The sequence below is a fragment of the Sciurus vulgaris genome (genome assembly GCF_902686455.1).
Source record: "Sciurus vulgaris genome assembly, chromosome: 5".
Classification (NCBI taxonomy): Eukaryota; Metazoa; Chordata; class Mammalia; order Rodentia; family Sciuridae; genus Sciurus; species Sciurus vulgaris.
The window spans coordinates 171444680-172007083 of NC_136465.1; the positions used below are offsets into that span (position 1 = coordinate 171444680).

General features: G+C 50.9%; 17 protein-coding genes, 1 long non-coding RNA gene and 1 pseudogene across 48 annotated transcripts in view; 7 read left to right on the forward strand and 12 right to left on the reverse strand.

The window, feature by feature from the left end:
* Window positions 1-2709: 2709 nt before the first annotated feature.
* On the forward strand, window positions 2710-15387 carry MAFF (MAF bZIP transcription factor F). Of its 3 annotated transcripts, XM_079140778.1 has the most exons (4): window positions 2710-2775; window positions 3024-3139; window positions 14174-14237; window positions 14641-15387. In XM_079140778.1, exons 3-4 carry the CDS (start codon window positions 14202-14204, stop codon window positions 15091-15093), a joined length of 489 nt encoding a protein of 162 aa, XP_078996904.1. In that variant the 5' UTR covers window positions 2710-2775; window positions 3024-3139; window positions 14174-14201; the 3' UTR covers window positions 15094-15387. The 3 variants fall into 3 exon arrangements, with proteins under 3 accessions (XP_078996904.1, XP_078996902.1, XP_078996903.1); XM_079140776.1 differs by lacking the exons at window positions 2710-2775; window positions 3024-3139 and adding an exon at window positions 5552-5837; XM_079140777.1 differs by lacking the exons at window positions 2710-2775; window positions 3024-3139 and adding an exon at window positions 6118-6604.
* A 2166-nt stretch (window positions 15388-17553) lies between these two features.
* On the reverse strand, window positions 17554-39358 carry TMEM184B (transmembrane protein 184B). Of its 2 annotated transcripts, XM_079140734.1 has the most exons (9): window positions 38317-39358; window positions 36784-36949; window positions 26857-26947; window positions 26375-26450; window positions 23641-23732; window positions 22746-22915; window positions 22127-22321; window positions 20654-20674; window positions 17554-19889 (listed from the first exon to the last, which is right to left on the reverse strand). In XM_079140734.1, exons 1-9 carry the CDS (start codon window positions 38764-38766, stop codon window positions 19648-19650), a joined length of 1503 nt encoding a protein of 500 aa, XP_078996860.1. In that variant the 5' UTR covers window positions 38767-39358; the 3' UTR covers window positions 17554-19647. The 2 variants fall into 2 exon arrangements, with proteins under 2 accessions (XP_078996860.1, XP_078996861.1); XM_079140735.1 differs by lacking the exon at window positions 20654-20674 and having other exon boundaries at window positions 38317-39353.
* A 34654-nt stretch (window positions 39359-74012) lies between these two features.
* On the reverse strand, window positions 74013-95465 carry LOC306661663 (casein kinase I). Of its 7 annotated transcripts, none has more exons than XM_079140746.1 (13): window positions 95203-95465; window positions 93180-93252; window positions 92062-92149; window positions 83092-83202; window positions 82865-83013; window positions 81209-81437; window positions 80457-80627; window positions 79797-79945; window positions 76755-76815; window positions 76003-76195; window positions 75779-75918; window positions 75035-75098; window positions 74013-74102 (listed from the first exon to the last, which is right to left on the reverse strand). In XM_079140746.1, the coding sequence occupies exons 3-12, from the start codon at window positions 92135-92137 to the stop codon at window positions 75082-75084; spliced, it is 1296 nt and encodes a 431-aa protein (XP_078996872.1). In that variant the 5' UTR covers window positions 92138-92149; window positions 93180-93252; window positions 95203-95465; the 3' UTR covers window positions 74013-74102; window positions 75035-75081. The 7 variants fall into 7 exon arrangements, 6 of the variants coding, with proteins under 6 accessions (XP_078996872.1, XP_078996871.1, XP_078996873.1 ...); XM_079140745.1 differs by having other exon boundaries at window positions 76755-76830; XM_079140747.1 differs by lacking the exon at window positions 76755-76815 and having other exon boundaries at window positions 95203-95464.
* Window positions 95466-128352: 32887 nt separating this feature from the next.
* On the reverse strand, window positions 128353-155426 carry KCNJ4 (potassium inwardly rectifying channel subfamily J member 4). 4 transcript variants are annotated; one of them, XM_079140740.1, is made up of 2 exons: window positions 155271-155426; window positions 128353-130456 (listed from the first exon to the last, which is right to left on the reverse strand). In XM_079140740.1, the coding sequence occupies exon 2, from the start codon at window positions 130415-130417 to the stop codon at window positions 129089-129091; it is 1329 nt and encodes a 442-aa protein (XP_078996866.1). In that variant the 5' UTR covers window positions 130418-130456; window positions 155271-155426; the 3' UTR covers window positions 128353-129088. The 4 variants fall into 4 exon arrangements, with proteins under 4 accessions (XP_078996866.1, XP_078996864.1, XP_078996865.1 ...); XM_079140738.1 differs by having other exon boundaries at window positions 154803-155426; XM_079140739.1 differs by lacking the exon at window positions 155271-155426 and adding an exon at window positions 149713-149997.
* Window positions 155427-160083: 4657 nt separating this feature from the next.
* Window positions 160084-172843, forward strand: KDELR3 (KDEL endoplasmic reticulum protein retention receptor 3). Its single transcript, XM_079140706.1, has 5 exons — window positions 160084-160386; window positions 164283-164383; window positions 167184-167342; window positions 168136-168388; window positions 169451-172843. The coding sequence occupies exons 1-5, from the start codon at window positions 160296-160298 to the stop codon at window positions 169489-169491; spliced, it is 645 nt and encodes a 214-aa protein (XP_078996832.1). The 5' UTR covers window positions 160084-160295; the 3' UTR covers window positions 169492-172843.
* Window positions 170916-189240, reverse strand: DDX17 (DEAD-box helicase 17). Of its 2 annotated transcripts, none has more exons than XM_079140704.1 (13): window positions 188849-189240; window positions 183659-183809; window positions 182891-182990; window positions 182181-182314; window positions 181842-181907; window positions 180622-180763; window positions 180208-180368; window positions 179946-180118; window positions 179327-179437; window positions 179044-179105; window positions 178221-178280; window positions 173986-174228; window positions 170916-173416 (listed from the first exon to the last, which is right to left on the reverse strand). In XM_079140704.1, the coding sequence occupies exons 1-13, from the start codon at window positions 188896-188898 to the stop codon at window positions 172911-172913; spliced, it is 1959 nt and encodes a 652-aa protein (XP_078996830.1). In that variant the 5' UTR covers window positions 188899-189240; the 3' UTR covers window positions 170916-172910. The 2 variants fall into 2 exon arrangements, with proteins under 2 accessions (XP_078996830.1, XP_078996831.1); XM_079140705.1 differs by having other exon boundaries at window positions 173992-174228; window positions 188849-189238.
* Window positions 184756-212938, forward strand: LOC306661646. 7 transcript variants are annotated; one of them, XR_013763924.1, is made up of 7 exons: window positions 184756-188590; window positions 196978-197113; window positions 198732-199115; window positions 199402-199476; window positions 207916-208024; window positions 208132-208312; window positions 208761-209271. It is a non-coding gene; the product is annotated as an uncharacterized lncRNA (long non-coding RNA). The 7 variants fall into 7 exon arrangements; XR_013763926.1 differs by lacking the exon at window positions 184756-188590 and adding an exon at window positions 212805-212938 and having other exon boundaries at window positions 191749-197113; window positions 208761-209128; XR_013763927.1 differs by lacking the exon at window positions 184756-188590 and adding an exon at window positions 212805-212915 and having other exon boundaries at window positions 191749-197113; window positions 208761-209136.
* A 586-nt stretch (window positions 212939-213524) lies between these two features.
* DMC1 (DNA meiotic recombinase 1) lies at window positions 213525-250885 on the reverse strand. 4 transcript variants are annotated; one of them, XM_079139222.1, is made up of 14 exons: window positions 250841-250885; window positions 248706-248792; window positions 247993-248037; window positions 246102-246248; window positions 244266-244348; window positions 238968-239020; window positions 237961-238002; window positions 236273-236345; window positions 231761-231852; window positions 230734-230807; window positions 230492-230606; window positions 230079-230139; window positions 219430-219546; window positions 213525-214419 (listed from the first exon to the last, which is right to left on the reverse strand). In XM_079139222.1, the coding sequence occupies exons 2-14, from the start codon at window positions 248754-248756 to the stop codon at window positions 214350-214352; spliced, it is 1023 nt and encodes a 340-aa protein (XP_078995348.1). In that variant the 5' UTR covers window positions 248757-248792; window positions 250841-250885; the 3' UTR covers window positions 213525-214349. The 4 variants fall into 4 exon arrangements, with proteins under 4 accessions (XP_078995348.1, XP_078995346.1, XP_078995347.1 ...); XM_079139220.1 differs by lacking the exon at window positions 250841-250885 and adding an exon at window positions 250182-250374; XM_079139221.1 differs by lacking the exon at window positions 250841-250885 and adding an exon at window positions 250244-250373.
* A 10702-nt stretch (window positions 250886-261587) lies between these two features.
* Window positions 261588-324880, reverse strand: FAM227A (family with sequence similarity 227 member A). Its single transcript, XM_079140780.1, has 18 exons — window positions 324512-324880; window positions 321363-321598; window positions 318562-318644; window positions 299791-299866; window positions 299049-299125; window positions 297008-297154; window positions 295133-295234; window positions 294541-294645; window positions 292778-292901; window positions 290802-290909; window positions 289215-289291; window positions 278827-278914; window positions 275225-275319; window positions 272081-272242; window positions 270601-270749; window positions 269443-269589; window positions 266282-266416; window positions 261588-262557 (listed from the first exon to the last, which is right to left on the reverse strand). Exons 2-18 carry the CDS (start codon window positions 321502-321504, stop codon window positions 262428-262430), a joined length of 1947 nt encoding a protein of 648 aa, XP_078996906.1. The 5' UTR covers window positions 321505-321598; window positions 324512-324880; the 3' UTR covers window positions 261588-262427.
* A 133-nt stretch (window positions 324881-325013) lies between these two features.
* Window positions 325014-335586, forward strand: CBY1 (chibby 1, beta catenin antagonist). Of its 2 annotated transcripts, XM_079140770.1 has the most exons (5): window positions 325014-325161; window positions 331051-331166; window positions 333776-333881; window positions 333966-334084; window positions 334903-335586. In XM_079140770.1, exons 1-5 carry the CDS (start codon window positions 325089-325091, stop codon window positions 334981-334983), a joined length of 495 nt encoding a protein of 164 aa, XP_078996896.1. In that variant the 5' UTR covers window positions 325014-325088; the 3' UTR covers window positions 334984-335586. The 2 variants fall into 2 exon arrangements, with proteins under 2 accessions (XP_078996896.1, XP_078996897.1); XM_079140771.1 differs by lacking the exon at window positions 331051-331166 and having other exon boundaries at window positions 325037-325161.
* A 4718-nt stretch (window positions 335587-340304) lies between these two features.
* Window positions 340305-342281, forward strand: TOMM22 (translocase of outer mitochondrial membrane 22). Its single transcript, XM_079140779.1, has 4 exons — window positions 340305-340462; window positions 340656-340774; window positions 341227-341344; window positions 341563-342281. Exons 1-4 carry the CDS (start codon window positions 340346-340348, stop codon window positions 341635-341637), a joined length of 429 nt encoding a protein of 142 aa, XP_078996905.1. The 5' UTR covers window positions 340305-340345; the 3' UTR covers window positions 341638-342281.
* A 1079-nt stretch (window positions 342282-343360) lies between these two features.
* On the reverse strand, window positions 343361-355221 carry JOSD1 (Josephin domain containing 1). Its single transcript, XM_079140765.1, has 4 exons — window positions 354241-355221; window positions 346409-346537; window positions 346055-346249; window positions 343361-345428 (listed from the first exon to the last, which is right to left on the reverse strand). The coding sequence occupies exons 1-4, from the start codon at window positions 354423-354425 to the stop codon at window positions 345329-345331; spliced, it is 609 nt and encodes a 202-aa protein (XP_078996891.1). The 5' UTR covers window positions 354426-355221; the 3' UTR covers window positions 343361-345328.
* Window positions 355222-360486: 5265 nt separating this feature from the next.
* Window positions 360487-383709, forward strand: GTPBP1 (GTP binding protein 1). Of its 4 annotated transcripts, none has more exons than XM_079140722.1 (13): window positions 360487-360717; window positions 363365-363476; window positions 369712-369892; window positions 370467-370815; window positions 374503-374626; window positions 375490-375604; window positions 377870-378014; window positions 378133-378315; window positions 379034-379169; window positions 379775-379953; window positions 381067-381267; window positions 382104-382151; window positions 382891-383709. In XM_079140722.1, the coding sequence occupies exons 1-13, from the start codon at window positions 360526-360528 to the stop codon at window positions 382903-382905; spliced, it is 1980 nt and encodes a 659-aa protein (XP_078996848.1). In that variant the 5' UTR covers window positions 360487-360525; the 3' UTR covers window positions 382906-383709. The 4 variants fall into 4 exon arrangements, 3 of the variants coding, with proteins under 3 accessions (XP_078996848.1, XP_078996847.1, XP_078996849.1); XR_013763931.1 differs by having other exon boundaries at window positions 360488-360717; window positions 382104-382519; window positions 382550-383709; XM_079140721.1 differs by having other exon boundaries at window positions 360488-360717; window positions 382104-383709.
* SUN2 (Sad1 and UNC84 domain containing 2) lies at window positions 364884-401883 on the reverse strand. 3 transcript variants are annotated; one of them, XM_079140726.1, is made up of 18 exons: window positions 401629-401883; window positions 398775-398933; window positions 397829-398016; window positions 397555-397692; window positions 396743-396838; window positions 396385-396478; window positions 395429-395499; window positions 393697-393824; window positions 391385-391639; window positions 390737-390814; window positions 390306-390349; window positions 389678-389843; window positions 389140-389361; window positions 388807-388891; window positions 388399-388514; window positions 388133-388300; window positions 387701-387793; window positions 385029-386333 (listed from the first exon to the last, which is right to left on the reverse strand). In XM_079140726.1, exons 2-18 carry the CDS (start codon window positions 398894-398896, stop codon window positions 386220-386222), a joined length of 2178 nt encoding a protein of 725 aa, XP_078996852.1. In that variant the 5' UTR covers window positions 398897-398933; window positions 401629-401883; the 3' UTR covers window positions 385029-386219. The 3 variants fall into 3 exon arrangements, with proteins under 3 accessions (XP_078996854.1, XP_078996852.1, XP_078996853.1); XM_079140727.1 differs by having other exon boundaries at window positions 401606-401878; XM_079140728.1 differs by lacking the exons at window positions 385029-386333; window positions 387701-387793; window positions 388133-388300 and adding an exon at window positions 364884-364958 and having other exon boundaries at window positions 401606-401738.
* Window positions 401884-423118: 21235 nt separating this feature from the next.
* DNAL4 (dynein axonemal light chain 4) lies at window positions 423119-433313 on the reverse strand. Its single transcript, XM_079140578.1, has 4 exons — window positions 433187-433313; window positions 426014-426209; window positions 424587-424670; window positions 423119-423412 (listed from the first exon to the last, which is right to left on the reverse strand). The coding sequence occupies exons 2-4, from the start codon at window positions 426080-426082 to the stop codon at window positions 423248-423250; spliced, it is 318 nt and encodes a 105-aa protein (XP_078996704.1). The 5' UTR covers window positions 426083-426209; window positions 433187-433313; the 3' UTR covers window positions 423119-423247.
* A 6209-nt stretch (window positions 433314-439522) lies between these two features.
* LOC306661138 (D-aminoacyl-tRNA deacylase 1-like) lies at window positions 439523-440459 on the reverse strand (annotated as a pseudogene). The gene is made up of 2 exons: window positions 440400-440459; window positions 439523-440289 (listed from the first exon to the last, which is right to left on the reverse strand). The product of its transcript is annotated as a D-aminoacyl-tRNA deacylase 1-like (transcript).
* A 7584-nt stretch (window positions 440460-448043) lies between these two features.
* Window positions 448044-469831, reverse strand: NPTXR (neuronal pentraxin receptor). The gene is made up of 5 exons (XM_079140737.1): window positions 468799-469831; window positions 456967-457192; window positions 454452-454699; window positions 452303-452482; window positions 448044-450728 (listed from the first exon to the last, which is right to left on the reverse strand). Exons 1-5 carry the CDS (start codon window positions 469387-469389, stop codon window positions 450504-450506), a joined length of 1470 nt encoding a protein of 489 aa, XP_078996863.1. The 5' UTR covers window positions 469390-469831; the 3' UTR covers window positions 448044-450503.
* A 14992-nt stretch (window positions 469832-484823) lies between these two features.
* On the reverse strand, window positions 484824-494973 carry CBX6 (chromobox 6). Of its 2 annotated transcripts, none has more exons than XM_079140752.1 (5): window positions 494789-494973; window positions 494581-494624; window positions 494375-494440; window positions 494170-494236; window positions 484824-490147 (listed from the first exon to the last, which is right to left on the reverse strand). In XM_079140752.1, exons 1-5 carry the CDS (start codon window positions 494855-494857, stop codon window positions 489206-489208), a joined length of 1188 nt encoding a protein of 395 aa, XP_078996878.1. In that variant the 5' UTR covers window positions 494858-494973; the 3' UTR covers window positions 484824-489205. The 2 variants fall into 2 exon arrangements, with proteins under 2 accessions (XP_078996878.1, XP_078996877.1); XM_079140751.1 differs by having other exon boundaries at window positions 484824-490201; window positions 494789-494971.
* A 55439-nt stretch (window positions 494974-550412) lies between these two features.
* The window catches only part of LOC306661139 (DNA dC->dU-editing enzyme APOBEC3-like), a gene marked incomplete at its 3' end in the record, with an annotated part of 13639 nt that continues 1647 nt past the window's right edge, over window positions 550413-562404 (forward strand). The window contains exons 1-5 of the mRNA XM_079139924.1: window positions 550413-550772; window positions 551883-552039; window positions 553029-553311; window positions 559133-559334; window positions 561882-562035. Of these exons, the coding sequence (XP_078996050.1) occupies window positions 550642-550772; window positions 551883-552039; window positions 553029-553311; window positions 559133-559334; window positions 561882-562035 (927 nt within the window). The 5' untranslated portion in view covers window positions 550413-550641. The remainder of the gene's footprint in view (window positions 550773-551882; window positions 552040-553028; window positions 553312-559132; window positions 559335-561881; window positions 562036-562404) is intronic.

A 562404-nucleotide genomic window follows, 5' to 3' on the forward strand; every position in this document is an offset into this window, starting at 1 on the left:
GTGAAGGCCCGAGGCAGACTCGGACCGCTGTCTCGCCGCCCTGGGATCCACGTCGCAGTGTGCGAGCACACGTGGGTTCTGAGTGTGGACTTGGGCCCCGCGCCAGGGGGACTCGGCAGGCACGCGCACACATTCTAAGCGCACAGCTCTGAAACGCTCCTGGTTCCGAGCATTTCCGATCCGGGACACACAACCTGTCCGCTGGGGCTGTCAGGGGGAAAAGGCTTTAAAGGGGACAAATGACGAGGAGAACAGGAGAAATGGGAAGGGAGGGGCTGGCAGAGTAGGGGCCCTGCCCCCGTCGAAAGGGAGACATTCGCCTGGCTCATTCAGCGCGTGGTGACAATCCTTCTAGTTGGTTATTGTCGTCCACCTCTTCCTGACCCTCACTGACAGATCAACTTCGTCCCAGGTGCGTGTGGGAAGAAACTAGGTATCCACAGGCCTCTGTGGCTTCCAGAGGTCCCTCTCCCGGCAAAGCCCCATGGCTTATCCCTGGCGGGGGCAGCAGCACACCCTGGCGGGCCCCTGAAGCTGAGCCACCGAGTTCAAGTCCTCCTCTGCAGGGACGCGCGTGGCTGGATATCAGCCGGTTTCCTCACCTCGCATGCATGGTCTCCGTTTCCTCGTCACAGCAGGGTGACAACGCATGGTCTCCGTTTCCTCATCACAGTAGGGCGACGATAACACCTACCTGCTCCAGCGTGGGGCGGAGGCAGGCAGGCGGGTGCACAGAGCAACACGTCTGGGGGCCCGGCACTGGTCCCAGGGCAGCTGCTGACCCGTGGATCTGCCCATCTCCTCAGTTCTGAGCTGGTGACCATTAGTGTGCCCCTGTCCCCTCATCCCTCACCAGGGAGGCTTCATGAGAAGGGAAGATTGAGACTTCTCCACACTGACACCTCACGTGTCAGACTTTTTGTTTTTTCCTGGTTTCTTGGCAGTGAGAAAAAACAGCGAGTAAAAAAATATAAACTACAAACAGGTCATAAGCACGGAGCACAGAGCCAGGCACAGAGGAAGTGCCTCATCAACATTGCGATCATTATTATTAGATTAATCATTATTAATTACCAGTAATAAGAAACTGCAGTGGGTGGAAGTGTCCTGAGCAGGGCTAGGTGCCCAGCAGTGCTGAAAGGGGCCCCTTGGCTCAGCTCCGGCGGAGGAACCCATGGAAATGTGGGACCCGGCCCCGGGTTGGACGTCTGCAGTATGAGGGGCCCAGGGAGCCTGAGGGGCCCCAGGACAGGAGCCCCTGGGGAGTCTGTCTCAGGGTACCAGAGAACATTCACAATGGGGAGAACACACCTATGTAATATACATCCCTCCCCCGACCCCAGTGCTGAGGCCCAAACCTAGGGCCTCGTGCGTGCCCGCCAACGGCATCCCAGCCCCCGACCGGCAAGATTAAAGCCAGCCCTGGCTCTCCTCCCAGGAGCCAACTTCTGGCTGCTTCCATCACGGGACATGCTGCAGAGGTGACCTTTGTCTGAAGCAATTCTAGCAGGGCTTCGGGTTATTTGGAAACCACTAATGGTTTTGCTTTCCCAGCCTGCAGATGGGGAAACTGAGGCCTGGAGAGAGGCATGCCTCCCCTCTCCCCATGGACTCAGCCAGGCGAGCAAATCTGGATTGCGAAGGCTGGGCCTGGGTCACTGAGTATCAGACAGGGGCCATGCCCTCCACTAAGGACCAGAGTCCTGCTGGGACTTGGCTGGGCACTATTTAGGTGGTTTGGAGCCCGCCCCCGGCCCTGGCCAGTAAACAGGGACCAGCAGGACCAGTTACACTTCTGTGGGGTCGGACAGGCAGAGGGCGGTTCTCCTCTAGAAACTGGCAACAAGCCCCTCCCTGTTGGTGGCAGGTGAGGTCTCTCTGTAAGTGAGGTCATCCCTTACTTGGTGCCACTAAAGTCACTCACCCCGGGAGAAGTAGGTCTCTCCAGAGGAGTGTCTCAGGGAACTCTAGAAACACTCTGTCGACCCCATATAATTGATCCTGTATCACACACCCAGCACCCGCTGCCAAAGGCTTTTAAGTGTGAACAAATTGCATTGTTTCAGAGCCGGAAGTAGGTGCTATTAGGAAGCCCAGGTTACAGAGGACAGGGAGGTCAGCTGGGGAGGGGCGGGTCCAGGTTGCACCCTTCCCACGAACTTGAGTCCCTGCTTACAGAAGTTTTTCATCATGATATCATTTCAGACTTAAAGAATAGAAAGTATAACAGAGCATTTCCTTTGTACTACCCCCTGGTGACTACAGCAGGCGGCTTGGCTGCAGCTCATTTCCCTGCCGCTCTGGCGGCTCAAGGATTAAGCCTGGTTGGTTCCTTCACTCTCCCTGGTTTGCTGATGACCACCTTCTGGCTGTGCCCTCGCTGGGCCTCTCCCTGTGTGGGCAGCTTGGGCATCTCTGTGTCCAGATCCGTCTTCTGATAAGGAGACCCGCCGATGGGTCGACCACCCTTTCGCTTCCTTAAGAGTCACATGCTGGGGGGGGGGGGACTTCAACAGATTTGGGGGGACACATTCCATCCAGACACTATCTCCATTTTTTTTTCTGAACCACTTCAAACGCAGACCTGAGGTCACTTTGCCCCTAAATAGTCCAGTGTGTCACTTCCTGAAATCAAGGACATTTTCCTACACTTACCATAACTTTTTTCTTATTTTTTTCTCCTACACTGTCACGGATCATCAAAGCAAGAACACTGACAGCCATATGGCGCCACTACCTAATCGACGAACCACAGACTCACTTGTCCCATTAAAGGTGAGAAAGAGAGATGAGTTTGGTACTGGGGATTGAACTCAGGTGCTCTGTCACTGAGATATATATATATTTATTTATATTTTTAGATGTTGATAGACCTTTGTTTTCTTCATTTATTTCTATGTGGTGCTGAGAATAGAACCCAGTGCTTCACACATGCTAGGCAAGTGCTCCACCACTGAGCCACAACCCCAGTCCCTCTAGCCCTTTTTAATTTTAATTTTCTTTTTTTTTTTTTTTTGAGACAGGGTCTCGTTAAATTGCTGAGTCTGGCCTTGAACTTGCCATTCTCCTGCTTCAGCCTCCTGAGTCACTGGGATTCCAGGCCTGTGCCACCATTTCTGGCTCTTTATTAACTTAACTGGTGATACTAACTTTAGTCTCTTAGTAAAGGTTTGGATCTGCCAAATTTCCCCAATGCAGAGTGATTATTTTCCATCCATAATTGATAATTGTCTTGTGGGGAAATATCTTGAAACTATGTAAATATCTTGCTTCTCATCAAATTTTCCTACGCACGATGACTCCCGAGGCAGTCCATCACTCCCACGGTAGTAATGGTCATTTTCCTGATGTCATGGTCCTGATGGTCATCCATCACACCTTCTGTTTGAGAAGGCCCCCTTCCCCTTGGTTTGTTTATGTATTTACATCCACATGGACTCACAGATTTTCATCTTATTCAATAGGTTATAAGTCATTATTACCACTACTTATTTCGATGCTGAAATGGTCCCAAATTTGGTCAGTAGGAAGGAACTTTTAAATACAACATGACATGGCATCTCCTGACCTTGACCAGAAAGGGAGCCACATCTGTGGGAAGAAGTCCCTGCATAATGAAGTCCTGATCCCTTGTTCCTCCAGGCCAAGGACAGGAGCACAGGCTCTGGGCTGCATGGTGTCCAGGAGTGCTCTACAGGTCTGCTGGATTCATTCATTAGTTGAGCACCTACTATGCACCACAAGTTCCACAAGTTCTTGAGGAGCTTGTGGAAAATGGGTGGCGGAGATGATAGACAAGTCACACATGTGTTGTTCCTAGAACTGAGGACTTTTGTGCCCAGAGAGGTGACCCCAATTGCTCTCTTAGCTGTGCAAGCAGAGGGCAGTGTGCAATTGGTTTGGGTGTTATTCTGAGCGCTAGAGAAAGCTGGCTCAACATCTGGTCGCTTGAGAATGAGTGGGTCAACTGCATTGAAAACCCCTGGGAGGTAAGGGATAGATGTCACAGTGCCAGGCAGACCAAGGATGGGAGGCAGGAAAGCCTAGCAAGGACCCTGAGAATCTAGTTACACTGCATCACGGGAAGGAGGCTTGCGGTCCTACACCCGGTGCAACAGAATAAGTAGTGCTGGGAACGAGCGTCACAGAGTGCTGGCTGCTGGAGGGACAGCATTTCAGGCAGTGAGAAGAGTCACAGCAAAGTAAAGGAGAATGCGCAGAAAGCCTTCTTCCATGCCTCCAAAACTTCCTCACCTGGGGTGTCCCAGCAGCGCCCACCACTCACGAGGTTGTGGCCCTCCTTGCCGGTTAGGGTGTACCTCCAAAACACCTGGACCAGGAGTCAGACCTGGATGCACATTTCAGTCCTTGTTCTTCCTGGCTGAGTGACTCTAGGCAGTCTCACTGGGTCGACCAAAGTGACCAAAGTCTCAGCCCCCACACATTATTCCTTCCGCATGCATTTAGTGTGGCCCTCCTGTCCCAGGCACTGCACATGCTATAATGACAAGATAGCCAAGGTCCTGCTTCCTAACGCTTCATTCTGGTTGGGGAAGACGGACAATAAAGAGTTAGCAAATGCATAGACTAATACCCTAGAGAGATATTAAGGTAACACAAGAATAAATTTCAGAGGTGAAGACTCCTTTAACCAAGGAGTCAGAGAAGGCTTCTCTAAAATGGTGACATCTGAGCTGACCCAAAGGAGGAAAAAAAAGCCAGGCAAGTGAACAGAAGAGGACACAGCACATGCAGAGAACTTGTGGCAGAAATGAGCTTGGTGCTTTGGGGGAACAGGCCATGTGGCAGACACAGTGGCAGAGGTGATGTCAAAGAGTTCCCTAGAGGCCAGATGGGTAGGGCTCTATAAACCTCCTGCCTTAGCCTCCCAAATAGCTGGGACTCTGGTGTCACTGGGTCCTGTAACTTTGACTAGTACATGAAAGCCTGTAGGGATTTTTAAAAGGGCTGGGGACATTGCTCAGTAGTACAGTGCTTGCTTCACATGCACAAGGTCCTGAGTTCCATCCCCAGAAGAAGGAAACTGGGGACAGGGCAATGGCCTGACATGGCTCTATGCAGGACTGTTGGGAGGTAGGGCTGGTCCAACGTAGGCTTTGGAGACAGAGGGTTGTGCCTGGGGGAAGTGAGAGGTAGGGCTGGCGACCAGGAGTTGAATTTTGGTCGTGTTGTGTTTGCAGTCCCATCCGACACCCACGTGCAAGGGTGGACCCGAATGGGCACTTGGCTTCGACTCCGAGAGGGTGTCTCTCTGGAAATACAAATCCGGGAGTCAGGCACCTTTGCAACCACCGTGCTGGATGATATCATCCAGGCAGAGGGTGTCGGTCGAAAGAAGAGGCCGGGACCGTTGACTGTCAAATGGAGCCAATGACACCTCCACCCACACGGCTCTCCCGAGGGGTCACGAGAACACATCCTTGGACCCTTGGAACCCAAGGACCCTGGCGGCACAGAGCCTGCGGCGGCCCCGGGGACGAGGCTGACGGGGCCGGCGGGGCGGGGCTCGGGCGCTCGGCCGCGGCGGCGGGGGCGGCTCGGCGCTGACGTCACCGCATGACTGGGTTTTTATGAATGAAAGGAATCCTGTGAGTGAGTAATTCCGGGAAGCTCGCTTTACAACTCCGCGCGGCCCCGGCCCCCTGCGCCGCTCGCTCCACAACAAAACTCCGCGCCGCGCTCCCTGGAGCCCGGCTCCGAGCGGCCCGCGCTTCTGGCCGGAGGGGAGACGGACCCGGCGCGGGCCGGGACAGCCGCCGGGACAGCGGCGAGACGCGCGCCTGCGGAGGGCGCCAGGCCTCGCGGGCCGAGAGGCGGTGAGAGACGCGGGTCGGGGACCCGGACGGGGCGGCGCGCAGGACCCTCGGGCGGCAGGGCTTCCGCGCCCCGGTGGTGCCTGGCGGGCGCCGAGGCCGCTCCGTCGGTGGCCCTGGGTATCCTTCGCCGGTCGGCGGGCGCGGGGCAAGGGGACCGGAGTCTGGGGACACCGAGACGCGGCCGGAGCCAGCTGGGCGGGGCGCGGTGGGGACGGGCCCCTTCCCCGGCGCCGAGGCGGCGGAGCGGGAGGAAGGGGCCGCGCAGGCGGGCGGCGGCGGCGGCGGCGGTGCGCACGTACGTGACTCGGGGAGAACAGCCCCTGGCCCGGTGCCCGCGGCGCTGCGTGCGCGGTTTGTTTACGTCCGAGGGCGGCGGGCGTGCGTGTGTTCCCTGGCCAGCGTCCTGGTATCCTGCCCGGCGGTGTGCGCGTGTGTGTGCGCGCGTGTGTGTGCGCGCGTGCGCTCCCTGGAGCCCGCTGCCAGCGGCGTGTGCCCTGGAGGGTGTGCCCCAGGGTGACCACCCGGGTGACCACCGGGGTGAACGCGGAGTGAGGTGTCCAGCAAAGGAGGCGGTCACAGGGTCTGGGAGTTCTCGCCGCGCCGTCCCCTTGCCACCAGCCAGGACTGCCCAGCCCCTGCCCTCCGCGGGGTTTCCCAGGGCCGCAGGCATGTGACTCCAGTGTTTGTCCCCCGCCCAGGCCCCGCGCCTGCAGCCACAGGGTGGGGCAGAGGTATCAAAAGCCCCACCCAGCTGAGCTGGGGGTGAGGTGAGAACGACCTTTATCTGGTTTCCTGGACCAGGCAAGAGAGTGGGTTGGAGCCCAGATTCCTGATTCCAGGTTTTCGGGTTCCCTGGGGAGGGCAGACCCTTGGGACTCGTTCACCTCTGGACTGACCATCCTCTCAGTCTCAGGAGAAACAGGAAGGGCCAGAAACCCCACGGGAAAGGTGGAGATATGGAAGGATACCAGGCTCCGCCCGGTGGCTACCCTGGCTCCCTGGGTTCTGGAGGCTGTACCTGCTGGGTCGTGGAGGATGGGGCGGAGCTGGTCCACCCTCCTGGTAGTTTCAGTTCACAGGTGGGACTAGTTAGACTGGGCCCTTGCATGAACTGCCAGACCCCAGAGGTTAAGTAAGGACCTGGGCCAGCTGGTAGACCTGGAGGGTCGTCCCTCACCGCCCCTGTGGGGTAGGTGTTCTTCCTGCACGAAGGGTTGGTGGGAGGGGTGGAGCCGATCTAGCCCCACCCACCTACCGTCCCTACAGAAAGCACCTGTTCAGTCTGGCAGCCTGCAGAATGTGGGGGCTGAGGCCCCCTTGGTCCTAAGTGCTTCCTGCCCTCCTCCCCGAGGGCTCGGGCATCACAGGAGGGCAGCTGAGTTTGCTGGGGTGAGGAACTAATGATCGAATTGAATCTTGGAGCCCTGGTGAGCTCTGCTTCCACAGCTGGGAACCCCCTACCCCCATCATGTCCCTACCTGAAGCAGGAACTAGGCAACTCGCTGGTGGCAGGATGGCAGGGGAACAGGGCGATCCCTGTTTCCACACACAGTCTATTTTCCCAGGCAACTGTAGGAGAGAGCAGAGCCAGGCCCCAGGCCCCCGGGGTGTCGGGAGCATGTGGGATTTGAGTAGGGACTTGCAGCCAGGAGTGCAGGAATCCGTCAGGCAGGAGCATCTTCAGGGCTCAGCAGGAAACATCCCCAGTGGGGCTTAGGGTCGGGTGAGGGAAGTGTCTGGTGTGCTCAGTCACAGACGGAAAGTTAGTATTGAAAGGTTCTTCCTCCCTCAAATCTCCCCTGGGGATCCACTAGGGCCCAGGACCCAGTGGGTCCCTCGCTGATGCTTTTAGTCCTGCATTGTCGCTGGGCCCTTGGGGAGATGGACAAACCAGATCCAGACACTGCCCCCAGGAGCTTACAGCCAAGCTCTGGAAACTGGAAGAAAGAGCCACAAACTATGCAAAGCCACAGTGGAGATGGGTGGTATGCGGGGACGTCACTCTGGTTTGAAAGTATCTGACAGTGCTCGGACTTAGCCAGGAAATCTGGGCAGGCTTCCCTGGGGAGGTGACTAGTGAGCAGAGCCTGGTGGAGTGGTGATTATGAAGCCCTTGAGGGCAGGGGCTGATTGCTTCAGAACAGAGCCCAGCACAGAGCCTGTCACACAGTAGGTGCTTCTTGGATGTTTACTGATTGGATAAATGAGCACAGAGTTCATGTCCTTGAAGGGTTCCATGACACATGGAGAAGAGGCCTGAGAACCCCAGGGAGGTAGGAAACCAGGGCATAGGCTGTGGAACTCTTAAAGCCAGCACATCCTTTAGAGTTCGAGTTACTTTGTTCCACACACACACAGTTCCTTTGTCTCTTCTGGGAGACAGTAGATTGTAGATTGGGGAGGTCTGCTGCTCGCTGGTTCCTTCCTCATTAGCGTGATCCTGGGAGAGTGGAGGAGACGGTTGAGGCCCAGGGACCCTCTGGCTGGAGGAGAGGCTGGCAGCGCAGCATTTTTAAACATGCCAGACACGTCAGGTTTGTAGTGTGGGGTCAGCAACCATCCCTCTGAGGTGAAGGTGGGCAAGACTCAAGGCCAGGGAGGGGGCGGCTATGGTTCTGGTCCAGCTGGAAGGGACCAGGCTGTGGCCAGGCTGTGCATGTGAAGCAGGGTGGCCAAGGCTGAGATGGCATTGTGTCTGGTGCCTCTGCCCGGGGCCACCTGCGCCGCCGATTCCGCTCCCCCGCCCCCCCGCGGGTGGTCTTAGAGATCCTTTCTGAGCCAGGATTTGGCACTCCAAACTCAGAGACGGTGGTTCTTGGTTCTTGCCAGAGGTACCCTAAGCTCAGGGAAATTAGTCATGTTGGGGACCTGAGGTCCAGAGCGATGGAGCCACACACCTGAAGCCACGCGGCCGCAGGGCGAGGGAGTGGGCTGCGGAGCTGGGGTCCTTTCCCAGGCCGCTCTTCCCGTCCTGTCTGCTCTTCCGCCTCCCTCCCTTCCAGCAGGGAGGAGGCTCCACCAGCCCTCGCTCACTGGCTGCCAAGAACCAGGAAAACACATTTTTTCCCTCTGTCCTCACAGAGCAAGCAAGAGAGGGGTCAGCAGCCAGGGAGGAGCCTGTGCCAGTGGGTGGGCCTGTCTATAGGGTGTCTCTGGAGTGGCCTGGGGGCCAGGCAGGGTGTGCAGGAGGGTTTGTGGCCACCGCCTGGGCAGCGGTCTACCCAAGAGACAGCTCATCGCCTGGACCTCCAAGGAGTGTTGGGAAGCTAAACCTGGAGGCCCGCTCTGCTGGCTTCTGGGGAAGAAGAGAAGCAGCTGGGAGAGGCAGGGTCCCAGGTTAGCCCGCCTGGTGGAGGTAGAGGACCCAGGTCTCTTGGCCTACGTCCTAGAAGGCCTGGCCACCCTGGAAGCTGAAAGCCCGAGGCCATCGGAAAGTTCCCAGTTCTTGTGACTTTGCCTGTGCAGGCTGCCCTAGCTGCTGAGCTCAGACATTCCTGGGCAAACGTGGGTGCCTTAGCGAACAACCAGGATGCGGTCGAGGGGCTGAGGCCAGGGAAGGAGGGATGGGATGGAGGGGAGGAGGGAGCAGCCGGCTCAGAGCCTTCTTGGGCCTAAGAGTCCTCAGACCCACAGCCAGCTTCGGAGGATCTGGGAGACAGGATGTGGCCCCCTCGGCCTTGGCCTACTCTGGAGGGCTGTGTTGGAAGGACTCTGAGGCTGTGTCCAAGCTCAGTGGAAAACAGCGGTGTTGAGAGTCAGGGACTGTGTCTCACCTCACCGAGGAAGTGCTGGGATTGGTCCAGGGTGTTGGTGCTAGGAGTGGAGAAGTGGGGGGTGATGTGGGATGAGCCAGCTGTGTGCACCCACTGATCTCGTCCAGGCTGCTTGTGTTTTATACATGGATACTGTTATGATCCTCCCCACTTTACAAATGAGGAGACCAGCTCCCAGAGAGGAAAATTGATCTGGGTGAGTGACCAGGCTATGCGACCCAGGTTCTGTACTAAGCACAGCACCCAGAACTCAGCACCCAGCACCCAACAGGCTCAGTTAACCTGCTCCAGGATGGGCTGTTCCTCTCCCACTGGGTCTCCATGTAGCCCAACATCATTCCACACTTCGGCTCCCCAGACAGTCGGTGAGGGCCTGGATACTTCAGTGCCACTTGACCAGCTTCCTCATAGCAGGCCTAACAAAATCTTGGCATTTCATGGCAGAGCAGGCCTTGGAGACGGTCAAGTCCACTTCCTCTGTGTAGGGGTAAACAGGCCGTAGGGAAAGGCCGCCTCACAGTGGCCTCCTCCATTGCCCTCTCTACGGTCTTCACAGAGTTGTCAGGAGGGCAGGGGATGCAGTGGTGTGAAGGGATGAGGATTCAGTCCTGGCTTTGGAATTCCTCTCTCTTTGCTTGGGAGGCAGCCACTCACCTGCTGTGTGACTTCAGGCAAATGATGCCCCTCTCTGGGTCTCTACCTCCCCTTGGGCAAAATAAGGAGGTGGAGCCAAATGACCTGTAAGTCTTTCCTGCAGTTCCCTGTGTGACCCTGGCCAGCGGGGAGGTGCTGAATCAGAGCCTGACCCCAGTGCTGGCTGTGGGCCTGAACCCTGCTGGGTAGCTCCTCCTGGACCTTCACAGTTACACACTTGCTTCTGCCCAAACCCCAGGAGGCAGGTATTGTTCTCTTCCTACAGATGGGAAAGTGAAGACCCAGAGAAGCTGAGCAGCTCGCCCAAGGTCACACAGCCTGGGGAACTCGGGATGGGATTGAAACTCAGGCTTGCCTCTGACTACACCCCTTTCTCTGTTTTCCTGGCCCTACTTGGGGCCCAGATGTACGTAGATGGGGTCCCGACTGCTCCCCTCCCGTTTTCCTGGCATCTGTAACTTCTCCATCCGTGGAACCTAGGAGGCAGTTGGAGAGGAAGAGCTGGAGACAGGGCCGGGAGGTTTCCTCTCCACTAGGCTGGGGCTGGGAACTCAGTTCGACACTGACCAGCTGTGCAACTGCATCAGAGACTGCCTATCCCCCTCTGCGCCTGCTCCTGCCCCGCGGGGCCCTGCGCTGGGTGGCCTTAGACCCTCAGGGCTGACTCAGCTCATCCGATGGAGAGACGACAGGAAACCCACCATTATGGAAACCCACCATTATGCCTCGGGGGCAACAGCTGCAGGGAGGAGGGTGTCTAATAAGGCCTGGGGCTCAGGAGGGCTTCCTGGAGGAGATGTCTGGGCCCAGGGCAGATGGATGAGCAGGAGTCTGATGGGAGAAGTGGGCAGTAGGGAACAGCAGAGTGTCACGAGGTAGGGGACAGCCCAGAGGAACAACGTGGGGGTGGGAGGAAGTGAAAGAAATTCCTCGTGGCTGGAATGCAGAACGGGCCCTGTGGTGGGAAATGGCCCGGGCTGGACGCAGGGTGCTGCGTGGGTGGGCCTGGACTGTGTCCCAGGATCAGAGGAACCTGAGTGGTGGCTTGTCAGACTCACCTGCTGGAAAGATCCTCCCTTGCTGTGGGGAGGGGGCGCTGAGGCCAGCGGGAAGCGTTCTAGGACTCCCGGGTATGCAGCAGGGGCAGGTGACCTTTCAAAGAGGCTGTGTGGCCAGTGGGACTGGTAAGCGGGCGAGTGAACATCCCCAGCTAGTGTGAAGCAGGGGGCAGGCACTTTCCATCGGATTTGTCCAGACAGGAGGGGTGGGCGGGGCCTGACCCCGGAGGGTTGGAGGGCCAGAGCCCAGGCCCAGCCTGTGTTTGGCAGTGAGGGCTGCAGCTCAGGGTCCACCCTACGAAGCAGGCCTTGCCTCTGTGCCCACCCAGGAAGTCCAGAGATGCCAGGGCCTTCTTAGTTGTGAGGAGAACTGAGGCTTTGAGGCCTGCAGGAAGGCACCAGTCCAGTAGGGGCTCCCCCGTCTGCCCAGGGACAAGCCCAGTCAGTGCCCAGCAGCCCCCAGGCAGTTGGGGAAGCTCTCCTGAAACAGGCCCCAGCTTCTCAGGACCCCCAGAAGCCTGGTGGCTCTCAAGACCCTTCCAGCCCCAGGGCCACAGTGGCCGCCTCTGCCAGAGGAGTCTCTTGAAAAGCCAACTTCCCTTTTCTGTCTACTCTTCCTTCCCTCTGAGCTGCCAGACCCCTGACTGCGTGGGCCTGCAGGCGCTGGGGGTTCCCAAAAAGCCCTGAACTGTCCCCACCTCGGCCTGAGTCACGCTGAGAATTCAGGGATAGCACCTGCGCATGCGCTCTGGCCAAGCACTCTTCTAAGCCCGGGGAGGCCGGGCACTCTGGGGGAGGCAGGCACTGGACTAATATGTAAAATGCCTGTGAGTAATAATCATAAATCAAAAGCGCTGTGAACACAAGCAGGGGAGGGAGAAGGGAGAGCGCGTGCGTGGGCGTCTGCCATGCTGGGGGCTCTGAGTTGGGTGAACGTGAGACCTGAAGAGACCTGAGGGTCTGCGCGAGCTTCATGGCTACCAGTGGATACTCCCACCAGGCAGAGGGGGCAGCAGGGCAAGGGCCCCGGAGGAGCGCAGTGTGCTAGAGGAACCACCAGGAAGTGGCCCAGCTGGTCAGAGGCAATTGTGCCGGGCACATCGGGCAGTACCTGTGGCCACTGTGATGACCTGGCTTTACTCCCAGTGAGGTGGGGGCCCTGGGAGGATCCTGAGAGTGGCATGAGGTGATCTGATTAACACCCAACTACGCTGTGTCACCAAGGGGAAAGCAAGCACAGAGAGGGTCACATACCTGCCAGAGTCCCATGGTAGTCCAGGGGACCCCTCCAAAAGGCCAGGTATGCCTGGTGCCAGGTCCATGCACTTTCCACTTCTCTGCAGTGTCCCCAGGAGACCCTGGACCTTGCCAGAATGTGTCAGAGGCTGGGCGGACCCATGCGGTCGGCCCCACAGACAGCTCAAGGATCCAAAGCCTGCCCGTCTGGGTCTTGCTGACGACAGTGCGTAGGATGCCATGCCTCAGATCACAGAACACCTTTTTTGTTCTTTGCTTCTCACCAACCTCCCCTCCCCAGGGGCATTGTCCCACCAGGACACTGAGGCTCACACTAACGCAGGGAAAAGATCATATCAGCAGGGGACAGAGAGGATCACTGCTTCAAAGGGCCACGGTCCCCTTTGGGAGATGGTCCCCTTCTCCAGCCAAGAGTGATGGCCACTGACTTCTCGAATGTCCCCTCCATGAGTGTTTTGGGTTTTGTACTAGGGCTATACTTTTTTAAATATTGAGACAGGGAGGGTCTCACTAAGTTGCTGAGGCTGGTCTTGAATTTGTGATCCTCCTGCTCACCTCCAGAGGAGGTCTCCTTGCTGGGATGACCAGCACACCTGGCCCTCCACGAGAGTGTTATTCACCTCCATTTCCCAAGGCCCAACCATGTGGCTGGCTAACAGTAGCCGCTTGACAGAGCTGTTAGAGGAACATTCTGGTCTGCAGGGAAGGTACAAGCCTCAGAGTCCCCCACCAGTCCAGGTTTGGCGTCCCCATCTGCCCAGGGATAAGCTGAGTGAATGCCCAGCAGCCCTCAGGCAGTTTGGAAAACTCTCCCAAAATACAGGCCTGGACAAGGGTGATCTGGGAAGGGGACTGGGACGTCATATCTTGCTGAGGTGCTGACTGTACTTTGGAGAGTTGCTGTAGACATGTTCTGTGCACGAGTTTCTTCGTTTTGGTTTATTGTATGGTCCTGGGGGTGGACTCCAGGCCTGGAGCATGCCAGAGAAGTGCTCCACCCCTAAGCTGCACCCAGCCCCAGGTTGCTGTGCACTGTTTCTCTGTAGGTTATGCTTCAATCAAAGTTTTTAAAAACAACAAATACACATGTGTTGGCCCCTCGTGGAAGGAGGGCCAGTGGGAGGTGCCTGTTTATTGAGTGCCTCCTGTATGTCAATGTCTGAGTTGGGCATACCAATGGAGTGGTAAGGCAGGCCACGGCTCTACCCTTATGGGCTCACATTTTGGTAGAAGAGGTGTGGGAGGGAGACAAGCCATAGACCCGGGTTGGAACCAAATAGAACTTCACAAGAGGTGATTGTTAGGAGGCTTGATAAATGGAGTTAATGATGTGGCAAAAGGCTGCGTTTTAGCCAGGATGGTCAGGGAAGAGCTCTCTGAGGAGATACCACTGGGCAAAGACCTAGATGATGTAGAGTCACTATGGGGAGGAAAAGGTAAAGCAATAAGTGCAAAGGCCCTGAAGCTAGAATGACCCATTTAAGAAGGCTGGAGCCTTGTGGTCACAGGAAGGTGCCAGTTCCACAGGACCGAGTTTGGGTTTTACTTTGTGTGTGAGGGAGGACCCAAAAGTGACTTTGCCCTCCTCTCCTAGGTCTGCGGCTCGGAGGGCACCTGCAGCCATGTCTGTGGATCCCTTATCCAGCAAAGCCCTGAAGGTGAGGAGTCTGCCCACACAGCGCCTCCGCGTCCTAACTTCCCCTCCCCTTCCCGGCCTCCCCGAGGGTGGGTTTATGGTAGCACTTCTGGTGGCACGGGGCAGGTCTCTTCCCACTCTGGGCCTGCTTCCCCGTTGAGAGGTGCTTTCCGGGCCGAGTCCGGCGCTTGGCGCTCGGTCAGTGCGGCCGAGCGCCGGGGTGGCCTCCTTTCGGTTCGATCCTGGTTTGGCCTGGTCTCCCCTTCCGGATTCCTGCTCCCCTTCAAGGGCCTGGATCAAGTCCAGCCACCGCCTCTGCGGCCAAGGCGGTGACGGAGGGGAGGGAAGGGGGAGGGGAGGCCCGTCCCCAGCACGGGTCGCGCCACGGGCCGGAGCGACTCGGGCCGCGGGTTCCCCTGCCGCAGGTCAAGCGCGAGCTGAGCGAGAACACGCCGCACCTGTCGGACGAGGCGCTGATGGGGCTGTCGGTGCGCGAGCTCAACCGGAACCTGCGCGGGCTCTCGGCCGAGGAGGTGACGCGGCTCAAGCAGCGGCGCCGCACGCTCAAGAACCGCGGCTACGCCGCCAGCTGCCGCGTGAAGCGCGTGTGCCAGAAGGAGGAGCTGCAGAAGCAGAAGTCGGAGCTGGAGCGCGAGGTGGACAAGCTGGCGCGCGAGAACGCCGCCATGCGCCTGGAGCTCGACGCGCTGCGCGGCAAGTGCGAGGCGCTGCAGGGCTTCGCGCGCTCGGTGGCCGCCGCCCGCGGGCCCGCCGCGCTCGTGGCGCCCGCCAGCGTCATCACCATTGTCAAGTCGGCGCCGGGCCCCGGCCCCGCCCCCGGCCCGGACCCCGCCCCCGGCCCGGCCGCCTGCTCCTAGTGCGCGCCCCGCCTCCCGCCACGCCCACCAAGCCACGCCCCTCCGACCAGCTCCTCTCCCAAAGTGCCTAGGCGCCGCTTCTGTCCCCAGGCCCTGTTTTTCTGCGGACACCAGTCCCTGTGGTGAACACACATTCCCTTCCCAGGCTCTGTCTTCCTCTTGCAGTTCCCCAAACTGGGACCTCCTGGCCCTGGCGAGGGACAACTTTGCTAGGTCGCGGGGGCGTCGGGGTCTGTGGTCTCCCTACTGAAGTTCGGCCTTTTCAGACTGCGGGGAGTGGGATATGGAGCCGGCTTGAATTGTGCCAGTGTCCAAGCCTGCTAGGATTCGGGACTAGGTATGGCCCTGTGAGTGACTCGCCAGGCTGTCCTGCTGGAAGGCTTCCCTGAAGAGACCTCTGCTTTGATTCCGGGGCGTGCCCGGCTTTGCAAGGCTAGGAGAGGCATTAGAAATGGCGAGGTGGAGCAACTGTTGAGTGGACAGGACATTGCCACAGCCACGTATCACTTAGTGGCTGAGCTGGAACCAAAAACTGGGACTTCTTATTGCTGCCCTAAGATTCCAGCTATGATTTTCAAGGGGACATTGAACAGGGACTGAAAAAGGTGACAAGAGGGCCTCCCTGGCCTGGCAAACAGTTCTCTGTGAGAGGGAGAGAGGAGGTGACAAGGTGGAAGAGAGGGAAGGAGCTGGCCTGATTCCACACGGGCTCCCCCTGCAGCCAGGGTGCCCTGGAGCTGGCTAGTCCAAGAGAAAGGGGACAAAGGAGGTGACCACTATGGCAGATAGGGAGACAAGGAGACAGATTCAGTCCCAAAGCCTGGAGTTGGGGTCCTTGGAAGGATGGACTCCTTCAACTTTTGTATCCTCTGTGGGGTGGGGGCTGGCTACTGCCCTTGTTTGCGGTCCTCCTGGAAAGCCGGCCCCCCAACACTGTATGCAGCCACCCCGCCCCACTTTTTATTTATTGCACGAATCTAAGTTATTCTCCCCAGCCAGAGCCCAGCTCTTGCTCCCTGGGAAGTGGCATGTGGCCCTGAGCTGGACTTTATATTTTATACCTGCAAATAAATCACATTTTATCTATATTTAGGGAAAGCCAGATGGCAATAACAAAAAAGTGTTTTTAAAAAATTGCCTGGCCCCCAGAACTTATTTATTTTCTGACTTACAGTGAGCATTATCTGCCTTCTGTATTTTGTAGACTTTCTGAATAAAGTCAATTCTTTTTCCACTGGGAAGTGTATATCCTGGGCTGCTGCGTGTGTGTTCTGAATAAGTGGCCGGAGATGGGGTGCTCAGGGCCCTTTCAGGGGCGGGAGGGTGATCTCCCAGCCATGAGCTCTTGTTCACAGACACTGGAGAAGGAGGGGGCAGGAACAGAGGAGAGCAGTGCCAAAAATGTGTACCTTCGACCTGGTTGCCTAGAGCCCAGGACCCTCCTTGGAGTAAATTCCTGGTTTCAGTTACCTTCCCAGAACTTTTGTACCAAGGTCTGATTTTCTTTGACCAAGTCAGAATTTCTTCCCCAGTTCTGGAAGGCACTGGGAGACAAGACGGGCGGTGGCTCCCTCCGTCGCAGCCTACAGGACTAATCTTACTCCTGGGTCTTAGGCCCATACCCAACCCAATCAGCCAGGGTGCCTAGGGCCCCCTGAGGAGGGGAGTGGACTGGTTGTAGGGTCAGGGGAGTCACTTTGACTCCCGTCCTGAGGGACTTTCCTAGGCTGAGTTTCCATCTGTAGAGTGAAGGTGTTACCGGGCGCAGGCACAAAGAGCCCGGGGCCTGGGAGGGGCAAGGCCAGCTGCAGGTGCTCAGGGCGCACGCGGGGCTGGATGAGGGCTGCAAGCTGCCGCCAGGGAGACAGCGGGGCTGGGAAAGGGCCAGCCACAGGGCTTAGCTGGGTCCGCAAGCTCTCGCGGCTCCTCGGGCTGGGGCTCTGCCAGGTCCTAGATGTGCTGAGCACTGGCAGCACTGGGAAGGGCCGGTGGCTGTTACCGGGAGGTTCCAGGCGGGCTGGGATTTCCCCCACCCACACGCTGCATTCCTGAGAGCTCCTGTCAGCTGGAGGCTGGGCCCCAGAAAGGAATGTTGCGTAGTGGAAGGTGCCCCTAGACAGGACCCCTGCCTCAGCCTGCTGGCCCCCAGGGTCCCAGGGTGGAGGCCACAGGGAGCTGGATGAAGTCCCTGCAGAGGGGCTGCCAGCGTACTGACAAAACAGGGACAGGCCTTACCCCCTGGCCCAGCCTCCATGGCACTGGGAGGCTGAGCTCCTTGTGACCAGCTGGCTGGGGAGGGGGAACACTTAGCCCAGAGGGGACCTGGATGCTGATTTTAGCCTCTGGCAATGTGACTCCCCTCCCATCACCTAGGCATCACTCAACAAGGACAAGGAGGACACCCCACCCACCCAGGAGGAGGGGCAGGAAGCAGGCGGGAACAGAAGCGGCAGGCAGGAGGGATTTCAATACAATCTATATTATCTCATATATATATTTCTTCCTCACTTTATTTGCTCACTTCTGTCACGCATTTAAAATGTCACAGAGACCAAAATAGAGCGGCTTTCAGTGGAGCTCACGGCAGTCATACGACGAGATACAAAACTAGGGACTCTGTCTTCTCATACATCATACAATTAATTTTCAAGTATTTTTATATACAAAGGGCTACTCTATCTGGAAAATAATAATAAAAAAAGACAAGGTATGTTATGCATCCTAGGAAGGGGAAGGGGATGCGGCAGCCGGGAACATGTTCCCGTTCCATGTCCCCAGGGACGCTAGTTCCCTGTCACTCGGCTCCCTCAGCTCTGTCCACCATGCTAGAGGGTAAGCGTGCCGAGCAGGAGAACCAAGTGGGCAGGGATCAGCCCACGCTTTGGCCTGGAAGGAGGGAAGCGTGTCCGGGAGGCAGACTCATGGAGGCAAACGCAGGAGGAGCCAGAGCCGCCCCTTGGATAGTCTGCACCTGCCAGCTGCCACCCACCCAGACAGGTGCCCAGGGCAGGCCTTTGCGCCAGTCGGGAGGAAGGAGGTCAGGAAGGTTGCTGGAACCAGCTGCCCTACCCAGACCCTCTCATTGATTCAGGGGCAGGAGCCTGTTCATTCCAGGAGTGACCAAAAGAGCTTCTGGCAAGTGCCACCTGACAGGGGGCTCTCCTCCCTCACTGGATCAAGGCTACGCTACTCCAGACCCAAGTATTACCTGGGTTTCACACACCAGGACACCCTGCGCACACAAACATGCCACGAGGCTCTTCCTAAGACTCACTGGCAAAAGCCCAGGCCGCCTGGGGACCCTGGCCTGGGGACACGGGTGTGGAGGGCAAAGACAGGAACTGGAGGTCCCTGGTCACTCCTAAGGCCTGTTCAAGGGCACTCGGCCCGGCACTGCAGATCCTGAGTGCCAGCAGCTTAGTAAGGAGTCCCCAGGGGGTGTCTGGGGCAGATGTGGGCTGAGGAGAGGGCTTTTGTATGTGACTAAGGCACAGAAGAGATGGGCTGGGGCCAGATGAGGCAAAACACCAGGCCCCGTGTGGACAGAGACCCTGGGGAGGAGTCCGGGACCACTCCTCCACCTCCTGGCTCCCCCCTACATGGCCATCCCTACTGTCCTCCCCCGAAGCTGGTCTGGAACGTGGAGACACAGACCCTTCTCCTGAACAGGAGGGAGAAGCCGCAGGGAGACGCAGCAAAGGTCCTGACTGCTCGCTCTGGGGAGGACTGGGCCCAGCTGTGGAGCAGCCAGGAAGCAGGGCTCCGCCCGCGGCTCCATCAAAAGCAGGACCAAGTGAGAGGGCAGGGCAGGCTGCTGGCTGTCCTCATCAGGCCAGGAGGAAGGGGCAGAAGGAGATGGGCAGAAGCAGGGACACACAGGGGCCCACAGGCAGGCCCCTGCTTCACCAGAAGGGCTCCAAGGCACCGGAGCACCCTTCCTAGAGGTACCCACGGCTCCTGGTGTCTGGCTCTGATCCTTGCAGCACGCCAGGCGGGCCTGGGACAGGAGCAGGGCCACAGAACATCCTCGTTCCCTCCTCCTGCCCAGGTTGAGGCAAATCTAGCATCAGACAAAGGTGAACACGAGGAAGCAGGCAGGGAAGAGCCGGGGAAGAGCTCTCCCCAGGCAGGGCCGAGCAGGCAGGCAGGCAGGGCCCGGCGTGTGCTGCTCTGGGCCACCACCTCGGCATGAGCGCCTCCTGCAGGAGGGGCCCAGGAGGCGCAGCCGCTGGTCCACACACAAGCACTTAGGCCTGGGCGCGGCTGGTCCCAGGTGCCCCCACCACAGGGCGGGCAGCAGGCGTATGGGAGCTCTCCCAGTGTCCTCTGCCCTGGCCCAGGCAGGGCAGGGTTAGCCACGTATAAATATTCCTGAAGGCTCATGGGAGAGCCTGAAATGTCCTCCAGACAGACGGCGTCTGGCTGTTTCTCTGAAAGCGATATGTGAGTGTTTCTGGTCCAATAAATAAAGGGCAACGCCAAAGCTGCGCGGCCTCCGGGCCCTGCAGTGAGGCCGAGGACTGCATGGCCCGCCCCTGGCCCAGGCGCCCACACCTAGAACTCGTCATCGGAGCTGAGCAGCAGAGTCTTCTCGTTGTCGCGGGCTCCACTGAGGCTGTGGGAGCGCGAGAGGCTGTGGGCACCACTGCGCCAGGCGGGCCCGGGCTCCAGGGTGGACTGCTGCGTGTACTGCTGGTAGGCGGGGGAGAAGTTGTGGATGGCGTCCTGCACGATGTCGTGCGGGTTCATGGTCTCCTTGAGGCTGCTGGAGATGCTCTTCATGGGGGCACAGCGGCCTGCGGGAGGCAGGAGGAAGGTGGCTCAGCCCTGCCCTTGCCCTGCAGCAGACCCCCGCTCTACGGCTGCCAGCAGTCCTTTCCTCCCGGGCAAAGAATGGGCCCGAGATGTGAGAAGGGGCAGGCGAGAAGCAGCTCCGCTGCCTGGCGAGCAGGAGCAGCAGCAGCCAGGGCATCGGGCAGCTGGCCACGTGCCAGAGGGAGAACAGACACACCACCGCCACCGGGGAAGCCAGGCGGGTGGGCAGGAGAGGACCCGACAGACTGGTGAGCTGCAGGCAGGAGCCAGGCCCACGTCCCACCCGGGGAGCGTTCCTCTGTGGGGAGGGGACCAGGCTGGCCCACTGGCTTCCCTTTTGAGAAGACATGCTTCTTCCTATCCCCTCTAATGATGAGTCCCCACAGGCCCAGAGAGGAGCAATGGCCCAGGCCACCATGCCAAGGTGTGAAGGACGAACCCAACTCAACCCAAATTCAGACCTGCATCTCTCCACCCTCCACATCTCCTGCCATGGAAATATCACTAAATGCCCTGCTGCCGCAGCAGTGGGCACCATGCCCCGAACCAAGCAGGGTGTATTCCAGAACAACAGGAGATGAGACAAACGCGGGAGGAGAGGCCTTGGCAGGCAGGTGTTCGGGCTCCCCCACCCAGGGCGCCTATGGGGAGGGGAGGGGACACAGAGGAGCCACAGAGAGGCATGCTGGTGACAGTGACCAGAACTGACGTGCAGGACAGACGTGCAGACAAGAGTGGGACCTACCGTAAGGGCCGTATGTTGGCACTGCCCACGGCCAAACCCGGGGCAAATGCAAGGCAAAGGGGCGGGGAGAGAAGCCGGAGGTAGAGAAGACAAGAGACAGCTGAGTGAACGACACGCCCAGCTAGGCCCTGGCCAACACCCCCACCCAGGCACCAGGCACCTCGGCTGTCCCGCTGTCCCCCGGGGCCTGAGGGGGACGTCTGCCTAGGGATAACTCTTCCCATGGTGCTCACACGCTCAGGGACACCCTGGCTGTGCTGTCCCTGTTCTACCTTCTCCCAGGCTGACCAGAGCCGCCCAAGAAGTGAGAAGTGTGTGACTTCACACACCCGAGGCTCTGGAGGACTGCACGGCAGAGCTGGCTTTTGCCCAGCCTAGGATGAGAGGGGCTGGGCACCTTGGTCAGAGGCTGGGCTGCGGGCCTGGACCAGAAGGTCGTGCTGGTCTGGCTGCTCGGCCAGTCAGGCTACTGCCTGCTGGGTGGGAGTGTCTGAGGGGTCGGTGCGGGAAGACGGCCAGGTTGGCAGCAGGGAACCTCTGCTGGCTCCCCCGTCAGCTCTGGGGACGGTCCCAGGCTCCAGGCCCAAGGATACCATCCCCATGGATACAGGCTCTGCCAGACACCGTCTGAGGGACATGGCCCTCAGTGCTGGGTGGCCGTTTGTAAGCTCCTTCCCATGGGGCCTGGAGGGAAATAGGTGGGAACCAGCTGACAAGCCTCAGCTGGCAGAAGGTCGACAGCGTGAGCAAAGAAGAGTGATCGAGGGCACAGCCAGCAGGTGTGCCTGCAGGACAAAACCCAGCAGCGGAGACTCGAGGCTCCTTCCGAGCAGGGCAGCAACAGGGGAGGGCCTGGGCCAAGGGGCTCTGGCTGTGGTCACCGTGACCTCCACACCACTCACACAGGCCTGCAGAAAGCGCAGAGGCCCGGGAGGCATGGGGAAGGGAGCTGGCAGCACGGCGCCCAGGCCGAGGTGCTGGGGGAGGCCCCCTCTCCCTGCCCTCCCGCCTCCCCCTGGTGGGTCAGCTCTGGCACTCCAGGCCTCCTCTTCCTCCTCCGGGAATAAGTCCCTGTCCTCCCAGCCCACTGTGTGTCCAGGCAGCAGCAGAGGCTCCGAGGGTGGGGCCGGGCAAGGGGTTACAGGGCTCCAGGCCTTCCCGGCACAGCCACGCAGGGCCACGCAGGCGCCGGGTGTGAAAGGAGCTGCCGAAGCCCTCGGCGCTGACTGCGCCTGCAGGTGACCTCGGCGTGACGTTCTGTCTTTAAAGGCATCTGAGAGAATGGAAGCGGAAGAGCAGAGGCAGGGCCTGGCTGCCCACTCATCCGTCTCCCCCCCCCCAACTCTCCACGCCATCCCTGTCTCCACACTGGGACCTGCTGCAAGGGACAGGCGGGCCGAGCACCAGGACCACATCAGCAGTGCTGGAGGGTGGCGGGGACTCTGGAACTCTGCTCCTCCCGCCAGGGCCTACCTTGCGCGTCCAGCCTCTTGTCGGCGTAGGCCTTGTAGGTGAAGGCATGCCGCAGTGCCAGGGCCGCGAAGAACATCTCCACGCAGATGATGAAGTCCTGGTAGCCGGCGGCCACGGTGCCCTCGCCCACTGACACGCGGGCCGAGTGGATCTTGGGGATGGCGCCACACTTCTCCAGGATGGCCAGCAGCATGCCTGGAGGGGAGGCGCTATCTGGCCCAGCGGAGACCCAGGCCCCTCCTCCATGCACCCCCCGGACACCCTTGAGCCCCACTGGGGTGGTAAGGATAGGGTTGGTGACACAAGACCAAGGCCTCCAGAAAGTCCACTCTCCCAGCTCCTTGCCAGGCACCTAAACTGGGACATGAATTAGGTGGGGTCCCCGGGGGGACCATCCATGAACTAGCTCTGCCGGAGCTTCCCCAAAAGCTCTGAAAAGCCCCTAAGGGCACAGGCCTTTGCCCTAGAAAGGGCCCCATGGGTTGAGGCCCCCTGAGCTCCAGGCTGGGACCACCTAGGACGCCCTGTGGCCTGAGCTCCACAGGCCTGGGACACAAAGCAGAGGGAGGGTGGAAAGGGGCTCAGGACGGGGGCCTCTTGAGGCTAGAAGGAGGCTGACCTTGCCAGAAGGAGAGAAAGATGACAGACTTGACCATGAAGAACTTGAGCACAGGGCTGTAGGGGCTGAGCAGCTCCCGGGTGGCGAAGTAGAAGAGGAAGAGGGCGTAGAGCGCCAGGCTGACGGAGATGTTGTAGATGATGGTCACGTAAAGGTAGCCACTGGTGACGCTGCAGAATGGACACGTTCCGGCTGGAACCAACCCTGCCCTGCCACACGTGCCCCCCAGACCCCCTCCTCAGTGCGGTGAGCTGCGGGAGGGAGGGGACAGCAGTCGAGGGCACACATCTAGTGTGGGGACAGGGCTGGCATCCACAGAGCCGGTCAGCCCGCCCTCTCTGCTATGCCCACACTGTCCCAGCTCTGGAGCCCACTGCTGATGGAGCGCACTGGCAGGAAAACCAGGGTCATGCTAGAGGCCACAGCCTGACAGTCGGACAACGGTGTTGAAGGGGCTGACCCGGAGCTTGCTGTGGGTCAAGGTACAGCCTCTCTGACCAGGTTTGCTCACCTGCCTGGGTGGGGCCATGGCATGGGTCACAGCAGTGTGTGGGAAGCACTGCCAAGCACAGGGCCAGGCTTGCGGCCACCTTCACTAACCCCAGGTGAAAGAGTGGACCACTCACACCTGGGGCTCGGGCTGGCCTCTCGGGTCCCTCCCTCACCCCCACCTGCAGAGTGCTCGCTGGCCGGGAGGCCGTGCAGCCTGCCTGGACACAACTGCAGCGGCAGGCTCAGTCCTGGGCCAGCGTCAGGCCAAGGGCAAGGGGGGGCCAGGTCTGGGCTCAGCAGCTGTGGGCACGAGCCTGCGAAACCCAGGAAGGGCAGAGCCACCTTGCTGGGACCAGGGTATCACACTCCACCCACACGCCCCAAGGGACGACACACTGCTTACTCAAAGTCCCCGTCCCGGTACTTGCCGAAGGCCTGGAGGATCACGGTGCTGACGGCCATCAGCGGCTTCACCACACAGAACTGCAGCGTGGCCTGTGGGGAGAGGAGCAGGTGGCGGAGGGTGAATGTGTGCAGACCCCTCCTCGGGCAGCCTGTGCTGAATGCTGGGGACAGAGGGGAAGGCCCCACACGGGTCCCCAAGGGGAATGCTATCTGCAGAGGCAGAATAAGCAAGAGACAACGACAACACACAGCTGTGAGATGGGTGCTGGGGAGGGCAGGCCAGGGGAGCCTCGAGGACAATGAGGAGCCATCAGGAAGGTGGCCAGAGACAACAGGGGTGGCAGAGTGGACAGGTGCAGAGAACCAGCCCTGGGAGAAACAGCAGGGGCAGCGGGCCGTGGGACCGGGCAGACGGGAGCTTAGGTGCTCGGGAACTGGCCGCAGGGGGCGCAGGCCGTTGGGGGCTCCCTCCAGTCTCTGTGTCCACCCCTGGCTGGTTTACGGTCCCACACACTGGGCCCCAGGCCAGGGTTTCCATGAAGCGGGGGCTGGAGCAGGGAGGAGACGAGGCACCCAGCCCTGCAAGCAGAGCCGAGCACGGGCCGGCTGGCTACTGGCTGCAGTGGCTCACAGTCACTTGACCGGAATGCTGCCTTCCTGGAAAAAGGGATGTGACCAGCCCCCACGATGCAGGGTCACTGCTGGGGGTGGGGGTCTTCCTGGAGGGGCACCCTCCAGGCCACTCAGAAACCTCTGGGAGCCCCCGAGAGCTTAGCAGTGCCCTCTGCTTCCACAACTCACACAGGCCACAGACCCAGGGAACCCACTGCACCCCAGAACCGTGAGAATTGCCACGCTCCTGAGCAAGTCGACCTGAGTCTCGGGCCCCTTGTGTGGGTGGCTGGAGCTCTGGTCAGCGAGGCTGAGCTAGGGAGGCTCCAAGGGGTGCAAGGAGACGGGCAGAAGGAGCAGCTGCAGAACCCGGCTCCTGGCCCCAGGGTCCATCAGGCCTGAGGGCCCGGGCGGCTCGCACTGGGGCTGCCAAATCAGAGCTGGCAGCAAACCCCACAGGACTCTTCTGGGCCTGAACCTGGTCCAGAGGAAGTGGGACCCACGCCCTCTGGGAAAGGGGAGACTGGTCCCCCCCAAACGCCCATAGGGAGTTGCTGGGTGGTGCTCCCCTGTGATGTGAGACCACCGCCCCAGTCACAGAAAGGAAGCCGAGGCACAGAGAAGCCAGCGTCAGCGGCAGCACTGGAAACTGAGCCAGCAGGCCCAGAGCACTGCCCAGCACACCTGGGTCAGGGCTGGTTCCCAGGCCAGGCTGGATGTTGGAGTCACCTGGAAGCTTGCATGCTGGCCAGGCCGGGCACACTGCACACCTGTCAGTCAGGCCAGTGGGGGTGGCTGGTCCGGGAACCTACTCTTAACAAGCACTGGAGAAGATTCAGACACTGGGCTCTGTCGCAGGGTGCCCGGGGCCCCTCGTGGCTCTGGGGCCAGACTGCGGGCACACTGGCCATGGGCAGGGACGAGAGGCTTCCCCGGTTCTTTCTCATCACTACCCCTCCCCACCACCGCCCGGATCAACAGCACAGCGTCCAAGCACGCAGGCTGGGGAATGACTTAAAATGCAGTGTGGACGACAGAACCTCCAACGGGGCTGAATCACAGCCGGGCCTGGAACCTGGGCACCCCAGCAGTCGAGAACAAGGGCTCGGAATGTCCCACCCGGGCCGGACAGCTCTGGCTCCTTCCCTGCACCCTTCCCTGCAGTCCTTGTGGTCAGAATCTGGGTTCAGAGACACGTTAGGGAAGGGAGATCTGGAAGCTGAGCTGCAGACCTGGCACGACAGGGTGGAAGCTTTGTGGAACGCCACGCTGGGAGCCCTGGACCCTGCACGGAAGCGTGCAGAAGCCCCAGCTCTTAGGCAGGCCCCAGCGACTCGGCTGTGGGTTTCATTTTCCCTGGGACTTCTGGGTGATGCTAGAGGGACAGGCAGAGGCCCTGTACAGACCAGGTCCAGGCCATGAAGACTCAGCCTCCCTGAATGAGCCAGCACTGTGTTAAGGCAAAATCCATTACCTCACCTGTTCGTTACCATCATCCCTGTAGATAAGTGTCATTATGTCTACCTTACAGAGGAGCAAACTAAAGCACAGAGAGGTTAAGTAAATTATCTGAGGTCACAGTCTGAGAAGCTGGAAGTCAAATTCCAATAGTTGGAGACCTAGGCCTAGCACGAAGGACACCACCCCATGCCTCCATTCAGGCTACTCTGGACCACAGGGAGGGTGTCAAGAAAACCAGAAGCCACTGGACTGCCACCTGGTAATTCAGAAGAGAGCAGAGAGACCACACAGGCCTGTCTGTCATGTGTCTTTAATGCCAGTATCCTCCTGAGCCGCCACAATGGATGAAGAGATTCACACTGAGATTCTCGAGCCTCACACACATCAAAACTTGGTCAAAATGAGCAAGAGCTTGAGACCACCTCCTCTTCTTATCCAAAGCTGTACCAGAAAACCCAGGACTCAGGTCACTGCCATCTGAACACAAGCTACTCACCCAGCACCTCCGGAACCGTTTAGGGCTAGAGCTGGACGCCTGGCAGGAATCTACAGGCAGGGCCCAGGGCCGCCTCCAGCAGGGGCCTCCCTCCAGAGCACAGGCCTGGCCTCTGGTGCCCGGCCTGCTCCTCCTGACCCAGGCGGCTGCTACACACACACACCTGTTTGCAGAACCGCAGGAATCCAATGGAGTAGGTCTTCCCCCAGAGGCAGCAGGTGCCGTACACACAGCTGGACCTGGAGAGAAGCGCAGAGGGCGGTGAGCGGGGGAGGCGCGGCTGGGAAGCCACTCTCCCCATCGGACAAGCTGGGGTGCAGAGCAGGGCAGCGTAAACCCTCAGGGAGGCACAGCCCAGCCTTGTGGGAGCCCAGTAGTGAGGGAAGAGGGCTGCCTGGGCCCTTGGCCGGCAAACCAACACAGAAAGCACGGGATTAAGACCACCAGAGAGAAGAGAGGAGCAGCGACAGGAAGAAGGGAGAGCGAGCCGTGAGACCTGCCCAGAGTCCCAACGAACAGGTGGCTCAGGAGTGCGGGAGAGGCACAGCAGACCAGGGGCGGGGCAGAGAGGTGTGTGCCCAGCCGACACCGGATGGCCCGAAGGAGGCCAGGCCGGGCACGGGGCTCCAGGGAGACCATACTCACTCGATGGGCTTGCCTCGGATCTCCGACATGATGGCGCTTTCTCCCCCGAGGTATTCGTAGCACAGGCTCAGGAAGTTATAGATGACCAAGGCTGTGGAAAGTGTCCAGAAAGCCACTCAGCCCAGCAGAATGGGCAAGCAGCTGGTGAAATTACACAGCAACAGAAAAGGAGGGCGCCAGGCCGCACCCGTCGCGTCCACTTGGGTGCAATCTGTCCCGGCGTTGAAGCAGCACCTACGCTGTGCCGATGCCCCAAAGGAAGGCACAGAAGCAAGAACCACACACCCAGGACGGCACAGGGAAGCAGAGGGCAGGGTGCCGGGCGGCAGGGCCGGCGTGTGCACGTCCTGGGGTGTGATGGTGCTGCTTGCTAGTTATCTCTGTTTTATTCACCTGTCTATTTGTGTATCACAATTTCACAACAAGACAATGATGCTGGGACACTCTCATCCAGAGGGAGGTAGGGCCTCCTTCCAGTCGGGCCTGCTGCACGCACAGCTCTGCAAACTGTAACCGCACAGGACAGCCGCGCTGGCCACGGTGCCAACCTGGGAAGCTCAGTCAGCTCCTTCTGAAGCAGGACACAGCGCAACATCACCAGAGACCCAAAATCTGCACGGGTGAGTGAGGGCACCGGAGAATTAGGTAAAGATGCGAGGCCGCAGATACAGTGATGGGCTGCCAGGGCTCCGTGGGGCAGCTGACCCGAGGCTGCGCCTGGCTGGCAGCTCACAGAGGTGGCTGCACCGAGGAAGGAGAGCGAGAAGAGCAGCAGGAGGGCCTGCAGAGACGGGACCACGGTGGCCAAGGGCTAGACCAAGGGGCAGGAGGACAAGGGCAGCTGGAGGGCTCCTTCCCCCACTGCAGCACAGTGCCCAAGGCACTGGTGCCGCCCAGCCTGGCACTTGAGGTCTTTCAGAGGCGAGGGGGTCCTGCCTGCCCCCACACTTCCCAGCAGCACTGAGTGCCACTCACCCAGAGCAGGTCCTCACCCCGCCACGCCTTTGTACTCTCGGCTCCCACTGCCTGGGGCTGCTTCTGCACCCCAGGACCCCAAGCCCAGCTCCGAAGTCTCTGAGGACCATCATGGAGGCTCACGCTCCCTCCACGCAAACAAATCATAGACACTTCCTAGAATTTCCTACGGTGGGCATGATTACCCACTGGCACAGGTCACTCCTAAGACCAGGAGCTGCTGACGCCATGAACAAATACTGCAGTTCTGCACGGGACACCACATCACTCAAAACGCTTTGCAGGCTGGGGTGCAGCCAAGCATGCGCCTAGCACGCTTGAGACCCTAGGTTGATCCCCAGCATGGAAAAAAAATGCTGTTTTCCTGAAATGATACAAGACTTAGCCACACCTAATCATGCTGTGACCCACTGATGGTGATGCAGAAAATAAATAAAATAAATAAATGCGGAAAATCTCAACAGTGAGAGAGAGAGAGAGAGAGAGAGAGAGAGAGGAAGTAAGTAGTTACTGCCCAGCCTCACAGGCCCATGACTCCAGAAAGGGAGCCTACCCTTGCTCAAGGCTTAGCACACACCAGGAATGAAGAAACACTCGAACACTTGCCCCTTGACTGAGGCAGGCGGAACACTGGCGATATGTTTTTAGGCAGAAGCCCTTCAGCAAGGTGGAAAGGAATATATTTGGGGCCCTTTATGCCATCCCAGTGGCTCTAATCTATCCAAGGCTCCAGACTCCAGGAAGCGCTCTGCATAAACACAGCCCATAGCACTTACTGTGACCACACACAGACCAAAGGGCCTGCAACACAGGTCTGCATGCGGTCAGCGGGGTGGGTCCCTCTGGGCCTGCGTTTCCTCATCCACTGTTAGGATAACGGTGCCTGCATCAACAGGTGCTGTGAGAATTGAAAGACTCCACACAGTGTGGCGGGTGGGCTGCCACGAACCAGACACCCCTTGGTGGGGTTGAGGACCCTAGGCCGTACGCCAGGACTAGAGGCAGTTCAGGATGTCTGGTGGAGACTCCAGATCACTCTTCTCTGACACGGACTTAGAGGGCAGGGGGAGAAGGGCAGGTAGCAAGTCAAATCTGTTGTCCCCCTGTTGATAACCTTTGTCCAGAATCACACAAAGCCATGGAACAGACATGTCCACTCTGAGGGGGGTCCAGCTACACGGCGACAGCTGGCGTTTTCCAAAGGCAGCCAAACCTCAAGATGCTGACACTCCTCCACGGAGAAGGGGGGTCTTGGTCCCACTCACCACATCTGGGTGGACCCAGGTGACCACAGTGGGAGTGGCATTACGTGACATGTGGTATGGAAGTTAGAAAAGGCCTCTTTCCTCGGGCTCTCCTTCGAGAAGCCTGGCCTTGGCCACCACCATGCTGTGATGAGTGCATCGGGCCCTCCAGAGCCCAGAGAGAGGCCCTCAGTGGCCGTCAGCACCCATCATAGGCAGATGGATGAGCCTGCCTCTGACTCAGCCCGAGCCTGAGTTCTGCTAAGGCCAGATGTCTCAGAGAGGGGACAAGCTAACCCCATTCAGCCCTGTCTAATCCCAGATCCAAAATGTCTGTGAACAAAAATAATGGCTGCTTTACACTAATGTTTTGGTAGTTTGAACAGTTTTACTGATTCAGCCATAGCAAGTGCAATACATATAAAACCACTCCTAACGCTCCCAGGACATGCCTCAGATCCAGCTGAGATGTCACCTCCTGGCCTGTCCCATGCTCATGCCACTGATCGCTGACCTGTCTGATCCTCCAGGATGAAGCAGGACAGTACAGGGAAAGACCCACAGACGCTGGGCCAGACTGCCTGGCTCAGGAGAACACTGCCACCAATGAGGGGCCATGTGGCCTCAGGTGAGTTTCTCCAGCATTCTGAGCCTCGGTCTTCTCGTGGCAGCTAGGAAACGGCTTCCTCAGGGTGTGAGGCAGGGCTCTGGGGTGGATCAGGTGACGCCTGGTGCTCTCCCAGGCTGTTGATCCCTTGCAGGTCGGAACTGAGTTCCAACCCCGAGTGGCCACCAGGGCACAGCTGCAGAGCACGTCCTCGGGCGGGCTGAGGGTCCCCAGCGTGGACCCTCAAGAAAAGCCACGGGGCCTGGGGTCATCTGGTCCCTCTCAGGCAAGGCCATCCCTGCAGTCTGCTCCCGAGAGGAGCTTATCACTGAGCTCAGGTCCCTTCCTGTGTCACAAGGTGCACAGCACCCTCCTAAGGCCAGGGTGGGGCCACCTGATGGTAGCCAGCTCTGCCCGCAGCTGGCGAGAACCACTGAATTTCACAAATCTCTCAGCTCAGGACTCTTGACCTTTCAATGGTGCTCCAGGGCCAGCCAGTCTGTGAAGCACCAATCTGCCGACAATTTCCTTTAAAGAATCATTAGTGACTCAATAACAGACTCACTGATTCTTGGAGAAAGGAGACACTACAGTTTTCTCAGCTATGATTCAACCAGCCCAAACCAAGGCCCACTGGCCATCTGGACAAATCCATCCCCTTCCGAGGAAATGAAGGAACTGCACAGAACACCATCCCCAACACTCCAGCAATGGTGCCTAAAATGGGACCCTCCACAAACACTCGAAAGACAGTGCAATGATGCAGCGGCCCTGGACACAGGAGAGAAGCTAAGACTCAACCAGGAGCCATGTGCTCAGGCAGCAGGCTTGTTGTCCAAACACCCTTCAGACCGTGGTTGCAGTTCTAGTCCCTGGAGAGGCTCCCGAGGTACAAAACGGCCCTGTGCCTCCTTAAATACTCGCCACAGCCCTGCACAGGCTCTGTGCAAGGCCCCGGAAACGTATCAGTGACAAGGGACACACAGTTCAGGCCTGTTTCTCTCTCCCTCTCTATTCTTTTCTGGGCCATCAGCTGCAACCTTCTGCTCCATTTAGACAGCAAATTCTAAGCCAGAGACAAACACACGCAGTCAGGAGACAAAGCCCAGGACAGAAACAAGGACTGGACTGCAGTCTTGAAGGCTGGAGAGAATATGTGGGGTCATTCTTTTCATGTAAGTGACAAGTACCTTGTCCCCAAGGTCAAACAAGCCTTATATGGGCCCAGGGCAGATCCCAGAAGGATTTAAGCTTAATGGGAAATATTTATTTATTTATCTATTTGCTTACTTACTTACTACTGGGGGTTGAATCCAGAGGTGCTTCACCAGACCTGCATCCCAGACCTTTTTCAGTTTTGATTTTGAGACAGGGGCCTCACTAAATGGCTGAGGCTGGCCTTGAACTTGTGACGCTCCTGGGATTACAAGGAGTGTGAGCCCCTGCGCCCAGTGGAAGAGAACATCTCTAACAGGCAGTCTCCAGGAAGCTGCACCCTCCCGCCGGCAGGAGCAGGAGTCAGGCAGGGGCCTCTCGCACACAGTGTAAGGGGGTCCCTTCCAACCAAGATCCAAGGCTTCCTGTCTTCACGGGCAACTTTTCAAGCCTGGTGTAGCCTGGGCAGGAAGTTGTAGTCCAAGAGAAAACCGTGCTCCCAGCTGGAGCAGCAGCTAACCAGCGACTGCAACAGGGCCTGAGAGAGAACTGCCACCAAGGACCCGCCAGGCTTTCCTGCAGCAGCTGCAGGCACATCGGTCCATGTGTTCAGTGAACACTCGTGGGCACCAACTGTGTGCCACCCACTGCGTGCAGGACCCCGATGGCCCAGCTGACCTCAAGGCCAAGCTGTCTGCTTCACAGACACACTGGTGATCTGGAAACCGTGGGGCCTTCCAGGTTCCAGATCTCAGCAGACAAGCCTGGAGGACTGCATCCTGACCAGGCGGACAGGAACCTCTGCCGGGAACACGGGGCTCTCAGACACTCCTGACCCACCCCTTCCAGTGGCAGGTGACAGGTACCGGGTGCCTCCCCACGGTGAGCAGGACACCTGCCCCATGCAAATGCCCAGACTCTGCGTTGCTCCAACAGCAGCACTGCCCTCCCCCGTGACCTCTGTCCTCTGCCAATCCCATCCCTGCTGCTCACTAACCCGAATGCAGTTCCTGATCTGTTCCACAGACACTTCTGAAAGCCTTCCCCTACCCAGATCCACTGCCTTCTCGTCCTCCTTGGCTGTACCCGGCAGAGCCTCGGCCAGCTGGAGCTACTACCAACCAGTATCCTGCTGGCAGCACACCCACCCTTGGCTCTTTTGGGGCCTGCGCCTGGGCCCCAGCTGTGTTCAGCCACTGCTCTCTCTACCTGGGAGATGGCTCACTCTGTGCCAGCTGCCAAGAAGCTCAGTTTGTCTAACCCTGAACAGGGTGAGCGAAGTGTCGTTCTCTACCTGTTCCTCTCACACCACAGGGTCTCTCTGCCTCCTGATCAAAGTGTGTCACGTGCCTGTACAAACACGACGGGATGAATCCTGACTGTGTATAATTATAAGGCACTAATAAGAAATTTTGAAAAGTAGTAAAAAATAAAATAAAACAAATCAAATCTCTTTCCCTACCAAGAGTTCCTACTTCTCTAGGGGAGAAGCCGGTCCCGTCCCTCCTTCACTGAGTCTGGCTCAGAGCAGCTCCCAGGATCCAGACGCCCTGGGCGGTTACTCCCAGGATCATCTTGGGCACGTCTGCTGCCCACTGAGGGCCTGTGTCCAGTGTGCTTAGTGGAATGACGGATGCACTCTGTTGGGTACCGGGAGGTGAGCATGAGCCCAAGTGCGACAAACACGGGGTGAAACCGTACGTGCCAAGAAACACTGGTGGCAAGCAGGCCGCAGAGGGCGACCACAGCAGGCGCATGTCCGCCTCAGCTCCCCTTAGGGGTTACTCCCCACCCAATCACAGTCCAAGAGCAAATGTGGGGGCTCCTGTCCTGCCTCTGTCACCCAGTGCCCCTAGCAGTGCTGCACGCAGGGCTGTGAGAAGTACGGCTCTCGCCGGACAGGGCCATAGAGCAAGCAGAGGACAAGCTACCTATGCTACCAACGCGGGGTCACAAACACCCCACACCTCCTCCCCAAAGCACCGCAGAAATGAGAACAAGGGGCGGGGTAGACCCTCAAGGAAGAAGACCGGCCACAGGGGCCATTGGTGATAGACATCAACAGAAGCTCTGGATGACATGTGGGTGTCACTGGCCTGGGAAGGGGAGGACGTGAGAGCAGCTTCGGGTTTGTGGAGAGGGGCACTGGAAACTGGCCCAGGTCCCCACAGAACTATCGGATGCTGCTTTCTAGAGGGACTGAGACAGAACTTGGCCCAGCTGAGGTCAGGTATGGGAGATGTGCAGAAGAGGACAACCGGGCCTGGACAAGAAGACTGAGGTGGCCCCAAAGGTCCTTCTCTGCACTCAGAACTCCGTCTGTCCTGTTTCCTTCCAAGCAGATGAGAGCAGTATTTTTCTGGGGAAACAGGCCCAGAATCAAAAAGCCTGAAGTGGTAACTGCCCCACTGCCACATAAAAATGGCACGTGGTCTGTCATCCCATCAGCAGTCCCAGCGATCAGATGATTCATCCTCAAATACAGAACAGCCAGGCCACAGACCTGAGGAGGGCTTCTAACGCAAAGGTCAAAGGCGAAAGTAGCCCGATGAAAGAGCTCAGGAGACAGGTGATGCAGGGAACAGCAGGAAACTGCAATGAACACCCCCAGAGACAGCAGAGGAATAATCCGTCTCATTCCAGGAATAAGGGGCTCTAAAAAAGAACAGGGAAGAAACCAGCATGGTGGCACACCTATAATCCCAGCAGCTCAGGAGGCTGAGGCAGGAGTATCCTGAGTTCATAGCCAGCCTCAGCAACATAGTAAGACCCTGTCTCTAAATAAAAAAAATTGCAAAATAAAAAGGGCTGGGATGTAGCTCAGTGGCAAAGTGCCCTTGGGTTCAATCCCCTATACCGAAAACAAAACAAAAACACCAGAAGCTAAAATACACTTCAAAATTCAAAGAGAGAATGATTTCCAAGATTTTTTTTTTCTTTTCCATACTGGAGATTGAACCCAGGGGCCTTCTACCACTCAGCTACACCCCCAGTACTTACTTACTTATTTATTTTTGAGACAGGGTCTCCCTAAATTGACAAGACTGGCCTTGAACTTGAGATCTTCCTGAGTGGCTGGGATCACAAGGAGTGTATCACCATGCCCAGCTCCAATTTTGCATTGTATTCCTTTCAAATGGAACACACAAAATAATATAATAAAGATACTTTCGGATTTCAAAAAAGGGAACTCCCAAGTGTCCTCTTCCTCCGGAAGCTTGTAGAAGATGCATTCAAACCAGAGAGCAAACCAAAAACGAGGGACAAATGCATGCAGGAAAGAGGTGACAGAGCACAGAAGCAAACAGATGTCCCAGAAAGAGGGGGAGTGACAGCCCCAGGGCAGTGCTAGAGGCGGCCCCAAAGGTCCAGAGCCACAGTTCACGTGCCTGACGACACACAAGGCAGGGCTGGTTTTAAAAAACCCGATGGAGGCACTTGGGAGTGAGTGAGTGGTAGACAGAGAACGCTCAGCAAACTAAGAAGCAGGACAAGCAGACCCAGAGCAAAACCAGAGTTACAAGGGAAAACCAAAAGGCTCTTGGGACACTGTGAGGCTCAGCTTTGGACAACTTCAGATGCAGAATAAGCAAATGCTGGATGCAGACTGAAAAATCCCACAGTCACTCTGCAAAGGTGAGGATGGGAAAGCAAATGTGCGGGGGCGGGGGTGCCTAAGGCAAGACTGCCACGGAGGAGGGACCACCACCGCGGAGGGGGGGGGGGGGGAGTTGGAAAATCCAGAAACAACAGCGCACTTTTGGGTCATCCTAGAACACAACAGTTGGAATGCTGTAAACCTGGATGTGAGGAGGAGATGAGGCAGTTCTGACTTTCAACCACACTCGTCTGACTTTAATGAAAATGGACTTTTAGCACGGTTTTAAGCAGCTGTTTTGTTCTGTGCCGGTCTGCAGAGGCTGGCTGGGGTAAGGGTTCTTTGGCCCGGGCCCCTCCTCAGGCAGGGGCACTGAGAAAAGGGGTAGAAGGGGAGCAAACGAGCAGCGGGGTGTGAGTTCTAAGGGGCAGCTACAGACAGAGGATGGGGTGGGCAGAGACCTGTGTGGCGTGCAGGAGGGACAGGTGAGGCCAGGCCAGGCTCTCCGCTCAGACACTAACTGGTGAACTCCAGGCAGCTGCCTGCTGGTGGTAAGCTCCCTGGGAGAGCCCAAGCTGGGACAATAGTGTTGCTAGGGAATGCTGCACGGGGCAGCGGGCTTCCCGGGCTTCCCGGGCTTCCCGGGCTGGGACGAGGTCAGGGCAGGCAGCAGGGTGGGGGGTGGGAGAGGCGGACAAAGAGGCTGCCCTAGTGGGGTGCCCACAGACCATCTGCCACCACCTCTGAGGCACAGAGCGAGGGCCGAGCAGAGGCTCTGCCTGTGCCCTGCCTTCTGCTAAACACCCGTCTCAGGGCCCAGCCCAGGAGGGGGCCTGCTCTAGTCGATGTGGCAGGAACAGTCTTTGCTTCTCAGGGAACCCGGTGGGTGGTACCCATGCGAATCTGGCACCCGAAGGGACAAGGACTCTCAGCCCTGCTCCAGTCCCGGAGGTTCCCCCCGGGGACTCCAGCAACATCAAGCGCTACAGCAGGAGCCCAGGTCCAGCTGAGGGTGGGCCCCACATGCCTTATCTCTCCTAGAAGCACAGGGCAGAAGCACTGAGCAGCAATGAGGCCCCGCCAGCTCATAAGGACCCTTCTTTGTTTAAACATCATGGGGTGGGCTGGGGGCGGCTCGTGTAGAGCACATGCTCAGCAGGTGTGAGGCCTTGGGTTCTATCCCAGAAGGGAGGGTGCAGTGTTAGGCAGCTCCACCTCCTGTGCCCTGTGAGTCCTGGGGACTCACAGGCTCCACGTGGACAGAGCAGGGGAGGCTCCAGTTGCTTGAGGCTGAGCATGCTGCACCCCAACAGTCACAGAGCCCAGGGTCACAGCAACCCTTCCAGGGCCAGCAAAGCAACTGCTGGGCACAGCTGAACCCACTGCCTGCACACACGGAAACCACCCTGGTTACTCACCCCAAGCCAGCAGGGCAAGCACGGGGCGGAGCCAGGAGCCACCTGCACAGCCCCAGGAGGGAAGGCAGCGGTGCCAGAGCAGGCATCCTGAACCCGGAGCCCTCTCTCCATCCCAGCTGGCCTACGCACAGCCACATCTGGGCACCACTGGACCGTGACCTGTCTCGGGGCCTCTGGTCTTGCCCTCCTCACCCAGTCTCCATGTGGAGACCATTCTACCCTGTGGTCTCCAGTGTGTCGTGTTTTTTAAACTTCTCTGCAGCCTGCAGGATCATGCCTGCCTGTCCCTCCCTCCCAGCACAACCCCTCTCCAGCCACTCACCTCTCTCTGGCCAAGATCAAGCCCCCAGATGCCCCCATGACTTCCTGGTCTGGTAGGACAACTCCCCTCTCCCAGTGATAGCAATCTGCGCGTCTCTGTTGTGACTATTTAGGGGCCAGGAGGGCGAGGACTGGCTTTTCCTCCTCACAGCCCAGAGCATGGGCCAAGGCTGAAGTCAAGGCAGGAGGTACAGAACCGAGGCCCAGGACAGGAGCACGCCAGAGCACCTCCAGGACAAAATCCTCCAAACTAAGGCACAGGAATGGAGGCCCGGCTGTGCCACCAAGGTGCCACAGGTCGCTGGGTTGACCCCTGCCCACTGTTCCTGGGGTTGCCTGAGGTTTCTATGCACAAATGGACCCCCCACGTGCTGCCCACCCCACCTGGAGACTGAGAAGCGAGACGCAGGCAAGGTCCCCTCTTCAGGCATCTGCCAAGGTTTTGGGAGCCCCACAGTGAAGTGTGTCCACGCACGTGCTGCCCTTTGCGTGCTGGCCATGGCGCCCCAAAGTGGGTAAGGAAGCAAGGGGTAGGTCAAGAGCAGCGCTCAGGAGGGCCAGTGCCCCAGCCTGCGTGGGGCCCTGGCGACCCTGCCCGCCCGTCCTCACCCTCGTAGCAGTCGCGGACGGTGCCAAAGTACACGTAGTACTGGTCGTTGGTGAAGAACAGGAGGCTGAGCCAGGAGTCGAGGGCGTAGATGGGGACGATGAAGAGGATGCGCACGATGTAGCGCTGCTCGTTGGGGCGGCTGTAGCAGCGCAGGTGCATGTAGATCTGCGGGCAGAAGCGCCAGGTCAGCCAAGATCCCACTGTCCCCACCTCACACCCCTGCCAACCCTCGTCCTCCTGTTCCTGACGGGGACAGGAACGAGTCTCCACTTCTGGCTCTGCCCTTCCTCCTTGCACGACCTGATGCAGGTCACCTACTCAGAGTCTCAGAGGCCTCTATAATATGGGTGACAAGACTTCCATCGTAAGAGTCACACCACAGGGGCTGCGTAAAGCTGGCAGGGCACGTGCAGAGGGGCTCACAGGCCACTCTTGCAGGTAGAGGGGACTGTGAGACTGCACTCAGGAACACGGCAGCATCAAGGACAAGGCCAGAATCCACACACTGCAAGCTCCCCAGGACACTGTGTCCCCTCCCCAGAGGCCAGCCTCTGGGGTCTCCCAGCAGCAACGCTGAGCCACAGGCTGGGGACACCCTGCCCCTTTCCTTAGCTGATGGTGGAGAGGGTGGGGCAGAGGCAGCCCCACCGCAGGGGACGTGCACTTCCTGGCTAAGTGGCCAGCACATGTCCACCATGCCCCATCCCCATCTGTTAAACTGAGGCACTCTGCCGGCCGGAAATTAGGAAATGACAACAGGGAAGGTAAAAGCTGCACACAGTGGCCGGGAATTGCTCCAGCCCAACCTGCAGTCCCACAGCCCAAGTGTCTTGTTCTGGCTATCAGGACATCACTCCTGGCCCAACTGAGGAGGAAAAGAAAAAAAAAGATTCCATCTGCTAAGCCACTTGCCTTGGATGCACAGGGTCTGAAAGGGACAGTTGGAGAAGGGCTCACAGGGGAGGTGAGCAGCCCCTCCTCATCCTCTCACTGGGCAGCTGGCAACCTTGTCCCCAGCCGCCCGGGCCCATCCAGCCCACTCTAGCCTCCTCTGGGGCCAAGGGCACAACAAACGGGAGACTTGACTTCCTTCCCTGCCCTACCACCAACTTGCACAGACCCAGCCAGCTCCCCGCCCCCCCAGCTCTCGGGCTCTCAAGCTTCTCTCTGTGAGGGGTCCCCGTGTCTGCAGACTCCCTGCAGCTTAGGCTGGACACCAGACCAGTTTCAGCCAGTGATAGGTGAGCAGAAGGGACAAGCATCATTTCCGTGTTGAGGGGGCGTATCCAGGTGCCTCCCACACTCCATTGCCCCCGGCAGTCAGAAGGAGGACGCCTTGAAGCAGCTGACACTGGAGCCCCAGAACCACACCTGAGCTGGGACATGAGCAGAAAACCATCTCAATCGGGCGAGGCCTGAGAATCCAGCGTTGCCAGGCTACTGCAGCCTAGCCTGGCCTGCCTAAGGCACATTCTGTTGAAACTAGAAACCTCTCAGGATCCCTCTTGAGGGCCCCCAGACAAGCTGGGTACCTGGTGGCAGGTGATGAGCAGGGCCGTCCACACGAAGAAGCCAGAGATGGCCTGAGCAGCGGTGGTCATCAGGAACACAGGTTGTTCCATGGCCGTGGGGCTGCCCTCAGGGGTCACGGAGACACTGGGTGAAGCTGCCGCAGTTGTAGGCGACACTGGACCTGGGGCCAGCGCAGCCCCCCTTACTGTCATGGTGCCCAGCAGCAGGAGGCTCTCTAGGGAAGCCCTTGGAGCGGGACAGCAGCCTAGAGAGAAGAAACCCTGGGTGAGTGGCAGCACCGGGAAGAACCTCCCTGCTCTGTATACCCGCCGACCCCAGCCAGGCCCCAGCTCTGCCCTGGCCCCACAGTCCAAGCCACAGATGGCAGTCACTGAGCCTTCTGAGACCCTAGCCAGACCAGGCCCTTCCTCTGCCAAAGCCCTCCACACTCCCAGCTGACGTGCTCTCATGAGTCGCGGGTCCACAAGGCCACCCCAAGGGCCTGCATACCTCTCTGATCTCCTCTCACCTCAACACCCAGCTCCAGCTCCACTGGTCTCTTGAACACGCCACCCCAGCTCCTGTCACAGGGCCTTTGCACAGCCCCTCTCTCTGCCCAGCCGTGTGGCTCCATCCACCTGCTCAAACATGATGGCCCTCCCCCAGCAGCATGCACGACCCCTCTGCTTTACTTTTTTCCAGGACACTCATGACATCTGACTCCGTCTCACCAACTATATTTAATCGTATTACCTATTAGCTGTCACCACCGCCCCAGATAGAACACAGGCTCACTGAGGGCCCGGGCTGTTCTATGGCGCTTGCAACAGGGGGTGAAATCTCACCATTGATCAGGTCACTCCTCACTCTTTCTTAGCCATTTCTCCCCCGTTCTCCTAATGGCCGACACCCAGTCCTCACCACAAGCTGTGCTGTTGTGGAAACGTAATGGCTTCTTCCAATTTCTGTACCTTTAAACTGCCTATTTTTCCAACGCTGGGGCTGGAACCCAGGGCCTCACTGCAGGCAAGTGCTCTGCCCCAGAGCACCCACCTCCAAACTGCGACCTTGTAAGTCCCCCTGCTCAAGGCTGGCCCGTGCTTCCCCCGCTGCGCGCCTCACCACTCTGCCACGTGTGGTTGTTCTCTGATCGACGAGGCAAGACCCACTGAACCCCCGGCACCAAATGCAGCACCCAGGCTACCTACGCTGCTGAATTTTACTATTTATTCACTCAGGTTCCAGGGATTGAACCCAGGAGTGTTCTACCACTGAGGCACATCCCCAGCCTTTTTTTTTGTATATTTTTAGTTGTCAATGGGCCTTTATTTTATTTATTTACTTATTTATATGAGGTGCTGAGAATCGAACCCAGGGCCTCACACATGCCGGGCAAGCGCTCTACCACTGAGCCACAACCCCACCCTCTCCAGCCCTTTTTATTTTTTATTTTGAGACAGGGTCTCACTAAGTTGCTGAGGTTGGCCTTGAACTCTCCATCCTCCTGCCTCAGCCTCCCAAGTCACTGGGATTATAGGTGTGCACCACCACATCCTGCTGTTGTTCACTTTTATTATCTACTGATTTCATTTCTTATTTCAAAAGGAATTTGAGATGCCTCACAGAGAAAGCAAAGAATAACAAAGTTATGGAGAGTGGCATCAGGAAAAATCCTGGATGGGAAAGGAAAGCTGAAGGTGTAGGACACAGGGAGGCTTCTCAGTGGAAGAAATGTCTTTCTAGAAAGGAAACAGGTCTCAGGCAGAGCTTCCAGTGGTGACTTTGGTGTCCCTGGTAATAAATAAACAATTTCACATTAAAAAGTACCCCAAAGCCAGGCCCAGCAGTTTGAGAGGCTAAGACTGGAAGACCGAAAGTTTGTGGCCAGCCTCAGCAACTTAGCAAGGCTGTGAGCAACTCAGTGAGACCCTGTCTCAGAATCAAAAATAAGGGCTGGAGCTGTGGCTCAGTGGTAGAGTGCTCGCCTGGCACGTGTGAGGCACTGGGTTCGATTCTCAGCACCACGTAAAGATTAATGAACAAAATGAAGGTTCAATAACTAAAATCTATATTAAAAATAAAAATTCAAAAGAAGGCTGGGGATGTGGCTCAGTGGTAAGCACCCCTGGGTTCCATTCCAGTACCAAAATGAAATAAAAAAGAGATCCAAGAGAGACCCCTTTCGCCCATGAGGACACCGTGAGAAGACTACTGCCCGTGAGCTAGATGTGGGCCTTCCCAAGGCCTCGATCCTGCCTTCCCAGACTCTACAACTGTGAGAAACAGGACAGCCTATGGCCTTTTGTAGTGCTGCCCCCTGTTGACAGGCTGATCAGTGCCAGCCAGCCAGCGACCAGGAAGCCTAACTCTGCCCAGACCATGAACTCGAGGACAGCTGACAGCTGAGGAAATCCAGGAACGCCGCAGAGTGGACGCTGTGGAAGAAGCGGGCTGGAGCTCGAATCCCTGCTCCACCACCTGCCCCGTGCAGGTCCACCGGGCCCCAGAGGATCTCTGCTGCCAGGCCCAGGGGTGGCCCAAACCCAAGCCTCGATCACCAACTTGACCTGAACCCCGAGTCAGCTCAGATGACATCCTCCCAGGGTCCCTTCCAAGTCCACAAGCTGATATCTGAACCAGAACGCAGTGACACAGGGGAGGCTACCCTGGCCTGAGCGGGCCAGCATAAGGCCTGACCCTGCGACCCAGAGGCTCCTGGCCTGCTGCTCACTCCCTTCCCGCCTGGGCCTGGCTTCCCTCCAGGCCGGCATCCTCTGTCTCCATAAGCCGCCAGCTCCTGCTCTAGGCGGCGCCCACACAGAACCCTCACATTCCTGTTTTCTTACATAGCAACGTCCCAACACACCGACCAAGAACTGATTAAAAACTCAAAACTGGAGAAGGTATCTATATTAAGGAACTCAAAAAGGGAGGTGTCTATATAAAGACTGGTGGCAAGTTCTTAAAAAAAAGACGGTGACAAATCTAATAATAGCTCTGTAAGCATGGCTGCAAAGTGGAACACCAGAGCCAGGAACGCTTCCTTAAAAGATCTGGGTTGTAAATCACCATCTTTGTCTACCATTGCAAATTAAATGAATAAACATGGGAAAGGGGAGGAGGGAAGCAAAGACACTCTGAACCCCTCACGTCTTCCCCGACGTCACCTCACGTGTCTTCTCCCGCACTCTGATTAAGTGGCACTATCTAGGTCTTGGAGATAAGGGAGGAGATGCAGAATTTAGCTCTGCAGTGCCCCAGAGTGGCACCAAGTGACCCAAGCGTTTTTATATTTCCCCCAAATACTTCATCCTGGCTCATAGACACAAGGCCCAGCGCCCGTGAATGGCCAGTGCTGGCACCTCTTCGAGACCAGGGTGGCCTTGCTCCCTGGACCCAGAGTAGCACACAGAGGCTGCCCAGTCTGCTCTGCACCAGGCCCTGCAGACTGCCCAGCATGTGCTGGTGGGACAGGGGTCCCACTGGGGCCCAACCCTTTCATACTGGGGACAGGAACCCCCGTGGTGAGGGGCTCTTGTCCCCGCATACCTAGCCCTAGGCCTTGGTGCCTGGTGCAGCAGGTCCCTTTTGCTCCCCTGGTGAAGGGGCTTCCATGGCTCCCCTTTCTCAGTGCAGTCATGGACCCCAAGATGGGGGGATGCATGGGATCTGGCAGGTTGCCTTTCTTCCTCCCCCCAAGTACTGGGAATTGAACCCAGGGGTACTCTACCATTGAGCCACATGCCCAACCCTTTTTAATTCTACTTTGAGACAGTTGCTGAGGCTGGTCTCAAACTTGTGATCCTCCTGCCTCGGCCTTCCAAGTGACTGGGAGTTGTTAGGATTATGGGCGTGAACCACTCATACCAAACCACTCCCATTATTTTCTTAAGTGATCACACCATAAACTTCTGCCTGGAAGGGAGAGGGGTGTGGGTGATACTGGACTCTGAGGGGTGATACTGGACTCATCTTAAGACCTCTGGACTCCTGCTGAGCACAGCACACCCAGCCTCAGCCTTGGGGCCTCACAGCTACTCTGCTGACATTAAAGGACAGGGGCAACCTGGAGACCTTACCCCATTGCACTGCTGAGAGATGAGAGCCCACTGGCTGACTTGGCCCAGGCTTCCAAGTGACAGGAACTTTGGGCTGGTTCTTAAAACAACATAGCCAAGCGCACTCTCTGAAGTCACTGGACAGAATTCCCACCAGACTTCGCCATCTGCGAATTTGCTCAAGTGACTTCTCTCAAAGTCTCAGTTTCCTCGTCTATAATATTCCAGGAAAACTAATGACCAGCAAGGGAAAGTCTCAGTTCACAGAGATCCTATTAATAAATGGAGACAGACCAACAGAATAAAACGTGACCATTCCGCAACTCCTGATACAAATGAGGCAGTTACGATGGTACAGCTAGAGGTTAGCCGTGTGTGGCGCACACACCTGTGATCCCAGTGGCTGGGGAGGCCGAGGCAAGAGGATGGCAAGTTCAAAGCCAGCCTCAGCAACTTAGTGAGGCACTGAACAACTTAGTGAGTCCCTGTTTCAAAATAAAATATAAAAAGGGCTGAGGATATGGCTCAGTGGTTAAGCACCCCAGGTTCAATTCCTGGTACAAAACAAACAAACAAACAAACAAACAAAAAAACTGGAGGTGAAGGACTGAGAGAAAACTTGGCAATGCCCAGGTCAAGCCCTGAGTGCCAGGCAAGATCAGCACCACTAAAATTTGGCAGCCCCACACCCTGGGCTCCCAGAGGGATACACTGTGATCTCAAAGCCCCACGCTAGGTGAGACTTTTGGCCAAGTGTGAGGTGGAACCTAACCAAGCCTCCAGAACGAACCACTAGTATCCAGGAAAGAGAAGACAGAGGAATAGCACCTCTGGCACCATGAGAAGCAATGACCATCCTGGACAGTGGGACAGTCCATGGGACAAGTGACCTGGGCTCTAAACAAATTAGTGGCTTAAAAACAAAGGGGGGCCAGGCATAGTTGGGTACCCCTGTAATCCCAGCAACTCGGGAGGCTGAGGCAGGAGGATCCTGAGTTCAAAGCCAGCCTCAGCAATTTAGTAAGGCTCTAAGCAACTCGGAGACCCTGTCTCTAAACAAAATACAAAAAAGGGCTGAAGATGTGGCTCAGTGGTTAAGAGCCCCTGGGTTCAATCCCTGGTACCAAAAAAAAAAAAAAAAAAAAAAAAAAGAGGTGGTTGAGGGGCCATTATAGGAGGTTAAAATGGGTAAGACATGAAGAGATACTTCACTAAAGAATACCACGGCAGGAAGCATCCAGCACAGCTGCCCGGGAAACAACTTGGCAATTTCTTATAGAACAAACACATACCCACTGTATAACCCCATCGCTACTCTCAGCTACTTCCCCTAGAAAAATGAAAACCGACGTCCACATGAAAACCTGCACTGCGATTCACAGTGGCTGCACCTGTAGCTGCTCAAACCTGGAAACAGCCCCATGACCGGCCTTCAACAGGTGAAGATGAGCAGACTCAGGCATCTCCATGGACCACAGAAACCTGCCTGGCAATAAAAGGCAAGGTGCTACTGATCCCACAGCACTCAGGACGGACTCGGGCCCAGCATTGATGAGGCAGATCTCAGACGGTCACATACCACAGGAAGAAACATGCTCAAGCGGGGCGAGGTGGCACACGCCCACAATCCCCACAACTCAGGAGCCAAGACCCTGTCTCAAACTAAAAAATAAAAAGGCTGGGGCTGCAGCTTGGTGGGACAGCACCCTGGTTCAATCCCCAGCACCTGACCCCCCAAAATCTCAAAATGATACAGCTACAAAGAAGGTGCACAGACCAGTGGCTGGCAGACATCAGTGGCAATGACAAGAGCTGTGTGGAGAGGTCCCCCCAGGAGGGAAATGGTTGCCTGCTGACAGTGGTGTGGTTGCACAAATCCGGAGGTGACAAAACCACACACGCGCACTCCCCGTGAAAGCATCGAGTGCTGAGGCCTGAGCCAGTTCCTAGAGCTGTTTTCACATCCACGTCCTGGCTTTGATGTCACCACAGCCAGAGAAAAGGCCAGCCACTGGAGGCATCTGGGAGAGGGCCCCGGGGCCCTTCATGCTCTGTATATAACTTCCTGAGAGGCCCAGTTATTTCAAAATAGAGAATTTTAAAGTTCTTTATCAGGCAGAGATGCACACTGACATATTTAAGGATAAAAGTAACCTGGCGTCTGGGATTTTCTTTTCTTTGAAGATCCGGTCTCACTGTGTTGTCCAGGTTGGCCTCCAACTCCCGGGCTCCTGATCCTCCTGACCTGGTCTCCGAGTGACTGGGACCACAGGTGTACACCACCTGGTCCAGCCCGGGGCTTCCTTTTGAAAGGGGGAGAGGGGAAGATGCCATGAGACTGCACCACGAGGCAGCTGCTGAGGCTCGGCCAGAGTCACTCCCACGACTGCTCTCCTTGTGTCTGAAATTTTCCATAATTAAACACTTCATACGGTGGAACTGCAGACTCTTTTACAAAAATCTGTACTGAGATGGGAAGCAACTGAGGAAATAGCTGTACCAGACATTTACTGGTCATCCTGTGGAAAAGCAATGGAAGAGCACTCGGAATCAACCACCTCAGCCAGCACGGTGGCCTGCACCTAGGACCCCAACGATTCGGAGGCCAAGGCAGGAAGAGCATAAATTCAAGGCCAGCCTCGACAACTCAGTGAGTCTGTCTCAACATTTTAGAAAAGGCAGGGGTGCTGGGGATGTAGCTCAGGGTTCCAAAGCGCCACGGCCAACATGAGGGACGGCTCAATGGAGGGCACTCCATCAGCACTGCCGAGGCCCTGGGCCAGCTCTCAGCGCACAAAGAACCAACAGCCAAAAAAGGAACATGACAAGATTACATTTTCCTTTTACAAAAAACTTTCACCACATTTGGCTGCTTTTTTCCATAATTGGCTGTCCGAGATATGCTTCTTAGTGCTGGTTTCAAAACATCTTTGAGCATATGTAAAACGTCCCCTCACGAGAAGGGCATGTTGTCACGATGGATGAGAAGAGGGCTGCTCTCTCAGACCCCGGCTAGAGTAGAGCACAGCATTCAGAAAAGGTATATGTGGGGGCTGGGGATTAGCTCAGTTGGGAGGGCGCTTGCCTCACAAGCACAAGGCCCTGGGTTCAATCCCCAGCACTGAAAAAAAAAAAAAAAAGGTATATTTGGAATGTTTCTACTGTTGTGGGGATTTTTTTTTTTTTTAATGACAATATGTCTGATGCTTATTTTTAAAAAAATGCAAAAACTCTCATGTTTAAACTAAAAAACTATGTACTGAAATTTATTAGTTTGTTAAAAACTTTTCTAAAGCATCTGAGTGCATTTTGGACTCTCATTAAGATCTTTAAAATAAATACCTTTTATTTCATTTACAAAAAAATCTGACAGGCAGCAGAGAAACGGAACCATACTAGCCACATTTCAAGGGACCCCTTGCGCACTCAGGGGATGGGATGTGAAAAGAGCGATCCGACTTGGAAACGGTCAGGGGAGCTGCCTCCACAAGCAGCTTGCATCCAGGGCCCATGCCTGCGCAGGGACCGCAGCCTTGAGGCTGAGAAGCAAAGGGAAGGCGGAGCCAGGCCCTCCGGCGCCGCCCCACACAGCCAGCACAGGAAGCCGGAGTGCGGTACCTTCCACTAGCTCAGTTATCACCTCTCCAGCTGTCTTCTGACTCCTACATGGAGCAGGTCCTGTCGGGCACAGGAGGCGACCCCGCACATTCCTCTACCCACACCGGTAACCGTCGCTTGTGGGGCGTGCTCTAAAAGCTTTCTTTTGCTGAATCTGTGACCCAAGAAAGTCTGCAGTGCGGTGCGGCAAGCACTGGCCAAAGGCTTCCCAACAGCTGCAGGTACCACTGCCCCTTTCAACCTCTCTGCCACTCTGTCCTGTTCTTCCCTGGGCACTGTCCCCATGTGCCGCCAGCTCCTCAGTCCGAGACCTCAGATCAAACAGATGCAAAGCCAAGCACAGGCCCAGCCCCCCTGGTGGCCACCTGCCCACTGCCCAAAGACTGGCCACACAGCCTGCACTTTGTCCCAGGTCCGGACTGAGGAGTGGCGCTGGAATCTCGACACCTGTCACCTGAGCTGGGGCTGGGAGGTGACTGGCGTCTGACTGCTCCTTGGGGAGAAGAGCACAGGTACGCACTGTCCCTGGCATGGCCTTTGAGCCCAATCCAAATGAGTTTAAGAACTCAGAATTTTCCAGACTTCAGAAAGAACTCGTGCTGTGTGCAGTGTACCATCCCCAGAGGGACGTGGGCAGCACCCAAACGCTGATGCATGCGGACGGCAGGGCTGCTTGCCCTCAGTGAGACTCTTGGAGACCACAGTCAGGCACGCGTCAGTTCAGGCCAGACGTTTGCCATGACGTTCTGGAGCAGCAGGACCTCCTCCAGGGTGGCTGAAGCATGCTTACTTTCAAACGTGACGGTGTCCCCCAGTCTAGACCTGAAATCCACTCAAAACACATCAGGAAGGCTGGGGCTGTGGCTCAGTGGTAGAGTGCTTGCCTAGCACAACAAAAATAAATAAATAAATAAAATAAAGGTATTGTATCCATCTTCAACTAAACAACACTTTTTTTTTTTTTTTTTTTTTTTTTTTTTAATACATCAGGAGCTGGCCAAGGGACATGGTCCTGGCTCCTCAGCAGGGAGTCCACAGCAATGGGTTCTCTTCCCAGCCTCCAGCCTCAGCACCAGCAGGCTGGGCCCTGAAAGCCCTTGCCGCTGTGCCCTTACCTGTCTGGTCCTTGCAGTCCCATGATCCATTCCCCGCAACTCATCCTCAACATTACGGCCTCCTGTGCTCACTCCAGGGTACTGAAGGGGGCGGCTGCCCTTGTTCCTCTGTCCTGCTGACCGAGCACAAGGCCAGGCATGTAGCAGGCATGTGGGAAAGAAGAGAATCATATAGCCACCGAGTGACCAAGCACCTGGCCTCGAGCCACCCCACACTCTGTGGGTTGTCACCAGAACACTCCCCACAGCTGACGGACCTGGGTGTTAGGCTGGGGAGGACAGAGGATGGAGGCTGAGTCACATCCACTATCTCCCAGCATAGAGGCCACACCAACAAGGGCAAAGGGTCCTGCAATGGACTTTCTGAGGACACAGTCCAACCCACCTGGGCGGACAGCGGGAAGGCAAGTCTGCCAAGATAGAGATGTTTCCACCAACCAGAATGCTCTACCAAAGTGTTGTTTGCTCCCCTCAGACACAGCCGGAAGCGAGGGACACTGCCCCAGGTACCCCGTCTTCTTCCTGACCAAGTCTTGGTATACCTGTCTGGGTCCTAGATGCAGCTGATCCCCAACGTGTTTGGCTGGACAGGGAACAGCGACATCTGCCTTTTGCAGTTCCTCCAACTCTGAAACTGTGACCTTCCTTCAGCACACAGCCCTGGGGACCAGAAAGCTCCCTGGTTCTCACTGGTTCTCTGTCCCCAACTGCCACCCGTCCATTGCCCATGATGTTTATGCAGTCCATGTTTTCCCTGGCCTGTTCTTTTCTTTTGTAGCCTTTACCATGGCTGAGATTGTATTTGGTCACTAACTCCTGTATTCCCAGAGAGGCAGGCTCCAAGAGGGCAGCAGGTGCCCTCCTTGGTCCCCACTGTGCCTCTGACCCAGAGACTGGCTAACGGTGGATGCTGAAAAGTATGTGCTGAATAGATGCTTTAGGGACAGGACTCAGCATGGACAAAGGCATGGAGACACTGTGTCCTCTGGATACGTGGGCAGGTGGGTGTGGACAGCACGGTCCTCTCACCTCAGGGCCGAGGTGCAGGGCACTCTCCAGCTCACAAAACCCTCTGGCAGCCAAGAGGCGTGCGTCTGATCCAGTCAGAGCACCTAGGCAGGGTCTCTGAAGAGCCTTGGGGAGCAGCAGGAGGCAAGGGCCCCACAGAGCCACCAACCCTCAAGGCCAGGGCTCTTCTCTGGTCCAAGATCCAGGCTCCAGGCCCTGGAGCTGCTGGGAATGAGGAACAGGGTGGGTGGGGCAAGCCCCGTTTAAGCTAGAGTGGTCAGTTTACCTATGTCCCCTCTACCTCTCACCAGACAGCCAGGAAAGACAAACCAGTCACCAGGACATGGGAGGACAGGGAAGCAGGAAGGGGAGGTGTTCTTGAGCAGGCGCAGGGGAGGCCTAATGAATCAGGCCACGTCCAGAAAACGAGCGCAAACCCCATGCCCCCAGAACAACCCCATCTGCATACTTCTCCAAGACAGATGGGTTCTGACTGATCCCTCTTCCAAAAACACTGTCCATTTCCAGACAAACCATGAAGTTACATGTAGCCACTAAATGTGGCCGCTGCCCTGGAATCCGAGCATTCCAGAGAGCACTTCACCGTCCGCCTGATTTTATTGAGTCACTTTAACTCCATGTTTGAAGGACCCCTTATTGTTGTCCACCCTCCCCAACTTTATTAAGCCCTCCATGGTGGGCTGAGGTGAATGCCCTAGCCCCTGGATGTGTGGGCAGGCAAGATCATGTCCCTGACATGGCCAAGGGACCTCTGCAGATGCGCTGAGTTGAGGTTCTGGAAATGGGCCACCCGGGGTCACCGGGGCCGAAACGTGCCTGTGAGGTCAGCGGGTGACAGGCTCTGCTGCTGCCTTAGAAGATGGAGGAGGGGACTCCGGAAGTAGAAAAGGCCAGGAAAGAGCTCCTCCCAGGGCCTCCAGAGGCGGCGGCCCGGGGACACCTCCACTTTAGCACAGTGAGACACTTTGGTCTTCTGACTCCAAAAATTGATAAGAAGTCTGTGCTCTGAGTCACCAAGAGTCTCACAATCTGTTGTGACAGCTGGAGCAATGAGCCCACATGGGAGGGAGGCAGTCTGCCCTGACCCCTGGTAATGATCCCTCACATGCCACCCACGCTGCCAGACCAATCCCAGATTTCCAAGGGCTGTGGGGCTGTGAGAGCCCTGGGTCCTGGAGCCAGACCACCGAGCCTGAACTCCCACCTCTGCCACTTAGTAGCAGGGTGGTACAGGCAAGTGTACCAGCGCTTTGCTCAGCATCCTCATCTGTGAAATGGGCACACAGCCACACCCACTGAGGGCAGCTGTGAGGACGCACACGTGGACAGGAAGCCCACGCCAGGGTCAGGCACATGTGATCCCTCCTGTAATCAGTGTCCTCACTCCCTGTCATTTATCCTCAGGTCAGGCTGGGAGCTATGTGCCCAACGGTCCCCGAGGTGCAGGCCAGTACTGCCTCTGGTGGTGTGCTCTACTTTTGTTGTGTTTTGTTTTGTTTTAGCTCTGGGGATCAAACCCAGGGCCTTGCGCATGCTAGGCAAGCACTGCACCACCGAGCGACATCCCCGCCGGTTTGCTCTTTTCAGACCTTCTAAGGTCAGATCTTCATTCACCGGTTTCAGATCCCACTGTGTCAGCACCCACCCAAGCGGCTGCCACCCACAGGCAGAGCTGAAAGGGCAGGTTCTCAGGAACGTCTCGGGAACGCTGCGCACTCTGGGTTGGATTTGTCCTCGCCTTTCTTCACGTGCCCCAAGGTGGATTCTGACGTTGGCACTGTTAACCGGAACTGACCCCACTGGTCCCACCTGGGCTGCCTGAAATGACAGCGAGCTCTCCTGCCTCCTGCCTCAGGGGCTGCGCTGTCAGCGGCTGGGCGGCTGCCTTTGGGGGAAGGCAGACCCACAGGGGCACAGGTCCACAGCCAGCCTGGTTCTTCTCCAGAGGGCTGAGAAGACGGAGAGGTCGGCGCTGGCCGCGTGGCCTGGTACACCAGGATCACACGCCCCGCCAGGCCAGGGGCCCACTCGCACTCCCACCGCCCCCCACCATACCAACCAGCCCAGGCGCTCCAGGCTGCACAGCCCTCCTCCTGGGGCCACAGGCCCCACGACTCTCAACCTGGAAGGAAAACTCATCCACTCCTGTTCCTGGCCCTTGAGAGAGGAGATGGAGGAACAACAAGGACCACAGAGACCCAGAAGCCTTCAGGAAGGACCGCTTGACTCAGCCTTGGAATTAACCTTCTAAACACACACTGGTCTAAGTTTTGATCACTCTAGTTTTCTCCCAAATTAGAACCAATGGACCAATGCGCGTGTGCACGCGCTGCTGAGGATCACACCAATGGTCGTGAGCATGCTAGGTGAGAGTGCTACCACAGAGCTACTTCCCCAATCCTTTTTGCTTTTTTCTTTTTTTTTCACAGTCCCGCAGTGCTGGGGATTCGAACCCTGGCCCTTGCCCATGCTAGGCAAGCACCCTACGCGATGGGCTATACGGTCAGCACCCCAATCCTTTTTGAATCTGAGACAGGATCTTGCTAAGTTATCCAGGTTGCCCTTGAACTTGCAGTCCTCTTGCCTTAGCCTCCCAAGCAGCTGGGATTACAGAAGTGTGCCACCACACCGAGCCAATGCTGCCTCGGAGCCCTCCACATGTGATCACCTGTCCAGCCAGCTAGAACCCCACCTGGCACTGAACAAACGAGTGCAGAGTCCTGGACCCCAACACCACTACTGCCATGGGCACAGGAGGTCTAAGCCAGGAACCCCACAGCTGCCCCTGAGACGTCCTCTGAGACCCTGCCAGCAGGAAGATCAGTTCCACCCCAAGGCACCTCAGGAGAGACCCCAACCTGAGCCTCATCATGCAAACAGGGATGAGTCAGGAGAGCCTGCGCCACCTGCCCACCCTGCACACGCAGCAGCCTCGCATGCGCATGTGTCACCAAGGGCAAGAGCAGGACGCTTCGCAGCAGAAGAGGCTGGAGAAGGATGCGTGAATGGTGACTTGTTCAAACACCAACACCTCTGCAGCAGGGAGCAAGCACAGAGAACGTCACGCACAACCTGGACCACCAGGCTGACTATCGGAGGCAGGAAGTAAGACGCCAGACACTAGAGTGCCTTCTTTGCTGCCCTCAGGGGGCTCAAAACCAGGCGAAGGTATGAGGAGCACCTGCTGAGGCGTCGGCAGCAGGGGAGGCACTAGGAGGCCTGGCGAGCCTGCGCACGCAGGGTGTAGTGCAGCCTCTCCAGGACAGTGGGTCACACGGTGCTTACACATCAGAGTCCACCGAGCTGCACGTCTAAGACGTGTGCCCTTCACTGTAATAAGCTAGACCTCATAAGAGGTTCAAAACACACACCTATGAGCACTTTCTATGTGTTAAATCCAAACGGGATAGGAGACAAAATTCTACCCTCTAAGAGCTAACTGTCTAGTGGGCAAGAGAACGCACTCGGACAACGCCACAGGTTGCGCATGGCCGGCGAGAGCGGTGATGAGTGCAGGTCGAGGCACAGCAGGACTCCATCTGGGGTTACGTGTAGGCACTCAGGAGGCAGCCAGACCCGTGCCCAAATCCGATGCTGATGCCTGACCCATGCGCAGGGTCTGCTCTACTTCCTGTCTGTGGAGGGAATCACAGGAGCCACAAGCCGCAAGCAAGAAGGGAGGCACAGAAGGAGCCAAGCTCGGGCTTGTCCTCAAGGCACAGCAGGGATTTAAAGTGACAAAGTCAGTTGAAGGCAGTGGGGGAGGTAACTCCCTCTCTGGGCTGAGGGTGGTATTTACCAAGGAACCCCCAAGCCCTGTCTTCCATCCCTTTTACGAGAACTTGGCGGGATTTAAAGGTCCTGAGAACTGAACCCAGGGCCTCTCACCTGGTAGGCAAGGCTACGCCGCTAGCCCTAGCTAAGAGGTTTTGATTAGATGGTGGTCAGGGACCTGAGCGAGGCTTCCTTGAGGAGATGGACAGTCTTGACATTCCTACAGTAGGCAAGAAGTGAGGTTACAGTTCGTATGTTTTTAAATTTATCGTAATTTCTGGGAAAGGTCACATATTCATGTTTTGACAATCAAAAGGAACACAACATGCCCAGTCCCTACTTCTCTGGAGGCTGAGGCAGGAGGATTGCTTGGGTTCAGGAGTTTGGAGCCAGCCAGGGAAACACAGTAAGACCCTGCTTTTTGTTGGGGAGGGAAACAGGGTCCACAGGTATCTAGACAACAACAGCCCAGCACCAGCTCGCCCTGGGCACCCAAATCCCCAGCTCCTCACCAGGCCTGGTGGCACGTGCCTGTAAACCCAGCAATCTGGGAGGCTGAGGCCAGCCTCAGCAACTTAGTGAGACCAAAATATAAGATAAAATTAAGTCAGGGGCAGTGGTGCATGCCTGTATGGATCACAAGTTCAAGGCCAGCCTCAACAACTTAGTGAGGCCCTAGGCAACATAGCAAGACCCTATCTCAAAACAAAAAGTTAAAAGGGCGGGGGATGTGGCTCAGGGGTAAGTGCCCCTGGGTTCAATTCCTGGTACCAGAAAAATAAAAAATTTAAAAAATTAAAAATTAAAGAAGGGTTGGAGATGTAGCTAATGGCATCCCTGGGCTCAATCCCCAGTCCTGCAAAACAAACAAGCAAACAAACACAGGCACCTTCTCACAGGCACCTGGAGATGCTCTGTACATACATAACCACTTTTACACAGAGTGTGGCTTTTGGACCTAGTGCCGGATGCCTGCTTCTCTCACCCAGCAATTCATCTTAGAGCTTGTTCTGTCCCAGTGTGTTGTATCCCCATTTTATTTTTTATGGCTGTGCAGTATTCTGTGATTTGAACAGGCCATAATTTATGGCTCCCTCTGAATGGACATACAAGTTGCATCCAATCATATGCTGTTCCAAACAAGGAATAGCAATGACTAACTTCGCAAATAAGTCATTCTGCACCTGTGTTAACACAGTGATAGTATAAATTCCTAGAATTTATACTATGCTGGGTGTTAAGAAATGTAATTTTGAAAAATATCACTAGAGAAACAGAATACACCTAAACTGTTCATTCAAAAAATGAATGTTGGGGTATAATACTGATCATGTGTAGCTTTAAGATATCCAAGGGAAGAAATGGCAGAGAAAAGCTTAGTGCCCAGCAGAGCTCTGGGTCAGGAGATGATGCTAGACCCAGATGAGCCCCAATTTGCTCAGTGTTCTGGTCCACAAAGTGGCTTTCCTAACTTTAAAAGGCTAGACCTGGGGCTAGGACATAGCTCAGTGGTACAGTGCTTGCCTCGTATGTGTGAGGCCTGCGTTCAATCTCCAGCACTGTCAAAAACAGGAGGAAATGAAAAAAAATAAAAGAGGTTAGACCCACTGGGCCCCTCAGTCCTTCCCAGCTCTGTCCTGGTCCCAGGGCTAGTACAAAGGTGGACAGAGACCGGGTCACCACACACTCAGCTGTAACTGGCCTCCTTGGGTGAAGGTGTCAGTGGACAGAGGAGGTGTGGGTAAGCCTGGCAGGGAGCAGTGGGGCAGAGCCCCAAAGCCCAAGGGCTGTGAGCTCCCAGGCTAGCGCAGCCCAGCAGGATACACCTCCTGCCACATCCCTGCAAAAGCTGCAGGCCCACCACAGCTAGAGGACAGCAAGCACTTTTTTTTTTTTTTTTTTTTTTTTTAACATATAAAAGAGCAGGATTTATTCAAGTGAGAAGAAAAACAACAAAGTCCCCACAGGCAAGAGGGGACCTAAGAGGGGTGCCCACACTCGCTAACTGGCTCTGTTCCTGGACCATCACAAACCTGCTACCTAACTCATGTGCCCAAGAGCCATCATCACCTAAGCACGGCTCAAGCGAGTGACCCATGGAGGAAACCTGAGTGCCTTCCCTGAGAATGAGGACGGCTGAGAACACGCAGCGGGCAGGACAGGGCTTCCTGCCACCTCCCCAGACGAGGCCCCGCCACTGAAGTGTGGATGCAAGGACAGGTCCTCGCCCGCCCGGGGCCGAGTGGAAGGCCCCGAGATAAAGAGCCCGCTGGCCCTGCCCTCCTGCCACCTCCTGAGCTGCTGGGAACTCCGGCTCATCAGATCACGCCAACTACACTCAGGCTGTGGCCACGGAGACTTAATAACCAGCACGCAGCACGTTGACCACCCTCCACAAAGTGAGCATCCACTGTTCTGGGAAATCCAGCCGTTCCCAAGTCCTACCTGTCTAACCCCCTGAGAAACTCATACAGACCCACAGCCTTCTCCTGGAGGTGAGGCCGGGACCCCAAGTGCCCCAGGAATGTTCCCTCAACCTCAGTTCAAGTCGCCTGTCTTTGGCCTGAGTGCTCCAGATGGTCCCACTACTGGGAAGCTCTCCCCAGCCCTCCAGCTGCCAACCTCCAAGGTCCCCAGCAACCCCAGCAGCTGCCCCTCAGCAACCTAGGCAGAGCAGCTTGCTGCCTCCTGGGGCCCCCAGTGTTTTGACCTGAATCCATAACATGTTTTACAGGTCTAGGCAGCAACCCAAGATGCTGGGTTTTCCAGTGTGCTGGATGCTCTCTGTGGGCAGGGTAGTGTTGGGGTGGCCACTCAGGGCAGGAAGAGACAGAAAATTGGGTGCTTCCATCCCGAAGATCTTAGGCAATTCACCCTCTAAGCACCAATCTCTCCATCTACAAAATAGCAACAATAATAATAGCTTGGCATGGTGGCACATGCCTGTAATCCCAGCAACTCAACTCTGGACACCGAGACAGGAGGATCATTAAGTTCAAAGCCAACCTCAGCAATTTAGCAAGGTCCTGAGCAACTAAGTAAGACCCTGTCTCCAAATAAAAACTAAAAAGGGTGGGGGATGTAGATCAGTGGTAAAACACCCCTGGGTTCAATCTACAGTACCAAAAAATAAAAATAATAATAATTCTTCCAAGGTTCCTGGCCATTGGGAAAATTAAATGAAAAGATACATATGAAATGTAATTTGCAAATCCCTATGCAAATTCCAGTGAGGACAAAATTAATATAATTAGTTGCTAATATTAATTAATATTAATATTAATATCCTCACGCACAGCATTTGCCAACACCTATCACCGTGCTTCGCAGCACCCAGCTTCACTGCCCATTCTAGATAAAACAGAAACCACGGGGGCAGGAGTCAGAAACCAGGAGGCTCTGCCAGCGGCTACAGCAGACCATGGGGTTAGTTATTTTCCTCTGGGAGCTTTTCTGTAAATGATGACCCAGCGGGCTTTGGGGAACAGCCCCGCCCCAAGAGTGGAGGTTCTCAGCCACTTGCCAACAGGACAAGGCCTCCCTCAGTGCAGGCTGTTCACAGGGGTTGGACAGGAGAAAAATAAAAGTACCATATGTCCCTCAGGGTGGGGAAGCTGTCTGATCTGAAAATCCCTTTCAGGGTGACAGATGCAGTAACATCTGGAGGTCTCATTCCACCTGCTTTGTGGGGAGAGTGCTGCAACCACCGTGGGACCAGCGTGCCCCCAGATCAGGGCCTTGCACCAGGAGGAGAGTCTTCAGAAGGATCCCCAAATAGATTCCAGGTTGGGAAAGAAGCAACGTGGGGGCTGGGGTGGCGGCTCAGTGGTGGAGCACGTGTCTGGCATGGTGAGGCCCTGCGTTCCACCCTCAACACCACATGAAATAAATAAATAAATGAAGGTACTGAGTCCATCTACCAAAAAAAATCTTTAAAAAAAGCAGCAACACACACATGTGCCCGTGCCCTGCTGTACACATGCCATCACCCTCTCCTTCCTTCTTCAGGCACATGACCTGTTTGCCCTCCAAGCCACACCCTTTCCTAGGGAACTCACCTAGTCTGTGGCACTGGGAGGGGGAGAGGCCTTGAGACGTCCCCATGTGGGGGTGAAGCTCAGAGAGGGCAAGTGACTGGATGGAGGTCACCGCCCCAGGCTGGTGCCCTGCCCACACTCCTGCCACGGTGTGATCCAGGGTAGAGACTGGGCCCTCATCTTTCCTGCCGAGCACCAAGGCTCTGCTTAGGATTTTTCTGATTTTTCTATCTGTGACTAACTTCAATTTCGTGGATAACTGTATTTGACCCAGTGTTAAGTGAACAATAAGATAAACTCAAGTTTATGACTCAAAAGAACATCCACCCAAACTTTAATAGCAATTATTTCTTGACTGTGAAATCAGGGTGATTTTTATTCTTTTCTATGTTCTGAGTTTGCCAGCGAGCACTGTGTCTTGTCTCTCAAAGGTCGTGACACTGACAGGGACACTGTAAACTTCTCACCAAGTCAACATTCACTTAGTTGTGTGTGACTTTTTAAAACACAGTAGAGCTGGAAGTGACGCAGGTTAGGCACAAAGGCTTTCTGGGTGGGATCTTCCCCTCTGGCTTCCTCCTGTAGAAGAAGGGAAGAAGGTGTCTGCCAGGCTTCCTGCATCTCCTCCCACAGGCGACTGCCCTTGGGAAACCCAAATCTGTTTAACGGGCGCCATGGGCTCCTGATGCTCCTCCTCAGTTCCAGTAAGCAATCCTGTCCGGATTGCCCTATTGTCATCGTGAGAAGATGATTCCAGTTTTATCCTGTGTGACAGTGCCATTAACCCATTCAACTATTCATTTGCTCAGTCAAAAACTATTTCAGAACCTACTCTATGCAAGACTTCACACCAGACCCTGAGCCACCGTTAACTGAAAACTGGAAAAGTGGCTCATCTGAAGCCACATGCCAGCGTTTAGGGTTGTTTTGTTGTTGTTGTTTTGTTTTTCTGTTTGTTTTTGGTACTGGGAATTGAACCCAGGGGTGCTTAACCATTGAGGCACATCCCCAGCCTTTTTTATTTTTTATTTTGAGACAGGTTCTCACTAAGTTACCCAGGCTGGTTGTGAACTCTCGATCCTCCTGCCTCAGCCTCCTGAGCCACTAGGATTAGAGGGGTGCACCACCACACCTGGTTCCCATGCCAGCTCTCTCTGCTGCACCCAGGACAGGGTTTCAGCCACATTAACACAGCAGCAGATGGGCGCACGGACAAATGAGCCCTGAATGTACAGCCTCGTTCTGGCTCTCAACTCCCTTTGCATCCTTCAGAAAAGCAGAGTTCCAGGAGGAGCACCTAATGTAGGCCGCAGCTTCCACTCCGCAATGTGGCGTGCACTGCATTGAAGCACCTGCTCGGCTCCCCTGCAGCAGAGGTGGAGGCGATGGGAGGGAATGAAGGGAAAATCCTGCACCGGGTGACTTCCGATTCTCTCCACAGCCCCCTCCTCCACTCTCCTTCCCTTTCTGGACTGAGTTGAAGATCGCACTCCATGAACATTTATCTGGAGCCCACAGGTGCTGAGTGCTAGGGCCACACAATTCTGTAGACACGAAATCAGATGTTTGCTTTGCACATGCTGCTCCTCTGCTTGGAACCCACCTCCTCTGCCTTTTCACATGGTGACAGCTTAACCTTCACCTCACCAGAAAGGTGTCTGCCCAGCAAAAATGACCTCACAGCACCCATGGCAATTTTAACATGTATGTGTTTGATGTCTGTCCCCCCAGCTGGACTCAGTCCCCAGAGCAGCTCCTCACATACAGGACCTCAATACCTCTTTCCTGAAGGAAGCAAAAGGCCTGTACATAACAGTGCAACCGAGTATGCACTGAGCAGGTACTACGAGCCAAGTGCCTGAGTTCCATGTAGACATTGGTCACAACAGCCCTGTGACAGCTGCACTATTAGTGCTCCCATTTTACAGATGAGGAAATTGCATCTTCCACCCGTCCCCCGCTTTTTAAAGACCCAGGAGTTGTAACCTGGTAAGTCATTTGACCAAGGTCCCAGGACTAATAAGAGCAAGGATCTGAACCATAACTGAATTCTCTCTTCAGGTCACCAGAACTGCTCCCTTCATTATCTCCCCTCTCCCTCCTGCTCCCATGCTCCCAGTGACCACTTCTGACCCCTTCTTGGATCCTCATCCTCCTACCCCAAGGCCCCCAGTCCCGAAGTCTACCCCAACTCCTGCCTCACACCCTACATCCCATCCGCTCCCGCCTGCCCAGCTGTGCTTCAGAGGACTCTGCAAAGACCCAGCTGCAGCACACCAACCCCATTGCTTTCAGCCCTGCAGGGAGGGATGGCATCTAATTCCTCACACCCTGGTGGGACGAGCATGTCACTGCGTCAAACACCAAGAGCCAAATCCCCAGGAAAGGGGACAGGCAACTCCCCAGTGAGCTCACGGATGACACCTGGCAGTTAAACCAGTGTCCCTGCTCCATTTCCCTTGCTCCCTTCTGCCTGACTGACATAGCTGACAGCTTGGATGATGAGCCAGTTCCCAAGGCATCCCTCTGTGGCAGATCTGTGGCATAAGAAGTCAGTGAGGACCCACGAGCCTTGGGGGAACCAGCAGAACTTTAGTCCTTTAAGTAAGACAGGCTCCAGCTCAGTGCAGCCCACTCCGTCAGCAGAAGAGGGCAGCCGTGATGGCTGCAGAGGTTCAGCCTGGGGCACACAGGCCTTCAGACAGACGCTGCTGAGGAAGACAGGGAAGGCAGCGGCGATCAAAAGGACACCAGGGACCAGGGGAAAGTGCACTGGAGAACAGCGGGTCTTCTTGGAGTTGTTTGTAGGAGTGATGGAGGACAATACGGGGTGATGATACTGTCGGGTAACACGAGGCTGGGCATGTCGCTTCCTTTTTGAAACCTTCAAGGCTCCCTGAGGACCGCATCAGGATCAGGTTCAAGTTCCTCAGCATAGGCTTCAGAGGTGTTCGCCACCAGGCCCTTCACAGCCACATCTGAGAGGAGAGGCATTTCAGGCCTCCACAGCTGCCCAAGGTCCCCCTCTTCCTTCCTCCATGGGTCCAGTGCCCCTCGTCCTCCAGGACAGAGAAGACTTCCCGCACATCCCAGGGCGGTGGAAGAGCTAGGCTCTGAAGTCAGACCAGCTCACCTTCCATGCACAGGGGCGGGCCCCTCTCACTGGGTGGCGGGGGGATGAAACACAGTGATTCAGGAAAGCACTTTGAACTGTGCCTGGCACACAGTAAGTGCTCAATAAACAAACTGTTGTTCCTATTGTCCTTTGGGCCCCTTTAGGGCCCTCTGTTTCCACCACAAGTAAAGCACTGTCTTACACATACTGGTTACATGCTGGGCTCCCTCAGCCAGCCACAGGTTTTTCTAGGGCACAATCCATGATTCTGGCCTTTCTTACCCGAGGTCCAGCACAGTGCAGGGCACACAGTAAGTAAGTGCTTGCTGCCCACGAGAGCCTCACCTGAAGGTCACCCCACACTGAGCTCCCTGGCCCAGCTGCCTCCCAGAACTCACACACCAAATCCCCAGCCTCATCCGCTGCTGCTACTCGGTTTCAAAACAAAGGGCTGAACCCTGCCTTGCGAGGCTGTTTCTACTCCAGGGAATGCATGGAGAGAAATGAGCACAGCAGGGACTAGAAATAGCACGAACCCCTCGCAGGGAGAGGGCTGGGCAGGCCAGCCAGCAGCCAGAAGCAAAAGCAAAACCTCAAAGAGAGAGAGTGGGAGAAAACCACCTCCAGGCAGGAGCCCAGGCCCAAGAACTCAGCCGACACAAGTGAACTAGGACAAGAGGGTCACTCATTCTGTCCTGTGCACAGCTCTTCCTCTTACCCAATGGGGGCACTCAGAAGGGGCTCCTTATAAACTCCATCACCACCATGGGAGCAACTTATAACACATCCAAAACCCCCAAGACTACAAAAAGCACCCCAAATTGCCTATGGATCTTGGGGAGAATTTACAGTACCTTCACCCACACTAGCCACTGGGACCTCTGGCCTGGATTGGGATCATTATTTCCATCTCTTTAGCAGGTTGGGAGCCCCCATAGGTTAGGCCCCAGGCCCCATTCATCTTCAGACCTCTGTCCCCTAGCACGATACCTGTCACACAGTAGATGCTCAATAAGCTAAAAGGCAACAAGATCTGGCAGCAAGGGAGGTACTGGCTCAAGGATGACTCCATTCAGGCATGACTGCATGATGGACAAGTGAGCCATGAATTTCCTCTGGGCCTCAGTTTTCCTCAACCATAAACAGGGATAACGACAGTTCTTTACTCACACAGCTGCTGTGAGAATTAACTATGAAAGTCTACATGGGAGCACAAAGGGGTACCAGATAGCTGTCCCTTTGTGCTACATTCCCCCTCCCCCAGCACTAAACCCACCTCTACACTCCTACTCCTTTGTTTTTCACATCACTGTGATTACCTGTTTCCAAATCTGATACCCTTAACCACCTGAAAACTCCTTTTTTTTTTTTTTTTTGCAGTGCTGGGGATTGAACCCAGGGCCTTATGCTTGCAAGGCAAGCACTCTACCAACTGAGCTATCTCCCCAGCCCTGAAAACTCCTTTTTTAAAAAATATTTTTTAGTTGTAGATGAACACAATACCTTTATTTTATTTATTTCTTTTTATGTGGTACTGAGAATTGAACCCAGTGCCACACTTGCTAGGCAAGCACTCTGGCACTGAGCCACAACCTCAGCCCCTGAAAATTCCTTGAACCCCAGGGCCTCATGAGTTGGTGTCCAAGTGGGCACAAAGGCCTGGTTCCTCGGGCTCTCCCACCCCACAGGCCCAACTTTAACACGCATAACACTCTCAAGAAGATACTCAGATGTGCAGAACACAAGGGTCCAACAAGCATGTTGACAAGGGACGTGGAAAGGGACGCTACAAGCATAACCTGTCAAGGAAGTCACACCTCTGAGACCTTCGCCTCCTCTGCAGGTGCAGGTGAGCTTGTTTGCCTGGCTGACTCTGCAGCACACCAGCCTCCAGGGCACAGATTGCGACTTCTTTCCTTACATAAAGCACCCAGCAGTCAAATAAATAATACATGGCTTTCACCTCACACACAGGTATCAGGCATGCAGACACCTGCTCTGCCCCAGAATGCCCTGGAAGGGAGGGAGGGAGGGGTGAAATGTCTGGCCTCATCAACCCCTCCCCAAGAAGACATGGACGGGGTATTTGTGCCCACTCCCCAGCCTCACTGCCTTGCCATGGCCGGGAGTCACCTGGCACTGATACAAGTAGATCCGAGCGAGGTGCCCAAGGGCGTGCCTAGGGAAGAAATGCACAACCCAGAGGATGACACCCATACCCAAACCAGCCTCCAGGGTCCCTGTGCGGGCAGACAGCCTCGGAGCTCCAGTTCCTCTCCAAATATGCCAACCAGAGTACGAGGCTTGAACACCCTCCCTTCCCGCAGCCCTGGAGGCCTCCCCGACCAAGTACCCTCCCAGGGTCACCGCCACCGCACAGGGCACGGATGCCTCCCCCACTCACTCAGCAGTGCCAGGCGCCAGCACACCCACCCGGGCGCGCACGATCCCACTTGCAAGGGGCCTGCACCCCCCGCCCCTCTCCGCCGGCCACCCCCACGGGCAGGTCCGATTACACTCCAGACGCGGCCCCCGCCACGTTGGCGTGGAGGGGGAGCGGGCACACCCACGGGCCGTCCGCGACCCACGGGCGGGGAGGGGGCGCAGAGCGGGACCGGCCGGCCGCGGACGCTCCCTCCCTCCCCGGCCGGGCCAGCGGCCTCCGTCCCCTCCTCTCCCGTCCCCTCCCCGGGACCGGAGGACGACGCGCCCGCGGGGCGCCCCCCGCACCGGCCTCTCCGGAACCCAGCAGCCCCCCGCCCCCGGGAGTCCGCGGCCGCCCCCTCCGGCGCGAGGCTGGCCGGGCGGGGTACCTCAGGAGCCCATGGCGGTGGCGTGTGCGGACGACGCGCGGCGGCCGGGCTCTGCGGACGGGGCGGGCGGGCAGCGCCGCAGCCCCGAGTGTCGGCCGCCGCCGGCGCGTCCCGAGCCCCGCGGAGTGCCGCCGCGGCGCGCCTGCGCACTGGGCGCGCGGCCGGGAGGGCGGGGCGGCGAGCGCGGCTGAGGTCACCCTCCCGGCCTTAAAGGGGCCGCACCGCGAAGTCCCGCGCGCCGCTCGCGCAGAGGGGCTGACCTGGTTCTGCTGCGGCTCTTGAACCCACACGCGTCCGCGCAACTCCACCCACCACGGCCCTGCCTGGGGCGCCAGGACAGAGTCACCGGCTAAAAACTCTGTCGCTGACTCTCGGTGGCTTTCTAGCGCCGCTTCACTTCTATTAACCCTAATTTCTTCCAATTGAGCGTGTTTTGAAGGTGAATCTAACTACAGTGGTTATTCGTTGCGTGAAAGATGCGTGTGGACGTGTACCGAGGCATGAACGTATACCGAGTGCTGGGTGCAGTTCCACGAAACGAATCGGCAGAGCACAGAAAGGATTTCTCTTCCCATTTTACTGAGCTGCGCTTCGTTCCTGCCCCTCCTCGCTCTAGGCAACCCAGCTAGCCACGCTGCAGGTATCATCATTCCAGCCGCCTGACCCGTTTCTGTTTGCTGGGTCCTCATCTTTACTCAGTAACGGAAAAGCATAAAATGCAATCAAGAAAAAAATAATTTTTTAAAAAAGGCCATCAAGTTCAATGTCGATGTGCTCAAGAGTCCCAAATTTATATTTCCAGCTCAGTCTCCCCCAACTACCTACTGACATCTCTTGCTTGGAGGTTCAAGGCCACTCCCCCCCCCACCCCCGCCCCCTCTACACACATGCAAATCTGCCCACTCTCTGCCTTCGCCATCACCCCCATCAGCTGTGGGCAACTCCATCCTACAGTCCCTGGGTCAGAACTCCTTTGGTTTGTGTGGGTACTGGTTTTTGAACCCAGAGGCCATCCAACACGGAGCCACACGCCAACACTTTTTATTTTGAGACAGTATCTGACTACATTGCCAAAGCTGAGTTCAAACTTTCAATCCTCCTGCCTCGGTCTCCTAAGTTATTGGGATTATGACATGTGCCACCATGCCCCAGCTGGAATCATACTTGTATTCCCTCTCCTGCCCCTATCCATGTAGGCAGGCAGGAAATTCTGTTGGTTTTATCTGCAAAATATAGGTAGGCCCTGACCTGCTTGGCCCACTCCCACCCCTGGTCTACCCAGGATTCTTGCAAGTTTCTCCTAACCCATATTCCTTCGTCCAGTCTTGCTCTGTCTGTCTCTGTCAATGTGGGAATCAGAGGAATTATTCTGAAACCCAAGACAATGGTAGAGCATTTTCCTAGCATGTGCAAGGCCCTGGGTTTAATCCACAGCACAGCAAAATAAATTATAAATAAATCCTAGGTCAAATATAGCATTTTCCTCAAAATCTTCCACTGGCTCCCCTTTTTGGGGGGCAGCGGGGAGAACTGCAGATTGAACCCAGGGCCTCACATATGCCAGGCAAATGCTCTACCCCTGAGCTACACCCACAGCCCTTTAATTTTTTATTTTGGGACAGGGTCTCACTCGAACTTGTGAACCTCCTGCCTCAGCCTCCTGAGTTGACTGGGATTACAGGTGTACATCAGCACAGCCAGCTCTCATTTCATTCTAAGTAAAAGCAGGGGCCCTTACAAGTCCCCACAAGGGCTAGATGGGCCATCCTCCCTGCCCCCATGCCTGACCTCCTCTCCTACTCCCTTGTCCTCCGCACCACCCCTTGCTCTTTCTGGAACTAGCTGAACTCATTTGGCTTCAAGTCCTCTGCACTGGCTGTTCCCTAACACTGTTCCCCAGATACCGAATGACCCCCTCACTCTCCAAGGGTTTGCTCGGTTGTCCCCCACCTTGGTAAAGTTGCAAACCCCTCACAGGCATCCCTGTACCCCTTTCACTGTGCTCTATTTTCCAGTAACATTTCATTTCTGTCACATTAGTCTGCCTTTTTTTCTCTCTGTCTCCTTCCAGGAGAATATGAATGCTAGGAAGACACAGCTTTTTCATCCTTTCCGTTTCCCTATGGAACCCCAGTCCTTTGCACAGCAGTTAATAGCAAGCACGAGTGCAGAATGTATTGGTAGCATGAACAAATATCCTATGGTTAGCAAAGTCCTTCTAGAAAAATTCCTTCCCAGCCCAGTTTTGAAGTCCCTCGGGGCTCAGGACCAGACTTATCAACTACATTGTAATCATTTGTTAATGACATCCCAGTTCTCCCTCCCTCCACAAGGACAAAGTCCTTGTCCCAACCATGGCCATATCTAGCATGGTTAGAATCCACACGCAATCTGACGTCCAGAGTCCTCTCCAGAGTCTTCAGGCCGAGGCACGCCCAGATTGCAGGGTCTCAGTCCCTGCTCCTCAAGGGCACTCACAGTCCCGATTTACAGAGCCCCAAGGCTGGTGGGGCAGAGCCAGGTGGTGGGTATTTTTAGGCATGGGTTTTCAGAAAGGGGTTCAAAGACAGAAAGTCACCTGTGCTGGTGACATGGCAGATCAGCAGGTGGTCCTGGGAACTTCCCTTGGTTGCTCCTTTTTGGAGATACAAGCCTCCTTCATCAGTTCTTTGCTCAGGATTTCCAAAATGAAGATGAACATTCGCCCCTGGCCTTCTGTGTAGAAGGGCCCCTCTGTCCCTCCTATTCAAGCTCAGAGCTCTCCCCTTATCTCTGTCCTGTCTCCTCTCCCGGCCCATGTGCGGTTTCGGCCACCGTATCTTCTGGACAATTATGACAGTTTCCCAGCCCACCGGACTCCTTCATCTCTGCCCACCAGCTGATGAAGAAAGAAAGCCTTCCCTCACCTCCAGCTCCACCCTCCCACCTGGGAAACAGCTGGATCCCTCTGAGGACCAATGCGACTTACCTTCTGGTTCTGCTCTTTTTTCTTTTCTTTTCTTTTCCTCTTTTTTTTTTTTTTTTTTTTTTTCCCCAGCGCTGGAGCTTGAACCCAGGGCCTCTCACATGCTAGGAAAACACTGAGCTACATCCCCAGTCCCTTTATTTTTTTATTTTTATTTATTTATTTATTTTTGCGGTGCTGGGGATTGAACCCAGGGCCTTGTGCTTTGCGAGTCAGGCACTCTACCAACTGAGCCATATCCCCAGCCCTCCCTTTTATTTTTATTATGAGACAATAAATTGCTGGGACTGACTTCAAACTTGGGATCCTCTTGCCTAGCCTCCTCGGTAGCTGGAATTACAGGTGTGTGCCACCACGCCCAACTCCCCATTCCGTTTAAATTGGTTTCTCCCTAACAAATAAATAAATAAATAAAAATAGACTGAAAATAACCTGAAAATCACTGAACAATGATGAAATAAATTGTGGTAGACCCATACATGGAATTTTATGTAGATATTAAAATAGTCTCTTTACACATACTTATGGGGGAAATGATTAGGAACAATATTAGGTAAAAAAAGGTAGTAAAACATTTGTATTATAGCTGGTCTGAACTCTATACAAAATGCCTAGAGGAAATATTGGAAGGAAAGCTAACAAATGGTGTATTAATGGGTCCCTTTTTTTTTTTTTTTTTTTTTTGTATCTGGGTTTGAACGCAGGGGCGCTTAACCACTGAGCTACATCCCAGCCCTATTTCTGTATTTATTTAGAGACAGGGTCTCTCTGAGTTGCTTAGGGCCTTGCTAAGTTGTGGAGGTTGGCCTTTGGACAGTCCACCTGCCTCAACCTCCCAAGCCTCTGGGATTACAGGTGTGCACTACCACACCTGGCTTCAAGGGATCCTCTTTAAGTCGCAGGGCTATGAACAACAATTACTTCCTTCTTATTTTGATTCTTTGTATTTTCCAAAATTTTTTGCAAAACCACGTCATATTTTAAAGCTAAGAAAAGTTCTTGAAAGAAATGACGTATCTACCATTCCTTGTTTTATTCTCACTACGTCATAATTCATCAGAATACATCTGCCGCCCCCAGATACACCGGGGTTGGGACTCTGCGGAGTAGGGACTCAGGTGGGATTTCTCTGTGTCCTCCCAAGGCTGGCTCCAGTAAATATGCACAGACAAAAAGCCTGCCCCTGGGCTGGGTGCCAGGTGTGGAAGGGGTATCTGGCCTGCCTTCCCGAAATTGCTGACTGGTGACGGTTCCACATGGGGGAGGCAGAAGGGAGGCCAAAGTCAAGCCATCAGCTTTCCTTCATTGCAAGTCCACACCTAGCCTCTGGTGGAGCATGGAGGGAAGCACAGAGGCCTCGGGAAGGCAGGTTCATGAGCGGCCCAGGGCCCAGAGCACTCCAGACTCATTTACCTGCAGCCTCAGTGTCTCCCACATGCCCCCCAGGATGCTGCAGGGGACCTGGCTGGGTGTTCCAGCCAGGAGGTGATGGGATAGCAAGAGCACAGGCCCTGCCATTTTCCTTCCCTGCGGCGTGACCTCAGTCGTGTGACTGCCTCTGAGTCTCGGCTTTCCCATCAATAAGTAAATGGATTATAAGAATGACTTACCTGGCAGGATTGTCCTGATAAATATCTATGAAAATATTGACTGACAATCATGCGGTTGTCTACACAGAAGCCTCAACCAACATCTGAATTAAACCTTTTCGGTTGCAATGGACTAAAATCAAAGTCAAGCTAGGTGAGGTGGTGCACGCCTATAATCCCAGCTACTCAGGAGGCTGAGGCAGGAAGATGACAAGTTGGAGGCTAGCCTCAGCAACTTGGTGAGATCCTGTCTCAAAATAAAAAATAAGAAGGGCTGGGGATGTAGCCTAGTGGTAAAGTGCCCTTGCGTTCAAACCCCAGTACTAATAAAATAAAATTCAAACTAAGTTAAAGGAAGAGAATTTTGGGGTTCACTTAATTAGGAAGTTTGAGGCAAGGAGAGCTAGATTGAAGTCTCACACAGGGTCTCTGGGATGCCATTTCCTTCCCCATTTTTTGCTCATGCTCCCTGCACCCCACCCCCTGTGTGTGTGTGTGTGTGTGTGTGTGTGTGTGTGTGTGTGTGTGTGTTTGGCTTCCTTACCAGTTGTCCTTTCACCTCAGTGGCAGAGAGAGTATCTTTCCCAAGAATTCTAAAGTTTGCCCCAGGATTGCCTCTGATCAGCCAGCCTGGGTCACCTTCCCATCCCTGAACCAGTCATTGTAGTGAGGAAGTGCAGAGCATCTATTGGTGGGGCCGAGACCACGGCCCCATCTTCGGATTCAGAGGGTGGAATCATCGGGTCTCAGGAGGCCGAGTCCCTGCAGGAAACTAACGCACCAGGACTGGAGGAGCTGAGAAGGGTGCTGGGGAGGGGAGCGTCAGATGCTCTTGTAGCTTAGGGAGCACAAGTGGCTTTCTCAGGAACAGCCACAAAGGAAGATGGGGGGCAGGGCTGAGGTGGGACCTCAGCCAAAGCAGAAATGGAGGGAACAAGGACAGAGCCATCAATATGGGGTGGCTCTTTGGAGGTCTACTGTAGTCTGTGCAGTGACCAAACCGCCGGGTTCAAATTCCAGACCCTCCCTCCCCACAGGCAGTGAGACCTTGGGCAAGTCTGCGAGCCTCACTAAGCCTCTGATTCCTCATCTGTAAGATGGAGCCGATACCAGAACTATCCTTTCAGGGCTGGTGTGGGGATTGGATTAAATGAAATACCACCGGGAAGCCTGGTAGCACGGGGCCTGGCGCGCTGCGAGCACTTCAGTACGCCTTTCTGGGCCGGGGTGTATCTCAGTGGTGGAGCGTTCCTGCACGCTCTAGGCGCTGGCTCAATCTCCACACTGCAAACAGCAAAACAAGTGTTGTTTGTGATGTCTACAGTAATAAGCAGAATAAGGAAGCGCTTCCGAAGTTCCTGTATATGAGTAAAAACATAAATAGGCTCCATGGACCAATTTTTTTTTTTGGGGGGGTGGGTACCAGGCTTGAACCCAGGGGTGCTTAACCACTGAGCCACATTCCCAGCCTTTTTTGTTTTTTTAGTTTGAGACAGGGTTTACTTAAGTTGCTTAGGGCCTCCCTAAGATTGCCGTGATTGGCTTTGAACTTGTGATCCTCCTGCCTCAGCCTCCCAAGCCTCTGGGATTACAGGCATGCACCACTACACTCAGCTCCACCAACCAGTTTTGAAGCAGAGCGACCCCAGACACCGCTCCAGTGATTCCGTTTCCATCAGCCCCTTTCTAGTCGAACACCAAGGGCCTGAGGCTGCAATGCCACCTGACACTCTTCCTCACTCTGACCTCCATCCCTTTCCTTTTCCTAAGTTCCTACCCCTCCTTCACGTCCCTGAAAAAGCTTCAGTTTTCCCAGGTATGTTGTTAAGAGGAAGAAAGAAAATCTCCCACACAGTAAGACACATTGACTGTCTCATCTATGCAAATATATGTATATCTATTTACATGTGGGTGTGTGGGTAAAGGGGTAGGGAATTTCTAGAAGTCCAGAGAGTCCTTTTTGTGTCTCCAAACCTGATGTACAGGGGCTGGCAGGAGTGTCTTCAGTATCTTCATCGCGACTGCGGTTGACTGAGTGCTTACCTGTGGAAGGCAAAGGACAAAGCCCTTTGTCAACTCAGCAAGCAACAGTGACTGCGGACTGCCACACAGCAGATGAGGAAACTGAGGCGTGGGAAGGCAGTGCTACTTGGCAATGCCACTGCAGCAGCCCGGCACAGAGCAGGCCCCCTGGATGTTTGTTAACTGAGTCAGGACCCACTCCCACCCGCTCTGGTGGGAATCAGCCAGCAAGAAGAAATGACTGCCACACAGCCCTTCCGGAGAGCAGTGATGTTCAGCAAGCAGAACTAGAACATTCCTGGGGGCACTACCTGGGGCATGGGAGTGAGTCAGAGATGTGGCCCGAGATGACGGACAGGTGGATGTGAGAAGATCCTGAGCAGAGACCCAGGAGGGAAGAAACCTCTCTCCGTCTCGCCGCACTCACCTGTACCTCCGAGGCCGGTGAGGTGGGTCCCCACTCAAACGTATTTTGCCAAAACAAACAGAAACGCTAACAAAGCAGGCCACAGAGGAGGGTTTACTGCCAGTGTCCTTGGAATCATTAGGAACAGGTTTCAGTTTCTTTACAAATTCCCAGCTGCTGCCAAGCATCTGGAACACTGTCATCAGTCCAGGGAGGTACCCTGCGGGTCAGGCACCTGGGACCGCAGTCTGGGTTTTCTCCAGGATTTAATGGGGGACAGAGAACCAGAGACCTGGGTGTCCCGTGTCTAGGGCTGCAGGGACATGTTAGGCCTCCTGCCTGCCCTGGGTAAACCTGGATGCGGTGCTTCAAAGGGAGGGTGGGGTACACCTTAATCACAGGTGCTTTGAAGGTGCTGGGATGAAAGCATTAGGAGGTATAATTACCTGAGAAAGTTCTCCAAAGGTCTAGGAGTTGCACGGCTGCTGTCTGCCAGGCGTCCACCATGGGGGGCTCCAGGGAGGCCTCCTTAAAGGGGCAGTGCTCTTCCCTGAGCCCCACGACTGAGCCTTCTGTTCTGCTCACCCCAGCAGCTGCCTGGGCACCTTCCCATCCCACCAGCTCCTCCCGCGTGGACAGCCCCACCTCAGGGAGGCTAAGTCCTGGCGGTGCAGCTTCCTGAATGTCAATAGATAACTAGACATGTTTGCATATGGGACGGGGACAGTTGAGAGGACAGAGGGGTGCTGTGGTGCCTCCATCTAGGGTGCCAGAGGGAGGAGAAGGAGAAGAGGCCGGCGCTTACTGTCCCCAGGGCTGTGTTCATCCTGCCCTAGACCCCTCCTCCTTCCCCAGCCCACCGGCAGGCAGGGAAAGGGGGTGTGAGTGAGAACCATTGATGTCCAAGGCCCGCAGCGTGAGGCTGGAGCTTGGGGTGTGTCCTCTCCTTGGAATGGCTGCGTGTGCTCCTGGGCCACCTGCGTTGTGGGCCCTGGGAAACAGGACACGGGGACACAGTACCCATGGCTTCAAGTAGTTCCATAGCTCTTTCCGAAATAGCGAGTGGATGGGAGGAGGGGTTGGGGGAAGGGAGGCTAAAGATATTGTAATGGAAAGCCTTCCCTCTTACCGCTGGGAGCGGTGGCCCATGACTTGGGACTGGAGGCTAAGGCAGCAAGATTGCAAGTTCAAGGCCAGCCTGGGCAACTTAGCAAGACCTTGTCTCAAAATAAAAATGAGAAAGGTCTGGGGATGTGGGTCAGTGGTAGAGCACTTGCCTAACAATCCCCAGACCCTGCTCCCCATGAGAAAAGCCGTCCCCAAAGTTCCCCCTTTGCTAGAGCTGCGCTGGAGTGACTGATCTACTACCCAGAGGCTCTGGGATGGAAAGGTCAAGGGCAGGAAAGGAAGAGGGGACGCCCCTGGCCAGTGATATGGGGAGGACAAGAGAAGCACAGGGAAGGGGCCCCCAGGCCTCTTGACCCTTATGACACCCTCCTAGCATCCACCCAGGAGAGCCTGGGCTCGGGCTTTCTTCCTGTCTCCCTTGAGTTCAGGCCTCCTTCTCTCCTGCTGTTCTGAATTTTGTCTGCACAAAACCTACAGAGAACACAGCAGTGGTCGGTGTGTGCGTGGTGGGTGCAGGGGTCCTGGGTAGAGAGGAGAACGCTGGGAAGAAGCAGGTTTGAAGTGTATAGTTACAGTTTTGCACACACTCACGAGCTACCTGTGCAGTGAAGGTCAAGAGCACGGGCAGTGGAGGTGAGTCTCTTCCACACCTCAGTGTCTCACCTATAAAATGGAGATCACACTGCACTCGCCTCCCTGGACTAGAGCAAAGCGTTGGACATGGTCTGGCCCAGACGAGCCCTCCCTGCCCTCAGCCCTGGGGCCATCTGTGATCTTATTAAGCCTGACAACTCTGGGAAGGACACACGATCAGCTCCAGTTTGCAGAAGAGGAAACTGAGACCCAGTGCCCAAGGTCCCGGAAGGGCTCCCCACCCCCACTGTGCCCAGCTCCACCTCAGCCTGGCACCTGGCCAACAGCCTGGCACTCACACAAGCCCAGTCAGTGAGTGTTTGTTGCATGAATGAAGATGAGTCACCAGGTGGCATGTTTGCTCTCTGGTCAGACCAAAATGTCCTGGTGATTGTTTGGCGTTAAGTAATAAACTCTGGGTGCAGCATGATGGTTGCTCCTCTGGTCTCAGCTTAATGTCACTTCCTTAATGTCAACTACCGCCCCCTCCCACATACGTGCTGAGGAAGCAAGAGAGGAAGGATAAACCGGAAACCAGTGAAAATGATGGGGAACGGGGATCCCCAGTGATGATTCTCTGATGATGTTTTTTGTATAGCGTGACTTTTGTATATGTAAACATCCCACGTCCAGAAGAATAAACCGAGTTGGGGTGAGTGCGTGGGAACGCATTAACTCCTTATTAAAACTGATGAAACAACCAGAGTATGTCGGGTTATTTTTGAGCACTGTACTCTGACAATACATCCAGGGTGAAATATATTTTTAAGGATCAAAAAATACTTTTTAATTCTTTACTCCATATTTTTGGCAGTAATCTTAAAATTGTTATTTTGAAATGTACATATACCATAGGATACAGCAAATAAGTAAACACATTTAGTGTTAATACAATTTTCACTGTTAAAGAAGTGAAAGATCAAGAGAAGAGATTAGCTCCTCAGATTTCTCCCTCAGGGCCAGGGTTGGTGACTTTCCACCGTGTGGACAGGCATCCAGCCCAGAAAGTTCCAAGGCAGGGAGTTGGAGCCGGGGCACTTTCTGCAGCATTCCCAGGGCCCCATTCAGCCAAGTGTGCTGAATGGAAAGCATTTCCTGGGTCAGCCAACTGACCACTGGCCTCCCATCTTCACCCAGCCCAGGCAGGTCTTCCTAACCACAGGGATTCTGGGGCCCACTGGCACTCCTTGGTTTTGGGTAACACCCCCTGATGGACCTGGTATCTGTGAACCTACCTTTGCCTCAACCTTGTACTTGGGGGAATGAGTTCTAGGCTCATGAGCCAGACTGAGGTCACCAGGTCTCCAAGTGCCAACACTGGAAGGAGTTTTGAACTATGCCCAAGGGGAGCCTCCCAGAGCCCTCCCCCAAGTGCCCAGGGCTGGCCTCTCAGCCAGATGTCTCTGCTATCTCTGGGCTCAAATAGTGGCTTTGGGGTTAATGAAAAGTAAACCGTGTTACTGGGCTTGGTGGCACACACCTGTAATCCCAGTGACTCAGGAGGCTGAGGCTGGAGGATCATGAGTTCAAAGCCAGCTTTGGCAAAAGCGAGGCGTTAAGCAACTCAGCGAGACCCTGTCTCTAAAAAAACACAAAACAGGGCTGGGGATGTGGTTCAGTGGTTGAGTGCCCTTGAGTTCAAATCCTGGTACCAAAAAACAAAATCCCAAAAAACAAAAAGCTGGGAATGCAGTTTTTTAGTACAGCACTGCTGGGCTCAATCCCCAGTACTGAAAAAAAAAAAAAAAAGTAAACTGTGTTGAATAAACAGTGTGTCGGGTAAACGCATTTTGATGGACATTCTTTTACATGTTGGTGAGACAAAGGCCTGCCAGGCCAAGGCTGCCCTTTAAGACTCAACTGAAGAACCTGCCCAGGCCCACCTGGGGCACCACCTGGACCCAACTCCGGGAACATCTCTCACAGAGCTCCAAGATCTCCGTTGGGACACCCACTGTGGGGCAGGTGACCCAGGTTCAAATCCTGCTCTCCTACCGGAGCTCTGACTCTGGGCAAGCCATGCTACCAGGGACTGCCTCTAGCTGGAAGGCAGGGCCAGAAAGAGGTCCCAGCTCACAGAACTCCTGTGGGGACAGCGATGTGGCAAGGAGTTCCAGATGGCTTCTCCCAGTGTGGCCCTGGGCCTCGGGCTTCAGGACATCAGTCTGGGGTGTCTCGGCCCCATCCAGCAATCAGATCAGAGGCTACTCTCACAGGCACAGGAAGTGACCACGGCCCCAGCCACCCCATCCCAGTGGTGAGGCCTTGTTCCCAGCCACACGCAGCAGTTCTCTCTAGTCCACTGGGGGAGACTCCAAGGGCAAAGATGGAGACCACAGGCTGCCTGCACCACTTTATCCTTGTCGACTTTATTACTTCAAATTAACAACCACGATAAAGCTCAAAAAAGTCCAATATTTACACAGGAAAAAAGTACAAAATTCCCCCCAAAGTTCTTCAGTATTTTTTTTTCAGTTTTTTAAATTACAAAGTAATAAAAAGCTTTGCTCTTTAATTAAAAAAAAAAAAAGGAAAAAGGGGAAACAGAGGTAAATAAATTAGGAAATACGCACAGGGAGAAAACAGACAAAAATAAAACCAAACAAAACGGGTGTCAACTGGGAAGGATGGACAAGTCCAACACTTAGCCCTGACCCAGGCTCCCCCTCAGAAAGGCAGGACCAAGGGGAGGGGGCCCGGGTGACTGTCAGGACCAGGCAGTAGTTGGTGACCCAGAGCCAGGTGCCCTCTGAGAGTAGTCTCCACAGTTTCTGCCAAGACCAGGCAGGAATGGAAGATGGGACCGCCACAGGCTGGCATCTGGGGACTGGTGGTGGCAAGGACCCTCTGTGCCCTGAGGGATGTGGAGGCCACTGCCCACCTGCCCATCCTTTCCACAGGGATGATAACAAACTCGGCCTGGCAGGAGCGGGGGGGCACCCGCTGTTCGGGACACAGGTCAAATATGTGCACACGCACACAAGGCAATCTTGGCCACCACCTCTCACTCAAGGCTTCACGAGAGGCAAAGAAGGGCTCAAATGCTCAGGGGGACACTGGAAAAGTCCAACACAGAAAGTCAGCCACCGTCATCTGAGAGAGGACAGGGGCTGTGCGCATCTCCGTGGCTCTGAGGTTCACGGAGCCTGGTGGGACCCGCCTTGGACTGGCCAGCCGCTCCTGCTGGGGCTCCTTGGGGCCCCTCCTGGCCAGGGGTCGGTGGTGGCAGGAACAGGTGGCTGAAGTGGGGGTCTTGGCATCTGGCTTGTGTGACCCGGTGTTGTTGGGGAGCATTTGGTAGCCTGAAGGTCGGGGACAGCGGGCAGTGCAAGGGGACACGAATCCTCAGTGCTAAGGGCATCCCATCTTTTTGCCGTTGGCAAAATAAATCAAAGAAACAAGATCCATCGTCGGTTTTGTGCTGGGTTTTTTTCTTTTAGTTCATTTGAGTGGTTTTTTTTTTCCATCTTTTTTTTTTTTTTTAAAGAAAATACAGTGAAGACACTAGGAGGGGAAGAAAACAGAGATCAGGACCAGCTGCCTCTGTCCAACCACCTGCTGGACCCCCCTGATCCCATCTTCTTGTCCCTGCGGCCACCCCTCTCAGGGGCCAGAGCTGGCTCAAGTCCAGCACACAGTAGGCATTCCATTTTCCCAGGAAGGGAGCAGGCTCCCTCCCTGTCCTAGACATACCTCCCTGGACCTGCCTGCCCTGCTGGGGACAGAAAGGCGCTCTGGCTGAGCTGGAGGTCTGAGGCAGGTGAGCCCCGTTGCACGCCCCAGCTCCATCCCAGGGCCAGTTTCTGCTCAGTGAGTCAAGCTTGGGTTCTTCCCTCGGCCTGCCAGGCTGAGTCCATGGTGGTAAACCACAGCATGCAGGTAAACTACGCACACTCCCCTGGGAGCTCGCCTCCAACCCCCGCCCCCGGCCTGCTGCCCAAGGCCAGGCCTAAATGGAGGGTCACCACCTGCACTTACTGCCAGGGCAGCAGCGGCAGTCCACCTTGGTGCACACCAGCCAGTGGCCTTGCCCTGGCTTGCAGCCAGCACAAGGATCTAAACGCAAGGCCTCTTCTAGTTCTTCACATGAACTGACCTGTTCACAGCCCAGAGGCTGAGGCAGGCCAAACCCTGGGGAGGCCAGAGTGTGGCTCATGGCCCTGTCTCTACTGGAACCAAGTTTCCAGAGTACATTAAGGAGAGGGGGACGGAGGACTGGTCTCTCTGCAGGAGTTAACCCACAAGGGGCCAGGAATGAGCCTGAAGCCCAGCTGTGAACTGGCAGGACTGGACATCTTGTGCTCCCTTGAGGACCCTTGTTCTGGGGACAGCAGGTGCTAGCAGCACATCCTCCATCCCTCTCCCACACCCAGGCTCCCACAGCGCCAGGGGCGCCTCCAGACCTGTCTGGCTGCGTCTCAGCTGGCGTCACTCACCTAGCAAACACTGGTCCAGTGATGGCTCTCCTCACTTCCCGAGGTGATCAAATGGCACGCTTGTCTTTGGGGGGAGCAGAGAGATGGGGATAAGTTTCAAGGCCAGGGCCTAAGCAGCTGGCAACTGCAATTTGGCAAGTCCTCCTGCTGTGTAGCTCAGCCCCACCCCCACTAAGGCGCCTGACTCAAGGGAAGGGGTGTGTGATCCCAGGGACCTTAGAGGTACCTGTTTGTAGACAGAGTTGCCCAGGGAAACAAAGTGACTGCTTCAGGCCATACCCAAGTCAGTGGGCCAAGGAGGGTCCACTCTCAGGGCAGGTCCACCAAGGCTTCCCCTCTGCAGGCAGGCTGAGGGCAGGGCTCCACCCACCCGATAGGCCCTGGTTCCTCCCTCCGACCTCTCCTAGTCCAAATGTGGCCTTTAAGTGAAGCCACCAGATAGAATCTCACCTATCCCTTTATCCCATTCTCTTGCCAGAGCTGGTGGGGACCATTGCAGGCTTCCTGATGGCAGGGGCTGTGACCATCTTGCCTATGAGCCCTGCTGCCCACCCAGGCTGGGCACCCAGCAGTGAGGGCCAGAGCCCAGCACTGGCACTTGCTGGGGCATGCTCGTTCTGAGCCCGTCTCTGACTTTGCTCAGTGAGGGGCTAACGAGACTCGGAGGATTAAAAGAGGCTAGTCCCAGGCCCAGGACAGGGGCTGACTTGCGCCGGGGCCTCTGGCTCTGCCGTGCCCACTCACCTGTGAGGCTGAAATCCGGGAGACCTCTTGCCGCCCCGTGAGGTCTGAGGACGAGACGTTGGCGGGCGCGCCCCTGTGCAGCCGCATGCTCACCTTCCTCTCCCGGTCCACCCGTGAGATCGCTCTGGGAGAAGTATTGCCTAGAGGATGAGGAGGGGCGCAGCCTCAGCGGGGCAGAGGCAGGACCCCTGCGCCCTCTGGTCCAGCCCAAGGCCCCTACTAACCAGCTTGCTGGATGCGGGAGGCTGGGGTAGAGGCCACAGGCTCGGCTGCACTGCGGAGCCGGCTGGCGGGGGCCCCTGTCGCTGGGCCGGGGGGCAGGGCCCGGGTGGTGGAGCCCCGCAGCTGCCCCATCCTCTCCTCGCGCTCGTGCTCTCTCCGCTCTCGGTCCACGTCCTCGGGGTTCCGGGCTGCACCCTGCAGGAGGGGAGACGGCCTGCTGGTCAGCCCCGAGACCAGGGTGCTTTGTGCCCCACCACCGTTGCAGGAAAGAGGGGAAGGGGGCCAGGGGGCATCTCACAGACCCTCTGGTCCAGCCTCTTCCCAGAGTGGGAATCCCTGACCTGAGAGGCGGGCAGTGACCCTGAGTGCAGAGAAGAAACTGCCGCTCGACACCCAGAGGAAGCACAGAGCGTCTGAGAAGCAGGGGGCTCAGGCTGAATTGGAGCTTGGGGAAGAGGCTGACACCCCCACAATGACCAAAGGCACCCCACAACATGTCAAGAGCCCGTGCCCACGATTTCCAAACCAAGCAGGGAAGGAGTTCAGAGGCCCATCAAGGGGAAAGGACAGGCCTGGAGTGACAAGGCCAGTTGAAGGCAGAGCCAGGACCTGATGCTACCTGCCTTGGGGTGGGAGCTCAGGAGGCCCAGCAGGCAAGCTGGAGAGCTCGCCCTCTAGCCACTGCTGCCCCTGCACAGAGGAAGTGAAAGGTCCAGAGAGCAAGTGGTACGGGAGCAGGTCCTGGCCATGTTACCTAGTCGGTCCTGGGGCCGTCCGCAGGGAAGGGCAGGGGGCTGGCGCGAAGGGGGCCGCATCTGTGGAGGAGAGAGCTGTGGGCTGAGTTGGGGACCTGCACGCGGGCCAGGGGAGTTAGCTAAGAAGGCCCTGTGCCCTGGGGGAGCGGCTGGGATCAGAATGATCCCTGAGCCCTAGCAAGAAGTCAAACTAGGCCAGGCGGCCTCACTGCTGGGCAGTGGTGCCACCAGCCTTATCCTTGTCTGGTCTTCTGACATGGGTGGGGCTGCACAGTTAAAACAGAGTTGGGGCCCTGCCACCTAGTCCTACTGTGTACCCCTAGAGGACTATTTAAGGCCTGACTCAGCAAAACACTCCTCACTCCTCCTACCCAGAAGCCCATCAGGCAGGCCTGGACCCACCAGGCTCCACCCACTCAGCCACAGGCTGGCACTTGGCAAGAACCACAGCCCAACCTGAGAAGGAAGAGCTGTGGCACCCACTTGAGCTCCTGTGGCAGCGATGGCCTCACTCCCTCGCTGGGGAACCAAGGCCCAGGAGCACAGCCCTGTGGCCAGCAGCTGAGTAGATGGCGGGGAGCGGCCTGTGGCGCCCCCTGGGCTCAAGCCACCAGCAGCCCACTTGCAGGCAGAATGACTGCCCCGGCTTCGGTCCAACCCAAGCAGCACCTCAAGAAATGCACACCAAGGAGCTTTTTTGGCCTTTATTTGCCCATAAGAAAATACAAATCATCAACATCAGAGCCACACGAGCATCCACTCCTGCTGCATGGACATCTGTCCTCGGTTGTGTGAAACTTCCTCGTGGTCGGTGGCTTGACCTGAGAACACAGTGCTGGTTGGCATCCCAGGTTTCAGGTATCCAAAAACTCCAATGCCTCATGCCCAAGCAGGGAGGCTACTCCAAGGTCAAGGTCAAGATCCTCGTGGGAGAGGCCACTGCCCATGGTGCCCAGCATGGAGTCCTGTCTGCTAGTACCGCTTCCTGCAGGGTGCGTGTTGGGGGGTCCTGGTCTTGGAGGAAAGGCTGTGGATGGTCCCCACTGCACAGTCTACAGATGCTCCTACCGGGGCTCAGGAGGTGGTTGAGCTAACGCCGTGGTGATTAGCAGACGTCGGTGATGGGTGAGGCTCAGTGCTCCCGCCCAGCTTCAGACTTCAGAACCTGACTCAAAGAAGACCCTAGGAATGGGGCCAGAGTGCCAGCAATTGGGAGGAGCGCCTGGCCGAGCTTGAGAAGACATCTTGTTGCTGGTCAGTCCCCCTAGGGACACTGTCAAGGAGCCGTCTAGAGCAGCGCTGTCCACAGAACTTTCCAGGATGACAGAGATGCTCCCATCTGCCTCGATGGCCACTAACCTGTGGCTCCCAAGAACTTGGAATGTGGCGAAGGTGACTGAGGAACTACATTTTCCATTTTGATTAACTTTAATTAAAGTCTCCACATAGCCAGTGGCTATTGAAGTGGACGTCACAGGTCTAAGAGAATGCAAAACCCTTTCTTGGAGCTGGGCTGAGCCAAAGAACCAAGCCTGTCATGGAACCAGATTCGGGGATGACTTCCTACAGGGCAAGAGCCTGGTGTCCGAGGCCCTGAAACACACTGCGGGAGGAAGAGCGGCCCGCTGCCCATGCCCTTGACCATCGCTCGGCTGGAAGGGTCCCACCACCCACAGCCCATCCCTGTCCCCACAGGAGGGCAACAGAGCCCTCTCCTCAAAGTCCCTGACCTGCAGGATCCCCACCCTCTGCCTGTTCTGTCTGGGACCCAAGACCGACGCACCGACTCACATCCACAGGACCAGCCTCAGTCCTTGGCATCTGGCGGAGCGCCAGGGAAACGCTAAGAAAGAAGCAAACCAGGACGAAGGCGGGAGGCATTTAATGAGTTAGGTTCAATACAGAGGCCACTGACCGGGCCTGTCCAGTGCCTCCCAGGCCCCTGGGCAGGGCTCCAGTTTTCTTCTGGCTCGTCCAGGCCTCAGGCAGCTGGTTCATTCCTGAGAATCCCACACAGGGCCTTTTCCACCACACTCTTTCCCTTGCAGGGCCACCTCAGGAACAGGCGTCACCCCCACCATCCCAAGGGACGTTTCCTCACGCCTGGCCCCATCAGGCTCAGGCACACTGATGATGTTAGAACTGGGGCCCTGGAGTCCAGACCACAGGCCAGTAGTTTTGAGAGGGTATCTCCTCCACCTCCTCCACCTCCTCCATAGGCCTAACTGGGGGGCCTTGGGTGCCCAGGGTCGCCGGGCACCTGGAAGGGACAGAGAGGGCAAGCTGAGATTCAGCCATGGTGCTTGCTAGCCAAGTGGCAAATCTTGGAAGGGCCAGACCTGGGAGGTCCTTACCAGTATGTGGATGGGTACGTGGGCCCGGCACAGGGCCAGGGGCGGGGGCAGGGTGCTGCAAGAGCGTCGCTGTCCTGGGGCTGAGCCTGGCTCTGGGAAGCCCCCTTTTCCAGAAGAGATGTGAAACAAGACACACGATTTCACGGACTCCGGAGCTCCAGGCACGGCTGGCGACCACTTCTCCCCACCCCACCCCCAGGACCCTTAAAAGAGGGAGACAGAACAACTGCCTAGCAAGACCCAGGGTCCCAAGACCAGGAAGAAAGAAGCCACTCTGAACAGGTCCAGGCTGGCCAGGGGGGCCTCGGTGAAGGCAGCCGCCCGGGACACACAGAACAAGAGAAGCAAGACGGAACAGGCAGCGAGAAGGGCTGCAGGAGGGCCCAGCAGCGCCATCCAGGCCCTGCCCCGGGCACCCAGGAGGGACTGGAGGCCGGACCAGGGCCTCCGGGGCCTGGAGGGAGGTGGCACCCTGACCGTGCCCTGCCCACTGTGGCAGCACATGCTGTCCACCTGGATGTGGCTGGAGAGGGGTGGCTCTGGGACCCCAGGGAGGTCACTTGTGGCATCCAGCTCATACCTCCCATTTGCAGGGAGTCCTGCCCCCCACCAGGTCACTCTGGCCTTATGAGTCAGGGCCTTCCCCGTCCAGTCCCCCAAGCCCGCCTTGGTCTCCAGGTGACTCACGAATTTGAGCATGTTCCAGTCGAAGACATAGTCATAGGAGAAGCCCTGCCGATGGAAGAGGTTGCGGAAGAGCTGGCGCAGGTAGGAGTAGTCGGGCTTGTCGTCAAACCGCAGGGAGCGGCAGAAGTTGAGGTATGTGGAGAACTCAGCTGGGGGGTCACCGGGAACAGAGGAGGCCACCGTGAGGCCCGAGCTCCCAGGAACCCCACAGCCTCCACTGCCCTCGCCACCCACTGTCCCTGTGGATGGTTTCAACCTAAGAGAAGCAGGCCTCCCTGTGCTGCTAATGCACAGGCCCCGGGAGCACAGCCTCCTTCCCCAGCCAGTCCACAGCTCTGCACCTGCTGACCCTGCATTCCAGGCTCACGGCAGCCGTGAGCTCAAAGGGCGTCCAAGGGCCGGTGATCTAAGCAACAGCAGGCAAACAGCCACTTCTTCCTCGAATGCCTCCGTGCCTTGGGGGCGAGGCACGAGTGGGTGGGGGACATCTAGCATGGGACACCTAGCGTGAGACACCCAGGCTGGGGGCTCCAGGCCTCCCACATGCAGTGCAGTGGCAGAGCCCACGGTTAGTTCCTTGGTGCCAAGGGCTGTGGCAGCCCGCCTGGCCGGAGCCTTGTCCACCTTAGGAGAAGCCCACCCTCCCCACCTGGCACTCACAGGGGTAGCCTTTACAGAGGACCTCGATGGGCGTCGACATCTTCTTCTCACTGATCCGCTCGTACTTCTGGCGCTTGGTGGCTGCTTTGAGACCCTGCCAGGGCAGGGAGCCCAAGTTGAAGTACATGAGCACGTAGCCCAGACTCTCCAGGTCATCGCGACGGCTTTGCTCTGCAGAGTCAGAGGCGAGTTGAGGGGCAGGTCCACCTGGGCCCCTGGCTCCTCTTTAGTCGTACTCTTTACCACGCCTGGCTCTCTGCCACCCTGCTACACTGTGTTCTGAGAGGGCCCACGGCAGCGCCTTCCCAGCCCAGTCTGGGCCCAGCTTTCCCAGCTCAGGGGTCATTTCATTCAACAACTATGAGTAGGCTCCGCCACCTCCACACCTGGCCCACCCCACAGAAAGGGCACAAGCTGTGGCATGCAATGACTGAGGTCAGATTGGGCCCTGGCACTCACTAGGCTCTGTGCCCTGGAGCAGCCCGTGTTGAACTTCTGACCTGAGCTTCCCAGAGGTACAAATGGGGAGCACCGACCTCCACTCAACGGGGTTGCCGTGAAGGCCAAGCAGGGCACAAGAGGGTGGCCGGCACACACGGTTCCTCTTATGGAGGGGAGATGTGAGTGCTGGATCCAGGCCCCAGGGCAGACAGGGGTGGGGACGCTCAGTGGGGCCTCCGACCACGGTGGGGGTGGGGAGCTGGCTGTGGCCAGCAGCCCGCAGGTGCACGTGCTCTGGGTGGGCCACTCACCAATGCCCAGGTGGGTGTTGATGGAGGCATAGCGGGCAGTGCCCGTCAGGTTCTTGTTTTCCCGGTAGGGGATGTGCTGGTGGGTGCGGGCATCCCGGTACTTCTTGGCCAGGCCAAAATCAATGATGTATACCAAGTTGCCTTTCTTCCCCAGGCCCATGAGGAAGTTGTCGGGCTTGACGTCCCGGTGGATGAAGTTCTTGGAGTGGATGTACTCGATGCGGCTGATCTGTGGGAGAGCATTCAGCAGGCGCTCAGCGGAGGGGCTGTGCACGCACCTTGGCCCAGGCCTAGGACAGTGAGGACGGCAAGTACACCCGGGTGCCTGCCCTGGCCGGGGGAAAAGTTCTGTCCTCGACTATGAAGGATGATTCAAGGTGCAGGCCAAGAAAGGCGGCCTGGAGAAAGCGGCCTTAGGATGAGTCCCGAAGGAGGCGCCGGCGAATGTGTGGAGACAGGGAAGGAGGCGAGGAGAGGACGGCGAGGCCCAGAAGGAAGGACAGTGGCCACTGCGGCAGGGAGCCAGGGGCAGGGGCAAGCCGCCTGGGGGAGGGGCAGCTGGGGCACCAAGGAGAGCCCAGAGATGGACACCCACATCACAAGTCCTCACTTGGCTTCCAAAGGACGCCAAAGCCCGTAGACACATCCAACTTCCCCAGTAAGTGGTGGTGTTTTTGTTTTGTTTTTGGCACTGGCAACATAACCCAGGGACCGTTTGCCACAGAGCCACATCCCTGGCTCCTTCTACGTTTTATTTTTAGACAAGTTCTCCCTAAGTTGCTTAAGGCCAGCATGAAACTTGCGCAAAGATCCATGCACAGGACAGGTCCTCTGGCAGGTGGTGCCAGCTCTGGGCCGCAGGCTTCAGCATGGCTGAGTACCTCCGGGAGCCTTTTTGAGTTGCACCCTGTGAGACTCTTGTGACCCTCCTCAGAGTGCACACAGCCTAAAACTGGAGTATGCTCACAACAAGACAGGATCTGCAGGGCCCACGCTAGGTTCAAAGCTCTTCTTTTTTTCCTTCCCAGTCCTGGGGACTGAACCTAGGCGTTTACGCATGCTAAAATGCACTCTGCCACTGACTTGCACCCCCAGGCCTTTTCTATTTTTTTGAGACAGGGTCTTGCTTGCTAAGTTACCCCACGTTGGTCTTGAACTTGCAATCCTCCTGCCTCTGCTTCCTGAGTAGCTGGAATCAAGCTACCTGTGCGTCACCATGGCTGGCTATGTATTTTATATTTTTAGAAGAGCTCTCCTCTGTGTATAAAGGGTCTTAGGGCCTAACACCTTCCCTGGCCTAGGCACTATGGGGCTCCCCACTTAACCCCAGCACCCCAGGGAGGGGGGGACTCATAGCAGGTGACTGAGGCCCAGAGGGGTTAGCAATTCACCTTTGGTTACCACATTGGGACAGGACACAGCTGGTGTGAGCACCACAGGCCAGAACCCCAGGCCCGCCCGGGGACCCCGATGTGGCAGCCTGGAGCCTGGAACTCTGCAGCCAGTAGTTAGGGTTCCTGACCCAGGACAGGTCTGTCCTATCCTGCCTCCTCCTCCAGTTTCCTCTGGAGGCAGGATGCAGGGCTAAGATCCATGGCCACTGGCAGGATGGGGAAGTGGACCAGCCACCCGGCCAGGGTGGGGAGCGGGACTCACCATCTGGTCGGCCAGGAGCAGCACCGTCTTGAGGCTGAACTTGCGGGAGCAGAAGTTGAAGAGGTCTTCAAGGCTGGGCCCCAGCAGTTCCATGACCATCACGTTGTAGTCGCCCTCCGCCCCACACCACTTGATGGACGGGATCCCCACTGGGCAGGGCGAGAGGCGCTCGTCAGGCGGGCCCGCCCCCCGTGCGCCAGCCCGACGCCCCGCAGCCGCGGCCTCACCTCCGCCCTGCATCATCTTGTAGAACTTGCTCTCGATGTGCAGCTGTGGGTGCTTCGTCTTCACACACTCCAGCTTGATGGCCACTTCTTCACCAGAGGCGATGTTGGCGCCTGTGGGGGGAGGGTCAAAGGCCCAGGGTCACTCCCGACACCCAGCAGGAGGCTGGGTGGCCAGGTGTGGGGCCAGCTGGACACCTGCCTCTAGGGACAGAGGTGGCAGGAGGCTTCCCAATGCCCTCGGCAGTTCAGAGACCGCAGGTCAGTGTTGCAAGAGGGCCTGACTGGGGGAGGGGCAGCATGAACGGTCCCCAGACCTCGGAAGGGGTGGGACTTAATCCTGGAAACAGGCCAGGCCAGTGGGGTGCGGCAGGCCGAGGGGTGTGTGGAGAGCAGGGATCAGGGACCAGAGGCCGTGGGATGGGTGCTGCGCCCTCTGTAACCACCTGAGTTGCAGAAGGATCAGGAAGGGATGAGCCTAGTAACCAGCACCCCTGCCTACACCAACGCTGCCATCCTCACAGGCGGCCCACGCATTCTGTCCCAGCACGTCCCCCTCTGCCACTGGATTCTCATTCCCACTGCAGAGAAGGCCGAGATCCACTCAAGGTACACAGATGGCAAGTGGGGACTCAGGAGCGAAACCCAAGTGGGCGCCATGGGTCATGTCTGCAATTCCTTGGGAGGCTGAGGCAGGAGGATCGCAAGTTCAAGGCAAGCCTGGGCTTAGCAGGCTCTTAGTTTAGCAAGAGTGTCTCAGTGAGATGCTGTCTCAAAATTAAAAATAAATAAATACATAAGGGCTGGGAGTGAGCTCAGTGGTACCAAGCCCTGGATTCAGTCCCCAGGATCACACCACACACACCAGAGTGAGGCCCCAGCTGCTGGCTTCTAAGTCTAGGTACAGGGTCCTGCCTGCAACCCACCCCAACCCCTGGGTTTTGCGGCAGACTTGAGGGGGTGCACACAGCCCAAGAAACACACAAGACCCACCTCTCGGTCTGGGCCCGCCCATAGCTCAAGAAGCCACTGGGAAGACCAGGTCCAAGAGTACCTTGCCTCAGTTTCTCCAGTTCAGGCAGGCCAGCAGGAGGTGGGGGCTAGCCTTGGGCAGCAGGTCTCCAGCTCCAGCACCAGGACGGAGTCACACGGCCACCCAAACAGAAGGCCAGGGCACACAGGCCAGAACATCCCGCAGGAAACACGGACTAGCTAAGGAACACCCAGCACACGGGCTGCACCAGCAGCAGCGGATGGAATCCCATGTGGAGCACGTTCATTAGGAAGGGGAAAAACACAACCATTCTGCACGCACCTAGGAAAGGTGAGCAGGCACCTCGACCAGCAGCCCCACTCCTGAGCACAGGCCTGGGGGATCCCAGGCGGAAAGGACAAAGATGTACACGGAACCAACAGCCCTGACGCCTGGCAGGAGCTGAGTCACTGACAGCAGTGTGGTCACACAAGGAATCCCAGAGGGCAGTGAAGAAAGATGGGTGACAGCTTCACCCAGCAACCGGGCCACAGGAGCCAAACTATGGAAATGACCCAGCTGCCCACCAGCGGATGAATGGAGACTGAGTGGTCCATATACATGGTGGAATATTACTCAGCCACAAAAAGGAACGGAGTACTGATAACCCATGCCTCAACACGTGTGAACCTTGAAAGAAAACATTCTGTCCAGCAAAAGAAGCCAGACACAAAAGAACAATGTGGTTCTTTATGTGCAATGTCCGATTCCATAGAGACAAAAAGCAGATTAGTGGATGCCAGGGTGGTGAGTGGCTACTTAACGGGCATGGGGATTTCTTCTGGGACATGTTTTGGGACTAGACAATGCTATAGTAAACCCCACCGTACTATACATGTATTTATTTGGTACTGGGGGCTGAACCAGGGTACTCTACCACTGAACCACATCCCCAGCCCTTTTTTGAGATAGGGTCTCATTAAGTTGCTGAAGCTGGCCTTGAACTTGCAATCCTCCTGCCTCGCCCTCTCAGGTGCTGGGATTATATGCATGAGCCATCATGCCTGGCTTGAACTGTACACTTTAAAATGCCTAATTTCATACTATGTGAATTCCACCTCAAATTTTTAAAAAGGGAGAGAAAGCAAGTAACAGATGAAAGTACAGTTGCATTTGTCTCCATTTCAAAGCACTACAAAGATGTAGTCTAAGGATGCAAACGTGATAAAACCCTCAATAAAAGGGAACAGTTTAAAGTGTCAGCTAGTTGTTATCTCTGTGAGGTTATCTCTGTGAGGGGAGGCTGGAGACAGGACAGGCAGGACTACTGTGGGGCCCTTTCAATGGGGCAGTTCCAGGGAAGGGTCCCATATAACCTTAGGTTTAGGCAAGGCTTTTAAAAAATCCCTCACTTAATATACAGAAGCCATTAAAAAGGGGGTGACGGGGATTTCTTCCCCTTCAGAAAGACCCCTTGCATGGTGAAAATACCAGACGTGGGGTGAGGCTTGCTGGCACAGCGCCCCGGGGCCAACGGAACCCATCAGAAACAAAGCAGGAAGAAAACGTACTCACAGTTCCTTCTGGCTTTTTTGGTACTGGGGACTGAACTCGGCACTTAACCACTGAGCCGCGTCCCTAGTCCCCCACAATTCTTACCACAGGTGAAAAGCTGACAGATAACAGTGCCTACAAATCAGTAGGAAAAAGAAGCAGGAAACAGGGCAAAGAATGTGAAGAGACGCTTCCCAGAGAAAGGCCATCACTAGGAAGGGCTTCCCCACAGGAGGGACTCAACCTCCCTGTGAGAAATGCAAATCCAAATAATCCCCAAGGCCATTTCTCAGCTCCAGTAAGGGCCCAGGACCCCTGGCGCTGGCCCGGCGCACGGTGATGCTGGCTCTCCCCAAGGGGCCGTGTGCACTGTCCACCAGCAGCTCCACTTCTGAGGCTTCAGCTGACACTCGGGCACCCCTGCACAGTGCAAGCCGAGGCCTGGACGAGGCAGCACAAGCTTGGAAATGACCCAAATGTCCATCACTGGGGCACTGGGGAAGGAAAGAATGGCCCATCCAGAGACCAGAACACAATGGGAGGAGAATGAGGAAGCTCTCTGTGCAGAAGTGGACCTTCTCCAAGGCAGGAAGTGAAGGGCGAAGTACTGAACAGCACTGTCCCCTCCTTCGGAAGTGGCCTGCCTTGGATGTATCCACATCCAGCTACACTGAAGAAACTTGACCCCTCCAGCCCAGGAGGGCCCACCCCACTGGATACTTTGTTAACTCGGTCCTCATGGAGATGTAACTCAGGCACCAGCAAGTCATTCACTTCAACAAGGAAGTGCAACATCACACAAGCAAGTTCAGAATGTTTCCATCACCCCCAAGACTCACACGCCCTTTAGAAGTCAGTACCACCCAGACCCCCCCAGACCTGGCCACCACTAAGCTACTTCCTGTTTCTATGGATTTGCCTGTTGTTCTGACATTTCACAGAAACAGAGGCGTAGAATATGTGATCCTTTGTGGCCTGCTTCTTTTTTTTAGGTAGCGGGGACTGAACTCAGGGGCACTTGACCACTGAGCCACATCCCCAGCCCTTTTTGTATTTTTTGGAGACAGGGTCTCACTGAGTTGTTCAGGGCCTGGCTAAGTCACAAGGCTGGCTGTGAACTCACCATCCTCCTGCTTCAGCCTCCCAAGACCTGTGACCTGCTTCTTTTATTTAACAATTTAGTTGCTTGGATGTTGGTTCTGTATATAAATTCTGATTTCTGAACTGCATAAAACAAGAAGAGGTGACTAAACCAACGAGCAACCGGAGAAAGCAAGTCGCAAACTGTAAAGTGCTTTTGACACGACATTCACCACTTGCAGATCCTTGGGTTTCAAGATACAGTGAAGACATGGCATGGGGGAAGCCAGGGCCCCTACATCTGCTGTTGGGTCCCTTCTCACTGGGGGCGCGAGAGGTGGAACACCGTAGGCTGGTGCGTGGTCACTCCAGTGCCAAGCCGCTGAACCCAGTCTCCATTCCCACCTCCTGATCAAGGACCCTGGGTGGGTCCCCTGCCTCTCTGTGCCCTGGTGCCTCATCTGCTAAGCTCCCTGGGCTGTTTCAAGACACAGAGAACTTAGTAGCGGCATGGCGCATGGAACCGTTCCACAAACGTGAGGGCACCAAGGAAGAGCTGGCCTGGGCCCGGGAGGTGGGCAGAAGGGGGCAGTCAGCCTGGGGAAGAAAGGAGCTCCTCCCGGGGGCAGCCACAGGGCTCCCGGCACAGCAGCAGGACTGAGCCAGGCACAGAAGTCACTGCACCAGCCAAGGCCGGCGGGGGCACACGGCCAACTCTGAGTGGTTTGGTACAGTGGGACCCCAGGCAGCTGAAGGGGACGGTGGGAGAGGTGGGCAGTGCCAGGATCGGGAGGTCTCAAGAGGCCGGCTGAGATCCTAGCCTTCAGCTGAGGGCTCCAGTCGGGTACAAGGTCTGCGGTCTCACCAGTACTGACGTCGGAGGCCATAGAAGCCCTTGCTGTGGGACCTCCTGTCGGGTTTTTTGGCAGCACCCCCGACAGCTACCCCAAGACAGATGCCAGCAGCCAGCACTCCCCCAAGCTATAGTGACTAACAGTGTCCCCCGACCCTGCCAAATGTTCCCTGGGAAGCCAACATCAGTCCCCATTAAGACTTACTGGTGTGCTAGAAAGGCCTGAGGGGACCCGAGGTGGTTAGGAGACCCAGGAGGTGGCCACTGCAGCTGTCCAGGCAGGAGCTGCTGGTGGTCTTGCCCAGCTGGGTGCAGATGTGGATGATGCCCAGGGAGGGCCTCAGGCACGGAGTGATGCGGTAGCTGTACGCAGGCAGGGAGGTGGCACACAGGCGGGGCACTTCACCCCCTTCAGCCCGACACCGTCCTGCCGGGACTATAGCTTACACCTCTATTTGACATAATGAAAAACCCACACTCCAGAGGTCGAATGACCATATGCCACACAACGTACTGGGGACAGGGACTCGAGCTGCTAGGCAAAGCTCCTGCCCCGAGTGCTGCCAGCCCCTTGGCCCGCGAACCTCATCGAGGCTGCCAGACGCCCTCCATTCCCACCGCCACTAAGCTGAGCTACGAGGGTAAGTACCCGGCCCAAGTGGGACAGAACCTGCTGGGGCAGAGCAGGACTTGAAATTGAAATAAAGCTCCCGAAGTTGTTGCTTTTCCCTCCATTCCACTCATCCAAATTGGAGACAGGTACTGAGCCCTGGGCTGGGGGGCCAGGCCTGCTCTGGAGCTCGGTGCACCTTCTGTGGGTGCAGTAAACAGGAACCGTGCGGGCTGAGGGGCCGAGGGCCCGAGGAGGCAGATGGCCTGCACAGCTTCCTGGCAGACTCTGTGTTGGGAGGTGAGTGGTCTAGGCATGTTGGAGAGGGGCCCAATGGAAAGGCCTGGAAGCCAGAAGAAATGGTTCCCTTCAAGCAGAGGGTGGACCATGAGTTAGAGAGAGCAGCCCTGTGGGTCCATCAGAAGGACTTGGGCCTGGCCAGCCTCACATGGGGTGCACTGCAGACAGCTTCAGGAACCCGTGCGTGCAGGGTGGGGCTGAAGCCCACTGCCCAGCAGCAGCAGCAGTAGCAACTTTCACACCCCTGGTACCCGAGGCCTGGAGTGTTCCCCATGCCAGCCACCCCAAAACTACCTGCGGAGCTGAGGACGGGAATGCATTTGTGTGTGTAGGGGGGTACTGGTGACTGAAACCAGGGGCACTCTACCACCGAGTGACATCTCTAGTCCTTTTTAAAAAATGTTTTTATTTTGAGACAGGGTCTTACTCGGTTGCCCAGTCTGGCTTCAAACCTGTGATCCTCCTTCCTCAGCCTCCCAGTCATCAAGACTACAGGTGTGTGGCGCCACACGAGGCTAGGGCAGGGTTTCTCAGCTGCCTAGAGACTCCCAGGATGCAGTCAGTGAGCAGGCCCGGGGTGAGGCAGCTCAGGCCCTTGTACAGCCACCAGAGCCCCGTAACAACGTGGCCCACTCTCCTGTCCGTCCCCTCAGTGACGTGGCACCAGGAGCCCTGAGGAGGAGCAGCGGGCCTCACAGCCGCACCCACCAAGAGCCTGCCAGCGTTTGATCCTGGAAAGCAGCTTGGAAGCCGCGTCCAGCCCCACCTGCAGAGGCCATCTGGAGTCAAGCCCTGGCCTGGGCACTGGTGAGGGGACTGTGGCCAGAGCTCTGAACAAAGGGAGCCAGCAAGGCCAGCCGGACGACCACAGTCCCTGCTGTCCCCAGGCCAGCAGGGCGCCGGCCTAGAATGGAGCTGATGGGAGGCGCATCAGGGCAGGGCCCCACACCCTCACACCCAGTGAAGACTGGACAGTGGCGCAGACAGGCTTCCTGCCTCCCCAGGCCCAACAGGACCAGATCCCTGGAGAGCAGCAACTCCCAATTCAGCCCGAGGGCAGGACCCAGCGGGAAAGCAGCAGCGCTGGGCTCAACACGAAGGTGCTTTATAGGCCAGAATCTCAAAACCCCAAAACTCCTCATGCTTCCACCTGAACCACGGAGAGGTTAGCGGGTGCAGTGGTGCATGCCGGCTGCCCCAGTGACTCTGGAGGCTGAAGCAGTAGGATTCCAAGCTAGAGGCAACTTAGCGAGACCTTGTCTCAAAATTCTAAAAAGGGGGAGGGATGTAGCTTGGTGGTGGAGCACCTCTGGGTCCACTGCCCAGTACTGCAAACAGAAAAAGGGAAGCGGAAACACTGGCGCCACTGTGGACTGTGTCCATATAAACACTTCCGAAAAAAGGAGAATCTAGGCTGGCAGGAGTCGCCCGTGCTCGAGAGCACAGCTGGTAAGGGAGATGCCAAGCATCCAACCAGCTCAAGGGCCTCCACGGCTGGCAGGACAGGAGCAAACCTGGACGTGGTTTGTACAATAAACAAGATGCCTATGAGAGAAACAGGAAAGCCTGCCCTCATGGAGACGCACTGCAGGGAGCAGGGACGTTGGCTTTTCTCAGTGATGTGGGGCTGCCCTCCCTTCCAGGGTCTTCCATTTCCCTTCTGCAGAAAGAGGGCCTGGAAGGGGTGCTGTCTAGGAGCCCTGCCTGTGGGTGCCAAGAGCTGACTCTGTGCGCCACCGTGCTGCCCGAGGCTCAGTGGTGAGCATGTTCCTCTCACCCAGGCCATTTTCCCCAACAGGCAGAGGTGGGGCCCTCCGCTGCACAGCCCAGAATCTACGCTCCGAGACAAGGCGTTTTGTTCCAGATCACACAGCAGAGGAGGAAGAAGGCCAGGGACCCGAACCTGGTCCAATCCCCAAATCCCGGCCTTTCCCCTCCTGCCCCAAGTGAGGCCCTGGCACACTCCAGCCCCGTTTCAGCACTTGCTCACCTGACTGTCACTGCACACCTCCTGGGGCAAGCCACAAGTGGGGCCCTGGGGAAGGACAGGAGACTCAGCCCCATGCCCGCCTCCCGGGAGGAGCTTAGAGAGGAAGCAACGCTTTTGTTTCATTTAATGAAGTTTTTGAGACGGGGTCTTGCTATGTTGCCCAGGAAGACCTTGAACTCCTAGGCTCAAGCGTGGCTCCTACCTTGGCCTTCCGAGCACTGGGACAATGCACCACCGCACCAGGTGGAGAAGACCCTTAAACCAGCTCCAACCATGCCCGCCCGCTCCCTCCCCAGCGTTGTGCGGCACGAGTTAATGGCACTCAGCAGCCACCGCATGAGGCCAGCGCTGCACAGTCTACGAACTGCCTTCCCATCAGCCGCTTCATCTGAACCTCATGACGGCACTTGGTCAGCTGGGCAGCACAACACATGGACCTCACAGATGGGGACACTGAGGTCTCAGGGTAGCCCCCCAAAGCGAGGCCTAGAACCCAGGCTGCCTGTCTTCTACGCTCCCTCAGGTGCAGTGTGGTGTAAAGGCCGCCTTCTCCAGTTTTCTGGAGCAACCGTGGCGGTCACCCTGACCGTGCTGTACCCCACCTTCATCAGCAGCATCTTGAGGTCTGCCGCGAGGGAGGTGGCTTTAGAATGGGCCTGCGGGCAAGTGCTCAGAATGCGTGCACCCTGCCCTGCACCTGGGAGCCTGAGCAGATGGACTCCCCTGTGGGGCAGGCATTGAGTGTTGGCGAAGAGAAACCCTCAGGGTCTGAGGTGGAGCACGTGGCACTGACAGGTTGGCATGCCCTGCCAGGACAGGACTGACTCACCTTCACTTCCCAAGCAAGGAAGCAGATGTGGCCTGTCCTGCTTACCAGGGCACAGGGACAGGACGGAGGACAAACCCCAGGGGAGCTCGCCAGCTTGCCCTACAACCTAAGTCAATCGCCAAGAGAACTACCCACTCCAGGCCAACACTGCAAAGGCGGAGTGCAACCATGACCCTCGGGCAGGCTGGGAAAGTGGCATTCAGTGGCACAGCATCACTTCTCCCAGGCCAGAGAGGGCTGAGATGTCAGTGATTTGTTCAAAATGACAGCATCGAACAAACTCAGATTTAACAGGAAGCACATCCGGAGGGAGAGCTCCCTGGAGGAGAAGACCCCCTCAAGTCATTCCAAAGCCTGTGTGGGCTGCATTCCAGGCCAGATCACAGGGACAGCCTTGCTGGGGGCCAGGTGGTAGCCAGGCCTTCTCTCTACCAGCATCCTTCTTCCAGGACAGAAGACATGGGATGACGACCCAGCCTGGGCTTTCCCACGCCCAGCTGGAGACCCAGGTCAGCTGCAGCTGGAAACTGGAGCTAAAAATATCCTCCTCTGCCCAGCTCAGCAAGTGGGAGCTCCGCCCTGCCAGACTGGGTGCCAGACCAAGCAAGGAGCCCCCGGCTACCCCAACTCCACCTGAGGCTTCTCCACCTGGAATGCCCCTGGAGGCAAGAGCAGCCATTGGAACCTCTGAAGCTCTGGCTCCAGATCCTGGAATCCCAGGATCATTTCTCCTTGTCACCCCCTGGCCCATCCCAGGGGCTCCAGCTGGGCCAGGCAGACTTACCCAGGTAGATGTCTCCGAAGGACCCACTCCCAATCTTCCGTCCCAGGCGGTATTTGTTCCCCACACGTAGCTCCATGATTCACTCTTGCTGCAGAGGGAAGCAGAGGTCAGAGCAGCGGGAGCAGGAAGGGGCCTCACCCCTCCCCAAAAAGGGCAGGCAGAGCCACAGGGACTGAAGGCCCATCACCCTCCCACTGTCCAGGAAGCAATTTGACCTCACTTTGCTTGAGGGCAGCCAGGTGTCAGGTAGCCCAGTGGCCACACCCACACACCTGGGCACAGCTGCAGCAGGTTCTGGACAAGGCACAAGAGGAAACAGCCCCCTTTAGGCCCCACCTCTGTCCCACCCCCAGACCTGGTCTTCCAAGCACTGCCTCTGCCCAGGTGTCAGGCCCGGCCAATTCGCGTGGGAGGGGGCCTCTCACTGGGGGAAGGAGGAGAGGGACCTGCCAACACTTCACCCTCCACTCGTGATGTGGAGCCTCACGGCCCTCTGCTGCATCTCTTTGGAAAGACGTCTGGGGCTGACTTTCTTCAAGACTAGGAGGGCCGGGCTCCTGCAATGCCCTTGTACGGCACCTGGGCAACCCAGGCAGGCTTAAATGGCGGTCCCTGTGGGGCTGGAGGCATCCTGACTCAGAAGCTCCCCTTCCTTCTGCTGTTCATCCTAGGCACCTCAAGCCTCGCACAATAGGATGTGGGCACCTGTGCTCCTGGCCAGCAAATGAGGAGACTCAAAAGGCCTCAGAGGCAGTTTTGGCTGCTGGGGGACCAGGGAACGGCAGACTGTGAAACAGAGAGGGAAGGTGTTCAAGAGACCTCAGTGTGGGGCTGTGGCTGTGGCTCAGTGGTAGAGCGCTTGCTTGGCAGGTGTGAGGCCTTGGGTTCAATCCTCAGCACTGCACATAAATAAATAAATAAAACGGAAGTTCATTGACAACTAAAAAGATATTAAAAAAAGAGAGAGAGAGAGAGAGAGAGAGAGACCTCAATGTGTTTACAAGAGGGCCAGTTCGAGTGAACAGAGAGGACTCCTTTTGCAGACAGAAACTCAGGCCTAGAGAGACCATGCCACGGCCCTCATGCCACCCAGCAGCAAGTCAGTGGCAGAGTCTCACCTAGGTTCTGACAGGGTCCTGCTGCCCCTCTTGGTCCCCCGCCCTCACATACAGGACTTCTTTCATGCCAGGGCTGGAAGGCAAAACAGGAAGACGGGAAAGCAGCTGTGCTGGCACACAGGGACTGGCCCTTCGCATGCCAAGGGCTGCCCCAGGAGCCAGGCACCCTGGGAAGGGAGCAGGGAGAGACTCGTTCCTCTGGTGGTCAGGCCCGACTTCCCGAACCGGGCAGAGCGAAGGAGTCAGAAGTTCTGCCCGGAGTAACATCCAGCCCAGGGTTAGGCTCCCAGGGAGAAGCCACAAGCCATCCATGGCCACAGGAAGCAGCCTCCACCCGTGCCAGCCGAGCTCAGGGCTCGCCATCAAGGGCCTCTGCCCACATGCCTGGCCTGGCCCAGCTGAGGCACCACGGCTGCCAGCAGGAAACCCACACGCTACACACCCCACATTCACACACTGTCCAGCTGCCTGAGTGTGTACCCGCCAAGGGAAGCAAGAGAGACACACGCAGTGAGTCCCACTGGGGGCCGGTGAGTACACACACAGCCCCCCCAGCCCATGCCCACCAACGCGAATCAGAGACCACACAAGGCAGCGGGAGAGCTGCAGGTTAGGAAAGGAACATAAATACACCCGCATCCTATATTACATAAATACCCACGCCGGGTTATATAAATACCCGTGCCCTCTGTCTGGGTGTCTTACATAAATATACCGCACAACCCCACGGCCCCTCTCGGCTCACCGGGCTGTCTGCAGAGAAGGGAACAGGGGTGCAAACCACCAGCCCTCCACGACCCCACCACAGCTCTGTCAGCCTCCCAGACAGCACGGTCTCCCCAGCCCTGGGGGCCCAGGGTCCAGGGCCCTAGGGAGAGCCTTCCCAAATCCCCCCAAAGGAGAGGGGAAAGGCTTCATCGGAGAACAGGGGAAGCTTTCCAGTTTTCTGGCTGCTTCTCCCGTGGGGGTGGGGTAGGGATGGGGGGAGAAAAACAAAGTATATAAAAAAAAAGGCGGACATGAAGAGTCTGGAGTTTCAGAGGGTTAGGAAATGAGACCTGCTACCAACCAGCAGGGCACATGGGCAGGTTTTTTACTTCCTGACCCCTCCTCCTTCCCTAGAGCCAGGACCCTTGTCACTGGACCATGAAGACACAAACGGAAGGGGTATCCAAGCCCCCAGACCAAAGAGACCCGAATACGGGCCATGTGCTGGAAGCATCTTGGGACGTTTCCCCTTGTCCCCAAATCCTTCTGCCTGAGAGGTTATGCCAACAAGAAAATATGTACGGAAACTAAGGGCAAAGTTGGGGAGGGGGCTCCCCGCACCCTGAGTCTGGGCATTAAGAGTTGGGAACCCTCTCTAAGGTTCGGGGCACCACCAGTCTGCTTCCACAGACCTGCAGACCAGCGGCTGCGCGGCCAGGAACGGGAGAATCGCGTCCGCGAGCACCCCGCTTCCTTTCTCCACAAAGGAAAACAAAGCCCACGGCCTGGCCGACCGCGCACCCCAGCACCTCAGAACCCCCAAACGTCCCCATCCCACATGCGGAGACAGCCTTGCTGACCCTGGTTCTGGGGCACCCGGGCCACGAGAGGAGGGGGTGCAGCTGAGGGTCCGGCGAAGCCGACAGAAGGCCGGGTTTGGCCGGGAAGCCCGAATCAACAGTATCGGGTGCCCCCAGCACCCCAGTCCCCTCCCTCGGCGTCCCCAATTCACTGCCCTGAGGCCGCCTCGGCCGGACGGGGCCTCGGAGGGCCCAGCCGGGGAGGCGAGGCGGGCGGGACGGAGGGGTCCTCCCCCCGCAAGCCTGCAAAATCACAGCCCCCTCCTCCGGTCCCCAGCCGCGCCTTTGTCCTCGCGGGCCGAGCGGGCGGCGCCCGGAGTGCCCCCCCAGCCCGCGCGAGCGCGCGCCTGCCGCCCTCCGCTCCTCCCGCTCCCGGCAAAAACAAAGAGGCGGACGAGCCCCGTTTCCCCCCGGGTTTGCGCCCCTCGGCGGGCCCGCGGACCCCCAATATTTACCCCGCCGGGAAGGCGCCGGTGCCCGGCCGCTGCTCGGGGGGCTGCCGCGGGCGGGGGCGGCCCGCCGGGGCGGATGCCGGAGGATTCGCGGGGCCGCCCGGCGCGCCAGCCTCTCCCGGCCCAGCCGCCGCCGCCGCGCCGCGCCGCGCCGCACTCCGCTCGGCTCGCTCGGCCCCGGCCGGCTCTGGCTCTGGGCTCTCGCCTCCGCCGCCGCCGCCTCCCGGCCGCCCGCCCCCGCCGCCGGCTCGCGCGCTCCCGACCGGCGCGCGCCCGTGGGCTCCCATTGAGCCCCGGGCCCGCCCGCTGATGTCATCCCCGGCCCGCCGCCGCCGCCCCGGAGGATTTAAAGGGCCCGCACCCTCCCAGACCCGGGGAGCTGGGGGCGGGGGCGGGGGCGGGGGCGGGCAGCCAGGGATCGCAGTGCCCCCGACCCCTGGGGAGCAGCGTGCGGGAACGCAGGCTCGCGCGCGGGGCACGGGGTGCGCACGCAGACACGCCACCCGAGGCAGCGCCCGGTCCAGGGGGAAGAGGTGGGCACACAAAAGCCCGGGTTTTCTACGTCCAAGTCCCCTCCGCCCCTGCCAGGGTCTCTCTTCGCTCCGAAGGCCGGTGGTTATGCCTGGCACTGCAAAGGGAGGTGTTAGGAAGTTGGGGTCCAGTCCACCTTTAGGCTGAGTGCTGTGGAGAACACAGGCCCGGCGGAGTGGTGAGGGGTGTTGACAAAGGGCCAGGGAGGTCGCCCTGCAGGGCTCAGTCACACCTTCCTCCCAGAGGAGAATCAAAGGCAAAGCCCCTTTCTCCTCTCCTGCGATCCTCCAGGCGGCTCAGTGAAGAGCGCGGAGCTGAATGAGAGCCCCACACACGCCGTGGGAGCAGCACTGGAGTCAGGGCACATCCAGTGGAGCCACCTCCCGGCCTGGGTTTCCCTAACTGAAGATGGGGAAGAAGACCCTGCCCTCCCCAGGTCACGGGAGAACTAATTAAGGCTTCCTACCGGCTTCCAGCTGATGACATGTTCTAGATCGGGTTATTAAAATGATGATATTTACATCCAAATTATGACACACCTACATTCTCACACACACAATTGTGGCTGTAGACACAAAATGCCTGAGCACACAGCAATCCAATCCCGGAAGACTCACTTCCATAATAACCGCATCTTCCCTCAAGCCTGAGGGACTTAGTCACACACTGTTCACTGATGGGAGTCCTACAGACCAGGTCCTTTTTCTGGTCAGAAGAGTTTGTGCCCAGAGAGGGCAAGGAGTTTGTCCAAGACCACACAGCACAGCAAATAGGCCATTCTCCTAATGTTGTCTGGGAAGCTGGGCCTCAGAGACCATTTTCAAGAACAGAAGAGAGGAGGAAGCTGATTCCAGGAGGTGATGCCTGTGGCAGTCAACTGGGGCCTACCCTCAGTGCCACCTTTGCTGGGGTAGGGGGTCACCAACCAGGTGGCAGGCTTGACTTGGCCTGATGGTTTCTTCTTGTTTTTATTTTGTTAATTGATTTCCAATTGGCAGATTTCATATTATAGATCCGTATTCCTGACTTGTCTTGAAGCCTTGGGAGATCTAGCACTCTGGGCACAAATTGTCACCTGGCCCTGGCCACATGCCACACTAGCTTGGGCATCAGCACAAGGGCCCCATTCCATATCCCCACATCAGTCCAGGCAGTGGGACCCTGGCACAATGGCACACCCTGTGTCCTCCCTCCTCACCACTGCAGGCCTCCACCCTGGGTCCTGCTTTCCAAACTCGGCCCCTCCTCATCTATAGCACCAACTAAGCACCGAGTGGCAACTTCATTTAATCCTCTCAAAGGACAATAGATTGAATTGGTTTTCTTTACATGTTTTACAGAAGGGAAACCTGAGGCTCTTTAGCACAGATCAACCTCTCTGGAGACTCAAACCTGGAACTCGCTAAACGCCTCTCCTCTCCTCTCCTCTCCCAGATTCCCTTCAGAGCGACTGACGTGCAGTCTGCAATGCACTCTTCCAGCTTTCCCTCCCCATCCCCGGGCTGTGGCCACGCCTCCCCCCACCCACCACTCCCTCCAGCCCCAAGGAAGATCCTGATCTATTCCCTGGGCCAATAGGTCTTAAGAGCCTCCAGTCCCCCAGGGGCTGTAAAGAGCCCAGGGCTCTGGGCCCTCCCGGTCTCTCTCCCAGGGTCCCCACCCACTCTCTCTTTTGGATGGAGGGACACTTTCCACACCCTGTGCGCAATAAAGCTGATTTTGGGTCCAAGTCCTCTTCCTTCCTCCTCCCCCGTAAGTCCAAGCTGTGAGTCCTTCCACGGAGCTTTGCAGCTAAGCTCTAAGGGGCAACAGACATGATGCAAAACAGCTAAGGAGAGGAGCTGTTCCAGAGCAAAAGTCTTACCTCATGCCAGCCGCCTTCCTCTCCAAGATCCCTTCTGGAACTGACTCCCAGCTTTAAAGCCCAAGGGTGTGGCCAGCTCAAGTTCCCAAGCCACCCTCCCACCACCCGGGGATGAACGGGTGAAGGTGGAGTCCCAACCTGCCAGGGGCCATGCTGGGTTTCCAGGGCTCTGCACTGAGCCAGGAGCAGCAGCCCTCCAGGCACCCTCCCTAGCTGATGTTTGCACCTGCTTCCTAATCTCAGACCCCTCAGGACCACGTGGCACTCCAGAGCACTGGGCGGGAGGTCTGGAGTTCTCGAGGACAGCCCATGCAGTCGCAATAGCAGCTGAAACCCAGGATGGGGAGAAAGATTTCAGGAGCTTGCAAAGCAATCTCTTACTGAATGTGAAGGGTGGTTCTCAACACGGCCCTCCAAAACTGGTCCTCAGCCCCTGACCTCAACTTCCAGAAGGCTCCGTGCTCCTGCTGCTGCCTCACTGAAGGAGCGGGGCAGGCTCCAGCCTAAGGGCTTAGCCCAGGCCATTCCCGAGAACCACACAGCTCCCCTCACACCTCCTGGGGGCCTGACTCCCCTAGTCACCTTCATGGGGAGGCCTGCTCTGGGCCCCGCCCGGCCTCTCCTGGTCTACTCCGCCATTTCCCTGGCGCGCATTACTATCTAGCATACTCTAGATGGTACTTTTTTTTTTTTTTTGTCTGCATCCCCCACTCAGAGAACTAAGTCGCATGAAGGCAGGGACTTGATGCTATTTTGGGCACCGCTGTGTCGCCAATATCTAGAATAGTGTCTGGCACCCAGGAGGCATTTAACAAACAATGAGCGAATGAATGGACTGTGAAGAGGCAGCCTTCCTCCCTCTAACCAAACCTGAAGAGCCATCCTCTGGCCCTGCCAGCCCGCTCAGAGACAGTCGCTGGCATTGACTCATGCAGTGCTGGCATCTGCCCTCGAGGGAGGCAGCGGCCTGCCAGTCCCTTCACCCAGGGGAGTGGAGGATGCAGTTCCAAGTCACTGACGCCCCCATCAGGCTCCTGCCTCTGAAACCCTCTAGGAGAGAGGTGGTCCTGGCCTCCAGTGCACCAGCGGCCGTAGCCCGCTGCGGCAAAAGGGCTCCTTCAGACGCTGCTGCTGCCACTCTTTAACCATGTGACGCTAGCTCTGAGCCTCGTTTGTAGAATTGGGATCATACAGATAATAATGCACAGAAGCCAGCCGTGAGTGGGCGGCAGCTGCGGAACTTTCGCAGGTCCCGGGAGCAGAGTCAAAAGTCCAGCCCACCCGCCGGGAACATGCAGGCTGCGTCCCCTCTTCCTGCAGGGGGGTTCGGTCAGAGGCCTGCAGACCTAGGTGGGCCAGGTCAACCACTTAGCCTTGTCCATCTTGGTCTTGGCTTCTGGGGGGGGGCCCTGCAGGGAGGTTCCCTGTGTCTTTGGCTTCTAGGGTCCTTCTCCCGTCTCTCCCAAGACCCCTGAGGATCAGCAGCCACATGGGCTCTAGGAGGCCCCCTGTCAGGCCTGCTGGCTGAAGATGCTGCCTTGGTACAATTATTCCTCGCCCAGTGAGACCTTGGCTCCCTGTGCCCAGACCTTCTAGGGGGGTCCACCCAGCTCGGAGTCTTTCCGGGGCAGGGCCCTCACAAGCCTCTCCTTCCAGAAGCTTCTCCTAGGTGACCTCACCACATGGCCATGCCTGGTCAGATCATCCTTTGGCAATGGTTCCTCCCTCCTCCTCCAGCTCCGGGGGGGGTGGGGTCACAAGAGGCCCAGGTTTGAGTCCCAGGCCCGTCATTGGATATTGGTGGGAGCTTGGGGAATTCACAGGCCTCTGTGAATTCCAGAGGAGGTGATCTCTAGAGGTCTTCAGAGTCCCCCTCTGTAGAGACTGGGCTGGATGGGGAACATCCCCTACACTCTGGCACCCAGGGCCCTGTGTTGGGAAAGACTCTGGGGTTACACAAATCTGGGCTCAGTGAGCAGTGTAGCCAGGCATGGTGGCTCACATGGTAACCCAGCAACTCCTTGGAAAGCTGAGGCAGGATTGCAAACTGAGAGCCAGCTGGGCCACTTAATGAGACTCCATCTCAAAGTTTAAAAAGGGGGCCGGGGTGTAGCTCCATGGTATAGTACCCCTGGGTTCAATCCCCAGTACAAAAAAAACCAAAAACTAAACTAAACCACCATGAGCCAGGCGGTCCGCTCTACCTCCCAGCTATTTCCTGAGCCCGGCTGCATCTCACCTGTCTGCCACCTGGTTCCTATGGCTACCTGGTGACCAGCGCAATTGTGTCCTTGGCTACTGAAATGACAGCCAGCTATGAAACCCACATTCTTTCCGGGGCCTGCTCTGGCCTGGCCTGGGCTCTCCTGCTGTTCCCTCGGCCTCCAATTATCTAAGCCCAGATCCTTGAAATGCTGCCTCCTGCTCAGGGCTCAGGTTACAGCTCGAAGTCCCCTCCTCCCAGAAGCCTCCTGGATCACATGCTCTGCCCCACTGCCCTCTGCGAGCGACGCCCGTCTCCTTCTCTTTCTGGTACTTCGCATGGACTGAAAACACTAACTTCTCCTTAACAGCCTTGAACTTCTGCTCCAACAGGGGGCAGCCCTCCCGTGGGTGCCCTGTAAACAGCTGTGCAGGGGGCCTGGCCTGGGAGGTCTGGGGCAGGAGGAGGGCCTGACACTTCCAGACTGTGAGGAAGAGCCTTCTCGGAGGGACAGCCCTGTCCTGTGGCTCTTCCCCTCCCTGTCCTCCCTCTCCTTTTTCCATTTGCCGTCTCCTTCAGGGAATCTGGTCACGTGACCCACAGGCACAGGGAGCACTCAACAAATCCCCCAGTGTCCCCAAAGGCCCCCTTGCCCTGCCCCGAGTGGCCCTGCCTGCTTCCTCCCTCCACCTAGCCATCACCTCCCTGCCCCTCTGGGCTCAGCTGACCCTCCCACTCAGCACAATGTTCCTTGGTGCCACTGCCAACTGTCTCCAGAACTTGCTCCTCGCACCCTCTGGGAAGCCGAGGATTCCCATTCTCAAGACACACAACCACTCATTAGCCGCACCACGGGACTCTGTGGAGAGCCGCCACTAATGATCCCGAGTCCCACACACAATCCTCCTGGGCCAGCAGAGTTGGTGCGACTCATCAGGTCCTCGCCACGTCACATGTATGTCCACAAACATTTCCTGATGCCACAGAGCCTGAGACGTCGGCCCCAGCCCCTCCTGGACACCCGCAACTACAGGGCTGGCCATGTGCAAGATCAAAGACTGACTGGGCACCAGAGAGACTGTGCCCTCTGCCCTCTGCCAGGGGCACCAGAGCTATTTTCTCTCCCTCCCTCCCTCTGTGGTGGTGCTGCGGATGGAACCCAGGGCCTCCTGCATGCCAGGCAAGTGTTCTACCACTGAACTAAACCCCCAGCCCTTGGGTCTCTCTCTCTCTGGCCTCCAACTCCTGGGCTCAAGTGATCCTCCTGCCTCAGCTTCCCTAGCCTGGGATTATGGGCTCACACCTCCGCACAGGCCTGCTTTCTCTGTGTGAAGAGCTACCAGTACCACTTTGAGGCAAGTCCCTGAATCCCAGCCCCACAAACATACTACCCCCCAGGCCCCTCTACGGACGTGACGGGAAAGAGGCGGGTCTTAAAGGTTGGCGGGATTCCGATGGGGGAGGAGGAACAGCCCAGCCCCAGCAAATGCTGGCTCCTGGGAACCTCAGCTCTTTGGGGGTGGGAGGGGCCCCCAGTGGGGAAACCGCCAAAGGGAACCCAGGACCCCCCTCCCTCTGGGGTGAGGAGTAAAGGGGAAGGAGGAGGAGGTGGGGTCTTGGTCCCAGGCGCTCCGCCTGGGCCCGGCCATGGACTCCACGCCATCCCTCAGGTTGGAGGTCACCCCACCTGCTTTACAGGTGGAAACCGGAGGCCCAGAGAGTTGAAGGAACCTGAGCTCAAGTTCACAGGGGCAGTGAAGACTATCGCTGGGGGGAATGGATCCCACTCTGCCTGCCTCCCCCTGCGAATGCCAACAGGGTCTGCCCATGACATCCGAGGACCCCACCAGGACTCCATTGCAGAGTTCTTTTGTCCTTCAAGACACCATGAGTCCATCTCCCACTCTGGAAGCATCCAGGGACTCTGGTGACCACTAAGGCAGCTGTCTTCAAAGTAGATGACTGCACCCCCGCAAGCTCACTAGGTGACGGTGGAACGCAGGAGGAAGCAAGCAGAATTAATATTCTTATTTAGTTTTTAATCTTAGTCTTTGTAATATTCTCTTGTGGGGGTACTGAGGATGGACCCCAGGGGTGCTCTATCACTGAGTTACATCCCCAGGCCTTTTTATTTTATTTTAGGTACCAGGGACGGAACTCAGGGGCACTCGACCACTGAGCCACATCCCCAGCCCTATTTTGTATTTTATTTAGACACAGGGTCTCACTGAGTTGCTCTGCGCCTCGTTTTTGCTGAGGCTGGCTTTGAACTCTTGATCCTCCTGCCTTGGCCCACCAAGTAGCTGGGATTATAGGCTGTGCCGCCACGCCCAGCTCTCAATATTCCATTTCGATGTACATTTATAATATACGTATTAACACAGCAGAATTTATATACTTGCGTTATAAACAAGTAAACTATTCACGCCTACAGTCCCAGCAACTGGGAGTCTGAGGCAGGAGAATCACAAGTTTGAAACCAGCATGGTCAATTTAGTAAGACCTGGTCTCCAAATGAAAAATCAAAAGGGCTGGGATGTAGTTCAGGGGCGGAGCATCCCTGGGTTCCATCCCTAGTACCAGAAAAAAAATTTTAAAAAAAGGCGCAGCATTGCTCGGAAGCCCAGGGACAGGGCTGGGGGATAAAGCGCTGGCAATCATCGGGCCTTCCACTCCTGACCAGATGGGGGTCGAGGTTGGAATGTTTCAGAAAGTGTCCCCCCAGGCCCAAGGCAGGGACTTGATGCTGAGTCCTGAGCTAACTATCTCTCCACTGACTAAAGTTGCGGCTACGCAGTGAGCCACACCAGTGTTCTGAGAATCCAAGGGCGACCACCCAGGCCTGCTTCAGAAAGCAGAGACGCCTGGGTGCCAGTCGCTAGGAGCCTGAGATCCCCACTGCTGTGTGGCGCGACAGGAGAGGCAGAAAGGCATGGCTGGGGTGGGAGCTGTGGACCCTCAGCAATGGGTCACCCTGCCACTCAGGCCCTCCCCTCCAGCTCAGCGCCCCCTCTCTCCCATTCAGTTGGAGCACGGGGGGGGGGGGGGGGGGGGGAGGTGGGGGGGGCACCATAGCAAGATCTAACTGGGAACCCAGAGCAGAGCCCCCAGGGCTGGGGTCTCGGGGCTCCAGGAAACATGGCCACAGGTACCACAGGCCCCCACCCAAGATGGCCAGGGAGTTAAGAAGGTGAGGGGGTCAGGAGCGCGGGGCCACGTGATCTCCCTCAAAGGCAGAAGGAGGCCTGGCTACCCGCTGGTGGACAGGCCTAGTAAATAGGTAGATGGGGCATTATTCCCATTTCACAGATGAGGAAATGGAGGCCCAGAGAACAGAGACTTCTGCTTTCTCTAAGCAAGCCTTAGCTGGTCCATGTGCAGCGATGACTCAGACTTGACCTCCCATCCCCATCCCCCACACTCCTGCACCTAGTCATCTGATATAGAGACCCTGGGGGAGTTAGGAACCCTGAGGTCCAAACTTACTCCATTACTGTTCCCCATGTGGAGCTTGAACAAATCATGTCTCCTGAGCCTCAGTCTCCTCATCTGTATAATGGTTTGATTAACCAAGCTCTACCTCCACCTCCACCCCCTACTTTTCTTCCCCAGAAACACATTCCAAGAGGCTGAACCCATCTGGGATGCTGGAGGTCACAGGCCCTGCCTCAGGATGCTGCCTGTGCTTGCCTCACACAGAGTGGACGTGGATGATTCCTGCTGGCTCTTGTCAACCTGCCCCAGGCCCAGACATCCTCGTTCTGGGCATTCCCCCTCTCTCCAGCTCTTCTCCTACTCTGGCCCTCAGCAGTTTTCAAATCCACAGACTAGTGGTCCCTTTTCCTGCATGAATTAGCTCATTTAATCCTCACACCACACACCACACAGGGAAGTGACTTTAGGTATCTATTTCCCAGAGACAGGTGGGGGAAGCTCCAGAGACAGCAAAGGGCTATCCTTAGATCCCCCTGTAGGAGGTGGAGCTCCCAGCCTGTCCCACCCAGAGCCTGGGCTCTTTCCATATCACCTCCTGTCTCCCCTCAGTTCCTTGCTCTAAGGGTTCCCAATGATACCCAGCCATGGCCAGTTCATCACATGGAAAATTATGCAGCCATTAAAAAGAATGCTTACATACTCAATGACTAAGAACACCATGAGAAAATGCTTAAGACAATGGTAAGAAAGGAAAAGCAAGACATAAAAACTGTAAAAATGGTATGGTTCAATTATAGTTAAATGATCATAAATAAAAATGACTAGAAGAAAACAGACCCAAATAAAGATGGTGGTGTTACCATGTGTCCTTTTTTTTTTTTTTTTTTTTTTTTTTTTTGGCAGTACTTGGAACCCAAGGGCTGATTCACTGAGCTACATCCCCCAACTCTTTATTATTATTATTATTATTATTAATTATTATTATTGAGACAGGGTCTCCCTGAGTTGCAGAGGCTGGCCTCTAACTTGCCTCAGCCTCCTGAGTAGCTGGGATTACAGGCCTGAGTCATCAAGCCTGGTTTTACTTGTCTTAATACCATAGAGGATTTCTTTCCTATTTTTCTCCATTTACCAAATAGTCAATCAGCTCATGCTTCTTTTACAACGAAGGAAAGATCATGTAAGAAAAAAAGTATAATAATAATACATTTGTGGCCAACTTGGTGGCGCAGGCCTGTAATCCCAGCAGCTCAGGAGGCGGAGGCAGGAGGATCATGAGTTCAAGGCCAGCCTCAGCAACTTAGCGAGACCCTAAGCAACTCAGTGAGATCCTATCTCAACATAAAATAGAAAAAAGGGCTGGAGATGTGGCTCAGTTAAGCGGCCTGGGTTCGATCCCTGGTGCAAAAAAAAAAAAAAAATCTGTGGTTGAAGTATTTGGAAACTTGCCGCTGCCCCTTCTACTTCCTTTCTCCTTAAATCCCTCCGAAGCCTGCGTTTTCGGGACAACGTAGCCACGACCAAGAGGCAACAAGCACCTCCAGAGACCCGCGCCCAGTTCCTTCTCCCTTTGACCTGCCTCCTCGACGAGGCTGCCCTCTGTGCCCAGAGCGACCGCGCACTGCGCCCGCCCAAGCCCTCCCGCAGTTCCGCCGGCGCTCACCTGGCCCTGGGAGGTCCGCCTGCGAGATGCGCACACCTGTCGCTCCAGGTGAGGAGTCGGCCAGCCGGGCGCGCGCCCGGAGCGGGTTGCCGGCCGGGGGCGGGGCCGCGACGTCAGCTCCCGGCCCCGCCCCGGCTCCGGCCCCGCCCCGGCTCCGCGCCCCGGGGCTTCGTGGTTCTCGTGCTTGCGGGGTGAGGTGCAGGCCGATTCAGTCGGCGCGCACGCCTCGTGTGGGTTGCGCCCCCGGCCATCTGCCGCGCCTGCCAAGGGGCCTCCAAGTGCGGCCCTGGGGCTGCGGGACCCAAGGAAGGAGCCGAGAAGCTGCTGCCCCCACGCACCGCCGCCCCCGGTCAGAGGGAACTCTGGTCCTGGACTCCAGGCGCACATCCCCCGGGGTGCCGAATGACCCCCGATGGAGAGAGCCCCCGAGTCCCGGTGTTTCCTTCTGTCCGTACCCGCCCCCCTCTGCTTCCCTGGACCCCACCTCTTGCCAAGGAAACCAGGGCTGGGTGAGGGGAGATGGGAGGTGGTGCCCCAGGTGGTTGGGTAAACTCTTGGGATCTGCCCCTGCGTGCAGGAGTCTGTATGCATCTTCTCTGTATTATCCGAGATTGTATTTGGCAAAATTCTTTGTTGGCGCTGCCAGCTTGTGGTAGTGGCAGGGGTCAAGGGCTTTGGAAAGGTGCCGACTACCCAAAAACTTTAAAAATGTGTTTGCCTTGGACCAGTGGCTCCATGTTTGGAAATCTGTCCTGAGGAAGGCGTCTAGAATATACACGTTCATTGTGGAGTTCATTATAAGGAAGAAAATGAGAGCCAGGTGTCAACAAAAGGGGACTGGTTAACAGCACCAACACCACGGAATCTTACACAAACATTGGGAGGGATGTTTACAAACAGTGTGTGATCACACAAGGAAGTATGTTAGAGTATTGAGAGAATAAAGGCAGGGTGAAAATATGCAGTGACAGCAGGATTACAGTTGAACTTCAAAACAAAATACTAATTTGTACATAGAGAAGAGCCTAGAAAGAAAATGTTCACTGTCACATTACTGGGTGGTGGCACTGTGAGGTTTGTTCTTTATCCTTTTGTTTTCACACATTTTTGCCATCCAAAGGACTTACTTCACTTTTATGAAATTCCTTTGTTTCTGAAGTTCCCATTAATTGAGCACCTACTATGATCTTGTAAGCCCCTATATAATCCTTGCGATAGCCCTGGGATAAGAATTACTGTATCCCTCATGTTACAAGTGAGGAAATGAAGTTCTGAGAGGTACATTACCAAGCTTACCTGAGTAGCAAGGGCCAGGCTGACCTTTCTGTGTTACCAGCGAGGAGCCGTCTTAAGCAGTCTCCTCATTAGCTGCTGAGCTACCAGGACCACCAGACTCAACCGTCTGACAGAAGCAGGAAGGGGGTATCACCCTTGGCAGTAACTTCAAGGGAAGGCAGTGCAAGAGGGCCTCCCGGGTGTGGGGGAAAGAGCCCCAGCATGCCCTCCCCTGGATGGGGAGCCCTCCTCCCACCCAGGATTCTTTGAATCTGCCGTAGCCCTGCCTGGAATCCCTCAGGGAGGACAGACTCCCAAGGAGGAGATGCTCCTTACGAGGTTGGCTACTTCAGCCTCTGCAGTTAATTTTATATCTTTATTATGTTTTTCTGATTATAAAAGTAATAGATATTTAATAGAAAACTAAAATATGCAGTAGAAAATAAAGGTCAACCCAGTGCCCGGTGTGGTGGCACGCACCTGTAATTGCAATGACATGCGAGGCTAAGGCAGGAGGATCACAAATTTGAGGTCAGGCTCCACCATTACTGAGACCCTGAGCAACTGAGTGAGACCCTGTCTCAAAATAAAAAATAAAAAGGGCTGGGGATGTGGCTCAGTGGCAAAACATCCCAAGTTCAATTCCCAGTACTCAAAATATTATAGAAAAATTTGAATATAAAACAGTTGAAGGGATCCTATAGCGACAGCACACAGGGCCTCTGCGTGACCGGCTCTCGCAAAGCCCTTCACAGGAAATGACCCGTTGACTCCTCTCAACTGCCCTTTGTGGGTGCCTTACATTACGATGGTTCCTTTCAACTGAGGGAACTGAGTCCCCTTTATGAGTCACTTGGGAATTCATGTCAGGAGATTCTGCAGGACAGAGAAACAAGAAAACAGTTCTGGTTTTGGTCACTATCCACGAGGCACTCGGATCCCCAAGAGAGCAGGTCAATGAAGTCTTCCCAGAGGAGGTGCCCTGCCAGGGGCTTCCAGGCGCTGCAGGGGTTTGCCTTCGGGAGTGAAGGCAGAGGAAGGGGCCCACCGCCGCAGAAGGCCTGAGGTGTGGTTTGGGCTGCGGCCCAGGACTCATTCCTTACCACAGACGACCTCGCACAAGTGCCCGCCCTCGGGCTGGAGGAGGAGGGAGAGGCCGGCCCACTGCATGCTTAGGTCATGCGAACGTGACTGCAGTGAACACTGCATGGCGTCTGCAGGTGAACGCTCCGTGGGCTGCGAGGGAGTCTTGGGGCGTCAGCAGAGCCTAGGAACTGAAGTGAAGAGGCCGGAAGCCAACGGCTCCCACCCCAGAAGGAGGAAGGTTCCCCATTCCTAGTCCTCAACACCAGCTCCAGGATTCTGACCAGAGGGATCCACCCCAGATACCCCAGCCATTGAGGTGGAAAGACCTCCAGCAAACCCTAATTCAAAGTACTTATCATAATGTATTTGATTCTATGTGCCTAGAATAACCCTGGAAAGTTCTAGAAGAAAGAAATTGGCAGGTCATGTTTTCTTTACAGAGTTTGCTGGGGATCAAACCCAGGGCCTCACATATGCTAGGCAAGTGCTCTACTACCAAGCCACATCCCCAGCCCACACTTTATTTAATATGTAAAGAACATCTAGAAAAAAAAAAAAAAAAAAAAAAAAAAAACCAACCATGGAATGTAAACATGACTAGGAATATGAAAAAGAATTTACAAGAAAGGAAATATTTTTTTAAATGCAGGTAAAGAAGGCAACCTTATTCGCCATAAGAAAAATACAAACTTAAACTACACTGAGATTCTACCCTTGCTTGCGGGTTTGGGAAAGACATAGAAAATTGGTCCCACTGATGGTGAGGCTCTAGGGAAGGAAACGGTCCCTCTACATCTGGGGAGTACCTTGCCACAAGCCGGAAGCTGGGAGCGCTGTGTCTATGGAAATGACATTGCACATTTCTTTTGTCCCAGGAATTCCAGGCTCAGGTGTGTTTTGACCAGCTAGGAGGGAGCGGCCTATGAAAGGGTTGGTCACGGCAGTGTGTGTGTGCACGTGTGTGTGCAGAGCATCAGTAGCGGATGATGAAATGGTCACAGAACATACAATCAATGGAATCTGACGAACCAAGCAAATGAATAAGCAGCTCTTTCTGTGCAGACAGAGGAAGCCCCCTAACACGACGTGTCCACTGGTGGAAAAGTCAGGGTGCAGAGGACAGGTCTGGTTTGTGGTTGTTCAATGCCATAGGCGGGAGAGAGGGCTCACCCCTGCCATTTCCATATGTTTTCTACGGCTATCTCTGGCTGGCAGTCCAAGAGGCTAGTGACGACGGGGTAGCTTCCTCCCAGAGAGAAGAGGGGTGGCTGAGAACAGGGAGGCACAAGGGAGACCTGTTTCTGTACCCTCTTTGATAATCTTTGAATTTTGATCAACATGAAATATCTTTCTATTCCAAAAATGTAAGTAAATGGCCGGGCGCAGTGGTCCATATAATCCCAGCAACTTGGGAGGCTGAGGCAGGAGGATTGAGAGTTCAAAGCCAGCCTCAGCAACCCAGTGAGGCTGTAAACAACTCAGAGAGATCCTGTCCCTAAATAAAATGTAAAAGAAGGGCTGGGATGTGGTTCAGTGGTTAAGCACCCCTGGATTTCATTCCTGGTACCAAAAAAAAAAGCAAAAAAGTAAATTAAAGGTTTCAGGGTCCATTTTACAGGGAGGAAAACCATGTAGACCAGCAATTTGCTGACTCCTCCCCCACCAGGCCCAGGATGGATGGGCAGGAGGGCAGGAAGGCAAGGGGAAGCCGGGAGGTCGGGAAACCTGCTCTGGTGGCCTCGTGGGGCTTTCTCCTAGGTTTCTGGCTTACTCTCCATAGCTGCCCCCCCTTTTTTCAGATGAAGAAACTGAGGGTCACAGTATGGCACCTGGGGTTCACAAGTCTGGGGCGCTTTGGGGGCCAGTGTGCGGTTGCCATGCATGGCGCCCCACCAGCACTGGCCCCCTACCATGTCACCCCGGCTGGCAGGCTGGCGTGACGAATTTCTCATTTAACTGGCGCCTCTCCCTTCAGTCTAAAGTTTCTGGTCATTTGACCAAAGCGGACCATTGTTTGCCTAAATTACATTTTATTGAAAGGGGAAAAATTTGGCTAAGCCGATTGAGAGAGTGGTCACAGGATGGGAGTGGCTTGGGGCTGGATTTACCAGAGCCAGAACTCAACTGGCCCATTCATCGGATTATTTAGGGAGTTTACTTTAAATTTAGCAGAACTTGGATTCCCTGGCTTTCTGAATAGGCCTGGATTTGGAAAGAAATGTAATTCAATTAACTGGTTCCTGGACGAAATGAACAGAATTATTTTTGATTGAATTATTTCTTTCACAACTTAATTTTTCTTTTCTCTCTGAAGCCTTTCTAGACCTTTCCAGGGACTTCTGGGGGAGGCAGGGACTCCCACCTCTTCCTTGGCTAATTATGAAGGCTGCTTCCTCCTCGGTCCTGGGCCATTTCCATGGGAACCCTTGCCCTGTCCCCACCTGGCTTCCTGGTTCATTCCAGGTAGCTGCCAGGACTGTTTCCCAGCTGCTTAGCTCTTTGGGGACAGGGTCCACTGTTGCCAGCACCTGGCAGAGACCTTGGCCTGGAGCAGGGGATCTGACCAGTTTGGGAGAATTTGACCCCAAGTTTCTGATTCCAGGGCCACAAGACCCTTCAGCTTGGCACTTCTTCCTCTTTACAGCTGAGTGACTCTTAGCTCAGAGAGGGGTAGGGCCTTGCCCAAGATCACACAGCCACTGGGTAGGGAACGTCAGGACTCCCAGCTCCTGGAGGGCAGGACTGAGCCCAGGGGGCGTCCAGGGTCCGGGAGAGATTGTAGGGGCTCCGTCCTGGGCTCTGAGCAGGGAGGCGTGAAGGTGGAGGATCTCGGCTCACAGGGTACAAGGCCGAGCTAAGATGGGTGGCAAGATTCCCCCGAGTCCTAGGAGGTGAGGAGGTGGCCGGCGGCAGTGGAGGACCTGCATGTGCCCCTATTCCAGCAGATCGCAGGGGAGGGGCCGGCCCTGGAGAGGTCACTGAGGGGGCAGCCAGCTCTGCCGGGAGGTTGGCAGGAAGGTCTCCCTCCGCCTGGAAGGGAAGACTGCCCCTGACTCAAGCTCAGGGCGCACTTCCTGTCCCTGGGAGGTGGGGACTGCAGCTTCCCCACCTGACCAGGGCCTAGAGCTCTGGTGTCAGAGTCAGCTTCTTGCTGGAGGTCAGGGGGTGGCAGGGCCTGGCTCGACTCCAGGGCAGGCAGGGGCAGTGGGAAGGGGCGGCTCTCAGGACAGACTTCTTCCTCTGCTGCTTCTCACCTAGAGGTGAAGGAAGAGATGGCTGGAGGTGAGGACCCACGAGCTGCGCTCACCACCCTGCCAGCCTCAGTTTTTCTGCCTCTAGAATGGGAATAAGAATCTGCCTTGAAGCCCACAGAGGCAAAACACACCGCCCAGTATACAGCAGGTGCTCAGTAGAGTGGGGTTCCTCTCCTCTCTCCCACCCTCGAGGAGGTGAGGGCCAGAGAGTTTGGAAAGGTCTTTTTGTCCAGTCTGTGCTGTGTCCAGACAGCAGGCCTATCCCTGGCCAGAGGTGCCCTCCAGAGAAGGAAATTCTTTGAACTTCTGGGAGCTGACGGGTTGGGATGGTGGTGGTGACCAAGCGCGCCCCGCCCGACATTCCGGCAGGCCGGGCAGGCTCAGCTGAGTGCTGAGGGTACCCCGGGCCCTGTCACCTGATGGTGCCCCACCTCAGGCATGGTCCTCGATGACTCCCTCTGCCCTGGCTGCGCTGTGACAGAGCACATCCCATAGGACTGGCTGCCCAGGAAGCCACCTTTCCTAGAAGGGTGTAAGCACAGCCCGAGGCAGGGGACACTCACCCGAGGTCACACAGCAAGTCTGGAGCAGGGCAGGAGCCCAGAGCTCCTGACGCCCCCGATTCTGGCTGATCCCCGGCTGGGCACTCACACCGGGAAGGGCCTGGAGATGGCCAAGACGTCACCTGAAGCCCTAAGAGGAGGGAGCACGTTTGACCTGCAAGGTGGGCGTGGCATCCCCAGAGGAAGGGAGGGCCCAGGCCAAGGGCTGGGGAGGGGCGAGGGCAGACGTCAGGGTCCAGGCTGTAGAGCGGGGCCTGCCAGAGGCGGGCATGGTGCACCCAGGTCAGGTCAGGATTTAGCTCAGGGTGGGGACCCCGCAATCCCCAAGGAGTGACAGGAGAGGTCACCAGGTCAGGTGCCTTGAACCCCAGACCAAAGCCCTGGGTAGAGCTGTGTGGATCATGGCGGCGTCCCAGAGGGTCTCTGCAGCAGGCAGGGCTGCGCGGGAGCTGGGCAGGGCAGGACTAAGACTCCCAGACTCCCTGGGTTACGGTGGCCCAGAGGTGCCACAAGCATTCAGGGTCTTGTCCAGTGTGGCTGTGTGGGCAGGTGGGTCTGAGGGGCTCGGGTGCTGGGGACAGGGCAGGAGGCCATGAGTGCTCCCTGCCTGTGGGCCTGCCAGCCCCTTTCTCATTCTGTGTCCCCGTTTCTTGTCCTTGTTTTGGGGGACACTCTCCCACCCCTCCACAACTTGGGGGAACCTTCTCCTGTTCTGTTTACACAATTTCTGCTCATTTCTTCTTCATTTAAAGCGATCGCTTTGCTCTTTTCGGTCATAGGGGACAGCAGGATGTATTCTGACCTGTCACACACGCGGGCCATGACTTCCCCTTCACGTGTGAACCAGGAAAGTGACGTCCAGATCATTCGGCCGTCTGGCCCACTCCCGCCCGATCCCTCCCCCCACGCCCCCCTTCCTCATCTTTTAAGTGAACATAATTCTTCAAGTTGTGGTCCTCAGATGCCACCGGAAGTCATTCTAACCATTTCTAAGGTGCGAACTTCACCTCCGTCCACCCCGGGAGCTCCCGTCACGCCCACTGACACTCTGCCCCGTCAACGCCACCTCCCCACCCGCAGCCCCCAGCACCACAGTCCCCTGTCCCTGTGAATCTGACCTCCCTGGCCTCTTGGGACCGGGACCACACTCGGACGGGCCGCGACTCCTCAGGAGCCCCGACCCCAGCCCAGAACCCAAACAGGGTGCGGCCTCCAGAGGGCCTCCCCCAGCCTCCTGCTTCCCCGCGAGGCCTGTCCTGCCGGAGGAGGATATTCTCTGAAGTCCCTGACGAGGGGCAGGAAGAATCTCTGGCTCTCCGGCTGGCGGCTGGCTCAAGCCAGAGCAGCCTCCAGAGGACAGCCCCAGGCCTTGGTCCACGCTCCACCAGCGACGGGCACAGTGGGGTTGGGATGCATGGCACCAGCCCTGGTCCTCCACACCCCCCAGGCCCTCAATGCTCATTTTAGTGCCCTGGTTGTCCCTGTGTCCTTCTGTCCTCCCAACCTGAGGGGCCCTGGAAGGCTGGCCTGGGAGGCCAGGCCCGGACCGTGTGGCCCCAGGTCCCAGAGACCAGAGGGTCTTCGAGCCTCTGGCCTCGTCTTACGGCAGGGAAGATACTCCCAGCCTGCCTGGGGGTCCTCCCGCCTGGCCACCCTAACTCCTTCCTGGGCGGGCTGCCTCTGCACCTCCTTACGCGTGCTAGGAGCGGGGGGCTGGGGAAGCTGAGGCATGTGGTCACCCTGGACATCTCCCTTGCCACCCTCCGGGCTCTGCAGCCACTTAGTAAGCAGCCCGTGGGGCCTTGCCCAAGAGACAAGCCAAGCCCAGGTCTGGATGCTCACCTCTTCCCACAGCCACGGGCCACCGTCATTTGTAAGTGGTACATGACAGGGCGACCTCTCGCCTTGTGGCTGGAGCACCCAGGGAGGTCCGTACTTCATTCAGGCCAGGGCTAGGGCAGAGCATCCCCTCTGCCCTGAGGCAGGAAGAGGGCAGTCCAGTGGTGTGGACAGGCCTGGGGCCCCTAAACCTGAGGCCCGGGGCCAGCTCCGTAGTGTCCTTGGTATGGGGCGTGGGCAAATCCCCCTCGCTGGTGGGATTCAGTTTGCCCATCTGCACATAGGGATTTCCATGGTCCCAGAGCCTGGCTTGGAGTCATGTGACCTCAGGGGACTCACCTCCCCCTCTGGCAACTTGTCTCCACTGGGTTTGAAAGGCTCCTGGGAGATCAAGGAGGATCACCGGGCACAAAATTAAAGCTCACTCGGGGATTGCCAGGATATAAACCCCTCTTACAGAAAGCCTAGTCCATTTGACAGATGAGGAAACCGAGGCTTCGGAGAGAAGCGACCTGCCTGGGATCCCAGCGCTAGGCAGTCCCCAGTCCTCAGCTCGCGCCCAGCCCAGCGCAGGCTGCGGCGATGGGGCGGCGCGCGCCTGCTGCCCCCGTGTGGCAGCATCGGGTACTGCAACCAGGCGCAGGGTTGTCGCTAGGTCCTCATACTCGCCCTCTTTACAGGCCACGTGGCCACTAATTTGGATGGTGTTTAAAGCATCCGTCCAGCCCCTGCCTGGAATTCCGGTGGGAACCGCCCCTCCCCGGGGCGGCTCCGGCGCCCGGAGCCCAGGGACCCGGCGGGAAGCGAAGCTGAGCGCCATGAGAGCGCCCGTCCTGATTCAGGGTCGTCCTCCGGTAGCGGGGAGGGAGGCAGCCTCCACTGAGCCGGGTCGGCCTGCGACACTCCTCACCTCCCTCTGCGGCAGAGAGGTGGCCTTGCCAGTGCTGGTGGTAGGATGCCTGGCTGGAGTGGGGACACCTGGTCTCTTGTACTTATTTCCATCTTTTATAGAAGTCCACTGATGATAGGAAGTTTCCTTGTAAAATAATAAAATGATTCTTTTCTTTTGGGGGAGTAGGGGGTGCTGGGGATTTAACCCAGGGGTACTCAATCCCTGGGCCACATCCCCAGTCCTTTTTATTTTTTGAGACAGTGTCTCCACTAAATTGCTTAGGTCCTCGCTAAGTGACTGAGGCTGGCCTCGAATTAGCAATACTCCTGCCTCAGCCTCCTAAATTGCTGGGGTCGCAGGTGTGTGCCACCACGCCTGATTTATTTTTATTTTTATTTTTTGCAGCACTTGGGATCAAACAGCAAGGACTGTACCTCTGGGCTACCTTCTCCAGTCCTTGAAATAAAATTGTTTAAGGTAAAAGCGAGTTGATTTCAAACCATTATGTAAAAATAGTTTAGAAGCACACAGGTGTGACCACCACCAACGTGAGGGTGGGTGAGGAGGCGGGAAGCTGGCGCAGGGCTCCCCCGCCCTTCACCTGCTTGGCAAGGGAGGTGGCCAGGACTCCAGGCACACCAATACGGCAGGCGTCTTCTGAGCCCACTAGGCTCTGGGGCCTCTGCCTGCTGTCCTTCCTCTTTGGTAGGGTGACAAGCTGCTGCCGCAGTCCAGGCAGTGTCCCTGCTGGCTGGACATGTGCCCATCCTGGATGACTAAAGGGAAGGAACTGAGCGAACCAGGTGCTAGGGCTGGGGCCTGGCTCCTCTAGCAACTTGGTGCGGGTTTGGAAGTGACCTTTGGAGACCCCATGGCGTCTCAGCCAGAGCCAGCCAGGGGTCAGCACCTCCCACCAGCACCTGCTGTGGAGCTGAGCCCTGTTCGGAGCTGAGTCAGCAGGGACCCCCCCATGGGGAGCTCCAAGCCCTGTGGGACTGGAAGGTCCCTGCAGGGCAGGGGCTACCAAGCCCAGGGGGCACCTCTGAGCTGGAGGGCTGTGGAAGCTCCCTGGGGACAGGCAGGAAGAGCGAGAGGTGTGGGTGCTCTCGAGGACAGATTTCTCCAGGCTGCGTGGTGGCCGGCCAAACCCCACTTAACAGACGAGATCATCAAGGTCCAGAGGAAGAGCAGAGCCAGGCCTCCGGGATCACCCAGCCATGAGTCTCGTGGAACTCAGGCAGCTCCACTCTAACCACCGGACCGCACCGCTGTCGCAAATGCATGGATCTCCTCCCAGTGAGCTCCCGAGGCAGGGCCGCAGCTTCCTGTGTACCTGGCATGACCCTGGCATTCAGCAGAGCCCACTGGATTTTGAGTGAGTGAACAAAGACATGCATGAGTGGCAGTTTCCATTTTGAGTGACCCTGAGGCTTCACCTCAGACTCTAAGATGCTGCAGAGTCAAAAGCTCAGAGGTGAATCGCAGGCAGTATGCAGAGCAGCTTCCAGAAGGGTACACGAGGAACTGGTACTGGTGGTTGCCCTGGGGATGGCGGTGGAGAAGCAGGGGAGACTTACTTTTCTGTTGGAATGTTTGTATTATGTCACAAGGTGCGCAGATCGGAATGTGTCATAATTATAAGGTGTTCCCATGTGCATACTCAATAAATGAATGCGGAAGTAAATAATCACCTGGGAAGCTCCCTCAACATGGCTGTGACTCCAAAGGATGGAAGCAGCAGGTCTGGGGGTGGCAGGGACCAGGATGAGCTCCCCAGGTGATTCTGTCACAGGTGGTCCTGGACCACACTTCAGCAACAAAATCACCAGCTGGGTCCTTCCCACAGGCCACTCCGTCAGGCTCATTTGCATTATTTTTGCATATATTTGCATGACTTCCCTAGTTCCAAATAAAGCCTGTGTTATCCCTTGTCCTCACTTCCGCTGGGTCCTGAGGAAGCCTGCCCCCTCCATATCTGGCTGGCCTGGACAAACCCCTCCTTTCCCACTTCCCAGCCCTAGCCAAACATGGTGTGCCTGCTGCTTTCTGCCAGCCCCTGGCCCACAGAGGAAGGTCTGTTCCAGTCCCTCACTCCAGCCCCCGCCCACTCCTCTGAATTCCCAGAACACTGTCCTTCTTTATGTCCTGAACATTCCCTGTGTACCACGAACCCCATAAGACCAGACCCCCAAAAGAAGCCCATCTTTCCATCTCACCTACGGCTTCCTAAAATGCCCATCTGGCATCTTCCCGCATCGCAGGTCAATGTTATTTGGGTTTTGTTTTGCTTTGTTTGCTTTAATTAGGTCTTTAAAAATCACCCAAGTCAGCTGGCATGGGTGCACAGGCCTATCAGCCCAGAGGCTCTGGAGGCTGAGGCGGTAGGAGGATCGCAAGTTTGAGGCCAGACCAGCCTGGACAACTTTCTCAAAAAAAAAAAAAAGGGGGGGGGGGGGGGGGGGCCGGTCATCTGGAAGTAGAGCACCCCAGGGTTCAATCCTCAATACTGAAAATGCACAAGTTTTAAAAATAAGTGACAATAAAACAAAATCCCTCGAGTCCCACATACTTAGGTAAAAACATTCCAACAATCCAGAAATATTTAAAAATGAGTCCCCTCTTTTCTGCCCCTCTCCCCCCATAGTGCTCCCAGGAAGAACCACTGTGGACAGTGGGGGTCTCCTCCCCACCTCTTTTGCTTTACATGCAGAAGTGATATCTGCAGCATACAGACGAAGCATTTTATGGCAAGATATATGTTCAAAATATAAACAATTTAAAGGAAAATGGTAGACTCCGTGCACTCACCACCCTAACGACTGCCCGCACCTCAAAACTCACCCCTGCCCCCCTCCTTCCTCCTATGATTTTCCTTACAGATTGGCCACGTGTGTATTTCTTTAAATAATAAGTTTGAAATGAGAATTGCTAAATTATCATGTGTGCAACATGTTCGACTGTATTAGGCAAGGCTAAACTATTTTCTGAGAAGATTGAACCAATTCACACTCCCACCCAGAGTGGGTGAGAGTCCCCACTGATCCATATCCTTGCCAAATCTGGAGCTGTTCAACTTCATAATGTCTGCCAAACCAGTGGGAGTAGCATTCCGAGTCACTGTGGCTCTCATTTGCATTTCCCTGATTACTAATGATATTGAGTATCTGTTTTGTTTATCTCTTTTATATCCTTAGTGATTCTTCCATCTCCTTGTTGTGTCAGTCACTGAAAGTGTGTGATACAGCCTCTAATTATGAGAATGGAATTGTTAATTTCTCCTTGTTTTGCTTTTTATATTTTAAGGTAATGTTATCAGGTATATAAGTGTTTAGAATTGCTATATCTTCCTGGAGTTCTGTAGTCTTTTTCTGTTCTAATAGTGCTTTTGCCTTGAAGCCTAGTTTGTCTGACATTAATATAATGACAAATCTCTCGATTTTGATCTTTCTCCAAAGAAGGACATTTTATTGCCTCCCCCTCTTCTTATCTGAGTCAATCACTTCCAAATTACCAGTCGGCCTTTGCAAGAGGTGACTCAGTTTCTTATTTTAATAATATTTTTATTATGGAAACTTTTAAACATATACAGAAGTACAGAATAATAGAAAATGAATCCTCAAGTCTCCATTGGCCATCTTAGACATGTACCAAGCCAACACCTTTATCCCCATTCTCCTCCTCCCACGTTAATTTGAAGCAAATATCATGTCATATAAATTAATCCCCAAATGTTTGAATATGCATCCTCTAAAAGAAAAACAGACAAAACTCTTTCTTGGGGGTGGCACACACATGTAACCCCAGTGCCTCAGGAGGCGGAGGCAGGAGGGTCACAAGTTTGAGGTCAGCCTCAGCAATTTAGCAAGACCCTGTCTCAAAATAAAAAATAAAAAAGGGCTGGGAATGTAGCTCTGTGTAGAGGTCTCTGGGTTCAATCCCTAGTACTGAAACAAAAATCTGTACTATTACCATTCTATAATTCCCTGATGTCATTCAATTTTGTCTTGTAGTTTGTTTTGTTTGAGACAGATGTGGATGAGGTGCATGGATTGCACCTGATCCATGTCTCTTAAATCTCCATGAATCTAGAGCTTTCTCTTCTGCCTCTTGTTTTCCTTCAACTTATTTGTTGAAGAAATCGAGTAATTTTGTCCATTATATAAAAGTATTTTTAATGAAATTATATACATAATGATCTTGAACAACATATATTGAACAAAGCAAGTGCTGGAGAGGTTGTGGAGAACAGGGAAGTCTCTGGCCCTGCAGATCCTCAGTCAGGGATCCGAAGAGACGTTCCCTTCCTGCAGTTCGGTACAGTGGTCTCCGCAGCAGCCAAGACGCAGAATCAGCCTGGGCGTTTACAGAGGGATGAGTGGACGAAGAAAGTAAGGTCTAGGGCTGGGGATATCGCTCAGTGGGTAGAGAGCTTGCCCCAGCACCACACACACACACACAGAAAATAAGGTCTAGCTATACCATGGAATATGATTCAGCCTTTAAAGAGAGAGACATGCTGTCATTTGTAACACCACACATGAACCTGGAGGACATTGTGTTAAGTGAAATAAGCCAGGTACAAAAGTCATGTGTTTGTGGAATCTGAAAATGTCCAACCCATGGAAGTACAGAATACAATGTTACCAAGGTGAGGGTTGAGGGGCAGGCAGGAGATGCTGGTCAAAGGATACAAAATTTCAGCTAGACAGGAGCAGCCAGTTCAGGACAATATATCGTCAGGGTATTTTTATTTTTATTTTTTGTACTGGGCACTGTACCACTGAGCTACATCCCCAGTACTTAAAAAAATTTTTTTTGAAACAGGATCTCACTAATTCACTTAGGGCTTCCTCACTAAGCTGCCCAAGCTGGCCTGGAACCTGCTATCCTCCTGCCTCAGCTTCCTGAGTTGCTGGTCTGGGCCACCGCAGCAACAATGTATTATATGCTTGACAACTGCCAAGAGAATAGATCTTAAGTGTTCTTACCACAAAAACATATGTGATATTAGGTACACATTAGTTCCTCTATGAATCATTCCATGAAGTTTACATATTTCAAAACAACCCATTGTCCACAATAAATATGTACCATTTTTGTATGTCCAACTTAAAAAATGTCTTTAAAATAACAATATAAAGGGCTGGGGTTGTGGCTCAGTGGTAGAGTGCTTGCCTAGCACATGTGAGGTACTCAGTTTGATCCTCAGCACCACATAAAAATAAATAAGTGAAATAAAGATATTGTGTCCATCTACAACTAAATAAATATATTTTTAAAATAATATAATTGGACACCTTCTCAGTACATACAAGTCAAATTTGGGGTTTTAGCAGGTGCACAGACCTGTACAGTTATTATTTTTAGCAATGTCTTAGTTCCACTACTTACCTACCATGATCATTGAACAAGATAACTCACTGGACAAATATTTAATGAGCACCTACTATGTGAAAGGTCACATGCACGATCCTAAGAAATATAGTTGTGACCAAGCCAGAAAGATTTCTGGAGTTTAAATCTCAGACTTTGGTGGTCTTTGGATTCCTTAAAGAAAGTTTCTGAACACGTGGGATGCAGGTCAAGGTGGGGTTAGGAACAGCACCTATTGTCTATTTAGTCCAGGGATGTTCTCTAAAAATATGTGCACCACAGAAATGATCCTCATATGTCATTTAAATCTTCTAGTAGGTACATAAAAGAGTAAAAACGGGTGGGACTGTAGCTCCGTGGCAGAGCCCTTGCCTAGCAAACGTTTGATCCCCAGCACTGCAAAGAAAAAAAAAAGTGAAATTAATTTTAATTATATACTTTCACTGTATCTGAAATATTGTCACTTAAACAATGTAACCAATAATTAAAGTTTATTAATAAGATATTTTGCATTCTTTTTTATCTGCCAATCCGGCGTACGGTTCCTCTCAATTAGTCCATCCGATTTCAAGGGCTCAGAATGGGCTGTGGGTTCCCCCACGGACAGCGCCGCGGGCGGGTCCGATCCCGGGGGCGGTGCCGAGTGGGGGGGACCCTGGGAACAGTAAGGGGTTGGATAATGTCAGCAAATGCCCTCTGTAAACTCGGGGCCCCCAAGGAAAATAGGGGACAAAGTCAGAGCCGGCGCATCGCCCCGCAGCTCCTTCCTCTGGGCCCCAGCAGCCTCCTCCGCTTGCTCCCGGCGTGGCCCTGGAAGTCCCTTTGCGTTCGGAGCCTCGCCTCCGCGCCTGTAAAATGGGCAGGAGGCTCCCCGCTGGGGAGCCGGGACAGCCGGCGTGCCCGCAGGAGCCCTCGCGGTGCTCGCCGCCCGGAGGCGGGAGGGAGGCCGGCGGGTCTCCAGGCGGAGAGAGGCCAGCAAGGCTCAAGCCCAAGAGCCCCGCAGGCCGGGGTCCGGGAGCCCGGGCTCGGTCCTCCTGCCTCCCGCAGCCGGCAGCCCCCAGGGCCTCCACGGGGCGGCGCTGTGGGACAGGGACCCCGGGGATCACATAGGGATGCAGGACCACAAGGCCGATGCAGGCCAGGGGAGAGTTCTTGGTAACCACTGTGGGTCTGGACGTCCCTGGGGAGGGGACGCTGAGGCTGAGGAGTGCACCCGCCACCTAAGCCAACCAACAGCTGCTGTGATGGAAGAACGCCCAGGCTACAGAGCCCTGCGCGAAGTCCTGGTTCTGTCCAGCTCAGGAACCTCAGGCCAGCCACTGAGCCTGGGCCTGGGTTTCCACCCGGGAAAGGAGACACCAGTGTCTCGGCGGACAGGAGCTGGCTCCCTGCTGCACAGGAGGCAGGAAAGGGCCTGTGCCAACATCTGGATTCCCTCCTCCCTCCCTCCTGGGTTCTCAGTGTCCCCTGCCTCTCCCAGCTCTGGACCAGGTTGCCAGGGCCTCAGCTAGGCCCATGGCTTCTCCATGCCCATTGCTCATGCTAGCCAATCAGAGGAGCTCATCTGCCTGGCCACAGTGGTGGCCACCTCCAGCCTGGGACACACAGCTGGGTCTGGGACTCTGACTGGACCCTGTGTGTGGGTTGGGGTCTCCCTGCTTGTATTGCTCTCTATCGCTGTGACAAGATACGCGGTAAAACCTACTGAGAGGCCGAAGGGTTTCAGAGATTTCAGTCCACAGTCATGGGCCCTGCTGCCCTGGGCCTGTGGGGCAGGACATCATGGCGGGCGATGCGTGCTGGAGGAAACTGCTTGCTTCGTGGCGGCAGGGAAGGAGTGGACAGGGAGGAGGACTGAGCCCTGATGTCTTCTCAAGGACGCATTCCAACGGCCTTCCACGGGGCCCCGCCTCCCAGTGGCACCACAGGTATGTGACCAAGCCTTAACACACGAGGCTTTGGGGACACTCCAGATCCAAGCTGTCAGGTGCCTGAGGCTGAGGCTGTGAGCCCAGAGCCTGTGGCGCCGGAGATGGTGCTGGGGCTCTGGTCTCACCTTCCAGCAGGAGGGGCTGACCTGCCGTGGGCCTGTGCCTGAGAGGGCGTGGAGGCAAGTCTGTCCCTCAGCGGACCCCCGGCTCCTGCCGCCCACCGCCAGTTCCTATTCTCCTGCTGCTGCCTTGCTAGACTGAGGACCCTCAGGTGCGTGTCCCTCTCAGCCCCTGGCTCTCCCAAGCTTGGGGACCAGTGGACAATTTGAACAGTACAATGGAGAATTCTGGGATCCTGATGCTGGGTCCACGTTAGTCCTGGACCCTGGAGCAGAAATGGTGTCCAGGAGAACTGAGACCCTCCACTGGTGTGGGAACTGAGCCGGGAGAAGCAGGCTGCCTTCGGTGTCCTGGAGAGGGGCCAGGGACCAGGAGAAAGGAGAGACCCGGACTCAGCCTGCAGAGCGGCGAGGCCAGGGGTCCACAGAGGGCAGGCGGGTCAGGGAGGGGTCCACGGAGAGTGGTGGAGGCCTGGCCCCCTGCCCTGGGCCTCTCCAGCAGGAGCAGGAGGCTAAAGTAGGCCTCAGGCAAGGGGAGCCACTTCCCTGCCAGACGGGAGTGACTGCCTCAGTCTTTTTTTTCAATCTGATCCCCTACCTACGCAGCGCAACGTGTGGGTTCTGACAGGGGGTGCAAGGTGGGATGCAGGCCGTCCTGTGGGAGAGGACAGAGCAGCGCCTGGAGCTAGAGGGCGGGGGCTGATGGGGCAGCTGCCTCCCTCCATCGTCACCACCTCCCTGGGAGGTGGATGCTGGGGCTTCCCCTGTCTGACGGAGCCACAGGTGAGGTCCAGAGAGGCTGCGATGCTTGTCCAATGTCACTCAGCAGTAAGCAGAGACAGGGCCAGGATTTAGCCGAGGTCTGGGCGAAGCCTGAGATCGCTCCTGGCCACAGCAGCGGTGACCTCAGCAAGCAGAAGGAACCACCGTTTTCTGTGCACCTCCTGGGTTCCAGGCCCTCTGTGCACATGTGCTGGGTGAGCCCTGAGCCCCACCCTGGCAAGAGGACATTGTCATCCTGGTCTCACAGCCAAGGCCGAGTCAGGTGCAGGATGTGCCAGCCTCAATGGGCACCCAAGTCCCTTCCCCTTCTGGGCCTCCGTCTCCCCATCTGTACTTGAGATGGGGTCAGGCCCGAGGGCCCATTCAGTTCTGAGGCTTTGTGACATGCCACCTGGAAGCTGGCTGAGAGCCGGGGTGGCCAGGACAATAGAGGGGCTTCCCGAGCCTGCCTTCCCCAGCAAGCCCCCTTTCCAGGACCCTAACTAAGGGAGACCACCTATGGCCAGGGGGAGAAGGATGCTCGTTTCCTGAGCCAAGGGGGAGATATGCAGCCAGGCCTGTGCAGGGGCTCTTTGCACACATCATTGTCCCTCTGGAAGAGGAGCAATTCCATTTTTATGATGGAAAGTGGAATGAAGTCCAGAGAGGGGAAGTGACTCGCCCCAGAGTTCTCAGAGAGGAAAGGGCAGCTGCCTGTTCTGCTGCCGCCTCCCTGTGAAGCTGAGCCCGTGCACTCGGTGGCCGAAGCCTGATTTCTCTTCACTGCCCCCCCAGCCTGGGTCCTTGGCTGCCAGCCGGTGGCAAGGCCACTGGGGCCCCTTCACTCACTCCTTCCCTGCAGAGCCTGGGCCATAAATAGCCTGTCCCCCTCACAGCGGGTTCTTCCTTGCTGCTCAATTGCCCATGGCCTCCCTCCTCTCACCTGTCACCGAGAGAATTGGAGCCACTGTCCCTTCCTCTTCCCTGTCATTAATCTGTCCTGTGCTTCCCCCATCCCCGGGACCCCTGTGGCAGCTTCCTGGGTCCTGCCTGTGTCTCCTGAGCCCAGAAGGCTGTTGCTCCCTTCCTGCCGTCTCCTCCAGCACTCTTCAGGGGTCCTGAGACCCAGAGGTTGGCAAAGGCGGCAGGATGGCTGGGCCCCCTCCAGGCTGCCACTCTGCCCGCCCCCCGGTCTGCAGCTCCCCACTCCAGCCCACTCGGCTGCCACATGCAGCTTCCCGAATGCCACCTCTATCACTCACTCACTCCTCCGCTCCTGGACCGCGGGGGCTCCCCACGGCCTGCAGGAAGAGGTCCTGATCTGCATCTGACATCCTGGCTGGCCCGGCCCAGCTCCCAGACTGCCTCCCCCACCCGGGCCATGCTCCCCGTCCCCAGCCTCCCTCCCCTATCAGCTGAAGTCTGCTGAGGCTTAGGGCTGAAGGGCCAGAGAGACACGCTGCATGACGTGGGGTAGAGGCCACAGGCCTCTGAGCCTCCTGGGCTGTAGGGTCGAGGTGAGGGCAGTCTCACTCCGTGTCAGAGGGCAGGGGCTTTGGGGGCGCCCCAGAAGGGGGCGTCTCCTCGTTACTGTTCGCGTGAGCCCTGGCTGCGTTAGCCTCCCACCGTCCCAAGAGCCTTGGTGGGCGTGCGTGAGGGGTGAGGGTCCTGGGGAGGAGCTCACGCTCAGGCCGGAGGTGCCACCTGTCTCCACCCTACAGAGTGGAAGTGAAGAGGTTCAGGTCGCACAGCTGCTGGGCTGGATTGGCCACAGGCCTTGCCCCACCCCCTCCCCGTGCAGCTGGGGGTGAGGCTCTTTGTCTCCCTGCCTCCGGATTTTCTTCATCTTCAGCTTAGGTTTAGTGGCTTTGGGGTGCAGCCTGGGGCAGCAGGGAGGTCCCAGAGTCCCCACGGTGCTCTCCTTGCAAGTCCTCAGTGGTGCCCCCCGCCGCCCCACATTCCCTTCAGCCTCCTCTGAAGGGAGGCAGTACCACCCCTGTGGCTTCCAGGCCTGATCCTCAGGGATGCCCCTCACTCCACCCCGCCCCGCTCCCACGCCCGTGAGGAGCTCTGTTCTGGAGCCCCAGGAGCGTCCAGCTGCCTCCCTGAGACACACCTGGCCTGGGAGAGGGTGGGAGGCCACATTCCCCTGCACACCTGCATCGTCCCAGGCCACGGGGGCTCTTTGCATCGTCCCTGAGGGAACCAGGGCCCCTGTCCCGGCCCGGTGCCTGCCTCCCGCCGGAGACCGCGTGGCACTCTGTTAGCCTGGCTGGAGTTTCCTCGCCTCTCCGACTTGCTCTTGGTCTCTGCCCGCCTCCCAGCCTCCCTCTCAGCCATCATCTCTCCTTCTTGCTCGTCTCTCTTCCATGTCTCTTCTTCCCCCCGCTTCTCTGTCACAGCCTCCGTCTCCGTCAGCTGTTCCAGCTGCACAGCACTGTCACCTCCCTGAACCCTCACACCTCCGGGGACTTGCCTTTGGTCCCCTAGGTCTGGTGTTGATGGAGAGGAGGAGGGAGAAGGGGCTCAGCCAGGCCTGGACAAGGCCAAGGAGGGGGCGAGGGGAGCTGACCCTCCGCTCTGCCTGGCAGGGAGCCCCCAGGAACCAGCTGGGCCAGGGCTGGCCTCCAGACCCCCATTCCAGGGCTGCACCCCGGGAGCAGGTAACTGGTGATAGCTTTGGGGCTGTGGTCAGGAGCCTGGCTCTGACCAAGGCCGTGGGGCCACCCTGCGGTGCGGGCCTGTTGTCCTTCTCCCTGTGGGGCTCCCTCCCACTGAGAGCTGACAACAGCCTCTATCCAGCAGGGACTCTGGCTACCTGTCCTGTTGCCATAGCACCTGCTGTCACAGTGGACAGCTTGGTGACTGTAACCAAGGAACCCTGGCTGTGGTCCAAACTCTGAGCAGGCAGGGCAGGGCTTTGCCCATGATCCCAGGCCAGAGGCAGGCCCCAGGACTCCAGGTCCAAAGCTCCTCTCCAGTCACAGCCCAGGGTTGGGGACAGGCCAGTTCCAGCTTCATCTCTGTTTGTTGGTCTAACACTGGATCCTCTCTCTTAGGACAGGGCCTTGCTTGCAGTAGGTGCTTAGCAGATACTTGTTGAATGAATGAGAAGCTCTTTAGAATCTGACACAAATCACTTCTAGATCTTCTGGCTAAGACTGCGAAGGCTGGGGTGGACTGATGTGCCGACCACCGGCTCCAGGCAAATGCTTTCGATTGAAGGTTCCCGTCAGGGCCCCCAGGGAATTTCATGCCAGATCTGAGGCAGTTATAAGTGAGTTGGGGTGTCCCTGAGGTTGCCAGAGCTTGAGGAAGCGGGCAAGGACACACTGGGCCAATTTTGCCAAGTGCGAGTTCTGTTTTGCTGTACCCTCTCCCCAAGACCTCCCACCATCTTCTGAAAGACACGAGAAGAGCATCTTGGTGGCCCAACATGTCAGGAGCTGGGGGTCATGAGGTCTAACCTCCTGACTTCGAAGATGAGGGAAATGAGGCCCTAGGAAGTGACCAGCTGACCTGGGGACACTCAGTGGATCAAAACCAAGCTCGAGGGTGGGTGCAGAGCACACACCTGTGATCCTGGAGAATATGGGAGGCCGAGGTGGGAAGATCACAAATTCAAGGTCAGCCTCATTAACTTAGCAGAAACCCTGTCTCAAATAAGCTAAAAAGGGCTGAGAACGTAGTTGGTGATAGAGGGCTTCCCCAGCAGGCGCCAGGCTGAGGGTTGGGTCTCCAGTACCACAAAATCAACTACGAAAGGCTCTTTCCTTGCCTCCAGGTCCTCAGGTACTGAGAGCTAAATATCCATATTGAAAGTCAATCAAAATTCTTTCCAGAAGGCAGATCACAGTTATTTAGGTCCAATAATGTGTCTGACACCTGATCACAGCCAAGATCTTACTAAATTCACATGAGAGCCACGTGAGGCAGATATATGAATGGCTCTTCTTTTTTTGTGAATAAGGACACAGTCTCAGAGACATAAATTAACCTACCTAAAGTCACTCAGCTACTAAGTGGCAGAGGCAGAATTCAAACCTAGGGCCCTCCAGCTTTCTCGGCCAGGATCTTTCCAGTGGCTTTGGCTCCACGCCCTGGGCGCTGCCTGCCATCCTTCCTCATCTGCTCTGACTCTCCCACTGGAAGCTCCTTGGGAAGCTCTGAGGAGAGCTTGGCTTTGAACTGCCTTCCTTTCCAACTCTTTAAGGTTTAGCCTGTTTTGTGGAAGAATTTGTTTATTTTATTTTATTTTATTTGGTCCTGGGGATGGAACCCAGGGGCACCTAAACACCGGGCCACATCCCCAGCCTTTTTATTTTTTATTTTGAGACAGGGTCTTGCTGAATTGCTTAGGGCCTTGCTAAGTTGCTGAGGCTGGCTTTGAACCCATGATCCTCCTGCTTCAGCCTCCCAAGCCACTGGGATGACAGGCGTGTGCCACCTGACCAGCCACCAATGCAGTTTTATAGATGGAAACTCTGTAGAATCCATCAATATCCAGAAAGGTCAGCATCCAGAAAACATGGTGGTGAGGAAAGCCACACAGGGAGACGGACGGATCTCAGCCTGTGACCTAAGAATGGAGTGACAGGGAGTGAAGTGGACCTGTGAAGTGGCTGAGTTGAGCGCCACCTAGGTTCTCTGATTTCTCTTTAAGCCACTTAAGTCCAGGAGGAAAATCGGTTTTCCAGACGTGGGGGGGCTGATGCTTGGATGGTGGCTTCCAGGAAGCTGCGGGGAGTGTGGGGTGAGGCTGCTGCTTCAGCGAGGCCACTCCCTCTTCCTCTCCTGCCCCCCTTCCACCTGTGCACCCTTCCAGCTCCCTGCCACCCACCTCTCCCCTGGGGCTGTGACGGGGCGGGTGGCAGGGCTGGCGTGCTGGCAGGCAGGCTCCCTGCCTCTGCAGGGGTCTGAACGGGGCTGGGTGGGGAACAGCTTGGGCACCTTCAAGTCCCCTGCAGGCGGCCTTTCGCACAATTCCAGGAAACCTGGGCTATCTGAGCCCCGTCGTGATCGGTCACCAGGAGCCCAGAGTGGAAGGAGAGATCAGATCTGCTGCAGGAGTTGAGGAGAGGGGAGGCAGGTGGGAGGGCTGTGGAGGGGAGCAGGTGGGAGAGGGAAGGTGAGTCAGCTGGAGGGAGCTGAGCCTGCAGGCAGTGTGCAGGGAGCAGCAGCCTTCCTGCAGCCGGCTCCCCGCCCCGTGCACCCTTTGGCGCCCAGAAAGCCCTGTCTTTGGCTCCTGCTTGGCCGGCCTCTCCTGTGTCCCACGGGAACCTTGCCGGTGACCAGGGAGATGGCCATGGAGGAGCTATCGCCACTGCAAGCAGGCGGCAGATTTGGGGAGGGCGCTTGAAGTGCTCCCGAGTTTCTCCTCGGGCACAGGCCCTCAGGTGGACACCCCACGGCCTGCCAGGCCTTGCCAGATGGACAGCTGGATCCTGCAGGGGGCGTTCCAGGTCCTGGGGGCACCTGAGCCTCCGTCCTCTCTGGTCACTGCTTGTTGCCCATGGGAACAGCATGACAGGCCAACGAAACCTCCAGCCTTCCAAGGGACCTCAAAGGCCACCAGACCGAGCGCCCTCCTGCAGCGCACACCCTTGGAAACCCGACTTTGCCACTCTCCCGGAGGCGGATTGCATGTCCCACCCTTTGCCTGGTGTCCTGCGCTGGCCAAGGGAACACATAGGAAGCCTAGGAGTCTAGGAGTCTAGGCCTACGAGTCTAGGCCTCGGAGACCTGGCAGCCTCTGCCCCCGACGCCTCCATGGTGCCAGAGGGAATGTCACGGAGGAGAGGTCTCTGTGGGAGAAGCAGAGTCCGGGCAACCGTCGCCTGGGTCTCTTCACCTGACATCCAACTGAGAAACCGGATGGGGGGCCGCAGCCCAACCAGGGGACTTCCCAAGGTCCTCCGGTGAGGCGGAGACCAAGCCTGGACTCTGACCAGGTTTCCGGCTGGCTCCCGGAGCCCTTCCCCAGTGCCCTGCGTCAGCCTTATCAGTGCGTGTGCGTGTGCATGTGCGAGGATCAGTGGGCCCTCCCCGCCTCACTTCCCGGGCCAAAGTCAAAGCTCTGACCCAGACACAGGTTCCATTTTTTTTTTCCAATGCTGGGGATGGAACCCAGGTCCTCGCACAGGCGAGACGGGCATTCTGCCACCAGGCCACATCCAGCCCAGGCCCAGGTTCTTTGATGCCCACTCAGGGACCTTCTGGTGACTCCCAGAGAGGAGGATGGCAGGTGATGGAGCCTCAGCGAGAGTCAGAGGGGGCACACAGACATGCTCCCAGTGAGCTCCTGTCCCGCCTCCCCCACCCTCTGCCTTCCACCAGCCTCCCCTACTGGACCATATACTTTATTAAAAATATATAGTTACAAACTCCATTGTCAATCTGGGTGGGGCCAGGGGGTGGCCCAGAGGGACCACAGGGAGGGAGGGAGGGAGGGACAGGTCCCCATCCTGCCTCTCCAGGCCCCGACCCTGTGCCCAAACCCAACACCATCCGGGGGCTAAGAAGGCTGTCTTTGGGGGCCTCCAGGGGCCAGCCAGCTGGGCGGGGAGGGGCTAGTCTGGATGGGGGAGGTGCACAGGGATGGCATCTCCTGGTCCTGCAGGTAAAAACGGCAGAGGTGGATTTGGTGTCTCCATCTCGCTCCATTTACAGATATTTACAGAAGAAGTCATGAGCACAGGCCACAGTCATGCAAAAGAAACGCCCCCCCCCAGCCCCAACACCTGCCCTCCCGGAACCCATAATGCCCACCCCCCAGCAGTCCAGCCACCTTCCCAAGGTTCTGAGAGCAGAGGGGGCACGTCCTTGAAGGGTCAGTGGGGAAAGGGTGGAGGGTCGGGGCCCAGAGCCACCTGTGGGTAGGCACTGGGGAGCTCAAGCCAAGGGGGCCCAGTGCGAGGGCCCTTCCCAGGGCAGGCTCTGCAGTCAGCAGGATGGGGTCCCACCGTCTCTGAAGCCCCCATCTTCCTCCAGAAGGTCCAAGGAGCCAGGGTCAGCTCTGTCCTGAGTGTGGGGGAGGCTGTCTGGCGTCCCACCCTCAGGCAGAGGCTCTTGCAGGGAGTGTGAGGGCAGGGCCCGGAGGTCAGATGGCAGACTCCCTGCGGTAGGAGATATTGTCCAGCGGGAGGGTGGCTTGCATGCGCTCCAGGTCCAGGTGGCTACCAAACTCCAGCATCCGGATGATGCCGGCCTCCTCCTTGGAGCCCGCCTCCAGGCCCAGGCCTGCAGCCACAGCGGCCGCCGCCTCCTCCTCCATCTCCTCTTCCTCCTGGCTCATGAGGGCCAGCTCGTTCTCGTAGCAGAAGGCACTGGGCGGGGGCGGTGGGGCGGGCAGCACGGTGATCTTGCTCTCCTGCAGCTCCCGGGCGGAGCAGCAGGGCGTGCCGGCCACCTCGTAGGTCTTGTGGAAGCGTGAGTAGTCTACCTTGTAGTGGCTCTTCTCCTCGAAGACCACGGGCTCGAAGCGGTGGCCCCACAGGATCTCACTGGCCAGGTAGGAGCTGCGGGCCTGGGTGGTCATGGCCGTGGCCTCCACCATGCCCTCGAGGATGACCACAATCTCAAAGTCCTCCGACTCCAGCTCCTCCTTGCCCATGCCATAGAGCGGGCTGTCCTCGTCGATTTCGTGGACGATGATGATAGGCGACACCAGGAAGATGCGGTCCAGGCCGATGTCGTAGCCCACGTTCAGGTCCCTCTGGTCCAGCGGCAGGTACTCGCCCTCCTGGGTCATGTAGGGCTTGATGAGCTGGGCCCGCACGTGGGCCTCCACAATGTGGCTCTTGCGCAGGTTGCCCACGCGCCACATCAGACACAGCTTGCCGTCGCGCACCGAGATGACCGCGTGGTGGCTGAACAGCAGCGTCTGCGCCCGCTTCTTGGGCCTCGCCATCTTGGCCATGATGGTGCCGATCATGAAGGAGTCGATGACGCAGCCCACGATGGACTGGACCACCACGGCGATGACCGCCAGCGGGCACTCCTCGGTCACGCACCGGAACCCGTAGCCGATGGTCGTCTGGGTCTCCACCGAGAACAGGAAGGCGCCCAGGAAGCCGTTCACGTGCATGATGCAGGGCTTGGGGGCCGCGGGGGCCGCCCCGCTGTTGCCTGCCGCACCCCCCGTCACAGGCAGCATGGGGCTGGCCTCCAGGTCACCGTGGAAGAAGGCGATGCACCAGAAGAGGAGGCCGAAAAAGAGCCAGGAGACGAGGAAGGCCGCGGAGAAGATCATGAGCATGTAGCGCCAGCGCGTGTCCACGCAGGTGGTGAAGATGTCCGCCATGTAGCGCTGCGACTTGTTGCTCAGGTTGGCGAAGTAGACATTGCATTGGCCGTTCTTCTTGACGAAGCGGTTGCGGCGCTTCCGCCGGGGCACGTGGGCCTGCCCGTTGCGGCTGTGCCCGTGCATGTCCTGAGGCCGGCGTGGTCACCTGGGAAGAGGCAGGGCCTGTGGAGGAGAAGCCGAACAGGTGAGGTGCCGGGCCACAGGCTCACTGCGGGACCTGGGTTCAGGAACGGGGACATCTGCACAAGACACTCAGGGTTCGAGGAGCCCGGACAGGGCGGTCTGAGCCCCTCAGCCCTGGCAGGCAGGGCGTGGAAGATAGGGCGACCCTGAGGCTGGCCCATCTCCAATAGGGAAACCAAGGCCACCAGGATCTAGGTCCTAGTCCCTCCCCCAAAGGTGCTTTGCTCACTGTTCTAGAAGCTTCCTGATACCCATCTGGACTCTGCCCTCCAGCGATTGCTCTGAGTTCTGACCCACTCACCTCTCTGTATCCAGCCTCTGCACTTCCAGGTGTCTCAGAGGCTGGACACTCACCCGTGAGACCCAGTAGTGGCCACCTGTGGCTCTTCATATTTAATGAACATGAAACAAAAGTTCAAGTTCAGTTTCACATTTTTACTAGTATTGTAAGTGCTCAGTAGCCACCTGTGGCTAGTGCCACCACACAGGACAGAGACAACATAGGCTTTTTTTTTTTTTTTTTTTTTGGTACCAGGGAGTCACATCCCCAGCCCTTTTAGTTTATGTTGAGATAGGGTCTCAGTAAGTTGCTGAGAGTCTTGCTAGGTTGCTGAGGCTGGCCTCTAACCTGTGATCCTCTTGTCTTAGCTTCCCCGATCGCTGGGACTATAGGTGTGCACCCTGCCCCCTGCCCCCAGGAGCGTAGGTTATATCACCATCATTACGGAAGGTTGGGACCTGCGTCCCCATCTCTGTCTGAATCTTTCTCTTGAACTCTTCCCTCCCACTGGCTTTCAGTCAGTGAGTCCGATTCCTGTCCTGTCCCTAACCTTGTTGGGAGCAGCAGTGGGTGTGAATGGGGTGTGGTGGTCAGGACGGAGGAAGGAGAAGCTCACCTGAGCTTTGGACCTGTGTAGGCGTCCTTGCTCTCAGGCAGCTTAGAGAGGGAAAGTGGCCTACCCAAGACAGCACAGCTGGGAAGTGAGTGGACCCAGACTCAGGGGTGTCACCCTGACGAGTTCGTGAGAATGGGAGAGGCAGACCCACCACCACCTAGTTTGCCACCTTGGACTGTCTCTCTCTGAGCTTCAATTTCCTCATCTGCAAAATGAGGGTCAAACCCCTGCCTGGGCTGGGGTGGTGGGGCACACCTGTGATCCCAGAGACTTGGGAGGCTGAGGCAAGAGGAGGGCAAGTTCAAGGCCAGTCTCAGCAACTCAGAGAGACCCTGTCTCAAAAGAAAATAGGAAGGACTGGGGCTGTGGCTCAGTGGTAGAGCCCTTGCCCAGCATGTGTGAGGCCCTGGGTTCGGCCCCACCCCACCCCGTGCCACCAAAACAATCCCCACTTCACAAGACCCAAGAAGTTAAAGCCAGGAGCTGGTGAGAGGCAGGCTGGCCTGTCACTGTCCCCAGCTGTTGCAGCGGAGGAGGTCTGTCATCCCCCCAACCCCAGCGCTGGGCGCAGCAGCTGGGCCCACAGAACAGACACTCTCTACCCGCCACCCTCAACCTCTGCCACGGAAGCCCGGGACAGAGCTGGTCCTGCCTTGGTCTCTGAGGCTGCCAGGGCCAGGACCCAGCCTGGGTTCCTGATAACATTTTGGCCGAGAATTATATAAGGCTGGAAGTTTCTATTTTCTGTTCTATTCTTCTTCCTGATCTAATTGTGCATCTGTGGCAATGTTTATACACTTCCCTGGTTCAGGACAACTCGGTTGCCACAGCAACTGGAGCGCACCAACGCTATAATTTAGAGATCAACAGCTTCGGAGCCTGCCTCTCCCCAGAGAAACTCCCTCTCCAGCCCAGGGAGAGTGAGCCCAGCCCCCGCCTCCTCCCCGAGGTCACCCCGCGACGACCCCTGGCTCTCTTTCCTTCCCCGCCCCACCAAGGAACTCCCTGGGGCCCAGAGTTCTGAGTTGAAGTCCCAGATCCACCCCACCCCATCCTGTAACTTGGGCAAGGCATTGACTTCTCTGTACCTCAGTTTCTTCATCTGGAAAATGGAACCAGCGAGCCCCAGTGTTCTGAAGACCCAGGAGGTCTTGTGGGAATAGCCTGTCAGGCACAGTGGCCCCAGGATCCCAGATTCCCACTGTTACCTCCTTCAGAGTCACAAAAGCCAGGGCTACAGGTGGAGCCTGAGGGGACATGGTCCAAAAGGCCAGTTTTCAGGGGGTCTTCCTTCCCTGTGCTGTGCCCACTGGGCCTGCACCCCCTCCGCCAGCAACACCCCCCACAGCTGGGGCTGCTCAAGGCCATGGAGTTCAAGACCCTGGTTTTACATCTGAGGCGAGGAGGTCCAGAGACGGAAGGGACGTGCGTTGAGGCCTGTGGGCCCACCTCGGCCAGCTGCTCGGTGCTCTGGAAGGGGGACCCTTTGGAGGGGGCTGGGGCTGGGGAGGAGAGGGCACCAGCCCGGCCGTGGCCCACATTTCTGCAGGAGAGAAGCAGGGAGGACGAGGCTTGAGGCCTGGCCTTTGGTGAAGCTCCCGAGCTCCAAAGGAGCTGGAGCTCCTGCCCCAGGCTGGGCACGAGCCAGGCTGCAGGGTCCCCTGGCCCTCTGCCCAGCAGAAATGGCTCCTGACGTGGTGGCTCACCTGGCACTGAGGAAGAGGCCTCTTGGCGGGCTCCTGCCCTCTGGGAGGGGTCCTGGAAACAAGGGGCTGAGGAGCTACCCCCTTCCCGTGGCTGTGTGCTACTGGGGCTCCCCTCCAGGCACTGTCCGCTGCCCCCATTAGTGAGTGGAGATAAGGGAGCCTCAGCCCCAGGCCCTGCGAGTCCACTCACGGGACACTCACCCCAACTTCAACACTCATCCCATCCCTGCCTTTCCATCTCCTCGACACCCACAATCCCGTGGGCCCCCCCAGAGCAGCCCCGGCCCCTGTCCAGGCCAAAGCAGCGCCCCTCCCCTTCTGTGGGGGACCTGGCAGTGGGTCCTCAGGGTTCCCAACAAGCCCTGGTGCTCAGCGGCACCTGGGAGGAAGTCTCTCCCCAGACCTGCCCCTCCACCGTGGCTGTGTGTACCCCAGCCTCCTGGAGACCCCCGTCTGCAGCAACTTGCTCAACTGAGCAACTGCTCTGGCCACCACAGACCCTTTTAGTAGGAAGGTCACCTGCCAGGGTGTGAGAGAGCACACGTCTCACCAAACAGTGAGAAGGACCAGTGGGCACTGTGTGTTCATGGACATCGCAGGGAACGACCAGGGTTTCTTGTCCTGGGCACACAGGGCTTCCTGAGGAAGACTACATGGGCCCAAGTCACAGTGCAGCGGAGAAGGGGCACAGATGATGGGACGGGACACAGCTATTGACTCCGCACCGGCTTCCTCTGAATACAGGTGATTAATTTCCCACCATTAAACACCTTCTCTGGAAGGGCCTGAGCTGGCGGGTTCGCTGGCGTCCCATGTGCCCTGGAAGGGTGGAGGCCCTGGGAGGCAGGGAGGCCGGCCCCTCTGACTGTCTCGTGGCCTGACCTCAGATGAGCCTCCGAGGCTCCAGGCCGGGGCTCCGTGTCCTCCTCGCCTCCTCCGGCGCATCTCGGAGCTTGATTCAGCGATAGGCTTGGTGAGGGGCCCAGGGTTTCCCAAGCCCTGAGAGCAGGGGCTAGCCCAGGGCGAAACGAAGCACAGGACAATGGAGTCACTGTCCCCATTCCAAGATGGCATCCTGGCCTCTCCGTGGAAAGGTTCTTTAGGAAATGATGTGACAGAAGAAGCTGGTGGCTTTTAAAATGGAATGTCCTTTCTGACTCGCTCTGCCAGCCACCAAACTTTGTTTCCTTTTAATTTTACTGAGCGGTGGACCTCCGAAACCTGGGAGGCCTGAGTCCAGATGTCCCCAGACAAGTAGAGACCCGGAGGCCTGAGCAGGTGGCACAGCTGCTTGACAACTGCCAAAGGAAACTTGTCGGGGGCAGCGAAGGACCCACAGGGCTGTCGGGGTTGCACCAGGCTATCCTGCCCCTGCCTGAGGGGCAAGGGGTGAGGGAGCCGGCCCGCCTGCCAGGGGGTGGAGAGGGGGCAGGAAGGCTGTCCAGGTCCTGTCAGTTCTTGGGTTTTCCCTGGGACTTAATGACACTAGATGCCCCTCCATGCCCACAACACCCTTCGCAAAAGAAAAGTCAGCTTGCCGTCAGCAGCCCCCGTGGCCCTAGAAACCTGGCTGTCTTGGAAGCACACCTCTCTCTGCACCGTCCCCGCCCGAGGGACACAGGGTGGCACAGGTCCAGACAGTGGCCCCAGCCCTCCCCACACTCCAGCCAGCCACAACCCTCTGAGGTCACTGCTGTGGGTGAGACAACAGGGGAGGTGACATGGCCTGCTCCAGGTCATGCAGCTCAGCCTGGCCCAGCGGAAGCTTCTCTCAGAGAAGGGCCACCTGGAGGGGCCTTGACGCCAGGCGGGGTCTCTGCACGACGCATCATGGTGCTCCTGGAGACTCACAAGTCTTCACGAAGCACCTGCGGCACCTCGACTGGGTTGTCATAGCCTCCCCAGCTGAGGAGCTGCGGGCTGCAGGGGGAGGTGCTGAGCCCAGGGCCACTCCGCTCAGGTGACAAAGTGGGACTGCACTCAGTCGGGCTCACCCCAGGCGGGCCCCCTTCAGCACCACCACGTGCTGCTCAAGCCGGCTCCCCTCAGGCCTGGCGTGTGGCCCTGCCAGGCTGCACCGGGCCCTCGCTGTCCCCACCACCCACTTCCGACCGACTTTGTGGAACGAAGGCGCTCCCTCCACATCCATGCGGCGAGACCCGGCCCCGCGCAGCTCCAGCACCTGTGGAGGCCCCAGACTCCCCCCCTGAAGTCCATGCGACCCTACAGAAACACCGCAGGGCCCTGCGGGAGCATGCCAACAGAGGCCTGCTGGGGACCAAGGTGATGGCGGTGGTGACTTCAGAGCTGCCTGGAGTTGGCACAGCCCCTCGAGCCCTGGCTCCGCCATGAGCGTGCTCTGGCCGGAGGTCCCTGCTCCGTCCATGAAACGGGACCCTATCAGTTCTTGGCAAGAGGATTGGGAAGCTGTGTCACGCACCTGGCGCCCGGCACGGTCTGGCTACAGGGGTGACAGAAAGGCAGTCCCAGCCTGCTTGACCCACCCGTCCCCGAGACCCCTGGCTGGAGGGGATGCTGGCTCTCCCGAGGGAGTGGGTACAGTGGACAGGCCAAGGGGCAAGCTCCTGGCACCCAGGAGTGTCTCAGGGTGGGAAGACCTCCCTGGGGGAAGTTCCCATCCCCAACACTTGAGGGCACAGAGGCTGCCCCCAACCCCAGGTGGGAGGCCTCTCTGGCCTGAGCTCTCCAGGCTAGGTGGGGCCCTTTTCATGCCAATATATGGGGCTTTGCAGGGAAACGGGGACTCAAGACCCCAGGCAGCTGAGCCGCACCCTCCCAAATGCCAAGGGGAGCAGAGGACAGAGCTAGCCGCAGGGTAACTGTCCCCGCGTGCTCCAGGCGCTCTGACCCCCGCCCCGCTCCTCAGACCTGGGAGATCCGACTCCCTGCTCCATGTGGCTCTCGAGCACGGCACCCTCTCCTTCCCAGGGCGGCTGCTCGGCTCTCCTCCACTCTCCACCTGTGTGACTGAGGCAGGGTCTGTCACCTCTCTGGTCCCCACCCACTTCATCTACAGGTAAAGCTAATGATGGCACTCACTGCCTAGGATCGCAGCGAGAACAGGTGCCCAGCGCGGAGCAAGTGATCGGCCTGGTGTGAGTCCCTCCAGGGCTGAGCTGCCCTCTCGATTTCCTGCCCGTTATCTCAGCGGGTTTCCCAGAACCCACTGCACCCGACCACACCTTCCTGCCCAGGCTGACCTCCATTAGGGAGTAAACGGACAGGAGCCGTGGCCTCAGAACCACCCAGAACCAGGCTGTCCTGCCCGCAAGCAGGTCCTCAGACTCCTCTGGACCTCTGGATCTCCACTTCTAAAAAAAAACGCAGCAATGCCTACCTGCGGGTGGTCCTGAGGGTCAGATGTGGATTGTCACAAAAGTGCAAGCCACACAGTGGGTGCTCAGTAAACGCTGTTCCACCCCCCACACCTTCCTCTGGACCCTGAAATCCCTCTGCACATCTGCCCCTCCCTACCGACGAACCCTGTGACATTGCAGAATCTCCTCCAAGCAGCTGAGCATTTAACACACATATACTCAGTGCAGGAGCTGCCCCGAGTGCTTACAGGGATCGATTTCTATCATCCTCACAGTGACCTCACAGGAAAGTACTATTATCATTCCTATTTTAGAAGTAAGAAAACCAAGGCACAGAGAGGTTCCACAGCTTGCCCAAGGTCACACAGCTCATGTGGTAAAACCAGATTTGGGTCCAGGCAGCTGGCACCAGAGCATACTGGCAAGGCCTGCTGCCCTCCTGCCTTGAAGAAACACTGCCGCACCACTCATCTGCTTCCGTCTGATAAACATGACCTACTGTGCGCTGGGTCCGTGGACACCTGTTGTCCTGGGAAAGGAGAAATGGGTCAGGAGAATAAGCTGGAGCAGGAGTCAGACCTCTGCTCTCAGGTCCAGCCAGAGCCTGGACGCAGAGGTGAGTCTGGACTCAGCAGGCTCTGAGAAGCAATGGCAGACACATTCTGAGGCTGTGCCCCTGCTCTGCCTGCCCACCGCTCAGACAGAAGGCAGGGCAGTCAGGTAGGCTGGAAGCAAGCGCCCTAGTGTCCAGAGAGGCCTCTGTCAGGGCCAGTACAAGAGCCAGAGGCTGGGGGACCCAGAGGCCACCTGCTCCCACGAAGGGGTGTCCTGGCTGGCCTCCGCCCTCAGTGGAGAGTTCATTACCCCCATAAAGTGGCCACCCCAAACACCTGGGATTGGAAGGCAAAGGGGTTCCTAGAGGCCTCTCTCCTCCAGAGCAGGCGTGGCTCTCGAAGCGGTGGCTTCAAGTCCCCCTGCTTCCTCGCGGCCCCTACGGCCATGCTCACGAGGTCGCTATTGCTTGCACGCTTGATGGGGGTCAGGCACATGTCTCCAACATGCCCAGCTTCTGGATCAGCGGGGATGCTGTACGGGCAAGAAGCACTCGGGCAGGCAGTGGTCAGCCAGGTGGCGTGGTTGGAGGGAAAGCCTGGCATGAGATGAGAGAGGAGGTGAGGTGCCCTGTCCATGCCGTCCCTGGAAGAAAGTGGAGACTTGCGTGGCCCATGGGCATTGGTCAGGAGGATTCTATGTCTGCGTGAAAAATGGCTATAGAATCTTCCAGAAGTTGGGTGCCTCGAGACTCCCCTCAAGGCCCGGTTGTAGCCGTGAAGTGAGCAGGAGAGCCCTGGAGCCCAGAGGAGGCAGGGCTGGGCTCTCCGCTCAGGAGCTCGGGGAGCGGGCAGGCAGCTGCTGGATCTTAAATTTTCGTGTGACATCTTTAAGACAGATAGAGATAAGGAATAAAGCAATAAGCCCCGTACACCTGACAACAGACTTAAGAAATAACACATCCCAGGGCTGGGCTGGGCTCAGTGGTGGAGCGCTGGCCTGGCACGTGTGCGGCACTGGTTTTGACCCTCAGCACCACCACACAAGAATAAATGAATAAAATAAAGGTCTGTCAACATCTAAAAATAAGAACACATCCCAGCCTCATGTGGCAGTCAAGCTTGGGAGGCTGAGGCAGGAGGATGGCAAGTTTGAGGCCAGCTCGGACCACTTAGGGAGCTCCTGTCTCAAAATGAAAGATTAAAGGACAGGGGCTGGGTGGCACAGCGCCTGCCAGCACACATGAGGCCTGGGCTCCATCCCCAGCGCCGCAGAGTGAAAGGACCTCACCTGTTCCCGGCACAGGCTCAGTGGCCCTCTGTCCTGTCTGGCTCTGAGCTCTGCCACGTCCAGGGCTTGGGGCACATCACTGTGACAAAATGTACCAGACTGGTCTCTGTGGTCACTGCATGGGGCACAGTGGAAGCAGGAGGCCAGCGAGGAGGCAATGGTGGTGGCTTGCAGCTGCTAGGATGGTGGCAGTGGAGCCAGAGAGAAGAGAAGGGATGTGGGGACATTCTTCGTTTTTTTGTACCAAGGATTGAACCCAGGGGCACTTGACCGCTGAGCCACATCCCCAGCACTTTTTTATTGTATATAGAGTTGCTTAGGGCCTTGCTGAGTTGCTGAGGCTGGCTTTGAACTCCTGAGCCTCCTGCCTCAGCCTCCTGAGCCGCTGGGATTATAGGCATCCGCCACCTCACCCAGCTTATGCAGGGACATCTGGACAAAGAGTCCTCAGGACTGATGGCCAGTGGGATGTGGTGGGGGGATGGGGAGAGGTAGTGTCAAGAGCCATGGGTGACAGAGGAAGATGAAGAGGCCCAAGCTTCAGAAAGGATGGTTCCTAGTGTGTGGTGGCCTTGAACTGTCCAGATGCAGCTGTTCCCCTGTGTCAGATCCGGGCCTCCCTGAGCGCTGGGCAGAGCCGGGAGCACACCTGAGTGGACGGTGGGGAAAAGCTCGCTGGGCCAAGAGGAGAGGGTCTCAGTGGGAACCCACCCTCAGCGCAGGAGAGGCGTCTGGGGCAGCGCCCTGTGGCCAGCCCCACCTGCCCAGGCCACCTGAGCCCGCAGGGATTCCCTCCCTGCCCAGCCCCAAAGGCAAACGCGCGCACGGGTGGTGCTGGGCTGGCCTGCAGGGGCCGGAGCAGAGGCTCGGGAGCTGGGCAGCTGTGGGGGCGGCGGTCCCCGGAGCTTGGGAGTGGGAGCGGCCGACCCCTTCACAGACGCACCGTGTCCCCTGGTGCCACCCGAGGAGGCGTGGGGAGCAAGAGGACTGGGCATGGCCGTCGGCCCCCTCCCTGGCGCCAGGCTCCTCCGTGGAGGCCGCGGGTGGCTTCTGTGGCCCTGGGAGCCCCCGCCCCGACGCCTGGCCCGGGCGCCCGGGCAGCCTGGCTCTGCCGCGCGGGAAGCCACCCGTGCCGCCCTCGCCGGCTCCCGCGCAGGCGCAGAAGCAGGAGGGCGCTCGGGGAGCCACGTGGGCCTGCGAGATGTATTTTTAAGTGAAAAAAGGCAACAGTCATGAGCAGCGAGTAGAGTAGCTACCACTGTGTAAAAAGGGAGAGGAGGGGAATTTATAGACACACGTATTTGCTCGTCTCTGGATGGAGACCCAGGAAACTGGTGACATTGGCTGCCTGGGGAGGAAAGCAGGTGGCTGGGGATGGGGTGGGAGGGAGAATCCGCACTGTTTCTTCGTTTCTGTCCTTTTAATTTTAGAACCATATGAATGTATCACCTATGGAAAAATAGACAGAAAAGGTCTTAAAATTGGTGTGTACATATGTGTATTTTTCAGAGAAGGGTCATGACATTCATAAGGTCCCCAACGAGGACTCCGACTCCAGAAAGTCCAAGAACACTTCTCCTGTAGGCTGTGTGGCCATGGGGCAGTGTGTTAACCTCTCTGAGTCACATCCATAAAATGGGGAAGAATAACACCCACTCTGTGCATGCTGCACAGAGGGAGGGCAGGGATTTGTGACCGGGAAGGGCAGAGGCTCTCCCTGGGGGGTGACCCACCGCCTCCTCCTCACCTCCCAGTCTCCCCTCGGCCCCTCTGGGGCTCCTCTGAGCCTTCACCTTTGATGGAGGCTGGTGGCTGACCTCCACCTTGCTCCGAGGGTCTCCCAGGCCCGAGGGCTGGCTCCCCCTCTCCCACCCCTCTGCCACACCCCTGCAGAGCCCAGGAGCAGTCCCTCCACCTCTCTTCCCCTCTGCAGTCCACCCTGTGATCTCGTCAGTCCTGCGGGTTAAAATACCTCCGGGTCAGGGTCTCCCTCCCCGCATCACAGGCTCCTGCTCCGTGTCCACTGGCCTTTCAGGGCCGCTGAGCACCCAGCATGGCCAAGAGAAAGTGACGCCCCCTCCTGGCCACCCACCCTCCCCGACTTAGTGGACCCCCAGGCCTGACACCTGGGCATCGTCCCACACCCCTGGACCGGGGGCACCAAGCATCTGCTGCTGGCCTTCCAGCCTCACGGCGCCTGCTAGGTGGACGCTGCTGGCATCTCATAGGGTCCGGAGCCTGCCACAGTGGCGGACCTCGGGCTGGACCCTGGAGGCTGGCCCCCTCCCCAGTCCCACGGGCCATCCTCCTGTCCCACGCCACGCCACTCGCCCTCCTCTGGCCTCTGTGCTGGCTGGCCTTCTGGCTGCAGGCCCCTTCTCCAGGGTCCCCCATGTCCCGCCTCGCCAGGTGGCGTCCCCCTTCCACGCCTGCCTGCGCCGAGGCCTGGTGCTCTCCTGATCCCCACTGGGGGAGCAAAGGACCCCATCTGCAAGGTCCCTGGGGCACGAATCTCGGCTCTGCTCCCGAGGCCCAGAGCCAGGCACAGCGGAGTACTCGGCAGACATCTGACGGCTGACAGGGACCCGAGGCGCTCTGAGGCTGTCCTCGTCCCGCAGGCCTGAGCACAGCGGTGTCACTGAATGTGACTAAGGAGAAGCTATTTTTGACTCTAGTCAGGGGGCACCTCTCAGCGGAGGTGGCTCCGAGCAGACACCAGAAAGAGACCTTCTGTGCCACTGGACACAGCAGAGTGGCCCGAGCAGCGGAGGTGGACAGGACTCATGGGCCTCGGGCCTCTCCCTGCCCGCTAGTCCTTGACTCAAGGTCCTGGACCCCCGGCAGGGAGCTTAGTGGGATGGCGAGTATTGGACAGAGGCCCCAGGAGGGCCACCAAGGGTGGCAGGAATGGCCAGCCCTGCTCCAGCCCCAGCTCTCCCCCTCAGCCACAGCTAAGAGACTGTCATCAACAGAACGCCTACTATGCGCCTACTAAGCATGCTCAGCCACCATTTCTGACTCTCTCCCCGGGCTCCAGAGACCAGAGACGCTCCACCTCCAGCCAACCCCTCATCCATTCATTCACCACCTGAAATGTGTTCCGAATCGGTACAGCAGCTGCCTTCCTGCCTGGCGTGACCCCAACATGGCGAAGGCTGTACCTCGGTGGGGGCTCTGTAACTAACCATCAAGTGGATGGATATTTACTGAGCACCTACTATATGCTGTGGAAGAGAATAAGACGCAGCACTGCTTTGCTGAGCTCCTGTGTAAATGTCCTGTGTTGGGACAGGAGCCAAAGTATCCCCACAGCCAGAGGCTGAGGAAGATACAGGGGGGACCAGAGAGCAAAGGCAAAGCTGGGTGGGCAGTGAGTGGGGAATTTGGTCCAGGTGGGACAGAGGCCTCAAGAACGGGCTTCCGGGAGGAGCTGAGCATGGGTACCTGGGGCCCCTTGGGCTGCTGGGGGCAGGGGTGCTTCTAAGGGCAGAGCAGAGCCTTCCTGGAATTCCTGGGACCCAGCATCCAGGAGGAAAGAAACCTGCTCACCTGAGCCTCTGCTCAGTGCGGCCTCAGGATTCCTACACAGGACAGTAGCTTCAAACTCTTTCTTCCTCCTCTTCTTTTCTTTGGTTCTGGAAATGGACCTCAAGGGTGCTCTCCCACAGAGCTACACCCCCAGTCCTTTTTATTTTGTACTTTGAGACAGGGTCTCACTAAGTTGCTGAAGCCAGCCTCCAACTTATGAACCTCCTGCCTCAGCCGCCTGAGTCCTTGGGCTCACAGGTGTGCACTTCTGCCTTCAGAACTTTCACTCTTCAACCGAGACCCCGAGAGAAAGAGACCCTGAGAGAAAGAGACCCCGAGAGAAAGAGACCCCGAGAGAAAGCGAACGTGTTGTTTGTTTCTATCGTTACTTAATATATATGAATATAGGATACTAACCCATATTATAGTCATGTGCAGAGTGTTTTGAAAAAACAAAGTTGCACAACTCACTAAATCAATTCTACAACCTGAGAAGGGGCCAAGACCTTTGTCCTCAGTGTCCCCTCAGGACAGTGGGTCGAGACAGGGCCCTGGGGCTTGTTTTAAAGCTACAACTGACTCCTGGAGGCCTGACTAAGGGGACGCCGTCAGAGGCCACGGAGGAGGCAGGCAGACCCAGGGCTCCCTGGACGTCCACACAGCTGCCCGGATAGCAGAGACTGGGTTCTAGGTCCAGTCCCCTCCCGGCCCTGGGTTAGAAGTGTTCACCACCGCCTGGCAGGGCCTCCCTCCTCCTGGATGGGGCCCCCCTCACTCCCGCTGGATTGCGGGGTGCGTGCTGCCACCTTATCAGTGCAGCTGGTGATTGTGACTCCTGCCCACGGCCGCCCTCTCTGTGCCCTGGCCCTGATCTCAGGGACCTGGGACAACTCTCGCCTGTGGCCACAGGCCTCTCTGCCCTCCCTGGCTCCCTCTCCTCTCAGCTGCCCAGTCATTTCCTGGTGGCTGGGGGACAGCCCTGAAGCCCAGCCAGAAAGAGACTCTTCCAAGGTCAGGTGGCCTTGGGATCCGCAGCTGCATGGCCGGGTGCCTGTGTTCTGTGCCCAGCCTGCCCCACCCCCACCCAAGCTAGGACGAGGGGAGGAGAGGGAGGCTGAGGGTCCAGCGGCAAGTGGGGTGCCGGCCCCCAGGTGGGGAGGGGAGGCTGTGGGCCTGGATGCCAGCAGTGGCCACCATCCTCTCACAGACTCCTGGACAACCCTCAGACACGGTGCGAGCCCACACCTGCAGAGCAGGGACCGAGACAGAGAGGAGAAAGCGTCGCGCACAGTAGCAGCCTCTAAGGATCGCGGCTGGACTCGAACTCAGAGCCTCTGTTTCCCACCCTGGGTCTCAGAGGGGACTACTGAGGCCAGAGAAGCTGGGCGGAGGAACCAGAGGTGGGCCGCCCTCCTGCCTGTGCCTACCCCACCCCTTTATGGCCTCTGGGGTCCCCTAATCGCTGACCTGTCTGATGGCACATAGCACTCGCTGTGCGGAGGCCCCGAGCTGCTTCTCAGGCCACAGAGGCAGGAGAGCCTCCTGCAGAGGCTGGCTGGGGGCTGGGAGAGAGCTGCCAGGAGCGCAGGGAGGAAACTCACCGAGGGGCCAGAGGCCAGAGGGGGAAGCTTGGTGCCCCCTCTGCCACCAACCCCTGATCAAGCCTCCTGCCCTGGACCCCGACCTCCCAACCGGAGGGTGGGTCAGCTCCCCATAGCTTAGCCTCCCGTCCTCTCCGTCTCTGCCCAGGTTGCCTACTACCCCTGAGGAACCCGGTGGAGCTGTGTGCTCTGGCACCAGAGAGGACAACCAAAGGGAGGGGCCGGCACAGCAACACCACCTCCCTGAGGGACAGGGTCCTGGTCAGCGTCCTGTGGGGTGAGTGAGAGGCTGAGCTCCTTCCTCCTGATGCTGCACAAGGCGCTGCCCCTGCCCCTCTCTCCAATCTTGGATTTTCCCCCAAGTGGGGGCTCAGAGATCCAGGGCCTCCCCTCCTCCTCTAAACCCCAAAGACACAGGGTTGTCCTAGAGAGAGAGGAGAGTGTCAGTCCCTGGGGGCTGTCAGGAGGCAGAGGAGTTGGGAATAGCCATGGGCTCAGGTCTGGCCTCAGTTCTGCCACCGTCGCTGTGTGACCTTGGCAAACCCCTGTGGGTCTCTGGGCTGATTCTTCACCTCCCAGGAGAGGTGCCAGAGAAAGGACAATGCAGGAGGAGATGGGGTTGCCAGGTACAGCTGGGGAGAGTTTTCTTCTCCATCGGCGTCTGGGGGCTCCTCTGCCCTGCTGCAGCCCAGGGGTCCCTGGGGAGGCCTACGCCAATGCTCCCAGCTGGCAGGCCACAGGTCAGTGCCGCCATCTCTCTGCACAGCTCCCACCGGGTCTGAGCACCAAGGACCACCTCCCGGTGACTGAGGTCCCGCGGGGCTCCCTGCCTCCGCTTGCCGGCCGGCCAGATATTCCAGCTGTTGGCACCGGGGCAGTCAAGGCCTGGCCAAGTAGCCACAAGGAAAGGACAGGTGAACTGCCACAGGGAGAGAGGGGCACACCAGCTGGGAGAGGCAGTGGAGGGGTCCAGAGTGGCTGAAGCTGGGCACACAGCTGGGGCAACCCGAGGCCGCTAAGCCTCGGTTTTCTCATCTGAGCAGTGGAGGCAATGCCCTCAGAGGGCTCTGGGAGGATCAAGTGAAATCATGAATAAGAAGCCCAGCAAGGAAGGAACCCTGCGCCCCGGGACCAGCAGCACCCCCAAGAAAGCCTCTGTAACCCTGATCGCCAAGCACGACTCCTGGAGTGTGCTAGGTGCACAGCTGCGTGCTGGGAGGAGGCTGGAGGAGGTCAGGACGGGAGGCTGAGGCAGGGGCCTTGTCCCTGTGTGTCCTGGGCAAGAGCCCTCCTCTTCAAATCTGGTCCCGGGAGCTTCTGTCTGCTTCCCTTACTGAGCCTCCGCGTCCCTTGCTGCCAAGGCGAAGCAGCGCCTGCGCCCTCTGTCCACCAGGTTGACCCAGGGGCCAGAGGGCAGGCTGCCTTGGTAGCGCCGCCTTAGCTCTCTCTGCCATGGGGTCGGTGGGGCCGGGGACTCAGAGCCGGAGCCCGCAGGAGCGCGCCCAGCCGCCAGGCCCGCGCTGCACGCCCCCCACCCCTGCCGCGCGGCGAGGGCGCGCCGGCGGGAGCGCGCCTGTGACTCAAGCGCTATTCATAGTGGCGCTCCACCAGCTGCAGCGTCACCGGCACAGAGGCCTCAGCCCATATTATTATTTCAATTACCATCTGAATTAAAAGTTTGAGCAGCGATCAGCCCACGTAGCGAGGGGAAGAGGGAGCAGGAGAAAAATAAAGATGAAAAGGAGAAGGGCTGGGCCTGGAGATCCCCCACACCCTGAGTCGGCCCAGGAGGATTAAAGGTTACGCCAACCCCCAGGACTCCTGCCCGCCCCTTTGCCAGGGCCCAGGGTCCTTGTGGCATGGGAGGAGCATTTTGAGACAGCAGCCCAAAGGCAGCTACTTAGTGGAAACAGATCATTCCTTCCAGATTCTTTGTCATACAGATGGGCAGACCAAGCTCAGAGAGGGTGATGGACTGACCTAAGGTCACACAGCGAGCCCAAGGCTGCTGTCTCCAAGACCACCTCTTGTCAAGCAGATCCCACACTCAATTTCCCCTGACCTCACCAAACACTATGACACTGACATCTGGCAAGGAGGACAGAGGTGGAACCTGCTGTCCCTGCTGGTTTCTCTCTGTTCTCAGAGCCTGGTTCTTCCACCCAAAGCCTTAGCCTGTAGCCATGCCCTGCAGGACCCCAGCCTCACACCTCATGCCACCATCAACCCGAAGGCCCCCTCTTGCCCACTCGGGCAGGACACAGAGCCCCTGGCTACAACAGCAGCCTGGCTGAAATCTACCTCTGGACACCTCTGGGCAGGTAATCTCTTGTCCTGAGCCTCAGTCTTCCCATCTATTAAATGAGTCATCCCCTCTGGTTCATGTCCCTGTCTTTAGAATGGAGCCCCCAGAGGATCTCTGAGGGGGTGTCAGGCTGTGGGGGCGACTAGACCATCTCCTGCCAAACCCCAGCCCAGGGGAGGAATATTTCCCACTCTTTTTCCAGGGAAGCCCCAAAGACAGCCCCGGAGAATTGGATCAGTCTAAGTTCCAATGCAGGCTCCTCGGCACTTTCTTGCTGTGTGACCTTGGGCAGATCACATAGGCTCTCTGGGCCATGGCTTCCCCATCTGTAACACAGGGATATTAAATCAACAGTGCAGGGTTGCTGAAGGACTAGATGAGAATTTGCCGAGGTTCCTAGCCCAGTGCCTGGGGAGGCAATGTGAGTTACTAGCTGGGAAAACTGGAAGTGGGGGCGCTAGCTCCCAGCCCCTCCTAGGGGAACATCAAAGACTCCTAGGCTTTGGGGGCGGTGGTGTCATTCAACCTGGCCCATGAAGCAGGAGTCACAAGGCCAGGCTCCCTGGTTCCTCTTGAATAGGTCTGGGAGTGGGGAGCTCACTACTTCACCCACGTCTACAGCTGCTCTACCTTTCTTGGCCTCTAGTTCTAGGCATTTTCTAGAGTGGACCAGAACCTTCTAGCTTCACCCCAAATCCAGCATGTCCCTGCCTGGACTGCCTGAAACTGCCTCTAAATGAGCCTGCAAGGAGCTCCTCAAACAGACCAAGTAGGACCAGCACCCGGGAGGGTGGGTGGGGGGTTGGAGCCGGGGGAGGGACAGGGAGGCACCCGAGTCAGAGCTGGGCCCTCAGCTGCTGGGTCTGGAGCTGCCCCAGAGCTGTCCAGGCTCACCAAAGACCTCCTGCCTGTCTGCTTCCAGGTGGGCTGGGAGCCAGGACCCCCGACTTCAGGCCCTGGCTCTGTCACCTCTGCCCTCAAACCATCTGTGACCCTCAGGGACCCACGTACCCCGCTGGGTCTTAGTTTTCACTTTGTAAAAAGAGGGATCTGATCAGTGACATAAGCTCAGAGATGTGGGTCTGGCTGAAGACGCCCCCTGCCTCCCCACCCCAGCCGTGGTCGGTGGCTGCCCCTGTCTCCACCCAGGCCGCTCGGTGCGGCTCCCACGCATTGTGGTCTCAGGACCAGGGATGTGACTGCTCTCCTGTGCCCTCCGTCCAGTCTAGTGCCTTGAGCGTCCGTCATCCCCACTCTACAGCTCCGGAAATGGGGACGCCCAAGGTCACAGGGAGTAACTGGAAACACAGAGCCCTTCCTCAGACCCCAGAGAGCCCAGCACCCACAAGCTCCCCCACCAGGAGAGTCACCGAAACCTCCAGTGGCCAACTTTCCCTATACAGATGTGGACTCGGCGTGAGGGGACCTGTCCAAGGTCACATAGCAAGCACAGCAAAGACAGTGAGGGTCCAGGCCTCCCAGGCCTCACCTAACCAAGGTGGGGACACAGCATGGCCTGGCTTCCACCCCAGGATGGGGATCTCCCCAAGACCAGGGCCTTGTCCTGCCTCCAGGACTGCGTGGCTGCCTGGAAGCCCCACACCTGCGCCTGAGGCGGGAAGAGTGGGCAGAGGGCAGGCAGGACTTGGCCTCTCGCTTGGCCGGCCCTGCCCCTCCCGCTCCCTTGGGCGGTGGGGGAGCTGTGATGATGTAATGTGCTCGGCTTTCGTCCCGGTGCCAATCTCAGAAGAGACGACAGATTGCGAGAGCCAAATTTGGCATCCTAGGGGGAGAGGCATGAAGAGTGGAGATGTGGAGGAGAGGAGAGGAGCCCGGGAGGTGCGGAGAAGCCCCCTGCCCGGCGGGCCGGCGCCCCTCCCTCCACTCCGACCCCTGCTTCCTCCCGGCCCACCCGGCGGCCTTGCTCTTTGGTCTGGGAGGCCGGCGGGGCTGCTGCCAGGACCCTCCCGCCTGGTGCTGCCAGTCTCGCCCTCCCACCCCCACCCAACACGGCTCCAGCACCGTTTCCCACCGCCGCTAGTTTCCTGGTTACCACGTCGCTGGTTGTCATGTCGCTTACATGTCCTCGTGACTCAGTGGTCCCCGCAGAGGGGGCCCCTCCTCCTCACACCCCCCTTGGCACTCGCCCCCGCCTCCCCCAGATCCACATTAAGAACCAGCCCGCCCTGGGAGCCCGCCCGGTTCCTCTCCCTTCCTCCCATCCCAAGCCCGGGAGCCTTCTTGCAGCGCTACAGAGCTCCTCCGCTCCCCTTCCACAGACGTCTCTCAAGGACCTACTGTGCTCCGGGCTCCTGCAAGCTGCTCTCAAGAGACCTGACAGAGTCTGTAAACCACTTGGTGCCTTGAGGAAGTCAGTGACATGGCCCTATTCTCCAGATGAAGAAACTGAGGTTCAGAGAAGTCAAGCCAGATGCCCAAGGTCACCCCAGGAGAAACCCATGGCCAATTCTTTTTGGCCACGGTCCCCTCAAAGGTTTTCTTCCTAAGAGAAATTTCTTTTCAAGGGATTCTTCTCAAGGGATCTTGAGGAACAGCTTCCAAGCCCCAGATGCCCCTTCTAGCTCCCAGACACTTGGGTGGCGGCCAGGCCTGTTTCAGCCAGTTCCCTTCACACCCTTCCCCGCAGTAGCTCCTCATCTCCTTGAAGGTGAAATGAGTCCTGGCCCCTCTGCCCAGCACTTTGCCCATCCTGCGGACAGCCGCCTGCTCGTGGAGCCCAGAACTCTCCATTGGAGGTCAGTGGGGCAGGAATGAGGTTCCACAGATGTGGAAGTTGAGGCTCAGGGAGAGTGGATTGCCCAGCCTGCTAGCTTCCCAGCTGGCTCAACTCCTTTCTGGGAGCCTGAATGGAGGATATATGGGGCTTGATGCCCAGCACGGCAAACCCCAGAAAAAGTCCTTCTTTCCAATGGAGAATACGGTCGAATGTTCCAGACGCAGCCCTGCAGGCTCCAACTTGGCTATGGGTTCGCTCGGAGGCCAGTGGCCCTTACTTCTGCTGTCTTGCACAACGCCCTCATCCCAGCGGGCCTCTCTTCCACATGCCTCCCTCATCAGAGGTCACGCCAGGGCCACAACTAGGCTCTTAAGCCCCTAGCAGCCCCCTAAAGGCCTAAAGCCCTCGAGGTCATGGGACCAGAGTGGATGTTACCACGCGCTCCAGTCCCTCTCTGGACCTCCCATGCCTGGCCCTCGGGCCTCCCTCCCTCTGTTCCCAGGCTCCTTCAACCCGCTGCTTGACATCCCACCACTCCTGAGCGTCTTTCAGCGCAGCCGCCACTACCCTCCAGCCTGCCAGCTCCCCACCCTGCAGCCTGGGCCCTGGAGGCAGAGTGTGGGTGGGGGAAAGTAGACTGAGTGGTAGGGGGACATTCTGCAGGTGGCAGGGCAGCTCTCCCTGCTCAGGGAATCTCAGACCGCTCTTTCCTGGGGGTTCTCCCTCACCAAGGAAAAAGCAGTCTCTGCCTTCCTCCCCAGCCTCAGTTTCCAAAACTGTAAAACAACACCGTCATTTACAGAATCCCAGCCCACCCACCCTGGGCTCTCCTGGCACAAAGTGGGTAATCAAACCCTGAGAAGTAGAATTTCTGTCAAACTGAAAGGTTGTTTGCAACTAGGCTGCAGTTGGGAAATAAGGAAAAAGAGACCCCACTCACACACCTTGCCACAAGTCACCTGCCTGGAAGCTCCCCGCCATGACAACGCTGGGTGGGCGGAGGCAAGGAGAGGTCATGACCAGGGCAGGAGGTCAAGATCCCTTCCACCCACGCTCCTCTCTTCCTCCCTGTAGCCCAGACCGCACCGCTCCTGACCGACAGACTGACAGCGCAAGAGCGCACCAGTTCCGGGGAAGTCACGGGACCGCGCCAAACACGCGCGGGCCAGCCAGGACTCGGGTCAGGGATAAGGTGGAAGCGGGCGAGAGGCCCGGCCCCGGGACACACAGACATGCAGGCGGCCAGACAGACGGACAGACGGATGGACAGCGCCCGGCTTACCGCGGGGCTGAGGGTCCGACGAGTGTCCGGGAGGCGGCAAGCGGGCGCTACATCCCCCGGCGCAGTCCAGCGGGCGGCGTCCGGGAGGGGAGATGGCAGTCCCGGCGCCCCCTGCCCGCGATCTCGGCCGGCCGGCCCGCGCCCCGTCGCCGGCTGCCGGTCGGTCTGGGCGTGGGGTCTCGGGGTCTGGGCGCCTCCGGGCCGTCGCGCGCCGCTCGCCGCGGGCCACCCAACTTTCAGCGCTGCCACGCGCCGCGCCCTGGGCGCCGCTTGGGCGTCAGCATCCTCAGCCCCGGGCCCGGGCTCAGAGCGCGGGGCTCGGGGACCCAGGGCGCCCGGCCACCCGCGCTCGCGCCCCCCGCCCCCGCCGCAGGCGCTCGCGCTCCGCCGCCCCCCGCTGTTCCCTCGCTGTCACTCGGTCGTACTGCACGCTGCCCCCCGCCCTCCGCTCCACTCCCTGCGCCGCTGCACCGGTCACCGGTCCCGCGACCCTCTCGGCCTCTGGGCCTGGGGTCGCCTCCCCGCTCCCGCCGGGCGGGCTCGGCCGCCACCTCCCGCCCTCGCTCCGCGTGGCTGCCTCCCGCTCCTCTGGGTCTCTGCCTCTCTCGGCTCCGTCTCTCTCGCGGTCTCTCCCGCCTCCCTGTGTCTCTGTCGCTTTCTCCCAGCGGGGTCTGTCAACGTCCCTGTCGCCCTGCGGGTCCTCCTGCTCTCCCCTGCACGCCTCTGCACTGTCTCCCTCGCGGGCTGTCCGTCTCCGTCTCTCCTCCCACTCGGTGCGGCCCCCTCTGTCTGGGACCCAGGCCCCCGCTTCGCCGCGTCCCCGCCTCGCCCGGGAGCCCGAGCTCCCGCCGCCCGCGGCGCGCCGAGAACTCCCAACTCGCCGCACGCCGCCCGCTTTGCGAGACTTTCGCCCCTCCTCACACGTGACCCGCGCCCCGCTGCGGAGGCCGCGCGCCCCCCAGCCCCGCAGCCCCGGGCGGCCCGGGGGCCCTGCTCGGCCCCGCGCCCCGGCCCGCGCGGGTCTCCGCCGCTCCTGCCGGGCCCGCGGCGCGGGGGCAGGGGACGGGGCTGGGGGCTGCGGGGCCCGCTCCTGCCCCAGATCCTGCCCGGGTTTTCCTCCTCGCCCCTGGAGCGCTCCTCCCAGAACCCGTTCCGGGGATCCGCTCCCGCGTTTTCCAGCCCCCCGGGGCAGGTGGGGAGGGTTCCTCCGAGCCGCGAGGCGGGTGGGTGGGAGCGGGGGGCCTGGGGTCCCGGGGCGCCCGGCCCCTCTCCTTGGCGGCCCGCGATCCCTCCCGAAGGGCCTCAGTTAAGGGCTCCAAGCACCCCGCTCCAGGACACCGAGGTGGACCTGCTGGAGGGACCCTCGCGATCAATTATTTTACAGACGGAGAGACTGAGTACCAGAGAGGGTCAGCTCACCCAAGGTCACCCAGAGGCGGCAGAGCCACACCAAACTTGTCTGTTTTCTGCCGTCCCCCACTGCCCTTGTCTAATTAAGTTGTCCTAAGGGAGGATCCGTGCACTTATCCCAGACTCAACCACCAGTGTGTCCAGGTGGGAGCTCCCAGCAAGCGCCCCACAGACCCTGTGAACTAGCTAGTCAGTGGCCATTCCGCCACCTCCCTCTTCCCCTCCAAAGGGATAGGAAGGAAAGTGCATGTCTCTGTGCTGCTAGGATGTGCAAACACCTGTAGTTAGACAGCCAGAAGAACTTTCTTGGGAGCCTGGCCATCTCTGACTAGCCCCTTGCTCAGAGAGGGAGAGACAGGCATCCCAAAGCTGAGCGAGAACTGACAGAGTCCGAAATCCCGGTGGCTCCTATTCCAAACCGATTCTGAGCAGGCAACTACCAATACGCAAACCACCTCGTTTTCCTGTCCCCTGGACTGTCCCCAGGTCCCATCTCAGCATAGCGTACATTCAAGTGCCACCTTATCCTGCAACCATATACCCCCACACGCACCCTGATTCCCACAGATCCAGAACACACCAGATGCCTGCACACCGCTGCGTTGGGCGCTGTTCCTCCTGCCTGCGAGGCCCTGCTGCCTTCTGCTGTTCTCCAAGCCCCTCGGTCCACCTCCCTAGAGGCCTCCTGATGCCCACAACAAAAGTCATACTCTACCTGCTCATTCACTCCCTTGGCCAGCACCGGGTGCCCACCATGTGCCAATGCCTGGGCTGGGCACAGTATGGTTCTTGCTGAAGGAGTCTGGGAGTCAGCCCCACCTGGGCTCAAAAGTGCTTAGGAGCTACCTGACTTTGAGCGAGTGTTTTATTTAACCTGGGTGTTAAATGGGGACTCTAACAGCCCCTGCCCTGCACACAAGGGCAGAGTAACTTAGGTGGCTGCCCAAGAAATGCACAGCTCATAGTAGGTGCTCCATAGTGCAGCACAGTCCTAGCCCTGCAGGCCTCCACCGCGGGCGTCTGCCACGCCTGCACCACTCATTACCTGCTCTGTCCCAGGCAGGCAGCCAGAACTGACGTGACCGGGCACGAATCCTCTGTGTGAGCCACCCGAGTGCCCAGTTAGCAACCTGTGTGTGCCTGGGGCCCAGCACACCTTTGCATGGGCTGGAAGTGGGAGGATGCAGGTGACCAAATGACCACAGCCTCTTCCCCTCGTCGGAGGCCTGGCCTGGAGGCTGCCCAGAGTGCGAAGTACAAGGGAAGAAGCCAGCTGAGGGGGGGGGGGGCTGGGTAGAGAGGTGGATGTCTGTCCAGACTGCTGAGTCACGCAGAAGTCCCCCAATGCCAGGTTATTGGGCACAAGGTTGAGGTCACCTTACTGGACCTGGGATGCATTTCAGCCCCTGCAAGGAGGGTTGGCTGGGAGGAAGTGAAGAGAGACAGGCAGAGCAGTTCCAGGAAGGAAAAGGTTTGGGGGTGCCAGGATCGAGTCCCTCTGCCACCATCAACCTCTCTGTGGCCCTGGGCAGCTCACCTGTCTGCTCTAGGCCTTGGTTTCCTCATAGGTAAAGTGGGAAGGACAAGATCCACTTTAACCAGCTCTCCTGGGGATGATTCAAGATCAAGGAAGAATTGGCCATGGTCCCTCCCATGGTTGAGTATCTCTGGCCCTGTTTGAGGTGGGGGTTCGGAGGGATGCTGTGACACAGGTGTGCACAGGCCTGCCAGGGTGTGTGTGTGTGTGTAAGGGGGCTGGGAAAAAGGGGGCTGTGTATCAGAATCTTTGCGACCCTGGGCAAGTTGCTTGTCCTCTCTGCACTCAGACACCAGTCTGTAGGGACAATCCCGACTGTGTCCCCAAGGGGCAAGTAGGCTTTGTCATCATCATCCAAAACAGAGCACACGCAGGATGGGGCGAGAAGAATGAGCTTCCAGGGCAGCCGAACCTCTAGGCCTCTAGGCCAGCACCAGCCCAGGCTCTCGAGGCCTTGTCTGTCCCTACAGAACCCCACGGGCTCTGTCAGCAATGGCGGACCAAGCGAGGCACGCAGGCCTGCAGGCGGAAGCAAGAGTGAGGTTCACCCTGCAGTTTGATGATGCCCGTCCTTTGTCCCTCTGTTTACCAAAGCTCCCCGCCCAGGCCGATTCTCCCATTTGACCCTCACAGCTTGGAGGCAGAGGCCACAAATGTCCTCACCTGTGAAGTGAGACTGAACTGATAGCCAGAGGGCGGAAGTGGTTTGACCAGGATCAGTCAGGGTTAAGCGAACGGCCAAACCAGGATCTGAATCGGTCCCAACTCCTCGATTCTGGTGAAAGGTCATTCCAGGCCAGTGGAGCACTCACTAGCCAGCCCACTCTGGGGGCCTGCTCAGGCCACCCCCCGGGTCCTGAGGGCATGTGCAGAGGACTGTGCAGAGTGGAGGGCAGAGGGACTTGGGCCAAGCAGGTGAGAAGCCAAGGAGAAGAGGGAAGGGTCACTTGGAAATGCCAGACTCACAAAGTCCAGTTTGGGGCCCAGAGAGTTTTCCTTGAAGTCCAGTTGTCCCACTCTGCAGATGAGACAAACTGAGGCCACACAGCTGCTTAGATGGGAAATCAGATCAGGGCACAGCTGGCCTGCCTCAGGGTGCTTAAATCCTGCAGCTCCAAGGGGTGAGGTCCAGAGGTGGCAAAAGGGATATTAGGATGGGCCAGGACCCATCCCAGCAGGCTGTGCCCCAGGGATGGGGGACTGTAGGGGTCTCTCCTGCCCCTGCCCCCTCCCTCACCCACCCCCCAGCACTCAGTAGTCACCAGGGTGGAATATTTTAGCACCTATAGAAAAACCGCCACAGACGGCCGTGGCAGCTGTTGCTAAGGAGACGCTCCCAAAATAGCCCCCCTCCGCCAACCTTTCCCGCTGCTGCTCCTGCTGTGGGGAGGGGAGGAGGCCACGCGGGAAGGGGTGTCACATGAGCCCCAGCCCCAGGCTCACCCACCCACCTGGCCCCTGGTGGCCACTCTGGCCAGACCTGGGCTACCACAGGTCTGTGGAGGGGCAGAAGCCAGCCTGTGCACACCCATGGCTTGTGGGGAGAAGGTCACTCAGGTGAGGGGATAAGGAGGAGAGAAGCCTCTGCAGCCACTGTCACACACGCAAGGCCACAGATCCTCGCACACAAGTGCACATGCAAGAGCAGCCCCACACATGCCCATGAGACATTCACACACAGCAGCAAAGACACAAATAGCTGCCCGGGTAAACACATATGCCACCATGCACAACACACACCTGCACGCACCCTCCATGACGCCATAAATACACACGCAAATACACATCTCAAGTGCACACAGTCACCACTGCATGCAGCCAGGCATATGGACACACACGCCAGCCTTCTCAGTGCCTGGACACACATTCACATATACACACAACTGTCTCAACTTGTGCCCAACACCAGGCACTGGAAGGGTGTTCAGTTACCCAGTGGGCTCTGTCCAGGGCCAGATTGTGGGACTTGTGCATCCTCACTTAGTTAGGACCTTACGATCCAGACACGGCACAGGATAAGGAGGATGTGTCCAGGCAGGTGGACAGAGGGTCCTGCCTCTGTGAATCCCTCCAAGTCTGGGAACTGTCTTAGGAGAGCCGTCCTGGGCCCGTTCCACTGGGAGGGGAAGCAGAGCAGACTCACCTGCAGTCTTGAAACCTCTGGGCATGGAGAGAAGTTCTGAGGCCCAGGTTCTTGGTGCAGCTGAATGTCACCCAGGCTGCCCTTGGGCCTGGGGTGATGAAGAGGACAAGGTGGCAATAGAGAGCCAATGGTGATGGTCCTTGACATGTGCACAACACTTTACAGTTTACAAGCTGCTTGTACACTCCTTGATTACTTCACACACTTGGTGACATTGGCTACTCTGAAACATTGGTGGTGATGTCCCATCTCTGAGACCAGAGAAGGACAGGGGACTTCAAAACCACACAGCAAGTTATTAGCAGAACCAGAACCAGAACCAAGGAAGGGCCAGCGCCCAGCCCTGCTGGCCTTGCACCTGGCTGCCCTGTGGTGCTGGGAAGCAGGTCTCCCAGGGTGGGCCGGGGCCTGGCCTTGCCCCTGATATGCCCAGTGATACCAGGATCAGCCAAGCCCTTGTCTCCCCACCTGGAAAGCTGAGAAGCAATCACCATGGGTGTATCAAGCAGCAGTCTGAGGCCTCAGCCAGAGCTGGGGAGTGAAGTTTGCCGGATGCCCTCAGAATGCCAGCACAAGGACGAGGTGGCCGAGTCGCTCCCCCGCTCAGTTGACCGGCCGCGATCTCTCTCCCATCTCTCTCTGTGGCTCCAGTTTAGAAATCCGGCTCCGGGTCTTCGCTCGCTCCTCGTCACTCTGGAGACGCGAAGAGCGGCTTGCGGTTGCCGTGGGAACCTCGCCAGGGCCCAGGCGCGCGGCGCACGACTCTCTGCGCTGGGCACCGGGCCTGAGTACCCTCGCAGCGACAGTGGCGTTTTGGGTCACTGAAGACTCCTGTCGCCAGCCGCGAGGGCGGGGGCGTCGTGGCCCAGGTTACTAGTCTTTTTTCCTTTAATTGAGGTGTAACTTAGCAGCAGCAGGGCATTGGTGCTTGATGAATTTTGCATATGCATAAACCCTTCGCCACCACCCGGATGAAGATGCTGGACGCTTCCAGCGCTCCAGAAGACTTACACCTCGGGGAATGAGCCAGAGGGAGCGATCGCCCTCCCGGGACGATCCAGGGTTCTCTCCAGCCTCTGCCCCCACCCCTCACCCCTTGGGCCCTCTCTGGGTCTCGGCTTCCTGTAAAGGGAGCAAGGAACTGACAGGTGTTGTCTCCTTGAAAAGTGCCAGAGATACTTGCTTTGACCCTGATAACTGCGCTATGAAGTCGGTACTTGGTTTATACTCAGCTTACCGATGTGGAAACTGACTCCGAGATATTAAATACGTAGTCTAAAATCGGACGTTGGTGGGGCTTGAGACTCAAACTCACCTGCCTAACCTTGACATTCCTCTTTTCCATGTTCCTTTCCTTGGCTTTTCTTGCTTTTATTGTTGACACAGTTCTCACTATGTGGTCCAGGCTAAGCTGGTCTCTAATTTGTGGGCTCAAGCAATCCTCCTTCTTCAGCCTCCGGGCTTCATCAGCCTTTTTTTCTTTTTCTTTTCTTTTTCTTTTCTTTTCTTTTCTTTTCTTTCTTTCTTTCTTTCTTTCTTTCTTTCTTTCTTTCTTTCTTTCTTTCTTTCTTTCTTTTCTTTCTTTCTCTCTCTCTCTCTCTCTCTCTCTCTCTCTCTCTCTCCCTCTCTCTCTCTCTCTTTTTTTTTTTTTGCGGGGGGCGAGGCAGATCGGGGATACTGGGGATTGAACCCAGGGGTTCTTTACCACTGAGCCACATGCCTAGCCCTTTTTATTTTTAGTTTTGAGACAGGGTCTCGCTAAGTTGCTGAGGCTGATCTCGAACTTGCGAATCTCCTGCCTCAGCCTCCTGAGATGTGGGATTACAGGCGTGCACCGCGCACCCGGCCTTCCTTAGGCGCTTAAAGAGCAGTGCAGATAAAAGACACCGAGGGCGCGGGCGGACTACCCCTCCCTGCCACAAGCATTTAGTTACTTCTGCTTGGCCCTCTCTCCCCTCTTCCTCCAGGTTTTGTCCGAGGAAAGCTCCTACCCACCCTTCCAAACCCGCTAGCGCATCCCTGGCCCTGGCGCCTTTCTTCACTGCGATCGTCCCCCGCGATTCCCCTCGCCAGGGCACTCGCGCTCTCCTCTGCCTCCTGTCCAGTCTGCGCACAGCCCCCTCCCGCCAGGTGCCCGAACCGTCCCTGGAAGTCGCATCTGCGTTCAGTCCTCAAGGCGCCTGGCACACAGCTGGTCTCCAATAAATATGCTTGAAGCTTAAAGTGGAAGAGAGGTTTTAGAACCTCGGCTTCTCGCTCTGCAAAACGCGGTCCGCCCTGGCCCTGCCGCGCGTCCGCTCCAAAGACTGAGCCAGGAAAGGGCTTGGCGAACACCTGGGGCGGAGCGCGGGGAGAGCCAGGCTGCCGAGCCACCTCCGCGGTTAGGAAGTGGGCTCGCCCCAAGCGCGGGCGGGGCCCTCTGGACTGCCTGGGAAGAAGAGTTCATTCCTTCCCCATGATCCCCGCCCCGGGCCAGGCGACGCCTGGAGTCTGCCCCTTCCTTCAGAGGCCCCTTCCAGGCGAGCTTGGTGGGGTGTCCTGAGGATGTAATTTTCGCTTTCCACCCCTATTTCCTTCCTCGCAGAATTTGAGGCCCTTTGCAGGATAGTCAATACAGTGGTGAAATATAACAAAGGGGAAAAAAGACGACATATACATTTTTCTTCTGTGATTACTTGTCTCTTTTAATCCCAGGGATTGAACCCATGAGCGTAGCCACCGTCCCCTGCTCTTTATTTTTTCTCTGGAGGCAGGGTCTCTTTAAGTTGCTGAGGCTGGCTTTAAACTTGTGATCCTTCTGCTGCAGCCTCTGCTGCGGAGATCACAGGCCATCATGCTCTCCATCGTCCCATTCTCTCTCCCATAACTTGAACATAAAATTTGTTTTGTCAATGAGAAGAAAACAGTCCTCGCGCTGCCAAACTGAAGGGAAGATCCCTCTCGGCTCTCCCTTCGTCGCACTGTTACAGCAGGCACATTTTGGGGTGTTAGGAAGTTGAGGGTGAGGGTCATGGCAGGATCCACCCACATCAGGGATCAAGCATGAATGGAGGTGGGTGGCCTGGCACTGGCTGGAGCGTGTTTTAAGTGACCACAGGATTTCCCCTTTTCTCCTTGGGGAGCTCTTGGAGACGGGGTGTGCGGAAAAGAGGCAGAGCCAAGTACCGAACAGTAGAATTTGGGGAGAGCAGGCCGATGTGACTTGGGGGAACAAGCAACGAATTTGAGCCTCAGTTTCCTCATCTGATCAGATCAGAACGTAGCTATCAATTTCACCAGGGAATCTCACCACATACGAAGTCAGCAGCTCTTTTGTGCTCATTATCCCCATGAACACATAGGAGAGCTGAGGCTCGGAGAGGGGACGTGGTAGGTTCAAAGCCTCACTTGCACCCTAGGGCCACCAAGCCTGGATTCTTTCTCCTCCACCACTATGGGCGGTGGTCGCTCTTCAGATCTCCTCAGTCTTGGCCAGTTCCCTGTGGTCTCCTGAGAGAAATAAAGGGAAGGGAGGACTCCAGCCTCCAACTGCCAGCTGGGGCCCCTTCCCAGGAGGACAGATGTTTCACCAAATGGCAAATGCACGTGCTTTCCCTGGCTCACGGAGGAGGTGGGCGCTGAGAAGGAGCTGCCAGCTGGTTGGGCAGAAAGAACCGCAGCCACACCTGAGGGATTTAAATAGCCACCACCTTCTTTGGGTACTGGCTGAAAGGGAGGCATCTGGGCAGGGTTGGGGGGAGCAGGGTACAGAGGGGTCCTCTCAGGACCTGCCACAGCCCAGGGATGATGCCCAGTTCCTCCTCCCAGAGGGCCCTGCCCTGTGCACCTCATCTCCAGCGACCTCAAGCTCCCTCACGTGCTTCTTGAGGCACCTGTGGAGGATGATAGCGAGGGCCTGCCCTGACAAATGGGCAGTCACCTCACCTCCCATGACAGGGAGCTCATCACCTGCCATGGTAACCCTCAGTGTAATGTAATGATTCAGTTGCATGAGCTCTGGAGTCAGATGGTGTGTTGGATTCTAGGCTCCAGGGCTACTTAGTGTCTGTGTGCCTAGACGCAAATATCTACCCTCTCTGCGCCTGTTTCTCATGTGATATGAGAATAACAAACAGTCCCTCCTCACTGCGCTATTGAGATGGTACCTCTTGAAGCTTCAAGTGCACATGAATCACCTGGGCATCTTTTTAACTGCAGATTCTGAGTCACCCCAGCAGGTCTGGGGAGTGACTGAGATTCTGCTCACACAACAGGCCAAATCGATGCTGCTGGTCCTTAGGCCGCATTTTGCACCTCTAAGGCTTACCCTGCGTGGGGAGTCATGGTGTAGGCTGGGGGACACTAGAGGGTCTTGAACATGGGAGTGACATCATGGGAAAGCCTCTCTGTCCATCTGTGGCAAAAGGTGGGTGTACGAGGAAGCTGGTTGTGGAGGGAGAGATGAGGGTCCCCAGTGGGGGAAGGAGCAGTGGGGTCAGGCTAGGCAGCAAGGGCCCGTGGCTCAGGTGTCTCCACTCACAGAGGCCAAGATGGTGCCCAGAGGTGGGGCTGACGCCTCAGGCCACACAGTGCTGAGGGGACTCTCATCCAGAGGTTCTTTGGTCCCCCACCCTCTTGTCCTTCCTGCCTCTCCACCCCTGGCCTGTGCACCCATTTAACACCAAGTACACCAAGAAGAAAGATGTGGGAATGAGGCCTCCGCACCTCCCTGACAAGTGTGACCTCCTTCATCCTCACGGTGACCCCACATGACACACAAACGCCCCGAGGTCCACAGTGTGAGGCTGGGGGCACACCTGTCATGGCCTCTGTGAACTCCATCAGCACCAGTGTGGACATCCAAATGCACAGGTGGCAGGGTGAGGACCCCTTCTGGCTCTTTCCCTGCCCCATTCCAAGGATGCTGATGGCAACAGCAGTGGCCACCATCCAGGGGGATCCCCAACTGCCAGGCTCATGCCAAGGACAGGCACGCAGGACCAAGGTCACCTGGCACAGCGTCATCAGGCCCATGAACAGATGAGGGACCGGGCAGAGAGCGGATTCCGCGGTGCCCGCCCCGGGCCCCCGGCCGAGGTCTCTGGTTTCCGAGGAGGGGAGGCAGAGGCCCGGTGGGCACATGCAGCGCGGGACCCGGCAGGGGAACCTGGAGCGCCCAGGGCGGCGGGTCCCTGGTCGCAGGCCGGAAGCCCCTGGCCGGCCGGGCCGGCCCGCCTGGGCCCGAGGCAATGGGACAGGCGGGAGGCGGGACCTCCCGGCGGCGCCGCTTCCTGGCTCCCACCTCGCGCGGCGGCCGGCCTGGCCACGTCACCGACGGGCCAAGGGTGCGTGGCGGAGGCGCGCGGCGGGTCGGGCGCGCGCGGAGCTGGGAAGGAGGCGCGGGCAGGGGCCTGGGGCACCGCGAGGCCGGGCCCGGGGACGTGGCAGCCGCCCCGCGCGCCAGAAAGTTTCCTGGAAGTTTGCTGGGCGCGGGCGCAGCCGGCGGGCTGCACCATGAACGTCTTCCGAATCCTCGGCGACCTGAGCCACCTCCTGGCCATGATCTTGCTCCTGGGGAAGATCTGGAGGTCCAAGTGCTGCACGGGTGAGGGGCGCCCGGGCGCGAAGGGGGACCCTCGCTGGCTGGCCCTGCCGCAGGGCGGGGTGCTCCACAGAGGTTGCTCTGGGCGGGGACTTTGGCACGGGGGTCCTTGAAACAAAAAGAGCTCAGCTTGCCCAGTCCCCCCAAAAAACTAAGTCTGGACAGTACCTAAGAGGGAAGAGCCTGGAGACTGGGGGTGGAGGGCGGGCTTGTGCCCCCTTAGGCACCTCCACCCAGACTCCCCCTAATTGGCATTGTTGGGAGAGGAGGGGGGGGAGGAGGAGGAGGTGACACCTCTCCCTCCTAGCAGTCACCCTCATTGTTCCCTCCACCCTCACAGGGGAAGAGAGGGGGCACACTCAGGAAGTGGTCCCCAATCTCAGGGTCTTCTCTTCCTGCGCTGGTCACTCTCCCCTCCCAGCCCCCTCCAAGCAGAGTCCTCTGCCTTGCCCTGCCTTGGGTGATCCTGTGGCTGTGATGTGGCAGGAGGGGCACCAGCCTGGCCAAGTAGACAGGGAACCACCCCTGAGCAAAGGGCCAGGGAGGGGTGGAGGGGTCATCTGTTGGCCCAGCATTCTGGCTGTCCTGCAGAGGACTGGAAGGTTCCAGGCTGGACTGGGGGTCACCAAACAGGCCCAGTGCCATCAGAGGCCACTCAAGCCTCCTGAAGCCATCTTTGTCCCTGGAGCCCAGGAGGCGCTGCCTGTACTTGGCAATGGGGTGAGGGGACACAGGGGTGAGCTGGGGAGGCAGCTCCGTGCTGGCCCTGGAGGATGGGTAGGGCACCAGCCCAGGAAGTGATGAGGGCACCTGGTGGCACACAAACACATGGAGGTCACAGAGTGCAAGGGTCCAGCAGGGACATGAGTTGGGGTGTGGGGGTCCAGACGAGAGGCCTTCTCTCTCAGGCCAAGGAGTTCTCCCACTGGGTTTGGGAGCAGGGGAAGAGGCTCAGGGGGTCCTGACAAGTGTCTCCAGAATCCAGGGGCAAGCAGGGCAAAGGCTGCCACCTGGGGAAGGTGTAGCTGTGAGGGTTGCTTTGGGCAGTGACTCTGGATTGGGAGTCTCCTGCCGCCTCTGGAGAGAGCTGCTCACAGCCTTTAGGCCCTGGGTCAGGGAAGTGGGCCAGGGATGCTGAGGAGGTGATCGGGAGAAGCAGGCCCCAGTGACGGGAGGACAGGCCTGGACCTGTCCCTGTGCTTCTTGTGGCCTGGGAAGGTGCTGTGGCCTGCCCCACCCTGGGCACCTGGCACGAGCCCTCCTCAGTGCCTGTCTGGGGCGCTGGACTTCTAGGGTTTAGGGTGGGAAACCCTCAACAAAGGACAGTCAAGGGACTGAGTCAACGACACCAGTTCTCAGGGGCCATAAATGCTGTGGGAAAAGGAAAAGGACAGTTTGGTGGCTGGGGTGGGCCCATGTGGCAGAGACAGGTCAGAGCTGGCCATCAGACCTGGGGAACAGGCCTTGATGTGGCTCCTGCTGGCTCAGCCCAAGGTTGGGCTTCATTTTCGCTTCACCACCGGCTCTGGTGGACCCTGGGCCTCTGGGAAGGAGGCTGCTCCTGGACAGAGGGTCCCACGTGCGCCCCACCTGGATTGGCCAGGTTCCGACTTGTGTCCTTCCCTGTCCTGGTCTCCATGGGCGGCCAGCTTTGGAGATCATTTATTGTTTTCAAAAGTGTGAAAAACAGCACTCAAGTCACCGGGCTCCTGGAGAGCTGGGGCTTGTGAGCAGAGCCCGGAGCCCGGGGAGGAGGAGAGGGAAGCTGGGGAAGGCGTGGCGGGGGAGTGGCCAAGGGCCCCCGGGCTGCCTCCCTGCCTGGCCTAAGTGAGCCACAGGGCCTCTGGCAAGGTCTCCACGGGAGGGCTCAGCGAGGTGACCTCACGTCCCGCACAGCCCAGGGCCAGCCCTGCCTGTCAGTCTCCACCACCATCCTGCGGCTCCTCTGCCCACAGCCAGCCCCTCTGCCGTTTTTACCCCCAAGTGGTGGAGTGTCAGGCCCCCCGGGAGGACACCAGCTGGATCGTTTCTCCCTCATATCAGCCCTGCCACGCTGGTGTGAGGCCCAGCACCCCACAGAATGTGAGAGGGGTGTTCCTCCTTGGTCATTAAAAGTGTCCCCCCCACCTGAAAATGTCCAGCACCAGAGGGGCAGTTAGGTAAGTCATGGTCTGGGACCAGAGATAGCTAATGTGGCTCCTTAAGGCCACATTCCCCAGACATTCTGTTCCATTCAGAATCAAATCTAGCCGTGGTGGAGGGAGGGAGAGGGGGAGACCAGGGGAGGGAACACCCAGGACCTCACGAGCCAGGACAAGGCTTTGGGACTTTAAGTGTTTCAAAGCCACTTAAGAGCTTTAAGCAGAATTTTATTTTTAAAATAGCTCTTGGGATGCTGGGTGGAGAATGGAATTGGGGTGCAATGGAGGATTTGGGGGGACCAGTCTGGGAGCCACTAGGGGACGGAGGCTGGGACATCTGAGTGGCATTGGAGTGGAGCTAAGAAATATGGGGGGACTCGTTGGTCCTGGTTGCTGGATGTGAGGGATGGCGGGGAGGGAGGCTTCAGGTAGCCTGTGCTTTCTGGCTCGGGCAGGAGGGGTGGGCTGCCATTTATGAAGAAGGGGAGAAGGAGGGCTTGGGAGGAGATGGGTGTGGGCTGGGCAGCGGGCGTTTGGGAGGCTCAGGACACAGCAGGCAGACAATGTATGGGTCAGAACTTGGACGAGAGCTGGGAGCCGGGGGGTGGGGGGTGGGGGGTGGTCCCTGGCATGTGCGATGATGGCTCTTGAGATGGCGGAGGGCATTGGGCAGGGAGGAGGCAGCCTGAGGCTGAGGGGGGAGGCAGGTGCAGCCAGAGAGGGTGAGAAGCAAGCAGCCTGGGGCCTGGAGCCAGGACAGTGAGGTTCAGGACAGATGAACGGAGGGTACGAGGACAGCAGGCTTCTGCACGCAGAGTAGGCATGTGGGTGGAGGTGACAAGGCCGCGGCTTCCCTGGTGAGGGCCTCACTGGGAGAGAAAGGTAAGGCCTGGCCAGGGACCCGCCTCACGACGTGTCACAGTGGCCAGAGGAGTCCAGGGAGGAGCATGGACTCCTGGGCCGGGTCCCTGAGCTGTGGGAAGACTGGGGACATGGGAGCAGGGCTGGAGTTGGACTGTGCAAGCCCAGATGCATCTTCATCTGGACAGTGTGGCCACCGGCACGATATTCACGTTCGCACGTGCGTGTGCGAGCGTCACGTGGTCATGTGCCCACACAGTGATCCTCAAGGACACACCCTGAGGTCCATCTCTTTGCATCTTTCTATGCTGTCGGATCTGCTGGGGACGGAAACCAGGGCCTCACGCATGCTAGGCGAGTGCTTTACCACTGAGCCACAACCCACCCCTGATTTTTGTTTTATAAAGAGTAAAAATAGGCATAACTTTTATAACTAGGAAAAGGGCTTTTTTAATCTTTGCATTTTGGAAAATGAAATTGGCTGCTCCCTGGCCCGCGCCTTCCTCCGCCTGCTCCAGTCTCCCTGGTGAATCAGCATCTTATAGTCAGTAAGCCGTCGCCCCCCAGGACTGAGCTCTGGGGGAGGAGCAGAGAGAAACCTCACCACCCCCACCCAACCCGACTCACACCACCCGACATCCTCCCCAGAGCAAGCGCACCGAGGCCCAGCACGCAGGGGGACTGGGAACTCTGTTGGTGTCTTTATCTGGAGATGGAGACAGATTGCAGCTTAATGAGAGGAATGGGGACTCCCATAAGCTAGTGGGCTGGGCTGAGTGGGGAGGAGAGGACCGGAGCAGGGGCTGCCCGAGGTAGGCAGGGACACCCCAGGCTCTGCGCTCTGTGTGTGGGTGGCGTGGGAGTCTGTTCTCACCGTCTCCTGTCCCCTCTCGTCAGGCATCTCTGGAAAGAGCCAGATCCTTTTTGCTCTCGTCTTCACCACCAGGTACCTGGACCTCTTCACCAACTTCATCTCCATCTACAACACCATCATGAAGGTGAGGGGTGGGAGCGACCGGGCGGTGGCACTCACCTGAGTGCAGAATGCCGGTAATACTTGGACTTCGCTGAGAGGGTTTGGTTGTGAAGTTAGGCAGGGTGATAAAAGTAAGTAGACTTCTGCCACACGTCCAACGTGTGATGAAGATCATCCAGCATGTGGATGCTTAAACACCAAGCAAACCCATCCGACAGGGCACACTGAGCTTACAGAGGACTCTTCTGTTCACGCCGAACACTTTCATCCTCTGCTGGGTGAGGCTCCTGTATAGGGAGCCGACGTTTTTGCAGGGGAGACCTCACAAACAAGGAACCCCTGATCAGGGGCAGGGCTATGCAAAGAATTAATCTTATCTTAATGGATGCTTCCTTCAATTAAGAAAAGGTTTTAAAAACAGGGTTAGCTGATGGAGGAGGCTAGGGAGCTAGCCTGGGGAGTGTGATCAGGAAAGGCCTCTCTCAAGTGGAGATCTGAATGACTGTGAACCAGCCGCGTGACAATCAGAGGAGAAACATTCAGGCTGGTGCAAAGATGTCCAAGACAGGAGCAGGCTCCATGCCTGCAGAGAAGACAGGCTGGTGTGGCAGAGCGCAGTGGGCGAGGGTCGCCCAGGATAGTGGGGTGCCTGCAGGGAACTGGGTAGGGGGCGCAGGGCGACAGTGTGGACTTAATGTCCTGGCAGAACCCGTGACTCCGAAGTGTGACCCTGTTTTCAGAAGAAATTGGGCATCTCTCAGTTCCAATCCAATACCCCAGGCCCTGGGCCACAGGTGGTTCCCTTGAGTCGGGGAGGCGGTCCTGGCTCATTAAGGCAGTGTATGTAGTGGAGGGAGCTCGGCTCAGTCAGCAATGTGGGCTGAGACTGCTGGGGTGCTGGTGACAGGCTTCAGAGTGATCTTAACAAGGTAAGGGCTTATTTTTTCATTCTCATAACATGAACTCTGGAGGCAGGCAATCCAGGGCTGGATGGCAGCCCCGCTGATGCCCCAGGCTCCTTTTAACTTTCTGCTCCACCGTTTTTTGTGTGGGCGGGGCTCACAGGTGTGTAACCTGTGCGGTGGTTCAGCGGGCTCATGCTTGGTTTAATGTTCTGCTGTTGCCACCTTGAAATTTTGTTTTTAAAACAAGAGGCTCTGCATTTTAGTTTGACAATAGGTCTGGCAAATTATGTAGCTGGTCCTGAAGGATACCTAGTTTGGGACCGAGGCTGCCAGGGTCACAGAATGCATGCTAGTTCCTACCATCAGATCATCTTCTGGGCGGGAAGGAGATGGAAGCGGGAAACAGAATAAGAGAGTGCCTGCCAGCTGGGTAAGAGCTTTCCCCAAACTCCACCCAGTGGCTGCTGGCAGTGTCCTTATTTGTAAAGGCGGCCAGGAAGTGTAGTTTTTGGTTGGGTGCATTATCTGATAGACGTCCTAAGGGGGAGGGGTTCCCTACCTAGGTTGCAGGGCTGTTTTGAAAATTACGTGAGATCATATATAGAACCTAGAAGGTATTTAACCCAGGGGATGGTTGCTAGAATTGATAGAATGGAGGACGCTGCTCCCTGTGGGGAACCGGACACATTCACTGACCTGAGTCCGTGGTCTTGAAATCATCTAAGTAAATTCACCTGAGGATCAAATGCCACTTGCCCAGTACATTTCTCGGCTCAAGGGTCTGCTGCCAGCATTCTTGGCAGAGGCTTCAGACCCAGACCTTAGCATGGCTAGGTGAGACCTAGGAATCTCAAATGGGCCCGCCCCACGTCTGAGAGAAGGGACCACGGCTTCATCCACTCATTCCAGCATTGGTGTGTGCCAGGCCTTGAATTAGGAGCTGGACATTCAGAGGGACCCTGCCCTCAGGGAACCCTCTTGTATGGGGGGTGGACTTGGACCCAGACATTTACAGAATGCAGGAGCCCAGGCTGCAGGGGACATTTCCAGGTGGAACAGTAGTGACAGCATGTGTCCTTCATTCCAGTGAGGAGGAAATTACTTCACCTGAGTCCTGAAGGACAAGTAGAGCTTCTCTAGGCCATTGTGGTCTCATGCCAGCAGTATCTGCCATCACCTGGAAACTTAGAAATGCAAATAAATTCTCAGGCCCGCCCAGACCTAAGAAGCAAAGGAAGAATTCTGAGGGCTGAGGCCGGGTAATTTAAAAAATTTAAAAATTTTTATTTTTGCAATATGGGATTGAACCACCTCCTGGGGCACTCTATAATTGAGATTGAGCCACATCCTCAGCCCTTTTTAATTTTTGCCTAGGCTAGCCTTGAACTTGAGCGGCTGGGACTGCAGGTGTGCACCCATCTGTGTAATTCTGATGCACACCTAAGTGTGATCTGGCCGAGGAGGTTAGAGGACGTATCTGAATGAAGTTGTTACCTGCCAGAAGGCAGCTAGGGTGACTAGACAGCTTTTCTGAAGGAACAATGGCTAAGTGAGTCAAGGGCGATCAGCCTGTGGAAGAATGCTCACAAGCCACTGATGCAGATCCAGGAAGCTGGAGGTTGGTTTGTTTAGGGGCCCTGGGATGCCACTGCCTCATCCCCTGAGAAATACTGATCCTATTTTTTTTGCCCAGTGCTCCGCAGGTGGAGGGGACAACCAGGGCATCTTCAACTCTAGCTGGACTGTTCAGTCCCGGTTAGAAACATGGAGTTACTTTACACAAAGGCCATTCATTTCAGGTTCCAAGAGAAGTTTCACCTGCTGCTGAGATGGCAGGCTCCGGGCCTGGGTGTAGGCTTCCCGGCAGATAGGCTGGGAAATGACCTCATAGGTTCTCATGGCTCTCTCCCTCTTCAGGTGGTTTTCCTCCTCTGTGCGTATGTCACCGTGTACATGATCTATGGGAAATTTCGGAAAACATTTGACATTGAGAATGACACATTCCGCCTGGAGTTTCTCCTGGTTCCAGTCATCGGCCTTTCCTTCCTGGAGAACTACAGCTTCACACCACTGGAGGTGATGGCCCTCCCCCCCAAAGTGAATGCGCCCCTAGCGTCTGTACCCCTGGCCCATGGTGGCATCTGGGCTTGCCTTGACCATGCTCATGGACTGTTCAGTTCCAAATTTGAAGAAAATGGCAACGAGCTAGTCACAGTACTCCGCAGGGAAATAGGCACACTCACAGCGGTCAGGATGCTCATGAACCAAGCACGCACTGTCCCACTTCTGATTGTTGAGACCTTACGTCCCACGTGATTAGCAGACGCCTAGACCATGAACAGGCCAATGTGCCTGGACTTATAGCCACAGGTCTGTGGGCAACAAGAGTCTCTGGAGATTTTGATATTTCTGGATTATTTTGAGAAACTGTGGCTTCAATTATGAAGAATTTAACTGTGCAACCTTTAAAAACTATGTTCCATAGAAATGCTAATGCTGTTTTAAGCATTATATATTACTCTTAAATAATTGTACTTACATAGAAAAAGAAAGGTACAGTGACAAAATACTGCATTTGGGATGTAGCTCAGTGGTAAAGGGCTTTGCTTGTGTCAAGTCCTGGGTTCCATCCCCTGTACCAAGAATAGGAAAAAATCCAAAACTCATTTTTGCAGTGCTGGGGATGGAACCCAGTGTGTTAAGGCAAGGGCTCTACTTCTGAGCCAGAGGCACAACTCTTTTTTAGTTCTTTATTGAGGTGAATTTTAAAACCGTAATTCTCTCCAGTAAACATGTATTTACATCACTCAAAGCCGCAGGCCCCTCCTGGCCTTCTCAGTGCCCTTTGTGCTTTGTCTCTGTGGCTCAGATCCTCTGGACCTTCTCCATCTACCTGGAATCGGTGGCCATCCTGCCCCAGCTCTTCATGATCAGCAAGACTGGGGAGGCGGAGGCCATTACCACTCACTACCTGTTCTTCTTGGGGCTGTACCGGGCCCTCTACCTGGCCAACTGGATCAGGCGGTACCAGACCGAGAACTTCTACGACCAGATCGCTGTGGTATCAGGAGTGGTGCAGACCATCTTCTACTGTGACTTCTTCTACCTGTATGTCACCAAAGGTAGGTGCTGGGAGGACAGCACATCCAGCAGGCTCTGTTACTTGTTCACCACCTAATACCTGAGGGAACAGGTGAGAGCCAGGGCTTTGCTCCGCAGTGTTTGTTTAACCGGGAAGATGAGGATTTCCAGTATGCAACAGCATGAGGGGGCAAAAAAAAAAAAAGGACCAAGGGGAAATTATTTGTACCCTGCAAACTGCCTGGGCAAGAGAGCTGACATTTGACTTAGTTGAGAAACACAGGCAAGATATTCCAGAGCACTAGCCAGCTTTATGCAACGCTAAATACATAGGTTAAGTTAGTAGGGTCAAGTTCACAAAGCTGGAGATGTCAGGTCACTGGGCTTGCCAATGTAAGGGGTCTGCACTAATCAAGGGCAGTGATTGGAAGTCATTTAAAAAACCAATCCTCTAGCTTCTACGTTGATCAAAAGAAGTCAGAGCTGGGTGCAGTGGCACACACCTGTGATCCCAGTGGCTCGGGAGGCTGAGGCAGGAGGATCACAAGTTCAAAACCAGCCTCAGGAAAAGCAAGGCACTAAGCAACTCAGTGAGACCCTGTCTCTACCTTGAATTATTTTTTGGGTGGTGCTGGGAATTGAACCCATGGCCTTGTGCTTGCAAGGCAAGCACTTTGCCAACTGAGCTATCTCCCCAGCCCCTAGACCCTGTGTCTAAATAAAATACAAAATAGGGCTGGGGATATGGCTCAGTTATTGTGGACCCCCCCTCCAGTAGTCAATCCCCGGTAACATCCCGGCTGTACACCCCCCCCCCCCCCCCCCAATAAGAAGCCAAAGTAGGGAAGACTAGCTAGTGAGTGAGCTGTTACATTATTCAGGTTTAAGAGGTAGACTAGAGCAATTGAAGCCCAGTGTTAAGTTTACAACCTAAGGGGGACTAAGTGTAACCAAGATGGAGGTCAAGTCCATGGTTCGCCTGAGGTGAAGTCTTCCCCCTTTGGCCTTAACATCTCAAGCACCTGGAGCTGGATGTGGAGACAGGATCATGCAGTTCTTTGATCTATATGATACTTTATAACTTCATTTCCATTTTCTTCCAGTACTTAAAGGAAAGAAGTTAAGTCTTCCAATGCCAATTTGAGGGCCTTCAGAGATACCTACACCTTATTAAGGACATGGAACAAGCCATTTTGATTAGTTCTCTTTGGTGACTTACCCATGACTGGGGACCAAATATTAAAATTAAAGCCAGAAAAATGCCTACTATGGATTTCAGCAAAGCACTGCTCATTCTGTCTAGACCTCGTCAGCAGGATCTTCCAATACCCGTGGCACAGGTAACAAGCAGCTGGGGCCATGTGCACAAGTACGAGGCTTCTGGGTACCTGCAAAGAGAAACCTCAAGGAGCCTGATCCACAGATGAATCGAATTAATATTAGCACAACTCAAGCTGGGAAAGGTCAATGTGGAGCAATGCCCACAGGAGAATGCCCACCTGGACGGCTATATCAGGGGCATGATCCCATAGACTTCACTTTAAGAGACCAAACTGGTCAGGGCGAAATCATAGCCAGTCAGCAAAAGCTGTTATTTCACTTTTAACACAGCCTTCAACCAATAAGCAACCAAATTCACCAGCTCTGGCGAGGGGTAAATAGTTCTGTGTCCCCTCCTCACCTGGTTAAGTCTTACTCAAAGCTCACAGGAGCCCTTCACTCAGGTCCTTAACCCTAACTACTGCTCGGGTGGGGCACCATCAGCAAGATCACCATTTTCCTGATGAGCTAGATGCCCAAGCACTTACCCTGGGTCTTGTTTTGTGACTCAAATTCTTTAAGACTAATCAACCCCACCTTCCTTTCAGTTTTAGATGCTCAGGTGATTAGCCACCCCACACACCCAACTTTTGTCTTAAAGCAAAAGCTAAGAGAACTGCATTGAGTTACTCAGAGAAATTTTAAGGAATAAAAAGCCCACACCTTATTGTCAACAGTTTTTATTTATTTATACCTACAAAAGAAAACAAGATGGTATCAAAAGGACAATTTACAAACTAAGAATAGTAACATAGCTCTTAGCATCCTGTGCCTGAACATCACACATCTACAAATCTTTCAAGTCTTAATGCAACAGGAATGTGTTCAGAGACCAGCAAGGACACGTGTATAGAGAGCACTGATCCCAAGCAAAAGCCACCAACCTTTTAGATGAGAGAAGTCCGCACAATGAATCGTTAGGGAGGAACTGGGGAGAAGCGGCCCGTGGTTTAATACTGAAACCCTTTCCCTAAATGAGTTTCAACCATGAATGCAGTAACCAGCATCAAGAGAGCATTTGTCAGAAATTCATCAGAGAGTTATACAGAAAAAAACTGCTAAACTTCAGCTGTGCTCAGGCCACAAGAGCTTATGAAATTTGGAATTTGCTATTTTTTCATTTTAAGAAAAGGGAAGCAAGCAATCCGGATACTGCTTGTGTACCACAGACCTTTCCCTGAAAGGGATGCTTTCAGGAGCTGCGCTAGAGTAGGAAGTCCCCTGTGGTGGATTATGTTTAAAAACAACAACAACGACAACAAAAAAAAAAAAAAAAAAAAAAAAAAAAAAAAAGAATTTGGTTGTAGAAAGAAATGTCCACAACAGACTGATCAGTGCTTAGATACCTTCTCTTTGGGGAGGAATGGGGTGAGGTGGCGGGAAGACACAACACTTTGGTTTATAAGCACAGAACAGTTTTGCCATATTTCTTCTGTGCCCACCATCCTCCTTGGCCTCTACTTTTTAAAGATGGGGGAACAAAAAGAGCAGTAAAGAAGGAAGTGGAAAATAAAAAAGGATGCCAAAGTTTTTACATGCATACATTTCAGCTTATGCTGACAACCTACCTGGTATGTTGCACATTGAATCAATACTTTCAGAACCCCTCAGAAACCATCCCTTCTCTCTCCCTGAAGGATTTTAAAAGGAAAACAAAAACAAAAAAACCTCAAGTATTTCAATTTTTAGATCTTCAAACCAGCAAGCACGTTCAGGCCATAGCCTGAGAAAGGAAGGGAGCCTTCCTCCTGCACTGTGATACCGGTAACAGCATAAAAATGAACAGTTCCACCACAATGGGTATGGAAGAGGCTTCTGGGGTGGCCTGCCTGCCTGCCTATGGTTCTGGTGAACACAAAAGAATATTCTTTCCAGGTCCATTAGCTGTTGAAGTCTTAGTAAGATAGTATCACTATGAAGGGGACCCACCCACCTACCTTCACATAGAGGAAAAGTAAAAAGGACTTGGACTTGAGTCCTCCAGAACATTTCCTAAGCACTACCTACCTGCGAAAAGCTGAGTGCAAAGGGATGCTGAGGACAGCGTGCATCCAAAAGTGTCAGAAAGCACTGCAGGACAGAGCACGAGAGCTCAGGGGTGCCTAAGAGTGTCTACTCAAGATAATTTGGCCAAAGGGGCAGAGTGAGCAGCAAAGAGCTGCTTTTACCCTAGTTCTACAAATACTGAGTTTAAAAGGAAAATCTGCCTCCAATTTGAATACAATGTTTATCATTAAAGGTGCCTTACACACTGCAGGTGAATGCAGAGGCTCAACTACTTAAAAAAGTAAATTTCTAGTGAGCACTGACATTCATTTGCTTACAGCAACTGTCTGGCTAGAAAATTAAGTTTCATAGATGGTCCCTGCTTAAATGGGGAAGAAAAACAGGCAGGTTTTCACCCCAATGCCAAGATGCTGCAGTTTAACCAATGCGATTAACGCGTGGGGTTTTTAATTTAAAAGAATGAAACTGAAACTCAGCAATTCAATTTCTAACCTGACATTAAAAACTCACCAGTTTTTTCAGTAACTGGGGCGGGGGCAGGAGGGGGGGAGGCAGACTTAAGGGAGAGAAAATCAATTAAAAATGTAACTGTCAAATGCACTCAAGCCATCAGCCAAAATGATAATGGCAAAGAACGATCTTAAAAACGCATCAGGCCCAAGGAACCCTGGAACCCTGATCCAACTTGAGAAATGCTTTAAAAAAAAAAAAAAAAAGAAAAGAAAAAAAAAAATCATCATGGAAAAATGTGCAGGTTTATCCCTCTTGGTTTTCTAACCCAGTGATGAGAGCAATTCACAGCACAGATGCCATCTTCTTCTGCAGGACAATGCAGCCCTCCCCCACCCTCCCCACAAACTCAGGACAACAACAAAAAAAGGGCCTCCTAATACCTTACTTTTTCTTTTAAGATGAAAAATAGCTCAAATATCCTCAACATGCAAGAAGTTTGGGGAAGAAATTTTCCTCTTCCAGTCATTATATATATATTTTTACAAAATCAGTTATTACAGACTGGATTATATTTGGGGACAGGGGGCAGAAGAAACCTGGCAGTGAATTCTAACTAATCTGCATGAAAAGACAAATCACAACGGTTGGGAGGGAAAAAAAACCCAATAATTAAAAAAAAAAAAAAAAAAAAAAAAGGTAAAGAAAAAAGAAGCGGGGGGAAAGTAAAGACAGTGTTCCTTGCTATGTAATGAAGTCTGCAGGAGTCACTACCACTGAGTGGTTTCATTTACGTGAAGGAGGAGGGGGCGGGGGAGGAGGGGGGTACTGGTAGGCCGTCTGCCCCATGTAACCTATCATATTGGTGGCTCCTGGAGGCTGTGCAAACTGTTGTGACATCAGTGGCTGTGGCTGCTGCCCAGACCGGCCTATCCCACTAAACTGCTGGCTAGAGCTCTGTGAACTTCTCCCAGTTGAGGTGGTGCTGCTAGCACCGTAAGTGCCAGCACCGTACTCCTGGGCTGCATAGCCACTGGTGCCATAAGCAGCTGCCCCATAGGTGCCTTGACCATATGTGTATTGGCCTGCTTGTGCTCCAAAGGCGGAATTTGGACTTCCATAGCCACTGCCATTAGCATAACCGGCTCTATCGGTTTCACCACGATCCCGATAGCTTGCAGAGTCTCTCCGGCCACCATCTTTAACTCCTCGAAGCCTCCGGTCACACTCATCCTGATACATCAGATTGGGATTGTTGGCTGAAGAAGTGGTCCGGTATCGAGAACGACCTCCTGATGGGAGAATACAAAGTATTTTTTAATGCCAGGCTTATGATCCAAACAAAAACCCAAATATAAAAATGAAGGGGTACAAAAGCATTCATCATGTTTCCTTCATCTTCAGTTAGGCCAACCTAAGTCAGCACTTAACGCAACTGTAGCTTAGGCTCTTTGAGGATAACCAAGAACCACAGTTTTAACACAACAAGCCTGCAGTTAGGAAGTCTAACTCCTAGTATATTCTGGAATGGCGGAGAGACAATAGTGCCTGTTTCTATTAAAATTACTGACTTCTCCATATAGGAAACTGAAAACCTAAGATGCTAAGCTTTTAAGGTATTAAAAAGTAACCAGTTTAGCTAAATGGTGAACCTGAACCATGTATTTCACAAAGATCAATTTTAGATGGCTACAGAAAAACTGTGCTGCTAAAGTAGGACCATCATGACAAAATTCAGGAAAACTACTGAGCACTATCCTTTGTTATTAAGCAACATAAAGTTTTTACAGAATTAATAAACCAAGACATAATGAATGTAACGAAGATACCTTGGCAGTACCTGGAAAACTCCAGGACTTACCCTTACCCCCTCCTCCGCCGCCTCCTCTGTGGTCCACCAGCTGCATCAGTTTTGGATTGATGGCTTGATTAGCCTCTTCCAGCACTTTGATCAGCTCTCTGGCCTGCTTCAGGTTCCCTGGGGTGAAGAAGGTATAGGCAGTACCCTTGTTGGTGCTACGGGCTGTTCGGCCAATGCGATGCACATAATCCTCTGAGCTGTTTGGATAGTCATAGTTGATCACAAACTTGACATCTTCCACATCTTTCACGTCAATGGTGAGTCAGCGTGCAGGTTGGTGTGGCAGGGAAAGAGAAGGTAAAGGACATGCCAACAACAGGTGGGAAGCACGAATGCAGATGACAGCAAGAGGAGAGAAGATGAAGTTAGTAACCACTCTGAGCAGGAACAAAACAAGACTCATCCCAACAGAGTAAAAGAAGATTAGTGATTCTTGGGACATGGCATCTTTATTGGCTACTGAACTGTAAGGAAATCCCATCCAACCATCAAACTCCTGCCTCATCTGTGGTTGACCAACGTACTGACAGGAGCTGCACCAACATTGGTTCTAGACCAACGAGTTCCAGTGCCATTCTTCCCAGAACTGGACTGCAGAAAGCAGGCAGTAACCACTGTTAAGTTACAGGGCCAAATCACTTCTACTCTGTTGGGAGAAGCCTGGCAAAAATCTACCAACAACATAGCGAACTTACCTTTAAACCAGTCACAGAGCAAAATGAAAAAAGGAGCTTCATGTATTTTATTACTACATTTTCAAGGAGACTTAACATTTAGGTTAATTCTTTTTTGCTCTTATATTAAAAAAAAAAAAAAAAAAAAAAAACTGATCAGAGCCAAAGTACACACCTAATTTCCTTTGCAAAAAAAATACAGATTTATCCTTTCCCTTTGAATTACCACAAGCACACATTACACTAAAATTTCACTATACTACCAAACCCAGCTTCTGTCAAATGAAGTTTTTTTTTGCCCAACTCAAGGTTATTTCAGGCTTAGTACTTGTTCAACGATAAAAGATTAGCTATGTGACCTGGGAAATTAAATAAATAGCCAAAGAATGTGGGAAAAAAATGAAACCTTGAGACACAAGTTTTAATATTCTCTCTAATGCTGGGAATTGGGCTGAATAATCTCCTAATGCTTACAGTATGTAAATGTTAGTGTAATGCTTTCAGCTAAATGTATTTTTTACCTACTTTAAACAAACAAATTTAAGAATATAACAGAATCCTAATGTTTTGTGGAAAAAAATCTGCATTTTACAAAGAATATTCAGGAAATATCCTAGATAAAACACAGATTTTTGTGATATAAATAATGAAAAAACATTCTCTGTTTGTTACCAGACCGATGCACACTCCCTCCTCCTTTGGGAAACCGCTGCAGCCGATCCCGTCTCTTTGCCTTTTATTTTTGGCGGCCTCCTTTCGAAAACTCCGCCTTCTGACACGGGACCACTGGAGCGCGGGGAGCATGCATCAAGGGTCCGTGGCAGTGAGAAGTCCCCACACACGCTCGCTCTGTGAACTGGCTTAGATGCTTCTCTGTAGCCCCATTTGGTTGCCAAGCGCCGGAGAACCTGGGTTCGGGTAAAAATTTCAGGTCCTCCAACGCCTCCCCCAAGGTAATTGGGGTGATTGTAGAAAAAAATAATTAATAAAAAAAAATGTAAGTTACATCCAAAGGGTCAGACTGCATCTATTGCCCAGACTGGATTAATTTCAGGGGGAAAGGGGAGATGATTAAAAAACAAAGGAAAAAAAAATCGGCTGTTGTTACAGGGCTTGTGAAGAAGGGGCATTATGTCTGTTTCTTATTACAATAAAGGCTCCTCGGTCTTTACTGACCCCTAAAGTCCTGAATCACACCAGAAAGACGAGAAGGCACTTATCACAGGGGGCAGCGTGAGTCTCAGGCTAGGGTCGTTGATGCCACAAAGAAAAAAAATTTACAGGGCAAGGGTTGGGGAGGGGTGGAGGGATTATAATCCATGACCACATCTTCAGAGCTAGGACACTGCTCCTCAGTCACTCTCACTGGGCATGGCCCTGGGAAGCAGAACAAGCAGAATCACTGCCCAGACACACAGAAGTGTGCTCCCCTAGCAGAAAGCACTGGCACTGGGGGCTGCAGTCAACAGTTCAGATCTAGCACCTGGGAGTACTTCTGGAGGGGCTCAATAGGGGGCAGACATGGTGCAAGTTCTTCATACTACAAAGCTGTCCTGTGTGTGCACAGAGCTGGCCGAAGGCACATAGGAGCAAGCGCAGAATTTGTTTTTCTCCAGTCAGGCCTGCCCTGATGTTATTTGTGCACTGCCACAATATTATCTTGCTGCCTTTATAGAAGATGCTGTAGCAGGGTAAGAAATGGAAAAGTTAATGTTTTGGCCAGCTGCCTAAGAACCTTTGGTCTGGAAAGCCCTAGGACATGGCCTGAATCTCCAATCACTCATTAAGAGGGTCTAAGACTAGCCAACAGGCCCATCTAGAGCTGCTTCGGGCCAATGTAGATTTGCCTCGGCCATGTACTGAGGGATCTGCAGCTGATATCAAAGCTTCTGTTAAAAAACAAAACAAAATAAATTCAATACTTTTAGTTTAACAGTGTGTAGTTTAAACAAAAAGGAGAAATAAAAAATATCCCAGTGGAAAGGGAATAGTGGTTGCCTTGAGGATGACTATTATAAAATTATGGGAATCAAAGAACTTACCTGAAGGGAACATTTAAGAGATCATCGCTCGACAGGAAGTGAAAAAAGGCCTGGTGACTCAGCTGAAAATCGCACCCCTGTCTATGAGGTAGAAGCCTTCACTTTCCAGGATCTTGTAGGACCTTGGTCAGAATTCTGCCATTTTGGTGGGTTTTCTCCCTCCTTTTGATTTTTTACAAGGCAGCAAACAAAGGGGCCCAAAACAAGCACTGATGTTGAGTAACAAGAAACAGACTCAGGTACCTTCCCTCTCCCCTCACTGGGATGAGGGGGACTGGGATGAAGAGTCTAAGTTATTCTAATGGTAGCCAATTGATTTGATTCAGAAAGGCAAGGGGACATGGAGCAAATATTTTTAATTGTCTAGGCAAGATGCACAAAGAAGCTACCAGCACATAGCAAGCCTGTTTAAAAACCATCATTACTGAAAGCTTTTGAGTAAAGTGCTTTCAGGCCTCCACCTCCTCTCCCAACAGGTCCAAGTTCTACCGGCACAGACCCAGACAGGACCTCAGAGGGCAGGGACAACTTTCCATCATGGCTGCAGGTCATCACCTCTGAAGGAGGCGATGGTAAGTCCAATGGATAAAAAGGCTCCATCACTTTTTTATGTGTTCTCTTTACATTAAATAGTATCAGGGAACATGGTACTTCTCACCTTATTAGACAAGAAATTAAACACCTGTCAATAGTTTTAGGATTTCCTTATGACAGAAATAATCTTTTTTAAATATAAAAGTTTTGAGTCAGACCTGTTTAGCTCAAAATGATGGGCTAAAGTACCAGAGTATCTGTATATTATCTTACAGCATAACGGGTTGAACACTCCAGAACATTTTCAAATTAAGCTCTTAAATTGTTATCACATCTATGACATGAGTACAGTAGGAGGCGGGGATAACTGAGTGCCCATCATTTTTTAACTTCAGGAAATAAGTTAACATTGGGCAATATAGATTTAATTGAATGATACTGTATAATAAGTCTACTAAATCTGATTTAAGTGTTCATAGAACTGGGCCTCTATATATTTATCTACAACAGACTCACATAGGGAAAATAGTAACTGAAGAAACTAGCTTTCAATAGCTAGGTTCAATCAGGCTCCTTCTATCCAGCCAGAAAATAGAGCAAAAACAGAAGAAGTTAAGTTGTTCAAGTGAATGTCTCCTCTCCCTCTAACTGAATAGTCATGCCTAGGCCTTGCTGCAGACCAAAGCCTGTTTGTTAGGAGCAGGAAGAGACTTTGAAAATAAAAGGAGAGAAAAAAAAAAAAAAAAAAACCCAAAAAAGCAAAAAAAAACCAAAACCAAAACCAAAAACAAAATAAAAAAAAAAAAAAAAACAAAAAAAACCACCAACAACTAAGGTTAAAAAAAAAAACTGTGGGGGGGAGGGAGTCACACTTGTATTCTCTTTTTACTAAACAGATGTTTATACAATTCTAAATTTGAAAATGACAAATCTTTAAACCAAAAAGATACATAAACCCTTGACACAGACACCTATCTATACAAACCTAGCCCACGGGAGGCTACATCTGTGGCAATGAGGATGGGAGCCTTTCCAGAACGGAACTCTGCAAAAACAAACAAAATCAAGTTATACAACCAAGCTAAGGGACAGTCTTAAAAGCTGTGGAATGAAAGGAGAAAAACCGTGATTCTTCCTACCCAAAATACATGCACATTATTTCTTAAATATGGGCTCTTCCATTCCATTCAGCAGCCTTCCAAGCATAGTCATGAACAAGAAGTGGTGACAGAAACACTAAAATTTGACTTAATGACCAAGGAACATGTTTTTTCCAAGCACTTTAGCAAACTGTCAAATTTCCCCAAGGAAAAAACTTAAAGGCAAGAACTTACAAAAAACAAAAGGGGGGTGGTACAAGTGCAAAAAAAAAAAAAAAAAAAAAAAAAAAAATATATATATATATATATATAAAGAGACAGCATTATGAACTTTAAAAGACCCTGGAGACATGCCAAAATTGCCCCCAAAAGTCACAGCTCAAACTTATATCCAGCACAAGGTTTGTTTTTTGTTTCTTGAGACAGGGTCTTGCCAAGCTGGCAAAGGTTGCCCTGGAACTTGAAACCATTCTACTCAGCCTCATGAGTCACTGGAATTACAAATGTGCACTATTATGCCCAGTTCTTAAATTCCTACTTTTGCATTTAGTAAAAATTTCGTTGTAACTCAGCTAGGCCATGATTTTTCGTGTTGTTTATGGCCAGCTATTTATGTGTCACAATGGCAGAGTTGAGCAACAGCAACCACTAGTTGGTCTTGCAAAGCCAAAAACATTTACCATCTGGCCCTTTAAGTTTGGAACTTACCATTAAGTACCCAATCTCGTTCTGGTTGACTCTTATCACCATGGATACACATAGCAGGCCAACTAGCAAAAAAAAAAAAAGTGACCAAAAATATTCAGAAATTTTTAAACAACAGGAAAACTAAGCCTTTAAAAAAAAAAAAAAAAAGCTATTCCATAATTATGATAAGGGTTGTTAGGCTACAAAGAACAAATCGATGTGAGGCATTATTAAAATACAACATTCACAACACCAACCTAGAAATTATAAAATCCAAGACCAATTATCTCAGTGCAATACTCACCCATCTCTGCGCATCCTTCGAGTGAGGTCATCACAGCGTCTCTTTGTCTCTACAAATATTATTGTCTTATTTTCCTTTTCAGCCATTATTTCCTCCATCAGTTGAATCAACCTGGGGAAAAAAAAAAAAGACAAACACTACAGTCATCATGCAGGAAAGGCCCCCACCCCCATATATTAACTCCTCTGCAGTTATTAACTCCCAAAACTACAGCACTTTCTTTTCATATCATGGCTTAAAAATTTCTAACCACAATGCTCCAATGAATGACACAAAAGAGGAATTATTATCAGCAGTGTTTTTAATGTTTCCAAGGCCTCAAAAAAGCATTAGTTTCTCTTTTTTTTTGATACTGGAGATTGAACCCAGGGGTAATTTACCACTGAGCTATTCATCCCCAGTCCTTTTTATTTTCTGAGATAGGGTTTCACTAAGTTGAGGAGGCTGGCCTTGAACTTGCAATCTCCCTGCCTTGGCCCCCTGAGCTGCTCAGATTATAGGCATGTGCCACCCACACTGGCTTTACAAAACAAGTCAGTTTCTCTAACACTTTAATTTTGGAGCATTATTAGCATTATCATCAGTGTTATTAAAACAGATAGTGAAATCTCTTTCATACTTGTGGTCTTTTTCACTTTCCATGCAGACATCCACAATCTGAAGGATGTTGTGGTTGGCACTCAACTCCAGATTGCCCACGTTGATCTGGGTGTAATCACGCAGGAAATCCTCTGCAAGCTGTCTCACTTCTTTTGGCCAGGTGGCACTCCACATCAGTGTCTGCCTGTCAGGCTATCGGGAAAGGAAAGGCTTTCTTTTAGGTCAATGAACTGCAATGACAGTCAAGGATATGAAGATAGTGAAGGAGCACTTTTACACACCCTGATTTGGTCTACAATTTTACGAATCTGGGGTTCAAAACCCATATCAAGCATTCTGTCAGCCTCATCAAGCACAAGGTAAGTACATCGGCGAAGATTTGTCTTTCCTGACTCCAAGAAATCTATCAGGCGTCCAGGAGTAGCTATGCAGATCTCAACACCTGCAAAACAAAAAAAGACATAGTCCATTAAGAAATCTTGCACAACCATTAAATCTTTCAAGATTAAGACATTCTAGCTGTGGTGAAATTCCTCTCCCAAAATAGCTAATAAAAATGTATCTGAGAATTTCTAAGTTCCTAAAATACTGATTTTTTTCCCACAAGGACCTAATACTTTCTTCAACTTCATTCTCAGAAATTGGTAAAGTAAGATTAACTAACGTTCCTATACACCGACAATTTTTTTAATTACCTCTTTCCAAGTCTCGAATCTGAGGACCTTTAGGAGCACCTCCATAAATGCAAGTACTCTTCAATCTAGAACACTTGCCATAGTCATCAGCCACCTGCTGTACTTGCTGAGCAAGCTCTCTGGTAGGAGCCAGAACCAGACACTGAAATAGGCAAAAAACCACTTGAGACATTCCAAGTTAAGAAACCACCACCACAAACTCATAAATAACTGTGAAATACAAAAGATAACAATTCTTCCATTATAGTCTAATCTAATACTTTTCGAATCATGTGACCGGGTGGGCGGTTGACAGGGCCAAAGTAGAAGGGCACTGCAGGGTAGGGAAAAATGATCAGAATTTTCTATTAGTATGTGGAATGACACTGGCAGTTCCTGCCCTGACTTTGATGCATTATGATTCATTACAGTTTATATGTACCACTTAAGTGGATTCACAAATTTTTTTAACTACACAACTCTCACAAAAATGAGCAAGTACTTTAAAAATATTCCTGCAACACAACTATGGATTAAATGTTAAGAAGAAAAACAAATGAGTGACAAAGAAATGTCAGGGCTAACACTGCTCAATTAAGCTCTTCACTAGTTACATTTAGCAAAAACAATAGCTTATATAATCTGTCAGAATTATGTGGAATGTGGTCAAAACAATACCAAATCAAGACTCATGAAACATGTATTATATACACTGTGAAAACACACTGTAGGGTACTAATCCACTATATGTATCAGCTAGTGATAAAGAGCAAACTCTACAGAATACACTATCTGATACATAAAGCAAAGCAGTACATTGTTTTTGAAGTTTGAAAGATACCTTAAGAATATACATACTCTAAATACAAATGCAAGTCCAAAGTAAGTTTTTTAAAAAAAGGCTGTGTTTGCATTCAAAATGTTTAGAGACCAGCACTCAAAATTTCATAGGAAGTAGCATTAAGTGAAAACAAGCAAACCACAGAGCTGTGCTGCCCTACAAAAATTTACAAACATATATTCCCAGCCTGATTTTAAGAACCACAGGGCAGGGAACCCATCTCACTCCTCTCTTGTATCCTTCATAGCACCACTGAGCAATTAAGGACTACCACTTTGAGATATAGAGGGTGGAATCAGGAACAAAATCAGATAATGTGTGTAAAACACAGACCCTAAAATACACCAATCATCCAATTATAATTTTTCTTAAAATTATAAACACACTGAAACACACTTACAATTGGGCCATCTCCCCTTTCCAAGTATGGCTGGTGGTTAATATGAACAATTGCAGGCAGCAAATACTGGGAAGAACAAGAATAACAATCTTACATCAAAAAACAAGTCACTATCTTAATAATTTTAACCTACAACAGTAATTAATAATACCTAAATTGGAAAGTGAAAAACATAACACCATTACTATGTTCATGCTAATGTAAATTTGAACATATGTAATGCTTCTGTGTATTTAATTCCTAAAATATTTTTACCAATTAAATTTCATTTTTATGAAGAATTAAAATTATGTGTGACAATTAGGATACTAAAATAAGATACTGCTTGCTGGTACATACCGCCAAAGTCTTTCCAGAGCCAGTCTGAGCAATGCCCACCATATCCCGCCCACTAAGAGCCAATGGAAATCCCTGACACTGAATTGGAGTTGGTTCTGTGAAGTGCTGATCCATCAACACATCCATTACATATTCTGTAAGAGAATAAACATGTCATTGCTTTTAAGTAAAACTAAGGATGTAGACAAAACAGGTTTTAAGAACTTATGAGGCTTACTAAAGGTGAGATTTACCTAGCTTCACATCTCTCTGATAAGTTCATTATTATTTTTTTAAAACTGAAACTCTGATCAGCTCAATGCTATCTTTGAAAACCACTATCCAAAAGCATCTAATATCATGGGCACACAACAATCTTTTTTTTTTTTTGGGGGGGGGGGGGTTAAATTCATATTTTATCCAGTTAGAAAGCAACCTTATTCTATTTTGTAAAAGGCAGAGGCAAAAACCTTAATGGAAGATGAAAAATTGTTTTCTCAGTCTAAGAAAGAAGAGCATGCAAAATTTTTTCTTATGCAACAAGATATTTGCCTTGAGCAGGTTTAAAAATTTTTGGAACCATGACATGAAATAAATTATTACCTTTACAAAACATTTATACGTATCTTTTCAACAAAATCCTGAGCCTAGTTCAAAACCTTTAAGTAACTTAATGTTCATGTTTACCATTCAACCAATTTAAATAAGATTCTGAATTCAAGAACACTTACGTGGGAAGTTAGCATGATGGAAGGCAAAGACAGGTTTAGGACAAACGTCTCCTCCTCTCACTGTAATCTCTTTCTTTCGGCGGAGCTCATCGACCTCATACTATGAAAAAAATGAAAACTAGTTAGTATGAATTATTCTCAACATTCAAAACTTTGTTACAAACCAGCTGAACAAGTACCACCCAATTCACACTAACAAAGCTAAATATATAATGTTTTCTCATATATATTACTTCAACTTTGTGAGTTAATGATACCAGTGAACAAGGGTTCTACTTTACACAGGAGAAAACACTCAAAAAGAACGGGTAACCTGTGCCTAAAGTCAGAACTTTAGGCGAAAAGGAGAAAATGTGAAGCCTGCCTGGGCCCAAATGATTTTTTCATTACGTTTTTTCCTTAACAAAAAGTCATTTGATGTGTAGAATCTAAAATAATTATTATAATGAGGTTAAAAATAAAGAGTACACAGACACTGTTGATTTATTTTTTTGAAATTATTTAAAATGTTGAAAAGATCCCACCTAAAATAGTTAAAATCATGTATGACAAATAGGTTGGGAAGCAATTAACAAATGAGAACCAAGTGATGTTAATATGTGCTTATTTAAACTGGTCCCTATCCTGAGTATCCAGTCTTAATAAGTGTCTGAGAATACACTAGAATAAAATACAAAACTCTAAGAGCAGTATACAAGTAAACTCTGGCCAATGTCTACTTGGCTCATTTATGTGTACAGAAGAAGCAACACACACACACTCACTTACTGGAGTCAGTCTTGCCACTTCTGGATGTTCCACGTAAAAATTCTTCTCAAACTTGGGGAGCTCACTCAAATCCCACTTCTTTTTACGTAAACGCTCCCCAGGATTACCAAATTTCTTTGGGGGAAGGCCACCTCCGCCTCTTGCTCCAAATCTAGAAACATCAAAAAAGGTCTTAGTTTTTTTTTTTCCCTCTCCCCGCCAGTGCTGGGGATTGAGCCCAGGACCTTGCATATGATAGTAAGGCAAGTGCTGTGCTCTCCCACTAAACTACACCCGCAGCCCTTGGTTCATGAGTATTTTTAAAGTGATACATCTTACATGCCACAAAGACATGCATAAACTTTGACTTAGGAGACTACCAGTTTCCCTCCAAAAAGACTATTTTATACATGAATTTGAAGATATTCAAATTTTAAACTTCCTTTACTACCCAACACTGCTAAAAGCAGTATTGAATCTAACTACCACCTATTGTTTAAGTTTTGAAGATGGAATGTGTGTGAAGTACCTAAACATTACTTGCCACAGCAAGCTTTCAGGGCCAGTTAGCAAAATTGCACTCCCATAGTCAACAAGTAGCTGGTACCAATATGTACCAGATACTGTTTTAAGTGGTGCTGGAGACACTAAAGAAACAGGCAAGGCCCTATTTCATGTAATAGAGGAGGACATTAGTTTAAGCTTTAAATCAAGGGCAAGATTGTGGGCCAGAAGGGCTGGGATTGTAGCTCCGTGGTGTAGCACTTTCTTAGTACATGTGAGGTACCGGGCTTGATCCTCAGCACCACATAAAAATAATTAAAATAAAGGTATTGTGTCTATCTACAACTAAAAAATAATAATAATAAAAAGATTGTGGTCAGAGAGAAAAACACAAATCAATCAAATCTCCCAATCTTGGAACAGCTCATGGACCCCTCCCTCCCTTTATGCCGTGAAGAGAACTTTTCGTCTCCAAATCTGCAAAGGCAAACTACTGGGACCTAAAATGGAGTAGTGAGACAGCCTTCACCTAATTTTAGTTTATGTTAACATTCAACTATTAGTTGACAGAAGAGTTCAATACATTTTATTAAAGTTTTGTTCTTCTTTTTTTTTTTTTGGCATCCCTCCCCCCTCAGTACTAGGGTTGAACCATGGGGTCCTCTACTACCAAGCTACATCCCCGGCCCTTTCTAAAAATTTGAAACAGGATCTAAGTTGCCCAGGATGGCCTAGAACATGTGATCTCCTTTGGTCTCCCAGCACCAGCCTTATTGAAGGTTTTCAAATTCATCAAATTATATCAATTTCCCGTTTATATACCTGTTAAAACAGGAAAGCTAAATACAAACATGGCAACTAGCTAAACCTAAAATGTGTAAGAAACTTCTTTTCCTAGAAGAATCCTAACACCAAGGCCTTCATTTCTCTAAATTAATTTACACGAAGTATAGGGCTTTGGTATACAAATTATAGGGTATTTTTTCATCCCATTTACTTTTTTCCATGTAAAACACTGCACTAATCCAATTTGCTGCTTCTACTCTAACTCACGTAATCTTGTAGAAAGTTCAGCAGTAGCTATTCTATAGAGCTTTAATTTCCTATAATTCGAACTATTAGAAACCTTTGGCTTTGAGACTAGCTAGTTATTTCTCTAAATAAATAAAAGATTCCTGGCAGGAAATTTTATTGCAATCACTGGGTATCTCAATGGGCAGAACTTGGCTAATTTCATTTCATTTGTACTGCTGTTCAACAGGTAAGGAGAAATCAAGAAACAAAAGAGGAAAAGTTTTAACAGTGTAAGAATACATGCAGCTGTTGAAGATAACAGCCTGGGTAGAGCACTTGACCAGCAGCATGAGGTCCAGGGTTCAATCTCCAACACCACAGAGGCACCCAGAGAAAGAAGAGTACATATACCACTATCTTTAATATGCTCTTCAAGAAATATAGCCTAGCTGCACCACCACACTCATTTCTAATCCCGGCTACTTGAAGGCTGGGGCGGGAGGAACTTAAGTTTGTCAGCCTAAGCAACTTAAAAGGACTGCAGGGTCTAGTTCAGTAGTAAAGCACTTGCTTAGAATGAGTAAGGAACTGGGATGGTGGTGGAATATAAAATCAAGTTTTCAATTATCAGTTCTGCACAGAAGAAAATAAAAATGCTAAAACCCAACTGCTAAAGATTGTCAGCCTACCTCATATAAAATGTATGTGGTTCTTAAGTGTTATTTCCATTGATCCTGCTGTATCCAGTTTTATCCAAACCTTAAGAAATGATCCACGAGAAAATAAAACTGCTAAGAGTACGGCGAGCAAACCCAGGGCCTCACACAGACTATGTAAACGCTCTACCACTGAGCTACTTACCTAGACCTCCTTTTATGGCTTATTTTAAACTGATCACTCTCATTTTTCATTTCTCCCTGGCTTATTACTCAAAACATACTACCCTATACTAAAAATATACTTTGAAACATAAAGTTCTTATAAAATATGCCATCTTTATTTATAACGCCAACCTCAAAATTCAAGGCAGTCTTTTCCCCCACCTAGGTCTTGAGCACATCCACAATGCCCATTACACATACCCATATCCTACTCTCTGGTAGACTATGCTGTTCATTAAGTACTTTTATCAAATAAGTAGTAGTAATGCAAATAAGTAGTAGTAATGATTAAATGTGGCTATGCAATAAATTTAGCTCTGAAGACCTCAAGATTTAAAAAAAAAATTTTTTTGTAGTTGTAGGTGGACAGAATGCTTTTTTTTTTTTTTTTTTTTTTAAATGTGCTAAGGATCAAAACCAGGCCATCACACATGCTAGGTAAGTGCTCTGCCACTGAGCTACAGCCCCAGCCCAGTAATCATTTATTAACATACAAATGATACCTGTTTAAACGTGCAATGCACAACTTTTTTGGACCATTCATATATATGCTGACCTCATCCATCCCCTTTTCAGTTGGGTGTGTGTGGGGGGGGGAGCCCTACACAGGCACAACAATTCATCTCTAACATTTAGTGAAGATGAAAACAATAGCAATTCAAATTTTAAAGGAAAATTCAGGGAAAGCAGAGTTAGGATGCAGAACTTGGGGAAGAATGCCATTTTGTTTGAGGCTTTTTAAAAAAGCTTTTGTTTTTAAAATGTCATCTAACACTCAACAACCCAATTCGGGATAAAGTATGGACCAGAAACTTTCTTCTCTTTTCAAATAATTTTATTGTTAAAGCATAAATATGGTCAAAGGAAATGTTAAACCAAACACCCATGGTAAATGAAGAGAACACTACTGGTATCCTCCACGTGCCTATTCCAAGCTTATAACCCCCCCACCCCACCCCATAACCACTGCCTTCAATTCTGTTACCCATTCCCTTGTTTTTTTCTTTAAGCAGTACTGGGGATAGCACCGAGAGCGCCAGGCACGGTAGGCAAGTATTCTACCAATAAGCCACACACATCCCCAGCCTGTTTTTGAGAGGGTATTACCACATGGCTCAGACTGGCCCTGAACTTTCCATCCTCCTGCCTCAGCACTACAAGTATGCAACACTGTACCCAGCTTATCCCCCTTGTGTTTTTTTGTTTTGTTTTTGTTTTTTTTTGTGGTGCTGGGAATTGAACCCAGGGCCTCCTGCTTGCGAGGCAATTTCTCTACCAACTGATCTATATTCACAACCCTTCCCCCAGTTATAGTTTTGTCACATTTGTATATACTCTTAAACTTGTGTCTTACTACAACTTTAGCTTTTTTTAGCTCAAAATGTTTGCGTCATCCAAGTTGGACCAAGTTTTTTTCTTTTCCACTACTGTACTAAATTCATATATGAGCACCCACAATTTACCCAGACATTTGTTTCCAATATCCTGTTGACAGGAACAATATTGGTAAAAAAAAAAAAAAAAAAAAAAAAAAATTTCTGTACATGGACCTTGGGGCGCATGTGCAAGGAAGATTAGAGAGGAATACTGGATCCCCTTCAACTTTCCTAGATGTTTTTCTAAGTGGTGGTATTGAAATTCACTTTTGAACTTAGCTAAACTGTGAAACACTAGGCAAATATTCTACGTCTAGCTCTCCCCTTCAAATTGGACACTGAGAGCAATACTTTAATTGAAAAGATTCTTATTTTGTTAATTAAGTGATAATTGAAGTGCCCGAAACTAAGGCTGGTAGTTGTGCATTTGAACCAGAAAGACAAAAATGTCTGAAAAAAATATCATGAACAGAACAGCTACTACAGCAAGACTACTTCACTGCACAAATCCTTTCTTAATTCCTGAGAACCAAACAAAGTGAAGGCATTACTCTTTCCTTCAGATGAAGAAACAGAGGGTCACAAAAGGATCTTGCCTGAAGTCACACTGCTTTTAACCAGAAATGTCACTTTTAAAAAATAAATAGGTGACTGCACAAATCCCTGAACCTCTTAAGCAACGCAGTCGTTTAGTAAACTTATGAAAGATCTGAATCTCAGTATCTGAGGACTTCAGATTTAGTCCCAAAATGAAGTCCAACCTCCATGTGCAATCATGGTATTACCACATCAAAAACTTCCTATTAGGCCGAGAAGTTAATGTTGCAGTACAATAAGAGAGAAAAAGAGATCGGATCGCAGGCACACTAAACAATTAAAAGTCCGAAACCGCACCCCAACTCTCCCCTCCCGAACACTATTCGTTTCGATACCAACTAAGTCCACCGCTCTGCATTCCAAAGCTTCCTCTCAGCGACTCAAGCTGGGTGTAGCCCAGGGGTCGAGGGCCTGCCTAGCCTGCGCGAGACCCTGGGTGCGAAAACAAAAACCAGGAGAAAAGAGTATTTTTTACGACTCCGGGGCCATCGCCAGCGATCGCGGGAGACGTAACCCGAAGGAGGCCCTCTGCGCTCGGCTCCCCCTCGGCCGACCGAGACATCCACTCGCGCTCCTTCCAGGTGAAGGCTGCGGCCTGGAGATCAAATGACTCGCCAGCGGCCGGGCCCGGGGCCGGGAAGCGGGCGAGGCCGGCCGGGGCCGCGCGCCCCTCCCGCCGCTCCCCGGGGCGGGGCCGGGCCGCCACGACGGCCGCCCGCGAGGAGGGGCCCCGCCGACCCCGAGGCCAGGCCCGCGCCCCGGGCCGCCGCCGCCTCGGGAGCCGCGTCCCCCGCCCGCGCGCGCGCGGCCTGCCCTTCCGCTCCCCGGCCTCCCCTTACCCTCCGCGATCCCGGTCCCGGTCCCGGTCCCCAAAGCCGCCTCCGCGCATGGTCCCAAATGGGTAGAGATCTGGGAGCGGGGCACGGATGGCCGGGCTCGGGAGGGCCTGCGGCTCCGGTCTGGTCACGACCGATGGCGGCGGCGCCTCCGCTGTTGGGGCGGCGGCAGGCGCGGCGCTCTCTCGCTCCGACGCGCTGTCTCCCGTCGCAGACGCCACCGTCGCCGCCTCTCTCGTCGGAGACGGGAGCAAAACACAGAGAATCGGGGTTATAAAAACGGTGGGTAGGTTTGGCTACGCTCAAACCCGGCAGTGCCGCGGTTCAGGCGTCTCCTTCCTTCCCAGCGACTGCACAAAATGGCGGCCGCCGCTGAGGCTGCTCCAACTTAACGCTACGTACGTCGGAGACGATACGTAAACAGCGTCTCGGAATAGCCCGAGGGGGTCCGCGGGGTACTACGGTGATTCTTGGAAGCGTTTTACGTCAGTTGCGGAGATGGGCGCTTTCTGCGGTTGGGATAAGAAAAACAAAGTACGGAGAGGGCGTAGAGCTCTCGCGCCAACTGAACCCGAACGTGGAGTGGGGTGGGGGAAGAGCCTCCGGCGCGACGTAACATTCTTTACGTCGTTACCCGGCCCACTATTGCGAAGATGCGCAGTATGCGTAACGCATTCTGTTTAGAGAATAGAGGATTTTGCCGGGTTCCGGCCGCAGGACGGAACTTGAGGCCTGCTTGTGCGAGCTGCTTTGCAGAGACAATAGCCTCCTCCACGTTGTAGCCTAGTCTCAGGGTCTGCGGTGCCAGAAGCCAGCAGGATCTTCAGGCCCCTGGCTGGCCTTCCTAGGGGCCCTGGCGGCCCTCTGCCTCGCCGCCCTGGGCCGGCCGAGCCTGGCCGCGCGCCCCGGCGCCATTTCCTTTCAGTTGCCCCTCGCTGCGCCGTCGCCGGCAGCCATGATGGACGCGCCGGGTCTCTTTCTAAAGCGAGGTGGCCGGCGGCGACGTCCCAGCTAGGTTAGGACACTCCGCTTCCTTGGGTCCTCGCCGAGGTGCCTGCTGGAGCGCGCGGCACCGCCCCGGCTGAGCACAGCTGAGCGCCAACAAGCAGAGCCTGCCTGGGGCCCTCGGCGGCCGCCATGAGCCACGCTCCTCCCGGGCCTCAGGCTCCGGAGAGCAGGAGGCTGCCCGGCGGCCCAGAGCCTCCGCCGGCCGGAGCTCGGCCCTCCCTGGACCGGCTCCCGCGCTCCTGGCACTTGCAAGGCTCGCAGGCTTGGCCAAGTGGCCCCAGGGCCCTTGGGACCTGCGCGTCTCAAGTTCGCTTATTTCTGCAGATGGGTGAAGGGAGTCGTGAGGCCTCTCCGGCCCGAGCGTTTCCCAGACTGTTGAAAAGTGCCATAAGGAAAGGAGCTTCGTGCGGGGCCTTCCGGGTGTCACTTGGGCATGACACAGCGACAGTGGGGATTCACGGAACAAAGGTTGGATGGCTGGAGGGCCAGGCACTGTGCTAGGCTCAGGCCCAGAGCTGAAGCAGCAAGTTCAGCATCATAGGTTTACCCGTGTGGGTGTGTGTCAGGTGGTAAACATTAATTTCAGGCAGTTGCTAACAAGAAGTTTTTTAAAAAGAAGAAAAAGGGAAAAGAGCTAGAGAGTAGAGTAGAGCCAGAACATGTGTCGTTCTGCGAGGAAGCCCACCTAGTGCGTTCTGGACAGGCCTCCGGATCCAGTGACATTCAGGCCGAGGCCTGAAGTGAGGGAGCTGACCTTGCTGACGGAAAGATCAGTGCAAAGGCCTCGAGGCAGAGGGTGCCTACAGTACAGCATGGAGAAAAGGCAGGAGAGGGCTACCTTATGAGGCCCCTCTGAACAACTTGATCTTTTGAATAAGGTAGAAATCTCTGGGTTTTAGGCAGTAACAAAGAACATCCCCTATGACTGCAATATAGAGAGTAAATTGAGAATTAACTAGGAGGCAAGTGCAGTAATCCAAAGAAGAGGGGGCTTGGTGCAGGTTAGTAGTGATGGGTTAGAGGAAAGTTATTTGCTTGTAAAAGTGGAGCCAGTGATTTGCTGCTAAGTGGAAGTGAAGGAAGAGACAAGGGCGATGAAGACTAAGCACAGTATGAATGTGATAGGCAGAAGGTGTTATTTGGACCGGTTGGCCTACTCTTCACATATATCATGTAATTAGACGTGAGGCCCCCTATATAACAATACATGACTTAGAAAGGTAGGCCCACTGAATCCCTCCCTGTACTTTGCCACTGGGGAATAATTAATATTTTGGTACTAGATCAGGTCCCTTCTTAGAGTATCTCATAACTCTTGTCCTCATAAAACATCACAGTAGGTAATACATATTTGTCATTATTTGATTATTCCCACCTTCCAAATAAAGTGAGTGTTAAGTTTTCCCTCTGGTAGACAAGTTTTTGACTATGAAGTGAATCCAAAGAATGCATTTCACATTCCTTTTTTTTTTAAAAAAATTTTTTTAGTTGTCCATGGACCTTTATTTTATTTATTTATATGCGGTGCTAAGATTCTAACTCAGTGGCTCACACATGCTAGGCAAGTGCTCCACTGAGCCGTAGCCCCTGAATTTCACATTCTTTTCAGTTCAAAGATGGTTGAAGTTTATTGGTTTTTCTAAACACAGAGCAAGTGTTCCCTTGGGTAAGGGGGTGGGAGATCCTGGGAGTGTCAGTAATGGCCAGAGCTGTTGGTGACAGTGAAAACACGCTTAGCTCAGTTCAACTTTATTTTTTAAACATGAGAACTGACAGTTGAATGCTCCTGCTTACTGCGTTCTGGGCATATGCTATGAGTTTTATCTTCATTATTTCAGTTATATGTAAATACAGTAACAGCCCCTCACAAGGTGGGATCAAATACCACTACCATGTTACCAGTTACCATCTGTCCACTATGCAGATGAGAATGCTGAGCCTCAGGAAGGTTAAGTAGCTAGTCCAAGGTCACACAGTTAACAAATGGCATACCCAGGACTCAAACTCAGCTGCCCTGCAAGGTGGGTTTTTGTTTTTGTTCTGGTACTGGGGATTGAACCCGGGGGTGCTTAACCACTGGAGCCACATCCCCAGCCCCTTTTTATATTTTATTTAGAGTCAGGGTCTCACAGAGTTGCTTAGGACCTCACTAAATTGCTGGGGCTGGCTTTGAACTTGTGATCCTCCTGCCTCAGCCTCCCAAGCCACTGGGATTACAGGTGTGTGCCATGCCCAGCTCCCTGCAAAGTTTTGACATTTCACTATTGACATTTGGGATGGACGATTTCTTGGGTGGAGGGCTATCCCAGGCATCGCAAGACGTTTAGCAGCATCCCTGGCCTCTACTCACTAGGTGCCAGTGGAATCTTCCACCTCTCCTGAGTCATGGCAACAAAAGCATCTCCAGACACTGCCCTGTCTCTCTGGGGTCATACTGAGAACCAAACTGAGAACCAGTTCTGTAGGATTGCTTGGCTGCACGACCTCCCTGCGGCATCAGAGAATCAATCTTGTTCTTTGGATTGTGGTTTTCTGCAGATGTCTTTTGCCTTTTGAAGACTCCACCTACCAACACCACTGCCATTATCTATGTTTTATTATTAGAGCAATACAATTTATACTCAAGGCTTAACTTTCAACCACTAAGAGAATGACTCCTTTTGTTTAGGTTTTAAAGCCAGAGCTTTTGTTTTTAAGCTATTTTTACTGTGAACCATCAAAATTCTGGACATATATTCTATGCATTTTCTACAATTCTGCAATTTTAGTCATTAAGTTCACTGAAATGTGAGGTGTGGTGCCCCTGATTCTATCTTAATGGACGCTTGTTGGTTCTGGTATCTTGATTCATTATACCTGAGGTACAGGTATAATGATGTACTTAGTCAACAAGGCACCCTAAAGCAGAAACATCAAACTGCGGGATACAAGGGCGTGTAGGAACAGAGAGCCCTTGGGAATCTGTTTCTAGAACTTGAACTTTTCTCTTTAATGGTACTAGGGATAGAAAGTGCCTCTCCTATGCTAGGCAGATGTTCTAGGTTCCCAGCCCTGAGCTTGGACGTTCATATATTCCCTTTTCTGAAATTGATATGACTCAGAAATTTGCTCACAATTGCACCCTCCCACTTTACAAAAGTATTTTTGTTCTACTCACAATCTCACTGTTGGGTTTTGTCATGGGTATAATAGTCTCCAAAGGGCCACATACTGAGATAAAACACAGTATTGATGGGAAAGTGAATGATTCTAAGTAGTTGGTGACATTCTTTTGTAATCAAGTATTCCAGTTCTTTGTTCCCAACAAAATGGAAGGAGGGTCATGTGGATTTTCAGCAGATAGATCAGAAATAACTTCTTAAAATAGAATATTGAATTTTTGGCATATAAATTGGAAGATTGGAGAATTGAGTGACATTACTACAACAACTCTCATTCTAATCCCACTTACTAAATTATTTGATCAATATTTCTCACAGCTTTAAAATTGGAAGGAAAAAATAATCAAAAGTAAGTCTATGGATACAGGACCTATTGTTTCTTAATCCCCGCCCCCCCCCCTTTTTTTTTTATAAGAATGGCATTTCCAATAAAAATGTACTTTCTAGGAGCTGAGGTTGTGACTCAGTGATAGAGCGCTTGCCTCACATGTGTGAGGCTGGGTTTGATCCTCAGCACCACATAAAATAAATAAAGGTTTTGTGTCCATCTACAACTAAAAAGTTTTTTAAAAATGTACTTCCTAAGCCCCGTGCTGTGGCACACACCTGTAGCCCCAGCCACTCAGGAGACCGAGGCAGGAGGATCACAAGTTTCAGGCCAGCCTGGGCAGCTTAGCGAGACCCTGTCTCAAAATTTAAAAATAAATAAATAAAAGAGGCTCATGATGGGGGTTGCTTGAGAACATTCTGTGGCCCCATGACCTGCAAACTCAGCTCTGATAAATTCCATAGTCTGCCATTCGAGGCCTTCCAAAATCTGGCCTCAACCTCTCACAGCCCATGCTTCAGCAAATCTCCACTCTTCTCTATTCCTCACCCACATTTTTAAATGTTGCCAATTTCTGTGATTTTGGTTAGTCCCTCTCCATGCATAAAAACAGGCTGACTTGGAGATGGAGGTGTAGCTCAGAGGTAAAGCACTTGCCTGGCATGTGAGAAGCCCTGAGTTTGGTCACCAGGACCACCCCTCCAAAACAAAATTGATTCAAAAAGTGATTTTCCATCCATTGGCATTGAGAGGCATTAATAACTTCCCATCGGAAAACATATTTTTTCAGTTCTCATAGGTAACTGAGAAGCTCTTATATACACACACACACACACACACACACACACCACAACCAAGGTAAGAAGAGGTTCAGACTACACAGCTCACTAGGGATGAAATATTCATAATTAAATGGCAGAATGACTCACAAGCATGAAGATGCACTGTGTTAATACATCTCAAGGACTGAATCAGAAGGGGGATTATAATTAACAAGGTGTGACAAATCCTGCAGTCACACGAAAGCATGGCATCTCTCTTGGCACTCGCGGAAGCACAGGATGACACAGCCACCCTGCCCTTTGCCTCAGCAATGGATTTTTTTTTTTTTTTTTTTTTTTTAATTTTACTCTGGGGTTGAACCCAGTGTGCTCTACCACTGAGTTGCATCCCCAGCCCATTTTATTTTTTGAGACAGGATCTTGCTGAGTTGCTGAGGCTGACCTGGAACTTGCAATCCTCTTGCCTCAGTCTCCGAGTAGATGGGATTACACGCATGAGCCACCACACCCAGGGACAATGGACCTTTAATTAGGGTAAGACAACAAAATCTTTTTTTGGTGACAGAAAACATTGTTATGATATCCTAGCTGCCTTTTAAGTGCTGGGGTCCCTGATTTTCTGTTCCATAGAACTAGTATTGCTCACTAGCGCTTGGTAGAGGGTTTGCTTAACGGAGGCACCACTAGCCCTGGAGTGCTGAGGCCCAGTGCAAGTTGGACTCCACTGGAGAACACGGACAGTGGGATGCAGCCAGAGCTGGTTCCCGGCCTATAGAAGAAAAACAGATGTTCAGCAAGTTGTAAGACACAGGTGAAGCCTTCTTTAGATTCCTCGATCCCTGGTTTCTCCATCCTGCTTCATACCTACACTGCTGCCCGCTACACCCTCTGTGGCCCAGGCTGCAGTGAGTCCTTGGGTTGTCCAGTAGCTGAAGTCCACACCCGGCTGACTTCACGGACTCCTGCCTGGTTGCTAGAATAGAAACGACTTATCACAGGCATGGACTGGCCAAAGGCAGAGTGAGCAGATCCATTTCAGGGGCAGCTTTTCTGTTCTAGAGAAGCCAGAGAACTGACCCATGCTAACTGTGGGGGTCAATCACTGTAGCCAGGCCCCTCTGCTCCATCACCTGCAGGGCTCCAGGTTAACACTGTGTAACTGGTTTCTGGTGCTGGGGAGGCCCTGACAGTCCCCTGCCTTGCTGCTCTTGGCCTTAGATCACAAGGCTTTCTCTTTCCTGAAGAGCAGGGAATTGGGAAAAGTTTGCCTTCACAGACAGGAATGCGGACAGGAGTTTCGGGCTAACACTGATTCCTTAGTAGCTAATAAGGAGTCAGAAGGGCAGTTTCCTGGTTTCCAGAGATTCCTTTGTGTTCCCCAGGGAGAAAAAGGGGTGTTGATCCGACAGGGACTGAATGGAGAGCAACAGAGTTGGCAGCGTCCCGCTGAGGAAGAGAATGGAGAGGAGAACTGTCCATAAAGTGTCTTGTCTTAATCAATTATACTTTAGAAATACAGATGTAACACAGTAGCCCCCACTCCTCAAGGGTTTTCTGGCCATGGATTCAGCTACCCATGGTCAATTGTAAAAAATTCCAGAAATAAACAGTTCCTAAGTTCTAGATTTCATCTAGTGTGATGAAATCTCATGCCATCCTGCTCTGCCCTGCCAGGTGTGAACCAGCTCTTTGTCCAGCCATCCATTCTGTATGTACCACGCACCTGACAGTCACTTTGTAGCCGTCTCAATTATCTGTCATGGTATCACACCGCTGCTTCCTAGAAACCCTTATTTTACTTAACAATAGTGCACAGGAGTAATGATCTTGGCAATTTATTTTATAGTATATTGTTATAATTGTTCTGTTCTTTGTTTTTCTACTTTAAAATAAGTGTTCTGTTTATTATTGTTGTTAGAGTACCTAATTTAAAAATCACGCTTCCTCATGATCGGTATGTGTATCGAGAGGAAACAGTAAATCGAGGGTTCAGTACCCCTGTAGTTTCAGGCATCCATTGGGAGTCTTGGAATGGACGCCCCACAGATGAGGGGAGACCACTGCAATATGAACAAGGACAGGCTGGCACCAAAAATCAGAACGTGAGGACGAAGAGTGCAAACACCGACAGGTCAGGTGAACACCAGCTGGTGTCTCTAGGATGTTCCATCACGAGAAGTAAAGTGTGGTGTTTGAATAATTTTGATCACAGACACAAAAGAGAGTTTGCACACATTTGGAGGGTTATCTCCGAGGAAGGTCTGTGCCAAACAAATCCACCCACCCCACTCACACCCACTCCCCTGATCTGGGGGCAGCTCAGACTGGTACTGGGTGGAAATGAGGCAGAGTCAGAGGGAGGACTTGGCTCTTGTGTAAATACGTGATTCCAGGCATGTGTGAGCATTTGCAGGGGTACTGCTGGCCTGTGGTTCCCTCTGGAACTAGCTATTGCTCAGAGTATGTGAGAGTGTCCACATAAAATAGTGACCCCAGGGACACAGATTCAAGTTACTTTGAATGACATGTTTGTTCCATGTTCCATATTCATGGAAGAGGTTTTATGAACTTTTATAGTCACAGAACAAGTCATAAATTAATACATTTACCAACTACACCAGGAGCATCAGGTAGGCCGCTGCAGCAAGGCTAGGACACCACAGCAGGCTCAGCGTGAGGTTTGGTGGGGCTTGGGGTCTGCTAAGCTTAGCCATATCTATATTCAAGAAACTTATTTATCAGTCCTGAGAATGTTAGGTCAGATACAGAAATGAAGACAAATGGCTACTCAGGATCCTCACATGAACCAGGGCAATGTTGGCTCTTGACCTAAGACATTCCATCTCTCCACAGTCCCTGTCACCAGGCTAACACCCTCTCAAATCCAGAAAAGCAGTCCTCCTTGCTAATCACGGGTCCGTTCCAGACTAGACATCCAGCTGGCCAGCAGTGCAGACTTCCAGGACCTTGGCTGCTGTTGTGAAGGCAGGTACAAAATGGAACCAGGCAAAACCAGTTGCTTTCAGACATAAAGGACCATGTGGACCCGCTGTTCACCCCACATCCACTGCCAACTAGCTCACTGTGATATACAGGCCCAGTACAATTCCTCCCTGCCCGGTTCATGGTGGTCCAGTCGGCCTCTGACCCTGATTACAACAGGCCCATACAAGGATGGAAAGAAAGCCCCCTCCCCAACAAGTCATAAATAATCCTACTTGTAACTAAAGTCTGCCCCTTTCTTCCCTCACTCTTTGTTTTATTTTAATTTATTTATTTTGGTATTGTGGATTTATCCCAAGGATACTTTACCACTGAGCCACATCCCCTTTTTAATCATTTTTATTTTTATTTTTTTTAAATTTTGAGACAGGGTCTTACTAAATTGCTGACACCTTGAACTTGTGATCCTCCTGTCTCAAGCCCCTGAGTTACTGGGATTACAGTTGTGCACCACTGCGACTGGCCCCTCACTCCTGAAATGTACCCTCACCCTTCAGGGAGAAGCTGAGGGTCAAGGGAGAAGCTGAGAGTCGCTTCTCCTGGTTTCTCCTTTATTTGCATGGGAGGCTCTTGTTATTGAGCCCATGACTCCAAGAAGGAAAAGAACCCAGTTTGGGTCAAAAATCGGTAGCATCACAATCCGGTGTGGGGACATACACCTGTAATCCCAGCTACTGGGGAGGCGGAGGCAGGTGCATCGCAAGTTCAATGTTCGGGCAACTTAGAACTTGTCTCAATATAAAATTTAAAAAAACAGGGCTGGGGATATAGCTCAGCTGGTAGAGTCCTTGCTTGCAAGCACAAGGCCCTGGGTTCAATCCCCAACACTGAAAAAAAAAAAAAAAAAAAAAAATTTAAAAAAGGGTCTGGGGAGTGTCGCTCAGTGGTGGAGGGCTGCATGAAGCCCTTGGTTCAATCCCCAGTACCTTCCAAATAATAAAAATAAAAATAAATTGATAGCATCAGGCTGTTCTAGTCAGGCAAGGTCAAGCAGCGTGCGGAGCTTTAATGTGGACGCAGCTGCTTCGGTTCAGTTCGGCAGGCCTGCTGCAGTCACGGCAAAGAGCAGCTCTTGGAGTGGGAGAGAAGGAGGGGGCTCCTTTGGCAGTACTCATCTCTGTGTGCTCAGGACAGGCTTGCTGTTTGCCACAGAGTGGGGAAGACACTTGGGGAAGCAGGTGGAGGAGAGGTTGACCACAGCCACCATGAATTACCTGGGTCGAGAATGCCTCCTCAAGACAGTGGGAATGCCCAGGGCACCTGGTCAGGTGCACCCTTGCTCTGTAGGACTTAACCACAATTGCAACTGGTTATTTGGTGACTATTCCTGCAACTCCATGTCCTGGCATGTCTTGATTAGTCACACCTGTGTCCATTGTACCTGGAGTCCCAATAGTGGCTGAAGGCAAGGCAAAATTCTGTATTAGAGATACATATATCTATATAGTGTAAGAAAGAAGACAGGCCCGGGGACATTTGACAAGGAATTTAGAGAATGAACAGTTCTGTGGGGAAGGTGGTTTACTCCTAGAGGAAGTTCAGGGGTCTTTAACTGCATTGGTGAAGTTTTACTTCATGTGATGTCCACTGCTCACTTGTGCCAGGACTGTGGGTAGTCCAAAGACAGTACCCTGAGACGGCGTGCAAGATGTAGGACTTCCTGAGTAAGCTTACAAGGGACCAGTGGTGACAGGCTGAAAAGATACCACCTCTGTCCCTCAAGGCATTTCCTCCCATGGTAGCCAGCTGGAGAAGTGACACGTCTCCTTTCCATGGTGCCCTCAGCTCTGCACCAGTTGCCGCTAAGAGAGGGTGTTATATGTTAGGCTGCAGAAGCAGTGGTATCATCCATATTGGCTTGCTCAGGCTGCTTGTGTGACCAGCATCCCCAGGAGCAACTGTCCTGCCATACATGCAAGAAGTTAGCTTCTACAGAGCTGGCTTGCCTGGTTCCCAGTGTGCACAGGACAAAGCCAGTGTCCTCCAAGGTAAGAGGTATCCACACGTTCCAGCCCAGGCATGTTCCCTTAACTTGGGCAGATTTTGGGAATTGGAAAGGGGCATTTAGGGACATGGTGATTTACTGTCCCCTTAAGGTCTATATGCTTCACAAGTATTGAGTGTATTTTTTATACCATTGTGTCTTATATTCTTCATAATATATTTAAAATATACATATGAATGAGTGAAAGAGGATGCATGTAGCAGGCCACCAGAGCCCATTAATAATTCAAGATTTTCCCCAAGCAGACTTTTATTTATTTATTTCTTCAGGAAGCAGGGCTTCATTCTGCAACATGGAGGAAACCTGCTTTCCCACCTGCCCAGACGTAAACTGTTACGACTCAGGTACTGGCCAGAAGTGCTCCTTGTGGACAGGGTTCTAAAGACAAAGCAGAGCCAGAAAATTCTGAGCTTTCTTCCCATAAACACACCCATATCGCCATTTACAGGATTCATATGCCAGTATATATGAATTCAGAATTTTATACTGGTATCAAAAATCATACTCAAAATTTATCACTAAACTAACTGTATTATATTTTTTCCCCTCTGAAATTTCTTTGCTGAGTATCTTCACTGTCCCGACGACTTCCGCTTCTTATTTACTTGGTGCATACTGCCTCCTTGTCCTTCCTTAGGTTTTCTGCGCCTCTCTTGGCACCTCGAGTGACCCTCGCTCAGATTCCCTCTCCAGCCCAGGCTGCGGGCCGGCTTTCCGGACCCCACACCTGAAGTCTGGACTTGTGGCTGCTCCTTTCTCGTGCTAGATCCTCATGGGGACTGCCAAGCCTTTCTCCCTCACTTCCTCCTCCGCTGTGTGAGGCTGGGAAGTCTGATCTGCCGTCCAGATCTCAAGCACTCTCTCTTCCCTGACTTTGCCCCTCGATGCGGGTTTATCATCTCCGCCATCTGGGTTCCGTAGCTCCATCTCCTGGAGGTTTTCATGGGCTTCTTCTCCTTTTTATTTGTTCTAATTGGTTCTACATGACAGGAGGATGCATTCTGACACATTGCACACAAATGGAGCATGACCTCTCCTTCCTCTGTGCATGGTGCTGAGTCACACCAGTAGGGTAATCATGCGTGTATATAGGGTAATAATGTCCATCTCAATCCACCGTCCTTCCCATCCCCACCGCCCCACCCCTTTCCTCACTCCTCTCTGCACAATCCAAGGTTCCTTCATTCTTCCCTCCTCCCTCCCCCCACTATGGATCAGCATCCGCTTATCAGAGAAAACATTTGGCCTTTGGTTTTTTGGGATTGGCTGATTTCACTTAGCATGATATTCTCTAGTTCCATCCACTTACCTGCAAATGCCATAATTTCATTCTTCTTTAAGGCTGAGTAATATTCCATTGTGTATATGTACCACATTTTCTTTATCCATTCATCTGTTGAAGGGCATCTAGGTTGGTTCCATAGTTTAGCAACTGTGAATTGAGCTGCTGTGGCTCAATTGATGTGAGTATGTCACTGCAGTATGCTGATTTGAAGTCCTTTGGGTATAAACCAAGGAGTGGGATAGCTGGGTCAAATGGTGGGTCCATTCCAAGTTTTCTGAGGAATCTCGACACTGCTTTCCAGAGTGGTTGCACCAATCTGTAGTCCCACCAGCAATGTATGAGTGTACCTTTTCCCCACATCCTCTCCAACATTTATTGTTGCTTGTATTCTTGATAACTGCCATTCTGACTAGAATGAGATGAAATCTTAGGATAGTTTTGATTTGCATTTCTCTAATTGCTAGAGATAATGCACATTTTTCATATGTTTGTTGGTTGACTGTATTCCTTCTTCTGTGAAGTGTCTGCTCAATTCCTTAGCCCATTTATTGATTGGGTTATTTGTTTTCCTGGTGTTGTGCTCGCTTCGGCAGCACATATACTAAAATTGTTTTCCTGGTGTTAAGTTTTTGAGTTCTTTATATATCCTGGAGACTAGTGCTCTGTCTGAGGTGTGTGTGGTAAAGATGTTCTCCCATTCTGTAGGCTCTGTCTTCACATAATTGTTTCCTTTGCTGAGAAGAAGCTTTTTAGTTTGAATCCATCCCATTTATTGATTCTTAATTTTACTTCTCAAGCTTTAGGAGTCTTGGTAAGGAAGTCAGGTCCTAAGCCAACATGGTGAAGATCTGATCTAACTTTTTCTTCTAGTAGGCACAGGGTCTCTGTTATAGTGCCTGTCTTTGATCCACTTTGAGTTGATTTTTGTGCCAGGTGAGAGAGAGAGGTTTAATTTCATTTCATTACATATGACTTTCCAGTTTTCCCAGCACCATTTGTTGAACAGACTATCTTTTCTCCAATGTATGTTTTTGGCGCTTTTGTCTAGTAAGAGATAACTGTATTTATGTGGGTTTGTCTCTGTGTCTTCTATTTTGTACCACTGGTCTACATGTCTATTTTGGTCCCAATACCATGCGGTTTTTGTTACTATTGTTCTGTAGTATAGTTTGAGGTCTGGTATTGTGATGCCTCGTGCTCCACTCTTCCTGATAAGGATTGCTTTGGCTATTCTGGGTCTCTTATTTTTCCAAATGAATTTCATAATTGTTTTTTCTAGTTCTATGAAGAATGTCATTGGCATTTTAATAGGAATTGCATTAAATCTGTATAACACTTTTGGTAGTATGGCCATTTTGACAAAATTAATTCTGCCTATCCAAGGGCATGGGAGATCTTTCCATCTCCTAAGGTCTTCAATTTCTTTCTTTAGTGTTCTGTAGTTTTCATTGTAGAGGTCTTTCACCTCTTTTGTTAGATTGAGTCCCAAGTTTTTTTTTTTTTTTTTTTTTTTTTGAGGCTATTGTGAATGGGGTAGTTTTCCTAATTGCTCTTACAGTGGATTCATCACTTATGTATAGAAATGCATTTGATTGATGGGTATTGATTTTATATCCTTCTACTTTGCTGAATTCATTTATGAGTTCTAGAAGTTTTCTAGTGGAATTTTTAGGATCTTCTAAATATAGAATCATGTCATCAGCAAATAGTGATCCTGAGTTCTTTTCCTATTCTTATCCCTTCAATTTCTTTCATCTGTCTGATTGCTCTGGCAAGAGTTTCAAGGACAATGTTCAATAGAAGTGGTGAAAGAGGGCATCCCTGTCTTGTTCCAGTTTTTAGAGGGAGTGCTTTCAATTTTTCTCCATTCAGAATGATGTTGGCTTTGGGCTTAGCATAGATAGCTTTTACAACGTTAAGATATGTTCCTAATATCCTTAGTTTTTCTAGTGTTTTGAACATGAAGAAGTGCTGTTTTTTTGGGATTGAACTCAGGAGCAGTCGACCACTGAGCCACATCCCCAGTTCTGTTTTGTATTTTATTTAGAAACAGGGTCTCATTGAGTTGCTTAGTGCCTTGCTTTTGCTGAGGCTGGTTTTGAACTCACAATCTTCCTGCCTCAGCCTCCTGAGCTGCTGGGATTAAAGGTGTGTGCCACTGTACCTGGCAAGGTGATATATTTTGTCAAATGTTTTTTCAGCATCTATTGAGATAATCATATGGTTCTTGTCTTTAAGTCTACTGATGTGATGTATTATGTTTATTGATTTCTGTATGTTGAACCAACCTTGCATTCCAGGGATGAACCCCACTTGAATGTGGGGCACTATCTTTTTAAATATGTTTTTGTATGCAATTTGCCAGAATTTTATTGAGAATTTTTGCATCTATGTTCATGAGGGATATTAGTCTGAAGTTTTCTTTCCTTGATGTGTCTTTGTCTGATTTTGGTATAAGGGTGATACTAGTCTCATAGAATGAGTTTGGAAGAGTTCCCTCCTTTTCTATTTCATGGAATAATCTGAGGAGTATTGGTGTTAATTCTTCTTTGATGGTCTTCTAGAACTCGGCTGAGAATCCATCTAGTCCTGGGCTTTTCTTGATTGGTAGGCTTTTGATGGCATCTTCTATTTCATTGCTTGAAAGTGATCTATTTAAATTGTGTATGTCAGGCTGGGGTTGTGGCTCAGTGGTAGAGTGCTTGCCTAGCACATGTGAGGCACTGGGTTCAATCCTCAGTAACACATAAAAATTTTAAAAGAGGTATTGTGTCCATCTACATCTAAAAATATTTTAAATAAATAAATAATAAACCGTGTATGTCATTCTGCTTCAGATTGGGTAGGTGATATGTCTCTAGAAATTTGTTGCTAAGAGATTTTCTATTTAATTTGAATATAAATTTTCAAAATAGTTTCTAATTATCTTCTGTATTTTAGTAGTGTCCATCGTGATATTTCCTTTTTCATCACAAATTTTAGAAATTTGAGTTTTCTCTTTCTCCTCATTAGTGTAGCTAAGGGTTTATCAATTTTATTTATTTTTTTCAAAGAACCAACTAATTGTTTTGTCAATTTTTTCAATTGTTTCTTTTGTTTCAGTTTCATTGATTTCAGCCCTGATTTTAATTATTTCCTGTGTTCTGCTTTTGGTGTTGATTTGTTTTTCTTTTTCTAGGGCTTTGAGATATAATGTTTATTTGTTGACTTTTTATTCTTTTAATGTATGAGCTCAATGCAATGAACTTTCCTCTTAGCACTACTTTCATAGTGTCCCAGAGATTTTGATATGTTGTATCAGTATTCTCATTTCCCTCTAAGTATTTTTTTATTTTCTCCCTGATTTCTTCTGTTATCCACACATCATTCAATAGCATGGCGTTTAGTCTCCAGGTATTGGAGTAGCTTCTATTTTTAATTTTATCATTGATTTCTAATTTCATTCCATTATGATCCGATAGAATGCGGAGTAGTATTTCTATTCTTTTGTATTGCTGAGCGTTGCTTTGTGGCATAACACATAGTCTATTTTAGAGAAGGAGCCATGTGCTGCTGAGAAGAAAGTGTATTTGCTGATGATGGATGAAATACTTTATATATGTCTGTTAAGTCTAAATAATTGATCGTATTATTTAGTTCTATAGTTTCATTGTTTAGTTTTTGTTTGGAAGATTTATCCAGTGGTGAGAGAGGTGTGTTAAAGTCACCCAGTATTATTATGTTGTGGTCTATTTGACTCTTGAATTTGAGAAGGGTTTGTTTGATATATGTAGATGCTCCCTCGTTTGGGGCATATATATTTACGATTGTTACTTCTTGTTGATGTATGATTCCCTTAAGCAGTATGAAATGTCCTGCTTTGTCCCTTCTGACTAACTTTGGTTTGAAGTCCACTTTGTCCGATATGAGGATGGAAACCCCTGCTTGTTTACGCAATCCATGTGAGTGGTATGTTTTTTTCCAATCTCTCACCTTCAGTCTGCGGATGTCTTTTCCTAGGAGGTGAGTCTCTTGAAGATAGCATATTGTGCATCTTTTTTAAAAATCTAATCTGCCAATCCAAATCTTTTGATTGATAAGTTTAGGCTATTACCATTCAGGGTTATTTTTTTAAACATTTTTTAGTTGTCAATGGACCTTTATTTTATTTATTTTTAAATTTTTATGTGATGCTGAGGATTGAACCCAGTGCCTCACACATGCTAAGTAAGCACTCTACCACTGAGCTACAACACCAGCCCCAGGGTTATTACTGAGGTATGATTTACATTCCCAGTCATTTTGGTTTACTTTTGGTTTTTAACTTGACTTAGTTTCTCCTTTGATTGACTTTTCCTTTAGTGTAGTTCCTTCCTTTGCTGGTTTTCAACTTTTTTTTCTTTCAATTCCTCCTCATGGAATATTTTGCTGAGAACATTCTATAGTACAGGCTTTCTAGTTGTGAATTTTTTTTTAACTTTTGTTTATCACAGAGGGTTTTTATTTCATCTTCAATTCTGAAGCTTAATTTTTCTGGTTATAAAATTCTCCATTGGCATCCATTTTATTTTCGAGTTTGATATTTGTTGTTCCAGGACCTCTTGATGTTGAGGGTCTGGTTTGAGAAATCAGCTGAAATCTGAATTGGTTTCTTCCTATATGTAATTTGATTTTTTTCTCTCACAGCCTTTAAATCTCTCTCCTTATTCTGTAAATTAGTCATTCTCATTATAATGTGCCTTGGTGTGGGTCTGCTGTAATTTTGTACATTTGGGTCCTGTAAGCCTCTTGTAGTTGATTTTCCACTTCATTCTCTAGATTTAGGAAGTTTTCTGATATTATGTCATTGAAAAGATTGTGCATTCCTTTGATTTGTATCTCCACACCTTTGTCTATTCTAATAAATCTTAAATTTGGTCTTTTCATGTTATCCTGTATTTATTGGAAGTTCTGCTCATGGCTCCATCTTCTCTGTGCAGTCAGCTTTATTTTCAAGGGTATATATTTTGTCTTCATTGTCTGAGGTGCTGTCTTCCAAGTGGTCTAGTCTTGGTGATACTTTCCATTGAATTTTTAATTTGGTTTATTGTTTCCTTCATTTCAAGGATTTCTGCTTGGTTTCTTTTTATAATATCTGCCTCTTTATTGAAGTGATCTTTCGCTTCCTGTATTTTCTCTCTGATACCATCCTTTATTTTGAAGATCAATCTAACTCTGTCTTTTCTCAGTTTCTTCTCTGACATTTCTTCTCCTGTGTTGTCTATGGACTCTATTGTTGGAGCATCTTGGTTTGTTTGAGGTGCTTTGTTCCCTTGTTTTTCATGCTTTTTGTCTTCTCATCTAGTGGTGTGGAGCTGAGGCAGTACAGATTCTACCCTGTAGTCTTGTAGTGTTCCTGAAGGCTTCCAGTACCTCACCTTTAAGGGGGAGACCAATGTTAACAGCACCCAATGCAAACAATAAGCACCTTAAACCAAATGGCTCCTATTAAGGTGTCTACAGTTTTGTTGCAATAAACAGAAATGAGGTGTTCGATTATTGTCTTTGATATAAACAGTAAATTTTAGGGTTTACTATTTCAAATAATGAACAATGAGGAACAGAAGTAGTGTAAGATGTGATGTTTATGAGGGAGGAGAGAAGATAGAGGTAAAAATTTATAGCAAGAGTGAGGGAGGAATCAATAGAGGTTGTCTGATAGCATGAGAGAAGTGAGAGAATCCAGGGAGACAGGTGGGTGAGTAAAAAAATACATAGATTAAAAAAAATTAAAAATATATGAATATACAACAAAACTATATATACTATCCAGACATACCATTCCTCAATAAATTGATGCATGAATAATATTTGGATTCAAGGATGGCAGAGGTGTGAGAGGAAGAAAATAAAAAGAAGAAGGAAAGTCTCAATGGAAAATTGAATGATTGCTTCCATTGACTTTCAAAAATTTTCTTAGCTTTCCTTCTCTGCTGATAGGTTTTCTGAAGTTTGATGTTAGCTCCAGGCTGGTGGGTGCTGGACTGGTTGGGTGGACGAGCCAATTGCAAGATGCCCTCACACCCTCTTCCAGTCTTGCCACCCATTGTAGCCGGCCCCTACTTCAGGACTCACTGAGCTGGAGAGAGCCTGGTTTTCTCCAGTTTCTTCGACCTGTGCTCCCCTGGGGAACTGCCCCTAGTCTCCGGCTTTCACAGGCTTGCCAGTCCCAGACTGACCCACGCAAACCCAGCTACAATCTGATGGACCTGGGCTTCAGCTTCCGCAGGCTCTGCCTTGCTGCAGTTCCAAGATCTCAGTGCCCTTCCAACTTGCAGGGAGTCCACCAGGGATGCGCTCACACAAAGGAGTGACCCTGCAAAGAGGCGGCCAGATGGCCACCACTAGCACATCTAGCAGAAAGACCTCAGGTTCAGCCAGGCTCCAGGTACCCCAATAAATCTCCAGGCTCTGACCAGTGTCCCCAGACCGAGGCAGCTGTGCCCTGAGATGGTGGCAGCAAACCTGCAGGCCCTGGTCTGTGTCCCAAGACGGCGGCAGCTGCATGTAACCAAACCTGTGGGTACTGTGACAATGGACTTCCAGGCAACAGTGGGCAGCAGGCAATCCCCTGGTGGTCTGCAGGCAGTCTGCTGGCTAACAGCAGACTATCAGTGGTGAGCAGCGGGTGATGGGCAGGCACGGGGCAGGCAAATGGGCAAATGGCTGATGATTCGTGTTGGTCAGAGAGTCATCTGCCTTCAAAAGGTGGGTGATGTGCTGGCAGATGGCGAGCAATCATGGTGGACAAATGGGGGGGTAAACAGCAGAGGATCGGTGGGTGGCAACAGCTGCCTTGCAGAGAACCAGTATTTCCTCTGCTTGAATCCTGAGTCACTGAGTGACAAGGAATGCTGCCTCCTGCTAGTCTGCCATCTTGGATCTCCCAGCCTTCTTCTAATTGCATGTTCACTGTACAACTTTCTTCACAAGTAACTTTCGCATCACATGAACTAGCTTCCTGAGGCCATGGGTTGTTTGTTCAGGACTCTCTTCCACATCTGCTCTGCCTGACGTTATGTTCCGTTCTTCACTGTCACTGTCATACTGGAATCCTCTCCTTAGCAGCTTGTATGAGCTCAGACTGAGACATCTTTCTACACACTAGTGGGTACTGGGGCACTAGACATGTTAAAGACTAGCCCTGAAGGACTGACCCTGAGACCTGGAACATTCACTGTCATGTGAGTCCTCTTGACAAAAATTCAACTAGCTTGCCTAGGTTAGTTTTCTTCTCCCTGTGCCTGACTTCGCACTTACATTGTCTTAGAAATGTTATTTAAGTCTTTAAATCTTTTATTGTTACTTAACTTTTTAACAGTTTGTGCTTCATGTTCCCGACCATTTTGTAAACTCTTGAAAGATAAACTCTCCCTACTCCCAAAGGGTCTAACCCAGTACCACTTATGCTGATGACCTCCAAGCACCCAGACTTCCTGGGATCCAAACCCTTGGGTGTCCCCTTCCACACCGTCTCTAGACGTGGTGACTTGCTCTGGCTAATGGGAAACAAGCAGAGATGGTGGCAGACAATACAGAGAGTGGTCCCTACCCTTTCGATCATCCCTGCGAAGACCCCAGATACATAGGTGAGGACATCTTAGAGCCTCCTGCAAGTCCACTGGCTGAATGCAGCCGCGTGAGTGAGCTGTTTCCTTCCTTCTAAAAGAATGTTTTCCTTGTCTTTCTCTTAAAGGATATGAAGGTGGAACTGCTATTGCCGTCTTTTGACCATAAGGGGAGATTTTGGAGAATAAACAGCACCAAGGATGGAAAAGTAAAGAGAAGAACCTTATAGGCCCTGCTAGATTAACAGCCCTGGGGCTGGTTGACTTCTGGCTTCTTACAGTGCTGTAGTACATTTCCTCACGGTGTAAGTACTTTGAGGGTTTGTTTTTTTAAATTACTTACAGCTGACGGCATCCTAACAGATACGTTCATTAACCAACCCCTCCAGGACACGGACAAAATCTGAAATGACTTGCGTAGTATATAAAAGGCGTTCAGTATATTTATGACAGATGAGAAAGTGCAAGTGTGGTAGAGTCTGCTAGTTGCTTGCCCCCAAACCATTATCCCTTTTCTCCCTTTCCTCCTTGATAACAGAACTAACTCCAAATTTGGGCTGGGCCTCCTGTCTGGAACAAAAGACTATATTTTCCTGCCGTCTTGGTAGATAAGTATGGCCAACGAGCTGTAAGCACAAGTGCTGTGTGGGAGGGCTGCTGCTTCCCAGGAGCTGACTCAGCTGGAGGGAACGTTTTTAAAAACGTTTTGCCCTTCTGCCTTTCATTTTTCTCCTCCCAACTTTGCTTCTCTGGCTAGAGTTCCAGCTGCCATCTTAAGTCATGAGCTGCCCTTGAAGATGGAAGTCAAGAGCTAAGATGAGAAAGGCAGAAACCTGGGGTCCTGATGACCAAGTGGGCCACCCAGCAACTCTGGACTGCCTAGCTTCAGCTCTCTTTCCTAAGACAGGAAAATAAACCTCAATTTTGCATCAGACACTTTTACTTTGGAGTTTTCCCCTATATTCAGCTAAGTAAAATCCCAACAAATAGTCTCTTGAACAACTTTCTTTTTAAAACAGTGAAGACCCGTGGAGAAGAGAATATGAAGAGTATGAATAATGAGGAATGCCCCGTGAGCGTGGTTCAGCAAGTCCTGTTTCCAGTCCCCTGAAGCAACTTTTGGGGGTAAGCAGGTTGGTTTCTTGGTCAGAGTTCTAGATGGCAAGTAATAGCATCATCTCTGGTTAGCTGAAGTGGAGGGAAGTCTATCAGATGGACATGTGGGACACTGAATTGGCAGGTGGCCAGAGAACAGCCTGGGAATGGCTGGGAGTCTGAGCAGCTCTGCAGCCTGCCCTCCAGCCTGCTCGGCCCGCCGTCACCGCACGGCCTCTAACTCATGCTCTTGCCACTGTCATTCAGTATCCTGTGTCTCAGGAGAGACGCCATGATCTGGGGAGAGGCAGTTTTTTAAAAGAAAGCCAGAGTGTTATTATGATGGAGAAATGGACACTAGAACCCTGAAGTGTAGCAGGAATCCAATCAAACAAGCCGCGCTCAGCCGCAGCGGGTGTCAGGGGTGCATCCCTCCTCTCCATGAAAGCTGGCCCTCGCCTTTCGTCTCTCAGAATACTTCATGGTCCTCTCTATTCTTCATTCTGAGCGTGTGACTTTCTGTTCTTGCTTTTTCTTTGCTCTTTGAAGAATTATTGAGCAGGAAAATTAGAAAGGGATGGTAGGGACCATCTATTTCCGCTTCTTTGTTTTTCCTAGATAGAGGTATATTTCCCCCAGGTCTTGACTTCTACGTTATCGTTTCTTCAAAACATATGTATAAATTTTTAGTTGTGGATGAATCTTTATTTATTTGGATGTGGTGCTGAGGATGGAACCCAGTGCCTCACTCAGGCCAGGCAAGCGCTCCACCACTGAGCCACAGCCCCAGCTCCCATGGTTTTTTCTTTTCCTTTCGTCCTGGTGTTGGAACCCAGGGCCTCAGGCACTTGTTGGCAAGTGCTCTGTCACTGAGCAGCACCACCAGCCCTTTGACTTCCATGTTTCTGACTCTAGTCAGTATTTAGTTCAGATTGTGTCTTGTTTACCCTGGTGTTTGGCCCTCGTCCGATTATACCTGATTTTTATGTTTTGGATTTAACAGTGTCTTCCCAAAATTCCTGTTGAAGTCCTTCACTCCCAACTTCAAAATACAACCTTATTTGGAAATAAGGTCTTTGCAGATGTAGTTAAATTCGTACAGGATTAGGATATCACCCTATTCCAGTATGAGTGATGTCCTTATAAGAAGGGAAATTTGGACACAAAGCTGTGCACACAGGAAGAACATCATGTGAAAAATGAAGGCAGAGATCCTGGTGATTCTTCTACAAGTCCAGGAGTGCCCAAGAATGGCAGGTACCCTCCAGAAGCTAGGGAAAAAGCATAAAACCAATTCTCCTTCATAGCCCTCAGAAGGAACCAAGTTTGATCTTGAACTTCCGGCTTCCAGAACTCGGAGACAATGCGTTCCTTACCCCCTCTCCCAGTCTGCAGGACTTTGTCAATAATCACTTTTTTTTTTTTTTTTTTTGGTGCTGGGGATTAAACCCAGGGCCTTGTGCATGTGAGGCAGGCACTCCACCAACTGAGCTGCAGCCCCAGCCCCAGAAATCACTTTTGACTGAACCTACTCTTCCTCTTTATGTTCTACTTCACACCAGACCTTAAGTATTGTTTGGAAATCTCTCTCCTGCCACTCAGCATGCTGGAAACCATCCTATTTTTCTGCTACAACTCATTCCCACCTGCCTTTGGCTCTACTGAAAGCAAATGATAGTCACAGACTCTCTTGCTATTGCAAGCTCTAAGCAAATAGCCTCTGTCTGCTCTCTTTTTTCAAGGGTCAGATGCTGGGGGGTTGAACCAGCTTCACCACTGAATTACATCTCCAGTCCTTTTTATTTTTTGAGACAGTCTCGCTAAGTGGCTGAGGCTAGCCTCTAACTTGCGATCCTCCTGCCTCAGCCTCTCAAGTAGCTGCAATTACAGGCAGGTGTCACTGAGTCTGGCCTCTGTCTGTTCTCATTTGAGTGGTCTTCATTTATTTTCACAGAATGAATAATCTATGATGAAAAATATATGCTTTTTCTAGTGGGTTTCTAACATAGTGGGATGGTAGCAAGAGCTGCCTCAGCTATTGACTTGGGTTTGACTTTCCAAGAACAATGGCAGCAAAGAAACAAGCAAAGCAGGAGACTGACAGCAAGAGCAAGTGCTGCTGATGCAGTTTAAGATCCTGGCTCTACCTGTGGCTGAGATCAGCCCTTCCTCTGAGTTTTCAGTTTCTTAAGTCAATGAATTCCTGGTCTTGAATGGGCTAGTTTATGTGGCTTGCAACCCAAAGAACCCTGATCAATGAACTCTCTTTCTGAAAGTCCCACACCCTGGCTTCCCTTAAAATATGGAGTCAGACTTCTTTTTATTGTCAGGTGGAGGGGGAGGATTGGGAAACACCGATGCTTTGGACGTAAGTGAGAAAGTGAACTCCGGCCTACAGAAGTTCCATGGGCACCTGGTGACGCTTTTTCGGGGCCAGGCACTTGTGCAATTTGCAGTGTCCCCCCAAAGTGAGGTCTGAGATTAGAGTTTGTTAGTTCACGTTTGCATGCTCAGCCACTTTTCCTCAAGCAGGACATGTCAGAGTGTCAGGACCAGACAAGTTTCCAGCCTTGGCATCGGACTGTACTGACTAGCCCTCCTCACAGAACTGCAGGCCTCAGTTGAACCCTGGTTTCCAACCCTATTGTCCACCTCTGGGTAAATTCACCAGAGTCAGGGTATCGGAATAACCACAAAAACTTGCTGGTTTTCAAATCTTGGGAGTTTTGTTTCCTTCTTCACCAAAGGGCTCTGGGCTTCTATGCCAACTGGCCTACCCCCTCTTTAGGGCTGTCTACCAGAGACTCTGGAGGAGATGTTCAGGGGTTTTGTTTGTTTGTTTGTTTTGGTATCAGGGACTGAACTCAGAGGCACTTAACCGCTGAGCAGGGCTGTCTACCAGAGACTCTAGAGGAGATGTTCAGGGTTTTTGTTTGTTTGTTTGTTTGCTTGTTTTGGTACCAGGGACTGAACTCAGAGGCACTTAACTCGCTGAGCCGCATCCCCAGCCCTATTTTGTATTTTATTTAGAGACAGGGTCTCACTAAGAGGCTGAGGCTGGCTTTGAACTTTCAATCCTGCCTCAGCCTCCTAAGCCGCTGGGATTTCAGGCACTGCCACCATGCCTGGCCTGGAGATGTTCAGTTTTTATTTAGGGTGTTGTTAAGACTATTCAAATTGTGTACTCACCGGATGGTCAGTCAGGTGTGGCCACAGGAGGAAACATAGGAAAGGCTTATAGAAAAGAAAGTTTACACTTACTGATTTTAGAAAGGGGGTTACCACATGCCATTCAGGGTCACAGGAGACAACACCAAGGTGAAGACTGGAATGAGAGAAGAGCTTGGACTATGGCTGTTACTGAAATTTCTGAGGGAAAGGCAGGGCAGGGCAGGACAGGGTTGGGTAACCGGTTTAGGATTGACCAGTTGGAATAATCTTGATGGGCTCTAAACTACAGGAATGGGCCCGAGTTGCCCATCCCAGGACCTGGGATGATCAAGGCAGAGGAACAGCACCCCCCGGAGGGCTGGCTGCAAATCAGGTAGTCTGCATATCAAAGACCCTCTCCCACCCCTGCAAGGTGGCCAGCCCCAGGAGCAGCAGTTACTCTCTCCCAGAAAGATTTTTTGAGATATCAAAATATACAGAAAATAAAAAAAATATAAACAAAGCATCAGGTAACAAAGCCTTCCCTTCCTTGTAGGACAAAAGCATGCCTTCCTCTGTGCATACCAGAAGTGTCCACTAGTGATTTTGCAGGATACAAAAAATTTGCTCCTATATGATCTTATCTCTGCTTTATTCAGAGAAGTAGCTTCTGTGGTTTAAAAAGAAGAAGGAAGAAGGGAGAGCCCTGCCTTTCCACCCTGCACTGGCGCAGTCTCTCGCTAGGCTGCTCTTCTCTTTGTTTTCTGTTCCCAGATTCTGGACCTCTGAACGCGCTGTCTCTCTGCTACCCTTTTTGGATTTCTAGTTTTCTTTCAAGGGTCAATCCAAGACCTCACTACTAATAAAATAAATATGTAAAAATTTGCTCTCTTGTTTTCATAAAAATCAGTCTTTTAATTAGTGTACTCTCTCTGAGTCAGGAACCTTCTTTCTTTGTATAGTCCTCAGCACTGAGCACTCAGGAACAACTAGTGAATAAGTGACTTAATGGATAATCAAATAAGTTTTGTAGCAAAAAGTACTTTTAATACTTGAATTTTCATATATGTTAATGCAACATAAAGATTAAGTCTGAAGTCTATATTTTTCTTGTATATATCATTAATATTTTAATTTTAAATATCATACAAATATTTTGATAGATTTTATTTTTTAACAATTATGAATACTAGTAGTCTTTTATACATTTCTAAAATTACTATTCAGAAATTTTAAATTTAACTTTAATGTTTAAAAAATATTTTGAATTTTCTACCCAAATCTTAAAATATAAAAATGATGCTACTTTTATTACCCAATATTGTAAATTTTTAGATTTTTTTATCTTCCCATGAGAATATGTATACATCAGAAATACATTTTTTAAAAATAGTTTTTAGTTATAGATGGACACAATACCTTTATTTTATTTATTTATTTTATGTGGTGCTGAGGATCGAACCCAGTGCCTCACATGTACTAGGCAAGTGCTCTACCACTGAGCCAAGGCCCCAGCCCCTACATTTTTAAAAGTAATTTCAACTTGTCCAAAGATCAAATGATTTAAAATTTGGCTTAATTTAATGTTTTTTTCTGTTGCTATCAAGGTGAATATGTAGTTTGATAGTGTAAATTTTAAAAGTTTTTCTGGTCTATAAACATTATCTGCTTAACCATCTCCCTATTGTGGAAGAGCAGCAGTACTGTGCCCTAGGAAAATGTGGAGGGGAAGTCTGCAGGAGAAGGGGAACTTTTTGAGCTCCCAGACCTTCAGCTTGCTTAGTGGCTCACTTGGAAAAGTAGAAGTGAAGCTATATGGTGTCCCTTCCCCAACTAGTTTCTGATGGGGATAAACACATACACACATGCACCTACTATAAACAATTTAGGAATATATGTGTATATTCTTGAACTGACATGCAATGTATAGCTATATAATCAGGGACTTTTAAGATAAATATAAAATGTAACTCTTTTGCTGCCTTTCTTTTAATAACATGAAAAAAACAAATTCTTATTTCAAGATCTGAAATGCAAGACTGCTTTTCCATCTCTTCAGCTCCTAATAAGCACTGAGAAGCAATTTGCATCAATTCACCACCTACTCCTTGGCATCCCCAATTCCTCCAGCAGTTATTGCGAAGGTGGCTTCATTTTCAGGCATCTCAGGGCTAGCAGAATACAAGGGAACAGAAGTTTATAAAAAGCTTTACTTCTATAAATACTATATTCATGTCACAGGCATCCTGCTCCCATCAGTCTGAGTCTCCCGAGACATCACCGTGGGTACAGCTAAATGTGGACTACAGAATTGACCTACAAGTATCATGCACCCTCACAAACATTTGTTAGCCGACTTCTACATGTAAGGTTCTGAAAATCAAGAAAAATTACCCCAAACTTGGAAATAAGCAAAAGGGGTCACTGCGTTTCTTTCAGTGTAGTGTCAGGCATTGCCTAGATGGCCCGAGGGGCCTGATTCTATAGGAGCGTGCACCTTTCTACTGACTAATATAGGGGGAAACTGTAAAAGACTTTGAAATGATTTGGTTTGTTTGTTCTGTTTGAAGGGTAGAGATTAGGTAGTGTACTTTAAGCGATGGATAAGGTTATTTCCCTCAGGAAATAGCAGAGGTGTCTCCTCTGAGGATAGCTACAGATAAGATAGGTCCTGCTGGACTAAAACTGAAATTGAGTAAGGCCTAAGTGACCTTACAAAGCAAAAAAAAAAAAAAAAAAAAAAAAATTTTTTTCAGTGTTGGGGATGAACCCACAGGGCCTCATGCATATGAAAAAAGTGCTCTACCACTAAGCTATATCCCCAGTTCTTTAAATTTTATTCTGAGACAGGGACTCACTAAGTTGCTGCAATGAGTTTTGAACTTTTTTCTTTTTCTTTGCCTTTTTTTTTTTTTTTTTGTGGTGGTGGTGGTACTGGGGATTTAACTCAGAAGGACTCTACTACTGAGCTGCATCCCCAGTCCATTTTTTATTTTCGTTTGAGACAGCCTTGCTAAGTTGCTGAGGATCTCACTAAATTGTCCAAGACTGTCTCAGTCTCCCAAATAGCTGGGATCCCAGGTATGCACCACAGTGCCCAACAAAAAATAACTTTTGGCTTTGGCTGAAAACCACTCAGTCAGCTACTTACAAATGGCAGAAAGTTAAACGAAAGCTCTCTCTAGAGACAGACAAGGAGCTGAAAAAAGAGAGAAGCCACAGAAAGTAGTTGAACTATGGTTGATTTGTTTTGTTCTTTTTTTTTTTCTTTGGGTGCTGGGGATTGAACCCAGGGCCTTGTGCTCGCAAGGCAAGCACTCTACCAACTGAGCTATCTCCCCAGCCCCTGTTCTGTTCTTAAAATAGAATCAGAAGCAACTACTTCAGAAATTTGACCATCTGTATGCCTTTTCATTTTGTGGTAGTTGTTTAAACTTTGTTCTTACTTTGAACTCAGTAGAGTTCTTTGTTTTTAAAGTCTATTGATCTCAAATATGCTAAATGGATTTAAATAAGTGGGGCTTTTGCAGGATGCAGTGGCTCATGCCTGTTATCCTAGAGACTGAGGTAGGAGGACTGCAAGTTTAGCCAGTCTCAGAACTTAGTGAGACCCTATTTCAAAACATGACATAAAAAAAGGTGTAGCCCAGTGGTCCCCCTGAACTCAGTCTCCAATATTACCAAAACAGTGGGGTTTTTAATTGCTCATTTGAAAGTCTGAAAGAGAGAAAAATGTATAACTGAAGGCCAGGGAGCAGGAGCAGTAACTACAGTGACATTCAAGGAAAAGGAGAATTGAGTTAATTCTTTTTTCTCTCTTTCTTTCTTTCAGTGTGGGGATTGAACTCATGGTCTGGGACATGCTAGGCAAGTGCTCTACTACTGAACCAAACTCAGCCCAGACTGGATTAACTCCTACACACCTGGAAATTCTTCTGAGAACCCTTTCTGCCCAATTCTTGAAGATTCTTTATTCTCTTTAAGCAAAAAAAAAAAAAAAAAAAATCTTCCTTTTATATCTGTTTAAAGTTAGTAGTTGAAGCCATAAGAGTAACTATAGGTTAACTATAGCTATCTAAATAGCTATTTCTTATATACTATTTCTCAGTAAACTAAGAAGCAGTGATTAAATAATGATTTAAAATGCATAGACATTCAGACAGTATAGATTCTAATTCTGGTCCTATCTTTTATTTGTTGTGTGATGTGTCATAAATATTCATTTTTTTTTCAGTAAGAAGATATTTATCAAGTACCTACTATATCCCTGTTGTAGGCACTTGAGATCTATTAAGTGAAGGAAAAAATAGACAAAGATCCTTGCCGTTGTGGAATTTATATTTGGGGAAAGTAGAGAAAGAAAACAAATAATGGACATAAAAAATTAACATGTGTGCTATGTTAGCAAATAAGTGCTATGGCAAAAGAAAGAGCTGAGTAAAGGAGGTGAGAAGTGTGCAGGCTGGAGGAGGTCAGCTGCAACTTGGAACCAGTAGGTTAAGACAGGCCTGTTGAAAAGGTAACATTTGATCAAACCCTAGGAGTACATGAAGGAGATAAGCAGAGAGAGGGCATTGTCCAGGCAGAAGGAACAAATGCAAAGATTCTAAGGTAGACTGTTCCTGGCATGCATGATTATTGAACTTTGGAGTGCCTGTCTGATGAGGAGAAGCACAGCAAGCTAGCAGGAGAGTGGGAGCAACAGGGCCATCCATGGATTGCTGTGCCAACTGCCATGAGACTGGTTTTTGTTCTGAGTAGAGAGGAAGCTACTGGCAGGGTTTAAGCAGAGGACAGATGCGATCTGCAGGTTTACAAAGGTTCCCTCTGTCTTTTCTGTTTAAAATAGACTGGAGAGGGGCACTGTTTACCTAACTTCTTGAGGCCTTGGTTACCTCCTGTGTAATTTTTATGGGGATAACAACCACTACCTCTTAGGGTGGTTGTTATAAATAATGAAATAATATATATAAATCAGGAGCAAGGCCTAGCACATAGTAGCCACTCAGTGTTAGCTATCATTATTAGTGTTATCATCTTCCCTACTAAAAAGTTATTTCTCAAGTCAAGGAGAATTTATCATAAGAAACTGACAGGGGCCAATAAGAAATGAGTACATGATGCACAACTGAGTTTTGATGTTTTAAGCTCTGATCTGGTTTTGTTGATTCGATTCAAGTTTATGGAAACCTGACAAAACTAATCTCTATGATAATTTACTGTAATTATTTTTTATTGAATCTGCAGAGCCCAAGCAGCCTCCTGTAAGAATGGCAAAAGCTATTTACCCTGTAAGTTTGGAGGACCTGAGGAAACATATAAATGACTGAAAATGTAGCTCAAGTTTATTCATTTGTAAATTCAACAAATAGCTACTGAGTGTCTACTATGTGTTGAGCCCCAGGTTAGGTTCTTGAACATCAGTGAATCAGACTCAGTCCCTGTTGTGAGGGAGATGTACAGAGAATGGTAAGTTACAATTCAGAGTGGAAAATGTTTGAGAAAGTTCTAGGCACAGCATTCTGTTCAAGAAATAGACCAAAAAATTTCAGTAACATGGTGGAACTGTCTACTGAATTCAACAAAAAACATTTGATATACCCCACCGCCCACCCCCACCCCCACCCCCGGCATGCTTGGGCTCAAACCTAGGGCCTTGTGCTTGCTAGGCAAATGCTACCACTGAGCTACACCCACATTTGCAGTGGCTTTTAAAAAAATTTTTTTTTGGTGCTGGGGATTTAACTCAAGGGCACTTTACCACTAAGTTATATCCCCAGCCCTTTATATTTTTTATTTTGATGCAGTGTCTCACTCAGTTGCTGAGGACCTTGCTAAGTTGCTGAGGCTGGTCAAACTTGAGATCTTCCTGTCTGAGGCTCCAAAACCACTGGGATTACAGGTGTGCACCATTGTGCCCTGTGTTTTTAGTAAATTTTTAGAGATGCTGGAATCTCCCTAAAACAGCAGGCATGTCTTTTGGTCTTCTACAGGGATGGGTGATGAAAAGCAAGTGCTCTACCACTGAGCCACATCCCCCACCTATAATTCTTTATTTATTTTTGTAATTTATTTATTTTTGATTCATTGTACACAAATGGGGTACAACTGTTGTTTCTCTGATTGTACACGCAGTAGAGTCGCACCATTTGTGTAATCATACATGTACATAGGGTAATAATGTTTGTCTCATTCTGTTATTTTTCATTCCCCCATCCCCTCCCCATCTTTCTTTTTCCTCTATACAATCCATCCTTCCTCCATTCTTGCCTCCCTCACAACCCCCGTTATGGATCATCATCCACTTATAAGAGAGATCATTTGGCCTTTGGTTTGTTGGGACTGGCTCATCTCACTTAGCATGATATTCTCCAACTGCATCCATCTATTTGCAAATACCATAATTTTATTCTTTGTGGCTAAGTAATATTCCATTGTGTACATATACCACAGTTTCTTTATCCATTCATCAACTGAAGGGCATCTAGGTTGGTTCCACAATCTAGCTATTGTGAACTGAGCAGCTATGAACATTGATGTGGCTGTATCTCTGTAGTATGCTGATTTTAAGTCTTTTGGGTATAGGCCAAGGAGTGGGATAGCTGGGTCAAATGGTGGTTCCATTCCAAGTTTTCTAATGAATCTTCACACTGCTTTCCAGAGTGACTGCACTAATTTGCAACCCCACCAGCAATGTATGAGTGTACCTTTTTCCCCACATCCTCGCCAACACCTATTGTTGCTTTATAATTCTTAATTAAACAAGTAAAGTACTGTGGAAAACAAAGCCTGCACCACAAGGATTAGGGAAAGGCTCTCTGAGAAAATGACATTTACTGAAACCTGAAAGCGAATGGTGTTAATGTGGCAAAGAGAAAGGAGAACGATATTCTGTATACTCTGTACTTCCCTGGCATTGACCACCCTTTAATTGGAATTGATGTGATTTCATTCTCTGCTTCACTTTGAAAGGTCAGAGACCAAAAATATGTGTCAGCAGAATCCCTGGATCCCGAGGACCTAGAACACAGTAGGGACTTCCCCAATCAATTGGATGATTTTTTAGAAGGAAACTCAAATGTGTAGCATTTGCCAGCAGAATAATTATAGCCTCTGAGGAGCAACAGTTCTGTTTAAAATTATATGCACAAGAATCTGATGAAGACTAAGAAACTATTTACCTGTCATAAATCTTGGCAATTCTCAGTTCTCCTCTTCCCTTGCGCAAGCTTATTCTTGTCGTTGAAGCATGAGCCAGAATGTGTCCCCCAATGGGTTTTTTGGGGTCTGCCTGAAAGCTGAATTAATAAAACCTCTACTTAGTTTTCATTACATGGACTATATACACCAATATTGGCGATTATAGGCGTCTGTCTGTGGAGTGTGGAGGGGATGGAGTAGGTACATATTCTAAACAAGTAGAGCCTTGTGGGGCAGGGGTGGAGCAACCATCTAACCCAGTGTCACCTAGTCTAGACTTCTGAGATTCTTAGGACAAATAGTTCATGTTTTGTGTGACTTTTTAAGAAGAAAATACTATTGAAAAAGCACAAATAAAACATTATTCACTGTCAGGATAACCTTGAGATTAAGAAATTTTCTTCTTGGGCTGGGGATATGGCTCAGTTGGTAGAGTGCTTGCCTTGCAAGCGCAAGGCGATGGGTTCAATCCCCAGTATAGCAAAAAAAAAAAAGAAAAAAAAAATTTCTTCTTTTTTATCAGAAAAATGTATTAATGGCCCATTATGTGCCAGGCAGGCACTATTCTTGTCTAATGAACAAGAACTACCCAAGCTTCCTCTGTGATGCTGTGTAATTGAAAGCAGATTGAACCTTTGTAGGTGTAATTGAACCTTTTTTGTTCATTAACAGTACGATGGAACCCTTCAGTGTCGTACAGTGAGAATGGTGTTTGGAGTACCTTTGTCTTTATTATTCTTGCCCAAAGTTTATTCCTCTAAATAAGCTCTATGATTCAAGGATTCAAAAGATGCTATAAGAAGTTATAAATACTACTGACACTCATTTTGAGAGACATAGTCATAAGGGGACTGTTACATGGCGATAAATGAGTTTCTTAATTATCCTAATGGTTAATCCTCCAAAAAAGCCTAGTTGCAAAAATTCTCAACAAAGTACTAGCAAATTGGATCCAGTAGTATATCAAGAGGAGTGTACACCATGACAATGCATAATATATCCCTGAAATGCAAGGATGGTTCAACAAAATTAGTAATACATCATGTTACTAAAAAGAGGGGGGACCAACATGATAAGTTCAACTGGTGCGGAAGAAAACCTAGAAATCATAAATAAAGAGAGCTGAGTGTAAACTAGCTGGTATCAAAATAAACTGCGACTGATACAGGAGAATAGCTTTAGCTCTGGGATAATACAGTTACAAGTCAATTCAAATTGGGCGTGTTCCATGACAGTGTTCAAGTTTCTTGTTATTCTAGCTTGAGGCTTGGTGTAGTGAGAATGTGGCTGATTGGCATGAGGTTAAATATGCAGGTTGTAGGTTGGTGTAATAAGAAGTTCTTGGGTAAAGGAGTCTGCTGTCGTAAACTACTGTTTGATTAAATGATTCAGAGGTTAAGACAAGAAAGTCCCTGGCTGGGATGGATGGGATTGATTAAGATTCATCAGATACAGGAACAAGAACAGATAGTTATTTTTGAGTGAAACACTATCAAGAAAGTGAAGCCAGGGGTTGGGGTTGTAGCTCAGTGGTAAAGTGCTTGCCTAGCACGGGAGGCACTGGGTTTGATCGTCAGCACTGCGTATGTATATAAATGTGTTGTGTTTATCTACAACTAAAAAAAATTTTAAAAGATAAAAGAAAGTAAAGCCAGGCAGTGAGGAGTCAGAAGACTGGGCTGATTTTCCAGCAGCTGAAAGAACAGGAAAGCAATCAAGCATCATAGCTAGATGAAAGATGAAAAGTTGAGTTGTCTCTACAATGCTTACAGATCAATGTCTCTCTTTTTAGTGGAGTGGCTCTTAACTTTCCAGGTCACCCCTACCTTGTGGGTGGTTCTTCATGGTCTTAAAAGAACCCTACATTTTATAAAGATGGGCTGTTTGAGGCCCTGATGGTATTCTCAGTTGGGCTCTGGACACTGAGCCTGCAAACAGTGACTTACGTTTCTGTAATGCACTTTTCATGTCCTGTCTTTGGTATTATTGTTCACTCACTTCTTATACTTCTCCTTGCTCCCTCTCTTACTCCCTATCACTAGGTTCCTTAAGAGCAGACCACATTGCATTTAGTGTGTTAGCAACCAGCTACACGGTTGATGCTCACAAATGTTTTCTGAGCCAAAGATATCAAATCTACAAAAAATTCTAAGAGTATTTGACTGCAGAAAAATTTAGTGCTTTCACAGTGGATAGAAACAAGTAAAATTGAAACCAGTGGAAATTTCTGTTGTGAGGCGATAAGAGAAAATAATCAGGGTTAGGTTTAGCTAAATGGGCAAATAGGCAGAGAGAAGTTTCTTTCTTTCTTTCTTTCTTTTTTTTTTTTTTTTTTTTGGCTACTGGGGATTGAACTCAGGAGCACTTTATCATTGAGCTACATCTCCAGCCATTTTTATCTTTCAATTTGAGACAGGGTCTTGCTAAGTTGCTGAAGCTGGTCTCAAAATGGCTACCCTCCTGCCTTAGCGTCCCAAGTTGCTGAAATTACAGAAGTCTCAACAGCTATGTTATTGCTTCTCACAGGCTGTCTCAATACTACTCAGTGATTCTCCTACATGGTTAGCTTCACTTCTCCTTCCACAAACCTTCAGTCATTTCCTTAAGCCCCCTTTTCATTCTTATCCCTTCACCTTGGATGATGCTATCTGCTACTTCATACAGAAAACAAAGGCCCTCAGAGGAAAGCTTCCTCAACTTACTCTTCTTTCTATCCACTGTGAGACACAGAAAGTCTGGTGTCCATTTTCAAAATACAGGTTTTAGCCTTAAATATAAATTACTGAGGATGTAAGAAAATCAGCTGAAGAGGAAATAGAACAATGGTTACTAACAGTTAGCACCTGATTGTGACAGATTCACAGGCCCTTGACTACAGGAGGGAAGAGGAAGGGGCCTTCCTGACCAACAAAGATAAATGTTATACACGCCAAAATTCACTCCATCCCAGAGGGCCTTCCCACCACAAGAGAACAAAGGGAGGTTGGAATAACTAAAGATATATAGTTAGGAGACAGTAAAACCTAGCGGAGGTTTGGGAAGATTGGCAGCACTGGGAGGCTGTGAAGCCTTTAACAGTTGGAGCATAGTCAGAGGATTTTGGTTTCTAGGGGCATTTTCTTTCTAGCCATGAGGCTAGTGGTCTTGCTCTGCCATGTACTCCCTGCCACTGCCATCTGACACCCTCACCAGAGGCCTAAAAGCAATGGGTCTGCCTGATCATGGACTGGAACCTCTAAAACTGTGAGATAAAATGCACCTTTTCTCTTTACAAGTCGGCTGTCTCAGGTATTTGTGATAGTAATGGAAAGTTAACATTCGGCCTATGTACTCATCTCTATTTGCTCTCATTTTTCCCTCCTTACCTCTCAAATTTCTTTTTTAAATTTTCTTATTTCAGGAAGTCTTCTTATACCTCAGTGCCTCTGCGTACACTGTTCTCTCTGAAATGAAAACCGTGTTCCCTACTGTTTTGCTCATGCAGCTTCTACTCATCCTTTAAGGATCATTCCTGCCTGGTCTTCTGTCCCGTGTGGTCTCCTGGCAGAGTGTGTATTCCTCTATTAAAGCATACTCTGCTATGATTTTATATTCATGAGTCTCACTCCCCCATTATGCTCTCAATCCCTGTTCATCTTCAGAACTCCAGTTCTAGAAAAGTATCTATAATATAGAAGGTCCTCCATTAACATTGTGGAATAAAATACAGAGAAGAAAATTTGGCTCTCCCTGGTCTAGGTCTTTCTGGACAGACTTGTGACATATCTTCAAAGAAGCTTTCAATCATGGAACTTCTGAAGGATACTCTAAACAGCAAGGTAAATATAAATAAAAGGAGACTGATCTCCCACCACCATTAAAGTAATTCCCCATCCCCTGGCCATGATAAGTAACTTAAAGAAGAACAGGAAGCTGGAGCTTATACATGTTCCATGTTTTCTTTCTTTGCAAACTACTGTCAGCTGTTACTAGTGTGATACCCTAGGCACAGAGAGAATAGGTACTACTGCTTGTCATTGATTATTACAGATGAAAGTCTGAACATTAAGAAGGTTATCTCTAAAAGGAGATGACTATATAGGGAAATAAATGACAGGATTTGCAAAGGGGCTAAGGAAGCCTATAGAAAAGATACTGTAGGGATAAAAAGTTATCAAAAAGGATAAACTAAGAGATTAATCAAAACAGACTGTGACACAGCATAACCATCTTAGACTTGAGAATTTCAAGTCAATTCAATTTTGTTTGCTCTATCATGGTAGGGTATTTAGGATTCTGTATAGAATTTATGGTTTTTAATGTTTATTGCAAGTCATCAACACTTTGATAATTTAATAAGAGTTGGAATCCCCTCCAGCAAAATGCACATATGCTCACACATAAGATTTTCATTTACGTTTAGAAGATTCATGAACTTCCCCTATGGTGTACATGAATATTAATCATGATAACCAAGAGTTACTGAGTCCTCACTATGTGGCAGACATTATTTAAATCATTTATTTCCCTTTGCTTGGATTCCATATTTAGTAAATAATTACAGATTAAAATTTGCATTCTGATAAAAGTCTACCTACATGCTCACTGGTCACATGAACTTTAAATGTAGTTACATTTTTCATTATTGACAGACTGGTCTTCTGGTGTTTTGTTGTTTCATGAACTCGATTAATGTGAGTTTGCCCTGGAGAAATGCATTGATTCTCAGTAGACTGACTAAATAAAATCTCTGGCAGCAAGGCTGAAAGCCCCGAATTGTGGTCAGGTACCCACAGTAGTAGATTATGTCCCTGCAAAGCCTCTCATGTGACAGGGTGCTAGCCTCCCCTCTGACAGGTACAGCCCTGGTGTATTGTATGGCGTATGAGTTTGGAATTTGACCTGAGTTCAAATTCTGAATTGGCAGCTATGTGACCTCAGAAAAAAAATTATTTAGCCATTATGTTTCTTCATTTTATATAGAGAATAATAACTCTATCTGATAGGACAGTTGTTAAAATAATTCAGGCAAAGCATTAGCCCAGTGACTACATTTAATATTATTGTATGCTTTCCTAATCCTTACCCCAATACTTATTACCTATCTATCTTGGGTTAGTTACTTATCTTTAGGAACCTCAGTTTCTTTCATGGTGAAATGGGACTAAAAAGATCTTACCTTTTAGGGCTCTGGTGAGAATTCGAGATATATTTAATATGATTAACTGGGAGCCTACTATGTGCCAGGAGCTATACCTGGTCACTTATATACATTAGCTTTACCCCCACATCAATCCTGGCACAGAAGAGATCCCTAATAAGTGCTAACTATCATAATTTAGCCAAACGATTCTGTTAGTCACTCAATGAAATGTAGACTAAGAAATTTTTCTTCACGTTTCTTTGACCTTCCTGAGTATTCTAGCAGTTAAGTATTGAGGTGAAGTACAAGAAGGTGTGATAGAACTTCACATTCTTTTAGAGGGCTTTAATTTACTTCTATTTCTGACCAAGTTAAAACAGCATCAGAAAACCACCCACATCCCTCCATTACCCTATTCTCTTATTTTCCCTTCTTTTATGTTTTCTTCTCCTTTACTCTCCTCATTTTCTCTGAATACAGTGAGCACAATGAGGAGGAGGAAGAGATGGGTGGATATTAGAGATAAAGAGGGCCTGAGAGAGAGTACTCATTTCTTTCATTCTGGTTCAACAGGATGCAGCACATTATATCATTGAGGGTAGTTCTGTGTGGACCCAGAACATTCTGGCCTACTGACTTCAAATTAAGATGTTGGGGTCATGAGGTATAGTGTTTCAAGAAGGGATGAGATGGGAAGATACCACGGTAAAACTAAAAGAACATCAACATCAAAGATTCCTGTATGCAAACCCTGGCTTTCCTATTTTTTTAACCGTGACGGGGCAAGCAGTAAGTACTCTGAGCCTCCATTCCCACTTTAATAAGTTAGGAATACTCACGATACCTACTCATATTCTGGTTGGAGTGTGGACCCTCAGAGACAGAGGCTAGAGCAAGCCTGAGGACAACAGGCCCTCCAGGTGCTTTTGACTTGTAAGGGGCAAGGGTATAGATGGAATTTTTGAGAAAGAGTACATTAAGGAGAGGAAGGCTGAATGAACTAGCCCAAGAAGGTGGAGGGGAACATGGGGAGAAAAGAGGACTATAAAGAGAGAATTTGTGGGATAAAGAGATGGATTTTAAAAAAGAGTATGTTATGTTTAAGAAGTTTTGTTAAGTAACACTTCCCTCTGCTCCCTAAAATATGCAAAACACACAAACACGGTCCCCCCCCCCAAAAAAAAAAAAAAAAACTTACATTTTTTCCCAACATTCTGAAGATGGAATTCTAGTTTTTTGTCAGGTGGGAGGAATGCAACCACATATCAAGACTGGCTTCACAGAAAGGACAGGGAGGCCCAGGGAGGCTGAGTTACACTGGGATCACATGAGATATCATGTAAGAGTCATGTAAATACCTGACCAAAAATCATTTGCAGGGAGATGAATTTCAAATAGTTTAAATGCTTTACAAAGGATCACTAGCTAGATTAGTGCTTTTTTCTCTAAACATATCACCTCTTATGCTAAGGATTGAATCAGCAAGTGACATACGTGAGGAATAAACTGTGCATTTATAAGACAGCAAATGTTCTCAGATGACTTTTGTTTTAGGAAAACATACACAACAGAAGTAGGTGGCAACTTCATGGTCCTATTAGTTGCTCGTGGCATTATTTGCCCTGATGTGCAGCTTCCCAGGCTGAAACTGACTTGTTGTCTCCAGGCCTTCATCAGCTAGCTGGATCACTGCAGTTCTCAAACCTGCGTCTGCAGCTTCATCGAGGAGTTGCTGCTCGCTCTATCGTATGGCAGCTCCGCGCCTCTATAATTTTGTTCCTTTTTAATACGATGTGCAATCAAGTATAATGCATGGGATATAAGCCTCAATTATTGTCAGTATACTTAGGGACTCATACCAATTATAGTGATATTTCTCTGACAGGCTCCAGGCGAGCTGCAGCTTGGAGTTCCTCAACACGGAGAAACAAAGATATTTTCTTTATGGGAGGTTTTCTAGTAGCATTTGAAATTCTTTAGTTTAAAACTGTCCTGGCTTTTTTCATTTAGATGTGATAATTTTGTGCTTTATAGGAAGACATGTATTTAATCGGCACTGTTATAATTTAATATACTTTAGAACACGCTAATTATAGTGAACCTTGTTTCCTTACAACTCAGCTAGGTGGAGGAGACGTTTCACAGCAGACTTACCCAGCAAAAGTACTAGCCTTTGTTACCTTCTTTGGCTCTTACTTAGCTCTCTTCACTATAAATCTCCTCCTCTCTCCGACTCACTCTTCAATTATTAACTTTCTGTCACTTTTTGATTTTTCCTTTCATCATCTTATGGGAGTTAATTCAAAATGGTTTTACTCTTTTTGAAACTTTCTACAAATATAAGAAGAAGAACCTCATCTGACCTAATTTCTACCAATTTCCTTTGCCTTCCAACTCCAGAGTGACAGTTTTGGCCTCTTCAATGTTCCCTCCCCACACCTGAAGTCAGAACATTGCTCTTTAACTTGTACTGTTTTATTTGAATGCAACCCACTTCCTCCCTCTGAGCAAATGAGTCATTTTCTCTTTTTAAAACAAGCCTTAAAAATCTTCCATTTCTCTTCTGTTTAAAATTATTCTTTTGGTGAAGTACTTCACGAAGTTTGCTTAAGCATGCAAGGGTTACACTACTGACAATGTACAACATACCAAGAGTTTAAAATGTCCAGTTAGATGGACTATACTTCTCCTCCTCCTCCGCCTTCTCCTCCTTCTTTTATTCTTTTTTATGGAGGCAAGGGTTTAAATTTTTGTTTTGTTTTGTAGTACTGCGGATTGAACCCAGGAGCTCACATGTGTTAGGCAAGCATGCTCTACCACTGAGCTACTTCCCATATTTTTAAATTTTCTTTTTGAGGCAGGGTCTTGATAAACTGCACAGTCCTTGAACTTGTGATCCTCCTGCCTCAACCTCCTCCAGTAACTGGGATTACAGGTGCATTCCACCAGGCCTGACTAAGGGGTTTTGTCTCTTGGGTTCACCAGTGAATTAATTCCCAGAATTGTTGTTTGTTACATAGAAGATTTTTTTTCTTTTTTTTTTTTTTTTTTTTTTCTTTTTTTTCTTTTTTTGGTGCTGAGGATTGAACCCAGGGCCTTGAGTATGCAAGGCAAGCACTCTACCAACTGAGCTATCTCCCCAGTCCTAGATTTTCAACAAATATTTGTTGAATTAAAAAATGATTGATTTTTCTCCTCAATCTTTTTTTTTTTTTTTTTTTCTATTGGTGCTGAGGATTGAACCCAGGGCCTCCTTAAGCATGCACTATACCACTGATCTATAACCTCAGTTTCCCTCTTCAACCTATTTAACTTTCTTAATACTGTTTGTACAGTTAATAATTGTCACATTGAAATCTCTTGTAATTAAGTAGAATACTCATAAAAGGTATTTAAAAATGAGAGATGTATTAAACTTCAGAAGATGCAATAATACTTTTTAGAAAAAGCCTAAAGAGAGATGTTCATTTCAGTACAATTTATAGAATTTACATTAGCCTCTCAACTCTTTTCTTACATATATATCTGAATCATTTCAACTGCCACTATATGATGGGTTGCCTTGGTTTCAAAGTAATACTGCTTTGTATTGCAACCATCAAAGCAATAATTGATTTAGGTACGAATCTTCAATGGTGAACGCTTATAGAAGAAGATATTTACACAGTGTCAAATTATCACCCAACAAATTACTTATTATGAAAAGATATTTTTGTATCTTTTACACTGAAGAAATCTCATGAATTGCATCTTAATCACATGATGAAACATCCTAAAAATGGCACAAACTGCCATCATGTGCCTCCTGACAGGTTACACTGTAGTACTTATGGAGTTTTTCCATCCAAAGTGTTTAACATTTCATTTTATTTATGTATTTATATATTTATTTATTATGATGCTAGGAATCAAACCAAAGGCTTCATGCATGCTAGGCAAGCATTCTACCACTAAGCTACATCCCCAGTCCTAGCATTTTAAATAATGACAAAAAAAAAAATCAACTTCAAATTGAGAGATGTTGCAAAATTGCTCTTCAAAAATGACAGTGCCATAAAAATTAAACAAAGGTTGAGAGGTTGTTCTGATTAAAGGAGACTAAAGAGATATGACAGCTACATGCAACACATGATCTTCAATTGATCCTAAACTGAAGGTAAAAAACAAAATAAAACTCCTCTAAAATGGTTCACACACAAACAACCACAAAGAACATTATTATAGTATCTGGAGATGACTGTAATATATATAACGTATATATTATCATTTTTTTTTTTTTTTTGTATTGGGGATTGAACTCAGGGACACTTGACCACAGTAATACCTACATCTCCAGTCCTTTTTTATTTTGAGATAGGGTCTTGCTAAGTTGCTGAGGATGGCCTTGAATTTGCAAACCTCCTGCCTCTGCCTCCAAAGTTGATGGGATTACAGACAGGCTTCATCATACCCAGGGAGACAACTGTATGTTAGATAACACTACTATGCCAATCTTAAACATCTTGAGTGTGATAATTATATTGTGGTTAAGTTCTTAGAAAAGATAGACTGCAGTTCAAAGAGGTAAAGATTCACAGTGTCTGCAAATAATTCTCAATGATCAGAGGGAAAAAAGTAATTCCTTTCAATGGCGCACACACAAAAATAATACTACATATGTGTGCGCATGTGTGTGTGTGAATATGTTTGTGTGTATGGACAAAGATATTTTATTGATATACCCATACCAACACATACACATACACAAAGGAGAAAAAAATGAGACAAAATGTTAATTGATGAGCCTAAGTAAGATATATATATCTCCTCTGGTTAAAAAATTTTCTAAAGAAAATGTTGCTTAAAATCTTCTAATGTCACAAACTTAGGGTTATTTTGAATGCCTAATTCAGATCCATAATGCTTAAAATTTTGGATAGTGATAAGAAACCTTTCTTTGTATTTTCTGCTTTTACTATCCTATTTGATTTCTCCTTGTGCTTCTGTTCCCCACCATCTTTCACACAGTCATTAGTAGTTCTGTTATGTGCATAAATACTTCAACAAATTCACTCATGTGAACTGAAATTATTTCTCCAAGCAGGAGACTTCTCTCTAGGGCCTTTAAAAAAGATATCTCACAAATATCCTGTAGAAAGCCTGCTTTTTTGTTTTCAGGCTAACAATTTATCAGTGCAATAAAAGTCATTTGTGTATCTGGAATAAAAGCTTTTATTTCCCTAGAATTTTTTTTATTGCCTTTCACTTCTCCTTTAGTCTTAGATCAAAGTGGAGCCCACAGTACTGCAGAATAAACTACTGATTTAGTTCACAAAGAGCTAGAGAAAAACAGATTCTGGGTAACACTTAATATTTACAATTATGAATTCCTATGTACTCTGCAAATAAAGTGACTTGTGATATATTTGTGCTCACATCATGGGTAATTATTTTGAAATTATTTTATTCTACACTCTAAATCTTTTGATATTAACCTGTGAAAAACAAAAGCAGAATATTGGGGCTTACGTCATAGTTGCTCCTGGATCAGCAGTCATTTGATTGGTCACAAAAACAGCCACATTATATTCTGCATCAAGAAATAAAATTAAGAAACTTAGAAAAGGGCAATATAAAGATAAAAAGTTCATCATTTAGGTTTCAGAACTTAGAAATATTACACATTATTTTACAAACAAGATCATATTCCTATTTTTCATTGATAACAAAAATTAGTTTATTTAAAGTTATTATTGAGGTCAGAATCAATATTTTTTATTTTAAGAATTGTATTTCTTTTTAAAAAATGTTTTCCTTTTCTTATTTATTAAAAAGTTATATTTCCATGAAGATAAAAAATATTACCTCCTGACATTATTCTGAGCTTCTCGGCAAAACATATTTAGCAATTTGGATAGTGCCATTTTATTTTAAAGATCTACCTTCTGATATTTTTTGAAGTCGTGACAACATCTGGGCCAATTTTTGCTGTCGTTCAGCCAATTCCCCACGACCACTGAAATCCACTCGAAAAAGTGCCATTATTGAATCAATGATCTGCACAGGATTAATGTAAAATAAATATGCATTCAAAAATGGAGGGAATAAGTCCATTTAAATATAGGAATTAAGAGAAAAATATGCTAAAGAGCTATATGAGTGAGTAATGTTTAAAAGCTTGTACCAAGAGCTTGAAGATGCCAGCTTCTTCATGGAACTTTGCTGCTACATAATCAAGTAGCTCCATCTGATGTTCACCTAATGGAAAATACAGTGAGAAAACATTAGAAAAGCTAGGAGCAGCAGAGGCTAAAGACCATTCATGTCCCTGAGAACCAGGCAACAAAGAGTCCTTGAAGGAGTCTCTTAATTATTTATGACTTTATTAAACATGATTGCATATTCTGCCTCAGCATGCATGGCAAATGCTACCTCATTCAAAAAGAATGTTGCTCTGGGGGCTGGGGGTAGAGCTCATATCTCACATATTTGCATGAGGCCCTGGATTCAATATCCAACAACACATACACACACACACACACACACACACACACTCACACACACAACTCTGTATTTCAAAGACAAAGAATAAGAAATTATTTGAAAGCATTTTAGTACCTGAGGACTTAGTGGATGATAAAAAAAAAATTGTGGGCAAACTATTTGACGAAAAGTAAATAAAATGAGGAAAAACAGTTCAAATGTTGTGTCACTCAAATTGTAAATCAATGCTGCCTAACTTTTTAAAAAATTTAATAAACAATAACATTTTTAAAAGTATTATACTATAAAATTTATCCCTAGAAACTCTATTTTAGTGGATAATTTTATTTTATTTTATTTTTTTATTATTTTTTTTATTGTAAACAAATGGGATACATGTTGCTTCTCTGTACATGGCATAAAGGCATATCATTTGTGTAATCATAAATTTACATAGAGTAATGTTGTTTGATTCATTCTGTTATTTTTTCCCTTCCCCCCTCCCCTAGTGGATAATTTTAAATCACAGACATTTTTGTCCAGTAATACTGACTGTAATAATTATCTATTGTTACATTACAGTTCACCACAGATTTAGCAGATTAAAACAAAACACATTTATTATCTCACAATTTCTATGGGTCAGGAATATGGGCATGACTCAACCAGGGCCTCTGAGTACTGCCAACATATAATAATCCAAGCATTCAATCACATGGGGCTCTTACTGGTATATGCACGTGCATAGAGCACATTGTCCAGTACTGCGTCATGGTCTACATTGAAACGATCAGCAATGTCCCGAAGGCGATCTGGACGGCTGGAGTTTGCCAAGATTAAGGATCCAATAAATCAATTCCAAAAAAAGTTTAGACAACAACTACAAAATATAATGTCTTTTTTCTTTTTTTGTAGTGCAGGGGATTTGAACCCAGGGCCTTCGTGCTTATGAGGCAAGCACTCTACCAACTAAGCTATATCCCCAGCCCTAAACTATAATGTCTTAAGTTAGTAAAGTAACAGAGGCAAAAGTGTACACACAAAGGTATTCTGGAGGATGCTAGTAACCATTAAATTCTGTACCAGATTTTATTTTTCATAAATGCTTGAATTTGCCTTACACAGTGATAACCATCACAGAAATGGTGAGGAGGTGATGAATTAAATATTGCAATAAGCTTGGAGCTAGTTATGGCCTGTATTACATTTTACAAATCAGGACAAACATTGGGCAAGTGACTTGGGATTACGCAGCAAAACAGGTGAAAGAGAAAATCTAGAAAGTAAGGTTCATGAGTCTCTTTGGGTCTCAGTTCTGTAAAAATAGATGTATTCCAGAAGGGTAGTATCACTGAATTATAATTTGTGTCTTTAAAAAGAATTGATTCATTCTATTCTTATTCCTCATCTGTTCAAAATGAAATAGTTTAATATGCCATGAATTCAGTGTTGCCAACAAGTAAAAAATTTTACTATATGAAATAAAGGGTCAAGAAAGTAATTTCAATTAATTATTCAAGGGAATAATCAATGCAGGGTTTGGGTTTATATGTAGTTTAAAATCCACCCTTTTCTAAAGGAGTTGTTAGGTTTCTGAAATTACTAAATTCATAGACATGCAAATTAAGTATACCTGCCAACAGTGCTCTGGAAGATGCTAATAACCACTAGTATCTATAAACTATAAAGAAGTAATAAACATTTTATTCCTAGATGTTTGATGATCCTAACAATATGTCTGAAGTGAAATGAAGTAAAATTAAATGCATGTCTATTGTCTCACTTCACCTTTGCTTACCTTGTTAATTTAACATTGACTATGCATACTATAAAGTGAGGGCCATTTATAATTCCTGTTTTTTCCTTGCAGTGTTGTGGATTGAACCTATGGCCTCATGTAGGTAGACAACACTACCACTGAGCTACATCCCAGCCCTTAAAATCTTGCAACTAACTTAATACATGAATTAAGTTGATGAATTGAGTTGTCTTTAGGATTTCCCGACTACTGTATTCTTTTTTTTTCTTTTGGGGTGGGGGGAGTTTACCCGGGACTGAACTCAGGTACACTCAACCACTGAGCCACATCTCCAACCCTATTTTGTGTTTTATTTAGAGACAGAGTATCACTGAGTTGCTTAGTGCCTCGCATTTGCTGAGGCTGGCTTTGAACTCGAGATCCTCCTGCCTCAGCCTCTCAAACCATTGGGATTACAGGTGTGTGGACCGTGCCCAGCTCTGACAACTGTGTGCTAATGTACTATGCACGTTCTTCTCTTTAGAATTTCAAAGACAGCCACCTAAAATCTTTCATTGCTATTGAGTATACTCAGTAGATGTTTTTGATGGACAAGTCAAAACAAAAATTGAAAAAGGCAATAAAAATGTCTACAAAACTTAGATACTATGTAAATAGGAGTATAAAAGTTGGGCTTTGGACTGGAGTTGTACCTCAGTGGTAGAGCACTTCCCTGGCATGTGTAAGGCCCTGGGTTCGATCCTCAGCACCACATATAAATAAATAAATAAAAGATACACTGATAACTAAAAAATATTTTTAAAAAAGTTGGGCTTACATTGAAAAGGGGTTTCAAAACAATCTACAAATATTTACTAATTGATTTTCATTTTGGATGATTACCACATTAACAAATTACCAATGCAAAACCCTTGAAGGATATAAGAAGTCATAAGACAATTTATGCCCTAAGTAAGCTTAAAACATAATGGAGATAAAATATAAACATATAGGGGACAACAGTACACATGTGAGAGACGCTGAAAGAATGAGAACATTTCACTCTGGCCCTTGCCACAGTGCCCTCCCATCCTTGTTTATGACTTAGCTCTTGACTACTACTATTTTTCTTGACAAAATTCAAACTGTCCACTCAGTGGCTAATCTGCAAGAACAATTCCTTCCTCTGAGGATTATCCTTAATCAACTATTTCTGAAACTAGCCGAGCTCCAGTCTTGCTAAAGCCTATACAACATTCCACCATCCTTCCCCAAGTTACAAGTCTGCTTCAGAGTCTACTTGTGTCGCATTCCCCAATAAAGTCTTCTTCAAACTGTTCTTTGGTTGTTTTCTCCTACATGAGTATTTAATTTGAAAATTCTATAATAAATCAAGGACAAGGAGGGTGGCGCACTCTGTAATTCCAGCAGCTTGGGAGACTGAAGCAGGAGAATCACAAGGTCAAGCCAGCCTCAGCAAATTATTGAGGATCTAAGTAACTTAGCAAGACCCTGTATCAAAATAAAAAATAAAAAGGACTGGGGATGTAGCCCCTGGTTAAGCACCCCTGGTTTCAATCCCTGGAACCAAAACTACAACAAAAGACAAAGTTTTCTAAAGTAGGTAATTAAAGAAAATTAGAAAAAGCAGGCTTTGAAATGAGAGCCTTAAAAAGAGGCTTTGAAATGATTTGCATGATTCAGAAAGACTAAAATGAGAACAGAGGGACAAATACCTAATGGGATAGAAATATGATGTGTGAATTTCTCTATGACCAGTCAAATAACTTCCAAGAATGAGAGCAAAATAAAGACAACTTCAGAGATACCAGGGCTCAAAGTTACTACCTGGATTACTTTTTCTGAAAGAAGTACTTAAGTAGGTACTCCAGCAAAACAAAAATACATGAAAGAAAAGGAAAAAGATTTGAGGATGTTCATTAAGAAACCTTAATGAACAAAGGAATGAAAATCTTATAGTTTATATAATTGATGAAATACAGTGTTTTTAAAGTTTAATAGCAAAACATTTTTAGAAGCAATGGAATTACACTAGAACATACTCATCTCTCTGCTTCCAATAGTGACAATAGTGAGAATTGAGACTGGAGAAGCAGGCTGGGCTTTCATTGTGCATGGCTTCCAAACTCGTGCAGGTCTTCCTTATGACTGCAAAGAATTTTCTCCAAACCTGATATCTGCTCCTACTACTGTATATCATCTTCCATCCACTGGCCAATTACACACCGCCTCACTTCCTTAGTATTTATTTGTAAAAAGCTTCCATCACCTCACCCAACTGCAACCTAACCCCTGAACTGATTACCAATTTCAGTGATATTTCTCAGTTTACAGTCTATACTTTCCAAAGTTCTCTCTCTCCCTCTGTATAATATTATTGATTACTCTTTTATTCTTGAAACTTTCCTTTGCTTGGCTTCAACAACCAGATTTCTGCTTACTCCTCTGCCTCTGTAAGTTCCTCATTTAAGTCCTCTTCCTCCATATAGGCACACCTCAAAGTTGTGTCCTTAGTTCTCCTCTCTTCCCTCTTCCAAGTTCTCCTCCACCATATTTCTGGTCCTACCCCTTCTTCAAGTTGAGTTCAGTATTTCCTACTGCCATTTGCATATCCTCCTGTACCTCACATTCAGCACATTAAAATGAAACATCACTTTTCTCTGAAACATAATCTTCCCAATTCTATTGTTAGCCTCATTATTCTCCCAATATCTAAATGAAATCCTGAGAGTTTTCTCAAACTGCTCCTTTGTCTACAAATGTAATCATTAAGTCCTATCAATTTTCCTGTTTCTTGTCCTTTTCTTTATTATTATTTTGTCCCTCTTCCACTTAGATAGGTTTCTCATTACTTGCCTAGATTTTTGCAAAAGTATTCAGTTGATGCCCACAAGTGGTTTTAAAGCCTTCATGGCTGACCTTTCTAGCCTAGCCTTGTATTCTGGACAACTTCACAATTCCAATAAACTGCAATTCTTTCTCTCTCTTTTTTTTCTGGGGGGGGGGGGTGGGCTACCGAGGATTGAACTCAGGGGCACTCAACACTGAGCCACATCCCCAGTCCTATTATGTATTTTATTTAGAGACAGGGTATCACTGCGTTGCTTGGCCTAAACAGCTTCTGCCCTTCTTCCGTGTTCTTTCTCTCCATATTTCCCCTTTGAGGCCATAGTTTGAATGAGTTAATAAGCCTTCTATGAGTAAATACTTTGGAGAAGAGGATTAAAATGAGTAAGATATAATTTCCTCTCAATTACTTTTTTTGGGGGGGTCAGTTTTACACCAAACCCATTTGGAGAATGAAAATCTAACTAAAAAGTGATTTGAGAACTTGACCAGTAATTGTTTTTCTCCTTGGCTTTTCTTGTTATTGATGATATATGGAATGATTACAAAAATTATGTATTTCAAACAAACTCTCTTTGTCAGTCACATTACTACATCACATTGCAATAGCAACTTGTTTAAATAAAAGGGTTACAAAGTATTTTCTGTATCAATGAAGATAATCTTTCCTCCTGAGTAGCCACCTGCTCCCGGAAGTTGAGCTGTCACTAGGGAGCAATTAAAAAATTAATATTAATAGGAATAAATAAACTTTGCACTATGAATATATAAATAAACATTGAATTTATGCTGGTTGCAATTCTTTAGTAAATTTAGCAAAGAAAAAAAGATCCTTTAGTTTCTGAACAGTACACTGTGTTTTCATTTTATTAATCAGTGGTGAAATAATAAATATTCTACTGGGATAACAGTAATTCAATAAAGAATTTCAACATTTCTCACTAGGGGAAATACTCGTGCAATTTAGTTGTTCCAAAGAAAAGGAAGTAGAATTCAAATATTGCTTTTTTTTTTTTTTTTTTTTTTGAGGAGGTTGGGCAGTACTAGGGAGTGAACCCTAGGGCTCATTCACACATGCTAGATGAGTACAATACTATTGAGATATGTTCCCAGTCATATTTAAATTTAATTTTGGGACAGAATCTGGCTAAGTTGCTCAGACTGGTCTTGAACTTGCAATTTTCCTGTCTTAACCTCTAGTAGCTGGGATTACAGGCATGCACCATTGCATCTGGCCACTAATTTTCTTTTCATAAGAAATAATGATAAATGGGGCTGGGGTTGTAGCTCAGTGGTAGAGCACTTGCCTAGCATATGTGAGGCACTGGGTTTGATTCTCAGCATCACATAAAAATAAAATAAATGTCCACTGAAAACTAAAAAAAAAAAATTTTTAAAAGATGGCAAATATAATTTATGTAAAATAACTCATTTACGTTACTTTTCAATTAATGTATGTCAAAAATTTAAAATTAATTTGTTCTTTATACTGCAATAATTAACACCAGGGTGTTACTTTATACCAAGTATGTGTATCATTTCATTTACTTTTTAAAGCAATCCTAAGATTTGGCACTATCATTATTTCTATTTTACTAATGAAGAAAATTAGAGAGGTAAAGCAATTTGCCCAAGGTCACACACCTATTAATGGTAAAGTTAAGACTGGAGTCAGACATTTTGATTCCAGTTTGTTCTGTGTAAGTCAAAGAAATGCAAAGTAGTGTCTTTGTGAAAAAGGAGATATTTTGCTTATTTTGTTTTAGGAAAATTGTTTTTAAGTCTCTCTTAGGGTCAACTTTACTTCATGGAAAGTAAAGGATTCTAGGTGTCAACAGATTTTTGTGTCATTCTTTTTAAAAAAAAAAAATCTTTATTTTATGTATTTATTTTATGTGGTGCTGAGGACAGAACACAGTGCCTCACATGTGCTAGGCAAATGTGCTACCACTGAGCTATAACCCCAACCTGATTTGGTGTCATTCTTATAAAATGATATAGAAAAGATGGAATGGGGAAAATTGAGACAGTGGATGCCTCTCCTCTCAAACACACTTATCTACCAATTTACCTTCTCTTTATTTCCATTCAGGTGTTCATGGTGCAACACATACAACAGCATCTCAAGTATTAAACATTCAAAAACCCGCTCTGGTCTCTGTGTAACCATGGGCAGTCAACTTAATCTCTCTGAGCTTCAATTTCCTTACAAATTTGTTCAGATTATGAGATTATATACAGTGTCAGGCACATAGTAAAGGCTGAATAACTGAAAGTTATAATTATTACTGCAATTACGTTGTTGTTATCATGTGTCCTTACCACAGAGGGTATGAGAGAGTTGAGTTTTTCCAGTACGAAATTCTGTGAAATATAGAAATGGTAATAAAAACATGCATAGTTAGTTTTTATATATTTTCATTAAAAATTACACATGGCCTCAAAATATTATTGTTCTTTTTCCCAACTGTCATCTCACTCCAAAAGTCATCTCACTCTTGTATCAAAAAGGATTCTGCATGTATGAATACCAATAGTTAAAAAATAGAATTTTTCCCACAGAACTATCAGTTTTCCATGGGAATACTTACATAATGAAAGTTTAGGACCCCCACCAAAGGAAAACCCAGGGCTCTCCCACTGAACTGAGATCCTCAAGGGGGAACTGAGGATCTCAAATTGGTGGCAACCCCTAACCAGCAGAAGCTAGGTCTCGCTATAGGAAAATTTCCCTACCTACCAATTTAGGTTCATGGAACTCTCATAAATTAAAATTAAAAAATAAGCTCACAAGTATCAGTAAATACAGAAAAAGGTAAGCCACTAGACCTGGGTCAACAAAAAAAATGAAAACCAGATTTAGTTCCCCAAATCAACAGAAACAACAAAACAAATTTAGTTCCTCAAGGAAAGCAAATACTGAATTATCAAATGTGGTATATAATGTAGTTATACATGAATTGTAATTAAAAATGAGAGTACATAATCAGGGAAGAGAGAAACAAATCTCTATGTTCATGGAATATACATTGTTTAGATGTAAGATCAACCTCATTAGTCAATTACTTTTTGATGGAATAAGAGAAAAAACATTATTCCCTTCTGTAGTAATCACAGATAAAAGGATGAAAAATGTCAATAAGTTCCATCTATTAATGGATGAATTTGCAGCCCAAAATGATCTTGTAACATAATTGAGATTTCATCATAAGCTTCAAAATAGGAACTTGTCTGTTAACTGTTGTTTGTTTAATTATGTGTATGTACATAGATATGCATAAATGTATATATATATATTTCATATAACAAAATGTTAAGGTTCCACCTACCTCCAAAAGCTTCTGTGATTGCCATGCTTTCAATTCCACCTCCTAGCAACTTACTGGAAATAGAAAGAAAGCATTAGTAATAGGCATAGAAATAGAGATTAAAAGAAAGGAGAAAGAATTTATATATTGGTAACCTGCCATCCATCCATCCATCCCCACCATCTACCTGTTTTTACAAACATGAACAGGAATTCTAGTCTGAACAAATGGCACCCTACTTGTTTAGATCATAGGTTCTATACTGCTTATGGGCGGGTGGAGCAACAAAGCAACTTATAAGCCTGCTATTCTTAGTTCTGGATATCAAAAGTAAATGGGTAAGTAAGGATTTATTTGTTTGTTTGCTTGCTTGTTTGTTTGTTTGTTTATTGGCACATGGGATTGAACACAGGGGCTCTTAGCCACTGAGCCACAACCCCAGCCCTTTTTATTAGTTTTTTAATTATTTAGACAAGGTCTCCCTAAGTTGCTCACACTGCTTTCAAATTGTGATCCTTCTGCCTCAGTGTCCCAGGTGGGTGGGATTACAGGCACTCCACTATTCTTTTGAAATGAATTGCAATTAAAATATATGGTCTTTATTTGTCGTTGTTTTACAGTACTAGGTTTGAACCCATGGCCTTGTACATGCTAGAGAAATGTTCTGCAACTGAGCTACATTCCAAACCAATGATATTGGTTATTAATTGGATTTTTCAAATTGTGCAGGGCCGATGTTTTTAAAAGTCAACTGAATATTCAGTTTTCAATACAATGAGAAACATAAAAAGCAGATATTAGGAGAATTCAGAGATCGTCATCATGATTGGTTTATCTCATATAAATCAAATTTTATGGATAACATGTTAAATAGAAAATGCTTAAAGATGTTATAGGTAATGTTAATAGTCAGAAGAATAACTGCCAGGTTTTGATAGCATATGTTTAATTGGTAACCCAATGTTTTAGTGCATTTAATGTTCTTGATATGAAAAGAACTAAATCTAAGTTATGATCTCATTCATTCATTAAATATAATAAACATTGTGTTAACTGTGCTAACACCTGGTAGGAACACTTTAAAATAAAAAAAACTTTTGTAGTTTCTATTAGTAAGTCTTTGGGGATGTGATCACTGATCAAAGCCTTAGGAGACAGGGATACTCCAGTAGATTTACATTTTCTAGTTTAAGAGAGCAATTTAAATGTAAATTGAAGCAATGTTGGAAGTTACATACAAACTTAGTGAGGTCTGCAGACTTCAATGAAGAACACAAAACTCTAGATACTGACCTGTGTAACTTAACTCTAAAGGACATGTAAGTTGAGAGATCACCCATTTGGAGGCCTTGCCCTTGGAGATGTAACAGGTCAGGCAACTACTAAAGAGAGCTTTACTTATGTCCCCTCATCTTGTGAAAAACCACCCTGCAAGGCAACAGTTCTGAAAAATACCAGACACAATTTCTGGTTGATATGCAATATCAACAAGCTGAAAAGGTGACCCTAAAATTTGCCTGGGAGGGTACCCAGATTATTTGGGATAATATAATTATTTCATTTGTGAAACTCAGGAAAATATAGAATTAGATGTAGAAATAATGTTTTTATGTCTAGGAAGATTTAAAAATAGAGATAAAAATTAAAACCCACAACTTACCATTTTCATAGTAATTTTTAAAAACAATTTTTTTGGTAGATGGACACAATACTTTTTATTTTATTTTTATGTGGTGCTTAGGATCAAACCCATGTGTGAGGTGAGCCACAATCCCAGCCCCATTTTCATTGTGATTTTCATGATGAGTTTATATTTGTTCCTAGAACTTTTTAAAATGTAAGAAAATTTGGTCTTTTTATAATAACAGAATAGTATCTGGATCATTAAAAGACATAGAACTATGATTTTTTAAGTTGATAACTAAGTTTATAAACAGTATCTGAACGTTTACGAGTTACCAAAGTCTCACTATACTCATAAGCTTATTAGTTTTCAAAAGATATTTAGGTAATTGAGAAGATATTGCTTATTAATAATTAGACAAAGTTCATAAAGGAAATTATGAGAGCTGCCAGTACCAGTCACTATGTCAAACTACAAAACAACCTGACAAGTCCACAGAATAGAAGTCCTCACACATACAAGATTCAAACAAGACCTATTACAAAACATTCCTGCACGTAATAGGTCCAATAATAGGACTTATTGGGAGAACTTCAAGACTGCAATGTTCCAGATGGAATGTTTGTACAAGGACGCATGCCTAGCAGTGGCTGTCCCAACCAATAAGCTAACACCAACTCCAGTAACAGTCCCCTGTAACTTTTGGTCTTTGTAATCTTTGGTTTCTTTTCCTCTCCCCCACCCTCCTGGATATGCCTGTGCCTGCCGTAGCTTGTGTACTCCAAATTGCAATTCTCTGCTAATCCCAAGTGAATTCACTTATTCTGGAGCACCTGTCTCTCTGGAGTTTATTTTTAGGTTGATGAAATACAATATACTATAACTTCAATTGCTTAAGGAAATTTAGTTAACCATATCATAAAATCCCTCTTTAAATTTACTAGATTTATAAAAGGACTTAAAAGTTTAAGAAAAATTTTAATGAATCAAATATTAATTAAAAAAAAAAAGAACTTAGCTCCTGAGTGATCTTTTTTGTGCCCAAAAGCAAACATCAATGACACCAGAAGACTCACAGTGATAGTATTAATTTATAAAGCGCAAAAGTTGGTAAGCCATCAGGCAGAGCGACTGGAGAATATCAAGTTGTCACCAGAATCAAATGTTTTGTTGATCATCCTGATTTTGATCAATTTGCCTTGAGGCAGGATTTCCTAAAGACTCTTCCACTAGGGTTAGAGAGGAGGTTCTATGGGGTAATGCTAGGTTAGAAAGGTGTTTTGTCTTACTGAAGGATTGCATAGATCCTTTACTAGGCCAGAGGGCACGGTGAATCTCCAAGAAGAATATATGGTAGACTGTACTTCCTAAATTTATTTTATTCATTATGTGTTCATTCGGTCACTCAAAAAATATTTACCGAGAACCATTTTATCTCTGGGGAATTAAGCAAAGAACAAAAGAGACTGAAATCCTTTAACTCATGGATCTTCCATTCTAGAGAGAGGTCAGAAAATAAAAGTAAAGTGCTGGGGAGATATCTCAGTGGTAGAGTACTTGGCTTAGTATATGTGCGGCTGGGTTCAACCTCCAGCACCACAAAAAATTTAATTAATCAAAAATATAAATGAGAAAAATAAGTTAGCATGTCAGACATTATTAAATGGTATGAATAAAAATAAGATTGAGAAATGGGATAAAGACTACAGAGTTTAAAGGAGGGGAGTTTACATTTTCAAATAAAGTGATCAGAGAAGGACTTCTTGAGATGTGACATTTTAGTAAACCTGAAAGAAATGACAAGCCATGTAGATACACGAGGACAGAGTATTCCAGGCAGAGGGAACACTGAACGCAAAGGCCCTGATGCAGGTGTGTATCTGATACATTCTAAGTAAAGTAGGCGTATCAGGTACATAGTAAACCAGAATAAAAGATGAGATTAGAGTAGAGATTGGAGAAGACTTTGACTTTTCTCTGGGTAAAATGGGAAGTCACTGGGGTGTCTTGAGCAGAGCATCACGTTCTGATCTACCTTTTAAAGGGTGGTGGGTAGCACATGCCCGTAATCCCAGTGGCTTGGGAGGCTGAGGCAGGAGAACTGCAAGTTCAAAGCCAGCTTCCACAAGCTGTGAGTTTACCATGTGAGTTTAGCATGGCCCTAAGCAATTTAGTGAGACCCTGTCTCAAAATAAAAAAAGAAAACTGCTGAGAACATGGCTTAGTGGTCATTGCCCCTGGGTTCAATCCCTGGTACCAAAAAAATACATACATAGATAAAAGGATCATTCTGGTTCTTGTGTAAAGCATAAACAATTGGGGCAAGGTCTGAAGGAAACAGATTAGTTAGAAGGCAGGATTTGTTAATGGATTACAGCTAGTGTGTGTGGGCGGGAGGGGTGGGGAGAAGAATGGCAAGAATGACACCAAGATTTTAGGTCTGAAGATCAGTGAAAAGATCTCAGATGAGGGGCCTGCAGGAGGAGCAGATATAGGGCAAAGAGCAGAAGTTTGGTTTTGGATCTGTCAAGCCTCAGTTGTTTATTGAACATCCAAAATGGAGGTATATTTGACTATAAAATCCTTTCCTCTTGCAGTCTCTTACGAAGCCAGGGTTTTCAGGACTACTTTGAGGAAATACTACTATTGTTATAATTGCTCCTGAACACCACTCTAACTTAAAGACTAATTCTACCTAGTAAGGTAGGGGAAAAAACCCATTCTAGTCAATTTGTATGGGTTTGAGATGATGTCTTAGGAATCATAAAATAGTAAAAAAAAAAAAAAAAAAAAGTGTTAAAATTGTCCCTTCTGAAATACAAAATCAATACTGGATTATTTTAAAATATTCAATCTAACAACTGATTTTTTTTTTTTTCTTTTTTGGTTATTGGGTATTGAACCGTGGGGCGCTTTACCACTGAGCTACATCTAAGTCTTTTATTGTAATAATAATATGATTTTATTATTATTACTATTACTATTATTATTATATATTTTGAGACAGGGTCTCATTAATTTGCTGAGGGTCTCACTAAGTTGCTGAGGCTGGCCTTGAGCTTGTGATCCTCCTGTCAGACTCCCAAGTTGCTGGGACTACGTGCATGGACCACCACATCTGACTCCTAATAACTGATTTTGTTTTTTTGTTGGTACCAAGAATTAAACCAAGGGGCACTCAACCACTGAGCATATCCCCAGCCCTTTTTAATTTTTATTTTGATACAGGATCTTGCTAAGTTTCTCAGAGCCTTGCTCAATTGATGAGGCTGACTTCAAACTTGTGACCCTCCTGCCTCCAGAGCTGCTAGGATTATAGGCGTGCACCACCACACCTGTCTAACGACTGATTTTTAAGCCCAAAAAGTGAAATGAAACTTTCTTCATCAGTGGAGAAGGAAAGGAAATAAAAAGTTAAAGTGATTTTTAAAAATAGTTTCTAGATTAGCATAGACTGATTCAGAAATCACTTATATTTTGGGTCTGAATTTCTTGGAAGAAATTTAATCCTGTTCCTATAAGCAGTCTGTAATTTGCTTCCATTTGTATTTTGGGGGGAAAAAACCCCCACAAACTACTCCAAAAAAAGAAGCTATTTATACCAATTTTAGTAGAAATAACAACCAGATAAAGAAAAGAAACATGGTATTCCAAAGATTGTACTTAGTGGTTATAAAAAATGTTGAGATACACACTCAAATTCCTGGCTCCCAGTGGTGATATGGAAAACCATCTTCCTCTTTTCACTATATTCAAATGCAGTCAAGAATCCTGGTTCCTACAGAAAGATAAAAGGAAAGGTTCAAAAATGGTATAAGATAGTGGTTGTAATTTTCAAATGCTGCCAAAAACTATATGCTCAATTATCAAGGTCATCATTTGGTACAAGCTACAGTTCTGTCATCTTTGAAGGCAGACCAGATCATCGTTAAAAACCTAACTTTGGAGTCACCCTTCCTAGGTTCAAATTTTATCTCTGGTACTTACTAGTATATATGGGGTAAATTACTTAATAATGCTGTAAATCAGTTTTCACTTTTGGATCAAATGGTGTCTCTTTCATATGGTAGCTGTGAACATTAAATGAAATATATTTATGGCACAAAACAGAATGGCATTTTACTGAATGATTCAGATGATTTCATTCAACATTATCATTTTTTCTGGCTCTAAAAGTTTTGAGAACAAAAATCCCTATTTTCATTATTCAACATTTTTTCACATGGTAGATATATACACTACATATTTGCTGAGATAATGAGCTACAGCTTGGGCAGTGGTGTAACTGCACAGTGCAGTGGTGAGTGTGGATCCCTGTGCTGTCAATTGTGTTTCCCTTTGTTATTCCATATAGTGATCATTGTTCTCAAACTTTAGAAAACTTAGAAGACGGAAGAGCAAGCCCAGGCCTAGCTTTCACTAAGAAAGGATAAGACTTTGGGCGCAGTAAAAGGTGCTTGAGAAAAAGATGTTTTTTTTTTTTTTTTTTTTCTTTGATAATGAGATTTGGTTTCCAAAGAAAAGAAGACTAATGTCTAGGAGTTATTAAGTAGTAGTTTCCCAAACTGCTCCCAGGTACTGCGTGAATGCTTCCTTAGATACACTGGCAGTTATGGAATTGACCTGTGAATACACTGAGTGGATCCAAAGCTACAGCAGTGGGGTGGTTTCAAAGTAGTACAGCTGGGTCTTTTTCAGGTTCAGGACAACAGTGCCACTTTGATCTCTCTCCACCCCTGACTGCCTCTGAAGAAGGAGGAAACCAAAGGGCTGTTGGTGAAGACAGCTTCTGTACTCACTGGGACTGAGACTCATACATACAAACAGAAATGAAGTGGCTTAATCTTGGTGACTATCTTTCTGCACATTCCTGGTTCCAGAGCTGGTACTTCTAGTGGTCCCCAAGAGCTCCACACAAAAGCTTGGGTCAAAGGCATATATGTTTTTGCCTGGCAGCTGCATGGGCCACTCATAGTCCATGGGCCCAGTTAGAGGGTATGGTTCCTTGAGCACAGCTGCCTCAGTGAGCATCACCATGGTCATATCTATCTCAGCTGCACACGTAGACCTGACCACCGCTAGCCTTTTGCTCACCCGATGCTCTTTCATCAACTGGCCTACACCAGGAGAGAGCAACTGCCTTGGTACTGAGTGCTTTGCAACAGCTTTAGGTATCTTTCAGAAGATAAGACAAGAGTAAGGAGGAAAATGGGAAAAAAATGAGTGACAGAAGGGACGGTAGATAAACAGAAAGCCAGAAGTACCATAAAGGGAGACAAATGGAAAATTTTGGTAAAGATACTTACCTTAATTAGTGTTCCAGGTCTCTTAACCCCCTACCTCAATCTTTCAGAAATTGATCATATTGCTTTGGAACCAAAATGATTAAAATGTTAACTTGGGAGAATCATATATTGTGATCTACAGGAATTCAGAATTCCCATGATAGTTTCTCATGTTCATAATGAGAAAGGCTACAAAGACTCATGAAGCCCTTCTAAACTAAAACAGCAAGAATGGATTTTGCTTACAATGAGTTTGTTGGCTGCCTCTTTAATCTTGTCCACTTTCGCTTCTGAAAGCCCTTTGACATTGCATAGGGCTCTTCTTGTTGTCATTTGTATCCCTTTGATGGTGCAGATGCCTACTGACTTCAATTTCTTAATGTCAGCCACGTTCTGTAAATAAAAGAATGGGCACAACAGATTGATAAAATGCCAGTCTAAAAGGCTCCCGTACTATGTATGTCATGTGCTTTCCTGTCCATCTCCTTCCATCACGATGCCAATTTTATACAAGCAACCAGGTGGAACCCACCCACCTTGTAGCCAAATGTTCTGGAAATGTCTGAGTAGAACATACCCAGCAGGCTGCCAAATGTTCTGGCTGTGCCCTGATTTCCCAAGAATGTTAGTGAGACCATGGCAATGTAACAGGGAATTCAAAAGAAAAGTCAGTTGGTAGGAAAACTAACAAATTTATCACACATTCTCCCCCTCAGTTCAGCTCCTTCCTTCTATAGAACTTCATTACTAAAATGTTCTTCTAAATTTTTGAAAGATTTTTTTCCCTTCTGCCCCAGGAGAATGCAAATAAAAAGATCACCAAAAGACTAGCATTTTTTCTTGCTTCTATTTTCTAAAAACAACAGAAAGACTTTAGATAGGAGGATTTCAAAAGATAATGTCAGTGAAGTTTTACCATCAATGTTTACTGCTGACATCTACCTAGTTTGTTACCCAAAGTTTGCATTTCTGTCAACATCATTTAATCCAGTCGCCTGACAAATAGAACTAAATTTTATGATAATAAATAGAATAAATCTAGACAAGCAGATTAGGAATGGTTAATGGTTTTAGAGGAAGTTCTGAACGTCTCCAACTGGATTAGTGGTTCTCAATGAGGGACAATTCTGACTCCTGGGTACATGTGACAGTATCGTGTGTTACTGGCATGAAATGAGTAAGTGGAGGCCAGTTTTATGGATTCAGCTTGACATGACATGACCACAGCCACACCCACCATAATTGCCCCAGAATAATACAAGCTGTTTTTTTCCTGCATAGTTTTCCAGCTTACTATAAACAGACCAAACCATGAGGGTGGTATGTGGAGCTTTACAACTGGTCCCTGGAATGTGCCTGACTCTCTGATATTAAAGATAAACCAGAAACATTCCAGACTGGATGAAGTAACTTTTTTTTTTTTGACATCAGAAAGCAGGACTTTGTTCTGAAATATGGAGGAAGCATGCTTTGCCCACCTGCCCCAGACATAAATTGTTATGACTCAGGTACTGGCCAGCAATGCCCCTTGAGGACCCCTTCCAGGGTTCTAAAGACAAACCAGAGCCCGAAAATTCTAAGCTTTATTCCCTTAAACACACCCATATCATTATTTACAGAATTCACTTCTATACTGGTATCAAAAATTATACTAAAAATTTATCACTAAACTAACTTTATTATACTTTTTTCCCTCTTAAATTTCTTTGCTAAATATCTTCACTGTCCTGACGACTTCTGCTTCTTATTTTCTTGGGGCATACTGTGTCCTTATCGTTGGATGAAGTCACTTTCATTTTAACCAACATAAATACCCTCCTTCTAACCTATATTACGGGTATCTGCTTGGTCTTCCTGATGTCCAGGACTGTGCTTTTGTCAGTAACTCCCCCAGTTCATTGCACTTGGCAATCCTGGGTCTGCCCACTTCTTTGTTAGGGTTTCAGGGCACTTTGGGGGTCACACACTGGAACCAGGTTGTTTTGGAGTACTAAGCATGATGCTCAACACTGTACAAAGCATAGGACAGCCACCCTCCCACCCTGCAAAATATACAAAGAATCATCCAAATGCCTATAAGATGCCTATGAGAAACTCTGAATTGGACAATTTAACATGGTATTGAAAAACTACTTACAATTCCATGTTTCTGTAATAGGTCAATGTCTTGAAACAAAGATTCCTAAAGGAAATGGAACAGAAAATAAAAAAGGGAGTTTAGATTCTTCTTATCCAAATGTTTCATATTTTTTAAAGAGTTAATTCACTGTTACAGGTTACCCCCAAATGCCTCAAATTCCACTTTTCCAGGCAGACTGAGGTGGGATTGATGTTTTTTCAAACCCATTGTTACATATTTAGAAGAAGCACCAACTTTGAAAGGTCTGCAAAGCCAATTACCTTTGCCATGGCTTCTCTGAACTTTTAAAACCTTTACCCAAAGCAGTGGAACATTTGATCTGTTTTAAAATGGTTTCTCAACATTCTTCCCCTCCAAATTTTGTTCTCCATCTCCTAGGACCAGACTGCTATTCAGTACCAGTATGGCCAGCCAGTTGAGTTACTGAAATGCTTTCATACAGAGCTGGGTGTGTATCTCAGGGGCGGAGCACTGTTTAGCATGCATGAGGGCCCGGGTTCTATTCCAGCGCTGCGAAAACAAAACAAAAATCCTTTCACTGGCAGTTGGTAAGTAGTTAACACTCTTAACACTCCTTGACAACCAAGTTGTTCAATACATAACTATTTCTTATTTCTACTATTTCCAAATATAGTAGCTAAGTCAAGGAACTTGATTTTTGTGTGTGAAATGACTGAATATCTATGTATTTTTCAACATATTTGTTATACCTCGTCATCTTGGAATCCTGGTTCTTCCTGTACAACTTGATCCTCTTTCATGTTGAAACAAAGGGTTCAGCAGTAAAAGAGTCAATTCTGGGAAAATAAATGTTTTTAGGAAGTAGTTATAGTTCATATGGTTTTAAAAAAATCCTCTGCTTAAAAGATTCTTTGATTTCATTTCAAAGTCACCAAAGACGGAAGAAACGCTTTGGAAAAACAGGCTGGTCTAAGATCTTTTCTGTTGGGTTTGTGGCATTATTTTGTGTGTGCGGGGGAGGGGGGGGGATGTGGAAGCTTAGTTTCTTCTTTCCTTAACACTGTTCACTTTTTATCATTTTCCAATTCCTATTGAAGTTTATGACTAGAATATCTTCATTGTTTATTTGGAATGTTTTTTATAATTATTATTCGGTACCAGGGATTAAACCCAGGAGTGCTTAACTACAAAGCCACATCCCCAGCCCTTTTTATGTTTTATTTTGAGACAGGCTCTTGCTATGTTGCTTCAGGCCTCGCTAAGTTGCTGGGGCTGGCTTTGAACTTGCGATCCTCCTGCCTCAGCCTCCCAAGTCGTTGGGATTACAAGCGAGCGTCACTGCGCCCCCCGAGAATTATTACTTTTAACATTTTAGGTTTCTGTTTAACATCAACCTAAGAATCTCCATGCTGTGGCTTTCTTCTGTGCATACCTCACCTCAATTTAGACTACTCTCAATAAACAGATTTACTTTTTCTCATGTATAATGAATGCTTTCCTGCTTAATCATAGTGAATAGGAGCTCGGGTAACTGACAAATCATTTGCGATATTTTGCTTCGCAGTATTGACTAGTTTAAAGATTTTGTAAAAATAAGTGAATAGTCAATATAAGATCAGTGCTGCGGGTGTAGTGGGCGCACCTGTGAGTCAGGAGGAGGGCAAGTTCCAGGCCAGCCCGGGCAACGTGACCAGACCCTGCCTCAAAAACTGGCAGGGGCTGGAGAGGGAGCTCAGTGACAGCCGCCCCGGGTTCAGCCCCCAGTCCTGGGGGACAAAGCAGGGCTGAGGGGCAGTAAATAGTCTTCAATTTAACACTGTAGAATCTTTTTTTTTTTTTTTTTAAATCAGGTTCTCTACAATAAAACCTGGTCCACGTATCATTCTTCTGGGCGGTTCCACCTCCGCCTCGGAGGCAGCCAGGGCTGGCCGCGGACCGCGCCCCAGGGCACCAACACACCCCGCTCGGCCCGTGAAGAAGCCAAACGCTCGCTCCCATCGCGCGGAGCGGCGAGCGGGCACCAGGTCCCCGCCGGCCTCGGAGGCCAGGCCGCCCCCGCCCGGGCGCCCCAGGGAGGCCGCGCAAGGCTCGGCCCGCCTTGACTGGAAACGCGGCGGGAAGCCCCTCAGGACCCCCAGGCTCCCTCCCGGGGTTGGGGCGGGACGCCGTCGCCAGCCCCGGACCCGGCGACCACCCGCGAGGAAGGGGCGCGCTTCCCGCACAGCCTGCGTTTCCCCTCAGTCTCCACACGCTTTCCCTTTCGGTCACTCAACGCCCCCGAACCCACAGGCGCCACCAGATTTTCCGGGTGAACCCCTCCCCGCAGCCTAGGCTTTCCGGCCTTCAGCTCAGGATTCTAACTCGGACGTAGAACGCTAGGGCGGACCCCGAACGCCGAGACCCGGGCGTCGCGGACCAGAGGGTTTAGCGCCAACTGGGGAGTGGGCGGGGCGCAGAAGGTGGGCGGGGCGAGGAACTTGGGGCGGGGCGCAGAGCGAACGGGCCCGCAGTCGGCGGGCAAGACGGCCAAGCAAGGGGCGTGGAGAGGACCAGGGGCGGGCGGGGAGTGGGGGCGGAGCCAGGACTGGGGCGGGGAGTGGGGCGAGCGAGAGAGGAGCCTGCTGGGGGTGGCGTGCTGGGATGAGGGAGGGGTGGTGTGCAGGAAGAGTGCTGAGGAGGGGGTCTTGGTGGGAGGAGAGGGCTGGGTGCCCCTTGAGCCGAGGCAGTCTCGGAGATGGGGGACCTTAGGACCGGGGAGGTGTGCAGTGCGCAGGTGGCTGACTTGGGCGAGAGGGGACACAGATGTTGACCCTGGGCTGCGGGGTCGGGTGTGGGGGTCTGTTCCCCACTGCCCACGACTTTCTTCACTCCATGCTTTCCTTACCTGGCTTCGCGCCTCGGTGTTCCCCGTTTCCCTCTCTTCTCCTTGACACTCAGCGTGTGCCTCTCTTGTCTGTGATTGACACACCCAAGGCCCATTCAGGATGGAGAATGATTTTTTTTCTTCGTCCTGGCTTGAAGTTTTAAATAGATCCCAGAAGACAAACATGTTTTGATTCCGCTTTTAAATAGAAATTTTAGGCCTGCCTTCGCGCCAGCAGAGCCAACTCGTGCGGTCTCATTCTTCTCCCCTTAAATGGGGACTGACTGGAGGAGTCATGAAACATTTGAAAGAGCATCTGTTGAGGTGGAGGTTGCGAAGTATCTTGGAACGAGTATCTATGCAAACAGTTCTTTGGGTTCAAGACCGGGTAGAGGACAGCACTTCTTCCTCTGAATCATTTTGATGAAATAAATAGCAAGCAATTTCCACAATTGCAGCTGGGATTTTGAACCCCCTCCCAGGTGGGTTGTTTAAAGAGCCAACAAATAGCTGCCATTGCTTTTCAAAATCTGTTATTTTCCAGAAATACAACCTGTCCTTGTTATATGGAAATTAATACCCACTTTGGAAGGAACTGGTGATAGGCTTCCACTCTTGAGTCCCCACCTAAAATAATTATAGTAAGTTTTGAGCAACTTGTTAGATGAAGACATCAACAGAGTACGGAAGAGCTGTAAAGAGCACAGTAAGATGATTTAGGGAAATCTAACATATGTAGTTTGGTGTAGTGACAGCTGGGAGAGAGAAATGTTCATAATATTTGAAGGTTGTGTGCAGTACACTTAAAGAAAGAAACTGAAATGAGCTTGGTAATGACAAATTCATGAAGTTAGGATAGAATCTCGTTGGGATATCATATTGATGGCTAGATACTACTTTAAAAATATTTTAAAACAAAGACAAGCCCTGGAGGAGTTGAAAAGTGCATGTGAAGTCCTTTGCAGTCAAATCAGGGCCAAAAGCATGTGAGTTTCATATCCTACAAAAATTCTGAAAATGATGTAGGTGGGCTTTCAGATTAGTGGGGAAATGATGAATTCAGTGAATGGTGTTGGAATGACTAGGTAGCCATCTGGAAGGAAAATAAAATTGAAGCCATATTTCACAACTTATATCAAAATAAATTCCAGATGGATAAAAAACTTTAATCTGAACAATATAATAATAAAAGTACTAGAAGAAAACATGGGGAAGTTTATTATTTCATAACAAAAAATCTCTAAGTTAACACAAAACTCAGAGCCATAGACACTGATAAATAACTATATATATAATGTATACACACACACACACACACACACACATATATATATATATATATATTTTTTTTAATCCTATATGGCAAAATTTGACTTTCCTACCCAAAATGTGGAGTGAGAATTTTCATACTAAGTAGTAACCAGATAATATAGCTCACCTCATTTTTAAAAATCTTTCAGGGAACCACCAATTTCTCCATGAAATTTTGTGTCATTTTTGTCTTCTAAAAATAAGAAAACAGTGGAGATAATCAAGGCCTGAATTTTAAATCATTACACTATACTGCCCCTCTGTGGACGACTATCTTATAACCAAATAAAGGCACATGATTCCAGTGGGTACAGTTAGGTGGCCTCAAACTGCTGCCTGTGGATATACATTCTTGGAGTTTTAAGAGGTGAAATTTGAGAAATTTTGATAGAGAACTAAAGGAGGAGTTGGGCATAGTGGCACATGCCTGTAACCCCAGCAGCTTGGGAAGCTGAGGCGGAAGGGTCACAAGTTCAAAGTCAGCCTCAGCAACTCAGTGAGACCCTGCTTCTAAATAAAATATATTTTAAAAAGGGCTGGGAATGTGACTCAGTGCCCCTGGGTTCAATCCCTGGTACAAGAAGGAAGGAAGGAAGGAAGGAAGGAAGGAAGGAAGGAAGGAAGGAAGGGAGGGAGGGAAGGAGGGAGGGAGGGAGGGAGGCAGGTGAGCTTGTCGCACATAGTGTCATAGTGTCACTGGATAGATCTTCCCTTAAACATGTTTCCTTCATTCAGAAGAGATGCATTGACCCATATTTGTCAGGCAATGTGCTAGGCATTGGGTGCTGGGTTTCAGTGACAAGATGCCAACCTCAGAGAGGATCATAGACAGTACAGAGGCGGTCACAGGAAGTACTACTGTCATGGCTTAAACTCAGAGTCGGCCTCTCCCCTGTCCAGGGATCATTAATTCCCCATGAATATTTCCATTCATATTAGAGAGGTAAAAGTTTCCAGCCCCCATCTCTCTCCAGCAGGACAGAGATGCAGCTGCCCTATCTAAACTCCACTTCTTACATTTGGGGGTTCTTTTCACCCCACACATGCACAGATGACCAGCTGTCTCTTATCACATCAAATTTTATTGAAAACATTACAGTATATAAAGAAAAATATAGGTAAATTCTAGGCACTTTTTAAAATTAACATCCAACTTTCTGAAAGTAATAACATTTTAAAATTTAGTTTCTCTTAATTATTCAATATTTATAAATCTAATTCATTTTAATAATTATTTAATACATTTAATAATTATTTCTAAGGGAAACGTTGATGAATGTTTCACCAACTCAAATTCAATAGACCAAAGACCAAACTCCTTTAAATGAATGGTTCTATTTATAACAACTTAAACTACATCAGTTTTCTTTTCTTTTTCTTTCTTTCTCTGTCTCTCTCTCTCTCTTTTCTCTCTCTCTCTCTTTTTTTTATCCTGTCTTTAATTCTGAACTTTCACACTTGCCTACAAGGAACTGATTTACATTTTCAAAGTACTGCTCCCCAAAAGTCCCTACCACCCAAACTGACCAGAGTATTCAGGACATGAAATCTTTGGCTATATCAGTTCAGGAGTGTGCTGGAATTTTAAGTTGTTTACCAAATGTACATTTTCCCACAGTCCAAGGGGGAAATCTTTTTAAGGAATTAAATTCTTGACGGGGGTGGGGGTTCTCTCACAGGAACTGTCTAGTTTCTAACCTGGTCTCACCTCCCATTGTCTTCCCTCCCGAAAAATGTTTTTGTTCTTTGCCATGTAAATGTCTACTTAGCTTCGGGTACTTTTGCCTATGTTCTAAACGAGGTTGGTCTTTTAGCAGGATACATTCCTCTCTACCACGCAGGATGTTCTACTCAGGTCTGAGAAATCGTACTCAAGGTAATATTCTGTTTACAGCAACAATTCAGCAAATTTTTTTTTTTTTTTTTTTTTTTTTTTTTTTTTTTTTTGGTGGTGTTGGAGATTGAACCCAGGGCCTTGTGCATACTAAGCAAGCACTCTACCAACTGAGCTGTATCCCCAGCCCCTGGCAAATGTTTTTTTGAGCTCCTACTTTGTGCCAGTTACTATTCCAGGTGCTGCATAAGCCCCCAGGAGGAGCCTTTGGGATAATACTCACTGATGGCTAATGGTATCTGAGAGTCTAGAATAGTCTTGGGGGTGGGCAGAAGCTGGCATTCATGATTCTTGCTCCGGTCCTGGGAAGTTGGGTTGCAACAGCTTCATTCACCTCTGAGATCTTCCACCAATGTGAAATACACTCTCCCAAGTATTCAGCAAGAAACTGTTAAACACTGCCTCAGCCCCAACCCCAGGTTTCTTGAAGACAAATATCATTTCTCAAATGTATGCTCCAAAGCATGAGGGAAAAATGTTTTCCTCTGCTGTGGGCCATCCCTCATGCAAGGAAGTCAGTGCTTGATGATATTACAAAGAGCCACACTGCATTGCTCCATTCATGCACCTCCAAGACTGAGGCCCTCGGAGCCTCTGCTGAGCCCTGTGCCTCTCAGTGGCTGCTCTTCTGGCTGCGAGCAGGTTTAAAATGACTGCCGTTCATACAGTGCTGGTTACATTCTTAATTCGGAGTCTTCCCTTGTTCTCCTCCAGTTACAATGATGGATAGAGTACTATGGGAACGTGTGAGTTGGGTGGCTGGAGAAGCACAGCTAGGCCAAGTCTCTTGAGTGGCTGGTTCCTCAGGTAGTAAGAGGAGACAGGCTGACTCAGGAGAGGGTACTTACTGGAGCTCAGTACTTTTTTGTAGAATAAATGGCTGACTAGTAAAACACCTCTGGCATTCTTTGAACATTCCAATCCCCTTCTTATTCTCTTGGTATTCTAGATTCATCCATGTTGCCATGCCCATTTTCCTTACACTTCTAGTGTATGTAGACATTTCAAATATGGTGCTTATTGCCTCTGGCAGGGGAATAAATATTCTGAGATAATAACCATTGTACAGTGTGTGCATTTATTAACCTAAGGGGACTTCCTAGAGATTTATAGAAAAAAGAAATAGAAACTAGAAAGAAAACATCATCCATTGGTTTATTTATTTATTTAGGTACTGGGGAATGAACCCATGCCATGGGTGCTTTACCATTGAGCTACCTCCCCATTCCTTCTTTATTTTGAATTTTTGAGACAAAGTCTTGCTAAGTTGCTGAGGCTGGCCTGAAACTTATGATCCTCCTGCCTCAGCCTCCTCTGTCACTGGGATTATAGGTGTGTGCAGCCTTACCTGGCCCATTCAATGTTTTATTCTGTTTGTTTGTTTCAAAAAGAACTCTCTGGGTTAGGTGTGAAAAAAATCATCTATTGGTTTACAAACTAAAAACAAAAATGCAAGCCAAAAAGTTTCTTTATTCAAAGCACTGATTAATAAAAACCAAAAAATTAAGTTACACTATATATATATTTCACATAAATTCAATTCCTACACTTTTCACTTTATTTTTTAAAAAATATTTTTTAAATTTTTTAGTTGTACATGGACACAATATCTTTATTTTGTTTATTTAGTTTTTTTATGTGGTCCTGGGGATGGAACCCAGTGCCTCACACATGCTAGGCCAGCGCTCTAGCCCTGAGCCACACCCAGCCCTACCCTTTCACTTTCTAATGAACATTTTCCACTTCTTTTGTTTGTTTTGTTTTGTTTTTGTTTGCAGTGCTGGGGATGAAATCCAGGACCTCAAGCATGCTAGGCAAGTACTCTACCACTAAGCATAATTTTAAAGGGCTGCATAATACATAATATTCCTTAGTATGTCTGTTTTTACAAACGAAATTTCTCTAACATCAGATATTATAAATTAATGTTAACTCTTTCATATATATATGCAAAATATATATATATATATTTTTTTTTTTTTTCATATTTGGGATTACTTATCTTTTTTATGTTTGTTTGTTGTTTTGGTAACCTGGTATTGAACCCAAGGGCGCTGGACCACTGAGCCACATTCCCTACCCTTTTTATATTTTATTTAGAGACAGGGTCTCACTGAGTTGTTTAGGGTTCCATTAAGTTGTTGAGGCTGACTTTGAACTTGTCCTGAGCCATTGGGATTACAGGTATGAGTCACTGTGCCCAGCTGGATTACTTTTCTTAAGATAAATTTCCAGAAGTATAATAACGGATTCAAAAGGTATAGACAGTTTTAAGGATCTTGATACAATTTTAAGGCTTGTGGAAAATGTTGTGCCAATTCCCCCCAGAGAACTTGCAGTCCAGCAGGGAAAACAGACTCTATAAAGCAGTAAGTCATGAGCTGAGCACTCGGACACGAAGGCGACTGGCAAGCCACAGTTCTTGGGAGAGGTAGTCCCATCAACAAGTCATTCAAACCTAAGAGACATGATTGACACGATATTCCCTCCAGTTTAAGATAGCACTTGTTTTTCATTGTCTTTTATTCTGATGTGCCTTTTTCATTCATAAACGTTTTATTTGACCATGTTCCGATGCGCAGTAGCTAGGTGGTTAGATGGCCTGTTTTTGCTCACATAATACTAATTTCAACTGACCTTCAGTGTTATTTTGAGAAAAATTCAGACTACAGACAAGTTCTAGATGAATGAAAAGTTAAAGTAAAACCACAACTCACAGAAATTGCAATAAATGCAACAGCAAGCGTTAGACAGCCCGTGGGGAACGGAAACATTGCTTCCCTGTAGTGCATAACTGAATTTCCAGGGGTTACACAAAATAACAGTAACCACTTAAAACTTTTTTAAAAATCATGCTAACTTTATATTCAGAAATTAATCTATTTTCATGTGCATATAACCTTTAAAGGAGGATGTTATTTGGAACAAGCTTTAAAGAAGTTCAGATATCTAGGCACAAATGATTTCTGGCTTAGCTTAAACTTGCTTTATAAATAACCATTTGAATAAACTTTTGATACATATTAATATGTGTTATGTGTATATAATTTAATATAAATGAGAAGCTCAATTAATTGTTATGTATATGAAACATGTTTTGGGCCAGGCACAGTGGAGCATGCCTATAATCCCAGTGGTTCCAGAGGATGAGGCAGGAACATTTTGAGTTCAAGGCCAGCCTCAGCAAATTAGCGAGGCCCTGAGCAACTCAGTGAGACCCTGTCTCTAAATTAAAAAAGAAAAATATTTTACATATGTATGTAAAATATATATATGTATATAATATTTAATATTTAAATATTAAAATATATAAATATATATACATATATATATATATATAGAGAGAGAGAGAGAGAGAGAGAGAGAGACATACACATATGGGCTGGGAATGTGGTTCTGTGCTTGAGTACCCCTGCATTCAATCCCTAGTACCAAGCACGTTTTATCAGACACTCTCATATGTGACATATACAAATGTTTTATATATTATGCTATTTATAGATTTATATAATATAAATGACACATAATGTATCTTGAGCTTTCTCATTTATTCAGGTTTATTTCCAATCTGAAAAACTTCCAGCTTCATCACATAGCTGCCAGAGAGCACCTGTGACTGCTTATTTCATAAACATTTATTAAATATTGCTCAGTCCCAGCTCTCCATTAGGCTTGGAGATAAAGACAGGTCCCTGTCCTTAAAAACTAAGAGTCTGCAGAGTAGCTGGAAACAGGTAATCAGTGCCGGGGGCCGGATAAGAGGAATTGACAGGCCACTGCAAATCAAGTAGAGCTCTCCCTGGTGGGAGCCCCACAGGGGAGTGACTCACCCTGGGTGGGAGACCCAGTCGGGCATGGTGGGAAGGGCAAAGGAACCCAGAGGCTCATGCTGGGAGCTGCAAATGTTTCTGCAGTGTGAAGTACCAGGGAGAATGGAGCTCTCAGAATCAAAAAGGAGAGACCCAGAGTGCACGCATTTGTGGACATGGTGCATGATATAGAGAGCAGTGGTTTTCTAACCTGAATTACTCCTTTCTCTCTCTCTCTCTCTCTGTCTCTCTCTCTCTCTCTTTTTTTTTTTTTTCCACCAGAAATTGAACCCAGGGGCACTTAACCTCTGAGTCTCATCCCCAGCCCTTTTTATATTTTATTTAGAGGTTGGGTCTCACTAAGTTGCTTGGGGCCTCACTAAATTGCTGAGACTGGCTTTGAATTTTCAATCCTCCCATCTCAGCCTCCCAAGCTGCTGGGATTACAGGCATGTGCCACCGCGCTCAGTGAGTTACTCCATTTTTATAAAACAGTAGTTTGCCATGACTTACTCCATTTTGAGAACAAGTGCTAAGTTAGAAATGACTCTATGCCCTGTTTGTATAAGTAAAGAACCACCATCTGCCTAGCACAACCATAAGGCACAAACTGGTAAATTAATCTTATAAAAACGGCCACCAGTGAATTTATTAATCAGAAGCACGTGGAGGCATGGGTGTAGCAATCCCACATTGGAAAAATCAGGCCCACGATCTTATTAAACACACAGGCCACTGAATGAAGCAATCCCCTCACCCAAGGTCCATAAGAAGAGGAACACTGTCATGAGACTGGACACAATGACACATGGACCCCATCACCTGGTCACTCATCACTGGCCTTGCTCTGTCAAGTCACCATAGTGACAAACCTCTGGTTCTGTCCCTTCTGGCCTCGTCACAGAGGGTTTCTCATGCCCATGCTGACCATGCACCACCCACTCCCAACCGGAGTGTCAATCTGACTCTCCAAGCTGACAGGACTCTGGCCTAGAACAAGTCTTGCTCTTAGCAACTCTGACCACCTGCAGTGACTGCACCGGAAGGGCTCTCTGCCTTTGCCTCAGCTCAGCCTCGAGAACCCCTTTGGTGCCTTAACCCTCTGCGTTGTGTATATGTGTGTGTGTGTGTGTGTGTAAAGTGTGATGTGTGACTTGAGTGTTTTATCAGTCATTAAGATTGGAAGAAGAGAACTTGTGATTGTCCTGCTTATGACTATCAAGTGACACACAAGTATTTGGTGAACTGCCACTGCTAAAAGCAGTGCAGTCTGTGAATGTATTGTTCTTCAGTTAACTCCGACACAAATGTGTGTGGTCTGTTACTGGCACGGCTCACTCCTGGCGCCACACACCTGGTGACCATGATAATAGCCAACACAGAGAGCATGCCAGGTGTCAACAAAGCTCTGCACATCTGAGTGACCCACTCCTCCCAAGGACACTATAGGTGGGAACTATTTTTACTTCCCCTTTACACTTGGTGGAACGGAGGTGCAGAGTGACTTGGCCTGGGCGCAGGGTCTGGCTCCAGGGTCCGTGCTCTGAACCATGCTGAACAGGGACCCTGTGTATTCACGTGTGATTTTATTTTGTGTTCATGGCAATGTGCTGTCAGTGCACATGGGAAAGGCCCCCAAGCCAGTGACAACGTCAGCTGTTTGCATAATTCTTCTCTTCTTGCTTACTGTACCTGAGCCCAGGGCCTCCGGTATGCTCCAGCTCCCCCACCCCAGCCCTCCAGCCACTTGAAGAGTTGAGTTGAGTTGTCATGAGAATCAAAGTGTTTGGGCTGCTGTGTGGAGAATGGGAGGGGCCGCAGAGAGGGCAGGAGAGTGCTAAGAGGACACTGAAAGTCAAAGCCAGGCAGCTTCAGCCAAGAGGGCCTCAGTCTGAGAACAGAGAAAATTGCACCTCACCCGTAGGCTGTAGTGAAAAGGCAACGGAATAATGAAATAAGGCCTAATGCAGACATGGAAGTCTCCCTAGTAAATGCCTTTCACTTAAAAAACTATGGATCATTTCAAATATATACAAGAGTAAGAGAACATACCCCATTAGCCAACTGCAACAATTTCAACACAGGCTCAGTCTGATTTCACCTTATACCTCCGTTCTCTTCTTCCCATATTATCTGGATGCAAATCCCATCATATCATTTCCTCTGTAAATATCTCAGTTTATATCTCTAAAAGATAAGAACTATTTTAAACATAATCAGAATACCATTATCACACTTAAAAATTAATATTTTTTAATATCAAATGTCTAGGCAGCACTCAAATATCAAATTGTCTCAGAAATGCCATGTATTTTCAAAAGTTTTTTTTTCCAACCAGGATCTAGATAATGGCCATAAATTGCAATGGACTGATGTTTATTTATTTATTTATTTAGTGGTACTAGGGATTGAACCCAGTGCCCCTGAGCAATATTCTCAGTCCTTTTTATTTTTTAAGACAAGGTCTCCCTAAATTGTTCAGGCTGAACTTGAACTTACAGTCTTCTTACCTCTGGCTCCCAAGTCACTGATATCATAGGGGCAGCTAAGGTTAGAGGGGTGGGTCCCACCATGCCTGATTGTCTTTTAAATATCATTATTATTATTATTATTATTATTATTATTTTACACTGGGGATTGAACCCAGGGCCTCATGCATGCTAAGCAAGCACTCGACACTGAGCAATATCCACAGCCCTTAAATCTCTTTTAATCTATAGATTCTCTATTTTCTCTGGAAACTTATTTGCTAAAAAGAAGGGAATAACCTCCCCTGGAGTTTTCTCTAGCCTGGATTTTACAGTTGTGTGCTTCTGTCCTCCGTACTTCCTGCTGGACCTGGAGTCCAGATCAGATCAGGTCTAATTACTTTATAGGTGGTCCTGAGGTCTGCCATCTGGAGGCATTTAGCAGCTGCTTATCTTTTGGGGATGTTAGCAGCCATTAATGGTCAGCCTAGATCCATTAACCCACTAGCTTACAAAATGGTGATATTTTAATTCTATCATTCTTCCTTAATTTATTAACTGGAATGTCTCTGAAGAGAAACTTCCCCTTGCCTTCTATCTGGTCATCTGGTGACATGGTTTATGTGGCACTAGCATGATAAATGCTCATTCATTCCCTGGATTTACCAGTTTTCAAAATAATGATTTGGTTCCCTAGGGTTCTTCGATGGTGATCGATTAGTTTCTTTAAAGTAACAACATAAACTTTGTGAAAACATGTTTGATGTACTTCAATCTATGGCAATTATTATCATTTATTAGTGTTAGTAGTGCCCAAATGGTCATCATCCAGCAAACGGAACCCTCTTTAAATAGGCTCCTGTATATTTCTGACAGGACTTTGTCAGCAGCTGTCTTGTTGACTGGTATGGGGAGATGTTCCAGGTCACCCCATCATTCTCCTGCCCTGGACTTGGGAACACTTATTTCTGCCAGGATCCTTGGATCCTTTTAGTGTGGATAGTTTCTCAAGACCAGAGGCTGGGTCACTGCAGCTGGTTCAGTCTTTATTTCTAGGTCATTTCAATGGACAGAGTTGGGAAATACGTGTGTGTGCGCGCGCGCGCGTGTGTACTATCACTGAAGTATAACTCATATGTGAGAAAGCCCTTAAGGTACGGGGGATGTATGAGCCCAAGAGCCTTCGTGGTGATGGGACATTTCCCTCACAATCAAGTTTCTGTAGCTCTCTCTGTGATCCCTCCCTCCCCTTTTGAGCCCCATTTCTTTTAAAAAATGTTTGTAGATGTTAATGGACCTTTATTTTATTCATTTATTTACATGCGGTGCTGAGAATGAAACCCAGTGCCTCACATGCTAGGCAAGTGCTCTACCACGAACCAAAACCCCAGCCCCTGGAGTCCCATTTCTTAGACTAGGGTTTTGGTTTTTCCCCACACATTTTTATGGGTGCATTGTAGTTGTACATGATGATGGGATTTATTGTTCCATATTCGAATGTGCACACAGTATAACAATAGAATTTGGTCACCATCTCTCCCCAGCACTTCTCCACTATTTTCCGACCTCCCACCCTATTTCATTTTTATTTTTATCTCTCTGAAAGCATTAATGTAGTTATTGGTGTTCACATCCCTCGCCCTCCTTGGGATCAACAGCACCCTGCGGTCAGAGACTGTGCCTCTCTTCCTCGGCATTATTTGCAAAGCCTAGTGTGGGGAGGGCACAGGACAGACACCTAGCGAAGGCCGCCAAGACCCCTGCAAGCCCCGGTTCCTCCTGGGAGTGGGGAGAGGCGACAGCACCTACCTCAGACTGCTCCAGGAGGGTAGATGGAGTGTCTGCGAAGGGCTCGGGAGCACTCAGCAGCGGGAGTTGTCTCCCCAGGTTACTCTGATTAACACACATTAGTACCCATTATATCACACTATTATTAATACATATGTGATGAATGAAAGCTTCAGTAAATATATGCCTAAAGGGAGGAGTGAACTGCCATTTAAATTCTGACTGGCCCACAGCAGGAGTGAACTTTAATAATATTCTTTATCCAAATGGACTGGGAATGACTGACATGTCCCAAGTTGCAGTACTGTTTCTCCTTTTCACTCCTGTATAGATGGAATCTAGCTGCCTTCACTGGAAATGATTCGCTCCGTTGTCAGGCTTGATTCCCCTGAGCTGCAAGGGGAGAGGCTGAGGAACGAGAGCTCATTTTTCTGCACCGCTTTTGACTTCTTGAAGACTTCTGCCTCTCTGCAGAGGAACATAAAGACAAACAAATGGATTAAAAAGTCAGTGTGATCAAGGTCATGTAAACAACCTAGAAACTGACCACCTAGGGTGAAGTGGGCAAGAAGGCTGTGGAGTCAGCCCATGCACAGGAGGTGAAGTGTGATCAGTACATAAGCAAAAGGCAAAATCAAACAAAGCAAATAAGAAAATAGGCAAATCAAAGTAGGCAGATGACAGCTGGCACGGTGGTGCACTCCTATAATCCCAGTGACTCAGGAGGCTGAGGCAGGAGGATCGCCAGTTCAAAGCCAGCCTTTGCAATTTAGCGAGGCCCTAAGCAACTCAGCGACACTCTGTCTCTAAATAAAATATAGAAAGGGCTGGGCATGTGGCTCCCCTGGGCTCAATTCCTGGTACCAAAAAAAGGAGAGAAAAACAAATAGATAGGCAGACAGACTTAGTTCCAAGGAGAGCTGAAATTTTGCAAGGAAAGAAAAATGACCACAACCTCCGTGGCTCAGCTGACAATAGTTTGATTGTATCATCATGCTGATTAATGAGCCAACCAAATTATAGGGTCAGCCCACTGCGTATCTGAAAAATCAAGAAGTAGCCAGAACTGCGCAGTGCTTAGTTACACTGAGAACGTGAAACTTGCTGTAGCAGGGAAATGGGGAAAGGTGGCCAGCAAGAGGCAGGCTTTTTTGTGATGCACCTTACCGAAGCATTAACTTGGTAATTTAAGAAGCACTTCTATTCTTACTTTGCATCAGGTGCTGTTCTAAGTGATTTATAAATATTTGAGCAATTTCATCCTCATAGCAACCTTACCACATCCATACCACGATCATCCCCATTTTACAAATGAAGAAACAGACTCAGAGAGGTTAGCCGTTGTTCAGGGCCTCACAGCTAGCAGGTCAGGGTGGAGCCGAGATGAAAACCTACACCATGAGCTGGGTGTGGTGCACACCTGTAATCCCAGGGACTTAGGAAGCAGAGGCCTGAGAGCCTCAAGACGGAGGCCAGCCTCAGCCCTGTCTCAGTGCAAAAATACACAGGGATACAGGCGCAACTCAGGGGGGTAGAGCACCCCGGGGCTCCATCCCAGAACCAAAACAGGAAGCAGAACCAAAATAAATCCAGGTGGTTTGATCCCGGAGCTACCTCTCTATTCAATTCTTAGAGGATGAATATGTATTACTTTAATTAAAGTAAAAACAAAAATTTAAAAATTTTTAAATTTTTACACACAAGCCCCAGACTCCCTGAACCGCAGAGAAGACAGACCGGCCTCACAGGTCCCTTCTGCACAAGCAGCTCAACCTATGGAATGTGCCCAACACAGGGCAAAGGTCATTTTCCTTCAGTTTGCCTTCTAGTACTCATCACAAAGAGCAGGTGTGCTTGTCTCACTTCCCACAAAAGGGCTGGGTCACCAGTCCTTAGTGACTGACAGGCGTCTAGAGGGACATTTTTGGACCCATGCTGTGCCCCATCTAAATGCCAAGCCCTGGGAGCCTGGAGGGCTGGTCCCTGTAGATGAGTTTGTGTGTCTTCCGGTGCGTCACCATTCTGAGCCCAGCAGTGGATTGGGAGCAAGCTGTGTCCTGGGAGGAGAGGCCAGCGGTTCCTGGGCCCAGAGAACCACAAAGCCCTGGGTTGGGCTCTCAACCGGAGCACATGCCCAAGGAGTCCTGGAATAAGGGACATAAGAAGTTTTGAAAAGACTACAAAAATGAAAACAACAATATGATCTTCTTATTTCATACAGGTTAGATTTTTCACACCTAATAACCATCCACAGGAAACAAGTCCAAACGAAAAACGTAGAAAATCTGTCCTCAAGTCACAGGGCTAACAGAGGGTGGGGCAGGGAGTAGAAGCCTTCCCCCACCTTTTCCTGTGCGGGAATCAACAGGGAGCCCTTTACCTGCCTGTTTTACCTGGGGCTCAGGCACAGTAGCCACCCTACCACAAAGTGGAGCCATTGAGTTGTTGGGGAAGAAACTGAAACTTTTCCTTGCCTATTTTTATATCATTCTTTTAAATTTCTATCTTTCTATACATCCTGTAGTACACACAGTATATCAGTACAGAAATACATGTATACACTCTTAATAATTAATGTATTATTAGGGACCGAGGGACACCAGAGCAAGAAAGCCTGAGGAGTCCTGATTGAGAGACACAGACCAGGTATCCAGTGAAGGCAGATATTTGTGGGAGAATTCAAAAGTTCCCAAAACATACATATGAACTCCCTTCTGCCTTCAGGACCCTTTTTTGGGGGGTAGGGGGAGTCCCAGGGGTTGAACCTAGGAGCACTGAACCACTGGGCCATATCCCCAGTTTTTAAAATTTTTGGGACTAGGTCTTGCTAAGTTGCTTAGGGCTTTGCTAAATTGCTGAGGCTAGCAATCCTCCTGCCTCGGCCTCCTGAGGGGCTGGGATCATAGGTGTGCACCACCATGCCCAACTAGCTTCAGGACTTTCTTTTTCTTTCTTTTTTTAATTTTGTATTTTATTTTATGTTATTCTTAGTAAGTACACATCAATTTCATTTGGGAACAGGAAAAATGTGTACATTTTAGAGTAATTTTAGTAAAGTAATATGTGGTATTGAAAATTTTTTCATTATCTTTTTTTTGACAGTGATAAATATTAAAAAAATTTTTTTCATGCATGTATATGGGGTAATAATGTCTGTCTCATTCTACTATTATCTTCAGGACTTTCAAAATGCCAGATCTGTCCCAGAGACTCAGGAAGCTGAGATGGGACCATCTTGAGTTCAAAGCCAGCCTCCGCAAGTTAGAGAGGCCTTAAACCACTTAGCAAGACCCTTAGCAAGATCTCAAAAGTTAAAATAATAATAATGAAAAGGCCTGGGAGGTGGCCCAGTGGTTACACCCCCTGGGTTCAATCTCTGGTGCCAAATCTGACCACATGAGTGCCCCCTGCTTACTACCTTTCAGAGGCCCCAGGAAATGAGGTGCTCGTGTAAACCCTCATGGCCAGTTCAGGAGCAGCCCCGGGGCTTCCGGCTCTCCTGGCGGCTCTTCCCACGGGTCCCTGTTCCTGCTGCTGCCTGCTGAGCTGCCAGCCCCCTTCCTCGGCCCCCTCCTTCAGCCTGGCAGACACCTGCCCATCTTTCTAGACTCAGGGCCAGTGACACCGCGCACCGGCCTCCCTCTGTCCCCGCCACCCAACAGCACCTCCAGTCCTCGGCCTTCCGGCTGCGGCCCCTGGGAGCAGGGAGGGGGTCTGGAGGCCTCTTTAGGACCCGTGGCCGTGGTGAGACTTCTCTCACCCTGGGTTTGTGCCTTGTGAGATGCCGGAGACGCTACCCACCTGCTGAGAGGTTCACCCCCCAGGAGTGTCTGAACGGTGCTTGGCCTAAGGCTCAGCACCGGGCAGGCCGCGGATGAGCGAGCTGTTATCACACTTAGTGGTTTCTGTTTGTTTCCGTGGTGTGGAGGTTGAGCCCGGGTTCACGGGGCTCAGCAAGCGCTCCACCAACTGAGCCACGGCCCCAGCCTGTTTCACTGGATGGGATACTGTTGTATGCAATATTTTATGGAAAATAATGAGTGGAAGTGAGTATGTGAATAAACGCAGTGACCCCTGCCCAAAAGCCCCCTTCTTGTTTTCTCTCGGCCTAGGAAAAACTACAATGGAGCCTCCCCCATGGAGGGAAGGGGGCTTTCTATTTCTCAGTCTTTTTTCTCGTGTTCCAACCCACCTGTAAGCAGAAACGCCACGGACACTGTAGGGAATTCCTGCTTCTGGGGGATACAGGTCCTCAGCGCTCAAAAATAGGAGAGGAGAGCCGTTAACCTTCAGCTTCTCTTCTCTTTCCCTCTCCTCATTTTCCCTCCTGTGGGGAAACAAGACATCAACAAAAATGGTTCAGAAATTCAGTGTGATTTCTCCAAGGAATTCACTGGAATCTTGGTAGGTGAGAGAAGTTTGCAGATCCGGAAATGATGGTGGCAAAAGAAAGGAACCGAATCTGATCTGAACAACACCCAACGCCCCCTTGATCTGCTTTGAGGAGTACCAGCCCTGGGCTAGGCCTTGGAGAGACAGGGTCATCCAGGAAGAGGGTCCTGACCTAGAGGACAAACCCAGAAGAGATGGCAAGCAAATCCATGTCTAGAGTGGACCATTTCTCTGGCATGTGATCAGGAAAGCTCAGGGCACATCATGGGCCACCAGCAGGGCAGTCAGAAAACTTCCTGGAGGAGGGGGTGGCTCAGCTGGGCTGTAAGGTCAGGTAAAGAAATGGCTGAAGGGTAGTCAAGTTTGAGGGAAGAGCAATAATATTGGCGAATTAGACTGAGTTGACTTTTCTATGTTTCTGAGACTCTAAAACAGATGGTAGAAAGAAGCATGTTAACTACCAAAAGTGACTCAAGAAAAAAAGGAAATTCTGCACAGAGTTATAAGAAAGAGGATTGAACTGCTAACAAAAACCTTCCAAAAAGAAAAGTCCAGGATCGTAAGGCTTCACTGGTGAATTCTACCAAAGACGAATTAACACCAATCTCCAAGCTTTTCCAAAAAATAGAAGTGAAGTACTTCAGAACCCATTCCGTGAGTCCTGCAAGTTCCAAAAAAACAGAACAAGGAAAATGAAGGGAAGGAAACTATCAAAGAAATAATAAAAGAAACATTCACAGACTTGAAGGACATGACCTTCCAGAATGATAGGGCTCCCCAGATCCCAGTGAAACGTAAGAAGAAAAGTTCATGCCAGGTCACGTCACTGAGAAACCTCGCCATGCTAGGGATAAAGAAGACATCCTAAAAGCTCCCTCTGGGGGTGGGGAGGTGACATACAAAGCCACAGGAATCAGAATGACCAGACTTCTCAATAGCACAAGTAGGAGGCAGGAAGGAAGGTCAAAATTCTGTTGGCGAGTAGACTTGTAGAATTTTATTCCCAGCAAAATACTTACCAGATAGTAATCAAGAAAAAACACATATTGGACATGAGAGACTTGCAACATTTCCCAGATACTTTTTCTTCAGGAGCTACTAGGGATGCTTCAGCAGATAGCTGGAGGGAGTGAGACAGGACAAACAGGTGACCTGGAAACAGCCAGGTCCAAGTGACAAAGGGAAGTGTCAGGTGATGAAGAGAAAGGCCCCAAGAGGTCAGCTGAGCGCTCACCTGCAGTGCAGGCCAGCCTGGAGGAGGAAGTCAGGAACCTGACAGAGACGACAGCCTGACCGACCAAAACAAAGAAGAAATTCGTGGAATATAGGAAACAATTGGGAATATGGAAAATGACCTTGCTTAGTTTTTGACAGCTTTTAGCAATCCAAAAGACATTATCAACAGGCAGTGTCTAAAATGAAAAAGGAAACCATGAAATACACGTGTGGACACATTATTTAGGATAACAGGAAAATTCCAGAAAAACAACCAAGGGAGTAGAAATTATAGGTGGGGAGGGGGCAGGGGAAGGGGTGGGGATGTTGTCGGCCTCTGAGGCTGAACAGTATTGCTTGATTTTTTTTTTTTTTTTATGATTAAAGACTGAATTCTTTATTTGGAATGAAATAGTCTTATCTTACACAGTAGATAATAAAAAGGAATAATGTATACACATTATTAACCATAAATGAAAAGAGAAAACCAGTGCAAAATGCGGCAGACAATACATCTCTAACATATTGCAAAGGCTGATACCAGGACAACACTACTTCAGAAAGGTGCCAGCAAAATGGTGAATGTGTGGAAAAATATTGTGTTTATAGGGTGCAGAAAGTTTCCCAGAATCTGACAGCCCATGCATCTCTGCACCCAGAATACACTTAGAGAATAATTTAACCATGACAATAGGGACTACAGAAAATGCTATATTGTGTATAAACCTGGCCTCTCTAATCACCTCCTTATGTGCCTGGAACATCTTGATGCTGTTCGTGTTTGACTGCCAATATTTCACATATCCTCCGTGGTCTGCTGTCAACATCCACATGTCATTATGTGACCAAGTCATGGCCCTCAATGTCCTATTCCATAAAATGGGGGAGATGCTACGAGATAGCATTTTGAGGAGCTGTAAACAAGACGGTGTGTTGTCTCCATCACCCGTTCTACCCCATGTCACTGACTGCGCTGCCCTCGAGGCCACAGGGACAGCAGGCCTGGCTAGTGATAGCACTGCTTTTGAAACAGTGTTGGTCCCGACAACATGCGCAGGGCCACAACCCATGCAGGGCCTTCAGACCTCAGCAAAGCGTGCCCATGAGGCCAACAGGATGTCTCTCTTCACTGTCGGCCAGGCGTTATAAAGAGGAAGGATTAGGGCTGTCCAGGGCCCTAGTGCCTGATAGAGGCAGCTTTAAAAAGCCAGCACACGGAGGGAAGGAAGGTGGAGAGAGTAGGGGAAGAAGAGTCTGAAGACATCGTGGCACCCTTGGGTGGAATATGCTGTGTAAGCCAGTTGGAGCTGGCTTCCTGGCACTTGCTACCAAAGAACTCTAATCCATATAGTTCACAAGGTACATAGCCAGGCTTGTTAGTACACACCTGTCATCCCAGCAATTCAGGAGGCTGAGGCAGGAGGATCACAAGTTTGAGGCCAGCCTCAACAACTGAACGAGATCCTGTTTTGAAAAAAAAAAAAAAAAAAAAAAAGGCCAGGGTCCTAGAGCACACCTGGATTCCATCCCCAGTGCAGGGAAAAAGGAAAAGAAAACAGTTCATAGAGTAAACAATCCAATGCTTGACAGAGAAAGTGCAAAATCATTTACCATCACTACTAGTACTAAAAAAAAAAAAAAAAAAAAACGCTCCAGTGAATAAAGCAGAAAAGTGAGCAAACTTTTATGTGCTCCTTTCTCACCAAGAATTCTTACACTTTTCCCACAATTTTTGTTTGAACAAACCTTAAGAGAAATGCGTCTTCTTGGACAATGCTCCCACTGAATTTCCTTCGGGGCAGTTCTTCAATGAAGTAGTTGGGTGGCGGCGGGAGGAAGACAGAGTTGGCCTTTTTCTTATCTGCTTCTTTTTTATCGATGTTGTTCACCTCCCTGGGGGAAAATAATAACACCACTTATGGACAAGGAGAAACAGTCAGTGTGGTCTTTGGGCAAATATTCACAAGCTCATTAGTCTGCCAAGAACATTGACTGGAACAGAGTTGAGCACACAGCAATGACTCAGTCACCCATACCCGACTCCAGGTCTGTACAAAGGAATAAGAAGTGTCCCTGTATTCAAGGACCATAAACTCAAAGTACAGAGACAGGAGAGGTATTAGTGATCTGAGAGAAGGTGGAAGTGTGAGTGAGCTTTGAAGGCAAGCTGAATTCAAGTTGGGGCTCTGCCACTTGCTGGGTGACCTTACATAAATTACTTAACCTCTCTATGCTGATGTGCTCAACATGACGATACCAGAACCTAGTGTTACCATAGGTCAAAAGCTTAATGCAGTGTCTGGTACACAGAAAGTGCTCAATAAAGGTTAGCTGTGCTGTCCACAGGAGGTGTGCAGTGGAGGAGTGTTCACATAAGTTCAGAGGCCACTATGGGAATGCTGAGTTGGACAGCACACCAGCTGGCTTGTGTGTGTGTGTGTGTGTGTGTGTGTGTGTGTGTGTGTGTGTGTTACCCGGGACTGAACCCAGGGACTCTTAACCACTGAGTCACACCCCAAGCCCTTTTTTATTTTCTATCTAGAGACAGGGTGCGGCACACCCGTGGTCCCGGCTGCTTGGAACACTGAGGCGAGAGGATCACTTGAGCCCAGGGGTCTGAGGTCAGCCTGGGCTGCGTGGCAGGAACCCGTCTTGGGGTGGGGGGGTGCAGTCATGAACTTCGGTGCCAGTGGATATGAAAAGACTGGTACTAAAAGCTCCCACTGAGCTACGTCCCCAGTCCCATAAAGAAAAATACTTTTTAAAGTCAAGGTCAGGTCTCTGGTTGAGGAGTTTCCATTCCAGCACAAGAGCGCCAAGCATGCCGAGGCTGGCGAGAGAGCTAGCCCGCCCTGCCATGGACGAGGGCTGGACCCGTGGCGCCCCCAGCAGACCCTCTGATACCTCAGGAAGTTGTCCTGCAGTTCATTTAGGTAGCTATCAAAATAATCCCATTCCTTCACGTGAAGCTCGATCAGCTGGCTGAGCTTTTCCTTCCGCATCTTCATGTTTCTCAGGGTCAGACTGGTGACCTCGGCGTATGTCGGGGTGGACTCAGTGCTTCAGTGGTCAAGGAAGACCCATGCTGTTGGACTGTGCTTGCTTCTTGCATTTGTAGTGGGCTGAGCCTAGCACGTGGGGCGGGGCAGCCTGGAGGACAGAGCTGGGAAAGGCCCTGGGTCCTGGACAAGACAGCTGGAATCTGAGCAGACAACTTGTGGCCTTGGACTGCTCTCGAAGGAAGAGGCTCTCCCCTCAAGCACAGTCCCTCTGCCCTGCTGAAGGAGGCGGGTAGGCAGCACTTATTGGGCCATCTGGGATCCTAAATGTGCTCACGCGGTGAACAGGAAGGGCTCAGGCCCTCCTCTCCTTCCGGCCTAGGCCTCGCCCTGCACCCCGTCTGCAAGTTGAGAGTCTCTCTCTGCTCCACGCACCCTCTGGCCCCCACCCAGGCCTCATCCCCAGCCCTCCTCCATCCCTCCTTCTTTATTTTTTGGGCAATGCTGGGGACAGGAGCCAAGTATCCTGCACACTCAGGCACTCTCCCTCGGAGCCACACCCCCAGCCCTCCACCCCTTGATTGGCTGCAATCTCGGCTACACTTGTCACCAGCCTCAGACAAGAAATGCCATCCTCTCTGTCTCTGTTTCCTAATCTGCAAAATAGGGATAGTAATACCTGCTCTAGATGACATTAATAATGATGACGGTTAACTACTCAGGACCAACCATACTGATCAGCAATTCTGGTGTCTGTGTGAAGGCTTCATCTAACACACACCCCTCCCACAAGGCCACCAACAAATTCCTGGCCCTTTTGCTATTTATCCTAAAGATTTGGTTAAGAGCTCAGATCTCAAGAAAACAGGTGTGGCATGTGTTGGGGTGCTGAGTCTTGATAGTTTACCACGGGGATCAGAAATGGGTTCTGTTTGGAATCACATAGGTCTGTTGGTCCAAAGAGACCTGGTCTCTGGAACCAATTCTAAATGGCCTATGTGCCATTTAATCATGACATTATTAGTTTGGTATAACTATTCTTAGTTTAGGAATGAGTAGATTAAGACATTGAGCTTCCTAAACTAAGCTTCTAAAAATAAGGACTATCAGCCCATTCATTCTGGTAAATGGAGAAAAGGAAGATTTTGTGCACAGGAAAGTCAGTTTGCTTGGGGCCTCCCTGCCAGCTCAGGAGGCGGCTCCAGATCTGAAATCAGGATGAAGAGGACCTGAGCCTATGGTTCCTGTTTGTGGCTACCCCTGGACAGCACCGGCTTTGTGCCAGGCTCTGCGCAATAGTCTGGGTACCCCTGGCAGACCCCTGCTTCTTGGAAGAGGCAGTGGGCCTGGAACAATCTGTGCCCCCCCCCCCCATAGCCACAAGGATATGGGATGGCCGTGGTATTTTCTCTCCTCACTATCAACACGTCTTGGCCGCCCTGCCGCAGGGTGAGGTAGTGGTGGAGGAAGTGGACGATCAGGGGGCTCTTCCCGTAGACGTTGAAGAGGTTTGGAACCAGCTCAGGGTTTCTGCAGGCAGGGTGAGACTGAGGGGCAAAGAAAGAGGGAAAGATAAAGCATACGGTCATTTTTACAGCATGTATTAAGAAACGTAAAGGCACTCACATCCTTCCATCCCATAACTCCAGTTTCAGGACACAGCCCAAGGAAACACCTCTAGGGCTGGGGCTGGGGCTCAGTGGTGGAGCGCTGGCCTCACATGTGTGAGGCACTGGGTTTGATGCTCAGTACCGCATAAGAATAAATAAAATAAAGTTATTGTGTCCATCTACAGCTAAAAATATTTTAAAAAAGAAAAACCCTTTAGGCGCTAAGATCTCTGCTGCAGAGACAATCACTAAACACAGCAAATATTTCAGAATAGGCTAAATGTTTAAGGAGAAGATGCTGATATCTCTCCCCAAAGGAATAGCAGAGCACTATTAAAATATTTATAGAACTGGGCTGGGGAGGTAGCTCAGCCGGTCGAGTGCTTGCCACTCAAGCTCAAGGCCCTGAGTTCCATCCCCAGTACTGCAAAAAAAAAATTATGGAACTGGACTATAGGTTAGGGGCAGAGCACCCGCCTGGCACATGAGGCCCTGGGTTCCATGCCCAGCACTAGAAAAGAAAAGCTTCTGAAGAGTTGATAACCTAAAGGATTTCAGGTATAACAGTAAAATTTTAAAAATCGAGATGCAAAATAGGATGGATCATATTATACATTATAAATATAATTATATTAAATAAATTGGTAAAAAGAAAGGATGGATAAGAGACTGGAAAGATATTTTCCAAAATGTTAACAATTCATTTAGCAAATATTTACTGACCGACTACCGTGTTTGCACTACATTTTAGGCATTGGGGATTCCACAGAGAACAAGACAATTCTAGATAAAGTAAGAGCTAAGCCAACAAATGAAAGGATAACTTGTAAGTAAGAATAAGCAGGTAGTCAAATGGGTGAAGATCTGAGGCTGGAGAGGCCCAATTTCCAGGGGGTGGTCAGGGAAGGCTGCCTGAGGGTCAGATCCTAGCAGGCTGGAATGAGATGAGGAGAGGGTCTAGGGGAGGATCCCTGGGACATTGGAGGCAGAGGACCCTGAGGCAGACATGAGCCACGTGCAGCCATGTGGCCCAAGAGGAGCACTGAATTAAGAACAGAGGATGCGGATGCAGAGGAGCGGGGTCTGTGGAGTTAGGGTTTTCTTTGTTTTATTTTCCCCTATGTGTGATGGAAGCCACTGCAAGATTCTGAGGATCGCAAGTTCAAAGGCAGCCTCAGCAACTGCGAGGTGCTAAGTAACTCAGTGAGACCTGTCTCTAAATAAAAAATCCAAAATAGGGCTGGGGATGTGGCTCAGTGGCCAAGTGCCCCTGAGTTGAATCCCCAGTCCCCGGTCCCCCAAAAAGGAAATGGATTTGAATACACATTTCTCCAAAAAAGATATACAAGTGGCTGGTAAGTGCATGACAGGGTGCTCTATATCAACAGCCACTAGGGAAGTAAAAGTCAGTGAGATCTCCCTTCACTCTCCTTTACTCTCGCCAAGATGGCTGCTCTCAAAGAAATGAATAAGCATGCAGAACCCAGCATGGCTGCGCCTGGTGGGACTGCAGAAAACAGATGCAGCTCAAAAAGTTAGACACAGAGTGATTGCAGGACCCAGCAACTCCCCTTCCAGGTGCACGACAGAGAGGACAGAACACATGTCCACACAAAAACTCCTCTGTGAATGTTCACAGAGGCGGCAATGTCCAGAAGAGCCACGGAGTGGAAATAACCAGATGGCCATCAAATGGTGAATGAATGATCAAAAGGAGGCGTGTTCGTGCCGTGAAATAGTTCAGCCATAAGAAGAAAAGCAGTGCCTACCTACTACAACACAGACGAACCAAAGGGTAAGACGCCAGTCATGAGAGGCCACCATTATATGATTTCATTTCTATGAAATGTCCGGAATAGGCAAATCCACAAGACCAAAAGTGAATTGGTGGCTTCTGGAGTTGGGGAGAGGACTAGGGAATAATTGCTAAGACGTGTGTGCGATTTCTTTTTTGGGTGATAAAATGTTCTGAAATTAGTGGTGATGATCGCACAATTGTGTCAGTGAACCACTGTTTGGGTGTGGCTTAATGGTGGAGCGCTTGCCTGGCATGTGTGAGGCCCTGGGTTTGATCCCTAGCAGTGCAGAAATTCATTCATTCATTCGTTAAAATGCTGGACTTTATGACAAAAAAGTCTTGGCTCCACCATTTCTTAGCTATTTCATTTTGGGCAAAGTATTTACTTTTTCTGAGTTTTAGTTTCTTCATCTATAAAATGGAGACAATATTAGGGTTATGTGAGGATTAAATGAATTTAGACACTTATGTAATGTGATTAGAAGAATATCTGGTATATAGTAAACACTCAATAACTCTTATCTATTATATGTTAAGTGGAAAAAGCAAAATAGCAACTAAGATATTCAAGTTTTTATATCTTAAAAAATGTTTACATTTCTTGACATACAAGTCTAAGTTCTATCACTTATTTGCATTGTGATCTTGGCCACATTAGTAACTCTCCCTCAGCATCCCTTTTCACACTGACAAATTGCAGTAGTAACTATCCCGGAAGATTGTCACAATAAAATAAAATACACTGTGCTTATAAGACTTAGCCTAGTGCCTGCCGTGTGATAAGTGTTCATTAAATATTAATCGTCATCACTCCCTCAGTAAGTCTCATAAGAACACCATGATCTTTCTGAGTCCCTTTTTGTAAAGCAGGAAAAGTGCTCTCTTTCCACTACACACAGGTTCCTGAGTTTCCAGCAGGTAGTTTGAATTCCTAGGAAATCCAAACAAAATGCTCCGTCAATGTAGAAATCGCCCTTAGGTTTCCTGAATGCCGCACCTGAATTAAAATCAGAACGACCCAGTTCTTACCCTGACATGATCATAGGGCCTGACATGGTCTAGCCAATCTCTGATTCCCTTTTAAATCACCTCTGCTGTTACATCTCCAGTCACGTGCTCACCTCTTTAGAAAGCAGACTTGCATTTTGTCTTGCTTCTGATATCCTCTTGACAAGTGGTGTGGCTTTCCTCAAGACCAGGGTCTGACGATGATGTTCTGTCAATGTGATGCAAAAGAATGATCACTGAAGCTTGCCAGTTATGATGAGAAAAAGCACACAGTAGGTCTCAGCTTCCCCATAAAGAGGAAATGCCTGGGTGACATGGATCATTAATGAGACACTCATGGATGCAGCTGTGGTGAATCCGTTTTATTTAACTTGCTTTTTCAGTCAGATATACACTTGCAAGTCATGTGTTTATCCATTTACTCATCTAATAGCTGTTCATTCTTTCATCCATCCATCTAACAAGTATTTACTGAATATCTACTATGTACCAGGCACTTTCTAGGTGCTAGAAATAGACTATCTTCAAGGACCTCCCAGTTTAGTGGGATGCAGGGGAAGACATGTAAATAATCGATGTAACACTAACTCAGGTGTCATGATAGAACTCTCTACAGGATACTGTATGGTTATAGAATAAAGAAGGAGAGGCCTAAAGTCTAAAAATGCTAGGCAGGGGACTGGGGATGTAGCTCAGTGGCAGAGCACTTGCCCAGCATGCACAGGCTCTGGGTTCAATCTCCAGTACTGGAAGAAAAATGGGAAAAAATGTTAAACAGCAACAGGAAGAGAGGGAAGGAGAAGGGGGAGGGGGAGGGGAAGGAAGGCGGGAAGGAAGGAAGAAACTCAGTAACCCCCAAAGAAGTTAAACTCAAAGAAACTCATGCCTGTACACATCATGATCAATCTGCTAAAAGACCATGCAGGGTCTTGAGGGCAGCAGAGAAAAGGACGTTAACCAAAAGGGGGACAACAGCTGATGTGACTGGATTTCTCATCAGAAACCTCAGAGTCTGGAAGGCTGTGGGCCAACAATCTTTGTGGGGCAGGTAGGGAATGAGCTCAGGACCTCACTCAGCCAAGCACACTCTACCACTAAGCAACACCCCCAGCCAGGACCAGCAACTTTAAGTGAGAAGGGAAAAGAACTGCCAACCCCTAATTCCCCATCCAGAAAAAATCTTCAAGAACCAAGGTGGAATGAAGACTTTCTCAGATGGAAGAAAACTAAGGGACTCACTGTAAGCAGGCCTATTTTAAATGAAATACTAACAGAAGTTTTATTTTCCCGTGCGAGGAAAACGATAGTGGAGGGAAACCTGGGTCTTCAGGAACGAAAAGCAACAGAAAATGGAATCACTGGCCACATGAAATAAATATGATTTACTATTTTCCTAAGTGCTTTAAAACGTGCAGGATAGGGCTGGGGAGATAGCTGCGTTGGTAGAGCGCTTGCCTCGCAAGCACAAGGCCCTGGGTTCCATCCCCAGCACCGCAGTTCCTCAAAATGTCAAACACGTGACGCAGCAATTCTACTCCTACATAAAAGAAATGGGAACAGACGTCCACACAAAAACTTGCACAGGAATGTTTCCAGCAGTGTTATTCATTACAGCCATGTTACGGAGTCCGAGGCCAGGGGCCGGAATCCGGGAGTCCCCAGTGAACCTGGCGCAGTAGTAAATTAGGGAAGGGATTTATTCAGTGCAGCCTACTTGGGAGGAGCCTGGGGACAGAGTGCTCAGCCCTGCCCTTGAGGAGCAAACAAGGGCCTGGGAGTTACACAGGAGAACAGAGGGGGCAGGGCAAGAAGAACTCGGGGTCAAGCAGTCTTGGTCCACCTGTGCTCTGGTCCTGGGGCGCCCGGAGGCTCCATACTGATCATAGGAAGTGGCTGCTACCTGGGTGCAGTTTTGACTCTTGTCATCAGAACTGTTCCTGGAATCCAAAGTTAACCCAGGAAAGAACAAGCAAGAGAAAGAACAAGTTGGGAAGGCAGGAGAAGGTAGTCGGGCCTTCAAGTTTAGGGCACTGGCAGTGTCACAGCCGGCAGCTGACAATCTGTTGATCATGATGTACCTACGGACCTTGCAGATACCCTAGTTACTCTTCTCTTGGTGTCTTTAGCCTCGAAGGCGGAGGATGACTAGTCTTAGATTCTCCTTGAATGACTAACATGTCTAGGGCAGAGTGAGCAGGAATCTGACCCAAAGTTTGAGGCAGCAAAGAACAGATGTAAAATGAAGGCAGAGGTGCCAAGCGCTGGTTCTGCTTTAGAACCCCTAGGGCATCTGCAGGTCCAAGACAAGAGTACGTGTTTTTAGCCGAAGCCACTAAGGCCCTGTACAGCCACAAAGAGGAAACAAGTAGAACTGAGTGAAAACAAAAAGACAACTTGTCAAACATTTGTGGGGCTGGGGGTGTGGCTCAGGGTGGGGTCCTTGCCTACCATGCACAGGGCCCTGGGCTTGATCCCCAGCACATTAAAAATAAAACCACCACACCAACAATATTTAGCCAGGCACAGTGGTGCTCGCCTGTAATTCCAGCTACTCAGGAGGCTAAGGCAGGAGGATAGAAAATTCCACGCCAACCTGGGCAACATAGCAAGACCCTGTCTCAAAATTAAAAATAAGAACAGCTGGGCATGTAGCTCCATGGCAGAGTATCCCTGGGGCGACCCTCAGTACTGCAAAGCAAACAAATAATAACAAAGCCCCTGAGGGCTGCAGCAGAAGCCAGGTTTCGAGGGAACCCGCAGCACTGAATGCTCATGTCAGAGAAGGCCTCGTTTCCATGCCGTCCCAAATACTGTGCCATTTCTCCTGGCAGCTCCCCCTCCACCATGGTCTTCATGACTTGGATGCATCTGCAAAGTCCCAGATGGAACCCGGGTCATGCCTTTTGATAATCTCAAGCTCTCTTCATTTTTAACAGCTTTATTGAAATATCATTAAGACGCTAACATCTCTGAGCCTCCATTTTTCCCTCAAGAAAAAGACAGTTTCCGTTTTTTAGAATCATGGTGGTGTTTGTGCTCCTGTCCTGACCGCGTTTTCCTGTTCTGTGTGGTATCTCTCCTGCCATCAGAGGCCGCATGCTGAACCAACTCCTCTAACTCTCAGCTGCCAGGTCGATATTTCCCCTGCCCCAAATCAACCCAGGACCAGGTGCTAGACACCCAGGACGGTCTCTGCCCCCGAGTCTCCTGGAAGTAGTGCCTGTAGCCCACCCTAAGCTGAAACCCCCCTGACTGCTGTGGCCCCACCTTCTCCTGGCTCCTTTCTGCTTCCTGACCGCCCTGTTGCCCCCAGCGGTCCTGGGTGGTATGCCTCTCATTTTGCTTTTCTTTCAATGGCATTGAGCTCTCTGATTTCACTCAGTCACCTGGATGACCTAAGACACAGGTGCAATGGGTTCTGTCTGGATAAATGCGGGGCTCTGGTGGGGGCAGGGGCAGTAACCACGCCTTGGGCTCATTTTCTTCCAGCGCTAACAGCTCTCTGCCCCACAGACCCCAGCACGGGGCCTACAAAAGAGAAACTTAATCAGTGCTCACAGAACCAAAAAGATAACCACGTCCTCTCATGAACTTTGTTTGGTGCTAGAGCCCCAAGGGGAAAGCAAATTATGTCCAAAAGAACCCGAGAAACCAGGGTTTGGGAGGTAATAACCAAGACAAAAGCCAACGTTTCTCTTTGCGGAAGTCAACGTACCTTTCATAGCATTCTGGGTTTGCAAGTTTTCTTCTAAATTCGCCTTGGCTGCGGAGACTCTCTCACTGGTTGAAGGTAGACTAGAAGACTCCAAGGGAAAAAGAAAAAGAACAATAACGATATTAGGAGAATTGGTAGCAAGAGGAATAATGCACCTTCTTTAGATATCCCTCATCTTTCTCAGCAGGGAACACAGGAGGAGACTACTCAGGGCAGTTGGACATCCAGGAGCATGGCAGAGAGAAAAGGCCTAGTGGAGAATGGATGGGCCGGGATGGGCAGAGTGGACTTCCAGGTCCAGCTCTGTCACTCAGCAGCTGGTGATCCTGGGCCAGTGGCTGAGCCTCTCTGTGGTGTGGTTTCCGTGGGATTCAGCCAGCTAACTCAGACAAAGTGCTCGCTGGCTGGTGGAGGTGCTCCCAGGGCACTGTCCCATGGTCTATCAGTCACTCGACATACCCCCTTCCCTAGCTCTTCTTTGAGCCACTGCTAATGTGCCTAGCATGGGCAGTCACTGACACGGAGCCCTGCCTGGAGGTGCTCCCAGTCTAGCAGCAGGTTATAGCAGGTAACAAGAGCACTCAGTATAGAAGGTAGCCCATATTTGTCAGAAAATATAAATTAGGATTATGTTTGGGGCCTGAGTGACAGAGACCCAGAATTCCAGTGGGTCAAACTAGGTAGAAATTGATCTCCTACATAAAAGTCTGAAGGACAGCAACCCTGGGTTCAAGCGGTATTTCTCCTGTGCTGAGTCCTCAGGGACTCTGACTTTCAGCTCACAGTTCCATTTTCCTAAGATGGGACTTTTGTTCTCAGCATCCACGATGGCAGCTACAGTGCCAGTCATCACATTCACATTCCAGGTAGTAGGATGTAAAGGGCAAAGAGATGAAGGGTTTAAACAAGTTGCTTTTTAAAGAAAAGGTTCCAGAAACTGTCACGTGGTACATTTGCCTACATCTCATTAAGTTGGTTACATGGCTACACATAGATGTGGCGGAGACTAGGAAGCACAGCCCTTATCCTGGTTGTGTCCGTGCCCAGTTAAAACTCAGAAGTACTCCTTTATAGATGAGGAGGACAGCAGATCTCGGGAAGCCAAGCCCAGTCTGTCATAGGCTACAAGGGGACCACAGAGTCGGAGCAGGAATTCTGGGTTGCGGGTGAGGAGTGCCGGAGGGCTCCCAAGAGAGAAGACACATGTTTTCTGTCTTTGAGGATGAGTAGAAGTTTGGTGGTGTCTGACAGATGGCCCACTGAGTGGTGCACGAGTGGTCTGTCAGCCTTGGTCTGCTTTGCTGTTAAATAGCGCGATGTCTGAATGGACAGGAGAAAGCCAGAGGACTCCCCACACCCATGCAGCTGCGCGTCCAGCAGCCACACGTTCCGGTCTTGACGTTGTCACCAGATCTGTTACACACTCCCGGGACTCGATGAGGCTCAGCACTCATCCTTTTTCTTTTTTTTCTTTTTGGTACCAGGGATTGGACCCAGGGGTGCTCTCTCACTGAGCCACACCCCAGCCTTTTTTATTTTTTCTTTTCAGACAGGGTCTCACTAAGTTGCTTAGGGCCTTGCTAAGTTGCTGAGACTGGCTTTGAACTTGTGACCCTCCTGCCTCAGCCTCAGCAGCCTGAGTCAGTGGGATTACAGGTGAGCACCACCACACCCAGCTTAACACTCATGGGTTTTTTGGTACCGGGGATTGAACCCAGGGGTGCTTAACCACTGAGCCACATCCCCAGCCCTTTTAAAAGTATTTTATTTAGAGACAGGGTCTTGCCAAGTTGTGTAGGGCCTCGCTAAGTGCCGAGGCTGACTTTGAACTCATGATCCTCCTGCCTCTGCCTCCCGAGCTGCTGGGATTACAGGCATGTGCCACCAGGCCCAGCTTCAGCACTCATTCTTAACAGGCCTGTAACAGTCTCTAGAAGAGCAGAGAACAGCACAAGGAGATGAGCTTGAGAGCAAGTTAGCAGATCCTCCGTTAGGTGGAGAATCCGCAGGATGATGTGTGAACAGCTCAATGGCCTGGGACAAGTCATCCACCTCTCAGTGTCTATTTCTTCCTTTATCAAGCAAAGGTAAGGTTACTGATTACCCACCTTGTGGGTCTGCCGTAAGGACCAAGAGGCCACAGGCAAAGAGAGCCTGCAGCGGTGGACTCTCCATAACCACCACACACTTCCACTTGCAAGTAAAGTACTTTCCCACCCATTGTCTCATACTGTGACCAGCTGCCACCCATGTGTGGGTGAGGCAAGGTGGCCATGGGTAGGATTGGGGGTAAGACTGCCCCCGCCACGGCACAGAGAAGACAGGGCTGATTTACCTCACTTGGTCACCTGGCAGCCTAGCTCCAGCATGCTGAGGGCTCAGGTGATGGGGCCCTGAGGAGCAGGGGAGCAGGGGAGCCTGTCTGGATCCATCATGAGATACAACCTGGAGGCTATGGGTGCCAGGGAGAGGAGGGGCTGCGCAGACCTGGAGCTAGAGGTGTGAGAATGAGCTGGAGGGATTTAGGTCAGTGTTGTTAATGAACCTCACTGTACCCATGCTCTGGAATTTGGGAAATTTGGTTAAAATTACAAAACAAGATGGGCACAGTGGTGTGTGCCTATGATCCCTGCAATTCAGAAGGCTGAGGCAGGAGGACTGCAAGTTCGAGGTCAGCCTCAGTAATTTAGTGAGAACCTGTCTCAAAATAAAAATAAAAAGGGCTGGGGATGTGGTTCAGTGATAGAGGGCTGGGGATGTGGTTCAGTGATAGAGCACCCCTGGATTCAGTCTCCAATACCAGGGGTTAAAAAATCACGAAACATTCTCACAGGACATGCCTAGACAGCAACTTATGGGATGTTATTTATCCCCAAACTGAATCTATAAAAGTTGATATCAGTTGTAAGCTCAGTTTGCAGATAAGAACATGGAGGCAGACCAATATCCTTGATGAATATAGATGCAAAGATCCTTAACAAAATACTGGCAAACTGTATCCAAAAACATATTAAGAAAATTGTGCACCACGATCAAGTGGGGTTCATCCCTGGAATGCAAGGATGGTTTAACATCCGTAAATCAATAAACATAATCCATCATGTCAATAGACTTAAGGATAAGAATCATATGGTTATTTCAATTGATGCAGAAAAAGCGTTCAACAAAATACAACACCCCTTCATGCTCAAAACACTAGAAAAAATAGGGATAGTAGGAACATACCTGAACATTGTAAAGGCTATTTATGCTAAGCCCACGGCCAACATCATTCATAATGGAGAAAAACTGAAACCATTCCCTTTAAAAACGGGAACAAGACAGGGATGTTCTCTTTCACCACTTCTATTCAACATTGTCCTCGAAATACTAGCCAGAGCAATTAGGCAGACTAAAGAAATTAAAGGGATATGAATAGGAAAAGAGGAACTTAAGCTGTCACTATTTGCTAATGACATGATTCTATATTTAGAGGATCCAAAAACCTCCTCCAGAAAACTTCTAGACCTCATCAATGAATTCAGCAAAATAGCAGGTTATAAAATCAACATACATAAATTTAAAGCATTTTTTATACACAAGCGATGAAACATCTGAAAGGGAAATGAGGAAAACAACTCCATTTGCAAGAGCCTCAAAAAAAATAAGATACTTGGGAATCAATCTAACCAAAGAGGTAAAAGATCTCTACAATGAAAACTACAAAACACTGAAGAATGAAATTGAGGAAGACCTTAGAAGATGGAAAGGTCTCCCATGCTCTTGGATAGGCAGAATTAGTATTGTCAAAATGGCCATACTACCAAAAGTGCTATGCAGATTCAATGCAATTCCAATTAAAATCCCAATGATGAATATACACAATGGAATATTACTCAGCCATAAAGAATGACAAAATTATGGCATTTGCAGGCAAATGGATGAAATTGGAGAATATCATACTAAGTGAGATAAGCCAATCTCAAAAAGCCAAAGGACGAATGATATCGCTAATAAGTGGAGGATGACACATAAAGGGGGGGAGGGAAGGGTTAATGTTAGGGTTACAGTTAGGGTTAGGGAGGGGGGCAAGTATGGAGGAAGAAAGTACTGTATAGAGGGTAAAGAGGGGTGGGAGGGGTGGGGGGAAGGGAAAAAATAACAGAATGAATCAAACAACATTACTGTATGTAAATTTATGATTACACAAATGGTATGCCTTTACGCCATGTACAAACAGAGAAACAACATGTATCCCATTTGTTTACAATAAAAAAAAAAATCCCAATGATGTACCTTATAGAAATAGAGCAAGCAATCGTGAAATTCATCTGGAAGAATAAGAAACTCAGAATAGCTAAAGCAATCCTTAGCAGGAAGAGTGAAGCAGGGGGTATCACAATACCAGAACTTCAACTATACTACAGAGCAATAGTAACAAAAATGGCATGGTATTGGTACCAAAATAGACAGGTAGATCAATGGTACAGAATAGAGGACACGGACACAAACCCAAATAAATACAATTTTCTCATACTAGACAAAGGTGCCAAAAATATGCAATGGAGAAAAGATAGCCTCTTCAACAAATGGTGCTGGGAAAACTGCAACTAAACTTGTATCTCTCACCCTGCACAAAGCTCAACTCCAATAAAAGCAAGAATCAATAACTGGGATAGAGTCAAACTAAAAGGTTTCTCTCAGCAAAGGAAGCTATCAGCAAGGTGAAGAGAGAACTACAGAGTGGGAGAAAATCTTTGCCACTCATACTTCAGATAGAGCACTAATTTCCAGAATCTATAAAGAACTCAAAAAACTCTACACCAAGAATACAAATAATCCAATCAACAAATGGGCTAAGGAAATGAACAGATACTTCACCGAAGAAGATCTACAAGCAATCAACAAACATATGAAAAAATGTTCAACATCTCTAGTAATAAGAGAAATGCAAATCAAAACTACCCTAAGATTCCATCTCATCCCAATTAGAATGGCGATTATCAAGAATACAAGCAACAATAGGTGTTGGCGAGGATGTGGGGAAAAAGGTACACTCATACATTGCTGGTGGGGTTGGAAATTAGTGCAGCCACTCTGGAAAGCAGTGTGGAGATTCCTCAGAAAACTTGGAATGGACCCACCATTTGACCCAACTATCCCACTCCTTGGCCTATACCCAAAGGACTTAAAATCAGCATACTACAGAGATGCAGCCACATCAATGTTCATAGCTGCTCAATTCACAATAGCCAGACTATGGAACCAACCTAGATGCCCTTCAATTGATGAGTGGATAAAGAAACTGTGGTATATATATACAATGGAATATTACTCAGCCATAAAGAATAATAAAATTATGGCATTTGCAGGCAAATGGATGAAATTGGAGAATATCGTGCCAATCTCAAAAAAACCAAAGGACAAATGATCTTGCTGATAAGCAGATGATGACACATAGTGGGAGGTGGGAGGGGGGCAAGAATGGAGAAAGGAGGGACTGTATAGAGGGAAAAGAGGGGTGGGAGGGGTGGGGGGAAGGAAAAAATAACAGAATGAATTAAACACCATTACCCTATGTAAATGTATGATTACACAAATGGTATGCCTTTACTTCATGTTCACCCAGAGAAACAACATGTATTCCATTTGTTTACAATAAAAATAAATTTAAAAAAAAAAGACAAAAAAAAAAAAAAAAAGAACACGGAGGCAGAGGTTTGGGTGTGGCTCAGTGGTGGAGCGCTTGCCTCGTCTATGTGACGCCTGGGGTTCAATCCTCAGCACCACATAAAGATAAGTAAATAAAATAAAGGTATTGTGTCCATCTACAACTAAAAAAAAAAAATCTTTAAATCTCGTTAGTTTAAAAAAAACAAAGAATATGGGCTTCTTCAACCGCCCTCTGCTGCAGCCAAGGTGCTGGAGCAGCTGGGGTCTGTCTAGCAAGGCTAACTGAACCTAACTATGTGAATTTCCTGCCTTTTGTCTCACTTCCTGTCCCTGCCTCTTCTTTAAGAGTCCTGCTCATCTTCAGGGATTCTGAAGAGGAAACTTTTGAAAAAACTTAAGTTTCTTCCACTTTCCTTCAAAGCTGACTTTGAATAAAATCTATTTTCCTACCAATTTGAATGTTGAGCTGCACGCTAGCCTCAGTCTTCCTCCCTGGGGGGTTTTAGAGCCCGTGGGTACCCCTAAGACCCCTGATCCTCCTTACAGAGACAGCGTCTCACTGCCCTCTATAAGATTCACTAAGCAGATGAGTGACCCAGTCTCTAACCGGTAGGAGCCCTAACTTACAGCTGAGCCTTGCAGCAGGGCCCAGATTTACAGTTAGATAGTTTTTCATTCCTGTCAAATCCCCAACACTCAAATAAGAGAAGGGCAGACTTCAGGTCAGTCTTAGAGAAACTGCAACTCACTTCTCTGAATTATGAACTCTTAAGACTGTCGCCACTGAAAAGCATATTTTGAATACTGACAGCTATTCCCTTGAGCAGACAGGACAGTGTGTCTGCCCAAGTCAAGAGAAGCTCTGCCTACCACAGGATTCAATCCCCGCTCCATCCTGGTTGGCCATTAAAGCTTCAGCTGTTTTCAAGTTTCCAGAGTGTTCTATCATTTGTGTTTCTGGGGCAGAAAATGGAATCTCTTCGCTGAGCTCCTGAAATAACTGTCAGAAGGTTTTACATATTTCAGTACAAAGCAAATGCATTTGTTTCTGGCAGTTGTGACAGGCAGCGCCCAAACATTGAATAATATTTTGATCTTGGTCTCTGAGTGACAACTGTCCCCCAGCAGCACCTGTTCCGTCTGTACTTTGGGGAGCTGACATTTATAGAGCCCCATCACATGCTAAGCGCAGGGCCAAGAGCTTTGCAGATGGGTAGATGATCTCATTCATCAAGTCCAGAAACGTTTGCTAAGCGCCTTCTTTGTGCTGGGCCTGTCCTCAGAGACAGAGGCGAGGACAGCGATGGAGGACACAGAGAGCCAGAGTTTCTACATTTTAAGGGGTGGTTCTAAACAATACCTAAACCCTCGGAAGCATGGAAGATGGACAAGCACCGTGCAGAGGAGGGAAGTGGGTCGAGAGACGGTTTAGGGGCAGGGGAGTCAGGCCAGTCTAGACAGGACAGTGACTGTGGAATGGGAGCCTGAAGGACAAGGAAGAACCAGACATTCCCTCAGAAACTAGAGGAAAGCATGTTCCAGAAAAGGCGACAATGAACACAAAGTCCTGACTGAGCAGATGTTCAGGGTGTCCAAGGGGCAGAGGAACATCCAATGGGCTGAAGGTCAGCTACCAGTGGAGGGAATGCCCTGGTGGCTGATTCTGCAAGACATTTCAAGTCCATGGAACAAGACTGGATCTTATTCCAAGGGCAATGGAGAAGCTGTTGGAAGTTTTAAGCATGGAATGGCCCCGCCTGATGTCTGTCTGTAAAAGGTCCTGGTTGCTGTGTGGAGTCTAGTCTGGGGCTACAAATAAGAGCCCAGGCGGCAGCTCCTATAGTCAGCCAGGGAGGCTGGGGGCTGGAGTTGGGGTTCTCCTCACTCAGATGCCCCTGGTGGGGCCAAGAGGGCGGCTGGAGAGCCCACTGGAGAGTTTTGAGAGAGGCCAGGGAAGGGAAGGTCTGGATGGCACTAGCACATGAAAGGTATTTGAAGCCACCAGACCAATTGAGGTCACTAAGGGAAAACAAATTAATACAGCAGGGAAGGGGACCCAGGACAGAGCAGACCAGCTGGACAGGGAGTCAGCAGAGATGACTGAGAATGGGCAGCCAGTGACAAAAGAAGGCCCTGGCAACCGTGTGACAACATAGAATCAAGAAAGTAAGAAACTCTTTTTACATAGCTGGGGATCAAACCCAGGCCTTGTGCACGTTGGGTACCACTGAGCTAAACTGCCTGTAGAACCAAGGAATGGCCGTTGGTACAGGCACTATGGAAAATAATATATGGGGGGGGGGTCTTTAAAAAACTAAACATAAGGCTGGGGGTGTAGCTGAAAAAGAGAGAGAGAGAGAGTGAGCACTTGCACAAGGCTCTGGGTTCAAGCTCCAGTACCACGAAAAGAAAAGACAAGAAACTAAAAGTGGATCTACCATATGATCCAGCTATCCACTTCTGGGTACATATCCAAGGAAGTAAAATCTGCACATCAAAGAGGTGCTCACACTCCCAGGTTTATTGCAGCTCTGTTCACAGCAGCTAAGACATGGAAGCAACCCAGGAGCCCATCTGTGGATGAGTGGATAAAGAAAAAGGAATATGGACACTCAAGGCAGCATTATTCAGCCAGGAAGAGGAAGGAAATCCTGTCACTTGGAGCCAAATGGATGGAACTGTGAAAGAAGCCAAACACAGAATGAAAAACATGTTCTCCCTTGCATGTGGAAGCTGAAAAGAAAAGAAAGGTCCACCCATCTGAATGCAGGACAGTGCTTCCTGGAGACCAGGCAGGGAGGGGCAGTGGGATGGAGGTTGGATAACTGGTAGCAGAACAGTTAGAAGGAAGGAGTTCCGGCATTGGGCAGCACAGTTCACAAGAACCTATTTCCTGAAGCTCAGGAAGAGAGGGGCTCAAAGGCTCTGCACCTCAGAAAGATGAGGAAACAGAAAGGCTGATCACCCTGATGTGGGAACGCTGTACGCGTGCGCCGAGGTGTCACACTGGACTTCATTGATATGTTCAGTAATTATGTGTTAATTTAAAAATATGATTTAAAGAAAAGAGAGAGTGGGCGTGCCCTGCCCTGGGAAACCCTCTGGAGGACTGCTGGGTTCAAGCACACGGTGTCCCCCTAGGTTGGTGACAGAAGCACAACAGGCAGCTCTGTTAGGGCCCCAACTGGAGGCACACTTGCAAGGTGGGACAGGAGATGTGGGTACAGATGTCTTTCAAGAAGTTCTGGGGTGAGGTCAGGCACAGAGGCAATCCCAGCGACATGGGAGGCTGAGGCAGGAGGATGGCAAGTTTGAGGCCAACTTGGGCACTTAGCAAGACCCTGTCTCAAAATAAAATAAAAATGGCTGGGACATGGGACAGCGATAGAGTGCCTCTGGTTTCAACCTCCAGTAGCACAAAAACAAAAAGAAGAAGTGGAAGAGGAGGAGAACAAGAAGATGAAAGAATGCCCAGAAGTTGGCAAATTTTTTCTGCCAAGAGCCAGAGAGTGATATTGGTTCTCTGCCAGCCGTAGGTTCTCTCTCCCAGTCCTCCACTCAGCTATTTCAGAGCGAAGGTGGTGGCAGAAGCAGATACAAGGCTTGGCTGTGTGCAGTGACACTGCATTTGGAAAAGCAGCTGGTGAAAGGCCTCGTTTGCTTCCCCAGACCCTGCCCTGGACATTTGTTTTTTTCCAGCTCTCCAGGAAAAAAAGGCTGTGCATTGTGGCATTTGATTAACTGCATCTACCAAGGCGCCTTTTCTGGACCTGAACTGGGAGAAATGCTAACAAGGGCAGGTGAGATGGTTACTCACCTGGGACACCAGGACCATCAGGTCCAGAGGCTGTGTTTGGGGAGAGAGTGGAGTGTCTATGGGACCTGGAAGAGGGCCCAGAGGGTGGAGATGGGATTGGCCGGAACCAGACAGGGCCGTGCAGGACAGTTCACACCAACGTGAGAGGATGCGCTCTCAGGTGTGGCAGGTGTTCTGTTGGGCTTTAAGGGGGAGTGGGGGACAGAGGGGAGCAGGGGGACAGGGACGGGCTGCCCGGGAGGTGTGGTCACCTTTGCACTTTGAAAAGACTGCAGGGGCTCAAACTAGGGTGGCAGGACTGGAAAGGCAAGAATGCAGCGCTGGTGGGAGGGATGCTGAGGGGACATTGCAGGGCAGAGGAGGGCAGGCGTGGGGGATGGCCAGACTGCAGGTCTACCCTGGGGACTGCTGAGGAAGAAGAGGCAGGAAGACCCTGGGTGCTGCAGCCAGGGTAGGAGGATGAGCCGCTGTTCTCCCCCACTGCTACCTGCCTGCCTGCCTTTCTTTTTTTTTTTTTTTCTTTTTCTTTCTTTTTATTTATTTGTTTTATTTATTTTTTTGTGGTCCTGGGGATTGAACCCAGGGACACTCTACCACGGAGCTACACCCCCAGTCCTTTTTATTTTTATAGAAGAGTCTTGGTAAGTTACCTAGGCTGGCTTCAAGCTTGCAATCCTCCTGCCTCAGCCTCCTGAGCAGCTGGCCCACTGCTGTGCTTCTGTGGTGCCCCCCTACCCACCAGGCTCCACTCATCCATGGGCCATCTGGGGCCTACAGGGCCCTGCACTGAGAAGATGAGGTAGACCCAGGGCAGGGGCATAGAGTGCTCTTCTGACAAAAGACCACCGATGCTCCAGAGAACCTAAGCTTTCTGCAGCTTGGGGCTCCTGGGGGTCCCAGTCTAGGCCTCCCCCTTTACCTGAGGGTGGTGGGATCTCCTGCTCCAGAATGACTTCTGGGAGGTTTTCTTAGAAGTGAAGAAAGAGAAATTTCTTCCTAAGGAAGGAAAGAAGCTGTTCTTTTGTCCCTTCTGACCATGGGATGCCAAGATTGCAGGCCAGGAGTTTGGAGATGGTCCCTCCCTGGACACCAGGGACTCTACACAAGCCACTCACACCAAACACTCATCTGAGCACAGCCTCAGGCAATCTGGAGCCTCTCTGTGCCTTCTACTTGCTGAATGACCTCAGCAAGTCACCTCACCTCTCAGATCCTGTTAAAGAGCTGGAATACTGTCTACCTTGAAGGGCTGTTCAGCTAATTAAAGGAAATAGTATCTGAAGAGTCCTGTGTGCAGGGAAGACATGCAACTCACATGGAAAATAAAAATAAAAAAGGATTGTTTCCAAAAGAAAAACAAAAAAACCTGGAACCCTACAAAATCAGAATGAATAAATGTGGGATTAAACGTTTACAAAAGAAAATCTAGGGCTGTAATTCAGTGGTAGAATGTGAGCCCAGTGTGAATGAGGCCCTGGGTTCCTCCCAGGACCACAAAAAATAAAAAAACAACTATCAAGCTCGTAACCTGTTAAATTGAATATTCATTAAAATGTCATTAAATGTGAATATAGTCACACTGGAATTTTTTGAATGGAGACAATTACACTTAGGGTTTTTTCCATGTTGAAAAATATCTGTGTGCGCATGCCTGCTGGGAAGTCTGTCTGCTAAGTGGGTGAGTAAATGTCAATGCTCAGAGAATTAACAGGTGAGAGTGTCTGGCCTGAGTCAACGGTGACTGTTCTAACTTCCGGACAACTCTGTGCCTGGCTCGGTGCCAAGGGTCTCGAGCCTTCTGGTCCCTGTGCCTAGGTTGGGCTAACCCAGCTGCTGGGCCTGAAGCTCACTGGTGTCTCAGATGCTGCAGCATTTGACTCACTGGATCTCCAGAGACTGTTGCTGCTGGTCTTCCCACCACAACTGAGTCCTCCCCTTTCCCTACCTGAGACCCTCAGATCTCAGTTTAGAGCCATTCATGACCCCGTCATGGCTGCCTCTGCACCCTGTGCCCCCATTGCAGTGCCCAAACCCCACGCCATGATTACATTATGGATGGTGACAGGGCCTCAGCTTGTCTCCACCACTGTGTCCCTTAATGGTCAGCACAGGGCCTGTGATATGACTGTTGAGTGAAATAGAACTAGTGACCCAAGGCAAGCTGCGCCCTGAATTTCAGTTTTCCTGACTCTGGTGTGAGGTAGAGTCAGTGTGTCATCAGGTTGTCAAGAGGATGACAAAAAACAGACAGAGAACGGAGCACGGTGCCAGCCCCTGCAGACACCTGTTCACAGGAATCTGCTCTTGAAACTCAAGCCCTTCCCCTCCTGCCCAGCAATCGTGCTGAGTGAACTCAAACTACTGATCATAAGCACTGGCATTTCAGTTAGTTTGAGAGTCCCTGAGAGAGAATCTGGCCTGGGGACATGAATGCTCTGGCTCCCCCTGCTCCGTCAGGGGTGTTGGGAGTGGCAGAGGGCAGGGGGGCCCATAACTGGTATCTTACCCTTTGTCAGTCGTTTTCTCTGTGAAATTAATTCTTCTCTCCGGAATCTCTCTGGATCCAATTCCGAGTAGTCCCAACTATTATAGCCATGGGGGCGAGGATATGTCCCTAAGAGAGTGGAGAGTGAGAGTGGACACTGGCCAAAGAGAAGGGAAGCAGACCACCCAGGACTGAGGAAGACAAAGTCTCCGAGGCCCCTGGGGACCTGGGGCACAGGACTTCTAGTACACCCCACCCCAGGCTGCCTGTGGCCTTGGAGGGGTCACTTCCTCTCTAGAGGGTTTGGGTCTTCATCTGGAAAATGGGGCCTGCTACTGCCTGCCTCCCCCACCTAATGGGTTGAGGTCAGACGACAGGTATGTGCAAATATGGAGGCGCACAGTTACCGCTTCCCACCCATCTCCCCTGATCTGCTGGACGGTGAGCTCCCTGAGGGCATGGGCTGGGTCTTGGTCATCTCTGGCCTCCAGGGTATCCTGCTGGACCTGGTGCTCAGCAAGTGTTTGTTAAGCAGGGACTGGGGTTGTAGCTCAGGGTAGAGCTTTCCTAGCATGTGCAAGACCCTGGGTTCCATCCCCTGCACGATAAAGAAAAGAAAAAAGAAAAAAAATAGTCTGTTAAACATGTTATGACACTTTTAGTTCAGTGTCAAAAATGGTGGTGCTTCCAAGGGTACTTAAGAAACTTGGGCCCCTGAGCAAAGCTGCTGATTCCTTGGATGAAGCCAGTGGACAGGAGCTTGATTACTGGGGATGAGTTGGAAGAAGATGGAGCCTTGGGCAAAAAGACTGAGAAGGAAGAGCTAGGAGAGGGTCCAAGAGCGGCAGGCAGAATGCCACAGTGGTCAGAGACCTGGCTTTGGAGGCACCAGCTAGACCGATCCCTGCCACCTTTGTTTGCCGTTGGGCGTCCTTGATGCTCCATGTTAAGAAGATTAAACAGGTTTCAGGAATGCTTTGGCACAGCAGGTCCGAGACTGCTGGCCTCAGAGAGGCCTTAGGAAAGCCTGTAAGCCTGGCTCTTGGCTGGTGTCTGGGAACTCGGTGGGGCGACAGTTCCTTACTGATATAAAAACCTTCTCTGAAACTGAGTGGGCTCACTGTGCCAGACTGCATGGTGTGGCTTATGCCCACACCTTCTCTTCTAGAATTGTGATAAGTGATTGACAGAGGTGTCTTCATGATAACCCCTGATGACAGCTTTGGCCACTGCATCTGTAATGGGCAGAGACATCACATACGGGTTGCTACATTTTCATTGCAGGGGAAGAGTGGCTGGGTGGGAGTCCTTGTGGGAGGGGGACAGCACAAGGGAGCCTGTCTTTCCCATTGGGATCCAGTGAAGTATCCTTACTGTATCACCAATCAGGAAGCTCTGCCTTGATTACCGTTGTATGCTGACCTGCAAGTTCTTCTAATGTGGCGGGTGACTTTGGGAGCCCCCAACACAGCAGAATGGGTAAAAAGTGCTTACTTGGCACAGAATCTAGCACACAGGAACCTTGCAATAAACAGCTTAGGAAACATCTAGGCTAAACTGGGGCAGCGGGGAAGGGCCCTGAAGGGCGGCTGTGTGTGCAGGTGGAGGGGCTACGGTTGGCCACTTGGGTCACATGGACCATGGAAAGGTGGGATTATCTAACCAGCATACCACTTTGGATCCTGCAGCCATTGGCACATGGTAAACCAACAGGGTTGAGCCGAAACTTGGGTATCTATTAAGAGAGGAGCCCAAGTTCCTTGCAGAGGTAGCTGGGCATGAAAACCAGATGAGGAGGGGGCGTCTTGGAACTGCTTTGAGGCAGCAGGAAACTCCATACTCCTTGGGGCCTTAACAGTACACTTTACTCTCTGGTATTTAGTAAAGAAAAACAAGGGCTTGAGGAAGGTGTTAAGGCACCTGAGAATGTACCTAGGGCTCTAATGGAGAACTTCCTTCCAGAACTGCAGCCCCAGAAGGAAGCAGTCAGCTCTCACCTGCCATCCACAGGTACATGGTGTCACAGATGTCCGACTTGAATTCGTGGGTGTTGAACCAGGACTGTGGGAAGCAGCAGCAGAAGCTGGTGTACAGAGCTTTGCTCAAAAGTGACGGCAATCTCTAGGGGGATGAACAGAGCTCAGGCAACCTCCTCGACATCTCTGCCCCCCAAGAGAACCCCTGACTTCAGAAACGACCTGCACTAAAATTCCTTCCCAACAACAAGCTGCCTTTCTGCTGTTTTTTTTTTTTTCCTTTTTCTCTTTCTTTTTTCCCCAGTACTAGTGATTGAACCCGGGGTGCTTTACCACTGAGCTCTATCGCCTGTCCTTTTTATATTTTATTTTGAAACAGAGTTTTGCTAAATTACTGAGGGTCTGGCTTTGGATTAGTGATCCTCAACCTGGAATTATAGGATTATAGGCATGTACTACCCTTCCACAGCCCTGCCTGGTTTTTCTTCTTTCTCTCAGGCCTGGGGATTGAACCCAGGGCTTTGCACATGCTAGGCAAGCACTTGACTACTGAGCTACATCCCCAGCCCCTCTTCTTGTTCTTAAGAGGAGTAAAATCTGTTTTCTGGACAGATTTTCCTCTGTATCTCCTTACCCTATCAGAGGACCACTCCTCAACCATCATGTTGTTTGGCCAACAGCCTCCTCCCTCCCTCGAGCCCCTTTATGTGAGCAGTTAGCCCCTTCTGCGCTTGGCCAAAAAGTAGCCAAGAAGGTGACAAGAGATCTATACCCATATTACCAGTGCCCACGGCAGGAATGGCTCTTTTTTTAAAATTTTAGTTATAGATGGACATAATACCTTTACTTTTCATTTATTGATGTGGTGCTGAGGATTGAACCCAGAGCCCCACCCATGTGAGGCAAGCACTCTGCCACAGAGCCACAACCCAGCCAAGTAATGGTTCTTTATGTCATGTAACGTATATGCCAGGATTTTCGCACAGTGTGTCATTTGCCTCTTAACTTTGTCTATATTAATTTTTTAGAATTATGTAGGTAAATCAATCAGTCTTTTCCCTAGGGCTTGTCTCCTCCAAGTCATATGTAGAAAGCCCTCCCTCACCGCCAGGCATGTGAAGTATCCAGTCATGTTTCCTTCTAGCAATCCCTTTAGTACTTATGTTCATACACATCCATATAAAAAGGACATATGTATGTTCACACTTTTAATTTTAATATTCCAGGCTTACTTAAATCCTATAGAAATCTATAAAATAGAAAAAGAAAGTTTCTTACAACCTCAGTCACCAGAGATAAATATTGTTAAGAGTTTGATAAATATTTTTCCAAATTTTCTTCTCTTCTTTGGCACATATCACCCAGCGATGGGGCTGTGTTCTGAGAAGTGCGTTGTTGGTTGACTTTGTCACTGCATGAACGTCAGAGTGTACTTACATAAACTAAGAATGCTGTGACATCTCTGGGAAATAAAATCGCAGGCCATAGCCATAATATGCAATTCACTGTTGACCAAACCATCATTGTGGGGAGCATGGCTATTTATGTATTTGAACACAGAGTTGTATGAATTGCTTTTCTATTAAAATACATCATTACGTTTTCTACCAGGAGCATGTACAGCTCTACTGTATTTCTGTAGCTGCTGCCTTAGAAGAGGGTGTACAGAGACACCACGCTTCCTAATCACTGCTCCGTAGAAAGAATGCTCAGGGCGTGCTCTTGCCGCCAGAGGCGAACAGCAACCCAACACGCTGCTTTTCTGAGAAGTGGAGGATGCTCACTTTCAAGAGTGCCTCTTCAAAATGGGATCTGGGCTGGCGAAACAGAAGAAGGGCGTAGTGCCGGGATATCCTGTCGAGAAGCTTGTTCTGGACCTCCTTGTTTGGCTGCCAGGAACACAAACGGGGAAGAAGTCACTGAGCCCCTGTTGAGGCAGCAAGGGGCTGGCACTCCTTGAGTGCTACTCTCATTGTCAGGAATCGGCTTCTCCAGCTATTTAACCCCATATGCTTCATGAAATAGCCTACTTGCCTGTGGCATCAGATTCACGAAGCATGAGCCTAGAGGCAGCATGCTGTTGAAGAAGGCACACTAACTTTGAGCCATGGGTCCTGAGTTCTAATCTCAGCACTGCCCTGGAGCCGTCACGTAATGTGGACTAGTCCCTGTGGCTCAGGAGAGCCACAGGATATTGGATGATGGCTGATATGCAGGGCCCACAGGTGAAACCTGGGTGGTGGGGGGACAAAGTGACAGAGGAGTCTGTAGGGGTGATCCACAGGATCCAAGGATCTGGTAGCTCATGTTAAAGAGGTTGGAATTTGTTCCAAAGAAAAGCAAGCAAGGAAAAGGAACGATTGGATTTGCATTTACCTGGTACCTTTCGTGAAATATCCACCAAAAGCTATCCAGCCACATGGCTCTGGGAGAAGGAGAAGAGAGAAACTTCTCTAATTCGCTCTCTGAACAGAAAGACTTGGGAAAAAAAAATAAAAAGACAAAATCTATATTATATTTATTTTTCAAATTCACCTTGAGCCACAACCAGATTCATAACTGTCTTCACTCAAAACCTGCCTTTCCTCCCGTGCCTGTGGTTTGCCATTGCTATGAAGAGCACCAGCTCCTGCCAGTCATCTGTGGAGTCCATATATTTTGGAGTCATCAGAAAAGCTGCCTAATCTCAAAGTGAGTGCCACAATTTGCCTGGTCCTAAGCCAGGTGTTTTTATGTATTCTCATTTAACCCTACAATAATCTTATGAAGCACATATGGCCATCACAGACTAGGAAATGAGGCTTCACAGATTAGGAGACTGAGGCCTGAAGAGCTGGAGAGCATTGACCTTGGTCAGCAAGGGGCAGAGCCAGGACTGGAACCCTCACTCTAGATGCAATTCCGTGTCTGCTTCCTCCAACCCTCACCCACCAGGACCAGTCGACAGCGACCAGCGGCAGCCCATGTAGATATCATACAGATGGAAAAGGCTGGGCCAGAAGAGTCCTTTATTTTCCTTCCTGTTTTCAGAACTATCATTTATATAGCTCTCAGGTTTCCAAAACATTTTTTCATATAAATCATCTTTTGGTCCCAAATATCAACAATTCACACTGTTATAAGCCAACGTTATCTGTGTATTCCTGACACTAATGCTTCACCAAGTTAGGCCTTCTGTCTGTGTTGGCAGCCTTTTGCCACTTGGACCATCAGATTCTTTTGAGTGAATAACAAACATACAGGAGCTGGGGATGTGGCTCAATGGTAGAGTACCTGCCTGTCATGCATGAGATCCTGGGTTTAAACCCCAGCACTGCAAAACAAACAAACAAACAAACAAACAAACACATGGAATTCTAAAATTAAAACAAATTTAGCTTTCATTGTTATGTAACCAGTCTTGAACCTTGCCCTGGATCCAAAGCTGCCACTGTCATATCATGTACTCAGATGGGACTGATTCAGACATGGCCACAGCCAGGCAGCAGGAAGAGGCCAGGAAGAAGGGAGGGAGGGAGAGTGGGAAGAATGAGAGGAGAAAGAGAGAAAGAGAGAGAGGGGAGGGTAGGCGGAGAAGTAGAAGAGATGATCAAAGATGCTGGGTCCCAGGAAAGGCAGGCAACTAGTTAAGAACTGAGGGGACAATGACCAGAGCTGCTCTGGGGACACAAGAGTTAAGTGATCATGACAGATGAAGAGGCCCAGCTATTGAGCTGCAGGGGTTACTTCCTGGTGTCCTCCTTGGCTGGCCTCCTTACGGTTCTCCCCGTCAGCATGCACACATGGTGTCCCGGGCTTGGCATGCTCCCCTTCTGAGGCACCAGCAGGTTCGAGAGCAAGTTCTCAGGGTAATGTGCTCACCATGAGGGACAGGAAGGAAATATTCTAACTGACATGTGACTAGAAAGAAAAGTTTGGCTCACTGATATGCAATGGAGTAGTTGTCAGAGAAACACATGCAGGGCTTATAAAGACATGCCAATGAGGGTGCATGTCCACATTTTTTACCAATAGGTTAATTATCAAGATACCCTGGAGACCACTGCACTGGGACAAGGTGTCTAAGTTTGGGAGTGAATTTGGGTTGTGGTTCCCCACTCAGCACAGTACCCTGAAGCACATGGCCCCAGGCAGAATCCTCAGTTGCTCCTAGGCTGTGAAAGGGGGACAGCTGTCTGCCCACCCCCTGCCACCCTGCCATGGGCCAGAGCTGTCCCTTGGCCGGGTGGGCTGCGGGCTCTCTTTCCTTACCTTGCCACTGAAGGGGTTTTTCTCTGCCCGAATCACGTTGCCCACCATGTCACAGAAGTCCACGCCATTAGGAAGCTCGTTGGGCCTGCAGTCATTAAATGTGGGAGGCTGATACAACTCGGCCAAAAGATTCTTATCTGCTGTTTTCTGAAGCAAAAGAGCAGAACATGAAAATGGGGACATGGTTTTGACAGTTTAAAATAATAGGATAGCTTCCCCTTTTTATTATGAAGATAGTATAACAACCTCATAGACACTGAGAAAATGAGAGAATGTTCACGACCCAGCACCCCTTACCAGCACCTATGCACATGAGTTCTATGCTCCTTTAAAGGCTTTGAGCACATGTATCCAAATACATATCTAACTTTAATTGTCACCCACACACTTTTACATTCTGCTTTATCTACTTTACTTTAGGTTTTTTGTATTGTCTCCAAAATCATCAGTTAATATGCTATAATTTAACTAGACACAGTGGTGCATGCCTGTGATTCCAGCAACTCAGGAGGTTGAATCAGGAGTGTTGCAAGTTCAAGGCCAGCCTGAGGAACTTAGTGAGTCACTAAGTTTTTAAGAGACACTTTCTTTCTTAAAAAATAAAAAGGGCTGGGAATGTGGTTCATTGGTGAAGCACCCCTGGGTTCAATCCGCACACACAAAAAAACCAACAACAACAAATTCTTGGAGCATGTATTCCTGCTCCCCCTTGGGTCACTTTTTTGCATGAATTCCTTGAAATGGTAACACCAAATCCAAGACCCTGACCATCTTTATGGTATTTAATATATACCATTCAACTGATTTTAGAACAAAATGAAAACATGATGATTATAAAAATGCAAAAACAGAAAAGTAGAAAGAGGGAGTTGACTGCTATCACCCAAAGGCACCCACTGGAAACTTTCTGACAGACTGAACAACATTTTCTATTTTCTTTTTGGTACTGGGGATTGAACCCAGGGGCACTTTACCACTGAGTCACATCCCCAGCCCTTTTTATTTTTTATTTTGAGACAGGGTCTCAGTCTCACTGAGTTGTTCAGCACCTCACTAAGTTGCTAAGGCCGGCCTCAAATTTGTGCTCCTTCTGCCCAGCTTCAGTCTGCCGAGCTGCTGGGATTACAGGCACCTGCCACTGTGCCTGGCAGATGAACTACTTTCTCATTGAGCTGTGGTGACTGGCACTGGGAGAGCAACTTGGTGATCTGCTGCATTGACCCTGAGTCATGTCAGCTCTGCTCCTTATTAGCTAGACCACCTTGGACAAGATAATCCTGCTCAGCCACCATCAATGGTGAGTAAGACAATTTCACTGCAGCCTCATCCATGAGTCTTCTTGATGTTTGGAACTTGTAAGGCTAAAATGTATAAAAAGGTAACAACAGCATGCTGTTTTGCACACTCCGGCATTTAAAGCTTTGAGTGTTTATTTCCTGGGTAGTTTAAAAAACAAGTAGAGAAAAAAAATTTTTTTTGTGGTGCTGGGGATGGAACCCAGGACCTTATGCATGCTAGGCAAGCGCTGTACCACTGAGCTACACCCCAGTCAGCTGCTGGACTGAGCAGGAAGTGGGGCCCTTCCATGGAGGAGCTGCAGGACCCTGGGCACATCACCTGACTTTCGTCCTGAACCTCAGCTTGCAGGGGCATTGGCGATGGTCGCTATAACTGCCCTCTTCTGTGAGTCAGGGCAGCCACTCAGGGACCTGCCGGGTGGACAGTCCAGGAGCTGCCCTGCAGCATCTCAGCGAGACTGAAGGCCTTATTTCTAAGGGGAAATACACTCTCAGTTCCAAAAGTAGCGCATACACATGGCTCTGCAGTGCTCTCCCTTCTGGGGTGGGGTCATCTCTGCCCTTTTGGGGGGTTCATGAGAAATTCCAGAGTTGCCAAAGTATTTTAAGATCTTCTTTGTAAAAGGGAACTCTGTGTTTCCCATCAAATCACCACCTAGGCACCAAATGCCCCTCCCCAGGAATAGAACCTAGTTCTTGCCTAGTAGAAACAATCAGAAACAGACCCGCAATCAGTCCCTTACCTTTTTTACAAAGGAAGACTTGACATTCTTGAATTCTGAGCCTTGGCAGATATAATGTGCTCTTCTCTGTTTCTTGACTGTAGAATGGAGGAAAAGAAATCAAAACGAGGAGCCACAGGCAGTGTGCATGACTGGGCGGGGACTCGTCATTGGACCTAAGCTGTTCGATGACACTCATCGAGCTGATCTCACTAGGTCCCACCTGTCTGACTTACTGAGATCCCCTCTATCAGGTTAGACCACGTGCTCCGAAGAGGTGGACAACCGTGTACCTTTAGGCATGTTGTTCTCCTCTCCCAAGCCCTGTTTCCTCTTCCACAAAATGTCTTTAAAGGGTCCCTGGGTGTGTCACAGAGTAGCTGGTCCCTAAATGGTACCCTCTTCCCTCTGTTCTTGCCCAACTTGAGGAAGTCAGACTTAAGTCTTCTCATCTGCAACTCTGAATTCCTACCCAATTGTGTTTCAAAAATTGGAAAATGAGGGGTGGGGCTGGGCTGGGTGGTGCAGTGCCTGCCTCCCAACAAGGCCTTGGGTGTGATTCCCAGCTCTGCAGAAAAGCAAACAAAAACTTCAAAAATCAAAACTGAGGGCTGGGTAGATAGCTCAGTCGGTAGAGTGTTTGCCTTGTAAGCACAAGGCCCTGGGTTCCATCCCCAGCACCGCAAAAAAAAAAAAAAAAAAAATCAACTGAAAAACTCAAACCCCTGACAACCGCATCAAGGCCATGAGAAGGGATTTTTGCCTCTGTCTCCTGCGCTGACGTGACTGTGACTTTTCTCCCTTAAAGCCTTCTTCTCCAATTCAAATTTTTCAATTGCCTTAAAAAACAGGAAGAAAAAAAATGAGGCATTAGGGTTTAATGCAAATCCTGGGAATCAGGCCTTCTTCCTTGTTGGCACCTAAAAGGCCTGGAGCAGTCTTGGCCAGCACTTCCTGTCTCCCCTGGGGGCACCATCCATGGTCCTGGGGTCACTGACATCCTCCCAAATACCATCAGTCCATCTTCCATAGCGCAGCCCTCTCACACTGCCCCTCTGAGGACACGATTTGGAACAGGGTTCTAATCACAGCCTCACAGATTATAAGTGTCAGTTGAATCTTTCTGTAAAAGGGGGATAACAATACCTACTCTCAGGGTCCTTAGAAGGATCAGAGATGAAACACTTAGTGTACCTTAAAACACCGTCACAAAGGCTAGCAGATGGGGCTGCTCACTAAGGGGAAACTATTATTGTTATTAATCATGATACCCTGGACCTCTCAAGAATCTTCTTTTGATCTCTCTGATTCTCCACTCCCGCCCCTTAGAAAAGGAAAGAAAGAAAAATGAACATCAGTGACCCACTTGCACTGATCATCAGCCGAAAACCCAGTACTGCACTGGGATAGCAGTTATCTCTGCACCAGGTGCTGGGTGCTATCTACCAGGGCGCAATAGATAATGAAACCAGTCTGGCAGCAGGAGTTGAGTCAGCTACTGCCTAGTGTATAAAGGGCACGGCAAACTGTGGCCCACAGAGGTGGCCGGGGTGGCCAGGGATGAGTTTGATTCAGCAGCAGTAGGTGCAGACAGAGCTGACCAGCCACAGGAAGAAGAGGCAAGGGGTCCCTTCCCCCAGGTCACACGGGCACTCAAGGTGGCTCCGGGCAGCACCCCACCCCTGCCCTGTGGGTCCGGCCGGCAATCAAGAACACTCAGGATCTATGTCCATGCTGGGCAGTCCCCCACCTGAGCCTCCTTCTGGGAGGATAACTTCATTCTTTTTCCTGGTCTTAAAAATTATTATTAAAAAAAATCATAGACATGACATACACAATTTTTAAAAATCTCCTAACATTACAGAAGAATGTTATGCAATAGAGAGTAAAAAATTCACATCCTTTTGATCCCCTCTCCTTTCCAGATCTACGCCTATTAACGGTTTGGTGCAGATTGCCGTGTCTATTTCCTGCCACTCTGACATGTGACACAGCTCTGTTGGAGTAGAGGATCTGACACTTGACATGGTCTGTTGGAATAGAGGACTCAACACTTGACATGGTTCTGTTGATCGTCCTCCCTCTTGGGGGCCATAGGCATGGCATATCTCCATGTGTAGTCGCTTTTTAATATTAATAATCAATATATCATTAGAAACTTATTGGAAAAACATTGGGAAGGTTTTACTGTATTGGGACACAAAATAGTGCACAATGAAAATTTAGCAGTAATACATAGATAAATATATGAAAATAAACAATTGTAGCTGTGCTTGAGTTTAAAGGAGCCTGTGATTGCTTTAGTGTAATAATAGATGGATAAAGAGGCATTCCTCTGAGCTTGGATGTGGTGTTTAGCCTTTGTTGCTTTCCTAGTTTTAATAGTTGATTCTAGAGATACTTTACATAATAAAAACATTTGGGTTAGTTTAAATATAATTTGTGCTTTTCCTATGTTTATTCTAATTCTTTGAGAATCAGAATAAGATTGTAGTCCATCATTATATGAAATTAGAATAGACTAAATATTAACTATAAGTTTATTTCTTTGCCCTTTAATAACAGTAAAAACTTTTTACTGTTAAACACTGGAGTTCAGAGTGGGGGTGGTTTCTCAGAAAATCTAGTAACATGTTTGTTCTGAAGGTTAAAGGCTGGCAGATCATGGTGCCCTCAGTTTAGCTGGGAGACAAGGTTGTTTTAGTTTAGCTGGGAGACGAGGTTGTTTTAATCTAGCTGGGAAATAAGGTTATTTTGGTCTAGGCTATCATATAGAGGGAATGTGTACTTTGAGAAGTAGCATAGATTGTACTTTTAAAGGTTTTTCTTATTTTAAACTAACCATAAAATGATATAATCATTAGTAAAGAAAAATATCTATAAAAAGGCTGGCAGAAAAAATAAAGACAGATTCAGCCTCAGAACACTTGGTGTCTCTGTCTGCTGTTTCTCCACTGTGCGGACGCCTCCCATCCACCTAGGACCCCCGACCGCTGCTAGGGCTGGACCCCGGCAGCAGATCCATCCATATTTATTTCCTATGCATTTATACACATAAAAAACTTCTGCTGAGAGCCAGGTGAATGTCTAAGTCCTGAGCCAAGTGTTGTAACAACCCTATGAGGTGGATATTGTTATTGCCATACATTTTACAAGAAATTGAGGCCCACGATGGTTAAATCATTTTCCCAATGTCACAATTTTAGAGGATAGTAAAGCAGGAATTTGAACTCTGACAACATTCCTCAAAAGCACACCCTTGCTCCCACAGATGACTGCAAACATGTGCACAGAGTGTGCTTTCTACCTTATGTGGAATCATTCTAGTGTTTGTATGTGTGTGTGCACTTTGCTTTAATCCACTATTTAATTTTTTAAAAAAATTTTTTGTTGTACATGGACACAACATCTTTATTTATTTAATTTTATGTGGTACTGAGGATCAAACCCAGTGCCTCACGTGTGCGAGGCCAGCGCCCTACCACTGAGTTACAGTCCCAGTCCCACAATTTAATTTTGAATTATATTAAACAGTAGGGTAGAGAGGCTAATGCTAGTGGTCTCTCTCCTGTCACTGGTTTTTCCTATATGAAAAGCAATTTGACAGGGGGATCCAAGATGGCGGGCTAGAGGGAGGCTGCCTTCCTTGTCGCTCCGTAACTTGGGTTTCAAGCAGAGGATATCTGTTTCTTGGTGAGGCAGTTTTTGCTGCTTATTGATCTCCTGCTATTTACCCCATTTGTCTACTGTGATCACCTGCAGTCAGTCAGCACATCGATGCATGTTTGAGTGCAGATTGCTCACTGTCAGGTGCCTATCATCTGCCATTTTCCTGCCTCTTGCCTGTCCATCCCCTTACACCTATCCATCACCTACCGCCCGAGGTTCACCTCCCGATCCTCTGACAGCAGTCAGCAAACTGATTGCCGACTGCCTGTTGTTGCCTGGAAGTTCACTATGACACTACCTGCAGGTTCGATTACACATGGCTGTTGCCACTTTGAGACAACAGCCAAGTCCTGTAGGACCCCTGGCCCGACTGACTGAGCCCCAACTCCAGGATCCCTCAGCCTGACCGATCACTCCCTGCCTCCGAGGCCCTCACATTAACTGACTGCTCCCTGCCACCAGGACCCCCAGACCAACTGATGCACCCGGCCTCCAAGATCCTACAACCACACCGAACACACTCCATCTCCAGGACCCCTGCCTGACCAACCGCACTTCGCCTCCAGGTCCTCCAGCCAACCACACCCACACCCTGAGCTGCAGCTCCCCATTTGCCAACACATTTGGAAGCCAGAGCAGCCATCTTGGATAATCCTGGAAGCCATAGTTCCGATCTATAGGTGGGGCAAATCCCATCTGGAGACGCCTGCTGGAGACTGGAAGCTCATTGTCAGGTACCTCTCATGCATCAGGCTACTGAAGACTGGGAGGTTTGAATACTATATGATTATTATAGTATAAATTTTCTTTTTTCTCTTATTGAACAATTTTGTTTTTATTTCTTTACTTTTCTTGCTCTCTTTTCCTTTTGTTTACCTGTTCCCTCAGTCTCTTTCTCCCTTTTTGCATGCTAACAACCAATTTCTTCAGATTATACTCTCACCCTTTCTATTATCTAGAAATTCTGTATATTCTTTTCTTATCCCATTTACAGCTACATCCTACATCCCTCTGTATCCTCTTTGTCCTCCATTAGAAACTGCAGACCTTATTGCAAACCTGTTTGTTAGACTGAAGATAATATTTGAACTCATTCTGTTTATTATGACAATATTGTTAATGTCCTCATAGGAGCTATTTGGTCTAGGATTGCATAGTGTCTGAATTGGGCACTGCTAATATTGATTTCCTCCTTAAAGAAAAGGTTTAGGAAACCTATATGGCCACTATAAGCCTATAGGGGGGAATCTGCAATACCCCAGATCTGCACTGCTAGAGGGGAAGATACATGAACAACATGAAAAAATAAGGAAAGAAAATGATCCAAACAAATCTAGATTCTATATTAATAGGATCCAATGACAGTATGGTAGAAGAAATGTCAGAAAAGAACTTCAGATTATACATGATTAAGATGATTCACGAAGCAAAGTATGAGATAAGAGAGCAAATGCAGGCAATGAATGATAATACCAATAAGCTGAAAGAGCACCTGCAGGAAGCAAAAGATCATTTCAACAAAGAGACAGAGATTCTCCTTGAAATGAAGGAGACAATAAACCAAATAAAAAACTCAATGGAAAGCATCACCAACAGACTAGACCACTTGGAAGACAGAACCTCAGACAATGAAGACAAAATATTTAATCTTGAAAATAAAGTTTCCCAAACAGAGAAGATGGTAAGAAATCATGAACAGTATCTCCAAGAACTATGGGACATCATGAAAAGACCAAAATTAAGAATTACCAGGATTGAGGAAGGCACAGAGACACAAACCAAAGGAATGAATGACTTATTCAACGAAATAATATCAGAAAATGTCCCAAACCTGAAGAATGAAATGGAAAATCAAGTACAAGAGGCATACAGAACACCAAATACACAAAATCACAACAGATCCACACCAAGGCATTTTATAATGAAAATGCCTAACATCCAAAATAAAGATAAAATTTTGAAGGCTGTGAGAGAAAAGCATCAGATTACATATAGGGGAAAACCAATACGGATATCAGTAGACTTCTCAACCCAGACTAAAAGCTAGAAGGGCCTAGAACGACATATTTCAAGTTCTGAAAGAACATGGCTGCCAACCAAGAATCCTATACCCAGCAAAACTAACCTTTAGATTTGAAGATGAAATAAAATCCTTCCATGATAAACAAAAGTTAAAAGAATTTACAAATAGAAAGCCTGCACTACAGAATGTTCTCAACAAAATATTCCATGAGGAGGAAATGAAAAACAACAATGTAGGTCAGCAAAGGGAGGAACTACCTTAGAGAAAAAGCACTCAAAGGAGAAACCAAGCCAACGTAAAAACCAAAAATAAGCCAAATGACTGGGAATATAAATCATATCTCAATAATGAACGTTAATGGCCTAAACTCATCAATAAAAAGACATAGACTGGCAGAATGGATTAAAAAGAAAGACCCGACAAAATATGCTGCCTGCAAGAGACTCATCTCATAGAAAAAGACACCCACAGACTAAAGGTGAAAGGATGGGAAAAAACCTACCACGCACATGGACTCAGTAAAAAAGCAGGGGTTTCCATCCTTATATGAGATAAAGTGGACTTCAAGCCAAAGTTAGTCAGAAGGGATAAAGAAGGACATTTCATACTGCTTAAGGGAACCATAAATCAGGAAGACATAATGATCGTAAATATTTATGCCCCAAACAATGGTGCATCCCTGTACATCAAACAGATCCTTCTCAATTCCAGGAATCAAATAGACCACAACACAATAATTCTAGGTGACTTTAACACACTGCTGTCACCACTGGATAGATCTTCCAAACAAAAACCAAAGAAACCATAGAACTCAATAACATAATCAATAACCTAGACTTAGTAGACATATATAGAATATTCCATCCATCAACGAGCAGATTCACTTTCTTCTCAGCAGCACATGGAACCTTCTCGAAAATAGATCATATGTTATGCCACAATGCAGCCCTTAGGAAATGCAAAAAATAGAGATACTGCCTTGTGTTCTATCAGATCATAATGGACTGAGAGTAGAAATCAATGGCAAAATAAAAAATAGAAATTACCCCAACAACTGGAGACTAAATAATATGTTATTGAATGAAACATGGATAACAGAAAACATCAGGGAAGAGATTAAAAAAAACTCTTAGAGGTCAATGAGATTAACAATACAACATATCAAAATCTCTGGGATGCTATGAAATCAGTGCTAAGAGGGAAAATTCATTGCATGGAGCACTTTGAAGAAAAGAATGAAAAGTCAACAACTAAATGACCTAACATTACAGCTCAAAGCCCCAGAAAAAGAAGAATAGAAGAAGAGCAAAAGTAGTAGAAGACAGGAAATAATTAAAATCAGAGCTGAAATCAATGAAATTGAAACAAAAGAAGAAATTCAAAAAATTGACAAAACAAAAAGTTGGTTCTTTGAAAAAGTAAACAAAATAGACAAACCCTTAGCCACACTAACTAAAAGAAGAAGAAAGAAAACTCAAATTATTAAAATTCATGATGAAAAAGGAAATATCATGACAGACACCACTGAGATACAGAACATAATGAGAAGCTACTTTGAAAATCTGTATTCCAACAAAATAGAAACTACTGAAGACATTGACAAATTTCTGGAGACATATGCTCCTCCCAAACTGAACCAGGAGGACATTCACAATTTAAACAGATCAATATCAGGCAATGAAGTAGAAGAAACCATTAAAAACCTACCATCCAAGAAAAGCCCAGGACCAGACAGATTCTCAACCGAGTTCTACAAGACCTTAAAAGAACTCATTCCAATACTTCTCAAAGTATTCCAGGAAATAGAAAAGGAGGGTACCCTATCAAACTCATTCTATGAAGCTAATATCACCCTCATACCCAAAACAGGCAAAGACACATCAAGGAAAGAACATTTTAGACCAATATCCTTGATGAATATAGATGCAAAGATCCTTAACAAAATATTGGCAAACCGTATCCAAAAACATATTAAGAAAATTGTGCACCACGATCAAGTGGGGTTCATCTCTGGAATGCAAGGATGGTTTAACATCTGTAAATTAATAAACGTAATCCATCATGTCAATAGACTTAAGGATAAGAATCATATGGTTATTTCAATTGACACAGAAAAAGCGTTCAACAAAATACAACACCCCTTCATGCTCAAAACACTAGAAAAAATAGGGATAGTAGGAACATACCTGAACATTGTAAAGGCTATTTATGCTAAGCCCATGGCCAACATCGTTATTAATGGAGAAAAACTGAAACCATTCCCTTTAAAAATGGGAACAAGACAGGGATGTCCTCTTTCACCACTTCTATTCAAAATTGTCCTTGAAATACTAGCCAGAACAATTAGACAGACTAAAGAAATTAAAGGGATATGCATAGGAAAAGAGGAACTTAAGCTGTCACTATTTGCTGATAACATGATTCTATATTTAGAGGATCCAAAAACCTCCTCCAGAAAACTTCTAGACCTCATCAATGAATTCAGCAAAATAGCAGGTTATAAAATCAACATGCATAAATCTAAAGCATTTTTATACACAAGCGATGAAACATCTGAAAGGGAAATGAGGAAAACAACTCCATTTGCAATAGCCTCAAAAAAAATAAAATACTTGGGAATCAATCTAACCAAAGAGGTAAAAGATCTCTACAATGAAAACTACAAAACATTGAAGAAAGAAATTGAGGAAGACCTTAGAAGATGGAAAGGTCTCCCATGCTCTTGGATAGGCAGAATTAATAGGGTCAAAATGGCCATACTTCCAAAGGCACTATACAGATTCAATGCAATTCCAATTAAAACCCCTATGACATTTCTCATGGAAACAGAAAAAGCAATCATGAAATTCATCTGGAAGAACAGAAGACCCAGAATAGCCAAAGCAATCCTGGGCAGGAAGACTGATGCAGGGGGTATCACTATACTAGATCTTAAACTCTACTATAGAGCAATAGTAACAAAAACAGCGTGGTACTCGCATCAAAATAGATGGGTAGACCAATGGTACAGGATAGCAGTCACAGAGACATACCTAATAAGTACAGTTACCTCATACTAGACAAGGGTGCCAAAAACTTACAATGGAGAAAAGATAGCCTCTTCAACAAATGGTGCTGGCAGAGAGATCCAAGATGGCGGACTAGAGGGAGGCTGCCTTCCTTGTCACTCCATAATGCCGGATTTAAGCAGAGGATATCTGTTTCTTGGTGAGGCAGTTTTTGCTGCTTATCGATCCCCTGGTGTTTGCCCATTTATCTGCTGTGATGACCTGCAGTCTGCCAGCATATCGACGCCTTTTTTGAGAGCAGATTGCTCACTGTCAGGTGTCTATCATCCGCCATTTGCCTGCCTCTTGCCTGTCCATCGCCTGCCTTACCCCTATCCATCACCCAACACTCGAGGTTCACCTCCCGATTGTCCGACAACAGTCAGCAAACTGATCGCCAACCACCAGTGGAGCACCAGCTGCCTGCTGCTGCCTGGAAGTTCACTGTTACAGTACCTGCAGGTTTGATTACACGTGGCTGCCGCTATTTTGAGACAACAGCCAGGCCCCGTAGGACCACTGGCCAGACTGACTGAGCCCCATCTCCAGGATCCCTCAGCCCGACCCATCACTCCCTGCCTCTGGGGCCCTCATATCGACTGACTGCTCCCTGCCGCCAGGACCCCCAGACCAACTGACTGCGCCCTATCACCGGGACCCCAGACGGACTGATTGCACCCAGCCTCCAGGATCCCACAACCACACCAAACACACGGGACCTCCAGGACCCCTGCCAGACCAACTGCATCCCGTCTCCAGGACCTCCAGCTGACCACGTCCACCCCTGAGCTGCAGCTTCCCATTTGCCAACACATTTCGAAGCCAGAGCAGCCATCTTGGATAATCCTGGAAACCGTAGCTCCGATCTTTGGGTGGGGCAAATCCCATCCTGAGACGCCTGCTGGAGGCTTGAAGCTCATTGTCAGGTACTTCTCATGCATCAGGCTACTGAACACTGGGAGGTTTCATTAGTATATTACTGCTATACAGTAGATTTTCCTTTTTCTCCTTTTTATAAAATTTTAAGTTTTTATTTCTTTACTTTTCTTACTCTCTTTTCCTTTTGTTGACCAGTTCCCTCAGAGTCTCTTTCTCCCTTTTTTGCATGCTAACATCCAATTTCTTTTGATTACACTCTCACCCTTTCTATTTTCTAGAACTTCTGTATATTCTTTTCTTATCCCATTAACAGCCACATTCTACATTCCTCTGCATCCTCTTTGTCCTCCATTAGAAACTGTAGACCTTATTGCAAACCTGTTTGTTTTACCGAAGATAATATTTGAACTCACTTTGTTTATTATGACAATTTTGTTATTGTCCCCATAGGGGCTATTTGGTCTAGGATTGCATAGTGTCTGATTTGGGCACTGCTAATATTGATCTCCCCTTAAAGAAAGGGTTTTGAAAACCTATAGGGCCACTATAAGCCCATAGGGGGAAATCTGCAATACCCCAGATCTGCACTGCTAGAGGGGAAGATACATGAACAACATGAAAAAATAAGGAAAGAAAATGATCCAAACAAATCTAGATTCTATATTAATAGGATCCAATGACAGTATGGTAGAAGAAATGTCAGAAAAGAACTTCAGATTATACATGATTAAGATGATTCATGAAGCAAAGTATGAGATAAGAGAGCAAAGGCAGGCAATGAATGATAATACCAATAAGCTGAAAGAGCAACTGCAGGAAACAAAAGATCATTTCAACAAAGAGATAGAGATTCTCAAAAAAAAAAACAAAAAACAAAAAACAAAAAACACACAAACAGAAATCCTTGAAATGAAGGAGACAATAAACCAAATAAAAAACTCAATGGAAAGCATCACCAACAGACTAGATCTCTTGGAAGACAGAACCTCAGACAATGAGGACAAAATATTTAATCTTGAAAATAAAGTTGCCCAAACAGAGAAGATAGTAAGAAATCATGAACAGAATCTCCAAGAACTATGGGACATCATGAAAAGACCAAATTTAAGAATTACTGGGATTGAGAATGGCACAGAGATACAAATCAAAGGAATGAACAACCTATTCAATGAAATAATACCAGAAAATGTCCCAAACCTGAAGAATGAAATGGAAAATCAAATACAAGAGGCTTACAGAACACCAAATGCACAGAATCACAATAGATCCACACCAAGACACATTATAATGAAAATGCCTAACATTCAAAATAAAGATAGGATTTTGAAGGCCGCGAGAGAAAAGCATGAGATTACATATAGGGGAGACCGATACGGATAGCAGCCGACTTCTCAACCCAGACTCTAAAAGCTAGAAGGGCCTGGACCAACATATTTCATGCTCTGAAAGAACATGGTTGCCAACCAAGAATCCTATACCCAGCAAAACTAGCCTTCAGATTTGAAGATGAAATAAAATCCTTCCATGATAAACAAAAGTTAAAAGAATTTACAAATAGAAAGCCTGCACTACAGAATGTTCTCAACAAAATATTCCATGAGGAGGAAATGAAAAACAACAATGTAGGTCAGCAAAGGGAGGAACTATCTTAGAAAAAAAGCACTCAAAGGAGAAACCAAGCCAACGTAAAAACCAAAAATAAGCCAAATGACTGGGAATACAAATTATTTCTCAATAATAACCCTGAACATTAATGGCCTAACTCATCAATCAAAAGACATAGACTGGCAGAATAGATTAAAAAGAAAGACCCAACAATATACTGCCTGCAAGAGACTCATCTCATAGAAAAAGACACCCACAGGCTAAAGGTGAAAGGATGGGAAAAATCCTACCACGCACATGGACTCAGTAAAAAAGCAGGGGTTTCCATCCTTATATGAGATAAAGTGGACTTCAAGCCAAAGTTAGTCAGAAGGGATAAAGAAGGACATTTCATACTGCTTAAGGGAACCATAAATCAGGAAGACATAATGATCGTAAATATTTATGCCCCAAACAATGGTGCATCCCTGTACATCAAACAGATCCTTCTCAATTTCAAGAATCACATAGACCACAACACAATAATTCTGGGCGACTTTAACGCACCGCTGTCACCACTAGATAGATCTTCCAAACAAAATCCAACCAAAGAAACCATAAAACTCAATAACCTAGACTTAATAGACATATACAGAATATTCCATCCATCAACAAGCGGATACATGGAACCTTCTCGATAACAGACCATATGTTATGCCACAAAGCAGCCCTTAGGAAATGCAAAAAAATAGAGATATTGCCTTGTGTTCTATCAGATCATAATGGACTGAGAGTAGAAATCAATGACAAAGTAAAGAAAGGAAATTACTCCAACACTTGGAGGCTAAATAATATACTATTGAATGAAACATGGATAACAAAAAACATCAGGGAGGGGATTAAAAAATTCTTAGAGGTCAATGAGAGTAATGATACAACATATCAAAATCTCTGGGGACACTATGAAAGTGGTACTAAGAGGAAAATTCATTGCATGGAGCGCATTCCAGAAAAGAATGAAAAGTCAACAACTAAATGACCTAACATTACAGCTCAAAGCCATAGAAAAAGAAGAACAGAAGTACAGCAAAAGTAGTAGAAGACAGGAAATAATTAAAATCAGAGCTGAAATCAATGAAATTGAAACAAAAGAAACTATTCAAAAAATTGACAAAACAAAAAGTTGGTTCTTTGAGAAAGTAAACAAAATAGACAAACCCTTAGCCATACTAACAAAGAGGAGAGAGAAGACTCAAATTACTAAAATACATAATGCAAAAGGAAATATCACGACAGACACCACTGAGATACAGAACATAATGAGAAGCTACTTTGAAAATCTGTATTCCAACAAAATAGAAAGTACAGAAGACATTGACAAATTTCTAGAGACATATGCTCCTCCCAAACTGAACCAGGAGGACATACACGACTTAAAACAGTTCAATATCAAGCAATGAAATAGAAGAAGCCATTAAAAATCTACCATTCAAGAAAAGCCCAGGACAGATTCTCAGCTGAGTTCTACAAGACCTTCAAAAAAGAACTCATTCCAATACTTCTCAAAGTATTCCAGAAATAGAAAAGGAGGGTACCCTATCAAACTCATTCTATGAAGCTAATATCACCCTCACACCCAAACCAGGAAAAGACACATCAAGGAAAGAAAATTTTAGACCAATATCCTTGATGAATATAGATGCAAAGATCCTTAACAAAATATTGGCAAACCGTATCCAAAAACATATTAAGAAAATTGTGCACCATGATCAAGTGGGGTTCATCCCTGGAATGCAAGGATGGTTCAATATTCATAAATCAATAATGTAATCCATCATGTCAATAGACTTAAGGATAAGAATCATATGGTTATTTCAATTGACACAGAAAAAGCGTTCAACAAAATACAACACCCTTTCATGCTCAAAACACTAGAAAAAATAGGGATAGTAGGAACATACCTGAACATTGTAAAGGCTATTTATGCTAAGCCCATGGCCAACATCGTTATTAATGGAGAAAAACTGAAACCATTCCCTTTAAAAATGGGAACAAGACAGGGATGTCCTCTTTCACCACTTCTATTCAACATTGTCCTCGAAACTCTAGCCAGAGCAATTAGGCAGACTAAAGAAATTAAAGGGACACGAATAGGAAAAGAGGAACTTAAGCTGTCATTATTTGCTAATGACATGATTCTATATTTAGAGGATCCAAAAACCTCCTCCAGAAAACTTCTAGACTTCATCAATGAATTCAGCAAAATAGCTGGCTGTAAAATCAACACTCATAAATCTAAAGCATTTTTATATGCAAGCGATGAAACAGTTGAAAGGGAAATGAGGAAAACAACTCCATTTGCAATAGCCTCAAAAAAAAAATAAAATACTTTGGCATCCATCTAACCAAAGAGGTAAAAGATCTCTATGATGAAAACTACAAAACATTGAAGAAAGAAATTAAGGAAGACCTTAGAAGATGGAAAGATCTCCCGTGTTCTTGAATAGGCAGAATTAATATTGTCAAAATGGCCATACTACCAAAAGTGCTATGCAGATTCAAGCAATTCCAATTAAAATCCCAATGACGTACCTTACAGAAATAGAGCAAGCAGTCATGAAATTCATCTGGAAGAATAAGAAACCCAGAATAGCTAAAGCAATTCTTAGCAGGAAGAATGAAACAGGGGGTATCGCAATACCAGAACTTCAACTATACTACAAAGCAAAAGTAACAAAAACAGCATGGTATTGGCACCAAAATAGACAGGTAGATCAATGGTACAGAATAGAGGACACAGACACAAACCCAAATAAATACAATTTTCTCATACTAGACAAAAGTGCCAAAAATATGCAATGGAGAAAAGATAGCTTCTTCAACAAATGGTGCTGGCAAAACTGGAAATCCATATTCAGTAAAATGAAACTAAAGCCCTATCTCTCACCCTGTACAAAACTCAACTCAAAATGGATCAAGGATCTAGGAATTAGACCTGAGACCCTTCACCAAATAGAAGAAAAAGTAGGCCCAAATCTCCATCATTTTGGCATAGGACCAGACTTCCTTAACAAGACCCCCATAGCACAAGAAATAAAAGCAAGAATCAATAAATGGGATAGATTCAAACTAAATAGCTTTCTCTCAGCAAAGGAAACTATCAGCAATGCGAAGAGAGAGCCTACGGAGTAGGAGAATATCTTTGCCACTCATACTTCAGATAGAGCACTAATTTCCAGAATATATAAAGAACTCAAAAAACTCTACACAAAGAATACAAATAACCCAATCAACAAATGGGCTAAGGAAATGAACAGACACTTCACAGAAGAAGATCTACAAGCAATCAACAAACATATGAAAAAATGTTCACCATCTTTAGTAATAAGAGAAATGCAAATCAAAACTACACTAAGATTCCATCTCACCCCAATTAGAATGGCGATTATCAAGAATACAAGCAACAATAGGTGTTGGAGAGGATGTGGGGAAAAAGGCACCCTCGTACATTGCTGGTGGAGTTGCAAATTGGTACAGCCACTCTGGAAAGCAGTGTGGAGATTCCTCAGAAAGCTGGAATGGACCCACCATTTGACCCACCTATCCCACTCCTTGGTTTATACCCAAAGGACTTCAAATCAGCATACTACAGAGATACAGCCACATCAATGTTCATAGCTGCTCAATTCACAATAGGTAGATTGTGGAACCAACCTAGATGCCCTTCAATTGATGAATGGATAAAGAAACTGTGGTATATATATACAATGGAATATTACTCAGACATAAAGAATAATAGAATTATGGCATTTGCTGGTAAATGAATGAAGTTGGAAAATATCATGCTTAGTGAAATAAGTTAAGCCCCAAAAACGAAAGGCCGAATGTTTTCTCTGATAAGTGCATGACAATATATATTGATGGGGGGTAGTGGGAGTAAGAGAAGAATGAAGGAACTTTGGAGGGTGTAGAGGAAAAGGGGGGGTGGGAGGGGGTGGGAATGGAAAAACAGTAGAATGAAACAGTATCACCCTATGTATATGTATGATTACATGAATGGTGTGAATATACGTTGTGTACAACCATAGAATGAAAAGCTGTATCCCATTTGTGTATAGTGAATCAAAATGTGTCTGTAAAAATAAAAAAAAATTTTTAAAAAATAAAAAAATAAAGTGCTGTGAAATTTTTAAAAAGTATGAAAAATCAACAAGTATAAGGAAATTTAAAACTGTTCCTCAGCCACTCAGTAACTGTTATGTAAAAAAAAAAGAAAAAAGAAAAGAAAAAAAGAAAAGCAATTTGATTCCATTTATTGAAGTTAAAAAATGTATTTCTAAGGCTCTATTCTGTAGAAATACTTGCTAATGATCACTAAGGTAGAAGCACAAAAATATTCAAGTGTGTATTATCATCAAAGTGCCACTAAAACATTTAGCATTAAGGAAAAATTAAATAAATTATGCCATATTTAACCTACAGAATATTAAACAGTCACTAAAAGAATAGGGCAGGTCAGTAGTACTGATCTGGAAAAATCTCTAGGAGGTATTTATGCTAAAATAAATAAATTAGAAAATGAATAAGAGAAAACAAAAACAGGTTACTAAATAATATTTATGGCTACGTTATAAAAGAGAGAAAACAGTAACCCCCAATTATGTAATAGCTATGAAAATAATAACCTAAAAAAGATCCAAAAGGACCAGGTGTGGTGGTGCACACCTGTAATTCCAGCACCAACGGAGGCCAAGGTGGGAGGATTACAAGTTCAAGGCCAGCCTGGGCAACTTACTGAGACATCGTCTCAAAATAAAAAGGATTGGAGGTGTAGTGCAGTGGAAAGGTGCTCCTGGGTTCAATCTGCAGTACCCAGACTAAAAGTTCTGATAGCATGCCTGCCACTGGGTTAGCAGCAGTCGGTGGAGTGGGGGAAATGGGGAGAGGGCTTCACTTTTGACTCACACACTTGGAGATAGTTTGAAAATTTCAGAATAAGTAGGCATTGCATCGCTATTTAAGTTGTTGAAAGTATGACAAAATGATTAACTGGAGTTAAACTGACCCCCAAAATCAGGGCTGGACAAGTTGGGGTGAGGAGGAAACTGAAAATGGCGGAGGCAAATTGTGAGGTCAGGATATGGAGGCAGAGAACTTGGAAAGCAAGATGCCCAGTGGGAGGGTTGACAGAGTTAGGGTGGAGAATTGGCAAAAGGTCAAGGAGTAGGGTTAGAACAGACCAAAGCAACAGAGGGAAGTGATGGGGAACAGGAGAAGGAAGGAGGTCAGGGTGGGGGAGGACAAAGAGGGAGAGGAGGAGGGGGAGGAGGAGGGGAAGGAGGAGAAGGGCCACCAGGAAAAGCGCTATGGACAGAGTGAGGACCAGGCCAAGCAGAACTCACAGGGGTCCTCCTGAACTACAGAATGGCACTACCAAAAACGACTTGGGTTGTCACGTAGAGCCCCTCTCACCTGCCTGGAGACACTGTCTGCAAAGCAGGCCAATAGACCTGTGGGAAGAACCGCAGTGGGACAGTGGCAGACTGGAGAGCTGGTGCCCTCCTAAGGCCAGCCAGGGCTCTTCGCTCCAGCTCAGGACCGCCATTTAGAAAGCAGACCCAGCTGACGCCTGCTTGGGCCCACTGGTGCAGAACAGTGAAAACATGGAAGCCCAGGGTGGGGCCCAGACTGCTGGCGAGTAACCTCCAGTGCAGATGAGAATCCTGCAGGTCAGCGGGAGGACGTGCCCACAGCACACAGGACCCCCCCACCGAGTGAGTCTTCATCCTTCCCATCCTCCTCCTCACAGCCACCAGGTGTGGAGGGAGGCAGATGAACAGTCTGGGCAGCCCTGAGCTGACTCTCTGAAGGACGCACCTGACTCCACTGAGGAGCAGATCCTTGGTAGCAACTCAGACAGGTGACATTGCTTTGTGGCTCTCATTTTCAAATATTCCTCATATGCCCCAGAGTTCTTAAGTTAAATGGAAAATAAAAATCAAATGCACACTGGTACCAAATCTAAAGACAGCTGAAAGGCACAGGCAGAGGACTTGAGCCTGTGTTCTTCCTCTTACAGGAGCCGAGCCACAGACCACTACTTGGTGACCTTCAGGATGCCTGCCTCCCACAAGCTGTGTGTGTGTGAGTATGAGAGAGAGTGAGTGAGAGAGAGAGAGGGAGAGAAAGAGATGGACAGAGACAAAGACAGGGAATTATTGGAGGGCTTATTTTTATTTTCTTTTTAATAAAAATGAATCAAAATTAACCCTTAGACTTTCAGTTTCTGATCCAACATTTAAGAAGCTCAGAAATCACCACTATGTCCTCAAAAGTAAAAAGCAGAAAAGTCAACTCTTCTTAGGCCTGTCAGAGAATTAAAGCCACAGGGCAAGTTGCTGCCCCTAAATCGGGGAGAGAAACTGGCAGATACAGGTAATCACAACCCAGGATCAGAAACTTCCACAAGAACCAGTTGAAAAATCTAAACTACCATTGATGAATTGCTGGAGGTTCAGTGTAGACAACTCTTGAGAGTTAAAAACTCCAGATGACAGGCTGGGGTTGTGGCTCAGTGGTAGAGCACTTGCCTAGCATGTGTGAGGCACTGTGTTCGATCCGCAGCACCACATATAAATAAATTAATAGGTAAAATAAAGGTATCATGTCTATCTACAACTGAAAAAGAAAACCCTCCAGAAGTCACAAAAATTAACTCAAAGTGGATCACAATCCTAATTGTAAAATGCAAACCCCAAAATAACACAGAGGAAAATTAGGTGGCTTTGGTACTGGTGATGACTTCTTAGATATGACACCAAAGGCACAATCTATACAAGAAGGAATGCTGGATTTCATTAAAATGAAAAACTTCAGCTCTGCCAAAGACACTGTCAAGACAATGAAGCGAGAGTCAGACTGAGAGAAAATATTTGAAAAGACATAGATGTCTAAAGGACTGTTAACCAAAATACACAAAAAACTCTGAAAACTCAATGGTAAGAAAACAACCCCATTAAAAACTGGGCCCAAGACCTTAACAGATACCTCAATGAAGAAGACAAACAGATGGCTGACAAGCACATGAAAAGATGAGCCACCTCACATGTCATCAAAAATGCAAATTAAAACACACCTATTAGAATGGCCAAAATCCATGTCACTGACACCATCAGAAGCTGGTAAGGAGGTGAAGCAACAGGAACTCTCACCCATTGGTGGTGGGAATAACAAAATAGGGCAGTCATTTTAGAAGAGAGTTTGGTAGTTTCTAATAAAACTAAACATACTCTTACCATAAGATGGAGCAATTCTGGTCCTTGGCACTTACCCAAAGAAGCTGAAAACATATCCTTCCACACAAAACCCTATACAGGGCTATTTTTTAATAGCTTTATTCATAGTTGCCAAAACTTTGAAGCAACTAAGATGCCCCAAGAAGGTGAGTGGATAAATAAACTATGGTACATCCAACCAAAGGAATGTTATTAAACACGTAAAAGAAATGAGCTACCAAACCATGAAAAGATATGGAGGGAAATTCAAATACGTATTACTAAGTGAGAAAAGCCAATTGAAAAAGCTATTTCTTGTATGATTCCAATTCTATGACATTCTAGAAAAAGTAAAACTACAGAGACAGTAAAAAGATCAGTGGTGGCCAGAAGTTAGGGGAAGGGAGAGATGAACAGGTGAGCACAGAGGAGTTTTAGGACAGTGTAACTATTCTGCAGGTACACATTGGGAGGCACTGGTCATGATGTGTCCAAATCCACAGAATGTGCAACCCCAGAACCAACCCCAGTGTCAACCACCCACGCTGAGTGGAAACTGTGTCAGCACAGGTTCATGGATTGTAACAACAGAGGTGTGGAACTAGTGCTTATGTGGGGGACGGGGGTATACCGAACAACTACTTTTCATTCAAATTGATTGGGAATGTCAAACTTTGTTTAGAAAGTCTATTTATTATTATTGTTGTTGTTGTTGTTATTATTCCAGGGATTGAACCCAGGTGCACTTAACCACTGAACCACATCCCCAGCCCTTTTTATTTTGAGACACGGTCTCACTAGGTTTTGTACAGCCTCTCTGAGTTGCTGAGGCTGGCTTTGAACTCACAATTCTCCTGCCTCAGCCTCCTAAGCAGCTGGGATTACAGGAGCCCACCACCATGCCCAGCTCAATTAATTTTAAAAATTGAACTTGGAGACCTCATTTGTGCAAACATACTTTCAAATACGTGGAGGAGCTTGCAGGGCACTGCTACATCTTGATGACCCCCAGGTCCCCTCCCAGAATCCTTGCTTCAGCTCTAGCACTTAAAACTCACCAGGCTTTCCGTCCATGGGCCGTGCTCCAGAACTATATCCCCAATCTTCTGATGCACCTGGAGCATGGAGCCAATTAGGCAGGCTGGAAGGTGAGTCAGATAAGGAAAGTTTCCAGGATGGGGCTTGCCTGGTGAGAAGGGGCCCATCTGTAGGGTCTCTCCATTTATTTCCTCTGCAAATATGCACTTTTCCTGGGGATGGAACCTAAGACCTTGCACATGCTAGGTAAGTATGAGCTACACCCCAAGCCCCACCACACCTCTTCATCTTAAGAGAGTTGCTTTCTATGTATAAATGAAAGCTGACCATACTGCAGACACCTTGGAAAATACAAAAAGGAGAAAAGAACCATTTTGTAATGCCACCAAGTGAACAATTCTGTTAGACTCAGGGGAGATTCTTTCCAGTATTTTTAATATTTTTTTTAGTTGTCAATGGACCTTCATTTTATTTATTTATATGTGGTGCTGAGAATTGAACTCATTGCCTCCTACATGCCAGGCAAGTGCTCTGCCACAACCCCAGCCCATCCTTGCAGTACTTTTTACACACATTTTTTTTTTTTTTACATAATTACAATCTCAGTGGATTCCTGTTTTACTGCTCTGACTTCTCCCCTATTATTATGAGCATTTTCTGTATGGTTAATCTTCTTAACAATCATGTTCAATAACATTATACTAATCCACTTAAAGGATGCACCTTAATACATTTAAATGTTCTTGGCTATTGAATGTTCAAGCTGTTTACAACTTTTTGCAGTTATAATGAAGCCAGCCAGAGACCCCACCCAGAGAACCCTTGCTACAATTTAGCAGAAACTCCCACCATATCTGTATCATATAAGTTGTTCTTATCTGAAAGCTTTATAACAGAACATCAGCAAAAATTTCTACAAAAAATGTAGGTGTGGGATAGGACTTCTTATTTCTAGTGAGGACTAAGTTATTCTGACTTACAAAAACTAAGTTTGGCCACAGACTTGAGATCATTTCTGCTTTTGTTGTAAAATGTCTGACTAATCTAAAAAATGGGACAAAAAGCACTTTCTGTGAACTCAGGAAAAAACATATATAATACTGTTTGTAGACTTTGACGAAAATATAAGTCCTTAAGTCCCTCCTCCCACTGAATATAAAGTTCAAAGAATTTCCAGATTCCTGGTCCATAAAATATTTTAGTTGATAGCCTCTTGGGTCTCTGCAGTACACAAACCTGCTTCCTGAAAATTCGTGTGTCCAGCCTCGTCTGTCCTATATCAGTAACTAATACTGTGGTGCCACCTGGCCATGCAGAGAGTGGTTTCCGTATTTTGGAATATTTAAGAGAGATTTTCAGGTGAGGGATGCCTGGGTCAGAGTGTCCTGACCTTGTTTATCACTGTTGAAATATGCCCAGTCCTGAGGCTCCTCCCCTCGCCCCTCCACTCCTGCATTTCCTCCGGTCTCAGTCTCGGTGGAGGCACAACCTTGGTGAAGGCCCCACACTCCTCTCACATAAGGCAGGGTTCATGCTACTTCCTTCACCCTCAAGTGCTGTGACCAGCTGGAGAATACTTGATACCTCGAAGGGATGGGACGAGTCACAGAAAGTGAAATGTATCTGCTGGGTTGAGATGCGTGTGGGATTAAGAAGAAAGAATCAGAGAGCAAAGCGAGACCCCGAGGCACATTCAGGGTTCCTACTCTGCCACATCTTGAGGAGGCTTTGGAGAGACCCGAAGGTGAGGGTGAGAGTGACACAGGCATGACGTGGAGTATGGCTGGGCGAGTCCTGGGTCACTTATCGCCTGAGGGCACTAGTTGCTGTGTCCTCCAGAAGATGGGTGCTGTGGCCCTGGGGCACATTCAGAATGAGAGGAGGATCAAGGAAGGCAGGACCAGGGAAGAGAGGTGCTGGTGCTCTGGATGATGCCGGAGGGGCAAATGTGGAGCCCAGGCAGAGCACTGGCAGGTGAGGCGAGGCGAGGGCAACGGGAGGTAGAAAGCTGGGCCGTGAGCTCACTTGTTGGGGATGGAGGGTTGGCCTACAACCTCTGAGAAGGTAGAGGGAAAGGAGACGATGGGGAAAAAACGAGCCTTTTCCCTCTTCTTCCTTATTCTTTCAACAAATACATCCAGGACTTCTTTGTTCTGGGCTCTTTCTGATTATCTTAGGTTAAAAAAAAAAAAAAATCAAGTAAAGACAGGTGCAGTGGTACACACCTATAATCCCAGCTACTCAGGAGTCTGAGGTAGGAGTATCGCAAGATGATTGAGGCCAGCCTCAGCGATTTAGCAAAACCCCATCTCAAAAATAAAAATGAAAAGGGCTGGAGATATATCTCAGTGGTAGAGCACCCTGGGTTCAATCTCCACAAAAGAACAAAAACAAAACTCTCAGGTCAAACAATCCTTCATGGTCTCACCTTCTTTTAGAGGGCAGATAAGGGCTTAAGAATTAATGAATTGCTGGGTGTGATGCCGCATGCTTATAATCCCAGCAGTTTGTGAGGCTGAGGCAGGAAGATTGCAAATTCAAAGCCAGCTTCAGCATCTTAGTGAGGTCCTAAGCAACTTAGTGAGACCCTGTCTCTAAATAAAAAATAAAAGGTGTTGGGGATGTGGCTCAGTGGTAAAGCATCCCTGGGTTCAATCCCCATTACCAAAAAAAAAAAAAAAAAAGAATTAACGAATTAATAGATGTGACCAGAGTGAACAAGTTAAGTGATGAGTGTCTTAGACAGAAGCACTAACTGCTCCTCAGTGGTGGGACTCAGGTGCATCTGGTCTGAGTGCTGTTGATACCACCAGAAGGATACAGGGGGGATGCTCCTGAAAATCCTTCCTCATAGCCCTCTCCATTGCCTTCCGTGCACTGAGCGAAACCATCAGCTTCTCATTCATTGGTTTCATTGGTAAGGCGATGACATTGATGACCTCCATCTTCTTGGAACAATCCATTGTCCAATTTCTTGTAAATTGGCTAACAAAGAGTTTCCACGTTTAAAAGCCTCTCATTTCCCACTCCAGTCTTGCTCTTTGTTCAGACATCCTCCTGGAAATCACAAATAGCAAATAGCATAGAACCATCTTAGAAAACAGGAGAAAGAGATGATCACGCTCTTCTGGTAAGGGGCAGCTGGCCAGGCACATGACGCCCGTGCTCCAGGGGAGGAAAGGCCTCACCTGTGAAGGTCACCTTAACTGAGAACTTTGAGGCATACACACTTATTCTTTCAGCCTGCTGAGGCCCACCCTTCTCTCCACTCAAAATAAAAACTGTTCTAGTTTTTAAAATAATAAGAGCACTAAAAACTTAGCACTCCAGATCACCAGGCAAGTCAGTTTCCAAACCAGAAATGAAATCAAATCTCTTTGCCCCTCTGAGCCTCAACTGTAAAAGCAGGGGATTTGGATTAAAGTGGCTCTAAGACCCTTCCCAGATCTCAGATGTTGTGATTCTAGAATACTGGGTCCATTTGCTCAGCGCTGGACTCCCCATCTACCCAGGGCTTTCTGCTCCTCCTCAGAAACCTAGCCTCCTCACTACTCGCCTGCCTGCTCTCTTGGGTCCTTGATTCTTGGCCAGGAGTCCATTACTACCATTTGTGGGCCCTCCATATCCACAGCCTAGTATTACAGGCCTGTTTATAATGAGGTCCAAGACTCAGACCTTGTCCTCAAACAGTTCAGAGAGAAGGGAACAAGAGAGAAAAGGTCAAGTATGGTGGGAAGATAAACCCGGATGCCCTGGCACCACTCTCCTTCCTCCCTCCTGATTCAGGCCTTCTGCTCCACCCTCTTCTCCCCAGCCATGCATCCCATCTGCCTGGCCCACTGACCGCCTTTCTGGTCCCTGGCCATGCTGTGCCCTCTGTGCCTCTCTGGCTTTGCACATGCTGTTCCATCTACTGGACTCAGCCCAGGTGACACATCTTTTGGGAAACCTCAGATTATTCCAGGCCACTAGTACCATACCTCCTCTGAGACCCCCACAGTTCTACTTTCATCTCTTTATGACAGCAGTTAAAATACTGAACTGGAATGACTTGCTTCTACATCTTTCTCCATTAGGACAATAACTCCTTAGGGATTCTGTTCACTCAGTGTTTGATTTCTTTTACACTAACGGCCCACACTTCTTTCTGGTGCAAAAAGACTATACATTTTGGCTGCCCCAGGTCACTAAGACTGCTGGAAAGGCCAGCTCAGGCCCTGGACAATATGATTCCTTCCTCCTGCTCCTAGCCTTTAGCCACACAGGCCAAGAGGAGGGGGCGAAAGGAGACAGGTACATTTTAGGGTTTCTCAGCTGCCTCCCACCCATTCCCCACCACGACTGGAAAACTACAACACTTTCTCAGAGAAGCCAGACTTAGGCGACTCTGTCAAGAAGCCTTCTTTGGGGTTGGGGATGTGGCCCAGTGGTAAAGTGCTTGCCGATCATTTGCAAGGCCCTGGGTCCTATCTCCAGAATCTCACATACACACAAAGCCTTATCACTCATGCCTAATGGGAGGACCAAAAAGCATGTTTCTTAGAGAAATGTTTAAAATACACACTCTCTTCCCAGCGGGTTTTTTCATCCTGCCACTTGGGAAGGAGGAGGAGGAAAACTAGCTTTACTGAACAGCTACCCTAGGGCCAGCATTGCCAGGGGCTCTACCCTCAGACAGCATGCATCTTGGCCACTGAGATGGCAATGTCCCATTTAAAGTTAAGGAGTTCTAGCATGTAAAAACAATGCTGGTCTTGGAGCCAGATAGACTTCTATTCACTTTAACTTTCAGTCATTCAACTACTGAATATTGCCCACAAGCCAGCAGAGTGCTCCTACTGGCAATAGGATGGTGAACTAAAGCAGACTTGAACCCTGCCCTAATGGGGGTTACATCTACTGCGGAAGACTTGTAAAAATCAAATGATTACATAAATAATTATAATTCATGAAAAATATTAATTAAAATGAATTACTACTGTCACTATTGCTCAGAAGGGTGGTGCACAGTGCTGAGGACTTAAATAGTGTTTTGACCTAATGAAGGAAGTCAAGGAGTTAATTCAATAACAGGGAGAGGTAATCATCATCCAGGCAAGCACAGGGCAGCACGATTAGAAAGGTGGGAAGAGGGAGACCCATGCTACTCATCATAGTAGCTTCTAGCCACTGTGACAATTTAGTCCCTTAATATGGTCGGTGTGACTAAATAAGTTAAATTTTAATTTATTTTTTTGGGTTGAACCCAGGGGCACTTCCACTGAGTTACTTCCCCAGTTACTTCTTTTTATTTTTTGAGACAGGGTCTTGCTAAGTTGCCGAGGCTGGCCTGGAATGTGCTATCCTCCTGTCTCAGCCGCGCACCCCCCGCCCCCCAATCGCAAATTACAGACGAGTACCACCATGCCTGGCTAAATTTTAATTTTAGATAAATTAAAAAACTAAAGCCATGTAAAATTTAAAATATTACTTGTATTTAAAATGAGAATATCATGGACATAAGGAGTTTAATAAAACATTCATATTAATTTTACTTGGTTCTTTTGGTCTTGCTTTGACTTTACAAACTGTAACTATTAAAACATTAAAATTACATATGTGGCCTGCTGTTTTTAATGAACAGCCTGGGCTAGACGGTGCAGATGCTGGTGCTAGGACATGGAACTCTCCGCTCCGCAATGCAGTGTGGTCTAGCGGGGACTGCACCTCTGGGTTCTGCCCCTAGTTGCATGGATGACCTGGTACCTGGTAAGTATTCCTTGAATAACCCGAGTTTTTTCATTTGCCAAATGGAGCCAATAATACACGCTCTTAGGACTTCCGGAGATGGGGTTCTCTGCTCCCGGCTCACTGGGCGGCTCCGGAGCGGTCCCTGGGCCTCGGTGTCCTTCACCTGCGGACGCCCAGGAGCGTCGGACGTGCGGAGGGGCCGCCGCAGTGGGGTCCTCACGGCGCCGCTCCACTTCTTACCTAAAATCTTCCGCGGAATCCGACGAACTGGGGGCGGGTTTCCCCGCGGGCCCCTCAGGGGACCCAGCAGAGTTCCGGCTGGCACCAGCACCGGTCCACATCCAGCGGGACGCGGCGCCCTTTGCTCTGTGGCCGTGGGAGCGGAGGGAGCAAGGGCGTCGGGAGAGGCCCATTTTGCTACTGTGAGGCGTTCTCCAGGCAACACCGGGCGCGGTCCCCACTTTCACCTTTTCCACAACAATGGAACCGCCTGAAGCCTCCCGGGAGCCGGCGAGACGCGGTTACCAAGGTGACGCCGGCGGGGGACTCGGCGGACCGGACCAATGTGTTCCTGGGGAGGGTGAGCGCAGTACCTCGTCTGTCTTATGACGCGGCCTCTTACAACTCTAAGCCATTTCGTCCCTCAGGTATACTTGATATACCAAAGGGAGTCCGCCAAGAGTTCCAGCGCCTCGCAGAGGCGCGCGTCGGGTAGCCCCCGCGCCGGCACCCCCTCTTTCCTCGGTGGTAGAGTCCGGGGCAGGACTGCGCATGCGCGCAGCCGAGAGGGGTTGGCCAGCCGCGGTCGTGGCGGCGGATGACAGGGGCTCGAGGGGGTCTTCCCGCGAGGCCTCGGGTTGGTTTAAACGCCGACTTTCGGGACGCATCAGGTACGTGTCTGAGCCCGGCGGGCAGCGAGGTCTGGTTCAGTCGAGGCGGGCGGGATGCGGGGCCCCGGAGGCGGCTGCGCTCGGGCCCCAGTGTTTCCTGGGTGATGGACTAAGTGGGATGGTGATTCCTCCCCGCGGCTCGGCCTGAAGGTGATTAGCTAAATCGTGCCTGTCCAACAGCCCTGGTGGCCGGGTTCCCTCGAGACCCGTACCCGGCTGGCTGTTAAGCTTTGGGGAACACGTTTCCCTTTGAGAAGCCAGTGAAAGCCAAAAATTTCTCCGTTGCCTTCTTATTGGAGTTAAAATAGGGTAATGGATTTTATGACCTGTTGGAAACACAGCTTTGCACATTGATTAACAGCTAGTATTATTATCTGTAGATGGGGACACTCTCGATCATACTTCCCAAGGTCATTGTGAGGACCGAATGCTACCATCCATGTCTTATAAACTCTTAAGAGTTCGTGAGCTAGGTTCTGTTATCACTCGTGATTACAAATAAAGAAGCCAGCCCCAAGGGGGAAGAATGCCGGGGTCCCACTGAGGGTTAGCAGCAAAGTGATGTTAGATAAGCTCGGTGCTCTCTCTTCACTTCCTTTGTGCTCTGCCCTCTCCCCTAAGGAGTTTCACTAGAGGGAAGGCTGCCCTGGGCCAAGGGATAGCTCGCATCTCAGGTCTACTCCGCGGCCCCAGAATCCCAGGAACTTTCCGGAGTTGTTTATGGATTATCAGATCTGATTTAAAAGGAAGACCCTTCCTTTTCTTCATCTGTAATACAGTCATAGGGTCGCTTAATCACAGGAACACATTCTGAGAAGTGTGTCATTGAGGGGGGAGTTGGTTTCATTGTTGTGCAGACATGAGAAAGTGTACTTTTATGAACCTGCGTGGTACAGCCTACCCTTCACCTAGGCTATGTACTAGGTATCGTACTGTATACGTAGAGTCTTGTGGCATATGTGTGTTATAACCTATTACTCCTAGGGCCAAAATGAACAAAACAGGGCACCAAATCAAACAGAAGAGAAAATGATGCAAAATCAAGAGATAGGTAAAGCAGATGTCTGAGCCTGCTGTTGGCATTACATGGTGTGCTGTCTTATAAACAGAAGCAGTGTTCCCTAATGATAAAAATTATAGTATAGCAAACACACAAACCAGTAACATAGTTGTTTATTATTATATATGCCATATGTAATTATATGTGCCATACTTTTATAGGACTGGCAGTGCAGTTTTTTTTTTTTAAAGGAACAGTTTCCTTTTTTTAATTTTTAGTTTCAATGGACCTTTATTTAATTAATTTATTTATATGTGGTGCTGAGAATCGAACCCAGGGCCTCACACATGCCAGGCAAGTGCTCTACCACTGAGCCAAAACCCCAGCCCCAGAGCTGTTTATAATGCCTTTCACTGTGTTAAGATGGCCATGATGTCATTACGTGGTAGGGATTATTCAGCTCCACTATTATATATACAGTGTTGTATATGTGGTGCATTGTCAACTGAAACATCATTATGTTGTGGGTGACTGTATGGTTGACAGATATTAAACGTTGTGAGAATGAGTGAGGTGCCTCAGTTAAAAACCGGAGAAACTAAGCAAAGTGCCGAGGTTTACCAACCGAGGAGCAGAGTTAGGCCTGAGCTGGTTCTGTTGCACTCAGACATAGTGCTCTTAGCCTAACTGTGGGATTTGACTAGAACAACCCGGCTTACTTTTCCTTTTTTAAATATCTCCAGATGCTTAGAGGGGCAGAGATTCCTTTTTAACTGTTGTTTGTGTGTTCATAAGTGAGTGGTAATGTGAATGTTATTATTGTAATAATTCACTAAATCCAGAAGAATAGCTGAGCATGGTGGCACATGCCTGTAATCCCAGCAACTCTGGAGGCTGAAGCAGTAGGATCATGAGTTCAAAGCCAGCAATTTAGTGAGGCCCTAAGTAACTTTTATTTAGAAACACTGTCTCTAAATAAAAGATAAAAAGGGTTGGGGATGTGGTTCAGTGGTTAGGCACCCTTAGGTTAAGACTCCAGTATATATTAAAAAAAAAACCAGAAGTATATTCTTTAAAATGTATATTTTTTTGTACCAGGGATTGAACCCAGGGGCACTTAACTACTGAGCCACATCCCCAGCCCTTTTTTAATATTTTGTTTAGAGACAGGGTCTTGCTGAGTTGCTAAGGGCCTCGCTAAATTGCTTAGGCTGGCTTTGAACTCATGATCTCACTGCTTCAGCTTCCAGAGCCACTGGGATTACAAGCATGCACCACCACACCCAGCTCTTAAATGTGATTTTAAATTATATTGTATCACATGGAATTGCCATTATTTGACCATATATATATATATATATATATATATCTATATTAGTTATAGAGGAACATAATACCTTTATTTTATTTGTTTACTTTTATGTGGTGCTGAGGATTGAACTCAGTGCCTCATGCATGCTAGGCCAGCTCCCCACCACTGAGCGACAACCCCAGTCCCTATTTGACCATTTTTTAACCTATAAAATGGCCAGTTCTGACATCCTTCTCCCCTTTCCAGGTTTAATCACTGTGTAACTGTGCCAAACACTTTTTTTCTTTTTGCTTTCTCATGGAAGATTATATTATAAACACTGTTCTACAGCTTGCTTTCTTAAAGTGTTTTGAGGTTTTTGTGGCCAGTCCACACAAAGCTCTCAATTTACTGTACCATTATAAGAATGTGCCACATTGTATGTAGCTACCTCAACCCTTGGTAGATATATTTTGGATTGTTTCATATTTTTTCAGTTATCAGCAATAGAGAACACTTAAGTTTGTCAAAATCTTTCTGGAGTATAAAATATTAGAAATAGATTTTCTATTCAAAAAGTGTGCACGTTTGAAATTTTGCCTAGGCAGTGGGGTGCAGGCCTGTATGCCAGCTACTTGGGAGACTAAGAGAGGAAGATTGCAGTGAATATGGCCCAGAAGTTTTCCTTTATATTCTCATTGGATGCATGTCTTGCTAATTATCATGTTATGATGATAGTTTCATACCGTGAATTCTCTCTTTTTTTTTTTTTTTTTTTTTTTGGTACTGGGGTATGAACCTGTGGGCATTTTGCCACTTAACTACATCCCCACCCCTTTTTATTTTTTGTGTGTTGCCACCAAGTTGCTGAGGCTGACCGAGAACTTGTGATCTCCTGCCTCAGCCTCCTGAATTGCTGGAATTCCAGATAGGTGCCATCCTGTCTGGCTGTTTCACATAGTTTTGAGGAAATCTTCCCTTCTATTTTTTGGCCAGTTTCTTCTAAGACATGATTAATACATTACCACTTTTATCATAATGTGTTGAAGGAAGACTTTATACATAGGAGCAGGAAGACGAGAATGCTGCTTTTTTCTCTTTTCTCATTTGAACTTCCTTTGCTGTTATCTTCAGTTCACAGATTCTTAGAAGGAACTTTTTAAGCTAATTGTATGCTTTAAGTTAAAATTGAGTTATAAATGGGGAAAAATGAATCTTAACCCCTATCCCACACCATATACAAAATTAATTCTCATTTAATGAATTACAGTTCCAAATATAAAAAGTAAAAGAATAAAATCCCAGAAATTAACTTTAAAAATTTTCATAAAAATAACAAAAAAGAAGAAAAAACAAGATATAAAATTTATCTTGACCTTGGGATAACAAAAATTTCTTAAACAAAATATTTATTATCATTGAAAAATAATTAAAATTAGGAGCATTATTAATCAAAAGAAATCAATAAGAAAGCAAAAAGGCAAGTCACAAATTGGGAGAAGATATTTTCAGCACTATATGTGTATATAACAAAAGACTAGAATGTAGCATATATAAAGGACCTTTATAAATCAACAAGAAGATGACAGACAACCCAGTAGAAAGCCAGCAGAAGAGTCTTACAGGAATATCACAAAAGAGAGTTTCTATATGTCCAAAGAGTATATGAAAAGGTACTCTAGTTAGTGGGGAAAAGTCAAACAATGCAACATCACAACATACTTACCAAAATGGATAAAATGAAAGAATTGTTGAGAAGGGTCCCTCATACACTACAGTTAGTTAGGAGTATAAATTGGTACAGTAACTTTGCAAAACTATTTGGTGACATCTATTAGAACTAAAGATACAGGACTAGGGATGTTGCTCAGTCATGCATGCACTTGCCTAGCATGCATGAGGTCCTCTTGAATTTGATCCCCAGCACTGCAAAAAAACAAAACCCCCACAATCAAACAAAACCCTACAGATATAGATATGGTGGCACACAGGTGTAATTCCATGTACTCAGGAGGCTGAGGCAGATCCCAGTTCAAGACTGGCCCATGCAACTTAGTGAGACCCTGTCTCAAAATGGAATTTTAAAAGGACTGGGGGTGCTGGGGATATAGCTCAGAGGTACAGTGCTTGCCTGGGATTCATGAAGCCTTGGGTTCAACCCCAATACCACTAGGAAAAAAAAAAGGACTGGGGATGTAGCTCAGTGTATAGGGCTCTGGGTTCAATCCCCAGTGCTGAAAGAAAAAAGCAAAAAGCTAAAGATATGAGTGCTTTATGATTCAACAATCTTACCCTGAAGTATAGAAGCAGAACAGCAGTCATATGTGTATGGAGGTACATGTCCAAGTGTGTTCTTAGTACTATTTTTGATAGTTAAAACACCAAAAACAGTCCAAATGTCCATCATCTATAGAGTGGACAGAGAACTTTTGAGTTATATACCCATGCAAATGAGCAAACTACTACATGCAACAACATGGATAAATCTCAAAAAACATGATATTGAACGTAAGAAGCCAGGCAGGGCCGGTGCATGGTGCATGCTTGTAATCTAACCAGCTCAAGAGGCTGCAGGTGAGAGGGTTTTAGGCTAGAAGCCAGTCTCAGCAACTTAGGGAGGCTGAAAAGCAACCTGAGGCCCTGTCTCAAAATAAAATATTAAAAGGGCTGGGGATGTGGCTCAGTGGTTAAACGCTCTTGAGTTCAATCGTTGGTACCAAAACAAAACAAAACAAAACAAAAAGCAAAATAAGAGAAGCCAGGTGCAAAAGAGGACTTTCTGTAGGAGTTAGTGGATATAAAGTTGATGGATGCATCATTGGTGCTAAAATGCTCTGCACCCTTATCTGCATGGTGGTCGTGTGTGTGAAGGTCATGAAACTTACACTATGATTTTAGATTTATATCTGTTACACTTAAATAAAAAAAATTGCCTCTGCTCCTTTCCTCCCCGCACACCTGGGTGATGTTAGTAAACCTACTTCACTGGGCCTTGTGTGAATTGTAGTAGGTTAGTCTTCTGGAAGCTGGTGTATGGTGGGTGGCGTCGTGAGCTCTGCCTGTTCTGGATCTCCTCTTCCCTTCAGACCTCACCGTATGTAAGGCACATGGACCATCCGACATATGGACCAAGTGAGGGGTTCTAATATCATCCCCAGGGTGAAATACAAGTTTAACTTTGTTCTTCAAAATGGAGCATATGGTTGCTCCCAGAGCAGTTCTGACCCATGTAGCTGAACTTGAGATGGCATTCCAAACCGTGAAGTCGGCGATGCCGATTTGTGACGGACCTGCCTGTGGCTCATGTAAACTATAGACCCATTTAGACCTGGGTTCAGACACTTGCTCCCACTCGAACCTTAGCTTTCTGAATGTCAGTTGTCAGCTGGGGCGATAAGTAGCTTGTCGAAAGGTGGTTGTGAGTTAAATAAGATTATTTCTTGCAGAGGTCTTTGCGTACTGCAAGGCACGTACAGAACAATCAACACACGGGAGCTGGCCAGGCTTCTAGTAGCCATGGGATAAAGTGTTTTCATGATTTGAGAACAGTGGTATACGATCACTGATCCACTTGTTTGTTTGACATTTCTGACACTAGGAGAAGGGAAAGTCGGCCTTTCCTTTATCAGGCCAGAGATGCCTCTCTTTGGGAATATATTCAGTCCGAAGAAGACACCTCCTCGGAAGTCTGCTTCTCTCTCCAACCTGCGTTCTGTGAGTGTGGGGGCTGGTGTCAGCGTGGTGTGCAGTGTGACTGGAATGCCCAGGGTGGTCTCCACTGGAGAGGATGGGCCTCCAGGCATCATCATAGGAGAGCATCCTTTTAATTCATAGTATTGCTATTGCTAAAACCATTTTTGAACTTCTATTTGGGAATTATTGCTAGAGTTTATTCAAGAACCTAAGAAGAGCTGGGTGTGATGGTGCACATTGGTAGACCCAGCAGCTTGGGAGGCAGGAGGATTGCAAGTTCAAAGCCAGCCTCAGCAATTTGGGGAGGCCCTAAGCAACTCAGTGAGACCCTGTCTCTAAATAATATATAATAAAAAGGGCTGAGGATGTAGCTCAGTGGTTAAGTGCCCCTGGGTTCAATCCCTAGTACACCCCCCCCCCAAAAAAAAAAAACCTAAGAAGACAGTCAATCTAATTATGACTTTTGGTCCCAAATAATACTATCCAACTTGGATTTCACTGTATTCCCAAGGTTCAGCCAGAAATCAGTCATGTTTAAGAATCAAATTTATTCTTCAAGGATGATTACCTTAGTGACAGTCAAAATGATTGAATACAGTTCCAAATGAGATTTCTAAGAATATTTGGGAATATGCCAATAGCAATAGCATTGGAACAAATGATACCTTTCTGAAGCAACATACTACCCTTTTGAATGTATAAACTCTAAGTTTAAAATGTTAGAGCACATGGAAATCCCATTTCCATTCCCAGCTGTTTCTCCTCCATCCTTAACACACAAGTACACATAGATCCCGTGCTCAGTCACTGTCAGCTTTCCTAAAGTCTTCTGAGTATCCATGACCAGGTACTGGGTTCATCCTCCCCACCATAATCCTGTGTGTCATTGCTGTTCTCACATGCCAGGAAATGATGTGTATCCTAGTTTCTCTGACCTTTTCCTACAGAGCTGATTGCACGTTAGTCCTTCACAGGTTAGTAGGGTAGGGCAGCAAGGCTGTTCAGGCTGGCTTCACCCAGCTTTTGGGTCTTTGAGTCCACTGCCTCTGTGCCCCAGTTAAAATCAGAATAGGAGGCAGCCCTATTGTGACCAGGGCTAGATTCTGGGATCTGTTTCTAACGCCTGCAGGCCTCGAGCCTCCCCATCCTCTTTGTCAAAGAGGCAGTGCATCTGGGACATCCCACATCCTAGCCACATGGAAAGCAGGAGCAGCAGCGTGATTACATGGCTTCTGTCTCTGACTGTAACATGCATATCAGCCCCCTCTCTACAGTGTTTTATGTACTGCAAGACTTGTAAGGGGTGGCAGGGTAAAGACCTCCCCAGGGCTGTGTGTGGTTGCTGATGGATTTATTAGCACCTCATCATCACCCGGTAACAGCTCAGATCATGCGAGTGGCATAGAAGGCCTCCCCCCTTCCTTTCCTGCGCTCCTCCTCTAGTGCCACCTGGGCTGCGCAGGAGCTTCCTTTGTGTCCGTTACTCCCTCAGTCTTGAATCTTCTTTGCTGTTCATTAACTCGAGCCATTAACTGGAAGTACAGTGGACTGAAGAGAAAGGGCTGGTGAGGAATCAAATTGCCACGCTGTAAAGAGCAAATATGTACCAGATCCAGTGGTGCACACCTGTAATCCCAGCAACCGGGGAGGCGGAGGCAGGAAGATTGCAAGTTCAAGGCCAGCCTCAGCAACTTAGTGAGACCCTGTCTCAAAACAAAATAACAAAAGAGCTGGGGGTTTAGCTCAGTGGGCAAGCACCCTGCATTTAATCCCTAGTCCTTCCCGCACCCCAAAGCAAATATTTTAATGGGGGAGGGTATAGAAAATAAGCAAATTTGTATCCAGTGGTCATAAGTTGTAACTCCTATGGAGCAAAACAAAGCATAGAGCTGGGATAAGGCGTGGCTGGCATTGGGACCAGGGAGTTGTCATTTTAAATAGGATGGTCAAGGAAGACCTGAGAAAAGGACATTTGCACACACACCCTTCTACCCTGCCCATCTCCCTTGCTAGGCTGAAAGCAAGGCAGAGCTGGTCCTGTCTGCCTCTGAACACCCAGTACCTAGTCCTGACCAGGGTGGGAACTCAGTGAGTCACATAAGTGTATCTGGAAATTGGACTGGCACACTTAAAACACTACTGTGAATTGGGTGGTAGAATTTTATCCTTTCTCTGTGATGTAAATAGCTCCATATTAAGCAAATGATAACTTAGAATACATTTGGAAAATTTTTTTCATTTTATTAAAAATTTACAGTGGAATTTGGATTTCTGGAGCTGTAGATATAACTCGGTGATGAGTGCCTGACGTGTCCCAGCCCTACAAGGAAAAAAAGAGTGCATTCCTTAAGCTGTTAAGTGTCCAGTAGGTGTAAATAATTCAGTTTACAAATTTCAGCATATATAGCTTTTTGGGGAAATGTCCCATGTTTAAAGCAGAACATTTCTCTTTTATAGTTAAAAATTTTTTTGTTACATATCATTTGACTTTTTGGCCCTTAAAGATTATTAAAGGTGCTAGGTAATGATCAGAGGACAGAAACAGACTATCGGTCTGGAGTTAGTGGGAGGGAGCTGGGCCAAGGGTGCAGTTCTGGCCTCCTGAAGCCAGTGTGGTCTCTCACCCACAGTTGGATCGTTCAACCCGGGAGGTGGAGCTGGGCCTCGACTATGGAACCCCTACCATGAACCTGGCAGGGCAGAGCCTGAAGTTTGAAAATGGCCAGTGGATAACAGGTGGGCTGGGTTTCCTGCCATTTTGTCAAACAAGGTTGTAGAAGGAAACCTCTCTTATAACTATGGGTTCCGTCCTTCTGCCAGAGACAGGGCTCAGCGGGGGTGTGGACCGGAGGGAGGCTCAGCGCCTTCGTAGGCGGAACCAGCAATTGGAGGAAGAGAACAATCTCTTGCGGCTCAAAGTGGACATCCTCCTGGACATGGTGAGCAAGAAGCTGCTGGGGAGGATGTCTGGGTTTTCCCTTCAGGGAGGCTCCACCCTCACTGTTCCGTCCAGTTCACATCTCACAGGCCTGTTAGCCCAGGTACATTGCCTGCGTCCAAAGACACAAATAAGACACAGTCCCTACCTTGAAGGTCTGGAACAGATACACAGTACCTGTGTATCAACCGGTACCCAGAACAGATCTGCTGAGGGACACACACTGCAGCAGCATTGATTTCTTATGGCTGTTAAAACCCAGTGACCTGCCATGTCTGGTGTTACAGGCCTGTAATCCCAGTGACTAAGGAGACTTGAGACAGGAGTGCTGCAAATTCAAGGCCAATCTCAGCAACTTAGTGAGATCTTGTCTCAAGATTTAGAAAAGTAGGGCTGGGGCCGCAGCTCAGTGGCAGAGCACTTGCCTAGCACTGGGTTTGATCCTTAGCACTCCATAAAAATAAATAAATGAACTGCAAAAATATAACTGCAAAAATAATTTTAAAAAAAGATTTAAAAAGGGTATGTGTGTGCTGGTGATGCAGCTCAGAGGTAAACACCCCTTGGTAGGGTCAATCCCTAGTACCACAAAAAAAAAAGAAAAAAGAAAAAAAAAAAAAGGTTGACCAGAGTGGATCGTGAACATTCTTGTGGTCCTGGGTCATCAGGGGTCACATCTGCCCAGTTGCCAAGGGTTTCCCATCACAGGGGCCAGCAGTGTTAGAGGAATGCCAGGAAGCCCTTCCTCAGTGCAGAGTGGCCTTTCAGACCTCACACAGTCCAGAAACCTGTTTGTAACTGCTGCTGCTTGACTTCCAGCTTTCTGAGACCACTGCTGAATCCCACTTGATGGAGAAAGAATTGGATGAACTGAAGAGCATCAGCCGAAGGAGGAAGTGAAAACCCGGAGACCTGTCAGGAGACTAGGGAGAATCCCACTGACCGGGGTGAGGGTGTGGCCGAGTAGTTTGTTTTTTAGCCAAACCAGTGGATTTGGTCCTGGAAGAGACCACTGCACTGCACTCCTGGGCTGGCAAAAGGAAGGGGGCACAGGATGGAGGAAGCCAAGATGCCAGGCGAGGGCAGATGCTGGGAAGGCACGCCAGACGCACCACCTAGGGGACGCCACATTGCAAGCAGACCCGGGGAGCGGAGGGCAGGGTAAGCCTTGGGAGTTCACCACACGTGAGCACACAGCTGCGTGTGTCCCAGTCATCCTGCTGGACGATGCTTTTGGGAGTAGCAGCTGAATCTCATCCATCTCACCCCCTCGTACTCACCAGTTCCAAGAGCCGGATATTCAGGGACCAGGCATGAGCGCTCACTTGGTTCTCTGGCCTGCAGGCCACTGTCTCTCTGCCTTCAAAGAATGCTCGTCCCCCAACCCAGTCTCCTCTGGCCTCAGCTTCCCAGCATCAAGTGCTGGTCCTCATGGCAACACTATTTTCATGCTACCTTCCTGTTCACACTACTTCTCTTTTTATTAAATGGTGTTAAATATCATCTCTGGCCAAAATGACTGAAAAAACCAGCATGGGTTCCTCAAGAAGTACGGAGCCTGGAGTCTAATCTTCTGTTGCTTCACTGAAAATGCGGTTTTCAGGGTTGGGGAAACAGTGGCCTCGAAAGAGACATTCCAGCTCTGCCGGGCACTGGTGGAGGCTGACCTTGAAGAGAAATAGTCTCTCTGTGCTCAAACTGCTCCCTCCACCATCTTGCTTCCGGAAGTGGGACTGGCTGGGACCTGGCAGGGCCTGGTGGTTGGCAGGAGAATTGAGAATTAGCGTGTGTCAGCACCTCCTGGGGTGAAATGGTTGCCAACAGGGTAGGGGTCCGGGAGCAGGGGCATACACCTGGATTGTCACATACCTGGCACTGGGTTCAGCACACTGTCTCATTTCCCCTCAGCTCAGTCCTGTGAAGCAAGGACTGTTGACATGCTCTGGCCAACAGAGTGTAGGGGCGTGGGCAGAAGAGGACAATTTGTAGCTTCAGCCTATGTCCTCACTTCCTGATACAGGAATGTTTAATTCAAAAGAAATTAGGGGGGCTGGGGATATAGCTCAGTTGGTTGGTAGAGTGCTGGTCTCGCAAGCACAAGGCCCCTGGGTTCAATCCCCAGCACCGCAAAAAAAAAAAAAAAAAAAAAAAAAAAAGAAAAGAAATCAGGGAAGGATCCAGATACATGGCAGGGTGTAAGTTTTCAAATACAGATAATAGGAGCAATTGAGTTTGCTTGTGCCTAGGCCTGGATCTTTGGCAGCCTTTCAATGAGTACCCTCCATTCTTCAAGTTAATCATCGTCCTTATTTTTTTGCACCTTTTTATTGGTGCATTATAGTTGTACATAATGGCAGTATTTGTTGTTACATATTTGGACCCGCATACAATAAAAACAATGTGATTTGGCCAACATCCCTGCCTGGCACATCATCTCCTTTTTTTTTTAGATAAAGAAACCAGCCCAGCAAAGTGACATAGCTAGAAGGGATGGAGCCAGGACTGAAAGTTTAGGAATCATGGGGCCTATTTGGTTGTCCCAATGATTTGGATCCTCTAGCAGCATCACCTGCAACACCTCAGGGAGCCGGCTAATCCAGGACCCCAGAACACCCTGTGGTATGTGGGGCAGTGAAGTCTTAGGTTTGAATGAGAAAGGCAAAGCCATTGGGGAGTGAGCAGAGGAATGCTGTGATCCACTGGTATTTTTAAAGGATCCCTCTGGCTGCTGTGTGGTAAGAGCAGGCTGAAGGGGGGCAGGCTGGGACCAGCAAGGCGGTGGCTGTAGAGGTGACACAGTCAGATTCGAGATAGGACTTGCAGTGGAGCCAGTGTTTGCTGAGGAGTTAGAATGTGATGTGAGTCAAGGATTTTTCCTGTTAAGAAAAATTTAAAAACGCCCACATCTCACCACCCTGAACTGTTTGCTTTAGGAAGTTTCTTTTGTTTTCTTTTCCTTTGAGATGGTATTTTCTTCCAAGATCTTATCTTTTTAGTCAGATACGTCCTTCAGGTTCTGGCTAAAATTCCTCCCCCTCAAAGTCTTTCTTAACCAAATCTAGCAGTTATGGGGAACCCAAGTAAACAGTGCTAGCTCCTTAACGCGACCATTTTAATCACTACAACAATATCATGAATTTTTGTGTGAACTGAATTAGGGAAGGATGGTCACTGAAGAGCTGAAATAGAAAGTTCTGGGGGCATGAGCAGTGAGTACAGGATTAGAGGCAATAATTAGAGGAAATCTTTTGAGTTTTAGCAAGGTGGTTCATATGCACGATGTACAAGCTAATGTGCTTTTTCTCCCCCGCCGCCTTTTTTTTTTGGATGTTGGGGATTGAACCCAGGGCCACATGCATGTTTGGCAAGTCATCTACCATTGATCTGCAACTCAGCCCTAATATGTATTTATGTGAGAGACTTATAGCTTCTATAAAAATTTCAAAAGGACTGTGCAAAACCACCTCTACCTTTAAGAACTACCATATCACCAGTTTCAAATTTCAGCAGGACAGAAATAGGAAAGGTGTAAATCGTGAGCTTGAGGGTTGGGGAACAGAGGAGCTAGGGAGCCCAGGGTTCCAGAACACCCTTACAACCATGGCAGCATTACCTTGGTTCCAGTATGGGGCATCACCCATTATTTGCTGGCCCCCTTACTGTCCCTTTGTCCATTGACATGACCTTTGACCTGGCAATAGTCTCACCAAATGTTGCATTTGCTGCTGAGCATTTCTCCTGGGGACCTTTAGCAATGTCATATTCTGTTTTCCTCCCCATCCCAGCCTTTCAATATCCCATTCCACAGGGGTTTGTCCTCTGCTTTCTGTGCATCTCGTTTCCTCCTGCAGGTTTAAACACTTTGCATTGCATGATTCCAATATTTTTTTATCCCTTGGCAATTTTATAATTGAAAGAGCTCTTTTAGACTTACACCATTTATTTTGAAAGACTCTCAAAAAGGGATGGGGATGTAATTCAGTGGTAGAGCACAGCTAGTTCAATCTGTAGTACTAAAGAAAAAATCATGTATTGCTTTTGTGAATACAGACAAAATTAAGTTTTGGTTTTCCCAAAACTTCTTCACATTAGCTTTGTGAACTACTTTCCAACAGAAGTCATCCATGTTGTACTTTTCACACAAGACTGCCTGCTCTACCTTCCAACAGTGTTGATCTAGCATTCCTTTTTTTTTTTTCTTGCAATACTGGGGATCAAACCCACAGTCTCATGCATGCTAGGCAAGTACTCTGCTGCTGAGCTACTCCTAGACCCAGGCATTTCTTAAAAGAACCTGTGAGAGAACTAAAAAACCACTGGCACCAAACTCTTAAGCTGCCCTCAAATTTATAAAGCTAGTCTACTTTTAAAAAAATTTAATACATGTATTAGAGAATAATTCGTAAGTGTACAGCTTGATGAATTATCCAAAATGAACATGCCCATGTACCCATCACCCAGGACAAGACATGGAACCTTCTGGCATCCCAGAAGCTACATGCCTGCTTTTTCCAAATATTATCCTCTCCTCAGTGGGAATCACTATTTTGACTTCTCAACCGGTGTGACATGAAAATCTTATAGGTCATCCCACACCTGTAATCCCAGCAGCTCCAGAGGCTGAGGCAGGAGGATCCAGACAGAGTTCAAAGCCAGCCTCAGCAACTTAGCAAGGCCCTAAGCAACTTAGAAACCCTGTCTCTAAATAAAATATAAAAAGTGCTGGGGATATGACTCAGTGATTAAGCATCTCTGGGTTCAATCTCTGGTACTGGAAAAAAAAAAAAAAAAAAAAAGAAAACCTATAGTCAGAGCTGCCCTTCTGCCCTTCCGACCTTCCAAGGATGAAAGGCCTGAGGACTGAATCAGGAGGTAGTGCCAGCTCTCAAGCCCACCAAACTATGTAAACACAGGACAAAGACTCATTACTACATTTTCATGGGTCAGGTAAGAATCTGGCTTATCTGTCTTAAGAGTCTCTGATTTCAGGTCAGTTGGCTAAATATATATAAATTACACTTGTATTAATTTGTGGGTGCACATTATGGCAGGGTTTAGTGGTGCACACCTGTAATCCCTGCTGCTTAGGAGGCTGAGGTAGGATAAGAAGTCCAAGGCCAGCCTCAGCAACTAAACCAGACTCTAAGCAAATCAGACCTTGTATTAAAATTAAAAATTAAAAAAGGGCTGGGCATGTAGTGCTGTGGTAAAGCGCCTCCGGGTTCAATCCCCAGCAACCACCCCCCACCGACAGGGATCGATAATCCAGGGGTGCTTAAACAGTCACTTCCCCAGCCCTTTTTAATTTTTTTTTTTTTTTAATGTTGAGACAGGTCTCGCTGAATTGCTTAGGGCCTAGCTAAGTTGCTAAGGCTGGCTTTGAACTTGCATCCTCCCGCCTGGAGGATCCTCTGGAGCTGGAGCCTCCGCGCCAGCTCCTCTTACTATTTTGAATGTACAGGATATAATTCTTTGGAGGAGAGTTACTAGTATGTAGCACAACTTCAGTACATATACGCTCTGGCCAGCAAGCCCAATTCTAGAAACCCATCCTCTAGAAATTTTTGCAGCACCCCACTACCGCAATCTTGCCTTTTTTTTTTTTTTTTTTGGCAGTGCTCGATGTTGAACCCAGGGTCTCATCTCTGCTAGGCAAGCACTCTTCAACAAGCACTCTAACACTGCGCCACATCCCCAGCCCCGAGTTCCCGGGTTTTTAAAACGGAGAGAACGGCGCCTACCTCAACCGGTTGTGAGGATTTTAGAGAACGCGTGCACGCGCAGTGCCACGTCCTTCAGCCTTCACGCTTACCTTTGTTTTGGTACCTTGAAACGGTTTAGTTGATGGTTCCCCAAAGACCAACAAACCTCCAGATCGCTAACTTATCTCCACCAAAAGCCATACCCGCAAGAAAAGTGAAGCTGGATGGTGCTTCTCAAAGTGTGATCCAGGGAGGCTTGCTACAATGCGGCTTCTGGGTCCGCTCCCGACCACTGCACGGAATGACTGCGGCGGCACCCGGCGCTGCTGCTCTAACTTTCCGGGCCATTTTTCGGCCCCCTGAACTCAGAACCCCCGCGTAAGACGACTGAGGCTTTGGGGACGCCGCCGCGGCGGGACCCGGGCAAAGAGTCAGTAGAGCCGCGGGCCAGGCGGCGCCGCTCTCTCCCGGCCCCACGCCTCTCGCTCCCGGAAGGGCGGCTCTGTCCATCCGGGGCCCAGCTCGACTGCTCCCTTCCGCTTCCGGTGTCCCCTATAACCATGGCTGCCGCCGCCGCTGCCGCCGGCGCTGGGGAACCTCTGTCCCCGGATGAATTGCTCCCGAAAGGCGACGCGGAGAAAACCGAGGAAGAGCTGGAAGAGGACGACGACGAGGAGGTACTGGGGCCCTGCGGGGTGCGGGGCGAGGAGCGGGCCGTCCGGGGCTGTGGGGTCCGCGTGCTGCGGGATCCCGGTGCAGGCGGCTTCTCCGGGAGGCGGGGTTAGGGGCTCCTGCTCTGCCGGCCTCCGCGTCGCAGCGGAGCCGCAGGTGCAGGTGCTTCGGCCAAAACCCGCACCTCCTTCCCCACAGCTAGATGAGACCCTGTCGGAGAGACTCTGGGGTCTGACGGAGATGTTCCCGGAGAGGGTCCGGTCCGCGGCCGGAGCCACTTTTGATCTTTCCCTCTTTGTGGCTCAAAAAATGTACAGGTAAGGGACAAGGGGACAAAGACATTGGGTGTGTGCATGGGATGTCTGAACCTCTGAGAAAAGAGAATACGGACTTCGGAAGCAGGAGTTCTGGGTTCGAGTGACCTTGGACTGCTTGTACCCTAACCTTTCTGAGTTCCAGTTTTCTCTTCTGTAAAGTGGGGGTTCTTACTTGGCAAGGTTGTTATGGAAGTCATTTTAGTTTATCTGAGATGATTGATGTACGAGTAGCTTTATAAGAACTGAGAAGATCGTTAAGCAGCTATGGCTAAATATCATACCTCCCAGAACAACCTCCTGCCCCTGGTAGGAGACTCGAGAATGATGTAAGGACAGGGTGGAATACACTTAGGAAAAGCACTGTATGTAGTGAAAGAGAGGTTTGACTACTGCTTTGTTCTTAACCGGGCCGCCTGTTCATTTGCGTCTCCATACTTGCCCTCCCTCTGCAGGTTTTCCAGGGCAGCCTTGTGGATTGGGACCACTTCTTTTATGATACTGGTTCTTCCTGTTGTCTTTGAGACTGAGAAGTTACAAATGGAGCAACAGCAGCAACTGCAGCAGCGGCAGGTGAACCCAAACTCTGACTTTTTGCCTGTGGTGGAGACACAAGCTATGCCTTTCTCCAGCACCAGTAGACTGCAGTTACTATGTGGGTGGGGATTGGGATTAGGCCCATGCCCTTTTAGGTGCCTGTGCTCAATATTGTTTTTGTCTGCCTCATCAGGTACAGTGAAAATGATGTCTAGTCCTGTACAATGCCTTACACCTCTCCTTTTCTTTTCCAGATACTTCTAGGGCCTAACACAGGGCTGTCAGGAGGAATGCCAGGGGCTCTGCCTTCACTTCCTGGAAAGATCTAGGTTGTTACTGCTATATTTGAGCTGTCTTGATGGGAGAAATTTGAAATTCAGTTGTGTTTGAACTGCTGTTTTTTTTTTTTTTTTTAAACTGTGGCATATTGATCCAAACCTGGTAGAAAGAATTCTCTCCTCATTGTCTCACGGAGAGACTCCCAACTTTTAACTGTGCCCTCCACGCTGTCCTCAATGTTTCTTCTGTCCTCACTCTGACACCAGAGTGCAGCTATGCAGACGGTTATTCCAGCTCTGGCCACCTTACCCCTTCTAGTAGATTGCTCCTAACTTTAAGATCTCCTCACTGTCTTATTGTGGGGTAGACACTGATGCCCCACAATAGGGGGGAAAGATCCCTGACCATTAATGACTTTTTTTTTTTTAAAGAATGGAGATATTGGGGAGGGACATGCACATATTATGAAACTGACAAAGTACACTGCACCTGTCTGGTAAAGCACCAGGAAGCCCCATGTATACTGGAGAGAAAGGAAGCTGGTTGCAGCTTCACCCACAAAATGGGGACAATGAGTGTGGAGGACAGAGCAGAGGCTCGTTTCCTCTGCACATTTTGGCTATTAGACCTGTGTGTAGTAAAAAGTCAGTGCTCACTTTTTGTATTTAAATATTAAAAATTATTCCAATTCAAAGTGTCATCCATGTGCCTATAATAAGTACCTAAAAGTTACTTGGACCATTTTAGAAGGCCAAAGACATAATAGTGCTTCACATTTCCTCTCTTCTTAGCCAGCATTTCCATCCCCACTCATAATTTCAAGGCCCAAGTTAAATTTTTGAAAAAGAAAATTCACTGTTCACCAAGAAACTCTTAATGACACCTTTGCACTGAATTCAAGTAATCAATTTCTGATCCACCATCCTAAGGAAAGGGCCAGGTCAGTGTTTTTGTAGTCTACAGACATTTCACAATTATAAACTTGTAGGAAGTACTGATTTCTAGTGTTGGGGATAAGAACTTATTTGTGCTTTGTTTTGTTTTTGTTTTTTTTTAAGTGATGGGAGATGAGAAACTGATGAAGTCAGTTGCAGTCCCATATTTGAATCTTGCAGTTTTCCTATTTAACATAAGAAATTTTTTAGCATAAAATACTCGAGTCTTTGGTGTGGATCCTTTTATCAAAATAATACTGTGCAGTTTTGGAGATAGTATTATTCCTGTTTTGCAAAGGAGGAAACAGTCATGGAAAAGTTAAGTAATATACACAAGGCCTCATAATAAGTGCTGGGTTTGGATTCAAATACAGCCTCCTGACTGCTGAACCCTGCTATGCACTCTAGATAGAGGCAGCCTAGGTCCTTGGCTCAGACACATATTTCACTTCACTAGGGCAAAGCACTCACCAGTTAGTCAGGTACAAGCTGTGCTTTATACATTGGTTCTTCAAATTGCAATCCTAACTTCAAACTGAAAAGTGCTTCAGTGGTACATTTCTGAAACAAATCCCACTAAGTGAACATTTTGTCTGGATTTTCCAGGTGAATCTTGATCAAACTATTAGATGATGGTAATGAATTCCTTTTTTTTTGTAATATTTGTGGGTTGTTTGTTTTAATATGGGGCTGAGGATCATGCCTCACATGTGCTAGGCAAGTGCTCTGCCACTAAGTCACAACCTCAGCCCATGAATTCCTTTTAAAGCATCATCATACGAAAGTCCCCCCACCCCCTTATATAATTATAGAAGTCAGGCAGACAAGGAGATTCATATGGATTTTACCATTTTTTATATTTGGTTAAACAAAATACATCTTTTGTAAACAAACCCAGCACAAGGCCAACAGAAAAAAGGGGAATAAAAGCAAGAGAAAGCCTAGGGTTGCCCCTTATGGGACATCAGGGTCAGGTCTGCTCCCTTCCTTAAAAGAAGTAGGGCTTTTTGCCCTTGGGCATCAGCATGGGTCCCTGTTCCTAAGCACCAGAATTGGATATGAACAGAGAAACCAGCCCTGAAATGTTTAAGCGTCTTTGCATAGCCCACTGGCTCATGGACTCCATGTGCATAGGATTCCTTTGAAGTCCCATTTGCACAGGCCCAAGCAAGATTTGTGGGAACGAGTTTTCTCCTCTTCCCAGGAAATGGCTTACAATCACGGACAGTGCCAATGGACCGAAGGTCCTGCTTGTGATGCTTAATCAGCAAGTTTGGCTGTAACTTCTGGCTGGTGGTAGCTGGAATGTCATTGTGCAGGGGTAGAGAGCTCCCTGTGGTGCCAAGCAGGTCTGGTGTAGAAAATGGTGCAGAAGAGACCACGGCCAGTTGCTGAGAGGGCATAATGTGCAGTAGCCACTTGGGGCCTCTTACTCGGCATAAAAAACGGCCTTGTTGGATTGAAGATACATGTGCAGAAAAAGTGCTGGTGTAAACATGCACTCCAGTCACAGTGGGGAGAAAGCCTCGGCTTCCCCGTTAAACTTGCTCAGGATCCACACGCAAGCCCCGGGCTGGCTCTCCTGGTGGAGAGAAGTCTGACCGGGGGCAGCTCTCACACCTGCCAAGACCTGTGATCATTGAGGACTGGCCAGGTTACCCCTGCCTGCCCACCTGCCTTGAGGCAACCACAGCCACTTTGGTGACACGTGTGGTATTATTTATTTCCCCTCCTTTTGTTTTTCAAAGTTCTAGGAGAAAAGTGGCCTGTAACTATTTCAAGAGGTAGGAGGCAGGTCCATCCTGTCTGATTTTTAAAGGAAACTACAAGATGATGACAAACCCAGGTCCCATAATGTAATGCACACAGCAACCCAATTTGAGGGCTGCTGCTTGTCACTACAGTGATGGGCTCCAAGCCCAGGTCGCCTACCGATTCCAGCGGCTCTTAAAACTTCACAGGACTGGCTAACCCAACACCAAACAAGTAGAATTTCATGTCAAGGGTGGATGTTTCTTCTGATTTTTGCCAGAGTGGGCCGACTAAGAAAACTGCCCCTTTTCCTTATCTTTTGCCCCAGAGCTTCCTAAATCAATGTAGTGAAATGGTGGGGACAAAACTGGAGTGAAGAAAGTCACCCCATGCTTGTTCCGGTTTGGCTTTAGCCACATCCTCTTAGGTTACTGCTGTCTTGCTAGACTTGTGGGATTCAACTGCCTGGCTTGGAATATTCAAGAAATTTTCATTATAAAACTCCAAGGCTGCCATAAACTACCCTCAAAAATGGGGGGAGGGGTGTTAAGGATCGCAGGCAGTGCATGGCACTGCTGCTGGGGTTCTGGAGATGGTTTCCTGAGAGACACTTATGCTCTGGGGTTCTTCAGTCAGTCACTGGGCTTTGCATGTCATCACACTGGTGTGTCATCACACTGGTGCCACAGGAGAGGAAAGTGGAGGCAGCATCTCTGGTGTGCCTGCAGCAGCAGTGAGGACTCCAACAGAACCTGTGTCAGGTCCTCAGAAAGGGGAAAATAAGCTCAGACCCACCTCTCCTTTCCTCTGAAATAAAATGAAGGCTTCAATGGCTTGCCCTAAGCACTCAGCTCCTGCCTGCCTTCCCCAGGCATGGACAATGTGGGGTGGGTCTCGTAATAGTCCACACCTCTGTCCTATTGCACTGGCAAATCTGAAAGGGAAACCCAATGAGATGTTTGGGGAGGTGGCTGGGGCAGACCCACTGCAGAGGCCACAGCACGTCGTGGAAGGCTCGAGGACTGAGGCGAGGGGCAGGTTGGATCTGACTGTGTTACACGTCCGCTCTCCAACTCTGATGGGCTTCTACCTCTTCTGGCACCACCAGCAGGAGTTCACAGTTCTTTCCTCGCAAATGATGTTTTAGAAATTTCCTATGGAAAAAGGAATAGGTAAGAGAAAATGAAATGCTGGTGAACTGCAAATTCCAGTCTCAGGGCCACACATTCACCAGACACCTCATCGTTTATGCCCTTGGCAATCCTAATGCATTCTAGTAGTATCTTCTTGAAGGAGTCCACATTTAGTTACCCCTCAGTCTGTCCAGTTTGAAACCCAATCTGAGTCTGCTCATCCTCATATTACTGCTGAGGATCTGCTTCTGTGAGGAACAGAAGTGCAAAGTACTCTGAAGTGCTTTTGACTGTTTTATGAAAACCAACTTCTTTAGTCCCAGGGCAACTTAACCCTCTGGCTGAATGTTTGTCTTCCTTTCTCTGAACTGGCAATGACTCTGTGCCGGTGGTGCAGGGGGAGAGAATGTTACAACGCCAGCCCCACCAGACCAGGAAGCCAATACGGCAGGCTGTGGTCCCTCTTACCAAGGGATGAAAGTCCTGGTTAAGGCCTTTCCAGCCTGAGACCCTATGATTCCAAGTAAGGCAAAGAGAGGCTCCAGCCACATAAGAATTTCATTTCCTCTGTCAAATAACCAAAGATGAGCTCAACTTCCCAACACAACAAGCCAGAAGCCCAGCAGTCAAGCCACACTGGGGCTTACCTGAGCTCGCTCTCGCCTCCAATCCATTCAGGCATCTTGAGCTTGGAGTCGAGGTTGTAGTAGGCCCCGCCCACCTCTCGAACACAGATCCAGTGCTGCCTTTTGAGAGGCAACTTGAGTGGACCCCAGCACAGGCTGGAGGGCAGATTCATGATGAAGCCCATGACATTTGTGAGAGCAATGACACCAACATCCCTGCAGAAGAGAAATGGTGTCAGGCTCTGAGGCAGTCGACCTTAAGGTCCCAGGCTGTAACAGCACCACCAGTCACCTTGTGACTCATGCCAAGAATCCCCACGCTCAAGGCCTGCACCACGACCTGCCGTTCTCCATGTCAGGCCCGGCTCACTTTACCTGCGCTTGTCCCACCAAACAGCTTCATAACCTTTGGTCTGAAGTGCTGCCATGATGACGTTCACGTCGTAATTTCCATTTCCCAGCATGCTCTTCTTGTGGGGTGTCACCATGGTGTTTGGAGACAACCTACAAATGTGAAAAGATGAAGGTTGAGACTCGCTGGTCTCAATCCCCTGGCCATACACTACCAGAGGAGCAATTTCTGCCAGTACACTGGAATCTGGTTACCCTCTCCCACCCAATTGAGTATAATTTTCCCAGTTTCTACTTAAGTATTCAGTCCCCTGGGATCCTGCTATCCTAGGAATCACCTTTCTTTTTATAGAAAACAAGTCAAGAGGGTTGGGACCTATCTACCTGCCATTTAGAAACTATGTTTACAGACTGGTACAGTGGTGCACACCTGTGATGGAAGTGACTCCGGAGGCTGGGGCAGAAGGATTGTAAGTTTGAGGCCAGCCTGGGCAACTTAGTGGAGCCCTGTCTCAAAATAAAAAAGGGCTGGGGATGTAGCTCAGTGGTAGAGGCCCCTGGGGAAAGTATGTGGGGGAGTGTGTCTATAGTAAAGAAAATGGATACAAAGAATGTTCCATGAATGAGTCTCATGAAATCCCAGCCTACTGCAGTCCTTCTGCAGTCTTCTCTTGCTTATCTTCTTGGCCTGATACAACTTCTTTATTTTATTTTTTATTAATTTTTTTGTGCAGTGTTGGGGATCAAACACAGGGTTTCACACATGCTAGGCAAGTGCTTTACCACTGAACCATACACCCAGCCTGATACAACCCTTTATTTTTTTAACAGTGGAAAAAAAGCAAGTCATGTATTCATTTGCATGGTCAGTAATTATTGTTCCTGCTTTTTATAGTTTAAATACTTTCTATTTAAGGCTTTCACACTTGGCAATCATTAAATACCTAAAGGTGGACAGGGGCCAGACAGGGTGGTAGACACTGGTAATCCCAACAACTTGGGAAGCTGAGGCAAGAGGATCACAAATTTGAGGCCAGCCTCAACAACTTAGCAAAATCCTGTCTCAAACTTTTAAAATGGGCTGGGGATATAGCTCAGTCAGTGGCAGAGGGAGTGTCCCTGGGTTGACTCTTCAGTACTCCCCTGACCAACACACACACAGGCATATAGGGGTCCCTATACATAAATGCATGACCTGGAGCCAGATGTGAGGCAATAAAAAGTAGTAAGGCCCATGCTAAAGTGGAATGCATGAGCTAAAAGCACTCCAAACTGTGCATACAGTACTTGGGGAAAAAAAGTTGGTATTTTTCTGTGCTGGGGATAGAACCCATGGATGCTCTATCATTGAGCTACACCCCTGGTCTTTATTTTAATTTTGAGACAGGGTCTTGCTTGCAAAGTGGTTGAGGCCTGAAACTTGCGATCCCCCTGCCTCAGTCTACGCAGTTGCTGGGATTACATGTATGCACACCACACTGGGCTCGGAAAAGGCCATTTTGAAGGGAGGGTCTGTGTGCCTTTGACCCTCCTGTGAAAGGGAAGAAGGGAAATGTGGTGAGTTCCTCAGGACAGGAGCAGAGGAGAGGTACCCAGGAGCTGCCAGGTGCCATCTCCAGAAGAGTCCAGACTTGAGTCAAGGACGTCAACCCACACCCCTCAACCCCTTTTTTTTCCCCCCTGTGGTGCTGGGGATCAAACCCAGGGCCTGGCACATGCAAGGCCGCAGTCTCAGAGCCCCTTCCTGATAACTTCCAAACCAAAGGCCTACTGCTGCCACTGCATAAAGCCCTCCAGCCATGCCCCAAGCACACAATGTGACCTAAACTACCCTGGCTGACTAGGCCTCAGGATCCTGCTGACCTCTGCTCTCACCTCGTCACCCTCCTCAGGACCTCTTTTTATTCCTTGAATACACAAGGTTCTTCCTCACTTGACGCTCTCTCTCTGTCCCTGTCTGCGATGTTCTTCCCTGAGCTCTTCACTGGCTTTGCTCATTATTTGGTCTTAAATGGAACTGTCAGAGAGCGGCCTTTCTGACCACCCAACCTTAAGTTTCTCCCTGTTAATTCTGCTCGGCCGCTCTGGTTTACCTCTAGCCCCTGTCGGTGCAGAACACCTCTTCTCACTTCCTGTTTCTCTACCAGAGCGACAGCAGGAGGCTTGGCCATCCCGTCAACGCTGAATGCCCAGGGCCCACAGGGTGGGGCACACACGAGATGCTCGAGGAGTGTTTGTTGAAATGTTCTGCTCATTTCTGTTGTTCTTTCAATCTCTTCCTATCTAATTACTAGAAAACTCTAAAAAGGACTTACCTGCTTACCTTCAGAGCTAGCAAAGATGGGGAAATCCAAGAACACCACACCCCATTCTGTACCAAACTGCTTTACCTGCAGTAACAATCCCCATACTGAAACCCACACTAAGCACTCTCAAAGGTGCTTCAATACGTGTCTCTCTCAATCCTCACAGTAGACTATGAGGGGACAAATTATTTCTAAGTCGTGAGAAAATGAGTGATCCCTGTGCCAATCTTCACCTTGAGCCTCCAGAAAAGAGGGCTACATAATATGCTTCAGTTCCCAGAGCTGACTGCACAGACATCTGTCCTGAGGGGCAACTTTCAGGTTCCGCGTTCCAGGGATTTCTCGTCAGCCTTCGTCTTTTACCTGAGATTTCTCTTCTGTCTACTTCCTCCATCTCTCCTTAACGGCAGACCCCTTGCCACACACCTGGATTTCTTTTCCTTTTTAGTACTAGGATGACATGACAGTCATCAGCTAGGCAAGCACTCTACCACTGAGCTACATCTTCACTCCTTTAGTTTAAGACAGGATCTTGCCAAGTCGCCCAGGCTGGCCTCAAACCTATGATTCTCCCAAGTGGCTGGTATTACAGGTGTGCACCACAGCACAGGCTACACGGGGACTTTTGAAACAGGTTCCAAACTGATCTCCGTGCTTATACACACTCCTTCCACCGATTCAGCCTGTACGTTCCTGCCACATTCACCTCTTACATATGGACTAGCTGTGCACAGTGGCACATGCCTATAACCCTGTGACTTGGGTGGCTCACATTGAGGCAGGAGGATCACAAGTTTGAGGCCAGCCTTAGCAACTTAATGAGTCCCTAAGCAACACAGCAAGACCCTGTCCCCAAACAAAAAATAAAAAGAGCTGGGGATGTGGCTCAGTGGTTAAGTGCCCCTGGGTTCAATCCCTGGTACCAAAAAAAAAAGAAAAAAAAAAAAACACAACCTTACATATGAACTTACAGTGGGGCCAACCACCTGGGCGGCCACCTCCCAATCTCCCAGCCCTACTCAGCCGGCTGTTCCCTTCTCATGAGGCTTAGTACATCTCTACTACCATGAGCGAGCGCGTGGCCTCTACTCTTCTCTCCTGCTTCTGATTCTAAGCCAAATCCCATAGCTTCTTCAAGCACAAGCTCACATCCTATCTCTTTCATAGAACCTTTTTTCCCCCAGGGGTATGGGATACTGGGGAGCTAACCCAGGGGCACTTTACCCAGCTCTTTTTATTTTATTTTGAGACAGGGTCTCACTAAGTTCCTGAGGGTCTCACTAAGTTGCTAAGGGCCACATTAAGTTTCTGAGGCTGGTCTTGAATTTGCAATCCTCCTGCCTTGCCTCATGAGTCACTGGGATTACAGGTAGGGCCAACAGTGCCAGCAATTGCCACACTTTTAAATATGGCCCTTCCACCTGGGCAGGGGTTTTCAAATGGAGAGGTTGGAGTACTTGTCCTTTGTGGTAGAGAAGGCTGTTTTTTCGCCAGTACCCCTATTCTCTTTGTTCCTTCCATCTTTCTTTAGTTCCCCCCACCAAGCCAGCTGTCATCTAGTTACACTTAGCTATTCGTATTTGCTAACTACAAACTGAAAAACTGGATCACTGAAAAACTGGGATCAATCTGATGAAAATGTTTGAGGTCTGAGCACCTCCAAGACCACCTGACAAAGCTGCCACTTAATGATTTCACCTTTCTGACTCTTCTTTTTCAAAGCATGGATACATACGAGGTCAAAAACCCTCATCTATATAGATACGAACTGATGACGCTTGCGCCCCCCACCCCGTCTCTGGTCTTCTCTCCTGGCCAAACCTCCGTGACACCTGACTTTTCCTTGGCCCCTTGTTGCTGACCAGCCATTAGCTCCGTTCCACATTCCTATTCATTTGTATTCCAAGCATGAGTCATTTCATATCCACGACTCTATTCAAACTCCACCCTGCTGTTTTTGTATTTCTTCTCTTCTATCTGGCTAAAATTCAACTGCTAGGATGAGCTTCCTTTCAAAAAATAGCACTTATTGACATTTTTCTCCCATTTCTACCACTTCATCAGATACATCTTCAAACCAGCATAGAACTTTAGATCTAAGAACTTAAAGTTACCTAGTTAAACCTGCTAGTTTTCCCTCCCTTTGCCTCAAGATATAAGGTGATCACCTCTTCGTGTTTAAATTGCTGTGAATTCCATGGTTCTCACTTCAGTCTGTTCTCAAGGCCTGCTCAGTACAGCTCCAAAATGTCCTGCTCAGCTCGTTTTCTCTCAGGGGCTTGCAGTGCCTGGCACACTGCAGGAAGCTAATCAATGTTTGTTTTAAAAATTCCATCTTCTTTCCTTCACCTTTTCTCCCTTTGCTTTTTCTCTGGATTCCTTCCACACTTCTGTTTCTCTCCTGATGGAATCTTTCCATACAGAATACTCCGTACACAATTCCCCCTCCCCGACCTCTTTTACATACTGCTTTGCTTTCGCTGAGGTGGATCTTTTTTTTTTCAATATTTTTTTAATTGTAGATGGACACAATACCTTTATTTTATTTATTTATCTTTATGTGGTGCTAAGGATCGAACCCAGGGCCTCAGATGTACTAGGCAAGCACTCTACCACTGAGCTACAACCCCAGCCCCAATCTTTTTTTTTTTTTAAGGTGGATTTTTATACTGTACTGACAGGGAACTGAGAGGTGCAGTATAATTTGCAAAATCTTCAAAAAAGAAGAGGACTCTGGTTCCATGTGGATGTTTAGCAAGTATCAAGCATCCTTGTATTCAGGGAAAACAGCTGAAAGACTGCTCAGCTGCAAGCACTTGAGGATCACAGTCCAGACCCACAGCCCCACTTACTAGCAGGCGAACAGCTCTGGTGCCAGGACAGCTCTGACAAGTCTTACCAGAATGAAGCACGCAGCTAAAGCAGTTAGGAGACAGACCCCGGAACCACTAGCTTGGGTCCAAATCCAGCCATTAATATCTTTGTGAACTATCTGTGCCAATTTTCTCAGCTGGAAAAACGGAAAATAAAGCCTACCTCCCAAGATCAGTGTGAGCAGTGAACTAACCCAAGGGAAGCCCTCAGAACAGGGCTTCAGGGAGTTCACACATTAGCGAGCTCATGATACTCCTCTTATCCAACCAGAAATCAAATTTATAGCCGGGCACAGTGGCGCACACCTGTAATCCCAGTGGCTTGGGAGGCTGAGACAGGAGGATTGCGAGTTTAAAGCCAGCCTCAGCAAAAGTGAAGTGCTAAGCAACTCAGTGAGACCCTGTCTCTAAAGAAAATAGAGTTGGGGATGTGGCTCAGTGGTCAAATGCCCCTAAGTTCAATTCCTGGTACCAAAAAAAAAAAAAAAAGAAGAAGTCAAATTTATATAAGTAAATATACCTGAATATGACTACATTCACAGAATTGCTAAAAAAAATTTTTAGTTGGAGATGGACATCATAACTTTATTTTTTTAATGTGGTACTGAGGATCAAACCCAGTGTCTCACACATGCTAGGCAGGCACTCTACCGCTGAGCCACAACCCCAGTCCACATTCACAAAATTTTATATCTGATATTCACTAATGGGAAAACTTGGCAAATTCCTAAAATGAGTTCTAGTTTCCTAGGATCACTGCTAATACAGTTTTGGGATTGGCAATACACATCATGAAGCACCAAGCATGCTCAGGTAGTCCCTGTGAATCTTCCTTCTCCCTACTTTTGGAGTAGAAAACAATTTGCAGGGCTGGGGAGATAGCTCAGTTGGTAGAGTGCTTGCCTTGCAAGCACAAGGCCCTGGGTTCAATCCCCAGTACTGCAAAAAAAAAAAAAAAAAAAAAAAAAAAGAAAACAATTTGCAAATAATCCAAGTAGGAACAGAAGAAATATCAATAGCTGCCAAAAGAAATCAATTCAGTGGATTGGGTCCTCCTTTATGTCGCATGACTTGGTGATAAGAGATACATTACCTTACTTCCCAGGTGAACTCTTCTTGGTGCCAGATAATGGTCATGATGCAGACACATCTGGTCTACTAAGGTGAAGGCACTACTTTGGCATTGGAAAATAATTTGAATTAACATTCTTTTAAGAGAATGCCTGTGATTCTTTCAGGGTAAATGATCCACAAATCACTGCAAACTGGTTGATTCTAGCTATCATTCAGGGTCCAATGCTGTAGTCATTTCCTACATAAGTGAAGGGAATCAAAAAAGGATCCTCTGGAACTACACTGAATATACTTCTGGAACTATACTGAATATTCTTCTCTGGAAGAATTCTTGAGCTGCCAGGCATGGTAGTGCACACCTGTAATCCAGCAACTCGGGAGGCTGAGGTATAAGGATTGCAAGTTGGAGGCCAGCCTCAAGAACTTAGCCAGACTCTGCCTCAAAATAAAAAATAAAAACAAATGGCAACAAAGCTTAATGGTACAATGCGCCTGGATTCAATTCCCAGTACAAAAAAAAAAGAATTCTTAAGCTTTCCCTGCCTTGAGGATTGAGTAAGGGTAGCCTCTTTGACTGATTAGATAGGCTCACTGCCAATGGACTGCAGATGTGCTGCCATGTCCATCTAGACACTGAAGAACTAATTCTCAAACCCTTTAGTATAAGAATTCAGAAAATCAAAGCAAAGAGCAAAAAGCTGAACTTCTATCCACTCACAGCATTTAAATAGGTAAGAAAGGTCATCTATGTCCAGTGCAGTGGTGCATGCCAGTAATCCCAGTGACTTGGGAGGGTGAGGCAGGAGGAGGTAAGTTCAAAGCCAGCCTCAACAACTTAGCAAGACCCTGTCTCTAATAAATAAAGGGCTGGGGATGTGGCTCAGTGGTTAAGCACCCCTACGTTCAATAACTGGTACATAAAGAAAGAAAGAAAGGCCACCTAGGATAAAGTAGAAAGGGGAGAGATCTGAAGTCAGCTTCAAATATTAGCTTTGCTACTTAGAAGCTACTTAGACAACTTACCTGACCTTTCTTCCTGTTTCTATATCAGTAAAACAAACTGTTCAGAGGTAGCCACCCAAACAATGCATGAAAAGCATCAATGCCAGCACATGGCCTCACAGAAAAGCTGGAGCACAGTATGCACACCACTGGTGACAGGTGACTGAATGTAGACACATCTTGTCCCCCTTCTACATGGTAAACTCCTTAGTGGCAGGACTTGAGGAGGCCGCATTCCAGCCCAGCAGTCAACAGCAAAGAGAGAAACCTGACTTCAACCCTGGCTCCAGTGTTTGCTATCCGTCACATCACTGAACTTCCCTGAGCCTGCCTTCATTGATAAAATGGAAATAACACACATAACATGGATTCCACAGGGTTGTTGAGCAGATCACTTGAGATAACACAACTAAGGCTATTCCAGGGTAGGTGGCACATACACGGTAGTGATTCTCTTTCCCAGTCCTGCATCCCCTTATGCCTACTGACAGCATCTAGCTAATAATACCTGTAGGTCTGAAGGCTTAAGCACCGAGATGCCCCACCCACACAAATTCAGAAATACCAGTGAGTAGTAGGATGCCAAGAAGGGGTGCCCTACCTCTGGAAAATCTCTTGCAACGTTTCCCGCGTGAAGGCGTTGCTGTCCTGGAAGACATTATTGAGGGCATGGAGGGCACAAAGCTCCCTGCGCTGTTTCTCATGGTAGATTTGTGGGGGTGCTGCCTGGGGCAGCTCCAAGGATTCGGATTTGGCCTTGTCTCCTTTCCATGGCACGCAACTCATGTTTTTCGTTTGAGGTTCCAGAGAGGGCTGAAAACACCCACTCTTCCCTCCTGAGGAAGATGTAAACTTCTCAGTCTTGTCAGGATTCCTGAGGTCCACCTATTCTCTGGTGTCCATGGTTTATGCTTTGACACTAGGAGAAAAGACTGGACTCAAAAGTGGGGAAAAGCCACCTCTTCTCTCTTCTCAATAGAAAAGTAGTTTTTGGATTAGTTTATTTCACCGCCACTGTCAAAGTGCAGGATTAAAAAAAAAAAAAATCATATAAAATGTAAGATTCTGTTGCCCTTCCCCCGCCCCCCAAAAAACACTATTTCCTTGCTGTATTTTCTTTCCTCTCTGAATGCCACCAGGCCTCAATGCAGGAAGACCAAAAACAATCGGTCACATCGTTCCTTTTCTTCCATTTCTTTAGAATCGCGACGCCACAGATTCTGGAGACAAGGCCTAGGTGGTGGATAAAACGCACGAGTGGAGCGGCTAGCGAGGGCCGGCCGGCGGGGGATCGCGGGTCGCGCTGGGGCCTCGGGGGCCGCCCTCCATCCTCGCGGGCGCGGCGGCGCGGCGGGCACGGCTCGTCGGGAAGCGCGGACTCTCGTCCTCCCGCCGCAGCCTGCGGAGGAGACAACTCTGGTCAGCTCCGCCTGGCGGGCGGGCTGGCCCGGGAAGGGGCGCGGCGGGCCCGGCCCCTGCCCGCGGGACGGTCCTGCGCTGCGCCGGGCAGGCCCGGAGGGGTGGGGCCGGACACTCGCCTCGCCCTCCGGGCCCCGGGCCCACCCGGCTCGCCGCCGGCCCCGACCTCCCCGCCCGTCACGTGCAAGCCCGGGCGCCCTCCCGCCGCGCCCCCGACCCGGCTCTCTGCCGCACCCGGACAGCTTGGGTTCGCGCCACGGGTCGCCCCTCTCCGTCGCGGGCCGCCACCTAGAGCTGCTAGCCGCCACCTGGGCCGCGCGCGGGCGGGCGCGCGCACCTGAGCCCGACGTCAGCGCCCCTCGCCCGGCGCGCGCTCCGGAAACGCCCTCCGCGCCGTCCCCGCCCTCCCCGCCGCGGCGTCACGCCTGACGTCATCCTGACGTCATCGGCGCCCGCTCTGGAGCCGCGGGTGCAGCGCGTTCGCGGGCGAGTCCGGCTGTGCGGAGCCGTCCGCGGCTTTGTGAGGCTGGCGTGCCGCAGGGTGCGGGGATGCAGGCCCGGGAGCCGGGTGGAGGGCCGGTGTCCGGCTTCGGCGCAGCCCCGCCCCAGGCTCAGAGTCCCGCCTCGTCGCCGTCCCCTCTGGGGCGGCGACCGGGCCCGCAGCCACAGGCGGCCCTGCCCACCCCTCCCGTCTATGGGCAAAGTGCTTCCTCGGACCTGGACTGCAGTTCCTGCGCCGACCGTTTTTTTTGTTTGCCTGGCGCTCCTTGGACCAGGTGATTTCAAAACACCTTACTGACGCGGTCGCGCGCGAATCTCTTGGTTGGAGGGCCCGACCGCCCTGAACGCATCAGGAGCACCGAGGACGTGCGCCCCGCCGGGAGTCGCATTTCAAGTGAAAAGGAGAATCCTGTTTCAGTTCCTTGGTGTCGTGTTTCGATTCTCGCCACACTTATGGTGTCCATGGGCTCTGGGCGCTTTCTCAGGGTCCAGCTGAGCAATTGTGCGTGTTAGAAGGCAAGTGTCTTGCAGACCCACGTGGGTTTAGTTTTTTCCCTGTTTACTCCTAGGGCTTGAGAAAGACGTCATTTATCCACCGTGGCTGCTGGCCCTTTGAATTTTTTGTTTAGGAAAAGAAAATGGGTAAAACAATGAAGAAGAAATTGCGCATCTAATGCAGGTTTTTGTTTTGACCCTGCTTCAACACAACTCCCAAGACCCTTCCACTGAATAGTGTTAACATGACTTTGAGCGTGGTACCTCTCTCTATTCAGACTACTTTTGAGTTATCTTAAATTTTTGTGATTTGTAAGGGGCCTAAAGGTTATGGCACATTTTGAGGGTTTGCTGTGCAGCAGGCACCACCTTAAGTGCTTTACATGTATTAACCCATTTCCTGCCAATTATCCTACTACGTACTTCGGACTTAGGAGAAAACTGAAGCTCAGAGAAGTTCATTAAGTTACTGGAGGTCACCCAAGTTTGTCTTGGATTCAGGATTTGAACCTAGGCTAACCTATCTTCAGAAAGAGGGTATAAAGATGGATAGGGAATTCCCTCTAAAATGTTATTTTAGACTTTCCCATTCAGTTCATGAAGCATCTGTTCTGAGATTATCTTTTCTGGGCAAAGTCCTATAGTGGGAAGGGCATGTTTTTCAGTCTGATATCAGGTGTCAGCACATTCCAAACTCCAACTTTCTGAGGAGTCAGTTGGTAAGATGCTACATGTCAATCTCAGCAATGCAATTAATAAACACAGCACCTTTGGTCACTAAAATGTGGAACCCCACCACCACCACCCACCAAGAAACCAGTCAATCAGTTGTGCAGTAGACACCGGGTGAACATCCTTGATTCAGTTGGTTGGGTTTTGGTTTTTTTTTTTTTTTTTTTTTTTTTGGGGGGGGGGGGGGCTGGGGATTGAATCCAGGGGGCTTCACCACTGAGCCACACCCAGACTTTTTTATATTTTTATTCAGAGACAGTGTCTTGCTGAGTTGCTTTGCACCTCACTAAGTTTCTAAAGCTTGCTTTGAACTGAAGATCCTCCTGCCCCAGCCTCCCAACCCACTGGGATTATAGGCATGCACTACTGGCCTGGCAATTCAGTTGGATTCTGACAGTACTGAGATAGCTCAGATGCTCCAGGTTAAGGGCCGTGTTCTACCAAACTGCCTCTCACTTTCAGATACCAGATGCAAGTCTGGGCCTCTGGAACTTTGGCGGACCAACTCTATAAATCAAGGTTCCCCTAAGTTTCTCTTGGTCTAATTAATTTGCTAGAGCAACTCAGAGACAAGGAAACTCCTAAGTTTGCCAGTTTATTATAGAGGCTACTACAGAATATACAAATGAACAGATGGAAGAGACTGGCACCAAGGTGTGTGTGGGAAGGGCGTGGAGCTGCCAGTCCTCTCTGGGCGTACTACCCTTGAGAGACCTCCATGTGTTTAGCTCTCTGGAAGCCCCCCAGACTTGGTCCTTTTCTGGTTTTATGGAAACTTTATTATTTAGGTTTGATTAAATAATTGGCCATTGATGATCAACTGAAACTTCAATCTCTCTTTGTTCCCCCCAAATTGGGGGGTGGACTGAACTTTCAATCCTTTGCTCTTGTCTTGGTCTTTCTGTAACCAGTCCCTGTCAGTTGATTTACTAGCCTACAAAAAAAAATCATTAGTCACTGCTAATTGCTATGGCACACAACAATAATCTCAGAGATTTAGGAAGCTGAGGAAGGAGGATTGCAAGTTTGAGGCCAGACTTGGCAATGTAATAAGACCCTGTCTCAAAGAGGGCTGGGGATGGGGCTCAGTGGTTGAGTGTCCCTGGGTCCAGTCTTCAGTATGACAAAACAAAAACAAAAACAAAAAACTTGGGAGATGCCAATGATTCAGGAACTTTATGACAGAAATTGCAATGAAGATTAAATAATACACATTTAACATTAGCACAATCAATTATACAATATAGTGCCTTAATATTCATTTTTTGTTCATTTTGTGATACCGGGGATTGACACTGAGCTATACTAGCAATGCTCTTTATTTATTTATTTTTTCTTTGTGGTGCTGGGGATTGAACCCAGGGCCTTGTGCATGCAAGGCAGACACTCTACCAACTGGGCTACATCCCCAGCTCACTACCAATGGTTTTATTTTTTATTTTGATACAGGGTCACACTTAAGTTATCCAGGCTTGCCTCAAATTTGAGATCCTTCTACCTCAACCTTCTGAATCACTGGGAATACAGGCATTTGTTACCATGCCTGGCAATATTTAGCTTTGCTAACAAACTAAAGATTTTAATATTTTGGGACCAGATAGAGTTGTAGGATGGTGGTGAGCAATTTGGCCAGGAAAAAGAAAAAAGCACATTAAAGGAAATATTAAATGACTTCTTGTTCCAGATCCCCAGTTATGTTTGTACAAACAAGACTTGATGATACCTAGTTGAAAACAGGAACTAGAAGAGACTCTTTCAAGGTAGATAGATCCCTGCAACTAAGAAGGCTGCTTCTGAAACATCTTCTAAACTTCCTCATGCTGAGAATAAAAAAATGTCCTTATACTGAGTACAGATCCCCAAGGAAATTAAAACTGACATATTCTCTGGATAACTAGATTTCACAGACCCCTTCCGCACCCCACCTGCACTACTGGAAATGGAACCCAGGGCCTTTCGCGTCTAGGCGAGCACTCTACCCCCAGCTCTAGCTAAACCTACAATGTAGTGTCTATTTCCTGCCTTTCGTTCCACTGTGCCTCTAGGTCCCTGGAAGAGGGAGACTGGAGGCAGAAAAAGCTTGTTTATCTTCCTCAAAGCTAGTTTTGAGTAAACCTATTTTCCTTGCCAACCCAAATCTCTACCAATTTTTTTTTTTTTTTTTGTACTGAGGATTGAACTCAGGGGTGCTTAACCATTGAGCCATATCCCCAGACCTTTTTATTTTATTTATTTATTTATTTATTTATTTTTGAGATAGGGTCTCACTAAGTTGCTTAGGGCCTGACTAAATTACTCATCTGGCCTCGAACTTGCAATCCTCCTGCCTCAGCCTCCCTAGCTGCTGGGATTACAGGTGTTCTCAAAGTTACATTTTAAACTCTGTCCCTTGCCCATTAAATCTTGGGATCCAGACTCTAAAACTGGAGTGCCTTCTCAAATGAGTGTTCTTCCTTATCTACTGCTTAGGATGAAGGACCAAGTCCAGCCAGTATCATTAGATCTTGGTTAATCCCTCATTTCACCTACCAGTGAAATTCTAGGGTTTTCAGATGTTTTAAACAGAAATTTAAGATATTAAAATTGGTGTATTTTGGATGGCATTTTGGATTGGGGCTTTTCACAACTGATGACATCGGAAAAATAATCTGAAGGAAACTACCTTAACAGACCCTAGATCATGGCATAGCTCTTCACCAGAAGTGTCGGGAGGTGTTTTGGCTTATATTTCCCCGCTTGCCTTTGCTTTGTTTGTGTGATTGCTCTCTAGGCATAGGCGATGAACGGAGAATTTTCCCCAAAGGTCAGCGTTTTTGTTTTTGTTCTTGTTTTCCCTCTGGGCGGTACTAGGAATTGAACCCACAGGCGCTCTACCACTGAGCTACATCTCCGGACTTTTTTTTTTCTTCCAATATTTGTTTTGAGACAGGGTCTCGCTAAATTGCTGAGGTGGGCCTCGAACTTGAGATCCTGCTGCTTCAGTCTCCCGAAGCGCCGGAATCACAGGCGGACGCCACCGTGCCCAGCAGGGTCAGCGTTTAACTAATTGCCTCACTGGCTGCTACAGCATCACAACTCTTGGAATAAACAGCATCGATTCTACTATTAAATTTGCCTGGAGCACGCCAGCACGTCAGCCACCGTGCTCCAGCGACTGCCTCAGTCACTGGATGGAGTGGGAGGCTCGTTTTCAGTTTACTATCTCCCTGAGCCGCAGCCCGAGGCGCGGGACCCACGGAGGACTGGATTGGGTCTGGTCCCTGTCTATCACTGGAGACTCTCTGCGGCGACTGGTTTGCAGTAGGGTTTGGGAACTGAGCCCCGCCTCTGGAAAGCAGGAGTGAAGGGGCGGTGCGCGGGAATCGTTCTCTGAACTTCTCTCCTCATTGGTTGGCGGCCGAATCAGTCATACTCTGTACTGCTTCTGTTGGCGGGAAGGCTCCAGGCAGGTAGCGTGTACACGGTGTTGTCCCCTCCCGGGCGCGTGACGTCTCAGACATTTGTTGTTGGGGTTTGGGCCTCATTAATTATTCATTAGGTACTTGAAAGGGCTGCAGCGATTGGTAGCGGCGAAGCCTGCTCGATTGTGTCTTAGCTAGAGATACGTGTCACTCTCGGCGGGGCGGGAGAGGCTTCGCATAAATTATTCCGATGAGGCGGGGGCGGGGCCGCGCATAGATTAGTCAAATGAGCTGAGGAGGGAGGGCAGCCGGCTGCGAATTAGCCTAAGTTATTAAAGATGGCGGCGGAGCGGAGTCGCTCCCCGATGGACTCGCCGGTGCCGGCCTCTATGTTTGCCCCCGAGCCCAGCTCCCCGGCGGCGGCCAGGGCCGCGGCGGCCGCCGCCCGCCTCCACGGCGGCTTCGACTCGGACTGCAGCGAGGACGGCGAGGCGCTCAACGGTGAGCCGGAGCTGGACCTCACCAGCAAGGTAGGCCCGGGCGGCGGCGGCGGGCGCTGAGGGGACCCGGAGGGCCGAGCCGTCTCCGGGGCGACGGCGGGCAGCCGGCCGTCCAGTCGCGGGGAGGCAGGGACGCGGGGAGGGGCCGGAGCCCGCCACCTGCCGGTCTCCGGGACGTGCGAGGGCCGGGGCGGTCCCCGCTGCCCCGGAGCCGCCTCGGTCCCCCGGCGGCGCGGACCTGGCCTCCCGCGCTCCGGGCTCCCGCCGAGATCGCAGCCCCCGGCTCCGCCACGTGGAACGCGGCGCCCCGACGCCCGAGGCGCCCTGCGCGACGCCGGTCCCCGCGCGGCGCCGCCAACCCCTGTCCGCGCACCTGTGAGGGGCCCCCGAGCCCAGGGCGGACGCTCCCTGGAGCCGGGTCGGCCGAGGGTCGCGGCGGCTTGGGCAGGGGCGGGATGCGCGGACAGGTAGCCGGAGGGGAGGCGGCGAGGCCCCGCTCCTCTTCCTGGTCTCCGTAAGGGAAACAGAAAGTAGCCGCTCGGGCGCGGAGAAGGCATGTCCACTTTCCAAGTCCACCCAAAACAAAATGGAAAGATGGGCATGACCCAGAATCTCGCCATCTGGAAGTGGAACCTCATCTTGTATGAGTGGAATAATGGAGGGCATTTTAAATAGTGTTTTCTGAGCTGTTGGGAAGGTAGGCAGGAATTAAGGGCTTACCATCTGCTTGCCATTGTGGAAATTAAAACAGTAAGTATAAGATGTGACTGTTGTTTTGAAGGTGCCTAGCATCGCTGAGGGAATGAATGCCAACTTGGGAATCAAACGGGGTTGGCTTCCCTTTCCTGCTCTGCCATTAGAAAGGCCCTGTGACCTTGGGAGAGTTTCTTAACCTCTCCGTTTTCCAGCTACCTCATCTTAAGAAAGTACAGATGCATTGCAAGAATTAGAAGTGTCTGTTAAGATGTCTAGTATAGTATAGTGCTGGATACTCAGTGAATGTTGGAAGGGACTAGATAGCACATCATTCCCTGGGCAGCTTAAATAGCAGCTGATGGAAGATAGAACACCAATACCACTTCCTACCTGTTGTAGGATAGTTACAATAGAGATTTTTATCAACCTTTGAAAATGTTTGTGACTTTTTCATAGTTTATAGTGGCAAAAGTGCATGAAACTTGACCTTAAACTAGAGAGAACTTTCCCTTCAACCCAAGGAAGCAATTTTTCTACTGCTCTTTTCTCTTTCTAGTCTCAGTTGAGCACTTGGAAACCAGCTAGCTTTTGTTTGTCACTGGTATCTCTAATGCCATAAGGAGGGTGACCACGCTCTGGGAGAGACGGTGAGAGAGAATGTATGGGGCAGCGTGACCCAGGTAGCATCCAGGTTACAATTACAACCTCTGATGAGTCAACTCAGGAAGTTATAAGATAGGCACCTGACTCAAAACAAGCTGGATGTCATTACACAGTCACAGTGCTGAAGAAACCTGAAGACACAGTAGGAAGTTGCAGGACAGAGTTGCCAAGAAGGTAGTACCTTATTTCCTGACCAGCTTATTTAATGTTCATGATTAGGGAAGTGTTACTTCATCACATAGCTGGGGAAATCCTCATAATTTTGAAATTAAAAAGCTGTATGTATATAAATATAGATGATATTGAAAAGATAAAATACCACGTGGATGAGAGAAGGGATGGGTTGAATAAATTGGAGTCCTGAAAAGATGACACTAGCCATTTATACCATTACTACAATTGAATATGAAAGTTTAGGGCTCTAAGAATTTGCAAAGGGAGAAACAATCAGGGAAACAGTGGGTAGCTGAGTTTCCTGCAAGGTTTTTTAAGACATGCCCAAGTGGAGAAAACTTTGTTATGACCATTTATTGAACTGTGAACTAGACGCTTTACGTGTTATTATATTTGGTCTTTACAGTGACCTTAGGATGCTAGGTAGTATTATTTCTATTTTATAGATTGAAGAACTGAGATCCAGGGAGGTTAAATTCTTTGTCCAAGGTCACACAGAAATGGTTGAAAATGAGACCCGACATGCCTATTGGTGAATGGCCTCCCCTAGTAAGGAGTTGATACTTTAATGTTACTGACAGAAATTGCACAGTGGTGGTGCTGGTACTCACCTTAGTGGTAGGGGTGTTCTGTTGATGAAAATGAGTCTCGTAAGCAGTTTTCACCATTGTTTCCCAAATAATCAAGATATCCAAGACAAGGTGGAACAGAATTCTTTTGCTCCTATGGGAGTCATGGGTCTCTGGGTGGAGGGCATGGCAGTATAAGATCTCTGTCCTTGATTTGCAGACTCTAAGTGCAGGTAGGAGGCTGGCATCTAGGTGTAAAGCACTGTTCATCCATTTCTTCCCACAGTACCAAATGCTGAGCTGTTTTGAGTCCTAACCCTCTTGTTAAGCAGCAGGGGGCACGCTGCCCATGCCCTCTCTGCAGTGGGCTTGTGGCTCAGACATAGTCATTGCAGTATATCATCTGGGTCATATAATGCTATCTGAGGAGAGGCAGGACATGAAGGGTGTGTAGCTATTTTCGATTAGGATACAGTGGGGTTCAGTCAGGGTCTTTGGTAAGGCTGTTTGTTGCTTGGCTTGGCTGTGGTGCTCTCTAGTAAGTGTGGTTCTAAGGCTGTTGGTTTTTCTTCTAGCTTGTTCTAGTGAGCCCCACATCAGAACAGTATGACAGCCTACTTCGGCAGATGTGGGAGAGGATGGACGAGGGATGCGGAGAGACCATATATGTCATTGGGCAGGGATCAGGTGAGCAGTTTCCTTTCATTTATTTTTAACAATTATTTAGAGCACATTTTCCCTCTTTGTTAACTTAACTGCTCATGTGTTTTGGTTGCATTGATGCTTTAGTATCTGAAGAACCGTTAGAAGGACAATTTCCACAGTAGTGGTCACGTCATACTGACTTTCAAGATTCCCTTTCCAAGTGTTGTACAGATGCTTCCTTTCTACCTCAGTACTTCCCATTTGCATAAGAGAAAATGAAACACAAAACGAGGAAACTCCTTGTCCAAAGTAGTAGCAGAGCAAGTTATCATTAGATCTAGAATTAAGCCTGTCCAGGGAAGCTTCAGGTCTTCCCCTCCAAGTCCTGTTGTGGATCCCATTGCTGTCCATTTCCTGCTAAGCAGAGAACCTCTGTGTTTCCTCGTGATGTCAGTGAGGAAGTGCCCAGTATTCCCTGCCTTGGCCCAGAACACTGACCATTTAGTTTTGTAGCTGTGATAACAGAGGTCCTTTCTCTCCCCACCAGATCCTGTTAGACAGTAAGTTTGTGACCATTCTGGTTATTGTCCTTTAACCTGCTTATTCGTTGAAATAGGTTCTCTGTTCTAGAGGAAGGCAGCCCCCATGACAGAATTCCAGATTGTATTGTGGATTTTTATTTTCCTGGTCACTCCTAGTTTATACCCTCAATACAAGGCTTACTTACCTTCATCTTTACTATGACATTATCTTTTCTGAAATGACAGCTGCAGTTGTTAAGGATTATGAATTCAGTGTGTACCAGCACTTGTCTCTGTCATCTGCAGGATGCCTAGGATGGGCCTGGACGCATCATTAAAGGAACAGTTTCCTTGACTTAGTGTAGGCTTTGTAAAGGCAGGTAATAATTTTTTTGTAGTCTGAGTTTCAGAATGAGATCTCAAAATCATTCTTTAACTGTTTGACATATATCAACTAAGTATCTTCTAAGGCTTGATACTGTTACAAAGCTCTTTTGGATACTTAAAATCTTGTCCCTGAGTTGGGGATGTAGCTCAGTGCTAGAGTGCTCGCTTAGCTTGTGCAAGTACCTGGGCTTGATCCCTAGCACTGCGGATTCTTCCTGCCCCAAGGAGCAAAGATGGCATATACACAAATAGGTTCTTCGATGGCATATACACAAATAGGTTCTTCGGTATAAAGCAATATTTGGAAATGTTACAAGAGTGACAAAAAGAACTTGATTTCCAAATATGCTGTGCCTTTTTTGAAATGTCTCTTCTATCTCTTCTTTCCTTTCCATTCTTACTGCCACCTCTCCAGTTGTGGGTCTTATCACCTGAAAACAGGCATGGTAAGAGAGATAGGCAGCCAGCAGGCTACATATCAAGAGAGGGAGGGCGTTGGGCAGCATTGTCTAGTGCCACCTAGGCAGCTATGCGTGCCAGGTCAGAAGAGGCCATTTCACTTGGTGACTAAGGAATCATTGTTAGCCTTTTGAAAGCTTGTCAGGTGCACATCTGGCCTGCTTTAGTAAGATGAACTACTCAAAAATCACTTCATGCTTGCAGAATTTCAGAAACCACATAAAGGTCAATTTGACAACTTTTGGGATTGGTCTTTGAAGACCCAGATTCTTAAGACCCCCTCTTTCCTCTGGTCCTTTAATGTGGACTGAATTTCACTGTGCCTTGACAGTTGACAACTAAGTTACCCTCCCATGGCAAAGCATGAGAAGGTGTCACACACTTAGCTCGAGCATTATCCTTGTATTTACCAGTTGGATGCTATTAGGTTCATAGTGACTCCTTCCTGCTGGAATTCTTTAGAGGCAGAAAGAGATCAGAACTAGTTGAACAAGTTGAACATCAGAGGACTAACCCAGATGCACAGTCTCCAGGGGTCGGCTTCATCACTGACTTCCTGTGTGTCTTTGGTGCTTCACCTGTTTATCACAGCCTTTCTCTGTTAAGTGGGTATAATGACACCTTACCTAACCTCTGAGAAATTTTGTATGGATAAGTTAGACATTAAAAAATTCTAATGAACGTGTGGTGACGCCTGTAATCCTAACCACTCAGGAGGTTGAGGCACAAGGATTGCAAGTTCAAGGCCAGCATTGGCAACTTAGCAACACCTTATGTCAAAATTAGAAAGGGGCTGGGGTTGTAACTCAGTGGTAGAATGCCCCTGGGTTCGATCCAGTACTCTCCTCCCCCACCCAAAAAAAGAAAAAAAATTCTAATTAAGTCTGGGTTTTACCTTCTCTTAAAATGTGAGTTTTTCCTTCTTCTGAGTTTTTTCCTTTTCTTAGAATGTGAATAATAATAGAACCTATCACCTCGTAAAATGGGATTAAATGAGAATTTAAGGAAATCACTTGGCATGTAATTGTTAGTTGCAGTAGTAATTTTTTCAGGATCCCAGGCTATTGATTTACCTTGAGATTTTTTTCAAAAGAACTTTGTGGGGCTGGGCTTGTGGTTCAGTGGTAGAGAACGCTCCTAGCGTGTGCAAGGCCCTAGGTTTGATTGGCACTGCAAGAAACAAAAAACCTTGTTTGCTTATCAGATACTAAGTATGACAAAAGAGCCTTGTACTGTATTTAGAGTACAAGGATATAGGAAGGGTTGTAAGTCTTCATGGTAAGTCAAGAAAGGCCATGCAGAGGACCTGCCCCTTGAGGATGAGCAGGGAGGAGTGGCAAGTGGGCAGGGGCACCACGTGACCTGAGGCATGGAGGCAAGGGAGACCTGGACTATTAGTGGACCAGAAGTAATCTGGTAAGGTGGGAGTGGAGGGTGTGAGGTCAGGAGGGGAGGTCACAGAAGTAGGCAGGACCCAGTCCTAAGGGTCCTTGAATGCCAAGCCAGAGAGGTTACTATCCCAGGGGTCTGGAAAACATTGCAGCACCTTGAGCAGAAGACTGCTCAGAGGAAAGGTAAGTGAGCCAGCAGGATAGAAATCTGATTAGGGTTGGGCATGGCTGAGTAAGTGGCCTTTAGTAATTGGTCCTCTGTGACTTTTCTCCTTGGCCTTTGTCTCCACTCCAGGGTGGGGAATGTGATGCATGCTGGAGAGGGGTGATGTGACCTATTGAAAGTGCTGATGGAAAGGTGACATTGGCAGTGGTTCCTGATGTAAAGCAGGATCTGAAGGCACTACTTTTTATTATATAGAGGCAGGGGAGGCTGAATAGAATTGGAGTCCGGCGAGAATGGCAGGGTTTACCAGCCTTCCCTTGATAACGCTTGCCCCAAGCCCTTTCTCTCATTCAGAAAGGATTCTAGACTCACTTGCCCATGCGTTTAGAAATTCTTCAGTGCAGCTGTGGTCTCTTGGTTTATTTTACATTTTACAGACATTTGAGGACTGGACAGAAGAAAGCCCCCTTGCATAAGAGAATTGTCGAGATGTGGTCCCTATCCTAAGATGCATGGGGGCGTGGCATGGGGGCATGTGGCCAAAACAGTACTGCACAGGATAGAGTAAGGCAAATACTGCAAAGGAGACAGATGTTTGAGGGGCCTCTGAGCAGACTGGTTCAGATCTTGCAGGAGGAGGTATACTCATTAACTGTTTGGGATAGAAGATCCATCCATGAGCAAAGACACAGAGCTGGAACCACACCTGGAACCCATGAGGACTAGTGTCTGGGTCACTTGCACTGGGACAGAGCTTGCAGGGTAGACAGAGAAGGGTGTGAGAAATAAGCTGCAGAGGCCTAAGGAATTGGGCTGAAATGCTGCTGGGTCTGGAAAGCCAGTCAGAGATTTTAATGTGGAAGTGATGATCTCAAGAGCTGTAGTTTGCTTAGCTTAAATGTGTGGGTCTATGCAGGATGGATGGGAGGAATAGAGGCCCAATTTGCTAAGGCCTGTTAAAGTGTGTACAGTGATGATTTGGGTAAAATAAGGGCTTAAATCAGACTGGTGACAGTGAATTGGCCAAAAGGGTAGGTAGCAGAGAGTGAAGGACAAGTTGAAGAGCTTGGATCAGCTGGCCTGGACCGATGAGTGTTATACTGGGCTGACTGGAAGGATGGTATTGTAATTATTAGAACAGGGAAGGTGAGCCAGGCATGGTGTCACAGGCCTGTAATCCTAGCAACTCAGGAGGCTGAGACAGGCGGATCACAAGTTCAAGGCCAGCCTCAGGCACTTAAAGAAACCCTCGGCAACTTAGATCCTATATCAAAGTTTAAAAAATTTACAAAGGACTGGCAATGTAGTTTAGTGGTTAAGGCATCCTTGGGTTCAATCCCAGTAGCAAAAAAAGAAAAGAAAAAAAGGGAGCAATAGTACTTACCTCATGTGACTACAGTGAAGACCCTAAGCTTTATTGAGGCTGGTCATTTTTTTGCTATTGTTTAAAGTATGATATTTGCCAGACATAGTGGATATGCCTATAATCTAATGACTTGGGAGGCTGAGGCAGGAGGATTGCAAGTTTGAGGTCAACCTGGGCAATTTAGTGAAACCCTGTCCTCAAAAATGAAAAGGTCTGGGGATAGTTCAGTGGTGGGCTGCCCCTGGTTCAAGCCTCAGTCCTGCAAATAAATAAATTAAAGAGGGCGGGTGCTGGTGGTTGAGTCTGGACACCAGACTACTGAGAGTTATCTTCCAGACCATTGGAAATGCAGTATGGAGCTCAGGCAAGCAGCAGTGCTAGATGAGAGTGTTTCTGTAGTTTTCAAAATGATGAGTGAAGACAGAACGAGATGGCAAAGGACATGGTTTAGAAGAGAGAAAAGAGAGCACTGATGAATCACCCAGAGAGACTGACAATCAGGGGAGGGGAGTCGGGGGACTGGGAAGGGAGCAGATCAAAGGAAACCAGGGGATGGGCAGGCAGGGGAGGAGGGACATCCTTCCAGGAGGATAGGCAGGGTGACTAGCAGTGAGTGCTGTAGGGTTTAAGAAAAGGGCATGGGTTAGAGGGACTGGAAGGCCATTGAAGACATTAGCAAATTGCAGTTTCTTCAGGGTGTTGATTCAGAGCGAGTGGGGACAGTCAGCAAGGTTGTCTACTGTTTCAAGCTGTTTGGTGGTCAAGGGAAGAACAGGAGATGAACAGGATAAGGAAGAAGGGGTGATTTTCCTTTTCTTAGTTTAGGGGTGAGAAGCTTGTTTGTAGGGGACAGGGGCACAGGGCAGAGGAGGGAAGGAGACAGGAACATGCTTGGTTATTTTCAGTGGTAAAAGAGAAGCTGCCCTGCTGGAGGGGTTCTTCCAGGAAAGAGCCTGGGGCACCGACTGAGGCAGCGATGGTGGGAATTAAAACCAGCTACACGTGGAAGCACCCAGCTGCTTGTCCCATAGGTGCTCAGTGACAGCACCTATGGTTGTTTGGCCCATCCCTGCTATCTGCCTTCCCTTCACCCCTCTCCCCTCACTCTTTATTCCAGCTGCTTGCCAGACATTTCACTTGAGCCACCTCAGTTAAAAATCTATCTCTAAAGCAATCCTCAAATCCTTCACATCTCCCCACCTTCCTGTCCTCATTGCTTTCCTTGATTATTAGAATTTCTTCCTCGCTGTGCTCCCCCTTTCTGGACCCTTGCTTGCTGCCCAGGAGATCTTGTAACCTACCTTGACTTGATCATGTTATCCCCTCCCTGACCCCCAAGTTCCCTGTCTCCTGGTACAAAAGTTGTTCTGTAGATGTCTGTCTGTCTGCTGTATCAACTTCTTCCTCTCATGTGTTCTGCCATCCTGTGACCCTGTCCTGTTTCCCCAACACATAGCAACTTCCTGGTCCCTGAGCATGCCAGGACATACCATGCTCCACGCTTTGCTCCTCTGGCAGGTCCTTCCTCTTTTCTGTGCGGGCTCATTTCCCAGCCCTGAAGACCCCGCTTGGGGTCAGCACCTGCAGAGCTGCCCTCCACTTCTAGGCTCTGCTTTCCTTCTCTGTCAAGTTTGGCAGCACAGCACTCAAACTGTCTTGCGTTAATTAATTTCTTGTCTGTTTCTCCTGCAGGACTGTGAGCTCACTAAGGGCTCCTGTCCTCCCAGCACTCAGCAGGAGGCTTGGCGTAAAACCTAGGAGAGTCTCAGTGATTATCTTGAATGAGTTACCCACTGCTCTGCTTGGTGGGAGAGCCCGGGCCACTGTCACATCTTAACTTTTGTGTGCCTGAGTTTTCTCTGGGTAGGGTATGCGTCCTCTCAGTGCCTGGCCAAACCTCTGTTAGGTGTACTTGACTGGCCAGCTCGTTAGCAGGCTGCTGGATCAGGACTCCCTCTCCTGCTGATGTCTGGGCTCTTGTCTCCAGATGGGACTGAGTACGGGCTGAGTGAAGCTGACATGGAGGCCTCCTACGCCACCGTGAAGAGCATGGCGGAACAGATAGAGGCTGATGTCATCCTCCTGCGGGAGCGTCAAGAAGCTGGTGGCCGTGTACGTGATTATCTGGTCCGGAAACGAGTAGGAGACAATGACTTCCTGGAGGTCAGGTGAGGAGGCCTCAGTACAGTGCAGAGGTCCACACTGTATGACTGTGGGGGCTACAACTTTACAGAGAACAGTGATGGAGCCTGTGACACTTGATGTGTTGGCTCTACCCCTTCCCTCCTGTCCTTTCCTTCTGTCCTTTCCTAAGGCAAGAGTGCCAAAGGTCGTGAGAGCTCTACTTGATTCTGCATTTCCCATCCCTGAGTATTTCCGTGTGGGAAGAGTGGGAAGGGGCCCAGCCGCGCATCCTGTGGCTGCTCTGGGACTGCATCTGCTGCTCTGTCAGCCCGAGAGGCTAGAAGCCCAGAGTCGGGGGGGAGAGGATTTGGTGCCTCTGGTAACTTTGGGGCTCTTCCCAGTGGTGGAAGCCTGGGGAGGTAGCTGTTGGGGAGCCCTCTGAATAATGCTGTGCTGCCTGGGTGCAGGTCCAGGACATTCCCAGCGTGCTCATCCAGGAACGGGCATAGCTCTAAGCCCAAGGGGCACAGGGGCAAGCCTGGGCTCGGGCGTCAGGTTTTTGGGCTCTGAGCTTTCTCTTCACTGATTCTCACATGCTGCTGTCGTTCGTGTACACAGGGTAGCAGTTGTGGGCAACGTGGATGCTGGCAAAAGCACGCTCCTGGGGGTCCTGACACATGGGGAACTGGACAATGGCCGTGGCTTTGCTCGCCAGAAGCTCTTCCGCCACAAACATGAGATTGAATCTGGTCGCACCAGCAGTGTGGGCAATGACATTCTGGGCTTTGACAGTGAAGGCAATGTGGTGAACAAGCCCGACAGCCATGGTGGCAGCCTGGAATGGACAAAGATCTGTGAGAAGTCCACCAAGGTGATCACGTTCATTGACTTGGCTGGCCATGAGAAGTACCTGAAGACCACTGTCTTCGGCATGACTGGCCATTTGCCTGACTTCTGCATGCTCATGGTAAGGGGGGATGTGCCTCAGGAGGCGCTCCTGGCGGTGGGCTCATGTGCAAGGGTTTACACCTGTCCTAAGACTGAGGCCTGTTGGTTTGGGCTCTGGTGCTGGGTAAGGCTGGCAAGTTTGTGATCTCAGGTGAGCTCTATAGTCTTCTCAAGGGGTGGACCTTGGTCTCCCCCATGTTAGACCAGGAGGGGTCTTCTTGTTTTAAAAAAGGTGCCATTTGACATCTCTTATATTTCAGGGAGGCCTAGGGGAGGACTCTCCTGGGCTTTCTTAATTGTCTTCAGGAACGTTTTCTTCAGAGCATGGGATACTTTTAGGAGGTGTTCGGGTGGCTCCCTCAGAGAGAGGAGGCTTGGGGAGGGCAGGAGGGGAGTGCCTCACCTGAGGAGGCAGAGCAGTAGCCAGGAGGGCCTGGAAGGGAGGAGGGCCAGTGCGCAAGCCCTTGCTGCGGGACTCCTGTGCGCCAGGCACTGGCACGGTGCTCACCCAATGACATGGCCAGGGTGAGGCTGTCCTAGGGCTCCCAGAGAGCTTAGTCTAGCTTGATTTGATTTTTGAGCCACTCATCATGTAGATTGACTGAAAAGGAGAGGGAGCAGAGGGCCCTGTGTTGGAGCTGTCACTGTGCTTGTGTGTGTCCGGTGAGCTTCCTCCCTGCTGAGGCCTGCAACCTGTGCACAGCTTCAGGCTCACAGAGGGAGGGAGAGTGAATACACGTGAGCACACAAGCGAGTTTCCCTTTGGCAAGCCCTTCCCAAAGCCCCTCCCCATTCCCAGTTCCTCAGCTGCCTGTGTTAATAAGTGTGGTAAACACAAGCATCTGCTCCTAGCAAGCTTGCTCAAGTTGCCCCACAAACACAGGTTCTCAGGCCAACTCCACAAACTGGAGAGGAGTAGAGAGGCAGAACATGTGTGAATACTTGTCGGCTCTGTGCCTGAGGTTCTTGGGATCTCAGCGTGATTTTGTCTCCCATTTCTTTGAACATTGCAAAGGGCCATCGCCATCTCTCTTGACTGGGTAAGAAAAGCTGCTCTAGGAAGGGATCTCAGTGGAAGATCCATAGAGCGCATTTGGGGCAGTTGCTATTAAGAAGTGCATAAAAACCAATTCAGAGTAAGTACTGGAGCCAGGCATGATCCCAGCCACACAGAAGGCTGAGGCAGGAGGATTACTAATTTTCAAGGCCAGAGTGGGTCACTTAGTAAGACCTTGTCTCAAAAAATAGAAAGGGCTTGGGGTGTAGCTCAGTGGTAGAGCATCCTGGGTTCGATCCCTAGCCCCACCCCCCACAAAAAATTATTGTGACTGGGATGTAGCTCAGAGGTGAGTGCTTGCCCAGCATGTGCAAGACCCTGGGTTTGATATCCAGCACCACAAAAAAGTAAATAGTTTTGTTTTCCTTTAAAAAAATATAATAAACATATAATAATTGTACAGATTTATGGGGGTATAGAAGTGTGGTATTTCAGCACATGTGTAAAATTTGTACCCAAGAAATCAGGTAATTAGCATTTCCTTCTCCTGACCATTTCCTTCTCCTCCTCCTCCTCCTCTTTTGTGATGCTAAGGATTGAATGCAGGGCTTTGCACAGACTCAGGCAAACATTCCGCCCCTGAGCTATATCCCCAGCCCTCATCATTTCTTTATGTTTGGAGACTTCCAGTTCCTCTCTTAATTCTTCATAAAATAAAAATAAGCATTTTTCTAACTAAGCTACAGAAAGATCAGTAGATGGAATTATTTTCACCCCAGATGGAATGTTCAAGTCTGGCTTTTAGGCCACGTTCCAAATATTAAAACTTCTGTAGAGACAATGAAATACTTCATAATGGTTCAGTGGAATTGGTTTCTAGGGGGAAAGAAAAACACTTAAAATATACCAACAATAGAGAGAGAGAATACTTCCTAATCCAGCTTGAGAGGAACAAAGTCTGAGTTGGATTGAAAAGGGAATGTGAAGAATCAGGAGGAAGACTGAAGTGTCCTGATAAAGGAGAAAGGAACAGTCAGGCCCCATGAAGCAGTGGGTGGTGACGTCCCCTCTGAGCTGTGGAGAGGACGCCTGGGAGTGTGCAAAGTACCTCATAGACACATTCTGGTAGCTTCTCTCTTAATTTTGTTTCAGTGAGTTGTACATTCATATGGCACAAAAGTAAAAGGCATCAAAATATTTATGGTGACACGTTTCCAGGCTGGAGGTGCAGCTCAGTGGCAGAGTGCTTGCGTAGTATGTGTGAGGGGGTGGGGGTGGGGGTGGGGGCATCGCTCTTCCTCCTCTCTCCAGTTTCCTACTAGAAGCAACCAACGTTTCTAGTTTTTCTGTGAGCCTGCCAGAGATACTTGGTCTTCATAACAGCAAAGATGTGTACATTCTTTCCCTCTAATTTCAAACATTGAGAAAAGTTGAATGAGCACTATAATGAATATCATAAACCCACCATTTAGACTCAATAATAAATAATGTGATAGATACATATGGGTACATGTATTCTTTTTCCTTTTTGACTGAATCATTTGAAATTATCTTGAAGTTATAGTGACTCTTTACCCCAAATGAGCATATAAGTGTAGGTAATCTATTGTTACTGTAACCAAGAAAATGAACAATAGTTCCCTAATGTCCTCCAGTGTCTAGTTTGTATTTATATTATCTCACACTTTCCCCAAATGGCTTACATTACAGCTGCTTTTTTCAAATAATGATCCAACTCCTTCACCTCTATTTCTTTTTTTTCTCAGTACTGGGGGTCAAACCCAGGGCCTGATACGTGTTAGGCAGGTGCTCTACCACTGAGCTACACCCCCAGCCCTTTGATTTATTATTTTGAGACAGGTTTCACTAAGTTTCCCAGGCTGGTTTCAAACTTGAGATCTTCCTGCTTCAGCCTCTTGAGTAACTGGGATCACAGGCATGCGCCACTGTGCCTGGTATTGCCTCTTTTTCTTTTGCAGTCCTGGGGATCAAGCCCAGGGCCTTGCATCTGCAAGGCAAGGGCTCTGCCACTGAGCTAAGTCCCTGTCTTGCTCACCTCTTTTTATAGTGGCATACTATATACACATTGCTTTTATTTTCCCCCTATTAACAATCCATGTCAGAAGGACATGGCCTAATATGTTTAACCAGTCTTCGTGATGATTTTGGAAAACATTTTATGGTTCCTGGAAGGAGAAGTAACAGCTGCCATTACTTGAGCCCCCAGTTCACGCTAGCTGTGTGCTGGATCCTTCAGATGTTATGGCATCTAAACTTCAGGCCACCCCCTAAAATGGAGATTGATTATGCTCTTATTTTGCAGATGGGGGAAATGGGAGGTGAGATGTTAAGCCAGATCCACTTTGAGGACTCTAGGCAGTTGTTTCCCCAGATTCCCTTGAGTTTTCTTTTTTATTGTTTACAAATCTCAGGTTTGGGTGGCCCACATTGCTGAGTCAGGGTTGAAGTGATCTGCGCCCACCCCAGCTGTTTTTTTTGTTTTTTGTTTTTGTTTTGTTTTGTTTTGCGGTGCTGGGGATTTGAACCCAGGGCCTTATGCTTGTGAGGTAAGCACTCTACCAACTGAGCTATGTCCCCAGCCCAACCCCAGCCTTTTCTGATAGACTTTTTTGAGCCCCTGTGCCCACCCAGGGGCATCTTCATCTTCTGCCTTACTTGTCCTGACAGTTTCTTTCTGTGTTGGGGCAGGTGGGCAGCAATGCTGGCATTGTGGGAATGACCAAGGAGCACCTGGGCTTGGCATTGGCACTTAACGTACCTGTCTTTGTGGTAGTCACCAAGATTGACATGTGTCCTGCCAACATCCTACAAGGTAAGTGAAGTCTCCTCCAGCCGGTGGTAGCCTCTCTGTTGGGGACTGTCACCAACTGTACCACTGCTGCCAGGAGTTCAGCCCAGAATCTTCTGTTTCCTTATATTGTGCTCAGACCTTGACCTGAATTTCTATCAGCCCAGAACCTTCTGCTTATTCCTCCCCTATTTAGCTCTTGCTCTGAGCATAGCCTAGAATCTTCCTCTGTTCTTTGTCACTTTTGGTTCCAGTTGCCGAATTCTTAAAGTCCCTAATCTGGCACCTCTTTTCAGATGACCCCTTGCAGCAGGTATTGGGCTCTGTCATCAGTGCTGTAGGTATCTGGAGGAGTCTGAGCAGAGGGCCTGGTGGCTATTTACCACCAAAGTATCCAGCCAGGTTTGCAGGATGAGTTCTCTGTGTACCTCTTCCTCACTGTTGCAGATTTTAGAAGAGAAATAGACTCTGTCTTGTTAGAAAGTCTCTTAATAAGGGCCTCTGCAGACTTTTGAATGTCCAGGAGATCCTTTGATTAGATGAAAGTTTTTTTCAGGAAGCAGAACATTCTGGGGAGAACATTGCTTTTCTTGGGGACTCCTCAGTCATTTGTCTATAGGATGTGGCTCTTCTAAGAGATTGGAGGTGTCTGCCAAGCTTTAGACTCAGCTTAGAAGAGACTCCATCTGTGCTCTTTCTACACTAGTAGCATGTACCTATCCAAAGTTCTGATCCTTCTTTTTGAGTCTTCAGGCATGTGGCATTTAACACTGGTTCATCTGTCTGTCTGTCTCCTTGCATCAATAACAATGAACCTGTCTTGTCCTGGAATCCTGGCCAAAGAGATGGCCATGTCTCCTAATTTTGTTCCATTTTACCCTTTTAAGAGACCCTAAAGCTGTTGCAGCGCCTGCTGAAGTCACCAGGCTGCCGGAAGATCCCTGTGCTGGTGCAGAGCAAGGACGACGTGATTGTTACTGCCTCTAATTTCAGCTCTGAGAGGTAATAGGTCGGGGGCATGTGCTTCTAGGCAGACACCCTGTCTGCAGGGCCGGGTGAGCAGCAGGCCTGGAATGGCAGTCTGTTCAGGCATAAGGTCTCATGGACACTTACTGTTCAGAGATTGGAGGAAGTAGAAGGTTGCTGTCTTAACACAAGTTGTCCCAGGGCCAGTGTTGCCCAGAGGCTGTATCAAGTGGCTCAGATTCTGAAATGTTGGCCTCTCTGAGGTTGAAATTCTAGCTGAGACTTCATTGTTCTTCTCTGTGAAATGGGAACAATATTAATTTCCCACAGGATTATTGTGAGTGCTGGAAATGATGTATATGTAAGGCAGTGAGCACTGGGTCTGGCTGGTGAATGATGGATACACAGCCATTTTTATTATTGTTTATTTTATTATTTATTTTTTGATTATTATTTATTTTTGCAGTACTGGGGGATTAAACCTAGTAGTACTCCACCACTGAGCTATACCCGTTACCCCTTTTTATTTTGTATTTTGAGACGGGATCTTACCATATTGCCACAACTGGCCTCAACTTTGTGATCCTCCTGCCTCAGCCTCCCAAGTCTCTAGAATTACAGCCCCAGCTCTTTTTTGTTTTTGTTTTTGTTTAGTTTTTTTGGGTACTGGAGAGTGAACTCAGGGACACTCAACCACTGAGCCACATCCCCAACCCTATTTTGTAGTTTATTTAAAGGCAGGGTCTCACTAAGTTGCTTAGTGCTTTGCTGTTGCTGAGGCTGGCTTTGAACTCTCGATCCTTCTGTCTCAGTCTCCTGAGCCGCTAGGATTATAGGTGTGTGCCACCGTGCCTGGTGTCCCAGCCCTTGTTAAAAATATTTTATTTTGAGGCAGGTTCTCACTAAATTGTCCAGATTGGCCTTGAATTTGTTATCCTCTTGCCTCAGCTCCTAAGGAGCTAGGATTACAGTTGTCCACCATGCCCAGCTTACTCTTTTATATTGTTTCTCAAAAGCTCTCTAATCACAGATCAGTTTTTGCAATTCCTCCTTCATGTATCCTTTCATTCCATGAATAATTTTTTGGGGTCAGGCACAGTGGTACACATGCATATAATCCCATCTACTCGGAAAGCTGAGGTAAGAGGATCTCAAGCAACTTAGTAAGAGCCTGTCTCAAAATAACAAAAGGGCTCAATGATAGAGGGCCCCTTGGATTTAGTCCCCAGTACCTCAGGGGAAAAACAGCAAGCAACACTGTTTATTAGATGTTTGTTCTGCTGGCTCTTCAACCAGACATAAAGGATTCAGAGATGGTTGAGCATAATCTTTAAGGCATTCAGCTTCTTGGTTGGAGATATTTTCTTGATAACAGTGTACTTGGTTAACTTGGTCCAGAGCCTTGGGCCTCTTTGGAAGCCATCTGTCTCCTGGTCTTTTGTGTATAGGACTCTGAGCTGCCTGACCTTTTTTCCTGTTCCTCCAGCCTGATGCTATCTTCAGTATCATCAGTTGGCCAGTAGAGGGGGCTTGTTTCAGGGAACCCAGCTCCACTCCATTTTTGTTGTTTTCCAGGCTGTGCAGGCCTATTGCAGGAGCTTTGGGGAATATGTAGTTCATGATCTCAGGGAGTTTAATTTTCCCTGAAGAGGAGAGATAGTGGCCATTTAGATGACTACAGTGGGAAATCAGATGTTATCATGAATGATGACCAGAAGCTCTCTTAGAGCCTCAAAGAAGTTGAAGAGTGTCTGTCAAGGAAGGGTTTCAAGGTATTTGAGATGAAATCTGGAGGATGATCAAGAGTTTGGTAGTTGGATAAGAGGACAGAATTTCAGAAAGGAGGATCAGAGTGGGCATATCCCTGGGGACAGGAAGCACCAAGCTTTAGAAGGGAGGGCCCTGTGGTCTGGCTGTAATGTAGGATCAGGGTGAAGGAATCTGCAGAGGTGGCAACGAGCTTGAGTATGAAGCTAAGAGTGCTGGGAAAGGGGGCTTGGCTGTGCCCTCTGATGGTGCTTAGGATTTTAAGCAAGCCTGTGTGCTGGAGGAAGAAGAGGCAGGTGTAAGGTTCCAAAATAGGGCAGCAGTAGAGGGAGAGGCAGCGGGGACAGGTCTCAGAGACAAAATAAGTCCGAAAAAACCTTGGGCAGCAGTGGCTAGGAGTTACAGCCTGAGGACAGAAGGCTTGAGCCTTTGGAAGTGGGTGAGGCAGAGGTGGCCATTAGCTGGCAAGGCAGGAGCTACCACCTGAGCTCCCCTCCCCCTCTCCCTTCTTCCTTCTTCTCCCCCTCCACTTAGGATGTGCCCGATATTCCAGATCTCCAACGTTACAGGTGAGAACCTGGATCTCCTGAAGATGTTCCTCAATCTCCTGTCCCCTCGTACCAGCTACAGGGAGGAAGAGCCTGCCGAGTTCCAGATTGATGACACTTACTCTGTTCCGGTGAGTGGCTTCAGGTGGACTAGGCAGGGTGGGGGCTGGTGGGCATTTCCTTCAGGGGCCTCAGGGAATGGTTTTGTGGTGGGGATGAACTTACTAGGCCAGGTCTTCTCCTTGGCAGGGTGTGGGGACAGTGGTGTCGGGGACAACACTGAGGGGTCTGATTAAGCTGAATGACACACTGTTGCTGGGCCCAGATCCCCTGGGCAACTTCCTCTCCATTGCTGTCAAGTCGATTCATCGCAAGCGCATGCCTGTCAAGGAGGTGCGGGGGGGCCAGACAGCCTCCTTTGCACTGAAGAAGGTGAGTAGACTTTGGGTAGTTCCAGAATCTCCCTGTGGGCTCTGTCACACGAGGGTCTAAACCAGGTGCTTACCTCCCGTCTCTTGTCCTTGGGTCTGCTCTGCAATGTAGGGATTACCAACCTCATTTTCATAGATGAGGAAACTGAGGCTCAGAGTCCAAGACTTGCCCAAGACACAAAACCAGTAAATGCCAGAACCAGGACTTGATCCCAGGTCTGCCTGCCTCCTGGTCCTCATCCTGGTTTCTGAGCAGGTGCACCAAGCTAATGATCAAGTCAAATAGGAGCGTCCCTATGCCAGACACCAGATCCTCTTCTCCTTCAGTCTTCTGTCTCTTGGAGTTTGGAGTGGGTGCTAGCTCTGGGATCACCTACTTTTCCCACCAACCAAATTCACCTGGAAGATTGACGCTTTGTCTGATCTCTCCAGTGATCAGTTCATGCTCACTCTCTTCCTTCCACCTGAGTCTTGCCTGCCTTTCCTCCTTGCCCTTCCTCCCAGGCCCGTAACTGAAATGCCTTTCCTAACCTGACAGACAGTGCTTAGCTTTCCACATGGCAGTAAGCCTGCCTTGCGCCGTCCACCCCAGAAGGTGATGAGGGGCAGAGCTGGGCTGGGTGATCCCTCTTCTTAGAAAGACTCCTGGTTCTCTAAGACTGGGGGCTGAAACCAGAGACCTATCATCCCTGAGGTCTGCGGTTCCTCCTTTCTTTCAGATCAAGCGCTCATCCATTCGGAAGGGCATGGTGATGGTTTCCCCACGATTGAATCCCCAAGCGTCCTGGGAATTTGAGGCCGAGATTCTTGTCCTTCACCATCCTACCACGATTAGCCCACGCTACCAGGCCATGGGTAGGTGTCTAAGGCTCTGCCAGCCCAGGGGCCCTGCTGTAGCTCCCTGCAAAAGGTGTTCTAGTGACCCAAGCCCCATTATCCCAGCTCTACCTGAGGAGGCAGATCCCCATCCTGTCCTATAAAGCCATTCCTTTAGTCCTGTCTGTGAACCACATCATTTATCAGGCCCTACAGAGGTTCACTGAGGTCCTGAGACCCAGACCTGTCTGAGAGGACCTCACGCTCCTCCCTTAAGCACATGACTGCTGAGCACTGCTGCTGTGTCAAGTGTTGCCGAGGTGCTGGGACCACAATGAGCCAGCGAGGGCCCAAGGAGCAGGCACACGGGCAAATGCAATGCCCTAGAATCCTAGGCGCTCGGCCCCCTGTCTGTGCCGGGTCTGGGTGGGGGCAGGTGGGTCTAACCAGAGGGAAGGTGAGAAGAGTGTGGGCGGGCGAGGCTGCGGGCCTCCAGCTTGCCCCGCTGCACTTGGTCTCCTGGCCTCCTCCACCCCGCATGCTGAGCTCAGGTGTGTCTTATGCCTGCACTTACTGCCTCCCCTGTCCTGAGGCCACAGGGTGCCTCAGACCTGCCCTGACCTCCTTCCTGGCTCCCTTGGCAGTGCACTGTGGGAGCATCAGGCAGACAGCCACCATTCTGAGCATGGACAAGGACTGCCTACGCACTGGGGACAAGGCCACTGTCCACTTCCGCTTCATCAAGACCCCTGAGTACCTGCACATAGACCAGCGGCTGGTGTTCCGGGAAGGCCGTACCAAGGCTGTTGGCACCATCACCAAGGTAAACCTGAGGCAGACCTTGCCTGCCACTCCAGCTTAGTGACCATGAGCACCACAGAATCCCTTTGAGAACCCTGGGGAGCTAACTTCTTTGCTGCCACATGCGGTATCCTGGGGCCTCACACCCCAGGCTTTGGTGGTGACGTTGGAGAAGGGGAACTGGAATACAGGCATCCTATCTCCTGTAGGCAGCAGTGGGGCCGAGCGTCTTCGGGCCTGGCTGGGCCATACATGAGGGACCAGTGGTTGGAGTGAGTGCTGGACAGCACTGGGGACATGGGGACAAGGCCATGGGTGTGAAGTCCCTTGGGGCGGGAGCTGTTCATGTGTACCAGAGCCCACCTTTTGCTCTCTTCAAATGGCTATGGGCATTTGAAGAAGGGTTTGACCCCTATTCCATACAGAGGAAGAAGTGGTCTCCACACGTCCGGGATTTCGGAATCAGCCACAGAACTTAGCCCTTCCCCTGAAGTGGCCTTCTTCAGGCCCTGTATGGGGACTTTGGAGCTTCATGTCCTTGAAGGCCTGCTTGCCTCTGGGGCTGTCTGAGAGTTCGGCAGAGGCTACAGCACACACGTAGTACTCTCTGGGACTTAGTAGGCTTCCTCCCTGCTATTTTTGAGATTGAACTTGGGCCACAGGGGAAGCTTCTGTGTCAGGGAGGTAGCTTTTACGATTTCTGATAGGCTCCAAATATTTCCAGCTGATAAGGAATCCACTTGGCCTCTTTGGGAGGCTCGAAGTTAAAACTTGGCCCGAAGCAGAATGTGTGTGAGCAGACTGGATTCCAGCCTAGGTGCTGATTGAGTACAAAGTGGCAGAGAGCTTCAGAAAGTTCTCTGCAGGAATGGCAGCTGGGCTGGGAACTTTCTGTGGTGAAAGAGGCAGGAGATGGCGACAGTCCTGGGGTCACAGTAACCCTGGCCTTAGAGTGAAGATGGGAGCATCCATTGATTCTGCCTCCTGGCATGGTCCTTCTGTCATCTGCATTGTTTGGGACCAGCCAAGCCAGGGAATGAGAAGTCCCTTAGGGACAGGGACATGGGGCAGGCTGCTAAACCTGTGCCCCTGCCCTTTAGCTCTGTCCTCATCCTTATCCCCCTGTCTCGCATAGCTCCTCCAGACCACCAACAACTCGCCAATGAACTCCAAGCCCCAGCAGATTAAGATGCAGTCAACAAAAAAAGGCCCTCTGACCAAACGAGAAGAGGGGGGCCCATCCGGAGGGCTGGCAGTGGGGGCAGCCCTACCTGGGGATGAAGCCTGCTCTCCAGGCTCCGGGCAGCCAGCTGCGTCCAGCAGTCTCCAGCCACAGGTGAGCGGGCCTCTCATGGCCTGGGACTGAGTGGCAGGAAAGGGTGTGTCTGGTTGGGTCAAGGGGTCCAAGGAGAGCCCACGCACGGAGAGCAGCACTTGCCCCAACCCTGGCACGTGGGTGCCATCTGGGTGTTTTCCACACTGGGATATGGCCCTCAGAAAGCCAGCCTAACTGTCCTGACTAGCATTTATTTGGTGGTTTTTGCCGTGCTGGGGATTGAACCCAGGGCCCACCAGCTGAGCTGTGTCCCCGGCCCTTAGCATTTGGTGGTAATGAGATAGAAAGGAACGAGGCCAGGGTTTTGCTCACTGTGAGAGTGTCACGGTGAGTAATGGGTTGCCTTAGAGGGTCCTCCTTTGTCCTTCCCAGAGTGAGAGGAGGTGGCCTTGGATGTTTCAGTGTAGCCGTTACTGACACCTGCTTGTGGCTGTCTCTGCAGGAGCTCTGTGTGCCTGCCTGGCAGGCACCCTCTTGCCGCCTCTGCCCTCGTTGGAGAAGGAGGCCTCTCCTGGTTCTGTGCGCTCCCCGCTCTCATGCTCCCACTCCCCGTTGAGCCTTTCTTCTGGTTGCTTCATTTCCGTCCCTGTCCACCTGTCAGTCCCCATCCCCCTCAGCAGTGGTGAATGTCCACTCGGGTTTGACTCTTTTCTCTGTATGGCTCCCTTACCCCCTGGAGCAGGGAAGGCTCCGTTTTACAGACAGGAGGTGCTATGTATAGGTCACGTCAGAAGCTCCTGGCTAGGTTGGGGCTAAGGCTTCCTGGGTGGCCCACTGCTGCCCTGCCCTCCCCTCAAGGGAACAGTGCTTCTCAAATCCTTCCTTCTCTCTTTCAGCCCAAGCCCAGCAGTGGGGGTCGGCGACGAGGGGGCCAGCGCCACAAGGTGAAGTCCCAGGGGGCCTGTGTGACTCCTGCCAGCGGCTGCTGAATCTTCCCTGGCCCATCCCCACCACCCAGGGATTCTCATTTTTGGCCACCGCTCACCAGCTGGGCAGAGCAGCTCTGACCGCTACCCACCCACCCCAGGCCCCAGCCAGAGCCTCCTTGCTGCCCACCCCTGTTTTCCAGGGGTTGTAATTTATAGCTGAGGAAGGTGGCCAGGCTTCCTGAGGACTGACCGTCTCCTGCTCTCCCTGCCTCCTTCCTCACTCACGCATCTTTTGTACATCTGGCCCTTAGTTTTTATTCTTTTTATTATATATCTCTGTGTCAGTGGTGTGTGTGTGTGTGTGTGTGTGTGTGTGTGTGTGTGTGTGCGCGCGCGTGTGCGTGTGTGTGGAGTGAGGCCCACCAGGGCCCTGTCTGTCTCCTTTTCTCCTCCATGGCTGGCCACCAGCCTCCAGGAGCTGGCCGCCTGCCTGTCCATCTGTTCCTCCGTCCATATGTCTGTCTTGGTGAGATCCTCAGAGCCCTTGGGGATGGCAGGAACTGCAGGAGCCACTGTAGCTCCAGCTCACTGCTCCTCTTGGCGCTGGCAGCCTCTCCACCAGACTGACCTCAGGGCGGGGGCTTCTGGGATTCAGTGTCTTCCACCGCCAGAGCAGGGAATCCCTGATCATGGGGACTGTAACAGGGAGAAAGTAGTGGCTTCCCTTTTCTCTCTCCCTCTTTTTCCCCTTAAGCCCCCAAACAGGTAATGACAAAAGCTCTTCAGTCATGACTGTGACGTGTGGAGGAGTGGCGACTGGACTATAGGACTTCCCTGTCTCTGGCCCTTTCCATGGATCCAAAGACACCTGGTGGCTTCCCCTTGGAGACAATCCTGTGCTTGCCTGGGTTGGCCCTGCTTGCCTGGGCTGTTCCTGGCTTCTGCCAGCCTGCCCAGTCTGGAGGGTCTCTTCTTGCCCTTAAGCTGCCTCCTGCTTGGACTTTGGCCTTTTTTGGGGCCTCTGGGCACTGGTACAAGACTGGGTCTGGACCTGCTCAGGATTCTGTTTTCTAGCACCTCCTGTTGGTGGGGAGAGGGGTGCTCCTGTGAGCTGGGCTAGGACTGGAGACCCCCGTCCCACCATGTCCACGCAACAGGGCTGCTACTGGAGCACAGCGTGAAGGGATTGAGCCCCAGATTTTGAACCCAGGTGGGGTACAGGGAGGGCATGTGGGGCAGCGGGAAGGACTCGTCCAGGCCAGCGCAGCGTTTAGCCCTTGGGAAGCACTGCTGCCTGGGGTGGGAGTGAGGCTGCCCAGACCAGGTGACTTGGGCCCCATCCTGCCAGGACTGAGCTCTGTTGTGCAGCCCTCAGTGTAGGGTAAGAAGGACAGGGGTGTCCTTCTCTAGCCAGGGAAGACACCTGGCAGGCTGGGTCCTTCCGCCTTGCCTCCTTCCCGTCCCCAGCCCTCTCCTGTCCTCTCCTGCCCTCCTAGCTGTTTCTAGTTACCACTGCCCCGTGGCCATGGACTGACCGGACCAGCATTCACAATAAAAGTGTGTTCCAAGTTGACAGTGTCCTATTCCCTGCCCAGCCTCCAGAAGGTGCTGTCACAGGGACACTGTGGATCTGCCTGCCCCTCAGTGTCTGGTGGCAGCCCAGCAGGGCAGGCCACCAAGAGCACTGCTTTCCACCAGGCAGGTGAGGTTCCTTAGCACCTGTGTCATGCAGGACGTTTCCACCCTTCTGTTTTTTTTCCTCATCTGCAAAAAGCAGGTCTTGCTTCAGGCTGTGTGGGTTGGGTGAGTGCGTGCGGCCCAGGTCCCCAGGCAGCTGGAAAGATCTGCTGGTGGCCAGGACTCCCAAGTGGGCTCACATGCACATGGCCTTGGATACGCACAGCTGCCACCTCTGAGGTAGGCACCGTTTGCTCTGGTTTTCTAGTTGAGGAAACAAGCTGGTGGGGGCGGGCACGGCAGCCGTGGGTTCCTGCCTGTGCCAGCACTTGCCCTGCGGCTTTCCCCACTGGCTGCCTGGCTCATCCTTGGGCTCGTGCTATCTCTGCGTGTGGCTATTCCCCTTCGGCTTTGCCGGCTCTGGCCTGGTGCCTTCGTAATGAGGGCTCTGGTGTTGAGGCAGGGCTGCTGGCCACAGGGAACCTCCTTTTGTTTGAACTCTTTGCCCCTATAAGCAGCGGTGGACACCAAAAACATTCTGTGTGTTCAGGAGCTCTAGCCACGACCCTGACCTCTGCCCTCACTCAGGAGGGTGGGTCCAGCCTCCAGTCCCACACCTGTCAGCAGGGAGCTGACTGAATTCAGTTTACTGTCATTGACAAGGACTACAAAGATCTCTTCAGGTCTCGGCCTTCCCATGTGTCCCTTTGGAACAGAACACCAGCCCATTTGTAGTTGAATAAAGTTGTTAATCCATTGATCTCAACTCAATGGCCCGACTCTTCTGTATGTGCAGCAGGTGTTTGTGGGATCTTCACCAGGAGCAAGGTCTTGGATGGGATGCAGATGGGGGTGGCCAGATCACCACTGTGTAGACAGGTCCATCTGGCATCTGGCTCATTGACACCATAGAGGTGAAGTAGCAGGAGTGTGTCCCAGTAGGACAGAGATGGGAAAGGCCTTTTCTGCATGGGGTATTAGTGAGAGCTCATGAAGCCATTTCATTTCCTCCCGACAGCCCTTGAGACCAGAAACCCTGGAGTGGATCGTGCCTGTGTCCCAACCCTGTCACAACTGGGTTTTAACCAAATGTCCCAGGTTTCTAAACTTCAGGAATAAGCTTTCGGGGACATTGGTTTGACTAAGAATACACTCCCCCACGTCCCCAAGAGCAGCTGCCTGTGTGGGGGCCAGAGAGAAACCACGTTATGCTGATCCTGGGCATCCTTTTATTTTTTGCATAGGCATAAATTAGAATCTGAAGATAAAAAAATTAAGAACCAACAGTGCAGCATTTGTGACAGGAGAGCACAGAACAAGACTTGGTTGTCTCAGGCAGGGGCAGGGCTGTGCAGGGGCCACCACCTCATCTTCACCCAAGCCACAGAGCCAAGTCAGGCCCAGCCCTGTCACGCGGGGCACCTGCCTGCCCGCTTCCCACAGACCAGGACCAAGCCCTTCTGAGAACCACCTAGCGCCCCACAGAACGGGGCTAGGAATCAAGCCCTTAGCTTTTCAATTAAAAAAACGGACTTTGAAAAATATATACAGCAGGGCCTATGGGTCTAAAAGCCCCCCTCCTCAGTGCAGATAGCCCTCCTCCCACCTGACACCCTGAATGGCACTGTTATGGTCATTACCACTGGACAAGGAGGTCCCCTGTTCCCCTCCCTTCTAGGTAACCCCAAATGCTCATGGCCCCAAAGGCAGACCTAGGTCCCCTGCAGCCTGGGGGAATGTGGAAAGCTTGCTGTGGGACACAGGCAGGCCCTAGCAGGAATGGGGTGCAGAGCGAGCTCTTGCCCTGGCACCAGGAGAGAAAGAGCTGTGGTCACCCAGCACAGGGGACTCCTACAGGCTGGCATGGGCAGCAGCCGTCAGGGGCTCACAGGGGCTGTCTCCCGGGGGCATAGGCAGCCCCGTGGCCCACCTCTACTTAGGATAAAACAGGCCAAGCCGGGACCCTAGCCTTGCAGGTAGAGCGCAGCAGAGTGCCTGGGCACCCTCCCCACTGGTGGGGTGGGCCCACCATCACTTCCCATCTGCTTTACCCACGGGCTTCCACAGGAGCTGGCTCCCTGGGTCAGTGGCCCTGCCTCCCGCCTCCCTGTCCCCCTGGTATGCTACATATGTACACCCCATGGCGCCAGCCCAATTTGGGGAGGAAGGGTGCAGAGAGCGCTGGAACCTGCTGACCACCATGGGCTACCGCTACTTGGCAAAAACCCTGCACATTCTCATCTCCCCAGGGCCGAGGCTCTTCTTTCTTGCTCCTGGAAGTCAGAGCTCGCTGGTCAAGCTTGTGGGTTGGTGGCGGGGTGCTACACGCCCGCTCCTGGAGTAGGGGTACATGCTGGGAGGGGCTGGCCTCCCAGAGGCTGGCAGCAGGCACGAAAGTTTCAGAGGCTAGTGGGCAGGCTCCCCGTGCACCCGGAAGCGGTAGATGCAGGTGTACTCGGGATGGCCCCAGTTGGTCAGGATCCGCAGCTCCACCACCTGGTATGTGGCCATCTTAGCCACCTGGGTAGGGAAGAAGGGTTAACAGTGTCACAGAGTCCACTGGGACCTCACTGACAGAGGGAGGGAGGGAGAGATGATCACTCCCAGGCCAGAGATCCCTCCTCTCCCCCGGGTCTCTGAAGGGAACTGGGCTTCAAATGTGCCTGTCTCCAGCCTCCTGGAACAGTTTGCAGCCCAAGGGCCAAGGGACCCTGTGGCTACAGGGTTCCTACATTGGCCACCAACTGACCCACGAGAGTCTGCACTAAGCCCTGTTCTGAGGACCAGCACAGTTCATTCAAGAGCTGGATGAGTTCACCTGCAGTTGCTTTGTCATTTTATCAGCAGGCAGAGTCCCTGCACGAGGCCCTGGTGCACACCCATCAGCCTGTCGTCTGTGCTCAAAAGCCAGTGTTTGAGGCAGGGTTTGCAGCACCTCTCGCATGCCTGGTGCCACAGGTGTGGCACCCTTGTGCCCACCCTCTACTCTCCTGCTGCACCCTGCCTGAGAAGCCCAGCAAAGACTCCATCATCGTCCCCGAACAGAGGACAGCGTTCTCACATCTAGTGCCCAGCAAACCCATTCCCACTCTGGGCACCAGCTCCCAGACCCCATGCTGGAAGCCTGTAAACTGACCCTTCTCTGCCTCTGTCCCCTGCTCTCCCCAGCCTGAGCTTGGGTCCTCCTAATGGCCTGGTCCTCACCCCCACACTCTATACCTGATCAGTTCTGGTGCTCCCCTGCCACCGCCTCCCTGGCTCCCTGGCTCCAGGTTTGCCCTCCTTGGAGTCACCATTTAGACTTTAATCAAAATGCCCATCATACTATTACCTACAATATGTCAATGCCAGCCCCACCCATCCCTGCCTGAGTGCCTCTCCAAGGCCCTTCCTGCCACTGACCCCTCTCCACCTCTCACAATCCCTCACCCACCCAATTCCTCCCTGTTCTTGAATTCACCTGGATGGTGTGCTTGACCCAGGTTCCTGGGCCCCAGCAGCCCTAAGAAATCAGACTGCTGGGGCGGAGCCTGGAGCCTGTTCCTAAGGGTCCTAGGAGATCAGATGCCCACTCCAGTTCGAGCCACAGGTAGTGCCTGAGCCCAGCCATGCCTGCTGTCTCCTAGAATACCCTTCACAGTTGTATTTCCTGGCAACCCCAACCCTTCTTTCAGAAAACTTGGCCTTTTTAGTGCCCTGTTTCAGGAAGCTTCCCTGACCTGCCCTCCTGGAAGGGATACTCTCCTAGGCCATCTACAAAATGGGTCTTCTCCACTTGGGCTTCCTTGAGCTGAGGAGGGCAGGGCAGAGACTGCCTCTCTCCCCGAACCCTGGGACTGGCAGTGCCAGGGAAGCATCTGCTGCCCCACTAGCATGCGAGTCTGTACCTGGAAGTAGAAGGTCTGAATTGGCTCCCCGTCCTGGTCATAGGTGAAAGTGCCCAGAAGTGTCCCCTCCTGCTGCAGGTCTTCGTCAAACCCCTACAAGAGTGTGAAGGGATGCAGGGAGAGGCAGGGTGACAGTGTGACTCACTCCCACCCTGTGGATCAGGCAGGATCCTCCAGGGACTATGGGGGTCTGAACACTGGAAATGGCTACCACAGGGCTTCTCTGTGACCAACGATGATCGCTTATGACCACATGCTGTGGCTTCTTCCTTTGGAGCCTGAGATGACTGGGACTGAAGTACCACCCCTCACCTGACTCCCCCTCTTCCAAATCCACTCCCTTCCTCCCAGCCAGCGACCCCCGCTTGAATCTCAGCAGAGACCCACAGGACACTCCTAAGCCCTTCCAGCCCCACACAGGTTTATACTCACGAAGATGGCAAAGTCCCTGGGGGCACTGGAGATGGTGCTGTTGGGTGACAGTGCCTTGGGCACGTGCTCTAAGGTAACGGCTGTGGGGCGGATGCGGGCAGAGAGGCGGACCACGGCAAAGCCCTGGGGCCCCTGGAAGGCCCAGCAGTTTCCTGGGTGCACGTCTGGCTGGAGAGGCAAGGAGATAAGTCAGTACACCCTGAGTCAGTCTGGCTGCCCAGGGGAGGGGCCGCACCCCAGTGTGCGCCAAGGCCGTCGCTGCCCACCTGAAGGATGACCCGGGGCGACTGGGAGTGGTACCACAGGGGGATGCCAAAGAGGCTGAGGAGGGCCGTCTTGGTCTCGTAGGTCTCAGAACACCGGGTGCTGATCACGCTGGCCCCTGATGCGGGAAAGGAGGACAGGTGGGTGTCTGCAGGGAGCAGAGCCCGACGACCGGCTCAGGAGCCAGGCACAGGAGCCCGGGCACCAAGACTGGAGCAGCCAGAGGAGGACTGCCACTGCCTGTCCCCTCACGGGGGACAGAGCGCAGGCGCCCAGGCCCAGGGAGGGCTGTGCCATCCCTGCCCTGGTGATGAGTCTCTTGGGTGATGTGTGCTGATTTCAAGCCCTGCCAGGGGCCCAGCCATCGTGGGGGGACCGTGACGAGGCACAGGGGAAGGTGGTGCACGCACCTCCCGACTCCAGGGCGTAGTCCACCATCCCGATGCGGTCTTCGCTGTAGCGCTGCAGGGCCTGCTTCACGATCCGGTGCACCTGCTGAAGGACGGCCCGGCACGGTCACCCCGGGAGGCAGGCGCGCCCACTGGGCCCTACAGCCATGGGCTGGGCACTGTGGACGGACCCCACTGGCTTGTACCCACCCACACAGGGCCCAAAGCAAATGTCAAGGCCTCCTTAATGCCACTCATGTCCTGGAAGTAGGAGGAGCTGGCAGGGTGACACTGTCCAGGGCTCCAGCTCCTGATGGGGGACAGCAGTGTGTCTGTGGGGCACTGGCCGCTTACCTCCTCAGTGACCCCGACCACGCCTTCCTTCTGCAGCGTCAGTCCCAGGGAGGCCACGGCCTCCCGCGCCGACTTGCCCTGCGACTCCGCCACGTGCGTGAGGATCTTGCTCTCCAGCTCCCGCAGCTGAGCCTGCATCTCCTCTGTCTGGAGGAGCCCAGCGCGGGCACCTCCGCCCCGGAGAAGGAACTGACTGACCCAGGCGGGGAACTGAGATTCCACCTAGGGACCAGAGATGGTGTCACTGGGAGGCTTGTAGGAGTAGCAGAGGCTGCTGTGGCCAGACCAGGCGGGACAGGGTGGAAGTCAGCTGGGAGCAGGGCTGGGAGTGAGGGAGGCCCTGGGAGGAAAGGCTGGTGGATGACGGCCGCCCCGGCGCCCAGGAGAAGCGGCACTCCTGCCATGGCAGGCCGCGTCCAGCTCTGCAATGGCACCCTGGGAATGACGGGCGGAGGACAAGAGGCTCCTGCGTACAGAGCCCAGAGCGGGTGGACCTGGGGGAAGGGTGTTTGGCGGGCCTGGGTCAGCTCCCACTCACGTCGTCGCGCACAGCCTGAATCTTCTGGGGCAGCAGGCCCACTTCGTCGGCCACCGTGCTCTGCCTCAGGCTCAGAGCTGCCAGCTCCTGTCTCAGGATGGCCAGCTGGGCCTCCAGCCGCCCCAGCTCCTTCACAGAGATCTCCTGGAAGGCCTCCCGGGTCATCCTAGTCCCAGAGGGACAGGAAGAAAGAGGAGTCCCTGGTTGGCTTCTGTCATACAGCGGTAGCCACCACGCAGGGCCTGCTCTCAGAGTGGTTTGTAGGACAGCCCAGAAGCCAGAGGGCTGGTGTCCCTGTCCCTGCCCCTCTGATGCAGCCTCTGGCCTCGCCTGCTCTGGACTGTGGGCTGGGAGGAGGCGGCCAGCACGAGGCGACCACAGAGACGCTGTCTGCAGGCAGCTCACACACCAGTCCTGCTGCGGGGCCCACCTCCCGCCGTCAGCAGCCCCTACTGACCTTTGCACTTCAGGCAGTCTGCACACAGGGGTCCTAACCCGGGTCTCAGCCACCCTCCCTGCTTGGGCACATGGTCAGGACTCTACTCTAGGCCCTGTGGCCCAGGCCTGCCTGGGGCTGGAGGGGGAGGGGAGCGGGCTGTGAGTGATGGCCGATGGCTTGGGGCATTACCTTTGCCACTCTGACTTCAGCTGCTGGATGTGAGCCTCCGACTCCTGAGAGCGGGAAGAAAGGACATGAGAACCAGGGCCTCGGAGAGACCACCTCTGGAGGAGCACCTGTCTCCACTGGGCCTGCTTGACACATTCCTGCCCCAGGTTTCCTGGCAGCAAAGGTCAGTGGCCACTTGGCCAAAGTCTTCCTGAGTCTTGCCCCACGTCCAGAGGACTCTTACTTCCACGTCCCCATTCACTCAGCACGCGCACACCCAGCGTGACAGCCGTCCTTGTCCCGGCTCACACAGAAGGCGGGACACCACACTCCTCATCCACTCCTGGCAGTTTCCCTGCAAGGACCGGAAGCCCCAAGCATCTTTCCGTCCAAGAGCAGTTGTGGGACTGGGTCAGGACCAGCACGGGCCCTCATGCCCCTGGCCCACCAACCTGGGAGGCCTGGACGATCTTCCTGAAGAGGTCTTCTGAGTCTTGGTGATGTTCTGCCCTCAGAGTGGCCAGTTCTTCCTGTCAGACACGAGGGGAGGACTGAAGATTTGACAGCTGCGCTGGAGGGGCACTTGCCACTAGGAGGTGCTCTAACTGGGATTCGAACCAGGGCTGTGATTCCCGGGCTTCGGCTCTTGGCCTTAGGCCACAGTGCTTCTGTGAAACAGGCAAGAGTCCCGCCTGATCTCCAGGGCACGCCACGCCCATGGGCCTCATAGCCTGGGGGAGGCCGGAGGAGGCATCTCCATTTTTCTCTTTAAAACGATTTTTAAAAACATGCTTTGCTGTCCTAGAATGGGACCCAGGGGTGCTCTACCTGGAGCTCACCCCCAGCCTTTTTAATTCTTTACTTAGGGACAGGGTGGTGCTAGGTTGCCCAGGTGCTTCCCCAGGAGCTGGTGCCACCAGGACAGTTTCTACTTTAAGGAGGAGACTGGGGCTTAGGGAGACAGCAGCAGAGCTGTCTGACCCCATGGATACACCACCGCTTCCCTCACACCCTGCAGGGTCCCCTCCAGCCCACGCGCCACGGTCCTGAGCTCCCAGGGTGTCACCCAGCTCCCGCCCCAGGGAGCTCTGCTCCCCCACCTGGACGAGAGAGGCCGTATCCCTGCGGATGTCCTCCTTCAGGGCAGCCTCCCGGCGGCTCACCAGCCCCTCCAGGAGTGCCAGGGTATCCTCCTGGCTCAGGCCACTGCTGCCCCCCTGGCCAGCAGTCCCCTGCCGCAGCTCCAGGCGCTCCAGCCTTATGGCCTCCTTCTGCCAGTTGGAGGAAAACTCAGCAGCAAGAGCTTCCAGGCGCCGCTCCAGGGAGTGCACCTGGGACAGGACGCGCTGCTCAGCCTGCGGGGGCAGAGGGAGGCGCAGGGTGAGGGACCCAGGTGCGCACACCTCTGCGCACCAGCAGAGGGAGGACACCCCGGGAACCCCGTGATGAGCTCAGGCTGGGCCCAGGCAGGAGCAGCCCAGGGAGATGCCCATGTAGGAGGGCCTGGGGCCCCAAGGCAGGCTCCAGGGTGGGCCCCAGGGCAAGCCGCAGGAGCCCGAGCCCAAAGAAGGGCAGGGGGCAGGGAGAGGGCTGGAGAAAGGGTGGGAAGCTGCGGTGGGTGGGGGTGGGTGGGGAGGCCTGATCAACCTGCCAGGCCCACCCCCCTGTCCCCTCCACTCGGGTGTGCTGGACTTGTGAGCTGGGCATTTAGAGTTCCAGCTGTTGGCTGTCCACAGCTCTCGCCCCTCCACAGCTACTAGGGAGAAAGCCCTCCCCTCTCCTCTCCAGCTGGGTGCCCCACAGAGAAGGCAGAGTAACGGTCATTTGGACCGGAGAGTGACATTTGATAATGTCACAAATTTTGAGGATCTTGTTGTCATAACAAAATCTTTGCCGAGAAATTATGAAATGCAAACTGTCAACCATCAGTTAAAGGGCAATGGGCTGACAGACCAGTGGAAGGGATTCTGGGTTTTAGAAGTTCTACCTCAGGTAGTAGCACAATTACACGGTTCAACGAATCAACAACAGCTATTCCCCACCCGCCCAGCTCTGCCTGCCCCGCCCCGCCCCGCCCCGCCCTGCTCCCCACCCCCGCCCCCGCCCTGCTCCCTCGCCCCGCCCTCGCTCCCCAGCCCCGCCCCGCCCCGCCCTCGCTCCCCACCCCCGCCCCGCCCTGCTCCCTCACCCCGCCCTCGCTCCCCAGCCCCGCCCCGCCCCGCCCTCGCTCCCCAGCCAGCCACCCGTCACTGCTATCCTTATTCAAATATAAGCAGAGGTGACACTGTGGTCACACTTCACTTCCCACTTTTACAGAAAAGATGATCTTCAATGATTAAAAAGGAAGCGGTAGATGACAGAATATGTGATAATTTTATAAATTAATAAGTTCAGAAAAAGTAATGTTCAGAAAAGTAATATCCATGGACATATATGATTAAAAATGTGGTATTGCAATAAATTCAGCAAGGTGTAAGCAAAGCTCAAGTAACTATAATTAGGGCATTACGTTGTTTTGTTTTGTTTTGGTACTAAAAATGAACCTGGGCACTGAACTACTGAGTTACAGCCTCAGTCCCTTTTTAATTTGAGATAAGCTCTCATTGTTGCCCAGGCTGAACTCAAACTTGGGATCCTCCTGCCTCAGCCTCCCAACACTGGGGTTGTGGGCAGGTACCAGAGCAACCAATGGGGATAAAGAATCTTAAGTGACCTATGCTCATACCACATTCTGGCTGGCTGTCCACCTGTCCCCCTAACTGACAGCAGACTACTTGGGGACACAGCCTGGGCTCCATCCATCTTTGTACACTGGCAGATTATAAAACTGACCACCAACCCTCACTCATCCCTGTGTCTACCCTCTACAGCGTGACCCTGCAGCTTCTCCCCTTGAGAGGTCTTCCTCTTCTGTCTCCTCCTTGAATCTAGACTGTCCCTGAGCTCTGCTTCACCACAAGAATCAAAGGGACAGCGTGCTGCTTCTGACAGGTCCCAGCAGTCTGGCCAGGAATCCTGCCTGCTACTGCGAGAGCAAGCCTGGGCCAGCCAGCTAGGGGACCAAGGTACAGGCGGATGGCCTTCCCTGCAAGGGCCTGGGCCAGCCAGTCTGCGGCTGGAGCGTCAGTTGATGTCCCTTTGCTCAGGCAATACAGTGGCATCGTATGGAAAAGGATCAGAGCAGAGGGCAATTTGTTGGTTCCTTTTCCTTCTGCTTTCTGTCCTTAGGCTGCACCTACATTTTGGACACTTTTGAGTCACAGTGAGTGCAGGCCGCCTCACACTAACACCTGCACCCGGACAGCAGGGAAAGGCGTGTCAGGACAGCAGAGCCAGAGAACCACCAGGCATAGGGCGGGAGGTCAATTGCAGAGGCGGGGGAGGGGGAGGTGGGCCGCAGCCCTCAGCTCACCTGGAACTGCGGGGAAGAGCCTCTGGAGTCCCACACCTCAGACTGCCTCCTGCTGTCCTTCGCCGCCCACCAGGAAACCACAGCAGGGTGGAAGGTCTGCAGTCCGTAGGGGTAGAAATACCAAGCACCTGGCACAGGGTGAGGCGGTTACCTGACTGGGGCCAGCAGCAAAGGCACGCCCAGAGGGGCTGGCAGCCTGATCTTGGGCACAGTGGCCTGTGTCACTCGAGGAAGCCCTGCTCTGCCAGAGGCAGCACTTCCTCCTGGAGCCTCAGCAAGCTCATCCTCATGGCCTCCTCAGAGGCCCTTCCTGGCTTGCTCTATGGCAAGACTCGAATTGGCTCTGCTCGGTTAGGGATGATCCAGGGGTGGAGCCTCATGTGGTTTTGGGCCTGAACAAAGCAACCAACCACCTGGAGTCTCTCAACCCCCTGCGCCTGGCTGTGCCCTCCAGGGGGAGTGAAGCTCCGCAGGTGGCTGGGCTGTCGGGCTGAGCATCACTGCACTAGAAGGACAGAGGCGGCAGCTGCTCTGGACAGGCTGCAGGCGGACCAGAGGCAGAGCACAGTGCTGCAGCACAGAGACACCTGCCTTGATTTGGGGTCACCCCTTTGGGATGGGTTGACTGTTGATGCTGTGCGCGAGAGAGAACGTGGGAGGAAGAGGAGGGCGCGTGTGAGCTTGAAAAAGCCAGGCTGGCTGCGGAGTCTCTGTCCCAGTCAGCTCCACGCCACAGCTCAGTCACCAGCCCTGAGCGGCTGAAGGGGAAGCACACGATTGCAGGGCTGCGAGCCCCAAGTGGACAAGCCTAACTCGGACACGAGCCGCTCTCCACCTGCATCTCCACGTGACCTGGGTGGGACCCCACAAGGTGACGGGGAAGCTCAAATTAGTCTGAGATGGTGTCTGGGAAATGTCCTCTGGGGAAAGTGCTATGCAATGATAAAGGACCATCATGATTTTTAGGGTAATGCCCAGTTTCCAGTGGATATGAACAAGCTGTCCTTGCAACAGGAAACAAAAAGAAACCAAAATTTTGGAAAAATGTCCTGCCTGTTGTTAATAAAAGAAATCCAAGTTGAATAGACGCTAATCCTATACAACCAACTCTAAAAAATAATTATAAGTTGACACAGCCATTAAAAGTGAGTCTTGGACACAGAGGTAACTCACAGTAGTCAGGAAACTCAGGTAAAATTGTCAACACAAAATGCAAATGTGAACGGGACAGCCCTGTGCCCAAGGCAGCAGAGCAGCTGGTCAGTGACTGAGTGACAGCACCCCTTCCTCCTGCTGCTCTGTTTCCACCTTAAGAACAGCTGAAGCCTCGACCTGCTCTTGTGGAGACGATGTGCTTGCACAGACTAGGACCTAACTTGGAAGGGAGGAAAATGACTGCTACTAATAATAGCACCAGAGTTCCCACTGTGCCCAGACGCAGCTGGCCTGGGGTATGTTCTGCCAAGGCTGGCACAGAGGACGTCCTCGAGGCACCCTGAACTTCCATGTGGCTGTCCCAATTTAGGGCAAGAGCAGTAGATGGGGCCTCCTCCCTTTGCCCTGGGACACCCCAAGAAGGGGCAGCAGTGGTCTGGGGAGGACATGCTGGAGGACAAGTGAGAAGCGTCTCAGGCCCAGAGCTCTGCCCCAGTCCCTGCATGGTATGCTGGATGGCCAGCCCAGCATCTGCCATGCTGCCCCGCCACTCTGGTGCTTCCCACCCCTGACTCACCATAGGTCAGGCCTGTCAGGAGCAGCAGCAGGAGGAGGAACCAGAGGAATGTCTTCAGGGAGGAGAAGCGCCTGGGCAGTGGGGGGCGGACAGGAAGGCAGGCATGAGGAGGGCTCTGGGCCTCGGGGCACTCCAGGGAGCCCCTGGAGACTTTTTCCGAATCCTGAACTAGGGTTGAGGTGAGCAACCCGTAAGCTGCTCACAGGCCGGGGCCAGACAGGACACCAGAGTCTTATCTGCTGGTCATGGAGTAATGAGGACAATTTTGACTCTGTGAATCTTATGGATATTTCTGACAATAAATAGTGTGGTCTTTGAAACATCTAAACATTTTTATAAAGAGAGATGCTGTAAGCAAGCAAATCTAGAAAAAATACATAACTCCCTATACAAAAAACATTTTCTTCTTGAATAAGGAAACTTCCTTGGTGACGTGGACCAGCCCTTGCCCCTTTTCTTGGAAACGCTGGTTGCCAGCCCTGACCTGATCATGGACAGAAGGATCCTGACTCTGGTCCAATTCTCTTTCCTCTTCCCAGGGGTACAAGTCCCCAAACCCTGGTCCTGCTGGTTTGGGAACTTGAGGGACAGCCCACAGCATCCTCAGGCAGCATCTCTTTGTGGCTTCCGAACACAAGCGGGCAAACTCGTCTGGACTGTCACAGGCCCAGAGGGAAGGAAGCCAGACTCTCCCTGGAGGCTGGGCTAGAGCCTCAGGCGTAACCCGCAGAAGGCTTCTCAGAGACTCAGAAGTGGCTGGGCTGGTTGGCGTGTAGTAGGACGAGTCCCAACAGATATGAGAACCTGTGTTTCCCAGTCTTATCCTGAAGGGCTCTCATTTAAGGAACAGTTCCTGCCTCTGAGCGCCCCCCCCCACCCCGTCTCTGGCAGGGATAAAAGCTACCACCACACCCAGGCTGGATAGGGCTCTCGGTCAAGGCTGGAGACTCACTCACCTGGTTAACACGAAGACATCAAGGAGGGACGCAGCTGTCGTCAGTCGGTACCAGGTTGTGCCAACCCACCAGTAGAGAAGTCCGAAGAGCCGGCCTGAAAGGGCGGCTCCTGAGCCTAAGGCTCGAGGTAGTGTTTAGGGCGTTGTCCTCCCCCGTCTGTGGTCCTCTGCCACCCCAACACCCCCGCCAGTGCACCCCGTGTTGCTCTGTGCTGCTCCTGCCCTCCTGCGGCTCCTGGTTCCCATCTAGAACGACCTTTCTCTGATGCGACTCTACAGTCGCTGTTTGGGCCTGGCGCTCAATATGAAGTCACTGCTCTAGAGAGCAGAAGGAGCTGAGCACGCTTAGCCGCACCCACCTGGAAAAGTGACCACGGTCCAGACAAAAGAGCCAGCCCGGGAGACAGCGCCCCTTAACCGAGACCCCGAACTATGCTGGTCCATATCCGAGTAGCCTGTGGGAGAAGGTGGGAGGAAATCAGCTCCTGGGCACTTTTTTTTTTCGGTACCAGGGATTGAACCCAGGGGGGGCTTAACCTTTGAGCCACATCCCCAGACCTTTTTAAATATATTTTATAGAGTCAGGGTCTCACTAAATTGCGAAGGTTGGCTTTGAACTCACAATCCTCCTGCCTCAGCTTCCTGAGCGGCTGGGATTACAGCCGCCACCAGCACACCCAGCTCCTGGGCACTTTTAGAGCCTCCCGTGGGGATGTGAACCTGACCCTGTGCTTGCCATGCCTCCTCCACATCCCCAGAGCATCACACGCGGCTCGCCGGGTCGGGAAGCCTGGGAGGGGTGGCAGGGGAGGCTCCTGACTCCGCCCCCCCCCACAAGCTTTCTGATTGCCACCCTCTCCTCACCCACAGTCCCTCACTTGGTTGTTCAGAACTAGACAAAGGAATCACTCATGCATCTAACAAATATTGTGAAGCACCTACTATGTGCAGGGCCCATGCGGAAGTGCTGAAATGGCAAAACAGTGCCGTTGGCGTTGGGTTGCTCACACACCGTGGGCTGGGACAAAGTGCAAGTCCCAGCAGGTGAGGGGCCACCTCTGGCCACCCCAGAGGTCCAGGGAGCCTGGGGCATGGGAGGGAGGCCCCACCCCACACCCTCTCGTACTTTCAGGGTGACCCCTGCCCAGGCTTCCCTCAGGGCCCCACCTACCCACAAAGTCGTCCTCAGAGGAGTAGCCAGAAGAGGAGCCCAGGAAGTCCTCAGAGGCCTTGCGCTCTGCCAGCCCGTTGACTTGGCTGCTCTCAGTGCCGCCGGTGCCTCTCCTTCTCCTTGCCCTGAGGTCCCCACCTGGCCAGGGAGAAACAGGGTCTTCTTGGCCTCCCAGAGCCTCAGCACGTTGGGCCTGGGCAGAGGGGTGCCCCAACAAGCATGTCCCACGTGAGGGGCCTGGGGTGCAGGGAGGAGGCAGACTTGGGACACTCACTCCAGTAGGGCTCACTGTGCAGGTGATCACCAAGGAGGGCGCTCCTGGCCAGGGATGCCGCCCGGGGACTGCCGATGTAGGATTCCCGGACCATGGACTCGCTGTAGTAGGAGGTGTGGGCATCAGAGGGGCCCAGCTGTGGCGCCGGGGACAGGCGCTTCATATTGCTGGATTTCCTCTTCAAGGTCCTGGGGAGAGGCAGAGAGCAGGGAGGTGAGCCCAGCCAGAAACTCCAAAGGAGGCCACAGCCCAGGCCCCTCCCCTGCCCTGGGTCGGACTTGCCGCTGGGCAGCCCATTCCTGTCTGGTCTCTCTCTTTGTAGGCAATGCCGGGATGGAACCCAGGGCCTCATACGTGTTAGGCAAGCGCTCTACCAGAGCCACCACACCCCCAGCCCCAGGTACTTTCTCTGCTCCTGTTATCTCTAAATTTCAAGAGATAGGCAAGTTCATCAGTGAGGAATGGAGCCAGTTTTCAAACTCAGATCTCTAACTTCAAAGTCAAAGTTTTTTCCCATGCTTCTTAATGCATTAGTAACATCGACAGCCCCCAAGCCTCCAAGGACCCATCCTGGCCTCCTAGAAATAGCCAGCACCTCCGAGGCTCATGTCGAGCCAGGCAGTGGTTGTCCCTGAGCTGCCAGGCAGCTGCTGAGGCCCTCTGGGTAGTGGGACACATGGGTGTGGGCGTGGGCCCGGGGCCAGTCTGCCACACCCCGCCACAGCGGAGGGCTTCCGTGAGCCCAGCTTGCAGTTTTGGGGTTTCCGGCCTGGCTCATGCTTGAAGCTGCCTCCCCCCGCTTCCTGTTCTCCAGCAGCAGGCTGCAGCACCCCTCACAGCGGGTGGCGAAGGCAGACCTCTGCTGCCCCACGAAGGTCGCAGCAGGAAGAGCCGCCTGCTGGGGGCAGTGCACTGGTCAGGGCTGTGCAGCCCCCTCGCGCCCTACCTGAGAGGACTGTCTTTAAACAGGGTGCTCTGGCTCCCTGTCACCGAGCTCCCTCCACTGCTGCTGCTGCCATCGTCATCGCCCTGGGAGTAGCGAGTGAGGCGCTGGCTTCGTCGGGACATGATGAGGGGGGATGTGGACCCTCCCCGTGAAGACAGTCTTGGGGAAGAGAGGACATGTGAGGCTCAGGGCTGTCCCCGGAGAAGGAGAAACAGGCACTGCCTCACCACCGTGAACAGCCCTGCGCCTCAGGCAAAGGCCCAGTGATGTGGCCAAGACAGGATGGCAGCCGTGCCCTCCCTCAGGGCTCACTGGGCCACCTGGGGCCGCCGTGTGTCTTCCACGAGGTTTTCTGGTTTTCAGTTTGTCTTTATCTCCCTCGACGCTAGGCAGCGTTCGGACCAGAATTGGGCTTTCCCAGCCTCCAACACACAGCACAGACCGGGCCGCACAGGCACCGGCCAGTGCTAGAGGCCCTGGTGCCCCAGTCCAGCCGCAGGCAGTGCTGCCCTCTCCCTAGAGCACGTCAGCCTCAAGCGCGCTGCTTCCCTCCAGAGGCGGCTTCCCTTTCCCCACAGCCGCACTATTGATTCAGGACCCTGTTTACATCCTGACTCCAAAAAGCAACTCCAGTAGAGCCACCCGCATGTGACAGTGCTCCCACTCTGCCTTGCAGGCATGACACGCCCCTCCTCCTGATGTGACGTGCTAAGATTCTTCGATGATGCCTACTAGGCACCAGGTTCCTCACACGCACCATCTGTGGCCTGGACAAGCGAGGTGGCTGTCATCACTCCCACCGACAAAGGGGCCAACCTGGGGTGCTAAGGTGATGGTAACTTGCCCCGGGTCACCCAGCTGACAAGTGACAGAACCAGATCTGAGCTCAGACCCTGCAGGTCACAGGGCCTGGGTCTTCCTACTCCATCAGAAAGTTTGCAAGTTGTTTCAGGAACGTGTTGTGTCTTCCAACTAGAATCTTCTATAGCCCCACGTATGCTCAGAACAGGCTGTAAACTGCCTGGTTACACAACAAATATTAACAAACTAACGACACGGGGAAGTGGTGCCACAGGATGGCATTACCTTCACCCAGTTTATGGGCCACGTGGGGCTGAAAGCAAGGCTCAGAAGCTGATAATAAGGACAAAGGAGGGCAGAGTGGAAAGAGTGGCCAGGGAGCTTCCAACCACATGAGCATGATTAATGAGCCTCTCAGCTCTGGACACCCGAATTCCAAATCTTGGATTATTGAAGTGAGAAGTTCCAATGTAGCCTCTTGGCAGGCAGGACTACCAAGTAACTGTTAATATCCCAACTTCTGGAGAGGCTGTGGTACTTGTGACATTTCGTCACTTCTGATGTTCCTGGTCCACACCAAAATCGCTAGCTCTCTGGGCCGCATGGTGGGCATAAACCACACACCCTAACTCTGACTATGTAAACCAGAAGGTCAGGTTTGTCCAGTTAGAACCTCCTCTTTTGAAAAACAAGTAGCCTCCTGTCTGGGCTAATGGGCATTTTCCCAGAAGGGATGCCCATCTGGCACCCTCCCTGGCTTTGGCTGGTGTTGGTAAAGTAACCAACTGGTAGTAGCCAAAGCAGGAAGTTGGCCTGGGTCCGAGGCCATATTCCACTCCTTATAAGGTAGTTCCACCCCACATTGTCTCCCCCACCTGACAGCTCACCCGGGACTCCTCCTCTTAACCCCTGCCCTGCTGCAGGGTGAAACCTCCGCTCAGGGGCAGAAACAAAGCACCGTGTTTATACAGTACCCAGACTGTACTTGGCAAGAACCTTAACATTCTGACTGGAGGGTAGGGGGCACGCTAAAACCTGAAAGCAAGCTTCCACCTCCCAGGCTCCTGGCACTGCCTCTTATCTGGGGCTTTCCTGCCATGTCCTGGCATCACACACCAGTTTACCATTGAGTCTGGATTTCACAAGATCAAAAGGTCAGGACCGCATCCTGCTAAAGGAGAGGTGAGCCTCTAGGAGCTCCAGTCTTTAACATATCAACATAGACACTCCCTCATACATAACCAGTTAAGAAGCCCTCCAATAAAACATCCATCCACACTTCATAGTTGAATTACATCCTTTTCTCAGTTCACAATTTTACAGCGCAAATGTAAAAGGCAATAACCATCCGATCTTGAGATTTAACCTAGATCTTGGATGCCTTGCACTTGACGTTTTCACTCCCCTGCCTATTCACACTCCATGTTCACAGGGACCTGCAGGTTGCTCCAGGAGCTCACTGTCCTCTCACTCCCCACAAGCCCAACCTGCAGAAATCAACAGGGAAGGTGGCCCTGTGGGCCTTCAGCTCTAAGTCACCCCCCCACCCAGCACTTGCTGTTTTGTTTTGTTTTTGTTTTAGAACTGAGCAAAACCGGTCTCCCTCCTATTCCCAGAGTTCTGACAGGCGGCGTCACAGGCCGGGAACTGCCAGTCCCTGGACCCTGCCTGTCTGGCACTGCCCTGGGCCGGTTTGGGGCAGCCGGGTCTCTGCTCTCCTCCTCCTGGGAGGCTGCCCCGGGAAGTCCCGCCCGGAGACACCGCCCTCCCGGCTGACCAGTGGGGCGGCGGGCCCTGGGGGCGGGGGCCGGCGGGGGAAGATGAGTCAGGGCGCTGGCCTTGGCTCCGGGCCGGCCCTGCCCCACCGGCCCCGGGGCGTGCGCCCGGCGGGGGCTGGAGCCTGGCCCAGCTCGGCCGGGAGAGGAAGAAGCAGGCCTGGCAGCTGTGCCCGGGCCGGAGCCACCCGACCGTGGCCTGGCGGTCAGGCCCTGCCCAGGGCCGAGGAGAGGGGGGCCCACCGCCGTGGCTACCTGCTGCCGCGGTTGCTCCGTACCGGGCCGGGGGCGACCGAGGCCCGTCGCGCTGCCTGGGCGCGCCCCCTTCCTGCGTCCGGATCTTGCGGGCGGCGCCCCGCGCACGTCCGAGACAGCGGCGGCGCCCGGGGCTTCGGCGGGAGATCAGCGGTGGCGCGGGACCGGACGGTGCCGAGCGGACTGGCTGGCGGACAATGCGGCCGGAGGAGGCCCGCGCTGCGCGAGTGGGGCCGGGCGGCGCGCGCGTGGCCGAGTGTGTATGTGTGCGCCCGTCAGTCAACGCTGACAGGCAGAAGCTCATTGGCCAGGCTCCGCCGGCCGTCCCCGCCCACCGTTACCACCCATTGGCTGGTTTGAACACAAAGGACCCGGCTCGCCCCGCCCTCCGCGTGGGCCGGGCGGCTCTGCGCGCTCAGCCCTCCAGTTCGCGCGTGGGAGGCACCCGGCAGGTGCAACCCGGGCCACCGAAGCAAGCTCTGCGCTGGGGTCACCCGGTCTCTGTGCAACGGAGTCGCAGTTTGGTCGCCCACAAAGCCTGAAATCTCCCCGAGTGCGCCTCAGTCCACGCACGCCGCCCTGTCTGCGATGCCAGGGCCTTAGAGACGTTAGGTGTGGGGAGGCACTGTCTCGGGAAGATAGCTCAAGGGAATGGCGGGGGGCAGAAGCCCCCAGCCCGCCTTGAGGGGTAGCGTTCAGTTAGCTCAGAGTAGGTTTTGCATAAAGATCATCAGGGAAGGTTTGCTAAATGCCCGCCACTTGCGTAATTGCTCTGCCAGCTATTTCTACACCCATTTTAAAGACAAGGAAATAGGCTAATAGAAGTATTGAGTTTCTTGCATAAAACCACACAGGAATAGGCAAATTTGAGATTAGAAGATCTCTCCAGATCCAAGCCCATTATATTGTTTCGTTTTTCCATTTCAGTGTTGGCTTTAGGATTCCAGGCCTGGCAGGAGGCGATACATCTTTCAGAGTTTCAGAGCAGCTTTTGTTTTAAGGAAGGAGCTCTCCACAGTTGGTGCCTTGGAGGGCAGAGCTGGCGACCTGTCCCACCTTTCTCCAACCTGGAATGAGTGCTTGATACGACTGAGCAACAGTGCCACCTAATTCCAGGGGTCTTTTCTCTTGGCTCCCACCTGCTAGCTGTATGGATGCCACAAGTGTATGGGGGACAGACACTTTCTGTACAGGTTCTAAGAGAAGACAAAACAGAGTGCTATTTCACTTTTATTAAAGTGCAGAGGGGAAACAAGACAAATGACAAGATCGTGGCTGTTGGGCAGGAAGGTGCTGGGTGGGGGTTGAGGAAACTGTGAGGCCCTCTTGCCGAGTTGGCTCCAGCCCAACTCTGGATAAAAGCAGCCTCCCTTTCTTTTCCCACCTGAAAAGGGATGTGTCATCTGCCCTTACCATATCTTAGGATAACAGTGATAGCTAGTGTTGTTCCTGGGGCCTGCTGAGGATCAGGGTTGGCCCCATCTGATTATGTACTGAACAGCGGAGCAAAGTGAGAGCTCAGTCAGACTAGGGCGGCATCCAAGTAGGGGAGGGGCCCTTTCAATCCTCATCACCAAGGTGGTCCCCAGTGCTTTCCTTGCCAGTTCCCGTGGAGTCTCCACGTTCCCGCACCTCCTTGCTCTCCTCTGAACCAAGGGTCCGGGCAGAGCGAACCCCTCCCCAGAAGGTGCTGGTTTGTGAATGTGCTGCCTCTTTGGACCCTGAATAGAGGGAATAGTAGTCCCCACAGATTATCAGGTACTAATCCTGAAATCTGTGACTGTCACCTGAATGGAAAAGTCTTTGCAGATGCGATTAAGGTTTGAAGGGAGAGATTATCCTGGATGATCAGGGCGGGCCCTGATGTAATTACCAACATCCTTTCATAGAGACACAGAGAAGAGGACACATTGTTATGACCCAGTGCTACTCTTTTCAGATTTCTGGTCTCTAGAACTGTGAGAGAATACATTTCTGTTGCTTTAAGTCACCAGGTTTGTGGTGATTTGTCACAGTGCCTACAGGAGACCAAGGGTCCTTGGAAAATTCTTGGTCTTGGCATTCGTGACTCTCATGATTATTCTGGGACCCTCCCCCTGTCCTGACCATCCTCACTGACACCCCCACTAGGCTTCCTGCAGGATACTCAGACCGACCACCTGCCCCTCTGACCTCTGGCCTTCCTTCTTCTGCACACTCAGTGGCTCTTCCCTTCCAGGCTCTTCTCCCTGCGACCCTCTTTCTCTCCCATTTGCTCTTTTCTTGCTCCCTTTTTTCTTTCATCATGATTCCATAAAGTGTGGCAGGGAGGGGGAGCTGGGCCCCAACTGGAGCAGGGTGTCAGTGACAACCATGGTCATCAGAGCAGAGTTACGTTAAGACTTGCCTGGTTGCCTGGCACCATGCCTTTCTGGTCCCTTCCTCCATTAAGGCAAAACAAACACACAAAACCCAAAAGAGCAAAAAGACAAAATTAGGGGTAGGGGTGTAACTTGGCAGTGGAGTAAATGCTTGGCATACACCAGACCTCAGGTTCCAGCTCAGCACCAAAAAAATCGATCTATAATTTAAAGTTATATTGGTATAAAGATGGCTATAATCTAAGCTGGATTCATTATTAAACAGTCACTTTATTTGATAGTTCTCCTTCTTTGGAACTAAGGATTAAACCCAGGGCCTCGTGCGTGCTTGGCCACTGAGCTACATCCCTAGCCCATTTTTAAAATTTTATTTTGAGCCTGTGGAGGTGACTGGGAACAGGACTTCCAGAAGGCAACCATGTCAGAAGGTGGCAGGTAAGGCCAAGTTTGCTGGCTGTGAGCGGAGTCTCTGGAAACAAAGGGAGTGGCTCTTCCTAAAAGCAGAGGCATCGATGTCAGATGGGACTGATTCTACCTGGGCCCAGACGGTGCTGCTGTGTACAAAGCGAGACACAACACAGCGACTCCTGGCGGCGAGCCAAGCACAACCGGAGTAATCTGGGGAGAGGTGACTCGTGTCCATGGAAACAGCCCAAACAAGCCCAATTTGGGAGCAACTTTCCTGCTAAGGCCTTGGGATGCAGAGTCTGTGTGATGCTGTATCCTCAAGGATTAATTTAATGACAAATAACTGAAGTGGATCTGTGCTCTTGCAAAAATTTGGTTTGTTTTGAGATAAGGTCTCACTAAGCTGCCCAGGCTGGTCTTGAACTTGAGGGGATCCTGACTCAGGCTCCCAAGTTGCTGGGATTATAGGCGTGCGCCATGCTCGAGTCTCTTGAGGTAGAAGAAATCAAGATGAAAACACATCACGGGCCTCTAAACACAGGTGCCATGCCCGCTGTGCTGAGGAGAAAGAGTGGCCTGACCTGGGGACTCAGTGGACCCCAAATTGCTCCTCCCCAGTCACTGCCTGCACGGGGCCCACCCAAGCACCCCTGGGCTCCTATGGGGATAGTGTGACACAGATGGCAGGGCAGAGAGGGGAGCCTGGAGGGAAGAGAGGCCGAGTGTGCAGACGCGGAGGGGCGAGGCTGGGGGGGTAAGACTGAGTGTCCCGCGGGAAGTCCAGCGGGGGCGTCAGTGAGGTGTCTGCCTCCCCTGTGGACACAGGACGTCCATACAAGGAGCTTGGCATGCGTGTGAGTCTCCAGTCACCACCTGCAACAGAGGTCACCTCCCCTCCTCCCCCCCCCCCCCCCCCCCCCCCCCCCGCTGTCAGCATCAGTCAGTAGCCAGGGCGTTGGCGTCTGTCATTTAACCATCACAGGCAGAACTTGGCGGGGGTGGGGACTTTCATGTCAGGCGTTGCGGCTGCAGGAACATGTTCAGCAGCTCTCAGTGGGCGGTAACCTCAGGGGAGCTTGGTGGCCCCCAACTCCCGGGGGCTGTTTCCTTGTCTCCCCAGGATCTGATGTGGGCTTGCTCCTCTAGTCTGCCTAGTCCTGCTAGGAGGCTCCATATTTATAGACTCTTTCATCCCCAGGAGGCAAGCTCAGTTAAACTTGTTTTATGGAGGAAGTCCGGCCCCAGAAGGGACAGGCATGGCATCCAGGTTACAGGTGGGTCAGCTGGTGCACCAGAGCAGAATGTGAGTCTGTGACCACAGGTGCACAGAGATGGGCCCAGACTCGTGGATGACTATACCTTTGTCACTGCCACCTGCCCCAGGCCCATTACAGTGCCTGGCTTCTAGTAAATGCTCCATGGCGTGCTGCTTCCCAGTCTCCAATCGCCTGACTCCTGGTGTGGCCCCAAGGTGGCTTCAGGTAGTGACCTCCCACAGGAATCCTGCTTCTCTCCTAGGGCCTCATCCACAACCTCTCCCACTGCTGAGCCCTTGGCTAGGATGTGTCACGGCCTGCACAGCCTTTCTCTGTTTCTTTGCCCAATGAAATCCTGCTAACTGTTCAGGGACCAGTTCCCATGTCTCTTCTTCCCTGAGGCTTCCTAGCCCAAGTTCCAGGCAAAGCAATGGCTCTGGTATTTGATCCCAAAAGGACATTGCTTCAGCTCCCCACCAGCTGGGGAAGAGTACATGTCCACATGTCAGGCGCTGCAATCCCAGCAACTCAGGAGGCTGAGGAAGGAGGATTGCAAGTTTGAGGCTAGCCTTGGCAGCTTAGTGAGACCCTGTCTCAAAATAAAAAAATGTAAGGGCTGAGGATGTAACTCAGTGGTGGAGCATCCCTGGCTTCAATCCCCAGTACCATGGGGGGTGGAGAGGGGGACGAGTACTTGTCCGTAGACCAAAGGATGTCGTGGGGACTGGACTGCCTAATGCTCAGTAAGCGCAAGCCGGTTGCACTCACCCCTGCCTCGCCCAGCACAGTGCCTGGCTCTGCCGCTGCCAGGTGGAAGAGTGGCCGGAGGGGATGGGCTCTCAAGAGGAAGGTGGAGCAGGGCCGGGCTGCCGAGGGCTCCACGGCAGGACCTGCCCGATGTCCCTGTGGGGGACCCTCCCTCCTGAAGACCGTTTCTTAGCCTTGACATGTTCACCAGTGGCTCCACTTCTCTGGGGACATTGCTGGGCTGCTGGTTGAGAGAGCAGATTTGAGCAGGGACCACCCTGGTGAATGACAACGTGGCAGGTGATCCGACCTTTCATAGCCTCGGTGCCTCATCAATAAAATGGGGACATTAACGTGTGGCTCCATGGAGCTGGAGCTGGACGAGGCCAGGGCTCTGTGGGTGCTGTGCATTTATAAGCACCCTCTCTCTCATTTTCAGCAGACGCTTCCCGGGTGCCTCTGCCCACCCGCGAGGCAGGGCCATGGCTGGTGGAGAAGGTGGTCAAGCGAGTGATCATTACAGCCCAGCAAGACACAGGCCCCTGAAGGAGGCAGGCCCTAGGGATCCCAGGGCCTCTGTATGATTTCATGGCACAAAATTTTTTTAAAAAAAATTTCCCTCCTACCACAAAGAATATTAAAAATTATAGATTACAGCTGTGTTAGTATAAAGGCAAACATAATTCAGGCCTGATTATATTCATTTTTTCCTTCTGATGAGAAATGATAATTACACGGTCCCTCAAAATTCATGGGCCCTGGCAGAATCCCTCGGTGTCTGATGGAGGGTTCACCTGCCATGACTGTCCTGGCCAGACTCAGAGTCAGAGGAGCTGCCAGAGGAAGGGACCTAAGGGCTCCAAGAGTAGACAGGGGAGCAGCAGGGAGCGTGCCCAGTTCCTGGGCAGCTGCCAGATGGACCAGCTACCCTCTACCTGGAAGCTTCACCTCTGTGTCTGGGCAGACCTGGGAGGCGTGGCCCAATCCTAGGTACCCCGAGCCCCAGTAAAACCTTCCATCCCTGGTCTGCCTCGTCCTCTGGGTTGCACGCAGCACACTCCTTCACTAAGCCTCAGTTTCCCACCTGCAGAAAGGGGACAGCAACTGTCCCCCTTCCCTTCTCCATGAGGTGGCTACGAGGACAGGTGAGGCAGCCAGGCGGACGTCCTCCAGGGCCTGGGGAGAAGGACCAGGAGATGATGATTCCTGACTCTAGCAGCAGCGCTATTGGGGTGTGGCTGGCATCTTTCCCAGGCAGGCGTGAGCGTCAGAGGGTCAGTGCTGAGCACCCAGTGGTCAGCACAGGAAGGATGCTCCCTGCCCAGTCCCGAGAGGCTGCACAGCTGGTGGGCCCTTGACCGTGGTGGAAGGCAACCTTTATTGTTGTTGTTGTTGTTGTTGTTTTTTTGATGGTAGTAGGGATCGAACCCAGGGGCATCCTACCACTGGGCTACACTCCCCCTTTATTATTTTTATTTTGCTAAGTCACTCAGGCTGGCTTTGAACTTGCGATTCTCCTGCCTCCGTCTGCCAAGACCCAGGGATTACAGGGGTGCCCCACTGTGCCTGGTTGCCAAGGTCGTCTTGATCTGGCACCCCAGTTTGCTCAGTTGTCCTTTGTTCCTCTCCCACTGCCCATCTTCTTAGGGACAGTACTTCTTGGTGGCCGGTCTTCAGGTGTGGGGAGGCTGGGGGCTGACTTTAGGGTCACTTGGTGGGGCGGGGCTGCAGAGGCTGCATGTGGCATCCGCACGGCCCCACCCGCGTGTGGAGCTCCTGGGCCAGCACCTGAGGGTCCCGTCCATGCAGGCGGGCAGTGGCTGCCCAGGGTCCCCGGGCCTCTGGGGCCATGACCCCGGGCAGTGACTTGGCTGAGCTGCCTTTGGGCAGGGTGGGGCACCCCTTCCCCTGGCCTCCGCAGAGTGCGTGTGGAGCTGCCCCAACTCCTGCGCTAGGGCTCTGCTCTCAGTCCCCTCTGCCCTGGGCTCTGGGGCTCGGCAGCTCCCGTCCTCTTACAGTCCAGCGAGCCCTGAGCTCTGACTGTGGCTTCCTCCTCCTCACCTGCCCGCCGGCGACACCCCCAACTCCTCTCCTCTGTTGGCCTCTCCCTTGGAGGCCGGCAGCTTCGCTCCAGCGTCAGGGTGGCTGCAGTCATTTTCTGATAATTAATTCAGGCCCCCGCATCCCCTGAGCCTGCACTGCCCCCCAGCTCCCTTCAGCTCCAGGTCCCTGTCCCCGTCCCAGCCCACCCTACCTCCCAGGATACACTCCTAGGTCCTCTCTAGCCTTAACTCCCGTGGGACCCTCAGGGCAGGGCTGTCCCTTCCTGAGACACTTGTCCTCAGCACCTGCGTCCTCCTGCCCCCACCCCCACAGCCTCCACAGAACTGCCACGGGATCTTCCTTAAGCCCAGGCTGGATCTAGTTACCTGCTTCCAGCTGTCCCTGGCCCCACCCCGCCATGACCAAGCTCATGGCCTAGCAGGCCTCGGTGATGTGGCCTTCTTCTGCCCTCCCAGCCCGCCTGCCCCCCACCCAAGCAGTAAGAGTGAAGGCAGCAGGTCCAGCTGAAGGGCTGCTTGCAAGGCCAGCATCGGGCAGCTGGGTTCCAGGAGGGTCCCAGCTCTCTAAGACCAGCTCACCCAGCCCAACCCGTGTGTACAAACGTGGAGCTTCAGGAGTGCCTGGCAGAGGGGCCCCTCTGACTGGCCCTCAGTGTAAACCTGGGCACCAAGTCCGCTGAGCATCCCCAGGGGACAGCATTTTCTGATTGTCACAACTTGTTGCTGGGGAATTAAGCATGTGCTGTGTGACTCCCCTGGTGTCCCCACGGACCTGATTGTGTTCTTCACTGCCATGAATCAAAGCTGTGAGCACCTCTACAAACTGAGTCCTGGGAGTGTCCCAGTGGCTCATGGAACCTGGGTGGCCTCCCTCAGATACCCCGTAGCTGCTCAGGCCAAGGAGCCTGTGTTCACACAGTCCCCAGCCCCGCCCGCCACCCCGTGCTGAGCTTCCTCTCCTCTCTGCCTGCACTGGGCAATGCCTGGGAAGGAGGGGTCCGGGGCCACCGCCCTGAGCTCCCACAACCCCCCGCGTGTGGCCCCACGCTATGGGTGGAGGTTGACGGGACTGTCCCCGCAGGCCTGAGCCTCCCGAGGCAGGGCTGCCCTGTCCAGTACAGACCTACAGACGTGGACGGAGACGTTTTGAATCTGTAACAGGGATCCCAGGGTTGGGGTGTGCCAGGGTTGGGGGTTGATTCCTGGGGTCTCTTGGCAGGAATGGAGGCAACTCACCTGCTCCGGGAGAACCAAGATGGAGAACTTGTCCCTGGAGTGTCAGCCAAACTGGCCTGGCAGAAATCAAAGTCCAACCAGAGGTTAGGAGGGTTTGTTGGGGGCATGGGATGGAGGCGTGGGGACCTTTGAGAGTCTGAGCTTGGCCGGCTGAGCCCACCCTGCTGGGTGCTCCCGAGCTGCACCGGTGGGCCCTGGCCTGGGCTAGTGTGCCGTGAGGGTCCATGTCACTGGGGCTATTTGAAGCATCCCCAGAGGAGCTGGCGTTCCCCTCTATTCTCCAGCCTCCCTGAGGTCACGCCTCTCCAGCGTGTCGTGAACTCTTTGTCATGGTGTTTGGGGGGCCTTGCTGTCCACGCAGTGAGGTAAGTCTGAGAGTCGACCTCTGGTAGGAGACCTGACCTGGCCCACATCCAGGTGACAATGCTCCCTGCTGGACAGGGGTCGGGGACACCCCATCCTGTCACACTCTTGTGCAGTTGGCTCAGATAACGACTGGGCAGCCAGGGAGGGGCTGGAAAACACCCTGGGCTTTGCCCATTAGAAATGCCCAAGTCCTCTCTCTAGTCCTTGGGACAGTCACTCAGGAGGGAGGTGGGGTCACCAAGTCTGTAAATGGAGCTACCCTGGCTTCGCCCTCGACAGCCCTCATTCTAGTGTCTCTGAGTGAGGTGGTTGCCCTGCGCCCACCCAGCCAGGCCTGGCAGGTGGGGTCAGGGGCGGGGGTGTGGGGTGGGAGCCCCAGAACCTGCCACTTAGTCATCTTGGGACCTTGTCAGACACCTCCTATTTCAGAGGACAATAATGTTTCGTAGGGTTAAATAAAGTGATTTTCATTTCAAATGATTTTTTAAATCATTAAAAATAATATAATATGAATGAATGAATCTGTGCTGCACATTTTAGGACTGGGCTGTGCATTCTGGGTGCCTCCAGGTCTGAACTCGTCTGAAGTCCCGGGAACCTCACTTGTGTTGGGTCACAGACATCTCAGAACCCTGAAGGTGTCAAGCACCCTGGGTGGCCCTCGCCTGCTCCGTCGGCACCTGGCGAGATGAAGTGGGGTTCGTTCGCCTCCACACGCAGACAGACACCCAGACGCTCCGACAGATAGGGACACACACAGGCACACCAGGCGCGCAGGGACAGACGCGTGGAGACACACAGAGTTTTGAGGAAACTCGGACAACACACACTCAGTCCTGGGAGCCCCCACGGTCCTGGCCCCCAGGTGGAGCAGGGAGGTGCCATTGCAGACTTTTCTCTTCCAGATCGGGGACTGAACTCAGGGCAGATTGGGGACTGAACTCAGGGTCGCTCTGCCACTGGGTACATCCCAGCCGTGTTGGTTTTCGTTTTGAGACCGGGTCGCGCTAACTCGCTGAGGTGGTCTTGAACTTGCCTTCCTCCTGCCTCAGCCTCCTGAGCCGCTGGGATCACAGGCCTGCACCACTGTGCCGGCTTCATTACCAAACGTTTGACCATCTCACGGTGCTGACCCAGGTCCCTGGGTAAGAACTAGGCCGGCAGGAGACCCTGGGGACCCGGGGGAAAGGTAGGCAGGGTCGGGGGAGGGGTCCCAGGGCCACTCGGGGTTTAAGAGTGTGGGGTTGTCCACTTACCCCTTGAAGCCTCTGCCACCCTGGGGCGGCCCAGGCTGGGGAAGGCTCTCTGAGCCTCAGTGAAGGGCCACAAGGGACCATGTGAGGCCGCAGCTGCTCAGGGATGGGGTGGCCGTCGCCTTCAGGGCCCACACTGAGCAGGGAGCTGGGAGTCTGGCCCTGACAAGCGCCAGGCCAGGCCTCCCTGGAGGCAGGTGGGCCTGGCTGCCAGCCAGGCGGGGCAGCTGCTCTACCTCAGACCCCTGGGCCACACATGGCGGTGGCCCAGGCAGCAGTTCACCAGATGTCCCCAAGATCTGAGGAGAGGCTCCCTGTCCACCGTCCCCACAGCAACTGCAGTGCCGGCTCTATCTGCCTGACACACTGGGGTTCCCTGAGCAACTGTTTGAAGACAAGGATTCTGCTGTGATGACCTCAGTGACAGTGGAGGTGACGATAAAGAGAACTGGCCTGGCCAGTTACCCTGGGTTCCACCTGGGCCACAGGGCTAGCACCTGAGTCGAGGCTGGTCATGTCAGTGAGGCCCAGCAGGCGGGAGTCCCTGGGACCCAGACACCATAGTCCAGGTGCATCTCCCAGCCAAGAGTGGAGCCAGGAAAGGGGAGGACGTGGTGGGCCCATGCCACCCCAGCAAGGGGCAGTGGGTCCAGGGAAGGGAGGAAAGGCCAAGGGTGCCCAGCAGACTTGGTCCCAGGACCACCTGTTCCCTCTCAGGGAAGGACTGGCTCCATCTCTTCCTCTGCAGGCCTTGGTTTGTCCCCCAGGAAGGGCGTGGCCCTGGGCTGATTCAAGGAACCGCCAGACTTGTGTTTCCTCCAAAGAACGAGGGGCCTGGGCTCCAGGGCCTCCTTCTCTGGGGAGAGGGTTACTTCCTGGATCACACCAGCAATGGAAAGTCCTTGAAGCTCCACTGTCTGCCTCAGTCCTTGCTCTTGCTGCCCCCTCTGCCTGGAACAGGTCACCCACATAGCCACACGGGAACTGAGGCTGCCTCGGAGGGCAGGGCTGTGCCTCGTTAGCTCAGAGGTGGCTGCTGCTGCTGCTGCTGGAAGGAGTGGCCTCCGCCTTTCTCCCACAGCCCCACAGATGAATCCTGCACTTGGGAGGGAGCCAGGTGACCTGGGCATGGCCTTGCTTCCCTGGCCTTGGTTTTTGCAACTGTTAAAGGTGGGATGATGAGCTGGGCGTGGTGGCTCATGCCTGAAATCCCAGCAGTTTGGGAGGCTGAGGCAGGAGGATCATGAGTTCAAAGCCAGCCTCAGCAATGGTGAAGCCCTAAACAACCCAGTGAGGCCCTGTCTCAAAATAAAATACAATATAGGGTGGGGGTGTGGCTCAGGGGTTGAGTGCCGCTGAGTCCGATTCCCAGTATTAAAAAAATAATATTAATAAACCGGGATGATGACATCTGCCTTTAAGGACTCAGGAAGATGGCCCCGGACGGCTCTGCACTGAAATGAACCCTCCCCTCCCACCGCTTCCCTCCAGACAGTGCCTCAGCAGGTCGTTCTAGGGTCGGGCACAATGGTCCAGGAAGCTGGGTTTGCGTCCATTCTGGGTTCACAGCTCAGCACAGCCTCCGTGGGCTCTGTGACCCAGGCCAGGGCACTTAACTTCTCTGTGCCTCAGGTTCCTGCCCCTGCCTTACCAGGTGTCCTCACAGATGTGGGTGGGGGTGGAGGGGGACGCTCCTGGCACTGGGTTATTTTGGGAGCACGGAGCAGGGCAAGGAGCTCTTCCCAGGGAGCCTGCGGGGTAGGGAGGCGGCCCTGCTCCCAGTCCTCGGCCACAGGATGGAGATGTGCCCAGGCTGAGTGTTGCCTTTCAGGAGGACTGAGCGTTGGCTTAGGGGGACTGGCCCTGCCTGCATTTCCTCTGTGGCTGAGGGTGGCCGTCCCTCAGCCCAGCTACTCCAGCCCAGGTTGCCGGTGGGTTGACCAGGGAGTAGCATCTGTCCCCTAGGTAGCTCGGGAGACCCCACCTCAGGCAAACCTCAGAAGAGTCCAGAGGGGCCGAGAAAGGAAATTCTGGGGCGGCTCCTATTCTGCAAAAGGACCGTTATTACAAGCGTCTCTATCAGATCCATTACCTCAACCTCTGGGGTGAAGTATGAGTCACTGTACCACCAAAGGAGCTCCCAGGGAGGTGCCCAGCCTGGAGGGAAGTGCTAGGGAATCGGAATTTGGGGGTCCAGGCAGGAGCCTTTGGAATGACTCTCTGGAATACGTGGCAGTGCCGTACGGAGATGGGAGCGTGCAGAAGGGAGAGGTGGCTGGTGATCTGCCAGTGGGTCACTGGTCCCAGGTGTCTGCCCGGCTGGTGCTGAGCCTGGACCTATCCTCATGGTCACCCTGCGACGGTGGAAGTCCTGAGCGGGCGACGTGCGCTCGTGGCACAAAGTGGAGGCTTGGGGACCTGCTGAGTGCGGAAGGGCCGTGGTCTGCTGGTTGGCTGCTTCTGTACTGATACAGTCAGGGACAAATTATGTGCCCTGTAAATGTTTGTGATTGAAGAGCACAAGTCAGGTCGGACTCAAAGCCACCAAATGTTTCTTCACTGGGGTCAAATGAATCTGAAGTGGTGGCCTCCAAGGGCAGGGGAGCCCTCCTGCAGATCCTCCTAGCCTCTCCTGCCCCCAGCACCCTGGTCAGGGCAGGCCCCTGCGTGCCATGTCATACCCACATGTGACCACAAGAGGTCGCCCTGCACTGTCAGCTGCAGTGAGACAAGCCTCACGGGCCACCCAGGAAGGAGCTCATCTTGGAAAAAGCAGGATGAACTGGGTAAGGATGGAGAACTGGCTCTCTGGAGGGCAGGGCTGCATGAGCCCGCGGTTGGGGTGGTGTCAACTGAACAGCATATTGAAAAGGGGGCCCTTGGAGCACAAAGGAGAGATAGGTCCAGAGAGGGTGTGGCTGGCCCCAAGGACACACAGCTATCCTGTGGTGGAGCAGAATGGGCATTCTGGTTCAGGTCCTCTCCTGACTTGCACAGGGCCTGCCCATGGTTGGGGCACACACAGTAAGTAGCTTGAGCCGGGTTGCCCTGGACTTCTCGGCTTCGGCAAGGTGGAGATGAGATGGGAGAGGGCAGGTGGCGGGAGGATGGGGGAGTGGGGGCGTTGGGGCGGAAGCTCCTTTCCCATTAGGGTGGCCCAGCAGGAGGTGCTGTTTGCAACCCACCCTGGTTGATCTACAAGTAGAGCCAAGTGGGGCGGGCATTGCACGGGGTCTGACCCGGCGGCTCTGCCAGCTTGGCTTGAACCTCACCGGGCCTGCAGACCCAATCTATGGACGCCCCGGCACACTGGCCAGCTGAGAGGTGATAGCCAGGCCACACTGGGGCCCTGCAGGACAGGCTCCTGAGTCGGGTCGTCCGGGGCAGTGGGGTTAAGCTGAGTTGAGCAACGTGGCGCCTCTGATTACTGCTGGGTGGGACTGAGTGGGGACCAGAGGCCTCGGCTCTCCTGTGCCTCCGCGGCAGCCTGAGGCCCAGCTCCATGCCCGGCCAGCAGGGCAGCCGCTGGCCCTCCTGCTCTCCTCTCAGTGTTCAGAGCTGGGAGAAGAGGCCTGAGCTCCCAAGGCCCTGACCTAGGGTGGGACCCTGCCACGGGGTCCTGGCCTTGAGGCCTCCCTTCCTCGGGCTCCTCAGCGCCCCTGGCCCAGGGGAGCGCGCCTCGCACACAGGCTGGGTGTGTCCAAGGCCCCGGCAGGAAGGCAGCACTGCTCAGTGGCAGGGCCTGGCTTCTCAGCCCTTCCAGGGCCCTCAGCGCAGGCAGCTCCTGGTGAAGCTGGAGGAGGAAGGAAGCCTGGCCAGAGAGGCCTGCTGACCGGAGAGCCAGCCAAGGCCCCTCCTGGAGTCCCGGGTGGCCGGCGCTCACTCAGCTGCGGGAGGCACTCTGGGTCTGGCTGGAGAAGGCAGGACGGGGCTCCAGGTGACCGAAGGCTCACCTGCCTGGGCCAGCCTGGCAGATGCTGATGCGTCCCAGGTGGTGCTGCCCCTCCCAGCTCCACCAGCCCCTGAGCTGAGGGCAGGGAGGTCAGGGAGCGAGACCCTCCCCGTGTCCTCGAGGCCCTCTCCCCACACCTGATTCCACCTTCCAGGGGAGCATACTGTCACCTCCCCTCCATGTGGCACCGGACCTCCGTCACTGTCATCCACTTCTCCTCGCCTTGGGGAACGAGGCCCACAAAGCCAACCCCTGCCTCTTCTCTCCGTCGCCCACTGGGCCCCTCTCCCTGGCTGCGCCCAGTGGCCTTGTCCTTGGGAACTGCCCCACTGTCCTCATTCTTGTGCCCACACTCCTGGTTCCGCCTCAGCGCCTCCTCTGGTGTTCAGCTCGGTGTCCTTCTTGAAGAGACGAGGCGGGCGCGGTGGGGCAGCGCCAGCGTGGGGCTGGGGTCTTCGTCTCATGGGGAATGAAATCCACAGACGTGAGGGCGACAGCAAAGTCAGCAGGATTTGTTAGAGTGACAGAAGGAGGCGGGGCACGGTGGTCCCAGTGACTTGGGAGGCTGAGGCGGAGGACCACAAGTTCAAGGCCAGCCCCAGCAACTTAGCAAAGCCCTAAGCAACTTAGTGAGATCCTGTATCAAAAATAAAAAATAAAAAGTGCTGGGGACACGGCTCAGTGGGTAAGCACCCTTGGGTTCAATCTCTGGTACCAAAAAAGAAAGAAAAAGAAAAGCAAAAAAGAAAAAAAATAGAGTAATAGAAAGCAGAACTCCCAAAGGGAAGGGGTCGGAAGACAGGGATGCAGAGAGGGGCTGTCGTCCCGGGATTGATAAGAATCTGCAGGGTTAAGGAAGCTAGCTGCCCACCCAGTCCTGGGTGAGGTGCTCAGTGTCCACGAGCTCTTCACAGGTCAGAAGGTGCTCAGTGTCATTGGCCATCAGAGGCACACCCTTTGGTGCAGTCGGGTTACCTGATTAGTGCCTATTTTGGTGGAGGTCGATGTACTCTGCATCAGATGTCTCACTATCAGTTTTTCGGCTTACACAGGAATCCACCTGACCTCGATGGCGCCTGGCTTGTGTCTGTAGTTTCTCAGCCCTGCTACACAGAGACCTGACCCAGAAGGGGCCCAAATTTCCTTTCTGCCTATTTTAAACTTTTCTCCTGCCTCCATGGCACATTTGATGTTATCCCAACAACTTGGGAGGCCGAGGCAGGAGGATTGCAAGTTGGAGGCCAGCCTCAGCAATTTAGCAAGACCCTCAGCAACTTAGTGAGGCCCTGTTTTAAAATACAAAAGGCTAGGAATGGATCTCGGCTATTGAACATCTCTAGGTTCAACCCCCAGGACCAAAATAAATAGCTGTGGTACGAAGCTGCCTCTTCTAGTGTGTCTGTCCCCGGACACTGTGACTTCCAGTGGCACTCTGCACCCAGAGCTGATCCCGGTGGCTCCCCGGCACCTGATTGCAGGAACACAAGGGTTGCAGTCATGTCACACTGTGTCCTGCATCCCCAGTCCCAGCAGAACCTGGCACAAAACATTGGCAGGAAGGTCTGATGATTGGATGGATGACAAGGGCATTCACTTAATAACCATTTATTGAGCACCAGAAGTATACCTGACCCTGTGCTAAGTGCCACGGAGGCTCCTGTGTAATGCAAGGCACCTCGGCTCCTACAGGTCCCCAAACCTCCGGTCAGAAGCAGGGAGGTCTGTCCCCATGGAGGTCAGGGAAGGCTCTAGAGAGGGCTTGACAAAGGATCCTGCTGGGAAGGCAGCCCTGGCCGTCCGCCTTCCTCCAGGCTGTCCCTTTCAATTCCATGCCCCCAGACCACCAGGGGTCCCTATTTCCCCTGCTGACACCTCCCCACAGGAGCTACCCAGGCTGCACTGGGCCTCACACTCCATGCCTCTGCCTTCCCAATGGCCCTCTGGGGTCAGAGGGCAAGTACCTCTCCCACTCCATACCCAAGGAGGAAGGGCCCAGGAGACAAAGGGACTCATGAAAGGCCACGTGACTGGCGAGTGGTAGGACTGTATTAGAACTCGGGTCTAGTAGCAAAACCCCGGGCTCCCTCCGTGCTCCCCACAGCCACAGTGCTCCTCCCATGGGATCCACTCATGCTGCCTCTGGGTTTTCATTTTTCTCAGGAACCAGGTCAAAGCATAGTGACTTTGTCAGACCCAGACAACCAGAGGCCTTTTGTGACAGTCCTGGGAGTTTGGCAGAGGGCATCGGAAATGAAAGAATAATGTTCAGGCCCTTTTCCAGTTACAAATGTGCCTGACCTCCAGTGCCTATCACCAGAGAAGTCTCTTCCATCTCTTTCACCACCCCAACCCATTCCCACACCCACCCATCAAACCCTCCACCCACCCATCAATCCAGCCTGCCACCCACCCATCCATTCACGCTTGCATTCATCCATCCATCCATCCATCCATCCACCCACCCACCCACCCACCCACCTATCCATCCATCCACCCATCATCCATTCATCCATCCACCTATCCATTCATCCACCAATCTACCCACTCACCCACCTATCCATCCATCCATCCACCCATCATCCATCCATCCACCTATCCATCCATCCATCCATCCACCCATCATCCATCCATCCATCCATCCACCTATCATCCATCCACCCATCCATTCATCCATCCATCCACCCATCCATCCATCCACCTATCATCCATCCATCCACCTATCCATCTATCCATCCACCCATCATCCATCCATCCACCTATCCATCCATCCACCCATCATTCATCCATCCATCCATCCACCTATCATCCATCCACCCATCATTCATCCATCCACCCATCCATCCACCCATCCACCCATCCATCCATCCATCCATCCATCCACCTATCCATCTATCCATCCATCCATCATCCATCCATCCATCCATCCACCTATCCATCCATCCATCCACCCATCCATCCACCCATCCACCCATCCACCCATCCACCCATCCATCCATCCCTCTACCCACCATCCATCCACCCATCCACCCACCATCCACCCATCATCCATCCATCCCTCCACCCACCATCCATCCACCCATCATCCATCCATCCCTCTGCCCACCATCCATCCACCCATCCACCCACCATCCATCCATCCACCCATCATCCATCCATCCCTCTGCCCACCATCCATCCACCCATCCACCCACCATCCACTCATCCACTATCCATCCATCCACCCATCCACCATCCATCCATCCATCCCTCTGCCCACCCATCTAACCCGCCACCACCATCCACAGGTCCATTCATCCTTTCCTTCCCTCCCCCACTCGTCACAATGCATTTGATGCACGTCAGGCCCTGTGCCAGGCCTTGGGGATGTTAAGGGAGATGAGACACAGTCCCAACCACTGGGCAACTCAGGGGCAGCAGGTGTAGACTCTGGACACCGCCCAGGAGGGACACAAAACGACTGGATGAACGTCTGGGGGTGCAATGGGGCAGGCATCCTGGGGGCTGGTGTCACTCTTTCTGTGCCCGAGCTACTGCTGCACCGTGGCCTGGGCATGGCACAAGATCTCTACGAAGTCATTTCCTCCCTGTGAGGGTGGGGCGGGCCCTCATGGAAACACCCTGGCTCCCTTCACTGGACCATTTCAAGGCTGGAGGACAGAGTGGGGTCACTGCTTGGTCAATGGCAAAGTCCTCATGTGCACTTGCTGTTGGGACTCTTGCCGGGCTCAGGATGAGTAACATCATCTGGTCCCAGCTGTGTGGGCCCTGGTCACTGGATGTGTATGTGTGGTCCCCAGCTCACCTGCTGTGGCTCCGCTGGGCCCAGGTGCCCACAGAGGTCTGTCCCTCAGCCCGGCCTTCAAGCCCCAAGCCTCATCCCAGGAGCAGGGGCCAAGCAGTCAACCCTGAGGGACAGGCAGGTGGGACCCTGGGAACGGAGGACAGGGTGGCCTGTCCCAGCTGGCAGGCAGCTGAAGCGGAAGCCTTGTTCCGGGCTCCAGTGATGCAGGCCCACAGTGGACTCTGGCTTTGCCACCCAATCCCTGGGCCTCCACTCACCTGAAGAGAGGCCATGAATGGCATCCTCACAAAAGGACAGACCTCAACCCAACCACGTGGGTGGAAGGTTCGCGCAGCGCCTGGCGCACTGGGGCTCTGGGCAGTCTGGGAGTATCATTAATAATGATTCCAATCCCGAGCCTCCCAGGCCCGCTCCCTCCCCACCCCCACCGCCTTTCCAAGGATGGGGGAGCAGCTGGCGGTGGGGTGGCTGCTTTAAATACCATGAGGAGAACAAAGGGAAAATAGAACAGGGCGCTGGCTCAGGCAGCCACCCACCCCTCCCAAAGCAGGCGGGGATCTGGGGCCCGCAGAGGCTGCCTGCCTCCCGCCCTCAGGAAGGAGTCTGCTCAGCCGAGGCCCACCTGCAGGGTGGGGGTGGTGACACTGGCTGGGGCAGGGACTCCACAACCCCGGAGACACCCCTGCCCGCCTGCAGGGCAGTCTGCTGGAAAAGCTGCCAGGAGGTTGAAGGAGATCCTAGGGTTTCTCGGTGCCGCCAAGGCCACATTAAATATTTACCAGAAGATTCTCCCCAAGCCCCAGAGCGAGCTTCAGAGGCGCCCCACCCCAGCGGCGGCACGCACCTCCTCGCCAGCCGCCTCAGTGGCCTGGCCACGCCGCCACGGGTGGTCAGCCCCTGGTTCTGGGGTCTGTGGTCCTGGGGAGGGACCCGTGCTTCATCAGGGCACTTGCCTCTCCCCAGGCGGAGCAGGCGGAGCGCCTCACAGGGCTGTTTCAGGCTGGGCTCAGGGAGGGGACCTAGGTGTCCGCAGCCCAGCCACTGCTCCGCACACCACAGACGGCGGTGGAGAGGTGCCACAGGCCCCGGGTCGCCGCCTCCTCTAGGCAAACACCGAGATGTCGGGGGTGAGCGGAGGCTGCGGGTGGAGTGGGGGGTCACCTTAAATGAGTGAGCCAGATGTGGGGACCTGGCTGTCAGCAGGGCGGAGGTGAGCGGACCGGGAGAGCAGCATGTTCTGGGCGGGGCAGCGGCTGCCAGTGGGCAGCTGGGTCGGTGGGCTGGAGGCACCTCCTAGCTGGACCCCGCGCCGATCATCTCCCTCCTCCAGCCTCCCAGGTGAGCCCCTCTGCCTTCAGCCCCTCTCCCTCCGATAGTGGGGACCCTCCCTGGCGCCTCTCCCTTCAGCCCCTCTGCCTTCAGCCCCTCTCCCTCCGATAGTGGGGACCTTTCCCTGCCCTGGGAAAGGCCAAGGCCTCCTTCAATGCCGCCTTCTCGGGGAAGCCTCCCAGACCTGTAATGAGCAGGCAGCTCTGCCTCTGGGCCCAGGACTCCTGAAGCCCACCTTCTCCCTCCCAGCAAGTGGCTTCGGTGTGCTCCCCTCCCCGTGGGCGCGGCCTCGGAGTCACCCAACGAGCTCATCTTCTGTTTATTTATTCTGAGAAGTGTGTCACTAAGTCGCCACTGCAGGCTTTAACCTGCCATCCTCCTGCCTCACTCTCCCGGTGGCTGTGCGCAGCTCTTCTGTCCCTAGACCCCTTCCCTCTCTGGCCATGGGCCATCGGCTGCTTTCTTTGTGGTCACATCCTCTCCTCTCCCAGCGACCTTGAGGGAAGGCCAGGGTGACCAGGGCTGTCACAGGCTCCCCTGGGAAAAATGGCTGCCAAGGTGTTGCTCACTTGACACCACAGTGACCCTGCCAGCCTGGGAGCAGGACCGTCTGCAGAGAGATGTGACGGGGGTGAGGGGTACTGGTCGCCACCTGCACCACTGTTCGGTGCCTAAGGGTGCACGAGCCCCACACCGTGAGCTCCCACCCAGTCCCGGGGAGCTGGCGGTCAGCACCCCACATACGGTGCCAGAAGTGTCCAGTAGGAGAGCCCCGCTGCGGCCCAAAGACTCCTGGCGACGGCGGGAGGCAGGCGCTTCCCACTCCACTCCACGGATCGCAGCTGAGGCTCAGAGGTGCCAAAGAACAGGGCTGACCCCAGCCAGACCTGGGGAGTTTGGGGTCTGCACTCCTGGGGGCCACCCCACCACCCCCGCAGAGGCTGGCCGGCCTCACTGTGGGCCCCCACATGCAGCAGACTAAAGGCGAGAACAGATGCAAAGCAGGCGGTGGATCAGCCGGCTATTCCAGGCCACGCCCCGTTCCACCTCCCCCGCCACCCCCACCTCGCTCCTCCGTCACCATCTGCACACGTGCCCATCTCCCCGGCAGCACCAGGTGTGGCACAGGGATCGGGCCTGCGGTGACCTGCTGGGGTCGAGGAGCTGCCCACCCCCAAGTCCCGGAGGGCCGGGACCTGCTAAGGTCAGGTCTCCGGCCTCCTGGGCAGAGGGTCAGCCTGGAGGCAGGGACTCCCGCCCCTCCTTCCCTTTCCTGCACTCAGCTCAGGCCCCAGAATAGCCTAAGGTCCCGCCTCGCTCCACTGGTCTTTCCTGCCTGCTGGCAGATCTGTTGACAGATCTTGCTACAGCTGGACACGTGGCCTGAGGAGGGCAGGACCCGGCCAAGGCCCCAGGCTCCAGAATGTGTCCGCTGTGCCATCTCAGGGTCACCTGTGGGTATGGTGCCTGGTGTTGTCTGGTCTGAGACGTGGATCAGGGCTGGGTCTGAACCGAAGGGCTTCCTGGTCCTGAAATGTGGCTCCCCATCCCAAGCACTTTGTGTCTGAGTCCACCTGGCTGTCCCGCACGCTGCAGCCGTCACCCCGGCACTCCTTCACCCTACCCTACCAGAGGGTCTCGTCTTTGCAGCCCTGGCTCCCAGGGTCTGGCACCCAACAGCTTTTGAATGAGCACCTGTTGAACTGAGCTCCGTTATGTGGGCCTGGAAAAGTCTACCAGAGCTTGGTCTGGCTCTGCCCAACAGCATTCGCCCTTGACCTTGAGGTACTGGTGAGAAGGGAAGGGCCAGGGTGAGCGGGCCATGTGTGGTGCAGGGCTTAGCATTTCGCCAGAACCTTCTCTAGGCTCCTAGGACCTCCCGGGGCCAAGACACTGATCCCATCTAATCTTAAGAGGCTGTAGATCAAGGTTGGTTTTTGGTCATTTTAATTGTAAAAACCAAGACATTCATATAAATAAGACCGCTGTGTAAAATATGATTCATCCTTCTACTAAACCCTTCTCCCCACACTCAAAAAGAATATAGAAAACCCAGCAGAGATAAGAAGTACAAATTAGCATGCGGTCCCTGATGATAAGTCACTGGCAGGCCAGGTTTCCCTGCTGAAGCGGGCCTTGCAGTGAGAGTACTCCTGGCCCAGGCATCTCACCGCAGGCTCCGTGACCGAGCAGCTCCGCGGCCCTGCCCCCAGGGGAGGCAGCATACAAGGTTCCTGCGGCCTGGGGTGGCCAAGGGAGGCCAAGGGAGGGCGGGATGGGGAGGGCTGCTTGGTCCTCGCGCCAGAGCCGGGCTGGGAGCACAGGTCCAGTAGCATGTGGTGGTTTGTGCACCTGGGGTCCAGCAGGGGAAGGGGCTTCTGGAGGGTGGTTACCCTTCCCCAGAGGACAAGGAGAGAAGCTGCCCAAGTATCCCTTGAGAGGCGAGGCTCCTTCTTGGGGCCACTTCCGTATGGCCACTAATGACAAGGACAGTGGACGTTTCCCAGCAGTACAGGGGACGGAAGGGCAGTGGGGCTCCAGGGATGCCAGGGACGGCCACCCTGGGGAAAGGTGGGATTGGCATGTCCTTAGGAGAGATTCCATCTCCCACCGCCTTCACCCTGTCAGCCCCACCCTGCCCTACAGGGAGATGGCTGCCTCAGCCCCACCCGCAGCTTGGGACCCAGGGGAGAGGGCAGAGAGCCCGGGAGTGGCGATGTCAACAAGTTCACACACTGAGCGTGGCTCAAGAAACTGGTACACACGGACAAAATAAAAGACCCCAAACTCCTCGGAAAAGCCAGGACCTGCCTGGAGCCGCTCCCCATCCCAGAGGAGAGGCGGGAAAAGGCCCTGCAGGGGACAGAGTGTCAGGAGCACTTCCAGACACACACAGCCAGCGTGCCCCCGAAGTACAGGTAGAGGAGGTTCTTCACCTCGTGAGTGATCTCGAACCCGAAGCCCTCGCCGATCACCACGTGCCAGGAGGAGCCGAACTTCTTGTCCATGGTCTCTTTGATCATCTTGGCGGCGCTCTGGAAGGGAGAGTGCTCGTAAGGGGCAGCGAGGGGCAGGAGGAGAGCCTGGCACGGGGCCCTGGCGGGAGGAGGGCCGGCTGCACCTTCCTGCTGCTCTCCTGCTAGCGGAAGCTTCCGTAAGGCCCTCCCACGGGCCACCTCCTGCCAGGGCTATGCTGCGCTGGGAACCAGACCTCCCATCGCCAGCCACGAAGAAAGGGCAAAGGCGGGTGCGCAAGCCTGAGGCCAGTCCCTGTCCAAGTCTGGCTCTGTGCGCCATGCTGGCTCTATGGACTGGCAGAATGGGGCACAAAGCTGTTCTTGGGACCAAATGACGGACACAAGAGCAGTTTGTAGACTGAGAGGCGTTGTTACCGTCCTGCAGGGCCCAGGTGAAAGGCTTTGCCCTGTAGGGGCTCCAGGGAGAGGCCAAGCTGTTTGTCCCAGTTGTGGCGACAGCCCACTGCCTCCGGTGCTGGCTGCCTCCAGAAGCTTCCCCGGCACGGAGCCGGGGTCTAGTGGGGGGGTGGAGCACCCAGCCTTCAGGTGTGGCCCATGCTCAGGCCACGTGCCAGCTGCATGCCGGGCAGAGTGTCCCATCCATTCAGTAAAGAGATCAACACTGGCCCGGTAAGGAGCTGCGGCCACCATCCCGGATTTACAGACTAGGATGCTGGGCTCCTGGAGAGCACGGAGGTGGGAAGGCTGGAGACAAGACCTGGACTTGACCCGGCCAGTCAAAGCCAGGGTGCTCAGGGTCTGCTTCCCCACCACGGTGTGACACTGGCTCCTTCCTACCACCACTGGAAACAGGCCACTGGCCACACCCGGCCACAGCGACAGTCCCTGGCGTGGGGACGGCCTATTGTTCCCTCTGGGTGGATGAGTGGATACACAGATGAATGCCGGGCGGACCTCTGCTTTCCTGGGGGGCTACCCGCACCAGCAGCCCACCGAGGGGCCTGGGGCAGGCCACGGAGACCCTCTGGCTTCACTGCCTCTGGGCGGGGCGTGACCCTCAGTGCCCGCATCAGCACCAGCCTCCAGCACCAGCCTCCAGACTCACTAAATCCAAGGGAGCCTTGGGCCTAGTCCCAGCAGGACACTTCTGGGCTGGTACAGGCATCTGGGGCCACTCAATCACACACAGGGTCAGCAAAGGCTGAGGGGCCACCTGCGCTGATGGCAGTACCTCATTGTTGTTGGAGAATTTCTCACAGGCTGTGACACATAGCTCCATGGTCTCCACTCGCATCTCCTCTGGCATGTCCGAGTGCTAGAGACAGGGCAGGTGACAAACAGAGAGAGCTTACTTAGCCCACGGCCTGGCCTCCCTGGCTGGCCTCTCCGTCCCATGCTTAAGGCACCGACGCCAGGTGGCTTCTCTGGCACAGCCTTGGGGAGGGGACTTAAATCCTGTCTGGCCTGTGGTTGAAGCGAAAGGGGTGTGACACAGAGCAGAGCACAGGGCTCTGGGGCCCAGGTTCCCTGCAAGGCCACGCCCTGCCACAGACGGGGTAGAAGGGCAGCCTGAGCCTGGGGCCAGGTGGTGGATGTGGCTTGTGACTAGACCTTCCCAGAGCAGAAGGCACAGCCTGGCCGCGCCCAGGGCTCCTGGTCCCCTCCTGCCTCCCGCCTCTTAATCAGCTTGCTGGGCTCCTCCTCCCGCGCTGAAGTCCCGCCGTGCCTGCCCTCTCCCGGAGGGACTTCGCCAGGGGTCCTCGACCCGGGGGGGTGTCAGCACTTTCACCTGCAGTGCTCTCCTCCTGGGCTCTGGAGTCCCACGTCCACTGCCCCTTGACAAGCCACCCTTCCTGGATCTTCCCTGCCTTGGTCACTCTGGAAACCACCCTCGACCCTCCTCCTGTCACACGGACCCATCCCCTGGGAGCCCTGCTGCCTGGGTGCCTCCCTCCAGGCTGCCCAGCTGGCTGCTGCACCCTCTGGGCCTCGCTGCCACTCTGGTGTCCCAAGTCCACCTCCTCGCAGCAGCTCGAGTTCTTAAACACGCCCCTCTGCTTAGGGCCCTCTGCTGGCCCCTGGCCTAGGACACACCCACAATCTCTCCTGCAGCCAGCAGCCAGGCCTGCCCAGTCTGCCCCAAGCCCCAGACCCTCCTGTCCTGTCGCCCCATGCCTGCTTCTTCTCTGCAGCTCCAGGAAGCCAAGTTCATCCCACCCCGGCTCCTGCGCCTGATTCTCTACTGGGAATGTCCCCCAGACTCTGCGAGGCTCGCTCCCTAACTTGATGCTGGCCTCTGATCTGAGCAGCCTCTCCAAAACAGCTGGCCTCTGCCTGCTCGCCCCACACACCTGTTTGTTCCTTTGCAGCACTTACTGTCTGCAACCGTGTCCTTCAAACATCCCTTTTCCGTGGGCCGGGGACATGTGTCTCATGTGCCACCGTCTCCACAGTGCCCAGAACCATGTCCAGCACGTAGCAAGAGCCTAAATATATACTTGGCAAGTGAATGAATGAGTGGAAGGATGAACAGGGTGGCCTCCTGGGTGCTCAGAGCCGAGCCAGCAGAGCCCCCTCTTCGCCCTGCAGGGCCGAGCTCCACCCACCTCTCCAGGCTGCAAGGGCCCTGGGGCTGCTGTCTCCCTGCCCAGGGCTTACCCTGACCAGAGGGAAGGTCTGCAGGCGCTTATAGTCAGCCTCGTCCTTCTTCCCCTCTGTTTCTCCCATGATCCTTCCCCGGAGGAGAGTGGGGCTTTCAGAAGGCGCTGGCACTGGCAATGAAGGCGCCCAGGAGCCTCAGGAAGCGGGCCCTGCCAACTCGGTGGGAGCAGAAAGTGTCTTTCCCCGAGGGGAGCTGTAGAAAGCAGGAGAACCAGGAGAAGAGTTGGCTCGAGAACCACACATCACAAATTAGACATGCCTCAGTAACAATCCGACACCTCCCCATCTTAACTCCTCCGCATCCTTTCCCAAATGGCCAGCAAGTCTGCAGACGGAGGGTGAGTCAACTCGAGATGCTGTAAGAACACACTGTCACTGTCAAGCCAGATACTGACTGCGGGCCAGGCCCAGGATGGAGCCTCGAGCTAGCAATCAACAAATGTGGCTTCTCCGTGTGCCCACGACACACTGGCCTTACTTCCTGGCAGACGTGGGCAGGAAGTTAAGTGTTCAGGTGACCATTGGAATCTGGGTTTATTGCCAAATGAGGGGTCCTCTCTGAAGGATCTTGATCTGTAGGGGAATGGGAACAGTGCCTTCCTTGGCACACCAGGCTCCATGGCTGTCCCTTCTGCTCCCTCTCAGGTCACTGGGTCCTCTCTGGCCGGCCCAGACTGGATCCCGGTACTGGTTTCGCCACTAACCAGCAGAATAGCCTGGGCCTCAGATTCCCCATCAGTGACCCAGGGACAGTCACAGCTATCTCACAGGGCCACCAGGAGAACTCAGTGAGGCAAGGCACATGGAGCAAGAAGCACAGAGCCGGGCATGTGGCAGGCACGTCATTCCCTGTCTGCCTCCCAGGGGAATCAAGGGAGAGACTGGGTATGACAGGGAAGTTATAAAACTTATACACACATACGGGTCCCCCCACGAAATCTAGTTATCAATAACAGAAGGGGCTTTTCCTAAAGAGATGCGCCTGGATCCTAAGTGACTGGGAGCACGGGGGACATCGATGTTTTTCTTTCATCCTGTATCAGTGTGTCCTCTAATTCAAAAGGCTTTTGAATCTCAGAAGCAGTACTGACATATGGGTACAAATCACTGAGATAATGACACTTTTTAAATAATCTGTACTGAATGAATCCAGCCAAATAATATTATTCTAGCATTTCTCACTTTCCAGAACAAATTTACTTTTACTGTACTGCTACTGAACTCAGAAATGCCTGCCATAGTAACTAACAGGTAGGTATAAATATTTTATTTAAAAAATGTTTTTAGGATGGGGCCTTACTATTTTGCTCAGGTTAGACCCAGACTCCTGGGCTCAAGAGACCTCCTGCATAGCTCAGCCTCCTGGCTAACAGGTGTGATAGAATGTTCTGGGTGCTAATGCTGTTTCAGTCACTGTTCCAAGTGCTTCACGTCGTGCATTTATGCAGCTCATCACTGTAATGACCCAGAAGTCAGGGCCTGGGTGAGTGGAGGCAGGAGGCTTCGCACTGCTGGCCAGAGGTTACCCAGCTACCCAGCAAGGGAGCAGCAGAGCCAGGTCTGCATCCAGGTGCTACAATGGGGTGGGCGCTCTGGAGCTTTATTCTTTGGGCCTCCTGGCTTCACACATGGTGGCATCACAGCGCGTTCGTGGGCCTGGCCACTAGGTTTGGCTCGGGAGATCCCGCAGTGGTGTGAATTTTGCCTTCCCTTTCGGCATCTAGTGTTCTAATGTGACTGTGACCCTGGGTTGCCAAGCACAGCTCCCTGGGCACGCTTTCCAGGCTGGGCTGGATGCTCTGTCGCTTTCGAAGCCCTCAGTGCCTCCCCTCGGCTTTCCTGGGGAGGCTGGAAGCCTGGTGAAGCTCCATGGCCCCACCACATTGGTATTTTCTGATCTCCCAGGGGACAGATGGCTCCTCGTATCTCTTACTTCTGGGCATTGGTACCACTCAGATATTAGCAGTTTTTGTCTGTCTCTGCTCGCGCTGGCAGATTACCAGGCACAACCCCATTGTACTTTCCAGTCAGGTTTCTTATTTCACAAAATCCAGTGGATCATTTGTCTTTGCTCATTAAGTTAAGGCCCTCTCCAGTTCTGCCCTGTCCTGCCAGCTTCAGGAATGGCCACTTTATTGCCCCCTCCGCCACCATCTTCAAGGTGACAAAGGCAGCAGCTACCCTGATTATGGAAGTGTCCCAGGGCTCTCTGGCTTGCTGACCTCTGGGAAGTTCAAGTGGGAATGACTGAAAACGTGGAAGTGGCCGCTGCGGCATCGCCCACCTGAATATTACGATTCATTCAGTTCATCCTTGGAGCTAGAGGGCCAGAAGCGGGAGGCAGGAAGGGACTTGGGAGCCACTGTGCGCATGCCAACCCAGGTGGTCAGGGTCTGGGGCAGCTCCTCACACCTGCTCCACCTAGAGAATCCTAGGGAAACGCAGGAGACCTCAGAGTCTACCCAAGCCCACGCTTCCGGAACAAAAGAAGGAGAAGCCCCAGGGACAACATGGGGTCTGGCCCGTGGAGGAGGGAACTGCTTCGGACCACAGGTCAGAACACTTAGGTCTGAAAGCTGGTTTGGAAGGGAAGTGAGTTCTTCCCATTTCCTTGCTCTCTGGCCTTGGGCAAGTAATTGAACCTGGCCTTGGTCTGCTCTATGAACCAGGAAACTAAATCCCATCTTATGTTCAGAAAGCTGATGCAAGTCCACACGTGTGCACGCGAAGGCTTTCACTGTTACGGCTCTCTGCACGGTCATTGCCCTCTTCTCTATGACCGCGCCTTAGCATTGGCCAAGACTCGCTCAACTTTAAGAACCAAGTTCATGAAGGACTGTGATTTATCACTGCAAATAGCTTTTCCTAATACTACCTACACTTCTGTAGTATATCAGGGAGGAGATTTACAGGATGAAAAGTTATGGTTGGTGATAATGTGCTTCCAAATACAGAAAGGTACGAGGATCTTTTATGACACTATATTATTATAGTTCAGCTGCAGTCATTCAGCCATGATTAGAGAACCCTGCTGAGAGGATGCTACCCAAAATAGCAGGACTAGGAGTTATAATAACCGTAACCATCTCCCATGTGAACGAGCACGTGCCTGCAAGAAGCCACGCCAGGCTCGGAAGGCCTTTTAATAATGTAAATGTGTCCATGCCACAGGACTTGGATGTTCCAGGGACTGAAGCTTGACCCCATGCCACCTGCCCAGGGGCAACCTTGCTCTCTCCGGCTGCCCTTTACCTTCCCCCTCCTGGGGCTCCTCTCTCAGCCTCACCCAGAGACACAGACAGGGCTCCCTCTCATCACAAGACTGTCTTGCTCTTCCTTATTCTTTTGTGGCACTGACCTCAGTCACCATTTTTAATTTTCTTCTGAAGCATTTGTGGAGAATACATATGAGTCAGGGTCTGTGTGTGCGAGGGGTGGGGAAAGGAGTGGACTCTGGGAAACAGGCTAAAGGGATCTGCCAGCCCCCTGGGTGGAGGGAGCCTAGTCACTCAATGCCGGAAACTATGCATCTGAGACTCTGCGGGCCACCAGCACGTCCTAGTGGTTCCGAGAGCAGCCTCCACGGGCAGGTCTGAATTCACATCTCAGTACCACTTCAGACAACTGCTCACTGCTCCAGGCCTTGGTTCTCTCAGCTGGGATCAGGAATACAGGGGGCTTTCCCTCCCAGTAAGGATCAGCTATCACTGATGGAGCAGGCAGGGAACCTCCCATGTCCTTCTTCATAGACCAGCCACTCACGCGTCCAAACATTCAGCCAAACAAACCATTTCCCAAGTTCCTACTGTGTGCAAACCACTGTGATAGTGCAGGAGGAGGGAAGTCACAAGGGAACTGGGCACAGCCTGTCCAAGTCAGGCCCAGGTGGCAGGGCGTGGTCACAGTGTGCCTTTACACACACTGTCTCCCGTCAACCTTACGTGGTCTGAGGCAGCACCTGGAGCTAGAAGGTTTGTGGCTGGCTCAAGGCGCACAATGAGTGAGCGAGAGCCAGGCCCTGAGCCCAGATCTACTTCTCTGACTTCTGTGCTTTCTCCCTTATCACTTTGGTATTGGCAGCCACCATTATTGCCATCTGTCTAGGCCTGTCTCCGGCGCCCAGCCACGTCGGAGACACACACATGCGCACCTTGGTCATACCCACCTCTTCCTGACATGCCTGTGCTCCACCTTCTAGCAAGCACACCAACAAAGCTGGCGAGGGAGGAGGAAGGGCCACACGTGAGGACGGTGTGGAAGGCAGGGTTTCCCAGGGGCCTGGGTTCGCAGACCAGCTCAGAGTGGGGGGCATACCCAGGGTTGCCAGTCTTCCATTTTGCTAAGTAAGAGCAGTAAACATGTTGCCTACTATACACGAGGGAGACGTAGCAGGAAGGAGGAGATGACTGCAGAATAAAGGTCAGCCCTTCTCAAGGCAAGATGGCTACTTTTCAGACACACACGCAGGCTGTTCTGTTTTGTTTTGCTAACACTGCCCTTCGATTTTCTCACTTTACTAAGGTCCAGTGAAAACTGCATGTGCCTCAGACCACGGGGAGGGAGGAGGAAGAAGCTAAGGAAGGAAGCGGGTATGGGGGGGAGGGAGGGACATCTGTCGACTGGTGGAGACTGGCAGTTCCCACCGTTACCTCTGTCTGACACCATGTGATAAATGACACTGACTGATGGTACTCCCTCATGGACATACCCAAATTTGGATGAAATCCCAAACATTTTTGTCAAGATACAAGTCTAACAGAAGGTCACGGCCATGGCAGCCATCAGCGCTGTGCGAGAGCAGCTGCTTGCGGGCGGCAGTTCCGTGGTCTCCCACCCCTTGGCTTTCCCACTTGGTAGAACAGATTTCAACGCAAGGGACTAAGAATGACATTATCACAGAAAGAAGTTGGACTCAGCCAGCACTGATTTATTTCTTAAAAACTCATTCACAATTGCTAATTGCCGGTGACATCTCACAACCCATCACGACTTCACCAAGCCTTGTGAGTCCAGACAATTCCCTGAGGCTGAGGGACTTCATCTAGTCTCTTCTAGATGTCCCAGAGCACAAAGACCAGATGGCAGAAGTCCAAGAAATATGCAAATTGTAATTAAATTATATTTCATTAGCCCCTTGGGAAGGGAGAGGACCTAGCAAAGTTATCTGATCATATTTATGGCAACTCACCTTAAGCCAGGCACCAGAAGGGGCATGCTACACACAGGATCTCTTTACTCCCTCAGTAACTATCAGGCAGGCACTGTTATTCCTATTCTACTGATGAGCACACAGCCTGAGAGAAGGAGAGACTCTCCACCCAGCTGATAAATGGAGGAGCTGGGACTCCATCAATGACTTTAAGCAAGAGAAGGAGTTCACGGTCTAACAGACCAACACACATGCACAAGGAGTTATGATGGTTCCAGAAAATGTCACAAGACAGATGTAGAGAAGAGGGAAGAAAAGAATTCGGGAGGGGAAGGGGGTACTAAGAGAGGACAGCAAGGGAAGCTTGGGGGTGGGGGCAGTGGCAGCACAGGAGTCAGGCCTTCAAAGGTAAGTGGGATCCTGACAGGTGGGCAGGTGAGAAACCCTTCCAGGCAGCAGGATGAGCGAACAGTATAACTGAGGCAGAAAGCTCAAAGCATTTTCTGGAGAAATGCAACAGTCCAATTTGGCTGAAGAATAGAATTTATCAGAGAAGGAAGAAATAAGGCTGGGCACGGGGGAAGGCTGGGGTTGGGTTGTGGAAGTATAAAAGACCCCAAAACCCAGGCTTACGAAGTGTGGCTATAATTTGTGCGTGTGGGGAATGGAAAGGCCTTCAGAGCGTCCTTGGTGGTTGGTGTCAGGGCTGTGTGTTTTGGTGGGTTGTGTGATGCTGTCATTGTCTCATCTTTGGAGAGAGGAGATAGTGACCAGCGTCAGGAAGCCCATGTGACAGACATCAAAGACCTGAGCCAGGGTGGCAGCTTAAGGAATGGAGAGGATGGCAAGATCAAAACAATTTGACAATTGCCCAAGTGGAATGGGCACAGTAGAGTGACCGCCAATGCCCCAAAAGGACAAAGATGCTACTGACAGAGCCAGGGGAAACCAGCAGATGGATGGGAAAGCAGGTCAGTTTGATTTTAGAACTCCTGAGTTTAAGCTGCTGACAAGATGTGCAAACGGAGGAATCTAATTTGAATCATGGATAACCAGGGGCAGAAGGGAAGCCATTGAGTCCCACCAGTGCATCACTCTATCAATTGCTTCCTGCCTCCTCATAAGTATCCCTAACTGCAAAGCACAGACAAAAGATCAAAACTGGAGATGTGGATCTGAGAATCAACTGGAGAAATGACAGCTGATGCTGTTGGATATTGGTTAATATTCCCCGAGGGGGAAAAATGTGGGAAAGTAAGATAAATGAGAGAGGAAGGAAGGAAACAAATACTGAATTTACATTGGGTCGGACTCTATCCTTCAAGTCATATCCTCAGAATCCCAAAGGAGATGCGCTGTGGCACGCTGGTTTTATATATGCACTGGTGCCCAGAGAGGTTAGGTAACCTGCAAGGGTCCTGCAAGTGGGAATCCAAAGTAGGTTTGCCAGTTCTCTGCATTACATTTCTCCCATGGAGAAAACATCCTCAGGGAAACCTGCAGTTGGGTCAAAGAATAATATCCTTGGACGCCAAGTCCAAGAGGCCTTCCAGACCATTCGAACCGAGTTCTCAATTACAGATGGGGAGACTGCGGCCCCAAGAGTAACGACCAGTCCGGAGTCCCATTAGTTGCCAACTCTCCAAGCCAAGCAGTCTTGGGCCGAGGCGAGGGCGACCATCAGCCCAGACGCGGAAGCGGGGATTACTTCGCGAAAGGTGGGGGGATCGAGGTGCGGGGGGGAGTCGGATCAGAGAGGCTGCGCGAGCGCGAAGCTGGACGCGGCGTCGGGTGGGGGGAGAGGCGGCCTGCACAGTCGCGATGGCGAATCTGTCACGACCGGGCTCGCAGGTCCCCTAAGTGGGGCTGCGGGGGGAGGTCCTGGGGCTGGGGAACAGCAGGCAGGAGACTGAGGTGGGGCCTCGGCGGTGGGCGAGGCCTCGTCCGCCCCGCGTTGCCTCCCGCCCTCCCTCCAGGCCAGCCCTCCCCGCCTGGCTGCCCGCCGCGCCCCGGGGCCTCACCTGCTCCCGCGGGGGCCGGAGCCGGGGCCGCAGCCAGCGCACCCCCGCCAGGGTTGTCAAGGAGCAAACAAGAGTGTCTTAGCAACCAGCAAGGAAGTCCTGCCCCCTCGCCGGACGTTGACAGGAATTTCACTTGTTATTGGTGTAGAAAAGTGTCAATCGTGTGGAAGGGACCTACGACGCACGGGTTTGCACGGAAGGGGGCGTGACTTAAGGCTAGGGGGCGGGGCTTCGCTTATAGTCGTCTTAAGTGTGCCCGAGGAGCCGGGGACAGACTGAAGTTGTCGGTTTGCACCGAACTTGGAGGGGTGGTATTACCTTGGAGGGTTTTCGACATTTGAAATAACAAATGTTGGTGTGGTGACACTGAGCTGCTGCTTTATTAGGCTCTCAGAAGCCTATTCAATTCTCACCTCCCTCCTGAACACAGTCCCTTCTGAACTAGTGAAGCTAAGGAACCACTAAGGAAACCAGGTGCTCTTTCCACCTCGCCACACCCTCCTCCAAGGTCCCCTGCCTGGTCGCTAGGAGACATCTGTATCGTCTAAATGCAGACGCAGTTGTCCAGAGCCTGCCTTTGATGCCTCTCGGGAGGACAATTAATGAAAATTATTAGTTCAACTGGGAGAAGGGGAGGGGGAGGTACCAGCAGATTACACTGGGTGGATCAAAGGGTGCGTGAGGTACTCCATAATTTTAAACATTTACTTCATGTTTACTTCGGGGTGGAAGCCCTGTTGTCCCTGGCTGTTACTGGGAGCTCAACCACAAGATGAGGACCTTGATTCCACCGAAGGCACAGGCCAGTGGGCCGGCACAGTTCAGTGGGGGACTACTGGTGGCTTCCTGGTGAAGCTTAGGTGTAGAGCAAATATAGTGTAGGTGGAGGCCCTGGGGGTAAAGACGCAGAAGGAAGGAGGAGAAGGCAGAAGGGGTTCGATGCTGGGTTCAGGAACTCGAATGCGCCCCCAAGTGAGATAGGAATGGGGGAGAGTAGCTGTTGGAGGATTTCGGGCAGGGCAGTAACAAGGTCTTATTTGAGATCCAAAAAGATCACTTAGGTGGTGAAGACAGTGGGCTGGATTTGGAGTGTGTAGACCAAAGCCGGCCCGATGGGTTTGGTTTTGAGACTTGGCAGCTTGAAGTGCGGTAGGCCCCTGCCGGTTCCCAGCTTGCCTCCCTGGCACGTTCTGAGGGTCCATGGAATGTCTCACTCGGCCTCCAGATTTTTTAAATCCTCTCTGCCAACTCTGTGCGAGATGGAAGGTGGCCTTTGAGTGGGCTGACGCTCTCGCTTCCGCCTCTCACCCAAACTTCTCCAGCAGGGGGTCCACACTTGCTGTCTTCTTTCTCAGTCTCCCGCCTACTGCAATCTGGCTTCCACTCCCACAACACCACCCAAACTCCCTCTTTCACAGTTACCAGTGACCTCCTGAGCAGTGGAATCTGAAGGACCCACTTCCCGTCTCTACGATACTGGGCCTGTTGCCTCTGTTGACTTGAATCTGCTCTCCATGCCCTTCCTCGGCGACTCTAGCATGCAGATCCAAGGCCCCAGTGCTCCACGGGGAGGGGCGGGAATGGGGTCCTCCCCCGCATGCAGAGTTGCTGCTGCATCCCAACACCTGCAGCACCCCACTCTCTTGCACCTCTGCAGGCCCCCTTCCTGGGCTCTTCTTTCTTTGCTCTCCGTGCTTAACTCACCCTCTTTTCTTCTCACCAGTGGTCTCAAACGTCTTGCTACCTTGAGTCACCTACGCCTCTGCAGCAGCGTTTCCCTCCATCTCATTCCTGGGGTTCTTCCTGGAAGCGTAGTAGAGTATGTACTCTGGAGTCTTCCTGGTGGTTCTGAACCCTCCGCCAGGGGCTTAGGCTGTCCCATGCATGTCTTGTTGGCAGTTGCTGCCCTAAGGACTGTCCCTTGGGTACCTCATTCGACGCAGGAGTCTGTGGCTTCCATCATCAATGTCCTAAATTCCGATGGCCCCTGAATTTACTCTTCAGATTAGGTTTTGAGCTCCAGGCCCAAATAGCCAATTGTCTCCTGGCCATCTCCACCAGGATGTCCTTCAAACCCTGCAAACTCAATGTGTCCCAGACTAAACTGGCCGCTTCCCTCCAGTCTACTCCCCTGCCTTCACCATTTTAGTAAATGGCACCATCTCTCACCCCTTTACCTCCCCCAGACCCCAGAGAGTTGCCCTTCCCACTCCCCTGCCATTGCCCATGTTGTGGTTTGGACACAGGAATATTCAGAGGTGAACTGGTTAGATTAAGAGAGCTGGAACCTAGTCAGCCATCCTAATTTGAATGGACTAACTGGGTGGTACCTGTAAGCAGGAGGGATGTAGCTGGAGGAGGTGGGTCACTGGGGGCGTGCCCCAGAAGGGTGTGTCTTTCCTGTGCCCCCCGCCCCATCCCTGCTTCCTGGTCACCATGAAGTGAGCCACACACCTCCGCCACATCCTTCCCCCTTCATGTTCTGGGCTCAGAGCAAGGGAATCAGTCAACCATGGACCGAACCTCTGAAACCATGAGCCAAAATGAACTTTTCCTCTTCTAAGCGGTTCTTGTGAGGTGTTTTGGTCACAGCAACCAAAAGCTGACTAACATAGCCCTCCTCTGGCCAGTCACCTCTGCCGGTTCTGACTCCTGTCTTCCAGTACAGTACCTTCCGGTCATGTTCCGGGCCTCCCTATGGGCCCAGCACAACGATCCCGCCTGTATTGTTGCAACAACTTCCAAACGGGACTCCCTGCCTGCAGTGGCCCTTCTCTGACCCATTCTCCATACCAGTCTCATCCGTTAAACAGCTGCTTCTCTCCCTCCTCGGTGCCCCCATGCTTGCCCGGTGCCATCCTCGTGCCACGGCCTGCAGCCAGGGCTCCTCGTGGGGGCTGTGCTTTTTCCATCTCTTCTTGCTGCTCCATCCTGTGAGCCATGCCCCAAGGATGCCAGCTCCCCTGCCTGTCCGCACACGCCCGGTCGCTTCTCACCTCCCGCCTCAGCTCACGCGTCCTCTCTCACGTTCTCCCTCCACTCTTATCTTAGGGGAGCCCATAGCTTTTGGCCTAAACCCGACACCCTGGGATCCCATCGTGTGTAAGCAGGAGTCCTTTGTGTTCCGTCTGCTGCGGTGCGTGTTGCTGTCACTGCGCTTCTCCTCTGGCTCCTGTGGTTTAATTCTCCGTCTCCTCGGGTCTCCTTAAGAGCAGGGACCACCCTGTGTTCCTCGCAGGGCCCAACAGAGAGCAGGCACTCGGGCTGCTTTATTCCTCTTAGTGGACGTGTGACTTCACTCACAGGCTGTGCCCTTTCCCAGAGCAGAACTGGCTGCTTGCTAGCTGTGACAGATCTGTGTCACAACTCCCTGGGGCTCATTCTTGGTGGCTTCCTCCCTGGCTCAGTCCCACAAGTCGCCTCCTTCATGACTCCTGGAACTTTGTCCCTGCCTTTCTCTCCGACCCTGTTCACTGAAATTTAACCATTCTGAGTCCTTGTTTCAGAAAGAACCAACTTTTGATGTTATTCTCTTTATAATATTTTTCATTTTCTATTTTATTAGTTTCTATTCTTTTCTTTATTTTCTCCTTCTTTTTGTTTGATTTGTTCTTCTTTTTCTCTTTGCTAACATATATTTCAAGGCTTAAAAGTTCCCTCTGAATCTCCCACATTTTGTTATTCTATATTTTCTTTATCATTTAGTTCAAATGGTCTAGTCAAAGATTCCTTCCTTGATCCACTCATGGATCCATGAGTTATTTATAAGTGAAGTGCTTCATTGTAAACATCTGGGTATTAGCTGGCTTCTTCTATTATTGATTTCTGGCCAGTATGCTTTCTTTCTTAGAACTTACTGACTTAACACAAATTTATCATCTGTGATAGTTCTGGAGGTCAGATGTCTGAAACAGGTCTTACTGGACCCAAATCACTGTCTCCAGGGCTGCCTTCCTTCCTAAGAGAGAGACTCTTATTTCCTGTTGTTTTTTTTTTTTCCCAGCTTACAGAGTTTCCTTCATTCCTGGGTCACAGCCCCGTCCATCTTCAAAGCCAGCATTGACTGGTTGAGTCTAAAATTGCCTCTCTCTGACACTGGCTCTTCTGCCTTCCTCCTCCAGCTCTAAGCACCCTTGTGATAACATTGGGTCCATGTAGATAACCCAGGATCCTATTTCATCTGATTAGCAACACTAATTCCATCTGCAGCCTTAATTCATTCCCTTTGCCATGTCTGTCAATCAGCTTTCCACTGCTGTGACAAAATTTCTGAGAAAAACTATGTAAAGGAAGAAAGGTTTATTTTGGTTTCAGAGGTTTCAGTCCATGGTCACCTGACCCCACTGCTTTCAGGTCTGTGGTGAGGCAGAAACAACTTGGCAGAACTACTCAGCTCACGGTGACCAGGAAGCATAGAGTGCTCCAGAAGGGGTTGGGGACAAGAATTACCCTTGGAGGGCACACCCTAAATGACCTTCTTCCTCCAACTCCCAATAGCACCATGAGCTGGGGACCACCAAGTCTTCAACACATAAGCCTGTGGGGGACATTTAATACCCAAACCATAATGCCATGTGACATAGTTCCAGGCTCTGGGATTAGGATGTAGTCTCTTCTGGGAGGAGGTATTTTATTTATTTATTTATTTATTTTGCGGTGCTGGGGATCGAACCCAGAGCCTTGTGCTTCCAAGGCAAGCACTCTACCAAGTGATCTATCTCCCCAGCCCTGGGAGGAGGTATTATTTTGCCCTATCGTAGTAAATTTTCCATGTGAAATTGAAGAGGATTCTATTCTGCAGTTGCTCTATTGGGTCAAAATTGTTGATCATTTTGTTCAAACGTTCTGTACCCACACTGACATTTTTGTTTGTTTGTCTTAGAATTTATTGAGAGAGGTGTGTTAAAATGCCTCACTATGATTTTGGATTTCTAGATTTTTCCTTTTGGTTCTGTCACTTGTTGTTTTATATGTATGAAACTATGTTAGTATGTGCATACAAATTTCTAATAGTCATATCTTTCTAAGAAATTGACTATTTTTTTCCCCTGCAGTGCTGGGGATCAAATCCAGGACCTCGCATATGCTAGGCAAGTGCTCTACTGCTGAGCTACACCCCCATCCCCAAGAAATGTCCCTTTTATCTCTAGCAGTGCTTTTTGTATTAAAGTATACCAACTTCATTTGAATTAATGTTTTCACGGTGTATACTTTTTTTTTTTAATTTCCCCAAATTTGAGATTTTAATATAAAGAATCTTTAAACAATCACATGCCTATTACCAAGGAGAAACATTCATAAAATATAATGCTTTAAAGTTATTTGGGCCAGGTATGTCAGTGCATGCCTGTAATCCCAGCAGTTTGAGGCTGAGGCAGAAGGATCACAAGTTTGAAGCCAACCACAGCAACCAAATGAGGCTCTAATAACTCAACAGGACCCTGTCTTTTAATGTCCATCTCAGTCTACTATCTTTCCTTCCAGTACTTTATTTTGTTGTAAAACTTTTCCCAGTATCCATCATTAGTAGTTCTTTCAGTGGGCTCTGTCCCTTCAACAAAGGCCACTCACAGTTCTTCTTTGGTATTTCCAAACTTTTGGCATTACAAGAAGCTCCAGGTTTGTCTTTTATTTTTTATTTTCTGCCCCAGTCCTAGAATCAGCCATTTCTCCAAGAAGGCCTGGTTCCTTTTATAGGAAAACAGCATTAGGAATCAAGATCTAGGTGTGAGTTATGCTTATTGCTACTAAGTCACTGCTTCAAGGTCCTCTCAAGTTGCAAGAGCAAGAAAATTTACATCCTATTGATGTTTGTTCTCAAAATCAAAACCATACATTCACTGGTAAAAATAGGAAATATATATAGTTTGTTTTATATTCATTTGGCATTGTAGAGGCAAAATATAGGAAACATCTACAGTGTCTACATAGGCTCAAGGGATTTTTTTAGATTTAATTAATATTTATTTTTAGAAAAAAGAAAAGATTTACAGGATGCAAAGGTTTCACACAAGACATTATCATTGATGGTTGTTCTCCTTATACCTTAACATGGGCCCTGTCTTATGAACTAGTGTTGGAAAGAGCACAGACAGCACAGATGTGCTGGAGATCCATCATGGACAAGCAGAATTCACCACAGTGGACTTGATGACCAATGATGTTGGGCCAGCCTGTCTTAAAAGCAAGCCAAGACATGGTAGAAACCAGCGAAGCCTTTCTGTGGGGAGGCTGGGTGGTGCTCTGCCCCGCACGCTGCCTCTTCAGCAGTAGCCACTGCCTTCAGATCACGGCAACTACAGGAAACATAATGGTCTTGGGGTTTCTGCTCTTTATTTTTGTTCTGCGTTTTTTGCAGGGCTATTTAGATTCCCAATTTCTTACGTATATCGCTCTCTTCATTTCTCAGTTCCAAATTCTTAAAGCAGTGTAGGTGCTTAGCATCTTGAATTTTTCAGGATCCAGATCTGCTCACTGGTAATGCACTAAGGCTATGGCTCCCGCTCACAGGACACATCCCCCTCTGCCCCACTGCTGGTGCTGCAGTCTTCTTTTCGGGGGGCATTTCTCTCTTTGCTTGATTCAGAAGGGCCCTTGGCTCTGGTCTTCTCTTTCTTCTGCTGCTGTCTCTCAAGCTTAGACAGCTGCTTTGGCTCTGAGGTAGCAGCAGCAAAAGCAGCGGATTCCAGTTCTGTGGTCACAGGCCCATCATTGTGAATGTGTACCTTCATATAGGCACCAAACTTGGCATCTTTGATGAGCTCTGGCCTGTAGGTCTTTCAAAGCTGCTCCAGGAAGCTGTTGTCAAAGCCCACTGCCTGTTCTGTGGGCATCGCCAGATGGAAGTCAGGCTTGCTGCCCTTGAGGATGCACTGGAGGATAAACTGGCTGACACACAGCACCCTGTACTGTTTATCCACCACACACTTTGACCAGTGCTTACCACTTTCATCCTCAAACACATGCAAGTTCAAAATCCTTCAAACCATGCGCTCCAGTTCCTTCTGTGTATCTTCCAGTGAAATACCCAGCAACACACAAATGCCATGTCCAATGGTACTTATCTGCTCCTCTCCAACTGTGATGCTGGCCTGGATGATGCGCTATGCCACGGCCTTCATGGCGGTGACTGGGGAGAGTGGAGCAGGACTGCGCTCTGTCTGGCCTCGTGACTCAAAGGGCGATTCCGTGGCCAGTGCCCTCTATGGGTGACCTCCTCGGGAATGGCCAGATCCGCAGTCAGACAGGCCGCAGCGCCAGCCTCCGACTCCATGTCCCTGTTGAACAGAGCCTGGTGCTGCTCAGCGCCGCCATCTTATAACCTAGAGCCAGCCTGAGCTGCCCCACAGTGCATACTTTTTATCCTTTTCATTTCAGTCTTTCAAATTTAAATTTGGTTTGACAATATTATTGATTTTTAGTTGGAATATTTATCTTTTTATATTTAAAATAATTACTCATACACATTACATTTGTTTTATTTATTTATTTTGACCATTTTTGTGCAAGTGTTATTAGATGTTATTAAATTTTAATTAAACCTTGACCCAAATGCCAGCAACTTCAGAGAAGAATTTGGGTGGAGAGAAGAGTTATTTCACATAGAAAAAATAACCACTCTGTTTTTCCTAACCTTTGACACACACAATTTAAACGTAAATAACTGCTGTACACTTTACATATCTCCTATGTACTGGAGCAATAACAAGATAGAAACACAATTATATTTTTAAACACTGGGTCAAGACGTTTCCCTGCTAAGTTTCTAAAATATCACATACTTTATCTGCATCTGCAGCCATCCAGGAATTTTTAGGAAACTTTTGTGCATGATCTTAATTCCTAATATGTGGCTGTTTGAAAGTAGTGACAAAAGATTGAAACCACTGAAAATTATGGTTCACTTGAAGTCAGCGAGAGACCCTGGCTCTGTTAGTCTCCAGGGAAAGCAGAGCTGTGTCAGGGGGCTCCTTGCAGGAGGGGCAGGTGAGGAACCCCATCAGCCAGTCACAGCCCATGTGACCCCTGTGACACATTTGAACACACAGCAGAGTGAACAAAGCCCATCACTCACACCACACACTCCCGGATCTTTTTCTGGGCCACCTCTGGAGGGTCATAAGCTCCTTTAGGCAGATGCTGTTATAAGGCCTATTCTTTGTGTTCTCCTAATTTGTTCCTCTTCAGTCAACTGAGTTGCTAGGTGTGGGATGACAACCTGGAACTGTCACTTGTTCCTGATCAGGCTCCATCCCCTCTCCAAAGCAAGCTGGGTCAGTCAGATGCCATCGGAGACTGGGATTGGAGGCAGTTCCTTATTTTCCAGGGCTGGGTTGTGATCTGTGCATTGTCTGACTGTCTTCTCTAAGTTTATGAATGAATCAGTAAATTTGCCATTTGTTTTCTATTGTCCCACCCTTTTCTCTCACTTTTTGACCTTCTTTTGAATTATTTTTATTATTTATTCTTTTGTAATAACTTGTTAGTTACATATTATGACACAATCCTTTTAGAGACTACCATAGGACAATGTAACAGTGATCCTAGACATGTTAAAGTTTAATGTAAATTAATATTTTTACTATTTCCAGGACAAAGTAAGGACATTGGACAACTTCACCTGTGTGTGTCTCTCTCTGCTTTACATACCTATTGGTGTCAAGAGTTTGAAACCTCACAGGACACAATTGCTTTTTTCTCCCCATCAATATTTACTTAGCGTGGTCCACGCAGCCGTGCTGTGGAATCTGCATGCTTGCCTCAGAGATTACTTTCTCTCCTCCTAAAGTACTTTCTTTAGTTTTTCCCTCTGGGACGCTCTGCTGGTGAGGCTGGCCTCCAACTGTCAATCCTCCTGCCTTGGTTTCCCAAGTTGCTGACAGGAGTGCGCCACCATGTCTGGCTCGGAATCCTCTTTTGTCTTGATTTCTGAGGACTGTTTTCAGTGAGTATAGAATTCTCTGGAACCAGTTATTTCCTTTCAGCACTTTCAGATGTTTTCCTCTCTCCCTTTCTTTTATTGAAAAGTTAGTGTCTTACTCCATTTTGTGCTGCTATAACAAAATATCCGAGACTGAGTCTTTTGTTTTTAGTTTTTTGACACTGGGGATTGAACACAGGGGCATCTTACCACTAAGCCACATTCCCCATCCCTTTTATAATTTATTTTGAGACAGAGTCTTGCTAAGTTTCTGAGTCTGGTCTCAAACTTGCAATCCTCCTGCCTCTGCCTCCAGAGTAACTGAGATTACAGGCATGTGCCACCATGCCCAGCAGGACTGAGTGATTTATAAGGAACAGGAATTTATTTCTCACAGTCCTAAGGTTGGGGAGGCCAACAGCCTGACACCTGCCTTTGGTGAAGGCTTTCTCACTGTGTGTCCCGTGGCTGAGCAGGGAAGGGAGGGGCAGGAGCACCAGAGCGAGAGGGAGCCGTGCCTACTTTTACAGCAAAGCCACCCTGGCCACGACAATAGTGCACCGTGGGGTCAGAGTCCTTGTGACCTCCACTCCTCCCTGAGCTCACCTCTTGCTGCTGCTGCACTGGGGTTACATTCCTAACACATGACCTTTGGGGACACATTCAAATCATAGCAGGAAGCTACTGGTCTTGCTGTTGCTTCTTGGGAAGTGGAGCATCTTCTTTCTTGGGGGCTTTTAAGATTTTTCTCTTTGATTTATAGATTCCTTACTATCAGTTGTCTTCTTGTGGTTTTCTTTGCGTTTCTCATGTTTGGAGTTCCGGAGGTTCTTGAATCTGCAGCTTAATGTCTTTCAATGGTTTGAGGGAAATTCCCAGATTCTGTGTATTCAAATATCACTTCTGCCCTGATGGCACTTTCCACTTCTGGTGGGGCTCCTTACCTGCCAGGCGTTTGTGGGACGCCTCATGTTAATCTTAAGTTCTTCTCTGTGTCTCCATGTCCCTCCTCGTTTGTTTTGATCTAGTAGAGTTCACAAATTCCTCCCTGCATCTGGTCTGCTGTTAAACTATTAAGTCCACAAGTTTAGGTGGTGTATTTTTCAGTTCTCAGTTTTCCATTTGATTCTTCTTTTCATCTATAATTCTCTGTCAAAATTCTTCCATTTGTTCTCTGACGTCCTGAATATAATGACCTTCAAGTATTTCAATTACAAAAATAATTTCAAGTCTGTGTCTTATAACTCCACTATTTATTTGGATCTCTTACTTTGGTATTTCTTAATTTTTTTTTAACTTTGAGATAATTGTAGATTCCCATTCTATTGTAAAAAAAAAAAAAAAAAAAAAAAAAAAAAAAGCAAAGTGAGATCCCATGTGCCCTTACCCAGTTTTCCCCAATAGTACCATCCTGCAAAACCAGAATAAAATACCACCCATGTATGGACACAGATATAATTATATTCAGATTTCCTTCACTTGTACCCATGTGTGTGTTTATTTCTATGCAATTTTATCAGATGCCTTTAAATTTTGTTTCCCCCCTGTGGATTTTAAACCATTCTGTTTGGTTTCTAGATATACCTGACAATTTTCTGTTGAATGACAACTCATGTATAGCAAAAATCATATGTGCCTGGCAATGCTGTAGTGCCAGCTACCCGGGAAGCTAAGGTAGGAGGATCATTTGAGCCCAGGAGTTCCAGACCAGCTTGTGCAACATAGTGAAACCCCACCTCAGGATAGAAAAAAAAAAAAAAAAAGTAAGAAAATGTTTTCTTTGTTCAGAAAGAATTCATTTGGCTTCCAACAAGCTGTTGGTGAACTGGCTGACCCTACAATTCAGTCGATGAGTGACAGGAATGGAAGCTGGTAATCCACGGGACAGCTGGGCTGTTTGCAATGTCCCCACTGTAAAGTCGTAACCCTGCTGTGTGCGATGGCAACATCTATAATCTCAGTGCTTGGGAGGCTGAGGCAGGGGGATCACAAGTTGGAGACCAGCCTTAGCAACTGAACAAGACCGTGCCTCAAAATAAAAAGTAAAAAGAACTGGCGATGTGGCTCAGTGGTAAAGTGCCCTTGGTTCAATCCCTGCTAAAATAAACAAACAAACAAACAAACAAACAAATAAATAAATAAATAAATAAAGTGACCCTTTGGGGTTCCCTGAAAATATGGGCCATTTGCCAGAGTGCGTCTTCCCGAACTTGAGTTTCTAGCAGGAAGTGCTTACACCTCTTTGTGTTTCTTGAACATATTGGCCAGCAACTGGACACAGCCATTGGTCGCAGCAGGAGGCTCCTGTGAAGGAAGGCTCGGCCCTGAGGTCAGGCTAACCTCTGCACCTCTCTTCTCTCCAGGGCAGGTGTCCCTCAAATCCACCCGTCTTTGGTTCCTCTCTAATGCCGTCCTTGGGCCTCTTAAATACGGCACTTTGTTCTGGGTTTCCTGGGTGGGAGGGCCGGTGTACCACAGAAAGCTCCCCAACTGCTATGTTCTGATACCCCTGAGAGGACAGGGGGCCAATCACAGACACCTAGCGTAGCACTTGTGTGCCTTAGCTCGGATGTGGAGCATCTGTGTGCTAAAGGCTGAGTCCCCGGCGGGGCACTACTGGGAGGGATGGAGCCTTTGGGGGGGGGGGGGGGGGGGCTCAGGGAGGTCCTTAGGTTGTTGGGAATGGGTCTTGAAGGGGACTGTGAGACCCCAGCCTCTTTCTCTTTGCTTTCTGGCCAGGAGTTGGGTGACTTGGCTCTGCCATTTGCCCCCTGCCCAGCCAAGGACCCAGTGCAATGGGGCCATTGACCAGAACCTCCCAAACTGTGAGCCCAAATATTTTCTTTGTACATTGATTATCTTTGGTGTTTTATTACAGTGTCAGAAGCTGACTAACAGCAGGCATTTTCTAGAGTCAGACTGGATCAAAATTCCAGTGTCAGCCTGTGTCCCAGCTACGCAGGAGGCTGAGGAAAGATTGCAAGTTCAAGATCAGCCTGGGCATCTGAACAAGATCCCCTCTCAAAATAAAAAACAGAAAGGGCTGGGATGTAGCTCAGGGGTAGAACTCTTTCCTAGCAGGCGTGAGGCCTCAGTTTCCATCCCGGGCTGTCATTCCCAAATTCTTGAGAAATCTGTAAATCCTAAAGTCACTGTCAGTTCACTGGCTCATGAGAACTGCACAGAGCGAGTCACTAACGCATATTTTTAGAATAGATTTAACAAAAGGACATATGATATTTTAAGAAACCTGTAATACAGGCTGTGTTCCCCAAGTTTCCTGTGGATGAGGCAGAGGAGACAACATCCACCTGGGACCCTGTGGTCCTTAAAGCGTCCGGTGGTCACCATGCCGATGCCATCCCCGTGCCCCTTCCGCACCCACCCCCACCAGATTCCCTTGGGAAGAACCACCTGAGACCCTGAAAACGCGGCTGCTCCCCTTGGCGTCCTGCTCTCCTTCCCGAGTGCACCGGCTGGGCCTTACCCACACCTGCCGAAGTTCTCTTCCACCTGGCGAGTCAAGGATGCCGTCATCCCGAGTCGAGTCCCCCTCCCCGAGATCCCTCCAGTGACACTGAAGCAGAGATTTGTTCAAGGGAGGAGACCCAGGGGACCTGCATGCCCACTGGAGTGACAGAGCAGCAGAGGATGAGTTGGTGACTCAGGGACACGCTCCCGAGAAGGTGGAGGGGAGGGGCTCCGGCCTGTGGCGGCACCTCTGAGCGGAGCAGGGACACGGTGACTGGGACGGGAGGAAGCCGAGAATGTGGGCTCCTGCTGGTTCACTGGCAGCCTGGAGGCCTGTGAGGAGGGACAGACTGCACTGAGGGCCTCTGTCCCCTCCGTGTCCCTCTGACTATATGGGGAGGTACAGTCGACCCTGAGGGTGCAGGGCTGGGGCGGAGGGCTGCAGAGTTGAGGGCAGAGAGAGTATGAGGTGGCCTTGGCCAGTGCTTAGACTGGACACAGGCCACACCCCTTGGAGACCTGGGGCCCTGAAGTTCAATGAGAACCTGCACCAGAGCCCCATGCCACCCGCAGGCGCTTGGCTGGACCACGCTGGCCCAAAGCAGGCAGCAGGCACGGAGGTGGGGTATCACCAGAGTTGGGCCTTGCCAGCTCGGAGGGTCAGAGGGAGGGGGGCGTTGGCAGGTAAATTGGCACAGAAGGGGCTAAACAGGACCTGCAGCTTGGGTCTCAAGGTGTGCCTTCCCAGCTGGGCGGGACGTCATTAAGAACATCCATATCGGGCTGGGGATATAGCTCAGTTGGTAGAGTGTTTGCCTTGCAAGCACAAGGCCTGGGTTCAAATCCCCATATCTTAAATCTGGGTTCCTCCTGACGAGGGCCCAACACAGCACGCGAAGTATTCAGCTACCTGGGCAGACCCTGCATGCCCTTCTTGTTTGACGGGCCACTTCCAGCTGGATCTACCTGGAATTCACTCTCGTGGGAGGGTTGGGAAGCTTCGGGGACAGCCTGGGGCATCCCTGCTGTGGGTGTGACCCCCCGCCCTGCCTAGCCCCTGACTTCACAGAGATCATCTGAAGACAAAGTCCAGCCCTGATGGTGGTGACATTGGTAAGGTGGTGTGCACGGGGAGGCCCTGGGACCAGATGGAGACCCTGCAGGGTGGCGGGTGTTGCAAGGGCTGGGTCAGGGCAGCAGACCCTAGTGGCGGTCCGAGGGTCCAGTCTCCAGGCCAACGTGCCAGAGGAGGGGGGTGAACTATCCATCCCCAGGACCCCAAGGGTCCAAGAAAGTGACTCAGACAGACTGGGTCCTAGGGAACAAGTCAGGGACCCGGATCCCAGAACTGGGGCACAAGGTGGGGAAGGGGTGCTCGGAACGAGGCCAAAGCCCAGTTCTCAGAACTGGGCCACTTTCCATGAGGGACTTGGTTCCTGCAGCATGAACGCTGGGAGAGGAGGTGGACTGAGCCTGGAGCCGTGGAACCGGTCTGCTCCGGAGGCGGGCGGGTGGGCGAGGCGCGGCTGTAGGGCAGGTGCCAGGGCAGCACCCTCCGGCCAAGAAGAGCCTTCGAGTAAACCGAATGTTTATTCCGAACATTCAAATTTACAAAAACAAAAGGTAACGAAACCATGACACAGATCCCACGCGCACACTGCATCTCGCGTCACTATGTACAAAATAGGGAGGAGGACCGGGAGGGCAGCCGGGGCGTCGGTGGGGCACCGAGTCACAGTGTCGGACAACGGGACATGCTTGCTGGCCGCTCAGCCTGGACCACGCGGGCCCCTTCCCGGGGTCAGGGTGGAGGGTGGGGGTGGGGTGGCAGGCGGCTGGGATAGGGGTGAAGAGTGATCCCATCTCTGGCAGGGGCCCCCGCCCCAGTTTGCTCAGGCCAAGGATGCAGGGACACCCAGTTCTGAGGAAAGGGGCCCTGTGTCCTGGAGAGATCTGAGCGTGGCCAGGAAGCTGGGCTCACAGCGCCCCAGTCTCAGCAGTTGGCTTTGGGGGTCTTGCACCCTCCCCAGGCCTCGGCTTCCTCATCTGTAGAGTGAGGGCTTCGTTCTCCTCTGAGAACCTTCTGGCCCCACCTGCAGTCCTGGGTCATGCACGGCCGTGTCAGGGTGCGTGCCCCCTTGGGACGTTGGGAGGGGTGCACCCCACCAGCTGCAGGTGGGGACACCTGGCAGAGCACAGCTGAGAAGCACCTGGCACAGGGCTTGCCCCAAGCAGGGGTCTGAGGGACGGCAGAGGCGTCGTCTCCCTGCCTGGACTCGCAGAGACTCCAGCCTCTCCCCGCGGCACCCCTGGAAGGGAGCCCAGGCAGAGGTGAGGCTCCAGGCCGGACATGAGCCATCAGGGTGGGGACCCCTCTCACGGGGTGGGCATGTCCTTTCCGGCTGGAACACACCAGCACCAGTGCACCAGGGGCCCTGTGTGCAACCTGCGCCTAGAACCCCGGCCTCTTCCGGGGGCGCCGTCGGCTCAGGCACAGCGCTTCGCCCCTCTGGGCCCCAGCCTCCTCCCTCTGCCGTGGGGCCACGGGCAGTCCTAACCCGAAATTGTGCCCTGAGGACCATCCAGACGGCGCCCGCGACGTGCTCAGTGAGTGCCGGGTGCCTGCAGAGGCTCTGCCCTCCCGGTGGCAGGGGCGGCCGAGCGCCAGGCCAGCCCCCTTCCCTGTCTGCTTGGACAAGTCCAGGGGCAGCTGAAGTGACCCAGCTGCCCAAACAGCGGTGCCCTGTAAGTGTTGGTGGAACCACGCACAGACAGATGGGGGCGGTGGGGACATTCAGAGCCCTACGTCTCCAGTTCGTCCCTTCCCTCCGGAGGCTGACCGGGGTGACGGGGCGCGGGAACGAGGCTCAGACGTCAGGTGTCGCATCCGCACCGTGACAAAGCATAAAGGGCTGGGATGATGAGTCTGGGTGGGCTCGGGCTGAGCGGTTTCCGTCAACCCCCTGCCAAGGCCTGATCCTCCCTCTTCCAAAACAGTATTAGAAACCCAGAAAAGTCACGTCCCCGGAATCTAAGTTCCAAACTCTGCCATCGCCCCAGCAACAGCCCGGGTCATGGCTGAGATGCTTGGCCCAGCACTTGGGCTGATGTCATTGGCTGTTACCAGGACAACTGGGATCTCAGCGGTTCCGGCTGAAGCCCGCCCTGCCTTCCAGGGGCACTGGGGCTGGAGGTGCTGCGCCATCCGTCTGCCCTCGAAATGGAAACAAGGATCTGGGGCCAGAGGCAACAAGTGCCCGCCACGCTTCCACGGCACTGAGCCCGGTGGCCTGCGGCTCTCGCGTCACGGCTCGGACCGAGTGGCCATGGGCAGCGGAGGCAGGGAACAGAAAGCGGGCGAGAGGCACCAGTGCCACCCTCAGATGCTGGGAGGGACAGGTGAACCTCTAGCTGTCCCTTCTGCCACAGTGCCCAGGGTCCACTCTCCCCCTCTCCTGAGGTGCCAAGACGTCTGAGTGTTGTGTAAAGGAAAATGTTCCAGTGGCATGCTGGAAAGCCTCCTGCCCTTGCAAACGTGCACCCTCTCAGGTGTGGGCTGGAGTCAAAGACCCTCACGGGCAGGCAGTATGGCGTGGAGGGAGGAGCACGGAAGAGGAAGTCAAAAGCCCTGGATTTTAGTGCTGGCTCTGCCCCACTGGGCTGTGTGATCCTGTGCAAGTTACTTGCCCTCTCTGAACTCTTCCCCATGTCTCACAGCAAGAGGTGAGACTGGATGGCTTTTCTCAGCTCTGACATTCTTCCACTCTCCTGGGGGAGCTGGTGAGGACTCAAGGTCTTTAGGACACTCTTGGGAAGGCAAGGGTGCCAGGCTGGAGGGACCCAGAAGGAGCTGATAGTTACAATCCATGTGCAGGTCTGGTCTGTCCTGAACCTTACACAGGATCTTGATCTTTGGAGCGGCTGCTGACCCTAACACATGCTCAACTTGATCCGTCTGCTACCCAGTCCTAGGACCTGCTCCTACTAAGCCCCTGAGTCCTCAGGTTTTCCCTGCACTATCCACCTGGTCACGTGGAGGGTCATCTCACTGTCCATCTGAAGAGTTCTTGAAAATGGCCAGGACAAAAGCCTCAACTCACAAAGAGAAAGCCAGGCCCAGAGAGGGCAGGCACTTACAGGAGGCCACACAGCAGGTTAGCAGCAGGGCCCGTCCAGCCTGTACCACCCTCTCAGCATCTTTTCCCCTTCCTGGGGCCATGCAGAGGGGTCTCCTGGGCCATGATGCCTCTGCCTTCAGCTGCTCCCAGACTGGATAAAGTGGCCCAAGTCCTGTCCTGGGCACAGAAGGGGAGGGTGACCACACTTGGTGGGCACAGCTGCTGGGGGGCACAAGGAGTGACTATAGTCCTTTGGCCTCTGGTCTTTTGGTCCCCAGCCCTCCAGGTGGGGCTGGGCAGGGAATGTCCTGGAAACTGAGGCAGGGTAAGACTGGGCACGGGACCAACATTCACACCACTGCACACGGAGACAGGAGGGAAGGGGGCGCAGGGCGGCTCCATCCAGACCCCCGCCCCATGGCAGCTGGGAGAAGAGGGAGCGGAGTCTGCTTTCCTGTGCCTGGGTTGGCCCCTTCCACCGCCCTTTCCATTGCCTGTGTGGCCCCAGGGGAAGGGGCCACTGCAGCATGGGGACAAGGGTGCGGAAGGCCACCACCATACACAACCCCGCGGAGCTGCTGCTGAGGTTGCGGACTCAGATGTGATTGAGGGGACAGGGTGGGTGGAGCCTGGATTCCCCAGGCTTGACTTGAGAGGCGTGCGTCCACCCAGGAGGCTGAGGGGCACCATTGTAGGGCAGGGTGGAGGTGTGTACAGGTGAGGGAAATGGGAGACATGGCCAGGAGTGGGCAGGCTGAGGAGGGAAGGGCCGCCCCAGGGTCTCCCAGCTGGCGGGCAAGGTGGCCCCTCACGCCTTGGCTCGCCCCTTGCAGACATCAAAGGAGGACTTTGTTGCACCCCCAAAGGCCTCCACCAACTTGTCCTCCCAGGGGAGGACGTTGCCCAGCAGTGGACCAGTACAGTTGGCAATGCCCAGGACCTGGGCAGGTGTCAGGGCATGGTCCCACAGGTTAAACTGGGTGATGTCGCCGACGAAGGCCTGGGTGGCATCGAATCGACCCCCAAGGGTATCCTAGGCCAAGAGAGCAGCAGAGAGAGGAGAGAGAAATGGAGTGAGGGAGCAGAAAGACAGTAAGAAGTCTCAGAGCCAGGCCTCTGTCCCTGCAGAAGCTCTGCCCAAGGTTCTAGCTCCACCTCCAGGTTCTAGCCCCACCTCCAGGTTTTAGCCCAACCTCCAGGTTCTAGCTCCACCTCCAAGGTTCTAGCTCCACCTTCAAGGTTCTAGCCCACCTCCATGTTCTAGCCACACCTCCAGGTTCTAGCCCTACCTTCAAGGTTCTAGCCCCACCTCCAGGTTCTAGCCCCACCTCCAGGTTCTAGCCCACCTCCATGTTCTAGCCACACCTTCAAGGTTCTAGCTCCACCCCCAAGGTTCTAGCCCACCTCCATGTTCTAGCCACACCTCCAGGTTCTAGCCCTACCTTCAAGGTTCTAGCCCTACCTTCAAGGTTCTAGTCCCACCTCCAAGGTTCTAGCTCCACCTCCAAGGTTCTAGCTCCACCTCCAAGGTTCTAGCTCCACCTCCAGGTTTTAGCCCCACCTTCAAGGTCCTAGCTCCATATCCAAGGTTCTAGCTCCATTTCCAAGGTTATAGCCCCACCTCCAGGTTTTAGCCCCACCTCTAGTTTCTAGCTCCACTTCCAAAGTTCTAGCCCCACCTCCAAGGCTCTAGCTCCACCTCCAGGTTCTAGCCCCACCTTCAAGGTTCTAGCTCCACTTCCAAGGTTCTAGTTCCATCCCTAAGGTTCCAGCACCACTTCCAAGGTCCCACCTGCAGGTTCTAGCCCCACCTCCAGGTTCTGGCCCCATCTCCAAGGACATAGCCCCATCCCAGGGTTCTATTTCATCTCTGTTACGGCTTGGATGGGAGGTGTCCTCCCAAAGTTCACATGTGAGACAATGCAAGAAGGTTTGGAGGAGAAATGATTGGGTTATGGCCTTAACCCAATCAGTTACTAATCAGTGAGTAGTAACTAGAGGCAGGTGGGGTGTGGCTGGAGGGAGCGGTTCATTGGGGGCGTGGCTATGGGGTATATATTTTGTATCTGGAGAGTGGAGTCTCTGCTTTCTGATCATCATATGAGCTGCTTCCCTCCACCACACTCTTCTGCCATGGTGTTCTGCCTCTGAACTGTGAGTCCTCAAATAAACTTTTCTTGCCTAAAATTGTTCTAGTCAGATCTTTTAGTCACAGCAGCAAAAAAAGCTGTCTAAAACAATCTCTAAGGTTTGAACCCCACCTCCAAGATTTGAATCCCACCCCCAAGGTTCTACACTCACCTCCAAGGTTCTACCCCCCACCTCCAGGTTCTAGCTTTACCTCCGGGTCCTAGCCCCACCTCCAGGACCTAGCCCCACCTCCAAGGATATGGCCCTACCTTGAGGTTATCCTCCCTAAGGTTCCAGTCCCCTTGGCAGTCTTTACTCTCTTTGGCCCTCAGTCTGCCCATCTGTACAATGGGGAGGTCAGCCTGAATGGCCACTGCAGTGTTCTCAGGTCCCCTCTGCCTGTCTCTCCTCCTTAGGGCCCCTGGGCAGGCAGGATAAGCACTTGGGACTCCAGCCTAATGCCAGTCTGACCCTTACCTGCTCCTGGCCCAGGATGAGGATCCCATGAGGCTTGATGGGGTGCCAGGCTGCCAGATTCTCCCCAGAGCCTCGCAGCTCCCCGTCCTGGTAGGCAGACCACAGGCCATCCCTTGTGGTCCAGGTGATGCAGATGTGGTGCCAAATGTTGTCCTTCAGACTCAGAGGCAGCTGGGCCACCTGGACACAGGTCCCGCAACCCCAGGTCAGAGGTGCCACAGGCCCGAAGCTGGGCAGTGGCGTGGGGCTGGAGACCCAGGGACTGGCCCAAGTCCTGACCCTGCCTCCCTCCAGTCCCAGCCTAACCCCCACAGCCCAACCAAGCAGCTTCCCTCAGGACACGAGGGATGGTCTAGCTTTGGTTTTCCGTTGCTTCTAGGCCCACACGGTCATGCAGGTGAGGCAGTGTCCCCTAGCTGGCTCCCTCTGCACACAGCACCCAGTGTCCAGCAACAGAAGAGGCTGTGGACTCAAGGCCAGGTGCCGGTGTCTGGCCCTAGTTCTGCCATTGACCCCCTGCATGACCTTGGGAGGCTGTCCTTCCCTCCTTGGACCTCGGTTTCCTCATCTGTAAGACAAAGTGCTCCAAGGAGGGCAGAGTGCAGCCAGGAAGGCAAGGCTAATCGATCCCGAGCTCCAGACTGCTCACAGCACTCGGGGCTCGGCTGAGGACCGGCTGTGGCCTGTGAGGTGAACCGCACTCGCTGGGCGTGGACTTGGTGCTCCTAAAGGGCTCCCTCCCCTCACGCTCTCTGAGGCCTACTTGGCACCAGGCCCGATTCTGGACACTGAGGAGGTGGGTCTGGTCGTGGCCTCAAGTGAGCCGTGCCTGCACGGGAGGGCAGGACCTCAGGGAGACACGTGGCTGTGAAGGCCTGGAGGGAGGGGCGATGGGAGCAGAGGACCGTCCTGGCCACTTGGGTGCCCTGTCCAGGGTGCTGAACTCCTGGGCTGTCCTTGGGTAGCCAGGGAAGGCAGCCAGCGGGTGGTGAAGGGGACCGGGTGGCAGGGTGTAGATGGAGCCCGGCTGCCTGGGTGGTGTTGGAGCTTCTGGGACCACAAGAGAAATCCACTGTGCCTGGGCCCATCCCCTTCCTTTTTCCTCAAGGACACCCAGAGGGGTGTCTCCTGGCTCTGCGAGCTGTGAGCTGGTCAGGTGGGTGTGACATGTGGTGCCTGGATGTCCAGGGCACCTTCCGGGATCACCGCGCCAGCAAGGCCAAAGCAATGTTGCAGGTGGGGCAGGAGCTTTGGGGACAGGGGTGACGAGAGGCTCCCCTTCTCCCCCCATCACCTGCCCTGCCAATCACCGCTCCTCTCCCTGCCTTCCAGCCAGGCCAGGAAGGGGCGTGGGGGGAGCCTGGGCGTGAGGAGGCAGAACAGGGGAGGGGCTGAGAGGTGACTTCCGGTGCCCCAAACCCTAAATCACACCGTCACCCTCCACCAGCCGTGTGGTCAGGAACCCGGGCTTCCGCGCTGAGTCTCGCGGCTCCAGCTGCAGAATGGGACTGTCAGGGGACCTGCCTCCCGGGGTGCAGGGCAGGCGGGTGGCGACGGGTAGAGCTTGTCAGCACTGCGCCTCGGGTGGCAGCAGACTCACAGCCATCAGGCGTGCTTGGCCCTCTGCGTGGAGTTTAGCCACTCGCTCCACGACAGCCTTAAGGTGGAGGGACTCTTGTCCTTCCTGCTTACAGGTGGGGAAATCAAGGCGCAGGACGGGCGGAAGACCAGCTCACTCAGTGGGCGAGGGGCACTCGCTGCCACCTGCACTCAGGTCCAGAGCTGTCACTGGGTCTCCTTCACGGTGGGGAGGGGGTCCTCGCCTCTGCCCCTCCCCGGGTCGTCCTCCCATCTCATTTCCTTCTCTCTCTCTCTGCCCAGGAGAATGACCAGGGCCCTGGGCAGGCACCATCCCCATGGCTGGGTCACTGGAGGTCACAAAGAGTCTGTGACCTTAGCTGGGTCACTGGGGAGGTCACCGAGAGTCTGTGACTGCGCTTGCCTCCTCTAGACAATGGGAAGGACCCACCTGGCCAGCCCCATCTGGATGGCCACTGGCTTCCCCGAACCCCGCCTGGTACACAGGAGGCGCCGAATGTGTGCTGAACCTGCTGTGCGGGCAGGTGCTCCCGGGAGGCCTCCTGCCTACCTTGTCATTGATCAGCAGCTCCATGGGCTCCTGGCCGGCCTCCAGCAGCACGATCTCGTTGGCCTGCCCGGGCACCGAGTAGGAGAAGGGCGTGCCCTGGCCGGAGCCGCCCGACCTGGACCGCAGCCACGCGCAGGCCGTGAAGGCGTAGAGCTCGGGCAGCGCCTTCCGCACGCGGCCGTACATGTAGTTGTTGCGGATGGGGATGCTGAGCTTGAAGGCGTCGGGGGGGCTGTAGGCCGAGGACCCTGGGGGACGGCAGAGTGGGGGTCAGTGGACGCCGGCCAGGGTCGGTGCACAGGGGCTCCAGAGTGAGGGCTAGCAGCGCCCGGCCACCCGCAGGTGTCAGTCCCCACAACTTCTCTACTCCGCCTCTGGCTGAGGGACCCAGTGAAAGCCCCAGGGGTCTGGACCCAGATGTCCTGAGTTCAAATCCTGACTCTGCCATTTCTAGGCTGTGTGACCTTCAACAAGTCCAACTTAACCTCTCTAGGCCTCAGTTTCTTCAGTAAAGTGCGGTAACAACATTTCCTCCCTCCTAGGGTTGCGTGAGGGTTGGGTGGACCAGAACAGATACAGGGCCTGGCCCATGGTGTTCTTGGGGAGCTGTCCTTCCTTCCCTGGGCCTCAGTTTCCTTATCTGTAAAGTGAAGAGGCCAGACAAGGGAAGGCTGCAGCCTCTGCCTCTAAAATGTTTTTATAGCTAAATAATAAAGCCACATTTATTATCATTTAGAGTTCTTTGCCTGTGTAGCAAGCATTCTGTAGTGCTTTCTAGGCAGCAGGCCTCAAGTGCTGTTACAGATACAATTTCATTGTTATAGCAATCCCGCAAGGCAGATGCTGTTATAATCTTCATTTGCAGATGAGGTCACCTTAGCACAGAGAGGTTAAGTTATTTTCTCAAGGTTGCCCAGCTAGTAAGTGGCAGAGCTGGGACTTGACTCTCTTCAATTCAAGGTGTCTTCCAACTTAGAGTGTCTGGGATTCCATGTCTTGAGCATTCTTGGTTTTTCTGCAGGGGTTAAACTGGGGAGTCACCACCTCTAAGCAGGGTGTTGGGGAACACCTGCCACACATATCTCCAGGGTATGAGTCATGGGTACTGCCATCTGCCCATCAGCCCCTGAGTCCTGATTTCTGGAGAATCCCCCTCCCCCACCTGGTTGGTGGGACCAGGGATGGTGAACCCAGGGTCCCCAGATCTGGTGGGGCTTGGGATGAAGGTCAATGTGATGCATGATAGGAGAGGGAGGGCTCAGCGACTGTCCCTTTAACACATGTCACAGACGAGGGCACATAATGTCCGGCAATGACCTTCCTCCCCTCTGCCTGCAGCTCCTGGAGATGGCTTCTCCCCGATACCTTAGGAGACTCATGTAGAGGGACCAGTAACAGGACTATGCAGGGACAAGCCCCTGTGATCCAGCCAGGACACTGTCCAAGGGCCACCGGGCCCCCTCCCTGAAGCTCTGCCGGGCTACGGCCCTCTACCCTGAAATCTGCTCCCTGCTCTGCTTTCTAGATCTGGCTTGAGCCAAGTGCGGTGGCGCAGGCCTGTAATCCTAGTGACCCAGAGGCTGAGGCAGAAGGATCGCAAGTTCAAGGCCAGCCTCGGCAACTTAGCAAGGCCCCCAGCAACTTAGTGAGACCCTGTCTCAAAAAAATAATAATAAAAATGAAAGAGGACTGGGGCTGTGGCTCAGTGGTTAAGCACCCCTGGGTTCAACCTCCGGTACAAAAAGAAAAGGACTGGCTTGAGATCCGCCTCCTCCAGAGGCTGCCTGGGTTCCCCATCCTGAGCCCACCCTGCCCCTCGGCCGTCCCAGCTCCCTGCCCAGCTTCCTCCTGCTGCCCAACTGGTTTCACAAAGTCTCAAGACTAAAAGCTCCAGGAGGGCTCCTGAGTCCTAAACCCTCATTTCTTGGATGAGAAAAACAGGTCTGGGGGAAGAAGTGACCTTCCCAGGTCACAGAGCAAGCCAGCGACAGGTAGAACCTACAGCGAGCCCTCCTGACACCCACACCCACACGCCATCCATTATGCTCCTGTGCCCCACCTCGCCCCCCAGCAGTGCCAGGCCCAGGTGTTAAACTAATGACAAAACCCTGACTGATTTGCTACTGGTGTTATTTGTGGGTGTATAAATGCATGACGGTGGAGTGGAACAGACTGGGGTGGAGGTCTCAATCCTCCACTTACTGGCTGTGTGACCTTGGGTAAGTCACTTGACCTCTCTGAATCTGTTTCCTCACCTGTGAAAATCCCTGTGCCATTTGTAAAGATTGAAGCAGTTGACATGTTGTGTACTTAGCCCACTCCTGGGGTTCAGTAGAGCCAAGAAGTGGGAACTGTCAGTAATGACTTTGAAGATGAAGATAATGTCCCCCAGTTATTCTCTCTCTACTCTCAGCCTCCTCCACCATCCCGTCCAGCTTTAGCCTCCGGAAAGCGCGAGCTCGGGGTGAACTGGCGCCTGGGGCCTCGCCCGCTGCCCTCTGCGGCTGGGACCCACCGTGCTCCAGCTCAGCCACGCGGTCCTGCAGGGCGCCCAGCTCCTTCTCCACCTCCTGCCGCTGCCGGTGGCTGCTGTGGCTGAGGGCCACGCGTTCCTTCTCCAGCGCCAGCACCTTGGCCAGCAGCTGCCCCTCCAGCTCGTCCATCTTGGAGTGCAGGGCGGTGGGCACCACGGGGGCGGGGGCGGGGACCGCTGAGAGGTTCACGTGGGCCGGGAGCTCCTGCTGCTCAGAAGGCAGAGAAGGGGGACAGGTGAGGTCCCGGAGGGAGCAAGATCCCGCGTTCCAGAGAAGCCAGGCCGGGGGGCCTTTGCTGACCTGTCAGCCTCTCTAGGAAGGACCGGGTGGCAGCTGCACTAGAGTGGTGGGGGCTTTCAGAGCACCCCACTGCCCCGGGCTGGGACGTGCTTGAGGGCAGGGCCAGCCCTGCTGGCTGCTTGTCCCCACTTGGGGACAGCCTCCTGGGCTGTGTCCACTGCCCCCGGCGGTGTTTGCTCTGTGCAGGTGGCACTGCTGTCCCAGACAGACCCAGGGGCATAAGCCAGGGACTTCGGAACAGGCTCTGGTGTCACGGCCTTTCCAGGGCTGAGATCCCAGACTCTGGGGTTTGATGGCTCAGGACTCAAATCCAGCTTGGAAACCGCCTGCCCTGTGTCTCCGGGACAGTCCCTGAGCTCTGAACTCGTTCTCTCCTGAGGCGACGGCACCTAGCTGGAAGGGCTGTGGGGAGGACCGAGGGCCAGTGCCAACAGACAGAGCCCGCTGGTCGCGAGGACGGTCGGGGCAGGGGCTTGCTCCACCAGCCCGGGACGAGGACAGAGCGCTCGGAGCCCCTCCTGTCCCGCTGGCGGTCCTGGCAGGAGGCAGGCAGGACAGGGGCTCTCCTTCTCCTCTCCTCCAGGTGGCGGGGGGTTGGGGAGGCCCCGGGTTCAGACTCTTGGAGGGGACAGTCCCTGGCAGACACGTCACAGGAAATGAGTGGGAGATTAATGGTTCCGAATAGCTTCTAGGAGCCAAACCAGTCGCCATCCCTAGGGTTCCTGTGTCCCGCACGATCCTGCGGCTTCCGTGCTTCCCAGAGGCCTGGGCGGCTCCTGCTCTGCCTGGCCATGGCCGTCCCCAGGCCTAGGACCCAGACATGAGTCCATCAAATCCTCACAGTTCATTCACTGCGCACCTACCATGTGCTGGGCCCCAGTTAGGGTGCTAGAGATATAGCAACGCAGAACCCAAGGACCTGTCACCTCCTGAGTGCCCAGGCTGCCCGGGGCTGCCTCTGGAGCTTGAGACAAGCAGAGATGACCCTCTCAGCCTCATCTGCCCAGCCCTAGCCTTGCTGGTCATTTACTGGGTGACAGGCACATCCCTGCTTTTTAGCCATGTGGCAAGAGGATAACTGTGTCCCGCGTTTCAAAGTGTGGGGGACATGGGCGCTGCCCCCGTAAATGGCAACATGGCTTCATGCCAAGGAATGGAGGGACTGGCAGCCCTGGCACTGTGCCCGCGAGCACTGGCAGGCAGGCTGCCACCCGGGACGCCGTTCCTCCTCAGCAGGATGGTGCGCGGCTCGCCTGGCTGCCGAGTAAGCGATGGCGTGCGGGAAGGTCCCCGCCCAGGTTCTGGCCAGCCTGGGTGTCCAGGGCATGGTGCAGGGGCTGGGGTCAGGTGGGAAGCTGCTCTCTCTGTGGCTCAGCCCCGACAGGCCTCCTGCCAATGGTCACCTACTGGATCTGCGTGACATGTCTGTGGTGAAGGTACCATCAGTGTCCCCCTTTCGAGGGCAGGGAAACCGGGGTGACAGTCGCCTGCAGTCACATGGGGGCAGGCAGCAGGAGTCCGCAGGCAGCCCCTCTCTTCACTCTGCATCATTTGCTACCTGGCTGCTCTTGACACCTGCCCTGCCACTCCTCTGTCCTGCCCTGTCCCAAGCTCTGCTAAGTGGCTCCTACGGGAAAGGCGAGGCTGTCTCAGGGGGGTCTGGAACCAGCGCAAATTCAGCCCTCCCCCTCCACCTGGTGGCAGGGGAGGCGGACTGAGGACCCACCTCCCCATTCCAGTCTGCAAAATGGGCCAGGGGACCCCATGAAGCAGTGGAGCAGGGAGACCCCAACGGCCTTCCCCCCCCCACAGCCCATCTGGGAGGTCACAGCGGCCCACCCTTCCAGTTGTCCTTGTGGTTCCCAGGCTGGGTGGAAGTAGGGATGGGTGGGTAGGCCTCTCCATTCATCCGTCCATCTCATCAGGCCAATCTTTCCTGTCCTGAGGGCTCCTCTCACTTGCAGGGTGCCCACAAATCCTGGCCTCAGTTTCCCTTCCTGTAAAATGGGTACAACGGAGTCACTGTACGTCCCAGGGCAGATGGAAGGGATGGAGTGACAGGCCATCAGGGCCCAGAAAAGCTAGTGCAAACCACGAGGCGTGAGCAGCGAGCTGGGGCTTGCTATCTCCAGAGCTTTACTTGACCATGGCCTGTGGAGGGACATTGCATTTGAGCTGGCAGGAGCCTTGGGGGAGATTGGCCTGAGGCGATGAGCTCACAGGGGTGATTACAGCACCATGGCAGGGCCCCCTCAGCCCTGGGCTCTGATCCTCTGATCTGCCCTGAGTTCTCTACCAGCCTCTGTGCCAAGCTTAGAAAGAGGGCGTGCACTGAGTGAGACGCGGCCAGGCCAGCACTGTCACTTCATGTGCAGGTACTCATGAATCCTCAGCCTCTCACGAAGGTGGCACTCCCGTGCACAGCTGGGGAAACCGAGGCAGAAGTCCTTCAGCACTGCCTGGTACTGGCGGAGCAGACGTCTTCTCCAGCTAATGTCCTCCCTCTCACGCAGGGGCGGGAGCCGCCAGGGCAAGTGGGAGGCCTGCTATTTACACCGATGCTGCCTTGCTGCCCCCTCAGTATGCATGCCAGCTGGGGAGGTGGCCACATGCTCCACTCTGCTGCCTGGCGGCCCAGGAGGCCAGGAAGGTGGGCTCCACTGTCACGCAGGAGCCCCTCCCCACCCCAGCGTGTGAATCAGAACATGATTCCCCCGCCCCCCTTGCCATCTGCTGCAGGCTCTCGCTGTGCTGCGTGGGCTCCTGGCCAGCTGCCAAGTAGGCCCCTGGCCTGAGACTCGGGAGAGTGGGGGTGACAACCACGTCACTGCCCCACTCAGCTCCTGATGAGGCGGGAAAGTAGGGCTTGGAGCCCGGGCTGTCCTGCTGCGAGCGCAGGTGGAGTTTAGGGTAAGTTTACTGGGCCTGGAGCAGAGCCCAGGAGAGTCCAGCTTGGTTGCTAGTGTGCTGGGCTTCTTAGCACTCAATATCAAGAACGCTAACAGGGCCACTGTCCCCAGTGAGCATCACGGCATGCCAAGCCCTGCTGGCTAGGGAAGCTCTGAGCAAACACTTCTCCAAGGCTCTCAACAACCAGGGAAGTACAGAAGCCCTCTTCACAAAACAAAGGCACCGAGGCTCCAGAGGGAGGTGGCCTGCCTAAGGTCACACAGATGCAAAGTCCAACAGCCAGGACTCCAACCTGGGTCCTCTTGATTCTGGAACCTGTGTCCACTCCTCGGTCTGGCCCTGCTGGTGTGGGCCTCAGATGGTTGATTTGCCCAGTGGGTTCTATGTTGGTGGTCCCGTCTGCCTTGAGGGCACAGACCACTCCTGGCTGCTGAGTACAGAGTGGGGTCCAGAGGCGCAGGGCAGGGTGGAAAGTGAACAGGTCTGGGGCCAGCACTGTGGGTCACGCCCCACCTTCCCAAGCCAATCATTCCCCAGTCCTACGTGAGTCCTGCCCACTCCGGCCCTGGCTCCACCAGCTGAACGACCTTGCCCAGCGAGGTGTAGTGCCTCCGTCTGCCCACTGCATAAAGGGCTCAGTAATAATATTATCTCCTAGCATCATCAGGATTAGACGAGGTGACAGGATGCTGGTAGGGTGGAGGTGGCCCTGGAGGGTCAGCTCATTATTATGACCAACACCACTCAACCAGTTCTTGAAGGGGCCACTGTCATTGTCTCCAACCCAGATCTTTCCCTCGGGTCATATATTGAGAGTCTCAGGCAGTGAGCGGTCATTTAGAGTCACGGAATAGTCAGGTCAGGATGCAGGACGGTGGCCGCGGCAAGAGGAAGGCAGGGCTGGCACCAGCCAATCAGAACGGCGGAGTCCGAGGGGCGGGGCCCGCGGGGGCGGGGCCGGGCTGGGCCTGGGCGGGGCCAGACCGGCTGCCTCGCAGGAGCCGCGGTGGCCCGGGGCCACTGCTCCAGAGCCACAGGGGCCTGGCGGACACTTAGACCCTTCGTCTGAAATACCTCGCAATGATTTTAAAACAGAAAACAAAATCCCCGAAGCAGAGATTCAAGTCCCGCGTTTCCCGCGGCCTCCCCCAGCCCCTTTGTCTCTACCCAGCACAGGCCCTGTCCCCTGGGCTGCGTTCCGACTGTGCCTTTGACCCTTTTCAAGGCCGCCACCCAAACTCAGTCCAGCTGCGTTATTCCGCTTAAAACCCTCCAGCAGCCCCTCCCTCACCAATAAAGTCCCTCTCCAGTTTCGGCCCCCACTATTCGACCACACTCTACCCAGCAGGCTACCTGTCACGCCCCCCCAAAGTCGCCAGCTGCCCCAACTCCCCCAGCTGAGCTCCCTCTCCCCTTAAGGCCTCCGCACACACTGTTCCTCCTGCCAAGAACACTCTCCCTGGTCCCCGCCCCGCCCCCCAAGGCCTGCCCGGCTCCAGATGGCAACTTCCCTGACGCCTGAGCTAAGATGCTCCAAAGAGAGACCCTGAGGGCTTCTCCGGCGGCTGCAGAGCGCTCATTCATGTCTTCACCCATTCATCCGTCTGTCAACTGTGTGCCTGTGGTGGACACGTCATCCAGGTCTGCATTATTTCTAGGCTCCTTCTTAGATCTGTGACCTTGGGGAAAGTGCTCAACCATTCTGACCCTCAGTTTCATCTGTAAGATGTGAGTCATAATAGTACCTACATTTGGGGACACAAGTAATGATAACATGAAAGAATAGATGTAAAGTCTGGTATACGAGTGGTTGGCAAGTGGTTGTAACTATTCTTACTATTCTTTGTTGTTATCAGAGGCAGGAGTATGGGTCCTGGACCTGGGTCGATTGGTCAAAGTGCCAGCAGAATGACCTAGGCAGGTTTCTAGATGTCTCTGAGCCTCCCTTCGTGTCGCTGTCTGTGAAGGGGAGGGCAGTCGTGATCTGGAGGCTTAGAATGCACGGAGGCATCTCATCCCTGATGCTTGCTGTGTCCCTGAGGAGGAAGACCCTGTCCCTGCCTCAGTGTGCTCATATGGCAGGAGGCAGCTGCCACACAGTGGTCGCCGGAGCACTGAGCACACAGCACCCACAGAGCACCAGGCAGGGGTCCCGGGAGGCCTCTCAGAGGAGCTGGTGGGAGCCATGTCAGTCCATCCTGCTGTCCCACCTCCTCCTCAGGAGCCAACCCAGCAGCTGCCCTGTGTCCACCAACCCAGGCCAGGAGAGCAAGGGGTAGAGGCCAGACGGGTTTCTATCACCCTGGTCCCTGGTGCCAACTTGGAGCTGTCTTGAGAAGACGAATAGGCAAGGAGGACGAGAGAGGGTAGTGGGCTCTCTCTGGAGCCGCAGCAGGGTGCGCATGTCCCAGGCACCCTGGTGGGCTCGGGGGTCCCAGGGTGTGGTTAGGACCCATCTCCCCAGCCCCCCTCACCTGTCCCCTCTGGACTCCGAATCCAGCTGTTGCTTCTGGGAGGCTGTAGAACTTCCGCCCAGGCCCTGCCTGCCCACACACCTTCTGGGCCCCAGACCACTTTCGTCAGAAATCCTAGGGGTGGCCCTAGCTCAACCTCTGGCACGCTGTGTGGCTCAGTTTCCTCTGGAGTTAAACAAGGGTTGTGGGGACACCTAAGTGCCTCTAGTTTGGGTGGAGCATCTCAATCCCCATCCCCAGAGTTCCATGGGCTGGTGCACCCAAGGCTGCCCTGGAGAGACCCGGTCACACGCCTGCCTCAGGGAGGAGCACTGACCTCTGTCATCCCACCCCCCACAGGCAATGCACACAAGGAAAGAGGTGGGACAGCAGGACTCATCAGGATAGCACAGATCAGAACCACGTGGGCCTGCTCCACGCCCACCAGGACAGGGGTGTCTGGAAATGACCAGGCCTAGGCTGGCAGGCTCAAACGCACGTGGGTGTGTAAACTCTCTGCCACTTTGGGAAACGTTTGGCAGTCCCTCCTGAGGCTAAATATACCCCCTCCTGCCTCCCAGACGCCCCACTCCTGGGGAAGGACAGATGCTGACAGCCACTGAAAGATGTCACGAAAACGTCCACCGCAGCTTTATTTGTGGCATCAGGGAGAACCCAAAGGCCCATGGGCAGAGGGACAGGTGAATGAACGAAGCCCGTCCTTACAACAATGAGATGCCACCCGGAGAGGAAAACCCACAAACCACCTGCCTCGGGACTGCATGTCCCGGATGTACTGTGGAATGAGCCACCAGACACAAAGGAGGCCCAGGTTCAAGCACAAGCCAGACGGACCCCTGGGGATAAAGGCCGGTCTAGGGATGGCCTGCGGGGAGGCACTGACTTTGAGGGGTGGGGGGAGTCTTCCAGGAGGGCTCTTAGTTTTTATCTGGGGGTGCTGTATCTGTGCACCAGTGTTCAGGGAGCTGTCCATGTAGGATCTGTGTCCTCTGGAAGCAAGAGAGGTGAGCTTTTCCACACTCTGGATCTAAGACATCTACAGGGCGTGCCCTGCCTTCTGCCCGAGCGGCTCCTACCAGCTTGGAACAGCAAGGAAGGGTCTCCCCTTCCAGAGGAAGGCCTGCCAGGGATGAGTCTAAAAGGACACAGGATAGCACTGCCCATTTGACAGGTGGGAGACTGAGGACGGGAGAGGAGAAGGAGTTTTCTGAGGTCACAGCCAGCAGGTGGCAGAGGTGGGGTTTAAGAAGCCAGGATTCCGCAGATGCAGTGGCCTGTAATCCCAGTGGCTCAGGAGGCTGAGGCAGGAGGATGGCAAATTTGAGGCCAACCTGGACGACTTAGCCAGATGCTGTCTCAAATAAAAAGTAAGGGCCGGGCATGTGGCTCAGGGGTAGAGCACCCCTGGGTGAAATCCCCAGAACCACAAAAAACAAATACATAAATGAAGAAGCCAGGCTTCTTGCTAGGATGAAGGGGCCACCACCAGCTGCAGCCAGAGGTCGAGGGACTCCAGTGTGGGCCTCAACCAGCCCCTTTCTTTCATTTTATAGAAGAGGACACTGAGGCCCAGAAAAGGAGCATCACAAGCAAGAGCTCAGCCTGCCCAGCCAGGCTTCCCACGGCAGAAGCTGTCTGGAGCTGGGAGGGTGTCTGGGAGCATCTGGCCCACTGTGTGGGTGTGGGGCAGGGATGTGCCGCTAGGTGCCCCCAGACTCGGAGCCTCCAGATCCCACAGGTAAGATGGATTGCACACAGCCTGTTTCACAGGACTGAAGACTGGCCTAGCTACTAGGTATGTGGCAAGTGCCTCGTAAGGTTCAGTGGCTATCACAGCAGCACAGCTAGGCCCCGGGTTACCCGGGCAGCCAGAGGAGAAGCCTTGGAGGACTGGCCCGTGCCATCTTATTTGGAGCACTCTGAGGCCAAAATGGTCCAGCACAGTACTCAACAACAGCCCTGCCCTCCCTCGTCTTTCTTTCTTGCAGGTGAATGAGGTCTGACCCCTGCAGATAAGTTTGGAGTTAGATAAAGAATTAGAGCTCTGGAGCCTGGAGCCAGACACTGGATAGATCAAATCCAGGCTCCACTGCTGTGTGACCTGGGGCCAGTTTCTTAACCTCTCTGAACAACTGTTTCTTTTAAAGGAGGAATAGAATAGTAGTTCCCCACAGAGATTTCATAAGGATTAAACGAGTTAATGCATAGTTCCTGATGCATGGTAAGTGCTCTGTAACTGTGACTTATAATTGCTATCAGAGATTTTTAAAATATATATATTTTTTAGTTGTAGATGGACATAATATCTTTATTTTATTTCTTTATTTATTTTTATGTGGTGTTGAGGATCGAACCCAGTGCCTCACATGTGCTAAGCAAGCGCTCCACCACTGAGTCACAACCCCAGCCAGCTATCATTGATTTTTGATAGAGCAGAACTTGTGGCTTCCCTGAACCCAGCATCTCCTGAGATCAGCACCAGGACATTCCTTGCTGTGGCTCCCACTCCAGGATCAGGGAGGCAATCAGTTTGCCAGGCTGGGGTAAGGATGGGGCTTATGTCAAAGAAATGCTAAATCAACCTTGAAGTTTAATTGTGCACGTAAGTTAGCTCAAAAATGAAATACTGGGACAGGCATTCATGGTGGGTTGCCACATGAATGGTCTAAGTCTCTTAGAAAGTAGTTCTCGGTCATAGCCATAAAAAGTCACACACCTATAATCCAGCTACTTGGGAGGCTGAGGCAGGAGGATAGAAAGTTTGAGGCCAGACTGGGCAACTTAGTAAGCCCCTACCTCAGAATAAAAAAGGGCTAGGTATGTGGCTCAGTGGTAGAGCACCTGCCTAGCATGCGTGAGGTCCTGGGTTCCATCTCTAGTATCAGGGAGAAAAGTCAATATCCTCCGACCCAGTAATGCTCCTCCTGGGAATTCAGTGAAAGAAATGATTCAACAGACTTAAAAAGAAAACAAACAACTCTGCATTAAATTGATGTGGCAATGAGAATCTAGAAGGAAAACAATCAGACACAGCCCACGTCCCCAGCAACAGGAGCAAGTGACTGAGGGGAGAAAGGGCTGGAAGATGAGTCCCAGTGAATTGTGTCAGTCATTAACATGCTAATTACACAGCAGGCTGGGCAGAGAGGACTGTGCATGCCTAGAGACTTGGGGGGGGGGGTGCAAAAGGGAAAAGATTAAATGAAATTTCCCCCCAAACCTTTGACTCTTTCAATGAACAGCAATAAATAAATGCATATGTCTATACATACATAAAAAAAGATGATTCCTCCTAAGTGTCTCCTAATGTGGCTGCCATGTGAGGATGTGAGGTCTGCGGGGAGGAGGCTTTAGTCAGGTGTGGCTGGGAGGGGAGGGGGTGAGTCAAAGACAAGTGGGTGACGATGGGCAGGGACAGCATGGTGTGGGGTGGGCACGGAACCATCAGGGAAGGCCTCTGGGAGGAGGTGACCTCAGGGCAGACTCTTCACTAAGGAGAAGGAAGTGCTGGGGTGATCCAGGCAGAGCCAGGGAAGATGAGTCTGGAAAGCCCGGCCGGATCCCAGACTGCAGCCTGGGAGTCTGCACCCCAGGGCAGCCCTTCTGGGGACTTGCAGAGGACCCATGGGGTTGCCTGGGAGAGGAGGGAAGAAGGGGGGATGTGCCTGGAGGTGGGACACCAGCCAAGAGGCTGCTGCAGGTGTGCAGAGTCCAGAAGCCGGGGGACCCCAGATGGCTCCTTGGAGCAGGTAGAACAGGGTGCGGTTAGGAGCTGGGGAGGTCAGAGACAGGTGCTCAGGAGGTGGCAGTGTCCAAGGAGCATGGGAAGGAAGTCAAGGCTGGAACTGAGATTTGGTTTGGCCCACTGTGGAATGGGTGCTGGAAGCTTCCAGATGTGGCTGGGTTCACACAAGGAAAAGGGCAAGCCAGCCAAGAGGGACACACACCATACAGGAGGCGGAGCCTGCGAGGAAACAGAAGCCTGGGCAGAGGAGGCAGGAGGGGCAGGTGGAGAGGGTCTCAAAGCCAAGGGTTCGAGGGAATAACCAAGAATTGGATGTCAGACATGGCCCAGCAAGAAAAGAAAAATTCTCCATCAGCTCTGGGGACATTAGCAAGAGCACTTTCAGGACCATGGTGGCAGAGAAGGTAGACCCTGAAAAATCTGGGGCTTCTTGAAGATACGGAATGGGAAGAGAAATGAGAAATTAGATGTCAGCTTCAGAAAGCGTGGGTCCCTTCCGAGAAGAGGGCTCCAGGCTGCAGCCTCCGAGACAGGCTCTGAGTGCCAGGCTCAAAGGCAGGCCTGGTGGCTAGGTGTGGCCGCCCCTTCTTTCTTCATGTCTAAGGTGTATGTGGGGAAGCCAGGGCCCTCGCCCCCACCTGGAAGGCAACCTGCTGCCAGACCTGCCACCAGGGTCCCCCAGCTCAGTGGGCGCTCGGGGCAGGGGACCCCACTCTGCCAAGTGCTGCAGGTGCTGGGGGAACAGATCCAGGCCAGCCCAGCCTGCCAGCCCACATGTGGGAGGAGACACCTGAGCCATCTGGGCATGGGGGTGGGGGCCGCGACAGGCCAAAGGGGGCAGACTGGACATTAATTATTTTACATGAATAAAAATCTGTTTTCCCAAAAGGAGAGTTTGTTTCCAATTATGATTTTGGTTGTATTTTTAAAAATCGGTGATATTATAGCATAATGATCAAAATAGCAATCACTCAAATTGCCCGAGCAAGCCTCTGAGCCAGAGACTGTTCTGGGTCCTTTACATTAGATAGACTCACTCAACCTCCCATCACCAGGGAGGTACGTGCTATTGTTATGCCCATTTCACAGGTGAAGAAACTGAGGTTCCCCTTCACTTTGAAGTTTAAGCTTGTCCCTGGTAATTTTCTTACTCTGCAGTTGGAGTCCGGGGAGAGGGGTGCTGGACTGGCTTTCCTCTCATTACGCCCGAGCTGGGGTTTTCCCACCTGTGAGGGGAACAGAGGTTGGCTGCAGTGGCTGTGAGCGGTGGCTCTGGCACCCTGGGGTGGGTGCTGCAGTTAGCAGACTGGAGGACTGCTGGTCAGGGGCATGGCCAGCCTTCCAGAGGATATCACCTGTGTTGCTTGCCCTGGGATTTCACTTAAGGAGCTGTGGGGTCCCCACATTCACTTCCTTCCCCTCTCCGCCCTCACCTTGCTTGGTGGCACTCAGATCGGAAAGAGGTGGTGGGGTCAGATGGCCTTTCACCTTCTCCCCTTTTCCACAAAGCCAACCCCCTTCTTGGGGTCCACCTCCACAACTGGGGATGTCAGGGTCTCCCTGCTGTTTGTTCTGCCCAGTCTGATGGTCTGACCTGCACCTTTGGAGACCACAAATCTGTTCTCACAGGAAGGAAGGAGATGGAAAGACTCAAAAGGAGAAACGACTGGCCCAGGATCGCACACAACAGAAGCAGGCTGCGGCCTCCGAACACCCCTGCCTGACCCAGCACCTAGGCCTGGAAATCTGGAACAGGTGAGTGGAAGAGGAGGAACCAGGGTGGGGCCCCTTTCTCCATCCATTCCCCACCCAAGGGCTGTGGCATTCCAAGTGTCTGAGGCTGGACCTAGACTCTGAGCAGCTGAGAAAGGTCCATAGCCCCCAAGAGAGAGTGAGAGGCACCCAGGTTTCTTATGGGCATTCTGTTCTCAGACCTTTGTCATTTCGAGCCGTCCTGAGTCTTGGACAGTGCGTCTCATGCCCTGGCCATGCTGTGGGACTGGCGCTATTTGGGGGGTTCGAGAAGGAAATGGACATTTAATGAGCTCTTTATGCGTGCCAAGCATTTCCACACACGTTAAATTTCCGCTACAAGTGGACGCTGTTATATCGTTTTACAGTCGCGGACACAGGCTCAGGGAGGTGCACGGAGAATGGAGAGAAAAGGGATCTCCAGGTGCCTCGGTCACGGTCCCAGACGCCTGCCTGCTCCCGACAGCAACCCTCCCGTCTCGCCCGCGAGGAAAGCGCCTCCCGGTTACACAGACTGGAGACCCGAGACTCGGAGATCCGCGGGTGTGGCAGCGGGCACCCGGCGCTCTCGCGCGCCGCCCGCGGCCCCTCCCACCCCGGCGGCTCCCCGACGGCGCGCGCGCGGCGCTCACCTCGATGCGGTCGATGCGGTCCCGGAGGGCGCGCACGGCGTCCTCCAGCTCCAGGATGAGCGCGGGCGAGTCCCAGGCCCCGTCGGCCATGGTGTCGCGGCGGGGCCCGGTGTCCTGGAGGCCGCGCGGCAGGCCGCTCTCGCAGCGGCCCAGCTTGCCGGTGAGCTCGCGGATGGTGTCCTGGTCGGCGCGGATGCGCGCCTCCTGCTGCAGCGCCGTCTGGCGCAGCTGCTCGGCGGTGCTCTGCAGCAGCAGCAGCTCTTCGCGCTCGCCCGGCGCCGCGCCCGCCGCGTCCCCCTGCTCGGTCCCCGACGGGCAGGCGGCCGCCAGCGGCGTGCACAGGAAGCGGCTGAAGAGCGGCCCGGGCGGCAGCGGGTGCGCGCTGGCCGCCGGCGCCCCGGGCAGCGCCGAGGGCCCGGCCGATCCGCCCGCGCCGTGCAGCGCGCTTAGGCTGCGCTGCGGGCCCGGGGACGCGGCGGCGCCCGCGGCGGCCGAGGCGTTGTCGGTGCCGCCGGGCAGCGCCCGCGCGGGGCTGGCCGCCAGGGGCACGCTGGCGATGATGCAGATGACGGCACCGAGGAACGCCAGCATGCCCGCGGCCAGCAGCACGGCCAGGAACTTCAGCGTGAGGCGGGCGGCGGGGCGCAGAGGCCCCGGCAGGCGCAGCGGCGGGGTCGGGGCGCGGGGCCCGGGAGCGCGAGGCGGATCGCGAGCGGGAGCCGGAGCTGTCGCCGCGGCCGCTGCTGCCGCCGCTCTGAGCCCCGGCGGCGGGAGGAGGAGAAGGCGGCGGGCGGCAGGGAGGGAGCGGGCGCCGCGGCCCCGCCCCACTCGCTCCCCCGGCGGCCCTGGCCCAGCCCCGCACCCGTTCCGTGCCGGGCGCCCAGGTGCGGTCGCCGGAGGATGCCGCGCGGGCCGGGGCCACGCCCAGGACTTCTTTGTCACCGCCCGCGCAGCGCAGAGGGCGGCGACCCGGTGGTCGTGCGGCGGGGTCCTGGGCGACCCCCAGCCCTCTCCTCGTGGCCTCCGCCTCACCCGGGTACCCGTAATGCCGACAGCCACCTCGCAGGGAGATTTCCTGCAGCTCTGTGCCGAGCGCGCTACAGCCGGGTCTCAATTAAGCCCCACTGGGGACATGCTCACAATACAAGTGAGGAAACTGAGGCCCGCCGGGGCAAGTCGCTGGCCAAGGTCGCACAGCTAGTGTGCGCGGCAGCAGCGTTTGTGCCCTGGCGCTTCTGATGGGACCCAGACCACTGGAGGAACCTGGGTTGGAGATGGAGAGGATGAAAAGAGGCCAGCGTTGGGTGGGGGTGGGATTCTGACCTAACCCCTGTTCGTACCATCTACCTGTCGCCTGCCACCTCTGACCTCCGAACGGAGTTCCCTTCCCTCTACCCCCATTAAAAAGTATTTCTGTGATCTCAGGGGGTAGCAGAAATCCCCTCCTCTGAATCCTTGCGGGGCACAGGCCCCCCAAACCCCTGCACAGTCTACCTTAGGGCAGCAGGAAGGAAGACCCTTGGGCAAGCCACCCAGGCAGGGAAGGAACAGCGGGAAGGGGAGCAGCTGAGCGTAGGGCGGCGTGGTGGAGAAGCATCTTACTTCATTCTGTCAAAAATGTCTATATATATTCTGTAGGAAATCAACTTTGCAATTAGAAACTTTAAAAATCCTACCATCCTTCACATCCAGCTCCAGCTCTGCTTTTCCACAAATCCGCCCTGACCAGCGTGGATTCTCAGGGCTGGACGGGCGCCGGGAAGGCTGTGGATGTCCTCATGGTAGCCTGTGGCTCACGGGAATTGCTTGGTAAGTTGGGGACCAAGCCCTGACCCCTTCCAGGCCTGCATTCCGACTTGCAGGGAACTCTCAAGCCAGGGTCTTGGGGCCACCATGGCTGCCACTGTGGTCTTGAGTGGTGTGGGGTGGGTACTGAAACATTTCTGAGGAGGCAACAGCCCCGCAGGACCCTGTCTGGCCACTGGGGTTGTGTCCAGTGGTCCCTGGGCATGTGCTCCATCCCCTTTCTCCCCACCACGGGGATGACGTCCACCCTGCCCACCCCATCTCTGGGAGTCAGGGATTTTTGTCCAGATCTGAGTCTTAAGCTGGGAGCAAGGTGCATGCAAGCTCTATCTCCAGCAAAGCCCCAGAGCCATGTGTGTGTGGACGTGAGTTGGTCCTCGCTGAAGCGGTGACCTGAAAACCCAGCCCCGCAGCACAGCTTGGAGAGGGCATCTCCCAGATGGAGGTGACTAGGCTCTCCGGAGGCAAAGGCAGGCGGCAGAGCCCCCCGAAGCCCTGGAGGCATATGGAGCATTAGGACCCTGGGTGCATCTTCTAGTGTCCTGTGGGGACAGACACACAGACAAAGTCCCCAGGAGAAACTGTCATGGGAGTTTCAGGGAAGGAAAGGAGAGGCCATGAGAGGGAGCTGCTGCCAGGAACGGTAGAGCCACGGTGACTTGGGCATCAGATGGTGCCACTTTTATGTGAGCTTCCCTGTGCAAATTTGGGGGCAAGTGGATAAGTGGGTCTCGGGCTGGACGTGAATCTTGTTTAAACCGGTCTGTTTGTCCCTTAGTGTGGATTTTAAACTTGTGATAGGAACATGTCACTTTCCTACTTAAAAACACGTTAGTGGCTTCCATCTCTTGTTCAGGATCCTCATTTCAAGGATGTCTGAATGATGAACAGCCTTGGAAAACAGCAGAAGTGTTTCCCTCTGGACCAGAGAGCAGGTTTGTTCGCTGATCAGAATAATGAAGTTCTTGTCTCTGGGCTAAAAGTAGGGCAGGATGGCTCGCAGGCCCTCATAAAAGATTGGAGATGCCTAAACTCACGGTCGCTTGGCTGTGACGCAGACCTAGGGTGGCCTGTGTCCCGTCCCCTCACCTCCACCCCCTGGGATGTTCATCCTGCCTAAATAATAAGGTCTTTTGTCTCTGACCAGGATTGTCTCGACTCTTTTGCCAGCATCCGAAGCCATGGTAGGCTAACTTGCAAGTAGGATCAAATCTCAGGCTTTTCCTGGTTCTGTGCCTCAGTTTTTCCATCTATAAAATGGGCGTCCATGGACCGTCGTGATAAATCTCTTATTGTTAGCTTCCTGGGATTGCAAGCCTGTTAGTAATCAGAACATGCTCATCTTCCCGCCTTGCCTCTTATCCCCCAGGACACCGGCCTGACTCCTCCCTGCATGTGGCCCCCAGCCGAGAACACCACACCGCCTCGATTCTTCTCTAGCCCCAGCATGGAGCCTCCCAGGTGCCTCTGGATGAGTTCCGGCTGGGCTCATCCCCTGATGCTGCTGCTGCCGGGGACACAGGCGGGGAGGTGAGGACACGGAGTGTTTCTCCTGGGCTCTTTGTTGGGCCTTCCTCAAACCTAACACAGAATTCTTCAAAGCATGGTCAGAATTCTCTGGGAAACTTCCAGAACATGGGAATGCTTTCCATCTTAACTCGTGCCTCCTGGGTTTTGTATTTCTTCATTTTCATTCTACTCTTAGGGTGAGAGAATTCCGCTGTAAATAAAAAAAAAAAAAAAAAAAAAATGTTTCAGACCATCCTTGTGACGCACAGTGCCAGGCACTGGGGTGGTGACCGAGGAACCTCAGAGTTCCTCTTCTAGTGAGGAGGCAGACAGTAAACAAATGAATAATTAAACAAGCAAGTCAATTTACAATAGCGGTGAGAACTACAAAGAGGACTTTTGAAGTGGTGTGATAGTTACAGGACATCTGGGACCCGGGAGTTGGGAGGCGGACGTCATTCATCACATTCTCAGAATAGGCCTGTATTTGAGTTGAGGCCTAAATGACCTGAGGAACCAGCCATGCAGAAATCTGGGGAAAGATGGAGTGTTCTAGGCAGAGGGAGCAACTAGTGCAAAGACCCTGGGGCAGAAATGAGCTTGGGATGTTCCAGAAACAGAAGGAAGGCCAGTGGGGCTGGCAGAGCGAGCTGTACCTGAGGGCAGAGGCTGGGAAGGGAGGTGGGGCTGGGCCTTGAGGGGCTGTCCAGCCTCGGGGTGGTGGGGGGAGGAATGGATAGATTTGAAGTCCAACAAAACAAGATCTATGTTTTAAAAAAATTCCTTTGATAGTTGTGTGGAGACTGGGTGACAAAGGGACGGAGAGGAAACAGGGAGCTTGGCTGGAGCCGTGGACCCTCGAGGCCGTGATCACGAAGACCAGGCAAGGACTATGGATCTATTTCAGTGATAGCCTTTGTCCGTCGGGTCTTCCGGAAGCGGGCGCTGGGATGGTGTCCAGTGTGAGAGTGGTCTCCCGGCTCTGCTGTGGTTCGGCTTTGTGTGTCTTCCAAGCATGTGCAAAGGGTTGGCGCCCAGTGCTATGCGGCAGTGTTGTCAGTCTTTAAGCGTTGCCCTTAGGTCATTGGGGGCATGCCTTGAGGGGCTGTGGGACTGTGTCAGTCTCTGCTCTGTTCTGAGTTGTGACCGTCTGCTCCTACCCTCGTCCTGCTGTGGTGAACCACCATCCGCTGCCCTCTCCACGGGCCAAACCCATGTCCCCTCCCAAAACCGGATCTTGGAAACCTCCCAAACTCTTAGCCGAGGCCACTTTTTTTTCTTTATAAGCTAGCTGCCTCAGGTGTTTCCTTAGAGCAAGGAAAGATAAACAGGGAAGAGGGAGGGTCCGGCAGGAGACACTCAGAGCTCAATGCGAATGTGGTAAAGTCTTGGCCAACCCTGTAGTGAGCTCCAGGGCCAAGTTGGTCAGTGACTGTGAACTGCTGCAGAAAGGCATGGCTTCAGCTCAAAATATGGGGTGCATGATGGAGTTAAAGGCATCTGCTAATTGTACCATGTGCAACTCAGCAGCAAATTTTGTTCTTTTTTTTTTTTGGGGGTGCTGGGGATTGAACCCAGGGCCTTGTGCAGGCGAGGCAAGTGCTCTACCCACTGAGCTATCTCCCCAGCCCAGCAAATTTGTTCTTGAAGGAAGTGAGAGTGGGGCTCTCTAGAGAGGAGTCACAGTCCCAGGTGTAGCGAGGGAGCATTTCCTCATGGTCCCTGGGGCCCCTGCTCTTGAGGGGACACTTGGAAGAGGAGGTCAGTGGGATGAGTGTTCCCTGTCTGCCGCCTCCACCCACCTCCATCAGTCATTGCCTCCGCTGATGGACGGGGAAGAATATCCTCTCGCTCCCTGGATCCACCAAGGCCGTGGGAAGACATCTGCTTAGTAAGTGCTTACCGCCATGTACAAACAGAGAAACATCATGTATCCCATTTGCTTACAATAAAAATAAATTTAAAAAAATAAAAAATAAATAAAAAAATAAGTGCTTACTGAACTGAGATTAGTTTTAACAAGGTGGGGGTGTGGAGAAAGCTGAGGTGGCCGTTTCTGAACGGGGGGAGATTGGGTAAGCATCTCGGTAGTTTCCAGCTACCAGGTGGCTAGCTGATGGTCTCTACCACAAGCACATGGCAGACCAGAATTTCAACACGGGCTCAAGGTGACCAACTTGTGCCAGTTGACCTGGGGTTTTTGACCAGTTTCAGCATTGAAAGTCCTGCATCCTGGGAAACCTCCCAGTCCCTGAAGTGGCGACCGTGGGTCACCCTGGCAGTTCAGAAGGCCCCAGCCTTCAGCTGTACCTCTTGGTGCTGGTGCTCAACGGGTGCTGTCCCCCCCAGGATGTGGGAAAGAGGGACTGGGGACGAATAGAGCCACCCGTGTCCACCCTGGACATTTCCATCCCAAAGACTGGGTCTGGCCTCCACTGTCTGGCCTCAGACCCTGAGCTGGCTTAGTCTCCTCATCTGTAAGGGGCGGCCAGTGGCACTGACCTCGTGTGATGCAGTGCAAATTAAAGAAGACCAGGTGAGATGCAGCTTCCAGACTCTCCCGGGGCCATTTCTCATATTCCTGGGGCATAATGTTAGCCGGTATCCAATACGTGCTGTCCCCCGCTTATTTATTCCGAGCCTATAGTGAGTTCTCAATAAATATTAATTTCCTGTTTTACTACTTTGCTTTGGATTCCCAGCACCTACACGGCCTTCTTCCACGAAGCCTTTGCTTGCTTCCCCTCCTGGCCCCTTTCTGAGCAGAGTTGGGGGATCGGTCACTCAGGCTCACAGAGGTTTTCGGTCTCGGGCCCTCCAAGAGGAAGGCAGCTGGGACCCAGAAGCCTTTGCATTCATAGCATATGCTGGGTTGAGGAGCCCTCGCCAGAGAGGAGGGCCACAGCCAGGGAAGAGAGCTTTCCTCTCGGGGAAGCCCAGAGATTTCCAGCCAGTTTCTGCCTCCCTGGAAGCCAACCCAGCTCACAAGCCTGGGCAGGAAGCAAGGACATCTGCTCCCACACAGGCTCAGGAGGCAAGGAGAACGGGAGGGAGCGTGTGGCCTCCTTCTGGGGGCCTGGGAGTTGGCTGGGAAACATGTGCCTGAGTCCAGGCCTCGGGGGAAAGGCCAGAAAGAGAGCTGCTGATAAGGCCGCCTCCTCTTTCTGCCCGGCGTGGGGTGGGCTGGGGGCCCCGTGTTGGGGGGGGGGGCAGCCGGTGGCCCTCGTGGCTGGAAAATGGAAGCTCAGAGAGCTTCGGCCCACGGTCCCCTGGCCAGGGAGGACGCACTGGCCTTTGAGGGCAGAACTTGTCAGACTTCACGGCCCTCAGAGAGTGCTTAGCCCTGCCTGAACCCTGGTCCCCGCTAGCTGCTGCAGCCCTTCCTCCTCCTGCCCAGTGGTCTGCAGCTCACATTTCCCCAATGAGTCCGTGGACTTCCTGAGTCCTGCACCCTGTCTCCTCATACGTGGACCACGGGCACCCAGGGAGTGCCCAGTGTGCATCTGCTTCAGGCACGACAGAATCAAGGGGCTGACGGTCATGTCTCCAAGAGAAGGCAGTTTTCCCATGTCCCCAGAATTCTTCAGACACTGCACTTGGGGTTTTAGGGCTCTGGAAACTTCCTTTTCTAGTCTGTAAAATGGGTTTGCACAGCACTGAGCCACTGATGGCAAGTTGGGGGCCCTGGGATCTTGTCTGGGTGGCCATTTGTGTGTCCTGGCAGCAACTCCTCAAAAGCCATCTGTTTCCTGATCTGGCTCAGAGTTCCCAGGGTGAGTCCTCGAAGTGGGGGCAGGCTGGGAAGACTCACAGGTTGGACAAGGGGACGGTGCGCGGCGGGGGGAAGCCCTGCGGCCGGACCCCTGCTTACTCCTGGCCCCTGAGCTTGCCAGCCCTCGGGTGCACCTCGGGTGGCCAGGCGTGGGTCTCTCTCCTCTCTTGTCTTCCTGCCACCAGCAGTAGTGGAAGTAACTGGCGGATTGACCCCAGGCATGATTTATTTTTCAGATACAGAAGGTGAGAAGCAGGGAGGCCGGACTACGCAGCGAGGGGGAGGCTCGTGAGAACCAGGAGCGCTCCCGCTGAGATGCTCCTGCTTTCCGGACACTGCCCTCAGGCTTTGCATGTGACGGCACACTTATACCTCCTGAAGTCCTCAGGAAGAAAGTGCCATGGTCACCATTCCCATGTGGCTCATAGGGATGCTGAAACAGAGAGGTTAAGCAATTTGCTTGAGGTCACTCAGCAACTAAGTCAAGGTGCTGGGATTGAAAGCCAGAACTTTAAGCTCAAAGCCTCTGGGATACACTGTCTCTCCTGATGGAAGGCTACCCGGAGAAGGGGCCCTGGCAGGCCTGTAATCCCAGTGATGCGGGTGGCTCAGGCAGGAGGACTGCAAATTCAAGAGTGGCCAGGGCAACTCAGTGAGACCCTGTCTCAAAATTAAAATAGAAAAGGGCTGGGGATGTAGGTCAGTGGTAGAGCACCCCTGGGTTCAGTCCCCAGTGCCAAAACCAAACAACACAAGAGGGAGGACTGGAAGAGTCCTTTTCCCCGGCCTGCCCCTTGGCACTCCCGGGAATCTGGCCAAGTCAGGGCCTGGTGTGAACAGGCCAAGACTGGAGTGCCCAGATACACCCTGACCAGCTCGTAGGACCCTGGCTCTCCCTCACGTCCACTGCCGGTGGGTGACTGGTGTTCTCGGTGGGAGCAGCTTTCCTGCACACACACCAGGACAGTTGCTTCTTGGGATGCTGGTCACACAAGGAGCTAAGCAAACTGAGCCAACACATGATGTCACTGCTTCTGTGGGCTAACGTATAAGCCCCCTCCCTGCGGCCACTGGTGCAGAACCCAGGACACCAGAACCTAGATGGCCAGAGGGAGGTGCTCATCCAGCCACCACCCAGGTCGAAGCTTGGAGAGGCACAGAGATGGTGCGTCCTGGTGACGCACCTTGTGAACAGGGTGCCCCTGTCCAGCCGGTCACCCTGGATCTTCCCAGTAAACATTCTTCAGTGAGCCCCCTGTCTGCATGCCATCTTCTGGTATTTTCTCTGTTCTCTCAGCAATCTATCCTGCTGCCCTGGCACAAATGGGCTGCGGGCCAGACAAGTGGGGACATGGGATCCATTGTTCCCAGTTTCCGACTGGAGGGGAACCGCGGGGCTGGAGAAGAAGGGACACTTCCATTCAGGGGTCAGTTAGTCACAAGCGCTGGTGGCTAGCCTGAAAGGAATGACTCAGGGACAAGGCACAGGCTTCCGCTGGCGGGAGGGGTGAGTCAGGCAGCTGGGCTGCAGTTTTCAGGTGGGTTTTGGATGTAGAGTTTCGGGGTGTCACATTGAAGTAGGTCAGAGTGATTGCAATGTGGACCTTGAAGTCGGAGCACGTGGGTTTTGATCCCAGCTGCACACCGTACTAATGGTGTCACCTGGCGTGAGTGACTCAACCTTTCCCTCCAGCTTCTCTGGCAGGATTCATGGAAGAGTGGAACTCGAACATGCAGCTCAGAGCCCAGCCCATGGGCCAGCCTGCAGAGCTCCCTGTTGTTCTGTGAGGAGGGGTGTCTTGCAGATGGCAAAGCCAAGCACGGAACAGGTAAGCAATTGGCCCAGGGCCACACAGCCGGGCAGTCCGGCCCCTACAGCTGCTCCCTAACCCACCTGCTATGAACATGGTCAGTCATGACAGCAAGCGTCAACCCCTGGCTCTGGCCGGGACTGGTGGTGCACGCCTGTCATCCCAGCAGCTTGGGAGGCTGAGGCAGGAGGGTCACAAGGTCAAAGCCAGCCTCAGCCACTTGAGGCTGTAAGCAACCTAGAGTAGATCCTGTCTCAAAATTAAAAAACGAAAAGAGCTGGGCATGTGGCTCAGTGGTTAAAAACCCTTGAGTTCAATCCCTGGCACCAAAAAACAAAACAAACAAGCAGAAAACAAAAACAAAAACAAAAAATCTCCCAGCTCTACTGCTTAGGAAAATCTGAGTTATTCTCCCTGAACCTGGGAACTGTGCTAGTCCACTCCACTGGGTTAGTTATCCTGAGAGTAAGTCTGAGTTGAGAGGGTAATTATAAGAAGCCCCCTCTCCAATTTTATAAATGAGGATATAGGATCCCAGATTGGGTGACCGACTGGCCTGAGATCACACGGCAGAGCCGGGACTCCAGCTGCTGTCTACTGTCCTCAAGTTGTTACACGGAAGGAAGGCATCAAGAATGAGCAAAAGCCAGGCATGGTGGCGCACGCCTGTAATCTCAGGGGCTTGGGAGGCTGAGGCAGGAGGATGGCAAGTTCAAAGCCAGCCTTAGCAACTTAGCGGGACCCTGTCTCAAAGTAAAACATTTTAAAGAAGGGCTGGGGATGTGGCTAAGTGGTTAAACAACATCCCTGCATTCAATCCCTGGTTTAAAAAAAAAAAAAAAAAAAGAAAGGAAAGAGTTAGCAAGACAGCCAGGATGCTGGTACACACCTATAGTTCCAAGTACTTGGGAGGTTGAGGCAGGAGGATGACAAGATAGAGGTCAGCTTAGACAACTTAGTGAGATCCTGTCTCAAAATGAAAAACAAACAAACAAAAAGGGCTAGGGACAGAGCTCAGAGGTAGAGTGCCCCCAAGTCACTCCAGTGACTGGCAGGGTTGGAACACCCGACAGGAAGCAGAGAAGCGGTCCAGCTGGACCAGACGTGGCGGCTGTTCCTTCTTACCCCTCAGCTCCTTCAGTCCTTCCAAATGACACCGCTAGGTAAGGAGCACCCAGCTCTCCTTTAGAGGGAGGTGCACCAAAGCCTGGCGACCAGGTGACCTCAAACCCGGACAAGGGTTTCTATGGTGCCTGAGCTTGAAAGGCAGGTGGGCGGAGGGCCTCTGGCCGGGCAGCGAGATGTCACTGGATTGCCACTGCCCAGAAACCAGGCTTGGGTGCCAGCAGGGATTGCCCAGGGAGCACGTTAACGAGCATGTCTCATTTCCTTGCTCACAGCTGGGCGTCCCTGGGCCTTGATCCACCAAAGAGCCTCGTGGTCTGAAATCCCACTGGGACTTGAGGCATAAAGGGCAGGAGGCAGTGGCGGGGGGCTTGTCTGTTTCACAGACCCGAGACTCCCCGCCGCCGGCTCTCCATCAGCTCATCCAGGCTGGCGGCCCACCCGGTCCCATTCCCAGATCCGCTTACTCATAAAGGCTGGTCGCTGATGGCTGTCATCTAAACGGAACTCATGTCTTTGTCACGCTCAGCCTTTGGAAACAGCAGGGAGGACTTTGGTACCAAGTCGCTCTAATGAAGGCCGCATCCATCTAGGGGACCAGAGGGGGCCTGTTCCCATCCAGTTTCAGCTCCGATTGGCTCTGTACCCCCTCTGGGTGTTTTCACATCTTTACATCCACCCTCAGCTCTCCTCATTTCGGAGTTCTCAGAAGTTGTGGGAGGGAGCAAGGTGCAGGGGACGGGGAGTGGGGGCTTGGGGAGCTGGTTGGTTTTCTAGCTACCTGCCCCCCCCCCATTTTTTTAATGTAGTAAAACATGCAACATCAAATTCACCATCCTGACCATTTTTAACTGGACGCTGGTCACTGCAGCCCCGCATGACCTCCGCCGTCTCCAGAACGCTCATCCTGTAGGACTGGAACTCTGTGCCGGATCAACATCCTCTCCCCTTCCGCCTCTCTCCAGCCCTGGCAGGCCTGGTTGTCTCTCTGCGGAGTCAACATTTGGGTCTCCTCCCAACAAATGCCTGTTCAAGTCCTTTGCCCATTCTGAATCACTTCTTCCTATGCTGGATATTAATCTCTTCTCCGATGTGTGCCTCGCAAGTGCTTTCTCCCGTTCTGCCATTATGGTTGGCGATGTCTTTGGATGCATGCAGTTGTAAATTTTTTATGAAGCCCAATTTGTCTGTTGTTTTGTTTTGTTTGGGATTGAACCCAGGGGCACTCACCACTGAGCCACATCCCCAGCCACTTTTTGTATTTTATTTAGAGACAGGGTCTCACTGAGTCGCTTAGAGCTTTGCTAAGTTGCTGAGGCTGACCTTGAACTTTCAATCCTCCTGCCTCAGCCTTCAGAGCTGAGATTGCTGGCATGTGCCACCGCTCCTGGCCCAAATTGCCTGTTCTGCTCTTTCAGGGCCTGTGCTTTCGGTGTCCCAGCAAGAAACCATTGCCTAAGCTGATGTCACGCAGTTTTTGCACTGTTTTAAGTCTTCAGTTTTAGGTCTTACATTTAGGTCTTTGACCCATCCTGAGTTCATTCTGGTAGGGTTGGCCCCCTGTGTCTGTGAGTTCCGCACCCATGGATTCATCCAATTACTGATAAAAAACACTAAACACAGGGTTGGGGGTATGGCTCAGTGGTAAAGACCCTGGGTTCCATCCCCAGTATTGCAAAAAACAGACCAACAACAGAGCCAAACAAACAAACAAAACGCAACCCTGCATCTGTACTGATATTTCCCCATGTTATTACCCCCAAACAGTGCAGCGGGGTAGAATCACATGGCTCTGACATCGCATTGGGTATCATAAATAATCCAGAGGTGACACACTACGAGAGGATGAGTGTAGGTTATACGCAGACGCTGTGTCATTCATATGAGGAACGGGAGCACCCAGGCCTCTGTGTGCTGGGGGAGGGGCTGGCACCAATCCCCAGGGATGCCGAGGGGCAGCTGCTGATGGGGACCCAACTTCACTCTTTTCCTGTGGTTCCTGTTTCCCCAGCAGCATTGGTTGACTGTCCTTTAGGCTTTGGAACCTTTGTCTTGGAACCCTTGTCCAAAGTCACTGGACGTATGTATGAACGTTCATGTCCCAGCTCGGTTGTATTCTGCTGGTCCAGATGTCTGTCTTTATGTCATTGCAGTATTGTTTTGATTACTGCTTGCTATTGATTTAAAATTTTTTTAATTTGCTCTTTTTAATTATACGTGACAGTAGGATGTATTTTGACATGTCTTACATACAAGGATTCCTGTGGTTGTACATGATGTGGCGTTACACTGGTCGTGCACTCATATAACATAGGAAAGTGAAGTCCAATTCATCCTACTGAGCTTCCTAATCCCATCCCCCTCCCTTCCCTTCATTCCCCTTTGTCTAATCTAGTGAACTTCTCTTCCCTCCTCCCTTATTGTGAATTAGCATCCACATATAAGAGAGAACTTTCTGCCTTTGGTTTTTTAGGATTGTCTTATTTCACTTAGCATGATTGTCTCCAGTTCCATCCATTTACCAGCAAATGCTATAATTCCATTCTTCTTTATGGCTGAAAAATATTCCATTGTATATATGTACCACATTTTCTTTATCCATACATCTGTTGAAGGGCACCTCAGTTGGTTCCATAGCTTAGCTATTGTGAATTGAACTGCTATAAACATTGGTGTGACTATATCACTATAGTATGCTGATTTTAAGTCCTGGGGGTATATGCCAAGGAGTGCGATAACTGGGTCAAGTGGTGGTTCCATTGGAAGTTTTCTGAGGAATCTCCATACTGCTTTCCAGAATGGTTGCACCAATCTGTAGTCCCACCAGCAATGTATTTGTTTTTTTTAACCCAATTACACATGATCCATGATACCAATTTCTTGAAATTTGAGATTTGTTTTACATATTACTACATGATATACATGATAATTTTTGGAAGTCTTCGATGCATACTTGAAAATATGTTGGTGCAGAACCCTATACATGTGGTTTGTTTTTCTGAGTTTGTCTTGGTGGCCTGTCTCTTTGTATGTTTTGTAATTTTGGATTGTGAGCTTATGTTTACAAGGGTTTTATCTGTGAGAATCCCACGTAGCCTGCTGTGGGTGGGTGTGCAGGCTCGGGGTAGGGTCTTTGACCCTGAGCAGTGTAACCCATCCCAAGTTTGTTTTTATATTAATTTCTAGATTTAGTTGTTCTGGGATCACCTGAGAAATACAAATTCACACTTCAAATTTGTATCAGGAAAGGTCTAGAGTTATGATTTCTAAAGAGAAAATTCTTTTTTATGTTTCCAACAGTCAGAAATGAGACAACTTACGTGACTTTACCTTGTGCAAAAGGGTGATTTGCCGCCCGCCTTTTGCGTTTTCACCGAGGTCGGGGGTCCAGTTTTATTCGGGCATCTTGCCTCTGAATGTGTTGGTAAGGACCCTCAGCCTTGTCTCCCATCTCTGCAGAGGGTGTCAGATCCAAGCTCCTTGGTTGCCAAGATCTGCAGAAGCCAAGCCCCTCCCATCATCCAGCTCCCACGCAGTGCTCCCCACCCTGCAGGTACCCAAAGGATCAGGATCCGCTTATCACTCAAGTTTCAACTTGTCTGATTTTGATCCTGGGGGATATTTTAAATGGTCTTGGAAGCTCAGGCATTTAAAAGGGTGTGTGTTCCATTTTATCCAGTGTCTTTAATGTAGTCTGGCATGCCAGAAGGTTCCACCCCTCAGGCTCCAGACCTGGGTTCCACTCTCTCGCAGAACTTGGTGAGCCCCCATCTCCCGACCCTGTGTCCTCACGTGTCTGATGTGGCAACTGTCCCCAGCCCCTGCCTCAGTTCACCCTTGGTTCAGTGTTTTGAAAGCATGACTCGGGCGGGAGGGGAAGAGGGCACAGCCAGGGTGGGGCCGGGCCGGGCACAGCCTGGCAATAAACCTGTGCACAGCCCACCTGCCTCATCTGGGGGCTGCGTCAGGCTCTCTAAACTGCCCCCTGCTGCTCTTCTCAGGGGGCGCTGGTCCTCGGCACAGCTTCCGGCGCCTCCTGAGAAGTTGCCATGGACACACTCATTAATCTTCAACCAACAACGGACTCACCACTGAGTGGAGGCAGGATCTGTGATGGAACAGCAGTGACTCCTGTTGGGATCGCCTGCCTCTGGGGACAAGTTCTCAATCCCCCAGAACCTGGGGCTAAAGGCAATGAGAGCAGCAGGGAGCGAGCATGCCTCTCCGCTGTGCAGAGGTGGGCCATTTGGGGTAAACTACTTACCTGATCCCTTCGCCTCTCTGACCTCTGGCTGTGACCTCTGTTCATGAGGCCTGGGCTGGCTGGGCACTGGTCAGGAATGTGTGCTAAGATCGCCAAAGGGCTCACAGTCCCTGGCAAGGTGTTAGGTGTGAGGACACATTGTGGTTAGGGACCCACTGAGGGCTTTCCGGGAGCAGGTGCTTGAGGCGAGGAGGTGAGGTCAGGCAGAGCAGGTGCCTTGGAGGACAGCTCTGACTGGCTGGACTCTGCTCCACTCACCTGCCCTGTCGGCACACCTGTGGGTCCCTTGCTCCCTGCCTGCCCTGCCTCTGGGACCCCCTGTATCTGGGAGCAATCTCTAGAGGGACATGTTCCCATTTGGCTTGCCAGCCTGGAGCCAGGGCCACTGGCACGTCAAGGTAAGTGGACAGCACTGGGCGTGGTGGCACACACCTGTAACCCAGCAGTTCGGGAGGCTGAGAGAGGAGGATCTCAAGTTCAAAGCCAGCCTCAGCAAAAGTGAGGCACTACGCAACTCAGTGAGGCCCTATGTTTAAATAAAGTACAAAATAAGGCTAGGGATATGGCTCAGTGGTCAGGTGCCCCTGAGTTCAAGTCCCAGTACCCCGCCACCAAAAAAAAGATAGTTGAACAGGCTACTAGTCCCCCCGGCCTCTCAGCTGCTCCTAGTTTGGTGACAGAGATGATTCAAGGGCCTACCTTGTGCCAGGTGCTGAGCTCTGACCACAGCAGAGGGGAGAAGCCCTGCCCTTGGAGGGGGGGGTGGCTGGACAAGACTGCAGGCCAACAGCGAGGAAAGAGCCAGGGCAGAGCCCGGGAAGGGCATGGCATGGGAGCGGTCCCAGGAGAGCACCTGTGGGGTGGGCTGGGGACCCCTGCAGGCCCAGGACTTTGGTCCTGAGAGCAGTGGGCTCCCTGGTCGTTTGAAGGGGGGTTGCCAGGCCTCTGGGGCCTGGTGTGGAAGACGAGGCAGGGGTGCAGGCAGGACTGGAGGCTGGCAGGCGCACTGCCAAAGCAGAGGCTCTGGACTGCTGGGATGCAGGGCTGGGGACCCAGCTGAGGCCAGAGGGGATTTCACAACCCTGGGGGAGAGAGGAGGGAAGGAAAAGCGAGACCGGTCCAGGGCCTGAGAGCAGGTAGCCTTGGGATGTACCTCAAGCACTCCCAGGTGGGGCGGCAGATCCCCAGGAAGGCCCCCAAGGTTTCCCGGGGCTGCTGCTTTGAGGCCACCCAGGAAGAAAGGGTTTGTGTCACGAGGGAGGCACACAGCCCAGCGTGATCCCAAAGGACCCCACTCCTGAGCTGCGGGCAGCTCCTTGTTGCCACAGTGACAAGCTGCGCAGGCCACTGGCAAGGCGGACGTGCCCCCTCTCTAAGCTCTGGGCAAGGATTCATAGGCCCCTTCCCCTGGTGGGTGCTGTTGTTCCAACTGGGGGTGGGCAGCCGAGGGACCCCGACGCTCCACGTGCCCACTTACAATTCTCAAGACTGAAGAAAGGCAGGTGGCCTGTGCCCGGCTCTGCTCCTTCAGAGGTTGGGAGCTGTGTCTGTGGAGCAGGGCTTCCCTTCCACCGGTCCCCGCGGGCTCCGGCCTGCTGTGTGTTCAGGCAGGACAGGGATGAGCCCAGGGCTTGGAGACGCCAGGCGAGCCTGGGCTACCCCGCCAGCCCTGAGCCTTTTAAAAAGACCACAGATGCAGCCGAAGAAATGACACGCACACCCCACCAGCGGGCGGGCCTTAGCTTCGGAATGTGACAATTTATTTGGGGGTAAAAGAGGCTTTTCACTCCCATTTCCTGGCATCGATACAATACTGAAGAGCAGCAGAACAAACACACACGACAGTCACCAGCCGAACCCACCCTCCCCCGGCCCGGAATCCACGGAACCGGAACAAGACCGAACCCACACTGAAAACGAGCCCTTCCCCACCCGAAGTGCTGGCGGGGCCGGGCCACCCAACTTCAGCCCGCCAGGCCCACTCCGTTCCTGTCTTTAACCACTGGAGGCCACGTTTAGCCAGCTGGGAGCTGGATGGTTGGACCACAGACAAGGCAACACCACTTCATTTTAAAAATGAGCGCAAGAAAAAAGACAGTGCCCCTCCCCAAATATAGAGCTATATACGTATACTTTATATATATAGAATTCCTTCGTGCACGAGTCATTAAATGAGCTTTTCAAAAATTAAAAAAATTATAAGATACATATTTATTTAGGCCTTTGTGTTTTTAAATTAAAACCAACAGAAAGCAGAGTTTGCACCTCTGCCCAGCTAGGGCAGGCTGGGCGTCCCGTCCCCTCGCCTGGCCCCTGCGAGGCCCCGCTTCGCCTAACGGATGCTCTGCATGCAGTAGGCACTCGCTGCTGGGGTGCTGGCTCCTTCGAGGCGTTGCAGGGGCGTGCGGGCTAAGAGGTGGGGTCCCAGGCCCTCACCCAACAGTCTCCTTGCTTCTGCGTCTTGGGGACTGTCCACGAGGGGTGCCAGGGTACCCCCTCCTGGAGTTTGAGCCCCTAACTGGGCTGAATTGGAAGGAGATGCAGACAGAAAAAACGAAACGCTTAAACTTCTTTTTTTTCTTTTAAAAAAGTGATTCCTCAAACCATACAAGCCCCAAAGAGGCCACCTTGGGCCAGTGCATGGGAGCCCAGGAGTGGAACTGACCGGCTGACCGGGTGGGGCGCCACTGTCCAGCACGGGCGAAGTGCAAAACGAAAACCAAAACAAAACAAAAACCCCGAGCCCCCCAAACGACAGAAAAGTGAGGGGAAGGAAAGCATCTCTCAGGAGGGGCCACAGATGCCAGCAGCAGCCCAGACCCCTCAACAGTTCTCCCGGCAGCTGATCCTCCAGTGGGCAGGCCCATTGGCCTGGACCCACCCAGCTGACCACTCAGCCCCGGGATCGGCTGCTGACTGTGCGCTGGTCATGGGGTCCCCACCTTTTCAGGGACTGCTCCCCCGAGGATGGGCATCCTGGGCCCTGCCTGGCACGACACCCCACGAAGCAGCTTTGCCTCCTCTGAAGTGGGGAGAAGCCTCCGACCCTGCCACCTCTCTGCAGCCAGGGACTTGGTCATCACCTCCTCCCGGATCAGAGGGAGGAGGCTCATTTTGACCTTGACCCCTGTGCAGAGTGAGAAGCAATGGGTCCGTGGGCACCTGGAGACCCAGTGCTGGTAGCCACAAGCACCCCACATCCTCAGACACCAGCAGTGCCTCAGGCCCAGGTGCCTCTTACAAGGATGGGCACACTGAGGTTCAGAGGGGAAATGAGATGGGGACAGGTCCCACTGTCCACCTCAAACCAGAGACACCAGACCTCTCCTATCTCCTATGACGCGTAGGTGGGAAGGTGACCAATGGCCACCCACTGTGAACAAGGGAGGACATCGGGCTCTGGGGGCTATTTCACATACAAAAATAAAGCAAACCAGATTGCAACTTTTGCTTGGTAATCAGGCAAATGGAAAAGCAGCAAGGGGTGTGGAGGGGCCCACGGAGGCCAACCCGTGCAAGTGTGAGGGTCGGGGTGAGCAGGCTGCCCAGGGCCATGCCCGCTCAGGCCCTGGGGGCGCCCTCCCAGAGGCAGTTGTGCACGCGCCCAAGGCGGGGCAGGCTGCTTGGCTTGGGGCCCGGGCAGCAGCCTGCGCGTGGGAAGAGATGGGCAGTCCCGTCTCCCAGTCACCCCCAGTCCCGGTCACTGCCTAAGTCTCACAGGGTCCACGGCCTCTTCCTGGCCAGGGAAGCTCAGGAAGTTCCGGTCTCGGGGTGATGAAAAGATCCCACAGGGTGGCAGTACTGGGGACTACATGATCCAATAAGCTGGCAATGGAGTGCAGAAGAGGAAGAATCCACCAGCCTTCCTGGAGGAAGCCACCAAGGAGTCACAGTGGCAGTACCAGAGCCCTACCTCCCGCAACCTCGGCAGCCGTGGCCTCCATTCGCTGGGCTGCCTGTGGGGGCTTCTGGCTTGCTCCCTTGGGGCCGGCTGTCTTCCTTCCCTTTAGTAAGGACGGGTGTGGACGTGGGCCAGCTCAGCGGAAAGGCTCACCCTGCCTGGGGCGGAGGAGGATGCCCCAGCCCCAGGGGACCCCAGCGGGGCTCAGGCTTGACCCCGTGGCCACCTCGCCTGTGCAATGCCGCATCACTACGTTCTCTTTAAATATCCCCCCCCTCCCTCAGGAATCCCACCATAGTTTTTTCTATTTCTTTTTTTTTCCTCTTTTTTTTCTTTTTTTCATTTTTTGAAAAACTAATTCTTTCACTTTCCTGTCATAAAATCACCTCTGAAAACACAACTTCTTTACAAAAAGTCACGAATGACACAGATTCTCAGGAAAACACATTTCCATGGTCTCTGGAAACACCTGTAAGTGGCCCAGGTGGGGCTCACCTGGGGAGGGGCTGGGGCGTCGCCTCTGAAGGCAGAGAAGCACCAGCCCTTATTTGGGGGAAAAGCCAATTGGCACTTGGACGGTCACAGAGCCCACACGAAGGGCGGGGTGGGGAGGGACCCGGAGTGCTGCCGCGGGAGCCCCTGTCCTGCAGCCCCCAGTGGGGGACTCACAGGAGCGCTCCCCAGGGCCCAAGGTGCTAGCTCGGTCTCTGACGGGCTCCCTTCCCGCCTCCCGCCTGCCTTTTGCCATCTTGCTTCCCAGCGAGGAGGTACAAAGGCCGAACACACTGGGGACCCAGCTTAAGCCACATGCGGAAACTGCCATCCACACCCACCTACATCCCTGGCAGTGGCCAAGAGTGGGCTGCCCGGGGGGCCCAGCCCCACCCCAGGGGACAATACCCTTGTCCTCCAGGGCACAGGCTCCTCTGTGGTCTCCAGCCCGCCGCCCCTGCTCCCAATGCCTGGCCTAAAGCTGGGGCTTTGGCCTCTGCCACCGGCATAGGTGCCTCAGTACCCTGGCAGCAGAGGGCAACAGAAGCTGCCTAGGGCACAGAGGCCTCCCGCCGCTCCGAGCAGGCTGGGCTGAGAGAAAGCCTCAGCGTCAGAAGCAGACGGGAGGGTGGGAGACCCTCCGGGGGCCTCCGGCCACCCTCTTCCCCCAACGCCCTGGAGGAAGGGGAGGCTCACATGGGGCTCCCCACGCTCTTCCACAGTTCCCACCAAGCCGGGTCTGCAGGGAAGGCCCACCCAGCCGTGTTGACCACCCCAGAGAAGGGCCTGGGGCTCAGTGCCCCTGGCACACGGGGTAGGGAAGAGAGGTCAGGCACTAGCGCCAACGCGACGGTGCCAGGCTTGAGCAAAGGGCAGGGCCAGGCCTTCAGGGACCCTGTTCTGAGGAGCTGCAAAGGGTGCTGCCAGGAGGGCCCATGGCCCCCACCCAGCACACACGTAGACCCACGTCACACATGCCCTGGGGCAGATGCACACTCAACCAGAAGCTTCCACAGCAGGTTCTTGTAGCACCTTTGGTCAAGAACTGAAGGGGCCTTTAGATGCCAGGAGGCTGTGGCAGGGTGCCAGCTCCTCCCACCTGCAAGAGCGGGGTCGGAAGCAGCCAGAGTGGGGCCCAGGGGGTCTGCTTGGGCCTGGTCCATAGGAGGCAGTGAGGCCCGGCCTCTGGCCCAGCTGCTGCCGCCCTCACTGGTGGAGAGGGAGGGGCCCACTGGTCTCATCCTTCACTGTCTGGGGCTTTGCCAAATGGGCAGGAAGCCATCCCTGCCCCCTCCTGCAAGATGTCTGCAGGAAGGAGAGGGATCATGCCCACCCCGGGTGAGAATCTCCTAGGGACCCCCAGCTGCTGGATGAGCACCGAGGTCAGACACTGTACACAAGCAAGAAGCAAGCAGAGGAGAGGTGGGGTGGGATGTAGATAGGGCAGGTGACCAGGTCCTGGGGCTCCCTAGAAGCCCAGCAGGCCCACTGCACATGGCAGGACCAGTGCCAGAGACGAACGTGTGCGCTGTCCCAGACCTGACCTAACCCAGACTGTCCTGCCCATTGGCCTCTGGGGTGCCAACTGCCCAACCCCATCCCTGGGTCAGCACGGAGCCATGTGAGACAAGCAAAGCACAGGCAGACAGGTCTGAGGGCGGGGTGGGGCGGGAGCACAGGCGTGCCTTCAGGCAGGAGCCCCCCGCCCTCCTCCTCTGGGGAGCCCCTCACTTGCTCACCACACTGCTGCCACCCCCGGCCACAGCACCTGTCACCCCAGCAGCCACCTTCTCGAAATCCTCAGGGTTGCAGAATTCCTTGATAGTGACGGTCAGAAGGTTGCTGGTGACATCGGTGACAACCACATTGGAGCAGGGTGACATCTCAGGACGCCAATCCCCAGCCTCAGGCTCGGGGGCAGCACTGGAAGGCTCCAGGGCCACAGGAAGTGCCTGGGTGGCAGCAGCAGTGACATCAGGTGGTGCCCGCTTGCTGGTGGCCGCTGACTCTGGCGGGATGGACAGGTCGAGCACCTCTGGCTCGGGCCAGCTGGGGGCTGGGGGACTTGTGGTCTCAGGGAGCAGCTTGGGGGGCGTGTCATCGGGGTCGGAGGACTGCAGTGTGGGCGAGGGGCAGCCTGAGGAGCTGGAGCTGCGGGCATCGTAGGGGGCGGCAGGGTTGGCCAAGAGCAGCCCCTGGCCTGGCGGAGCGGGGACGTCAGCTTTGCCGGCAGGCGGGGGGGACAGAGGGGCAGGAGGGGGCTTGTACAGGGCGAAGGTGCCAAACTTCATGTGGCGGATCTGGGTGCGCAGGACGCTCTCGCTGAACTTCTTACTCTTGCCGATGACGCGGTTCCTCGACGGGACTTTGGGACGGGCAAGCGCCCCTGTGCCCTGCGCCGCAGCCCCTGCGCCTGGGCCTTTGTCGATCACCTTCAGATTGAGGATGATGCGGTTCCGCTTGGGCTCGCGGGGCTTCACCTTGCGGTTGATAATTCGCACTGTCTCGGAGAAGGGCGAGATGGGTGGGCGCAGGCCAGGGCTGCCTCCTTGGGGGTCTGGGCGGGGCAGGGGGCGGCGGGACATGCGGTGGCAGCGGCGGATGTCCTTCTTGAGCCGATGCACGGCTGCGCTAGAGTGCAGCTTGGGCGACGAGGCGCTGGCGCTCGGCTTGACAGAGAAATGCACATCACTGATGCGGAGGGCCTCCGCCTGCGCCCGGGCCTGCGGGCAGAGGGGTGTGGGTGGGACCTCAGGGCCGCCGACCTCTGCACCCTGCCCAGCCAGCCCTGAGCATGGTCTCAGTAAAGCGGCTGAGGGCAGGCGAGAGAACACTGGTACTTATGACCCTGACTCAGAAGAGGAGACAGGTCCAGGGAGGGGACATGACGCCCAAGGTGACCTACTGTCTTTACTGGTACCTGGCTTCCGGCTCAGCTGAGGGCCATCCTGTCAACAATCAGGACCCTGCATGGGGGGGCAGTGACGCCAAGGAGGGGCGGGTCCTCCCTGTTCCCCTGACACCCCGGTCCTGCTGATCCATTTGTAGTGTCCCCAGGGCCCCGTACTCTCTCGCCTGTGGCTTGGCCAACTCCAGCTCCATCTTGTCTCCCCAGGTAATCAACTCTGGATAGGCCTTTGGCTGCAAGGCCTGGCCCAGAATGAGCTGGGGTGCCAGTGGATTCCGAAGCCTGCGCCCCAAACCTTACCTGGCTAGACATGACTTCAGTGGGGATGGGCTTACAGGTGAGACCTATCACTGCATTTTCTGTGCCAAGATGGTCTGGGGGCAGGACAGCAGGGCAGAGGGCTGTGGGTCGTCAGGGGAACTCCCAGGCTCCTGGATCCAGCTGTCCTTCCAGGCATGGGATCTCTCAAAAGCCCCAGGGTTCTGTGGCAGCTCATCTGCCACCAGCGGAACACTAAAGAGACCCCAGCTTTCAGCCCAACCCATCCCCCTGTCAGAGGACACCAAGTGGAGAAAGGGCAAGGGACTCCCAAAGCCACATAAGCTGTCCTCAGTGACTGGTCCCTTTGCTAAGAAAGACACTAAAGAGTCAAGGCCAGCTGCTCAGGTCCAGTGACAAACACAGCCCTGCTCCAGGGCAGTGTCCTCTCAAGGTGCCAGGCAGGGGGTGTAGGGAGCACAGAGGTGGGCAGAGGGCAGGGGGCAGGGGCAGCGCAGACTGCAGCAGCCTGGAGAACAGGTGAGAGGGCAGCCCCCGCACGGGGGTGTCATCCAAGCCAGGCCCCAGCCTACGAGGCGAGCACGCGGCCCTTACTGAGCACCCACAGTGCCCAAGCAGTCCACAGGCGAGGGCAGACCCAGGGTAGAGGCAGAGAGGCTGTGGGTCCACTCCAGGGAGTGAGGACGCAGTGTTCAGGGGCAGCCATAGATGGGGACAGAGAATTTAGGCAGGGACTGCCAGGATGCGGGGTGTAGAACAGAGGTGGGGCTGTCTGGGGTCTCCATCTCCTACTCCCACAGCGCTGGATGCTTACCCACCACCAGGGGGACAGCCCACGTGCCTGACAGGACTAGCCTGACCATGACCTGCAGAAGCGGTGTTTGCTGACTTCCTAGCTGACCAAGTGAGGACGCCTGGAACATGACCCTTGCTCCCCGCGGGAGTATAGTTCAGCTCCACCTGGGCCTCCCCAGTGTGGGCCTCCTGGGGCTGTTGGTCAATTCCTCTGGCCGCTAGGTGGCAGCACACAAGGCCAACGCTGCCAGCTCCCACTGCTCCTAGCCAGCTCCCACTGCTCCTAGCCAGCTGAGCTCCCCAGGGACTGGACCACTCACCCCTTCCTAGACAAAGGCAGAGAAAAGCTGAGGCTTTCTTCAGCCTGGCAAGCAGGTTCTTACTGCAAGAACACCCCATGGAGCTCAGGGGACCCCAGCTCTTTTGAACCTCAGGGGTTGGCACGTCTCCCTGTCTCCTGCCTGATCCCAGACCTGCATAAACAGGTTCTACAGGAGTCCAGCGGTGATGCAGTGTCCAGGGGAGCGGCAAAGTGTGCACACGCTGCAGATGCAGGCTCAACCCCCGAGTCTCATTTTTCCTATCTGTACAATCATGACAAGCCCCACCCCAGGGGCACTCCTGTGATAGCTCATGGTATATGGCACCTGCTTGGACAGGTCTGGATGCAGCAAGCTTTCAGTTAGAGTTATCCATGGGTGCTGAGTCGGTGAGCAACCATCTCCTCTAATGCATGCTTTCCAAATTTTCTACCAGAAACATTTCTTACTTTATAATTTTTAAATATTATTTTTATAAAATATTAAATACAAGTCTCCCCAGATTGAGAATTCTTTAAAGGTAGGATCTGGATCTGCCTGGTGAGTTAAAAATGGCCACAGCCAACATGCTTCTTGCCCTCAGGCTAGGTAGCAGGCCTGGCTGAGGGGTCACTGACTCTCCAATGTGTTATTTCATTTAACCTTGTTGGTCTGTCCTCCCAGGTATGAAGTGGGGATGATGGAACCTACCTCACGGGCTCCCTTCAGAAAGTGCTAGTTGAGTGTAATCTGTTGACAGCCAACCTGGCACATCCCAGCAGCGGGCCCAGTTCCAGCTGCCTTCACAGCCCCTCACAAGTATCCTTATCACTCTTGTGCTACCTGTTTTGTAAGATCTAGGTCAAAGTGCCACTGTCTGCCCCTTCGCCTAGCATGTGCCCACTTTGACGTACTCAAGGAAGAAAAAGTACTAGGACCTCAGGTAAGTTGCTCCCCCTTCTCTGGGTCTTGATTTTTTTTTTTTTTTTTTTTTCATTTGTGAAATGGGGATAAAAATACTCTCCACCTCAGAGGGTAGTTGAAAGAATTAAAACATAATTCGTGCACGGGGTTCAGCACTGTTAGGCCCATAGGCAACTCAGAGAAAAGAACCGTGAAGTAAAAGGCATTTTGTGAACCCATGCTCACGGGCCATGACTCGCTTCGCCGCTAGAGGGCGCTCCAACCGCACCAAGAGGCCGTCAACCCACCAGACTTCCAGCTGCTCCGCCCCATCCCTCCCACCGAGAAGCATCGGGGTTAAGGTTGCTCCAGGGATCCCCTAAGATGCGCTGCGGCTAGGGGCGGGGGTTACAGAAATATGGAATTCTGGAAACCAACATTTTTTCCACTTCTGCTTTAAGTCCAAAACAAACCCTTACACACGCAGTTCTTTAGCTGGGCGTAGGTGGGGGGGAGGAATGGGCTGGACAAGCCCACCCCACCCTCCCTGGGCTTTGAGCCTTTTGGACAATCGAGAGTCTGAGATTCTGCAGTCCCTTCTCTGAAAAGAGGCCTCCCTATCCTTTTGGTGCCAAATGCCACAAAATAACTGGCTGCGGGGTGGGAAGAGGACCCGAGATATTCTTAGCCCCATAGGGAGACTGCAGTGTCCCTGAGTCCCACCTGCAGCTTGGCCTGCCACCTCAGGTCATCTTGTACTCCTTTACCGGACTCTTCTTCCTCGCCAAAATAATACAAAAGCCCCAAGTCCCCAAGAAGTTTCCTCTGGAAGTTCTTCCCTTCCCTGCCAGGGCAAAGGGACTATGCTTCACCGTGCCCCACCCATCCTCTTAAGAACCTGCATGAACAGCCAGGTGGGGGGAAATTGAGGCTGGCACCACCCCGCAGTCGGTGGCCCAGCCTGGGTGATAAACTCAAGCCAAAGTGATTCATCGTCAAATTCAAATCAGGCCCCCAAGTGAGGAGGGGAGAGAGGCAAAATAAATCCTGAGAGGTGGGGAGGGGGCGGTAGGCAGGTGGTTTCCCAAGTGCCCCTCCCTGTGCCCTGCCAGGTGGTGGCCACCGCTCACTCTCCCCCTGGGCTCTACCTACCCTAAGCTCCCCAGGCTGGGGGAGGTGAGGGATCTCACCGGCAGAAACAGCCTCCCAACCACCCCCTCCCGTGGGCTTCCCCCACCTGCCACATCCAGTTGCTGGAGCCCCTGAGGCCCCCCAGACCCTCGCTCCGTCACCTGGGATTATCCCTACTCCCAGGGCCCTTGCGGGAGCTGACCGCGGCCTGCTGCCAGGGGTTTGTCGGGGGCTCACAACTACCCCCTGCCCAGCTGGGGCCCCTCAGGAAAGGCCCGCCCGCTTGGGCGGTCGCCGATCTGTCCCTCCCCTCCCGGCCCCGTGCTGTGCCGGGCTGGGGGCCCGAGACGGGGCTGCTGGGGCTGGGCCAGGTTACCTTCAGGAGGAAAGTTTTGGGTTTGGGTCCCCTCTTCTTGGGTCCATACAGCTCACGCTCCCTCTCCCTGCGGCGAGAAACGCCAAAGGTTAAAAAGAGCCCCTTCCCGGGCCCCACTCCGCGGCCCTCCCCGGCTCTCGCGCTTCCCCGCGCGGCGCCCCACCGAGCCGCGGCCCCGCCGCCCCTGCCAGCTTCCCCAGCTCACTTCTGCTCGAAGGCGGCAATGAGTCGCGAGTCCAGGATGTTCTCCTCGGGCTCCCAAGTGCTGTACCTGCCGAGTCACGCATGCACAAAATCAAAATGAAAACCAGGGAGGCACAGGCACGCCGCGCGGAGCAAGGCGAGCACCCCTCCTCCCGAAGGCCCGGGGCCGCTGCCTCCCTCCCGCGGCCCGGACCCCGCCACACTCACTTGATCGCCCACCCCTTCCATTTCACCAGGTACTCGATGCGTCCCTGAAAAACAGAAAGGAAAAAAGAGGGGTGTGGGGGTGGGGAGGATGCGGGGACGCAGGGAGGCGGCGACGGGGGGGTGGCCGAGCGAGCCGGGCTAGCGGGACCGCTTCGCCCCGAGGGCTCCGGCCCCGGGGAGCGGCGGCCAGCGGCCGGCCAAGGCTCACCTTGCGGATCCGCCGTTTGATGATAGATTCGGCCGCGAAGACCCGCTCGCCCACTGCAGACAGCTCCATCTTGCTCAGCGGCACCCACAGCCCATAATACTCCCTGCTCCCGCGGCCGGTGCTGCACCGCTCGCGCACGCGCCGCAGCGCACAGGCCCCGGCGGGCGGGCGCGCGGCGGGGCGCGCACTCGCGTTCCAGCTGCGGGCCGTCACGTGACCCTCCCGGCTTGCGCACCGTTGCCAAGACCTCCCCCTCCCCCGGGGCGGTTGCTAGGGAAAGTTTGCGCTCGCGGGGCGGGGGCGCGCGTTGGCTCTTAAAGGGGCCTTGCCTGGCGGGAACCCGGACAGGAGACCCGTGCGTGTTTGGCTCGTTCCAAGCCCGGTGAGGCGCAGTGCAGTGTTACACTCCCCCGCACTTCATCTTCCAGGCCCCCGATCGCTTCCACCTCCTCCCCTCTCTTTAACCCTCCTTGCCCATCTCGCCAGGCCGCAGACCTGTCAGTGTGTCAGTGCGACTGAGCCTCGGAGTCTGCAGCCGCGGCGCATCCTCCGGAGAAGTTTGCAAACAGTTAAATATGATACAGCAGAAATGCATTTGCTGTTGCCTTGCCAGGCCTTGCGGGAATTTCTCTACTCGCCCCCCTTATCCATTATTTATGTGTTCGTGGGTGTGTGGTTTTGTAACCAGTTCAGATGAGTTAAAACAAAACGCCACCGCAGGAAAGGGGGTGCGGCGAAACGGGCCGAGGGAGGCCGAGGGAGGCCGAGGTGATCCCGTGCATCCGTTCGCGCTCCGCGATCTTGGGCAGCACCTGCCTTCACCCAGGAGGCCGGGTGAAGACCAAGGGGAGGACCGTGTGGCTGTGGCGGGAGGAGGGAGAAGCTGCGGGGCGGGAGGGTCCCGCATCCCACACTGGGCCCAGAACGGGTCATCCTCGGGTCATTGTCCAAACCCTCCCTGGCGGTCATATCAATGTTTCCTCATCCCAGGCCCCTTTGCCACGTCACCCGCCTGCCCGCAGTTCCGCTCATGGTTCCGCCATTGCTCTCGGGGACTCCAGACCCCAACTTCCTATCTGGGGAGGGGCTGCGGGATCTGGAGCTGTCCCCAAATAGACACAAAGTAGCCCTGCCACACAAAAACCTTTTGTTTTGAAGTTATTTAAGGTTTACTTTCCATTACGACGACAATCTTGTTCCTTGCAAAACAAATTTTTTAAAAATACACAGACAAGGGTAAAAAAAAAGAAAAAAACCCTGTAACCTTCATAAAACAGTTAACATCTTCAAAAATCTTCCAGCCTCTGCTCACTGCTTATGTAAGCACAGATATACTATATATACATCACATGGATATTCATTGTGGGTATATTCGTGTACATGTATGCATAAATAATTTTTAAACAAAATAGGCTCATACTGTTTACACTGTACTGAAATCTGCCTCTTCTGCCTTACTGACATCAGTTGGACCTTAAATACTGATTTTTTTCATCATTTTAGTGGTGGTGGTAACTGAGATGGATTGGGATGGTCAGAATTGCCTCTTGCTTCCATGACTTGTTTATTAGGAAAGAAGATTTTTACATTTCTGGGCTGTCACCAATTCTTGCAGTTTCAAATCAACCACATCAAAAATTCAGCACTTCATCCCTGCATCCCTGCAGATTTGTTCCCATATTACCTTGGGAGAACACTTCCTCCACAAATCTTTTTTTTTTTTTTTTTTTTTGGGGGGGGGGGTACCTGAGATTGAACTCAGGAGCACTCCACCACTGAGCCACATCCCCAGCCCTGTTTTGTACTTTATTTAGAGACAGGGTCTCACTGAATTGCTTAGGGCCTGCCTAAGTTGCTGAGACTGGCTTTGAACTCATGATCCTCCTGCCTCAGCCTCCCAAGTTGCTGGGATGACAGGCGTGCACCACCACGCCCAGCTCCTCCCCAACAGATCTTAATGCACCAGAGAAACAACTGCTAACTGGCAAGCCCCTAGTGAGCATCCAAGTTAAAACAGAGCTGCTCTCCCCGGGTGGGGGCTGCCAGGGTGCAGGGAGTGTGAGTTGTGTGTGCGTGTGTGTGTGCGCATGTGTGTGTATAGGCTGAGGAGAGGCAGTAAATGAAGCAGGTAGGCATCAGTCCACTGGTCAGTTCATTCAGCAGCATTTGTGAGTCCTTGTCAAGGATCGGGTTTTATATTAAACCATCAGGAAACAAAGGTGCCTCGGCCAGGGAGGCTAAGTCACATGAGAAAGGCACCTGCCATGCAATGTGACTGCAATAAGGATGTATTAGTTTCCTGTTGCTGCTGTAACAAACTACCACAAACTTAGCAGCTTGGATGACACAAATTTATTATACTAGGGTTCTGGGGGTCAGGGTTCCCAAAGTAGTGTCACTGATCTGAAGTCTCCAGCCTGGTTGCTTTTGGAGGCTCCAGTAGAGAATCTGTTCCTGACCTTGTCTGCCTTCTAGAATCTTGGTGTTCCTTGGTGCACGGACGGCTTCATCGCTCAGACCTGTTTCTGCCTTCTACTGGCTGACCTCCTGCCTCCTCCCATAAGAACCCTGTGGTTACCTTGGATCCACCCAAATAATTGAGGACAATCTCTCTATTTCAGCATCCTTAACTCCATTATGTCAACAGAGTCCCTTTATATGCTAAGTTAGGTATCATATTCATGGGTTCTGGGAATTAGTTGCAGCCAGCTGTTGGGGTGGGGGTGCGGATGGGTTATTCAGCCTACCTTAAAAGGGAGAGGCCTGGAGGAGAGGCTGGGAGGGCTTCTCAGAGGGCAGGAGTGGAATCTGCCTGCTAGTGACAAATGGGAAGGCATCCCAAGTAGAGGTGTCGTCTGGGGCAAATACTTCTAGGCATGAACGTGTCTGCTTTGGGGAACCAACACACAGCCCGCCGTGGGTTCGGGGGACGCAGCAAGAAATGACACTGGAAGGATGGGCCTGGCCTTGCGGGGAAGGACCTGGAATACTGCTTGAGCTTGGACTTTGTCACAGGTAGTGCAGCCAGCCGGGACTCTTCAGCTGAGTGCTCCCAGGAGGTGACATGGGACTGAGGATGTCCAGGTTTGTGTCCCTTTTGGTCCTTTTCCCCTCTCTGGGTCTTGGTCTCTCAGTTTCAGCATGACAGGTGGGTTGACCATTGTTAGTGGCTCACATGTTTTTGGCCAGAGACTCTTGAGAATTGTCATGTTCCAGCTTACTCTGTCTTCACCCCAAGCCCCTCCTGAGGTTATGAAGCCGTGGAGAAGATCACCTCTCTTCTATGTGCAGAAGACCCCTTACCTACGTCTGTAGTTCTGATATTTGGTCCACGGGCATAAGGAAAAGATGGGAGAAAAGGTTCTCCCATCACCTGGGAGAATCACTACCCAGAGAGGGCATTTCAGTTAGCACATGCCACAGAGCAATCCTGTCGCACGAAACACCAAGAACGATTCTCAGTCCCGCTTCTGCCCTTGTTCTCCTTTCGATAAAACCTGAGTCATTGTCAGCCCCTGGGAGACAGGGCTGGGGACAGGGTCCCCTCGTCTTCCTGGTGCAGCCGTTCTAAGACCCCTTTCCTGCTTTTCAGCAGGACCTTTGTGTGGGTTTTGGGGCGAACACCTGGACTTGACTTGTTGGATCCCGGGAGGCAGACCTTCAGCCTAGGACTCTAGTGACAGTAGCAGAGGCCACATCCAAGGTGGACTGCCCTGACCTCTGCAGGCCTAGCTGTGCTCCCAAGGAACCCGATGAGTCAAAGCAAGGCTCAGGTATGGGGAGCCTAGCTCAGGTCCCCCGGGCCTGCCCAGCCCTGTGTACGTGCCTGTGTGATCTCCCTCCTCGGCGCGGGCGGAACTAGGGGATGGACGAGGATCTTGCTGCCATGATTAGGTTGCATGGAAAATGTAAAGAGATTCCTGCGGATGCAACTAAGGTCCTAATCAGTTGACTTTGAATTGCTCCAAAGGAAGTTTGTCCTGGTGTGATCCAGTCAGGGGAGCTTGGGGACAGAGGCGCCAGACCTTCCCTGAGTGGGAGCAGCAGAATCTCCCTTTTTTTCTGTCCTTGAAGAAGCAAACGGCCACACTGTGGAGAGGGTCATGTGGCAGCCATGGCGAGTTGCTTCTTGGAGCTGAGGACCTCAGTCCGACAGTCAGTCACAAGGGTCTGAATTCTGTTGATGACCTTTGAGCTTGCAGGAGGACCCCGAGTTTCAAGTGAGTGCACACCCCGGCTGACACCTCAGCCACAGCAGACTCCGAGCCAGCTGCTCCTGACCTGCGGACACGGCGGGAATACGTGGACGTTGCTTTATGCCGCCGAGTAGGTGACTTGTGATCAAGCACTTAAAAACTAATAAGTAACGCCAGCCCAGATTCAGGGCTGGGAAGTAGACTCCACCCCTGGATGGGAGGAGTGACAAGGTCACATTGCAAAGGGAGCTCAAGGCCATTATATAATTTACCACAAGTGGGCCCCCCGATTCGGGAACCAGATGCTCCTTCCACAGTGGCGCACACCTGTAATCCCAGCAGCTCAGGAGGCTGAGGCAGGAGGATCTCAAGTTCGAAGCCAGCCTCAGCAATTTAGCAAGGCTGTAAGCAACCTAGTGTAGACCTTGTCTCAAAATAAAAAATAAAAAGGGCCGGGGATGTGGTTCAGTGGTTAAGCACTTCTGAGTTCAATCCCCAGTACCAAGAAAACAACCAACCAACCAAAAAACAAACTTAGAAGGAGGGCCCTAGTTTTAGGAAGCCATTCCTCCCTGGCGGGCCCTTGGAAGCTCTATCTCGTTCTCAGCCTGCGCCCGCCTCTCTGTGTCCAGCTGCCATGAGCTGAACAGCTTTGCTCTTCCACACCCTCCTGCCACGATACTCCATGAAGCAAGGGAGTCGACTGACTGTGGACTTGAACCTGACACTGTAAGCCAAAATAAGTCTTTCCTCCTTTTCAGTAGTTTTTCTCAGGTATTTTGTCACAGCAATGGAAAACTAACACACGGTGTATACAGAGCTTTATGGTCTTCGCACACTTGTCCCTACCCCAGTCCCTTGGTGCTTTCTGTTCCTGCTACTGCAACACTCACGTTTTCTCCAGAAGGTTGCACGGCTTGCTTGTCAGCTCTTTCCATCTCTGTCGAAATGTCCTCTTTGGAAAGGTTTCCTACAACCCCCTGATGTCAAGGAGCCGCCTCTGTCTACCCATCACATTCCCTTCGGTGTCCTTAACATGGCCTAGGTTGCATGAGCCCTTTGTTTAAGGCCTGACTCCCCCACTAGAAACCAAGCTCCAGGGGCTCCCACTTGATCCATAGCTAGCAAAGGACCCCAAACATAGTAGCTGTTCAGTTAGTATTTTGGGGTGGATGAATGGACCATCGAAGAGATTTTCAAGACTAGTTTTTCTTTTCTTTTTTGCATCACTGGGATTTGAATCCAGGGCCTTGCACATGCCAGGCAAGTGCTCTACCTCTGAGCTATCTCCTCAGCTCAAGAGTAATTTTGGCCACATGACATATTTAGGACTCAGATGCAGCACACACTGAGATCTCCTTCCCTCTCTGCCTTGGGCTCTGGGGATGCAAAGAAGAAAAGTGAGATTCTTGCCCTCAAGGATCTGGGGTGCACGGGGAGCTGAGGGTGCAGACAGCTGCACACAGAGCTGGGCAACTTGTCGTTGTCAACCTCTCTGAGCCCTAACTTTCTTCATTTGTAAACTGGAAAGTGTCATTCCCACGTTATAGAACTGTGACAGAGGAGAGCATTATAGGCACCTGGAACTGTGGGGCACAGTAGGCCATGGTGTGGAGGTGCATATGCGTGTGACCCCCAGGCCCGCTGGATGTCCAGAGAGACGGACTCACCCACGCACACATAATGCGTACACGTTTTCTTCCACTGAAAATCAGTGTCTCGGATCAATTCTGGAAATTAAAGTTATATTGGTGAAAATTATCAAAAGCTAACACTTTGCAAAGCTCCGTTTTGCTCCAAGGGTTCCTCTGCTTGGTTTGCGTGTGACCTTAACTAATTCAGCCCTGGAAAGAGTCCTGCGGGGAGTTGTCCTGATTCCATCCCCCTGTCGAGCACATGGGCTTCCTGTTCACCCCGGTGTGGAGGACACAGACCTGGACAAAGTTCAATTCTAAGGCAGAAGCAGGAGGACTGCAGGCTGCCAGCCCATGCAACCGAGACCCCATCTGGAAACTAAAAATAAAAAGATCTGGGGTGAGCTGGGTGCCATGACCCTCACCTGTAATCCCAGCAGCTCGAGAGGCTGAGGCAGGAGGATCGCGAGTTCGACGCCAGCCTCAGCAACTGAGCGAGGCTCTAAGCAACTTAGAGACCCTGTCTCTAGATGAAATATAAAACGGGCTGGGGAGGCTCAGTGGCTAAGTGCTCCTGAGTTCAGCCCCCAGCACTGCAAACAAACAAACACACAAACAACAACAACAACAAAAGGAAACCCAAGTCCTGTGGCCACCTCGAGCCTTTCATCTCCTCCCTGCCTGGTGAGACCTGCCACATGATGGAATTTGATCCATGAAACTACGGACACAAAAGCTGGAGACAGGAATTTGGGTGACAGACATGAGTCACAGAGAGTAGAAACGTGTGGTGACTTCGGAGATGCTGAAATGCCACGCTGTGAAATTCTGTGCTTCTAAAGAAAGTCTGACTATTTATAGAGACAGGGCAGTGCAACTGTTTGGAAATATGCCTGAATATGGTCACAGTTGGGCCCGGCACACGAGAAAAGCCAGTTCTGGTGGAGGACCCTTCTGGAGAGGCAGCTCTGGTCCAGTCGTTTCTCTGTTCAAGACTCTTCAACAGGAAGTAGCCAAGACAGCAAGAGCGGTAAAGCCTCCCAGGAACTCCTCTCCTCCCCGTCCTGTCCTGCACATCCTTTGCCTTGGGTCTCACTGAGCCACCTGTTGTTTCCTGAGTAGCCCCTGCCTCAGGGCCTTTGCATTGACTGCCCCTGCCTAGAAAGCACACCTGCCAAACCCAGACCTCTGCAGCTGCCTCCTTTCCCTCCCAGGATCTCATTTCAGATGAGGGCCTCAAAAGGCCGCCCTGGTCGCCCAAGAGCAGCACCTTTCAAAACTACTTTTCCATGGTCTGGTGGGAGGCAGTGTGCTCGTTCCTCTCAGTTCTTTTTCACTTTAAGGAAAGGTTGGGACAGCCTCTCAGGGGAAGCTGGAAGGCCAGTGTGCCCTGGGGTTCCCTCTGCAGGTCTGTCAAGCAGTGTGGACCCTGCCCTGGAGGGCTGCAGAAGGCTGGCTGTCCCCAGCATCCTGGCTCTGGGGCCCTGCTCCCGCTTGCAGCCCTGGGGTCTCCCAGGTGGAACTGGCCAGCCTCCTTTTGCTCCACTGGGATGTTTCCAGTGCTCCAGGGAAAGGGCAAAGTTCCATTTGCTTGCTCATCAGTTTCTCCTGAAAGCATGAGCTCTCTGAGGCAGGGACCTCTGGACCCCTGGTTGCCTGGACAGGACCTGAAGGTGGGTAGCCTCCCGTGAGACCAGGTTCTGGGGACATGGCCGAGAGCAAGACCAAGTCCCAGCCCTCGAGGGCTCAGCTTCTTAGGGAGCAGCAGACAAGGGATAAGCAAGGCAAGGGGGTGGTTCTGGTTGGATGCGTGCTGTTGAGAGACTGCCTGCGGGACTTTGCCGAGGGAACCGCACCCTGATATCCATGCGCCCCAGGATACAAAACAGGGAGACTGCCTTAACTTAGACGTATTGCCACTTCAGCTCTTGTTCCTTTACGTGCCTGTACTTAATTCAAATCTCCCGAGGCGTAAAAAATAGTTCCTAAAAATTGTCTCATTTCCCATGAATTTTGAGGACAACTCCGCCACAGGGTCTCTCACACAGAGATAGGACATCCCTCTAGGGGACCGCGTGGGGCACAACCTCAGCCCCGCATGAGCGGGGACACTCTGCCCTCTGACCTCTGCAATCAGCATGCAGAGTAGGAATAGTTGAGGCCAAACCCCAGTATCCAGGTGATTTCAAGGAACCTGCTGAGAATTTGTCCATCTTGGTCCCAGATGAACAGAAATAAAACGGGACAGGATTGTCTCAAATAAGCTCATACTCCGCGCCCACATACACATTTATGTGGATTTTTACTGATGCCTTTAAATGCGGTTTTTCTGTGCAGAAAAGCTATGCAGGGCTTTGCTTAGATTTTAAAAATTAGTATTCAATTTATTATTTTAATATTTAAACATTATCTTAATATTAACCTTATTAAGTTATACATAAAATGCATATTTCATCCTTAAATTTTAAGTTTCAGGTTAAATAACTTATTAGTTTAATTATGGGTCTAGAACATTCAGCAATCATTAAGGAGGTTTTGATGTCTCATTAACAGACTTCAACCCCTTCAAACATTTTATGTGGCATGATCTATGTCTTCTTAACCTTTTCAGTATAATTGGCTCACAGACCTGAATTACTCAAGTGAGTCTTATAAATCCACTGTCTTCAGTCTCTAAATACGGTGACCCTGAAGCTTGATCAGCTGCTGCAGAGCTCGCTGGAAGGGCTCAGTCCCAAACTCAAGCCAGCTACCCAACCGCATATTGAAAATTGGAATCATGGAACAACCAATGCTAATCAGCTAAGTTCTCGGATGCTAATCAGCCAAGTTCTATTTTGTAAGGATACAAAATAGAGAGACTGCCTTAACATAGACCTATTGCCACTTCAGCTCTTGTTCCTTTACGTGCCTGTCCTTAATTCAAATCTCCCGGGTCATGTGGCCTGAGGCATAAAAAATAGTTCCTAAAAATTGCATCATTTCCCATGAATTTTGAGCTGCTGCAGCTGCAGGGTGGCTTGGGCGCGGCCCGTGGGGATTCTTGTGTGAGACCCCGAGGGGCTGGTCCGAGACCATTCATAAACGGCCCTCTCTGGACTTTCTCGGGCTCCTCCCAGGGTCCTGGCGAACACTGTCATCTCCAACCCGGGTTTCTGCCAGCATTGCCTAAGTCTTCCTTATGTTCATGGCCACCTGTTACCATCTACCTCCAGCACTTGGATTTTTTATTTCTTTGCCTGTAAGGTATAAATTCCCACGGCCTTTGAACTCCACCGCAGTGACAACTAGTGTTTTCTCAAGGCCTGCCGGTTCCCAGGGCTCTTCATTTATTCATTCACCCAATTCTAACAACGCTTGAGGGAGCTGCTGTTATTTCCCCCATTTTGCAGATGAAGGAAGTGAAGCACAGAAGAATCTAGGTGACTTGTCCAGGTCATGTGGCCAGAATCCCTTCTCTTACCTGGGACCTCAATGTTTAAAAAATCCTGGGGAACCACTTAACTCTCATCGCCGTTAAGACAATCCTGGCTCTCTTGGGGCTCTGTCTGACCTCTCAGTCATGACGTCACCTGGCCTAATGTCTGCGCTTCAGAGTGCCTGGTGGATACACTCCGTGTCAGCCCTCAGGAGCTGATGTCGAGGTTTTGGAAATGGCCCTGTGTCTCAGGCAGAAGAGATACTGGGGAAAGTTTTAGTCCACCATCAACAATGGGGACACATCAGCAAGCTTTATCAGTGTACCAAAACACCCAAACCTCAGTGACTTAAACAACTACCACTCATTCTTTCTACAAAGCAGCTTTATTGAGATAGTATTGACATATATTAAACTATATACAGTCAGCCCTCCATATCCTGGGTTCTGCATCTGTGAATTTAACCAACAGATTGAAAATTTTAGGGAAAAACCCCATTGTACCCATACTTGTTTTAGTCAGCTTTTTTGCTGTTGTGACTAAAAGACACAACCAGCACAATTGTAGAGGAGGAAAGATTTATTTAGAGACTCACAGTTTCAGAGGTCTCAGTCCATGGACAGCAGGCTTTATTTCTCTGGGCTCGAGGTGAGGCCAAACATCATGGCAGAAGAGTGTGGCTGGGGGAGGCAGCTTACATCATGATCAGAAAGCAGAGAAAGAGACTCCACTCTCCAGACACAAAACCTATACCCCAGGCCACACTCCCAGGGCCCCCTCCTCCAGCCACACCCTACCAGCCTTCAGTTACTATCAGGGGATTAATTCACGGATTGGGTTAAGGCTCTCACGACCCAGTCATCTCTCCTCTGAACCTTGCATTGTCTCACGGGTGAGCTTTCGGGGACACCTCACATACAGACCATAACACTACTGAGTGAGTACAGATCTTTTTCTTGTTATTGTTCCCTAAATGATACAGTATGACAACTGTTAACATAACATCTACCTTGTATTAGGTGTTATAAGTAATCCAGAGATGATTTAAAGGGCCAGAGAGGGTGTCCATAGGCTTATAGAAATACTGCAAGACTGGAGTATGAATTTTGATATCTGCAGGGGGTCCTGGAACCAATTGTCCATGGGTTTAAGTGTGACTCAAAGAGCAGTTAAGGCACCTCCCCAGGATCACAGAGCCAGTGGGTGACATGATGCAGGCTGCCTGTCTCCAAAACCTGGCTTTTAACCACTACAGTGTAATACAGTTGTTAACAAAGGGTTCCCAAAATGGAAAGTGGTATAATTAAAAAAACAATAACCTCAGATGTACATTTAAGGTGATTTTAATGAAACCTATGTGAAGGGTGGAAGAAAGGGAGAAAAAGTGTGCTGAAATAGTATATTTTTAGAATAGAGACTCATATCCACATGGAATAATTTCTTAAAACATTTTGAAATACAACCAGCAAATTGTATTTATTACAAAATCTGAAAAACTTTATTTTATGATTATAAAAGCAATTTATATATATGTGCATATATATATATGGAGAGAGAGAGAGAGAGAGAGAGAGAGAGTAAAAAAATTAAACACTATATAAAATCCAAAGTAGAGGATAAGAATTGTTCTAATTTCCATGACCCAGTGATAACCTTTAGTACTGTTTGGCAAATGACCTTCCAGATACCTCTTTATATAAAGATACACACATACATTTATGATTGTGTCTGCACATATGTGTCTGCCTATCTATCTATCTATCTATCTATCTATCTATCTATCTATCTATTGGTTAGCTTTCCATAACTGTGACAAAATACCTGAGATAAATAACTTATAAGAGGAAAAGGTTCATTTTGGCTTGCAGTTTCAGAGGTTTCATTTCAGCCCATGGCCTTAGCCCTGTTGCCTCAGGCCTGTGATGTCACAGCGTATAGGGGGTGCCTGGCCAGGAGGCTGCTCACCTCATGGCAGTGGAGAAGCAGAGACAGAGGTCAGGGCTGGGGTTCCAGTACCCTGCCAAGGGTGCTCCAATGACCCGACTTCCTTCCACAGAGGCCCTGCCTCCCAAAGGTTCCACCACCTCCCCGTAGCAGAGTCTGTGGCCTTTGGGGACATTCAAGACACAAACTGTAACTCTACCTTGATCTCTCTCTTCATCCTCTATCTCCACATCATTAAATGACCCCGTTAGCAGCTGTGAGGAGCCTGCTGGTGGGACGAGCCCTTATTTACTTGTGTGCTGCTAAGCTGTTGGGCCTGCAATGCTTCCAGCAGGTTGAGGTTACACCTGGGCCACGATGACCACCTTTGAGTGCCTGTCCAGTTCTCTTCTTAGGATCCGCTTAGTGGGCAGAGGTCATAAAAACATCACAGACTTCAGGGGGAGGGGACACTGCTGCTTCTGTCCCATCCAATCCAGCCTTGGGCTCTTCACAAACCCAGGGGCTCCTGGCTACCCAGACAGCGTCTCGTTCTGCTGGGCCATGCTTGCTGGCCGCTGCTGGGGGAACTGGCCTGGGCCTCTCCTCAGCTAGGGCATGTCTCAGATCCTGGAATTGCCCTGTTTGGACATTGCAAATGACCTGGCCACAGGAGCTTCTGCACCTGAGAGCCCGAGTGTTCTGCGGTACCGCACTTATCAGCACGCATGAGAACCTGGGTCCATGCCCTGTGTTGCAAAAGAGAAAAAAGAAGCAACCACCTTTGCTTCTGAGTCCTCCCATCCACGTGGCTGGGCCAGGTACCTGTCTGCGCACCTTTCTGGGGTGTTGTGCTGAGTACTCCCTTCTGAAAAGAGACGAGGGGGTACTGGGCCTGCTCCCGGAATTCTGCAAACAGAACCCACGGAGGCTGAGCCGAGACAGCAGTGGGGCTTGGTGTTCTGCTAAGGCTTAGGTTCACCCACCAGGCCAGGCTGCGTCCTGGGGAGACCCCGCCAAGTGAGAGGCAGGTGATCATGAGGTGCTGCCTGAGTCGTAGGAGAAGGAGACCTAAAAACTAGTAAGTTCTACAAGGAGGACCGCAGCCTGGTCCGGGTCCTGTGGGACCACGGAAGGTGGCTCTGGGGAAGGGAGAGGCCCCTCCGCCATCAGTGGCGGCTTCCCAGTAAGCCCAGCCCACAGTCTGTTTTTCAAGTCCACTGCTAAGTCACTTGGAAAGAGACTCCCAAGCGTCCCCTTTGCCAGGCACTCCTTTGGTGGTGGAACTGACATTTGTTATTGTAGGAAGTGGAGCTTTTATTAGCCCTGGACTAGGCTGAGGGTGATGTCAGCCTTCCTCTGGCAGGGACTGAAGCCTGGCTGTTTGGAGAGGGAAGGCACCAGGATGCCCCTGGACCCTGGCAAGGGGCCCTATGCTTTAGAGAGCCCCAGATCCATTCTCCCTAAACTGTCCTTTATACCTGGATCCAGGACCCCATCTGTCTACACCTGTAAACCTCTTAATTTACAACAGTCCCTGTTTCCACAAGCCAGATTGAAGGTACCGAGGTACTGTCCTGCAGACCCTCTGCCTTCCGGCTTTTATGGGCTGGTTCTCTACTGTGAGTTGCAGCTGGTCCTGTTGTCTCCCGTCTTTTCTGTGCAGAACATTCCTCAGTCAGTAATGCGAAAGGAGAAAACAGCCCCAAACACACAGCGAGGGCAGAGGAGATGGGGATTACATAATCACATGGGGATTTCTAGAACGTTTCGCCAAGTAATTGCAGACATCACATTCTTTTCAAGTACACCTAGAGCATTTATGAAAGGTGACTATTTTTCTCATGAAAAAGTCATCTGCGTGTGCATGGGGGGGCACTGGGGTGGAACCCAGGGGCGTTCTACCAATAAACTACATTTCCAGTCTTTCATCTTTTAAATTTTGAGTCAGGGCCTCAATAAGTTGCTGAGGCTGACCTCCAACTTGAGATCATCCTACCTCATCCTCCCAAGTAACTGGGATTGCAGGCATGTCACCATGCCTGCTTCAGAAAGCTGTCTTCTGCCAGGCTTGGTGGCACATGCCTGTAATCCCAGCAGCTTGGGAGGCTGAGGCAGGAGGATCGAGAGTTCAAAGCCAGCCTCAGCAAAGATGAGACGCTAAGCAACTCAGTGAGACCCTGTCTCTAAATAAAATACAAAACAGGGCTGAGGATGTGGCTCAGTGACCTCGTGCCCCTGAGTTCAATCCCCGATACCCATCCCCCAAAAAAGAAAGCTATCTTCTGTCATGTCAAAAAGTTGAACAAAAAACACTTTCTGACCAGAAGGTACTTCAATAAGAAATCAATAACAAAAAGATCTAGAAAAAAATTTTAAAAACTTTTAAAATTCATAGGCCAAAAGAGAAAGTGAGATGGGCTTTAGGAGTAAACAATGATGAAAATTCCAGCTGTCAGAGCATATCAGATGCTTTTATGGGAGAAAAGGACTGAGAATCAGTAAATACCACATTTACTACACGAAGGTAGCAGGAGGGCTGGGGCTGTAGCTCAGGGGCAGAGAGCTTGCCTCGCACGTGTGAGTTCCTGGGTTCCATCCTCAGCACCACATAAAAATAAATAAAGTTAAAAAAAAGAAGTTAGCAAGAAAGCACCTCAATAAACTCTTAAAAACATGGAGGAAAGGAAATGTTATATAGAAGAGCAGAAATAAGTGAAATAGAAAGCAGCCGTGATAAGACAGATGACTTAACAAAGCCAAATTCTGGCTTAAAAAAAAAAAAAAAAGAAAGAAAGCTAATAAAACTGGCAAAGTTCTGGCAAGATCAATGAAGGAACAGAGGAGGTCATCGGCCACGGTAGGACTGGAAAGGCAAAACGCCCTCGGACAGTTAACACGATAGAAATGTAACGATGTCGTGAGCAAATTTATGAGATAACTTTATAAATTTAAATCAAATGCACAAATTTTACATTTAAAAATAATGAAATTTGGCTCCAGAAAAAAATTTTAAATGTAAGCAATGTTTTAATCATTTAAATAATTAAACTGATGATTCAAAATCTTCATATCCTCAAACTTGTGAGCCTCCTGCCTCAAGTTGCTGCAATTACAGGTATGCGCCACTATGCCTGCTTAATTTTGGTACCTTCTTGTTATTTTTGTAAATAGGAATACCTTGCCCAGTTCAAGGTCCAAGATTGACCCCTGTTTTCTTCTAATAATTTTATGGTCTTAACTTCTGCTTAGGTAACCAATTTTTAGCCAATTTGTACATAGGGTTAGGAAAGTCTGATTTCATTTCTTGGCGTGTGGATATCCAGTCGTTATTTGTTAACTTTAAACTTAACTTTAAAGATAACGTTATTTGTTATCTTTAACAAATGGTGTAACAAGCACCATTTGTTAAAGAATCTAATATTTCCTCCTTTGCCTAGTCTTGGCATCTTGTTTGAAAATTGACTATATGTATATGGGTTTATTACCAGATTCTCAATTCTATCTTGTTGGTCTATATACCTACAGTTAAACTTTGTAATAAGTTTTGAAATCAGGAAATGCAAGTCCTTCGAATTTGTTCTTTGGTGTTGTTTTGGCTATTTGGGTTTCTTGAAATTTCAGATGAATGTCATAATAAGCTTTTCTGTGTTTGCGGAGAAGACCCTTGGAATTTTGATAGGGATTGCGTTGAATCCATAGGTCACTTTGGATCATATTACCATCTTTTTTGCGGTGCTGGGGTTGAACCCAGGGCCTTGTGCTTGCGAGGCAGGCACTCTACCAGCTGAGCTATCTCCCCAGCCCTTGTCATCTTAATAATACTGAACATTCCAACCCATGAACATGGATGTCTTTCCATTTCTTTAGTTTCTTTTAGCAATGTTTTATAGTTTTCAGTGTACAAATCCAAGTTAAATTTTAGTGTCTATTCATGTCTCTTGATAGATTAGGATTCTTTATTGGAAATACGATCAGTTTTTCTCTAATTTTGTCTACAATATTCTGAGTTTAAGGAGGGAAGTACTCATTTTGATTAATTTCTGATTTTTCAGAGGTTCCACTTTTAACAGACGCATGAAATGCTTCCATTTCTGACTGGAAGACTAGATTTCTTTCTATTTTTTTAAATATGTTATATCCTATTTATTAAACGCTAATTATTTCTTAAATTTCAAGTTTGGCCTGCACTGTTATTCTAAGTGGAACAAATTTTAACAAACTCTTGTTAGAGAATCGATTCATATTTAATTCCATTTACAAACTCTGCTCATTAAGCCACTTTCGTCTTTAGAGCTCATTTGTAATTTGGCGTCATACTTTCCTTCTCTACTGTTTTAATTGCCCCCCCCCCCCACTACCCTATGGCATGTGAGGAGACCACACACCTCCTACCTTCCCCGTTTCACTGAGATGACACCCTTCCAGCCTCTCTCTCCCCACCATGGCCACAGTACCAGCCTTGGAGTGGCGCTGCTTCTAGCCCACTCCTTGCAAGAGCATTTCAGGTGAACTCTTCATTCTCTACTCGCTTCCGTGACCTCAGTGGGTCTCTCTCCCTCAACAGGCCAAGCCTGCTCTTGGCTTAGTTTCAGCAGATACTGGAAACAGTTAACAGTTCAAAATGAATAAAGATGTGCTACTTGCTTCCTTCACTCACAACTGTGCCACCCATATAGACACTTAAGAAGCAAACAGTTGCTGGGCACAATGGCACCCGCCTACAATCCCAGGGGCTGGGGAGGCTGAGGCAGGAGGATCATGAGTTCAAAGCCAGCCTCAGCAACTTACTGAGGCCCTAAGCGACTCAGTGAGACCCTGTCTCTAAATAAAAAAAATAAAAAGGGCCGGGATGTGGCTCAGTGGTTAAGCTGAGCTCTCTCCTTGTTACAAAATAAAATAAAATTAAATTAAAATTAAAATAATAATAAATAAAAATTTTAAAAATAGAAAGGAAGGAAGGAAGGAAGAAAAAGCCAACAGTTGTTAGCAAGTAGATATAGAACAGTTCTATAAGTAACGGAGCCCAGGTCTTGGCCCTGTTGGGCTCCGCCATCTTCCTGTGCAGAGGGTGTAGGAGGATGAATCACCACCGGAGCAGGCCGCACTCCTGTGGCTGGCAACTGTCCTCACCATCACTTGGACAGGAGACCTTCCAGGGCTGGGTGTCGGCAGCATCGCTAGGTGTGCCGCCTAGGGGACTTGCTAGAGTTCTCTATCCTGGTTATCCAAGGGGAGGGAGCGTTGCTGAAAGAAGTTGACATGTCCTTCATTTAACCATGAGAGCTTTTTTACTAAGTTATCGTGCCAATTAACGAGTTGCTGACTTCTTCAGTGAAAACTCATTTTTGACATTCAGTTGACTAATTAGCAAGCCTGATGTTGTCTAGGTTTGGATAGTGCAGTGGTCCACCTTAGAAGGTGGATGAGCCCAGCCACCCCCAGTCTGTGACGCACCATCCATGATGGGACATTTTAAAGCCATCCTGGACATTGTAATAAGCATTTGGAAGAAGTTCTACAGTGAGAATCAATGGTTGCATGGGGTGGCCACATTTTGCCTCCGTCTTGAAAGTTTCATTGGGAATTAAATTTCCAGGTTGATGTACTTTTTTCTCTTCATCATTTTGTGGTAGCTTATGGCTTCTGGTCGGCCGTTGAGAATCAGCCATCATTATGCCCTGTTTCTACATTGGATTTCCAGGTTCCTCTCGTCTTGGTTGCTGTCTGGAGACCATGATGGGCATGGAGGAGACATGAAGTACTAGGTAGAGTGGCGCACAGTGAAAGTCTGTCTGTAGGATTTCTGAATTAAGACCAAGCAAAGAACTCATCATCGGAAACTTCCAAGCACACAAGAAGCCAAGCTCGGCGAGTAAGAGCTGGACAGAATCACCAGAATAAAAGCGTTCGGACCCCCAGGGACTGCAGGTATGGGAATCTCAGTTTAGGGTTCTGGATGACACTCTTCTGTAAAGGGTTTGAGGAAATAAAAGACATAAACACCAAAACCATGAATGAGTGTCAACAGACTAGCAGCAACAAGCAGGTGGATTTGAATGAAATAAGCAAATGAAACTTTAAAAAGTGCAAACATACCAGTTAGAACAGAATGAATTAAGCAGTAGATTAGATATAACTGAAGAGAGAATTAGCGAACTGAGAAGTTTCCCAGTAGAAATGCAGAAGGGAAGTTACGAGACACAGAGGCACATCAGAAAGGGTTTTCCAGTCTCTAAAGAAAGGACTAGAGAGTACTAAGGAGAGGAAGCATCTGAGGGATTAATAGCAGTACATGTTTCAGAACTGATGAAAAAGAGATGAACCCAGCGTAGTGGTGCTCACCTGTGATCCCAGCAGGGAGGCTCAGGCAGGAGGATCGAGAGTTCAAAGCCAGCCTCAGCAACTCAGAGAGGTCATGGGGTTAGGATGTAGAAGAACAAAAACAAGATTTTCATTCTAATAGTAACACAACAGCAAACCCTGAACAGAAAACAGAACAAATGTTAAAAACCAGGCCTAGCAAAGCACAGTGGTGGTGAGGAGGCTTGATGAACAGACCACAGAGAAGGAGTCCTTCACCTGCGTCCAGCGCTGCGGGTTTCACCCCAGAAATGTGGGTGGGTCATCCACTGATTGGGGGATCCATAAAGCAGGGTTTCAGATGACATTCAGCTTAAAATATTTTCTAATTTCCTTTGTGACTGCTTTGACCTGAGAGGTAAAGAAGTGTGTTGTTTAATTTCCAAATTTAGATGTTTTCCAGGTATCCTTTTCTTACTGATTTCTATCTTATATTTCATTTGAATAAGAGGATACACTTGATATGATCTTAATTATTTTAAATTTATACATGTCTTATGCTCCAATATATGTTTAACTTGGTATGTTCCATGTGACTTTGAAAAAAGTGTATTTATAGTTTTTAGGTGAAATATTCTATAAATGGCAATCAAATTGAGTTAGTTCATAGTGTTGTTCAAACCTACTATGTTTCTACAGATTTCTTGGTCTTATTGTTATAACAATTACTGAAAATGAAGTGTTCAAATCTCTAATTTTAAACATAGATTTTTTGTTTTCCTTTTAATTTTGTCAACACTTGTGAGATGCAGTTAAAGCAATGCTTAGAGGAAATTTTATAGCTTAAAAATGCTGTTATTAGAAAAGGGAAAAGGTTTAGTATCAATGCTCTAAGCTTCCATTTTAATTATATAGAAGAAGAGCAAATTAAACCCAAAATATGTAGAAGGAAGAAAATAATAGAGACAAGAGTGGAAGTTATATAAACACAAAACAGACAATACAGAAAGACCAACAAAGCTGAAAATTGGTTCTTTAATGTGAGTAATAAAATTTATAAGTAAAGATATAATATTGAAAAACAATAACATCTAATTCAAGAAAGTATAAGTCAGTGTTAAAGAGGGTCAAGATCCTTGAACTATTCAGGAGCAGGCAGAGTACGATATTACAGAAACTGGACTTTGTTATGTATGCATGGCAAAACCTCAAAAGTTACCACTGAAAAGAAAATAAACTGAGTGTATGAGTTCCAAAGAGTACAGGAAATACAGGAATAGAAGATAAGAATGGGAAAAACAAACAGAAAAAGGAAAACCTAATCAGCAAAAGGCAAACTAGCAAATAGGCACGCAAAAACAGGCCAAGAAAGAAAAAAAGACATCGAAAAGAAGATGCAAAGAGGAATAAAAGATTATAGAAATAAGTTTAAAAATAACAATAATCACAGAGGCAATTGCACTAGTTGAAGAACAGAGATTTTCAAAATAGATTATGACCCAACCCAGCTAGTTTTCTAAGAGATGTATTAAAAATAATATAGAATTCTTGAATATAAAAAATAAAAAGATGCATCAAAAAAGCTGTTTTAATGATGTTAACATCAGACAAAAGTCTTAAAGAAAAAATCAAAACTAAGAATAGAAAGGTTATTATATAATGCTAAAATATTTAATTCAACAAAGGATAAGCCAATTCAAAACTTGCATGCATCATATAATACAGACTTAAAATGAATAAAGCAAAAATTGACAGAAAAAAATCAAGAAGCACTTGATTGAAAAATCCACCATTATAGAAGATTCCAATATATTTCTTTCAACAGCATGGATAGATCAAACAGAAAATGTAAGGATGTAGAAGATTCGAACAATATAGTTAAAAGTTTGATTGACTGATCATTTGTAGACTATCTTGCATAAGAACTGAAGAATATGCATTCATTGCAAGCTCCTGTGGAACATTTGTGAAAAATGTATATTATGCCACAAAGTAAGTCTCAACAAATATCAAAGATTGAAATTATACATATCACTTTCTATGATTATGTTGCATAAGTTATAAATCAACCACAAAAGACAAGTTATTGATACATTTGGAAATTAAGATGCTCACTTTCATATAACCCATTAATCAATGACAAAATTAAAATGGAAATTAGAAAGTGTTAAACAAGATATAATAATGAAAATATCACGTTAAAGCGGAGGCATGCAGCTAAAACAGGACTGAGAGGAAAATTTATAGCCTTAATTTCAAACATTGGAAAGTAAGACTAAAAATAATGAGCTAGCCATCGCAAGGAGAAAAGGAGAAGTAGAGGGGGAAGGAGAGGGAGAAGGAGAAGAGGAAGAGCAAGAGGAAGAAGAGGAAGAGGAGGAGGAGGAAGAGGAAGAAAGAGTAAGAGTAAGGAGGAGGAGAAGAAGAACAGCAACAACAACTAGAACTATAGCAAAACAAACCCAAAGAAAGACAAGGGAATTGCTGTGGTCTGGGTGTTTGGGTCCCCATTCCCCAAATTCAGATGGTGATACTGTAAGCGGGTGGGAACTTCAGAAGGTGAGTAGGTCATGAGGGCCGAGTCCTCACGAATGGGCTTAGTGCCCTTCTAAAATTGACATGCGACCTGCAATCCCAGGACTCGGGAGGCTGGGGCAGGAGGATTGTTAGTTCAAAGCCAGCCTCAGCAACTTGGTGAAGCCCTAAGCAACTCAGGGAGACCCTGTTTCTAAATAAAATATTTTTTTATAAAAAGGGGCTGGGGGTGTGGTTAAGTGATTAAGCAATTCCTGGATTCAAACCCTGGTGCAAAAAAAAAAAATAAAACATATTGGTGTAAATGTATCTCAGTGTCTCATCATCTTATTGGTACCTGCCCACCTGGAGTGTGTCACTGTGCGCTTCATTCTTGATGTCATTACATGGTTTGTGCTGCCCCTCTGTCTCTTGAGCAATCTCAGGGGAAGTTGACCAAGTTCTTTAATATCTTTAAGGATATCTATAACAATATCTTTAATTTCCTTGCTGATCTACTCTACTATATGCTCATTTTCTCTCTCTTTAATTTCTACCCTTTATTAATTTTCCCACTTGTTTGGGCTGCTATGACAAAATACTACAAACTGGAAAACTTATAAACAGCAGAAATTTCTTTCTTTCCTTTCTGGTGGCTGGAAAGTTCAAGATCAAGGCTCCAACAGATTCCATGTCTTGGGAGGGCCATTTCTGGTTCATACGTGGTCCCTTCTAGCTGTGCCAGATATACTACGTGCCATGTAGCAGGAACTCAATTTCTTCTTATAATCAAGACCAGTCACCCTTTACTGTCCCCTTGATTCAGAGGCATGAAGACCCCAAGGGCTGGTAGCAGCCCCAAATCTGATCTGATGGAGCTGAAGTTGCTTTTTCTGGAGAAAGCATTCCTGTCTTGGAAACCCCACCTTCAAACCTGCCGAGCTCACAGCAGCAGGGATGGGAAGGGAAAATTCTGCAAGCAGGTCCCTGGCACCATGGTGTGCAGAGCAGCCGTGTCCTCTCCTTGATGGATGGGAGGGAAAGCCACACACATTAGTTGCTGATCCAGAGCACACACTGCATCCGGTGCCATGAGACCCGCCTCCTGTCACGTGCTTTCTGTCTGGAAGGGTTTCTCCTTAGAGATCAAGTTTTAGCAGGAATCTGGGATGTAAGGTTGAAGAGCCTGGCTTTGGAATCAAGAGTGGCTGTGATCACTATGAAAGCAGGATCTGGAGGAGGGAGGACCAACGGTTCCAGGTGCTATGGACAGTCCAGCAAAGAAGGGTCAGCCTGCTTAGGGCTTGGCTCTGGGCTTCCCTTGCTAGGACACTCCTTCTCCTGCCAGCCCTTGTGCCTGAATGTCATTGATTGACTTTAAGCATAAAATTACTGTATGGCTCGGTTTAGGAATTGCTTTAGGCAGCTCGTCACATCCTGACCCCTCAGAGTCAGCAGTTGGGGCTATCCCTTTCTCCACTTGTGGGTCAGAATGGAATGTGTACCGGATACTTTGGGTTCTCAGATCCTTCTTCCAGCCTCAGTTGGGGATGGCAGTTGTAGTGGTTCACGACTCAAGCCCCCGTGAAAATCCAGCCCTTCCAGCAGCAGGAGTCCAGCCGCGAGAGGCAGGGGTCTCTGTCTTCAGACTGGCTCTTGTACAGGGGCACAAGCCCTTGGGCTAATGGGACACGCCACCTGGCGCTGTTCATGGTGCTGAACTGTAGCTGCTGGTTTCTGGGCACTGTCATCACCCTTTCCACTGAGGCAGGAGGGACTTCCATCTAGCCCCCTCCAGGGATTAGAGCTCAAGTAAGTGATGATACCAGCAGACAGAAGAGGGGAACAGATGAGTCCCTTGGAGAATACCGGTGCTGAGGCCCTTCCAGGGAGAGGAAAGCGGGACTTTCTTTTTGGTCGCCATTTATCACGTTCTACAGTTGTCAAGACGCCTGGGACGCTGGGAACCATATCACCCCACCACACCTTTTTCACACCATTTCTACGAGTTTATGGAAGGGAGTCAAGACCCAGTGCTGCACATTCCTGCACTTCAGGGTCCATGTTGGATTCGTCATCACTTTGCCAGCGTATATGGTAGGCATTCGATGAGCGTTGACTGGACTGATGTCACGTCAGGTGTAACTTCATTCCTGCCTCTAAGGAGAGCAGGAAGGCTAACATGTAAGTTCCACCCATGTGACAGTCATTTGCTCTTAGGTTCTTTAATGTAATCCTTATGGGAGATTTACACACATTTCCCAACCAAGAACTGGGCTTACGGCCCTACGTCCCCTAGTGAGATGCCACGGCTCCTGCAAGGTGAGTCTGAAGCTCAAATCCAGGCCATGCTGATCCCCAAGGTTGTGTTTTCCTCGTCATCTACTGTATCCCACTGGACACTTCCTTCATGTGCAAGAAGGGAGAGATGCAGACTCCACAGAGGTGAAGTGGGCTTGTAGTCCCAACCAACACCTTGTTAACATCTGGAGGTCATGTTACAAGATTAGGAGGTGGACTTTGTGGTGGTAACCATTGCTGACCAGGGTGTGGTGTGCAGCCAGGAGCTCAGGTCTAGGGCTGGGAGCGGGGGTGCTGAGGCCAGCTGTGCTCAGCATTCTTGCCTCAATGCCTCCTTCATGGTCAAGTTTCAGATACCAAAAGTAATGGATGACTTCCGACAACGGGAGTCATTAGGAAAGCCAATAAAGATACAATAGATCTGGCCGGGGAACAAGAAACAGCTCAGGTGATGTGCTAGGAGGCCACAGGTAGGTGGTTTTCTTCGGCTCCTGGATGAATCAACCTGGCAGCCACCCAGACTTCCATCAGGATCCAGAGACACAGCCAGCTCTGGGTCCATGTCGGGCCAGACGTGTCCTCCCACTTCCCTAGAGTGGAGACTTTTTTCCAGTTTACTGATGCTTTCCCTAATTCTGCTTGGTCGACCTGCGTGCTGCTCTGCTCTTGCTGGTTGGCCGAGTCCACGTGGTCCTTCTGACCTGTCTTCGCACGATGTCTTCCAGAGGATTTGTAGACAAGCTCTAAAGCGTTTACTGAGTCAATGTCCCTTTTCTTCGATCGACCCTCCTACCCCACGTGGGGCTGGTACTGACCCCATTACAGCACTGGACTAGAGCTGGTCAGCGGAGTTCAGGATGATGGCATGGCTGACCCCTGCATTGGACCGTCTGCCTGATGCTCTTCAGCTTGCTGCCTGCCAAGCACTGACACCATTCCCGTGAGGGTAACGGATGAAGGAGAGTTTTATTAGGGCGCGTTATCTTGTGATAACTGTTTAAATGTTGGCTTCGTAGAAGAACATGGATATGCAAGGGGTACAGGTTAGGTGTGAGATCCGAAACCCATCCTCTTAAGGCACAGTTTCTCAATACTTTCCCTCCACTGACCACTTCAAGGCTGTTTGGCACACTCATAAGTCATCAATTTGCAGTTTTTAAAAATGGAGAGTTCCAGCAAAGATTTTAAATTAAAAGATTTAACATCATTTTCTTCTTTTTTCGAGGCGGAGCCTCGCCAATTTGCCCCGTCTGGCCTCGAACTTACTATCCTCCTGCCTCAGCCTCCTTGTAGCTGGAAACATCATTTAAAACGTTAGTGACCGTTTCAGGTCAGTGGGAAAACCTTCCGTTCTCCCGCGCCCTCCCTCCCTAAGGCAGGGGTGGAGCAATCGCCCGTAGCCGCACTGTGATTCGTTCAGAATCAGACACGTGACCAAGCGGATCCAATCAGTGTGAAGCTCGGACTTCTGGGAATTCTGGGACCCGCCTCTCCTCTGGTCTGGGCGGTGGGGCGGGGCGCGCGATCGGGCTTCGCCCGGCTGTGACCGTTTTTCCACCGCAAGAGAAGCTGGGTTGAAAAGATGCCAACGCGAGGAGGAGGACCGAGCCAAGGCACCTGCAGCGAGCCGGAGCCGGAGCCAGTGCCCTGACATCACAACTGCCCTAATTAGTTCCACTTATTTAATCCCGTTGGAACTGGGCTCGGGTCATCCCCGACCCAGCGCACACCCGCCGCACGCCACCTGTCTTCTCACGGCGTGCGGAGATGTGCGTGGGGTGGGCCGGGAGGAGACGACGCTCGCTTTTCAGAACGTTACTTCCTGCAGCCCCGAATCACGGGCCAGATGCCGTCTGTTGCCCATGAGCTCTTGGGTGACCCAAGCCCCAGGAGGAACCGCCTCTCGTTCGCGGAGTAGGGCCCTCCCTCACGCAGCCATCGCGGCTGCAACCCTGGCGCGGATCCCAAAGCGCCATTTCTGGCCCATGACTCACAAAGCAAATAATCTATAAGTGAAAAGCCTCTTATCATACGTTGGCAGGAACAAGATGACAAGCCAGGCAGCATTTTTCCTTCATGTTTGAACCCCAAATGTGCCAGGGGCTGCTTTATGCTCCGCACAAGAGCATTTTTGGCTCAAAAGCAAAGCATTAGCTCGCATGTGTACGCACTAATAATTGCTTTTCTACGCTGTGTGCCCTTGATATTGTGTAATGTCCAAGAGTGCTATCTGATAAAGGAGCTTTGTCAATATCCTCTTGGATCTCTTCCCAAGCAGAGTCTTTATCTTTACAGCTGGTTTAGGAGCATCTTGGCAATGATTAGAAGCACTTTTTGTGCATCTGCGAAGGGGACAGTAACAGCATCATGGCTCTGTAGCTTTAGCCACATCTGCACCTTTAGTAACAGGAATAATCAATGTTATGTTAGAAAGCATTGTTTTGTGCTTTGGGGCTTGCTCTGGAAAAACTGGATTGGTTGCTTTTTTTTTTTTTTTTTTTTTTTGCAAAGAATAGAAAACATTTTTATGGCTTCAGATTACTGTTTATCAAAGTTTTAATTTTGACGGTAATATATTGAGGACTAGGGACAAATGCATTGCTGGTCCAATAATGAAACCTTCGAGTGCTCCTCTTTGTACTTCCACTCACAATTCTAATTTGTGGCTGACCATGTAAAGTCAATACCTAGGGATCTGTGTGTTTTGGAAAATGCAGCTTTGCTTCCAGAGTCCCCCTGGAGAACTATTTATTCATTCTGTTTACACTGCTCTTCTGAAGATTTGTGCTGCCATTGCCATTATTTTGCATTTTGAAGAACATCTTTGCACCCATTGATCCATTTTTATGAATTAGAACTCTAATATAACCTAATAGTAACAAAAAATAAATAAAACATAAAACATAAGCAGTAACTTGCGAGTGTCAATCTGATTTCTGTTCTTTTCTAGTCAATGTCACTCTTCTAACTGGTAGGTTCTAAGTTTTAATGTTTACTTCCGGTGTCCTAAGGTTTCACAATGGTAGTTTTAGGGGTGTCTGTTGGGGGAAGGAGAGATTAAAGTAGATGCTCACAACAGCAAGTCTTTGGATAAACATCTCAGGATTTCAAGATCATGAACACTGTCTTAAGTCTGATTCCCCAGTTCTGAACTCTCTCTAGAAGCATTTTGCTTTTTCGTTGGCCAGGAGGTGGCTAATAGGTGGGGACACTTTGCAACTGATTGTGCAGTGCTGTGACCCTGATGCACGCTTCCTCCAGACTGTGTCCTGCTTAGGCGGATATAGGATAGAAAGATGACCTAGAATAATGGCAATATGGCCTCTCTCCAGCGAGCAGACCTCTTCCCCTCCCTCTGTACCTTGCTTTATTTGTCAGCTCAGACCTTCACAAAGAAGCGGAGCAAGGTGACAGGTCCATGTGCCAGCCCTCAGGGCCACTTGCCAACATTCCTGTTCTCCTCTTTGGGCACATGGCGGAGTCACATTTTCTTACATCTTTGACAGGAGGTGTGAACACGTGATTAGCTTTGGCTAATGAAAAGTGAGCAAAGGGGACATCACTTCCTGGCAGAAAAGCCTGAGGGGTCTATGGCTGCTGGTCGCTAAGTTGTGTTCCTGGTGTGCTGCCAGGCTGCTCCCTTAGCGAGGGTAAGAGAATCTTCCTGCCACCGCCATGGCTGTTTAACACAATCAAGAAAAAAGCTGCATTGATTTAACCATTGTGTCCCATCGACCCATATACAGGACACGTACCCAGTTTAGATGTCTATAAATTTTAATAGGTTTTTTTTTTTATAAACGTCTTCTATGAAGGATGATGAGCAGGATGGGTTAAGCCACTGAGTTCTTGGGATCGTTGGTTCCTGCAGCATCACCAGCCTCTTCTGATTCAAACAGGTGGGTGTGCAAGTCAAAACGGGGCACTGACTCATCTGCGGATCCCCTTCCCGAAAGCCTGCACCCACTGGTCCCCAGCAGCCTCCCACATGGGAGGCTGCTCTCCGCTCCCCAAGGCCCTCTTTATAGTATCCACACACTGTATCTTAAAGCTTTGTTAAGCTAACTGGCAGTCTTTCTTGTTCTCTTTGCCAGCAGCCCACCCCAAATTAGGAATATCTTCAATATTGGTATGCACGTTCACCAAGCAAAACACTCTTAATTGCATTCTTTAAAAATTGAAGATAGCAGTGGTCTAAGCTCCATAGTGGTCATTAAAATACAAAGATCTATTTACTATTCGAAGATTAATGGTGCGCGGCGCTGCTCCAAGTCACGCAACAGTGGAGCGTGGCGCCGGCGTCCCGGTACCTGGAGGCGGGGTGGGGGAGGGGGCCGCGGCTCGCGCTGGCGGGGCGGGGCTGGGGATAGGGGCGCCTCCCTCGGGCGGCCGCCAGAACTGCAGCTGCAACTGCAGCCGGCGCCCGGCTGGGTGCTGGCTCGCGGTGGAAGTGCCACCCAGGCCTGCAATTGCCCAGCGGAGGGAGAACCGAGCTGCCGCAGACCCCCGACTGCTGTGGGAGGGGGCTTACCCAGCGGCTGGAGCCAGGGAAAATAGGGGGCCCCGGGGGCAGCGTGCGGCAGAGCCGAGACCGAAAGCGCCGGAGCATCTGCTCCATTTCTACCGTCGCCGAACTAAGTGCGCTGGGAGGCTTCGGCGACCAAGGGCGGGAGGTGGGGTGATGCCGCCGAGAAGCCGCAGACTCTCCAGGGACGTAAGCCGGCAGGTGCAGAGTGTCTGCAAAACCCAGGGGTCCTTCCCGAGGCGAGCAGCGCGTGTCACCGGCGTGGCGAGGACCCAGCCCCGCGCCCCTCTCAGCCAGAGGTGGCGGTGCGCTCGGAGGACCCTGCGGACCCGGTTCGCGTGCAGGGTTCGCGATCCGCGTGTTTCCCGGGTGCTCTGAAATCCTTAAAAAAAGCGGGGGAGGCACGTGTCTCGCTGTGTCCCTCCTCCGCCGGTGTTTCTGGTTGACATTTTCCCCACGGTATTCAAATTTTGTCCACTTGACATTGGTCTGTGGTTTATTTTGTAGTAGCTTCTAAGCGTCAGGGATGGTTCCTCGTGCGACATTCCCCCCGCCCGTTGTTTCTTTCACACCGTGAACATCTTCGACAACTCCTGCGGTTGAAAAGGGTGAAAACAAAGAAATTTTGCATCTCTTCCAAAACCGGCTTCACAGAATCACAATTTTTAATTTATGAATTTCAGATTTGGGATAGTTCTGTTTTTCTGTAACTATTTTCCCAAATGGTTTAATTTGCCCTTTGCAAAAACTTGTCAACTCACTTGCCTCAATTTTCTTTTTTAACAGCTGTTTTAGGCTCACAAAACATTAAAAGGACAGGAGAGCGATTTCCCACATGACCCCGGCCCCACACGCATACTCCGGGTTATCCGTGTACCAACCACCTCAGACGTACGTTTGTTACGACTGACGAACCCACACTGCTATGTCATCAGCACCCAGAGTCCAGAGTTTCCACAAGGGGTCACACATATAATGAAACGTATTCACCATAATAGTGGCATTCATATTGTTGACATCGTCCTAAAATCCTGTGTTGCACACATTCATTCCCAACCCCTGGCAACCTTACCGTCTCCACACGTTGCCTTTTCCAAAATATCCTATAGCTGAAATCATACTGCATGTAGCCTTTTCAGATTCTTCTTTCTCTTAGTAATATGCATTTAGGGCTCCACCTTATCTTTTCTATGGTATGATGGCTCATTTCTTTTCAGTGCTGAATAATATTCCATTTTAGGAGGTACCTACTCTTAATTTAGGTTTAATTATCCATTTATCTGCTTAACTGTTTTCCAGTTTTGTCCCCCCCCCCCCCCAGTACTGGAGATTGAACTCAGGGTTGCTCTACCACATCCCCACCACCTTTTTTTTTTTTTTCCATTTTGAGACAAGGTTTTGTTGAGGTTGGCCTCAATCTTACCATCCTCCTGCCTCAGCCTCCTGAGCAGTTACAATTACAAGTGTGTTCCACTGAGACTGCTTCTTCCATGTTTTGACAATTGTGAATGAAGTTGTGCTGTGCAATGTGTGAGGCTTACATGTGGACACACATTTTCATCTCTTTTGGATAAATAGCCAAGCAATGCAATTGCTGGATTGGAAATAGAAAGAGTATTTTAAATTATGTATGGAACTACCCAATTGTCTCCCAGAGTGTTAATTCCTACAAGTAATTAACTACAGCTTCTGCTGCTCTGTGTCCTGACCAGCATTAGGTGTTGTCAGTATTCAAGATTTCGGACATTCTAATGGGTGTGCTATGGATCTCGTTTTAATTTTAATTTAATTTAATTTTACCTAATGATGTATGGTGTGGAACATCTTTTCACATGCTTTTTTGCCATCTGCTCTCTTCTTTGGTGATGGATCCGTTAAGATCTTTGGTTCATTTTTTGTTTGTTTTGTTATTGTTGAGTTTTAAGAATTCTTTATATATTTTTGGATAACAGTTCTTTATCAGATGTGTCTTTTGCAAATATTTTCTCCCAGTTCAATGCTTGTCTATTTATCCCTTTGACAATGTCTTTTGCGGAGAAGGAGTTTTAATTTTTTTTTTTTTTTTTTTTTTTTGTAACTGGAGATTGAACCCAAGGATAGTCAACCACTGACCTACATCCACACCCCTTTTTATTTTTTATTTGGAGACAAGGTTTTGCTACTTTGCAGAGGCTGGCCTCAAACTTGCAATTCTCCTGCCTCAGTCTCCCAAGTTGCTGGGATCATAGGCATGTACCACTGCACCCGCTAGGAGTCCTTCATTTTAATGAAGTCCCGCTTATCAATTATTTTTATCATGGATCATGACCTTGGTGTTCTATCTAAAAAAAAATCATGGCCTTACTCAAAGTCATTTGGGTTTTCTGCCATTTTGTCTTTTAAGATTTTTATAGTTTTGCCTTTGCATTTATGTCTATGATCTATTTTGAGTCAATTTTTGTGAAGGTGTAAAGTTTGTACCTAGGTTCCTTTTTTTTTTTTTTAATGTGGGTCCCATTGTTTCTGCACCATTTGTCAAAAAGGTTATCTTTGTCACATTGTATTCTATGACCCATAGTCAAAGATCGGTGGGCTGCTTATGTGAATCTGTTCCTGGGCTCTCCTTCCTCTCTCTTGATCTGTTGTTGGTCTATTATTTCACCAACACCACACTGTCTAGATTCCTACAGCATTATATTCAGTATGAAAATCAGACGTGATCAGATCTCCAGTTTCTTTCTTCTTCAATATTATGTTGCTATTCTGGGTCTTTAGACTCTCCATATAAACTTCAGAATGAGTTTGCTGATATCCACAGAACAACTTGCTGGGATTTTTTTACTCCACAGATTAATTTGGGAAGAAGAACTCTCTTAACAACATTGGTGGTATTCCTATCCATGAACATGGGCTACTCTCTATTTCTTAGTTCTTTGAGTTCTTTCATGGAGTTTTGTTGTTTTCCTCTTGTATGTGCTTTGTGATATTTATACCAAAGTATTTCATTCTTTTAAGTGTTAATGTAAATGGCAACATGTTTTTTTAAATTTATTTTTATTGTAAACAAATGGGATACATGTTGTTTCTGTTTGTACATGGAGCAACAGCATACCATTTGCATAATCATACATTTACATAGGGTAATGGTGTTTGATTCATTCTGTTATTTTTTCCTTCCCCCCCTCGCACCCCTCTTTTCCCTCTATACAGTCCCTCCTGCCTCCATTCTTGCCTCCCTCCCACCCCCATTATGTGTTATCATCCGCTTATCAGCGAGATCATTCATCCTTTGGATTTTTGAAATTGGCTTATCTCACTTAGCATAATATTCGCCAATTTCATCCATTTGCCTGCAAATGCCATAATTTTATTATTCTTCTGAGTAATATACCATTGTATATATATATACCACAGTTTCTTTATCCACTCATCAATTGAAGGACATCTAGGTTGGTTCCACAGTCTGGCTATTGTGAATTGAGCTGCTATGAACATTGATGTGGCTGTATCTCTGTAGTATGCTGATTTTAAGTCCTTTGGGTATAGGCTGAGGAGTGGGATAGCTGGGTCAAATGGTGGTTCTCTTCCAAATTTTCTCTCCACACTGCTTTCCAGAGTGGCTGCACTAATTTGCAGCCCCACCAGCAATGTATGAGTGTACCTTTTTCCCCACATCCTCTCCAACACCTGTTGTTGCTTGTATTCTTGATAATCGCCATTCTAATTGGGGTGAGATGGAATCTTAGTGTAATTTTGATTTGCATTTCCCTTATTACTAAAGATGGTGAACATTTTTTCATATGTTTGTTGATTGCTTGTAGATCTTCTTCTGTGAAGTGTCTGTTCATATCCTTAGCCCATTTGTTGACTGGGTTATTTGTATTCTTGGTGTAGTTTTTTGAGTTCTTTATATATTCTGGAAATTAGTGCTCTATCTGAAGTATGAGTGACAAAGATATTCTCCCACTCTGTAGGCTCTCTCTTCACATTGCTGATAGTTTCCTTTGCTGAGAGAAAGCTATTTAGTTTGAATCTATCCCAGTTATTGATTCTTGCTTTTATTTCTTGTGCTATGGGAGTCCTGTTGAGGAAGTCTGATCCTAAGCCAACAAGTTGAAGACTTGGACCTACTTTTTCTTCTATAAGATGCAGGGTCTCTGGTCTGATTTCAAGGTCCTTGATCCATTGTGAGTTTTGTGCAGGGTGAGAGATAGGGGTTTAGTTTCATTCTGTTGCATATGGATTTCCAGTTTTCCCGGCACCATTTGTTGAAGAGGCTATCTTTTCTCCATTGCATATTTTTGGCACCTTTGTCTAGTATGAGAAAATTGTATTTATTTGGGTTTGTGTCCATGTCCTCTGTTCTGTACATTGATCTACCTGTCTATTTTGGTGCCAATACCATGCTGTTTTTGTTACTATTGCTTTGTAGTATAGTTGAAGTTCTGGTATTGCGATACCCCCTGCTTCATTCTTCCTGCTAAGGATTGCTTTAGCTATTCTGGGTTTCTTATTCTTCCAGATGAATTTCATTATCGCTTGCTCTATTTCTGTAAGGTACATCTTGGGATTTTAATTGGAATTGCATTGAATCCGTACAGCACTTTTGGTAGTATGGCCATTTTGACGCTATTAATTCTGCCTATCCAAGAACATGGGAGTTCTTTCCATCTTCTAAGATCTTCCTCAATTTCTTTCTTCAATGTTTTGTAGTTTTCATTGTAGAGATCTTTTACCTCTTTGGTTAGATTGATGCCCAAGTATTTTATTTTTCTTTGAGGCTATTGCAAATGGAGTTGTTTTCCTCATTTCCCTTTCAGCTGTTTCGTCGCTTGCATATAAAAATGCTTTAGATTTATGCATATTGATTTTATAGCCTGCTATTTTGCTGAATTCATTGATGAGGTCTAGAAGTTTTCTGGAGGAGGTTTTTGGATCCTCTAAATATAGAATCATGTCATCAGCAAATAGTGACAGCTTAAGTTCCTCTTTTCCTATTCGTATCCCTTTAATTTCTTTAGTCTGCTTAATTGCTCTGGCTAGAGTTTCGAGGACAAAATAGAAGTGGTGAAAGAGGATATCCATGTCTTGTTCCCGTTTTTAAAGGGAATGGTTTCAGTTTTTCTCCATTAAGAATGATGTTGGCCATGGGCTTAGCATAAATAGCCTTTACAATGTTCAGGTATGTTCCTACTATCCCTATTTTTTCTAGTGTTTTGAACATGAAAGGGTGTTGTATTTTGTTGAACGCTTTTTCTGCATCAATGGAAATAACCATATGATTCTTATCCTTAAGTCTATTGACATGATGGATTATGTTTATTGATTTACGGATGTTAAATCATCCTTGCATTCTAGGGATGAACCCCACTTGATTGTGGTGCACGATTTTCTTAATATGCTTTTGGATACGGTTTGCCAATATTTTGTTAAGGATCTTACATCTATATTCATCAAGGATATTGGTCTAAAATTTTCTTTCCTTGATGTGTCTTTTCCTCTTTGGAGTATGAGGGTGATATTAGCTTCATAAAATGAGTTTGGTAGGGTACCCTCTTTTTCTATTTCCTGGAATACTTTGAGAAGTATTGGAATGAGATCTTCTTTGAAGGTCTTGTAGAACTCGGCTGAGAATCCGTCTGGTCCTGGGCTTTCCTTGGATGGTAGGTTTTTAATGGCTTCTTCTATTTCATTGCTTGATATTGATCTGTTTAAATTGTGTATGTCCTCCTGGTTCAGCTTGGGAGGAGCATATGTCTCTAGAAATTTGTCAATGTCTTCGGTACTTTCTATTTTGTTGGAATACAGATTTTCAAAGTAGCTTCTCATTATGTTCTGTATCTCAGTGGTGTCTGTCGTGATATTTCCTTTTTCATCACGAGTTTTAGTAATTTGAGTTTTCTCTCTCCTCCTCTTTGTTAGTGTGGCTAAGGGTTTGTCTATTTTGTTTACTTTCTCAAAGAACCAACTTTTTGTTTTGTCAATTTTTTGAATAGTTTCTTTTGTTTCAATTTCATTGATTTCAGCTCTGATTTTAATTATTTTCTGTCTTCTACTACTTTTGCTGTTATTCTGTTCTTCTTTTTCTATGGCTTTGAGCTGTAATGTTAGGTCATTTAGTTGTTGATTTTCATTCTTTTCCGGAATGCGCTTCATGCATGCATTTTCCTCTTAATACCGCTTTCATAGTGTCCCAGAGATTTTGATATGTTGTATCATTGTTCTCATTGACCTCTAAGAATTTTTTAATCTCCTCCCTGATGTTTTTTGTTATCCATGCTTCATTCAATAGCATATTATTTCGTCTCCAGGTGTTGGAATAATTTCTGTTTTTTTATTTTGTCATTGATTTCTATTCTCAGTCCATTATGATCTGATAGAACACAAGGCAGTATCTCTATTTTTTTTGCATTTCCTAAGGGCTGTTTTGTGGCATAACATATGGTCTATTTTCGAGAAGGTTCCATGTGCTGCTGAGAAGAAAGTGAATCTGCTCATTGATGGATGGAATTTCCTATATATGTCTATTAAGTCTAGGTTATTGATTGTATTATTGAGTTCTATGGTTTCTTTGGTTGGTTTTTGTTTGGAAGATCTATTTAGTGGTGACAGCAGTGCATTAAAGTCACCCAGAATTTTTGTGTTTTGGTCTATGTGATTCCTGAAATTGAGGAGGATTTGTTTGATGTACAGGGATGCACCATTGTTTGGGGCATAAATATTTACTATCGTTATGTCTTCCTGATTTATGGTTCCCTTAAGCAGTATGAAATGTCCTTCTTTATCCCTTCTGACTAACTTTGGCTTGAAGTCCACTTTATCTGATATAAGGATGGAAACCCCTGCTTTTTTACTGAGTCCATGTGCGTGGTAGGTTTTTTCCCATCCTTTCACCTTTAGTCTGTGGATGTCTTTTTCTATGAGACGAGTCTTTTTCAGGCAGCATATTGTTGGGTCTTTCTTTTTAATCCATTCTGCCAGTCTATGTCTTTTGATTGATGAGTTTAGGCCATTAACGTTCAGGGTTATTATTGAGAAATGATTTGTATTCCCAGTCATTTGGCTTATTTTTGGTTTTTAAGTTGGCTTGGTTTCTCCTTTGAGTGGTTTCTTTCTAAGATAGTTCCTCCCTTTGCTGACCTACATTGTTGTTTTTCCTTTCCTCTTCATGGAATATTTTGTTGAGAACATTCTGTAGTGCAGGCTTTCTATTTGTAAATTCTTTTAACTTTTGTTTGTCATGGAAGGATTTTATTTCATCTTCAAATCTGAAGGTTAGTTTTGCTGGGTATAGGATTCTTGGTTGGCAACCATGTACTTTCAGAGCTTGAAATACATTGTTCCAGGCCCTTCTAGACTTTTATTAGAGTCTGGGTTGAGAAGTTGGCTGCTATCCGTATTGGTCTCCCCCTATATGTAATCTGATGTTTTTCCTCTTGTGGCCTTCAAAATCCTATCTTTATTTTGAATGTTAGGCATTTTCATTATAATGTGCCTTGGTGTGGATCTGTCATGATTTTGTGCATTTGGTGTTCTGTAAGCCTCTTGTATTTGATTTTCCATTTCATTCTTCAGGTTTGGGAAATTTTCTGATATTATTTCATTGAATAGGTTGTTCATTCCTTTGGTTTGTATCTCCATGCCTTCCTCAATCCCAATAATTCTTAAATTTGGTCTTTGCATGATGTTCCATAGTTCTTGGAGATTCTGTTCATGATTTCTTACTATCTTCTCTGTTTGGGCAACTTTATTTTCAAGATTAAATATTTTGTCTTCATTGTCTGAGGTTCTGTCTTCCAAGTGGTCTAGTCTTTTGGTGATGCTTTCCATTGAGTTTTTTATTTGGTTTATTGTTTCCTTCATTTCAAGGATTTCCGTTTTTTTTTTTCTTTTTTTCTTTTTTTTTTTTTTTTGAGAATTTCTGTCTCTTTGTTGAAATGATCTTTTGCTTCCTGCACTTGCTCTTTCAGCTTATTGGTATTATCATTCATCGCCTGCATTTGCTCTCTTATCTCATCCTTTGTTTCGCAAATCATCTTAATCATGTATAATCTGAAGTCCTTTGCTGACATTTCTTCTACCATACTGTCATTGGATTCTATTAATATAGAATCTAGATTTGTTTGGATCATTTTCTTCCCTTGTTTTTTCATGTTGTTCATGTATCTTCCCCTCTAGCAGTGCAGATCTGGGGTATTGCAGATTTCCTCCTATAGGCTTATAGTGGCCCTATAGGCTTCCAAAACCCTTTCTTTAAGGGGAGATCAATATTAGCAGTGTCCAATTCGGACACTATGCAATCCTAGACCAAACAGCCCCTATGAGGACAATAACAAAATTGTCATAATAAACAGAATGAGTTCAAATATTATCTTCAGTAAAACAAACAGATTTGCAATAAGGTCTGCAGTTTCAAAAGAGGACAAAGAGGATGCAGAGGGATGTAGAATGTGGCTGTTAATGGGATAAGAAAAGAATATACAGAAATTCTAGATAATAGAAAGGGTGAGAGTGTAATCAAAAGAAATTGGATGTTAGCATGCAAAAAAGGGAGAAAGAGACTCTGAGGGAACAGGTAAACAAAAGGAAAAGAGAGCAAGAAAAGTAAAGAAATAAAAACTTAAATTTTTTCAATAAGGAGAAAAAAGAAAATCTATAGTATAACAGTCATATAGTAATGAAACCTCCCAGTGTTCAGTAGCCTGATGCATGAGGGGTACCTGACAATGAGCTTCAAGCCTCCAGCAGGCGTCTCAGGATGGGATTTGCCCCACCCAAAGATCGAAGCTCCGGCTTCCAGGATTATCCAAGATGGCCGCTCTGGCTTCGAAATGTGTTGGCAAATGGGGAGCTGCAGCTCAGGGGTGGACGTGGTCAGCCAGAGGTCCTGGAGGCAGGATACGGTTGGTCAGGCAGGGGTCCTGGAGGTCGGGTGTGTTTGGTGTGGTTGCGGGATCCTGGAGGCCAGTTGCAATCAGTCAGTCTGGGGTTCTGGTGATAGGGCTCAATCAGTTGGTCTGGGGGTCCTGGTGGCAGGGAGCAGTCAGTCGATGTGAGGGCCCCAGAGGCAGGGAGTGATCGGTTGGGCTGAGGGATCCTGGAGACGGGGCTCAGTCAGTCCAGCCAGGGGTCCTACGGGGCCTGGCAACATGTTTTAAATTTCAAATTCCATTTTTTTTTTCACTGTGGACATATGGGAAAACTATTGGTCTTTGTTTATTAACCTTATACCCTGCAACCTTGTTATGATCACTGACTAGTTCCAGAAGTCCTTTTGTGCCTGAATTGATTCTTTCAGGATTTCTGCATTGAGGAACATTATGTTCTGGCTGTTTGTGACCCCTCTAAATTCTTAGGTTGAAAACTAACCCCCAGTGTAATAGCATAGAGAGGTGGACTTTCAGAAGGTGATCAGATCTTTGGAGCTCTATCTTCATGAATGGATGGCAAAGAAGCATGTGAACAGATGTTCCACACCATGCATCATTAGGTAAAATTAAATTAAATTAAAATTAAAACAAGATCCATAAAGAAATTTGAGCTGGGGCGTGGCGGCACATGCCTGCAATCCCAGCAGCTTGGAGGCTGAGACAGAAGGATTGAGAGTTCAAAGCCAGCCTCAGCAAAGGTGAGGTGCTAAGCAACTCAGTGAGTCCCTATATCTAAATAAAATACAAAATAGGGTTGGGGATGCGGCTCAGTGGTTGAGTATCCCTGAGTTCAATACCTGGTACCTGCCACCAAAATAAAAGAAATTTGAAGGAGCTTGATTGTCCCCCTGCCATGTGGAAATAGAGGGTGCTGTCCTTGAGAAATGGGGCACTTACCAGATACTGAAATTCTGCCATCTTGATCTTGGACTTCCTATGCTCCAGAATTGCGAGAAATGAATTTCTCTTGCTTATAGATATAAGGTACTTTGCTATAGCAGCCTAAATGGACTAAGACCACAATTGTTTATCTGCAAATGAGATACTTTTATTTCTTTCTTCCCAATTGTGTACCTTTAGTTTCTTTTCTTGTCTTATTGCATAAGTTATGACTCACAATACTATGTTGGAAGAGGGGATGGAAGGGCCATTCTTACCTTGTTCCCCATCTTAGTGGGAAAGACTCTGGTTTCTCAATGTGCCTGTTTTCACAACTGCTATTTTGTCCCCAGTCACCTGGTGTGATCATTTCCCCTAGAAACTCAAGAGTAGTTTTAACGCAAGGCATAACTCTATGGAGCTGGTGATTTCGAGGGAGCTAGTGTTAACAAAAGGCAAATAGGAAATACATCTTATGAAATCATGGTCACAAAATTTGATTTCCTACACTCAGTCGCCAGCTCCCTGGGACAATTATCTCTCTTTACACAGAATACCTTAGAAACATTTCCTTCAATGTTAATTTTCAAAACTGTATTTTCCGATTTTTAATTTAGTGACAACTTTTCAATTAAAATTGCCTGTCTATTGGTAACCATAGGGATGGCATCTAACCTTGAAAGCTGTCTGAACTTGCCCAGTTAGTGTTACTTGTATGCTTAAGTGACGTTGAGAAAGATGGCTTTCCTGCTGTCCTGCTCTTGGAGGTGAGTCATCTTGCCAGACGCCTTGGGATGCCCCGTCTTCTGTAAACTCTTGACAGGTCCCATTTCTTACGTGATGAGCCTCTGGGACACTATAATGCACCTGGGACTAGGAACTTTTTTCTCCTCTTACATTTCCCTTCATATTTTCTTGAAATCCAGAATTCCATCTAAAACACACAAGAAACTTTCTGAAATTCCTCTACTTGCCCTGGCAGGTTGGGAGTTGGTAGTGAGGTAGGGAGGAAACAAAAACCTTGGAGCAAAATCTGGGGTGGGAGAAAGGAAAATCATTCTGTAGGTAAATTAAGCTTTCTGCAAATATTATAACTGGGAAATAGTGTAGAAAATAAATAAAATTAAAACATTCTATACCACACCTTTTAACTGCTAAAAAATATAATTGCTATTAAAACTGAATGTTGTTACACACAATAAAATTGGTGCTACTGTGTTTTTAAATATCTTTTTAGCTGTAGATGGACACAATGCCTTTATTTATTTACTTGCATGTGGTGCTGAGGATCGAACCCAGCGCCTCACACGTGCTAGGTGAGCGCTCTACCACTGACCTACGACCCCAGCCCTGGTGCTATTGTTTTGAAAATGAGATCTTGTGCCATTAACGCAGCTGAACTAAATATAATATTTGTCACACAAATAAATGCTGTCAAAGGAATGGTTAAAGTTTACCTTTTGTTCAAAGAAATGATTTCATTCTAAATCATGCGCATGATCAACTTTGGCCACTCAAAAGTTTGCTTCCTTTCTTATACGGAAAGTTACATATTCTGGATGACTTTTAAAAATAAAATACTTTAAATCTCACAAATTGACCTTTTATATCTATCTCCAATAGGCCAAGATTTCTTTCCTCAGTAATCTCTTACATGCCTTTAAATTGAATGTCCATGCCATGACAAAACTGGATTCTTTTTGCATAAAAGACTCTTTCCTCCTGGAATGCTATCACTAGCAGGTGAAGTTTATCTTGTACATTGTATTCTTAGAGGAAATAATGTATGATCCTATTTTATAAATGCTTGAAGTGGTAATCTGACATATAAAATATTGTAGTACCGATGACCTGTCTCTTAAATGATCATCTACTGTGAAACAGTCTTAGGTCATTTGGACCAAGTGATGCCACATGGGTTTTTCTTTTCAATGCCATTTAGTAGACAACTGTCTCTGTTCTAGGAGACTTGCAGAATTCCCCAGTTGTATTTGTATAATGCAACGGAATATAGTTGTTACATATGGAATTTGTGGTTCTTATTTCCTCCTCCTCTTCCTCCTCCTCCTTCTTTTTTGGTACTAGGGATTGAACTCAGGGGCACTCGACCCCTGAGCCACATCTGCAGACCTATTTTGTATTTGATTTAGAGTCAGGGTCTCACTGTGTTGCTTGGCACCTTGCCATCGCTGAGGCTGGCTTTGAACTCTCAATCCTCCTGCCTCAGCCTCTCAAGCCTCTGGGGATTACAAGTGTGCACACCACTCCCGGCTTTATTATTTTATTTTGCTTACAGCCTTGCTTAGTTGCTGAGGCTGGCCTTGAACTTGCAATCCTCCTGACCCAGCCTCCCAAGCTGTCATTCTGCAGCTCAATTCAGTGAAATGAGAGGAAAGAACCTTAAGAGAATAAGTCCAAAAATTCAGTCTAAAACCATCAAATGTACTGTAGGTAACAAAGAGTGTACGGGCTAGGGATGTGGCTCAGTGGTAAAGCACTTGCCTAGCATGCACGAGGCCCTGGAATTGATCCCTAGCACTGCAAAAAAAAAAAAAAAAAACTCCCCACACCCCATATCTGCATGCTGGGACTGCTATTTGTACTTGTTGATTAAAATTAGGCAACGATCTTTTCACAATCCTACGTACCTTCCAAATAAAAAAAAAAAAAAATCAAATAAATAAAAACAACAACAAAAGAACAGAAAAGAATTTGTTGCCATCGATTCTTACTCGCAGGCATGAGGTGGACGCTGCCCTCACGTCTTGTCAGCAGGTGGCATTGTGCCAGGAGCTGGGGCAGAGGGGAATGGGCAGCTAGCGTGTAGCTGGCACAGAAGTTCAGGGTGGAAGGGCCGTGCTGCCCAGGACGGTGCAGTCATGGTGACTCACGTTATGCACACTGTGCCACAGTTTTTAACAGGCCTCCCAAGTGCCCACGTTGCTACCTGCTCAGCCCCATCTCCATCCCGTGGCCCTGTGGCCACCTGCCTGCATCATCGGTGGGCTGCAGCCCTGGTCCCCCCTTCCCACACCTGCTCAGCCTGGCTCCCCTCTGCTGGGCTCTGTGCTGCATCCCGTGTCTTCCTCTTCTCCTCTCTGGCCTCCTCTCCCTCCCACCTTTCCCAGTAGGAGCTGGACATTTGGGAACTGATTGTCCAAAGAACATCAGCTGCTGGGGTTCATTATCACCCCAAGCCCTGGCTTCTTCCTTTTGTCTATTAACAATTATCCTTTAAGTCAGGTGCATAGGCAGGTTCCAGGGACCCTGAAACTACAGACCCTTATGCTGGCCTAGCCCCGGTGGGCTGCCGTGCAAACCTCCCTCTTGTTTGGAAGCCCATCACCCACCTCCCCACCACACACTTGCACCAAGAGCACTTTCAGAGGAGAGGACGCTGAGGAGTGTGGGCAAGGGGTGAGGGTCAAGTCTGCTCAGGTATCGGGATCCTGGGAAGTCTCAGGCTTCAGAAAATCATAAAATCTAGGCATGTCTGTGTTGTGTTTCTATAACAAAATGCCTGAGGCTGGGTAACGTAAAATGAAAAGAGGATTTTCTAGTTTATGATTCTAGTGTCTGGAAAGTCCAAGCAGCACAGTGTCTGGCAATGGCCTCCATCTACATCGCAACATGATGGATGTTATCACCTAGCAGGAAAGGAAGCAAGAGAGTGGAGGGGCCAGACCAGCTCTTGTATAAAGACGCATCCAACCCGACCCACTCCTGGAGATCAGCGTTACTCAGTCACTTCCCCATGGGCCCACCTCTGTAAGGCCCCGCCACCTCGGACTCTGACTGACACCTGGTTATGAGGGAGCCAATGACTGAAGAGGTCCCCGTGACCCTGGTGCAGAGCAGAGCACCTTGGAGGGACAGTGCTCATTGACCGGGGTCACTGAACACGGCATCCTGGGGGACAGAGGTGCTACGTCCTAGAGCCGGAGTCACCATGAGGCCTGGAGACGCTGCTCGTCCAGCCCGTCTCCACGGGCACCCCTCAGTCAGCATTGCCCAACAAACCTTGTCTTGCATCTCAGCTTCCACGTCTTCTGTGTCCTCTTGGCGAGTACCCCTGCCCCATCTGGGCTGCGGAGGGTGCAGAGGCTCCCCTCGCCTCCCTGAAAGGGCGCTTTGCAGACCAGAAGGTGAACCGCAGGGGCTGGGCCTTGTTAGGCTGGCCTTTCCACCCTGGGAGGCCCTGTGAAGAAAGGATGGTTTCGTGACCCTTTCTGATTATAAACAACAGGGAGAAGTTGCAAAGACCACCCAAAGATAGTGAACGTTTTCATTCTTTAAAACCTTTGCGGAATGCAGTGGCGCACACCTGTAATCCCAGCGGCTGGGGAGGCTGAGGCAGGAGGATGGTGAGTTCAAAGCCAGCCTTGGCAAGAGGGAGGTGCTAAGCAACTCAGTGAGACCCTGTCTCTAAATAAAATACAAAATAGGGCTGGGGATGCGGCTCAATGGTCAAGAGCCCCTGAGTTCAATCCTTGGTACTCCCCCCATAAAAACAAAAAAACAAAAAAAAAAAAAAAACCCTTTGATTTTATCTCAAACTTGCAGAAGTTGTGTACAAACTTTTGTACACCTTTGTTCCCTTCACCCAGACTCCCCTGTTGGAAATGCTTTCCTCATTTGCTTTAATATTTGGAAGGAATCTATCCTCTATCCATCCACCCATCCATCTCTCCATCCATCTAGCTAGCTGTCTCCATTAACTCGCATTCATTTCTCGTCTACATAGCAAGATTGCTATTTTGCTATACCCGGATGTTCCTAGGCTTTGGTGTTCGGACCCCCAGACACACACAACTGCCAGTTACGTTGGAGAAGAGGATCCCAGGCTCCAGAACTCGCCCCGTTGTGCACAATGGGACGTGATCCTCCCGCTCCCAGGGCCGTCCTGCCCTGGACTGGACGGTGCCTGCGGGCTCTTCGCAGCTGGCTGAGGCGAGCGCTGGCTCCTTGGCCTGTGCTCCTGTGGCCCCTGCTCGAAGCCCGGCAGGAGCGCAGCAGGCGCGGCTCGGAGGCAGGAGGTGCCCCGGCCTCGCGGGGCTGGGAAGGCTATTTCCATGGGTGAAAGAAACAATATTTTAAAACGTATTTCAAATGCTGAAACCCAGTGGCCTCAACAGCGCCTAAGAGGCAAGATGTAGCTGGGGCTTTTGCGGAACGTTTCGGTTCCCGGGATCCGCTGGACCGGCTTCGGCTCCGCCTCCAGCCCGCTCGAGAGCGCCCGCCGCGGCTCCTGGGCCGACCAGCAGGGGGCGCTGCGCCGCAGGCTCACCACCCCGGCCCCAGCGCCCTTCGGAGGGTGTGACTCCAGGCACCCAAGAGAACCGAGGACCCGGGACGGGAGTGGGAGACTCGGGGGACTCGGCACAATCATCGTGTCGGGACCCTGGGCGGGGGCCAGTTCCTGGGGAGAGAGGCCCCTTGGGAGGAGGGGTGGCCCGGCTGAGCCCGAGAAGACCCAGGAGGGAGGCCAGGGGTGCAGCCTGGCTCCCAGCCTGCGGAGAGGGGAGCGCATGGCCTTGCAGCCAGGGGCACCCGGCTGAGGCTCTGCTGCTCACTCCGCTGCTTAGGCTCTGTCCCCAGCTCCCCTTCCCATCTCCCTGCTTCACTGTCCTCTGCATTCTTTGTCCCCAGGGAAACTCTCTCTGGTCTCTGAAGCTTCACTTGTCCTCAGCAGAGGGCCCGTCGACCCGACCCATGGCTGGGCTACCTCTTCCCCGACTCGGAGGCACATACACATGCAGACACGCAGAGAAAGTCAGAAAGGGCCCTGCCCTTGGGCCCCGGGACCCGCCTGAGCGCACCTGTGCACCGTGGAAGCCGCCGTGCCCAGCCCTCCCTGGAGGTCTTGGGTGTCCTCGCTCTGACTATTGACCACGGTCATTCCCTGAAGCCAGAAGCCTATTTGACAGGGATCCCGGGTGTGAGCAGGCTGGGCAGAGGCACCGGGCCAGCTGGTGCATGAGTGACTAGGTGTCAGTCCAGCTTCCCCAGAGGGCAGGACCGGCCCAGGCCCACGTCCACAGCCTCAGGGCCCCAGGCTGAACTTGCCCACTGCACGCGCACCGCCGGGCCGACCTTCCGAGGAGGTGAGACTGGGTGGGAAGCTGGCCCTGGCGGGCTGCCTGGCTCTCAGGAGGGCCAGTGCCACATCACCCTGTCCTGTCAGTTTTAAGGCCACCAAAGATGTGAGAAAACAGCAGCACCCAGAGAAACCGCTGGTGTCCCCGAAGTCATCCCCAAGGTCAGCCAGGTGGCACAGGGAAGTGGGCGTGGTAGGAAGACCCAGAGGTTGGAAGGGCTGTGCTGGGCCCTGCGGCCTGCTGCCCCAGACATCTGCGAGCCGCCCCGAGGTCCCCAGCACCGAGGTCCCACAGAGGGCCTCCTCAGTGGGACAGGCACAGGGCACAGGGCACCGCGATGCCTCGGGCCGCTTTCCAACACACGGCCCTGTGATCCTGGACCTCGCTGCCCGCCTGCCCTGGCAGAGGGACGGCGGCGGGTCCACGACTCACCTTGGTGGACGCTCGGTCCCCCCCCACGCGGGCGTCCCTTTCTTTGTGCCGTTTTCCTGGTCCCTCTCTCTACTCCAGGCCCTTACCACACTGTTGCTCACAGTAGCTGTACAGCCTTCCTAGTCCTCTATAAATGGTAAATGCCCCTCATCCTGATTTCAAAAATGTTTTTACTTTCCATCACATTTAGTCTGTTATTTGGACTTAAATAGCCCTCTTTCCAATGGGTATTGCATTTTTTTTTTTTTTTTTGGTACTGGGGATTTGAACCCAGGGCCTTGTGCTTGCAAGGCAAGCACTCTACCAACTGAGCTATCTCCCCAGCTGCATTTCTTATCCATTTATTTAGGATATTTTCTGTCATTGAGTGAAATGTTTTCTTTCTTAAAAAATAGAAGCTTTGTGATTTTATTCTTTAAAAATTTTTATTGGGCCATTGTTCTGTCCGGCGGAACTGGCTTGGAGAAAGGAGACACCACTAATCTTTAATTTGACAAGATTTATTGCGTCCTCCCTGTTTCTGTCTTCTTTTGTTCTGCCCCTATCTCCCTTCTTCTACCCTCTCCCTCTCTCCTCCCCCAGGCTCCTAGCTTATCAGCCAATTATAGCAAAGCTTTCTCTCACACAGGAGAGCATGCGGAGGAATGTCAGCATAGCACTATATGGATCACGAGCTGTCCACGCGCGGCATGATATTAGATAGCCAATCCTAGAGCCTGGCGTTAACAGTCATAAGTCTCCAAAGAACTAGTAAGCAAGCAACCTTTTTGGGTACTTCCTTATTTTGGTAGCCAGTGCCCTTTGGCTCACTGCCAGGCCCCATCTTGTCCAAGACGGCCCTCAACAGGCCATAACTTAGAAATACCACCAGTTAATGAAGTAACTGCTTCCCAAAATGAGGTGGGGGCTATTTCCAGAATCCCAGATGCACAGGGAGCCCTCTTTTGACTTGTTGATCATTGGCTGATTTTGCCTATTTTGGAACTCCATACCAGTGGAATCATACAAGGTGAACTATTTACCTGTGGCTTCTTTCATTCGGTATTATATTCATGGGGCTCATTTATGCTGTGCAGAAGTTCATTCCTTTTTATTGCTGTGTAGTGTTCCATTGCTGGATATACCACAGTATATTTACCCATCCTATTGTAGTCAGACAGACAAAGTGTGTTATTCGCCATTTTGGGCCGTGATGAATGAAGCTCTGTTGTCATTCTTGCGCATGTCTTGCAGTGGGTGCAGCATTCATTTCAGATTTTCCCGAGGAGTGATATCACTAAGTCACAGAGTAGGATGCATAGGTATTACTAAACATTTTCTCCAAAGCTTTTGTCCTATTTTAGACTCCTCTCAGCAGTGTAAGAGAACTCCAGGTGTTCTACATCTGGACAACACTTGATATTGTTGGGCTTCTGATTTTTAGCCGCTCTGGTGGGGAGGCAGTGGTATCTTCTTGTGACCTCAGTTTCCATGTCTCCAGTGGCTAATGACATTGAGCACCTTCTGGTGTGCTCACAAGCCATTTTGACACCCTCTTTTGTTAGCTACTTCAAGATCTTTGCCCCTTTTACAACTGGATCTTTCTCTTACTGATTTATTAGAGCTCTTTATATATGCAGGTGAGGAGTCCTTTGTCAGAAAAATGTGATGCAGACATTGTATCCTGGTCTGTGATACACCTTTTTATTCTCTTTTAGGTGAAATTTGTCCTTTTCTTATTAGTTTAATTTCCAGTTATTTTATAGTTTTATTGCATATTGTGAGTGGATTTCAAGAATTATCAGGTAAAATACACTCATTAAGGCAAATGAGTAGAAGGATTTTCTCCCACAGGATTTTCTCCCCGCTGTTCTTCCGAGGCCGTTGCCCTGAACCTCCTCTGGTTTTGCTGGTGGGTTTCCTTCAGTTATTTCTTTTTTGGGGATTGAACCCAGGAGCACTTAACCACTGAGCCACATCCCCAGCCCTTTTTATATTTTATTTAGAGGTGGGGTCTCACTGAGTTGCTTAGGGTCTTGATAAGTTGCGGAGGCTGGCTTTGAACTTGTGATCCTCCTACCTCAGCCTCCCACGCCTCAGGAATCACAGGCGTGTGCCACCAAGCGTAGCTCCTGCTTTTTCTTGATTTACCAGGTTTTGATTCTGCCTGCTGACTCCTGGCCGTGAGCAGGACCTATCCCCGCCCGCTGCCGGCACTTCCTCTTCCCTCCCTGTCGCGGCACCTGGTTCCTCCATGGGCAGATGCCACAACCTCAAGCTCCCAGTGAGGTGAGCAGGATTGGCCCACGACATGGTCAGCCGGCAGGGGACCTTCCCTTCCTCCTCTCCTTCTCCCCGGGACCGGTCTTTGCATCATGACAGCTGAGAATGTTTATGTTAGTGCTGTGGCCCTATCTTGGCCCCCAACCCCCGCGTCCCGGGGGAACCTGTCCCCTTGCTGGCAATCTTGCGGGGACCACAGGCACACTCTGGGCCTCCGCCTTCTCCAGGACAAGGGTCAGTCAGTACCCAACCTCAGCCAATCCCACTTTGACTTTGAACAAAATCATACAAAAACAGAAACCACCCTCACTGTGTTTTCACCCAAGTGGCCGAGCCCCGGACGGGCCCTGGTCCCTGCTCCCAGACACTGAGCCCAGATGCATCCGGCCACCTGTGAGTGCCCCCATTCCCTCCTTAGCCACGGCCAGCACCTCCTGCCTGCACCAAAGACCCTTGCTAGGTAGAGAAGGCGTCAGAGGCTGCAGGAAGCAGGACCCAGAGTGTGTGGCAGGGACAGATCCGGAGGAGTGTGGGAAAGGGCCAGGGTCCCGGGTTCTCTCCGCAGTGCTGGGGCCCCCGCCGCTCCTCTGGTTTCTGAGCCTGTGTCCTCCCTGCTTCACTCTTCTCCCTGACAGTGCCCTCCCTGTTCTCAGGCCTGTCCCCTTCTGGGACCTCCCTCCTTCTGGGACCCTGTCCTGTCTTAGGCCTCAGTCCCCTTTCCCTACGGGGATCAAGCCCAGGGGGCGCTTACCCACTGAGCCACATCCCAGCCCTTTTTATTTCTTATTTAGAGACAGGGTCTAAATAAGGTCGCTTAGGGCCTCGCTGAGTTGCGGAGGCTGGCTTCGAACTTGCGATCCTCCTGCCCCAGCCTCCCCAGTCCCTGGAATTACAGGCGTGCACCACGCCCCTTTCCTTCTGGCGCCTCCCAAGCGTGACACTCCAGCCCAGCCTCTCCAGCCCCGGCCCTGGTGTCACCTTCATGCTCTGCTGACCTCGTCCTCTTTGGCCCATCTGTTACCTTCGACTTACCCTGGGGAGGGCTTTGGGGTCAGGCAGCCCTGAGCTTGAGTCTGGGCTCTGCTTTTCCCTGGCTGGGTCTTTGCCCAAGTGATTCTGTCTTTCTGAGCCTACGGCCTGGGGACCAGGCCCTGGGCCTTCCCTGCGTTGTCTCAGCTGAATAGGAGCCTGCAGGCGAGGCGTCCCCCTCAGTAGGTGAAGAGGCAGAGGGAAGAGGACCCCCTCCCGGCCGCTCACCTCCACCTCTGGTCTAGTAGGTGTCCCTCCAGGACGCATGGGAAGGCGGGAACTCTGGGTTTCCCTCTGAATTCCTGCTCACGGGGGCCCCCCCAAAGCCTGAAAGACCATCTGCCGAGTGACAGTGGGGGACGGCAGCAGTGGTCCCAGGAAAGCCCTCCAGACTGCTGTGCCCAGCGCCCATTTGTCCTGCACGACTTTGGGGGTGTTGTTCTCTCTGAGGGGAGCTGAGCCCCAGGAGGGGACTTCCAGCCAGCTACATGACGCCCCTCTACGGGCAGGGCCACCAAACCATGGCCCTAGCCGCTCCTTCGGGTGGCCCAGGGTCCCTGGAGGCAGCCCCGTGGGAAGGCGGGAACTCTGGGCGCTGTCAACACCAGGCAGGGCCTGGGCCACGGGCCCCACCTAGAAGCCCCATTGCCCCTGAGGCCAGGCCCTCAGTCAGGCCCCCCGACGCCCCAGGCTCCTGAGAGGTCCCGGTTTTGTTAGGAAGTCCAAGTGGCCCTTGAGAAACCCGTGTCACTTTCTCACTCCCCCCCAGGTCAGGATCGTCCCTTTGATGGAAAGGCCCAGGAAGGCCCGACCGCCCTGCCAGTCAGAGCCAGCGATGCCTGACTCTTCCTGGAGGGTCCTCCCCCTGCCCTCTCACCCATGCTGGGGACGTGACCATCACTGTCGCCACCTTCCTGCCAGAGCAGGCTTCCAGCAAACAGGGGGAAAAGGTGACCTCGCCCTCCCCGCTGAAGAGCTGAGGCCGGCCTTGAACTTGTGATCCTCCTGCCTCAGCCTCCTGAGCCACTGGGATTACAGGCATGCGCCACCGTACCTAGCCGAAAACTTGAATCTTAAGCTTATAGAAATGGAGTAACTTGTTATTTCTAGAATTCTTAAAAATTCCTAGGAATTTTGATTTCTCTTTCCCAAATCCTGAAGATGAATGCCTGGAATTTGGAAAGTTTGTGGTTGCCATGGTAACGGTGGGTGGGGGTTGAGAGGCACAGGAGAGCTGCCTCATGCAGCCTGAGGCTTCTGTGAGAGGGAGGGGCCCACAGCCTGTCCCCCTGGGGCAGCCAGCCCTCCTGTGTGTCTCCTCCCCCACAGTTGGCCCTGGGTGGTGAGGGGCCTCACTGAGCCTTTGTGTCAGGTTTAAATGGAGTTTCTTCCAGACGCTTCTCCAAGGGCTGCAGAATGCAAACTTTCTTTGAACTCTAAAGTCAGTTGTTACAGGGTCTCTCTAAGGTCGGGAAAATGCTCGACTTCTCTGTTCGACTCTATTTATTATCACAATGGTTTTTACAAAACTATTACAGGTAGTAACGGTGTCACCTGGGGGTGTCAGCTGCTTCCTTTATTGACACAGGTCCCATTTCATGGGGGAGTTGAGCACTGGCTGGCAGTGAATTCACCTGGCCTCTCCATTCCCTGCCCCAGGAGAGTAAGTCGCATTACCTCTTGGTCACCAGAACAGAGCTCGGTGATGCCACTAATTCTCTGACCCCGCACATGTATTTTCTTGGATGACAAAAAAATCTCCAGCCTGAGAAGCACCAGCTTGGTTCACTTGTTCCCTCCGTAACGTCCTGGGGACCCAGGTTCTTCCTGGCCATCTCGGCTCCTCTGACCCCACAGGGCAGTCTCTGGGCTCCTCAGTTACCTGGACACGTCAGCTGCTCCATACAGCTGTGCAGATTCGACATCAGCCACTGCCAGGACTCTCCCGGGAGTCCACCTGCACTGCAGGACAGGCCACTCCCGGAAACTCCAGGAAGTTCATCCCTCCTCCTTGTGGCCAGCGTTGGGTCACACCTGGTCCCTAGACTCAACTTTTAACAGAAATGGGGTCACTGTGGTTTCGGAAGTCAGCCCCAGCCCTGTCCCTGGAACAGGGAGTCTGAGCCTTGTGGGGCAGGGTCAGCTCACACATGCTGGGCTCTCCCATAGGAGGGGAGCGGAGGGTGGGGACGTGAGTGGCCAGTAGCGTCTGCTGCTGTTGAGCACTGAGCAGGCAGCTGTGCTCAGTGGGTCAGTCATCTCCTCCCCTCTCTGGAGCTCAGCAAAACGACCTGTAGCTGCCACATCTTTGATATTTGATATTTAAGATAAGTGATCCATTCACAATTGAAAAAGGAATTACAGAAGGGTTAAGAAAACCAAAACCTCGTACTTTGGAGACAATAAAACTAAAAATCTGCAAACCAAGCAAAAGTAAAAATAAACTAGACACAAATGAAAATAGCAACAGAGTTGTAGAGAGCGTAAAAGTCAGAAGGGACTCTGCAAAGGCGCTTGTCCCTGAGGTTTGGAAAATGAGGCAAAAGGAAGAACTTTCCAGAATAAAACAATAAAAGGGCAGAAGAGGAGATAAAACAGGTGAATCAACCCCAAACTGTGAAAGCAATGTGAGTCGTGAGGCCTCCAGGTAGACCACAGCGTCGCCATGCCAACCAGGACCGACCTTGAGTTGGACCGACCCTGGAAGGACTGGACCATCCCACGCAGGAAACCGGGAAAGAGAAACTTGCGCAATTGACTTTGGGAAGTTAAAGTCATCTTGATGGAAAACTGGACCAGAAGAACGTAAGAAAGACAAAGTAGAACCACGTGTGATGGTCACCTCGTCTTTGCTGTGCCCAAAAGACCCAACGAGAACAACTTAGAGGAGGAAAAGTTCATTTTGGCTCATGGTTTCTCCGGTTCATTGGTGGTCAGTCAAGTCCATTGCTCTGGGCCCCAGGGGAAGCAGAACTGCCACAGCAAGTGTGTGATGAGGAAAGCTGCCCCCCTAGTGCAGCCAGGAAACAGAGACAGAGGGAGGGACCTCAGGGAAGATGAACCCAGGGCCCCTCCTCCAGCCACGTCCACCTGCCCACAGTCACCACCCAAACTGGGATGGGCTGATCACAGTCGGTCATTTCATCTCGGGATATTCCTGCATTAACACAGGAGTTTTAGGTGACACCTCATGTCCAAACCACACGCCATACTTTTTTAAAAAATGCAAAATCAAAGACAATTAAAATGCTAGTAAAGGGGCATTTTAACCAAGGTGATGTAGGACAGATCAAGCTGGGCACTGAGGAATTTTCAGGAAGCAGGTTTATTTAAGCTGCCGTGGTCCAGAGGGGCGGATGCCTAAAAATCTCCAGCCCCAGGTCCGGAAATTCTTTTGGATTTACTGCCAGTGGATGGTCACACAGCAGTTACGCTTTGTCCTATATTCTTCGGTTGGACAGAGGTTTCACAAGTTTTGACCACGGAAAACAGAGACGCCTACTTTTGTACAGAAGCTCTCTTGAGGCAGAGTCTCTCCCCCTTCGTCTGCAAACCTGGTATTTATAAGAGGAAGCTTCAAACGACACCGGCTCCCTGGGAAAACCCTGCGTCTCTGAGAGGTGCTCCCGTCCTGCGGTCACGGCGGGGTCGTTGGAGAAGCCTAATACGGTCTTCTTGTGGGGGTACTTGGTGGCTGCATCAAAGGAAGATTCGAACAATCTCAGGCTTTTAATTTGCTATTTCTGGGAAGCAGCCTCTGCCAGGTCTGCAGCTCCCAAGGTGAGCTGGGCTGGGGTCAATCTCGCATGCCCCACAGGTGTCTGCCCAGCGTGGGGACGTGGGCCACCTCCCACAAGTCCACTTGTTGTTTCCTGTGCATCTTGAGTCTGAGGCGGGCAGAGGTGACCATAAGTCCCCAGTCTCCCTCCAGGGCGACGATTAGGTGGAGATGCAGGTGAGGCTTTAGAAAGACATGGACCGGAACCAGATTAGCCCTCAATGTGACAGAGCCCGGGGCAACCACTGACCTCCAGGTTCACCTCCTCATGATGACACCCAACAGCAGACGCACGCCCAAACAACCGAGGCTGCTGCAGCCCTTACAGAGGATATTTTGATAAACGAAAGGGGCGCAGCTAGCACTGGTGGTGCATGCCCGTTATCCCAGAGACTGAGGAGGCTGAGGCAGGAGGATCACCAGCCTCAGTCACTGAGCAAGATCCTGCCTCAAAATAAAATTGATAAAAGGGCTAGGGATATAGAAAAGAAAGGAGAAGAGAAAAGCAAAGAGGGTCACATTTCTGGGGAAGAACATCCTCAGCCGCCCCTCCCCAGTCAACCTCCCGTCCTTCCAACCCTCTGTTCCCTGCTTCTCCAGTCTCACCCACCCAGACACCCACTCTTCCCACCCCAGCCCCTCAAGTCCGCCTGAAAACATGGCTCTGTCTCTGTCCTTTCTGGATGATCCCCCTCCATCCGCACCCTGACCTTTTCTGTTTTCAGTGCTGAGCAGCTGAGGCCTGTGCAGCCTCCTCCACACCCACCACCCATTTCTGGGCCCCTCTCAGTGAGAGGAGCTGAGGGTCAGCAGGGACCCGACCCCAGCGGCTTACCAAAGCCCTTCCTCCAGAAGGCCAGAACAGAAAAGCACACACCCCTCCAACTTTCCATTTTTATAAATATTTGTTTGTTGTAAAAAGATTTGGCATTATAGGTCGGTGGGAATGGGAATGTATGCAATCATGGTGATAAATCTCACCATAAATGTGTATATGCGCATGCATGTGTCTGTGTGTATGTGTATAGATGCTGTATATATTTGTGTGTGAGGTTTTCTATTCAATATAGTTGGTGACTTGGGGCTTAGCCCTGTGCCCTACTTCTTTTTCAATTTTGTAGGGTGAATTTTCATAACCTAAGAAGGGGGGTGTGTAGGGCAAGCATGCCGGCCACGTCTCCCTGACAGCTCCCACAGGGCCCTCCCTGGGGCTGCCCTGTGTTCCTCGCCTCCAACTGACCTGAGAGTCCACCCTGACTTTGACCTGGAGCTGGGGAGGTGGGTGGTGCCTGCAGGCAGGACGGGCCCAGAGTTCACCACCCTGGGAATCAAAGCACCCCACAGCTCTGCCTGCCTCCCAGAGACCCCTCTGCTCCTCCCCAGGTCCTTCTTCAGACTCCCTGGCCTCAGTTTTCCTTTGTTCCTGAAGCCAGTATGGGCGCCCTGGGAGCCAGCACAGAGGGCACCCAGGGAGTGTGCAGGAGGGACCCCGGAGACAGGAGTCCCAGTGGGTAGAGGCACCCCGGGCTCCTCTGGGACGCAGGGAGAGCCCATGTGCTGAACTTTCTTCTCAGACTTGGGTGGGCAGGAGGCAGGAGGATGGAGACTGGTGTCGGTCATTGGCTCTGGGTCATCCCTGCTTCAAGAAGGAGCTCGTGTGCATGCTGCTATTGACTGTCCATGGCCTCCAGCGGTTGGGAGTCTCATGACATGCACAGAGGACATTTTAGGGAGGATCCTGAGGTGGAGGGGTGCTTCCCCCTATTTCCTCTGATGTGGAAAAGCTGATCAAGTCTAACATCTCCAAAACCTTCGTGGCCCAGCCCAGGGACACAGCCCACAGCTGCAGGGCTGGATCTCCTGGCCAAAGCTCGTCACCTCTCAGTGGGTCCAGTCTTTCTGCCGGAACTTGGTTTAGGGTGTTAGGTGCACAACACCCTTTTGATGGTGGTTTTCACTTCTAGTCGCAAATTCTGGAGCAGCTGGAAAAGTTGCATATTCCATTTCACTTATGCAAATATTCTAGGACTCTGGTCACCAAAACTGACCCTGAGTGGGGAAAATCACTTCTCAGGCTCATCATTAGAGAGTACATTAAAAAGGTGACCAACTGTCATCCAGCCTCAGACCACAGACCTGGGGTCAACCTGCAGACAGTCACAGGTTACAGGAATTACTCCAGAGAAAAGAAATGGAGGATTTCCCAAATCCTTATAAAATCAACCCAACCTGGACACTAACACGAGGCAGAAAAAGAACATATTTAAAAAAAATTAAAATCTATAACGGATGAGTAAATGCCATTGATGAGCTACAATAGCCTGGGAGCCACTGACAGGCCACCCAATTGGCCGGGAATCAAATCTGAAGGTCCCCAGGGCTGAGGAGATCCAGGTCCCCAACCTCAGAGCCAAGTACCCACTGGTGAGTGCCACGGGCTGTGGAGGCTGCACACAGGAACCCTGAGGCTCTGCTCAGATGACACAGGCATGGTCTCCAGACCCCTATGTCCTTAAGGCCAAGTGCCCACGTGCGGGTGAAGCCCAGTTTGTCTGTGAGTCTCCCAGAAATCAAATCCTAAATTGGGCATGGTGGCAATGCCTGTAATCCCAGCAGCTCAGGAGTCTGAGGCAGGAGGATCACAAGTTCAAAGCCAGCCTCAGCAACTTAGCAAGGCCCTAAGCAACTTAGCAAAATAAAATACAAAAAGGGCTGAGGATGTGGCTCAGTGGTTAAGCGCCCCTGGGTTCAATTCCTGGTACAAAAACAAAAGAAAGAAAAAGAAGGTCAACATCATTAGTCATTGAGGAAATGAACATTAAAACCACAATATCACCATAAACCTACCAGACACCTAAATTAAAAAAAAAAAAAAAATAACAGTGATGGGGTCACATGCTGGGAAGGAGGTGAAGAAATTGGACCAACCATACACCTCTGGTCAGAATATAAAATGGTACATTTATTCTAGGATATAGTTTCATATAAAACTAAATATACACTAAACATAAAGCCCAGCAATTACACTATTTTTAGAAAAAAATTTTTTAGTTGTTAATGGACCTTTATTTTACTTATTGATATATGGTGCTAAGAATCAAACCCAGTGCCTCACGCATGCTAGGCAAGCGCTCCACCCCTGAGCCACAACCCAGCCCAGCAATTACACTCTTGGGCATTTATCCCAGAGAAATGCAAATTCATGTTCAACACAAAAACCCAGCATGGTGGCACATGCCTATAATCTCAGCCACTGGGAGGCTGAGGTAGGAGGATCACAATTTTAAGACCAGCCTCAGCAACTTACCGAGGCCCTGAGCAACTTAGAACCTGTCTCAAAATTAAATATATAAAAGGGCTAGCTCAGTGGTAAAGTGCCTGTGGGTTAAATCTCCAGGACCCCTCCAAAGAACAAAACATCATATCCATGACATAAATGCTACTCTGTACTCAAGAGAAGCAAGCTATTGACACATGCAACAATTTGAATGGAACAGTCACAAAAGGTCACATACTGATGTGAATATATCTGTATTCCTAGAAGTGAAAGTACACAAACAGAATTTTTTTCCTTTTTTTGTACTAGGGATAGAACCCAGGCGCACTCTACCACTGAGCTACATCTCCAGCACTTTTTGTTTTTATTTTGAGATGGGACCTAATTTACTAAGGGCCTCGCTGAGGGCTAGGTTGTTGAGGCTGACCTGGAACTTGGCGATTCTCCTGCCTCAGCCTCCTGAGTCACAAGGATTGCAGGTGTGCACCACCAACTCCAGTGGGAAAATGTTTTTAAAAAACCAGCTAACAGGGCTGGAGACCTAGCTCGGTGGTAGAGCACCCGTGCAGCACACATGAGACCCAGGTTCAATCCTCAGCGTGGACAAACACATGAAGAAATGAACATGGTGTAACTAATGTGAACAATGATTATGTCTTCCATTCTTTTAACACGCCAGGGGCTATACTAAATTCTTTTTCTTTGGGGGGGGTTACCGGGGGTTGAACTCAGGGACACCCAACCCCTGAGTCACATCCCAGCCCTACTGTGTATTTTATTTAGAGATAGGGTCTCACTGAGTTGCTTAGTGTCTCACTTTTGCTGAGGCTGGCTATATTCTTTACATAAATGAATCACATTTTATTTTCCCAATAACTAGAAGGTGCATATTGTTTATGTCCATTTAAAGATGAGGAATATCAGTGATTCGGAGATGTTAAATAAACAGCCCAAGACCACGACCACGCAGGCATAGCTGGGAGCGCCTGGCTGCGAAGCTGGTGTCTTCACCATGGTGTCTTCCTGTCACCCAGGGATAGATTTAGGGGTGCCTTCTGGGTCTAGGTTCTTCACTTCTTTTCTTCTAAGATGTGTCTGTCTCTGATCAGTGCAAGTCTGTGTTTTCTACTGATGTCGTTATCCTCTGCCCATTTGTTCTCCAAGGCAACAGAAAGCACCCACCTGGAAAGTTCAACCCTTCAGGTCCCCTTGTGGAGAGGTAGGACCACTTTTCGCCAGGAGAGGGCGCTGTTGCAGTCCTAACAGCAGTTCATCAGTCTTCACATAGGGCTCTGCCTTGGGAGGCACCTAGGACCCCACAAGGAGCACAGCTTCATCTGGGACAAAACCCAGTTGTAGGACATGATATTCAGGACGATTATTTGGAAGACACAATGGATGTTCATTCCAACAAAGAATTCTAGGTTTTAGGCTGGGCTTGGCGAATGCCTATAATCTCAGTGACTCAGGAGGCTGAGGCAGGAGGATCTCACGTTCAAGACCAGCCTCAGCAACTTAGGGAGGCCCTAAGCAATTTAGAGACCCTGTCACAAAATAAAAAAATAAAAAGGGCTGGGGGCGTGGCTCCGTGGTAAGTGTCCCTGGATTCAATCCCTGGTACCAAAAAAAGGAATTCTAGGTTTTATCCTTAGATGGATTTAAGCAATTAGAAAGAAAGCTGTGTGTATGCACAGGTGTGTGTGTGTGTGTGTGTGTGTGTGTGTGTGTGTGTGCGCGCGCGCGTGCGCACGCGCGCACGTGCGTGCCCGCATGTGTGAGACATTGTTTTGGTCCACACCACCACCCTGCAGAGTGGGCGGCAAGCCTGCTATCTGCAGGGAGAAGCCTGAGAAGGGGCTGGGCTGTGGAGAAAGCCACAGCGTGAGGTCTCCCATTCCAGCTCTGCCATCTGCAGCCGTCGGCTCCTGAGCGCAGAGTCTTTGTCCCTATCAGTCCCATTGGGGTTACTGGCTGGGAAGTTGGATGAGGAGACAGATGGGAAGATCAGAATCAGGAACCCAGTCCATGCCTGCCCTGCCCGGCTCCCAGGCATGCCTGTCTGGGTGGGCACGGTCCCTGTCCAGCACCCCCGGCTCCCCAGACCCTCCCTCCATTCAGCAGGCGGGTGCTGCGCACAGCCGGGGCCCCGCAGGCCCGCGCCCTCCTCGGCTCTGGGATCACTTACTTTCGCTTTCCCTTTCGCTTCCTGTGGTCCTGCTGTCGGGAGGGCCTGCCGTCACCTCAGGGGCTGTGCCCCGCTCTGCCCAGCCAGGGACAGAGGGAAGGAGGGGAGGCGTCTGAGCCCGAGGCAGAAAAACCACCCCCGGTCCACCCGCCCGGTGCCAGACCAGGAAGAGGCCGGGTCCTGCCTCGGATGGCCCTGGGTGGTCCCTCACAGATCCATCGGGGGCTTCCAAATCAATGGCCCTGTAACCAGGAAATGGAGCCCCAGAGCCAGAGACAAGGAGCCTGCCCAGGATGCCACAACCCATCTCCAGCCATCAGGTACCGCTGGCTCTCTGCCCCCCGCCCACCGCGGCTGTCCTTTCCTGGGGACCCCTGCCGCCACTCCCCCAAGTGCTTCTCTCCTGGTCTTCCTCTCCTGGCTCCCAGGCAGGCTCTCTCCCTCTCCAGGGTGCTCCACGGCACCCCCTCCCTGGAGGGTCTTGGCCAGTTGTGGGGGGGCCCTGGCCGCTTCTGAGTTTCCACCCCATTTCCGCCCCCAGCCCTGGTGTCGTGTCTTCAGAGCCGTCTGCAAGTCACCACCCGGGCTACCCCGCCATGGGTTTTCCAGACTTTCCTGGCCTGGTTATCAATCAGAATTAACGCAGACTCTGATCGAGTGCTGGGCAGTCTGGTTCAAGCCTCTGAGGGACTTCACGATGTGTGGGGGGGGAGGGGGAGGAGCCCTGACACAGAATGAATCATTCTCCAGGAGTCACCTCACTGTGGGCTCAAGAGGGACTGCAGAGGGTCCCCAGGCTCACCCACAACCTCAGAGATGAGACTTCTCCTCTTAGAACTGGACCACCAAGAGGACCGGAGAACACAAGAGTGAATGATCAGGAGATCAGAGAGCAGAAAGTTCCATCCAGACAGCTCACCCCTGCGGGCCTCTGATGTGCCAGCTGGACATGACCTGTCCCAGACAGGGTCCAGCTCCGTCGCTTAACAGCTCTGCTCCCTGTTGAGTGGGGGCAGCAGGGTTGGGGATGGCTCCCCAAGGGTGGGGCGAGACACATGAACCGCTCAGAACAGTAGCTTGTCCGCGTTTTAGGTGTTGCCCTGATTTTTAAAAGTCCAGAAGACACAGCAGCAGGCACAGGTGTAAAGTCGGGAACGAACTGAAGAGAGATGTTAAAAGCCCGCGTTTGGGGGTGGAGGGGGTTGTACCTTTCTTTATGGGTTGGGGGCTGAGCGAGCAGCGGGGGAGGGGGAGGGTGTCCCTGGAGAGACCACAGCTGGGCAGTTCCAACAGGCCCTGGACAGTGGGAATTCTCAGAGCTGTGGAGGGTGGGGAGCACCCAGAGGACCTGGGGGCCCAGGGGCCGGAGAAGTGGACAGCGGCCTACAGTAACTCAAGGGGACACTCAGCATTTTCTTTTGTGCCTCCAGAAACCAGATAAGGCGCATACATCGAAAGACATTCCTCTTCCACTTTCGGAACCTACGCTGGGCCCTGGGCCGGCACAACACCTTCCTGTGCTACCAGGTGGATAGAAAAGAGCGTGACTCCATTGTCCCCTTTCACATGGGGGTCCTGAAAAACCAGGTATTGGTCAGACTCTTCTTGCGTGGTAGGCAGGAGCCAAGCCAGTTGGGAACGCAGAAAAAATGATCAGTGAAAAGCCAGATGTTGGGACTCTTGGCCCGAGGCTTCTGCCTGACTGTCCTATAATCTGACACCGCGTGGCTTTTGACATCCCCAGACCTTGTCGTGAGGCCTGTGTCCAGCGGTCAGGAGGAAAGGGCCTCTAGCTGGCTGGGCACCGAGCAGCCAGGGTCTTACCGGCCTTCGTGGGGCGGGGGGCTGTGGGACCTGCCCCAGCCACATTCCTGATCCCTGCCCAGAGAGGACCCATTGTCCACGAGGGAGGCACTGTGCTTCCCCTGCCCCCCGCCCTCTCAGAGCCCGGGCGCGGGGCCTCCCTGGCCCGCCACACGGCAGCTGTGACCAGAACAGAACCGCAGTTGCTGGAGCCAATGCCACCCCTGCAGCCCCCACACTGAGGGAGCAGTCACACGCCCTCCACGCGCGGCCTGGCCGCCACCCAGGCGCGGCCGTGCCAGGTGTTTTGAGGGGGGCCGGCTCGCTCTGCAGCACAGCCATTCGAGGGGCAGGCGTGGAGTCGTGCCGTCACTTCACTCTCCTGGTGCCCACGGTTCGCGAGGTTGTGGGCAGGAGTGGCATTACCTTTGATGGCTTATCTAGTCCAAGTAGCTAACACGGCACTTGGACATACAAGCAATACGACGCTCTTCGTTTCTGTTTTGAAATGAGCTGTGTGTCTTACTGGGACCCGGGTCTCAATTCAGACGAGCCACCGTTGGGGTGCTCAGTAGGCACCTGTGGCCAGGGGCTCCCTGCCCCCCGGGAGGCTGCAACTCTGTGGAGCTCAGAACGCTGGCCCGGGGACACTGGGAGCTGGCAGGATGGATGGATTTAAGAAGGAAGAGGCAGAAGAGGAGGGCGGGGGAGACTGGGTGGCAGGCCGTCCCCCAACAGCCGCTCCAGCCGCGTCCTCCGCACTGGCCTCGCAGGTCCTGCTGGAGACCCACCTGCATGCCGAGCTGTGCTTCCTCTACTGGCTGCATGACTACCCTGTGCTGTTCCCCAGCCAGCACCTGCACATCACCTGGTATGTCTCCTGGAGCCCCTGTTGCGACTGTGCTGAGCAGGTGTCCGCCTTCCTGGCCAGCCACGCCAACGTGAGCCTGACCATCTACGCAGCTCGCCTCTATTACTTCTGGAGAACCGAGTACCAGGAGGGGCTTCGCAAGCTGCAGCAGGAAGGAGCCAGGGTGAGGGTCATGTCCCTCGCAGGTGAGGAGCAGTGGGTCCACCGCTAGCCAGGTCTCCAGAGCAGTGGGCGGGATGCCTGGCAGGGCAGCGGGCAGACTGGCGGGCGCTGACGGCATCCTCCTCTCTGGTCGCAGAGTTCAAGCACTGTTGGGAGAACTTCGTCTACCCCCACGATGGAAGGCCGCTCAGGCCGTGGAAGAGACTGTTTAATAATTGTCACTTCCAGGCCAATAAGCTGCAGAAGATTCTCCAATGAGGGGCTTCCTTGGGCCACTCCCGCGGCTGTCCCCCCCACCTCTCCAGCCTCCTCTGGCCTTTCCCTGGGGACCAAACTCCCCTCCCCTCCAGGCCTGGCCTCCCACACTTCCTCCTGCCCTCTGGGGCTGCCTGGGGGGCTCCTACCACCTGCCCTCCTCCGCTTTCCCAAGGCCCCCTCCCCTGGGGCCCCTCGCTTCCTCCAAAGCATCCTCCTGCACCTGCAGGGTCCCCCTCCCCTGCCACTGCCCGCATCACCTGGTTCCTCCCATCACAACGATACCAGTCACAGGAAGTTCTGACTCAGTGACAATAAAAATGAAACCAGGCTGGGTGGGACCAGGTGCAGTGGCACACGCCCCTGTGATCCCCGTGACTCAAGAGGCTGAGGCAGGAGGATTGCGAGTTTGAAGCCAACCTCAGCAACTTAGCAAGGCCCTGTCTCAGGGAAAAAAATTTAAAAAGCCCTGGGGATGTGGCTTGTTAGTAGGCTCCTCTGGCACCAAAAAAGGAGGAAAGAGAGGGAAAGAGACCAGGTCAGACTACCAGCCCCAGGCCAGGCTGTAACTGGGAAAAGTAGTAGGGCTTCACCTCCAAGAGGAGGGCACCACACTGACTGAGAGGAAGTTCAGGCTGGTCCCCAGGCAAAGGACGGGCTGCCCTGGGATGGAGCAGCAGAGCAGCCTGGGGTCTGTTGCTTCCCACTGGCCATGAGTGCGGGAATAGTTTTAGGAATTTCTTCCTTGTGGCAGATCCCTGGAGGCATCTTGGTGCCTCCCAGTGGGTGGGAAGTCGGGGGAGGTGTCAGTGGGATAGAGGTGAGGGTTAAGGCCAGGGAACTCCTCTGCCCCTTTGTCCCCAGTACTGGGACCTGGTTACCAGCCCGAGAGTAAATGGGTTTGGGCAGAAGCATGAAATGACAAGGGGGTCCAAGGCCTTCGAGGCTGACTTGATTTCTCAGAGAATGAGCTTCTGGGATAAAATGACTTGGATTCTATAACAAGATGCCACCAACCAGGTACTCAGATCCCAGAATTTGCTGTCTCACTGTTTGGATGCTGGAAGCCCAAGACCAGCAGCCTTCCGGGGCTTCTTTCCCTGGCCTAAGGGGTCGTGGCAGGCTATATGGGCTTGCAAGCTGCCGGAGACCTGCCAGGGCTCCCGGGCAGAATCAGGTGGTAACATGGCTGCTTCAGCATGTCTAACTAGCAGCTGTCCTCCTGGGAGGGACCAGCACGGTCCCCAGCACAGGCCCAGGCCAGGCTGTTTCAGGCCCCTGGAGAAAAAGAAGTAGGTAGAGGCCTTTCTGGAGGTTCAGGCCTCCAGGCGGCCTGCTCCACACCAGGCACAGCTCCTGCTGGGGGCACGTCTCCCTTTCCCCAGAAGGTCAGGAGCTCCCACGTCCAGAGAAGTCACAATGGTCTCAAGGGAAAGGCCAGGAAAGGGCTCCCCCTTCTCCATCCATCCCACCCTTCGGTCTGAGGTGGTGACACCTGTTGTGGGGACACAAGGCCAGTGCACTCCTGGCCTCCACTTACACCAGGGATCAAAGCAGAAAGACCTTGGCTTCAGTGCCAGGCACGGTGGCACATGCCTGTAATCTCAGTGGCTCGGGAGGCTGAGGTAGGAGGATCGCCAGGTAGGAGTTCAAAGCCAGCCTCAGAAAAGAAAGGTGCTAAGCAACTCAGTGAGACCCTGTCTCTAAATACAAAGCATGAAAGGGCCGGGGATGTGGCTCAGTGGTCGAGTGCCCCTGAGTTCAATCCCCAATGCCAAAAAGGAAAACTAAAGAAATAAAAAATATTGAGGACCCACCACAATGACCTGTTCCCAGGCCCCAAACTCATGTTCTGTCCCATCCCCATGTGGTCTCTGAGCAGCTGCAGCCGCTCACCTCATCACAGGACAGAGAGGTCGATACAGAATGCAGCGTCAGTATAAAACAACTTTTGGCCTCTGACCAGTGTTAGCATAAAAGGACGGAGCCGGGTGCAAACTTCACGGATCAGCAGAGCCTTTATTCAGCAATGGAGTTGTGCCTCTGATGGACCCACTTTCCTGGTGGAAAAGGAGTCACTGAGCAAAGCGGGAGTCTGTGCTTACGTCACTTACACTGACAGGTGACTTGATTAATGACAGAGCGTGTCAGTTTGGGCATTCAGGAATTTGGGATCTGTTTTTACTGGGCCAGATGGAGGCCTGGGGTCAGCAGTCAGTATCTGGGGAAGGATTTGTTTTGGGAAGGATCAATGCTTTGGCCTCCTCCCAAAGACCGTCATTCCAGCCTCCACGGTATCTCCTCCCCAGGGAGAGAATGTCCCGGGAAAGGATCAATGTTGTCAAGGTGTTGCCTTCGGCCTTGCTCCCTCTCCCCAGGACACACTATTTGGGGGTTTGTCAAGTTTCCATATCCATCTACCACACCTCCCTCTGCCAGCCTCGGAGTTAAGGGGCCCACCTAGGAAGAGAAAAGCATACCTTTGAAATGCACCTGAAGACAGTCACCATTCCCAAGCTTCAGCCCCCTAGAAAGCAGCCCTCTCCCCTGCTTACAGCTCCTTTGTTAAGGGAGCCAGCTGGAGCCGGCGACTCGAAGCCTCCCTGAACTTTCTTACCTGACTAGTCCTACCAAGTCACCAAGTCAAAGTTCCTGGGTCCAGCAGCAAATCCAGGGGGAAGCTCAGCTGTTTGATGTTGACAAACGCCCTATTGTGCAGATCTGATCTCCTCTCCTGGAATGGCCCAGCTCATTCTGGAATTTTCCACGGGCTGTGGCCCTGTCACCCGCTCTTAAAAACAAATAACAAAGAGAGGGCTACTAAGGATTATTTGTTGTGTTGATTCACCCAGCAAGGAGGCTACCCCGGGACAAACTAGCAGGGAAGCCCAGGGTGAACAGCATGTAAGTGGTTTTTTGAAACAAGATTAGCATATTCATTAAGCTACATAGCAATCTTCCCTTGTAACCAAAAGCTCGGTCCTTGTCCCCAGTGCCAATTAATGCCAATTTTAAAATGAGGACACGGTTTTGAGAAAAAGGAAAAAGAAGTTTTATTGCTTTGCTAGCAGAGGAGAAACACAGGGGACTCTTGTCCCTGAGGCTGAGATTCTGCCCTTCAGGGAAAACAGGGCTTTTAAAGAAGCTACTCAAAGGCCACATTTCAGGTGTGCCCTGAAGGTGTGTGGAAGTTCACATCTCAGGTCCTCCAGCAGACAACTGCTTCCTGTGGTGGGTGTGTTCAAGGACAACTGACCAGGGGCGGAAAGGAGACCAGGCTCCCTCATCTTGTTAGGGAGGGGGAGAGGAGAGAAGGGGGGAAAGCACGTGTCCCTTTAAAAATACGCCTCGGAGCAAGGGGGGCTGCCTGACCGCGATCACATCCTCCCATTGGCTGCAGTTCGCACAGGGTCGAAACGCACCTGAAATTGTGTGGGGTTGCTGTCCCTCCCCGCCAAGCCTTTTAACATGTAAATGTATTTAAACGAGGGTCTTGGGTACGTTGGACCCCTGTTGGGGACTCTCCCACTGTTTGTCTTGAAAGCAGGGTGGGGGTGGGGCAGTGCTTCCTGCCAGTGACCTCAAGCCCGGATCAACAGTCGCCAGCTTAAACTTACCCTGTGCTCCCGCCTCAGCCCGCCCCAGGACATTAGGACCCACGGGGTGGAGGGGATAGAGTTCCTGTGGCCCTTTAAACTGAAGCCCCTGTTACCCAGGGCCTGGGGGCAGGGGATGTGAGGTAAGGGGATTCAGGATTCAGCTTTCACGGATGCTCTGGGTTTTCTGGTTCTGTTTTGTTGCTCTTGACCTGAGGATCCTGGTTCAGCCCACCACAGGCAGAGCTTCTGGAAGGCACCCTCCAAGTCCAGGTCCTTGAACCCAGACCTGGGAGGCCCTGCAGGGGTGGCAGTTACCCTCCCTTTGTGCCACTTCCCCCACTCCTTTTCTGGGAACCTAGAGGGACTAGAAGCAGCTAGTTGTGGGGGAAGGAGCAAGCAGCCAGGCAGACCTGGCCAGCACTCAGTTCTGCCATTTGTTTGCTGTGTGATCTCAAGAGAGTATCTAAGCCTCTCTGTGCTTAAGAACTCCCCTGAGATCATAGTCAGAGCCCAATCTTCCCCTCCTGATGCTGTTGGGGTAGGGGATGGGGCACCGGCTCTGTCAACACACCTGCCTTCTTTGGGGCAAGAGATGAAATCCTGTATCCCAACCTCCTACCATCTCTGCATCAAGTGCAGAGTCCCGCTGAGAAACTGGCCAAAACAAGAAAGACATGCTGAGCAGGGACAGTGCTGTGCCAGGTCTGGACCCAGCTGAGGGGGGTCGAGTGGTGGAGCAAGGCTCAGACTGTCCAGCACCCAGGGAGTGGAACAGGGTCCACTTCTCCTTTTGAATGTAGCTGAGGCTTATTTTCAAAAGGGACAAGTTTCCTTTTCCTCCTCTCCCTCTCCCCCTCCCTAACCTGGGGTCAGGGAACAAGATGACCCTGAGCGCTCTGTGCTCCACAGGAAGGAGAGGCCTGCTGAGGATCTGGATGACTGTCTCCCAGATTAACAAGTGAACCCCACCACCATCGGGGGCCTTCCAGGAGCGCCCTGGAACGCTGACCAGCACACGGCTGGAATGTGACCCTTGAAGAGTCCTTTAAACACCCGTCCCTCCTGCCAGGCAGGATCTCAGCCTCTGGGACAGGAGAACCCTGTGCTTCTCCTTTGCTAGCAAAGCAATAAAACTTCTTTTTCCTTTTCCTCAAAACCGTGTCCCCGTTATAGGAGGGTCATTGTCAGGAGCAGTGAGTAAGAGAGGAATGGAGTTTGGTTCCAGCAAGTGGACTTGATCCGTGCAGTGCACACTCAGCATTCCTAATAACGGCGAGTCACAGTACGTGGAAGACTCGCTCCCTTGTTCACCTAGAGTCCAGTCTCACGGACTTACTCAATACTACGTCTCTTAGCCAAGACGTCAGTCAATAGAGGGATTCTTCCCAGCCGCGGCCTCTCTCAGCTCCTGGGGTCCTCGGGGGTCCTCGGGTGTCCCGTGAGGCTGGATGTCCGGGATGGCAAGTTGTGGTCACTGGAGTGGTGGTCAGTTATCCAGGCTCAGTGACAACCGTCGGTGGGCGAGAGCGATGGTGTTGACAGCAGCCGGGGCAGTCAAGTGACAGAGTGACCTGGAGTCCTCTGGTCGCGGTGCTGCTGACCGTTTGCTACAGAAGTCCAGGGGCGTAAGTAGTGATTTTCAGCCCAGTCACGCTCTGTTCTCGTAGACAGAGGTTCATATCAACACTGGTCCGGGTCTGCCTTGCCTGTGTCTCATCAGCTGGCTCCACTTGCTTTACAAGCCCAGGCAACTTCCAAATACAACTTATTACTGCTCCGTAGCACACAGCTGTAGCAATTCCCATGACTTCTCTGTCTCCTTACGGTCATCTGCCAGGCCCCACCCGCCCCTCTCTGGAATCACTTTCTCTTTCCCTTTGCGGTCTCCTGGTCCTGCTTTGCGAAAGGACCGCTCCTCATCACGGGGCCCCTGCTCTGCCCAGCCAGGGACAGAGGGAAGGACAGAGGGTGGTCTGAGCCTGAGGAAGCTAAGCCACCCTAGGCCCTCCCACCAAACCAGGAAGAAGGTGGGGCGTGCACTCGGTGCCCTGGGAGTTCACTCACCAGCAGATCCGTCAGGGGGCTTCCAAAGCACGGGCCCTGTACCCAGGAAATAGGGCCCAGCCTCGGAGAAGAGAGCAGAGCAGGGACAAGCCTGTCCCAGGGGCCGCAGGGGCTGCTCCACAGATGAGGTAGGTGAGAGGGCCTGAGAGGAGAGGTGGGCAGGGACTGGGGGAGGGAAAAGTGCCCTAGGGCCCTGTCGCCCTGGTGACCCAGGCAGGGAGGTGGTGTGTAGGAGGACAGTCACTGACAGGGACTTTCCCAAGGCCTGAGGAGAGGGAACTGGAACCAGATCGCCCAGTTCTCTGCTTTTCAAGCCTCAGACTCGAAGCCCCCCTTGCGTCTCCCCCACTTCCTGTGGCTCCTGGTCCCAGGACAGCTTCAACAGGGCTGCAGGGTCTTCTCGAAGTCCTTTCTCAAGCTCAGCCATAGACTTGAGGTGGCAGAACGATTAAGATGATGTTTGCAGGCAGCTACAAAGTACCTTTATAAACATTATTGTCCAGACTTACACACTTCTGCCATTTGTGCTTCGTGGAGGAAAAACTCCAAACAAGACGGGAACTACATTGTTTCCCATGAACAAACATGATATATACCAACGTGAGACTGAAGGCAAATTGCTCTTAAAATAATTCTGCCAGGTCATTTCCAGCATACCAGTTCTTTTAGCGCTTCAAGGCCAAGGTTCTTAATTTGCTGATAAGAATGACTTTCCTAAAATTGTATTGAAATACTTCAGCCCTGACTGCCCAGGGCTGGGGGGTTTCCCAGAGTGTGGGGGCTCTAGAGCTAAGGCGGAAAGTCCCAAGCGATAGAAAGCTCGAGCTGCGATTGGGTTTGGTTTTATCCCTCACCCTGAGGACTGCAGGGTGCCAATCACCTAATGTGGAGCTGACCGGCCACTTACCCAAGGCTGGTGCCAGCCCTTCAGCGCTTCATCTGAATCCACCTGAAACCTTCCTAATGGGCACAGGAGATGTCATAACCAGGTTTCCACTGATGACATCAGTGGCATTGTTAATGAGCACCGCACGCCAGCAGGGGTCTGGTTACTGGTGCAGCGGGCCGGTCTTCAGGAGGTTGGTGCTGGCCACACCGCCACGGGAAGTGGCCTCAGCTGCACCTGTGGTCTGTGCCTTAAAGACCAGCACCCTGAATTCCGGGTCCAGACACGGTTTCTGAGGGCCAGATGGTCAGCCAAGTTGCGTTTGCCTAGGGCACCGTCGGAACGTCCAGAAGGACAGAGCTGGGTCTCCTCTGAGCTTCCTAAGCGGCTGTCAGGACTGGCATCCACTTAACTCCATCATGAATGTCCTCGTGGCGTGGGGCTCTGGCCCAAGCATACCCCAGCGGCCTTCCGGTGGGGTAGAGCACGGCTCCCAATTCTGTCCACGTATCCAGAAGAATCCAGCAGAGCCGCAGCTCAGTGGAAGGGCACCTGCCGAGTATGCACACGGCCCTGGGTTCAAGCCCCAGGGTCACCCAGGGCGTTGTGAGCGCTGGAGGGTTCTTGTCTCACACACCCAAGGAATAAAGTGTGCAGGCGACAGAGGATGAGAATTCAGCAGCAGACTTGTTAGAAGCCAGCAAGGAAAGCTCCCAGAGTCCCAAAGAGGCCACTGCTGGTGGCCCTCTGTCTAGGGACTTTTGTCCTGTTTCGCTGGTGAATTAACCTCTCACTGGAAAATCCCCTGAGGGTCCTCTTTCTCTGACTCCAATGAAGGCGTATGATTTTAGTCTCTCGTTCCCATGATGGATGGTTTCACGTGTTTGTTAACCTGAGTTTGTCTGGTACTTGTTCCTTAAAACACAAGCACTGCTTGGGTCCAAAACAGTTCCTTGGGGTGGATTAGTGTTAGGGTGGCCAAGGAAGCCAGGGCAACCACAGCAAGTACTGGCACGATGTGCCAGGGGACCTTCAGTCCAGCACCATTAGCCTGGGGTTTTAGTCTGGGGTGGCGGACCCCATTCTCGAGGTCCCCTTTCTATCTGCCTGTCAGAAACCTGTCTCCTGCCTCACCACACTACCCGCTCACCAGGGTCCAGCGGCTCTCATGCCACTCTTGCCAGGTCGCCTTGCAATATGATGTTAAAAAGGGAAAAAGTGAGACAGAAAACTGAACCCTCTAAAGAGTGTCATTGCAAGTAGGGAGAGGAAACCCAAGTCAGTCCTTCCACCGGAAGTCTCCATCGTGATACTCCCTTAGGGACAAATTTTGTTTGGACCTTGCCTCTGGGTTCCTGGTGCACAGGGATGGTGGTCCAGGGGCAAAGAGCAGAGAGCACAGAGTCAGAGGAAACACACCGGTTTCCATTCGAAAGGTTCAGGCTTTGGAATGTTGGGGTCCAGATGTCTGTGCGACTCTGGGGGTGGTGGCTCCAGACAAAGGGGCGAGTTTCACAGATCACAGTTGGGGAGGGACGTCCCCCCCAGCCCCAGGCCGAAGGGTGCCTGGATGGGGTGTCCCCACAAAATGGCTGCGTCAGCAGAGGGGAGGCCGGGAGGTAGTGGGCACTTCTGAGAGGAGTGGCCCAGGGCCGCAGCTCCTGGCAGCCGCTGCTCCTTCCCCTCCCGCTCCTCTCTCACCGCAGAGTTGATTCCAGAAGGTGATCTGGGCCAGCGCAGGGTGGCTCCAGGGACGCCCTCCGCACCTCCAGTTTTCCCTGTTGCACAGAGGTGTCATGAAGCTGCTAAAACAAGAAACATTCCGCATCCAGTTTAACAACCACCGCCAGGTCCCCTGGCCCCACCACCGCCGGAAGACCTACTTGTGCTACCAGCTGCAGCTCAACGGCGTCACATATGCCTCAGACTACCTTCGAAACAAGGTGCCAGCAGGGGCTCAGGCTCAGGGCTCAGGGCTCGAGGGTCCTGAACAGCCTTTCAACCCCCGCCGCCTCCTTGACCTTTGCTGGGTGCCAGCCCGCAGGTCTGTACGTTGTGTTGTAAGGCCCCCCAAAAAGGAAACCCCAACTCTGTCCCATGGATGGACGGCAACCCCAATCAACCGCAGGAGGCGTCACTTGATGCAAACCGCAAGAGGTGTTTATTCCAGCGCGCTGGGACCCAACTCGAGGAGTCGAGTCCCTAGCAGAAAATCTTGTAGGTTTATAAAGGCAGAAACCACACATCGGGAGGGGTCACACATGAAAGGGAAAAGGGGGACAAAGCTGCCGGGAAATTTCAAAGGGGGTCTG

What these genes read in the sequence shown, in the direction of transcription:
- CBX6 (XM_079140751.1), bottom strand. Translation starts at nt 494,857, where the DNA reads ATGGAGCTGTCTGCAGTGGGCGAGCGGGTCTTCGCGGCCGAATCTATC. An exon ending in TGGAAGGGGTGGGCGATCAA is followed by an intron (nt 494,441 to 494,580) that starts GTGAGTGTGGCG and finishes GTGACTCGGCAG; the next exon opens with GTACAGCACTTGGGAGCCCG. An exon ending in CCAAAACTTTCCTCCTGAAG is followed by an intron (nt 490,202 to 494,169) that starts GTAACCTGGCCC and finishes CTCTGCCCGCAG; the next exon opens with GCCCGGGCGCAGGCGGAGGC.
- DMC1 (XM_079139222.1), bottom strand. Translation starts at nt 248,756, where the DNA reads ATGAAAGAGGATCAAGTTGTACAGGAAGAACCAGGATTCCAAGATGAC. An exon ending in CAGGATTCCAAGATGACGAG is followed by an intron (nt 248,038 to 248,705) that starts GTATAACAAATA and finishes CATTTCCTTTAG; the next exon opens with GAATCTTTGTTTCAAGACAT. An exon ending in ACTCTCTCATACCCTCTGTG is followed by an intron (nt 236,346 to 237,960) that starts GTAAGGACACAT and finishes ATTGCTCCCTAG; the next exon opens with TGACAGCTCAACTTCCGGGA.
- GTPBP1 (XM_079140721.1), top strand. Translation starts at nt 360,526, where the DNA reads ATGGCGGCGGAGCGGAGTCGCTCCCCGATGGACTCGCCGGTGCCGGCC. An exon ending in AGCTGGACCTCACCAGCAAG is followed by an intron (nt 360,718 to 363,364) that starts GTAGGCCCGGGC and finishes TTTTTCTTCTAG; the next exon opens with CTTGTTCTAGTGAGCCCCAC. An exon ending in ATGACACTTACTCTGTTCCG is followed by an intron (nt 378,015 to 378,132) that starts GTGAGTGGCTTC and finishes TCTCCTTGGCAG; the next exon opens with GGTGTGGGGACAGTGGTGTC.
- KCNJ4 (XM_079140740.1), bottom strand. Translation starts at nt 130,417, where the DNA reads ATGCACGGGCACAGCCGCAACGGGCAGGCCCACGTGCCCCGGCGGAAG.
- DNAL4 (XM_079140578.1), bottom strand. Translation starts at nt 426,082, where the DNA reads ATGGGAGAAACAGAGGGGAAGAAGGACGAGGCTGACTATAAGCGCCTG. An exon ending in AGACCTTCCCTCTGGTCAGG is followed by an intron (nt 424,671 to 426,013) that starts GTAAGCCCTGGG and finishes CCCTGTCTCTAG; the next exon opens with CACTCGGACATGCCAGAGGA. An exon ending in AATTCTCCAACAACAATGAG is followed by an intron (nt 423,413 to 424,586) that starts GTACTGCCATCA and finishes TCTCCCTTCCAG; the next exon opens with AGCGCCGCCAAGATGATCAA.
- SUN2 (XM_079140726.1), bottom strand. Translation starts at nt 398,896, where the DNA reads ATGTCCCGACGAAGCCAGCGCCTCACTCGCTACTCCCAGGGCGATGAC. An exon ending in GATGTCTTCGTGTTAACCAG is followed by an intron (nt 395,500 to 396,384) that starts GTGAGTGAGTCT and finishes CCCACTGCCCAG; the next exon opens with GCGCTTCTCCTCCCTGAAGA. An exon ending in TTCAGACCTTCTACTTCCAG is followed by an intron (nt 386,334 to 387,700) that starts GTACAGACTCGC and finishes TTCCCTACCCAG; the next exon opens with GTGGCTAAGATGGCCACATA.
- TOMM22 (XM_079140779.1), top strand. Translation starts at nt 340,346, where the DNA reads ATGGCTGCCGCCGCCGCTGCCGCCGGCGCTGGGGAACCTCTGTCCCCG. An exon ending in AAGAGGACGACGACGAGGAG is followed by an intron (nt 340,463 to 340,655) that starts GTACTGGGGCCC and finishes CCTTCCCCACAG; the next exon opens with CTAGATGAGACCCTGTCGGA. An exon ending in AGCAACTGCAGCAGCGGCAG is followed by an intron (nt 341,345 to 341,562) that starts GTGAACCCAAAC and finishes TTTCTTTTCCAG; the next exon opens with ATACTTCTAGGGCCTAACAC.
- NPTXR (XM_079140737.1), bottom strand. Translation starts at nt 469,389, where the DNA reads ATGCTGGCGTTCCTCGGTGCCGTCATCTGCATCATCGCCAGCGTGCCC. An exon ending in ACCGCATCGACCGCATCGAG is followed by an intron (nt 457,193 to 468,798) that starts GTGAGCGCCGCG and finishes CCTTCTGAGCAG; the next exon opens with CAGGAGCTCCCGGCCCACGT. An exon ending in AGCTGCTGATCAATGACAAG is followed by an intron (nt 452,483 to 454,451) that starts GTAGGCAGGAGG and finishes ACCTGTGTCCAG; the next exon opens with GTGGCCCAGCTGCCTCTGAG.
- KDELR3 (XM_079140706.1), top strand. Translation starts at nt 160,296, where the DNA reads ATGAACGTCTTCCGAATCCTCGGCGACCTGAGCCACCTCCTGGCCATG. An exon ending in GAGGTCCAAGTGCTGCACGG is followed by an intron (nt 160,387 to 164,282) that starts GTGAGGGGCGCC and finishes CCCTCTCGTCAG; the next exon opens with GCATCTCTGGAAAGAGCCAG. An exon ending in CTACCTGTATGTCACCAAAG is followed by an intron (nt 168,389 to 169,450) that starts GTAGGTGCTGGG and finishes ATTTTCTTCCAG; the next exon opens with TACTTAAAGGAAAGAAGTTA.
- CBY1 (XM_079140770.1), top strand. Translation starts at nt 325,089, where the DNA reads ATGACAGGGGCTCGAGGGGGTCTTCCCGCGAGGCCTCGGGTTGGTTTA. An exon ending in CTCTCTCCAACCTGCGTTCT is followed by an intron (nt 331,167 to 333,775) that starts GTGAGTGTGGGG and finishes TCTCACCCACAG; the next exon opens with TTGGATCGTTCAACCCGGGA. An exon ending in TGGACATCCTCCTGGACATG is followed by an intron (nt 334,085 to 334,902) that starts GTGAGCAAGAAG and finishes CTTGACTTCCAG; the next exon opens with CTTTCTGAGACCACTGCTGA.
- FAM227A (XM_079140780.1), bottom strand. Translation starts at nt 321,504, where the DNA reads ATGGATTGTTCCAAGAAGATGGAGGTCATCAATGTCATCGCCTTACCA. An exon ending in GCCCATGGACGGAAAGCCTG is followed by an intron (nt 299,867 to 318,561) that starts GTGAGTTTTAAG and finishes CTGTTTTTTAAG; the next exon opens with GCAATTGAAAAATTTGAATT. An exon ending in CAAGTCTGCTTTCTAAAGAG is followed by an intron (nt 272,243 to 275,224) that starts GTGAGCACGTGA and finishes TTTGCCCCTCAG; the next exon opens with TCTCACCCTGCCTGCAGAAA.
- TMEM184B (XM_079140734.1), bottom strand. Translation starts at nt 38,766, where the DNA reads ATGAGAGCACGTCAGCTGGGAGTGTGGAGGGCTTTGGCAGAGGAAGGG. An exon ending in CGTCCGCGACTGCTACGAGG is followed by an intron (nt 26,948 to 36,783) that starts GTGAGGACGGGC and finishes CACTTTCCACAG; the next exon opens with CCTTGGTCATCTATAACTTC. An exon ending in GCCAACATACGGCCCTTACG is followed by an intron (nt 19,890 to 20,653) that starts GTAGGTCCCACT and finishes TGCCTCCCGCAG; the next exon opens with GCCGCTGTGCCCCCATGAAG.
- MAFF (XM_079140778.1), top strand. Translation starts at nt 14,202, where the DNA reads ATGTCTGTGGATCCCTTATCCAGCAAAGCCCTGAAG. An exon ending in TATCCAGCAAAGCCCTGAAG is followed by an intron (nt 14,238 to 14,640) that starts GTGAGGAGTCTG and finishes CCCCTGCCGCAG; the next exon opens with GTCAAGCGCGAGCTGAGCGA.
- DDX17 (XM_079140704.1), bottom strand. Translation starts at nt 188,898, where the DNA reads ATGCGCGGAGGCGGCTTTGGGGACCGGGACCGGGACCGGGATCGCGGA. An exon ending in CGAAGGATGCGCAGAGATGG is followed by an intron (nt 179,106 to 179,326) that starts GTGAGTATTGCA and finishes TTTTTTTGCTAG; the next exon opens with TTGGCCTGCTATGTGTATCC. An exon ending in TGTAGCCTCCCGTGGGCTAG is followed by an intron (nt 174,229 to 178,220) that starts GTTTGTATAGAT and finishes TTGACGTGAAAG; the next exon opens with ATGTGGAAGATGTCAAGTTT.
- JOSD1 (XM_079140765.1), bottom strand. Translation starts at nt 354,425, where the DNA reads ATGAGTTGCGTGCCATGGAAAGGAGACAAGGCCAAATCCGAATCCTTG. An exon ending in TTGCAAGAGATTTTCCAGAG is followed by an intron (nt 346,538 to 354,240) that starts GTAGGGCACCCC and finishes TCACATTTGTAG; the next exon opens with GTTGTCTCCAAACACCATGG. An exon ending in GGAGGCGAGAGCGAGCTCAG is followed by an intron (nt 345,429 to 346,054) that starts GTAAGCCCCAGT and finishes CTTTTTCCATAG; the next exon opens with GAAATTTCTAAAACATCATT.
- LOC306661663 (XM_079140745.1), bottom strand. Translation starts at nt 92,137, where the DNA reads ATGGAGCTACGTGTGGGGAACAAATACCGCCTGGGACGGAAGATTGGG. An exon ending in CCTCTGTAAAGGCTACCCCT is followed by an intron (nt 79,946 to 80,456) that starts GTGAGTGCCAGG and finishes GTGACCCCCCAG; the next exon opens with CTGAGTTCTCCACATACCTC. An exon ending in CTCCCGCATCCAGCAAGCTG is followed by an intron (nt 75,919 to 76,002) that starts GTTAGTAGGGGC and finishes CTCATCCTCTAG; the next exon opens with GCAATACTTCTCCCAGAGCG.